The sequence below is a fragment of the Saccopteryx bilineata genome, chromosome 2, assembly GCF_036850765.1.
Source record: "Saccopteryx bilineata isolate mSacBil1 chromosome 2, mSacBil1_pri_phased_curated, whole genome shotgun sequence".
Classification (NCBI taxonomy): Eukaryota; Metazoa; Chordata; class Mammalia; order Chiroptera; family Emballonuridae; genus Saccopteryx; species Saccopteryx bilineata.
The window spans coordinates 378,755,938-379,316,380 of NC_089491.1; the positions used below are offsets into that span (position 1 = coordinate 378,755,938).

At 50.9% G+C, this 560,443-nt stretch overlaps 17 protein-coding genes, 1 long non-coding RNA gene, 3 other non-coding genes and 2 pseudogenes across 47 annotated transcripts; 14 read left to right on the forward strand and 9 right to left on the reverse strand.

Moving 5' to 3' along the window:
- Positions 1-23,338: 23,338 nt before the first annotated feature.
- LOC136323637 (TBC1 domain family member 25 pseudogene) lies at positions 23,339-25,348 on the reverse strand (annotated as a pseudogene).
- Positions 25,349-47,067: 21,719 nt separating this feature from the next.
- TMEM92 (transmembrane protein 92) lies at positions 47,068-54,751 on the forward strand. 2 transcript variants are annotated; one of them, XM_066263930.1, is made up of 6 exons: positions 47,078-47,185; positions 49,893-49,928; positions 50,408-50,433; positions 51,253-51,327; positions 51,517-51,712; positions 51,936-54,751. In XM_066263930.1, exons 1-6 carry the CDS (start codon positions 47,117-47,119, stop codon positions 52,047-52,049), a joined length of 516 nt encoding a protein of 171 aa, XP_066120027.1. In that variant the 5' UTR covers positions 47,078-47,116; the 3' UTR covers positions 52,050-54,751. The 2 variants fall into 2 exon arrangements, with proteins under 2 accessions (XP_066120028.1, XP_066120027.1); XM_066263931.1 differs by lacking the exon at positions 49,893-49,928 and having other exon boundaries at positions 47,068-47,185.
- Positions 54,752-105,178: 50,427 nt separating this feature from the next.
- LOC136327929 (U6 spliceosomal RNA) lies at positions 105,179-105,285 on the forward strand. Its single transcript, XR_010729982.1, has one exon. It is a non-coding gene; the product is annotated as a U6 spliceosomal RNA (small nuclear RNA).
- A 10,238-nt stretch (positions 105,286-115,523) lies between these two features.
- XYLT2 (xylosyltransferase 2) lies at positions 115,524-128,642 on the forward strand. Its single transcript, XM_066263932.1, has 11 exons — positions 115,524-115,723; positions 121,941-122,433; positions 122,672-122,847; positions 123,047-123,249; positions 123,693-123,773; positions 123,970-124,186; positions 124,274-124,450; positions 124,684-124,946; positions 125,217-125,412; positions 126,020-126,353; positions 127,823-128,642. The coding sequence occupies exons 1-11, from the start codon at positions 115,589-115,591 to the stop codon at positions 128,143-128,145; spliced, it is 2,598 nt and encodes an 865-aa protein (XP_066120029.1). The 5' UTR covers positions 115,524-115,588; the 3' UTR covers positions 128,146-128,642.
- Positions 128,643-136,249: 7,607 nt separating this feature from the next.
- Positions 136,250-142,213, reverse strand: MRPL27 (mitochondrial ribosomal protein L27). 2 transcript variants are annotated; one of them, XM_066263934.1, is made up of 4 exons: positions 142,143-142,213; positions 139,154-139,285; positions 138,682-138,749; positions 136,250-136,666 (listed from the first exon to the last, which is right to left on the reverse strand). In XM_066263934.1, exons 1-4 carry the CDS (start codon positions 142,180-142,182, stop codon positions 136,460-136,462), a joined length of 447 nt encoding a protein of 148 aa, XP_066120031.1. In that variant the 5' UTR covers positions 142,183-142,213; the 3' UTR covers positions 136,250-136,459. The 2 variants fall into 2 exon arrangements, with proteins under 2 accessions (XP_066120031.1, XP_066120030.1); XM_066263933.1 differs by having other exon boundaries at positions 142,101-142,203.
- A 32-nt stretch (positions 142,214-142,245) lies between these two features.
- EME1 (essential meiotic structure-specific endonuclease 1) lies at positions 142,246-148,526 on the forward strand. Its single transcript, XM_066263935.1, has 9 exons — positions 142,246-142,289; positions 143,797-144,587; positions 144,671-144,786; positions 146,095-146,196; positions 146,288-146,409; positions 146,615-146,741; positions 146,976-147,091; positions 147,832-148,021; positions 148,246-148,526. The coding sequence occupies exons 2-9, from the start codon at positions 143,822-143,824 to the stop codon at positions 148,420-148,422; spliced, it is 1,716 nt and encodes a 571-aa protein (XP_066120032.1). The 5' UTR covers positions 142,246-142,289; positions 143,797-143,821; the 3' UTR covers positions 148,423-148,526.
- A 173-nt stretch (positions 148,527-148,699) lies between these two features.
- On the reverse strand, positions 148,700-163,392 carry LRRC59 (leucine rich repeat containing 59). Its single transcript, XM_066263937.1, has 7 exons — positions 163,075-163,392; positions 161,321-161,380; positions 159,058-159,216; positions 158,730-158,834; positions 155,297-155,369; positions 152,072-152,245; positions 148,700-150,673 (listed from the first exon to the last, which is right to left on the reverse strand). Exons 1-7 carry the CDS (start codon positions 163,177-163,179, stop codon positions 150,429-150,431), a joined length of 921 nt encoding a protein of 306 aa, XP_066120034.1. The 5' UTR covers positions 163,180-163,392; the 3' UTR covers positions 148,700-150,428.
- Positions 163,393-179,871: 16,479 nt separating this feature from the next.
- Positions 179,872-218,904, forward strand: ACSF2 (acyl-CoA synthetase family member 2). Its single transcript, XM_066263938.1, has 16 exons — positions 179,872-180,062; positions 205,422-205,617; positions 205,968-206,096; positions 206,342-206,395; positions 206,771-206,889; positions 207,026-207,191; positions 207,757-207,852; positions 207,989-208,143; positions 208,426-208,517; positions 208,822-208,898; positions 215,186-215,293; positions 216,486-216,634; positions 217,447-217,588; positions 217,678-217,788; positions 217,916-217,984; positions 218,234-218,904. Exons 1-16 carry the CDS (start codon positions 179,935-179,937, stop codon positions 218,282-218,284), a joined length of 1,842 nt encoding a protein of 613 aa, XP_066120035.1. The 5' UTR covers positions 179,872-179,934; the 3' UTR covers positions 218,285-218,904.
- On the reverse strand, positions 196,963-197,521 carry LOC136327109 (large ribosomal subunit protein uL16-like; annotated as a pseudogene).
- Positions 208,912-213,132, reverse strand: CHAD (chondroadherin). The gene is made up of 4 exons (XM_066263939.1): positions 212,165-213,132; positions 210,182-210,345; positions 209,799-209,944; positions 208,912-209,579 (listed from the first exon to the last, which is right to left on the reverse strand). Exons 1-3 carry the CDS (start codon positions 212,936-212,938, stop codon positions 209,803-209,805), a joined length of 1,080 nt encoding a protein of 359 aa, XP_066120036.1. The 5' UTR covers positions 212,939-213,132; the 3' UTR covers positions 208,912-209,579; positions 209,799-209,802.
- A 930-nt stretch (positions 218,905-219,834) lies between the features above and the next one.
- On the forward strand, positions 219,835-230,375 carry RSAD1 (radical S-adenosyl methionine domain containing 1). Of its 6 annotated transcripts, none has more exons than XM_066263944.1 (10): positions 219,839-220,328; positions 220,719-220,852; positions 220,967-221,171; positions 224,568-224,933; positions 225,132-225,195; positions 225,622-225,769; positions 225,979-226,033; positions 227,115-227,218; positions 227,401-227,551; positions 230,009-230,091. In XM_066263944.1, exons 1-9 carry the CDS (start codon positions 220,194-220,196, stop codon positions 227,516-227,518), a joined length of 1,329 nt encoding a protein of 442 aa, XP_066120041.1. In that variant the 5' UTR covers positions 219,839-220,193; the 3' UTR covers positions 227,519-227,551; positions 230,009-230,091. The 6 variants fall into 6 exon arrangements, with proteins under 6 accessions (XP_066120038.1, XP_066120042.1, XP_066120041.1 ...); XM_066263943.1 differs by lacking the exon at positions 230,009-230,091 and adding an exon at positions 229,328-229,445; XM_066263942.1 differs by lacking the exon at positions 230,009-230,091 and adding an exon at positions 229,318-229,452 and having other exon boundaries at positions 219,840-220,328.
- Positions 230,376-248,222: 17,847 nt separating this feature from the next.
- MYCBPAP (MYCBP associated protein) lies at positions 248,223-269,672 on the forward strand. Of its 2 annotated transcripts, none has more exons than XM_066255506.1 (19): positions 248,223-248,348; positions 254,642-254,769; positions 255,354-255,513; positions 255,663-255,766; positions 256,954-257,143; positions 257,389-257,504; positions 258,029-258,179; positions 259,757-259,872; positions 259,961-260,076; positions 261,063-261,168; positions 261,692-261,881; positions 262,364-262,551; positions 263,518-263,664; positions 264,207-264,632; positions 265,038-265,159; positions 265,805-265,920; positions 266,354-266,499; positions 266,661-266,831; positions 269,523-269,672. In XM_066255506.1, the coding sequence occupies exons 1-19, from the start codon at positions 248,270-248,272 to the stop codon at positions 269,622-269,624; spliced, it is 2,874 nt and encodes a 957-aa protein (XP_066111603.1). In that variant the 5' UTR covers positions 248,223-248,269; the 3' UTR covers positions 269,625-269,672. The 2 variants fall into 2 exon arrangements, with proteins under 2 accessions (XP_066111603.1, XP_066111604.1); XM_066255507.1 differs by having other exon boundaries at positions 266,354-266,385.
- Positions 269,673-271,380: 1,708 nt separating this feature from the next.
- EPN3 (epsin 3) lies at positions 271,381-281,970 on the forward strand. Of its 4 annotated transcripts, none has more exons than XM_066263950.1 (10): positions 271,381-271,669; positions 274,809-275,509; positions 276,561-276,649; positions 277,356-277,436; positions 277,654-277,782; positions 278,770-278,857; positions 279,327-279,596; positions 279,774-279,890; positions 279,994-280,221; positions 280,356-281,970. In XM_066263950.1, the coding sequence occupies exons 2-10, from the start codon at positions 274,948-274,950 to the stop codon at positions 280,688-280,690; spliced, it is 1,899 nt and encodes a 632-aa protein (XP_066120047.1). In that variant the 5' UTR covers positions 271,381-271,669; positions 274,809-274,947; the 3' UTR covers positions 280,691-281,970. The 4 variants fall into 4 exon arrangements, with proteins under 4 accessions (XP_066120047.1, XP_066120043.1, XP_066120046.1 ...); XM_066263946.1 differs by having other exon boundaries at positions 271,382-271,669; positions 276,531-276,649; XM_066263949.1 differs by having other exon boundaries at positions 271,382-271,603; positions 276,531-276,649.
- Positions 281,971-284,856: 2,886 nt separating this feature from the next.
- Positions 284,857-292,921, forward strand: SPATA20 (spermatogenesis associated 20). 2 transcript variants are annotated; one of them, XM_066263951.1, is made up of 16 exons: positions 284,857-284,964; positions 285,920-286,099; positions 286,196-286,260; positions 286,447-286,601; positions 286,677-286,820; positions 286,920-287,121; positions 287,467-287,597; positions 287,697-287,801; positions 287,997-288,071; positions 288,169-288,378; positions 288,468-288,660; positions 288,973-289,141; positions 289,419-289,630; positions 291,073-291,272; positions 292,326-292,406; positions 292,557-292,921. In XM_066263951.1, the coding sequence occupies exons 1-16, from the start codon at positions 284,888-284,890 to the stop codon at positions 292,725-292,727; spliced, it is 2,370 nt and encodes a 789-aa protein (XP_066120048.1). In that variant the 5' UTR covers positions 284,857-284,887; the 3' UTR covers positions 292,728-292,921. The 2 variants fall into 2 exon arrangements, with proteins under 2 accessions (XP_066120048.1, XP_066120049.1); XM_066263952.1 differs by lacking the exon at positions 287,997-288,071.
- Positions 292,922-297,968: 5,047 nt separating this feature from the next.
- Positions 297,969-363,613, forward strand: CACNA1G (calcium voltage-gated channel subunit alpha1 G). Of its 9 annotated transcripts, XM_066263959.1 has the most exons (38): positions 297,969-298,681; positions 305,949-306,060; positions 306,212-306,345; positions 306,651-306,748; positions 308,723-308,882; positions 309,375-309,675; positions 309,821-309,913; positions 312,249-313,032; positions 315,023-315,399; positions 328,050-328,201; positions 328,995-329,180; positions 329,270-329,384; positions 329,474-329,629; positions 332,403-332,471; positions 333,948-334,032; positions 334,110-334,303; positions 335,121-335,555; positions 336,534-336,634; positions 336,854-336,977; positions 338,858-338,926; positions 339,063-339,247; positions 340,088-340,214; positions 341,813-341,938; positions 342,466-342,555; positions 343,138-343,330; positions 345,235-345,288; positions 350,455-350,606; positions 351,301-351,410; positions 352,327-352,460; positions 352,752-352,822; positions 352,950-353,028; positions 353,120-353,241; positions 353,573-353,926; positions 354,639-354,782; positions 356,728-356,862; positions 358,593-358,770; positions 359,082-359,251; positions 360,370-363,613. In XM_066263959.1, the coding sequence occupies exons 1-38, from the start codon at positions 298,440-298,442 to the stop codon at positions 361,102-361,104; spliced, it is 7,146 nt and encodes a 2,381-aa protein (XP_066120056.1). In that variant the 5' UTR covers positions 297,969-298,439; the 3' UTR covers positions 361,105-363,613. The 9 variants fall into 9 exon arrangements, with proteins under 9 accessions (XP_066120056.1, XP_066120057.1, XP_066120058.1 ...); XM_066263960.1 differs by lacking the exon at positions 356,728-356,862; XM_066263953.1 differs by lacking the exon at positions 297,969-298,681 and having other exon boundaries at positions 305,954-306,060.
- A 6,300-nt stretch (positions 363,614-369,913) lies between these two features.
- Positions 369,914-417,834, forward strand: ABCC3 (ATP binding cassette subfamily C member 3). 2 transcript variants are annotated; one of them, XM_066263963.1, is made up of 31 exons: positions 369,914-370,078; positions 381,789-381,965; positions 382,340-382,465; positions 382,682-382,819; positions 383,642-383,767; positions 384,010-384,071; positions 384,684-384,815; positions 386,141-386,386; positions 389,850-390,027; positions 390,129-390,290; positions 390,821-390,913; positions 392,362-392,565; positions 392,671-392,817; positions 393,247-393,334; positions 393,938-394,004; positions 394,228-394,354; positions 394,430-394,606; positions 399,962-400,129; positions 400,427-400,619; positions 401,631-401,748; positions 401,932-402,079; positions 402,180-402,387; positions 402,620-402,930; positions 404,291-404,490; positions 404,649-404,775; positions 406,000-406,101; positions 410,227-410,373; positions 410,505-410,663; positions 411,262-411,428; positions 414,756-414,950; positions 416,973-417,834. In XM_066263963.1, the coding sequence occupies exons 1-31, from the start codon at positions 370,034-370,036 to the stop codon at positions 417,079-417,081; spliced, it is 4,647 nt and encodes a 1,548-aa protein (XP_066120060.1). In that variant the 5' UTR covers positions 369,914-370,033; the 3' UTR covers positions 417,082-417,834. The 2 variants fall into 2 exon arrangements, with proteins under 2 accessions (XP_066120060.1, XP_066120061.1); XM_066263964.1 differs by having other exon boundaries at positions 386,195-386,386; positions 416,973-417,833.
- A 1,258-nt stretch (positions 417,835-419,092) lies between these two features.
- Positions 419,093-430,608, reverse strand: ANKRD40 (ankyrin repeat domain 40). Its single transcript, XM_066263965.1, has 5 exons — positions 430,236-430,608; positions 424,939-425,087; positions 423,646-424,128; positions 422,163-422,344; positions 419,093-421,507 (listed from the first exon to the last, which is right to left on the reverse strand). The coding sequence occupies exons 1-5, from the start codon at positions 430,367-430,369 to the stop codon at positions 421,361-421,363; spliced, it is 1,095 nt and encodes a 364-aa protein (XP_066120062.1). The 5' UTR covers positions 430,370-430,608; the 3' UTR covers positions 419,093-421,360.
- Positions 430,609-435,815: 5,207 nt separating this feature from the next.
- Positions 435,816-461,803, forward strand: LUC7L3 (LUC7 like 3 pre-mRNA splicing factor). 5 transcript variants are annotated; one of them, XM_066263967.1, is made up of 12 exons: positions 435,816-436,063; positions 447,813-447,879; positions 451,188-451,227; positions 452,102-452,246; positions 452,608-452,682; positions 453,502-453,606; positions 454,864-455,025; positions 455,440-455,723; positions 456,283-456,443; positions 459,676-459,816; positions 459,922-460,021; positions 461,358-461,803. In XM_066263967.1, the coding sequence occupies exons 1-12, from the start codon at positions 435,965-435,967 to the stop codon at positions 461,389-461,391; spliced, it is 1,413 nt and encodes a 470-aa protein (XP_066120064.1). In that variant the 5' UTR covers positions 435,816-435,964; the 3' UTR covers positions 461,392-461,803. The 5 variants fall into 5 exon arrangements, with proteins under 5 accessions (XP_066120064.1, XP_066120065.1, XP_066120063.1 ...); XM_066263968.1 differs by having other exon boundaries at positions 460,467-461,442; XM_066263966.1 differs by having other exon boundaries at positions 459,922-461,442.
- Positions 451,884-451,959, reverse strand: TRNAG-GCC (transfer RNA glycine (anticodon GCC)). Its single transcript has one exon. It is a non-coding gene; the product is annotated as a tRNA-Gly (tRNA).
- A 7,987-nt stretch (positions 461,804-469,790) lies between the features above and the next one.
- Positions 469,791-474,821, reverse strand: LOC136323639 (uncharacterized). The gene is made up of 3 exons (XR_010728994.1): positions 474,531-474,821; positions 473,413-473,537; positions 469,791-470,961 (listed from the first exon to the last, which is right to left on the reverse strand). It is a non-coding gene; the product is annotated as an uncharacterized lncRNA (long non-coding RNA).
- Positions 474,822-515,855: 41,034 nt separating this feature from the next.
- WFIKKN2 (WAP, follistatin/kazal, immunoglobulin, kunitz and netrin domain containing 2) lies at positions 515,856-526,946 on the forward strand. Of its 2 annotated transcripts, none has more exons than XM_066263972.1 (2): positions 515,856-515,960; positions 524,019-526,946. In XM_066263972.1, the coding sequence occupies exon 2, from the start codon at positions 524,121-524,123 to the stop codon at positions 525,537-525,539; it is 1,419 nt and encodes a 472-aa protein (XP_066120069.1). In that variant the 5' UTR covers positions 515,856-515,960; positions 524,019-524,120; the 3' UTR covers positions 525,540-526,946. The 2 variants fall into 2 exon arrangements, with proteins under 2 accessions (XP_066120069.1, XP_066120068.1); XM_066263971.1 differs by lacking the exon at positions 515,856-515,960 and adding an exon at positions 520,425-521,007.
- A 17,878-nt stretch (positions 526,947-544,824) lies between these two features.
- On the reverse strand, positions 544,825-548,918 carry TOB1 (transducer of ERBB2, 1). The gene is made up of 2 exons (XM_066263973.1): positions 548,624-548,918; positions 544,825-546,763 (listed from the first exon to the last, which is right to left on the reverse strand). The coding sequence occupies exon 2, from the start codon at positions 546,612-546,614 to the stop codon at positions 545,589-545,591; it is 1,026 nt and encodes a 341-aa protein (XP_066120070.1). The 5' UTR covers positions 546,615-546,763; positions 548,624-548,918; the 3' UTR covers positions 544,825-545,588.
- Positions 548,919-553,033: 4,115 nt separating this feature from the next.
- LOC136327681 (U2 spliceosomal RNA) lies at positions 553,034-553,221 on the forward strand. Its single transcript, XR_010729852.1, has one exon. It is a non-coding gene; the product is annotated as a U2 spliceosomal RNA (small nuclear RNA).
- The last annotated feature ends 7,222 nt before the right edge of the window (positions 553,222-560,443 follow it).

Below are 560,443 nucleotides of genomic sequence, written 5' to 3' on the forward strand. Positions count from 1 at the left end.
GGCTGAACAGGTAAACTGAGGACAACTTCCTTGAGACTCGGAAGTCTAGGAGAGGAATTTATAATCACTCTGGTGGCCATAGAGAGCCAGTGACTGCATTTGATCAGGGTATGGTTGTGAGCCTTTTGCCAGGGACTTGCCCAGAGAACCTGTACCTTGGTGACAGCAAAAGAATTCAAGTTAGAAGGCTGTGGCCCTTAAGGGGGTGGGGAGATGCAAGAAAAGTGAGTGTGATTCGTGGATCTTAAATCAACAAGGAAAGAGAACCTGGGAACAGGCAAAGAGGTAGACCAGATGACCTCTCCAAAGTTGAGTTTCAATTTCTACTAGATCCCAGACCTTATAGTTTTAAGGTGGGAATGAATATCGTAGAACAATAGATGTTTGGTTGGAAAGAAATGTTGAGCTCATTCTACCTTGCTCTCCTCAACTTGCACAGAGGAGAAAACTAAGGCCCAGAGAAGGAAAGTAACTTCTTAAAAGTGACACAGCTTAGATTGAAGGGTTAGGATCCTTGCCTCATTTCAAGATCCTGAGTGGTAGGTGCTGAGGAGCTGGAGGGACCAGGAAAGCAACTGGGGATGGAGGGGTCAATGGGACACAGGGATCCCACAGAATACCAGTCAGGCCTATAAAGACAGGGCGAGAGAGCCGTTTCCAGCTCTCAGCTAAGCCAAGTGGCCAGAGGGGGAAGGGAGCCTGGTGGGCAGGGTAGAACTGCCACATGGTAGAGGCTTGATGCGAACCATCTGGCCTGGGCCGAGTGTGGGCTGCAGGGAGGGCGGAGCAGGAGCCGGGAAGGAGGCCATGGTGGGCGGGTGGACGGCGGGTTGGGGCTGGGAGTGGCCCACCCAGAGGCTCCTACCTTCCAGACTGCTGCGGCCCAGATGCCTTCACAGCCATGGCCTGGCCCTTCCAGCCCGCTGACCTCATTCCCAGCTCCCCTCCCTTGCAGGCCCCCCTCCGCCTGCCACGTAGACTGGGCTTTAGCTGCATTCACTGCTTGGGGGAAGAAGAGCAGACAGACATGGGTGCCCTAAGCCCAGAGCCCTGCCAGGTCAGGCAGACGTGAGGGAGCAGTGGTGATCCCTGGGCCCACTATGGGTCTATTCCCCTTCCCAACGATGAGCCCAGTAAGTGGAGTGGACTGGAGTCAAGGGAGGAGCATGACTGTGGAGCAAGCTGGGGTGTGCAGAACCAAGGGGCAGCATTTTGGAGGTCGTGTCAGCCATCCCCCTGCCTCCTCAGGGCAGAGCGTGTTACTCGAAGACCCGGGAAGGGGTAGGGGCGGGACATATTCCTCTTCTCAAACAGTTCTCAAGATAGGGGTCCCCTGTCTGATCTAGGCATTGGGAGGGCCATTCCTGCTAGGACGGAGGAGGGGAGGCACATCGTCTCCCCTCCCCCAGGCACCTCCCATGACCTGCCCTTCCATCCTGCCCCCAGGCCGGAGGCTCTCCTCAGCTCTGCCTCTTGACCTTCTGCCTTCCCCTGGCCTCCCTGCCCCCCAGGTCCTGCTGGGTCTTCTCTCCAGCTGCCCCAGCTGAACAGGGGGCTGTCCCGCCACCGCCTCTCAAGGCGTTCCAGGCCTGTGAGTCATTGGGAATGTCTGCTCTGGCCGCTGCTTCCCTCCCGTGCTCTGGACCCTCTCTCCCCTCCTCCCCGAGCTCAGGGCAAGGGTGCCCCTCCCAGGCAGGGACTCTGGAGGAGGAGGAGGAGGGAAGCCATGTGCAAGAGCAGTGAGGCCCTGTTCCCCCAGTGCAGCGCGGAGAGGGTTGCAGGACCCCACCAGACTCCACAGATAGGATTTCCGGTCCTTTTCCCCACTTCCTAGGTGGGGAGGCCAAGGAGGGGCCGGCAGGGGGAGGCCAGAACTTTGGTGAGCTCAGGCTCCTCCTCCCTCTGTTCTAGGGCTCAACTTGGCCAAGCTGGGAACCAACCCAAGCCTCTTTCTGAAGGGCCCTCCCTACATTCATAGCCGGGTCTGGCAGGAAAGCTGGAGACAGGCCACTGCTACTGCCGCAGACTCCAAAGATGACACGTCCTGGCTGGGGTGGGGAGTCCACGTCTGCAAGAAAGGGGGAGGCTGGGTGCCCGGACCTTTCCCACAGGGCTCTGCACCCGTGAGGCTGCCTCCCGCCCCCTCCGCTCTCCCCCTGGGCAGCCCTGCTCCACTCCTCTTCCAGCCAGAAGAAACAGTGGGGGGTGGAGTGCAGACTGAGGGGAAGGGCAGGAGCTGGGGAAAGTGCCTAATGTCCTCCTTCCCAGTGTGTTCCATTGTCCCCTTTCCCCCAAGCTCCTGCTCCTCAGCCCTGGATTCGCTGACTAGAGACCAAGGGTCTTGTACCCGAGTAACCTAGTGACTTGGGGCGGCATTTCACATCCAGTCACGGAGCCTCAGTTTCCTCACCTGCAGAATGGGGCTAGACAAAGTCCCTACCAGTGGGCTTGCTGTGTAATTCTGTCTTCTCAGTCAGACAGACAGACACCCAGGCACTTACACACACTCGTACACACTAACACACGTGTTGTCACACCCCTTCACGCGCTTGAGATGCACTCGAGTACACACACATACATTTTCGTGTGCATTCTGCTAGCCTGGGGTGCAGCAGCCTCTACAATTTCTACTTCTCTCTTTCTCACAGCCCCCCCCCCTATTTCTTCTCTCATTCCTATACACACCCCTTCCTTCACCACCCTTTTATAATTTCCTTCTCTAGGTCCTCCTTCTCCCGAGGCCGAGGTCACGGGCAAAAGGAAGGGTGGGGTGTGAGATGTGAAGTTCAGGCTATCAGATGTCTCACCCTGCCAAAGACCACTCCCAACACCCCCTGGGGTCCCTGGGCTCCCGCTGGAGTTCTGGGTGGGAGGGATGCAGTGGGGAGGGGGAGAAGGAATACAGCGGAGCTAGGCTTGCCCTCCCCCCCCCCCCCCCCCCCCCCCCGCCACCCTGGCTGGGAACCTGCAGGCCAAGTCCTCACTTCTCTTTCCTGAATTTCCTTAACATTCACTTTCAAAAATCTCTGCGCTTCCTGACATCCTGGGGCCTCTGTTTCAGTGTGATGGTTTTAGCAGCTTGCATTGGCCACGCTGCCCCAGGCTGCACCCTTCTAGGAACTTCCACCTAAGGGAATCCGGTCAGAGCTCAGAAGGGACTGTTCCAGGGGATGAGCTATCTGTTGGCCAGAAAAGGCGTGGGAACTGGGCAGCCTCGCTCACCCCGCAGACCCAGCCTGACTCAGGAAATAACCACAAACATCTGTACCAGGCTGTGTCGTAGCACTTCACACGTTTGGACTGATGTACTCCTCACAAAGCCCTCGGAGGTGCGTGCTGTTATTGTCTCCGATTTCAGAAGAGGAAAGAGAAGCACAGAGAGGTTAAGTCAGTTGCCTGAATTTACAAAGCTAGGAAGTGGCTGAGTTGGGATTCAAACCCAAGGCAGCCTGGCTCCAGAGCCCACAGGCTCAAACAATACTCTTGACAGGTCCAACAGACCCGGGCTGGAAGCCAAGGGATGCCCTCCTGCCTAGTCTGAAGAAGCAGCTGTTTGCACAAACGCGCCACTTCATCTGGGCGCATGCGTGGGAAGGAGCACAGCGTCACGTAGCCCGCAGGCAGCATCATCACAGCTGGAAGGCTGTCGCGAAGCGTCATCTCCCTTCCATTTGTGGAGGAACGTTTGTGATCTGAGAGCCCCACATTCGTCATCTCATCTAATCCTCACAACAGCTCTGGGAAATCAGTCTTCACACTTCTATTTCACAGACAGAGGCCCTGAGACACAGAAGGGTCAAGGCGTTGTCTCAGAACCCCTTCCTAGAGCGGAGAGAGCTTCTCATTGCCCTGTGCATTCCCTAATCACAAGTCCATACAACCACTAGATACACGTACAACAGACCACGTGCAACTGGGAAGATTATGTCTCAATCCTGTGTCAAGTGGCTGTTTGCTCCTCCTCACTGACAATCCCCCAGAGAAGGTCTTAACACCCATTCTGTAGGTGAGGGGAAGCCCTGTGCTGGGGACCCCCCAGCCAGGAAGTGGTGGAGCTGTGACCAGATCCTGCACCTGCCTGGCCTGGCCACGGAACCAACATTCTTCTTACTGTACTACACTCTACATGCCACCCTCACTGGCATCTAACCCGGAAGCACCCAGAAGCACCCCCTGCACACATCCCACCCCCACTGAGCACACAGGAATGTCACAGGCACAGGAAAATTATACCCAGGTGCACCTGCACGGTGTGGGCTGTTTCTTGGTGTGTTCTGAGTGCCAGGCACTGTCCTAACAGCCATATATGCGTTACCACACAGGCTACAACCACCCTATCATGTAGCTTCTGTAAATATCCTTATCCTCATTTTACTGGTGAGGAAACTGAGGCTCAGAGAGGTTAAGTAACTTTCTCAAGGTCACACAGCTAGGAAGTTACAGAGCTGAGATTTGAACCCAGGCTCTCACTACTATGCTGTAGCCCTTTCTCTAGTACTAACTGGGTATTACTCAGTCAGCAACCACTGCTGAACACCCTGTTGTGGCCAGCACTGCACCAGGCCCTAGGCACACAGAGACGAGCAGGGCGCGGGTCCTCCCTGCCTCCTCCGCCTGCCCCTACCTAACACCACACAGTAGACAGGGGCTGTGCCGGCACTCGCTCTCCTTCCTTCCCAGAGAGCCTCCTCCCCAGCCAGCTAGGACATGTGGATCTTGGCTCTGGTTTGCATTTGACACCTAGTGAAGGAAAATACTAAAGTGGGGCCAAAGCCAGAATGAGAACACAGAGGCAGGCAGGGAGATACAAATGGGGTGGGACAACTGGGGGTCAGAGCAGGGGCAAGGATTGGGGTGGGGACGTCTCTCTACTTCTGCCTCCACTCTGGTCTTCGGCTCACATCTCTTCTGTATGTCTTCGTCATCTCAGATCTTCTCCTGACATCCCTCGTTGGTTCTCTCCACATCTGTGTCTCCGTGTGCATCCATCTGTCTCCTGTCTCTCCCTGTCCCTTCACAGCTGCTCAGACACCATCAGCCTCAGTGGAGATGGTGGGTCAGAGGCCTGGTCACCCACCATTAGAGTGGACATCTGCTCTGTCTCAGCCTCCTATGGCCTCCTCTCTACAAAGGACCACTGTTCTCTCCTCCTCAGGCTTCCTCCAAGCATCTTTCTGTCCCTGAACACTAATATCTGAAGGTCAGCCTAGACATCACCGGGCTGCATGTCTGGGATGTGTCCTGCCTCCCCCTTCTGGTTGGGGGAAGGAGCTGTATCCCTCCCATCAGACAGGGAGCTCCCGAGGATAAGGATGATGTCTCCACATTCAGACTGAGAGCTTCCTGAAGGCAGGGACTGTGTCTCCCCCACCAGATTGAGGTCCCTTGAAGGTATAACCTGGTTTCCTCCATCAGACTGGGGGCAGGGCCTGGATCTCCTCCTTCCTCTAGAGCAGTGGTAGTCAACCTGGTCCCTACCGCCCACTAGTGGGAGTTCCAGCTTTCATGGTGGGCGGTAGTGGAGCAACCAAAGTATAAATAAAAAGATAGATTTAACTATAGTAAGTTGTTTTATAAAGATTTATTCTGCCAAACAGCAAAAATTCTACATAAAGTACTTGGTAAGTAATTATTATTCTATGCTTTAACTTGCTGTAACTCTGCTTTATAAATTTTATAAAGTAAAGTTACTTCCCTACTTTATAAATCACTATTACTGTGGAACTGGTGGACGGTTAGAAAATTTTACTACTAACAGAGATACAAAAGTGGGCGGTAGGTATAAAAAGGTTGACTCCCCCTGCTCTAGAGTCTCCTGGTCTTTAGCTTGGGCTCTGCCTTGCGAAGTGTTCAGCAGGGGTGGAGGAACTGAAATGCTCCTCACCCTCTAGATCCCCCTGCGAAGCCCATTCAAACTTTAATGCTTTTATGTTCACCCTGCTCTAGTGAGGCTGGCTTCAGTTTCCTCCCTCCCTGATGGGTCTTTCCTTCCCGGGGGCAGCTGGAGAAAAGGAGGACCCAAATCCTAACATGCAACATTCCACAGGAAAACTGGTGGGCAAGGATCTTGCTCAACCACCAGTGTTCCTACCCCAAAGCCAAGCTTGGCCTCCTCCGGGAAGTCTGTGTGGACCAGCAAAGTCCATCTGTCTTTGTCCTCATTTCTGGAAGTATTTAGAGTTCATTTCTCTGATGGTTTCCTAATGCTATTTAGAAAAATAACCCTTCATTTTGGAATGATTTTAGATTGACATAAAAATTGCAAAGAGAGGATAGAAAGTTCCCACATACCCCTCATCCAATTCCCCTAATGTTAACATCCTACATCGCCACGGTACACTTGCCAAAACTAAGAAGCAGATATTGGTACATTAGTATTGACTAATCTCAAGACTGTATTCAGATTTCACTAGCTTTTTTTTTTTTTTTTTTTTTTACTAATGTTCCTTTTCGGTTCCAGGATCCCATCTGGGATATCACGTTGCCTTTGGTCATCGTGCCTCCTTGGTCTCCTATGTTCATGATGGTTTCTCGGTATGTCCTTGTTTTTCACAACCTTAATAGTTTTGAGAAGTCCTGGTTAGGTATTCTGTAGCATTTCCCAGTGTGATTTCTCAACGGTTAAGGCCTTTGCTCAAATGTAGCCCTGTGCAGAGTCCTGGATGATGAGCAGATAAAAGTGGAGCTTCTCTCGTCCCACCAGCAATGGGAGAAGCTGTGGGGGAATCCTAAATATAGGTCTTCTCCACGCCCCTCACCCTGAGAACTCTAAGAAATGCTAAGGTGTGTCATGGAACCCAGTTTGAAAACCATTAATTGCCCTGGCCGGATTGCTTAGTGGATAGAGCATCAGCCCAGTGTATGGACATCGTGGGTTTGATTCCCAGTCAGGGCACACATGAGAAGCAACCATCTGCTTCTCTCTCCCTACCTCTCCCCCTTCTCTCTCTCTTTCCCTCTCGCAGCCAGTGACAGGACCATCACTATTTTTTTAGGAAGCTCTGATGACTGGCAAAGACTTTGAAACCCGTGCTTCTCCAATCTCTGTTGTAGGCACCCCCCTGTCCCAGCTGATAGAAATATGGCAGGCAGTCGGTCCCTACCCCTGTTCAAGTATGGCGGTCAGCCCAGAGGAGTCACTTTGCCAGAGACCATGTTCCTCCCCGGAAGCAATCATCCTATGACTTGTTGATGGGAGGGTACAAGAGCCCTGACCCCTTGTCTCGGGGGACAACTCCCAAGGGCCATCTCAGCTCCAGAGCTCCTGGTGAATCAGATCAGGCCTTCCCAGGTAAAGACCCCCTTCTGCCCAGTTCTACCCTGTTCCCTCCCCAACCAGTCTCCATTTCAGAGCCCCTCTCCTGGGCCCTTACCTGTCCTAAGACAGTTGGTACCAGGAGCAGGCCAAGGAAGCAGACTCTACAATAGGATTTCGGACCTGGATTGTCCACAGGTCAGCTTTACACGAAGTAAAGGAGAAATGGTAGAAGTACCAGGCCTGGCCTGATAATGCAATTGGTTGAGTGTTGTCCCGATACGCCAAAGTTAGGGGTTTGATCCCCAGTCGGGGCACATACAGGAATCAACCAATGAATGCATGGATAAGTTGGACAACAAATCTATGTTTCTGTCTCTCTAAAAAATCAATCAATCAATAAAAATTTTAAAAAGAGAGAAATGTTAGACGTACCATAGGAAACAGTAGAAGCTCAGAAAAGTGGGCATACCAGAGTGAACATGTTATGTAAAACCAAAAATTCTCCAGATAGCTCCTAGATGATGGCAGGACTGTTGAAATGCAACCGAGTGCTAGCCCCAGTCACAGCTGCTGGGCCAGGTGCAGCTCCTTTACTAAGGGAGGTTAACCTGGCTCAGGTGCATAGGATGTGACTATTGGTCCAGCAGATGCTGCAGGGTCTTGGTAGAGGTGGAGGGCCTAACAACCAGGGACACCAGGTGACCATGTGGCTGGAGCTAGCTGCTTCTCACGGCCTGGGTTCTGACAGACCCACCATGTTTCAATGAGCCTTCTCTTCTTCTAAATGAATTTCCTGGGTTTCTGGTGATTCCATTGCCTAGATCGCTCTTGAATGTCCCCTTATGTGGCTATCAGTGTTCCTTTTACTTAACATGTATGCCAAGAACATGTGCTTCCAGTTAGATGTGGCCAGAGACCAGAGTATCAGGACACACACACCCACATTCCATCTAGGACACATAGAAGACTTAATGGCTATAAAAAATATTTTTTTAATTCAATGAAAGGAGAGGAGGCAGAGACAGACACCCACATGTACCCTGACCTGGATCCACCCAGCAAGCCTACTAGGGGGCAATGCTCTGCCCATCTGGGGTGTTGCTCTGTTGCTCAGCAACCAAGCTCTTCTTAGCACCTGAGGCAGAGACCCTGGAGCCATCCTCGGTGCCCAGGGCCAACTCACTCCAATTGAAATTTTTCTAAAATGTGGTACATGGTCCATAGGGGGGTCACTCTAGGTCAACAAGTGGTCCACAAGTGCTGGAGGTTTTCAAGGAAAAAGGATAAAATTATTCCACTCATAAATTTGAAATTCAAAATTGAGATTTTCACCATCATCCCATTTTGTTCCTAGTAACTTCAACATCGTGCATGTGCTACAAGGTTTGCATTTGGTTGATCTATCTTGGCAGTTTGTCTCAGGCGTTATATTTTCAAGTCATTTATGGGTTTCCAGCGATTACTTTTGTGATGGGTAATATCTTCAACTCAAATTAGAAGTCCATGGTTTGAAAGTAGCTCAGTAAAGCTTAAGCAGAATGATGAAAATAGTAACCCAAATACTGTAACTGAGAACAGTGTTCTAAAAGGAAAGAGTGAACAGGAATCTACTCTAAAAACAATGTAAATCTCTAGAAACTGGGACACACAGCATGATTTCACTGGAGCGGCTGAGATAGAAGAGTGCGTCTAGGGAGTACAACGTCGGCTATCCGGCGCTGGACTTCGCTGGACTGGCTGCCCAGCCCGTCCTAATCCCGGGCGTATGTTTGTTATGAAAACTTGTCACATGGTGGCACGAAGCCACCATGACTTTCACATCGTTTTCAAACACAGCACAGTGACCTTTCTGGTAAATCATTAGAACTTTTTATTTTTTTTTCCAGAACAAGAGTAAAATAAGCTTTCCAGGACAGAATTGATGGATTCCCACCCCACGCCGCCCGCCTCACTAATGCAGGAAGAAAAAAAAAAGCTACTCAGGAAGCATTTAAAATGGCATTTCTCTTAGTGACACACACACACACACACACACACACACACACACACACGCTACACTATCTAAGAAGCTTGTAAAACAACTCATTAATGACATATTTTTCCCAGAGAGAACACAGAACCAACTTTTGACAAATTGCCTTCATCATATGAAGAGTTGGGCATTGCATAGTATCAATGGCATATATTATGAGAAAATAGTTGAGTTTTAATAAATCCGGCTATTAAAAATGAGAAAATTTTGTTCCTCTGAGGTTAGGTTTGGACTATCACAGGTATTGAACATATTGCCATCAGAGCAAGCTGCTTAAGATCTAGAACTCATCTCCAGAGGCATAACCAATGGCTTGAAGAAATGATGTTACCTTATCTCTCTTCTCAAAAATTCACCTGAGCCCATGTCCCATGTGTGTGAAGTTGGTTTAAATCCACGATGTGCAGAGTTCAATAACTTTCTGTTTTATCACTAAGAACCCATGCTTTGGGAAAAAAAAGATTCTTTGCTTAAGTGAGTATTTTGTGAGTCATAATATGAATTGCAAAGATGGCTTGGCATTGGCTGCTGGTGCCCCTCCAAGGATGAAAGAAGCTGTGTCTAAAAGACAGTTCCTATGTTTCCTGCTCTTCCCCCAGCATTTTGGCAAATGTCAGCTCTTATCCCCCAGTATCCCTTCTTCCCTTCTCTCTCATAGTAATAATAGTCCCAATTTTTAGCTGGGTACGTGACCACTTAGAATAAAAATGCCATTTCCCCTCCTCCCTTTCAGCCAGGTGAGACCATGTGGCAGTGTTGTAGCCAAGCGGATGCGAGCTGAAATCTGACTTTCAGGCCTTTGCAGGTAGGGAGTGGGCATGTCTTTGCACCCCACTTTCCTCCCACTGCTGCTTGGGACCTCATGTTGTTGTTGAGCGGCTTTGGAGCACACTCATGAGGACAAGACCTAGGGTAGCAGAAAAATAAGATAGAAGGATCCCAGGTCTCTGGACAAACTAATGACTAACCACCTTTCCAGCCCTGGACCACCTGTCTCTGGATTATTTAGATAGAAGAGAAATAAATTGCTGTCTTGTTCAAGCCACTGTTATTCTGGATCTCTGTAATGAATGGCCAAATCTAAATCCTACCTAATATAGGATTGAAGGAAATAGTGAAAATTATAAGCACGATACTGTGTCATTCACTGAGTATACTTTTCAGCATCCTATGCAAAGACAAAGGCAGCAAGTGCAAGTCCGTTTTTCCACCCTCAAATATTCTAACTATGGAGGGAAAAGGTTCTCACAAGAGGTTTTGAAAAGAATGACGAGACAAAACCATTTTTATGTCATTATTGATAATGCCGCTCAAGACCTCTTCTACAGTCTTAAGTGACTTGTTCAGATGGCCACATGTTCAACATCTGTTTTGCCCAGACATCGTCCAACTACGTATTACGATGTTTACTATTGAGTAGCAAATTAGCAGAATTTCTTAAAACCAAACTTGGGCATGACTCCTCCATTATGAGAGTTTGATTCTTTCTCAACACTTGGTGATTCTTGTTTCTGAGCAGGAGAAAGGAATCAGTGACATATTATTAAGATTATTTAAGAACCACATCCAAATATTACATCAGAACTTAAAGAATTCTTTCTGAGGTCAAATCCAACCCAAGAGAGAATTATGGCTCTGTTTGTCATGCTCTCCAGGTGAAATACTCAGTCTTGTAACTTTTGGAAATTCTGCACCTGCTGACCTAGTGTCTGAGAGAGTGGAAAATAGTCCTCAGGTAGAAACAGCTCTGTGATTTTTGGATTCTTCTTTGGTCTGAATCCACAACCATCCGACAGAGCCATCAAACATTTGCTGCCATTTCTAATGACCTATAATTGTGGTTTAGGATTTTCTAATTTAGTACAAATAAGGAGTAAGAAAAGAAACTGACAGGATGTGGAAACTCCTTATGGTTCCTTGTTGTCACACAAGGCGTAGATACCCTGGTGGGAAATTTCAGATGGTTTTATCTTTCTCACTGATGTGAAACAATCTATCCTTCACATTACTTTTACAAAGTTTTGTATTTATTATTTTAGAAAGACAATGGCCTTTTAAAATTTGTTCAAGCATGATGGTTGGGGTGTGAGCTCAGTGCCCATTAAGGGATTTCTGATGCTAAGATTGTAGGGAACATTCTTCCCTAGCCGACAATGGCCGATGGTCTCATTCTACAACAGATAAAGAAATCCCTAAAGGGAACCCAGAGAGGCCCCTAAGATCTCACAGCCTTGTTGGTCTAGTGCAAGCCTGCCTGCCAGCTGGACTGACCCTCCGTCACAGTCTCTCTGGGTGAGTCACAAACTCCTGCTCACAATGTCCCATCTGCCCCACTCCAAGTCTACTGTGGGACATATTAATGTTCCCACTAGATAGCTAGGACCCAGAAGTCCAGGGAACTTCTTCAAAGGCTATTGGGGAGGGACTAGGAAAAAACCCAAGCCTCCTTATGCCTCAGAAAAGCTCTTTCCCCTACACTTACATTTCTGCAAAAAGCCTAAACTTCAGACTAATAACAGCAACGGTCTGGAGTGCCAGACACCTCCACCCCTCTGGCTTACACCGCCTCCATCTTCACGACAGCACTATGAGCTATATAGATCATTAGCTCCACTTTACAGAGGAGAAAACTGAGGTTCGGAGAGGTTAAGTAACTTGCCCTCTGTCTCACTGCCAGGGAGACACAACATCAGCCTCAAATTGAGGCCTGACAGCCAAGAGCCCGCGAAGGGCCATCGTTTTGGGCTCCGAATCTGCCCCTCTAAAATCTCTGGATCCTGGAGTTGCGATCTGAGCTGCTCTCTCCTGGCCCGGCCCCTCCACCTCCACCTCCCAGAATCGCTGCCCCAGCCTCCCTACTCCTCTCCCTGCCCCTCCTTATCCCTGTCCAACTTCTTCTCCAAAGAGGTTAAGAACGCAGGCCTGCTCCTTTCTCCTCCTTCGCCCGGGGAGGATCTGAGCCCCCTAACCCCCGCCATGTGCTACGAAATTGCACGGGAAGCCACTTTGGGGAAGGTGTACAAGTGGCCCGAAGGCCTGGGTCCTGTGCGCCCTTCCTGTGCCTGATTATGGGTCCTCTGTCTGGAGGATTCCTGTCACTCGATCACAAACCACCTCCCAACACCCACACTCCGGCACTCACGCTCCTCTCTGTCTCTACGCAGGGGCTTTCCCTGCCTGCTCCCAGGTGCCCCTGTGTCTGGCCTGCACCGTGTGAAACAGGAGCCCCTTCAATGCCCCGGCCCTCCCTGTGCCAGCTCCCAGGCCCCCCTCCCACATGCCAGGCGCCATGCACAAGTGTTCCCACTGCACCCTCACTGTGCCCAACCGCCCTTTCTGGGCACGGGACACGGGTTCTAACTGGCTTTGAGGCCTTGGTGCTGGCTGCCCCTCCTCTGACTAGAACACCCTCCGCTCCACCTACTGTCCCAGCCTGGCTCCTGCGTATCTGGCACCTGATCTTTCAGTCTTGCCTTGGGGGCCACCTCTGCAGGCAGCTGTCCCTGACCCAGCCGTCAGACTTCTCCCACAGGACCCGCACTTCCCCTCCCAGAGTCCGTGCTCTGCTTGGCTGCTTGTCCTCTCCGATTCCTCCCTCCAATCCAGCCCTCTGGGCAGATGCGGACTTATGTGTCATGGTCACCCTGGCTCCTAGCGTGGTGCCTGACCTATAGCTGGTGGTCAGTGAATCCGGCAGGAGCAGTAGAGTAGAGCTCTTAAGAGCTTGAGCTCTGGGCTTAGACTTCCACTTCGAATGCCAGCCCCTCCTTTACTCAGCTGTGTAACTAGAGCAACTTCCCTTCTCTGGGCCTCAGTTTCCTCATCTCTAAAATGGGGCTATAATAACTCTTTTTCATAGGGTTGTTGTGAGCTCTTAAGCACATGGAACTGTGCCTGACATAAGTAAGCATGCACTATATATTAGGTAATAGATAATTATTATTCATCTTATTCGTGGTGTTAGCTATCTGTTTTCCTATTCCAATAAACAGTCGGATCCTTGCGTGTGGGGTCCAATCTAATCTCTTCTCAATTCTGACTCCGCAGGGCCCTCCCCTATGCATGGCATGGAGCCATCCGTTGGCTCTTGCTCCAGGAACTGCGTGTTCTTCTGTGACTCTCCCCTCTCCTGCTCTAGTCAGCATCCGGCCACCTGACCGTATTCCCACCCCACTGAACTTGGGCCCCTGCCCACCCACCCGACGGCAGTCCCAAAATCCAAAGGGAGAGAGTCTGTCTTCCACCATACCTCCCATACCAGGATAGATCCGCCATCCCTCAGCCATGTCTCAGAAGTTCTAATGCACAGGGAGGTCCAGAAGGAGCGCTGGACTTGGTGAGAGGAGCCCCTTCCCCGAGGCCGGGCTCTGCCACTGAACAGCTGGGTAACTTTGGGCAGGTTGCTTTATCACTCTCAGCTTACTGTCCGCATCTGTAAAATGGGAATAATCCCAGCCTTGCCTCCTCATAGGGCTGTTCTGATGTTCAATTGCCCAAGGAGACAGGGTGTTTTGTAAACAGAGGCCATGTGAGGAAATTCAAGGCACAGTTGCCATGAAGTTGGAAGCGAAGATTGAGACCAAGCCTGCAGGCGTCTCTGGTCAGGGTTGTGCCAAGGGCGTGGCCACTGGGCTCCAGGCTGGGCAGCAAGCTGTTATGAAGTGGAGTTGACTGGGAATAAAGCTAAGTGCAAGCTCTGTCCAAAGTCACTCAAGGACTTCTGTTTGGTCATTGTCTCCCTGCCACCTGCACTCATCACTTTTCCAAGAGTAACTTCAAGTGGTTCTGAGGGCCCCAAGACTCTCACTGACTTCTGGTGCTCCAAGGCCCTGCCGTGGCTGGCTGGCGGCCACGAGTCTCCCCTCTCCTCCTCCTCACCCAGCCCTGAACTGCAGCCCAGCTGAATTAGGAATTTCCTAACATTAGTCATGATTCTTTCAGTTGCAAGTGCCAACAGACTAACTCAAAGTGACTTAAGCAGAAAATTAAATATATTTGGCTTAGTTAACCAAAAAAGTCCAAGTACAGCTGGAGTATGGACTACAAGGATAGCAAGAAGACTCAGTTTCTCTCTTATTTTTGCCTTTCCCTGAAACACCCTTTTTTTCTTTGGACAGTCTGGCTCCATGCGGTGGTCTCAGGCAGTTCCAGGTCTATTTTCTAAAAACCTAAGCAACCCCAGGAGAAAAACAGAGCCTCTTTTACAATAGTTTCTTTTTATAAAAGAAAAATCCCAATGTGGACCTATATTGGGCTGACTTGAGCCCTTCCCTAAACCAGTGATGGTGGCCAGGCGGGTGAAATATGCTAGTTGTCCCGGGCACATGCCCACACTAGTGACACATGGACCAGGACTAGGGGGGGCAGTTCCCCCAAATAAAATGCGGATGCTGTTTCTGGAAGGAGGAGCAATGAATGCTAGGGGAAGCAGTGGATGTCCAAAACATCGCACCCCTTGGCTGCTAGCGTATATACACACACATACTTTTTCTGTACATGTAACAGTTATAAGCTTTTTTTTTTTTAAAGATTTTATTTATTCATTATAGAGAGAGGAGAGAGAGAGGGAGAGAGAAGGGGGGAGGAGCAGGAAGCATCAACTCCCATATGTGCCTTGACCAGGCAAGCCCAGGGTTTTGAACCGGCAACCTTAGCGTTTCCAGGTTGACACTTTATCCACTGTGCCACCACAGGTCAGGCCGTTATAAGCTTTTTGTCACTGTTTTTTCTTCTTTTATGGAAAGAATTTCAAATTTATAGAAAAGTTCCAACAATAGTGGAAAGAACATTTTTCCTGAAGCATTGGAGAGTAAATTGCCAACATGATGTCCCATCACTCCTGAATACTTTAGTATGTAAAGGCTACAATGACATTCTACAAATAACCACAAGACAACCACAAAAATTATAGATCTATTACTATAATTTATTCATGTTTTGCCATTTGTCCCAATAATGTGCTTTGTAGCAGAAAGACCCCATCTAGAATCATGCATTGCACTGAGTTGCCATACCTCTTTAGTCTCTTTCATTGTGAAATGGCTTGTCAGTCTTCCTTTGATCATGACATTGTAAATTTTGAATATTACAAGTCACTGGTTTTGTAGGGTATCCTTCAGTTTGAGTTAGTCTATGTTTCCTCATGATTAGATTTAAGTTCTCTATTCTGGAGAGGAATATCACAGAAGCGATGCTGTGTTCTCACTGAATCTTATCAAGTGATGTATGGTCTCAATTTGTTCCATGACTGAGGATGTTAACTTTGATATTTTGATTAAGATGTTATCTACCAGGTTTATGTACTTAAAGTTATTCCTTTTCCCAATGTAATTAATAAATTTTTGGGTGGGGAGAGTACTTTGTAAAGTATTATGTGAAGTCCCATTCCTTATCCAAATTGGATCCATTTTAGCATCCATTGATGTCTCCCGGCTAAAATATTTTTTATTATGATGGTTACCAAATAGTGATTATCTAATTCTGTCATCCCTTCTGTCATTTATTCAATGGAAAAGTTTATTTTTTCTTCACTTAGTTATTCATTTATTTATATTAGTATTAATATAATTTATTTTGATGCTCAAATTGCCCATATTCTGCTAGTGGGAGCCTCTTCAAGCTAGCATTCGGGTCTTTTTATTTTTTTTAAGATTTTATTTACTGATTTTACAAGGAGAGGAGGGGATGGGGGACAAAGAGCAGTTGATTCACTTGAGCTGTTCATTGGTTGCTTCTCGTAGTGCCTTGATCAGGCAAGCCGAGGGTTTTGAACCAGCGACCTCAGTGTTCCAGGTCAGTTTTCTATACACTGCACCACTACAGGACAGACCATAGGTATCTTTTTGCTTTGTCTTTGTTTTGGACTAAATTATGTCCCTTAAAAATTCACAATGGAGCTCTAATCCACAATGTGACTGTATTTAGAGATACGACCTTTAAAGATGTAACTAAGGTTAAATGAGGTTGTAAGGGTGGGATCCTCATGAGATAGGACTGATGTCCTTATAAAAAGAGAAAGAGCCCTGGCCAGAGAGCTCGGTTGGTTAGCATTGTCCAGAAGTGCAGAGGTTGCCAGTTCAATTCCTGGTCAGGCAACATACAGGAACAGATCAATGTTCCTGTCTCTTTCTCTCTCTCTCTCTTCTTCTCTTACTAAAATCAATAATAATAATAATAATAATAATAATAATAACCACACCAGGATGACCAGAGAAAGGTCACATAAAGATACAGCCAGAAGGTGGCCATCTGCAAGACAAGAAAGAAGGCCTTGGGGATGTACCTGACTCTGGCCAATCTAATGGCTATAGGAATGACTTGTTCACATAGAGAAGGAAAGAGAAGAGAAATCAAAAGAAGCGGGTTAGGGGCTGGGGAGGAAAGAAAGGAAAGATGGAAACGGCAGGAGAAAGAGGAATGTAAAAATTGAGGTATAGCATGCTTACTATAAGGTGTACAAATCTTAAGTGCATACTTCCTTAACTTTTACAAAATAGAACATTACCAACACCTTAGAAGTCTCCCTCATATCCCATCCATTGCCCTCCTCATGGTAATCCACTTATATCACTTTAAAATAATTTTTCTTTTTTTTTTTAACTTAATGTAAATGGAAACAGGTAGTATATATTCTTTAGTTTGTGGCTGGCTTCATTCATTCAATACTATGTTTGTGAGATGCACTCGTGTTATTGCATGTAGCAGCAGACTGTTCTCTGCCATTGTGTACGGTATTACATTGAATGAATACACCACTATTTATCTTCCCACCCTATTACTGATAGCCATTGGATTCTTTCTAGTTTTTACTATCAAGAGTAAAATGATTACTAACAAACTTGCACTATCGCTTTGGTCCGTGTGTGTGCGCACTTTTATTGTATACAAGCGTAGAACCACTGGCTTGCAGGCACGACATGTGTTCGGCTTTAGTAGGCATTGCCACAGTGTTTTCTAACGTGGTTGTACAAATTCGTTCTCCACCCAGCAGTGTAAAAATTCCAGTGGCCATATCCTTGTCAACAGTTACTATTATTGTTTTTTTTTTAAATTTTATTCATTCTGGTGAATGTGTGGTAGTATTTTATTGCAGTATTAATTTGCATTTCTCTGATAACTATGTTTAAAACAGTTCATGTGTTTATCAGCTGTTTGTATGTCTTCTTTTATGAAAAGCATATTAGCCTGACCAGGTGGTGGCACAGTGGATAGAGTGTCAGACTGGGATGTGTAGGACCCAGGTTCGAGACCCCGAGGTCACCAGCTTGAGCGTGGACTCATCTGGTTTGAGTAAAGCTCACCAGCTTGGACCCAAGGTCGCTGGCTTGAGCAAGGGGTTACTCGGTCTGCTGTAGCCCCACGGTCAAGACACATATGAGAAAGCAATCAATAAACAACTAAGGTATCCCAATGAAAAACTAATGATTGACGCTTCTCATCTCTCTCCGTTTCTGTCTCTCTGTTCCTATCTATCCCTCTCTGTCTCTGTAAAAAATTAAAAAAAAAACTTTAAGAAAAGCATATTAAGTTTTTGCCCATTTAAAAATTGTTTTGCCTTTTTCTGTTGTTTTGTAGGATAATCTAAATATATTCTTTATGAGTCCTTTGTCATTTAGAATATCTTTCATTCTGAGACTTGCTGTTTTGCTTCATGTCTTTTGATAAATAGAAGTCCTCGTGGCTCATATCCGGGTGCCCCCTCCAAAAAAAAAACAAAAAAAAACCCCCAAAAAACCAAACAAACAAAAAAATAGAAGTCATTGATTTTACTGAAATAAAATTTATTAATCTTCTCTTTATGGTTAGTTATGTCATTTAAGAATTGTTTGCCGCCTGATCTGTGGTGGCGCAGTGGATAAAGCGTCGACCTGGAAATGCTGAGGTCGCCGGTTCGAAACCCTGGGCTTGCCTGGTCAAGGCACATATGGGAGATGATGCTTCCAGCTCCTCCCCCCTATCTCTCTCTCTCTCTGTCTCTCTCTCCCTCTCTCTCTCCTCTCTAAAATGAATAAATAAAATAAAAATTAAAAAAATAAATAAATAAAAATTAAAAAAAAGAATTGTTTGCCTAATTCTAAAATAATGAATTTATTTTCCTTTTTGTGTTGTCCTTCATTGTTTTATTCTACAAGCTTTTCTTTTACTGTTCACCTTAGTTTTAGAGGTCATTTTAAGTTTTACCAAAGGTGTATAGGTACATGGCTTAAGAGGCAAACATTTGCAGGTTATGTAAAATAAAACCATAGTCCCATACCACTTCATACTTATTTCCTGCTCCCCAAAGCTTGTGATTTTCAATTCAATCAGCTGACTTTTTCTTTTTTTGTTTTTAGAGAAATTCTTAATATCTCTAAATAACAAGCTTTTGTTGCCAATTTTTGATTTTTTCAGTTTTAGGAATTCTTTAACTTCCCAGTATGGATGGTAAGGATTTCATTCTTATTTATTTATTTATTTATTTTAATTGAGAGAAGGGGAGGCAGAGACAGACTGCGCATGCACCTGGACCAGGATCTATCCTGCAAGCCCCCTACAGGGGAGTTGCTCTGGGGAGTTGCTCTGTTGCTCAGCAACTGAGCTATTCTTAGCACCTGAGGCAGAGGCTACCATCCTCAGCACCAGGGCCAACTCACTCCAATTGAGCCATAGCTGTGGGAGGGTAAGAGAGAGAGAGAGAGAGAGAGAGAGAGAGAGAGAGAGGCAAGAGGGAGAGAGGGAGAGAAGCAGATGGTCGTTTCTCCTGTGTGACTTGACCAGGAATTGAACTGGGGACATCCACATGCTGGGCTGATGCTCTACCACTGAGCCAACCGGCCAGGGAAGATTTAATTTCTTTTAATGCCTCACCTCCACCACACTGAGTCACACGTCCAGTCCCACCAACCTCTCAATATGGTTACATGGTCATTTTGGTTAGGCCAATAGTTGGTGTTTACCATATTATGACTATGTCATTGTTATTCAGGTCTCAGCTGAGTGGGATACAATGACCACTTTTGCTTTTTGTTCTCCTGGAGTTAACAATTCTCTTGTTTTATTGTTGTTGACGTTCATTTAGTTTTTTGTGTGATAAGCATTATTTCAAACCCCAGTTATCCAAAATCCCATCAAGCTGTTCTGATGCCTTAGATCAAAGGTCCCCAAACTTTTTACACAGGGGGCCAGTTCACTGTCCCTCAGACTGTTGGAGGGCCGGACTATTAAAAAAAACTATGAACAAATCCCTATGCACACTGCACATATTTTAAAGTAAAAAAACAAAACGGGAATAAATACAATATTTAAAATAAAGAACAAGTAAATTTAAATCAACAAACTGACCAGTATTTCAATGAGATGGTCAATGTCCAATTCCATATTTGTCACTGCTAGCTGTAACAAGTGATATGACACACTTCTGGAGCCGTGCAGCGTCAGTTCCGCGTCACTGGAAGTAGTGCTGTACGTGAGTGACGCTGCGCTTTGTGGCGCCGCCACATACAGTGCTCCTCTCACTGACCACCAATGAAAGAGGTGCCCCTTCCAGAAGTGCGGCGGGGGTCGGATAAATGGCCTCAGGGGGCCGCATGTGGCCCACGGGCCGTAGTTTGGGGACCCCTGCCTTAGATGCTCTGTCAGTTTCCTCTTCATGCAGCAGTCTCTTCTGCAGACTTTTGATCCACCACAATCCGTTTGCTCTCTAATCCCTGCGCGCTTCTCTCATGCTGGAGCCTTCTTTTGCCGTCCACTTTAGTATTCCTTTTATCTTCTCTCTGCATCTGATTTCCCCATTTCCTGAAGCCCACGTCTTCCTCTTTCTTATTCTTTTGTTTTTTATGTTCTTGAGAGAATGGGCAAAGGGATATAATTTCTGAAACTTTGAACATCTGCAAAAATCTTTAATCTATCCTCATACTTAATTGATAATTAAGAAATTAAGGTTTCTTCTCTTAGATATATATACATACCTAGAATTAAAATTGCTGGGTCACATGGTACATTATATTTATTCTTTGTAGGAAGTGTCAAACTGTTTTCCAAAGAGGCTGCACTGTTTTACATTTTCACCAGTGGTCTATGAGGTTTTAATAAAGTTGAATTGAATCAATTAAGAACAGAATTGATCACTTTACAATATAAACACTGCCAATGTATAAACACAGTATATCTTTTTTTTAAAGCCTTCTTCTTTTCCTCCCAGTGATATTCTGTAGTTTTCTATGTAGAATCATAAACATATTTTTGTCAGATTTATTTCTAAGTATTTTTTTTTATTTTAAAAATGCTGCCTGGCCAGATAGCATGGTTGGTTAGAGCACCATCCCAGTCTGCAGTGGTTGCTGGTTTGATTTCCAGTTAGGGCATGTGCAGAAGCAGATTGATGTTTCTGTCTGTCGCTCTCTCCCTCCCCCCTTGTTCTTTAAAATCAATTAAAATGCTATTGCCAATGAAATATTTTTATTTTCTAATTGCTTATTGTCAGCTTGTAGAAATACAACTAAATTTATTTAATTGCCAAATTCATTTATTCTTATATCATCATACATAATGATACCTTTAATGAGAAACCATCGGAGGTGGGGTTTTTTTACCCTTTTAAAATCTTACGTCTTTTCTTTTTCTTGCCTTGTTGCACTGGTCAGGACCTCTCGTACAATATTAAATAGAAGTGATGGTTGTAGGAATCCTCATTTGTTCCAATCTCAAGAGGATAGCTTTCAATGCTTGACCATTAAGTGTGATATCTGCTATAACTTTTTTTGATATTATGAAATTAAGAAAATTTTTTTATTCTTAGTTTGCCAAGAATTTTTTATCAGAAATAATTGTTGAAATTTTATAAATGGTTTTTTGACATTTATTGATATCCCTTATACTTTTGATGTAGGAACTTACATAATTGTTTTCAACTGTAAAGCCAACCTTCACATTCTTGGAACAAACTCAAATTTGTTACAATGCATTATATAATACTAGATTTGATTACTATTATTTTGTTTAGAATTTATATCTATGGTTTTACAGAAATTATTCTGTAATTATTCTTCCTTGTAATATCCTGATTCATTTTTGATATCAAAGTTATGCTTCCCTTATCCAAAAAATTAGGAAGTGTTCTCTTTCTCTTCTCTGTAAGAGGTTGTGTAAAACTGGTGTTGTTTCTTTCTCTGATGTTCTGAAGAATTCAGTAGTGAACTATCTGGACTTGAAATTTTCTTTGTGGGAAGGTGTTTAATTACTGACAAATTTTCCTAATAGATTTAGGACTGTGAGACTATTCTCTATATTGTCTTCTGTAAGATTGGTAACATGATTTTCAAGGAATTTGCCAATTTCATCAAAATTTTCAAATTTACTGTCATACAGCAGTGATTTTTCAACCTTTTTCATCTTGTGGCACACATAAATTAGCTACTAAAATTCTGAGGCACACCAAAAAATATATTTTTGCTGATCTGACAAAAAAAATGGTATAATTTTGATTCATTCACACTGGACAGCTATTGTATTGGCTGTTGTTATTATTTAAAATTTGAAAATCTAAAGGAACGGAGCTCAGTGCCCCCAACTAAATAGTCAGATAGTGTATATTTTAGAATTTATTGTGGCACATCAGTAGAAAATTGTTGGCATATAATCATTATAATATTCTCATAACATTTTAATTGTCTGGAGGATAGTGATGACCTCTTTTTGTTCCAGATGTTGGCAATTGATGCCCTTCCTTTCTTTTCTTCCTTCCTTTCTTCCTTCCTTCCTTCCTTCCTTCCTCCCTCCCTCCCTCCCTCCCTCCCTCCCTTCCTTCCTCCCTCCCTTCCTTCCCTCTCTTTTTCCCTCCCTCCCTCCCTTCCTTCTTTCCTTCCTTCCTCCCTCCCTCCCTCCCTTTCTTCTTTCTTTCTTTCTTTCTTTCTTTCTTTCTTTTCTTTTCTTTCTCTTTCTTTCTTTCTTTCTTTCTTTCTTTCTTTCTTTCTTTCTTTCTTTCTCTTCCCTTCCCTTCCCTTCCCTTCCCTTCCCCTTCTTTCCTTCCGTCCTTCCTTTCTTCCTTCCTTCCTCCCTTTCTTTCTTGACCATTCTTGATCATTCTTGATTTTTATTATTTCCCCCTTCTATTTTATTGGTTTGTTTTGCTATGGGTTTTATTTTGCTATTCTTTGTGATTTTGGCCTTTTTTCTTTTCTAATGTGTGTATATATGTTCATAAGTTCTCCTGTAAGCACTGCTTTAGCTACAACCCAAAGTTTTAAAATATTTCATCGTAATTCATTTGAAAATATTTTTGATATCCAGAATGATTTCTTCTTCAAACAGTAAACTGTTTGCAAGTGTGTTAGTTACTTTTAAAACATTTAAAGATTTTCAAGTTATATTTTTGTTACTGGTTGCTAGCCTAATTACATGGTTGTCAGAGACTATAATCTGTAGGATTTTCATTCTTTGATATTTCTCAAGACTTGCTTCATGACCCAGTATAAGGTCAGTTTGGTAATTGTTCCATGCACATGAAAAGAATGTGTATCTTGAAGTGGTTGGGTTCATTGGGATATATATATTAGGTGTTATTGTTTTAAATTCTCTATATGCTTACTGGGTTTTGTCTCCTTTTCTAGCAATTGCTGAGAGAAGAGCTTCTTCTCTCTTCCTAGTTTTCTGAGAGTATTGTTTATAAATAGGTATTGGCTGTTGTCAAATGCTTTTTCTGCATCTACTGATATGACAATGTGATTTTTATCTTTTAACCTGTTGATGTGATGGATTAGATTGGCTTTTAAATGTTGAACCGGTCTTGCATAACTAGGATAGATCCTACTTAGTCAGGGTATATAATTCTTTATTTTTTCATGTGTGCAAAGTACAATTGTTAAAAACAAAGCAACAAAAACAGAAAAAGAGGTCATAGTCTCCATGGAACAGTGTTGAAGCACAGCCCCATACTTTAGGCCTTCAGAGAGAAGGCCCCATGCTCCAATAGGTCTAGGGCTGGCAGGCAGGGAGGTAAGGTCTCACATGGAGGGCCTCATGGCAAAGAATGGAGACCTTGCATGGCGGGTGGGGGGCTGGAAGGAGCCTGATCAGGAGGGGGCTGTGACCTCAGTTCCCTCCTCTGTGTCCCACACCTTTGACTGCAGGTAGTCAGCGAAGAGAGCCTTGGCCCGGCTGAGGACGCTCCCCAGGTGGTGTTTTCCCATGAGGCGGTCAAAGTACATGGCCAATTCATGGTAATCCAGCCTGTTTGTCATGATTTGGTCTCGGTGCTCCAGCAGGATGGCGAGACAGAGGAAGAGCATGAATGGGTTCCCCCAGCCCAACTCTTGGGGTGGTGGCAGGAACTTCCCAGGGTTTTGTCGGGAGCCCACCTCTGCTATTAAGGAAGATCCTGCAGCCACACCACAAACAAGAGAGGCCTCTTGGGAAGATGGCAGAGATGAGGAGGATGGAGAATCAGGGTGGGAAGAGGAGGATAGCAGCGGGTCTGAGCAATTCAGCAAGGGCTCAGGGAGGGACTTGGAGCTGATAAAGGCAGCTGGGTGGGGCAGCTGGGCCAGAGGGTCCCTCCTGGAGCTGCTGTTGTCCCTGAGTTGCTGTTGGTCATCCAGATTGGCTTGTCTCAGGAGATGCCCCACAGCACCAGGTCCCTGGCTAATCATGCTCAAGTGGTCAACAGCACCTTCAAAAGCACTGCCTCCCCCACCAGCAGGTCTCAACATGTGCTTCTGCCTAAAGGGCTGCCCCGTGTGGCTACCAAAGCCAGTTTCTGCCACTTGGTTGGGGGGTCCAATGAGCTCTACCTCATGTTCAGGAGGATCAGGGGGCAGCGAACTCCAGGTGACCTCAAGCATGCGGAGGGCATCATCAAAGGCAAACTCACGTTTGAGCTCCAGCAGCAGCCAGCGGTAACAGAAGAGGAGATCATGGGCACCCGCTTCCTGCAGATACTGGTAGAAGTCAGGGTCGGTGTGTCCCAGCAGCAGCTTGAGGTGGGCGAACTTAGTGGCTATGGCAAGGCCATCAGGATGGAAGTTTGGGGCCAGGCGCTTCATGATGCCACAGAAGCAGACGAAGGCATGGCCTTCGTGGTCCATGACAGCAAGGATGGGCGAGGCAAGGTCACTCATGCCCTGGTGGTAGGACACCTGTGGGTGGGTAACGGCATAGGTGGTGAGCAGGTCGTGCAGTGCCCGCAGGTGTGGGCCCTCATCGGGCCCGGCATAGTAGGGGTGGGCGCGGTCGGTCCGCAGCACATCCCTCAAGACCATGCCACGGATGAATTCCAGGTCCTCGGGGCTCGCTCGCTGAGCCCACTCGCTCTTAAGCTGCTCGTATTCGAGACTCTTGCGTTTCATGTAATCCATCCGTTCGCGACCCGTCAGCCCGTCTGGGTACACATTGAGCAGGTACCGCCACACCACCCTGCGCAGCGAGGGCTCGACACCGCCCTGATAGATCCGCAGGTGCAGCTCCTCGGGGCGGGCGAGCTGGCCCTCGCGGTTCAGGTGGGTGCGGAACTCAGCATCGCTCAGGGGCGGCCTGACGGGCTGGATATCCTTCCCGTACGGCCAGCTCAGCACCTGCTGGACCCTAGACAAGGTGCGGCCCACCTGCGACAGGATGGACTGTGTGAAGGGCAGGGCGGCCGTGGTCAGCGACGCCAGCTTCTCGGCCAGGAGCGTGTCGAGGCCGAGGGCACCCGTGGGGCTGACCGTGTCCCAGTCCTCCAGCAGCGGGCTGTCCTCCGTGGGCCGGACGTCCACACGCAGCTGCAGGTGGGGCTGGGAGGCGGTGGCGAAGGCCGTGCGGAGGTCCCAGTCGGACAGCAGCGCGAGGTGAGCTTCCTGCCCCAGCCAGTCCCGGCCCAGGTAGCTGACGCCGAAGCGCTTCCCGCTCAGGTCGAAGGCTCGCAGGAGGGTGCGCTGCAGCGCGCCCAGCGAGGTGAGCTGCGGGTCGACCGCGAAGGAGCGGAACTCGGGCGGCAGGAGGCGCTCACACTTCTCCACTCGGACCCGCACCACTTCTAACTCATCCTCCTCGCGCGGAGGGGCTCGGGAGCCGGCCAAGTCCGAGGAGCCACAAGCGGTCTCCATCCTGTCAACCACCTGCTGTAAGGTGATGGGTGACGGTTGCCCCGCCCCCTCACCTGTGCTGGCGCAGGCGCAGAGGGCGCTGTGTGACCTTAACACTCCCCCACCACCCGCCCCACCTGACAGAGTGGAAGTCTCTTCTGGGCCTATAATTCTTTTTCTATATCGTCGGACTTGATTTGCTAATATTTTGTTGAGGATTTTTGCATGTATATATATGAAAGATATTGGTCTAGTTTCTTTCTTCTTTCTTTCTTTCTTTCTTTCTTTCTTTCTTTCTTTCTTTCTTTTGTTTTTAGGTGAGAGGGAGATAGTGAGGCAAACTGCCCCATGTGTGGGGTCAGTATTCACCGCGCAACCCTATTTGGACCGATGCTTGAGTACCCAGCTATTTTTAATGCCTGAGGCTGTCTCCCGCTCCCACAGAACTATGATCGGGCCTCAGTCTTTTAAAAAGCCCTTTCCCTTGGACTATGAACTTCTCAAGTACTTCTCCACACCCCTCCTCACCTTAGGTGGAACAGGATGGCCAGCGTGGGCTGAATTTAGGAACTTCCCTTCCTTCAAGTCCATTAGGTTCTGGAAAAGCTCCTCTATTTTAGGCTTTGGTAAAATAGTGTCTCTTGAGGACAGGCCTTGTTAAGAACAGAAAGCTCTGGTTATTTTGAAATGGGTCTTTTTCTCTTCTCCCTGACAGAAACACAAAGGGATTTTTCTTGGATATTTAGTGTGAACACCTTGCAGAAATCCTGAAATTAAAACTCACAAAAGCGCTCCTCATGCCCACCGTGACTGGGCCCCCCTGGAGTTTTTAACTCTGAGACTTGTCCACTCTGAGCCTCCAGCCATTCATCAATTACAGGTCCTGTGTTCCTACCCCGGCCCTGGCTCCTGTGGCTGTTTCTGCTCAGGCGGGTTGTGATTTTCTGCGTCACCTATCTGTCCAGTTTAGTGGGTGGCACTTTGCCCTGTGATGGATCTGAGAAGAGTTGTTGATTTCTCAGTGTATTCAGCTTAGATGTTGTCAGTTACAACTTCCAAGCTCCTTACATGCCAGACTGGAATTATCTTCGTTTTTTAAAAGATATTTTCACTTATTTGCCACTTTGCCAGTCATTTTACTTCAAATTTGCCATTTCATTGCCTACTGGTTTCCATAATTTGTGTGGAAATATTAGCTGTCAATCTTATGTCTTAAAGAGAGCATATAGTTGGGTCTTGCCTTTTTAAAAATCCAGCCTGATAATCTCTTTCTTGAAGTATTTAGATCACTTACATTTCATGTAATTATCAGTATGGTTGGATTTAAATCTACCATCATTCTATTGGTTTACTATAGTCCCATGGATTTTTACTTCTTTTTTTCTGCCTTCTTTTTGGATTAATTGACTGTTTAAAAATATTCTTTTTGCCTGACCTGTGGTGGCGCAGTGAATAAAACATTTGGCCTGGAATGTTGAGGTTATTAATTCAAAACCCTGGGCTTGCCTGGTCAAGGCACATATGAGGAACAATTATTGTAAGTTGACGCTTCTGCTCTCCCCTTTCTCTCTCTGTCTCTCTCCTCTCTCTAAAAACCAATGGATAAATTCCTTTCAAAAAATACTCCTTTTATATTTATTAATGTCCAATAGCTATGCTTCTTTTAAATATTTTTAGTGGTTGCTGTAGGGCAGGTCCATGAAATAAGAATTTTTTTCAATAACAAATTTATTTTTTGAACAGTTTTAGATTTACAGAAAATTGTGAATACAGTTTTTATATATCTTGTGCCCAGTTTTCATGTTATTACCATCTTACATTATAATGTACATTGGTTATAATTAATTAACCAATAAAGATATATTATTATTAACTAAGGTCCATATTTTATTCAGATTTTCTTTGTGGTTTTTTTTAATTTTTTTATTTTTCTGAAGCTGGAAACAGGGAGGCAGTCAGACAGACTCCCGCATGTGCCTGACCGGGATCCACCCGGCACGTCCACTAGGGGGCGATGCTCTGCCCATCCAGGGCGTCGCTTCTGTTGCGACCAGAGCTACTCTAGCGCCTGAGGCAGAGGCCACGGAGCCATCCCCAGCGCCCGGGCCATCCTTCCTCCAATGGAGCCTTGGCTGCAGGAGGGAAGAGAGAGTCAGAGAGGAAGGAGAGGGTGAGGGGTGGAGAAGCAGATGGGCGCTTCTCCTGTGTGCCCTGGCCGGGAATCGAACCCGGGACTTCTGCACACCAGGCCGACGCTCTACCACTGAGCCAACCGGCCAGGGCCAGATTTTCTTTGTTTTTAAAAATTGTGTTAAAATATACATACAAAATTTATTATTTAACTTTTTTTATTTTTTAAGCAACAGGCAGAAGGAAGGGAGAGATATGAGAAGCATCAACTCATGGTTGTGGCACTTTAGTTGATTGCTTCTTATATGTGCTTTAACCAAGGAGGGGTAGGTCTCAAGCTCAGCCAGTGACCCCTTGCTCAAACCATCAACCTTGGACTCAAGCTAGCAACCACAGGATCATGTCAATGATCCCATGCTCAAGCTGGGGAGCCTGGGTTCAAGCCAGCAACCTCAGAGTTTCAAATCTGGGAACTTAGCATCTCAGGTCAAAGCTCTATCCACTGTGTCACCACCTGGTCAGGCCAGAACTCTTTTTATCTTGCAAAATTGAAACTTTATATTCATTAAACAACCACCATACTACTTTCTGTTTCTAGGGATATGACTACTTTAGACACTTCATATGTATGGAATTGTACAGTATTTCTTTGCCTTTAGTGACTGGTTTATTTCACTTAAAATAACAACCTGAAGGTTCATCTCTATTGTAGCATGTGTCAAAATTTTCTTCATTTTTAAGGCTAAATAATATTTCATTGTATGTGTATTTTGCATTTAGTTTATCCATTTCTCCATCAATGGACACTTAGGAGAGCTCCTGAGTTTTTATGAAATGTCCTTTTTCTGTTCCAGGATCCAGTTCAGGACATCATGTGACGTTTGGTCACCATGCTTCCTCAGGCTCCCCTGAGCCATGACAGCTTCTCAGACTCAGGGCTCCTAATTTTCTCCCTTTCCGTATTTATAACATCTTTTGTCAACAGTGAGAAACCTAGTTTATTCCTGCCTCAAATTGACTTCCTGGATCAGTCCCGCTGTGAGTAACTAAGGTCCCATTACCACTGCCCCCCACTGCAGACCTGCACGCAGATCTGCCTCAGCCCTCCTGGGCTTCAGCACGCCCCCCCCCCTCGCTGCCCCTGCCCCCTTCTCCCCCACCAGAATGTGCTCCTCACCTCAACAGGCTCTGACACCTCACACTGTCTGGATTCCCTGCCCCAGCCCATTAGCGATGCCCTTCTCATCCCCTGGAAACTCCACCTCCTGGTGCTGGCCACTACCCTGGGCAGAGGTCTCCTTCACCTCTTCGAGCCCAGTCTCGCTAGGCTGTTCTCCTGCTTTGAGGCCCTCCTTTCTTTGCTCAAGCTCTGAGGCTCTGGCCCAGGCCATCTGCCTGTGTGATTGAGCTCTCTCTCTCTCTCTCTCTCCTTTTTTCTCTCTCTTCTGACTGCCCCCATCAAAGACCCTCCTTACCTCACTTGAGCTGCAAAACCATGTGCTGCCTGACCAGGTGGTGGTGCATCGGATAGAGCATCGGACTGGGATGCGGAAGGACCCAGGTTTGAGACCCTGAGGTCGCCAGCTTGAGTGCGGGCTCATCTGGTTTGAGCAAAAAAGCTCACCAGCTTGGACCCAAGGTCTCTGGTTTGAGCAAGGGGTTACTTGATCTGCTGAAGGCCCACAGTCAAGGCACATATGAGAAAGCAATCAATGAACAACTAAGGTGTCGCAAGGAAAAACTGATGATTGATGCTTCTTATCTCTCTCCATGCCTGTCTGTCCCTATCTATCCCTCTCTGACTCTCTCTCTGTCCCTGTAAAAAAACAAACAAACAAAAAAACGCATGTGCTAGGCAACTGCGTTACCCCCCCCCCCATCCGCACTGTGGGATACTTACCTTTTTGGCCCATCTAAAGGTTTCTAGACTAAATTGTTCTTGAAAAGAACAGAAGGGAAGAAAAAAAGAAAGAGGGGGAGAGAGGGAGGAAGAAGAGAATTGCCTGGCAATCTATTTCTTATGGAAAAGCAGACATGGTGTGACAGGCCGTAGAGGCTCTGGGGTGTCGTCTTTCCCACAGGGAATTCCCTTTCCTTCCGCAGTCAGAGGCAGGTAAAGCGGCTCGATGTGGTGACGCTGGTCTGGCTCCGCTTCTCCCTGAGTCCTAGCTGTGGCCCTTTTCAAGGTCTCAACTGTGAGCCAGACTGGCCTAGGTCAAGGAGTGATTGGCAGCTGAGACAGCCCTCGTGAGAAGTGCAGGTGGGAAGGAGAGAGAGAGCCAGGGGGTGATTCGGGGTCCAGGGGTGCAGGGTGGTGAGAGACACTAGTGTGCAGCTGGGAAGGAGAGAGAGAGCCCGGGGGTGATTCGGGGTCCAGGGGTGCAGGGTGGTGAGAGACACTAGTGTGCAGCTGGGAAGGAGAGAGAGCCCGGGGGTGATTCGGGGTCCAGGGGTGCAGGGTGGTGAGAGACACTAGTGTGCAGCTGGGAAGGAGAGAGAGAGCCCGGGGGTGATTCGGGGTCCAGGGGTGCAGGGTGGGGGGAGACACTAGTGTGCAGCTGGGAAGGAGAGAGAGAGCCAGGGGGTGATTCGGGGTCCAGGGGTGCAGGGTGGGGGGAGACACTAGTGTGTAGCTGGGAAGGAGAGAGAGAGCCAGGGGGTGATTCGGGGTCCAGGGGTGCAGGGTGGGGAGAGACACTAGTGTGCAGCTGGGAAGGAGGCAGTCAAGTGGGAGATGTGGGTCGCACCAGGAGCATAAGGTGGGGACCAGGGGCGGGAGCGGGTCCCTGAGCCTGGGGACAGCAGGTTTTGGACAAGAGCAGACACCCCCTCAGCGGCCGAGGAGGACAATGCTGCCGGGGCCCCAGGTGTGCGGGCCTGCAGTGGGACCCGCCTGTCTCTCCGTGGGGCCGCTTCTCCTGGGACGGCTGGAGAGGAGGTCTCTGCAGAGAGGGCCACCCCTGGGGGGGAGTGGGATGCAGTGAATGGGATGCAGTGGGGGGAGGAAGTTTTGTGGGGGGAGGGAGCTCAATGAGAAGAAGAGGGCAGGGTAGAGAGAGGAGGGTTATTAAGTAGGAAGAGGCTCAAAGGTCCCATTTTCTTGTCTAGACAGGGAGCATCTGAGAGCAGTGACTGTCCCCTCCCCTCTGACAATGAGCCCACAGCCTCAGAATGGGGAAGTGAGGAAGCGCCTCTTTGCTCGTGCTTTTCCAGGCTGGGGGTGGGGGACAGGGACCGTGAGCCCCACATTTCCTGCCTCATGGTGGATGTGGGGAAGAGAGGGTCCTCTTCTCCCCTCCTCAGCTAAGCCTTTTGCCCCTGGAAAGGCGGCCGGGGTCTAAGTAGAGGGTGGGAATGGCAGTAGGGAAGGGGCTCGGGGCTCACTCTCCTCTTCCATCCTTTCACTGTGGGGGCGGCAGGGGGACCAGCAGCCTCCCGCTGAATTTATTACTCATTTTGCTCTTGGCTCTTCTGGTGGAAAAATCGAAGCGCTCCCCTTGGTACAGCCGAGGCGGAGAGGGTGAGCGCGGCTGGGAGTCTGTCCTGGCAGGGTAGCGAGGGGCAGGCGGGGCCTGGCCGGAGACACGGCCCCCCTTCTCGGCCCCCTCTGCTCCACGTGGCTCTCGGGCCTGGGTGAAGCCCGGAGGCTGAGGCGGGGGTTGGGGCGTGGGCGGAAGCAAGCACTGGCCTGGGTTTCGCCTCAGGCCCAGAGCACCCTCTCCCCTGACCTGCCTTCCAAACACGTTCCAAAGGGTGACTTAAAACCCCCTCGGGCTCCTGGAAGAAACCATGTCGTCAGACGTCAGATAGGAATAGGGCTGTTCCTGAAGAGGGAGACAAGCTGTGCGCTCAGAGGGTCCGCGGTCAACCCGCGGGCCGTCACCTGAACACCGGAGGATGTTGGGAGTCTCTCTGTCCATTGTCCACGTCACCCTCACGCCCCACCCCCAAGCAGCATTAGCCACCTCTGTTGTATAGGACAGGAACCCAAGGCTTGAAGAAGCCAAAGGTCGCTGAGCCTGGAAGGGGCAGAGTCAGGATTCGAACCCAGCTATTGGATTCATCTGGCTCATTGGACGGTGCTCTTTCCCTGGCACTGCAGACACTGGGAAGCCCTTCTCCCCGGACTGGGTGCCCCTGCACAGCTCCTGGGTGGGCTGCCCACTCAAGGCAAGAGTCTTGCAGGAACCCATGAGGTGCTTTGAGACATGCTTCACCGCAGCACGGACCCCTGGCCTCAGCCACTGTCCCTGGTCCCTTATTTGGCCCAGAGGGGCCTGGGGAGACCTCCCCTCCACCACCACCTCTTACAGAGTGGTCACCGCCCCCTTCCAGCTTTCCAGCAGCCCAGTCCCTGGTCCCAGCCCCTCTTCCCGCCGGGTGGAAAGAGGAACCCGAAGAGGAGCCCAACCACTTTCCCTCTGGAATCTGCTGCCTCGGCTTTGGATGGAGAAACCATCTGGAGTGTATTATGGGCAGTGGAGAAAGCTGAGAACAGGAAAATGTGAGTTGGCCCCGGCAGCAGCTCCCGTCTGCAGGAAGAGGGGGCTCAGTGCTCTTCAAGGGGTGGGCCAGCAGCTGCTCCCACCGCCCCAGTCCCTGGAGGGGCCAGAGGAGACACGCACCCAGGAGACGGTGGTCTGAGGAAAGCACCTCTGCAGAGCCCAGTTTGAAAATGCTATCTTACTCATCGTCCCATTTCATAGATCAGCCCAGTGCCCAGAGAGGGACAGCAACTTCCCCAGGGTCACAGAGCAAGTCAGGAGTAACCAGATCAGAGTTAGAATCCTTCCACGTAGATGCACATACCAATGGACACTGGAAGTCCCCAGAATTGAGGTGGGGGGTGGAGTGGAGCAAGGGGCAAGCTGGAAGCTCCCCCTCAGCTTCGAAAGCATGAACAGGAAAGAATAGCCTTCATTCTTTCGGGGTCTCCACTTCCTGCCTCCCGTCCCACTCCTGCCCGACATGCTGCCCTCCTCTTGGACCCAATCCCTGAGGAGAGGACGGCTTGGTCTCCGGGTGGGGCCTCGAGGTTCTTCCCCTGGGTCCCAGGAGCCCGCACCCCCTCGCCCGGCCCCAGCTCCAGACGTGGCAGGGGAGCAGGAGTGAGGTTTCTCTGCTCCCTCCCAAGTGCTGTGCTGGCAGCTCCCGAAATAAGAATCAAATGTGGGCTTGGCAGAGGGCGCGGGGAGGGAGACGCAGCCGGCAGCAAGCGCGGCCGCACTGGGCTTCATTCTTTCCATTGTAACTTCACCTCCTAACCTCTGGCATTTTAATTATTCTCCTACCCGATGGCTCTCCCTGGGCCAGAGGGTGATCTCACCCTTTCCTCTAGCCTGGAAGGGGGCTGGCTGCTCAGCCCGGACCCCCAGCCTGCTCCCGGGAAGCTGGATGGGGGCCAGGCGGGGGGCGAGAGCAGAGCCGCTTGCTCCCTCGGGCTCCCGCACTTCCTGGAGGGGCCTGGAGGGGGCGGGCTCCTGGGCATCCAGCACCCAGGGCTCCTGTGTGAATCACGGCGTCTGCACACCCACTGCTCCATGTTATGGTGGCCACTGTCTTAAGCCAGAGCATCACCGGCTCAAAGCCCATTTTCTGGACTACGCAGTCCTGCTCAGTGTGGGCAGAGCAGAGCCTGGGACCTGAGCCTGTAGCTCCTGGTCCTACACTCTTTCCAAACCCAGGAAGAAGGAAAGAATAGCTCCACCCTGATTATTTGCCTATTTCCCCCCAATGGTAATTGATTGAAAACATCAGTTTGATGTTAAAACATACAAGGACATAGTATGGAGTAAGAAGTGAAATGCCTATGTTTTTTGTTTTTATTTTGTGGCAGAGACAGAGAGATTCAGAGAGAGGGACAGACAGGAAGGGAGAGAGATGAGAAACATCAATTGTTTGTTGCAGTTCCTTAGTTGTTCATTGATTTCTCATATGTGCCTTGACCACAGGCCTTCAGCAGACCGAGTGACCCTTTGCTCGAGCCAGTGACCTTGGGCTCAAGCTGGTGAGCCTTGCTCAAACCAGATGAGCCCGCACTCAAGCTGGCGACTTCAGGGTCTCGAACCTGGGTCCTCCACCTCCCAGTCCGATGCTCTATCCACTGCGCCAGCGCCTACTCAGGCATGCCTATGAATTTTTAAGGTAGAAAACATGTTTACAAAGATGTCCATTTGGGGTGGTCCACAGACGTCAGGGAGCCTCCTCCTCCTAGGCCTGGCCATGAACTGGGGTGGGACGCAGTCATGTCTGTTTGTGACCACTGTGCCTGGACCCCCAGGCTGCCACTGGCCATGCTGGTGGGTGGTGGTGGGCAGCCTCGGCCCATCCTGGGATGCAGAGGCCTTCTCTCGCTCCCAGGCCTACAGCTAGAGCTCTCTGCCGGTTCTGTGCATCTCCTGAGTTCAGTGACCATAGGGTTAGCAATGCAGATGGGGCAGCCTCCACGCTGACCCCCAGGCCTCAACCCCTCAGTCAGCCTCAACCAAGACCCAGCCCGGGCCAAGCCCCAGAGGCCCAGCTATCAAGGGGAAGCCATATATCTTCTTCCTTCTTGCTCTGTAAGTCTCTCCTGAATGAATGTTCTATCAACAACTGACTCCTGGGCACCTACCTGCTGGCTCCAGGCCCTGTTGTGGAAAGTTCCGGTCTAGGTAAAGCGGGAAGAGCTATTTAACAAGGAAGGAGTGTGATGGGAGAATTAAGGTGATAGCAGCCCCTGGAAGGAAACTCCTGACCCAAGCTCAGGGAGAACGTCAGGAAAGCCTTCTCCAACTAAGAGGAGCCTCGGGAAGAGGGTTGCAGGCTGCGGGAAAGGCACCCGCAGAGGAGTGGGTGCTGGGAAGAAGTCCTTAGAGTAGAGGCAAGTGGAAGGCGTGATCAAATGTGTGTTTTAAGTAGATATCTGGACAGTGCGGAGGAGGGGTTGGAAAGCGATCAGCACGGAGGTGAGGTGGCTACTTGGACGCTGCCACGAAGTTCCAGGTGGGAAGTGAGGTGACCAGGTCCAGGCTGCTGGCAGCGAGGTGGAGAGGTGGCCAGATGGTCAGACATGCAAAAGGTAAAAGTCATGGGACTTGGTGACCGGTTGGCAGAAAGAGAGAATTGACTCCGGGTTCCCGGTCTAAACTTCCAGCTGGGTGGTCTACTGTCGAGCATGGCGACTATGACACCTGTGACATAGTCACAGGAGATGTCACCAGGTGGCTGGCTATGCGGAGATCCCCTGGAGATAGCATAGAGGAAAGCCAGGTCCAAACCTGAGGGGAGATGAAGAAACAGAACCTGTAAAAGAGCTGGAGAAGGAGTGGCCAGAAAGACAGAAGGGAAACAAGGGGAGTGAGGGGCCACCAAGGTCCCCAAGCAAGACGTCGTCTTAAAGGAAGCACTGGCCAGCAGCATCAACAGCTACGGAAGTGGAGCAGGCTGTGGCATGAGAAGGAACACATGGTTTAGGGACCAAGAGGTCTTTGCCTCCTCTGATCTCCAGTCAGTCCCTCTCACTGACCCAGCCTTGCCCACTCTCTGCCCTGCCTCATCCTCTGCCTGTCCCCCACCTCCCCACCTCAATGCACCTTCACTCTTCCCAACTCTCTGCACTCTTCTCTCCTCTCCGACCCAAGGGCTCAATACTCCATTCAGGTCCTGGTTGCTCTTCCTGACTCCTGAAATCACCTGCCTCCACCACCACCCATCACACACACCTCCCGCCGTAGAATCACTCAGAGTCCCCAGAAACTGGGGTAGACAGGAGCACACACCACCATCTGGCCCATGAGTGAATCACAGCTTCCTCTGATCAAGCACCCATGGGGCGCCAGGCTCCAGGACAGCTTCAGGTAAGCCTGGCACCCGGAGGCTTATGATTTAAAGGAGAGTGAAACAACATCCCCAGCAGGTCCATGCAGAGTGGGAGGAGAGGCCCAGAGTACAAGCTATGGGTGTTCACATCCAGCAGAGAAATCTGAGCAGGCTTCATGGAAGAAGTGATTCTGCACAGGACCTCGAATGACTACCAGGATTTGGTCCAGGGGCATTGGGAGCAAAAGAAATTGCAGGTAGAGGGAATGTGTTGAGCAAGGGCACGGAGGTAGGAAAGGAGGCCCAACATTTGGGCAGCGCCCAATAGCTCAGAGTAGCTGATGGCCCCAAAGAATGAGGCCAGAGGGGGCAGTAGGCTGCGCGGTGGATGGGTCAGATCATGCGGGCCCGAACGCCAAGGAAGAAGACTTCAGACTTTGTGCCTGGCTGGCTGCCTTTTGACCAGGGGCTTTGGGAACCTAGTGCTGTATCCTCACTCAGTCATTGGGGAAATACTGATTGAGCTCCTATTCTGTGCTATAAAGTGCTGAAGATACTGTAAGAGACAGAATAAAGTCCCTGCCGTCACGAGTTTAAGTTCCAGGAAGAGATACAGACTATAAAATCATAAACAAATAAAGACTAAAAATTAAGCTCATGACAGGGACCGTGAAGAAAATAATGACCGGCCATTTGAAACTAGAGCCTGTGTTGTGCCTCCCCTCAGATCGAGGCTTTCTGAGGACAGAGCCCGAGTCCCCTCCATCAGACTGGGTGGCTGGCACCTCTGGGGAGGGACAGCATGGAGCATCCGGAAGCAAGGGCTGAGCTGTCTCTGAGAGCTTCCAGGAATGGCTGCTTCTCCAGCCCAAGACCCTCCAGCAGGGTCCTCTCTGTCCACAGGCTGGTCGCTGCCCTCACCCCCGCCATCATTACTTCTCTCAACCAGCAGCCACTCCTGGCGCAGCTAGGGCCCACGATCTGGATAGCCCAGGCCTCGAAGGGGGCTGTAGACTGCGGTCTTCTGCTGGAGAAGTCAGGTACAGAGGGGTCCGGGAGAGCCTCTGAGGAGGGACCCAGGGACATAGGGTGGCAGGGATCTTGGAAAGAACTCACCTTCCCACCCAGGCCTGAGTGGGAGGGCTTCCCTCTCCCGCTCTTCATCCAGTTCTCCACCCCATTAAACCCTTAAATTAACCTCAGCCCCACCCGGAGCTCTAGAGAGTGCCTCAAAATAAATCCTAAATTACATGCTGCCTGGGGGCAACCACAGCTCTCCTTCCTCCTTCTCCAGCCAGCAGACCCGCCCTACCCAATGCTGGGGGGGCTAGAGCACCCCTCTTTGCTGCCCGACCCTGGTGTCTTTGAGTGAGGCCCAGGCAGGCTACACAGCTTTTCTGGGAGTTGTAAGGGGCTGGGGATGATGTGAGACTCTCCAGGAATTTGTAGTCCAAATCAGGTTGCTTTGGGGCAACGTAACACTTACACTCAGGCATAGCATAGGTCTGGACTGTCCTGGGCACACTGGGCATCTGGCCACCCAAGAATGTGGCCCAGACTCCAGCCTCCCCGAGTGCTGCCTTTCCAGGGGACAGAGAGAAAGAGGAAGAAAAGAGGGAGGGGTGAGAGTGGTAGAGAGAGAGAGAGAGAAATTGAGGGAGGGGGATATTGAGAGAGAGAGACATTAAGAATGAAACTGAAAGAGTGAGAGAGAAGAGAGGTTGGGAGAGAAATTGAGATAGAGATTGAGAAAAAGTTATTGAGAGAGAAACAGAGAGAGAGGTCTGCCTTCACCCTGGTTGCTGGGGGAGCAGTTCGGGACCCAGGGGACTCCCCCAGACCCCCCCAGAGGACTAAGTGGCTGTGGCTACAAGGACCCTCTAGCAGAGGTCCCCAAACTTTTTACACAGGGGGCCAGTTCACTGTCCCTCAGACCGTTGGAGGGCCGCCACATACAGTGCTCCTCTCACTGACCACCAATGAAAGAGGTGCCCCTTGCGGGAGTGCGGCGGGGGCCGGATAAATGGCCTCGGGGCCACATGCGGCCCACGGGCCATAGTTTAGGGATGCCTGCTCTACAGAGTGCGGAGCTGGTGTGGCTATTTTGAGACCATGGACTTAAGCCAAGGACCTCCTTAGACAAAGCCATCATCCATGGTGGGAGCCTGGCTCCAAGGCTGGGGCTGGCCCCCTCAGGGGGTAAAACCAGGGGAGGGGAGGAAGGGGAGAAGAGAGAAGAAAAGAGAAGAGGGTGGGAGGTGAAGAGACAAGCATACCCAGAGAAACACAAATGTGGACACAGACACAGGGATGGGTAATGACAGAGCGGGGGGGGGGAGGGAGAAGATGAGGGGTACTTCCGGAACCCCAGGCCTGGCATCCCTGTCTCTGCCGCGTGGCACCCACGGGCCTGGAGGCCTGCCCGATGCCCACGGTCATCTCCGCATGTCTTCCTGCCCTCCACCTTCCCGGAGTGTGGGTAAAGGGCCTCCAGCTGCCCAGGAGGGAGACTTCTGCCCTTCTCCCCGCCACTGCTCAGCAGAAGATCTGCTGCACCCCCCACCCTCAAGGGGGCTGCATGGAGGCCGAGGGTCCTCCTCCTGCTCGGTGGCCCTGTGGTGGAGGCAGTGGGAGTCCAGAAGGAGGACAGAGAAATAAGTGCTCCTCTCACTTGGACTCAGCCCCAGAGGAGGGGAGAGAGAGGGGTGAGAGGAAGGGGGTAGGAGAGGGGACAGCGTAGAGAGGCTGGGAGAGCCTGGGAAGGAGCTGTCTGGGCTTTAGTCCAAGGAGGAGTGATGGAGGTGGCCAAGGGTCCGGTGGTGGGTGGGTGGCGGCATTGCAATGTCTGCAGGACCACGCACACATCCAAGTTCATATTTCATGCTGATGAGTTAGGGGGTAGAGCTCAGCCTCTCTAGGCCCCACCCCCAGGCTGTGAAAAGAGAGAGCAGAACTGCATGAAATGAGCTGGTCCCAGCTACCACCTGCCCACCACAGGGACATCTTTGCATGCACAAAAGAATTAGGTGCCAAGAACTGTGCCAGACACTTGGAGGAGCAGGCTGGTGTGTGTGTGTGTGTGTGTGTGTGTGTGTGTGTGTGTGTGTGTCTGTCTGCTGAGGGTGGGGAATAGAGGTTTCCAGTGCCGCCTGAGAGAGTCAAGGACCCCTACAGCATAGGGTAAAGGGTGAGAGTCAAACAGTCCCCCCTTAGAGGTGGTCACACATTGTCGCCTGATTAAATATGATTATCTGTCTGCTTACTGGGTCCCCATGACTCCCACCTGCCCAGAAAACACTGTTTAGGGACCTGGGCATCAGACCTGTCATTTAGCTGGAGGAGGCAGCTGAAGCCACAGGCGGGAGCTGAGCCTCTGTGGAGAAGCGGTGCCCAGCCTGCGGCAGGCACTGTCCCAGACACTTACTGCCCTGTTTACCCTGGCACGGGCGGCTGGCACAGGTGGGGCTCTCCGGGGAGCTCCAGAGCCCAGCCGGCAGACCCCCCTGGAGGCCAGAGAGGAAGCCAGGACAGAGGCTCTGTGGAGCTGAAGGACGGGTATTTGGGGGGCATCTAGCCAGCTGCACTTCTGGTCCTGGCACTGCAGCCCACAGGGTACTGCCCCCCCAAAGTTCAGGGGCCCCTCAGCTACCCTGCAGGAGGAAATCACACCAGCCGGAGGCCCAGAGGGTGAAACTGCAGCTCCGAGGATTCTGGAAACCTTCCTCAAAGCCCCCCCCCAACTCCCCACCCAGGAAGCAGGGAGAGGCTGGAAGAGGTGGAGGAAAGCCCAGGACTCGGAGCCCTGGCCTGGGTGCCTGGGTGCCTCACCAGGTCCAAAGGACCTGCTTTCAGCACCCAAAGGCACCCATGGCTTCAGTTAAGAGAACACCATCACAGCACCGCGACCCGGGCCAATCACTGTAGAGATGTCCCCACCTTCTCTCTCTATCATACAGACCATTAGAGACCATACTCTCACACTCACCGCGCCCCACACACACATAATCTTCTTAGACGTGTCGGACACACCCCGCTCTTCCCAACTCCCGCCTTGCCCACATATAACCCACACTCCAGCAATGAGGTCACACATGCACACACACAAGTTCTCCGCACCGGTGCACCCTCCTCCCAGCATGACACCCCCACGGGAGCCATAGAGGGGGTCTAACATTTCAGTCTGGAAGTTCTCCCTGCCTCTCCCTGTCTATCCGTCCTCCCTCCTCCTCTGCTGGCCCCTCTCCCCACTTGCTGCCCTCACCTCCGCCTTGCTCTCCAGTCTCTGGACAATCTTTCAGCTGGGCCCCTTACCCTGAGGCCTTATTCCCTCCTCTCCCCAGCTGCGCACGGTGGGAACCTTGAATGCTGCACATCTGGGCAGCTTCCGGGCAGCTACCACTTCACCGCCCCCAGGCCTGGGGGGCTGGGGACGCCGGAGGAAGGGGGCAGAAGCTGCCAGTTGCTCAGGACCTCACTTCCTCCTGCTCTCTTTCCCCCACCATGGGCCTGGATCCCTTCCCCCTCCCCATTCCAGGCTGAGTCATCCCCACATCTGGAGCCTCTGCACATCTGGAAGAGCTGAAGCCTTTGCAGACTTCTCCACGTGGACGCCCCTCCCCCATACTTCTTCTCACTCCCACTCCCACTAATAGTTGGGGTCTTGTCCCTCAACTTTCACCTGAGCCAGGCCCCTGGTCACCTAGCAGGAAGGCAGGCAGGCACCCCAGTGACAGTCTCAGAGAGACGACCTTCCTTGGCCTCAGGGCCTCTCCCCCAGAAGCAGTAAACGGGGCCATTAGCCGTTCCCAGTTGGTGCCCACCCCACTGGGTGGGCAGGACAGCGCTGGCCTTTGAGAAGGCAGGCCAGCCTGGCGCTGAGGAGGCAGTGGTTTGGCCCAGCAGGCCGAATGAGTTTATCCTGGCGTCTGGCCCTGAAGCCAAACATCCTCCTGTAACCTCGCAGACACATCAAAGCCGGCAGGGAAGGGGCCCTTCGGTAAAGGAAACCTGCAGTCCTGGCGCGTGACCACCTGGCTCAGAGCAAAGGACCACCCTGTCCCGCTCGGCAGCCCAGGCTCAGCTAGGGCACAGCAGCAATCCTGGCGCGGGTGGGCAGAAAAGGACGCTTCTACCCCGTCCCCCTCTCCCAGCCCTTCAGTGCTGCAGACAGCGTGGCGATTTGCCCCCATGACGGGGGCACAGCTGGCACCAGGACTTCGCTGGGCCCCTAGTCCAGGGCTCCCTCCCAAACTCACCCTCCCACCCTCCAGGTAGGAAAAGCTGAGGGGGCAAGGGGCGCTCACTGCGGGCCCCTTGTGAAGAGGAATGTGCACTAAATCGTAGGGACACAGACTTCACCGCCAGCCTCACTTGGTCAGCAGGGGACCTCTCCGCGCAGACCAGCGGGGGATAGAAAGGGTAGGGGGCGTAGGAAGCTTCGGAAAATAGCAGCTGAAGTGGGGTCGGAAGGAGAGAACTGGGCTGTGAGCCACGGGGCCTCCTCAAGGGACAGCAGGGGCTGGAGGCGGAAGAGGGGCTGCGAAGCGCTAACAAGGGAAGGAGGAGGTGCTAACAGGGCCACTGCGGTGAGGAGGTCCCGGAGCCAGCCCCGCAAGGCTGGCCTGGGGATGAGGAAGCTGGGGAGGGAGGGGCTACCACGTCAGCCCGCGAGGCCGGACTGTGCGCATACACACGTGCCCATGTATGTACACAGGCGGGCACCCTGCACACGCCCACACATGCGTGCATGCTCACAGCCGGAGCCAAGGCTGTCCTTGGCTGGGGGCCAGATGATGTGGCTGCTCGGAGGAGCTCTGATTTGCGGAAGAACGTGGTCCCGCCGCCGCCGCCGCCGCCGCCGCCCCGCCCCGCCCCGCCCCTCTGCTCGCACTCATTCTTTGCCTGACTCCCAGGTCCCTGAGAAGTGATCAGCGTCAGGGATGTCCCAAGCTGTATCTTCTCCACACTTTGCCCTGAGCCCCCCGACTCTTCAGAGGACCCTCCCCTGAGTATGACCAGCCCACAGAGGGGCAACTCTTTCCGCTGGCCTGCCCTGAATGCCCAACTTCTCTGGGACTTGGAAGTACCTCTGAAGTCTAGCCACAATCCCCTGTAACATTTGGATTTGAGACAGAGGACCCCAGAGCAGGGTGCGGGTGCAGTCGGCCCTCTTTCAAGGCATGAACAAGAGCAGAGCTAGAAAATGGGAGTCCGAGGGGATCCCCAGCCTGTTTCTTCTCTCTGGCTACAGGGTCCTATCTAAAAGAATCAACAGTGGGGGTGGGGGTGGGAGTTGGGCTACAGAGAGGGGGGCGGGGCGGGGAAGCCTTGGGGAGAAGGAGCCCCCAAGGGAGGGGTCTAGGGCTGGGGAGACTCTCAAGACCCTTATCCCCTTCTACCTGAGTCTTAGTGGCTCTATTCCATCTGCCACCTCAGACAGCCAAACTCAGTAGCCCAGCCTTCCCCCTTACTCTCCCCACCCACCTCTTAGAGGTGTCTCCCTCTCTACCACTGGCCATGCCCCGGAAACCTACACTTTGGAAGGATAATGACTCCCAAATGCCGTTTTTGTCTCTGCTAAGCCTCGGAAAGGTGAGCATTAGTTCAGCTCTTCCAACCCGCTCATTAGGATAATAAGCTCCCTGCACTGTTAATTGGCAGGTGGCATGCCTCCTTCCAGCCTCTTGGCCCACAGGTTGGCGGCTCAGACCTGGGGTCAACTCTAGAAGTCATTTATCCACCCTCATGCCAATCACCCCAAGAGTGAGTGAGGGGCTGGTGAACTTCAATTTCCAGAAAGAGACTCAGACTCTGGTCCCATGCCCAAGAATTCCTATCGGCCACCCAGCACGCATCCTGCCTCCTCCTGGAGAGTGGACGCTGAGCCCAGCATGCCCCACAGGGTTTGTTCAATCCCTAGGGAGCCATTTGACTCACAGTGGGTGGGGGTAGTATACATTTGGGGAGGGGAGCAAGCAGAAGAGATGGCTTCCCCAAACCACACAGCCAGTGGGGTTGGGGAGCCCAGTTGGTCAGGATCATCCCCCCTCAGTCCAAAGCCCTCCCACCAAGGACTTTGGGAATTTGTTCCCTATCCTCCTGGAGAAATCTGGCCCCTGACCTCAGGAGGCCCCCAACCAGCTTCAATTCAGTGACAACAGAGCCAGTGTTTACTTGGAACAAAACACCATGGGGAAATGAAAGCTGAATCAGAACTGGGCCAGCCCCCGCAGCCTGGTGAAAACATTAGGAATTGTACACACATCTTCTAGGAGAGAAGTCCCGGGGGGAGGCCTGGGTGGGAGTGAGCAGGGAGGGAACAGTCACTTCTTGCAGGAAATCCAAGTCTTGGAAGGCTGTCTGGAGGAGGTGGTGTTTGAGCTGAGTCTTGAAGGATGGGGTGAAAATTTGTTAGGTTTCAGGGAGGGGTCTGGGGACATGTGTTCTAGGTGGGGAGAGCTGCCCAAGCTGGGGAAAGGAGGGAGGCAGCAAGGGTCAGGTGAATAGCTGGGCAACCTGTGGCCAGGACGGATGGAGCACAGTGCAAGGCCAGGTGGGAGCTGGCCACGAAGGACCCTGAAGTTCTCCCTGAGATGGGACTTGATTCAAGCAGAAGTGGGGAAATTAGGAAGCAAATTAGGAAGCAAGAGCATGACGTGCTCCAACATGGCCAATGGGGACTCCAGGCTGGTTGTTATGAAGATGATTGTGATGTCCCTGGTGAGCAACACTGCATGGGAACAGTGGCAAATGGCCACCTGTAACAAGCAATGTCCTCTGTCCTCTGGAGTGCTCAGCCTGAGGGAGAGGTAGACACCTACCATGAGACCCACCCAGGCAGTGCTCGGGGAGCAATGGAGAAGCAGAAGGAGGGCAACCCAGAAATGGAGGAAATTGCTCAAATGTTTGGTTCCAGAACCACAGCCATATGCACATCCAGTCCCCTGTGGCCCTCTAGGAGGAGTGATTAATACCAAGTCACCCTCATAAGTCAAAGGCCCTCTTGGAGGGTGCAGAGAATGCAGAACACAGAATGGACAGCAGAGGGGGCAAGTGAGCCAGCGTTCTGGGGGAGAACAGTTCTCAAAGGGAAGCAAGACCCTTAATTCTGCCTCTATGTGTGAGGAGCTCTGAACCTCCTTCTTCTTCCAGGAATGAAACATTTATTGCATATTATTATTCAACTAACATTTATTTACCATCACTGTATTCCAGACACTGAGGGGCTTATTTCATCCCCATAATGGCCCTAGTGATAAAAGTTTATTCACCCTTCTCTCCATAGACGAGTTTAGTGAGACTCAGAGAAGTTTAGTTTCTTGGCTAAGGTCACACAGCACACCATAGTAAGTGGTACAGTTTCCAACATGACAGAATACTGTCCTTCCAGGCAGAGCTAGGCTACAGCAGAATGTTGTTCTGCAGACTTTGAAAAGAGAGATCCCAACCCAGAGCCAGAAGCCATTATGAATATCAGTGTCCACTATAGATGGTGCGAAGGGGGGCTGAGAGGATCTGATCTTAGCCTGGCTCTTCCCCCTGGCCCAAGGCTCCCAGTGAGGATTCCACCATCCAGGGCAGCAGCTGCCTCCCGAGGCTGCCTCTGGGTGTGGGGTCCCGAGGCCCACGTGGTTCTGGTCCTGACTCAGCCTCAGTGTCTTGTGTGACTTGGCCTCCCCACCCCTCTGAGCTGCAGTTGGCTTCTTAGAGAAGGGGCTGGTGAGCTAGCTGACCACACAGGCCCTTCCAGCTGGGCCTTTGCAGGATGCACAGACAATCAGCTCGTTCTTTTGTGAAAGGGCCGGGGAGGTGGAGAATGAGTATGAAGACATTTGGATTTTGCTGCTCTTGGGAAATCCCAGATGGAATTTGGTGTGGAATCTAGAGGGACCCACTGACTGGAAGAGGTCTCTGGGTCTCCCTGCCCCCTGCATGCCTGAGCACACACATGCATGCATGCACACATTCCCTCCCACTGCCAGATTAAATGTTGAACAGAAGATGTTGGCTCTGTCCAGGACCCTCTTGCCTCTATACAACAACAGCCCCCGTCTGCTCAGTCCGGGGCCCCATTATGCTCCCACTCCCAGTCAACCTCACCCACTAAAAATTCTGGGGTCCTGGGAGCCACTGATGGATGCTGACAACAGGGCTTAGTGTTCTTGGCGTGGGCTGGGACCACCCATCTCCATGCCCCTCCTCTAACCTTATCAGCAGGAAGGAGCATAAAAGGGCAGTTTGGTGTGATGAAAAAAACACTGGAAACTCAGAGGCAGGTCCCAGAGGCCCTCTGGACTCCATCCCATGTGCCTTACTTGCCCACTGGGCAGAAGTGTGCCATCTCCTCAGTGGGAAAGCGGGTGGAGGAGCTGTTCTCAAATGCCTGTGCTATGACATTTTAGGGATGCGGGTAGCGTTGCCAGATTTAACCAATAAAGATACAGGACCCCTAGTTAAATTTGAATTTTAGATAAACAACCAATAAATTTTAGTATAAATATGTCTCAAATTTTGCATGAGATATATTCATGCTAAAAAATATTATCCATTGTTTATGTAGAGTTCAAATATAACTGGGTGTCCTGTATTTTTCTGGCAACCCCCGATCTGTGTCAGGTGGATGCCAGAGAGCCAGAGGGGAATGATGCCAGCTTCTGCCCTCCACCTGCCCATCCCCAAGACACTGGTGCCTGCCTGGTCCCTTCTCCTTAGCCCTCCCAGCCTCCCATGTCTACCCTTCAAGCTCCTCCATACTCTCTTCAGCACCCCTATTTCACTCTACTGGATGCCTTCCTCCCCAAAACTAACCCACCTTCCCCTTCTCTAAGGGCCACACCTCTGTAGGGCTCTGACCCTGGGCAGAGCACAGGGGGTGTAGTGGAGATACCCTCTCACCCTGGCCTTGAGTGTTGACACAGTGAGGCCAGGGCAGGGATGGGAGGGACTTAGAAGTACAAGTTAGCAAAAATGTCACCAAGGAGACAGAAGAATAGGCAGATGGGGGAAGGCTCCAGCACTCTGGACCCCCTGAGCAGAGGGGCAGGCAGGGCCCAGAGCCAACTACAGGGGCAGGAGGGAAGAAGTCTTCCCCCACCCCATCCACATTCCCTCCTCCAAACTCAAGAGTCACCAGAAAATGCGAATAGAGGTCATTCTCCAGGGCCAGACCCCAATTCTACTTGGATTAGGAGACTGGAAGATTCTGTCCTTAGGGGCCAAAAAGGGCCAAGGGATAATGAGAAACAGACAGGGGAAGATGGGGGAGAGACAGACCAAGAAGTTGGTGAGAAAAACACATATAGAGACAGGGAGACACAGGACCCAACCAGAGACGGGGAAATAAGTGGAAACAGAGACAAAACCAGATTTCTCAACTGAGACAAACAGATTAACAAACGGAAAGAAGCAGAGACACAGATGGGAAACAGAGGGGAACAGAGAGAAACGGAGTGGAGACAGACATAAGAACCTGAAACGGAAAGATGGACTGGGAGAAACGGGGAGGAGACAAGGAAAGGTTCAACTAAACAGCGATAACAGAATTGGGAGAGAGGAGAAACAAAGATAACGTGGTGAGAAAGCAAGAAAAGAGAGCCAGGGAAAACCGGCTGTCCTTTCATACTAACTTGGGGATACTTTCCGGTGGCAAAGTCAGATTTGAGTCACTGCTAGGAGACGTCTGACAATCGGAGTACTGAGTATCTCCCGAAGCCCTCCCCCTTTCCTCCCACCATCTCCATTGAGCCCCCTCCCCAGGCGTCCGGGCTCCGTCTCAGCAACTCCGGCACTGTCTATACATGTCTCATCCGTGTTTGGGCGTCTGGCTCTCATCTTGCGCCTATCAGCCTCCCAGATGGCCTCTCACTCCGCCCACCGGCAAGCTCCCCGGGGAGAGAGCTTGGGAGACCCAGCCCCAGGTCCCGCTCCCAGCCCTGCGTCCCCACTCTCCCCGGGAATTCCGGGTTGAGCGATGCTGCCACCTGCCGGTCGATCCCGGGAAGCACAGCACGCCTCGAGGGCTGGAACGCGGCAGTCGAGGGTGGGAATCCCGCCTCTCTGGGCTGGGACCGCGTGCGCGGGGTTCTTTTCAGGAATTCGGAGGGCCCTGTTCGCTCGCGCGGAACCTCGCCTGGCTCTCGCACAGCCCCACTTCAGACCGCGGAGCAAGCCTCTGAACCCTGGGGCTTTAATTGCCCCTGTTGTCAAAAGGAGGAAGTGTATCAACGCCTCCTCCCAGTATTCCAAGGGAGGTAGGGGGACATGGTTGTCCCAGGGCTGGGCTCCCGGTTATCCTTTCCCAGAAATCAGCCAGGCCGCCCCTTCCTCCCTTCTTGACCAAAATAAATAAATATATAAATTAAAAAAGAAAAAAAGAAAGGGGGGAAGGAATGTGACACCTCTGCCGATACAATCCCCTCAATGCACTCCAGAATCGTCTCCTCCCCTCAACCTCTGACCCCCCGGAGGCCAGGAGGGCAGGGACTTGCAGGGGCCCGGCTCCCTCTGTCTGCGCCCCTGTCCCCGTGCCCCGCGCAGCACTCCCTCCCTTAAGCCTGGGGCCACGTCTGGGTGGAGCAGCATTTGGGAAGCGGTAGCTTAGCAGCCTTGAACTGATCCCCACAGTTTTTTTTCAATTAATTTCTTCTAATTACCAATTACCAAAAACCACCCGGACCTATCCCCATCTCCTACCCGCCCTCTCCTTGCCCCAAGTCCGGCCCATCCCGGCGCATAAGCTCCGCCCCCATCCCGAGGCGGGACCCCATAGGTGGAGAGACGTGGGAGAGGTCGCGGCCCCGCCTCTCCCCGCCTCTCCCCTCCTCCCTTTACACACGGAAGCTCAGTGGCCCCCACGCCAGGATGTCCGACGCCTGGGTCCTCGGCCTTGTACCCACCTTGCTGCTCGGCCTGCTGGCCGGCCTCCAACAGGTGAGCGCTTGGGAGGTGAAGCAGTCGAACTTTCAGGACCCTCCCCTTGTGGGTCTGGGGCCTGCTTCTGGCCGGGTCACCACCTTCCATTGTTAGGATTTCCTCGTGACCGCACGCTATTAGCCACTTCCTTTCTCCCTTTGCTGGAGAGGTGAGGGTGGGGGCAGCGGAGGGAGGCCCTGAAAAGGCCGAAGTTCCTTCCCTTTGGCGGACTGTGTAGTGACACTGGCCCTCGCCCACCACCATCTGACACTTAGCGCCTCTCTGGGAGTGGGGACTTTGACCCGCATATTAGCCTTGGATAGTCCTTCCCGCTGCGTCAGAAAGCGGGGACTATCTGGGACTGAGGTTGGACGCCTGGCCAGCCTGTCTCCCCAGCTCTGTTCCTCCAGTGCTGGGTCACCTTGGGGAAATCCTGGCCTTCTCTGGACTGTTTATTTGCTTGTGCCCTAGGGGAGAGGAGGTCCCTTGGTCCCTTTCTAAGAGTAGGGGTAGGATTCCAACCATGATAGGATTTGATCTGGCTGCCTGACCCAAGGATGACCTCTGAAATCTGTGATTCAGAGAGTGGGCAGACACGCCCACTCTCTACTCCTCCAGAGATGGGGAAGTTCCAGCCAGTCTTGGGATGGGAGATTATCCTGGCAATCGATGTGAGTCTAGAAGACAGATTTTTAACATCCAAGGGCAGTGCCAGGCTGGCTTCCCAGGCCAGGGCACCTTCACACACGGTGCTGCTGACTTTCAGGACGGCTTTGCTCCTGAAGCCCTGGTACTCCGCAGTCACTGGGCGATCAGGTTGTGCCATAACCAGGCTCTTATTGATTCCTCCCAACATCTCCAGGGCACAGGCGCTGCTCATGCCCCCGGTTCACCTGTGAGTACACTGTACAGTCATGCTCTGATTAGCAACGGGTGTGCATTCTCAGAAATGCGTTGTTAGGTCATTTTATGGTGGAACATTGTTGAGTGCGCCTATGCTACACTGACCTAGATGGTATAGTCTACTACACACTTATCCCCCATCGTCTCTAAGCCTATAGAGAATGTTACTGAGCTGAATTCTGTGGGCAACTATAACACAGTGGTATTTGTGTATCTCAACATAGAAAAAGTAGAGTTATAATGTGGTATAACCAATTAAGAAATGGTACACCTGTACAGGGCTCCTCTATGAAAGGAGCTTGCAGGACTGGGAGCTGCTCTGGGGAGTCAGTGAGTGAGCGCTGAGTGAATGTGAAGGCCTTGGGCATTACTGTACACGACTGCAGACTTTATAAACACTGCACACAGACCACACCAAATTTATAAAACAGTGTGAGGTTCAGTCAAGCAGCACAAGAGAAAATGGTTCATTCGAGAGACTGAGTAAACACGAGATGTAATGAGGCTGCTCTGGGGTAACATGGCTGCTGTTTTATAGAAAACTTTCTTAAGTAGAAAAAGTACACTAACAATAACAGGATAGTACTATAGATATCAGCAACACAGTCCTTATTATCATTATCCAGCACTGTACTGGACATAACTGTGTGTGCCACACATTTGAATGACTGGCAGTGCAGTAGGTTTGCTTACACCAGCATCACCACAAGCATGTGTAATGCATTGTGTTTCGACGTTTTGATGGCTGTGATGTCACGAGGCAATAGGAACTTTTCAGCTCCGTTATCATTTATGGAACCGCCATTGTATATGCGGTCTGTCATTGACCAAAAGTGGTTGTGTAGCCCGTGACTATAAGCCGAGGTTCCCGAGAGCATCCTGACTCCTGGTAGAACTCAGGCTGTGGACCGCCTCGGACAAGACCGCCCCTAGTATGATGGGAGAAGAGAATCTGGGAGGAGATCTCTACCCCTCCCAAACAGGAACTCAGGGCAGACTTACCAAACCTGTTCCTATCTGTTCTGCTTAGCTGGGGGCCAGGAGAGGGAGGAGGGACAGGGTCTGGGACCTGAAGGGGAAAGGGCTGCCACTGAGTGTCTGGACCCCTTGGTCTGTCCCCACCTCTGCTGTGGCCCCTCTGTGCTGTGTGGCCCTCACCCTCACTGGGCCCACTTGCCCGAGGGGTTCACTGCTGCTCCAGTCCTCACCATCCAGGGCTTGTGAGAAGCTGGGACTCATATGGGACTGATCACGAAAGGGAATCAGCGCAACTGTTATTGGCTGTCAGTGGTATTCTTAGCTTTACTGCCATCGTCATTAGCAATTGAAATGTTACTGAAATACGTATTTCAAGAAAAGGTATAAAGATAGGGTGGGTCTTGAGCCCTGTTTTGCCCTGGGAGACTGGGGTGTCGGATAACTTCCGATTCCTCACTGTGTTCCCAGCCCGGTGTTCCTCCTCAGACCCAGAAAGCAGAAAGGAATGGAACTGGGTGCTTAGTGAAGGCTCTTTCATACATGCTGCCAGTTTCGTTGTGTTTTCAACAGTAATGAAACAGACCAAAACCCCTGCCCTGTGGCGTTTACACAGCAAACACACAATTAAGATAAAGGAAAACATATAGTATGTTAGTTGATAAGAGCTGTGCAGAAACATTGAGCACAGTGAGGGGGAGGGGAGTGCTTTGGGGCAGTAGATGTAATTTTAAGTGTGATGGTCAGAGAGGAAGGTGCTGGAGGCAGTCTAGCAGGTACCTGGGGGAAGAATGTGCCAAGCAAGGCTTACACATAATTGCTATTAATTGGATTAAATTCTGGACAGGTGCCCTGGCTGCCCCACAGAACTGATGCAGAAGAGGTGAGGAGAAAGGTGCTGATTACAGAGAGGAGGGTCTGAGCAGCTTCAAAGAGTCAGGAACCCCCCCCCAACCTCCCCCAGGGCTGGTTGCTGGCCCCAGGGAGCTCCTGATGGCTCCCTGCAGGGCTGCCAGTGATCAGATCGTTGTGGCTAGAAACTTGCCTGCGGTGTGGTGTGCGGTGTGACTGATGGGCAGCAGGAGAGTTGCTGGCCTCCTGTGCTATAGCTGTCAGAAGGCATGAGCTTATAGACCGGGCGGGACAGAGTTAAGGTGGTGTGGGGGTGCGGTCAGGAGAGGAGGAAGAGCTGGGGGCCTTAGGGTAGCAGCTAGGGCTCCTGCCATTGCCCTGGGGAACATGGTGGAGGGAGGCAGAGAGTGGGCTTGGGGGAGGATGCTGATCATTGGGGACCTGCTGGCTGTCCAGTACCTGGACGCATCTGAGTTTTTGACCCTAACCTCTGCCTCCTTTCTTCTGCAGGCTACCGCCAAATGTGGCCTCTTCGTGTAAGTCTTGGGTTTGGGCTAGAACTTCCAGACTGGAGAGGTGACACCTCAAACTTGTCCTACCTGCCTTCCTGGGAGGGAGACCTCACCCGTCATCCTTACGCACTTCCCTTCGAGCCAGAAACTGTCCCCCACCCCACCCCCACCCAGAGCAGGGGACTCTGCCCCTTCTTGTCCCCACCAGTCACCCCAGGGGGAGTTTCACACTTGTGGGGCTTCTGTAGCCTAATCCTCCTCCTTTCTACTGTAGTTTCAGGCCGTACCCCTCTGAGGGGACCCTGGGAGAGGGGACAAACACGTGCGACCTTAATATATAAATGCCAGGAAGCCTGAGCACAGTGCAGAGGGACTCGGGGTGGTCTATAAGCAGAAGAATGTTTCCATCAAGTCAGTACTGGATGTATGTGCCAGGGACACCTTCCCCTCCCCCCTCCTACTCTGTGGGCACCAGCAAGGTCTTGCTGCTCCTCAGTTGGCTCCTGGACACTCCTCACTTGCCCTTCTCCACTGCAACACTCAGTCCCCACACCTGTCCAGTGAGGTCGGCATGACATTCATTACACCCATTTCGTGGATGAGGAGAGTGAGGCTCAGTAAGGAGCATGACTTGGCACAAGTATACAGGGCCAGTCCTGAGATGTACCTGGAACCCAGGTTCTGATCCCAGCCGCAGGTACCTCCCACTGAGCCCAGACGGAGCCCCTGCCCTCACCCCCCATGGGGCACGGCTTATGCCCTGAGTGTAGGGGTGCATTTGGGGGAGATGGGGGTCTTTCTGCCACCTCCTTGGTAACAGCAGCCTCTCTGCCCCGCCCACAGCACCTGCCCTGAAGGGTTCCAGTGCTGTGGTGACAGCTGCTGCCAGGAGTATGAGCTCTTCTCTGGCCCCTTGAGGTGAGCCCAGGGCCACTTCTCTGGGCACAGCCGGGGGGCGGGGGGGGAGGTCATGGGTCATGGAGGGACAGAGGTGCAGGACGGTGGCCTGGGCACAGCCGGGGGGGGGGGGTCATGGGTCATGGGAGGGAGAGAGGCGCAGGACGGTGGCCGGGGACTCCGGGTGACGTTGGTGGCTCCTCACCCCAGGATCTTCGTCATCATCTTCCTGGTCGTGCTGCCCATCCTGTGCATCTGTGGCCTGGCTAAGTGCTTCTGCCGCAACTGCAGAGAGCAGGAGCAGGACGCCATGATGGATCACGGGGGACCCCTGGAACGGCCCTCCATGGCCCCCGCAGAGACAGTCAGGGTGGCCACGTTTGAGCCTCCGCCCCCCTACAGTGAGGTGGGTGACTGTTCTAATCCCTGTTTTGCTCCTTGGCCTTCTGTATCTCCCTATGGTATGGTCCCGATTTTTAGAGCAGCCGTGACCGTGGAGGGCCTTCTTGCCCCCAGGAGAGCTCTGTAGCCAGCATGGGGTCACCCGCTTCCCTGGTAGACTGTCCTCGCATAGGAGGCATGGCCAGTGCCAGGCCCTGAGAAGACTCTGTCCCCTCCTCTGCCTGCAGATTATTTTGAAGCCGGTCCTGGACATGCCCCCCATGGGTCCACCCCCGCCCTACAGCCTGAGACCTGAAGAACATTCTGGGCTCCCAAGGGGCATCGACAACCCAGCCTTCTGAGCCACCTCCTGCCTGGATCGGCCACCTCTTCCTCAGTGCCACCTGGATCAAGCCAGAGACGCCTGGGACCCCTGAAACGCCCCTGCCCACCCTGCTACATCACTGGCCTTTCTTGGATTTAACTTATTGCTTTTCCTGCCCCTGTTCCACTCCAACTGTCTCTCTTGTCCCAGGAGCCGGGCTGGGTGACGCTGTTCCCCTACTGCGCCCACCCCCACTCCCAGCCCGAGGTGGAGGCTGTCGAGAGGAAAACGTCAGCCGCGGGAGGTGACTGACAGTAAAATGGGCTTCTTGGAGCATGGAGAGAGCCCCATCCTGACTCTGAGATGTGAGGGGCGTGGCCCATCGCCGGAGATGGGACTACACAGGCTCGGAGCCACCTCCAGTACAGACTCCCGAAATCACACAATTGCTGCTGAGTCTGCCTCTGGCTATGTGGGGCAGTGAGGCCAGACCCTGTTGGGGAACTGGGGGCAGGGTTGTCAATGCGCCCCAAATCCCACCATTGGTGATTCCCCTCAGGACACTGAGCCTAGAAGAGCAGCACATCCGAGGGCCACCATCCTGAATTGGATCTTTAGAGACGTTTTGACCTCCCATTCCTTGAGGTCTCTGGATGCTAGAGAGCCTGGGCAGGCAGCTGGGGGTGGGGAGGGAGTGACCGGTGGGAGCTTCTGCACCCCATCGTCCTCCTGCGCAGCTAGCTCCCTGACTCTCACCATGGAGGAGGGGAGTGGGGAGGCTGGCCATCTGGAGGGCAGGGCTTCCAGGGACCTTGATCAGCCCCACCCGGAATATCCTGGAGGGAGGAGAGGAGAGGGCAGAGCCGCCTTCTCCTTCTCCTCCAGTCCTGTGGTTCGGGGCACCATGACCATAGTCCCTTCTGCGGGGTTAACCCCTAAGAGGAAAGAAGCTCTCAGCTTTACAGCACAGGGTCTGCCAGGCATCAGAGTCAGGAGCCTGGGAGGGGGGGGGGGGCGTGCGGAGTGAGAGGGACCCCTAGCTCCAGTGAGGGAAAGCCCGGAGCCGATGGTGGTAAACGCCAACCCCAGTGGGAGCACGGTAAGCAGTGGGCTTCGCAGACCTGGGGGAAGGGCTCATCCTCAGCCTGGACACTGCCTGCCTTTCGTCAAAGATGACATGGGTCTTTAAATCCTCCCCACAGCAGTAGAGCAGCCCGAAGGCAGGTGGTCCTGAAGCCTGGGGTCTTTAAATCCTCCCCACGACAGTAGAGCAGCCCGAAGGCAGGTGGTCCTGAAGCCTGGGGTCTTTAAATCCTCCCCACAGCAGTAGAGCAGCCTGAAGGCAGGTGGTCCTGAAGCCTGGGGTCTTTAAATCCTCCCCACAGCAGTAGAGCAGCCTGAAGGCAGGTGGTCCTGAAGCCTGGGGTCTTTAAATCCTCCCCACAGCAGTAGAGCAGCCTGAAGGCAGGTGGTCCTGAAGCCTGGGGTCTTTAAATCCTCCCCACAGCAGTAGAGCAGCCGGAAGGCAGGTGATCCTGAAGCCTGGCATCGCTAGGACCTGGTGGCAGAAACAGCCAATGCTGTGGCTCTGTTCACAGTTGATGGGAGTGAGCGTGGTGGGGTCTTCTGGAGGGTAATCTAGCAGGATCCATTCATGCCACAGATATCTACAAAGGCCCTACTATGTGTCTGGCATCGTGCTTGTCACTGGGTCCAGGTTAAAATTTTAAATGCACGTTACCCAGCAATTCCACTTCTAAGAAAATCCTTCAGAAATGCTCATACACAAAGAGATGTCCAGCATAGCATTTTAGCCGGGGGTAAGTGTCCTGTGACAGGAGCCTGTTACTATACCTGGCTCATGCATATTGTTAATGCTGCACAACCTTTAAAAGGAATGAAATGGGTCTGAAACACCAACCTGGGACCATGCCCCTCACTTACTATTATAGAGAAAGGGCAAGTGGCAGAACAGTAGCCTGTGATCTCAATTTGTAAATATGTATATACGACATCATACATATTAGACATATACTGTATTTCCTTTGCAAATGTATAGAGAAAATCTGGAAGGATATGAACCAAACCACATTTGCCCCACTTTTAACAGTGGCTGGCACTGTGGGACGGAGGAATGGAAGTAGCCAGTCATGAGGAAGTTGTATTTTGTGTGCTGTCATTGTTTGTATTTTTACCATGAGCAAGCATGGCTTTCACAAATTTAAACAAGATTTTTTTTTTTTAATGCAAAACACAGCTTTAGAAGTTAGTGGGCCCTAGAGGGTTGGATCAGCAGTAGAGTGTCAGCCCATCGTGTGTTATGTCCTGGGTTCGATTCCTGGTCAGGGCACACAGGAGAAGCGACCATCTGCTTCTCCACCCTCCTCCTTCTCTCTCTCTCTCTCTCTCTCTCTCTCTCTCCATATATATATCCTCCTCCCTCAGTCATGGCTTGAGGAGAGAGTTGTCCTCAGGCACTGAGGATGGCTCTATGGTCTCCACCTCAGGCACTAAAAGTCTCTGGTTGTTGCAATGGAGCAAGGGCCCCAGATGGGCAAAGCATCATCCCCTAGTGGGCTTGCTGGGTGGGTCCCGGTTGGGGCATGTGAGGGAATCTGTCTCTGCCTCCAATCCTCTCACTAAAAAAAAAAAAAAAAAAAAAAAAGTTAATAAAAACTCACCTTGTGAACTTTGATCGACGGCAATTCATGTATTATCGGCCCTGCTATGAGGAAGAAACTAGAACTCAAGACATGTGGCACACACATGACATCTGCGTGACTAGATACACAAGGGACATGGGAAAGCCTGGATGCCTCCAGACATGAGAACATGTGATGTCCATATATAAAACATACAGGACTGTGACCAGCGCTTAGTACATGTAGGCTGTCTGGCTGGTTGGTTGGGTGGCCAAGCAATTTCACAATGACTGAGAATTAATTCCTTTCACTTGCTTTAGCAGCTCAATTCCAATGACTGAATAATAAAAGATGGAATCACTTTGGGTTTTTTTGTTGTCAACTTTTTTTTTATTCAATTTTTAGGAAGAAGAGACAGTGAGAGACAGAGAGAGAGAAAGGGGGGAGGAGCAGGATGCATCAACTCCCATATGTGCCTTGACCAGACAAGTGCAGGGTTTTGAACCGGCGACCTCAGCGTTCCAGGTCGACACTTTATCCACTGCGCCACCACAGGTCAGGCATGGAATCACTTTGTATGAATGAATGAATCAACGTGAAGATCTGCTGTCAGACATTTGTAAAGATACATACAGTTTGGTTAACAGCAAGGTGGAACTTCTTGTGGCTGTGGACTTGGGCTTCTGTCCCCAGAGGACAGGAGTGCAGGAATTCTGCGAGGGGGGGGGCAGGCTGGGGGGGACCCTGGGCTCCAGTAACAGCGGGAGAAGGAGAATGGAGCTCTGCTGCCGTGCGCAGGTGAGAGGGGGTGACGCCAATATGAATCTACCCTCACCCTGGGACTGCGTTCCAGAATTCCAGCTTTCGACATTTTAGTTTCTACACGCAACATCTCCTGGTCTCAGTTAAACAAGATTTTTTTCATCTTGTTTATACAATGAAGAGGTGTTTCCCTTCCAACTCTGGTGGGCTGTAGCTCCGTTTTCCCAAGCTGGGAGGAGCAAAGGAGTTTAGAGTTCAGAGAAACTCCTTGACTCCTGCAGCCCTTGCTCCACTCCACCTCAGCCACATCCTCAAACGGATATACCTGACCATGTCGCCCTGATAACCTCAGCCCCCGCACGTCCCGAACGTCACCTCCTGTTCCTTCTGCCCAGGTGCTGTATTAACCCCAAGGCGGCAATTCCCTGAGGCCACTGAGACCTCAAGCCACTGACCTTAGCCCATCAGCCATGTCCTCACTGCCTTCCTTATCCAAGGGGGTCCTTGACCCAGCCTACATCTAACTCCTTTACCTTTTTCTTTCTTCTCTTTCTCTTTTCTATTTTTTTTTTAGTGAGAGAGCAAGAGAGAGACTGACAAGAAGGGAGAGAGATGAGAAGCATCAACTCTTAGTTGTGGCACCTTAGTTGTTCATTGATTGCTTTCTCATATATGCCTTGATGGGGGGGGGGCTACAGCAAAGTGAGTGACCCCTTGCTCAAGCCAGAGACCTTGGGCTCAAGCCAGCAACCATGGAGTCCTATGATCCCATGATTAAGCCAGTGACCCCGCGCTCAAGCTGGTGAACCCACACTCAAGCCAGTGACCTCAGGGTTTTGAACCTGGGTCCTCAGTGTCCCAGGTTGACACTCTATCCACTGCACCACCACCTGGTTGGGCTCTTTTATCCTTTCCTCCATCCCTTATACTCACCTGGCAGAACCCCAAACTCTGGTGGAAATCAACTTTTGCTCAAGCACCATGTTCCATTGAGCTCACTTCAAAATCAAAACTGTGACTCTCAAGCGGCTCCCCAACTCCTCCATCAGGCCTTGCAAGCCTTGCTTCCTCCCTCTTGAGAGAAACTAATTCATGCCTTCCACTCTCTATGAGTCTCCCAGTCTCCCACAGGCCCGACCTTTATTTCAGCTGGTGGTGACACCACGTAAGTCAGAGAAAAACATGGATGTAACCACGAGAGAACCACCCACTGCCCCCTCCACCGCCTCTGGTTACGGTGGAAGCCAAATCCCACACTGCCAACTCCACCCCCTCGGCCCTCCCTCTGAAGACCCGAGTCCTGCAGGCACTCCGGCACTGCCCTGCCTGCCCTGATACTGGCCCTGTGTCGCATCACCTGTACATAAACCCGCCTCATTGCCGCCTCAGAGAAGCCCTCCCCGACAGCCTCACTGCTGTGTCTGCAGTTCCACTTCCTCCGCCTCCCAGCCTTATTCCCTTCGGCTCTAATCAGCTCTTCATCCCCATCATGACGGGAGCTGGCTCTGGTCCACATCACCAGCGCCCTAATTCTTACTGGAGCCAGAGCTCAACTCTCCAGCCTCATTTGCTGTCTCTCAACGACATTTGTCATACTTGGCCCCTTTGTGGAAAAAACTTTTCTTTTTGTGGACTTCCCTAGGTGTCCTCCTCATGGGCTGCTCTCTCTCAGGCCCCTTCCCGTCCCCCTTCCTCTGCCATCTCTGAATGATAGTTGGCCGGAGTTTTCATCTTTGGCTCTCTTGTCTTTGTCATCATTCCCTCCCAAAGTGGGTCGCATCCAGTTCTGTGGCTTCGTAGGACCATCTCAAATCTTTATCTCTGGCCAAGCCTTCTCCCTTGAATTTATTTATTCATTTTTATTAGAGAGAGGAGGAAAGAGAGAGGAAGAGATAGAGAAAACAGAGGGAGGAGCAGGAAGCATCAACTCCCATATGTCCCTTGACTGGGCAAGCCCAGGGTTTCGAACCAGTGACCTCAGCATTCCAGGTCGATGCTTTATCCACTGCGCCACTGCAGGTCAGATCCAGACTTATATATTTAACCTAGACTTAACTACCTTAATCCATCACCTCTGCTTGGATTCCTAATGAGCATTTCTCAGCCAAAACTAGGCTCTAATTTCCCTCCACCCCACCTCAAACCCAGTCCTTCCCAAGTTGTCACATTGTAAATAAACGACACCCCCAGCCAGAGAGCTATTCAGGCCAAACAAAATTAGTTATTCTCATTTTCTTTTTCCTTCACCTCCTCATCCTGCCTCCAAGATTGATTTGTGTCCACTTTTCACCCTGTCACCATTACAGTTGACCAAGTCACCATGAAATCTTGCTCGGCTAGCCTAATGACATCCTAGCTGGTTTCCTGTCCCCACATTTGTCACACCCTGCCCCGTGCAGTTCATTGTGCATGCTGTGGCCAGGAGGGGTGACTCTATTACTCCCTGCTTAAAGGCCTCTGATGGTTACCCGTTGTGCTCTGAACAAACTCCAAACCGCTGACCATGGCTTTCAGGACTTATAAGCTATGGGCCCTCTCTTCTCCTTCCTCACTGCATTCCTGCCACAGTGGCTGGCTGGCTGAGCCTTGCCTGGGCCAGAGTGGTCTGGCACAGGGCCTTTGATGGCTTTCCGCTTGGAAACCCCCTATCCCACTCCACCACCCACTTATTTCCCAGTCTTCACATGGCTATCTTCCCATCATTCCAATTCCAGCTGTCACCTCCTCAAAGAAGCCCACCCTGACCACCCTGCGTAGAGCAGCCCCCCTAGTCCCATTCTATTACACAATCCTATTGTGTTTTCTTCACAGCACGTCACCTTTATTTACGTGCTTCCATGCTCGCAGTCTGTTTTCCCTCTCTGGACCCACACTCCTCAGGGATGGGGACTTTCCATGTTCACTGTCGGGTCCAGGATCAAGAACAATGCCGAGCACGTGGGAGGCATCACTCTTTGTTGACTCACTCCCAGCAGCCACAGTGGTCATGGCCACCTCGAAAGCAAAGCCCAAAAGTTCCTGCAAGAGAAACATCCAGGAAAGGAGTTTCCCAGCCCTGCAAACACCCTTCAGTGCCATCTGTTGGTGCCAGGCCCTCGGTCCGAAAGGGATTGTTGCGCTTTTTCTTTTCCTCCCTCCCTCCTCCCCTCCCTCCCTCCCTTCCTTCTGCCCTTTCTTTCTTTGAATACTTAGTGAGCACCTCTCACGTGTCAGGCATTATTGTGGGGCCTGGGTAAAGGAAGTCCACACAACGGACACCATTCCTGCCCTCATAGAAAACAGATACCAATCAAACAATCTAACAGGTAACTTCTGGTTCCTCCTGGTCTAACTGCTGGGAAGAACAATTGCACACGTAGTATTAGAGAGTGATGGTGGGGCAGGGGAACTACTGCTCTAGATCCGGTGGCCAGATCTGGTCTCCCTGAGGAAGTGACATGGACCTAGTGCCGGAAGGAAGAGAAGTAGAGAAACGTGAAAGAATATAGAGAAGAGTGCTCACAGCAGAGGGGCCAGCATGTGCAAAGGCCCTGAGTACGGAAGGGGCTCAGTGCCTCAGAAGACTTAAAGGAGACCCCTCCCTGTTTCAAAATCCTCAAGATTCTTAACAAGGGTGTATTCATTTCCTAGGGCTGTCATAACAAATAACCACAGACTGGCTGGCGTAGAGCAACAGAAATTATTTTCTTACAGTTCTGGAGGCCAGAAGTCTGGATCAAGGTGTTGACAGGGTTGGTTCCTTCTGGAGGCTCCGAGGGAAATTCCATCATTTGCTTTCTTGTAACTTCCAAGGGCTGCCAGGGGCCGTGGTGTTCCCTGGCGGTGACTGCCCCCGGATCTCTGCCTCCGTCTCCACAAGGCCTTTCTCCCCCCACCCCCGTGTCTGTGTGTGTCCTGGGGACACTTTTCTTTGGCTTTAGGGCTCACCCTAGTCTAGTACGGTCTCATCTCGAGATCGTTACCTTAATTACATCTGCAAAGGCCCTGATTCCAAATAAGGTCACCTTCTGAGGTTCTGAGTAGACATACCTTTGTGGGGACACAATTTAATCCACTACTGAGGATATAGCCCTGGGCATTCTCACTGGGAAGGTACCCCAGAGAGCCTCTGAAACCGCATATCTTGAAGTGTGATTCCTAAACAACTACATATGGAAGATATTTTTTGAAAGGGGAAGAGTGGCATTCTGTGTTCAAAAATTTAAAAAAATCAGCCCTGGCCAGTTGGCTCAGTGGTAGAGCGTCGGCCTGGCGTGGAGAAGTCCCGGGTTCGATTCCCGGCCAGGGCACACAGGAGAAGCGCCCATCTGCTTCTCCACCCCTCCCCCTCTCCTTCCTCTCTGTCTCCCTCTTCCCCTCCCACAGCCGAGGCTCCATTGGAGCAAAGATGGCCCAGGCGCTGGGGATGGCTCCTTGGCCTCTGCCCCAGGCGCTAGAGTGGCTCTAGTCGCGACAGAGCGACGCCCTGGAGGGGCAGAGCATCGCCCCCTGGTGGGCAGAGCGTCGCCCCCTGGTGGGCGTGCCAGGTGGATCCCGGTCGGGCGCATGCGGGAGTCTGTCTGACTGTCTCTCCCCGTTTCCAGCTTCAGAAAAATACAAATATAAGGCCCTGGCCAGTTGGCTCAGCGGTAGAGTGTCGGCCTAGCGTGCGGAGGACCCAGGTTCGATTCCCGGCCAGGGCACACAGGAGAAGCGCCCATTTGCTTCTCCACCCCTCCGCCGCGCTTTCCTCTCTGTCTCTCTCTTCCCCTCCCGCAGCCAAGGCTCCATTGGAGCAAAGATGGCCCGGGCGCTGGGGATGGCTCTGTGGCCTCTGCCCCAGGTGCTAGAGTGGCTTTGGTCGCAACATGGCGACGCCCAGGATGGGCAGAGCATCGCCCCCTGGTGGGCAGAGCGTCGCCCCTGGTGGGCGTGCCGGGTGGATCCCGGTCGGGCACATGCGGGAGTCTGTCTGACCGTCTCTCCCCATTTCCAGCTTCAGAAAAATGAAAAAAAAAATAAAAAAAAAAGAAAGAAAAATACAAATATATATATATATATATATATATATATATATATATATATATCAGAAAAAAGCTGCTTTCACATCTCACAGTGGAAGATTCCCGATTCACCTTTGTATATTAAAGGCCTGAGTAGTCACAGGAAAGAGGCCACCTTGCCTCTGGCACTTACTAAACCCACTAATTTGTTCTCCTGTACAAGGTTGAGGTTCAAAGCCAACGTCTGACCCTGCCATCAGATGACCTTAGATGAGACACCTCTTTTCTGGACTTGATCATTTCACCTATAAACAAAGCGCCTGACCAGGCGGTGGCGCAGTGGGTAAAGCGTCGGACTGGGATGCAGAAGACCCAGGTTCGAGACCCCAAGGTCGTGAGCTTGAGCGCGTTTATTTCGCTAGTTTATTTCGCCATAAAGCCATTTTCCTTCCCATAATCCCTGTGGAATTTGGAGAACCTATCATCCTGTGGAAATTTGCGAGAAATGCCTTGTCTTCTTCTTCTTCTTCTTTTTTTTCTTTTTTTCTTTTACAGCGACAGAGAGAGAGAGTCAGAGAGAGGGATAGACAGGCAGGAATGGAGAGATGAGAAGCATCAATCATTAGTTTTTCATTGTGCGTTGCAACACCTTAGTTGTTCATTGATTGCTTTCTCATATGTGCCTTGACTGCGGGCCTTCAGCAGACCGAGTAACCCCTTGCTTGAGCCAGCGACCTTGGGCTCAAGCTGGTGAGCTTTTTGCTCAAACCAGATGAGCCCGCGCTCAAGCTCGTGACCTCGGGGTCTCGAACCTGGGTCTTCCACATCCCAGTCCGACGCTTTACCCACTGCGCCACCGCCTGGTCAGGCGCTTTGTTTATCGGTGAAATGATCAAGTCCAGAAAAGAGGTGTCTCATCTAAGGTCATCTGATGGCAGGGTCAGACGTTGGCTTTGAACCTCAACCTTGTACAGGAGAACAAATTAGTGGGTTTAGTAAGTGCCAGGGGTTAGGGCTGATGTAGGGAAGGGAGTGGGTATGACTTCAGAGTAGAGGAGGGAGCTTTGTGGCAATGGAAGTAATTCTGTCTCCTGCTTGCAGTGGTGACTACTCAGATCTGCACAGGTGATAAAAAAAAAAAAACACCCACATTGTACCAATGTCAGTTTTCTGATTTTGATACTGTTTGCCCAATGGTTACATCTTATATACTGTAACTATTGGGCATTTGCGTAAGATGTAACCTTTGGGAGAGACGGGCAAAGGAAGCTTAGAATCTCTGTATAGTCTTTGCAACTTTATATCAGTTTATAATTACTTCAAAACAAAAAGATTTTTGAAATAGAAATACTATTTTTTTTATAAATAAATTTTTATTTTAATGGGGTGACATCAATAAATCAGGGTACATATATTCAAAGAAAACGTGTCCAGGTTATCTTGTCATTCAATTCTGTTGCATACCCATCACCCAAAGAGAGATTGTCCTCCGTCACCTTCTATCTAGTTTTCTTTGTACCCTTCCCCCTTCCCCTCTCCCTCTCCCTTCTTCCCTCCCCCCGCCCCCCATAACCACCACACTCTTCTCCATGTCTCTTAGTCTCGTTTTTATGTCCCACCAATGTATGGAATCCTGCAGTTCTTGTTTTTTTCTGATTTACTTATTTCACTGTATAATGTTATCAAGATCCCACCATTTTGTTGTAAGTGATCCAATGTCATCATTTCTTATGGCTGAATAGTATACCATGGTGTATATGTGCCACATCTTCTTTATCTAGTCTTCTATTATTTTTTTTTACAGTGATTAAAGCCTTTAAGCAAACTCTTGGCCAATACAGCAAGAATCCATAAAAGAGTAGTGTCCTTAACATGTTCACCAAGTCCAAGTTGGCCCCAACACCATGCCAAATCCCTGAAAAATGCAACCCAACCCCAGTTCAGTCTGTTAGGAGCTGTCACAAGGAGCAGGAGTCCAGGAAAAGTCCACATCCAGGAAAAGTCCGCATGGCACTGGAATTGTTGTCACAATTCTATACTTTGCAGCTCACGTCCAAGTCCCAATGACCGCTGCTTCTAGCTGGTAATGATTCGGGTAGACTGGAAAAGCCATCTGCAGCATGTGTGGATATGGAGCTTCTGTTCTCCTCTGCCTGGAGAAATACTATTTTAATTGATTTGACAGAAAGAAGAAGAGAGAGAAACATCAATTGTTGTTCTATTTATTTATACATTCATTAGGCGACTCCTCTGTGTTCTCTCCTAAGGATCAAATCTGAAACCTTGGCCTATCAAGACAATGTTCAATAAACCAAGCTTGCCCTGGCTGGTTGGCTCAGTGGTAGAATGTCAGCCTGGCGTGTGGATGTCCTGGGTTCGATTCCCAGACAGGGTACACAAGAGAAGCAACCATCTGCTTCTCCACCCTTCCTCCTCTCCTTTCTCTCTGTCTCTCTCTTTCTCTTCCACAACCAAGACTCCATTGGAGCAAAGTTGGCCTAGGCGCTGAGGATGGCTCCATGGCCTCGGTCTCAGGTGCTAGAATGGCTCTGGCCACAAAGGAGCAATGTCCCAGATGGGCAGAGCATCGCCCCCTGGTGGGCATGCCGGGTGGATCCTGGTCGGGCGCATGCAGGAGTCTGTCTGACTGCCTCCCCACTTCTAACTTCGGAAAAATACCAAAAAATAATAATAATAATAAACCAAGCTCCCCCACCAGGTCCAAAAAGATTTTTTAATATGTTTCCTGCCCCCAGTTTCCAGAGCTTTCTGTGTGATTAAAGTTCAATAGAGCAAATTTAGGTTTCGTTTATGTGCCCAAGGCCCAACACAAAGCACAGTTTGTTGCTCTTACTGTTTACGGTTTATGGTTTACAGTTTATTCAAACTACAATAATTTGGGTGCAGAGGGCTATAATTTGCACACGTTCTGCTTCAATGGTGAAGGCAAAGTCGGAGGGATCTTCCTCTTCCTTCACGCCTGCCCGTAGCTTGTAGCCAAGTGTGTTGTTTCTGCTTACACAGAGACACAAAGACCAAAGAAAGAGGGCCTTGGCTTCCAAAATGGGAATTTCTTAATCATCTAGGTGACCTCTGTTGGGCAGGATTATATATTAATATTTATGTTCTTTGACAAAATGTAAACTTTCTGTACAGAAACAGGCCACCAGCTGAATATAGCTCTGGAGCCATAGTTTGTTGACTTCTGAACTGAAACGTAGAAATATGTCTTATTATCCCACCATTTTCCACCTACCCAAGCTTGCCTGAGCAATTGATTGTTTTTGTTGTTGCTTGTTTTGTTTTCCCATTTTTTTTTATTGTGGTAAAATACACACAACGTAAAGTTTACCGTTTTAAGTGTGCAGCTCAGCGCTATCAAATACATTCATGATGTTGTGCAACCATCACCACCATCCATCTCCAGAATTCTTCATCTTGTAAAACTGTACCCATTAGTAACAACTCTCCACTCTCTCTCCCTTCCCCACCCCCCGCTCCCTTTCCTGGAATCCACCATCCTACTTCCCATCTCTGTGATTTCAACTACTCTAAGTACCTCATATAAGTGGAAATATATCGTATTTGTCTTTTGGGTCTGGCTTATTTCACTTAGCACAACGTCCTCAAGTTTCATTCATGTTATAGCAGCGGTTCTCAACCTGTGGGTCGCGACCCTGGCGGGGGTCGAACGACCAAAACACAGGGGTGGCCTAAAGCCATCGGAAATACATATTTAAAAATGTACATGTCGAACAACCAAAACACAGGGGTCGCCTAAAGCCATCAGAAAATACATATTGGCCCTGGCCGGTTGGCTCAGTGGTAGAGCGTTGGCCTGGCGTGCGGGGGACCCAGGTTCGATTCCCGGCCAGGGCACACAGGAGAAGCGCCCATTTGCTTCTCCACCCCCCCCCTTCCTCTCTGTCTCTCTCTTCCCCTCCTGCAGCCAAGGCTCCATTGGAGCAAAGATGGCCCGGGCACTGGGGATGGCTCCTTGACCTCTGCCCCAGGCGCTAGAGTGGCTCTGGTCTCGGCAGAGCTACGCCCCGGAGGGAGCATCGCCCCCTGGTGGACAGAGCATCGCCCCTGGTGGGCATGCCGGGCGGATCCCGGTCGGGCGCATGAGGGAGTCTGTCTATCTCTCCCCGTTTCCAGCTTCAGAAAAATACAAAAAAAAAAAGAAAAAGAAATACATATTTATTATACAATACATTTTTAAATATGTATTTCCGATGGCTTTAGGCGACCCCTGTGTTTTGGTCGTTCGACCTCCGCCAGGGTTGCTACCCACAGGTTGAGAACCGCTGATGTTATAGCATTTGTCAGAATTTCCTGCTTTCTTAAGGCTGAATAATATTCCATTGTATGTGTATATCACATATTGCTTATCCATTCTTCTGTACACTTGGGCGGATTCCACGTTTTAGCTATTGTAAATAAAGCTGCTTTGAACATAGGTGTACACATAGCTCTTCAAGACCCTGCTTTTAATACTTTGGTACTTATCTACAAATGAAATTGCTAAATCACATGATAATTGTATTTGTAGTTTTTAAAGGAACCACCATATTGTATTCCATTCCTTAAATGGTAAAGTTAGGTTGCTGATTTGAGATCTTTCTTGCTTTTTAATGTGTTTGGAGTTATAAATTTCCTTCTTATTGGCCCTGGCTGGTTGGCTCAGTAGTAGAGTGTCAGCCTGGCATGCAGGAGTCCTGGGTTCGATTCCCGGCCAGGGCACACAGGAGAAGCACCCATCTGCTTCTCCACCCCTCCCCCTCTCCTTCCTCTCTGTCTCTCTCTTCCCCTCCTGCAGCCAAGGCTCCATTGGAGCAAAGTTGGCCCTGGTGCTGGGGATGGCTCTATGGCCTCTGCCTCAGGCGCTAGAATGGCTCTGGTTGCAACAGAGCGATGCCCCAGATGGGCAGAGCATCGCTCCCTGGTGGGCATGCCGGATGGATCCCAGTCGGGCGCATGCGGGAGTCTGTCTGACTGCCTCCCTGTTTCCAGCTTCAGAAAAATACGAAACAAACAAAAAAAAAAAACCTCCTTCTTATTACTGCTTTTGCTGCATGGTATAAGTTTTAATATGTTGTGTTTTCATTTTCATTTATCTCTAAGTATTTTCTAATTTCTCTTGTGAGCTCTTCTTTGATTCATTGGCTGTTTAAGAGTCTACTGTTTAATTTCCACAAATTTGTGAATTATCTAGTTTACGTCTATTACTGATTCCTAACTTCATCTCGCTGTGGTTGGAGATGCTGTATGCTATCTTTTAAAATCTAATACATAGTCTATACTGATTGATTTCCCATATGCACTTGAGGAGAATGTGTATGCTATTGTTGTTGGGTAGGGTGTTTTATATATTTCTGTTGGATCTAGTTGGCTTATTGTGCTGTTTAAATTCCATTTACTTATGTATCTTCTGTCTGGTTGTTTTATTCACTATTGAAACTAGAGTACTGAAGTCTCCAACTATTACTGTAGAACTATTATCCCTTCAATTCTGTCAGTTTTTCCTTCATATATTTTTACAGCTAGTGCTCGACTTACGACCATGATTGGTTCTGACAGACCAGTCGTAACACGATTTGGTCGTAAGTTGAGTAGGCTATATGTACAGTACTGTGAAATGATGTTATAAAAATCTTTAAGTCATATTTTATCATAAGTTTCTTTCATTATTGTTATATATCATAATTTTCTTTGTTCATTTTATGCCATTTGTATCATCTCTATACCATTTTGTTTCTTATTTTTACATTCATCAGGTTTAAGTAAAACACTGCATTAGCAGTACAGCTGGTTTAATATTTGCAAAGACAATTTCCTCTTGGTAGACATCTTGGGAGGAGTTTGATGAAAAATATCCAAGACACAAAACACAAATTGCTGTACCGAGTCTGGGATAACAGTTGAAATGGTGCACGCGGAGATGGTAATGCTGCCGGAAGCTGGTCCGCACTGTCGTACGCCCAGCTGGGCAACGCTTGCGCTGCCAGACATGGAGCAGTCGTGGCTAGCGATTGTGGTCGTAAAGTTGAATGGTTGTAAGTTGCATAGGTCGTAAGTTGACCAATATTTGTATTGTTATTAGATACATAAACATTTATAATTGTTATATCTTCCTGCTCTGCTGAATCTTTTGTTAACACTTAATGTTCTTCTTTGTGTTTGTTAACACATAATGTTCTTCATTGTCTCTTGAACTATTTTTACTTAAAGTCTATATTTTTCTGCCTAACTGGTGGTGGCACATTGCATAGAGCATCGACCTGGAATGCTGAGGTCCCAAATTTGAAACTGCAAGGTTGCTGGCTTGAACATGGGTTCATCAGGCTTGAGCGTGGTCTCACCAGTGCAGAGTCGCTGACTTGAGTGTGGGATCATAGACATGACCCCATGGTCGCTGGCTTGAAGCCCAAAGTCACTGGCTTGAGTAAAGGGTCACTAGCTCTCTGGAGCCCCCCAGTCAAGGCGCATATGAGAAGCAATCAATGAACAGCTAAAGTGTTGCAACTACAAGTTGTTGCTTCTCATCCCTCTCCCTTCCTGTCTCTCTCCTCTAAAAAAAAAGTAGAGCCACCTTTGCTCTCTCTTGGTTACTATTTGCATAGAATATCTTTATCAACCTTTAACTTTAATCTATCTGTGTCTTTGAATCTCTTGCAGACAGCATATAATTATACTATGTTTTTTTATCCTTTATGCCAATTTCTATCTTTTAATTTGAGAGTTTAATCCATTTACATTTAGAGTAATTACTAATAAAGAGAGACTTCTATCATTTTGCTATTTGTTTTCTTTATGTGTTATAGCATTTTTATTCTTCATTTCCTAAAATGCTATCTTCTTTTGTTTTTAGTTGATTTGTTTGGTAGTAAAATGTTTAAATTCATTTCTGATTTCCTTTTGTGTATATTCTATAGCTATTTTCTTTGTAATTACCCTGGAGAGTACATTTAACATCATAAAGTTAAAACACTTCAATTTGAATGCATACCAGCTTAACACCAATAATATAAAAAACAAAACAAAACAAAAAAACCTCTGCTTTTTTACAGCTCTGTCCCTGCCTCCTTTGATTGTTCATGTCACAAAACACATCTTTATACATTATATGTATGATGATTCATTTAAATGCATTAGTCTTTTAAATTACATAGAAAACAAAATCTGGTGTTATAAACTAAAGTTATAATAATACTAGCTTTTAGGCTAATAATATTTTAATGTCTTAGTCTCTTAAATCATGTAGAAAACAAAAAGTGTAGTAAAACCATTGTTATGATAATATTAGCTTTTATAATTGCTCATGTATATATTTAACTTTATTAGGATCATCATTCTTTTATATGGCTTTGAATTACTGTCTAGTGTCCTCTCATTTCACCCTAGAGGGCTTCCCTTGAACATTTTTTCAGGGCAGGTCAGATGGTAATGAATTCTCTCAACTTTGGTTCATCTGGGAATGTCTTAATTTCTTCTTCACTTTCAAAGGACGATTTTGCCACATATAGGATTCTTAGTGAACAGATTATTTTTTTCTTTTAGTACTTTGAGTATATCAGCCCACCACCTTCTGGCCTCCAAAGTTTCTGATGAGAGCTGATGAATCTTATTGAAGATCCCTTGTATCAAGTCGCTTCTCTCTTGCTTCTTTAAGGATTTGGGGTTTGCTGTTGTCTTTCAAACGTTTGGTTATAAATGTATCTGAGTGTAGAACTTTTTCACATCTTATTTGGACTTCATTGAGTTTCTTGGATACTTACATTTCTGTATTTCATCACATTGAGGAATTTCCAGCTATCTTTGTTGAATTATTCTTTCTGCCCCTTTCCTACTCCTCTCCTGTGGGACTTCCACAGCACATCTATTAGTCCACTTGATGGTGTTCCATGTGGCTCTTAAGCTCCATTCACTTTTCTTCAGTCTTTGTTTCCTTCTGTTCTTCAAACTCAATAATTTCCTTTGTCCTAGTTCACTTATTCTTTCTTCTGCCAGATCAAATCTATGCTTTAATCCCTTTAGTAAAATTATTATTTTATTGTTGTAGTTTTTAGCTCTAGAATTTCCTTTTGGTTTCCTTTTAGGTTTTCTGTCTCTTTATTGATATTTCCAGGGTGTCTGTACCTCATTTTCTTGACTTTCTCCACCTCTTCCTTTAGTTCTTTGAGCATCTTTGAGATAATTGTTTTAAAATCTTTGTCTAGTATATCTGTCATCTGGTCTTTTTCACAAAATGTTTTTGCTGGTTTTTTTTTATTTTTTCCCTTGGAATGGGACACACTTTCTTTGTGTCTTTGTATGCCTTGTGTTTTGTTGTTGTTGTTGAAAACTGGACATTTGAATCAAATAATGCAGTAATTCTGAAATCAGATTTTCCCCCTTCTCCAGCGTTTGCTATTATTAGGTGTTAACCTAAGATCTTCTCAAGTCTTTTCTGAGCCTGTGCCTTTCCCTGGGCATGTGTGGTCACTTCCTAATTTTCTCTGTACGTGCAGTGTTTTTGAATGTCCTAGTCTTTCATTTCTGGCTCTCAAAAGAAGAGAAAAATTATAAGGGGACAAAGGTTTCCGCCTTATAAATGCCCTGATAGTCACTTCAATGTTGCAGCCGGGGTGGGGGGGGGTGCGTGGAAGAGAGCAACAGAAGTGGCTCCCCTCTTCCTAGTTTGTACCTCTAAGATCAGAAGCAGCAGTCAACAATCACGGCACAGACTGCTGAGACTGTGATGACAGGGTCACTTTCACCCACTCTTTGAGCAAGCTGTGTGCCCCGGGAACATCCGCACAGCTGCATGCCACCTGCATGAGGGTCAGGGGCTGGGTAGCTGCTGCTGTGCTCAGAGCTGAAATCCACCGAAACGAACTGCAGTTTGCTGTGCAAGCCTTCCTCCCAAAGTTGCAAGCTTTTAATAGGCTCCAGGGTTCCAAAACAGTTATACCAGACCGTTGCTGCCAGTTCAAGTGTTGTTTAAGCAGAGGGACAGATTCATGGTACTTTCTACTCCACCATCTTCCCAGTATTCTCTCGGCAGGATTATATATGGTCTACCGGAAAGTTCTGTCCTTTTTGGGAATAAAACAAAATACAAATTTTTCTTACCGTCAATAAACTTTATTAAATAAGATAATTGTCATTATTTATTAATGATTTCTTGCCAGGGTGAGGGTAATTGTATATCCCATTTTTGAAAAATGTTTTTTATCTTTTGATACGAAAAATTGAAGCAGTGCTTGTTTGATATCTTCTTCATTTTTGAATTTTTTGCCCTTCAAAAAATTTTGTAAGAACAAAAACAAGTGATAGTCGGAGGGTGCTAAGTCTGGGAAATATGGTGGATGCGACAGACATGCTTCTGTAGTATTTCTTCCTTGTTGAAATTCGTAAAAATTACAGTGGCGTAAATGAACTTTATCAGTAGCCATGGGTACACTATCGCTTCACACGTAAGACTAACGTGAATCAACTTTGTTTTAGTTAATTTGCTACGTCAGTATGTATACATTAAGTGATAAAAATAGAGAGGCACACATGCTCCAAATAAACATATGCTTACATGTGAAACGTGTTGTGATAGAAACGAACAGAACTTTCCAGTAGATCTTATATTTTAATTGTATTCATTTGAGAAAAGTCGATTGCGTTAGTTGAGATTTGACCGATAACATATTCAAAAACTTGCTTTTAGTTTCCTGCCGACATTTTCTCATAACAGAGGATGTTAAGAACTTTGATCAGGGGCTCAAGAAAAGAATTTCACAATCTGACACAGCAATAGCAGAACTTACACCAGCAATTAAACTCCAAATTTGTTATATGACACATTTCTTTTTCATATGCCCAGTCTCTTGGATTTTCTTGGAATTGTCTCTACCTGCTCCTCACCCCCTCTCATTCACATAAAGACGGTGAGTCCGGGGAGCAGCCATTTTTCACAAAGGGGCTCTGTCTCTCTGGCCACAGCTAACTGTATCGGGGTGGGCACTAGTCCAACATGAGCCAATCAGAGCTCTTCCATGAGAATTTTGGACTTGGAACTCAGTGAGTCTGTCTAATCACTAGATTGTTCGGGTAGCAAGGCTGTCAGATAGATCCACTGGGACCCATGCTAACCACTGTGTGAAGACACTGGGTGACTGAGAAAGGAAGAAGCCAACATTCAGAGAGAAGTGGAGAGGAGAGACAGAGAGAAGGTCCTGAAGGCTGTCAAGTGCCAGACTCCACGGGTTCCTGAGGCCCGCTGCCTTCCTATAGCCTGGCGACTCCACCCACCTTTGGCAACCAAAAGCTCACACATCCCCCATTTTGCTCCAGCTAGCGTAAGCTGGTTCCTTGTCTCTTGTAATCAAAAGAGCCCAGGGTAACCTACTAGACCAACTCCCTCATTTTACAGATGAAGAAACAGGTTCTGAGAATGGCTATGGCTTCCCTCAGGCTGCAAGCTCAGTGAGTGGCTAGGCTAGAATTAAATCTCAGCTTTCCAGATTGTGGTTCCCACGTGTTCTTGCACAGCTGCTGCTATAACGGTGCCCTGTGACATTGCTAAAGCCTGTCAGAGGTTTCTCAAAGTCCTCAGTTGGAGAGAAATGCACCTGTACCTCCTCTTACCTACAAAACAAAGGGGAAGGATAAAAATAGAAGACCACCAAGACATAACTGGAGACCGGGGATGTGGGAGGCTGGCACAGGAAAGGGAGACCAGGAAGAACAAAGTCAGCCTCGTCAGAGGTGAAAACGGACAGGATACCACACTGCTGGTGGCTGAGCTCTCACACAAGGACGACAGGATCAAAGGACTTCTCTTCACCTCTTTGCAAAACTCTCATGCAGAATTCAGATTAAACTGAGCCAATAAATATCCTCCTAACCAAGGCTAAAGGGAGATCAGAGACCCACTCAAGTGTCGGCTGCCTGTGGATTCCCCAAACTTCTTGAGGTCACCCTAACCTTTCATATAAAATAAGATGGTTTGAAGGGGAGCCCAGATGCACTTTCTGCACAGCTGTACAGCTAAGGGTCCTGCCCGACGATCTCTTCCTGTCTCCTCCCCTCACCCGGGATGCAGCCCTCCTTCCTACTTCCTACCGCCAAGCAGCGGGACAAAGCTGTGTGTTTCCGACTTTCCCTGAGGGTTGGGAGTAACAGAGAGGGGTGATGGGCCCTGGCACGTCTGCAGGAGTCTTGGTTGCTTCTGGGCCACGTGAGGATGTAGGAGGGCGAAAGAGTCTTCACTGCTGAATCAGTGACTCAGCAGCCTGCCCTGGAATTGTGTAGCAAGATGGCATCTGTAGTCAAGCGAGGACTTGTCTCCAGAATGACAGTGTCAGTCAGATCCCAGTGACCTGTCTCACTACAAGCAGGTTTTACAACTCTGGCAGTCAGTTGTGACCGGCTTTCAGAAAGAAGTGGCTGGGGGACAAGTGGTTTGGTGAGCCCCAAGACATGGCATGTCTTTACCCAACACAGGCAGAATCTCTTGGCCACCATCCAGGAAGCTGTGGGGACCCAAAAGAAGCCATAACTGCTGATATCTTATCGCTCATTCTCTGCTGGGATCCTCAGGGCCTCCTACAGTCAAACAGTACTAGAAACTTCTTCTTTTTAAAAAAAAAAAAAATAAGAGTTTATTTGAGCCAAACTGATGATGTGCTAGGAAGCAAGATCTCAACTGTTCCTGGCAACTTCTAACTAGTCCCCAACCTCACCCTCTGCAGAACCTGTCCGGAGGGCTGCATCTCAAACACGTACGTGACGTGTAGTAACCATCCCTGAACTCCAGATGTGTAGGAACCAGCCCTGAACTCCAGATGTGTAGGTACCATCCCTGAACTCCAGATGTGTAGTAACCATCCCTGAACTCCAGATGTGTAGGAACCATCCCTGAACTCCAGATGTGTAGGAACCATCCCTGAACTCCAGATGTGTAGGTACCATCTCTGAACTCCAGATGTGTAGGAACCACCCCTGAACTCCAGATGTGTAGGAACCATCCCTGAACTCCAGATGTGTCGGAACCACCCCTGGACTCCAGGCCGCGGCCCTCCGCCTCTGGCACACCTACCTCACCTGACGCTTCCCTGGGCCCCCAGGTGGCTGGGTTTCTCCTCCTCTCCTTGTGTTCCCCAAAGCACCCCAAACCCCACCTCCAGCCCACTCTGGAGAGCATTTTAATTCTTCTCTCTAAGACTTTCCCTTCCTCTGGGGTCTTGCCTTCCAGGAACAAACATTTTTCTTCAAGGTGCTTTTCTTAACCTGAAGAGTAATTGTCTGCCTGGTTCTGGACCAACAAATGCAATTCAGAAACCCTAGCAAAAGTGTACAAATAGCGGCCCTGGCCAGTTGGCTCAGTGGTAGAGCGTCGGCCTGGCGTGCAGGAGTCCTGGGTTTGATTCCCGGCCAGGGCACACAGGAGAAGCACCCATCTGCTTCTCCACCCCTCCCCCTCTCCTTCCTCTCTGTCTCTCTCTTCCCCTCCTGCAGCCAAGGCTCCACTGGAGCAAAGTTTGCCCGGGTGCTGAGGATGGCTCTGTGGCCTCTGCCTCAGGTGCTAGAATGGCTCTGATTGCGGCAGAGCGACGCCCCAGATGGGCAGAGCATCGCCCCCTGGTGGGCATGCCGGGTGGATCCCGGTTGGGCGCATGCGGGAGTCTGTCTGACTGCCTCCCCATTTCCAGCTTCGGAAAAATACAAAAAAAAAGTGTACAAATAGCAAAGACTATTTGCCCATCTGCACAGCATTAACCTGATTCATGTGTGTGGTTACTCTATGAGCCAGACCCAAAATTGGGATGTAAATTCTGCTAATGGCACAGAATCTTCAAGGCCAGAATATCCTAGAAAATCCACAGTGTGCTGACCTCAAACCTAGTGTCCATGTACCTGCGATGCACACCTGAAACAGACCCATTCCTTGGCTCTCCTTACCCTGGCAAAGCTCAGGACTCCCAGGGTAGCCTCTCAGAGTCTCAGTTGCAGGAGAAAGCATGGGGGGGTGCCCTAAGAATAAGCCACGAGAAGCATGAGTTTAATTTCAAGGTGCTTAGCAGACCCTCAGAGCTCCTCAGTGACAATTATCTGTGCCTACAAGGTTCCTCGGAGCCCCCAAACACAAGCAGTGCAGCAGACCACACTCTTCTGGGGGGAGGCACTTTCCTTTTTAGTGACTATTTGGTGTCAGCCCCACCAGGCCCTCTGGGCTAGACCCACAGGCTTGTGGAGGACGAAGGCTCCGTGTCTGCTTGGGGGCCCTTGCCAGTGCTGGCCATGAAGGGTAGGGTGCCCCAGGCTGGCTCCGACCTCCTGCAACGATCAGTGTCCAGACAGCGCATGACCGGGTGGAAAAATACATGACTCGCGATGAAGACCCGTCTCTTCCTCTATCCCGATCCAACCCAAATCGGGCCTTGTTGGTCTATTTGTTGTTCTTCTTCACTAGGATTTAAATATTAACTCCTTAATTTAAGAAGAGAGTCCTAAAGCTGAATTTCTGTAACTAGGATTAACTGTTTTCATAAGCTGCCTACAGTTTTGTAGAGTGGGTGGAAGGCAGGCCCATAACATGAGGACCATGGACCCCCAATAGCTTCCTGGACAGAATTCAGAGAGTCCGGGAACAGAAATGGGAAAAGCATTACATCTTTTTTTTTTTAAAGATTATATTCATTGATTTCAGACAGAGAAAGAGAGAGAGAGAAATGGGGAGAGGGAAGGAACAGGAAGCATTAATTAATTCATAGTACTTGCTTCTCATATGCGCCTTGACCGGGCACGCCCAGGGTTTTGAACCGGCAAGCTCAGCATTCCAGGTTGATGCTGTATCCACTGCACCACCACAGGTCAAGCAGTGTTACATCTTGATTTTCACAAGACACTAACTGAAATTTGGCTTTCTTGCATCATGAAGGTGAGCCACAAGCCATGACAATATCGGTAGAGCAGTGGATCTGTCACACAGAAGCCACGGTGTTGTTTATCACATAACAGTCCTTGAGAATATCTTGAAATATCATTCACACTCAGAACTACTTTAAAATTCAGGTAGTTATTAGACTCACTGCTAGATCTCAATAGTTGTATTTTTATACAGAAGGACGTTCATTATTTGATCACAATTTTCCCAAACATCTTAATTATTGCATTTTAAAAGTTTTCTTTATTCTGATGTCTTTTATTTTATACATTTAAAGTGCATTTACATATTATCTCTAAACTCTGGGGAGAGACTGAAGGCACAAGGGTATTTTTGGTCTCACTGGCGGGGTGCAGTGGATAGAGTGATAACTTGGGATGCTGAGGACCCAGGTCCAAAACCCCGAGGTTGCCAGCTTGAGCGTTGGGTCGCTGGCTTGAAGCGCAGGGTCATTGGTTTGATCAAGGGGTCACTGGCTCGGCTGGAGCCCCCTGGTCAAAGCACATATAAGAAGCAATCAATGAACAACTAAAGTGCTATAACTATAAGTGATGCTTCTCATCTCTCTCTCTCTTCCTGTCTGTCCCTCTGTCTGTCTTTCTCACTTTAAAAAAAGAATATTTCTGGAAAAAATTTGCCCTTTCTTTTGTTTTGTTTTTTAGGAAAAGCAAAAGTTGTTTGTTTGGAAGGGTCTTCTGTTTGTGCAAAGAGACCTCTGCATTGTAACAAAGAAGCATTCCTATGGGTTGTGACACGCCTCCCTTTCCATGTGCCTGCCACCTGTCCTGCCTGCTCTGTCATGCGTCCCTCAGTGCACACAGCCTGTGCTGTCACATTCTGCTCTCTTGTCTGTTACATCCTGCCACTTGGTTTACATATGTCTATACATGCATCGTCCATTTCCTTTAAGGCTCTGTCACGTTTTAGTCCAGGGTGTGTCATGGTAGGTCACATGTCCCCCACACATCAGCTGCATGTCCATATATGAATTTCACTACCTGTGAGCTACTTGACCATTGTGTAATATCTCCCTCATAGGTTCAGTATGTGTTTGACATGTAACCATAAAAGTAACCCATGTATTCATTCATTCGTTATGAAATCCCTACATCATGGCAGTCACTAGTTTAGGCTCTGTGGATATGACCGTAAACAAAGAGCCCTCCCTTCACGAAGGCAAGACAATAAATGTAATACTAAGTCAATATTCAACTGAAAATTATTATTATTCAATGTAATAAGAACAACATAGTAAGCACAGAAATAAATGAATAAGCCTAATACGTAAATAAATTATATAGTATGCTAGAAGGTGATGAGTGTTAAAAATAAGACAAAGTAAGGGGGACCAGGACTAGGGAGCAGGTTTGTTTGTAAATCAGGGGTCAGGTGGCCCCTTGAAGAGTCCTTTGAGTGAAGCCTTGAAGGAGGCAATTAAGTGAGCTTTGATGTCAAGCAAATGTGTTCTGGGAACCGGGAAGAACAGGTGCGAAGCCCAGAGGTAGGAGCACGTCTGCTGTGTTGGAGGAACTCCCAGGAAGAACTCCCAGGAGGTCAGTGCGGCTGCAGTGGAGGAAAAGGGTCCGAAAACCACAGGACTGAACCAGTTTCTCCCCGTGTCACTGAATTTAAAGTTTCCTGCTGTCCTCGCCTTTGATGTGGCTTAGCACACATCAGTGTGTGACACAGTCTGGGGCCTGAACCACTGCCCCGGGAACTATTGCTCATTGTGGTCCAGGTCACTTTAAAACATTCTGATAAATTTAATCTTTTAATAAAAACCCCACAAAAACAAAACAAACTTCTCTGCAAAGAGGCCTACAGCAGCTGGGTCAGGAAATGAATATCGTGTCCCCCAAGGGACACAGAGGGATGTAGGGAAAAGGTCCCAGCTCTTCCACTGAAGTGGTCCTCATATTGGTCTCCCTGAAACTGTTTTTACATATGTAAAAGGGGGTAATAACCCCCGGGATGGTGAGGCTAGGACGCAGGAAAAAACCTCCAGCCCACAGCCTGGTGCACAGGCCAGCACAGTGCATGGTCACCCCTCTTTTCCTGGCCCTCTTGCCTTGAAACTCAAGACGAACTGTAAGACTTGTGGTTCAGCGTGGGTACCAGTAAGATCTCTGCATGGTTTCTGTTTTATTTTTAATCTCAAATTCTTTCACTTGGTATACAAAAAAAAAAAAAAAAAAAGCTGGAGCCTAACCCTTCAACAAATAAAACCGTGTGAATTTGAACTGGCACAGTTTGTCTTGTAACCATTTGAAAGGACATGAAAAAACATTTACAAATGCCTATTTGTCACCCTCAGTTGGAAGGAGGCCACCCTCTGGGACTGCTTATCCTCTGCTGCCATCTGCTGGAGAGAAGAAGGGCTGCAGGGACGCGGAGGGACAGAGACCCACAGACCGGTGAATAGCAAGGACTCAGCCCCCTTCCTGCTGACTAGGAGACCCCGCCTACTCCCTAAGAGGCCAGCAGCGCACCTCCCCTGAAGAGACGGTGGCTTGCCTTGCCAGGCTGGTCTCTGGGCCTATTTCAGCCCCCTGAGAGGGCGCCATGTCAAAAGAGGGAGTTCAGACCTTGACAGATCTACTCTCACCTCCCACAAAAGCGGAAACCAAGACCAAAGCAGTTGTGCATTTTTCCCAAAGCTGAATTACGCCATAGGGACAACCCCAGGATTTGAACCCAGAGCCCTGAGCTCTAAATCCAGGGTTGCTTTAGAGCCTGGCTACTGAGAGCGTAGTCTTTGGATCAGCAGCCTCGCCATTACCTGGGAACTTGTTACGAAAGTGCAGGATCTCTGGTCCCACCAGAATCACTAACTCAGGCCCAGCATTTATTTTAAATTTATTTTAATTTTTTTAGTGAGAGAGAGAGCGTGTGCATGGAAAGGAGGGAGATGAGAAGCATCGACTCCTAGTTGCATCACTTCAGTTATCCATTGATTGCTTCTCGTACATGCTTTGATCAGGGGAGCTCTAGCCAAGCCACTGAGTGACCCCTTACTCAAGCCAGCGACCTCTGGGCTCAAGCCAGTGACCATGAAACCATGTCAATGATCCCACACTCAAGTCGGTGACCCCACGCTCAATCCAACAACCTTGTGGTCTCAAACCTGGGACCGCAGTATCTCAGATTGATGCTTTATCCACTACACCACCACTGGTCAGGCAATTGGGCCCAGCATATTAACAACCCCCCCCCCCCAGGTAATTGGTATGTGTGTAAGAGCTTGTGAAGCACTGATTTAAACACATTGCCTTCCAAGATCCAACCTTCCTAAGAGGCCTCATTAAAATGCTTTTATAACAGAGAGAACAAGATAGAGGGTGACGGAGGACAATCTGACTTTGGGTGGTGGGTATGCAACATAATTGAACGACAAGATAACCTGGACTTGTTATCTTTGAATATATGTATCCTGATTTATTGATGTCACCCCATTAAAAAAATAAAATTATAAAAAAAAAAAAATGCTTTTATAGTATCTCCCCAAATGGAAACCACAACATCTCTTTTCCTACTCAGGAAGGTTCTACATGCTCCCTGTAAAGGAATTCAGACAACAAAGGAAAATTTAAAAGCAGAAAGTGATAGACAGTGCAGTGTCTAAATATCTTTCTAGCCATTTTCTGTGTGCACACTTTTTACAAAAATCAGGTTGTATTTTCCATAGTCTCTGGTAGCCTTTGATTTGTACTTAAGACTCTTATGGATGACTCCTTTTGACATAATACCGTATTTCCCCATGTATAAGATGCACCCTTGCCTGACCTGTGGTGGCACAGTGGATAAAGTGTTGACCTGGAGTGCTGAGGTCACCAGTTCAAAACCCTGGACTTGCCCATTCAAGGCACATATGGGAGTTGATGCTTCCTGCTCCTCTCCCCTTCTCTTTCTCTCTCTTCTCTCTAAAATCAATAAATAAAATCTTTAAAAATAAAAAAGATGCACCCTTTTTTAAAATATTAGGGTCTAAAAACTGGGTGCGTCTTATACAGTGGTTGTAGATTTTTTACTTGCATTTTCCACTTTTTTGCGCGGATAAAGAGTTGTATGAATTTTATGATGAATAAAACTTGAATTTAATAACTTTATGTAATTTTTTTTTCAAATTTCAGGCCCCAAAATTAAGGTGTGTCTCATACATAGGAGCATCTTATACATGGAAAAATATGGTAGTTGCTCAGTGAATATTTACTAGATGAAAAAATCAAGCGAAACTATAGTCACGGGTGTATTTGTTCTCCATTGCTGCATGACCAATGATCCCAAAAGTTAGTAGTTTTAAAAAACAAATCTTTATTATTTCATGCTGTTTCTGAAGGTCAGAAGCTGGGACTGACTTAGATGGGTCATTCTAGCTCAGTGTCTCTCACATCACAGTCCACCTGTTGGCCAGGTGTGGTCACTGAAGGCTGAGTCACCTACTTACTCTAAGCCATCAGTGCCTCTCGCCTGATTGCATACATTTGTCCTATCACTTGTCCTCTTAGCCGTTCATCCGTTTCTCAGCCAGGGTGAGCTTGGCAAGAGGCACAGTCAACCCTGTGGCTCCTACTTAAAATCCATCCAGGGCTTCCCAGGTTGCTTAGGATAAAGTATAGAAAATAAGACAACAACAAAGAGGTCTACAAGCGCTGTTGCTCTGGCTACTGCTGATGTCCCCAAACTCCTGGCTTTGTCCCCTCAATGTCTGTGGTCCAGACATGTCATCTTTCTCTCAGCCCCTCCTGTGTTCCAAGTTCTACCCCATCTGGGGTTCTTTATAGATAGAGTTCCTTCTGATGAGCTCTACCCACCCAGACACAGCTGCTACACGTGTTTACGTGAGCGAGCATGTGCACACCTGAGACTATTTAATGAGCTGCTCCTCCAGCCTTCCGCACCCTTCCCCAGTGCCCGGGAAAGGACAGGCTCTCAACAGATGTTTGTTGGGCATACTCTCCTTTACCCTTCATGTTAGTGGCAAGCATTTTCCCTGGATTGTAGCTTGCCCCAACTTTGTCTATTGTTTCTTTTTTTTTTTTTTTTTTTTTTTTTTTTAAGCTGGAAACGGGGAGAGACAGTCAGACAGACTCCCGCATGCGCCCGACCAGGATCCACCCCGCACGCCCACCAGGGGTGACGCTCTGCCCACCAGGGGGCAATGCTCTGCCCCTCCGGGGCGTCACTCTGCCGCCACCAGAGCCACTCTAGCACCTGGGGCAGAGGCCAAGGAGCCATCCCCAGTGCCCGGGCCATCTTTGCTCCAATGGAGCCTTGGCTGCGGGAGAGGAAGAGAGAGACAGAGAGGAAGGAGGGGAGGGGGGTGGAGAAGCAAATGGGCGCTTCTCCTGTGTGCCCTGGCCGGGAATCGAACCCGGGTCCCCTGCATGCCAAGCCGACGCTCTACCGCTGAGCCAACTGGCCAGGGCCTGTCTATTGTTTCTTGAAACATCACACGTATTACATTTTGATGCAGTCAAATCAGTCTGTGTTTTTTTGCGGGGGAGTTCTCTGTTGCTTTAGGCACAGAAAGTTCCAGAGTTTTTCTAAGAAGAAAAGGTGACTTACAAGGGCCCTGGTGTGAGGCATTCGGATTAGAAGGAACAGGAAGCGCATGCCCCTGATGGACACCGGAAGCGTCGTGTAGTTGGGTAAGACCGGGTATGGTGGCAGCGCAGGCGTGATATTCTTGGCCGACCCTTTTCCTCGTGGCGCTCACCACCTTCCTAAGGGGTCGGGAGAACATGAACACCCTAGGACAGGTCAAGGGAGAGCAGGTCAGGAGCCAACTGCCATTTGCCAGACACTGGCTTTTAAGGTAAAAATGGAAGGATGGAGTAGCGATGTGATTAAGTTCAGGCTCTGTGTGAGTGAGCGCTCACACACACACACACACACACACACACACACACACACAGATGCGTCTGAGAGAGGTTTCAGACAGGGAGCAGTGTCGATGAAGAGCCCAAGGTGAAATGTGTCCAGGTGGACTTCACTAAGTCCCCAGAGAGGCTGCAATCACCTGCTCTCTCTTCCCAATCCCACCGACGGATCTGGAGGGTGTTACTAATGGAAATGTGGGGTATTCTTGAGCATTTCAGCCCAGCCCCAGTTTCCGTAGAGGACAGGACCAGCCGGCTCCAGTCTGACCATGCTTGTCCTCACCCCTCTGTGAGAATATGGGCGAAACATGGGTACAACACCACAGCTGTCCCAGGAAGCCACCCACAGGCATCCTTGGTTCGCCGGCTGGCTACCCCATCTTGGCAGTAGAAGCAGCAGCCTCTTGGTGTTCAGAGAAAACACCTGTAAACTGCAGAAGTTCAAGGGCAGAGTATGGCATTTGAGTTAATAGGGTGAGAATGTCAATAAACGTGCAGCTCAGGCCTGCCCAGCCTTCAGCCCAGCAAGATGACTTTGGGAGAGGGGTCTCGCCGTCTGCTAGGGACAAGCCAGGATATAACAGTGTCACTATGACTCCAGGCTGTCGGCAGGCAGGAGCCAGGCCTTGTGCGGAGCGAGCACATTCCTTCACCTTAGGCGGTAGATGTGGCTCGTGGCCCCACAATACAGATAAGAAACCCTGGATCTAAGAGGCTCGGTGATTTGGCCAAGGTCACTCAGCTACACCTGGGAAGATCCAGAATCAGGACCCAGGTTGCCAGGCCTACATTCATCAGGGGAGCCTGTGGTCTCCTGGACCGTGGTGGAGGGAAGGTGCTTGCGGGTGGGGGTGGGCGCACAGGAGGCAGGACTGGGACTCGATGCCTGGTTCCTGGGGGAGGGGGCCTGACATCAGGTTTTCCTTCTTTTTTAAGATTTTATTTATTGATTTCTAGAGAGAGGGAAGGGAATGGGAGAGAAAGAAAGCAGGGGAGGAGAGGGATGCATCAACTCATAGTTTCTTCTCATATGTGCCTTGACCGGGCAAGCCCGGGGCCTCGAGCGGATGCCCTCAGCATTCCAAGATCAAGGCTTCACCCACTGCGCCACCACAGGTCAGGCATCGGGGTGCTGATTCTGAAAAGGAAGAAGTTCTCGGGGAGGCAGAGATGCGGAGAAGCGGCTGCTCAGATCTTTCTCAGACAAGTAGCTCCTCCGCCCCTTGGCGGAGCTAGGAAGGGGCTGCTTTGGCAACAGCAGGTCTGTGTGGACCCCAAATGAATGGCAGGGGCCGGTTAGCCAGGCATGGACAGAGCTCAGAAAACAACAAAGCAGCAGCTGCTATAACACCTTACCTGCAAGAAAGGCTGATGGAGTTTGGGCTGCGTGGCAGCAGGGCGCAGGAGACCGTCCCCCAGGAGGACCCGGCACAAGGTGCCAACCCAGGCTGGGAGAGGGCGGGGCGTGCTGACAAAGAACAGAGAGGGCTGCCTCCCCTGGCTTCAGCACTCCTGTCGCCTGCCTGGAAGAGAGGCCCGGGAGTGCAGGAATGCGGACTAGAGATAAGTGAGGAAAGGAAGGGGGTGCAGCAACCCCAGTGGGGAACTGGGAGCAGCTGCGAGCCCTCTGTTTATCAGCTGCTGACCTGTACGACTCCAGGAAGCACTTGTGCAGCTGTGTGTCTCTGTGCGTTTATAAACTTCCCCACTTCCAAGTGGGAATCAAGACCTACTTGGCAAAGAACATTGTCTCAGAGAAGGAGCCTGGGACAGAAGCATGGAGGTAAATTTGTTTCTCAGAGATGTTGATGTGGCTGATTTCTCCAAGGCTCTGGAATTTTTCTAAGATAAAGAATTGAATTGTTGAAACTGTGACAAGGAGTACTTGTGCAAACCTTGGGTCATTCTTAGCATGTGAATCTGGGGGGGGAGGGTTAGTGTCTGTCATTTCAAGATTGCGTATATAACTGATTTTATGACACAACTGGGGCTCACTTCCATTTTTTCAGTGTTGAATGGTTTTCTTTGTAGAAAATACAGATGTAGTCAGCCACCATGATTTTTAACTAGAAGAGAATAGACATATCACCTTTATTAATACATTTGGGTTTTTTTCCTTTATTTTATTTTATTTTATTTTTTTACAGAGACAGAGAGAGAGTCAGAGAGGGATAGATAGGGACAGACAGACAGGAACGGAGAGAGATGAGAAGCATCAATCATTAGTTTTTCGTTGCAACACCTTTGTTGTTCATTGATTGCTTTCTCATATATGCCTTGACCGTGGGCCTTCAGCAGACTGAGTGACCCCTTGCTCAAGCCAGTGACCTTGGGTCCAAGATGGTGAGCTTTGCTCAAACCAGATGAGCCCGCGCTCAAGCTGGCAACCTCGGGGTCTCGAACCTGCGTCCTCCGCATCACAGTCCGACCCTCTATCCACTGCACCACTGCCTGGTCAGGCATCCTTTAGTTTATTAATAGATTTTTGTTTTTTAAAGCAGTTTTATATTTACATAAACACTGAGTGAAAAATAGGGGAAGTTCCCACACCCACGACCTTCCACACCCACTGTTTCCCAATTACTCATTTATTACAATTGAGCCAATATCGATGCATTATTATTAACTGTTCATAGTTTACATTAGGGTTCACTCTTTGTGTGTACATTCTATAGGTCTGGACAAATGTACAATGACCTGACTCCACCATTATGATATTATACAGAGTAGTTTCACTGCCCTAAAAATCCCCTGTGCTCAACAACCTCCTTATAAATAGGTTGTTTAGAGGAAGATTTTAGATTCATTTCCCCCTCCACTTCTAGCAAGTAGAAGCTATATTGTGCCCCACTCTCACCCCATGTCCACCCTGTCCCATTCCAGGAAGCTGGCTAAAATGATTCTTCAAAGCCCTGGCCCAATACTCGATTGGTTGGAGAGTCATCCCAAAGCAGAGGTTGCTGGTTCAAGCCCCAGTCAGGGCACATACAGGAATAGCTTAATGTTCCTGTCTCTTTGTCTCTCTCTCCCTGCCTCTTTCTTTAAAAAAAACAAAAACAAACAAACAAAAAAACGTTTTCACTGACAACCTCAAAACAGGTGGCTAAGAAATATTTGACACCAAAGTGGCAGTGGTGGGCCCCTTCGGAATGTAAAGGATGTCTGCATGATGCCCTAATACTGTGAGAGAAGACAGCTACCCAAGGCCCCACCCGGGAGCCCTGGACCAATGCCATTCAGCAAATCTGCATGCCTTCATTGTTTCTGGTTGAAAATAACAGAAACCCAACTCCAACTAACGAGCAGCAAAAGGGGTTGAAGCACCTTACCAAGGACAGTACTTAGAGCTGGTCCTGCACCAGGAATACTCTCAATGATGCCTGGCACTTAGTGAGCTCTCTTCAAAGGGCCCCTCAATCTTGCTGAGCGGATGACACCTTTTATCTTTCATTGTCTGGAGTTTTTTGTTTGTTTGTTTTTTTGTTTGTTTGTTTGTTTGTTTTTTGTTTTTTTTACGAAGACAGAGTGTCAGAGAGAGGGTTAGATAGGGACAGACAGACAGGAAGGGGAGAGAGATGAGAAGCATCAATTCTTCATTGTGGCACCTTAGTTGTTCATTGATTATTTTCTCATATGTGCCTTGACTGGGGGGCTACAGCAGAGCGAGTAACCCCTTGCTCAAGCCAGTAACCATGGGGTCATGTCTATGCTCCCACACTCAAGCCAGCGATCCCGTGCTCAAGCCGGCGACCTTGGATTTCAAACCTGGGTCCTTCACATCCCAGTTTGCCTCCATCCGCTGCGCCACCACCTGGTCAGGCGGGAGTTTTGTCTCAGCCTGAGGTGGGGGAGTTGCAAGGCTCTTCAGCTGAGGTTGCCTCTGGCAATACAAATACAAGCGCAGGTTCTCACCAGCCCCTCCTGCCCCCCCCTTTTAAATTCAAAGGTGTTCCTTTTTTTTAATCTTTTTATTGAATTTTTGAGAAGGAGGGAGAAATAGAGAGAGAGAGAAAGACATCGGCATCGATTTGTTGTTCCACTTATTTATGCATTCATTGATTGATCCTTGTATGTGCCCTGACCAGGGATGGAACCCACAGCCTTGGCTTATTGGGATGATGCTCTAACCAACTGAGTTACCTACCTGGCCAGGGGCCCCTCCAGCCTTTTACACTTTCTCTAGCAAAGAGATCCCTTGCCAATTCCTTGTCTTGCAAGGAGGCACTTGTTGGGCTGGCTCCAGTGTGCTACGTCCAAGGGCACTGGTGGGCCTCCACCTTAGGGCCTCCAGCTCTCCCCAGACATATATTTGATGGGCCCTGTTGGACTAAACAAGCAGTAACTAAAGTAGCTTTACTGTGGTCTCCCCCTGCCTCTCAGTCCTACCCAGCTAGCTCCTCCCACCCTGGCCAAAAACCCAGGCAGGCAGCCGGAAGCTCTGGTCACCCTTCCTCCAGTCCCTCCAAGTCACAATACAGTGACTAATTTCATTAGTCACTAGAAGATCTAAATCGCAAAATAATGGAAACACTCATCTTCTTTTCAAGGACATTTTTCTCTAAGTGGGACCTGTGCTGGGGGACTGGGTGGGGGGCCTGTGTCTAGAGAGAGGCAGGGCTGTTGGCCTCTGCTGGCTTCGGCGAGGACAGGCTGTCGCCTCAGGGCTTGTCCCACTGGAGTGCTGCCTCCCGGGAGCTCATCCCACGTCCAGTGACCCAAGGACTGATAGAGGTAGGGTTGAAGGACTGGCCATAGGCCCACCAAGACATGCCTCACCTGGCCCCTCAGCCTGTTTTTATGCCCCCCTCCCTCCCTTTATTCTGATTCCTACCCGATCAATTTTCCTACGAAATGTCCTGCAGGCCACACTCAATCTCAGCATCTACTTCCGAAGCCGCCTCCCAAAGCCCCTCTTCCTCTCCCGCTCTGCTGCCAGAAGCCTTGGACCGCCCAGGGGAGCAGCTCGGGGCCACAGATGACCAGAAGGGAGCAGGAAGGCTCTGACTTCTCCAGTGCGGTCATGCTGACCCAGCCTCTGAGCCCTCAGGCCCTGGATGTATTTTGACCCTCTCCACACTCTCACTCACACTTACAGGGAGCCTTTGGGGGGCAGGGGGGGGCTGAGTCCGCTTCCCATCTAGGGGAATCTCCCGTCTCAGTGTCGAGAGCTGGCTCCCCAAGTGTTACCAACACAACCTGCTGATAAGAGAAAGCTGAGCTCACTGCTCCCCAGTCACCAGGTCACCGTATCAGTCACCAGGTCACTACAAGTAGGTCACCAGCTCAAAAAGCTTGGTGATGTCTCAGAGAAGGAAAGTTAAGGTCAGAATGTACTGAGAATTGTGAGTTGGCTTAAAACAGGATTGGGGGGCGGAGGGGAGGGTGTGGATGAAGACTGAAGAAGAACCAGGATAGAACAGCCCGGGACTGGTGGAGGCAGCGAGGGTAGGATGTCGAGCTCTGGCATGCAAAAGTCTTAGGGCACAAATGGTGGCTTCTTCCCACTGAAAAGCTAACAGATCTTCTGGAAGTACCTGTAATGAATAGTCAAACTATTTGCTCGGGGGTGGGGGATGGGGGGCGGGACAGTCCCAAAAGAGTAGAGAAATAAATGTTAATGAAGGTGGTAGACAGCCATGTCTGGTTAATGTAGACAGTGAGCTGTGGTTTCCCTGGTCAAGGTAAGAACATCCAAACTTGCAGAGACTTTTTATAACATTTATTTGAGCCAAACAGTGGATACACTTGGAAACAAGATCTCAACAGACTGGAATAAATGCTTCCGAGAAGAACAGTTTGCAGTTTCTTTTCGGCAGCTGAGATTAAGGAGGAAGATTACATGGTGCGAGAAAGCAGGACTGTGATCAGATTCCAGGCTGGTGAAGATTGTGTGTGCTCTTGCACGCTTTAGAAGGAGTCTGAAAAGGGGGCGTTTCAAAGGTGTGTTAACTTAGATGCACAGGAACAATGTATGGGTCTTGCTTAAGGTAAAGATAAGCCTTTTAGTAAAGACGTAGTCTACCTGGGGCGTGACGAGCCACCCCACCCTGACCTGCTCAGTTAGGAATTTTGATCAGATCACCCTATGACAGGGGTCGGGAACCTATGGCTCGTGAATTAGTTGTGGCTCTTTTGATGGCTGCATTTGGCTCGCAGACCAATCTTTAATTTAAAAAAATGTTAAAAATATAAAACATTCTCATATATTATAATCCATTCCTTTCCTACCACTCATGTTCATGGTTGTGGGTGGCTGGAGCCAATCACAGCTGCCCTCCAGGACAACACCAAACTTTTATTGGATAATGCATAACGTACACAGGTCGTTGTATGGCTCTCACAGAATTACATTTTAAAATATGTGGCGTTCATGGCTCTCTCAGCCAAAAAGGTTCCCAACCCCTGCCCTATGAGCTTACTCTCCATAGAACTCCTTATTTTTGCATCCACACCTTCTCGGTGTCCAGACGAATGTGGGTTCTGATTCGCTCTCTCAACAGGGCAAATGCAGCTCCAGCACAGCGCAGGCCTCTGTCAGGGGTCCCCAAACTTTTTACACAAGGGGCCAGTTCACTGTCCCTCAGACTGTTGGAGGGCCGCCATATACAGTGCTCCTCTCACTGACCACCAATGAAAGAGGTGCCCCTTCCGGAAGTGCGGTGGGGGACTGAATAAATGGCCTCAGGGGGCCGCATGCGGCCCATGGGGCCGTAGTTTGAGGACGCCTGCTGGCTTTACCTCCAGCTTCGCTCCGCCTGCTGTGTGTGCCCCTCCCGGAGGTCCTCCTGGTTGGACTTCAGTGACTCCGTGGTCAGCACTTACACCTGAGCCCTGTGAAGCAGCACGCTGCCTCTCCCCCAGCAAACCCTGGGAGCTGCCACCTCGCCTCACTCAGCCCTGTAGATCCTCCTCCCAGGAGTCAGAGGTTCCCAACTCCTGCCGGGAACACATAACAAGCATTCAAAGCAGTGGGTTGCTGAACTCAAGATAAGGGGCAGGCAGCCCCCCCCCCCATGCCTCCTCCGCAGGGGCGAGGTGAGCAGGGTGACAGAGTGGGAGTCCTGGTGCAGTAATGTTTTCCCTAAAAAGCCTTTCTCTCTCTCTCTCTCTTTTTTTTTTTTTTTGTATTTTTCCGAAGCTGGAAACAGGGATGCAGCCAGACAGACTCCCGCATGCGCCCGACCGGGATCCACCCGGCACGCCCACCAGGGGGGAATGCTCTGCCCATCTGGGGCATCGCTCCCTTGTGGCCAGAGCCATTCTAGCACCTGAGGCAGAGGCCATGGAGCCATCCTCAGCACCTGGGCCATCTTTGCTCCAATGGAGCCTTGGCTGCGGGAGGGGAAGAGAGAGACAGAGAGGAAGGAGAGGGGGAGGGGTGGAGAAGCATGGATGCTTCTCCTGTGTGCCCTGGCCGGGAATCGAACCCAGGACTCCTGCAAGCCAAGCCGATGCTCTACCACTGAGCCAACCGGCCAGGGCCATAAAAAGCCTTTCTCATTCAGCTTCCAACTCCTCTATACACACCCTTAGGGACCGTGTCACCATGTTCATATCTTGGTCAAACACCTAACTTTGAAGTGACGCATCTTTTAATTTTATGCGCCAACCAGAACTTCTCTTTTAGGGTCCTTTTCAATGGCTTTAAACTCATATTGGATATTTTACTTGGGGGGTCCCCTCAGCCCAGTAATGACAACACACGCTCTCAATCCTCCCCCACCCAGACGCCCACACTCTGAGGACAACCAGAAGCAGGGTCTAGACCAATGGTAGTCAACCTGGTCCCTACCGCCCACTAGTGGGCGTTCCAGCTTTCATGGTGGGCAGTAGCAGAGCAACCAAACAAAGTATAAATAAAAAGATAGATTTAACTATAGTAAGTTGTTTTATAAAGATTTATTCTGCCAAACTTAGTGAAAATCCAACACAAAGTACTTGGTAGGTAATTATTATTATATGCTTTAACTTGCTGTAACTCTGCTTTATAAATTTTATAAAGTAAAGTCACTTACCTACTTTATAAATCACCATTACTGTGGAACCAGTGGGCGACTAGAAAATTTTACTACTAACAGAGATACAAAAGTGGGCAGTAGGTATAAAAAGGTTGACTACCCCTGGTCTAGAAGATATATTTATAACGCCTACTATTCTTAAGCATTTACTAGGTGCAAGATATCATGCAAAGCGTTCACATGTATCATTTTAAATAGTTCTCATAGCAACCTTCGGAGACAGGTACTGTTATTATTCTCTTTTTACAGGAAAGGAAACAGGAAGCCCAGAGAGGTTAAGTAACTTCCCCAAGCTCACAGAGCCAGTAAGTAGGACGTCAGGAGGAGAAGCAGGTCTGTGGGACCACAATGGACATGCTCCCTGATATCCATTCCTCTCTTCTTCTAGCCCAAGCTCCTATTTTTGTGTGGGGATCCATCCCTCCCCCACTGTCAACCTTCATGGTCTTGGTGGTCTCCATCCCCAGCCCTTGGGGGGGGGCATGTGACCAGCAAAGTGTACTCCCCAGATTTAAATCATTGGTTCACAAGACAGGTATGTCCAAGGCCACAGAATCAGAGTGTGGTCGGGGGGAACTGGGCAAAACCACCCCTTATTTTCAGCAGGACTTGAACTTGCAATGCAGTCTGGTTGCTGCTGGTGGCTGCCTGGACACAGAGCCTGCCTGGGAGTCTGAGAAGAGAGAAGTCTAGCTATGGGAAGGGAGGCCCTGGTCCCACCACTGCCTCTGAGCCCCTGTGTTCAGCTCCACCTACACTGAAGCCACACTCTGCTCTTCACCTAAACCCAACCGAGTGAAGGGTTCACCTGTCAAACGCACAGGAAGGATGCCGCGGCCCTAACAGTGGGCCAGTGCTCTCAATCCCAGTGCCTGCCTCACTGGGCACCCGCCTGGACTGGCCTGAGGCTGAGAGGCAGGCTCCAGGCATATAAAAGGGACTGCTGGGATTTGAAGGGTCCTCTTAAATGACACTCCACGACCCTCCCTCCCCCAGTTCTGAATGACCCGAATGAGAGACTAGCTGGCACAGAAGTTAGGCAGATGGCGCTGCAAGCATCAGCTTTGTTACTGCGGCAGCTGGAGGAGCGCATGTGGAGGTAAGCAACAGGGACAGTTTCCTACCTGCACCCCAGCCTCAGGCTGGCTTAACCCGTCATGGGCAGTGCTGCACCTGGTCCTCCCCAGCCAGCAGCAGAGCTTCAGTGCAGGATCGGAGGATCCGGGCCAACCATGGGCTTCCCCTGGGTGCCGGCCATACCTTCGGGGCAGTGAGGGAAAGGATGGGGAGAGGCCAGGAGTTCCTCACTAACACAGCTCCCTTCACACAGCAACGCAGAAGCACTGAGATCTGAGGAGCTCACCCACTACCTCCCCGGGAACAAATGAAAACTCCAAGGAAAGATGAAGTCTAATGTCCAAAGTGGGGTTATGTCAACCCAGAGTTTCTTAGCCTTGGCACTGCTGACACATCAGACCATATCATTCTCTGTCCTGTGCAGGGGAGGACATTTATGTACAAGACCCCTAGCACCTCGCCACTTCCACCTCCAAAGGTCCTCTAGGGGTGAAATTGCCACCGGTTAATAGCTGCTGTGTTAATGGATCAGAAAGACAAGAAAGAACTGTTAACCTTGATGCTCCAGCTTCAAGAGCTAAGAGAAGGCACCGGAATTGGAAAGCAAACAACCAGAGGCAAAAAGAAAGAGTGAAGAGGTCTCTCCCAGAGACGTTTGTGGTGATGAGGAGTTAGAGGTGATGCAGGAGTCCCCCGCTAGGTGAGCAAAGAGCAACTATAGTGCATACACGCGGAATCAGTCAGGATACTGGATCAACAGGGCGGCTGAGGCGAGCCCGGTGCTGGGACCATGCGCAAGGTGCTGGCAGCTCCTGCGACACTGACAAGGGGCAGTGCGGCCCACGTGTCTGCAGCGGCAGGGCAGGGAATGGCCTCTGGACTTGAGCTGTGGCCTATGGCTGTTGGTAGAGGAATGTAGCCACTGCTTCCCCAGCCCATCAGATCAGACAAACATCTGACCTCACCTTCTTATCTCCTGATGGCATCTTCCAAAGGCCAAGCTCAACGGGAAGCTGCAAGGAAGGGGAACCTGATCGATACTGTCCCCAGAGTAAAGTGGAAAGTGGGTCTGAGGGGCAAGTGTGGTGTGCCCAGAACACACACCACAGAGAACTTGGCAGAGTTAGAAGCAATGGCTTGGATCCACACAGAACCACCTGGACAGATCTCAAAATCATAGTACCGGGTAAGACAAATGAGAATCAGAATGAGCAATACAACCCAGTACCATGTGTGAACATTTAAACTGTATGCAATCTGTAGAATTCAAGATACTAAACAGCAATGCTCTTTTTTACAAAAACAACCACAAACAAAAGATTCCCTTACTAGAATGTCTGTCTACAGCAAAGGGGGATGTAGACAAAGAGAATAAATAATCACAAGCAAGAGAGGGGCCCAGAGATGCTAGTGCTATGAACTATGGCATATGATTAACTCAAATTTCTGCACCTGAAGTTGAAGCCAGAAATAAAAAGAGGAAGGATGGAAGAAAGCTGGACTAGGAAAGCGACAAGTGAGTGAAGGAGTCATTTCTGGGACTTCTCAGTACCTTCTTCTTCTCTTTCTCCTTCTTCTTTAATTTAATTTTTTTTTTTTTTTTATTTACAGGGACAGAGAGTCAGAGAGAGGGACAGATAGGAACAGACAGACAGGAATGGAGAGAGATGAGAAGCATCAATCATCAGTTTTTCGTGGCGACACCTTAGTTGTTCATCGATTGCTCTCTCAAATGTGCCTTGACCGTGGGCCTTCAGCAGACCGAGTAACCCCTTGCTTGAGCCAGCGACCCTGGGTCTAAGCTGGTGAGCTTTGCTCAAGCCAGATGAGCCCACGCTCAAGCTGCCGACCTCGGCTTCTCGAACCTGGGTCCTTCCGCATCCCAGTCCAACACTCCATCCACTGCGCCACCGCCTGGTCAGGCTCTTTCTCCTTCTTCTTTTTCCAAATGTTTATTTTATTGGTTTTGGAGAGAGGAAGGGAGGGAGAGAGAGAGAGAGAGAGAGAGAGAGAGAGAGGGAGGAACATCAATCTGTTCCTGCGTGTGCCTTGACCGGGAATCAAACTGGCATCCTCGGTGTTTCAGGACAGTGCTCTAACCAACCGAGCTATCTGGTCAAGGCTGCTTGGAACCTTCTTTACATTTTTATATAAATAGTAGACACATCAAGAGATTTGCACAAGGTTCTCATTTCCCAAAAAGATTCCAGAATTTTAAGGCCACTAAACTTAACACCTTTGATTTTGGAATGAATTCAAGTCCAAAGACCCACATGAAGTCCCAGCTTTGCATCCAACCAGGCGTGAATCATCCAACAGATGGTGGGTGCACATTTAGCAGCGAGGCCAGTGAGCCCTCCGCTAGAGAGGCTCCCGAGACGAGCCCTGCCAAGCTAAGCCGCCTGCTGCCCTGTTCTGAGAGGGGCTGAGACCAGGGAATGTGAGCGTTCTGCTGTTTCTGGCTGCAGGGACCAGCTGTGACCTCGCAAATTTGAGAAATATGGTGAGGGTTGGGCAGGGGTGAGTAGTAATTGTCAGAATAGGAAAGCAGAGGCTGGGGTCTAGCTTCTGTTCCCCTTCCCAGGGCTGTCCCAGCCCTTCCAAGCATCCTCTTCTTGTCTCTCTGCTTCCCATCTTCAACCTTCCTAGGGAGAGAGGGTTTGACTGGATGGTTTCATTACCATCCAATATGGAGGCCCCCGATTGGGTAGTTTGTGGCTTGGCCATTATAAGCTCATCCAAGGTCAACTGCTTCTCTTGAATCACATGGCTATTTTTTTAATGCATGGCTGGCTGCCACTGGGGCTTTGTGCCCTTCCAGGTTACACATGATAGATAGAGTGGATCTTATTTTATTTTATTATTATTCTTTTTTCTTCTTTTCTAAGTAAGAGGAGAGGCAGATTTCTGCATGTACCCTGACCGGGATCTACCCAGCAACACTCATCTGGGCTCTACCCATCTGGAGCCATGCTCATAACCAAGCTATTTTTAGCACCTGAGGTGGAGGCTTCACAGAGCCATCCTCAGCGCCCTGGCTGGTGTGTTCAAACCAATAGAGCCATGGTTGCAAGAGGAGAAGAGAGAGAAAAGGGGGAGGGGGAGGGGCGGAGAAGCAGATGGTTGCTTCTTCTGTGTGCCCTGACCAGGAATTGAACCCGGGACATCCACATGCCAAGCCAACACTCTACCACTGAGCCAACCAGCCAAGGCCTATTTTATTTTTATTTTTTTATTTAAAAAATGTTTTATTAATTGATTTTAGAGAAGAAGGGGGAGAGAAGGGGAGAGAGAGAGAATCATTGATTTGTTGTTCCACTTAGCTGTGCATTCCTTGGTTGCTTCTTGTGTGTGCCCTGGCCAGGGATCAAACCTGCAACTTTAACATATTGGATGATGCTCTGACCAATAGAGCTACCTGGCCAGGGCTATAGTGGATCTTAATTTACTAGGTATCATTCGTGCATTAGTCTTGTGACATATGGTAGGACACCACATAAGTGATGTTGCCCACACCACTCCTCTGGAGAAGACCCAGTTAATACAAGCTTCTCCAGGGGTCAGCCCCACCAAGAGAGCAACACACCTCTGGCCCAATCTCAGAGGGCAAGGCTCCTTGTACATCTTCCTCCTGGGCCCCATTCAAGGGCAGAGCTTAGTGCCTAGATCCTTCTATTCTAGCCTCCTCTAGACTAGAGCCAGACTGTTCCATCTAATGTTTCATATTAGCAAATGCTCAGGTTTTATTGATTCTTACCCAAATACTCTCTTCTAAGCCCCCAAGGAAAGGAGAAAAGTAGAATAAGACAAAGGTGATGGAACCAATGGTGGTGATAATTTTGCCTAACAATGTCCAGGATAACCTGGCAACCAGGGACCTTCCCACTAGTCTCCCGGGTGGGAACAGTGTAGAAACAAAAGGCAGACACTCCCCAGAGGGGCATGGGGCTCGAGGAGGCTTTCAATCCTGCCAACTGTGTCACCTTCCTTGAGGGCAAAGGATAGAACGTCCAGAACCCTGTTACATCACAAGAATGAAAATGTCCCCTTTGAATGTGGCCTTGGCTATGGTTTTCAAACGGGTGAGATTGAGAATATTACGGAAGGAGCCTTCTGTTCCTATTGTGACTGTCAGAGGTCACTGCCTCGATGCCCGCCGTCCTTGGGTGCAGTCTCTGTCGTTGCCCCACACCAGTCTGGCATTCTCTGGCATTAGCGAGCAGTATGGATGTTACTGAATGTTTCATGGGGAAAACTGAGCAGGTTTTTACATCGCTTGCTCCATAGCAAACTCTTCAGATTCTTCTCCTGCCATGTCTTCTTCCTAGTCCCTCAGGAGTCTCCTCGGACCCTGCCCAGGCAGCCCCTGGCCTTGCTCAGCCCCACCCCGTTCTGATTCCTTTGTCCTGACTCTCCCCTGGGCCCCCTCCGTGGCTTCCTTCCCTTTGTGGAATGGTTTAGCTTCACTCTCTGGGCTTCTGACCACAATCCCGCACACTCCCCTTTCCGCCACACGGCTCAGGAAACCCTACTTACCAAGACCAGCCCTTAGACCCAGCTTTTAGGCCTTCAGAGGGAAGGTCTTTTCCACGTGGCCACCTTTTGGAACAATCACAGGATGTGCTGCTAAGTGAGGCCCAGCCTGAGTCACATGCCCACCCCCCTGGCAAGAGTGCCACGAACACTGTGATTGACAGCGCCCCAACGGGACATTTGTTCCAAAAGAAAGGGGCGCTATTACCAGGAGAAGACTGAGGGGCTCACAAAACAAAAGGTACCCCAGCTCTTGAGGATCCCCTAGGAAGTGGGAAGAAGATACAGAGGATGGGAAGAAGAACTCCCCTTCTCACTCTGTAACAAAACAAACATTTTCGGTTATTTTAATCCTGCATTGTCCTCTATAGTGATTTCTGACACTTTGTGATCAAAAGGATCTTGACTGTAATAGAAGCGTGGCGGGGAAATGGGGAGCAGGAAGTCACTTTTGGATTTATTTTCAGTATCCATGTGTTTTGCTAAAAAAAGGAAAGTTTGGAAGACTTTTAATCTATTTTAAGGTTTATTTATTTTTCAAGTTAATCTTAATTTGACATGCATTCAAAAATATGCCTTCAATGATTTATCGTATTTTCTTTCTCCCACATAAAATCTTTTGAATTCCTTATTAGTAAATGTGACTTGTTTAAAGAGTTACTTTTATGATTTTTGAGGAGGTGAGTGGGGCATGCCAGCCTGACACCAGACACATCAGCCACCTGAGGAATTTAGGTCCTGGGCAAACTTGTCCTGACCTAGTTCCCACAAGGAGACTTCTCGCTTCATCGGACGACCTTGCTTCTGCGGTTTCATTTTAGCTTCAAGTGCTTGTCTGAACAAGCCTGTTCTTTCATGGATGGTTGAAAACACTTTATGAAGAGGTACACTTCACAGGAGTTAATAACAGAAAGCGCTGTGTCAAAACCCGAGACAGGAATATAATTAAAATCACATTGTGTTCCTGTGGGTCACAGAAGCAGACACTTAGCAAGTCTTATCTTCATCAGTACATTTAGAACGCCCAGTCATAGAAAATGATCTTTAAATGATAGCTCCGAAAATAAATAGGAAAGGCTCTCGTGCCATTTATTATTAATGTGATGTATGTTGAGTCTCTTGGTGAAATGTTGAAAATCTGCCAATAAATTAGTTCAAGAAATGATGCAAAATTAAATATTAACAAAGTGCTCAAACAAGCACCAATTATACTGCAGTATAAACTTGTAAATATTTCCATAAGTAATTCTCATCTCACTCCATATCCAGGTAGGACTGCAGTCCAAAAAAAAAAAAAAAAAAAAAGTCATCTTTATTTATACAGAAACATTTTTTTACTAATAAGTTTTCCAATTCACAAGTTTAATCTTGGCTTCTGGTTTTTAAAAAGACAATAAACCAGCCCTGGCTCAGCAGTAAAGCTTCAGCCCAGCGTGTGGAAATCCTGGGTTCGATTCCTAGTCAGGGCACACAGGAGAAGTGACCATCTGTTTCTCTAACCCTCCCCCTCTCCATTCTCTCTCTTCCTCTCCCACAGCTATGGCATGGTTGGAACAAGTTGACCCCAGGTTCTGAGGAGGGTTTCATGGTTTCATCTCAGGTACTAAAATAGCTTGGTTGCTGAGCAACAGAGCAATGACCCCAGATGGGCAGACCCCACAGGGGGCTTGACGGATGGATCCTGGTCAGGGTGCATGCAAGAGTTTGTCTCTGCCTCCCCACTTCTCACTTAAGAAAAAATTTTTAAAAAGACAATAAACCATTAATGTTTGCACTTAGATTCACAGATCATAGATCGTCTTTACATTGCAAGTGATAGAAAGCCCAAATCACCTGGCTTGAATGAAAAGGAGAATTTGCTGCTTAAATAAAAAGTACAAAGAAAATGTGGCTTCAGGAAAAGTTTCATCCAGCAGCTCAGAGAAAGCCACTGAGAAACTAGTATCTCTTTATCTTTCTTCTCTGCGGTCATCCTCTTCCTCAGGGTAGTAGATACTGAAACCATGACCTCTCTGACCCTTTTAGAGCCAGAGCTCTCATTCTTTCAAATGGAGAGGGATTGGTTGTTGATGGCTCACAGCTGAATTCTCCAAGCAGTTTCCTGTTTGTAAATACTCAGGCCTTATTATCCCCATACAATACTGTCCTCTGCCTTGCCCAAGGTTATATGGCCTCCCAATGACTCCTCAGTTCAGGGGTACAAAGGCTGAGTCCTCTTGCCTAAATCTGAGACAAATCTAAAAGGCCATTTCAGCTCCAGAACTCCCTGTTGGACTGGCTGAGGCCTCTGGTCTAACTGCTTTGCAATGCACCTTCTCCCTCTGCTCAGTCCTGCTTCACTTACCCTCCTACTGTTTTCCAAGACCACTGTCATTCTGAGACTACTCCCCAAGAAATTCTGCCATGTCCACCACCACCACAGATCTGTTTTCAGGGACCAATCGTGACAGTTGGGGGTCAAGTGCATTTAGGAAGCAGCCTCGGAAAGGAGGTGTTTGGAGCTGACCAGCCCTGGGCATAGTGAGTGATGCAAGTGGTAAAACGTTCAGCAGGGATGTACTGGGATGGGAGGCTGGAGGAAGGGGAGGCACTGGTGGGGGAAGTTCCCACGCGTTACATTAGCGAGGTTCTGGGAAGCAGGAGCATAAGGACGGTGGAATCACAGGGTGGAGACTATTAATGCTTTTAAAAGGACAATGAACGTTTGAAGGTGCCTGATCATCCATTTAAGGCACAATGTGAGAGTCTCCTGGGCAGCCCGTAATGAGAGAGCCTCATCTGCTGCAGCTGGAGGGCAGACACAGCGGGGGATAGGGTCTGGGACTTAACTGTAGGAGGAATGGAGTGGCCGCAGCAGACAAGATGGCTGCAAGGGTGACCCTCCTCGCCCACCCCTCCAGGACTCACTGCCTTCCTCAAGAATGCCTGGGCCAAGGAGCCCACACTAGTCATGTCCTTCACCATGGCTGGGAAGGGGGGGGGTCTTGCTATAATTCTGCCCCCACGCAGCGCCTACAACAAGTAGACCATCATGATCAACCAGGCCACACCCTACGACTACCCAGTGCCTCTCGGAGATTTCGGGAACCTGCCCGATGTGCCCAGCTACCCCCAAGACCACCAAGGCCAAAACTTGCAGAAATAATGAGGACCTCGGTTGGCAGAGAGGAGCCCGTCTCTGTGACCCCCAGTAAAAATGTGGGAACCTCCCTGGCCAGGTAGCTCAGTTCATTGGAGTATCATCCCAATGCACCATAGTTACGGGCTCTTTCCCCAGTCAGGGCACATACAAGAATCAACCAATGAACATATAAATAAGTAGAACAAAAAAATCAATGTTTCTCTCTCCCTCCCTCTCTCTCTCTAAAATCAGTAATTTTTTAAAAGGTTTTTTAATGTGAAAATTGACCCCCCAGGAATAAAAACAAAGTAACGGCATTCCAGAAAAGGTTGAATTCTCAACCAAAACAAGTGAGGTCTGCCAAGGTCATGCCCCGATGGAGAGGATCAGAACTCAGGGACTTGGGACGGGAGCCTCTGGGTCAGTGCGCTCAGAAATCTTGAGTCTCCAGGCTCCACGGAACCTCGCGCACCTGCAGAAGTGTCCCTCCTCCCTGTGAAGGGCTAAATCTCCCTCATCTTAGAAGATGATGCAGGGACCTCTGCTTCGCAAGAGAGTCTGCACCCCTCTTCCGGCCCCCAGACAACGCCACCACAGGTCAGGCTAAGAAAGAACTAGAGTGAAGTCATGACTTAACCCAGCCCAGGAAGTGGTGGGTCTGCTGCTGAGGGAAGAGGAAGGCTGTACTGTCCCCTGATAGAGCTATAAGAACTGGCCCATCTGTAGTGGCAGGGGCCAGGAGAATAGGTCTGGGACTGGATCCTGAGGATGAGGGCCAAGGGGGCAGAACAGAAAGTTTGATTGGAATTTATGGAGTCCGATAATAAGTGTAGTCTTAGCTCATGATCAGCTTTACAGTGGGTCCTCTAGATCCACAGACCCACCTGGTAGTCATTTTTCTGGTCTTGCATAATTGGAATAGGCATAACTGATAATTGACATAACCCTGGCATTGGTTCCTTGGCCTGGGGGGTAAGGGCTGTCACAGTGACATAGAAGAAACAGAAACCTCTGAAACTGCCTCCCGCCCCAGCCAACCAGAACCGTGTCTCATCTTTGGGGAATGGCAGAGATCAGCGCCACCCTTAAAGACCCGGATAAAGGAAAGTCTCCCCCTGCTACAGACACCTTGGGGTGGAGGGTAGGAGACTGACAGCCGGCTGATGGAGGATGAAAGGACCAAACTGAGTTCCTGGATGAGCTGGCTTGATCAATGGGTGACCACAAATGGCCCACCGCTGAACCGTACAGCTCCACTGGGGGTTGGGGGCCGAAGGAACAGGGAGGGAAACCCGCCCCGCGGGCCGAGCTTCCGGTGGCTCAGCCGCTCCTTTGCTTTGTGTCCAGAGAGAAGTGACCTGAAGCAAGAATATACACGGACTCAGGGGCAGTGGCACAGGGCGTGGCTGATTGCTCAGGGGCCTAGAAGAAAAAACATTTGAAAATGAGGAAGTCGGTGGAAAAGGCCCACGGAGGGACCCACGGGAGTGGGCACATGTGTGAAACTTTCGTCTCACGTCTTAGTGGGATCTATGAGAACCACCAGGCGAAAAAGGCAGACACCCACTACAGTGACAGATTTATCTGGGGAACAAGTAAGTAGGCAAGAAAATTTTCCCCTGATTCTTACTTCTGAGACAGAATTGAGAGGTCACTGTGTCCAGGTTCTCACTCTCAAACAGGATGCTCGTGGCCTCTCAGGGTCACTCGTCTCCCTTCAGGACATCTGTGGTCCTTTGGCAGAGTTCCCTTCTGTGACAGATCAGGGTTTTCTCTTCCCAGCCCCCAGGGAAGTGCCCCCGCCCCTCCCCATCTCTAGGCTCCGGGCCGAGCTAGAATATAGAAGATCGTGTTATGGTAAGAGAAGGGACAGATGCTTTTTTAGCAGAAAAACCCAGTTAGGCTCTGCTGCAAGAAACGATCCAGTTTAGTAAGAGAAAGAATTGTTTGATTGGTGAATGTTTTACCTGGAAAACCCTCTCCCTTACATGCAAATCACTTCCCCTTCCCCTTCTGGAGAGAAAAACCAGAAAGAACCATCCATCCAGGAGCCTGGGGTGGAGAAGCAAAGGGACAACATGACCAGGGACTGGCTGGGCTGGAGTGGGGGCGGGGGGTGCAGGGAAGAGGAAGAGAAGAGAAGAAAGCAGAGCGGTACCTTTCCAGTGCTGCTGGGTTGGGGCCGAAGCGAGAAGGAGCCAAGTTTTTCCAACCACTCTGGAGGCTCTGGCTGTAGGGTTGATTGTCTAATGATGAGGCTTTACCTTCCCAACCTTTCAAATTTGAAAGGTTATACTCACCTTTGGCTTAAACCAGCACTAATTCCTTCTGATCCAAACGTCTTTGGGTAGAGCCAGATTGAAAGGAAGGCCAATATGATGCTTGCCTGGGTCAACCCTTGGCATTAACCAGAAAGGTGGTGCAGGTTAACTCAGGTTTCCACATGTGACTCCTTACAGAAGGAGCAAGATGCAAGTTATCCCCACTCCTGCGACAGTGGGCAAGGCCCCTGGGTGCAAACTTTAAAATACTGCTCATCAGCCCCAAACAATTTCTGTATATTTCCACCAACACGAAATCACTAGGTACAGCCAGGGGCACGGCACCGACTCAGAAACCAGCAGCAGCCCTGATACGCTTCCCTGACGACGGCAGCTGCAGTCAGCTAAAATCATAAAACCAAGTCACACAGGGGGAAGACTGCTCACCCACAAGGTGAGATTTATTGTATTGGCTAATATTTAAACAGCTTAATATGCCTCCCAACAAATTGTCTGAATGGTTCAGAAAACAGCATGTAACAAAGATACGCAATAAATGTCTCATGTATGCATGTACGTATATATACAATTATTAACAGAGCATCTGTTTCTCTCCATCTACAATTTACAAATGTTCAGAGGATGTTGGTTGGAAGGAGCACACATCTGATGTCTGCCAGGCTCCTGGCCTCAAGACCCCGTGGGTGCAAATGAGGCCACGTTGTCATTAATGCTCAAACCACAGAAGCTATTGGCTCTGGCCCGCAGGACCTCTGGCACTCAGCCACCCCCCTCCCCGGTCTCTCTGCATAAGGGGCCTCTCCGCACCCAAGGACAAGTGTCCCTGTCTGAGTCTCCTCCCCAGCCAGCCTCTGCCCACGTGCCTCCTCAAGGAGTGGCCGGGCACTGCCGCCACCCAGTCTGGAGGGGACCGGTGGCCGGTGACCGAGGCGCCTCCTGCTGCAGCCCGGCCAGTTGGTCTCACTGTGACACTCGGGCCTCTCAGGCTGTGACAGCTGCTGGACGCTGTGGAGACCTGGAGGTGGAGGGACAGAGGGAGGATGGCCCCTCTGCAGCCCCCCACATACCATGTCCTGTCATCTGCCCTTCAAAGGGGCAAGGGGTGTTCAATGTCCCCCACATACTTCAGCCTCTGACCGACCCTGCACCTGTCTCAGTCAACGATCCAAAGCAGTGTCTCAGGGGCGGGAGACATGGGCCACTGCGTTCTCTCCTGCTCCTTTGTTACTGCCTCCCTCCCCTTCCTGGATCCACCTCTGGGCGTGTGTGTGTGTGTGTGTGTGTGTGTGTGTGTGTGTGTGTTTCCACAAGCATGCGTGCATATGCATATGCACACACAGACACACAGGAATGTAAGTTCCCTGAGGGCAGCGATTTTTTTTGCCCATTGTATCTTTATTTTTATTATTAAACAATTTTTTTCCTTAACCAATACAAATTTATTTTCTCAAATTGTTTCCCCTTAAACAATACAAATTTATTTAGTCCTGGAAGTCCAAGAAAAGCTGTCGGCAGGGTTCAGCGCTGTATCTTTAGTGTCCAGAACAGTGCCTAACACACGATAAATGCTCAAGGAATTTTATAGAACAAGGTAAGGAGTGAATCCAGGAAATTCTCCTGCTTCCTCCTTTAGCACAAAAGCACTTGCTCCGGTGTGTATCATTGCAGATAAAGAGAGCCTACAGGATCCTGGCCCCATCAATTCTTGGGTTTTTTTAAGATTTTATTTATTGATTTTATGGGGCACAGGGGGTAATGAGAGTATTGACTCATAGTTGCTTTACTTTAGTTGCTCATTTCTTGCTTATTGCTTGTCGAGTGTGCCTTGACCCTGCAAGCCTAGGGTTTCGAACTGGCGACCTCGGTGTTCCAGGTCGATCCTCTATCCATTGCACCCCCACAGGCCAGGCTCCGCTCCGCCAGTGCTAGTGCTCGGTGAGGCTCAGCCCGGAAGCCGCGGGACCTCTGTGAGGACTCTGTGTTCATGGCTGTGTTGTCAGCATGCCCGGGCATCAGCAGCCTGCGTTTACAGAATGGACACAAGTCACAGGGGCTTCAGTTCCCATCCCAAGCAACCTCCCAGTACTCCTGGGGTCCCTCAGAGAACGCTGGCATTTTCCCATCCTGTGCCCCTGCTGCCTCACCCCTGCCATCCACCACTGCCCGCCCCATCACAGCCTGTGCCTAGCCTCCCGCAGGTGGGCCTGCCTCACCCCTGCCGTCCACCACTGCCCGCCCCATCACAGCCTGTGCCTTGCCTCCCGCAGGTGGGCCTGCCTCACCCTGCCGTCCACCACTGCCCGCCCCATCACAGCCTGTGCCTAGCCTCCCGCAGGTGGGCCTGCCTCACCCTGCCGTCCACCACTGCCCGCCCCATCACAGCCTGTGCCTAGCCTCCCGCAGGTGGGCCTGCCTCACCCCAGCACTAACCCAGATCCTTCCAAAGATCACTACGAAACAAGAGACTGGGTTCCAGCTGCTAAAGGTCTTAGTAGAGTTTGAGGGGAGAGAAAGAAGAGAAGATAGAAACACTTCCTACGACCTCCCGATGACCCCGGGACCATCCAGGCCTCTGCCATCGCTTTGTTGACCACTCAGCAGCAGTGGCATAGCGAGGGGGGGAGGGGGTCTATCATGCTTCTGGCGCCACACGCATGGTCTCCAAGACAAACAAAGAAAGCCTAGTAGAAGCGTAGTTAGGGGGAGGGGGTGCCAATAAAGTGTCGTGCCCTCCCTATGCCACTGCCCAGTGAGTGCTGTGGGCAGGGCAACAACTGCCCCCAAGGACATGATGTGAGCTGGGCCCCCACTCCTACCTCATGTCCTCCCACTGCCTCCTGTCCATCACCCTGCAGCCCCGTGGGCCTTCTTTCTGCTCCATGACCGTGCCCAGCTCACTCCTGCAGCAGGACTTTTGCTTGTCCTAGGACACACACACCTCCTTTGCCTGGCTGGCTTCTTCTGGTCTTTACTTCCTCTCCTAATGTTGCTCCCGGAGGCCTTCTGCAGGAGCCGCTGAGCCCTTCACTGTCACCTTAGCCTGTTTTATGGTCCTATCGCATCTATATGAATCACTCTCATTCATTTACTTTTGCTTGTGTATCATCTCTCTTTGGTAGACTGTAAGCCCCATGTGAGCAAGGAGTTTGTTCCACTCACCACCGTATCTCAGTGCTTAGAATGTGCCTGGCACATAGTAGGTGCTCGATTAAAATCCATTGGTGCCCTGGCTGGATGGCTCAGTTGGTTGGAGCATCATCCTGACATGCAAAGATTGTGGGTTCAACTCCTAGTCAGGGCACATACAGGAACAGACGGGTGTTTCTGTCTCTCTATCCTTTCCTCTCTCTCTCAAGTCAATAAAATACATTCTAAAATAAAATAAAATAAAAGCCATTGGTTGTTGAATATCCTCTGTACTTGGAGTCCTGGTCCAACAAGAGAGGGAAGGTTTCCCTTCTCCCAGCTTGAGGCTCACCTCCGAGGCTCTGGTGTCCTGTACCGACCTCTCTTCCCAGCAGCCTGCTGGTGGAACCAGCAACTCTCCTCAGGGGACACCCCCTCCGGGGAACAGTCTACCCTGGTCCCAACCAACACTGACAGAATTTCCCAACATCAGGACCTTTCCTAGTGATGGTCATTTAGGGTTGAAGACCGCTCTGTGAGGGCATTGCTGGTCTGGTCAATGTTAAGCCCTGCCAAATCCAGGACACTTTCTTTTTAGCCAGTCACAGTGAAGACAGGGTCAAGCCTATGGGATGTGGGAGCCTTGTGGGAGCCTCAGCATTCCTGATCTGCGAGTGTGAACAACACACACACACACACACACACACACACATCACAAGACACAGGCCATCGAAGTCCATTCTGAGAAACTCCTGAGTCTGAGGATGGAGGCCAGTTCGATGCAAACATGCACCCGTTAACATTTGGAAGCCAACCACTTACTTCATCTCTGGGCACAGGATGTCAGTGACTCAAGGGTCCTCAGCAGGAAGTACAAGAGGGAACTTGCTGGTCATCTATGAAACTAACGTCTCCTCCCCGTGTTTTGCCCAGAACAAGAACCAGCCTTGGTACAAAGGTGAATTCTAGTGCCCACCACAACTGCTCCCACCTTTTCAAAAGGCAATTTTTCAGGTCCAGCCATCAGGGTTTCTACAGGCCTCCCGACTCCCAGAACACCCCACTGCAGCGCTGCCTCGGGCTTCCTGTCTGTGAAGTGCTTTTCACCTGCGTTTTCTCCTCCGCTGTATAAGCCCGGGAGGCTTGATTCACTGGGAATGGCTTTTGCTGTTTTAGCCTCTCGATAATAATTTTTAAAATGTTAAAAGCTTGGAAGATGACTCTTGAAGTGTTTTCACAATCACAAATCATGGGGGAGGAGGAAACCTTTTAAAATCTCAATAGAGCAAGAGTGGAACACATGCCCAACAAATGCATAAGTGCACACTGGTGGGAGGTGGGTGAGTGCAGGGGGGTGGGGGGGGGCTCACGTGGTTACTGCTGCCTGGAGGGGGGCAGGAGAAGGATGACTGAGGGGGAACTTGAAACTGCATTTAAAGATGCAGTAGAGCTCACCAGACAACAGCTGGTAGGTGGTCTAGGTTAGCCAGGCTGATACCACTTTCATACAGAAGCCTCTGTCTTCAGTGCCTTTAATCATCAGAAAACAGTATCATGGTAATTGGGGCGGGGGTGTCCAAAAAGCCTGGAACGTAGACTGTTAAGAGCAGAAAACAACTGAGTTTTCTCGTGTTCAAGTGTTCAAGTAGACATACGAACTGTGAATAAGTGAGCAAAACTTCAGAATTCCTGGCAAGACAGTGGTGTAGGCATGGCTCTCTGAATCTCTGCCCGGCCGCCCCTCTCCTGTTCCAACAGAACACCCCGGAAATGGCCGTCAGAAAATGACAAAGACTTAGCCTGACCTGCGGTGACGCAGTGGATAAAGCGTGCTGAGGTTGCCGGGTTCGAAACCTTGGGCTTGCCTGGTCAAGGCACATATGGGAGTTGACGCTTCCTGCTCCTCCCCCCCTTCTCTCTCTCTCTCTCTCTCTCTCTCTCTCTCTCTCTCTCTTTCTCTCTCTCAAATGAATAAATAAAATCTTAAAAAAAAATGACAAAGACTTGCATCAGCACTGAGGACTAGGCATCCACACCAAGGAAACGTGAGGACTTTCTGCCAGACTGTGCCCTGTAGGACCCAACAGAGGGCATCATTGAGAAAAGGCTGGCTGCTACCCCGTCGGACTGCGGTCACGCGGTCAGGACAAAGCAGGAGATGCTGGCTACCCAGGTGATCCGGGAGGTCATCAGAAGATGGGGGGGGGACATAACAGCCGGAAGTTCCCCAACCCTGCTGGGTCTTTGGAATGTGTGCTTCTGTTGGCTTCCCCCACTCCCAGAAGCTGCCAGAGGCACACCCTTGAGCATGTGGTGTGGCGATGAGGCTATGCCGACTCGCTATGTGACCACGCGACCCAGTTGAGGCCCCTGTCTTCATGACTTAATCCAGTTATAACCTCTATATAAACTTTTAAGATTTAGCAGGTGAGTGTGAGAAAACTCCTTGTCTTGCAGGAACCCAAGACGTACTTATGAGTTCCATTGCTGATTAAACCTGCCACCTACCAATCCGGGGCTGACCGCCTCTTTTTTCGGAGTCTCTCCGCCTACCGGAGCCAGTTCTATTGTAGATTTCACCCGGGAAGCTCCTGGCCAGGATTGCAGCCCACACCAGCAGTCCCCCTCACTCAGCAGGCAAGGCCTGGAGGCCAGGGCAGCTGAGGGGTGATGGGGTGAGGGTGCACCCCCAGCTTCCCTCCCACCTCTGCACACCTGTAGCTTTCAGACCACCCCAAGTGCACTATGGGTGCTTGACTGCTCACACATGGGCACAGCCGCCAAGAAGCAGCGGATGGCTCCGCGAAGCAGAAAAGCATGCTGGTGCTCGCTTCGGCAGCACATGTACTAAAATTGGACTGATTCAGAGAAAATTAGTATGGTCCCTGCACAAGGATGACACACAAATTCATGAAGCGTTCCATATTTAAAAAAAAAGAAGAAGAAAAGCATGCCACCATCTTGCCAGGAATTCCCCCAAACCTTTTAGTAACTTATTTGCAATGATTATGTCTTCTTGAGAATTTAAAAATAATAAAACTCCATTTTCTTTTTCTTTTCTAAAAATTCATCCAGGGAGGTGGCACTAAGTCTCCCAGCTGTGGCTGTCCAACTCTGCTGTCTCCCACTCCCCCTGGACCACGCGGGGGCTGACATGATCCATCCCATTGTGTTCTCTGTCAGTTTTCCTCCAGCTCTTGGGTCTAACTTAAATGACCCAGAAAGACTTGGGCAGAAACTCTTACCACCTCCCACTGAACATGGCTCCATTTCTTCTGGACTCAAGTTGTAGAATAGGTTAAGTGCAGGGTCACTTGAGAAATAGGTTACTGGAGAGGAAAATGGCAGGTTTATCACTGACAAAAGGGACTAGAGAATGTGGCTTTAGTTTCTTAGACAAATGGGCTCCCTTGGGGTTTACACTTGAACTAGATAGATTTTGCCATCCGCCCCTGATACCCACGCCATGCAGGGCCAAGCTGATGATTGCCAGGCAAAGAGCAGCCCTGAAAACACTTTCTGACGAGGAGCTGAGCCATGTCCATGGATCAGGTAAGACATTCTTCTCAGGGGCAGGCGACAGACAGAGAGGCCTCCAGAGTTTCTGTGCCTTAAGTCAGTGCCACCTCCAATCCCACCCCAACATGGAAAGATTAAACAAGGAAATAAGACCCTGGCCAGTTGGCTCAGTGGTAGAGCATCAGCTTAACGTGTGGATGTCCTGAGTTCAATTCCCAGTCAGGGCACACAGGAGAAGCACCCATCTGCTTCTCCACCCCTCCCCCTCTCACTTCTCTCTCTCTCTCTCTCTCTCTCTCTCTCTTTTCCTCTTCTGCAGCCATTACTTGATTGGAGCAAGCTGGCCCAGGCTCAGAGGATGGCTCCATGGCCTCCATCTCAGGTGCTAAGAAGAGCTCAGTTGCTGAGCAACAGAGCAATGCCCCAGATGGACAGAGCATCGCCCCCTAGTGGGCTTTCTGGGTGGATCACAGTCAGGGTGCAAGGGGGAGTCTGTCTCTCTGCCTCCTCTCCTTTCACTGAATTAAAAATAAAAAAGAAACCAAGGAAATAAAGATTCTACCTCAACAGCCACACTGGGCTGACTTCACTCTCCTCTGGAAGGGTTAGCAAAGAAAGCTCATAGAATCTTGGAAAATGCTGCAATTCAGAAAATACTAAACATCCCTGGAAGCTTCGGAGGAAGCTGCCTTCCCGGGGAGTGAGTGTGTGTGTGTGTGTGTGTGTGCAAATTAACTGCAGCACGTTTTTTAAAAATCTGAATATCTGATTCAAATTCTCAATAAGATTCCAGGGGGCTCTGGAAAAGATCTAGAAACTACAGAAGATCATAATAAGCAGAAATCTGAGAGCAGAAAGTGTAAGCAGGGAGACAGAAACCACAAGAGCTGTGTTAGAAGCCAGGATGTCAGCTGCAAATAGCAGACAGGACACTGGAGGAAATAAAATTAACATGGCCAGGGGTAAAAACGATAAAGAGATGAAAAGGAAAGAGGCAGTCGGTCAGGCACAGGGGATATAACCTGGGAATAATAGGAATTCCAGAGAGAAAAGAATAGATACAGCAAAAGCAATCATCAAAGATGTTTGAGAAGAAAACTTTTCTGGCACACAGGAAGAACTCGGTTGGAAATTGAGGGTATGTTCTGAGTTCCAAGCAAAGTTGATGAAAAAGAGGACCATGTTTAGACTCACTATGATGGGATTCTCAAAAGAAAAAGAGGTAAAAATTTCTGAAACACACACACACACACATACACACACATACACACACACATACACACACATACACACACATGCACACACATACACGCACACACATACACGCGCACACGCACACGCACACACACGCGCGCGCACACACACGCACATGCACACACACATACACACACTCACGCACACACACACACACACACACCTGCTACAGGGAGCTGAAGGGAGAGATTTTCCTTGTTGCTTTATAACCTTTGTTGTGTTGCATTTAAAAAATACACATGAATTTATTTCCTTTATAACTTTAAAAACAAGCTTAAATTGGAGGGAGAGGTGATAAATAAGGATTTTATAGCCATAAAAGAACAAAGAACCTAAAATTAAAATTACTGTATACTCCTCACAACATCCAGAGGTGTAAATGTTCGTTTATTTTACCTTAACTCACCGTTAAAGAAACATTTTACTTTGTAAATATATATTTAAAACAAGATAAGGGGTAAAAGAAGAAAAATTAAATCTCCTTCTTAGCTCTTTGGACATTTATGATGCAATGATTATCTTTATCACATTTGATGCACTTTAATGTTTTCTATTCTTGTCTATATTGTTCTATGTTTTATAAAAATGCTCTCACAGTCTGTTAAGTTGAATGGGTTGTGACCTGCAATTTGAACCGCACGGATCTCCAAGAAGAACCTAAAGGAAAAGCCATGTTGTCATCTTGGATGAAGGCGACAGAAAGATCCTCTCAGGTGTGGGGGTTGTTTTAAAAATAATCCCTCTCGAGTACTCTTCTTGAATAAATCACTTTAAAATGCCTGCTAGGATATAGGGAAAAGTAGATGCAAAAACCCCCTCAAGAATGAGAAAAAAATCCAACTTGAAGCACCTGCTTAGTGGTTTAGGAAAAGAAGAACTTTCATGTATTCTCAAAAGAATGTGAATTACTACATTTTTTTCTTCTGAAATCTTCTGGCAATATCTTTTAAAAAACTGAATTGTACATATTCATCTTACTTTTAGGAATCTATCATATAAAGATACCCATACCTAAGGGTATATGGACTAAGATTCTTCTTACAGCAATATGTATAGTGTTTATATTTCATATCTGTATCTTCATTTTGTTTTCGCCTGCATTGTTACATAATTTCTTGTTTGTCAAACAATGTCTCCATTTATCTCTTTGAGCTTCCTTATTTTCAAGTGTTGGCAGAATTAGTCCAAAATTAATTTCATCTGCAAGTTCATATTTCAGTTGTTGAATTGGTTTCCTTTTTTTAAATTTTCATTTTTTTTTTTTTTTGGTATTTTTCCACAGTGAGAAACGGGGGGGGGGGGGAGGCAGGCAGGCAGACTTCTGCATGTGCCCGACCAGGATCCACTCAGCATGCTCTGCCCCTCTGGGGCATTGCTCTGCTGAGGCCAGAACCATTCTAGCACCTGAGGTGGAGGCCATGGAGCCATCCTCAGTGCCCGGGCCAACTTTGCTCCCATGGAGCCTTGGCTGCGGGAGGGGAAGAGAGAGATAGAGAGGAAGGAGAAGGGGAAGGGTAGAGAAGCAGAGGGGCGCTTCTCTGCCCTGGTCAGGAATTGAACCCAGGACTTCCACATGCCAGGCCAACACTCTACCGCTGAGCCAACTGGCCAGGGCCTAGTTGCCTTTTTCAGCATTTGATTTCTTCGTGTGCTTTAGAATTTGGGGTTACAGGCTCATTATGACTGAGAGTTGTTGCTTTTGCTTTGTGCTCTGTTTTTCTCTTTCTCCTTTCCTGTCTGGTGGATTTAATTTTGTGGTGGCATCCACTGTGCCCTAGTCCACATTGGGCTTATGATGACAGCCATGACCCTGTGCTCTTCACTGATCTGGGGGCTTTGCAGACCCAGTCACCACATTGGAAGATGGCTTGACCCAATTCTGGGTTGGAAGACTCTCTTTCCTCTGCTGCCTCCTTAAGTCCACAGTTTTGGCCATAACTCCTGAGAGCTGGACAGTTGCTATTTTTTCCAGCCTTCTTTCTGAAATGAGGGGCCTCCCGCCAGTCCCTGTATTCAGCTAGAGAGTCTGGCTCTCTACTCCATGTGTAACATCTGAGTTCCCACTACCCCACAGGCCCTTCCTTGGCTTTGGCCCTACGCACCAATCTGCTGTCCAGTTAGTTCTCTTTCTTGTCCACTGCGATGTTCATCATGTCTTTTAGCCTGTTTATGTCTTATTAAGTCTTTCAAAACTTATTCTCTCATTGGTATGTATTTGGAGCAATGAGTACTACTTGTCGAAGCATGAACTTCCAACCTTCCTCTCCTTAGTGTTTCAGTCACATTCTGCTTCTCACAGTGGAAGCATCCAAGTGGCAGATCGAGTTGGAGGGGGTGTGGGGCAAAGGAGCTGAGCACTTAGACTGCAACTCTGAGAGTTCAAATATTGGACATTTTGTCTGAGCTTAGTGGGCCTGGCAGGAATGTGTACCAGACCAGTAAAAGCCCATCTGGGCAACTTCTAATTATGGACCACCTTCCTACAGCGACCCCACGTGGCAGTAAGATGATTTGCTGGAGCAGAATATTCCACCCTCGAAGCTCTCCCGCAGTCTTATTGGAAGCCCAGCTGACACCCCCTTTGTGAGCTGCCTGTGCCCACCACAGGCTTTCTAGACAACTCAGAGGACCAAAGAGAAAGCTAATACTGCTTGCATAAGGGCTCTCAGCTGACTAAATAGAAAAATAAACAAGATGTGACCCTTTTGTTTTGGGAACAATTCATATTGTTGACATGTGATATAAACAAAATAAATGAGAAAGGAAAATACGAGTGATATAGCCAAGTGTTTAAATTCTTTTCCAGAAAAACATTCATAAATTTTAATATTGACCCCAAAAAAGAAGCACACAATTCTGAATAGACCAACAACCTAGAAGGGAAAAAATGAGAAGTTAACAAAAACTGAGCTCCTGAAGGACTCCGGGGTTAGACACTTTTGCTGGCAAGACTTTTCTCATGTGTAAAGAACAGCAGTGTCTATCGTTGTGTAAGTTATTTCAAAACACAGAATAACAAAAGAATGCTCCTCAATTTTTCTTCTAAACTGGTATGACTCTAATTCTCAACTCTACCTGACCAGTAGTGGTGCAATAGATAGAGGACACTGAGGTCGCAGGTTTGAAACCCCAAGGTTGCCAGCTTGAGCACAGGTTCATCCGGCTTGAGCATGGGATCACAGACATTATCCTATGGTTGCTGGCTTGAGCCCAAGGTCATTGGCTTGAGCAAGGGATCACCGATTCGGCTGGAGCCTCCCCTCGCCTCCCATCAAGGCACGTTTGAGAAGCAATCAATGAACAACTAAAAGTGCTGCAACTATGAGTTGATACTTCTTATCTCTCTCTCTCTCGCAATAATAATAATAATAATAATAATAATAATTTCTGAAATCTAACAACAACAACAAAAAATGAGCAAAGGAAACCATAGACCAGGATTTGCAAGCACAAGTGTCTACAAGAGCCAGAAAAAGGCCGGTTGGCTCAGTGCAGGAGTCCCGGGTTCGATTCCCGGCCAGGGCACACAGGAGAGGTGCCCATCTGCTTCTCCACCCCTCCCCCTCTCCTTCCCCTCTGTCTCTCTCTTCCCCTCCCACAGCCGGGGCTCCATTGAAGCAAAGATGGCCCGGGCACTGAGGATGGCTCTACGGCCTCTGCTTCAGGCGCTAGAATGGCTCTGGTTGTGACAGAGTGACACCCTAGATGGGCAGAGCATCGCCCCCTGGTGGGCATGCCGGGTGGATCCCCGTCGGGCGGATCCCCGTCGGGCGCATGCGGGAGTCTGTCTGACTGCCTCCCCGTTTCCAGCTTCAGGAAAAAAAAAAAAGCCAGGAAATACTATAAAAGGATGAAGCGGATTGGGTATAAAATGGCAGGGGGGAGTAGAAGCTATGGGGACTGGAGACTATGTGCCCCTTAATTAGGAATTCCAAATCAAAAACTTCAATCCCCTGGGCTGGTCAAATGTAGGTTGATCTCTGTTATAAACAAAGATGTAAAAATCCTGAATAAAATTCTAGGAAATCCAATTCAACCTACTACAGTTTTTTGGGTTTTTTAAACAAATCTATACCCTGGCCACTGGCACAGTGGATAGAGATTATCCTGGAGCACCAAGGTTGCTGGCTCTGTCCCAGGGTCACTGGCTCCATCCCACGGTTGCTGGCCTGACCCCAAGGTAGCTGGTTTGAGCCCCACTCAGGGCACATAAGAGAAGCAACCAATGGGTACACAACTATGTGGAACAATGCATTGATCTTTCTCTCTCTCTCCCTTACTTTCTCTCTCTGCCTTCCTCTCCCTCTCTCTCTCTCTCTCTCAAAAAAAAAAAAATTGCTATGACCAATTTACTCTAAGAATTGCAAAAATGTTTACTATATAAAAATTATTTTAAAAATAATCCATCATCTCGCCTGACCTGTGGTGGCACAGTGGATAAAGCGTCAACCTGGAAATGCTGAGGTCGCCGGTTCGAAACCCTGGGCTTGCCTGGTCAAGGCACATATGGGAGTTGATGCTTCCAGCTCCTCCCCCCCTTCTCTCTCTCTCTCTCTTTCTCTCCCTCTCCTCTCTAAAATAAATAAATAATAAAAAAATAATCCATCATCTCAATAAGTCACATTAGAAAAACCCATATGATCATTTCAATAGATGTTGGATTTTACTTCCTGAACAGCAGAGGCCCAGGGATCCAGACTTAGCTTGGGTGTGGTCCTGGCAAAGGGTGTCCCAAAGGTAGCATCTAGGGATAGAGGCAGCACCAGGCCCAGCAGACAGCTCAGTGAAGTGTCACTCCAAGGGACTGGATAGAGAAGCAGAAATCAGATGAAGGTGAGAAGACAGAGTCTGGGAGATGCTCAGAGGCACAGGCAGGGACCTTTACTGCGGGGGACCTCCATGTCCTCTGGTCCTGAGACCCGTTTAAACTCTAGCTGCTGAAAATGCTTTTAAAAACATTCAGCATCCGCGGCTCATAAAATAACTCTTAAAACTAAGACTCTAACCACCATGCCTTCACATGAAATAGGACATATTATACAAGCAGCCCATTAAAAAAAAAACATAATAATAACAATAATAATAATAATAAAATAAAGCAATGTTTTTCTGTTCTGACTTTCTGAGGAGCCACTTTATATTTTCAAGACTTTCTACAATAAAGGTGGGGGAGCACAGTGAAAATTACAGGGGAACCTGAAGAGAAGAGGGGACAGTAGGGAGCAGTAAACCTGGTATTTTATACAGTCAAATCTAAATCAATCTATTCATATTATACCTCAATGAGAAATTTGTTTTTAAAAAGCAGTTAAATCTGAATGGCTACTGATAGAGGGGCTGGGAATCAGTGCTCAATACAGCCCCCAGCATCTCCACTTCATAGCAGATACAAAAACAAATTGCAGATGGATTACAGACTCAAATGAAAATTGTGGGAGAAAATATATGAGCCCATATACTTCATCCAAGGTCGGGAGATCTACTAAACTAGAACAGAAAATGAGAAGTCATAAAACAAGAAGAACATATTTGATTCCCCCCAAAAGTTAAAATATTTAGAAAAGTTGTATGTCGAAGTGCAGTGATAAACTGAGGAAAATTTTAAAAGAACGAAGAACTCTTAAAGTTGATAAGAAAAAAAAAAAAGAATGAAACAGCAATGGATAAATCCATGAAGATGGTGAAAATGCAATTCTGGCAAGAGCAAATCCAGTCAAGAAACCAATTAGCAGACACTCCCCAGCAGAGAGCTGCAAATTAAAAAAGCAAGGAGGTCACTTCCCACCTATCAGATGAGCAGAAATTAAAAACAGTGATAACACCTGCTGGTGAAAGGGAAGCAGAAAAACAATGCTCTCATCCATAGCTGGTGGAAGTGTGAGTTGTCACAGCATTCTGGAAAAGCAACTCAGCAATAGCTATTAAAATTAAAAATTCCCCTTTCCCCAGTAATCCCATTCCTGAGAAACTATGATAGAAATAAAGGCAACAGTGCTCTGGCCGGGTAGCTCGGTGGGTTAGAGCGTTGTCCTGAAACACGAAGGTGTGGATTCAATCTCCAGTCAGGGTACATACAGGGACAGATGTTTCCTTCTCCCTCTCTCTCTTTCCCTCTCTCTCTTTCTCTCTAAAATCAATAAATAAAATTTAAAAATAATAAAGGCAACAGTGCATAGGGATCTGGGTAGAACCATGTTTATCATAGCCTTGTCATAGTGGCAATCTTGAACGCCAAATGAAAGCCTATTCAAGAAGGGAGTGGAATCTTATGCAGCCACTAAAAAGAATAAGTTAGACCTGCACCATACTACTATACAACTTGGGGGACTTTCTGCCATGTACTCACAGTTAAAGAGGAAAAGCAAGATGGAGAGTAGTGTATGGAAATATGATCCAACTTTTTAAATATAATGACAAACATCCCCTCAAAAAAATTTTTTTAAACTGTGTGTGTGAATTGTTAGAAAGAGTGGTGGAAGGAAGTTAGTAAGGAAGCAAGCAAGCAAGCTAGCTAGGCAGTTAACATGGAGGGGAGGACAGAGAGATACTTAAAAATAAGTCTTTACATTTAAAAAATATGTGTGTAATGTGACACCCATCCATGCAAAATTATGCACACGTATAGAGATGGGAGAAAGGGTAGTCACCAGAATATTGAGGATTATCTCAGGGTGTGTGATTTCAGGTGACTTACTTTTTTCTTATATATTTTCTAGGTTTTAAATGTCACATAATGAGTATATATATTATTTATATAATCAATGGAAGACAAAGCTATTTTCATGGGGGAGGGGAGAGTATTGGCATGTAGAGGTCCCCAGGGGCCTGAAGTAATGAGCACAGAAGATCGAAGATCGATATTTAATTAACATATCAGTTGTAAGTATGTCAACTGATGTTCTCCAAAATCTTGAAGTGTAGGTTCTCTTAATAGCCAAACTGTCATCTGAAACACTGTTTACAATCCTCGCATTTAACTAAGACTGCAGAATGGAATGATTACAAATACCAAAGGGACAGGAGACATTAAAGGAAGTTTTATTTAAGCTTCCCATCAAATAACTGGATCTCCTGTTCTCATCACAGCTTAGAATTCCCTCACCAAGCTAATCTCCTGGCAACTTCCAAACCCCTTCATCACTGCTTTCCAACTTTAAAAACACACATACACCAATTTATTTTTCCAGACTTCTCTGTAATGGTTCTTAAAGTCTTCATTTTAAATCTTCAGTCTTGGTTTTGCTCTTCTTATTACTTCCTTCTCACGCTGCTTGGCTGCTGGGCGTGCACCTTGCTTTTGGTGGGCAATGCTTTCCCTCTCCTCCCCTGCCTTCTCTTCCGGCACCTGCCAGGTTCAGAGGAGGGCTGCAGGTGCGAAGACGGTGTGTATGCAGAGCTTGAACATAACAGGCTCTCAAAGACCGATAGGGGGGTCAGCTGGTTAAATGAGAAATTGGGTTTCACCTGCTCTTTCCTTAACAACATTTGTTGAGCATTGCTGGGTGTGCAGTGCCCAGCGAATAAGATGCAAATCACAACCAGATATGTGATTAGCGCTCGAATGAACGGACATTGCTGGGGAGGATGCCATTGGCAGGGAAGGGGATACATACAGCTGCTAGAATTTGTCAGCGAGAAAAACAGTGTATGCAAAGGTCTAGTTTTTCTCCAAGGATGGTCCCAGACAAGCAACATCAGCATCACCCGGGAACTTGCTGAAAATTCTAATTCTCGTGCCCCACTCCCAACCTACCAAAGCAGAAACTCTGTGGGTGGGACCCAGCGATGTTGTATCAAGTCCTCCACGTGCTTCTGACGCACCCTAGAATTTGAGAACCACGGCTCTACTAGAGGCCTGAGTGAAGATCTTTAGATGAGAGGGCGAGGAGAAAGGAAGAGAGGCTTTGTGAGGGTGTCTGATGCCAGAGACTTTGTCCATAGGCGCTGCCTCCAGGGTCGCGACAAAAGCAGGGAGGGCCTGTGTCACATATACAATCTCTCCAGACTGGGCGTTTCTGGGAGCTATGGCATTCTCTATGCACCCTGAGGGCGAGGACTCAGCCCCTGAAATACCGGGCGGCGGGCAGAAAAGAGGTCGGGCTGTATGCAGAGCTCTCCGCACCGCGGAACCATGGGTTTGCGATCCAAGAGGAGGTGAGCACACATAGTAGCTGGGGAACCCGCGAAGACAGCGAAGGAGCTTTGCGGGACTAAGTTTCTGCTCTGGAGGTCCCGGCGCCCCGGCCCACGCCCACCCCGGCCCAGCAGGCGGCCCCAAGCCCCGCCCCTGGCCTGTGGGGCGCGGCGATTAGAGACCTCGGGCCCCGCCCCCGGTCCCGCCTCGGCCCAGCGCGCGCCGGGCCCGCCTCCCGTGGGGGGTGCCGGCTCGGCCCGCGCCCCAGCGCGCGCCCGCGGCCGGGTTGCAGGGCTGGGCGCGCGCCCCGCGGCCGGGGCAGGAAGATGGTGGCGAGCGCGCGGGTGCAGAAGCTGGTGCGGCGATACAAGCTGGCGATCGCCACGGCGCTCGCCATCCTGCTGCTGCAGGGCCTGGTGGTGTGGAGCTTCAGTGGCCTGGAGGAGGAAGAGCCGGGCGAGGTGCGCTGACGGCCTGGCGGGCAGGCGGGCAGGCCAGGCGCGGGGGCGCGCGGGGTCCTGGCGGGCTGAGGGCGGCCCCGGCCGGGGAAGTGGGGCACGGGCCGCATGCGTGCCGGGCGCGGGCGGCCGCCTGAAGCTGGGCGTCCGACCTCTGGCGCCCCTTACCTCGCGTGGCAGGGGGGCTGCGCGCGGTCGGTGGGTGACCCGGGCGCCCGGGCCGCTGCCCGGGGCGGGAGGAGTGGGTCTCGGTGGGGTGGTCTCCGGCCCCGGGAGCAGTGAAGGTCAGGCGTGGGGAGCGGGGCCGGGAGGCAGGGCTGGGTCCAAGCCCGCTTGGGGGTGGGCTGCCCCAGGCCAAACTTTGTGAAGTTGGGAGGGGGAGGGGGTGTGCGCGCAGAGGTGTTTGGCTGAGGGACCCAGGGCACCCGCGCCCAGAAGCGCCTGCCGGGCCCCGGCCGGTGGTGAAGTGGAGGCCCGGGTGAAACTCAGTTCGGCAACTGAGGGAACAGGGAGTGACCCCGAGGGCAAGACCTAGAGTGTCCCCGAGGCGTGGCTTTCTTAGCCAAGCCATGCCAGGGCTCTGAAGAACCTGCGTAGGTCTTCCGGAGGAGATGCTGGGAGAGGGAGCCGATGAGGACCTCAGGGAGTTAGGGAATTGGGGAGGGGCCCCCCTCTGACTTCAAGGGAATGGGGACGGCAGCAGCTGGTTTAGCAGAGCCCCAGGCCTTGGAGCAGAGGCAGACGCACCCTACTGACTCCCAGGTCTCTGCCCCCGAGGGACTGAGGCTCTGTCTCTCTTGACTGACCATGGTTCGAGCTGGAGGCCCAGTTATGTCCTCCCCAGCATGGTCAGGAAAAGTCCAGTGGCGTCTGGGGCTATCCTGGAAGAACAGGGCGGAGAGGCCAAATCCTGGCCCTTAGCTGTGGCGAGGGCAGAGACTTTCTGTGCCCACCGCATCCCCTGGGTTCTGGTGCCTCAAGGGCGCTGAGGCAGGTGCTCTGCTTGCCATGTCTTCCTCTCGGGCCTCTCTACCTGGCGGGGTGAAGGCCAGGGGAACCCCGATCTCCACCTTCCTTTCGCACATCTGCGCAGTCTGGGAGGCCTGGAGTGCGGGCTGGGAGAAGAGCTGTTCTTGCCTTTTTGGGGAGAACCATGTCGGGATGGTGAGGTGATATGGAACTTAGTCACCTGAGACCATGACTCCTAAAGGAACTGAGGGTGGGGGTGCGGGGCGGAGGCTAGCTCCGTGAAGGTAGTGTGGACCAATGAGTAGGAGGGAGAGAATGTTTTCGGGCTTAGTGTAAGAAGACTCTGAGCAGATGAGACTGTCTAAGGTGGAAGGACTCCAAGGCTGTTAGAGAGCCCTCGGACCCTGGAGTGTGGAGCAGAGGCCTGTGACCTCTGAGGAGCGGGCATGGCAAAACATCTGAGGCCCCTCAGGAACAAATGGCCCTGAGCTGCTGCATGACTCTCTGAGTCTCTGGATAGGCTGAGAGATTGTTCAGGCTTAAAGGTCCCTGCTGCCCTGTGGCAGAGAACTGGGGCAGTGGAGTGGGTGGGATCCCGCCTTCCCACTTCCTCCTGGCAGAAGCCTATAGGGGAATACTGGACTGGAATGGAAAATGATCCTTAATGATTGAAAGACTGTGGAGTCCAAGCAGCCATCAGTGCTTGGACCCCTTCAGTAGCCACCTGAATGGACCTCAGGGTTGCTAGGCAAGCATAACATAGTGCTTAGGAAGGTGGGCACTGAAGTTGGACCGCCCCAGTTAACTGTCCTAGGTCCTATTCCAGCGCTGCTGCTAAGTAGTGGTGTGACCACTGGCAAATCACCTCACCTCTCCATGTCCTTATCAGTACCTCTCCTCAGGATGGGGATAATAATAGCACCTCTCTCGCTGGGTGATTGTGAAGATTAAATGAAAATGATGCCTGAGAAGTATTTGCAGGAGTTCTTAGCATATGCTAAGCCATCAGTAAATAACTCATTGTTATCTCAGCACTGCACATTGGGAGGAGGGATTCATTCATTCATTCATTCAACAAATATTTCTTACGTCCTACTTGGTGCCAGTCACTATGCTGATACAGAAGTAAACAAAATAGACAGGGTCTCAGCCCTCACAGGCAGACAGTCCCCACGGAGAGGCTGTCAGTGAAAAGGAAACGGTGGAGTGACAGGGGCTGGTTTAGATCTGGTGATAGGGGAAGGTTTCTGCAAGAAGTAGCATGTGAGCTGCAGGAGCCAGTCATCCTGGGGGAGTGGGGGGGGGGTAGAGTTTGGGCAGAAGGCCCTGAGTTGAATGGGCTCAGTTGCCTTCGAGGAATGGAAGGAGGGTGTGGTATGTTCCCTGGAAGAAAGTTCAAGAGTTAGTCCAGCCTAGAGACCACAGTGAGGGATGAGGGTTTTATTAAGTGCGATAGGAAAGCCCCAACCGGGGTTACGCAGCGATTGGGATCAGATATGCACTTACCGTGCGCACTCTGCCCATCTATGGGGGGGGGGGGGGCTAGCGTGGAGACCAGGGGTGAGCATTAACATCCAGAGAGGCACTCTATCGTTTTCAAAGCTTTCACAAACACTGCCTCACACTTCTTTTAAACTCAGTCTGAGAAGCCCAGAGGGGGTGGGAGGTGGGGTGAGCAGCTCTGAGAAGCCCAGAGGGGGTGGGAGGTGGGGTGAGCAGCTCTGAGAAGCCCAGAGGGGGTGGGAGGTGGGGTAAGCAGCTCTGAGAAGTCCAGAGGGGGTGGGAGGTGGGGTGAGCAGCTCCGTGTTCTCCGTCTCCCTGGTTGAGGATTCCAGGAGCAGCTGCAGAGTTGCAGAGGACTTCACATGGCTTCTCAGTGGGGAGGAGAGGGGGTCTCAGAGGCCAGAAGGCATCCAGGTTAGAGGGCCAGTCTTCACCCTCAGTAATCAGAAGGGACCCTGACCTCAAGGACTCTGACCTCAGGGACTGCTGGGGGACAGCCCCTCAAGCAGCCCTGCTGATGCCCATATGAACATGCCCGGGCAGGGGCAGGGCTGAAGGCTGGCTATCCACCAAGGTCCCTCTTCTTCCGCCATTCCTCACTGCTGCCTCCTGGTGCCCCGGCTTCCTCTGGGGCTGTCCTTTTCAGGGTCAGCCGGCTCCCTGCTGCAGTGCAGGGCACCAGACTGCCCATCTCCTCCCACATCCTGGATCCCACTGCATCAGCCTGGCCCTGTGCCCTGGACCCTGCTGTCCTGACCAGCTTCCTGACTGCTGATACTGGCTTCCACCCCTGAGAGCCCACAGCTCCTCTGCCATCTCTACCCACCTAAGCTTGAGGATGTCTTTCTCTGTTGTGTGGCCAGGTCATCGCCAAGCTGATGGGCACTCAGCTCAGTGGAGTGAGCTTTCCCGGGGGCTGCCCTGTTCAGGGTGCCCTTTCCAACGTGGGCACAGATTGGGATCTGCTGGCTCCTCCCCACTCTGGCCTCCCTCTTTTGCGTATCTCTTCTCAGAGGGGAATAAACACTCCGAGCTCTCATTGGGTACCTCTCAAGAGATCAGAGGCTGGCTGGGTGCCAGGCACAAAGGGCATGAGTGCTAGAGTTGAGAAATGGGGCTCAGTCCCTGAGATGGGTGTCAGTATGACATGGGGGGTGCCTTGCTCCACCAGGAAAGAGGAGGAAGGTCCTAGGGAGGTGAGGGGCAACACGACAGAGCCCAGGCGTGCCTGAGAGCCGTGGGCCCTCTTTTGATATCATATTTGACTAGGTCCTACTGCCCTTCCAGTAATAATAGTTTTTGAATGCTAGCCTGTGCCAAGAGCTTTACATTTATTCGTTCGTTCGTTCATTCATTCAACAAATATTTATTGAGCATCTACCATTGCCAGACATTCTTCTGGGCTCTCAGAATACGTCAGTGAACAACACAACAAAGAGCTCTGTCCTGTGAAGCTTACATCCTTGGAAGGGGAGGGACGCAGACTAACACAATGTAAATACTTTGTAGAATGAGAGAAGGCAGTAAGTGCTATAGGAAAATAAAGCTGAGGCTGGGGGTGGGGCTGCACTTTTCAATACAATGTTACGGTGGGCCATGCTAAGGAGATACCATCTGAGCAAAGAACCGGAGGAGGCATGAATGAGCAGCGGAGACATCTGGGGGAGCATCCAGGCACAGGACAGGCAGGCGTGGCAGAGATGGAGGCCGTGAGTCGTGGTCTGTTTCCGGATGGAGTCCCCTTCCTGAAGGTGACCCCCACAGGAATCATTTCCTGATGATCGGTTGGGTGTGGATGTGAGGAAAGTAAGAGTCCACAATGGCTCCTAAAAGGTTTCGGCCTGAGCGACTTGAAGGATGGTGTCACCGTCCCCTGAGCCGGTGAAGTAGGAGAGGGTCAGGGAGGAAGATCAGGAGTTGGCTTTGGGAGTGTGGGGTTGACAGAGCTATCAAGCTACCCAGGGAGATGTCAAGAAGGTGGGCTTTTAAAAAACCTGAAGGTTCCAGGCCCGATGGAGCAAGCTGGGAGTGGATGGAGTTCAGAGACTGGAGGAGGTCCCCTGTAGAGCTAGGACGGGGAAAGGCCCAGGGGGCCTTGGGAGATGAGGAAGGTCGGCCAGGAAAGCTGGTGAGTGTCACAGGCAGGGAAGACACGGGGAAGGCATCCGGGAAGCCAGGTGAGGAGGGTACTTCCAGAGAGGCTGGCTTCCCGTAAGTCATGCTACACAGGCAGGCCGGGCCAGAAAGGACTTGGGGCACACGTGCAGTGGACGGGGAATGAAGGGAGAGGACACCCATGGGGTGGGTGGACAGAGGATGGTAAGAGAAACGTTAAAATGGAGGCAGCGAAGGGAGATGGCTCTTTCTAGCTGCCATTATCTCGTGCTGTGTCTCATGTGACACACTTCCCTCCGATATTTACAGATAAGGGAACATGCTCAGGGAATGTAGGTGAGTGTGGGTGAGTGGCCCAGCTAGGCTTGGAGCCCTGTGGACCCAGTCGTCACAGTGCCTTTTGCTTCTTCTCTTCTGTGTCGCATCCATCAAACACCAACCAGATGTCCCTCTGTGCCAGTTGCTCCACTGGGCACTGGGGAGATGGGGTTGACATGACAGTCTCTCCCCTAGAAGTTCCATCAGCTAGACAAACGTCCAACTCGGGCAAAAGAGATGGCTTCACACGAGGGGGTCTTGAAGGGTGGGTGGGATTTGGTCAGGCAGGAAAGGGAGTAGGGTCAGGAGACGGGATAGGGAGAGCTGGGGAAGAGGGGGGCATACGTGACTTTCGAGTGTGACCGGGCCACCTTTGAGAAGAGGCCGCAGATGCCAGGCAGTGCGGTGAGGCAGCCAGGGAGGCCCTCCACTCAGGCTTCCCCTCCTGAGAGCCTGCTGTGAAAGCCTTTAGTGGAGAGCCTCCAGCTGTGGGTGTCTTCACGCTGTTCTGGCCGTCCAGCCCCAGGCCGGCCCTTCCGGGCCAGTGACTGAGTGGGGCCGGGAGTGCCAGAGCTCACCTCTCCAGGCCATCCTTGCACTGGAGTTCCCATCAGGCCGCCGAGGCTCCCTCCAAGCTGTTGTAATCTGAAGCCCTCCCTCCCCTCCCTGCACAGGTGTCAGGCCGGCTTGGCATCCGAAGGCTTTGCCTGCCGCCTCCTGCTCCCGCCGTCACAGGTGTTCTCACTGAACATCTTGCACTCTGACTCCCTCTTGGGCTCTGCTTCCGACAGAATGCAGCTTATCTGGGGTCTCAGGTTTCACCTCTGTTCCCTCCCCCCGGGCTTGACCTTTTCTCTCTGTTGTGGCCCCGGCCGCCGCACAGCCCCAAGAAGTGCTTTAGACCGAAGAATGCTTTCCTCTGTCTTCCCAGTGAAGCTGGGGTGAGAGTGGACAGACACCCTTAAGTCCCCTGCAGGCCTCCGCACCCTTCTCTTGTGACTTACGTGGATATTCATTTTCACATCTGCCGAAAAAGGAAATGGTACCGAGTCCAAAGCACAGAGGAGACACAGTGCCCTGCGATCTGTGTGGGAGCGGGGATGTGGGTGCGATGGCACCGTGGAGGGAGGCCCGCGCCTCAGCCCACTGGTGCGGAGAATACCCAGCAGGAGTGCTGCTTGTGCCCAGCCCTCAGGTGAACAGAACGGTCTAGATAAAGAGCAGCAGAGGCTCCTGGGCCTGCGGCCAGCAGGGAGCTAAAGGAGCAGGCGGAGGGTGACTGTCCCAGGGACCTGTGTCTGCCTGTCTTTTACAGAAAGGAAGGCAGAGGAAGCCACGGCCACTGGACCCCAGCGAGGGCTCCAAGGACACAGACAGTTCAGCGGGACGACGGGGCAGCGCTGGCAGGAGGCATGGGCGCTGGCGGGGCCGTGCTGAGAGCCCAGGTGTGCCTGTGGCCAAAGTGGTGCGGGCAGTTACCAGCCGGCACAGAGCTAGCCGGAGGGTCCCTCCGGCCCCACCGCCAGAGGCCCCTGGCCGCCAGAACCTGAGTGGGGCAGCCGCTGGGGAGGCACTTGTGGGGGCAGCTGGCTTCCCACCACATGGAGACACAGGGAGTGTGGAGGGCGCCCCCCAGCCCACAGACAATGGCTTCGCCCCCAAGTGCGAGATTTTGGGCAAGGATGCGCTGTCCGCACTGGCCCGGGCCAGCTCCAAGCAGTGCCAGCAAGAGATCGCCAACGTGGTGTGCCTGCACCAGGCCGGGAACCTCATGCCCAAGGCTGTGCCCCGGCACTGCCAGCTGGCTGGTAAGAGACAGACATGGGTGGTGACGTGGCGGCCCCAAGAAGTGACCTGGCAGGGGGCCCACCTCCCTTGCCTAGCTGGTGATAAGTACCTTAAGTGGCAGAAGGCAGAGCCAGGACCTGGGAGTGTTGGGCCCCAAGGCCAGGGTTGCCCTTTGGAAGGCAGGCAGGTCCCTCTTCCCATCTGCCCTCCACCCGGTGACCTGGGAAGGGGCCTCACTGGTGCCTACTCTCCACTCAGGGAAGATGAGCCCTGGCATCCAGTGGGAGGAGGCCCGGGCCCCGCAGCCCGCTGACGGCCCCCCAGTCCGAATCGCCTACATGCTGGTGGTTCACGGCCGGGCCATCCGCCAGCTGAAGCGTCTCCTCAAGGCTGTCTACCACAAGCAGCACTTCTTCTACATCCACGTGGACAAGGTACTGCTAGAGACCACAGGGTTCTGAGTGAGCAGAGCAGAGACACGGCAGGTCACAGACAGGGCCTCTGGCCTGCTCAGGTGGCCTGGAGCTAGGGAAACGGAGCGCTGTGCTCTGTCCTGGGGGTGGGGTGGGGAGGTCATAAGGCTGAGGGTCCACCTGTGGCTGCTGAGAACCTCCCACCCCCTCACTGCCCTAGCGCTCCAACTACTTGCACCGGGAGGTGGTGGAGCTGGCCCGGCGGTATGACAACATCCAGGTGACACCCTGGCGCATGGTCACCATCTGGGGCGGGGCCAGCCTGCTGAGGATGTACCTGCGGAGCATGCAGGACCTGCTGGAGGTGCCTGGCTGGGCTTGGGACTTCTTCATCAACCTCAGTGCCACCGACTACCCAACCAGGTGTGGCTGGTGCTCTGAACCCCCCAGGTGGGAGGGGCCCATCTGGGCACTTGGGGTTGGAGGGTCCTGATACACTTCTTCCCCTCCTGCGGGCCTCATTCTGGGATCCACACAGCTCAGACTTGGCCCCTTGGCCCCAGCTGTGTCTTAGGGGAGGGGTTGGTGCATGAGATCCGCTGTGGGGATTGAGAGGGACGAGATGGGGAGGAGGAAGGACCAGGGGTATGTACCCGGGATGGTGGGTCAGAGCAAGCGCTGCAGGAAGGGTGGAGTGGTCTTCCTCGGGGGCCTCAGGTGCCCACCAGCCCAGAGCATCAGCCTGGGTTAGGGCACATGGCCAGCAGACTAAGGGGTGAAGGTAAAACGTGCAGGAGGGAGTCTGCTGTGGGCCAGTGACTGGGAAACCCCTCCCACGCACTGCCCACACGCCATTCCCTCTCCAGGACCAACGAGGAGCTGGTGGCTTTCCTGTCCAAGAACCGGGACAAGAATTTCCTCAAATCACATGGCAGGGACAACTCCAGGTGCGGGGCTGGGGGAAGAGGCCCCAGCCTTGGGGTCTCATTACAGCCCCTTCCCATACAGGGCGTGTGGGGGCCCAGCCCTGGATGGTAAAGCCTCCAAATTCATTGCAGATTGAGGGGCGCTGGTTCCTAGACGGGGGAGGGCCTGGATCCCACCCTGCATGTCCCCCAGCCTCCGCTGCTCTGCTCCCCACAGGTTCATCAAGAAGCAAGGCCTGGACCGGCTCTTCCACGAGTGCGACTCGCACATGTGGCGCCTGGGCGAGCGGCAGATCCCGGCGGGCATCGTGGTGGATGGCGGCTCCGACTGGTTCGTTCTGACGCGCAGCTTTGTGGAGTATGTGGTGTACACGGACGACCCGCTGGTGGCCCAGCTGCGCCAGTTCTATACCTACACGCTGCTCCCAGCTGAGGTGGGTGGCGGGGTCCGCAGCTGGGCCGGGGAGGGGGCATGGCGAGGTGCCCACGGCTCACCGCCCACCCTGCCCTGCCGCCCGCAGTCCTTCTTCCACACGGTGCTGGAGAACAGCCTGGCCTGCGAGAGCCTCGTGGACAACAACCTGCGGGTCACCAACTGGAACCGCAAGCTGGGCTGCAAGTGCCAGTACAAGCACATCGTGGACTGGTGCGGCTGCTCCCCCAACGACTTCAAGCCGCAGGACTTCCTACGGCTGCAGGTGCTTCCCCAAACCCCCGGTCGCTGGCCCTGGCCAAGGTCAGAAAGGATTCAGGGTGGGCCAGTCAGAGAACCTGGGGCCCCCGCCTGGCGCAGCCCTCGGGCTCTGGGGCTATTGTGGCAACGGGTAGAGGCCTAGAGGTCCACCTCTGGGCAGTGCTGGGAGGGGCCCCTCCCCTGTCATGCTCTCTGGGACCTCCAGGACCCTTTACCCTCCCTCCTCTCCTGCCCCAGCAAGTCTCCAGACCTACCTTCTTTGCCCGGAAGTTTGAGTCCACTGTGAACCAGGAGGTACTGGAAATTCTGGACTTCCATCTGTATGGCAGCTACCCGCCTGGCACACCCGCCCTCAAAGCCTACTGGGAGAACATCTATGACGTAGCTGACGGCCCCAGTGGGCTCAGTGATGTCATGCTCACCGCCTACACCGCCTTCGCCCGCCTCAGCCTGCGCCATGCCGCCGCCACCGCGCCCCCGCCCGCTACCCTGCTCTGCAGGTGAGACCTTCTTGTGATGTACTACAAGCCTTCGGGGGTGGTGACTCAGGGGGAAGGCAATCAGAAAGAGACACCCCCTGCCCCCAGGGAGCCTCCAGTCCAAGGCAGAGGAAAGTGCAAGTACGGAAACAATGGCAAGAGCCAGGCACATAGGTGCTGCGGGTGTACGATTTGGGGCAAAGGCAGCTCCCCAGAGCCCCGCCCTGGGACTCAAGACCACGTTGGATATGCTGATGGCATCTCCCTTTCTCCCTGCTGGAACCTTCATAGGTTTGAGCCCAGGGGCTTGCCGTCCAGTGTGCACCTGTATTTCTATGACGACCATTTCCAGGGCTACCTGGTGACGCAGGCGGTGCAGCCCTCAGTCCAAGAGCCGGCAGAGACGCTGGAGATGTGGCTGATGCCCCAGGGGTCACTGAAGCTGTCGGGGCGCAGTGATCAGGCCAGCCGGCTCCAGAGCTTGGAGGTAGGACAGGCCCTCCCCTTGCTTTCTCCTGACCCCCTGCAAGACTCAGGGTAGTGGGAAGAGGGACAGACTAAGGGAGGGACAAGGATCAGGGGAAGCCTCTCAGGGCTGGATTCCTGGGCTCTTCTTTCCTAGAGATGGCAGCTTTGGGGATGCCTTACACTTGCCTCTGTCTCCCCTGCATGCGTACATGGAAGAGCAGCGCCCACTTGGGGTACACACAGAGGACATGCAGTAGTCAGAGAGGGGACTGCAACCCCATCTTCTAAACCACAAGGATTTTCTTTTAATGGCACTCGGATATTCCACTCAGGCCATAGGTCAGGCTTTTGTGTCTCGGTCTCTTTCTCAGAGGCCTTGGCTTTGTGTGGGGATGGTCCCTGGGCAGGACTTCGAGGCTTGTCGCTGCCTTGCTGCCCCCAACCTTGCAGAGCAGGTCAGAATGGAAGCCTAGAACAGATTCTAGTCCAAGCCCTTCGTTTTGCAGATGGGGAAACAGACCCAGAAGGAGACTAACTCGAGGTCACAGAGTGAGTTAGAGGCAGCGTCAGAGTAGAGAGAAGGACTTTATCCCCAGGGTCCTGCCCAGCTGCCTCCCTCCCTACAGGTTGGCACCGAATGGGACCCCAAAGAGCGTATTTTCCGGAACTTTGGGGGGTTGCTGGGGCCACTGGATGAGCCTGTGGCCATGCAACGCTGGGCGCGGGGCCCCAACCTCACAGCCACTGTGGTGTGGATCGACCCCACCTATGTGGTGGCCACGTCTTACGACATTGTGGTGGACACAGAGACTGAGGTCACGCAGTACAAGCCCCCACTGAGCCGGCCCCTGCGGCCAGGTGCCTGGACTGTTCGGGTGCTTCAGTTCTGGGAACCCCTGGGCGAGACCCGCTTCCTCGTGTTGCCCTTGACCTTCAACCGCAAACTACCTCTCAGGAAAGGTAAGGATCTAATTCCCAAATGATGCCCAGATGCCAGGGGGGTGCCCCCAAGAAGCTGACCACTATCCCTGGAGAAGGGGAGGTGGGAGGCTGGGCATGTGCTCGTCCTCCCCTTGGCATCCCAGGGCTACGCTGTGGTGTGGAAGGAGCCAGGTAGACTTGGCTTTGGAACACAGCTGACACTTTAATTGGGCTTTTATCCTTGGCAATCTGTTCCTGAGCCTCAGTCTTATTACGTGCAAAGCAGGAATAATGTGACTATTGAAGACCTCCTGGGTGGAGGTGCATGGCACACAAATGTGCTCAGAATAGCTCGAATCAAAGAGGGGGTTATGGGAAGAAAGCAGGGCTGTGCCCTGCAGACAGCACAGACGGGGAACTGAGTGGCTTCTGGTCCGTGGCAGCAACTTAAACAAAGGTCTCACAGGGAACCAGAGGTACTTCCTCAGTCTTTGAGGCCCCCCTGTTCCTCAGCCTGTCTTCTCTCTGGGTGTCAGCCACATGGGCTCTGGCTTCTTATACATGACACATGGCCTCTCGGGGCAGCAGAGACTGACCAGGGCCTCTTGGTCCCCGAGTTCTACATTCTTGGGACAGCAGTCTGATTGTGTGGCCTGGTGGGCAGGGTCACATGGCCCTCCACCCACTTGGCTGAGGCTAAGGGAGCAGACAGGTGCAGGCTGCAGGATCCCTCCGGGGGCTTGTGTCTCCCCAGTCACTGACGAGTCGCTGGCATACAGAAGGTGCTCAGTAGGTAGGTAGCGGCTTCCTTCCTCTGGCCACATCTGTCACAGAGAAGGTGGGTCAGAGTGGGGTAACCCAGGGGAGGATGGAGTGGTGGGGCCGCCGCAGACCAGCGCAGGCAGGTGCACCCTTGCTTTTCCAGGACTCGCAGTCTGAGGGAGGGGCCGGGGGAGGACGGAGGGCGGCCTCACAGCAGGCCGGGGTCGGGGCTGAGCCGTGGGCATGCTGGGTGTCATAGACAGAGGGTCTTCTAAGCCGAGGGAACAAAGCTGGCAGGTGTCTGGGGATGAGGGAAGCAGAGGAGGGGAGCAGGGTGCAGGGAGGCAGGCAGGAAGGCTGGTGAAGCAAGCAGGGCCTTGCAGCTGGAGGTCCCGACGTGGAGCTTCCGACGGCTCTGGGAGCCACTGGAGATGGCGGAGAAGGGGCGGGGCACCCACCAGACCACTGTGGGAGAGTTACCTCATCTTCTAAAGGGGCCTAAACACACTATGTTACTTAATGCTCAAGTTGGAAATTTGGGGATGACTATTTTAATTTAATAAAACTAACGGTTTTATAGGCACAGAAAGTTCTGTGGATTAGCCCAAGATCACAGGTCTCTCAGCAAGATGTGACTCGGTTGCAGTTGGGGCAGGCACAAGGGTGTCCAGATTTGACTCCTGGGGTCCGGCCTTCATGGGATCGGGCGGGCCGGGCATCCTGACCGTGTGCTCTTGCACCCCCAGATGATGCCAGCTGGCTGCACGCCGGCCCCCCCCACAACGAGTACACGGAGCAGAGTTTCCAGGGCCTGAGTGGGATCCTGAACTTGCCTCAGCCGGAGCCCGCGGAGGAGGCCGCGCGGCGGCACGCGTTGCTCACCGGCCTTGCACTTGAGGCCTGGACAGACGGGGAACTGAGCGGCTTCTGGTCCGTGGCTGGACTGTGTGCCACGGGCCCCTCTGCCTGCCCCTCCCTGGAGCCCTGCGGACTGACCAGCTGGAGCTCTCTGTTCCCCGACCCCAAATCGGAGCTGGGGCCTGTCAGAGCAGACGGGCGACTCAGGTAGCAGGGCCCCAGCCAGCACCTCCGGAACACCCGGGGAACCGCACCTTACAGACGGAGGGACGTCCCCTCGGGAGGGAGGCGAGGACCCGAGGCCCAGGCCACACACCGTGTCAGCCATCAAGAACCTGCACAGACGGCGGGGAAGGTGAACACAGCATTTACTACTGCTGACGGCCCTGCCGGGGGCCAGAGGGCGGCAGGAAGGTGGAGAGAAGGGCTCCAAGCTTCCACGTCCTGCTCTTCCAAACTTTCTCCTCCAGTCTTTTGTTTGTTTGTTTTTTAAAGGAAAATGAGCAGTTGGGGGACGAACTAGAAACAAAAGATGTGCAATAGGGCTCAGAGCAGCCCCAGGAAGTGGGCCATGGCTCCGGGGAGCAGGGGCCTGAGGAGCCCGTCTGCTGTTGCTCTGGGGGTGGGGCCTGCCTCTGTCTCCGGGGCCTCGTCCCCCAGCCTGGGCCTGCCTCTGTCTCCGGGGCCTCGTCCCCCAGCCTGGGCCTGCCTCTGTCTCCGGGGCCTCGTCCCCCAGCCTGGGCCTGCCTCTGTCTCCGGGGCCTCGTCCCCCAGCCTGGGCCTGCGTGCTTGTGGCCGAGGCTCTGTAAGGGCCCCAGGGGGAGGCGAGTTGGAGGAGCACCGCAGAGCTGGGCTCCAGTGGCACAGCCCCTCCTCTTGTAGCCAGGGGACCATTGAAGAGAGGAGGGGCTGGCTCTAGGGCTCTCCAGCATGCCCCGCTCCTCGATGGGAAAGGCAGGGCACGGGGCCTGCTGAGGCCAGCGCAGAGTCTCGGGGTGCCCGGAGCTGCAGGCGGGGCCTGGCAAGCCCTCCTGAGCATCAGGGAAGGAGACTGTCAGGGCTCTCAGAAGATCCCGGAGTGCATTGTGCCTGAAGCTCAGTGTGAAGTCTGAAATATGCAACAGAGGAAATATATCTCTATCTCTCTAAGCCGAGTCTCTGTGTGTTTCCTCCTGTGATGGTGTCGGGGAGCCATCGCTCTTGGGCTGCCTTCTCCTAAAAGTCTTGGCTGGTACTTTGGGATCCATGAGGTGGCAGTCTCATTCCAAAGTGGCAGCAACTTAAAATCTCAGTCTATCCAAGAACCAGAGAGATGCAAGAACGCACCTGATAACAGCTCCATCTTTTTCCAAAGGTTAGAGAGGCTCAGAGCCTTCCCCATTGCCACTCAGTAGGCCAGCGGAGGAGCCAGTTCAGTCCTTGGGGGTCCTCACCCGGCACTTCCTCCCCTACCGCCAGGCCAAGGCGGATGGCTGCTCTGGTGTCCCCAGGGCCCATCCCAGAAGCCCTCACTCTGCTTCCCACCCAGCCCTGAGTGTGGAGCACCCTTGAGAACAGAGGTGACCCCAGCCACGGCCTCCTGGTTACCTTTGGAGCTTGCCCCTTTAGGGGCAGGAGCAGCAGTGGCTTGGGTCCCCGGCCACTGCCCTAAGACCTGGCAGGGCCACGCTGGGAAGGGTCACCCAGCTTCCCTCCTTTTCGCAAGGCCCTTTCCCCCTTCTCTCCTGCCACTGTCAGCAGGGCCTCATATCGGTCCTGCAGCCTCACTTCACTTGGTAATAAGGATCAGCCAGGCACGCCGGCCTGGTCAGCCGGGGCTGGGGAACGCTGGCTGCCACACGGCAAGTTTTCCTAGTTGCCAGGAGAGGGCACCCCTGACCACCAGTAACAGCATTGGGATTCTCTGCTCAGCTGCTGTGCTGACCCCGCGTGCAGGATCTCATTTAATCCCTCAGAATTCTTTGACGCAGACACTTTTATTGTCTTCACTGAACACATCAGGAAAGTGAAATGATGAGTCCAAAGTCACAGCTATTAAGTAGTGGCAGCAGGCCACTGTGTCATTCTGTCACTACATTCTGCTCCTAAGGACAGTGACCTAACAGTAAGAACTCCAAAGAAAATAATGTTTGAGAGTTCAGGGTAAGACAACTTTTTTCTGGCCCCTATTTTAGTGAGCACTGGGAACTTCTACTCTGGTTCTCTGGATTTTTTTTTTAACAACAAATCTTAGGTAAATAAAAGGAAAAATTAATAACTGGGTTCACGCCCTGGCCGGTTGGCTCAGTGGTAGAGCGTCAGCCTGGCATGTGGATGTCCCGGGTTCAATTTTCGGTCAGGGCACACAGGAAAAGCACTCATCTGCTTCTCCACCCCTCCCCCTCTTGCTTCTCTTCCTCTCTCTTCCCCTCCTGCAGCCATAGCTTGATTGGAGTGAGTTGGCCCCAGGTGCTGAGGATGGCTCCATGGCCTCGCCTGAGGCACTAAGAGCTCGGTGGCTGAGCGACAGGGCAACGCCCCAGATGGGTAGAGCATCGCCTACTGGGCTTGCTGGGTGGATCCTGGTTGGGGTGCATGTGGGAGTCTGTCTCTGCCTCCCCTCCTCTCACTGAATTAAAAAATAATAACTTTGTTCAGCATATAAGACTAAGGCAGTAAATATCAGAACATTTAGGCCCTGGCCAGTTGGCCTGGCATGTGGATGTCCTGGGTTTGATTCCTGGCCAGGGCACACAGGAGAAGCAACCATCTGCTTCGCCACCCTCCCCCTCTTGTTTTTCTCTCTCTCTCTTCCCTTCCTGCAGCCATGGCTCAATTGGAGTGAGTTGGCCCCGGGCACTGAGGATAGTTCCATGGCTTTCACCTCAGGTGCTAAGAAGAGCTTGGTTGCTGAGCAATGGAGCAAGCCCCAGATGGGCAGAGCATCACTCCCTAGTGAGCTTGCTGGGTGGATCCTGGTCAGGGCGCATGCAGGAGTCTGTCTCTGCCTCCCCTCCTCTCACTGAAAAAAAAAAAGATTTAAAAAAACGAACATCTAGACTGCTTGCTAAGGACTCACAGACCAGCCAGCAAGTTTAACCTAGGCCAGAGGTCAGGAACCTATGGCTCACAAGCCAGATGTGGCTTTTTTGATGGCTGCATCTGGCTCACAAATTTTTAATAAAAAAATAATGTTAAAAATATAAAACATTCTCATGTATTAAAATCCATTCATTTCCTACTGCTCATGTTCATGGTTGCAGGTGGCTGGAGCCAATCACAGCTGTCCTCTGGGACAACAACAAATTTTTATTGGATAATGCGTAACGTACACGGGTCGTTGTATGGCTCTCACGGAATTACATTTTAAAATATGTGGTGTTCATGGCTCTCTCAGCCAAAAAGGTTCCCGACCCCTGACCTAGGCTGCAGCTATGCTATTGTTAGGCTAGCAAAAGTTTTATTTCTTGAACCCGGATGGGACAAGCACCCTCTGGTTCAGTCCCTGCCACACCAGGTCCCAGTTACTCATTACCTCACCTGCTGGAACGTTTTGTGTTTGCACTTTGAGCCTAGTGGATCAGGACCAGAGATTCTGAGTTAATTGACCTGAGGTGGAAACTCAGCAATGGTCTAGGTTCAAAGCCCCCCCAGGCGATAACTTGCAGGCCAGCAAGAACTACAAGTCCAGCCCCACCACCACTGCTCTGGCCGCATGTCCTGGCCCCAGGAATTGGAATCACTACAGACCAGGGACCAGGCTCCACTGTCTCCTGACAGGTTCAGAGGACAGGCTGGGGGTTGGAGGTCCTCCTCTCCTGTCCTGCCCCCTGTTCGGGTTGCTGAGGCAAGCGTTGAGTGCAGCTTCTCTGCCGACAGTGTTTCCCACCCCCATCCTTCTGCAGGGTTAGCTCAGCCTACTGGCTGGGCTCTTGTAGCTTTGATATCCTGGCTGGGACGCTGGGGTCAAGATCAAGATTTTGGCCAGGCTGGATGTGGGGTGGTGCTGGGGATGGGGGGGCCTGTTGGGGAAGGCTGGGCCCTGGGAGCTGCACAATCCCTTTGGAGGGAGAGGGAGATCTAGGGTGGAGGAGGCTTTTGTATTTTATGGCCCAATTGCCTGGTTTCCAGGGCAACCACAGACACTTCGGTTCCATTAGCAGTGGAAGCCAAGGCCAGAGAACAGCCAACTGGCATCTGGAGCCCAGTTACCTGGGCCAGGGGGCAGTGGAGTGGGGCAGAGTCAGGCTGGGAGGGGATCTGAAGGAGTACACAGATCTGGGCAAGCTGGAGGTTCCCTAGCTGGCTGTTGGGTTTAGCAGAAGCCAAGCCTGTTCCCAGCCAACCCCTTCTCCTGAAGGTTCTATAGGGACCCTCGTGGCTGCCAAGTCTGCAGAGGGGAGTGCCATCTGCGGGACACTAGGTCATGGCATGCTATTGACCAGGACAAGCTGGAGCAGAAGCCAGGAAGCTGGAGAGTGGCTCACAGATCCCCTGGCTCTGAATGAAGTTGTTTCCTGGGTTGGGAGGTGGCCCTGCAAAGGGGGCTAAGGGGTGGGGTAGGGAGGAGAGCCACTCCCATGGTCCTGCTGGCTGTCCTGCGTCCCGCAGGTGGGGCAGATGCACCCCTGACCCCTCTCACAGTGGGCCAGAAGCCCAGCCTCTTCACTTACAGGGTCACCTAGAACCAGCCACTTAGGAAGAATACTGTGTATGGTCTGTGATCACTGAAGTCCCTGCCATATTGGCGCCACTTTCTGATGCCACAGTCTACAACAGTGGAAGAGAGTTTGGCACCCGGAGTCTGAGTTCAGATTTTATTTTTTTTAATATTGCAACAGTTCATTTATGCATTTGTGAACCCTAGTGGCGTCAGCTGAGTTCAGATTCTTGAGTTCTCCCTGCCACCTCAGATCCACTGTTTCTGAGGGTGTCTGCCCCTGCCACAAGGTCCTTCCCTAAGTCCATCCTTCTATAAGCTCCGTTGCACACATCACTCCTTCCCTGAGCTGAGGGAGGAGACAGGGTACAGCTCCTCTGCTCTCCCGCACAAATCCTTTTTTGCAGCAGCCAAAAAGGAGCTGCCTGCACCTCAGTTTCCCTTGCATGTTAAGCTGATACTGGACCCAGCCCAGTCATTCCTGTGCAACTTCTGGGGCAGAATTCCAATGTAGGGAGGTGAGATGGGCCCGTGCAGGCCGGGTCCAGGCTGAGCCCTGCCCCTGCCTCTGGCGGGAGGACGTTTCCTCCCTGGTGCCCATCCTGGCTGTCCTGCTTGCTGCCCCAGTGCTGCCAGGTCCTCTGCTCCTGCCGCTTCTTCCCATCCCAGCCAATGTGTAAGCACCCAACCCAACACCCCTTTGCTCCATGCTCTACCCCAATCCCAACAAAAGGGCACCTGTGCTCTGTTCGGTATGGAGGGACCTTTGGAACCTGCTCTCTGGACTCAGCATCTTCTAACCCAGGGGTCCCCAAACTACGGCCCGTGGGCCGCATGCGGCCCCCTAAGGCCATTTATCCGGCCCCCACCGCACTTCTGGAAGGGGCACCTCTTTCATTCGTGGTCAGTGAGAGGGGCATAGTTCCCATTGAAATACTGGTCAGTTTGTTGATTTAAATTTACTTGTTCTTTATTTTAAATATTGTATTTGTTCCCGTTTTATTTTTTTACTTTAAAATAAGATATGTGCAGTGTGCATAAGGATTTGTTCATAGTTTTTTGTTTTTTTTTTTTGTATTTTTCCGAAGCTGGAAACGGGACAGACAGACAGACTCCCGCATGCGCCCGACCAGGATCCACCGGCACGCCCACCAGGGGGCGATGCTCTGCCCCTCCGGGGCGTCGCTCTGTCGCGACCAGAGCCACTCTAGCGCCTGGGGCAGAGGCCAAGGAGCCATCCCCAGTGCCCGGGCCATCGTTGCTCCAATGGAGCCTCGCTGCGGGAGGGGGAAGAGAGAGACAGAGAGGAAGGAGAGGGGGAGGGGTGGAGAAGCAGATGGGCGCTTCTCCTGTGTGCCCTGGCCGGGAATCGAACCCGGGACCCGTGCACGCCAGGCCGACGCTCTACCACTGAGCCAACCGGCCAGGGCCCATAGTTTTTTTTATAGTCTGGCCCTCCAACGGTCTGAGGGACAGTGAACTGGCCCCCTGTGTAAAAAGTTTGGGGACCCCTGTTCTAACCCATGTTCCCTCCGGGCCAGGGCTGCAATGTGACCTTGGGCTCAACCCAGTGACCATGGAGTCATGTCTAGGATCCAGTGCTCAAGCCGGAGACCTTGGACCCGTCTCTCTCCAAAGGTTATCAGAGTGGGCTGCTAGGATCATGAGCGAATGTGCTAGAGGCCAGAAAGGAGTGGAATCTCTTTATACCCCAGTGCACTGCAGAAATGCTGAGGGTCTGAGCTTTGGACCTTGGACTCAGTGGAGAGAACTGAAGTGATGGCGAGGGAAAGTCTGGGCTCTGCTCTCTGGCCCTGTGCTTCACTCTGAGTCGTCCTTCATGAACCCCCTGGGCTGCCCCCACCCCTATTTCAGCAGCATGGGATGCCCCACTGGGGACCAGGCAGTGGAAAGGTGCCAAGCACCCTGAGGGATGCGGGTGAGGGAAGCTCCTGGGGGTTGCCACCTGGGAGTTGGGTGAGAGGTGTGTGCTGGGGGTCAGAACCCAGCCCGGCGGCCTAGTTTTATGAGGGGAACCTGGGTCTTAGGCTCACCCTGGGGAAGAGGACCCAGGTGGAGGCTGGAGAAGGGTTCTCTTGGTCACAGGGCTAGCTCCGGAGGGCAAGGTATTCTGTGTGGTGCTGCCCAGCAACTACCAGCCACCCCTGTGGCAGCCAGCTTGCCGGCCCAGCTATGAGAATGTTCCAAAGAGGGACCGGGAGCAGCAGACTCACCAGCTGAGTGCCCTTTGGGCTCTGGGCCTGGAGAGGTGACTAGCACGTTTGGCGCACCCAGCCTTGGGTGCACTGAAAAAATCGAGGGTTTTTTCTTATTACTTTTATACACAATGCCCAATTAGAGCTTCTCAGGCAAGGACAAGGACCACTGATAGGGAGCCCCAGGACTAGGCTGGAGGCCCCACTTCACCCCTCTGAGTAGAGGGAAGGACTGCAGACCCAGCCCAGGGAAGCCTTCCCTCTGACGCAGGATGGGCACCCATAGAAAGGTTTCCATAAGCCCACAGCTCTAGGACCCAGGGAGGACCATCACTGGACAGAGACGGAAAGCAGCAGTCCAAAGGGCGCATGTATGTCTAGGGGTTGGGAGGTTAGGGAACAACTAATGACTTTGCTCTCCTAATCCTCCAGTTGCCACCAAGCTGAGGCCCGAATGTCACTGCCTGCACCACCATCCAACCATGGCTCTGCCCCCCCTCCCAGGAAGTGCCCTCTGTCCTGCTCAGGGAAGCATCACTGTAGAGGAGAGAGCAACCTCTCCCATCTTGCCTCTTCCTGCTTCTCCTGGGGACTGGCAGGAACAGCACTGAACCTGTGGAGACACCCCACAAATATTCCCCAGCTGGGTCTTGGTACAGGAGACCTCACAAGAAAGAATTCAAAGTAAACCTCAACAAACTCCCGTTGTCTCTACCCATGGCCTGTGGGAGGTAGGTCATGCCCTGAGCGGAAAAGGCGGCAGATTAAAGGCAGGGAGAGTCCTTGGAAGGGAGCCCCTCTGGGGCTGTAGCCAACACCACCCACCTCCAATGGCCAGGGTGATTGTGGGCACCAGATGAGACATCCTCCCTGGCCTTTCCCCTCAAAGTCAAGCCTCTAAAGGTCCTGAGTGAGATGGACAATGAAAGCCTGCCCCAGCCCACTCTAAACCCAGACTTAATATTCCTGCAGCCAGATTCTTTGCTGCCGTTTACAATTTACGATAAACCAAAAATAAACTGATTTAAAAATAATGTGAACCAAAGAAAGAATGTGAGCTTGGTGTCTCCCCAGAGAGCAGGATGCCCATTTGTCACTCACGCTGCCTTGTCATGAAAGGGCCTCAGTATTCTAGGGCAGATGGGGCCTTTCTGCCCTGGACAGCACAGACGGGCAGGGGCTGCCAACTCAGCTCCCTTTGACTGTGGCTCCAGAAGAGGAACATGACCGGGTGCTCCCTCTGCTGGCCTGCTCCTCCCAAGGGCTGGCCCAGCCTCTGCAGGATCCTGGAAGGCAAGCAGCCACACCCCCTTCAAGCACAAGCTCTGCGCTTCCTTCCCCTGGGGGGGGGATGGTGCTCCAACAATCCCCTCCTCAAAGAGAGCCCCCTTGGCCTTTTCCTGCTTGGGGTTCCCTCCCATGTACCCTAGGGAGCAGAATGACCACAAATCAATAAGCAGCTCCGTCCAGGTCTGTCCCCAGACAGCAGACTCATGGCTCCAGCTAACTTTATTTTTGGCCCCAGGTCAGATCTCCAAAGGTTTCGCAGCCAGGCACTTCACATACTTCTTCCGCAGGAGGCCTTGTTGCCACCCCAACCCTTGACTTCTGGTACCAACAGCTCCTGTCACCTGGGTTCCAGTCTCTGTCCAACGGCCTTGACAGGGAGCTCAGAGCATAGCCACCAGTTTGAAGGTGCCCTCAGGCTTGGCAGGAACCACGTGGACAAAAGTCTTATAGAGCACGGCACCCTTGGGCAGCCTGGTGACCAGATCCACAGCCTCCGAGTCTTTGGGGTGGGGCACGTAGACTTCCTTAGTGTAGCGGACGACGCCCTCCTCCAGGGCATACAGACACTTCCTCTTCCCCAGCCCCACCTGCAACGCAGAGACCTGCTCAGCTCCAGGGAGAGCCAGGTAGGCGTCCATCCCGGGGCTGCAGGACAGACTCCTCAGAAGAGGGCAGGCCCTGGGGCCACAGGGGAAGGTTCAGAAAGCTCCGGCTCAGGCCCCTTTCCCACTCCTTGACACTGCCTTGCCGTCTACTTACTACCTGACTGACTCCATGACAGAGGAGGCACAGACAAGTCAGTGCAGGCGGCTGCTCAGTCCCCAAGGGCTGTTAACCTAGACCCACGTCTGTGCAGCTGGCCAGAGCCACAATGGACAGATCCCCAAACACGCTCGGGGGGACGCCCCTGCCCACTGCCCGGGAGCTCGTGTCACTCAGACTTCAAAAATACTGCAACTGTCATATTAAACACTAGTTTGACATACATTTTCATTTATATAATGATCTATCAAGTTTAGGCTTTAAGGAAAGAATAGACCAAAGCTATTGATATATGGATAATGTATATGCTAGTAAAATAATGACATTAGGTAATACTTACTATATATAGTGCTTACCATATATATGCACTGTTCCCAGCTCTTTTATAGAATATATCATAATAAAGCACTTTTATATCCCTCAACTCATTTAATTCTCACCTTGTTTACTAGGTACTATTTTTAAGTCTTTTTCAGACAAGCAAAGAGGTTAAATAAACCATATGCTATATATAGTTTTTTAACTCTGTATTTTAGCTTTCTTGTTTCAGAACTTGCGATTGGATGTGTGACAATCTTGACCCAGGCAGTCCAGCATTATGTATTATTTCTCTGGTGAAAAGAATGGACTCTGGAACCAGGATGCTTGGTTCAAATCACAGCACTACTACTTACTATGTTTGATCTGAGCAAATTACTTGACTTCACTGAATCTTAGGTTTTTCATCTGCAAAACAGGGATAATATGAACTACTTTATAGGGTCACTTCAAGGATTAAGTGACTTAACAACTAAGCTTGGCCTATGGTGGTGCAGGGGATCAAGCATCGACCTGGAACACTGGGGTTGCTGGTTCAAAAGCTTGGGCTTACCCAGTCAAGGAAGCAATCAATGAACAATTAAAGTGAAGCAACTATGACTTAATACTTCTCCCTCCCCACCTCCTCTCTCTGTAAAATCAATAAATAAAATCTTTTAACTAACTAAATAAAATGAGTTAACAGTCACAAAGAGCTCAGAATGCTTAGACTACTCTAAACATGCTGGCATTTATCACTGCTGTCATTTTTAGCAAGTCACAAGAGTGACCACAGCCACAGAGCCAATGTCTCAAGTTCGAAAAGATAAAGCTACACAAATACAATCAATTTGTATACGGATTAGTATTTTTGAAATAATTACAGGTTACTATCAGTCTTTCCGTTCCTATTAAAATTTCCCAAAAAGGGATGAGGTGTGGGGGCACTGATTACAAAGAAAACTAAACTAATTTTAAAATAATGTAAAGAGTACAATAGGAACATAACATTACCAAAGAATTTCTTATCTCAGAAAGTGATTCCAACTCGCTAAACTAAAATCCTTGCCTAGTATGGACATAATTTCTGATACACATTCAATTCTACTGTATTAAATCCAAGCTACCCTTCAGTCATTTAAGAACAACTTTATGCAATGGAGGAATTCTTAGAAATATAGAAAAATGAATACATTAAAATTAGTTTCCCAAGATTCAAAAAATATCTTAACGAGGCATCTTTTCCTCCAAGAACTGGGGTTTAGAAAGGAAGCCCAGAGTTCCAATCCCAGCTCTGTTATCTGGGCCCCTCCACTCACTAAGTCTCTGGCCCCTAACCTGCAAAATGGAGATGATATCTACCAATTTTCCAAAGATGGGGTAAGGAGTAGACGAGATCATGTGGGCCCAGGAATCAGCACAATGCCTGGCATTTTGTAAGCACCCAATAAATGCCACTGTTTTATTATTATTACTGGGCTTAGGAGCACAGAGAGGTGGTCCCCCAAAATAAATAAGGGTGAGGGGGCACAGAACAACTCACATGGGCACCTGGGTGCCAGCGAAAGTGGCGCTGAGTCCCAAGGATGTTGCCGGCATGAACATAATGACCTAGGAGAGAAGTCCACAAGTGTGCTATGGGGCAGCACAGCAAACTGCTGAGAAAACATGATGGTGTCCACACTGTACCAGCCCAAATGCTGCACACCAACCTCTAAGCCTGTTCCTGGATAAAACCAACTCCCAGATGGTGCAACGCCAGCACTCCCTGCCCCCACCCAACAGCCTCTTCTCTCTAGTTGCATGCCCAGGGCTCACACTATCTGCTCTTCCTCAGCCCCTCACCGTCCCCCACCATCTGGTTTTATCTGACTCTTTCATCTGGACCCAAATGCTCTGGTAAGCTGAGCGGAGAGCCCTGGGCCAAGCACTTGCAAGCTTTCCTCTCTTCAAAGGAATGCCAGGGGCATCAAGTAGGGTACGGCTGGGACCTGGAAGCCAAGGGACACCCTCACCCTCCAGTTTCTTGATGCCAAAGCGTTTGCCTGGTGACTTTCCCCCGAGGTTTTTGGAGCTGCCGCCTGTCTTCTTGGATGCGAATCTGACAGCAAGAACCGCGGCCGGAGGGGGCCTCAGCAGAGCAGTAGCTGCAGAGAGAACAGAAATGTTGTTCAGACAGACTCTCCTTCTCTGCCTCAGCGGGCCATTTACTAGTTTGAGAGCTGGCAGGAGGCAGTGGCAGGGAGGCGAGGAAGAGATGTGAGCAAAGGCCCTGGCTGAGTAGCTCGATTCACTAGACTAGAGCATCATCCGGACACACCAAGGTTGCAGGTTTGAACCCAGTCAGGGCACATACAAGAATCAACCAATGACAGCATGACTGTTTTTCTCTCTCTCTAAAAAAAAAAAAAAAAAAAAAAATTAATTAAACTATTAAAAGCCCTGGCTGGATAGCTAGGTTGGTTAAAGCATTGTCCTGATGCACAGAGGTTGCCAGTTCGATCCCTGGTCAGGGCACATACTGTCTCTCTCTCCTACCCTCTCTCTTTAATATCAATTTATTAAAAGAAAAAAAGGAATGTGAGCAGAAATGCCACTGGATTGTGTTGGTTTTCAGGGGTGGCTAAAGTCCTTGGCCTTCTCCCATGGTGGGAGACCAGTCATTCCTTATATTGTCCAGAGTGTAAGCACTGTATGAGATATGTGTGCGTGGTTGGGGGGGAGCAGGGGGTAAGGGGTGGGGCAGTAAAATATTAACGGGAACCCCCCCCCAAAATACCATATGCACCAAGTCTTGACACATTCAGTCCTGTTGAGGAGAAACAAACACACAGAAACAGAAGCCAGCAAGAGGATACCACAGGGCTGGCTATTTCAGCTTCACTCACCACCATGCCCTCAAGGCTGCTTGCCCTGTGGAGGAGCTAGACCACAGAGCCCAGCAAAGGACACCCAGAGACAGACTCCTGCGTTGGCCTCACCCACCACTTCCTTAGCCATTCACCCATCCACTGCATACCACTACTCGTAAAAAAAAAAAAAAAAAAAAAGGGAAGCTTCTCTAAGGATATCTCCCACAGGATCCTGGCCATTTCAGAAGGCTGGATGGACCCTTTCTTCAGCAAACCCACAGAGCAGACAGGTCCAACTGAGAAGACTGTCCCTCTACCCTGTTAATCTGGCCTTTCTATACTCATTCCAAAGTGCTCAATGGCATTTGTTTTAAAAAGGAAAGGGAACTGGCCCTGGCCGGTTGGCTCAGCGGTGGTGCGTCGGCCTGGCGTGCGGGGGACCCGGTTCGATTCCCGGCCTGGGCACATGGGAGAGGCGCCCATTTGCTTCTCCACGCCCCCCCCCTCCTTCCTCTCTGTCTCTCCCGCAGCCGGGGCTCCATTGGAGTGGGGATGGCCCGGGCGCTGGGGATGGCTCCTTGGCCTCTGCCCCACGCGCTGGGGTGGCTCTGGTCGCGGCGGAGCAACGCGGGGGGGGGGGGGGGGGGGGGCGGAGTGTCGCCCCCTGGTGGGCGTGCCGGGTGGATGCCGGTCGGGCGCATGCGGGAGTCTGTCTGGCTGTCTCTCCCCGTTTCCAGCTTCAGAGAAAAAAATAAATTAAAAAAAAAAAGGAAAGGGAACTAAAATTCACACTAACCAAGATGGAAGCCCCTTGCTATATATGAGCCTAGGGCTGGCGGTCCTTGGCTTCAGGTCTCCAGACACAGCCATGGATAATCAGGGCCATGCCAGGTTTAAGAGAAATCCTGTGGGTCTCTGGAGCTTATAAGCTCAGAATTCCTTAATGAGAACAGACAAACTGGAGCAAAGGACCAGAGATAAGGGCTTGGACAACACATTAAATGCCCAGTGCCATAGTCTACAACATTTAAATACCTATTCATTTGTTCACTCACGCACTAAGCTCAGGAACTGGGTTTCTGCTTTACCTACTTATCTCATTCACAAATCTTTTTGCCCTTCACTCTACTACTCAACCTTCTCTTCGAAGTGATGCTACCACTTATTCAGTTGCTCAGACAGAAATCAGAGTCATTGCAGATTCTTTCTCTTTGCTCACCTCGAATATCCATTTTACCAGTGAACTCCGAAACAGATCTCAAATCCATCTATTTCCCTCCGAGTTCACTGACACGAATATCTTGGCTAAATCATCTCTCATCAGAGCTATTACACCTTCCCATCTGATTTCTTGATTGCCACTCCTACCATCTTTAGATTCACGTAAGAACAAGAGTTTGCTTCTCGAAATTTAAAATTGAGTCAGGTCTCTCTTTTGTCCTTCACTCTCTTACAGAACTAAACTTCCTATCATCTTTCAGCTCTTAAATCAGCGGTTCTCAACCGTGGGTCACGAGCCGGGGGTTGAGAACCGCTGACTTAAATGTTACCTCCTCTGAGGGCTCTCCTTACCACCTACCTTAAACAAAGACACACAAAAACAAACACACACACTTGCTTTCTTTCACAGCACGTGTCACTATTTAGAACCACTTATTGCTCAGTTATTGGCTTATCCACTAGAAAGAACCGTCCAGGGGATAGAGACTGTCTTCTGCTGAGATTCCCAGTGTCTGGCACAGGGTAGGAGCTCAATCTGTTGGCCAAACAGATTAACTTTCTGAGCTCCAGGGTGCCAACGTTAGTAAACCCATTTTTATAGATGAAAGTGTCCGAACAAAACCAGAGAGAGGAAGCAGTGAGCCCACGTCACCAAACCCTAGGGAAGCTGTATTTGCACGCCACGTCAGGCAGGGAAAGGGCACGTTTCCTCGAACCACCCAAAGCGCGGCGCCCCAAATATCACGTAATCAGCGACAGTTGGGGGGGGGCACATCCCCCACCAAACCTCGCGGGCCCAGCACACTCCTCCCCACGCTCTGCACCAGGGTCCTCCGCAGGAAGCAGCCTCCACCCACGCCCCGCCTCCAGGCTCCCTGCAAGGTCTCGCCTTCACCATCCCTCGCCCCGGAATGGTCACGCGTCCCTTTACCAGCTGCTTGCGTCCTCAGGGCCAGCGCCGCCGACGCCATGTTTCCCGTACACCCGCTTCCGGTCTCAGAAAGCTTCTGCTTCCGATGCCGGGCGGTCTACTTCCGGGTCCTGCTTGGAGTTGAAAGTGTGGCGGGAGAACTTGCGGGTGAGCTAAGTGGGTGTGCATGCGGGTGCGGGCCGGGCGGGCAGGGCTGGGCTTCCGTCCTGAGAACTGCTCCGCAGGGGTTTGCTGGCATGGGCGTTTGCTGGCCGGAGGGGTGTGGATGAACTGACGAGCGTGCCCTGCAGGGCCCGTCTGGTCCACTACCTCATTTTGCAGGAGTCTTCCGAGGCCCTGCGAGGGGACAGGGATGGTCCCTTCCTAGTCAGAGCTCTTACTGTGTGCCAGACACTGTACCAAGCGCTGTAGAAGATGCATGGTTTCTTTTACTTCTTACAACCTTGTAAAGTAGGTACATTTTCATCATCCCTGTTTTACTAAAGAAGAAAGCAAGGCCCAGAAAGGTTACATGGCTCATCCCTCTTCACCTCCAGTGTTAGTATTTATTTGTTCAAAGAGTGACTCTTGCACAGAACACAGCAATTGCACACCTAGGTATGTATACAAGAGAATTAAAAACACAGAACTTGTACATGAATGTTCAATGGCAGCATTATTCATAACAGCCCCAAATGGAAACAAAGCAAATATCCATCAAATGATAAGATAAACAAAAACGTGTCTTGTCCATACAGTGGGATATTATTCAGATATAAAAAGCAATGAAGTACTGAAACATGTTACAACATTAATGAACCTTGAGTGCCAAGAATAAGAAGCCAGCTGGTCATAAAAGACCACATATTATATGATTCCAATTTTATGAAATATCCAGAACAGGCAAAAAAGTAGATTTGTGGCTGCCAAGGGCTGGGGTGAGGGAGAAATGGACAGTGACTGTTTAATGGCTACGGGATTTCTTCTGGGGGTGATGAAAATATCCTGGAGTTAGATAGCACTGATGGTTGCACAACCTTGTTACTACACAAAGAACCACTGAATCGTACACTTTAAAAGGATGAATTTTATGGCATGTGAATATCTCAATTTTTTTTTTTAAAGGATGACTTTTGTCATCTCCATTTCAAATGTGAAGATTAATGTAGGGTGGAGGGCGTGACTCATGTTACTACTCCATTAACATTTTGTATTAGTAACTTCTACTTTGTTCATATCTCACCTTGACCTAGAAAGGATTTGTTAGACTACCGGTATAGCTGTTCTGAGTTCCATGTGGAATATGTTGGGGACATGCCCTATATCTGTTTCTTTGTATCATAATTGTTCACAAAAATTAGGGGGTCAGGGAACATACAGATACTCCAGTACTTTCAGCCTTTTATAGTACATTTTCACCAATGAAATAAAAGTTGGTTTTGCATCTCATTTGCATAATCAAACAACTTTCTTTGACTTGTTTGCTTTTCTGATGTTCATGTTTAATAAATAAAATTCAAATTCTTTTTTTTATTGCTTTATATTCATTTTGAAATATCCCCTAATATTTGTGAGCAGTATATTTACCATCTCTCTGTAAATCTTGGCCATAGAATACATCTAGTGGACTGAACTGAATGCCACAGTTTGTGTCTCATCTTTCTTTGTCTTTTAGAAAATTAATTTGATAGCACATTTTGATGGATCTAAAGAAGTCACTCTCACTGGAATCCAGCGAGAGCGACTGTGAAAAGTTACCAGTATTTGCCTTTCTGAAGAAGGAACCATCTTCAACGCAAAGGGGGCAGCCTCAGGAGAAGGAGATTGTGGTGGTTAGCACCTCGGATTCTGAGGCCTCCTGCCCTCCATCACCGAGGTTGCAAGATCCACCACCTGTCCCAGACACAGCTGAAACTGTCACTCAAACACAGCCGGCCAGGGTGCTGAGCAGTGGAAGTGAGGATGAGGAGGAACTTATTCCCCTGGCTCAGAGGCTTATGTGTAAGTTTTTGACTTACAAGCCGCTGAGCCCTGAGGACTCTAGCTCTCCAGTTAAAAGTGGTTTGGATCATCAAAATAATAAAGAAAAATCACGTGACTGGAAAAACCAGCCCTTTACAAAGATCACTGACCCTTCAGAGAGGTGTACATCAAATAACAAGGACCCTATGATAGACCATCCATGTCATCAGCTTCCTGCCTACCATGCTGCCTGCCCTCTCCCAAGCTGCAGCCTGACAGTGTCCAAAACAAACGCTGAGGTCCCCTCACCTCAGAAGAGAACCAGGCACAGTCAGAAGGTCCAGAAGAGAGGCGCACCCGGACGCCAGCCACGGGGACACGCAAGCCCGAAGGAAAGCGCCCTGAGACAACCGCAGAGGAGAAAGGAGGCAGCGCCGGTTGCCAGGCCCAGAGCCCAGAGGCCAGAGGAGTGCTTGAAACACCTGGTCGTGGCGCTGGATCCAGGTCCTCCTAGCGAGTCCTCGCCCTGTGCTGAGTGCTTTGCTTGCTGGGCCAGCCGCTGACGGCCCCTCTCCTGTCTGTTGCAGTGCTCTTACAGAGGGAAGGAGGGGGCCAGCTCCTCGCCGCGCTGCAGTCCATGGAGTGTCGCTGTGTGGTGGAGGCGCAGGCCGTGCAGAGCAGCATCTCCTGGAGGAGAAGGGCGGTACGCCTTTCTGGTTGTGTACCCCCCCCCCATACATATCTGTCAAGGCCCAGCAAGAAAACAGACGCTCCACTCCACTTAGGAGAAGTGGAGGAGGGTTGAATCCAGGGGCTATTCTCCAAGGTGTGGGCAGGGTACAGGGAAACTACAGGACAGTGCTGCACCTCAGGGTGACAGCAGCACTAACTCAGGGTGGCGCCACCTCGGGTACTCGCCGTTCCCGGTAATTCTCTGCTGTGCTGGGCTGCCCTATGCATTGTAGAATGTTCAGCGGCCTCCTTGGCATCCACCTTCCTTAGATGTGACAATCAAAAATGTCTCCAGATACTGCAAATGTTCCTTTTGGGGGGAAAACCGCCCTGGTTGGGTGCTACCAGCTTATGTCTAGGCCCAGAGGGGTGAGGGGAGGAAGTGGTTCCCAGAATCCAGAAGGAGACAAATGTAGAGAGGACCGCCCTGAAAGAAGCTGGACCTCCAGTCGGGGAGGGTAGCAAACCCTAGGTGACTGTCAGAAGGGGGCCAAGGAAAGAAATACCCCGACTTCACTCCTCCCTCTCTCCAGTCTCCTGCTGGATTTCCCATCAGCCGTCCCTAGCCAGGGGGCGTGCGGACCTTGTGATGTGGTCTGTAGAGATCACTTTCCTTGGGCAGAGAGCAGAGCGGGGAGGGTGGCGAGTGGGTCTGTGGAGCAGAGGGAAGGTAATCTCCATGGGCTTTCTCATGCTCTAACTGGGCTTTGGGACTAGTGGGCTTGTGTTGAATCACAGCCTCGGGCTTTATTGCTATGACCCTGAGCAAATTATCTCATCACTCTGTGCCTCGTGTATAAAATGAGTACCCCTGTTATGTCCCTTTCAGTCCCTCCCAGCTGTGGGGACTAAGTGACATAACCTAGCACTGAGCATAGTAGGCACAGAAAACATGTTCCCTCTCGGCCCGGGCTCCCAGGTTACTGTAGCTCCTGCCCCTTCCGTGCTTATCTGCAAATCCGAAGTACTACACCCCACACTTTCAAGAGTCTATAGATGACACATTATTCTTTTTGCTCTCTTATTTGATCTCATCATTTTCTCAGCTCATTTCAATTCACTAAGGTTCCTTTCTTACCTGCTGCCTTTGAGGTGCAATATACCAAGGCTGACTAGTCTAGGTCATAGGTTATTGGTTCTTGCCACCATGACTTCATTCCAGAAGAAAAAGAACAAAGTAAAATGGGGTAGGCTCATAGGGTTGAGTTCCTTCACCCAGAGCGCCTGGGGCTCGTAGCTGCTGAGCACCTGCTGACTTGCCTCCCCTGCCCGGTCCCAGGAGCTTCGGCAGGATGGAGAGGAGGGCTGGATGGAGGAGCCGATGGTCCTGGTGTTGCTTCTAGCAGAGGAGCTTGTGTTCATGATCCACAACTTCAAACAGGTGTGCGGGGCCAGAGGGTGGGCGCTGCGGCATGGGACAGGGACGGACTCTAGGGAGCAAGCATTAACGCAGCTTCTGCCCCTTCGTGCAGGGAAGTCTAGGCGGCACCGAGAAGGGAAAGGAGACACTTCGGAGCTTTGTAACCGACGTCACAGCAAAGACAGCAGGGAAAGCTCTGTCGCTGGTGATTGTGGACCAGGAGAAATACTTCAGGTTTGGATTTGTCCTCAAGACTCAGCATCAGAAGGGGCAGCTCGTGGACCAACAGGGGTGAATGTATTCATCCCAGATCTGGGTCCCTCTGCCACCCATTGTCCCTGCCAAGCCCCGGGGGATGCTCTGGTCCAGTGTTCTTGTACTTCTTCTGCCTCAGCTCAGCCTGAAGTGCTGCCCTTCTTGATCTCTTCTGCTGCTCCAGTGCTCCAAATCCTCTAAGGAGAAGGAAGCAGGGAGTGGCAAACCGAGAACAGACCAAGGAGAAGAGGAAACACAGACCAGCAGAGACCAACACAGGACCCACGGTGTCCAGGGTGGACATGGAGCAGGTAAGGACGTCCTGTTGTGTGAGTCAGGCTGGGCACCTACTCTTAGCTAACCTGATTTGCTATTGAGGAAGAGTAACAAGCCTGCTGGCCAGTACTCTCTGCCTTGACACCGGGCTGGAGAGGAGGGGCCAAACAGGAGCCCAGGGGCGGGGGTGCAGCTTCGTGAACCAGGAGGAGAGAACAACTTCAGACTAGTCTCACCGCCTTTCCAGTGCATCTGCTCTTGGGTTCTAGGCATTGGTGGATCTGCAGCTACACACACCTGCCCAGGCTCAAGTTGTGCAGAGCTGGAAGGAGCTGGCCGACCTTGCGTGTGCGTTCACAAAGGCTGTGGCCGAGGCGCCCTTCAAGTAAGTGGTGCGACAGATCCCAGCCCCGCTGCTGTGCCTTGTCCCTTCCTGTGGATCTAGTTCTCAAAGATGTCCCTTTCCCCTGAACTCTGCTCTCAGTCCATTGTCTCAAGCTTGCAGCAGGAGCTGCCCTCATGTGGGGCATTCTGGGGACGAGCCCCAAGCCCAGCCCCTTTACAATGTGCTGCTTTAGCTTAGGTTTGTGTCCTGCACGGTGGCACTGCTTCAGTAGTAGGCCCGGTTACCAGGATTCGTCACAGATCAGGTCACAATGTGATAAAGTTTCATAAAATAAAGTATTCAGCCTACTTAGGTCAAAAGTGTTCATAGTCAGATATTAAAATTAATGAGACCTCAGGGACAATCTAGTCTAAGTCCCTCATTCTCTATCTGAGGGAACTTGCTCCTAGCAAGTTAGAAGAAGCAGAACTAGACTGCACATTGCCTGATAGCCAGTCCCTGGTGTTTGACCCTGTGCTCTGCTGCTCTGGTCAGTACAACCCAATGACAACATAAACAAAAGATTCTGGTACTTTCCTGGTACCTTCTCTTTTAATGAAAAGGACTGCGTGTTTTTAAGGGAACCAACAATTAGCATTGCTGGGGATCAAAATGAGCAAGATAAAACATTGTGCCCACCTCTCACAAGGCCACTGGAGGGAGGGGTTTAAGTTCCCAGTTAGGGACAGGTGTAGGATAGTAACCGGTGACTCCTAGCTCTTCCTCTGTGCTGTGGACAGGAGACTCCGAGATCAGACCGCTTTCTCCTTCTGCCTGGAGAGTGACTGGGCCGGAGGGGCGAAGGTGGACCGTGCTGGCAGGGGACTTGCTCAGGTCTGGAGGAGGCAGATTCAGCAGCTGAACCGAGTCAGCCTGGACATGGCCAGTGCTGTCGTGGCCGCCTATCCCTCCCCACGGCTCCTGGTCCAGGTACGCTGCCCCAGCACACTGCCGGTGCCCTGGTGCCCTGCTGGATGCCCAGGTGGCTTTCACGGGTAGCACTGGTGAGACCAACAGCGCGGTCTGCCAAGGTCCGCGGGAACACTGGCCCGGGGGGGAGGGCAGATTCTCACCCCGGCCCAAGCTCACCACACCATTCCCAGGTGAGGGGTGACTGCAGGTGGTGTGGGATTGATATCATTTTCCACTTTCAGGCTTATAGGCGGTGTTTCTCAGAGCAAGAACGCCAGAATCTGCTTGCAGATGTCCAGGTGCGCCGTGGGGAAGGTGTGACAGCCACCTCCCGCCGTGTTGGACCAGAGCTGTCCAGGCGTATCTACCTTCAGATGACCTCGTTGCAGCCAGATCTCTTTTTAGACAGTGTGGACTGAAGCTAGCCCTCGGGGGCCAGAGGAAAAGCTGGAGACGCCCCCCGCACCCACCTCAGGACGTGAGGACACAGGAAGTGCCTGCTGGGGCACAAGCCTGGGTCAGGCCCACCACAGACGTGTTCCTGGGGGACAGTGTTTGTGAAAGTCCCTGTGAACTGGCTGAGACGCTTGTATTTACCTTCACCAGCACTGTTTCTCTCCTGGCAAAGATCAGTGGCTGTGCAGGAGCCCCCTCCCACCCCACCCCAGCCAGCCTCAAGCACAAGGAACACAGACAGACCATTCAGACACGTATTTAATAGTTGCAGAAATCCAAAAGAACCTCACATCAAATCTTGAGATCATGGGTGAGCTGCCCTCAGCGGGTTGGCTGTGCAGGGCTGGGTGTGCCCAGCCTTCCTCTGACCCCAAGGCTGCCTCATCCAGCCAGGGGACGCTCGGGCCACTATGCCGGCTTCTGTGTTCTCTGTCTTATGCTATGTACTATGTGTTTAGTTTCAATAAAGCATTTGTACCAATGGCTCTGAAGCGTGGAGGAAGACTAAAGGAATGTGTAGTGATCCCGAGTAAGGTGTGGGCCTAGGCAGCAGAGCTATCCTTGGGGATGCAAGTCCTTCCTTTCAGTATCAGGACAGTCCAGTGGCAGTCCTGTCCAGCTGGGCCACTATGGCTAAAAGAGCTGGACCCCATCCTCTTCATCTCTGAACCACAACAGGTTCTTGCTCTTCTGGGCGAGAGGCAAGGAGCTTGCCATCGGGAGATTTCAGTGACTGAGCACTGTGACATGGCCAGTTCTGGTCCCTCCATTCAGCTACTGTCAAAGATAAAGCAAAGGCGGCCACTGAGCAAGAAGACGCTTCCTCTAGCAGATGAGTGGCAGTCCTACCCTGACTGTGCCAGTCACCCCAGTTCCTGACCACTTTTAATGCCATGATGCTACTTGATTCCCTTCACTGCATGAGGTCTAGTTCTAGGTCTAGAATCAAACAATTCTAAACCTCAGTCTATGACATTGAGTTTTCAGGTTGCCTCTGAGGTATTTAGTCACACCAGTTACTAACAGCTGTCACAGACAGTGTGGCTTTGCAAGGGTCTGCCTTCTTATTTACTGACAATCAGGGAGTTAATGCTTAAAATCAAGGCATCTTATGAAAGCCACACAAGTAGGGGCAGGACTCCACAGGAGCTGCCCAAGGCCCTCATGGCTATGAGATTTCTATTTGTGGATCATGAATCTGTCCACGTGAAAGAGCCCAGACTCTGGCTGAGAGAGAATTAATTCTGGTGTGAGATCTGTTGTCTCAGGACATCATAAGTAAAGCAAAATGATGAGAAAGAAAGGAAGAAAGGATACTGGAGTGGGAGTCCAGCTCTCAGACTAGCTGGGAGACTGTAAGCAAGTCACAGAAGACCTCAAGTTCCTTATCTGCAAGTGTTCTATTGGACTGGACAGTCTTGAAGTCCCTTTCTGAGCCTGAGATTCTGTAGTCATTAAAATGTCTGAATGCCTGAGGTCCTTAAGAAAATAGGTATGCCCCTTGCCTCCAATTTAGGCTAGATTTGTTGAGTATGGTGTACCACTAGTCCCCAATAACAACCTACTGCCTCCTGATCTGCCCTGGTTACCTAGGAGGAATGAAAGAAAGGGTGTGTGACATACAAAAGTATAAATGTAGTGACAGCTGACCATTTAGTAGACACGAGCCTTGCCTTTACACAGCTTTGTAGAACTAGAAAAGGCTCTGTTTTTTCCTCTCCCCACCCCCAAGCCTATTCCTTTAGGCATGCAGGTTTCTTCCTCTCCCCACCTTCCACTTCTTATTCCACCAGGGAACCCTGACTAAGGAACAAAGAAGTCCTACAGAGAGGAGGTCTCAAGTACCAATCAACAGCCATTTAACGATGGCAGGTAGGTCTGACGCTAAAAAGAGGTTGTGTCCACCAGAACCCAATTCCATAGGAATCCAAGCTCCAAGGCTGGGAGGCAGCAGGTGTTGAGGACAAGCTCACTGCTGAGGATCGGTCTGCAGGACCCACTGGAGGATGTGGTAGCTGCGCAGACCCCGGACCGCGTTGTCGTAGATGGCGTTCACGCTGGTGCAGAGGGGCTGCTGCTGCAGCTCCGTCACACGGCACACCACCAGCCCGCCGGCCACGCACACGAGCAGCAGCAGCAGCAGCTTCAGCACAGCCCAGGACCGGGTGTGCTTCCGCGGAGGCGGCTTACGGGGCCGAGAGCCGGACTTGGACTCTAGGGTGACAAAGCCACAGTAGACAAAAAAGTTCAGTCACTTTGAGGAGACCCACACTACCAACCAATGCCACTCTTGTCTACGCAGATCTACATACACCCCTCCTCATAATGAAACGCCCCAAGCCTGAAGAGAAAACTGATTTAAGAACGTCTGAGCTCTCAAAAACTTTGCAGAGACTGAAATATAAACGCCTTCTCCTTGGTTCTCAAGGGAGGACATTCAGAACTGGAACTCATTCTGGACACCTCACGCGGTGTATACAGTCCCCAGTTCTGGATAACATGACGATGATCCAGGCCCCTGGGATCGGGGGCAGGGCTTATCAGGAGGTATGGCTACAGTGCTGTCCACTTGCGGAAACACTTGAGATTTACTAATATTGTTATTATACAGTATAAGATGCACATAAAAAGAACACCTGGAAGGTTACACACCATATTGTTAACAGTGATTACTGCTGGGAATGGGGAATTATAAGTGATTGCCATTTTCTGATATATAGAAGACTTTTCTAAATTCTCTGCAGTGAACACATATATTACATTTACAATTAGAAAAAAATGATTTTGAGATATTTAGGCAAAATTTTTGAAAAACCTGACTGAGCACCCACATGGCCAAGAATTCATGATCCTGTCACATAGATTTTCTCACTTACTCTATCACTTCTCTGTAAGGAGGTAAGACCCTGATTTTACACAAGGAAATAGCTGGTGAGGTTGGAGACACTCAATGCTCAACGCCAGTGAGGGCGAGCAGGGACAGGGCGCCCGGCCTCCCTCCCCCAGAGCCCCTCCTTGTCAGGTGCCTCTGCTTCGGGGTCCCCTTTGGCCCAGACTATACAGTCCTCCCGGTACATGGAGCCACACACACTGCTACACAAACCCAACTGGACACATTCAGGCAAACACAACGTGTTTATTATATACAACATGGCTCCCTGAACACAGGCCAAGTGATTCCCCTGGTGTTCAAGCAAAAAGACAGTGATCTGTTCCAACTTGAAGAGAAAACTGCAGGCGGTGCTGGCTTCAGTGAGCGCACCGTGCACTCTGAACACCCAGTGTATCGCAGATGCTGTGAGGGACTTCTAAGGATCACGTGACCACATGTGACCTTCACCTTTCTCTTTGATTTTAGAATCTAACTTACAAAAAGTGCAGCTCCCTGTTCAGGTAATGCTCTCAGCCACATTGGACCCAAACAGCCTACGTGGCTCCGCGGAAACCAGCCAGCTGGGCCCTCACTCCCTGGAGAGTCCCGCATTCCTCCTAAGCAGACCTCCTGACATTCTCCTGGGCTGCAGTTTGCAAGCTCGCTCGCTCGCCCATGCCTGCACACGCGCAAGCCTCCCCACTGCGCCTGCCCGAGCCTTACAACCGAGGGAGACTTACTCGGGGCCTGATTTGTTTCCTTCTTCGGTTTCCTCTCCTGCTCCCGCTTGGAGGCTTTGAGGGCGTCGTACTCCTTTCTCCGGCGCTCCTTCTCCTCCGCCTTCTCCCGCTTCCGCACCTCCCGCTCCTGGGCCTCCTTGGCTCGCTGCTTGGCCTCACGCTTCTTCTCAGCCTCTGCAAGAAAGTGCACCCCAAAATGGCTTCTCTCCCCACACCATCCAGTGCGCTTCCCTGAGTGATTAGAAGTATGGATTCAGGCCCTGGCTGGTTGGCTCAGTGGTAGAGCGTCAGCCTGGCATATGGATGTCCCGGGTTCGATTCCCGGTCAGGGCACACAGGAGAAGTGCCCATCTGCTTCTCCACCCCTCCCACTTCTCTCTCTCTTCCCCTCCTGCAGCCATGTTATGAACACATCTGCCCGGCGCTGAGGATGGCTCCGTGGAGTGTGCACCTCAGGCGCTAAAAGTAGCTCAGTTAAGAGCATGGCTCCAGATGGGCAGAGCATCAACCCCAGATGGGGGGTCGCCAGGTGGATCCCGGTTGGTACACATGCAGCAGTCTATTTCCCCTCCTCTCACTTGGAAAAGAAGAAAAAAATTAAAAAAATTTTTAATTTAAAAATAAAAACAAAAGTATGGATTCAGTCCTGGCTGGTTGGTTCAGTCGGTTAGAATGTCATCCCCAAATGCCAAGATTGTGAGTTCGATCCCCAGTCAGGGCACATGCGGGAAGCAACCAATGAATGTACAATGAAGTAGAACAAATGGGTGCTTCCCGTTTTCTCCCTCTCCCCCTTCTCGCTCTGTCTCTAAAATCAATCAATAAAAAAAGGTTTTTAAGTACAGATTCAGCCTCCCTTCCCCTATGCCACGAGTCACACATAACATGTAAAAGCAAACAGCTGTCTCGGGCTTCGCCACAATATCAGATGCTCTCAGGCTCTGCTGAATGGACTCACTAGGGGTTTCTAGCCACAGGCTCCAGAGGTTAGAGGTAACTAGTGGGCATGAGGAAGGTGTGGGATGAGGGGTCCAGTGCTCCCCCCGAATAAGGTACTGATGCAGAAAGCACAGCAACGGAGAGCTTCATACAACTCAGCTCTGAGGACAGACAATGGAGGTGCTCCGGCTTCCTAGCTCCCCAAGCTGCAGAGAGGAGTGTGGCTTGAGAAGGACAAGAAGAGACAGTGAGCGCTCAGGTTCAAAGTCAGACACGATGGAAATGTTTTCCTGAAAAAACGAGACTAATAGTGTGTCATGTCTAGACTTAACTCATTCTGATTTACTTCCCAGCTCAAGGATGTTTACATGCAGTACCCAACTTATAAATTAGGGGTCTAAATATGCATTGCCAAATTAATGATTTGGAAATCTAAAGTATATTTTTCCAAAGCCAGAATGCCACAAGGGGTGGCAAAATGTCCTCCGAGGGCATAAAAACCTATTTGAACCACCATGCAGCTAAATAGCAGCACTATAAGTACGGTAGCTTTCCACCGCTTCTCTATGAACAAACAAGCTCCAAGTTCCAGCTGGACACTGAGCATGCCAAGAACAGGACACTCGGCCTCCAGAGACCATGTGCCGTCAAGAAATGAAAGCAACAGTGGTCAGAGTAAGCACGGCATCACAGTAGCCATGTACGTCCACGGGAGCTTTGATCTCAGGAGCTGCCTGCAACTGGTGCCACGTACGTCCCTCCTCTAACCACAGGAGTCCTCCGGTCAGGGCTCTGGAGCCAGCCAGCCAGGCGGCACAGCCCTGTGAGCCAGGCCTCGTTCTCAGTGCTCGAGACACAGCAGGGAGGACAAGCCAGGTTCTAGTGCCCAAGTCATCTACTTTCTTTTTTTTTTTTTTTTTTTTGTATTTTTCCAAAGTTGGAAACGGGGAGGCAGTTAGACAGACTCCCACATGCGCCCGACCGGGATCCACTCGGCATGCTCACCAGGGGGCGATGCTCTGCCCATCTTGGGGCGTCGCTCTGCTGCAATCAGAGCCATTCTAGTGCCTGAGGCAGAGGCCACGGAGCCATCCTCAGCACCCGGGCCAACTGTGCTCCAATGGACCCTGGCTGCGGGAGGGGAAGAGAGAGACAGAGAGGAAGGAGAGGGGGAGGGGTGGAGAAGCAGATGGGCACTTCTCCTGTGTGCCCTGGCTGGGAATCGAACCCCAGACTCCTGCACGCCAGGCCGACGCTCTACCACTGAGCCAACCGGCCAGGGGCCAAGTCATCTACTTTCTAGAGAATGAGACATACGACCCACAAGTGAACAGATAGTAAAAATCGTAGTCCTATGTGGCACGAAGGAAGTCACTGAGGGTGTGGAGAATGACAGGAGGGAGGGCTCGTCTGGTTTGGGGGGCTAGGAAAGGGTTGAGGTTAATCTAAGGCAACATTGGAGCAGAGACGTGAGGGATTACAGGAAACCACCAGCCGTGGAAAGATCGGAGGAAAAGGAAACCAAACAAAGCCCGCAGGCGAGACTGCGCCCGGAGTGTCCCAGCGACAGCAGAGGTCTGTGTGGCTGAGGTTAACTGCGTTCTGTGTGTGTGTGGAGCGAGGCCGGAGATGCGAGGGCTGTGGTGGGCCTTATCGGGCATCTTACTGAGCTTGAATTTCATTCTAAGTTGAACTGGGAGCCATCAGAGGGTTTTCAGCGAATGGCAGCGTAATTGATTTGTGCGAAAAAGATCTGTCTGGCTGCTGCAAGGGCAATGTCTTTGCAGAGAAGGCACAAGCATGGAGACAGGACGTCAGGGTAGGAGGCACCCGAGTCGTCCACAGAATGGCGGCCTGATCCCGGCGGTGGCACTCGAGGTGGAGAAACAGTCACACGCGGGACGCGCTGACAGACCGGATACAGGAGGAACAGAAGAAAGGAACCACGGACAGCTCTCCAATTTCTGGCTTGAACGATGCAGGGATGGCGAATTTCTATTCTGGGGGACACTGTGAGGGGCTAACGGTGACCTGTTTTAGCCATGTTTAATTTGAGACACCTATTAATCCTCCAAGCAGACCGGCAGACGAGCAGCTGGACCTGATTTTGGAGCTCAGTGGAGAAACCAGGACTGGAGGGAGACGCGTCACAGAGAGATGGAACTGTCTGCCACCTCACTGTGCCCCACTGCTGTGCATGAGTCCCCTCCTGGGTTCAGCTCCTGAAGCAGAACCAGCTGCTGGGATCGGGACCCAGAGGTGATTAGAGGAGGGCTGGCCACCTACCTCGTTCTACTTCCAGCCGCCGTTGCTTCTCTCGCTCCTGATCCGCCTGCACGGCCTTCATGTGCTGCAGCACCTGCAAAGGCAGAGGGGCGCTCAACTACGCGCGGGCTCTGCGGCTCCACGTCCGCTCGGAGGAAGTCTCAAAGACTGCTCTCCTCGGCCCTGGAGGCAAGCCTGTCTCCTAACCTAGTGCCGGTCCTTGGAGAAGAGTCTATGAGCCCAGTTCACTGTCTATGGGCCCAGTTCACTATAGCTGTCAGGAAGAGAGTGTGAACACAATGACAACTGGATCTGAAAAACCCTGCCATTTATAGTCTCTGATGTGCAGAAACTCTCTGACAAGCAGCGACAGCGGTGTCTTCCCCAAGACACTGTCCTGACTCTCTTCTTTGGCCTCCCCCCCAGTCCTAGGGCGGTCTCTTACCCAGCTCAGTTCTAAGGCTGTGAGTTCCTAAGTGTAGGAACTAGGATCCTGTCTGCAGCAAGCAGAGCTTAGCTACTTAATTACAGGCACTCAGTACACGTTTGATGAACAGCTGACTTGATTCCCATTCAAAAGGAAGAACACTGAGACTGAGAGGGTGCTCCGCCCACGTCTCAGGGCTCACAGCAGCACAGCTGGGACGTTGGGTCTTCTGAGTTCCCAGAGCAGAGCCTGTTCCGCTCACTCACCCAGGGGTAGGAGAGTCTAGCAGAAAGGGAAGGGGCCATTCTGCCCCAACACGACACGACCCACTGGTGCCCTGAGCCCTCTGAACCCTCACCAACACAGGCACGGCTGACCTCTCACTGACACCACCTCAGAGATTCTCCCCATACACATGGTCAGGGGAGGAGGTAAATGACTTTTTTTTTTTAAGTTTGTTTGTATTTTTTAGAAGCTAAAATTCCTTGGATGTAGGGGACAGAGTGCAAGCTTGGAGCCCAACACAATCTTGACTCTACCAGTTACTTAGTAACAGTGTGAGTTTAGCCAGTGACTTAACCTTTCTGAGCTGATTTTCTCATCTGGGAAACAGAGATAAGACTTCTCTGGCCTGCTACATAAACTTGTACTAGCTGTTTAACATAGCCCCTGGCATTATATATGCTTATAAATACTGCAGCTTTTTTTACTTCATCTTCTTGACTGCATTCATAAGAAAAGAGAGGAAGCCGTGGTGAGATGGCTCAGTTGGAGCATCGTCCCAATGCACAGAGGTTGCCGGTTTGGTCCCCAGCCAGGTACATACAGGGACAAACTGAGGTTCCCCTCTCTCTCTCCCTTCTTCTCACTCTGTAAGTCGATAGCAAACTGTGTTTCACTACTGCACCAGACACCCTACAGGACAGATAGGTATTCAAATGTAGTTATTTTACTTCGTGGACACTTCAGACACGCACATGCCCATCATGAGAGGGCTCAGGGTCTGGCCTGCAAAAGCAGCCCCTCCAAGAGCATGGTTTGAAGCCACAAGGAACCCTGTCCCGTGTAACTCAGGAGTCAAACCCCTCCGAAGGGTATCAAGCTTCCTAAAATTTGGCTTCTCAATGAGGTGTTACAGGATCTGGAGAAAGGTAAAGCATGACGGACACAGGTAGCCCAAGTTCAAAGTCCCTATGTCACTTCACTCTGAACTCTGAATTTTAAATAAGCACCAACCATTCTGTTGGTTTTAAGGACTGTACAGCTGGCTAAATAAAGATCTGGGGGGTTAAAAAGATGTCCTTCTACCTCTATATCAGGAGTTAATTATACAAAAACACAGCAAGTTCAGAACTGGAAGACTCCTCTAGCCTAGACTGTGAGCCTCTAGAGAGCAGATCTGGCAACCTGTCCTAGTCCACAGCATACAGTAAGCGCCTGACGAATACTGTTGAACTAACAAGTTAGTTTTAGAAGGGCTTTACTGTGTTCCGAGCTGATCAGTTACTATGACTAACCTATGCACCCAGGAGGTGAGACCTAAGCTAACTCCTGGAGACAAGTGAGCTCATTCTGCCGCACCTGCAGTGCCTAGAGGTGCGCTGCAGGGCCGCCCAGGGCGCAGTGCTGGGAACACGGCCTCAGTTACCAGCTCCACAATGCACTGTGCTACTGGAGCTTGGTCAGGACGTATGCATACACCAAAGACCTCTGCACTCAATAAAAATTATTTCTATGGGTCACAAAGCTGTAGACCAGGGGTCTCCAAACTTTTTACACAGGGGGCCAGTTCACTGTCTCTCAGACCATTGGAGGGCTGCCAAATACAGTGGTCCTCTCACTGACCACCAATGAAAGAGGTGCCCCTTCCAGAAGTGCAGTGGGGGCTGGATAAATGGCCTCAGGGGGCCGCATTGCAGCCCGCGGGCCGTAGTTTGGGGACACCTGCTGTAGACGATCAGCAATTTCATAAGGCTCAATGTATTATTTGTTGAACGAATAAATGGACCAATAAAAGGCACGTGCACAATGAGGTGTCTTGTGTCAGACATGTGAATACCTACTTCCCAGGGTTAGGAGGACAATGAGATGAAACACAAAGCAATGTAGGACAAAGGGAGAAGAATCAACGGTAGCTACTATTGGTCTTTGAAACAAACATCACTCCTAAAGCACTCTGTTTTCAAATCACGGTTCTACTGATCACCTGCACTGTTCTCAGCTAAGAGCTAACTATTGCCTTGGCTACTTGGTTGCCTTAACTTTATTGTTGGTTTCTTGTACCAATGGATGATACAGATGATGGAACTATCTAAGAAGCCCTGAGCTAATGACAGAAAAAGAAAGGCCATTCTTCTTGAGATTCATACAGAGCCCCACCATACACACATTTCACCCACATTAATTCTAGCATTCAAAGTTAAGTCCTTTCTGTTCACCATGCCCCCTAAACATAGCCAGAGTCATCTGGTGCTCAGCTGAAGCCGCAGCACACTGTTCTAAAGCTGGGGCGGAGAGAATGGCCACAGGCGGGAGCTGCTGCGAGACGGGTACGGCACTGTTCTGAAAGAGACTGCGAGCCGCTTCCCGGTTATTGGCCCTGTCTGCCTTCCATGCTGCCGTGACTAAAATCGAAGGCCAGATCTGTAAAGGATACATGTCTGATAATAGCTATGAAACTCACAAATATTAACGCCTTTATATTATCAAAATTCCTACAATAACTATGCCTCAGAAAAGCCACAGCCCTTCACCCCGTCCCATTTAAACAACAGTTGACTGAAATGTTGGATCATGGAAGGTTCTAGTTTCTTAAGACTGGAAGTTCTGCATTAAAGCACTGTTCTACTTGTACAGAAACAGAAACAAACGTCTCTTTGCCGACCAAGTTCATGGGAGACATATGTCACTGAGACTTTGGCACTTTAATCAGTACCAGGGCAGGTGCCCTGGGTGGGAAAACGAGCAGAGGCAGAAGCAAGTCCCAGGACAGCGTGTGAAGGACGCCCCGGGGAGCCTCATGCTTACCTTGTTGGCACACTGCTTACACTGCTTCTCATCCAAGCAATCCCCGGCCACTTTGGCCAGGACAGGATCCAAGGGGTTATCCTTCAGGTCCAGCCACTTCAGACTCTACAGAGATGGGCAGAGAGGCTGGCTAAGCCTGAGTTCACAGACAGAGCCCCGCCAGGTGGAACAAAGTGAGTAGGGAGAGAGCCCCTCTGGGTCCCAGCTGTGGGGTGAGCCACAAGGCAGGACCTGTTTCGGTCAGCCTTTCTCTAAGACATGCTCCATGAGTCTCTGGGCCCTTTGCCACACTTGACCATGAAGCACTGAACTGTTCAGGAACTGTTACCTTGAGCTGAGCAAAGCTGACAGGCAGGGTGATCAGTCTGTTGTTGAGAAGGTCCAGGTGCTGGAGGTTGACCAGACGGCCAAAGTCAGCTGGTAGTTGCTGCAGTTTGTTCTTGCTCAGATCCAGCTTCACCAGGTGTGTGAGGCCACAGAAATCCGACTAGGACCCAAAGACACAACACCTAAGCCTGGGCTCACGCACTTTGATGGAACAGTCCACGAGGCCCCAAGTCAGAGGCCCCAATGTGTAAACCCCAACTCCACCTTTTACCAGCTATTCCACATCAAATAAAAATGGCCACAGTATGCATCATCACTCCTGGTGCTGCAGTGAGATGTGCACGCAAAAGGGCTGAGCACAAATATGGGCACAAAACAAGTGTGGTTCCTCTGGCCTCAGTTCTCCCTCTAACCTATCCTCTCCACTGTTCCTGGGTGGACTGGGGACCCATTCTCTTCTCCCACACTTGAATACCCAGTGTTATTCTTATTTCCGTAGCACCTAGCACAGTCCTTGGCACAGGTGGCCCATAGTGTTCTTTACTGACGGAAGGGGCTGAACCTACCCTCCCCATATCCTGGCTCTTCTTCAGCACAGTTCAAAACATCCCTCTTAAAGCCTTTGCTCAGCACTAATCTGAAGTGATGCTCCAACCTCAGCTAATGAGGCACTATTCGTGTTCTCTGGGGACGTGGGGATCCAGACCAGGAGACCTGCACTGCAGAGAAAGGGAGGACTACTGAATTCAGACTGAAAAGCACACTTAGGAGTGCTGAGTGACCATCTAACAGAGTGCACAGCAGGCGTCAGGCTGCAGCGAATTGCTGCCCTTCTTTAATTAGCAGAAAAGACTACCTGTAAGAAGTGGGATTTCAGATTCCCTTTTCACTGTTAGAAATGGTTCTTGGCCTGACCTGTGGTGGCGCAGTGGATAAAGTGTCGACCTGGAAATGCTGAGGTCGCCGGTTCGAAACCCTGGGCTTGCCTGGTCAAGGCACATATGGGAGTTGATGCTTCCGGCTCCTCCCCCCTTCTCTCTCTCTCCTCTCTCTCTCTCTTGCCCTCTCTCTCTCTCCTCTCTAAAAATGAATAAATAAATTTTAAAAAAATTAAAAAAAAAAAAAGAAATGGTTCTTGATGAGCTGCAGGACGATGCTACACACAGCGAGTGAGACCCAGGCAAACACCGAGAGGGGACTGGACTAATGACTAGTGAAGAAACTGCCAACTTCTGAGACTTGACTTCTGAGCCAGAGCCCAAAAGAGAATGGCAGGAGCGACTAGACCAGGGTAATGGATGGGAAAGGCAACAATGACAAGAAACTTAGGCCTAAGTATAAAGAGGCACTGCTGTGGAGAAGAGAACAGCTGCTACCCAGGAGAGGTTGAATGGATGACTCCAGCATCTACACAGGTGGAGCAAAAGAATTGATACAAGAAAAAAACAAAAGGATTTGACTATAGATTGGATGTGCTGAACAGAAAAGTATCTCAAGCAATTAAAGATTGAAAGGATAATGACACACTAGCCCCAGAAAACCATACTTCTTCCTGTTCCCTGTTAAGTGATACACAAGGAGGCTGTTTATAAAGAGCTCTCTCCCTGAAACGCAGAGCACTCTGCCTGATGGGTGGTGGCTCCGTGTACAGAGCGTTGGCCTGGGACACGGCATCCCAGGCTCAGAACCCTGAGATCACTGGCTTGAGTGCAGGGTCACTGACTTGAAGCCCAAGGTTGCTGGCTTGAGCAATGGGTCAATGGCTTGGCTGGAGCTCCCCCGCCAAGGCACATATGAGAAAGCAATCAGTGAACACCTAAAGTGACACAACTATTAGTTGATGCTTCTCATCTCTTCCTTCCTGTATCTCCCTCTCTCTCACTAAAAACAAACAAATAAATGTAGAGCAATTTACAAAGGTCTCCAGCCTCTTCTATGCAATAGGGAGGTAAACTATTTTTCAAAGTAATAAAATATGGCAAAAAAAAGAGATGAACCCAATAAACTGACTCAGCCAGCATCCTGTTGTTGACTTTAGTTTTCTCTGGCCTGATTTTCCCATTATTCTAGAGAACAAGGCTCCTCCTACCTTGCTTCCCTTCCCACTGAGATGAGCCACCCCACTCCGCCCCCAACACACTCAGATTTAGTTGAAGCCTGCCTGCAGGCCTATCCTGAAATTACGCCTTATGACACAACTCCCCCAAACCGAAAGACGAAGCATCAGGGCTCTAGAAGAAATCGTGCTCGCTTGCCAATCTTACCGGTAGAGTAGTCAGTTTATTGCAGGACAGATCCAGTATGGTGGCCTTTGGAAGGGCGGCCTAGGAAAGGGAATGAGGACAAAACGTCAAATCAACACATGGAATGATTCAGTGACATCTGGTAAGGAAGCATTACCAGTTCCCATGGTTAGGAAAGGCACTGAAGTATAACAACGTCCCCAGGGATAGGAGAGGGAAAGTGAGCCAGTCAACCCCAACCTAGGGAACAATGCAAAGAACAGGGGCTTGGCTGTGGAACAGCCACGGAAAGAACACAGACTCTAAGAAACTCTTAAATACTAGCACTTCTAATTATTTCCGGTAGCACCCTTCCTGATTAGATGTCAGGGCAGCGACTTGTCTAATATAGATATGCAATTTCCACAATCTCTAGTTCAGGCCTTCCTGGCACTCAACATGCATACTGGTTGATTCACGACTGAATGAATGAGTCAATGAGTGAATATCAAAGTGAAAACAAGGCCCTCATGGCCCATCTCCATTTTCCCTGGAGTTCAGGACTGGAGGCTCAGTAGAGCTGACCCTGCCTTCTCCCTAGGGGCAATGCTGCGCTGACCAGATGCCTGGAGTAATCGGTTTCAAATAGCAGTCCCAGGGGCAGGTGGAAACAAGGCTGGCCATCTTGGGGGGGGGGGGGGAGAAGCCAAACACTCAGTTTAGGACCCTAGGCCAACCTGTACTTTCCAAATGTCAGAAAGCCATTCCAAGAATAAAGTCTGCCCACCTAAAAAAGTTTTAGATATTACAGTGGGAAGAAAGCCATGAAAATAGATAGCTACAAGGGTCAGCATTTGCTACCTGCCAAATACATATTTCACCTTTGAGTGTGACTGAACCCCTGCAACCTCTATGAAATGGGAACTATAATCACCATTCCATAAATGAGGAAATCTAGGCATAAAAGTTAATTAGCTTGCCAAGGGCACTCAGCTATTAAGCTATTGAATTGACATGTTAACTGGCCATCCTGTGCTGACCTCTATACTCCACAGCCAAGGCGGAGGGAAGACTGGATCAAGAAGTGCCAAAGGCAGTGAGAAAAGTCTACCTCATCCCAAGTGAAGCCAGCGAGGAGGGCACAGGTAGGGAACCAGGTGGGAAAAGCAAGGCTGAACAGCTCACTCCACTTTGACAACTAGTCGTGTCATCTCCCAGGGAGGGGCTTCAGGCCTGTTTCCTGGGTGGGAGTGTGGGAGTAGGGGCCTGGAGAGATGGGGCCCGGCAGCGCGGGGTTCTGGTCAGTTTCAGCCCAGCAGGCAAGAGACCTTGCCAACAATGAGATCTCCCCTTCTTCACGGAAGTACGCCTCGGGGCTGGGGCGGCCAGCTGGGGTTGCCGACTTCCTAGGAAAGCCGGGTTCTGGACCACACCCCGGCTTACCCCGAGGCCTATGTTTGGACCTAGTCATTCATTCATTTGTTCATTCATTCTCCGAATACACCGAGCAACCGCTCTGTGGGCGCCTACCTGGGGCCGGAGGGGCAGATGCACTCCTGACCTGTCCAAAGCCCAAGGCCAGATAAGCAGCCCCCTCCCCACCCCCATCTTCTGGAACTGCGCCAAAGTGACACGTGTACATCCGAGGAAGGCGGACGCCGCCTCCCCGGGGGCTCAGTCCCACTCTCCCCACCTGATTTTAAGACGTGAAAACGGAAGCATAGGAAAGGAGGTGGCCCACGCAAGGGCCAGCACCAGGCCTGGGTGGACGCCTGACCTCGCGCGACTGTACTAACCAGCTCCTTGACTGGGACCTCGTTCAGGTCGCTGAGGCTCAGGTCCAGCTCGTTGCCGTCCAGCTTGTCGCGGAGGTTCCCGCCCTTGCTCCCGGCCTTGGTCATGGTGACGCCGGCTGAGCGGGTCCCGGCTCCGGTGCTCCGACCCGCAGGGAGATGCCTGAGAAGCCGTGCGTCGGCTCAGCGGACTCGCATCCGACCGATAACGCCTGCGTCCTCGGCCGCCCGTCTGCCCGCCGGCCGCACTCTGATCCCCTCGCCCCGCTCCCACCGGTGCCGTCGCGACGACGACCACTTCCGTGTCCACGTCACCTTCCGCGGCCACTGAGACGGGGTGGGCCAGAATGTCCCTAGCAATTGCGGGAGCGCCCTCTGGCGCCTAGAACAGTGCACTGCAGTCGTCACCAACACCAGAGAGGTGGGGTTCAAGGCTCCGAGCTGGGTCGCGAGACGCGGCAGCTGCGTTCCCTAGGGTGACTTGGGGCGCGCCTGCGGGCATCGTCGCTGACCACGCGAGGAGGCGAAACGGCACGGGAATGGGGGCCAGAAGACCAGGGCTGCATCCAAAACTGACTTTATGAGATCACCTCCATTCCCCTGGATTAGGACCGAAACTGTGTCTTTCAAAAATTGGTCCCTGTCTTCTCTTAACAATCCCCAAATCATCATCCTCTGACTGTCTCTTATCGCCTCCTCGCGGCCCAGACCTTGTCCAGGCCGCGATCAGCTCGTGCCTGGGATTACTCTGAGTCTCTCCTCCCCTCATCCGTCTCTACAGAGCTGCCCTGATGACGTTTCTAAAAATCTAGCCAGTTCTCTCCTCTGCTTAAAACCCTTCGAACCTCCAGCTACCTCAAGGGTATGGATCACTCTCCTCTGTAGACTGGGTCCTGCCTGCTTCTGCTGCCTCCTCATAAACCCCAGCCCCTGCCTGGGATGTTGTGTAGACCTCTAGTAGGTGGCTTTCTCTCCTTCCCCCCTCCTGAAATGACTCTACCTTTCCTACCGACCTCTGCTTAGCTAATTCCCGCAGCCCTTCAGGAAATCTCCCCAACCACCAGGTGAACCCCAGACTGAGTCAAGGGTAACTCCCTGGGGTTCTGACAATGCCCTATGTGCTGCCTTATTAGCAGATGTGGTAGAGCTTGGTGGCTAAGGTGGGGGCCTCTGGCACTAGAGCAATGGGGTATTAATCTTGGCTCTGCCTCTGGCTACTTATGAAACTTTAAGCAATTGCTATGCCTTATTTATGAATATATGAGGAACAGGCATAAGAATGGTATCTACCTGATAGAGTTGCAGAAGATCTGAATGAATGAAACACAGGAAGAGCTTGCCACAATGACTGGCACTTAGTAAGAACCCAATAAATACTAGCTATAATTCATAATGTGCTTGTGTTATCTTTTATTTGCATCAGTGTGTGTGTTATATTTACCTTTATGTGTCTGCCCTCCACTCTGGACTGTGAGGGACAGAGATTTTGTCTTTGTATCCCCAGTATCTAAGTGTCTGATGCATGGTAGTTGCTTGTTCAGGTGTTTGTTGAATTAATGACTAAAGACCTTTACCCACTCCAAACCTCAGTCTGGTCACCTTTGAAATGGGGATATTAAGGCTAATCTCAGAGGGGAAATGTGAAGACCAAATAAAGTCAGTGCAGTGGCCTACTCTTTTAACAAATCCTTGTGCACACCCGTCTAGGCCCCAGCCAGGCACTGTGCTGAGCTTTAGGAAGCAGACGAGGGCAATTGGAAAGTAAGACATCAGCACTTGGCAATCTCTAAAGCCCTAGAGCATCTATTATCTTATTTTGATAATGTACATGAAAAGACTATGGGAGATTTGATTGTGTAGCTCTCTTTTTTTTTAATTTTATTTATTTATTTTTTACAGAGACAGAGAGAGAGTCAGAGAGAGGGATAGACAGGGACAGACAGACAGGAACAGAGAGATGAAAAGCATCAATCATTAGTGTTTCATTGCCGTTGCAACACCTTAGTTGTTCATTGATTGCTTTCTCATATGTGCCTTGACCGTGGGCCTTCAGCAGACTGAGTAACCCCTTGCTGGAGCCAGTGACCTTGGGTTCAAGCTGGTGGGCTTTTGCTCAAACCAGATGAGCCCGCACTCAAGCTGGTGACCTCGGGGTCTCGAACCTGGGTCCTCTGCATCCCAGTCCGATGCTCTATCCACTGCGCCACTGCCTGGACAGGCTGTGTATCTCTCTTTTACAAAGGAAGAAACTCAGGGAAGAGAAATACCTTGTCCTCAGTCATATAGTTGGTTGAGTGGCAGACCCAAATCTTTTGTTTCCAGATCCTGTTTCTTTTTACTACATCCTATTTCCCCTAACCACATTGCCCCCTCCTTGCCCAGGAGCCTATACTCAACACAAATAACTATTATATAAGGTAGAAAGAATAGGCTCTGGCCTGTTGGCTCAGTGGATAGAGCGTCTGCCCAGCGTGCGGATGTCCTGGGTTTGATTCCCGGTCGGGGCACACATAAGAAGCAACTATCTGCTTCTCTTCCCCTCCCTCTTCCCCTTTTCTCCCTCTTCCCCTCGTGAAGCCAGTAGCTCGATTGGTTCTAGCGTTGCCTGGAGCTGAGGATACCTCAATTGGTTGGAACATCGGCCCCAGATGGGGGTTGCCAGTTAGATCCCAGTCAGGGCACATGTGGGAATCTATCTCCCCTCCTCTCACTTAAAAAAAGAAAAGAGTCTGACCAGGCGGTGGTGCAGTGGATAGGGCATCGGACTGGGATGCAGAGGACCCAGGTTCGAGACCCCGAGGTCGCCAGCTTGAGTGCGGGCTCATCTGGCTAGAGCAAAAGCTCACCAGCTTGGACCCAAGGTCGCTGGCTCAAGCAAGGGGTTACTCAGTCTGCTGAAGTCCCACGGTCATGGCACATATGAGAAAGCAATCAATGAACAACTAAGGTGTTGCAACAGCAATGAAAAACTAATGATTGATGCTTCTCATCTCTCTGTTCCTGTCTGTCCGTCCCTGTCTATCCCTCTCTCTGACTCTCTCTCTGTCTCTGAAAAAAAAGAAAAGAGCCTGTGCAGGCAGTGGCGCAGTAGATAGAGTGTCAGACTGGGATGCAGAAAGACCCAGGTTCGAGACCCTGAGGTTGCCAGTTTGAGCGCAGGCTCATCTGGGTTTGAGCAAAAGCTCACCAGTGTGGACCCAAGGTCGCTGGCTCGAGCAAGGGGTCACTCGGTCTGCTGAAGGCCCGTGGTCAAAGCACATATGAGAAAGCAATCAATGAACAACTAAGGTGTCGCAACGAAAAACTGATGACTGATGCTTCTCATCTCTCTCTGTTCCTGTCTGTCTGTCCCTATCTATCCCTCTCTCTGACTCTCTCTGTCTCTGTAAACAAAACAAAAAAAAAAAAAGGAAAGGAAAAGGGTCTTAACATATATAGATAAAATCTGTGTGTGAATGTTCAGGGCTGTACAGATATATATGATAACATCAGACTAATGCATATAATAGGTGTATTCTGTGTCCTAGGGCTGTGATTTACGTGTTTTTCCTCTTAACCACAACAGTCATATACAGCAGATCTTATTTCAGTTTTACAAATGAAGCAATTGAGGCTCAAAAAGGTACATCTATTTAACTTTTTTAGGACAGTCACAGCAAGTAAGTAAATGCATTCCGAGGAAGGTGGGTCATATCCATCATGGCAGGAAGAAGAAGCCTAGGAAGAAAGAATAAATCGTGAAAGGCACATAAAGGCCGTGCGTGGCTGGGTAGATCAAGATCAGTTGGTTAGACTATCCTCCCAATACACCATAGTTGAGGGTTCAAGCCCTGGTCAAAGCACATACGAGAATCAACCAATGAGTGCATAAGTGGAACAACAAATCGATGTTTCTCCCTCTCTCTTTCTCTCTCCCAAAAGGTCAATTTAAAAAAATTTTTTTTAAGAAAGAAAAGAAAAGGCACAAAGGAGAATGGCGCAGACTCAAACAAGAAGAGATACAGCCCAGAAAAGCGAGGCCGCAAAGTGAGGAACTGACAGCAGCTGTTCACTGTGAGAAAGATTTTTTTACATCCCTAAGACTGTACACCTGCATATTCATGAGAAAGTGAAGTCATCTGTTAGCAGCTTGGGGGGATGGTAGACTGGCCCTGTGCTGCAGCCCCCCACCAAGTGCCACCTTGGCCTGCACGTTGAGGCTGTTTAGGGGAGCAACCAAACAGCCCTTGAGAAACCAAAAGATCGAGACCCGGGATAAGGGGGAGCTGATTCTTCTCACCTCTCGACCCCTTCCTAACCACGGGCAGCAGGCCAGCACTGTGACTATTAGTTTTACTGTGACCCCGGCCCATCAATCCACCTCTCCAAACTTCTGTTTCTCCCTCTGTAGAGTAGGGAGAATAAAATGGGAACATGTGTCAAGGACCCAAATAGCACAATGCAACATGATCCAACCTCTCCGAGGGTAGCGGGACCCTATTCGTGACTTGTCATCATGGCCAGAGGTGGAATAAAATAAAGACAGACTCAGCCCTTGATCGCTGGAGCCCCCAAAGTACTTTTTATAATACTTTATATACTATAAATATAGTTTAATTTATGTAGGTTACTTATTTAGTTAAAACAAATTTATGGATTTTCTTTAAATACATCCATATGTAGAGTCGTAATATCATGTTCCTATAAATCAGCCCATCCCCAAATAAACTCAAATTTAAAGCAATTATAATTAGAAATCCTAACAAGATTTTCATTTTGTTCCTGTTTTCCTTTTTTATTTTTTTATTTTATTTATTTATTTATTTTTCTGTATTTCTCTGAAGCTGGAAACAGGGAGAGACAGTCAGACAGACTCCCGCATGCGCCCGACCGGGATCCACCCGGCACGCCCACCAGGGGCGATGCTCTACCCACCAGGGGGCGATGCTCTGCCCCTCCAGGGCATTGCTCTGTTGTGACCAGAGCCACTCTAGCGCCTGGGGCAGAGGCCAAGGAGCCATCCCCAGTGCCCGGGCCATCTTTACTCCAGTGGAGCCTCGGCTGCGGGAGGGGAAGAGAGAGACAGAGAGGAAGGAGAGGGGGAGGGGTGGAGAAGCAGATGGGTGCCTCTCCTGTGTGCCCTGGCCGGGAATCGAACCCGGGACTTCCGCACGCCAGGCCAACGCTCTACCACTGAGCCAACCGGCCAGGGCCGTTTTCCTTTTTTATAACAGAAAGTTTATTTAGAAAGTCACAGAGGTAGGAAAAACGGGCTTTAGGAAACAAGTTATAAAGGCCAAAGAAGGGTCCTTAGAGCCCAGGAGAGACAAATGTGCCTGAAAAGAAGTGGGGGAGAGGGAAGGCCCCCCACATGCTCCCAGGAGTCGGGGTCTTCGTCTTAAGGGTTTTCAAAGGTAGAGATTTTAGAGGCTGTTTTGTTCTCTCTCTCTTTTTAAGATTTTCTTTATTGATTTTACAGAGAGAGGAGAGTGGCGGGAAGTGAGAAGTGTCAACTCATAGTTGCTTCACTTTAGTTGTTCATTGCTTGCTTGTGTTATGTGCCTTGACCAGAGTTTCAAACTGGTGACTTCAGCATTCCAGATTTTTAAAAAAAATGAAAATGTGTGGCCTGTGGTGGCACAGTGGATAGAGCATCAACCTGGAATGCAGAGGTTACCAGTTTGAAACCTTGGGCTTGTCCGGTCAGGGCACAATGGGTCAGGTGGTTCTCTCTTCTCTTTTTTATGAGTTTATTTGAGCTAAAACTGATAACAAATGCTGGGTAGCAAGATATCAAATGCTTCCTGTTTCATTTTCAGAACTAGGTAAAAATTATCTTAAAATGCACAAAGAGGAGAAAAATCTAATTAATATGGAAGGATAAATGTACAAGAATTGCCAAGAACTTTCCATGAAATAAAAAATTTGCCACAAGGATCCTGCCCAACCAGATGTTAGACCTTATAATAAAACTCAAAACAGTCTAGCATTGTCATAGGCAAGTATCAGTGGAACAACACAGACAGTCTGGAACCAGATGCAAATGTATATGAGTCCTTAATATATAATTAAGATTGCATTTAAAGTAAAGTCCAAATCTATTGAAAGGGGAAGAGTTGAATAAATTACAATGTGATTATATTATGGATTTTGAGATGGAAAGATCACCAGGATTATCCAAGTGGACCCTAAATGCAGTTATAAGTGTCCTTATAAGAAAGGCAGAAGGAGGGGAGGCAGTCAGACAGACTCCCATATGCGCCCAACCAGGATCCACCCAGCATGCCTACCAGGGGGGAGATGCTCTGCCCATCTGGGTTGTTGCTCTGTTGTAACCAGAGCCATTCTAGCGCCTGAGGCAGAGGTCACAGAGCCATCCTCAGCGCCCGGGCCAACTTTGCTCCAATGGAGCCTTGGCTGTGGGAGGGGAAGAGAGAGACAGAGAGGAAGGAGAGGGGGAGGGGTGGAGAAGCAGATGGGCGCTTCTCCTGTGTGCCCTGGCCGGGAATCGAACCTGGGACTCCTGCACGCCAGGCCGACGCTCTACCACTGAGCAACCGGCCAGGGCCTAGGAATGCCCTTGTTGATCAAGCTACCCAAAAGAAAATTATTTGGAGTACCCATGACAGATATAGCAATTCAGTCTCATACTACTCATCACCAGAACACTGCAGCCCTGTGTAAACAGTTTCAACTTTCTCTGGAAGCAGCACGGCAGATTGGGAAATCCTGTCCAAGGGATCCTATACTACAACCTGCCCCTTCATTTGGAATTAACCTTCAAAGACCCCTACCAGGACAGCTTTGGCAAATGGATGTTACTCATATACCTTCATTTGGCAAACAGTCCTATGTCCATGTTACAGTGGATACATATTCTGGATTTATAGTAACCTCTGTCAGAACAGGAGAGGCTGCTAAGCATGTTGTAGCTCATTGTATGCATTGTTCTATTATTGGATTTCCTAAACTGGTTAAACTGACAATGCTTCTGCATATGGAGCAAAGCATTTACTGTATTTTGTCAAACCTTTCGAATTATGTGTATTTCTTACAATCTTTAAAGTCAAGGTATTATTAAAGTGTACTCAGAAAATATTTTAAGGTCAATTAAAATTTTTTTTTTTTTTTTTTTTTTTTTTTTTTTTTTATACAGGGACAGAGAGTCAGAGAGAGGGATAGGTAGGGACAGACAGACCGGAACAGAGAGAGATGAGAAGCATCAATTATCAGTTTCTTGTTGTGACACCTTAGTTGTTCATTGATTGCTTTCTCATATGTGCCTTGACCGTGGGCCTTCAGCAGACCAAGTAATCCCTTGCTGGGGCCAGCGACCTTGGGTCCAAGCTGGTGAGCTTTTTTTTTTTGCTCAAACCAGATGAGGCCGCACGCAAGCTGGCAACCTCAGGGTCTCGAACCTGGGTCCTCCGCATCCCAGTCCGACGTTCTATCCACTGCGCCACTGCCTGGTCAGGCCAATTAAAAAAATTTTAAAAGGGGAGAGTCATATCCTGGAACTCCTACGGTTAACCATATCATGCTTTTTACTTAAAAAAATTTAAAAATTTTTTTGAATACTGATGAACAGGAGACACCAAATCTTTTTCTCCTGCAAACTACTACCTTCTTTATTTGATCCAGCTAATAACACTGTTTTGTCTTTTTCCAAATAGCTCCAAATGGAAAAGATTTATATAGGCAGATGGAGATCCTCAAACCCCTCAGCGAGATCTTCTGAGCATGGCTTTTAAGATACCTAGAGGCAGAAAAAGCCCAATAGAGATCAGGGGAACTACCAGCTTTTAGGATACGTCCTTAAAGGCTCCAACGCCCCAAAGGGGTCTCATAGGATGCCATCTGGGTCCTGCTTCAATAGTGGAAAGGAAGGTCATTGAACTAAAGCCTGCCAGGCTTACATGCCTCTGCTGAGAGGAAACAGGGACACTGGAAGGTAGGCTTCCCCCTCGCTCCTCTAAGGGAGGGTTCAGTCTCTTCCAGCCCTGATCCAGCCACCTATGACCTAACCTTGCCCAGAAAGCTGGGTTTTGCCACTGAAGACTGAAGGTGCCCAGGGCCATCGGCCCCATCTGCAACACTGGGGACGAGCGTAGGGTATTTCTTCCAAGAAGCAGGTAAACTGATCTCATTTGCACAAGGGCCTCTTAACTATGTCTTGCCTGAATAGTCAGGTTTTTAATTCTTCCCTCGAAGATCTCTGTGTGGATGTTGATAGTCCTATTTTCTGCTGCTTTGTTTAATATATAGTGTTTCCTTTATTCCTCCTTCCTCAATGCCCCACTCATATTTCAGGCTGGGACCTACTTCTAATTTAGAGCTCTCTTTACTCCTTTGCCAACTTCTGTTATGAATCTACTTTTGCTACCCAGCTTAGTGTATCCCAAGGTTCTCTTTACCAAGCCACAGTCGCAGAGCTTCAGGGAAAAGCAACCTGGTCTCACCTCTCCAGGCAGAGGAGAACAGAAGCTCCATCTCCACACATGCTGCAAATGGCTTTTTCCAGTCTACCTGAATCATTACCAGCTAGAAGCAGCAGTCATTGGGACTTGGACGTGAGCTGCAAAGTATAGAATTGTGACAACAATTCCAGTGCCATGCGGACTTTTCCTGGATGTGGACTTTTCCTGGACTCCTGCTCCTTGTGACAGCTCCTAACAGACTGAACTGTGGTTGGGTTGCATTTTTCAGGGATTTGGCATGGTGTTGGGGCCAACTTGGACTTGGTGAACAGTTAAGGACACTATTCTTTTGTGGATTCTTGCTGTATTGGCCAAGAGTTTGCTTAAAGGCTTTAATCACTGTAAAAAAAAATAGAAGACTGGATAAAGAAGATGTGGCACAGGCCCTGGTTGGTTGGCTCAGTGGTAGAGCATCGGCCTGACATGCAGGAGTCCCGGGTTCGATTCCCAGCCAGGGCACACAGGAGGGGTGCCCATCTGCTTCTCCACCCCTCCCCCTCTCCTTCCTCTCTGTCTCTCTCTTCCCCTCCCGCAGCCAGGGTTCCACTGGAGCAAGGTTTGCCCGGGTGCTGAGGATGGCTCTGTGGCCTCTGCCTCAGGCACTAGAATGGCTCTGATTGTGGTAGAGCAATGCCCCAAGATGGGCAGAGCATCGCCCCCTGGTGGGCATGCCGGGTGGATCCCGGTCGGGTGCATGCAGGAGTCTGTCTGACTGCCTCCCCGTTTCCAACTTCGGAAAAATACAAAAAAAAAAAGAAAGAAGATGTGGCACATATACACCATGGTATACTATTCAGCCATAAGAAATGATGACATCAGATCACTTACAACAAAATGGTGGGATCTTAATAACATTATATGGAGTGAAATAAGTAAATCAGAAAAAAACAAGAACTGCAGGATTCCATACATTGGTGGGACATAAAAACGAGACTAAGAGACATGGACAAGAGTGTGGTGGTTATGGGGGGCGGGGGGAGGAAAGGAGGGAGAGGGGGAGGGGGTGGGGAGGGGCACAAAGAAAACTAGATAGAAGGTGACAGAGGACAATCTGACTTTGGGTGATGTGTATGCAACAGAATTGAATGACAAGATAGCCTGGACATGTTTTCTTTGAATACATGTACCCTGATTTATTGATGTCACCCTATTAAAATTAATAAAAATTTATTTATTAAAAAAAAAAGAAAAGAAAAAAAGAAGGAGCCCTGGCCAGAGAGCTTGGTTGGTTAGAGCTTTGTTCCGAAGCACAGAGGTTGCCAGTTCGATCCCTGGTCAGGGCACAGACAGGAACAGGCTAATGTTCCTGTCTCTCTCTCCCTTCCTCTCTCGCCAAAATCAATACATAAAATAAATTTAAAAAGAAAAAGGCAGAGGGAGGTTGAACATAGAAGGGGCGCCATTGTGACCACTGAGGCAGAGATGAGAGTGCTGTGGCCACAAACCAAGGAGTACCTGGAGCTGGAATAGACAAAGAATGGTTCTCCCCCGGAGCCTCTAGAAGGAACCAGCCCTGCCAACACTTTTAGTCCCATAAGACTCACTTCAGGACCTGGCTGGTTGGCTCAGTGGTAGAGTGTCGGCCCAGCATATGGATGTCCCAGGTTTGATTCCCAGTTAGGGCACACAAGAGAAGCAACCATCTGCTTCTCTCCCCTTCCCTCTCTCCCTTCTTTCCCTCTTCCCCTCCTATAGCCAATGGCTCAGTTAGTTCCGCATCGGCTCTGGGCACTGAAGATACCTCTTGGTAGGAGTGTGTCAGCCTCAGGTGCTACAAATAGCTTGGTTGATTCAAGCACAGGCCCCAGATGCTGGGTGGATTCCAGTTGGGGGGCATGCAGGAGTCTCTCTTTCTATCTCCCCTCCTCTCTCTTTCTAACTCCCCTCCCCTCTCTGTCTTCCCCCTCCTCTCTTTCTATCTCCTCTCATCAAAAGAAAAAAAGATTCACTTCATACTTCTGATCTCTAGAACTGTGAGAGAATAAAGCCACTATATTTATATAATTTTTTCAAGCAGTAATAAGAAACTAATACACTACTCAGTTTTCAGTACTCGGCTCACAGCTCTGTAAGACCTTCTGTGACATGCCTAGGGTAGGTGCCTGTCCCCTGTGCCCCTCTCCCACAGCACTGACCATACTGCCTGCCATTGCCAGTTTAGGGCTGGTGTGCAGTGAGCTCCCTGAGGACAGATGCTCTGTCTCATTCATATCTCTGGTCTGAGCTCCCAGAATTGTGCCTGGCATTAAGTCAGCACTCAGTGAATGTCTGTTAAACCATGAATGGGGAAAGAAAGATAAGTTTGGTTTGGTTTTAACATTTCGAGACACTAAATCTTTATCCAAGACTTTACAGTTAACTTCAGCTCTTGACTTTGATTCAAGCTAAAAATGGCATCACGCAAAGAAAGATTTTTGTCCTCCACTCTTTATGAAAGCCAGGCTTTCACAACTTTTGGCAGCTGCTGAGATTGCAGCTTATTTAGCTTTTCGATTTAGGGCTGTCAGCAAGAAAATATAGATTGTTTAAGATCACATCTGCCTGTGTCTGCCATCAATTATTAGTTGTGATCAGAATAATTTTACTCTACACAGCAGTTCAGAACAAATCCCTTATTTTCACTTTCCATTTGAAAATCAGAAACATTCATTTTTAGAACAATTTTTTCCTAAATATATTTCATTGACTTTTTGAAAGAGAGAGAGAGAGAAACATTGATTTGCTGTTCCACTTATCTATGCATTCACTGGTTAATCATTGTATGTGTCTTGACCAGGAATTGAACCCGCAACACTGGCACATCGGGATGATGCTCCAACCAACTGAGCTGCCCAGCCAGTGTCTAGAACAATTTTTACTAGGTTTTTGTGTTTTTTTGTGGGGGGGGGGGGTATTGGCTACTATTCTGTTTTGTTTTGGTATTGGATCTAATTGGTAAAGTGTAAGCATTATGTTCCAAGTCACTGTCATCTCTTTTTTCAAAAATAAAACTCCCATCTTCATCTTCCTCTCCTCTCCTCTCCATGTGGTTGCCAGCATTCTCTCCTTTTCTCCCACCTCTCCTTCGTGACTGCCCTATTTCTTATAACACCACTCCCTTCTCAGACATACAGTGAAGAAAATTCTTTACAGGAGATGTTTTTCATGCACTGCTTGGAAACTGTCCATTACAGCAGAGAGCTATGAAAATTACAGCCGAGGGAAGACATTGGCTCAAGGTCATTGAGAGACAAAGAAGCAGAGCTGGATTCAGCCCAGCTCCGACTCCGAGGCTGGCTGCTGGCCTATGTAAGCCCTTCACACTCACTGCTTTAGACCGAAAGCCTCACGGAACACACTAGTCCCTGTACGCCATCAATGGTGCTAGTCAGGATGCCTCCCGTGGCCTGTTAACAAAAATCTTATTAAGATAAAGCATGTACACTGTCTTAGGAAAATGAAACAAGCAAAAGGCTTTTTAACAAAAAGCTGTGCTCTGCTTCATGCTTCTTCTCAGTCTCATGCTCCAAAGAGAACCGTTTTCTGTTCTTGTGGTAAAACAGACATAGTTAAAATGTACCGTTGTAAACATTTTAGGAGTGCAGTTCCTCAGCATGAAGTCCATTCACACTGTCGTGCAACTATCCCTCTCCAGAACTTTTTTCATCTTCCCAAACTAAAACTCTGTACACATACCAGTCCCCACTTCCCCTCCCCCCGACCCCTGGCAACCGACCGCTCCTCTACTTCCTGCCTCTGTGACTGTGACTGACTACTCTGGGTACCTCATGTAAATGAAATCATGCAATACTTGTTATTTTGTATCTGGCTTATTTTGCTTTAGCACAATGCTTTCAAGGTTCATCGCCATTGCAGCATGTGTGAGAATTTCTTCCCTTTATAAGGCTGAATAATATTGTATTTACACTTGTGAGTACACAAAACACAGCTTATTCTTGTATTAGTATTTATTAATTACTGTATTATTTTCCATACGAACAACCGTAAGCCTGCTTTTGCTCCACCCTGTATACAATATTGTGTATATCTATTCATTGAAGAACATCTGGGTTGTCTGTCTTTGCTGTTGTTAATAACGCTGCTATGCCCTGGCCGGTTGGCTCAGTGGTAGAGCGTCAGCCTGGCATGCAGAAGTCCCAGGTTCGATTCCCGGCCAGGGCACACAGGAAAAGCGCCCATCTGCTTCTCCACCCCTCCCCCTCTCCTTCCTCTCTGTTTCTCGCTTCCCCTCCCACAGCCAGGGTTCCATTGGAGCAGGGTTGGCCCGGGTGCTGAGGATGGCTCTGTGGCCTCTGCCTCAGGCACTGGAATGGCTCTGGTTGCAGCAGAGCGAAGCCCCAGGTGGGCAGAGCATTGCCCCCTGGTGGGCATGCTGGGTGGATCCCGGTCGGGCGCATGCGGGAGTCTGTCTGACTGCCTCCCTGTTTCCAACTTCAGAAAAGTACAAAAAATAAAAATTAAAAAAACAAAAAAAATAACGCTGCTATGAACATTGGCGTACATGTCTGCTCGAGTCCCTGCTCTCACTTCTTTTGGGTCCATACTCCCAAGCGGAATTGCTGGATCACGTGATAAATTCTGTTTTTAACTTTTTGAGAAACTGTGCCGTTTTCCACAGCAACAGCACCAATTTACATGCCTACCAACAGTGCACAAAAATGTTCCAACTGCTCCACAACCTCACCAACATTTGTTGTTTTCTGTTCTTTTGAATAGCCCTGCTAATGGTGGCGAGGCGGCATTTCGCTATGGTCTGGATTCGCATTTCTCTAATGACTAGTAATGTTGAGCACCTTTTCATGTGTTTGTTGGCCACTGATACATTTTCTTTGAAAAAAAATGTCTATTCAAATCCAAAGGGAACCATCTTGAACTATATTAGCCATTTCTGTTTTATCTTCTTCTGTTATTTACTTCTAAACAATATACTTATTCAGCTATTTCTTGGTTTTCTATTTGATAAGTAAGGATTTGCACTCCCATCTCCCTTGTCAAGTCCTCCTAAATAGTTCTATTGTTATTTTGAATATATACTGGTTGCCTTTGTGACTTTGAATAACATAACTCCTTTATTTCATGTTCCATCATTGGCAGACAGAATCTCTTGACACCTTGATTTATAAGGTGAGGATGTTTGCTTCCACTCTGACTCTCCTGCCCCTTACCTTTCAACTGCAGCCAGGTATGAGTTCCGGGTTCGTAGCATTTACATTGGTTCATAACTATGATTAATTCTTCTGAACTTTTTTCATAAGTTGATAATAAGAATTTTAAAAGTCAATAAGTGGGCCCTGGCTCAGTGTTTTATTTATTTATTTATTTATTTATTTATTTATTTATTTTAGAAAGGAGAGAGAGAGGGAGAGAGACAGAGAGAAAGGAGAGAAAGACCAAGAGAGAGAGAAGGGGGGAGGAGCAGGAAGCATCAACTCCCATATGTGCCTTGACCAGGCTAGCCCAGGGTTTCGAACCGGCGACCTCAGCATTTCCAGATCAATGCTTTATCCACTGCGCCACCACAGGTCTGGCTCAGTGTTTTAGAGCGTCATCCTGATACACCAAGGTTACGAGTTTGATACCATGCACCCACCCCCCACTCCCGTCAGGGCACACACAAGAAACAGCCAATGGATGCATAAATAGGTGGAGCAACAAATTGATATTTTTCTCTCCCACCCTCTCTCTCCAAAATCAATAAATATATTTTTAAAATAATAAAATAAAAGTCAGTAGGTGGTGTTTACAGTTTTTGAGGCACAGATGGGAAAGATATTGGCAAATGGATGGCACTAAGGGCTTTCTCAGGGTAGCCAATGGCATGAGCAAAATCATAGAGACCATGAACCGTGTGAGTCCTGTCCGGCACACAGCAGATGCGCTCAGTTCAGGCAGAGAGATCCTTGGGGAGCTGGCTTAAGAAAGAGGAAGGAAAGTTGAAGGGCCTGGATGGCCCATGTGCCCTGTTGCCCACTTCCTCAAAGTGACACAAGAATTCTGGTCAACACAATCCAATACAAAGTCTCAGGGACTTACACATCAGGCATCTTCACTATCCTTTCTCCAACCTTCCTCCTCCCTTCCTCCCTTCCCATGGAACCAGTGTCTACCAGGACTCTCACAGCTTTGCAGAGATGAAAAATAATTCCTTCTCTTAAAAAACATTTGCAACACCTAACACAGAGGAAGGTCTCAGAGTGTAGACATGAGAGGAAGGGGAGAAGGTGAAAGGAACCAGCAATCACTGAAAACTGGTCAAGCACCTGTTCTGTGTCATGTCGCTCGGTCCTTACCCCAACCCTCTTCATGAGACTGAGATTATTACCCCCATCTTAAAGATGACAACTAAGGCTGGCGAGGAGGCTCCACAACTTACCCAAAGCCACAAAGCGTGTATGGGCAGAGCCTTGGCCTTTGCTCACTGTGCCCACTTGGTTTTGAGCAAGTAGCTGGACTTCTCTGAAGTCTCAGTTTCTTCACCCATTAAAACAGATACACACTCCAAGGCATGCCTGTTCCCTGCAGGGTGACTGTGTGGGACAGAGATAACAACCTTGAAGAGTATGGCTTGTGGGAGATATCCTGAAGCTGGAGGCTGTGATTCCATGGCATGTATATCTGGGAAAGCAGGAAAATCCAGTATGTGGAGGTCAAGGCTGAAGCAAAGTTCAAAAACTAACTCATTCCTCTCTTCCCCCAAGACTGACCTTCAAACTAACAAGGGAAGTGGCACAGCCTGCCAGGCAGGTCAATACCCCAGACTTGGGGTACTCACCCTCACGTTCCGCAACACCTAACACGGATAACGCCGGGCTGAGCTCTCCGAGTCAGTGAGTTAGTCTCAGCAGGAAGGTGTGCCCAATGCAAGCCTGGCTCCCCACAATCGCTCTGCCCCCATCTTCCTTCCTGCTTCATCCCCACACAGTCTGAAGTGTGGGGGCTCTCCCCAGGAGCGAAGGTTTCCAGGAGATCTGAGGTTGTGCTCAGCATGGTGAAGATGAGCAGCGTAGCCTCCTCAACAGAGCCCAAGTTCCCAGACAAGGACAAGGGTCTTCTCCGGCCTGACTCACCCTTAGATCTTCCTTCTAGACCACCTTTCATCACCCTTCTGGGTCATGTGAAGAGAGGTCACCCCGCCGGGGCCTTTCTGCCATTGCTCTCCCACTGCTCCTCTGGAGGAAGGGTCAAGGTGGAGACAGACAGTATGGTCCTGGCACAAGTGCTACTCTGGCGTCCAGTGCCACCTTTTCCAGCTGGGACCAGAGATGGGCAGTCACTTCTCCATCCTGCAGCCATCCCTGGGCCTTAGGGGACCATAAAGAAGTCTGGAGGTAGAGTGAGATTGCTTTCCATTTCCACTTGGGACAGCTCACAGGAGCTGAGCTGGGGTGGGCAGGTGAGGGACAGGGCAACAGGTTGCAGTGCCTTGCAGAGGCCCAGGGACAGGGATCGATGGGAGATGGGATTCCCTTCTGAAGCTCACGTGTGGCCTTACCTGGGGCTAGCTAGCTCTCTCAAGGGCCCCATTGCCCAGACAGCCTCCCAAACCCTCACCCCCCCAAACACACCCACCCACTGCCCCTGCAGGCCTCCTGACTGTTAGGTTGCCAGAGGGGGGACACACAAGGCCTGCTGAGTTTTATGAGAACTTTATTTATGCATTTGCAAACAGATGGGCTGAGTCTCTAGTGCTGTCAGCCCCGAGTGCCCGGGGATTTAAGCTTTCATAGGGTTAGTGAGCAAGGCTTAGCCAGGAGGTTAGTTGGGTACTAAATTTTGGGGTGGGATGAGGGTATATGCTCAAGGGGAGGTTGAGTGAGAGGATGTGGGATATAAGCCAGGTTTGCTCAAGTGGAGAGTTATGGGAACTGCCCCAGCGCCAGATTACTTCAAGTTTAACTTGGCTTAGGGAGAAGCTTTCTGGTAAGGAACCCTGGACACAGATCCAGCTGGCAGGCCTTGGGAGCACAACCCTTGGGGAGAGGGGGGAGGCTAGCACGTGACCGCGCTGAAGCCATGGGGATGGACACATGGGTGCCGCACTATCTGCTCTGCATTCAATCACCACTGGCTCCCCTGTACGAAGTCAACAAGCTCTTGCGCCCCAAACCCAGATATCTGGTGGCTGGGAGGGGAACCTGCCTTGAGTTGCAGCCCAGGACCCGCAGATCCAGACCGAAATCAGCACAATTCTTTGAGTGCGGGAAGGGGAGGGCGGCGGGTCAGAAAGACGGTGGCCCTGCGCGGAGTCGCTTCCTTCACGCCACGACTTGCCCCGCCCCTCCGCTGGGGGCCGCGGCCTCCGCACCCCATAGGCAGAGGCGACCCCGCCTCCCCGCCCGCTCCGCGCTCGCCCCGCCTCGGCTCTCCTTAAAAGTTTCTTTGGGCAGGGACACCCGCGTCGCGAACCATGGCTGTCTGCGTCGGGATGTTGCGCCTCGGGAGGCTGTGCACCTGGAGCTCGGGGGTGCTAGGGACCCGCACCGTGCTCTCTCCGGGTTGGCAGGAAGCGAGGTTGCGGGGCGTCCGTCCCCTCAGGTACGGGGGCCCGGGGAAGAGAAGGCGCGCGCCTGTCCCCTGGGAGGGTCCTGCAGAGCTTCGCGGGGGGGCCGATTCTGCTCAGGCTGGGAGGCTGCCGCTGCTGCACCTCTGGATGGCACTCGGGGGAGTAGGTACCCATTACCTAATTTATAGGCAATAGGAATGGCCTAGCTGGCGTAGATGGGGGCTTGGCTGGTGGTTTGGCTGGTGGCTGGCAGCGACCCTGCTCTGACTCCGGGTTCAGGACTCCAGAGTCTTAGATTTATGGGCAGACAGAGCACCAGGAGTGTTGGCTCTTAGTAGTCTAGCCTGAGGGGGAAGGGCAGGGGAAGGCCTGGGCTCTGTCCCCAGGGCATTGCCTTCAGAGATAAACTTGGAGATTTTCATTTTTTGAAAAAATATTTTATTTATTTTAGAGAGGAGAGAGAGAGAGAAGGGGGGAGGAGCAGGAAGCATCAACTCTTATATATGCTTTGACCAGGGAAGCCCAGGGTTTTGAACCAAGGACCTCAGCGTTCCACATGACACTTTAAAATCTACTGCACCACCACAGGTCAGGCAACTTGGAGATTTTCAGCCCAGTCTTGCCCACCCCAGGCCACTAAATTCACAGACTCCTCTTCCCTCATTAGTTGCTAACAAACCTTGCTACTTACTGGGCCTGTTTGTTTGTTTAAAGCGAGAGGAGAGAAGAGAGACAGGGACAGACAGAAAGGGAGAAAGATGGGAAGTATCAATTCTTTGTTGCGACACTTTAGTTGTTCATTGATTGCTTTCTCATGTGTGCCTTGGTTGGAGGTCTCCAGCTGAGCCAGTGACCCCTTGTTCAAACCAGTGACTTGGGCTCCAGCCAGCAACCTTTGAGCTCAAGCCCGAGACCATGGGGTCATGTCTATTAATTAGCGCCTGCTCAAGCTTGTGACTTCAAGTTTTGAACCTGGACCCCCTGCATCCCAGGCCAGTGTTCTATCCACTGTGCCACTGCCTGGTCAGGCTTACTGGCTTCTTCCGTCCTCGGTGCAAAAGGTGGGATGGGGGCCGGCTGGTAGAGGATGCTTTGCCGCATTTATAGCAGTGTAGTAAGTGATGCTGTTTCCTGTCAGATTGCAATGTGAAAGTGTGTTGACTGACCAGAGCTGGGCTCCCACTGATGTTATCACTGATGGTAGTTAACTTCCATTCCTGGAGGCCTGGGTACCATGGAGCCTGCCCTGCCACTTCGCTGGGCCAGGTACTAAGTCCGGGGTCAGGACACAGTTTTGAAGACAAGGTCTCAGGGTGTATGCCTGAGTGTGGAAAAGGGAGAAGAATCCCAAAGAGGTTTCTTGTCTGAGTGACCTGTTTGGTTAAGAAATAACAATTGGGCCCTGGCCGGTTAGCTCAGTTGGTTGAGTGTCATCCCAAAACGACAAGTTTGTGGGTTCCATCCCTGGTAAGGTCACACATGGGAAACAATCATTGAATGTACAACTTAGTGGAACAACAAATGAATGCTTCCTTTACACCTCCCCTTTATCTCACTTCCTCTCTGTCTCTAAAAAAAGAAAATTTAAGGCCCTGGCTGGTTGGCTCAGTGGTAAAGCGTAAGCCTGGCATGCAGGAGTCCCGGGTTCGATTCCCGGCCAGGGCACACAGGAGAGGCGCCCATCTGCTTCTCCACCCCTCCCCCTCTCCTTCCTCTCTGTCTCTCTCTTCCCCTCCCGCAGCCAAGGCTCCCCTGGAGCAAAGTTGGCTCAGGCGCTGAGGATGGCTCTGTGGCCTCTGCCTCAGGCGCTAGAATGGCTCTGGTCCTGGCAGAGCAACACCCCAGATGGGCAGAGCATCGCCCTCTGGTGGGCATGTGGGGTGGATCCCAGTCGGGCGCATGCGGGAGTCTATCTGACTGCCTCCCTGTTTCCAACTTCAGAAAGATACAAAAAAAAAAGAAAATCTAAGCCCTGGCCAGATAGCTCGGTTGGTTGGAGCATCGTCCTGAAGTGCAGAAGTTGTCAGTTTGATTCCCAGTCAGGGCATATACAAGAGCAGCTCGATGTTCCTGTCTCTGCTCTGCCTCTCCACACTCCCCACCCCCACCCCCACCCCCACCCCCCGCTCCAAAAAAGAAATAACAATTGGACGGTGGGAGTTGGAGTGAGATACAAACTCCTCTTTTGGCTAGAATTCCAAGATCACAATGTTTTGAACATGCTTTGAGATCACTATGCTTAATTTTCTGGGGAAACCCAGGGGCTCAAACCTGGTTAGTAGATGGGATTGTGGGGAAGAGACTTGTCCCTCACTACTTTCTAGTGCCTCCCTCGACCAGCTTACTGATCATGCCACTACCTAGACCCTGGCCCCACCTGTGGACTCCCAGGAGCCCTCTTATACTGGAAATTACCCCCAAATGTACATGTTTTATGATGCCAAATCTGTCCACTTCGGGACACCTGACAACGCTTCTGACTTCTGATGTGTGTGTGCATAAACAAAACAGCTCGCCTTCCTGCTACTGGCCTACAGTTTCAGGGTAGGGGCATCAGGTCTCAGAGGAATTCCAACTGGGTCACAAGAAGACCAATTTGTCCAGAGACGTAAGATTTCTAAATCTTTTGGCCTAATTCCTCCCCACCCCTTCCATTTCCACTTTCCCCTTCAGAAACCCTCAAGAGTCTCAAGCATTCAACAGACGTTTGTGGAAACAGATGTCATGCCATACATGGTGGGTGCTGTGGCGATGGGAGCCATTGGACACAGTCCTCCAGAAATGTGCAGACTAGGGGAGAAAAACATAAAGTAAATCAAGGTGATCATGACTCAAGGTTCCAGGTCAAATGGGGTGCAGAGCTCTTGGACTTCTGTCCTTTGCTCTTTCTGACCTGGGCAAGATAGCCTGATTTCCAGCCTCCCAACACCCTAAGGCCTGTGATTTATCAGATTCCTAGTTTTACCCTTCAGGAAAGAGCAAGAATGCTCTCAAGTTACTGCCCTGGCACTCCACCTATTCACTGCCTGAGCTTTGGCAGGCTGCCTAACCTCCGAGCATGATGAGCTTGTCTCTAACGCTACCTGCTTACTGGATTGACAAAGGCTTGCTCTTCTCGGCCTTTCCCTTGGGGCAGGCCCCCGAGAACCTTCAAATGGTGTCTGAGGAGGAATTCTACTTGATTTAAAAGGAAGAGACGATCCTCTTCTTGGCAGCCTCTTTCTTGTACCTGGTTCTCTCTCCTAACCAGTTGCCAAGATGGGAGTCTTTGCCTAGCCACAAGGCCGGTACTTAGATCTGCTGGACACTCCTCTCCCCATCAAAATCAGGGCTGCCCAGAGCCTTTTTCCCCAGAAGGAAATAAGTTATCTATTGCTCCTTAGATCTGAACCACACCAACTCCTTCCAGGCTTCCTTCAGATCTCTAAAGCTAGACTGGGGCTACCTGTGATGTAATTGCACCCATCTAGGGCAGCAGTCTCCAACCGGCGTGCCACGGCACACTGGTGTGCGGCAGAAAATGTGAACACATACAATATCTGACTATTTAGTCAGGGGGGACTGACCTCTTTTCCCTTAGATTGTCAAATTTTAAAAAATGGCAGCAACCAACACAATAGCTACCTGGTGTGAATGAATCAAAATTATACTTATTTTTTGTCAGATCAGCAAAAAACATATCTTTTGTTGTGCTGCAGAATTTTAGTACTTAGTTTGTGTGTGCATGAAATGAAAAAGGTTGAAAATCACTGATCTAGGGTGTTAGGAGCACTTGGAGCTGGGAAAGACAGAGAGAACAGTGGCTTAAACCTCTCAGAATTGGGTGTGAAACTCAGAGCTGGGGCTCCAGAGACTTAAAGTTAATGGTTGGGTCAGAGAGGTAAGTGGCCTTCATGGACTACACTCCAGTGGGATGGCTGTAATTAGACGGGACCAGTATTGGAAACTATAAAATGCTATCCCTCTATGAGGGGATTGTATTAAGCCAGAAAGTGTTTTGGATTGAAACCATAATAGTTACAAAAAAATAGACTCTCTTCATAATTCCCCCGAAAATGATTAACAAATGATTTGGTAATGATATGCCTATGTATTATACACAAGGTATCCTCCAATCTAAATGGAACAATAAAGGATAAGCTATAAACTTGAACACTGTAGTCGGTGAATGATACACATTGGTTTTAGTTACCCTTTCCTGCCTTGCAGGAGGTAGGTATGCAATCTACTATAGAGGGTGTGGTGGGGATACAAACTTGTTTTCACTTTGCCTGAGAGGGATCTACAGGGGGAGACCATAGACCCACTCATTGACTCAAGGCAGAAAGGGTGCTGCACTGTGGATAATGTCCATCAAAGCAGGAGAGAATTCGATTGTGGAGATGGGCTCAGGGAAGGCTTCCTAAAGAGATCTGAACCCTCCAACTATAGGACTGTATTGTAGTTTGCAGCTTGTTGCTAGAACTCTTTTGAATCTGGGTATGAAACCCTCCTAACCTCCCCACCATTATTTTATTTATTCAGTCTACAGAGAGAAATTTTAGAATCAAACAGATCTGGGTTCAAATAAACCACTTTCTAGCTGGTAGCTTTGGCAGTGAAGTTGAACTTGACTTATTTCATGTGTCATGTTGTTGTAAAGGTTTAATGAGGTCACAGAAGAAAATTATTTATTTTTATTTATTGATTTTTAGTGAGAGAGGAAAGAAGAAAAAAAGAGAGAGAGAGAGGAATATCAATCTGTTCTTGTATGTGCCCTGACCAGGGATTGAACCAGCAACCTCTGTGCTTCAGGATGATGCTCTAACCAACCGACCTATCCAGCCAGGGCAAGAAAATTCTTAACCCTCAGCTTGGTGCCATTGCAGTGATGAGTTATTATACAGATAGTGCTTGTGAAAAATGTCTTTGCACATTGCTACAATGACCCCATGGCCCACAGTTTAATAATGTTGGCCAGACAGGAGGAGAGGCACAGTTCTGGCAGGAACTGCTTGGGTAGGGCTGCTCATGACGTTTGAATAGACAGGCCTGTGCTTACCTTGAGTGTTGGGATTAAGGGATTATTTTCGTTTGTTAGTTTGTTTGTTTGTTTGTTGCTGATTCTTGCTGAACAAACAAAAAAGTACAGGATGTTATTTCATCTCTCAAGGGGGACTTGCTAGAGGAAGAGCTAATATATGACAAGAACCGGTGATCCTGCCAGGTGCCCTCCCTTCAGAATAAACAAGTTGTGTTTCTAGCTTACAAAGCATGTTTTTTTTTTAAAACCTGCTTGGCCTGTGTGTGTTTCTCAGCTTGGGAGTCGTATGACAGCACGTCTGAGCTCTACCCCTTTTAACTTAGACAAGTCACTCAACTTCTCGGGAATCTTGGTTTCTTTGTAATACAGGCCACTTAGACAAGAAGTACTCTACAATTCTGTAGACGTTCTGTGATTCCTAAGGAGTATGGCTTTGAAACTGGAATAGGTAGAATGAAATGTGTCCCCAAATTGCTCCATCGAGTCAAGTCCTGCCAAAGCACATTGCTGCAGGGAGTCAAGCCCTGCCCGCACTGGGGCAGTTATCAATAGGTTGCTATGAAACAATGGCACAGGAACTAACTGACTTCTTTTAAGTTTGTTTGTCATATCTAAAGCCAAGGCACTCCTTGGTCAGGTGGCTCAGTGGATGGAGTGTTGTCCAGGCACACCGAGGTCACCAGTTTGATCCTCAGTCAGTGCACACACCAAAAGCAGACAATGAGTGCACAACTAAGTTGAACAATTAAGTGGAATAAGTTGATGCTTCTCTCTCTTTCTCTCTCTCTTGCCCCCTTCTCCCCTTCCTCTCTCTATCTCTCAAATCAGTGGACAAATAGAAAATAAAATCAAGCTACAAACCCAAGACAAACTCAATACCTGGTTGGGAAAGCCCCTTCCTGCATCCCATAATAAGTCTTGCACAATACCAGAATGCCTTACTTTACTTACGCGTACCCGGACTTCAGTTGGACCCCAACGTTCCTAAAAAGCCAACCAACCTACACCTTGATTGGTTAACCCCGGCAACTTCCATATTCCCAAGGAACACTTTGTAGTCCCCATAATATACTGCTCACAAAAATTAGGGGATATTTCAAAATGAATATGAAGCAATGAAAAAAGAAGCATTTGGTTTTGTTTTATTAAACAAAAACATCAGAAAAGCAAACAAGTCAAAGAAAGTTGTTTGATGATGCAAATGAGATGCAAAATCAACTTTTATTTCCTTGGTGAACATGCACTACACAGAAGGCTGGAAGTACTGGAGTGTCTGCACATCCCCTGACCCCCTAACTTTTGTGAGCAGTGTGTACACCAAGGTTGTGGGTTCCGTCTCCAGTCAGGGCGCATACGAGAAGCAACCAACAAATGCATAAGTGAGTGGAACAACAAATCAATGATCAATGTTTCTCCCTCTCTCTCTCTTTCTTTCTCTATCTCTCCCTCTCCCTCCCTCCCTCTCTACCTCCCTCTCTTTCTTTCTCTCTCTCTATAATAAATTTTAAAAAAAATTTATTCATTTGAGAGAGGAAAGGGAGAGAGGGAGAAAGGGAGAGAGGGAGACATAAGGGGGGAGGAACAGGAAGCATCAACTCCCATATGTGCCTTGACTAGGCAAGCCCAGGGTTTTGAACCGGCAACCTCAGTGTTCCTGGTCAATGCTTTATCCACTGCGCCACCACAAGTCAGGCCTAAATGTTTAATAAAAGAAAATTTCATATGGAAACTTCTTAACCCAGTCACATGATAAAATAAAATACCTGTATACCTACCACTCCAAATTTAAAAAATAACCACACTTATTATAGAACATTATAAATAAAAGAAATAAGACATTATGGGTCAAGGTGAAATCCCTTTTATGACCCTCCTCCAACTCATTCCTCACCAGGGAGTCACTGTCATAAATTTAATGTATGTCATGTCAGACCACTGGTTGTGCTTTTAATATTTCTGAGTCCATAAACAGTACAGCTATCATTTGTAAATCACTTACAATCGTGTCGTGCAAGTGGTAAGTGCTTTTAGTTTTCTTATTTTTGGATCCAGGAATAATACTTATTATACTCTCATAATTTTATTTTTTATGCTATCAGAATTATAGAAAAAGAGTATCACAGTGTCCTTTTGCTCTCAACACTCAACAGTATGTGTTTGAGATCTATTTACGTCGACACCTCTAGAGCTAGGTTTTTCTCTTTATCTTCTGTATAGTAAGTAGTCCATTGCATGACTGTCTCTAGTGGTGCAATTGCTGTGGTAGAGTTGACATTTTCAGCTTCTCTAGAAATTTCCCTGGAGAGGCTGTGCTGCTGTGCCCACCAGGAGCAGCCAAGAATCCCCGTTTCCCCACCTCCTCACAAATACTTAGGAGTGTTGCTGAATGGTAAAGTGCCCCTCTGATTGAGGAAAAGGGTATCTCATTTTGGTTTGAACTTACATTTCCCTGATCACCCGTGAAGTTGGACATCTTTTGAAATATCTTCTGTGAATACTCTGTTCATATTCTTTGCCTGTTCATTTTGTTAGATTACTTGTCCTTATTGATTTGCGGGTTTGGTGGGTTGTTTTTTTTTTCTAAAACACAGGCTGAATATTCATCCTTCATCTTGTATATAGAAAATGAAATTTGTGAACTGAGGCAGATCCTAGTTTTTTAGATTTGTCAATGATTTATGTGTTCCTCAGGGCCAGGGCCATTCTGGTGGCCAGTGCCTGTGGGGGAAGGGGCCTCAGAGGCCAGTCCAAGACTTGGAACAAAAGCAACCTATTGCTTCCAGTTTTATTTCTAAAGCCTTTTCGCTGGTGGCTGGCATGGCTCCTTGCCCAGGGGAGCAGTAGTCGGCCTCGGCCTGGGGCATGTTTCTGCAGTTCCCTGTGTCCCTCACCTCTGCCCACCCATCCTCCCTAGTGGCTTGTGAAAGGATTAGAGGCCTCGCTCAGGAGCCTGGGGTAATTCCAGCCTCCAGCAGGAACAGAATCTACCTGTCAGCCTTTGGCCCAGGTCCTAAGCACATCCACCCACCAGGTAATCCGGCAGGAGACAAAACAGTTCCTCCCCCGAGCAGATCCTACAGCTCTGTCAGGACTGTGTAGTCCTTGGTGCCAGAGAGGCCTCTAGCCTGGACTTTTGTTGTCAGCCCTGGAAGCCACAGAGTGTCACAACTGTTCCACCAGAGTTCCTTGAACCAGTCAGCCCATATTTTGTGTCCGGCTCCTGCTTGAAGACCAGGCTGGACTGGGCAGGGCTAAGGCTAGACAGAGCACAAGGCTTTCTAGGTCGATGTAGCCAAGGGCTCCACACTTAGGATGAAAGCCATTATGGTTTGTTTCAGGAGAGGGGTGCTAGAGCCATAGGAACAGGACAATAAGATCAGAGGCAGCGAAGAGGATGAGTCAGATACCACAAGTAAATTATGCAAAGAGCTTTCTTGTGCTTGAGGGCTGAGGTGCAGGGCACGGAGGAAGGGTAAGCCTGTGGCACTCAGCGGGCCTAGCAACCCCAGGTGTGCTGCTTTAGCTACTGCAGGGCCCCCACGGAGGCTGTGGATGGGCTGCGGCATGAAGAGCAGTCCACAAAGGAGAGGTCCGCGGCTGCCACTTACCAGAGTTAGAACCCAAAGAAAGTGAAGCTGTGGCTCCTTCATCCACAGAAAGAAATAATCCTTTTTATAGGTGGTCCAAAACTGGTGTGAGGGTCATTCAGACCTACATAGAAGCCCCTTGTAAGCCATAATGCTCTACAGAGATTCATTTTGTATTGTATCAAGGCTTTAGAAACCGAGTAGTCTTGGGTTTGAATCTCAGTTTGGCTGCTTACCTGCATTTCTTTGAGCCTCATTTTTTCATCTGTTAAGTGGGTACGCTTCTTGGTCAGGGAGTGATTATGAAGATCACAGGCGATCGTGTGTGTGCACTTTTTGGAAGAGAGCTGACATGAAGATACAGCATAAATGTCAATTCACATTATTTAGAAATGTGCTTTTAAATCTAAAATATATTAGACATTTTCCATATAATTAAGTACACAAAAAGTGTCTTCATACTGTTACGCATTCATTCGGTTATTTTTGTTTTTTCAAATAGATCCCTAAGAGTGGAATTGCTGGTCAAAGGGAATGCATATTCAAACATCAATAGTGCCTGACCTGTGGTGGCGCAGTGGATAAAACATCGGCCTGGAATGCTGAGGTCGCTGGTTCAAAACCCTGGGCTTGCCTGGTCAAGGCACATATGGGAGTTGATGCTTCCTGCTCCTCCCTTCTCCTCTCTCTCTCTTTCTCTCTCTCCTCTCTAAAATGAATAAATAAATAAAGGAAGAAAAAACATCAATAGTTACTACAAAAGCAAAAGGGATCCAGAGTTTTGGGTTCTAAAACTCACACAATTTGGGGCACCCTCTTTATAAAAAAGAATACAAATTTACAAACACTAACCGGTTGAACATCAATTTAGAATAAGAAAAGAATTTGCGACAAGTCGCTAGGCCTGGAAGACTCAGGTCCTTTTATGAGATCTCTGTAGGCAATCTGCCAGAAATGCCGACATAATAGATGTCTCTAGATTTGCTATCAGCCTCCCCCTTCCAGTTCCCAGGAAATCCCAGCAGCAGTAGGAGGTGAAGGGTCCTAAAGTATCAGCTTCATAAGCTTCATGGCTTCTGTACCTCAAGCCCTTCAAATGTATTGGACCAGTTTACACGCTGGCCCATTTCTCCACAGTCTTGCCAACATTCTATATTATCAGTCATTCTTGTTTTTGCTGAAATAGTCATTTTATTCGTCTTCTCCAGTTAGGGGGGTTGCTTTGGGCAATGTTGAGGGCAGCGTTATAATCCACGGGCTCTCTGCTGAGTCCTCGCCTCCTTATCCTGGGATCCGCTCTCCCACGGACCTGTGAAGCCAAGGAAAGCCCAACTGCCTCCACTGGCCTGGGAGTGAAACTGCTTGCTGTTCCTTACTGGCTGCAAACAGTCTTTGCAAAAATACTTGTCAATGGAATTTTGAAATTAAATGTGGACTCCTCCAGAAAGCCAGAAATCTTTGGTTTGGGCAGAGAACTACTGATCTGTTCTATTTTCCCCTCTAGTGACTTTTTATTTATTACAGTATGAGACAGATTAATTAGTTTCAGCATATATTTATAGATACTTTTTGAAATAACAGCTTTTTGGACCCAGGGACCTTGTAATCCGGATGAATGACCAAAAAGAGATTGAGTTTGAAATATCAACCGCTAAAGGTCTGGCGAGTAGGGCCCCTCCCTCTCCCTCCCCCCATTCTTTTTTTTGGAAATACACACACATACACACACACACACACGCACGCATGCACACATTTTTTTCTTTCTGCCACTATTTGAAAATAAGTTGCAAACATCATAATATCAGAACTGTTCATTTTTTAGAAAGAAAAGATAAAGAAAAGAAAATTTTCCATCTTGGTTGATCTCTTGGGGCACAAATGCCTCATGGTTGTTTTGCTTTGATTTGTGACATGGACATCTTTTCCTTTGCTTACTGGCCATTCGTATTCCTTCTTCTGTGGCTCTGTGGCAGATTTGGTCATGATTGTACTTCACGTGTCAATGTCACTTGGTCTGTTTTACTGAAAAGCTGTTTATGAACCAGTTGATGAGGATGTTTCAATCAACTTTTATTGCAGCATCTTGGACAAATTGCTTAACTTCTTCTTTTCTCTATTTGTAAGAGAGGAATAAAAGCAGCTGGGACAATCTGCCTGAGAAAATAACAGCATTACAGAGGAGTTGCTCAATGTTTCCTTTGATTTACATACCCTGTGGGAAATTGACCCCTTTGTGCCCCTCCCCACCAAGAGTGCCTACCTCTGCCCTGGCCAGGTGGCTCAGTTGGTTAGAGCATTGTCCCAATACACCAAGGCTGTGGTTTATATCCCCAGTGAGGGCACATACAAGAATCAACAGGCAATCTTGAGCATGGGATCATCAATATGACTGCATGGTCGCTGGCTTGAGCCCAAAGGTCTCTGGCTTGAAGCACTAGGTTGCTGGCTTGAGCGCAAGGTCCCGGGCTTAAGCAAGGAAGGGGTCATTGCCTCAGCTGCACCCCCCCGCCCCCCGCCCCGTGAAGGCACATATGAGAAGCAATCAATAAACAACTGAAGTGACGCAACTACGAGTTGATACTTCTCATCTCTCTCCCTTCCTCTCCCCCCTCTCTTTTTCTCTCTCTCTTTCTCACTAAAATAAAATAAAATAAAATATAAAAAAATTAACCAGTGAATGCATAAGTGGGTGGGAAAAAAAATCAATGTTTCTCTCTCTCTCCCCCTTCCTCTCTCCCTAAAGTCAATAAAAATAGAGTGTCCAGGCCCTGGCCGGTTGGCTCAGCGGTAGAGCGTCGGCCTAGCGTGCGGAGGACCCGGGTTCGATTCCTGGCCAGGGCACACAGGAGAAGCGCCCATTTGCTTCTCCACACCTCCGCCGCGCTTTCCTCTCTGTCTCTCTCTTCCCCTCCCGCAGCCAAGGCTCCATTGGAGCAAAGATGGCCCGGGCGCTGGGGATGGCTCTGTGGCCTCTGCCTCAGGCGCTAGAGTGGCTCTGGTCGCAGCATGGCGACGCCCAGGATGGGCAGAGCATCGCCCCCTGGTGGGCAGAGCATCGCCCCATGGTGGGCGTGCCGGGTGGATCCCGGTCGGGCGCATGCGGGAGTCTGTCTGACTGTCTCTCCCGTTTCCAGCTTCAGAAAAAAAAAAAAAAAAAAATAGAGTGTCCACCTTTTTCATAAATTAGAATCATTGCATTTGTGACTTGTCATTAAAAGTCTTTACAGACCTTCCTGGAAATGATCCTGTAAAGCAGATAGTTATCAGGTGGATTCTAGTTCCCTGCTAGGATCCAATTGGGGACTGCCTTCTGCACCAAAGCCTCATATCCGGAAAGCCATACTCTAAACAAAAAGCCAAGTGTCATGAGCTGTTCTGTGCTCTTGAACCTGGAGAACGTGCATCCATATATGAAACGGATTGGTTGAGTCAATAGTGACAGCATGCAATGATCAGTACAGAGGGCAACATCATGTTAGTTTCAAGTATACAACTTTATAAACATCGTCTGTGGATTGCATTGTGTGCTCCCCACCCAAAGTCTAGTCTTCCTCTGTCTTCCCCTATATTTGACCCCCTTTAATCTCTTCATCCTGCCCACCCTTCCTTTCCCCTCTAACCAGCATACTGTTTTCTGTGTCTGTGAGTTTATTTGTTTTGTTTCTTCATTTGTTGCTTTGTTTTTTACCCCACATTTGTGTGAAATCATGTGGCTCTTGTCCCTTTTCATCTGACTTATTTCACTTAATATAATACTCTCAAGATTCATCTCTATTGTCACAAATGGCAGGATTTCATCTTTTTTAAAAAAATATTTTATTTATTGATTTTAGAAAGAAGAAAGAGAGAGAGAGAGAAAGGCAGGGGCAGGGGGAGGAGAGGGAAGCATCAACTTGTAGTTGCTTCGCACATGTGCCTTGACCAGGCAAGTCCAGGGCCTTGACCCAGTGACCTCAGCACTCCAGGTCTATGCTTCATCCACTGCGCCACCACAGGTCAGGCAGTATTTCATCTTTTTTATGGCTGAGTAGTTTCCCATTGTATAGATATACCACATCTTCTTTATCTAGTCAGTGGTCCAAGGACACTTTTGTTGTTTTCATTTCTTGGCCACTGTGAATAATGCCGCAGTGAACACAGGAATGCATATATATATTTGTGAATAAATGTTTTCAAATGTTTTGGGTAGATACCAGAAGAGGGATTGCTGGGTCATATGGTAGCTCTATTCTTAACTTTTTGAGGAACCTCCACACCGTCTTTCATAGGGACTGTACCAGTTTAGATTCCCACCAGCAGTGAATTAGGGCTCCTTTTTCTCCAAAACTTCTCCAACACTTATTATTTCTTGTCTTACTGTTAATAGTCAGAGATTATTTCTTCTCTTGAGTAATTTCTAAGACAGAGATCACAAACAGATGTGTTCACTTGGCTTGCCCTCTATTATTATTAATGTATGCATGAGTTTTGCACAGAAGTGGTACCATTGCCTTTATATTTCTGCTACAATGGTAAATAAATGCCACAATCACAATCAGTCAGAATATTTTATTTATGAAATATGACTATATCAACATTAGCTTAAGCCCTAGAATGATTTTCTTTTAACCTCTATATTGAAATATACCATAGATTCAGAAAATTAGACATACCTTAAGTGCTCACTTGATAAACTTTTGATAAACTATGCATACCCATATAACCAGCACTCAGTTGGCCAGCTTTCTGACTTCTAACAGCATAGGTTAGTTTTACCTGTTTGGTACATATAAATGGAATCAGACAGTATATACCTTTTTCTGTCTGGCTCCTTTCATTTAACATGAATGAGTTTCATTCATATTGTTGGGAGTAGCCATGGTTCATTTGCTCTCATTACTATATAACATTGTAAATCATAAATCATCATTTGTCTATCTGTTGATGGGTATTTGGGTAATTTACATATTGGAGATAATACTGATTGTCTTGTACCTGTCATGGTGAGCACACGCATGACTTCTGTTGGATGTATGCCTACTAGTGGAGTTATGTGTGTTATTTTTTAAGGCGTAAAGCTCAGTAATTTTTAGTATACATAGATACATGAAATCATCGCTAGAGTCAATTTTAGAACATTTTCATCACCTTAAAGAAAAACCCCATACCCTTAACTGTCACCTCTCTATCCTCCTATCCCCCTTAAGCGACCGCTTTATTCACTTCTGTCCCCATAGATTTGCCTCTTCTCGAGACTTCATCTACACGGAATTATACAACATGTGGTTTTCTGTGTTAGCATAATGTTTTCAAGGTTCATCTGTGTTTTGGGACATATCAGTATATGGAATGCCTTTTTTTGGCCAAATTATATTCCATTACCTGAATAGTCCATGATTTGTTTATCCATTCATCCAATGCTGACATTTGGGTTGTTTTGACCTTTTGGTGATTGTGAACGGTACTGCTATGAGCTTTGTGCACAAGTCATTGTTTGAGCACCTGTTTTCAATGCTTTTGAGTATATACCTAGGAGTGAAATTGCTGGGTCATATGGTAATTTTATGTTTAATGTTTTGGAGAACCACAGCCAAACTGTTTTCCACATTTTACATTCCCTCCAATCGTGCATAAGGATTCTAATTTCTCCACATGCTGGCCAACACTTGTTAATTAGGGTTTTTTAAATTACAGCCTTCCAAGTGAGCATGCAGTAGCATCTCATTGTGGTTTGAGTTTGCATTTCATGTGCTTGATGGCCACTCATATATCTTTTTTGGGGAAAATATCTATTTGAGTCCTTTGCTCATTTTAAAATTAGGTTATGTGAATTATTCATTCATTCGTTTGGTCATTCAGTTAAACACCTCTTACATTCCAGGCCCTGTGAGACACTGGGGATAAAACAACGAACACACTGCACTTGCCAAAAAATGAGAAATCAAGAGAGTTCTTTTTTTTAAAAAAAAAAAAAAATCATGTCTCCTGACATTTATGAAATCAGGTCTGGCAGCACGTCCAGACCTGACCTCTGTGCAGACTCCGTGAGAGTGGCTTTAGACGGGGCAGCACTCTGCCTCTGGTTCTCACAGCCTCCACCTAGCTGGTCTGCACAGCTCCCGTCCTCCCCGGGGGGCCTCTGGTTCTCACAGCCTCCACCTAGCTGGTCTGCACAGCTCCCGTTCTCCCCGGGGGGCCTCTGGTTCTCACAGCCTCCACCTAGCTGGTCTGCACAGCTCCCGTTCTCCCCGGGGGGCCTCTGGTTCTCACAGCCTCCACCTAGCTGGTCTGCACAGCTCCCGTCCTCCCCGGGGGGCCTCTGGTTCTCACAGCCTCCACCTAGCTGGTCTGCACAGCTCCCGTCCTCCCCGGGGGGCCTCTGGTTCTCACAGCCTCCACCTAGCTGGTCTGCACAGCTCCCGTCCTCCCCGGGGGGCCTCTGGTTCTCACAGCCTCCACCTAGCTGGTCTGCACAGCTCCCGTTCTCCCCGGGGGGCCTCGCAATAACTACACTAGGAGCTGAGGCCTCACTAAATAATCTAGTTTAGCTTTCTGAGTTGAGAGCCACTGGGACTACTAGTTGTCCTCCTCCAACTCCGACAGGTTTCAACCAACAAACAGCAACTTTCCCAAGACCAAATCTTCTTACTGTCCTTTTCAGGTTTATAAGATAGCTGTCACTTAGTTCAAGCACAGAAAAAGCCCTGGCCAGTAGCTCAGTTGGTTAGATTGTTGTCCCGACACTGCAGGTTCAGTCTCCAGTCAGGGCACATACAAGAATCACCCAACGAATGCATAAATACGTGGAACAACAAATCAATGTTTCTCTCTCTCTCTCTCTCTCTCCCTCTCTCTTTTTACTTTCCTCTCTCTTTCTAAGATCCCCAGGTAAAAAAAAAAATTTTTTAAAGATCAGGAAAATAAGTGGTTGCTCTTTATGCCTTAGGCCTTTGGGGTGTGTTGGAGGAACAGGGAAGTCAAAGCAGTTCTTTGTACTTGCACTGTTGAAATGATGGGTGGTTCTGAAGTTTATGAGCAAATTTCATTGATAAGAGTTTTTAGGACTCTTAAGTCCTTTGAAGGAGCCACCTGTTTCCACCTCAGCCCCGCCCTACCTCAGTCCAAGTTTCTTGGGTTCAATTAGTAAACAATTGTGGGGGGAAATCAAGTTGAGATTAAACAATCTCTAATGATCAGGTAGGGGTAAATCCAAAGCCTGAAGGACGGAAACCCCACCCACTCCTTTCTTCCGGTCCAGGTGGGGGAGCAGTTGTCTTCCGTTCTCCACCTTGGGCTCCGCGGTAGTCCGCTGGGCCTCTTTGAATTTTAGTTTCCTTATCTGTAGAGTAAAGAGTTCATAATTCCTACCTTTGTTTTTTAGGATTTGCTTAGTGTTGTCAATGTAAGAACACTTAAACCTCTAAAGAATTTTTACAAAACTTTGTCTGAGCCCAAAAGAGGATACACCCAGCAGCAAGAGCTCATCCAAATGAGATAAATGCTTCAGAGAGTTACAGTTTGCAGTTTCTCTTATGCATTTGGAATTAAGGAGGAAATGTAAGGAAGGTGGGTGGCGAAGATTATGTGCTCTTTTAAGGATGGTTATGCTTATTTAAAATTTTTATTAACCTACATGTACAGAAACAATAGACAGGGCTTGCTTAAGGCAAAGATAAACCTTTTATTGGAAGGTGTACGTCTGGGAGATGACTATCCACCATGATCTGCCCAGTTAGGCATTTATGACCAGATCACCTTACTTTCCATAGAACTCCCTTTTTTTGTCCACAGTGCACACCAGAGAATCCCACTCTCCCTGTGGCTTAATGGAAATGGGAGTTACTTTTTCTGGGAGATGGCCAGTCTGTACCTGGCATGGTGCCTCCTGCTGGCAGACTTCGGCCCCTTCTGTCCTGCTGCTCTGTGGTGTCCACACTCACCAGGTAGTCCAAGATAGCTGCCATTCTTTTCCTGCCTCCAGCTGCATGCTGGCTGGCCAGAAGAGAGACAAGGAGATGAGCCTTCCCTTTGAGGATTCTTCTCAGAAGCTGTACCCATTACCTGTCTTTAAATCCCATTGGCCAGAACTTCACCTTTGGGCCAGATCACCTGTTGCTGGAAGCTGGAAAATGTGGTCGCTATTCCACATGGCCAACAAACCATCTGAAGGTGTATTATTAAGGAAGAAGGGGCCATTGGGAGTCTCTGTCACAGCACCTGTGAGAGCTGCTGTAACAATAAAGGCTATAACACATGTGATAGATGAACTGGATTTTCTTTTTTTCCTTTGGACAAGAAGTAGGATTTTTTGGTAGGTTTAAGGTGGGGGCAGTGCTGAGACTCTTATGAGTGCAGGGCCCGCCATTTGTCCAAAGGAGATGTATTTGACCCCATAGCCACCTGGAAAGAGCTGCTTTTCAGCCACTATGACTTCAAACTCACCCACATTAAACTTAGTAAAACCCAACTTCTTGGAGATGTAGACCTTCTGGCGGCTAAGGAACTTGAACTTGGCTCTGAGTAGAGCCTCAATTACATGCTCCTTGTTCTGCAGCTTGGTGCAGATGGGCATGATGACTTAGCCAATATGGGCCCAAAGGCACCCTGTGTAATTGGAGCCTATCAGTCCCAGCACAGGACAACATCTTGCTGGTGTGGATAGCGTGGAAGGGGTACAGCTGTGCTCAGATGTGAAAGCCACCTTTGCCACCATATACTTGTTGGCACAAATATGGACAGCCTCCAGGATTTCGGAGGAAAGCTGCAACTTGTCCACTTTCACCTTCTTCCACCCAAGGTCAGAGATGCAGATCTTGGCATCAGGGACACCTCCGCAAAAGCGAGACTTTGGGTATGGCTTGTTCTTTCCATACCAGTAACACTGGGCAGGTGGGCGGCCCATGGCAACACCAAGATCTTTAGTGGCATGCCGAAGGGAAGGAAAGAGATGGATTTTTTTTTTTGCATGTAAATCATCCTGTTGACTTGCCAACTAGATTTTCCAAGAGGCCATTGCCCAGTCTGAAAACTATGGTGAAAGATGAGGAAATCAAGTTCCAAACCAAACAAAACTCTGGGTCATTATGAGAATAGGAGGATGCCTGTTGTGAAACACAACTACCACCTTTAATGCTTTATTGACAATGAGGTCATTAAAAAGATTTGCACGACCTGACCAGTGGTGGCACAGTGGATAGAGTGTCAACCTGGGACACTGAGGTCATGGATCATCGACATGATCCTATGGTTGCTGGCTTGAGCCCAAAGGTCACTGGCTGGAGGAAGGAGTTATTGACTCTGAGGGTTCCCCCCTGCCCCTACCAAGGCACAGATGAGAGGCGATCAATGAACAACAAAAAAAAAAGTGATGCAACTATGAGTTGATGCTTCTCATTTCCCTTCCTGTCTCTCTCTCTCTTAAAAAGAAAGAAAGAAAGGAAAAAAGGAAAAAAGAAAGAAAGGAAGGAAGGGAGGGAGGGAGGAAGGGTGATTTGCACTTTGCTGCCTCTCAATCCAGAAGCTGTGTGAGGTGCCTGTCAGGCTTTCAAGGGCACTGGTAATCCACTGATTGTGGAAAATGTAGGTATAGTTAGAATTCACCAGTTGTAACCAACAGAAACCCAATTTAAACTGGAAGTAATTAATTAACTAAGTTTTTAGATTCCACATACAAGTGAGATTATGCAATAATTGTCTCTCGATGTGTGGTTTATTTCACTTAGCATAATATCCTTCAGGTTTCATTGATGTTGTCACAATGGGGTTTGGCTAATACCCCCCCCCCAAATTTGGGTTAAATTTAAAGAGGGAATTTATTGGCTGTTGACAGTGAAAAGTCTTGAGGTAGGTAGAACATGGCTGGGTCTAGGGATTCAATAACCTCCAGATTGAGTTGGTCACTCTGCCTTCCTGTCTCTGTCTCCCTCTGTCTCTCTGTCTCCTTCTCTTCATACTTTTCCCTGTGTTGGCTTTCTTTTTAAGCAGGTTCTCTTCCTGTGCTTGGTCTTGCAACTATTGCTTTGGCAAACCCAAACAAAAGAGTATATCTGTTTCCCAGTGGGCAAAATGAGTGCCCTTATTGACCTAGCATAAACAAATCAGGAGGCTTTGGCTAGAAATAAATAATAAAGTATTATTCATGGTTCTTAGGCTTTGTAAACCAGAATCACACCTAGGCAATATCCAGAGTGTTTCAAATAAGAACAAAAGGCTAAGAGTAAGAATTACATTCTTATGAAGAACCAGTCCTGTATACTTAGCCTATGGATTGTTCCAAGGTGGTTTCCAGATATCTAGTAGACAGGTGAACATTCTTTCTTTAGTCATTGGGGGTAACCAGAGGATTATCAATAAGATACATACATAACATGCAGATATAGTCAACAGTGCAGTGTGGTGATAGCCAGAGGGAAAGAGAGAGGGGGCTACCAGGTTCAATTCCTGGCCAGGGCACACAGGAGAAGCGCCCATCTGCTTCTCCACCCCTCCCCCTCTCCTTCCTCTCTGTCTCTCTCTTCCCCTCCCGCAGCCAAGGCTCCATTGGAGCAAAGTTGGCCCAGGTGCTGAGGTCGGCTCCATGGATTCTGCCTCAGGCACTAGAATGGCTCTGGTTGCAACAGAACAGCGCCCAGATGGGCAGAGCACCGCCCCCTGGTGGGCATGCCAGGGTGATCCCAGTCGGGTGCATGTGGGAGTCTGACTGCCTTCCCACTTCTCACTTCGGAAAAATACAAGAAAAAAAGATGGGGGATAGGTGGAGGTGGGCAAGGGTGGCCGAACAGGCACAGAAAGAGATGGTGCCGGAGCAGAGGGTGCACAATGCTATGTGTCAGGCGTCCCCAAATGCGGCCCCCTGAGGCCATTTATCCAGCCCCCCACCGCACTTCCGGAAGGGGCACCTCTTTCATTGGTGGTCAGTGAGAGGAGCACTGTATGTGGTGGCCCTCCAACGGTCTGAGGGACAGTGAACTGGCCCCTTGTGTAAAAGTTTGGGGATCCCTGGATGGTGATATGTTGAGTTGTGCACTTGAAACCTGTATGGTTTTGTGAACCAATGTCATCCCAATAATTCAACAAAAGAATAACAATTTTAAAAAAAGGATATCTACTTAAAGCTTCAAGTTCCTGGGATAGTTAAAGCAAAAATAGAATCATTTTCTCGTGCCTCAACCTACTTTATTTTAATAACTTAGCAGCTTGACTGTAGTGGCTCTTTTTTTTTTCTTCACTCTATTCCTCACCCTCTATGCAGGGGTCTCAAACTCAACTCAGCATGTGGGCCGCAGAGCAAGATGCTAGAGAAATGAAAAATACAAGTAGGCCCCTAGGCTTACTTAATTTTATCCAAAATATTTTGAACTTCGTGGATTAGTCTGCGGGCCGCACAAAATTGTTCGGCGGGCCGCGAGTTTGAGACCCCTGCTGTATAGTATGCCTGGGAGGTAGGGATTTAGGGTCACAGTCGCTCCTGAGGGGTGTCATGGTGACCACTGGGAACCACATCAGCAGTTCTTTAGTTTCGTCAACCTGTGGACAGTAATGAGTGCGGACTCACAGGGCCTCAGCGTCCTGCAGTTCCTGGCTGTTTTCTGCGCAGCACACCGGCAGGAACCACCTGGCTCATCACAACCCTTTGAGAAGATTGTCCGGGTCATTCAGATAACATTCCCTTGAGACTAACCGTTGATTCAGTCCCAAACTCAGGCGGGGAAGCTGAAGCCTAGAGAGGATGAATCGTGTGTCTTCATCGGGATACCTCTGAGAACGAGAACGAGGGCTGGAGTGCAGGTTTGCTTGTTTGTGACCCTAGGAGACAGGAGTGAGGGAGGAGTGGGAAGCAGAGCCAGGAAGGGAAGCCAGTATCAGCTGTGTTGTTGAAGTCGCCACCCAGGCAACCAGGCTTTTATTCACCAGGACCTCTGAGAATCTCCAGCTGCCTCCCAGAACTGTCCAGCTGCAGAAAGGGAGACTCGAGGAAGTCCCTGAGCACAGACAGACCCCCAGGGAACTGTCCCAGTAGCTGAAACCAGAGATGCACTGAGGAGATGTGACATGGGACACCAAAGGTGTCTGCCGTTGTCACTTACCCAGCCAGCTGCATACCTGGGATGAGCCCTCAGGCCTCCAACCCCAGCCCCGGGCTTGCTGGCTCCGCACAGAGCTTCAGCAATCCTGTCGGTTGTGTGACTCATCCTCACCTCCCTCGCTCTAGCTCAGGGGCCAAGCCAGGCCGCCTCCCCAGGGGTCAGCATCGTCAGCATCGGGACCCACCCTTCTGGGAGATGGCAGCCGTTTCCTGTCCCACTTACAAGGAGACTCGGTTTTGTTTCCCACTGCCCTGCATACCTTGTTCCTCCCAGCAATTCTTCTCCATAGGCCAGAAACCATAAACATCAATCAACAAAAGGTAGCTAGGGTATTTTTAGCAGCTGCTGAATTGAATCATCAGGATTGGCCCTCAGGACCCACACTACCCAGTGGTGGCCCAGAGGTGACCTGGCAGGCAGGAACCTGGACATGCCCTCTCTGCTGGGAACAGGGTCTGAAACCGTTACATTCCTAGCTGGGCCTGGGGCAGGGGGACCCCAGCAGCTATCACCCAGGGTGGGCAAGTGAGCACACTCAGGCCTAGCCATGTGATACTGGGACTTCTGGAGGCGTGTTAGTTTTGTTTCTTTAATAATTCACTGGGGAACAAAATTTTTGTTGCATCCACAAAAACACTTGTTCTTTCCTAATCCGAGTGTGCTGATCTCAAATTTGACACTAGTTTTTCTCTATAAGCTACAGTTTTTTTGCAATTCAAGATTTTAGGTTTTCATCTTACTGTAAAATTTTCAACATTTAGTTTAACATAATGAAGTAGAATGTCTTATTGGGCATCATCTTTGTGAAAATATAATAATTTATATAATGCAGTAAATACACTAATACACTAAAAGATATGATTGCATCAGAATTTGTCTACAATTTCAAAATAGAACATATTAAAACACTTATTTTAATCATAAAATTTGTGCAAAACTTATTTAAATTCTATTCAGGCAAAAGTTTGCATTTGTAGCTCTTGCATTTGTGTACTTGTTGAGGACAATCTTGTTTGATGCTCCAGCAGTAGTCTGCTCATCACTAACAGCTCCAAGATTTTCGGGAAACTTATCAAGGTGACTGTTCAGGAAGTGAATCTTAACGCTCATGTTACATCCAATGTCGCAGAAAGCCAACAGCATCCTTGGAACCAGAAATTCATAGTTTTCTGCTTTTTTGTTGCCAAGGAAGTTCTTTGTAACTGCCACAAAAGACTGCCATGCTGCTTTCTCCTCCTTATTCATCTTCCTGGCAAATTCTTCGTCACATATGAGGGTTCAAATTTGAGGTCCATCGAATACACCTGCTTTTATATTCTCGAAAGACAAGGCAGGAAAAGCAGAAATAATATGTTGAAAGCATTCACTTTCTCTATTCAAAGCCTGAACAAACTGCTTCATTAAGCCAAGCTTGATGTGAAGTGGTGGAAAAATGATCCTGTCTCGATTAACTACAGGTTCATTCATAATATTTTGCATCCTTACTTCCAGAGCTTCACGTTTCGGCCACTCCTTCTGTGTCCAGTGTTTCTTCCAAGCTCAGCTGTCCCACAAACACAGAAAGCAAGGATACTTTGTGAAACCTCTCTGTTGTCCTAGCAGGAAATTTACCATTTTAAGATCCACACAAATGATCCAGTTATGCTCTTCATACTTCAGAAAGTTGAGAACAATTTTTATGTCATTATAATCTTCTCGTAGATGAGTTGAATAACCAATTGGAATCGCTGCATGAACATTACCGTTGTGTAGGAGGACACATTTCAGACTCCGTTTAGAGCTGTCAAGAAATAGCTGGCATTCTGTTGGACTGTAAGTGGTAACACCTAGCTGGCTGAGAAGACTACTGATATCATGACAGTAAACAAAGTGTTTGTCTTCGGAAAAAAAGTCCACAAAAATTTGTTCACACTTCCTGAAATGGGATACTTAGCTGACCTGTTGAAGCCTGGAGGCTAATAACTCAGCTGCTTTCTTTGATAGGCCCAAATCTCTTACTACGTCATTCAATTTGGGTTGGCTAAACTGCTGAGGGATTAATGACTGCTTGGCATCAGAAGACCCTTCAGATTCTACAACCATTTCCTCATGCATCTTATCAAAATACACTTGATTGCCATGTTCACTTTATTCATCCTTAGAAGAAATAGAACCATTGAAAACTGGAACCGGGAATGTCTCAGAGTGTGGGATAGATTGTATTGCTGAAGGAATATTAGGATATGCGATCATATGCCATTTTTTCTTGCCGATGCCCTTTGTATGGATCAGACAGAAATAACAGTCACTGCTGTGGTCCTTAGGTTCACGCCAAACCATGGGAATACCAAAAGGCATTCCTTTGCGTTTTCCTTTTGTCCAGTTATGAAGCATTTCCTCACAATTATGACACACAATATGAGTAGCCCGATTCTTGTCCTGATCGCCAAGGGGAACTTGAAAATAGGCAATATATGCACGTGTCACAAATGATGAAATATTGCACCTTTGACGTTGAAGTGTGTAACAGCCACATATATAACAGAAGGTGTCAGGACTATTCTTACATTTACGCCTACTCGAAGAAGCCATGATTCAATCTTAAAACAAAATAAGAGGGTGTTTTTATCAGATAATTTTTTACATTTAAAAACAACTACAATTATGTAAAAGTGATGTTTGTAAAACATTAATTGCCCTGTGGTTGTGTTCAATCCAAGAGTTGTTACCCTTTAACTCCAATTTAAAAACCAATGCATGCCATTAACTATAACAAAAAGAAATTAAAATTGCATAAAAACTAGAGCATGCACCAAAAAGTGGATTTCAGATTTGGAATCAGCGATGCAGAAATAGTATATAGAAACAGTTCTAAAACCTCATGCAACAGAAAATGAAAAAAAAAATTGTTCCCCAGTTAACAGGCAATTAAAAAAAATTTTTTGGGGGCCCTGGCCGGTTGGCTCAGTGGTAAAGTGTCAGCCTGGTGTGCGGGGGACCTGGGTTTGATTCCCGGCCAGGGCACATAGGAGAAGAGCCCATTTGCTTCTCCACCCCCCCTCTTCCTCTCTGTCTCTCTCTTCCCCTCCCGCAGCCAAGGCTCCATTGGAGCAAAGGTGGCCCGGGCGCTGGGGATGGCTCCTTGGCCTCTGCCCCAGGCGCTAGAGTGGCTCTGGTCGCGGCAGAGCAATGCCCGGAGGGGCAGAGCATTGCTCCCTGGTGGGCAGAGCGTTGCCCCTGGTGGGCGTGCCGGGTGGATCCCCGGTTGGGCGCATGCAGGAGTCTGTCTGACTGTCTCTCCCCGTTTCCAGCTTCAGGAAAAAAAAAAAAATTTTTTTTTGTCTGACCGGTGGCGCAGCGGATAGAGCATCAGACTGGGATGCAGAGGACCCAGGTTCGAGACCCTGAGGTTGCCAGCTTGAGCGTGGGCTCATCTGGTTTGAGCAAAGCTCACCAGCTTGGACCCAAGGTCGCTGGCTCCAGCAAGAGGTTACTCAGTCTTCTGCAGCCCCACAGTCAAGGCACATAAGAGAAAGCAATCAATGAACAACTAAGGTGTCGCAAGGAAAAACTGATGATTGATGCTTCTCATCTCTCTCCGTTCCTGTCTGTCCCTATCTATCCCTCTCTCTGACTCTCTCTTTGTCACTGTAAAAATTAAAAAAAATGGGCCTGACCTGTGGTGGCGCAGTGGGATAAAGCGTCGACCTGGAACACTGAGGTTGCCGGTTCGAAACCCTGGGCTTGCCTGGTCAAGGCACATATGGGAGTTGATGCTTCCTGCTCCTCCCCCTTCTCTCTCTCTCCCCTCTCTCTAAAAATCAATTTAAAAAATCAATAAAAAAAAAAATAAAAAAAATTAAAAAAAATTCCTCATTGATTTGAGAGGGATAGAGGAAGGGATAGAGATGGGTGAAGGCAGAGAGAGAAAGAGAGAGAGAGAGAGAGAGGTTTCAACTCGCTCTTTGACCTAGTTATTCAATCTAGCTGTGTACTCATTGACTGTCTCTCCTACAAAAACAGACCCGGTGTGGAACGTAGACCTCTAGAGTACCAGGTCGACAATTTGTCCACTGAACCCCCTGGCTAGAGCCTAGACTTAATTTTTTAGTGCAGTTTTAGAGTTACAAAATAACTGAGCAGCTCCAGCTGGAGTTCCATATACCCACCCCTGCAGGAGACAGTTTCCCATTATTAACATCTTGCCTGTTAACATAGTACATTTGTTGCAAGTAGTGCACGGACACTGACACACTGTTATGGACCTGAGTCCATAGTTTACATTAAGGTTTGGTCCTTGTGTTGGACTAGTCTCTGGGTTTTACATATGCCCAGGGGCTGTTTTTTTTACCAGGAGGCTGCCATGTCTAAATGAGGCCTTGTTCGCCCTCTTGGGCAACCTCTCTGCAGAGTGCAAGCGATGTGACCTGCCTCAGTTTCCTTTTCCAGGGGTTTCGCACCAAGGCTCCAGGCTGCTGGCACTGAGTAGAAAGTGGGGAGTAGGTTGGGGGGAAACAAAACTTTCTCTCTGATTAACGACAAGAAGTCAGATTCCAATTTGGATCTCCCCAGGGCGAAGCAGCCCCTAAGCTCAATGGCGATGGGGTGGGTCTGACAGTTTCTGCAGTGTTCCCTAACACACTGCGAGCAGCCTACCTCCCCGCTGGGCGTGCCAGGCCCCTGGTGCCAGGGAGGCCGAGGCTGGTGCAGTGAGGTCCATGCTGCCTCTCCCCACAGCTCTGGAGACGTGGATCGCATAGCCACCCTGCCCATCGGAGGCCTTAGCTACGTCCAGGGCTGCACCAAATTTCCTCTCACCAACAAGACTGTGGGCCATTGCCTGAACGCCACGGCGCAGAAGTTCCCGGACCGAGAGGCTGTGGTCGTCCTCCATGAAAACGTCAGGCTGACCTTTGCCCAGCTCAAAGAACAGGTGGGTCCTGATCTTGAACCCTCAAAGTGGGCAGGTGCTAGCCCCCACCCTGGCTCCTCTGGCTGGCTGGAGCCACAAGGGCGGCCCCCGACTGTGAGGCAGGTGCTGGGGCTGCTGAGACCCCCGAGAGACATCAGGAGATTGGGACAGCGCTGAGGCCGAGGCATCCCAGATGCTTCCTGCTCAGTGGTGCCTGGGGCACTTGTTGACTCTTCATACTCCAGAACCCGCTCTGGATCCACTGAGGCTTGGCCCTTGTGAACCCATGGGCCCAGGGCTGGGGTGGGAACTATGGCCCCTGCCTGCTTGCCTACACTTTTTACCCTTTGTACCCTGTCTGTTTACACCAGGTGGACAAAACTGCTTCTGGCCTCTTGAGTGTCGGCCTTCGCAAGGGTGACCGGCTGGGCATGTGGGGACCCAACTCCTATGCATGGGTGCTCATACAGCTGGCCACAGCCCAGGCGGGCATCATTCTGGTGAGGAGGGGCTAGCCTGGCATAGCTGGGTATGCAGAGGGGGCATCATTCAAGGGAAATCTACTCGTCCCTTGCTCTCAAAGCCAAACCAATGCCTGGATGGGTACTCAGGGCCATGAAGAAGGCCCAGAGGGGCAGGGTGCGACCGCTGTCTATACCATGTCTCGGTGCCTCCTGAGGATGGGGGGCAATGAGAGGCACGGGGGCTACCCATGACACTGCCTTACCCGTGCTGTCTCCACCAGGTATCTGTGAACCCAGCCTACCAGGCTGGGGAGCTGGAGTATGTCCTCAAGAAGGTAGGATCCGTTCCTGGAGGTAGGGCAGGCTGGGTGCCTGGGACAGGGGCTTCTGCTTGTCACAGAGGGCTAGTGTGATGGGGGCAGGCCCACACAGGTGGCTGACACCTGGAATCTGTCCTTCTTCAGGCTGTGAGTGGGTGGGAGGAGGAGCTTGTTGGGCAGATACAGAGCTGGTTGGTGTGTGTGTTGGGGGTGGTGATACATGTATGTGTCACGGCAATAGTGTGTGAGTGAGTTGATGTCTAGAGGGTGGTGCATGTGGGGGTCAGGGTAGTGATGTGTGTATATGAGAGAGCAACTTTTAGCGTGGACTCACCAGATCCCCACTGTGGAGCTTCCTGATGAGTGGGATTGGGGGGTTCCCTCCCACAGGTGGGCTGCAAAGCCCTCGTGTTCCCCAAGCAATACAAGACCCAGCAGTACTACAACATTTTGAAGCAGATCTGTCCAGAGTTGGAGAAGGCCCAGCCAGGGGCCTTGAAGAGTCAGAGGTGGGGATGTCCTGGGCTGGGAAGGGTGCATTACGTGGCATCCTAGCCCCCTCCCCCTCCCCACCCCCAGAGGGGAGGCTGGTATCTCCGTGGGCCCTCCCCCAGCCCCGACTCTCTCCATCCTCCCTACCCCTAGGCTCCCAGATCTGACCACAGTCATATTAGTGGACGCTTCTCTGCCGGGGACACTGCTCCTGGATGATGTGATAGAGGCCGGAGGCGCAGAGCAGCACCAGGCCCGGCTCCAGCACACCCAGCAGCTCCTCTCCTGCTATGACCCCATCAACATCCAGTTTACCTCGGTAAGGCACAGGTCTGCCGGTGCCAAGCCCAGGCTGGCATGCCCCTGGGCCTGCCTGCCCCCGTAACCCCTCTTTCAGAATAAGGACCCGACTAAGGTGGCCAGGGGTGCAGACATTTTTCTCCTGGGGCTGGCCCTAGCTCTCTTCTCTGCTTTGGAAAGCATCAGCAATTGGTGTCCTTGTCGCATGCCCCTTCCCCTGGCTCTCTTGTCCCCAACACAGGGGCAGATGCATTGCAGCACCACATGTCAGAGCTGCCTCCTCATTTAGCCGATGAGGACACTGAGACCCACAAGGGGACCTGCTGCTGGGCCACAGAGTTCTCTGAGCCACTTCATGAGCAGCAGGGAGGACAGAGACCTCATCTTCCCCATTTCTGGGTCCTAACGCCTAGGGCCGTGCAGGCATGCGGTGACCCTTTGTCAGCACACACTGAGTGGACAAGTGGTTCTGCGGCCACAGTCCCGGCCTCCTGACTCCCAGGCCAGTGCTCTTCCGTGCAGTGGCCCCGGGCGTGAAGGAGATGGGGAGAAAGAGACCAAGTGTCACCTGTTTGTTTTCTCAGGGGACGACAGGCAAACCCAAGGGGGCCACCCTTTCCCACCACAACATTGTCAACAACGCCAGCATCATGGGGGAGCGCTTGAGAATGAACCTGCAGGTGAGAGAGTGCTGGCTACAGCTTACTGGCGCCCCGCACCGGTGGGGGTCTCGCTGGCCCTCCCTGCTGGCTAGCGGAAGTAGCTTCTGGGGCTTCTGGCTCCAGGAGAGACCTAGCTTCCTGCCTCCATCTCCAGACAGCAGAGTCGCGGATGGTCCTGCCCAGCCCCCTGTACCACTGCCTGGGTTCTGTGGGGGGCACAATGATTAGCCTACTGCACGGTCTCACCCTCATCCTGGCCTCTCCGGGTTTTGATGGCAAGAAGGCTCTGGAGGCCATCAGCAAAGAGAGGTGGGCATCAGTGGGCAGCTCTCTACTGGCTCATGACCCTTCTATTTCTCACTCCTGGGCCCTGATCCCTCCCCAAGATGTCTTCGCCCTCCAGCCAGGAGAAATGGGGTCAAGGTAGTGGGGAACCCCAGGAGAGCACCAGTTCTGGCCTCCAAAGAGCTTCTGCCTGTTTCCCACAGTTGCAGCCTCGGTTGTTACTACAGATTCAAGGTGGGTGGGTGAAAAGAGGGTGTTCCCTTCCACTTCCAAGCCTGATTTTGAGATGCTATTCCCCTTATACAGAGGCACCTTCCTATATGGCACCCCCACAATGTTCGTGGACATTCTGAACCAGCCAGACTTCTCCAGTTACGACATCTCAACCATGAGAGGAGGTGGGATGGGACCAGGGTGGCCAGGCCAGGATTGGCCCGGGTGAGCTAGATGTACATCCAGTCCTTTATTTAGAGGGCAAGAAGGTCACTGTAGAAATGTGGGTGGGAGGAAGGCAGATACCCAGAAACCCTGGACACAAGCCCAAGGCCAGTTGCCAAGTATAGGAACAGGTCCAAGGTCAGGGTAGAGAAGGGAATGTTTTTCTCTAGAAAGAGCTTCAGGCAAAAGGTGTCCACTGGGTCTGGAGAAGGGGGAGCTGGGCCTGGAGAAGCGGGAGCCGTGTCAGCCCTCTCTCTGATTCAGGTATAATCGGAGGGGCCCCTTCACCCCCGGAGCTGATCCAAGCCATTATCAACAAGCTGAATGCGAGGGATCTAACAGTGAGTGGGGGCTGGGGCTGGGCCTGGGGCTGCGGGTGGGGGGCAAGCCAGCCTGGGATGAGAACATGTGTATGGGAGTGGGAATGGGCCCGGGCCAGATCTCAGGGTAGACTCCTCGGCCCACCCTCCCTCCAGAAAGCAGACGAGAGAAAAGACAATCTGACCTCATCAGCAGCTGGCAAGTCCGGGAGATAGGGAACAACGGGGAGTGAATATTATACAGACATAAATTTATACTTATAGAAATAATCTGGGGAAGAACCGCAGCCGGGGGGATGTTTGGCGAAGCATTGGTGTCCTGCTAGAGCATCCTGGCAGGCAGGAGCTGGTGGAGTCGGGGCGAGGATCTGACATTTGTTTCCAAATGGAAGGAAAGGAAGGTTCTGGAAGGGTGGCCATCCTGATGACCTCCCAGTTCTGGTTCTGAAGGACCGGGGGCTCTCGGCAACAGCTTCTTTGAGAGGAGCCATGGTGGAAGTGATGCAGCCCTCGCTGTCAGGGGCGTATGGTGGAGCGAGGTTCACGCTGGAGTCCCAAGTCCCCCTGCCAGGACGTGTCTAGGTGTGGACAGCTCTGTGCATTGGCAGAGGCTGTGGAAGAAGGTTGAGTCGGAGGTGGGGAGGTCAGTAGTTTCGCCAGCAGAAGGCAGAGACCAGTCACCAGGACTGGCTGGGTCAGGACCTGCAGTGAGACAAGCATCGGTGTCAGGACTCTAATAACCCGGATGATGCTTGGAGAGAGCAGTGGGAGCCCCGGGTGGTATCCTTTTCCCCTTTAGAAGGGAGCTCCTCCCCTTCCTCCCTGCAAAACTGGAGGGTCTGCATGCCCCTCTGTGGAGAGGCAGTGCCTTGGGACACCCTCCTCAGGGAGGAGAACGGGGACCTGCTGTCCTGTGCCCACCTGTTTAATGGCGTCCAGCTTTCTTGGACCTCTTAGTGGGGAACTTGCAGCTGCGGAAGGCGTCTGTGTCACGGATGTGCTGGCCCCTGAACTTGGAAGGCGAGGCGCAAGTGGCATCAGGGCGGGAAGTCTTGGCTTCCAGCCACCTGGAGAGACAGAGAGATGCTGAGTTTGGGGAAGAGATGTGGCAGTGCTGGGGGCAGGGACAGTGAGCTATGAGGCTGGGATTGACTTGGCTCTGGGTCAGTCAGGGAACTGTCATCTCCTCACTTATCAGGTGGCAGACCTAGGACGGATGCCCAGGACGTCTTAGTGCCGGGCTGGCGTGTCTCCACTACATCACACGAGGGTGGGTTCTGGGCATGGCATGGGGGCGCTCTCACCTCCGGAGGCCCCGGAGCTGGCAGGTGCACTTCCAGGGGTTGTTGGTGAGAGCGAGGGTCTCGAGGTTGTCAAAGGGGAAGTTGGAGGGCAGCTGGTTCAGGCGGTTGTTCTCCAGGTGGATGTTTTTCAGTGTGGTCACACCCACGAAGGCGCCATCAGAGAACTAGGGAGCAAGGTGGGCATGAGTGAACACCCCAGCCCCAGGGTCCAGCCTCTCCCAGTTCCATGTCCCCAGATGGCAGGGTCCTTCCGTGGACATAAGCAGTAAGACACACCTTGAGGAGTGTCACAATATGACTCAATTGTCTCTGGTGATTTAATATACAACCACTTTTTGAGAAAGCCGGTGCCGTTTCCAACAGGCAGATGGCAGGAAAAAGTTAAGTCCCTTGTCCAAGGTCACCCTAGGGAGTCAACAGTAGCTGCAGGACCACACCCAGCTCCTCTGCCCCTGGCACCGCACTCCCTGCACAAACACTGCCACTGCGGAGGCAGCCAGAGTTTGGCCCTGGCACCCCAAGCTGGCACATGGTGAGGCTGGTCAGTGTTTGGTGGGATGGGCAGTGGGCCCAGGCTACCCACAGCCCCAGGGTCCTGGGACTTCCCCCAGCTCTGTCCTCACTGCTCCCTCGCTGCCTGCCAGAAGCTATTTGTGGCGCCTCCTCGGTGGAGCCTTCGGCCAGGTTGGACAGCTCCAGAGGAAACGTTCTATTGGTGCCCACATCTTGGAGCAGGCGTCACAGATTCTGCCTGGCCTTCCCTGCCCCAGATCAGTTCCTGCTACTCCTGCTCTGCTGCCCCCTGAAAAGCTGCTCTGGCGCTGGGGGGCCACGGGGGACTCTGACTTCAGTGGGGAGGGGCCAGGCTGAGGGAGCTTAGGCTCCATTCACCCAGACAAAGGCTGGCTGCCTTCCAGGTAGGATTCTGTTCTCATCTCCATGCCAGTGGCCAGGGTGTGGAGTTCTCTGGCAACCCGACTGTCTTGATCAGCATCTCCCCAACCTTGCCCTGGTGTCTGCCCAAACCTTCTAAGTTCCTGTACTAGAGTAATTTTTCCAGCCCCAAGAAGGGATTCCACCCAGACCCAAGGCAGCCCCATCTGGCCAGGGGCTGAGCATGACAAAGGAAGAAGGATTCAGTGAGGCTGCAGCCAAGAAATGGGTCTGGTGACTGGGGTGGGCAAAGGGCAGTAAGTAATCTGGAGTCAGTGAGGCACGTCTAGTCTTCACTGCAGGGAGACACCTGGGGACCTGTGCCAAAGGTTGACGATGGTGTGTGGTTCTTGCCTTGGCCCTTCACAGAGCTCTTGGGGACCATGCCTGCAATCTGGGGGCGCCTCTGCTCCCTGGCGCCATTGGGTTGAAATGGACCTGAGAATGCAGTGGAGTATGTGTGTGAACTGGGGCGGGGGCGGGGGATCCACCAGGGCCTTTAGGAGGCGTGGCGAAAGTCTTCCTCAGGTATTTGCTCCCCCTCACTCCCCAGCCCCCCCCCAACACCAGCACAGCACACATGCACACCCCCCTCCAGGAACAGGGTCTCTTTGTGGGCCTGATTCGCCCAGCTCCTCTGGAAGTCTCCTCAATAAACAAACCTTCCTTTATGGGGCGGTAGGTTTACTGGAGACGGGGAAAAACAGCAGAGGAGGGGCAGAAGGCCCGGCAGGAAGAGGTGACTGCTGCCCGCAGCAGGGGGTTTGGGAGCACTGGACACAACTCCTCAGGGCCTTTGCTGGGGCCAGGGCAGCCCCAGCTCTGTTTATAAGTAGAAATGCTAGGAGGGCCATGGCTGAGACTAGGGACAGGGGAAGTAGGGCCCGGTGGGGATGTGACAAGATGAGAGAGCTCCTCACCTGGGAGATGGCCAGAGGGACAGAGGCAATTTTAGGGGAGAGGGAATGGTACCCAGGTGTGGCCCTGGATCCCTGGGCCTCCAGGCAGAGAAGAGGGAGCCGGGGCAGAGCTCTGCAGCCAGGAGCTCACCTTCTCCAGGTTGGTGCTGTCCAGCCAGAGGGTCTCCAGGTATCTGCCAAAAGACTGGAAGGCATTGTCGGGAATGCTCTTCAGGGGGTTGTGGGACAACTTCAGCTCCTCCACCACCCGAAGCTTGCTCAGTGCCGCCGCGGGGTAGCTGGAGAGCTGGTTCCTGTCCAGGTGGAACTTGGCGAGGTTCTCCACGTCGTCCAGAGCTCCGGGCTGCAGGGAGCTGAGCGCGTTCTCCGACAGGTAGAGCCAGCGCAGGTCCTTGGCGCCCTGGAACGCGCCGGCGCGCAGCTCTCGGATCTTGTTGTTGTTGAGCTGCAGGATGAAAAGGTTGACCAGCGGGGAGAGTAGCCCCCGCGGCAGCTCGGTCACCTTGTTGTGGTCCAGGTAGAGGTATGTAAGCTCGGTAAGGTCGTCGAAGGCGCCGGCGCGCAGCACGCGGATGTCGTTGTGGGACAGGTACAGGTAGATGAGCTGCTTGAGGCCGCGGAAGGCGCCGGCGGCCACCTCGCGGATCTGACAGTGCTGCAGGTGCAGCGACACGAGGTTGGGCATGCCTCGGAAAGAGTTGGCAGCCAGCACGGGGAAACTGTTGCGCTGTAGGTTGAGCAGTTTGGTCTTCTCAGATACCTTAGGGATCTTCTGCAGTCCCACCTTGTCACAGATGACGTGCTGCAGGTCGCCGTGGCAGTGGCAGTTCTGGGGGCAGGCGGCCAGCGCCGGCAGCAGACCGGCCAGGAGGCCGAGGCTGAGCAAGAGGATCGGGCGAGCCATGGTCGGGACGCCTGGGCCCGGGCTGGGGGCAGCGGCGGCGGCGACGGCGGGGCACGGGCAGCGAGAAGTCCTCGGCGCTCGGGTCTCCCGCCCTATTTATACGGTGGCCCTGACCGCAACCGACAGCAAGAGCCAGCTCCTACGTGGAGCATCGAGGCCACCGGACTTAACTCCCTCCCGCCGGGCGATGCGCCCCCGCCTTCCCCTGAATGGGGGCGGGGCCCGTCTCCCCTTCCCCCCCCGCTGGCGACCGTGCGAAGTGGGACCATGGCCCTCAAACTCATCCCCTGCTCTCTGATTCTGCTTCTTTCCAAACCCCCTAGCTCCTTTCCCTGCGCCTTTTCTTTTGGGGGGGGTGGGGACCCTATGATTACACCGCAGGGATGGAGGCGTTCCATGAATGTATTTGTTTGCCTAACTACAAGCCTCCATGCGCCCCCGCCCCATACACACTGGGCCGGGTGCCCTGGACCCGGGGAGGGAGGAAGCGGGGCCGGACAGCCGGACGCGAGTCTCGCCGCGGTCGGCCAGCCGGCGGCGCTTTAATGGGGCTCTTGTGTGGCGCCGGCCGAGCGTGCAAGCCGCCCTGGCGTCGGGCTCCCCCTTCTGGCTGGACACGCAGCCAGCCCCAGGGAGATGGGAGCTCCTTCCCCACCCTTGGACTTGCCTCCGACTCCTCTCTACTAGCCTGAAGTTTGAGTTTTCCCGGCATCCACTCTCCCCCCTTTCCGTGGCTGAGGACTAACCAGAAGTGTGTGGCTGAGGACTAACCAGAAGTGTGTGTGTGTGTGTGTGTGTGTGTGTGTGTGTAGAGCGCGGTTGGAGTGGGGAGTGACCCAAGGACTGCAAACACACCTGAAGACCACACGCAGGGAATCAGGGCAACTGAACGAGCACAGCCCCACCTACCCCTTTTAATCTCCCTAAAATATCCATCCCCTCATTCCTATTCCCAGCGGTCAGGAACCGCCCCTTAGGGGTCTCGGGGTGGTGGCCAGAGTGGCGCCAAGATGTACTTGGCAGAGGCCACACCTGGGCAGTGGCCCCAGGACTGGGAGGGCTGGGCGGGTAAAGGGGTCTGAGTCCTGGCTCCAAGGGACCGGCCCTGGACAGCTCAGGTCCTGTGGGAAGCCCTGCCCTAGCTGACCTGGCCTCTCTGTGTCCACTTGCAAGCCACCGTGTCCTGATTGCTGTGGAAACGGGTGGGTGGGCAGTCAGGGTCTCAGCTCCCGGATGCCTGGCAGGGAGTATAGTCTGTGTTGGGGGTGGGGGAAGAACAGGACCCCAGGTCCTGCCAGACCCCAGCTGTGGCTGAGCCGTGCCTGCTGACACAAAGGAAACTGGGGGGGGGGTGCGTGGAAGACAAAGGTCTGGCGCCTCTGCCGACTGGCAAGGGCATAGAACACAGTGTGCATAGCCCTCCCCTCACCCGGTGCCCAGGTGAGAAGGCCTGCCCTTCACCTAAGCCCCTTCTACCCCACTGCCTCTAGATGAGGGTCACACTTGGCCCAGAACCTTCCCACTCCCTGATGGCATTTAGGCTCCTCCGAGGCTGGCTTCTGGTTTTCTGTGCTCAGGATGTTCCAACCACCAGAGGGGAGGGGAACAGGGGGCGGTGGCGCTGGCTTTTAAAATTCTTGCTTTGGCTGTATTTTTATTTTGATGGAAATAAAATTTCAGAGGAAACTGAGCTTGGGAAGTACCCACCCCAACCAAGGCCAGGCATTTGTCCCGGTTTCGGTGGATGGGGTAGGATTGGGGGGGGGGGCAGGTTATGTATGTGCAACTCTCGACTGGACCAAGACAGGCTGGCTTTCTCATCAAGTGTACGGGACCTTCGGCTTGGAAGGGAGGGGGAGGGGATGTTGTGGCCTGAAATCAGGAGGGGGGCTGAGGCAGCCTGGGGATGGGGGAGAGAAGCCTGGACATGGTAATGCTGGGAGCCACAGACTGTGGCGCGTGGCTGCTTCGGGGAAGTGGAGAGACTGGGAGAACCCTGGCCAGAAGAGAATGGCTTCCTGCTCTCAACTTCACATCTGGGGCCCCTGCTAGTTGAGTCAGTCAGCTCAATGTCCCAGCCAACACCTCTGCCTCCTGACCCCTGACCTCTACCAACTGTGCCTCCCTCCCCTCCATTCAGCTGCCCCCCCCACGTGCCCCTGGGTTCCTTCCATTCCCCCAGGGTAGCTAACCCCATTCCCCTGCAATCCCACAGCTCCCTCCAAACATCCTTTCTGGACCCTCTAGGTTGTTTATGGAACCACAGAGAACAGTCCTACGACCTTCATGCACTTTCCCGATGACCCCATGGAGCAGAAGACACAAAGTGTGGGCAGAATCTTGCCTCACACAGAGGTGAGGCCCAGGACAGGACGCCCAGACCCTGCCTCCTGCAGAGAGTCCCCCCACCCAGCCTTCCCCATCGCAGGGTCTTCCCCGGACCTGCCCTGGGGCTCTCTCTGTGGGCTGAGGCCTGAGAGGAAGAGGCTGAGCAGCGGCCGTGAGCGGCTGCCAGCTGAACTTCTCTGCAGCCTCCCTTCCTGTCTGAGGTGTGTTTTTGCCAAGCCCCACTGTCTGTTTCCGGGCAGCCAGGACGGCCGCAGACAGGGGCCAGAGCACAGAGACTTTTCCTGCATAGTTCTTTCTCCTGCAGGCTCCTACCCTCACTTCCACAGGGCTCCTCTTTTCCCTTGGTGTAAACACTGAGTTTCCCAAGCCTCCTGTCCCTTTGGGGGTTCCTTGCACCTCCAGGCTGACCCAGATCGTCTGTCACTCTCAAATTCCAAACCACAGTTCCTTTCCTGCTCTGACACTGGTGCTTTATGCCAGTCCACATCTGGTTCCCTTGAGCCCTTGTGCCCCTGGGCCCCTGGGGTCACTGCCAGTGAGCCTGAGCGGCTGCTACCCTTAGAGCGCACTGCCACCCTGGCGCGGCTGTTTCCTGCCCTCCTCTCTGGAGTAAGTGTGTGGCAATGTTAGCCCCCTCCCACACATCTGGAAGCCTCACTGCCACCCTCTGTGGGATGCCCACCTGTGAGGTAGACAGGGCCAGCCTAGTTCTCCCCAACTCACAGGTGCAGACACTGAGGCACACCGAGGCTAAGCCTTCCTTTCACATTGGCTGGGGCTCATTTCTCTGCTAGGCTTTCAGACTCTGCCTCTCTGCCGCCTCTCCTGCTCACATGGCCCGGCCACACCACTCTCTTTGGCTTCTCTATTTGCTGCTTAATGGGAAGTAAGAGAATGCTCCCTTTCCTTCTGTACAGTTTATAATTCTGCAGCCTGCCTGACCCTCCACAGGCCCCCTTCTCAGCGGTAGCTCACGTCCACTCTGTTTCCTTGGCATCCCTGCCCTGGGTCTCACCTGTTCTTGCATGCCCAGCTCAGGTGCCTGACCTTTGTATCCCTTCCCAAGATGGGACTGGGCAGAGCTAGGGTGCCTCATATTGGGAGGGGGAAAAGCAAAGCTCCCACCCACTCCTGAGCCCCCCCCTCTCTCCTGAAGTGAGAGGGTGGGAGGTCCCAGCCCGAACCTGCCCTGTCCCAGGCCCAGATCGTGACAGAGACGGGGACCATAGCAGAGCTGAACACACCCGGAGAGCTGTGGACCCGAGGGTACTGTGTCATGCTGGGCTACTGGGATGAGCCCCGGAAGACCGAGGAAGTCATTTCACAGGACAAGTGGTATCGGACAGGGTGAGAGGGAAGAGCGGGGCGGGGCTTTGGCTGCTGAGGAGAAACTGGAGGTCCTGAGGCTGAGCTGGGAACATTAAACTAGAAGAGGGAGAATAATGTGTGTCTGGATGGCCCCTTCGCAGACTTAGTATCCACAGTGTGTAACATGGGGACGATGATAGCGCCGAGGGCTCCCGGCTGGATCAAGTGTGGTAGTAATGAGAGTGCGCAGGACAATGCTCTGCACCAGTGCCTGCAGAATCAGAGCCAAGGTTTAGCCACCATGTGTTAATTCACCAGATTCTTTTTATGTACCTGTCACGTGCCAACTCTATTCTAGACGCTGGCAGTCCAGTGGAAAGCAAGATGAGAAGGAGCCTACTCTTCTCACATGTCTGGTGGAGGGAGACAGATTCAAATAAGATAATTACAGACATGGATGAAAATGAAGAAAATAGAATAAGATCAGAGGAAAAAAAGTGCCTCTAATAGGGAAAGGAGCTTCTCTTAGATTGAGTGTTCAGACAAGGCCTCCTTGAGGTGGAAACATTTGGGCTGAGACCCAAACAACAGAATAAAAGTCATCCGTGAAAAGTGTATGTATTGATATGTCGAGAGAGAAACTATGTCCTAGGACCTAGGTACTGGTCTGTTTTGGTCTGCCTCCCCCACTAGACTGTAAGTTCCAGGGAATGTCTTGTTCACGCTGCATCTTCCAGAGACTAGAGCAATGCAAGACACATACTACGTGCTCAGTAAATGTTTGGTGAATGACTGAGCAAGCCGGCCAGCTGAGGCAGAGGCAAGAGACCATTTCTGGCCTTTCCTTACAGAGACATTGCAACCATGGATGAGCAGGGCTTCTGCAAAATCGTGGGCCGCGCCAAGGATATGATCATCCGGGGTGGTGAGAACGTCTACCCCGCAGAGCTCGAGGACTTCCTTCACACACACCCACAGGTGCAGGAAGTCCAGGTGAGGCGCCCGGTCCCGGCGAGACCCCAGGGTCAGGAAAGACAGACGGGGACGGGGATGTCTGACAGCTCTGTCTGTGGCTCCGGAAGGTGGTAGGAGTGAAGGACTACCGCATGGGGGAGGAGATCTGCGCCTGCATTCGGCTGAAGAATGGGGAGCAGACCACGCCAGAGGAGATCAAGGCTTTCTGCAAAGGGAAGGTGGGAACCTCGACGCCCCCCCAGCTGCTGGTGCTCGATTCTCCCTGCTAACCACGCAGCCCACTGCCCCTCCCCCGACCCCATGATGCCCTCCTAGCCTCATCTTCCATCTCCCTCTGGTCTGCAGGTCGCCCACTTCAAGATTCCCCGATACATCGTGTTTGTCACCAACTATCCCACCACGATCTCAGGAAAGGTATGTAAGGTGAAGACAAGGGAGGGGCAGGGCAGCCCGGGGCCCAGGTGCAGAAAGCCAGGCAGCTCTACCTCTGCTTCCCTCTGCAATAGGTAAGAATCTGCCAACCAGTCAGCTCATCTGGGTTTGTCCCAAAGTTTCCTAGCTTTAGCCTAAGGAACTCCTCAGTCCCAGGCAAACCAAGGCTGTTGGTCACCCTAGCTGGCAGAGGCCCCGAACCTGGTTCTCACTCCCTTCTCTTTCCTCCAGATCCAGAAATTTAAACTTCGAGAGCAGATGGAACAGCAACTAAACCTGTGAATAAAAGGGAGGGGGGTCCTCTCAGGCCCTCCCTGCCCTTCCCCCACCTTACTCTCATCTGTCTTTGTGATTTGACGTAAAGAGAATTTCTGTTTTCTTTGGCTCATCTCTTGCTGATGGTGGTCTCTTGGCAGCTACTATGGGATGGAGAAGGGAAGAAACCCAAGGGAAACCAGCACTTTCAGATTTATTCCTTATCAACGATGGCACTAAGCACTTTGGTGTGCACCATTTACTTAATCTCATCCTCACTCAACCCCCTTGAGATACCAGAGGAATTGAGCGAAGATTTTTAAAGATGACATTCATTTCTTTTTCACACTGTCACCAGATTAGCCCACCAAGAAGTATTCTTTTTTTATACCACCCACATTGAGATATAATTCAAATACCATCTAATTCACCCATTTAAAGTATACAATTTACCTGACCTGTGGTGGCACAATGGCTAAAGCATGGACCTGGAATGCTGAGGTCGCTGGTTCAAAACTGCAGGCTTGCCTGATCAAGGCACATACAAGAAGCAACTACTATGTGTTGATGCTTCCTTGTCTTCCTCCCCCTTTCTCTCTCTCTCCTCTCTCTAAAATCAATAAATAAAATCTTAATAAATAAATAAAGTGTACAATCCATTGGTTTTTAGTATAGCCACAGTTATGTGCCACTATCATCACAGTCGATTTTATTAATTTTAATGGGGTGACATTGATAAATCAGGGTACACAGTAGATTTGAAACATATCATTGCCTTAAAAAGAAACTGCATTCCCTTCAGCTATCATTCCATATCTTCCCCCACACACACCCAGCAACCCAGTTCTTATATATATATTATTCATCAATAATCCTGGGCTTCCCTGATGGACGGAGCCAGAGAAAGCAAGCTGTAGCTTGGCCCAAGAGATAAAAACGACTCTTCCAGCTTGCAATCCTCACCCGCTAGTGTGTCTGCTCCCAGCAGCAGTGGCCCCCTTTACTTTTAGAAAATGAACCTAAGTGAGTGCCAGGCTCTGTGCTAGGTGCTTTCTTGAAATCTTCCCAACAACCCTGTCAAGTAGACATTAGCCCCATTTCACAAATGATGAACGGAAACCCAGGGCAATTCGGTGTCTTGCTCAAGGTCACAGAGCTGGAATTAGAACATAGTTGTTTGACTTCAAAGTCCATGATCTTTCCACCTCATGGGACAGTGCAGGTGCATGCTTTCCCAGCCCTTCACCTGGACTGTCTTTCCCACAGAAACCATCCCCGACTCTCCTCCTGGTAGCTTCAGGGGGGCTGGAAGGATTGGCCTGACCCAGGAGATGACAGTCTAGTCTCCTGATCTAGTGGCTTCTGGGATTTTTTGCTTCCATACTGACTCCACAGCCCTTGAAACATATCTCCCCACAGCACAGACAGACTGGCTTGGTATCCAGCAGGTGTTGAATTAGTTTCTATTGCCTGTTGTCTCTTGTTGGTTTGCTTCTCCTGTCTTATGCACCTGCATTATGACCTGGTCTTATACATCTGATGTCCCCAGCGCCCAGGTCTCTGCCAGGTACATAATGCGGAGGAATTCACTGAACGAACCAAGAATTCCTGGATGGGCCAGGGAACTCGCCCCTGGACAGGGTGCCAAAGGCTGGCAGCTCACCCCACAACTCCCTGCCACCTTAGAAAAGAAGGCCGGGTGACTGCGGGGAGCGCATAGGTGCTCGGCAGGTGGCGCTGCAGACCCGAGGTCCCCAGTCCGCCCCGCGCGTCGTCGGCCGCGGCGCTCGGTACGCACTCCCTCTTCCTTCCGCCGAAGCAGCCCAACCGGCTTGGCCTGCGCACGCTGTGCTCCCTGGACGCGCCTCGGGCTCGGATCCTGCCCCCTGCACTGATCCTGCTCGGTGCTCTAGGCTGCCCCGTCGCAGAGCGCACCATGACGCTTCCCCGGGCCCGGGCCGGTGCCTGGGCGGCGGCAGCCAAAGTGGCCCAGAGGCGCCGTCTCGCTGAGTGCGCGGAAGGACCACCGAGTCCTGTGACCTGGGGCCAGCGCGCGGCGCTTTACGTCCACGTGAGTGCGAAGTAGGAGGCAGAGCCCCGGAGGCGTGTCGTGGCGGGGCAGGGTGAGCGCCCCTGCCGACTTTCCCTAACCCCAGGGGAGGTCTTGGATGGGACCCAGTGCCCTGGCAGGGAAATGTCTTGGTTCGGGGACCTGAAGCCTCTTGTGCTCACCAGCTCGATAACCCTTGTATATGATTTCCCTTCTGAACCTCATTTTTGCTTTATTGAAGTGGGCATAATAATACCAGCCCGAACTGCCTCGGGAAGTTGTGTGGCTCGGATGGTGTAGCCACTGTTGACAGAATGGAATGGGGATGGGGATGTGTGTGACTGAACCCTGGAAGTGGCCAGGGCAGCCCGGGGTCACCGCTCGCCTCCTTCGAACACCCCTTTCCCCCAGTGGCCCTATTGTGAGAAGCGCTGCAGTTACTGCAACTTCAATAAGTACATCCCCCGCGGCGTGGAGGAGGCTGCTGTGCGGAGCTGCCTGGTGACCGAGGCACAGACACTGCTGCGACTCAGCGGGGTGCAGCGGTGGGTACTGGGGGGCTGGAGGCAGAGCTTGGCAGAAAATGGATGACACAGGTGCAGTAGATATCCGGGAGGGCTCCCCGAGGTCTCATCCTCTCCATCTTCCTCTTCACCCAGTGTAGAATCTGTGTTCTTTGGTGGAGGCACCCCCAGCCTGGCCAGTCCCCACACCGTTGCTGCTGTCCTGGAGGCAGTGGCCCAGGCAACTCACCTGCCTGCAGACACCGAAGTCACATTGGAGGCCAACCCCACTTCTGCCCCAGCCTCCAAGCTGGCAGCGTTCGGGGCAGCAGGAGTCAACAGATTGTCCATTGGCCTCCAGGTAACCAGCCTTATCCACCCCATCCCACTGAAGGGCCTTCAGTACTATCTCTCCTCTGGTCCCATTCATTTATTGAGCAAACATTTATTGAGCTCCTTCTGGGTGCCAGGGCCTAGTAGGTACCGAAAAGTGTATGGTGACACTTTTCTAACAGTGTAATTGTCTGCTTCTGTTAGACCACAAGCTCTGTGGGGCAGGGATCATCATGCATGCCTTTTTGTTCATCACAGTATTTCAAGCACTCACCATAGTTCCTGGCACATAGTAGATGCTCAAAAGGATTTGTTAGATGATTGGAGACACAGTATCGGAGGCAAACAAGTGGTTAGATCACTGCAGCGTGGCAGTAAAGGGGATCTCTACAAAAGGCTTTGGGAGTACAGACTGAAGAGCATCTCAGTCTGATGATGAAATCCTGGAAACCTTCCTGAAGAAGTGATGCTTGAATGAGGAGGAATTCATCAGAAAGAGGATGTGGGAGGAAACGACACAGGATATGGACGAGCCTTGCATGTTTTGGGGGAGCTGCAAGTCATTCCTTTTGACTGGAGAGGCTGGAGATGAGCCTTCAGCCCCATACTAGGGAGTTTGGGTTTTGCCTGGTGTTGACAGGCGGGCCATTGAAGGTTTTTAAATAGGTAGAAATATATTCCTCTCAGGTTGACGCCTGTTTTTATATCCAGTATTGCTTTCCCCACTTCTATTTTTTTAATTTTTATTACTTTATTATTATTATTATTATTATTATTATTATTATTATTACTAAGTGAGAGGCAAGGAGTCAGAGACAGAGTCCTGCATGTGCCCTGACTGGGATCCACCCGGCAAGTCTCTATCAGGCAATGCTCTGCCTGACTGGGCCGCAGCTCCGTTGCTCAGCAACCTAGCTATTTGAGCACCCGAGGCCAAGGCCATGGAGACATCCTCAGTGTCCAGGTCCAACTTTGCTTGAACCATTCAAGCCATGGCAACGGGAGGGAAAGAGAGAGGGTTGGGAGAAGCAACGGGTCGCTTCTTCTGTGTTCTCTGACCAGAATCGAACCCAGGACTTCCACACACTGGGCCGACACTCTACCCCTGAGCCAGTCGGGCAGGGCTGCTTTCCTCATTTCTAATACATGTACCATGTATCATAGAGTTTCGGGTCAGAGCCTTGTCCTGATGGGAACACTGAAAGGGACATATTTCTGAGATAGTCTGGCCCCAAATGCATACATGTCTTGCCTCTAATTTTGAGGAAACCTCAGGAAAACCTAAATGAAGAGACTTTTTGTATGTATGATAAGAACAGATAACATGAGATTGACCTAAATTCTTAATAGATTTTTAGTGTGCAGTATATGCTAAAAATTTGTTAACTGTAAGGACGATAATGTACAACAGATCTCTAGAATTTCTTCATTACGAGGCATTTTGAAAAACAATTGACAATGTCAATATCATGAAAGACAAAAAAGGCTAAAGAGCCTGACCAGGCGGTGGCGCAGTGGATAGAGCGTCAGACTGGGATGCCGAGGACCCAGGTTCGAGATCCTGAGGTCGCCAGCTTGAGCGCAGGCTCATCTGGTTTGAGCAAAGCTCACCAGCTTGGACCCAAGGTCGCTGGCTCGAGCAAGGGGTTACTCGGTCTGCTGTAGCCCCCCGGTCAAGGCACATATGAGAAAGCAATCAATAAACAACTAAGGTGTCACAACGAAAAATTGATGATTGATGCTTCTCATCTGTCTTTGTTCCTGTCTGTCTGTCCCAATCTGTCCATCTCTCTGAGTCTCTCTCTGTCTCTGTAAAAAAAAAAAAAAAAGGCTAAAGATCTAGACTAAAGGAGATGAAAGAGATAGTGATCACTGACTGCAATATGTGATCCCTGATTGGATCCTGGAGTGGGGTGGAAAAAGGAAATTACTACAGTAGATATTATTGGGACAGTTGGCTTAATTTGAATATGCCTATTTATTAGATAGTGGTATTATATCAATGTAACATTTCCTGAACTCTGTAATTGGATTGTGGTGTATAAGAGAATGTCTTTTTTGTTAGGAAGTATTTATATATACGTTAGTATTTCAAGGGTAGTAGTAGTATTAAAAGGGTACAAAGTCTAAGTTAATTAAATAACCACTTTGCAAAATGCTCACTAGCATGTGGCTAGTGGCTACCGTATTTTACTAAAATGTTCTGTATCTGCACTGATCACATGTCAGTAAACATTTGGAATGTCATCATTTACATTTCATTATCTGGCCTGACCAGGCAGTGGCACAGTGGATGGAGCGTTAGACTGGGATGCAGAGGACCCAGGTTCGAGACCCTGAGGTTGCCAGCTTGAGCGCAGGCTCATCTGGTTTGAGCAAGGCTCACCAACTTGGACCCAAGGTCACTGACTTGAGCAAGGGGTTACTCGGTCTGCTGTAGCCCCCCGGTCAAGGCACATATGAGAAAGCAATCAATGAACAACTAAGGTGTCACAACGAAAAACTGATGATGGATGCTTCTCATCTCTCTTCGTTCCTGTCTGTCTGTCCCTATCTATCCCTCTCCCTGACTCTCTCTGTCAAAAAAACACACATTTCATTATCTTAAAATTTAAATAGCCACATGTGGTTAATGGCTGCTGTCTGACAGTGCTGACATAGAACATGCCCTTCATTGCAGAAAGTTCTTTTGGACAGTGCTGGTCTATAACTTATTTCAAATGATTCCACATCATAATAATATGTGTATATATATTTATGGAGAAACAAGCCAGACGTGGCAAAATGTTAGTTGGCGAATCTAAATGAAGGTGTTCATTGAATTTTTTTCAACTTTCTATAGTTTTTTTTTTTTTTTTTTAGATTTTATTTATTCACTATAGAGAGGGGAGAGAGAGAGAGAAGGGGGGAGGAGCAGGAAGCATCAACTCCCATATGTGCCTTGACCAGGCAAGCCCAGGGTTTTGAACTGGCGACCTCAGTGTTTCCAGGTTGACGCTTTAACCACTGCGCCACCACAGGTCAGGCTCAACTTTCTATAGTTTTGATATATTTCAAAATAGAAAGTAAAATTAAAGACGACTCTTGGGTCTGGGACGAGACAGTCCTAAATTCCAAGTGTGACTTTGCCACTGTATGACCTCGGGCAGGTTATGTAACATTTCTGAACATCAGTTTTCTCGTCTGTAAAATTGGGCAAATGTTGGAGGGTTATAAGGATAAATTAGATGTTGCATAAAAATGCTTGGCACGTGTTAACCCTTCAGTGAATGGTATGCCCTTGGCATTGGCTTGACCACCACCTTCCAGCTGCCTGCCATGTTCTGTATTTTCACCTGTGTCTGTGTCTGCGGTAACGTCAGTTAAGTGATTTTGTTTCCCCCTGAGCTGGCCTGTGCTCTTACACGGGACCCTCTCTCCCCAGTCTCTGGATGACACTGAGCTCCAGCTGCTGGGGCGGACACACTCGGCCCGCGAGGGTCTACAGACACTGGGAGAGGCCCGGCGCCTGTTTCCTGGGCGTGTATCCGTGGACCTGATGCTGGGGCTGCCGGCACAGCGGGTGGGGCCGTGGCTCAGGCAGCTTGAGGAATTGCTGCGCTGCTGTGATGACCACATCTCCCTCTACCAGCTGTCCCTGGAGCGGGGCACTGCCCTCTTTGCCCGGGTGCAGCAGGGTGCCCTTCCTGCCCCAGACCCCGAGCTTGCTGCTGAGATGTACCAGGAGGGACGGACAGCGCTTCGGGAAGTTGGCTTCCGCCAGTATGAGGTCTCCAACTTCACCCGGCATGTACGTCCTAGGGCTGCTGGCTGAAGGTGGGGAGTGGGCAGGCTAAGGTGTGACCTGGCAATGTGGCCTTGTGGGGAGAAGGGTCTCTGCAGGGCGTCTGAGGCCTGAGGTGGCCACACATTCTAGCCAGGTGTCCCTTACCTGAAGCAATGAACTACCAGCTTGGCTCTGCACTGACTATCCCCTCCCTCCCCACAGGGGGCGCTGAGTACCCACAATTGGACTTACTGGCAGTGCGGTCAGTACATTGGCGTTGGGCCTGGTGAGTCCCCTGTGAACCATAGAAGGATGACTCAGGAGTGGAATGTCATGGCTATGTGATCTTGGGCCACTTATTAACCTCGCCAGGCCTTTGTTTCCTCTTATGTAAAGTGAGGGGGAAAAAAAGGATGATTCCGTAGAGCCGTTGAATGTGTATTTTAGGGGTGCTTGCTAATGCTTGGCACTACGGTTCTCAGCCTTCAGCACACATCAGAATTACCCGGAGGGCTTGTTAAACCTGGATGGCTAGGCCCCACCTGCAGAATTTCTGACTGTACAGGGTGGGAATAGGGCCCGAGAGTTTATGTTTCTAGCATATTAGATGCTGTTGGTCCAGGGACTACACTCTGAGAACCACTGACTTAGCATCTGGCAGGCGCACGGTGTTAGCTGATATTACAGTGGGTGTGGTCGTTGGTGTTGCCAGGGGCCCATGGGCGATTTGTGCCCCAGGGGGCCGGGGGCCTTGTCCGGGAGGCCCGGATCCAGACTCTGGAGCCTGACAACTGGATGAAGGAGGTGATGCAGTGTGGACACGGCACGCGGAGGCGCGTCCCGCTGGGCGAGCTGGAGCTGTGAGCAGCTGGGGGCACGGGGCTCTTCCCCCAGGGGTCCCCCCGCACTCCCAGAACCCCCTCCGCCTGCACCTCTTTGTTTCTGACCTTGCCCTGCCCCGTACTGCCTGGTCCTTGTCAGCCCCCATACATACATCCCAGCATAGGGTTTGAGGACAGGGAGAAGCACAGGTCGCCTCTCCAAGACCCCTCGGTGGTTCTCCTTTCAGGCTGGAGGAAGTTTTGGCGATGGGGCTACGCACCGATGTGGGGATCACTCACCAGGTAAGGAGCCAGGGGCGCTGGCACACTGCTCCCGCCTAAGGGGTGCGCAATATTTCTCTCTCTCTCTCTTTACACACACACACATGCGCCTCCCATTCCTCTGGGGCTGGCAGCTGGAAGTTGGGCTTTATTCTAGCCGAGGCCTGATGGGAAGAAGCAGCAGGCAGTGTGGGGCAGTGGTGAGAACCCTAGACGAGGGCTGCAGAGACCCAGGCTCTAGTCCCCTTCTCCTGCGACCTTGGGCATACATCCTTTCACCTCTCGGAATGTCAGTCTTCTCAGCTGTGTGAGGGGATAGTCTGGGTTAAGGGTTTTCAAATGTTTTTGTTGTTGTTGTTGTTGTTTTTGTATTTTTCTGAAGCTGGAAACAGGGAGAGACAGTCAGACAGACTCCCGCATGCGCCCGATCAGGATCCACCCGGCACGCCCACCAGGGGGCGATGCTTTGCCCCTCCGGGCGTCGCTCTGCTGTGACCAGAGCCACTCTAGCGCCTGGGGCAGAGGTCAAGGAGCCATCCCCAGCGCCTGGGCCATCTTTGCTCCAATGGAGCCTTGGCTGCGGGAGGGGAAGAGAGAGACAGAGAGGAAGGAGGGGGGGGGTGGAGAAGCAAATGGGCGCTTCTCCTGTGTGCCCTGGCCGGGAATCAAACCCGGGTCCCCCGCACGCCAGGCCGATGCTCTACCACTGAGCCAACCGGCCAGGGCCTCAAATGTTTTTAAGTAGCACTGAAAGCTCAGATAAGAAGTGCGATAGATAATCAGTCAAGCTCAGAGCTGCTCTAGATCAAGTCAGTGCTGTAAAGCCCCAGCCATACCCTGAGCAGCAGGAGGTGGGGGAGGAACCGAGGAAGACCTGGTTGGGAGCTGGGTTTCGGCCTGAACGTGGAGGAGTGAAGGTGCCCACGTCCCCGCTGACCCATTGGCCTGGGCCAGCTGTGCATGCGAGTTAGCTGGCTGAGATCCCTGTACTGGACCAGATCCTCCCTCACCCCTTACCATACCCCCGGACACATGGCTTTCTCCCCTGTGGTCCCTGTGGTCTCTGTGGCCTCTGCACCTCTGACCCTTCTGGTCTCCCCAGCACTGGCAGCAGTTTGAGCCCCAGCTGACCCTGTGGGACGTGTTTGGAGCACGGGAGGATGTGGACGCACTGCTGGAGCGGGGCCTGCTGCTGCTAGATGGCAGGTGTGTGGGGGGGTGGGGAGGGGTGGTTAGGAATCCCAGGGAGCCCTGACTACAGATCGCACATCTGGGAGAAGGGGGAAGCTCAATGAGGAGGGACCTGTGGGTGCCGGTGGCACTGGTGGACGGTGGGCATTGAAATTGGTAAGATGAGGCAGTCACATCCAGGCCTTGTGGTTTTCCAGGGGTCTCCGGTGTTCGTGGGAAGGTATGGCCGTGCTGGACTCTCTGTTGCTGACCCTTCTACCTCTACTCCAAGATGCCTGGCAGCAGAAAACCCCCTCCCCCATGCCAGGAGGGTGATAGATGTCCCTGTATTCCAGGACACTCTCCCAGGTGAGCTTGGGTCTGGGGCTGACACCACAGACATCTCCCCTGTCAGGTGCCGTCTCAGCTCTGGTCACTACCTGGCCCTGGCGTCCCCAGGGCACGACCTGCAGTGAGGTGGATGGTCCGAGAACTAGCATCAGGTGCCCCCACCACTGCCAGAGAAGGAGTGGCGGTTTTTCGCGAGTGCCTCACTAGTGTCCTCTAAAGCAAATCCTGGATGGCCAGAGATCCGGAGGAATCTAGCTCTCAGGCTTCCAGCCCCTGCCATACAGGACGAGACACAGAGGGACTGCGTATGCCGGTGGACCATGTGCGTATCCAGCACAGCTGCCTGCTGGACTCAGGACAGTGGGAAAGGGCAGAGCAAGCCTTGCCCTTCTCTTTGGGCAGCCAGGATATGTTTGGGGTGTCAGGAGCCTCACGGACCCTCCTGTGTGTCCTCCCCCAGCCCCCTCTCCCTGCAGCCTTTGCCCTGAGAGAGTGAAAGTGGGGGGCTGGCAAGCAGCGAAAGGGGAGGGGAGGGGAGAAGAATTCAGGAAAAACCCGAGCCTGGTCATTTCCCCCTTGCAGAAATGGTCACCTGGTTTTATTGAAATACCCTAGGAAGACTATCTGGAGCCTGTCTTCACTGTGGTCCTCGCCTTTGTTGGGGCTCCTTTGAGAGCATGAAATCCTGATTTGAGGGCTAGAGGCTTAGTCTAGGCTGAGATTTCTTCTTGTTCCCTGATAATTATTTACCCAGTGATTTTCACATTTGTTACTGATCCTTGCCTAAATCAGTGATTAGACCGAGGGTCGCAAAATGCTCGCCTCTGACCCTGTCATTCCAGCGCCGTTCGTTAACCGGCATCCATCCACTTAAAAAGAGCTCTCCCTTTCTGAAGGGCCGGTACTCTTATCCTGGAAATTGTATGCAGGGTGTGTGTGTATGTGTTTGAGAGAGAGAGGCGTTTTCCTGGGAAAAGGCTCCGCAACACTTCATATCAGGGGTACTGTGTGCCAAAAGTAAGTCAGTACCCCTGCAAATCGGGGCGTGCTCAGCTCAGCCTCTAGCTGGGTGACTAAGGATAGGGCTCCCCACCCCTCAGAAATGAGCACGTGCCTTTCCCATGTGCCTAGTGGGTGTGAATATCAGTCCTTCTGTGACCCTGAGGTAACGTGGTAAGTGTTACTACCTCTCATCTACTCATGAAATATTCAGCAAGCACTACTGGTGTGCCAGGCACGGTGCTGGGCGTGCAGAGAGGAATAAGACCTGTCTCAGCCCTCGAGGAACTCACCACCATGTTGACAGATGCATAAAGAGATAAATTTTAGGGTTATCAGTAAGGGTGCGCAAGCCGACTGTGGAAGCTCTTTTCCTGAGGGGCTGGGAGCAGAAAGGGAGATTATGTTTTTCTTACTACGTCCTCTGGCCCTGGGGCAGCTTGCAGGGTGACCTGTGCTGCCCAGGGGAGCCTCTTCCCAAGCTTTCCCCGATCTTGATATTCAAGAAGTGAGCACGGGGCCGGAGCAGGTGCGCCATCAGATAACCCGGGCCTGCTCGGGTTTCTCCCAGCGCCCAGGCCTCATGCCACCTGAGACACCCAGGCCCCCCCTGCTCACTGGGCCTGTGCAGACAGCCTGGACAGGAGCCAGGGCTGGTGGAGGTGGCACGGATCAGCTTCTGTGACTCAGCCTGGCCCCACCCTCCCCAGGTGAATCAGAATCTCCCGGAGGTGGAGCCCAGGAATCTAATTTGTAAATGCTTCCTAAGTGGCTCTAATGATCAGGCCCATTTAGGAAGCCCTGTCATCTCCTGCCTTCCATCCTGAGAGTCTGGGGACAAGAGGGACGAGGGGGACACGGCTACTTCCTGACAAGACCAAGTGGAGTGGGATCCTTCGCTCTGCATCCAGGCCTTCCGTGGCTCGTCCATCAGCGAGGTCCTCCGTACTGAGCCTTCAGTCGTCGTTTCCACCTGCTCCACTGAAAAGCACACGGACCCAATTCAGAGGGGGGAACAAGCTACTTTGGTGATGAGAGGAGTTGGGGATATGGAATATGCTTGAGTGTGTGTGGTTACAGCTCAAAGGACCAAGCCTTCCTCGTACAAGAGCAGTAACAATCTCAGAGCCCTGTGAATGAGCCTCCCCACCCCCCACCAAGTAGTGTGCAGTAGGCTGGGCAGCTATTACCCTTCCCTTTGCATATTCAGAGAGGCTCGCTAACTTGACTCTGGTCATATAAGTAGTAAGTAGCAGACCTGGCGTAATACTTCTGGGCATTCAGAATTTTCTGTTACATCTGTTACATTTTCTGTTGTATTAGATTTAGTGTGGGTCTAGCTTGACGACTGACCTCTCTCTTAAGTTAGGTGAAATCCTGACCTCCCTGTGGCCCCTCTGCCTCAGGCTTGAAGCCGCCATCTCGGCCTGGTGCTGGGTCGCTCAGATTCGCGTCTTTATGTTTTCTCTCCTGAAGAGGCTGAACCAGTGAGAACTCACATGTCCCGTTTCCATAAGACCATCCACTTCCTGGGACAGAACTGCATTCTGCAAAGAAAGGACTTAAATAATAAAATTGCTGTAGACTAAATGTTTGTGCCCCTCAGAACTCATATATGGAAACCTTATCCCCAAATTGATGCATTGGGAAGTGGAGCTTTGGCAGGTGCTTAGGTCCTAAGGATGGAGCCCTCATGAATGGGATTCGTGCCCTTTTTAAAAAGACCTCAGAGAGCTCCCTCACCTTATGTGAGAACATGGAGAGAAGACACCACATCTGCTGGCACCTTGCTCTGGAACTTGCCAGCCTCTAGACTATAAGAAATAAATGCTTGTTTAATCTACGCAGTCTTTGGTATTTTTGTTATGGTGTGGATGAACTAAGACAAGGATGAATAATTTGTGTAGTTGATTGTATTATTGTTCAAAATGTTTACCACCCTTCTTCAAGTGCCCCTTCCTAAGGGCCTGTGGAGGATTATCTATCCCTGCCAAGTTGAGTCTGGGAAGGACCAAGAGACTTGCCTATACTGACTATAAGAGCAGTAGATGGTCCACCATATTCTCTCCCACAGAGACCTGCAGTGCACAGATAGAAATTGTGTCGTCCACCTGGGTCCTAGAGTTAAGATGTTGGGCAGAGGAGTAGTCAACTATAGCAACATGAGCAGGGGTGAGAAATTCACATTCATAGGCCCTGGCCAGTGGTTCAATGGATAGAGTGTTGGCCTGGTGTATGGACATCCCAGGTTCAATTCCCAATCCGGGCACACAGGAGAAGCAACCATCTGCTTCTCCCCCACTTCCTCTCCCCCTTCTCTCCTTCTTCCCCTCCTGCAGCCAGTGGCTTGATTGGTTTGAGCATGGCTCAAAGCACTGAGGATAGCTTTGTTAGAGCGTGTCAGCCTCAGGTGCTAAAAATAGCTGAGTACTCAAGCATCGGTTGCAATGGGGTTGTCAGGTGGATCCCTATCCAGGCATATGCGGGAGTCTGCCTCACTATCTCCCCTCCTCTCACCTAAAAAAAAAAAAGATATTTACTTTCACTGTTGTAAACCAGTAGATTTGGGGGTTGTTTATTACTGCAGTATAACTTGAGACTAAACTGGCTGATACAATTTGTAATCCCACCATTCAAAGATTAATCACTGTTAAGATTCTGGTGTATATGTTAGCGAAAATTCTTTTTTTTATACATTTTTTTTTTTGTATTTTTCTGAAGCTGGAAACGGGGAGAGACAGTCAGACAGACTCCCGCATGCGCCCGACTGGGATCCACCCGGCACGCCCACCAGGGGCGACGCTCTGCCCACCAGGGGGCGATGCTCTGCCCCTCCGGGGCATCGCTCTGCCGCAACCAGGGCCACTCTAGCGCCTGGGGCAGAGGCCAAGGAGCCATCCCCAGCGCCCGGGCCATCTTTGCTCCAATGGAGCCTCAGCTGCGGGAGGGGAAGAGAGACACAAAGAGGAAGGAGGGGGGGTGGAGAAGCAAATGGACGCTTCTCCTATGTGCCCTGGCCGGGAATCGAACCCGGGTCCCCCGCACGCCAGGCCAACGCTCTACTGCTGAGCTAACCGGCCAGGGCCTATGTTAGCGAAAATTCTTACATGCAAATGAACATATTTAGATATACAATCTTACAAAAATGATGTAGTATGCATCTTTCTCTGGAGCCTTCTTGTTCTAGCTGACCTGTGGCCAGCATCCCTTCATGTCATACTTATATCTACATCCTGTTTTTAATTTTTTTATTTTATTTATTTTTTACAGAGACAGAGAGTGAGTCAGAGATAGGGATAGACAGGGACAGACAGACAGGAATGGAGAGAGATGAGAAGCATCAATCATTAGTTTTTCATTGCACGTTTCAACACCTTAGTTGTTCATTGATTGCTTTCTCATATGTGCCTTGACCGTGGGGCTACAGCAGACCGAGTAACCCCTTGCTTGAGCCAGCGACCTTGGGTCCAAGTTGGTGAGCTTTGCTCAAACCAGATGAGTCTGCACTCAAGCTGGCGACCTCGGGGTCTCGAACCTGGGTCCTTCTGCATCCCAGTCCGACGCTCTATCCACTGCGCCACCTCCTGGTCAGGCTCTACATCCTGGTTTTTAGTGTGACTTCCTGGTGTACCACTGTATGGTTATGCCAAAATTCAGTTTACCATTTCCTTTTTGGTGAAAAAGAAGGTTTAATTTTTTTATTTTTACAAACTCTGTAAAATATTTTTATGCCTTGGATCATCTCCTTAGGTTTAGGGTAAATCTAAAGAAGTGGGGTTGCTGACTGAGGATACACACATCCTTTGTTTGGGTACAAGTACCAAGCTGCCCTCCAGGAAGCCTTCATATTCATAGTCCGTGCTCTCACCAGCTTGCTGGTCTTCTCATTTCTCTATAACTTTGTCAATAGCAAGCAAGCATCATCCCCTTTTCCAAATAATTCCAATCCAAAAAGCTTTATCCTCAGCTAACACACTGCTTCCCTAACCGGCCATTATTTTGTCCATCTGACCACTCAGGCCACTCAGGCAGGAGAACAAAGGAGATTCCGCCTTGAGGGCCACCCAGGTAGAACACCAAACTGGAAGTGTTTGCCGGTGTGTAGCCTCTGAATTTCTCTTATCCAGACTCCTCCCCCCACCTTTTCTGGGAGAATCTCTGCTCCCTTCTATCTTCCTCTAACCGCTCCCCCTTCTTTTCCCTGCGGGGATGTTTAAAGCCAATTTCCTTTTTATTACACAAACAGCATTATAGAAACATTAGAATTCTAAATGGAAAAAAAATCACCCACACTCCATGGCCCCTGCAAATGAAACATTTTATTTGCCCTGCTCCCTCTCAGTCCTCATCCGAATGCACGCAGGATCCTGGCCCATAGTGTTCCTGGCGCATCTCATTTTGCGTTCTGCTCCTTGCGCTTCTCATCCTGCCATAAGCATCGCTCCGTGTTGTTACACCGTCATCGTCTTTCTCATTTAAATTGTTGCACAGTGTTCCCGTGACTGAATAACTTAATAATTATTACCCTAATGTAAGCCACTTAAGTGGCTCCCCTTTCCCCTCTATTATAAGGAGTGTGGCAGTGCATGGTTTTTATGGATCTAGCATCTTTCTTCATTTGAGTTATTTCCTTACCCAAGAGTGAGCTAGCTAGTCAAAGGGCAGGAATGCTTTAATAATTCTTGGTGGGAAACATAATATTGTTTAACAGAGGGTTTTTCTCTTTTTTTTTTTTTTATTTTCCTGCTCAGAAATAATAATTCTTATTCAACTGCATAGAAGAAAGAAACATTCTACTACCCAGAAATTACCATTCCTAACATTTGGATAACCATCCCTCCAGACATGCCTTAATGCATTGGTATACATACAGATGTAGAAATAAAAATAACTTGGCACAAAAGCGATCATGTTCATGTGCTGGTTTTACAACCTGGTTTTTTTCTTCAACAACATGTCCTGGGCTTTTCCAATTGGTTCTGCCACCGCCAGTGCCTGTGTGGTAGCATAATGTAGTACATACAGTAATAGCTGTGCCAGGAATGTTATCTGCATTGGCTCATTTAAGCTCCATGACAACCCAATGAGGTAGGTTCTATTATTATCATGCCCACTTTGCAGATGGAAAAACAGGCTTGGAGAAATTGACTGCTCATGGTCATGTAGCCAGGAGGTGCTGGGGCTGGCCCTCAACCCAAGTTCTCTGGGGCTCTGAAACAAACGCTTGTACAAATTATATCCAAATACATCCTTACTGTAAAAAGTAATGATGATCAATGCAAGCGATACCATAGCCTAGCAGGCGTCCCCAAACTTTTTACACAGGGGGCCAGTTCACTGTCCCTCAGACCGTTGGAGGGCCGGACTATAAAAAAAACTATGAACAAATCCCTATGCACACTGCACATATCTTATTTTAAAGTAAAAAAACAAAACAGGAACAAATACAATATTTAAAAAAAACAACAAGTAAATTTAAATCAAGAAACTGACCAGTATTTCAATGGGAACTATGGGCCTGCTTTTGGCTAATGAGATGGTCAGTGTGCTCCTTTCATTGACCACCAATGAAAGAGGTGCCCCTTCTGGAAGTGCAGCGGGGGCCGGATAAATGGCCTCAGGGGGCCGCATGTGGCCCGCGGGCCGTAGTTTGGGGACCCCTGGCCTAGAGAGTAAAGGGTGAGAGTTCCCTTTACACTTCCACAGAGGTTTGATGTGTATAGCAGTTAACTTTAGGTTTAACTCCATATGACAAAATCAAAGTAACATAAGCTTGAACAAATAAATACATTTCTTTTTCTTCCACATAAAAGAAGTCTGGACAAAGCATTTCAGGACTAGCATGGTGGACCCCATGCTCACTGGTCACGAAGAAGCCAGGCTTCTGTCGTTATGTGCCGCATCCTCAGGTTATAGCATCCATCCCTGAGGTCTCTATCTGGGCTAATACAGTCCCTGGCTCTCCAACCACCACGGCTGCAATTTCAGGCAATAAGAAGGAGAAAGGCTGGCGGGGGCAACGGTGTGTTTTTCCCAGGTGCATAAGCCCCATCTAAAGAGCTTCCTGGAGAAAGTTCCCCTGTCCCCTGAATCAGCTAACTTCTAATTGGCCATCCTTATCCATAAGGGAGGCTGGGAAGTGTAGTTTTTAAACTGAGCATGTTGCTGCTTTCCCCCACCCCAATCCCCCACAATAGAAGGAGGGATGGTTAATTAGAAGCAGGGAGAATCGATATTAAGAGGCAATCAGACAGCACTGCCTCCGTGTATCCTTCTGAGTCCTTCTCTATAAATGTGCACATCTGTACATATATAAAGATACAGTTTAGGAAATGTCTAGTGTGTAAATGGTACCTTGTTTTAATTATAACCAGATTAAAATTTACCCATTAAATATTTGTTTACTAATAATTGTGTTGTGTGCACAGTTAAGCTCTTTGTTTATTTAGCCAGTTAAAGCCTTGATGATTTCCTGATTCACTTGAATGACCTGGATGGATGGATGGATGGATGGATGGATGGATGGATGGATGGATATATAGATAGATAAAGATAGATGTTCCAAGGATACTGACCCTTCATTTTATTCACTGCAACTATTGCTTCCACTATGCTATACTTTTTATATATATATCATTAATGCACTTTTACTTATTTTGGAATTGAATTTTCTAAAAATTTCAATTATTTATATATAAAGTCCACCTTTTGCCATGTGGCTTTCCTTATCACCCCCAGGCTCCAGATATCTGGTCAGCTTGCAAGTTGGCTTTCTCGCTCTGGGAGACGCAGTCTAACGGGGGCAGCTACGCACACCTGGCTCAAATCTCCACTCTGCCGCTTCCTACCTGTGTGACGATTAGCAGGACACTTCCCTCTAGTTCTCTCGACTGTTTAGAGAAGGGGTTGGTTCTCAAACCCAGCTCTGCATCACAACTACCAGAGGCTCCATAACATGCACATTCCTGCACACACACACCCCTAAGATCTACAGAAGCTAAATCTCAGTATCTAGGAATCTGCATTTGTAAGCACTTCCCAGTGAGCCTGATGCTCAGACATGTTTGAGCACCTGTGAACCAGCCAGTGTCTGAGACTGCTCCCTGGGCTGGGCTCTCTGAGGAGTGAGAGAGAAGAGGGCGACAGACAGCCCTTGGCCACTGTGTCCGCCAAAGCCGCATAGCCCTGCCTCTTTCTCCTGGGTCGCAGCTCCCACTGCACATCCAGCCTGCTTCCTGGAGGTGGGGTGCGGTGAGATGGTGGTCGGGTTCCTGGGGTATGGCTTGGGGACTGCCACAACCCTGACCTTGCAGTGGGGCCACTGTCACTTACTAGTTGGGTGACCTTAGATAGGCCACTCACTCTGAATCTCCATTTTCTCACCTCTTTAAGCAGAGACTGTGCCTTCCTCGAGGTTATGATAAGATGGATAGATGCATGGATGCATGGATGGATGGATGGAAGGAGAGATGGAAAGAGCCTAATGCAGTTTCTGGCACAGAAGGGGCATGTGACAAATGTGGTAGTTATTACTACTATTAGGGTTTTCATTGCGGTTTACAGTGCCCTGGGCATGCTAGCTCTAAAGAAGGCAGGTCCCAAACGGGAATTCCTGGTGCCTGACAAGACAGAAACCTGTTGTTTTCCTGTGATGCTGAAACTTGCCAATAGGTACCCCGGGCTTCTGGGAAAATTTCCTCCTGGCCTAGTGTAGAACTTGTCACCTCCCAAGTAGCTGGGAGCTTGTGTGCCACAGGGCAGACTGACAGCTTCCAGACAGCGACACCCACCGCCCACCCACAGGGGAAGGGAGGGCCCCTCAGCAGGTGACTCCTCAGGCCAGCACTCCTTGCTGTCCCCCGCCAGGTCAGACAGGAATGGCCCCATTCCTCAGGTGGCAGACTGGTGCAGGCAGGGACCACCCCACCAACCTCCCAGACCCGACACGTGGGACATATTCCCGTGTGTGCTAGTCGTTCCTTTGCCCAAACCTCCGGATGAGGTGTTGCTCCTCATCCTTCCCCAGACCTTACGCCTCCTGACCTCCCTCCCTGCTGTCTCTGACTCAGCGTGGGCCTTACCCTTGCCCTGGAACCTGACCAGTTTACACAGACCTCACTTGCTTTGCTGACCTTTCTTCTAGTGATTAAGGCCCTAGTGAGAGTCGAGAATCCCTTTCTGATGGTCTCAGCAGCACTGTTGGGGGACAAGTTGGGCAGAGCTTCAGCTCAGGGGAGCTGCTTTAGATCACTGAGGAGGTGGCTGTGGAAACACCCTTCCTCCTGGACCCCACCTCGCACTGATGCTTCAGACTACTTTATAAATAGTACAAAATGAGGTATAAAAACTCAAGCAGGCAATCCTGCTTGAACAGGGTCTAAAGGTCCAGGGACAGTTTGAGTGTCTACTCATGCACACCAGATTGAGCACAGGAGCTGTGAGTGCGAGTGTGAGTGCCTGTATTTAGAACCCAGCTATGCTTCCCGTTAGCCTGTTAATATCAGGCAAGGTACTTGATATTCCTATGCCTCAGTTTCCTCATCTGTAAAATGGGGATGCTAATGATATTCTCTACCTCATGTGGTTGTTTTAAATGTTCAAGAAGTTAACACACATAACTAAAACAACCAAATAAGAATATATTTATATAAATTGGATTTCATCAAAACTTAAAACTTTTTAGGCCCTAGCTGGTGGCTCAGTGGCTAGAGCATTGGCCCCGCATATGAATATCCCATGTTTGATCCCCCATCAGGGCACAAATGAGAAGCAACCATCTGCCTCTCCCCCCTCCCCCTCGCCTTTCTCTCCCTGTTCCCCTCCCGCAACCAGTGGCTGGATGCATTCCAGCATGGCCCAGGTGCTGAGGCTAGCTCTGTTGGAGCGCATCAGCCTCAGGCACTAAAAATAGCTATACTCAGCATCAGCCCCAGATGGGGTTGCCAGGTGGATCAGTTGGGGTGCATGTGGGAATCTGCCTCACTATCTCCCCTCCTCTCACCTTAAAAAAAACTTTTGTGCATCAAAGGACACCAACAAGAAAATGAAAGGAAACCTCACAGAATGCGAGGAAATATTTGCAAATATTGTATCTGATAAGGATTTCATATCCAGCTTATATTAAAAAAATGCTTACAGGCCCTGGCCGGTTGGCTCAGCGGTAGAGCGTCGGCCTGGCGTGCGGGGGACCCGGGTTCGATTCCCGGCCAGGGCACATAGGAGAAGCGCCCATTTGCTTCTCCACCCCCCCCCCTCCTTCCTCTCTGTCTCTCTCTTCCCCTCCCGCAACCAAGGCTCCATTGGAGCAAAGATGGCCCAGGCGCTGGGGATGGCTCCTTGGCCTCTGCCCCAGGCGCTAGAGTGGCTCTGGTTGCGGCAGAGCGACGCCCCAGAGGGGCAGAGCATCGCCCCCTGGTGGGCAGAGCGTTGCCCCCTGGTGGGCATGCCGGGTGGATCCCGGTCGGCGCATGCGGAAGTCTATCTGACTGTCTCTCCCCGTTTCCAGCTTCAGAAAAATACAAAAAAAAAATGCTTATAAATAATGTGGAGATGTTTGCCCAAAATCTATGTACCCTTGTTGACCAATGTCACTTTGTTAAATATATTTTCTAAATTAAAAAAATGCTTACAATACAACAACAAAAAAGATAAACAATCCAATTAAATGGAAAAAGCATGTGAATAGACATTTCTCCAAAGAAGATATACAAATAGACAATAAACACATAAAAAACAGTTCAATATTATTACAGCCATCAAGGAAATGCAAATCAAAACCACTTCCCACCCACTGGGATACTTATGCTTTTTTAAAAAAGGAAGATGAGAAATGTGGGTGAGGACGTGGAGAAGTTGGAATCCTCACACGCACTGGTGGAAATGCATGTTGGGGCCACTAACACGGAATTCCGTCTGGTCCCTCAAATACTTGAGCAGAGTTACCATATGACCCAGCAATCCCACTACTGAGTATATACCTAAGAGAATGAAAACCATGTTCACGCAAAAGCATATACACAAATGTTCCTAGCAGCATTGTTCATAAGAGTCACAAAGTGGAAACAACCCAATATCTATCACCTGATGACTGGGAAAACGGAATGTGGTCAAGTCACACAGTGAAAAATTATCCCACAATAAAAAGAGATGAAGTACTAATGATACTCATTACATGGACGCACCTTGAAAGCATTTTGCTAAGTGGAAGAAACCAGACATGAAGGACGTCCTTTTAGATGATTTCATATATGTGAAGTGTCCTTAACAGGGAAATCCACAGGGACAGAAGGTAGATTATTGTAGGCTAGGGATAGGGGAAAGAGGGGGTGGGGGTGGGGTGGCTGCTCATGAGTATAAGGTTTATTTTGGGGGGGGTGGAGCTAGATAATGCTGATAGTTGTACACCCTTATGAATATAGTAAAAACACACACACTGAATTGTACACCTTAAATGGTAACTTTTATGTTATATAAAATGCTATGTTATGTGAATTATAGCTCAATTTTTAAAGAGTCAGTATACAGACACTGCTTCGAAGGCTACCCAGTCCATGGCAAACACATGGTAAAGTGAGTTGCCTCTTAGTTTACACTCCGCCGGACTTTGGTGTTGGTCTGGATCAGGCAGAAGAAAAAAAAAACAACTTTTAAAGGCACATTGCCTTTAGAGATTAAATTCACATAACTTAATATATGTTCAAGCATTTCTCTGCATGTAGTTTTTTCTTTCACTTATTTTCATACTCAGTTTTTGTTTTACAGACTTTATATACATGTATATGTATACATCTATGACATACAAGCATTTGTTTGTGTGTTGTTTTTAAATTTTATTTTCATTATTAGATATATTTTTATAATTTTTTTATATAATTTTTTTATATTTTATTTATTTTTAGAGAGAAAGGAGAGAGAGAGAGAGAAGGGGGAGGAGCAGGAAGCATCAACTCCCATATGTGCCTTGACCAGGCAAGCTCAGGGTTTTGAACCGGCAACCTCAGCATTCCAGGTTGATGCTTTATCCACTGCGCCACCACAGGTCAGGCTAATTTAGATATTTTAAATGTATGCAGTGGGCTTCTGAGGCTTGAATTGCATTTGTTTTTGAGGCTTCAATTGGGTTGTGAGTCCAGGGCTGCCATGTGGCTCGGCTAATTGACTCAAGGTCAGGCCTGTGACGGAGCAGGATGCTAGCTGAACTTGGAGTTTAGAATCTGAGATGGAGGCTCAGCTTTTTTGCTTAGAAACTGTGTGACCTAAGAGAACACTAAGGTTGCGAGATTTAGCAAATAAAAATACAGATACCCAGGTACATTTGAATTTCAGATAAAATTAGAATACATTGTTAGTGTATGTCCCAAATATTGCTTGGGATGTACTTATACTAAAAAAAAATAATTTGTTACATCTGAAATTCAAATGTAACTGGTCATTCTGTATTTTATCCAGCAACCTTAGACATGATCCTTAATTTCTGTGAAAGGAGTTTTCAAGTGGTATCATGTTTAATTCTTACAGTTCCCTATTGTTGCCAGATAACAGACTGACTCAGAGAGGTTAGGGAACCTACTCTAGGGTCACCCAGCTAGGAAATTATTGAGCTGGGATTTGAACTTGGGTGTGTCGAGTTTGGCATGCTCTGCTAAAATGGAACTCAAGACAGATAAACCGTGATCTACTTAACCATAACTGGGAGTCCTGAGCCAGCCTGGTAGGGACAGAAGAACTGAGAAGGAATATTGAAAAAGAGAGTCAGAGAATCAGATCTGAAACAGTGTTTATATGCCTGTCTATATTAATTTCACATTGCTGCCATAACATATTACCACAGACTTAGTGGCTTAACACAATACAAATTTATAATCTTAACCATTCTGGAGACCAGAAGTCTGGCAGAGCTAAAAGGTGTCAGCAGAGCTGTATTCCTCCCGGAGGCTCTAGGAAAGAATCCATTCCTCGCCTTTTCCAGCTGCTAAAGGCTGCAGCGTTTCTTGGCTCATGGCCACATTGCTCTGACCTCCACTTCCATCAACACATATCCTTCTCTGACTCTGAGCCTCCTGCCTGCCTCTCAGAAGGACCTTTGAGATTACACTGGGCCCATCTGGATAATCCAGGATAATCTCCCCATCTCAGCAGCCTTAATCACATCGGCAGAGTCCCTTTTGCCGTGGAAGGTAACAAATTCATAGCTTCCGGCAATGGGGATGTGAATACCCTTAGAGAGCCATTATTCTGCCTACCACACTAAGAGAGAAATTACCTAGTGGACTTGAGTGTTCTGGGCCTTAACTGTAATCCCTTTGATCTGTACAGTTTTCAGAGTACTTACACAACGTTTTTTTGTTTTTTTCTTTTTCTGCTTGCATTGATCCCAGGAAATCGATGAAGGCTGCTGTATTGAGGCCATTCTGTGAGGGAAGTAGCTGAGACTGGAGGTGGGGCGGTGCACAGTCCCTGGGTCACACAGAGAGACTAGAGCCCAGGGCTTTTCTTTGGGGGGGGGCAGGGCTTTTGATTCAGCACCTTCCCACCTCATCCCTACAACCCCCCAGTTCTAGGCCATGTGCCACTAGAACAATGTTCTTGCTGATGGGATGGGGCAATTCCTAAGGTATTCCCACAATCTGGAAGAAGAAGCCTCCAAAGTGAGCCAGCCCCCTCAGCAAGCACCTTTCTCCTGACCAGGACAAGGATGGAGGGAAGGGCACAGAGAGCCTTCATTTTAGTGGAGAGCCCTGTGAGCCCCAGAACCCAGTGTCCGTCCATCTAGGCATGACCTCAACAGCAGCCCGTGGTCCCAGCGCCTGTGCTGGACTCCTGTAACAGGAGGATTCTTAGAAAAAGGCTTAGGGAAAACCTCCCAGGGATCATAATTCTGCCCTTGAGTGCTGCACAAAAGGAGCCAGGTTCTTTCCTTGCCCCCAGATGTTGAAAGGCAGCTGCCATGAGTTCACTGACGTGCCTCCAGGCATCCCTGCATCCACCCGTTATTGATGGTCCACATGTGCCGAACACTATTCCAGGAGCCAGGACACAGCTGTGAATCTGACAGGCAAGTTCCCTGCTCCCCTGGACCTTATGCTTTAGTGCAGTGGTTCTCAAAGTGTGCGCCCTAGAAGATTTCCAGGTGTGCCCTATGGTCAGGGGTCCCCAAACTTTTTACACAGGGGGCCAGTTCACTGTCCCTCAGACCATTGGAGGGCCAGACTATAAAAAAACTATGAACAGGCCCTGGCCGGTTGGCTCAGCGGTAGAGCGTCGGCCTAGCGTGCGGAGGACCCGGGTTCGATTCCCGGCCAGGGCACATAGGAGAAGCGCCCATTTGCTTCTCCACCCCTCCGCCGCGCCTTCCTCTCTGTCTCTCTCTTCCCCTCCCGCAGCCAAGGCTCCATTGGAGCAAAGATGGCCCGGGCGCTGGGGATGGCTCTGTGGCCTCTGCCCCAGGCGCTAGAGTAGCTCTGGTCGCAACATGGCGACACCCAGGAGGGTCGCAACATGGCGACGCCCAGGATGGGCAGAGCGTCGCCCCCTGGTGGGCGTGCCGGGTGGATCCCGGTCGGCGCATGCGGGAGTCTGTCTGACTGTCTCTCCCTGTTTCCAGCTTCAGAAAAATGCAAAAAAAAAAAAAAATGCAAAAAAAACCCAAAAAAACTATGAACAAATCCTTATGCACACTGCACATATCTTATTTTAAAGTAAGAAAACAAAATGGGAACAAATACAATATTTAAAATAAAGAACAAGTAAATTTAAATCAACAAGCTTACCAGTATTTCAGTGGGAACTATGCTCCTGTCACTGACCACCAATGAAAGAAGTGCCCCTTCCGGAAGTGCAGTGGGGGCCGGATAAATGGCCTCAGGGGGCCGCATGTGGCCCGCGGGCCGTAGTTTGGGGACCCCTGCCTATGGTATTCCAGAGAAATATGTGCCTGTTGGGTACCAAAAAACCAACAGGGTTTTGGAGTTTAGATTTTGCGGGGACAGAGGTGTGGGGAATTGGCTGTAAGCTGACAGTCTGCCCAACCCCCCACCTCACTTGCCTGATTAGGTTGCAAAAGGCTGTTAAGCTGTGGTACTGGACTATTTACACTACCCCCATGTACCCCGGAAAGACTGGAGGCAAGTTTCTTCTATCCTTTGTTTGGTGTAAAGTTAAGAATGATATATATGGTGGGGGTTTTCTGCATTTGGTAAAATTCTTGGGTTGCCTTGGAAACATGATCAGAGATCTCATTGATTTGCTAATGGCCTCACTTTGCCCTATAAACAAAGGAAGATGCGGTTTTTGGGCACGCTTTGGTCTTGCCAGCAGCAAGCAATTACAGGACCCTCCTGACCCTGTGTTTTCTTTTCTTTCTTTCTTTTTTTTTTTTACAGAGACAGAGAGAGAGTCAGAGAGAAGGATAGATAGGGACAGACAGACAGGAACGGAGAGAGATGAGAAGCATCAATCATCAGTTTTTTGTTGCGACACCTTAGTTGTTCATTGATTGCTTTCTCATATATGCTGTGACCGTGGGCCTTCAGCAGACTGAGTGACCCCTTGCTCAAGCCAGTGACCTTGGGTCCAAGCTGGTGAACTTTGCTCAAACCAGATGAGCCTGCGCTCAAGCTGGCAACCTCGGGGTCTCAAACCTGCGTCCTCCGCATCCCAGTCCGATGCTCTATCCACTGCACCACTGCCTGGTCAGGCATCCTTTAGATTATTAATAGATTTTTGTTTTTTAAAGAAGTTTTAGGCCCTGGCCGGTTGGCTCAGCGGTAGAGCGTCGGCCTGGCATGCGGGGGACCTGGGTTCGATTCCCGGCCAGGGCACATAGGAGAAGCGCCCATTTGCTTCTCCACCCCCTCCCCGCCCCCTCCTTCCTCTCTGTCTCTCTCTTCCCCTCCCACAGCCAAGGCTCCATTGGAGCAAAGATGGCCCGGGCGCTGGGGATGGCTCCTTGGCCTCTGCCCCAGGCGCTAGAGTGGCTCTGGTTGTGGCAGAGCAACGCCCCGGAGGGGCAGAGCATCGCCCCCTGGTGGGCACAGTGTCGCCCCTGGTGGGCGTGCCGGGTGGATTCCGGTCGGGCACATGCGGGAGTCTGTCTGACTGTCTCTTCCCGTTTCCAGCTTCAGAAAAATACAAAAAAAAAAAAAAAAGCAGTTTTAGATTTACAGAAACATTGAGTGAAAAGTAAGGGAAGTTCCCACACCCACGACCTTCCACACCCACTGTGTGGACCCCTTGCTCAAGCCAGTGACCTTGGGTCCAAGCTGGTGAGCTTTGCTCAAACCAAATGAGCCCGCGCTCAAGCTGGCAACCTTGGGGTCTCAAACCTGGGTCCTCCGCATCCCAGTCTGATGCTCTATCCACTGTGCCACCGCCTGGTCAGGCGAGACCCCGTATTTTCTTAATTCTGCATATTTTCTTAATTTCGTACCATTCCCACTCGGGACCTGGAATTATTAGCTGCGCTGGTTTGCGGCATATGCCCAGATAAAATAGAGTTACTCTCTTATACCATTTCATTATGAAAATACCGCTCTTTTTGTTAACACATCATTATTATATGTATTTATTATTAACACATCATTATATTATTTTTAGATAAATATACCCAAATAGATTGGATAGATTTCTCAAAAAGAAGTGCAATATTGAAGAATCTGATTCTGGAAGTGAGCAAAAGTTAAGTGTAAATAAAATAGGACTTGAAGGCTGATGGACAGAATTTAATTTATAACATTTTTCATCACTTAACACTTAACAATACAATTGGATTAGAAACCCATTCATGGAAGCTTCAAGTGATTTCATATAACATTAACAGAAGAAAAAGAACTGGCAGCTATATCCACTGATCGTGGATTGATGATTAAACATAAGGAATTGTCTCTTGAAGCCTTTTGGATTTCTATAAAAGAAGAATATGTGGCAATATCTAAAAAAGCTTTGAACATTTTACTACAATTCTCAACATCCTATTTATGTGAATTAGGATTTTCTACCCTCAACACAAGAGTAAAAAGAGAGGAATTCTTCAATGTATTGTCGAGAAAATGAGAGTTTGCCTTTCAAATATATGCCCAAACATTGAAGAAATCGCTAGGACATATCAGGGTCATGTTTTTCATAAACACAAGAATGAAAAAACACATTCTCGCCAGGACCTGCTGAGCTTACTAAATCTTACTAAGAATGTATCTATATATATAAAAAGATAACTTTTTTGTCGTTTTGTTACTTTTTAACCCTTTTATGAATTCTAAAAAGCATAACTCAAAAAATGTAACATAAAAATGTTTTTTAATGTCAGAATAAATTTAATTTTGTCGTATTTACTTCATTTAATTACTATAAAAGCACACTTGGACTTTTTTTTTCTTTAATATTTGACTTAATTATTATAACATATTTCTCAGAAATTTCTATATAGTGCACCTACAATTATTTGTAGAATTTTAAATGCACCCCGACTTTAAAAAGTTTGAGAACCACTGCTTTAGTGGACAAGATAGACAGACCGTACAGAAATATGGGAGAAGGATGCTGAGCATAGCAAAGCAGGACAAGACAGACAGTAGAGGGTGATGGCAACTCGGTAAGATTTGCACCGTCCCCCCTTTAAGAGGAGGGAGATGACCTAGGAAGGGGCAGTAATGAAATGCAAACCCACATTCTGTACCAAGGTCCCCCTTGCTCCTAACCCCACTCAATGTGGACTTCAGAAGGGAGTAAGAGCAATTTGAGTCTGGAGATGGTGCCCATGGTCCACACATCAACCCTGAGGCTAAAGTCAGTCCCTGAAGTCAGGGACCAGTGTCCAGCGCTGGCCAGACTGCAGGGCCAAGAAGAATGGAAAATTCCTGCTCCACGTTAGCCAAGCAAGGGTCTAAGAAGGAGGATAGTGGTGCGATAGGTTGTTTTAGAGGGGTGTCGGCGGATTGAAGGCAATGAACTGGAGGTGGAGAATGAGCCAGGTGTGTGTGTGTGTTGGTGGGAGTGGGAGTGGCCAGGTGTAGGGGGCAGGGTACAGACAGTAGGGGAGAGGGCCAGGTGAGCATGTGGAGGTGAGACAGAAGTAACAGGATGATCTGGAGGATGGAGCCAGATGTTAAGGGGCTGAGCTAGCTGTGCGGGGCTTGAGAATAGGCTACCCCAGCCTCAGGCTTTGGAGGGCGGCTGTCCCTGGAAAGGGATGATGCAGCCCATACAGGAAACACACTTTCTATTTTAGGGAGGCTGTTTAGCGTCTGCAAAGAGGGGCTGAGGACATGTCCGGCACCTGGCTGCAGAGAAATAAACAGAGACATGAAGTAATCATTGATGCCGTGTCCTCTGTCAACCCTGCGACCTCCTCCTCCCTGGGCATGAGGAGGCTGCTCATTGTGGCCAAGCTGGGAGGAGACAGTTTCTATGCTAGCTAAAAGGTGCTGTTCCCTGAACTTGAACTTGTGTTTTATCCCCTCCGGGCCTTGGTTCCTGCTGTGTCCTCCTGTGGAATGCCTGCCATCTGATCTGCCTGTTGGATTCTTATCTTTAGTGGCCACTTTACATATTCCTCCTCTAACAAGGCTTTCCTACTATCCATTCTGCCTTTTCCAAGCTGTGATTAATCACTAGCCCCTGAGCACATACCTTAGAGTTGAAACCCATTTAAGGAACAACTGAGCTCTGTGTCTAAGGCACACTGACCTCAGACCACTCCGCCCCAGGGGCACATGAATGAACTTCAGAGAATCTCTGGAATTGAATGCAAAATCAAATGTGCAGATGAATGATTAAACAAAATGTAGTATTCAATGGAACATTAACCAGCCATGAAAAGCACCAGAGAATTGACACGTTACAACATGGATGAACCTTGAAACCATTATGCTAAGTGAAAGAAGGCAGACACAAAAGGCCAAATATTATAGATTCCATTTATAGGAAATATTCAGAATAGACTCATGAATAAAGACGGAAAGGAGAATAATGGTTTCCAGAGGTTAAAGAGGTAGGGGTGGGGGGAAGTGAGTGTTTAATGGATAAAAGGTTCATTTTGGGGTGATGAAAAAGTCCTGGAACTAGGTAGGCAATGGTGACAGTTGTACAACACTGTGAATGTACCAAATGTCATTGAATTGCATGTGGAGTTTTTTAAATTGAATTTTTTAGGGTGACACTGGATAACATAATAATACAGGTTTCAGGTGCCCACTTCTATAACACCTCTCTGTACACCATATTGTATGCGCACCCCCAACCTCAAGTCAATCTGTGTCCTACATTGTGTTTGTTAAAATGGTGAGTTTTGTGTATTTCACCACCATAAAACGCACACACACAAATGCACATTTCTGGAGGGTTTCCCAGATTTGATCAGATTCACAAAGGATTAAGTAGCTCTAATCTAATCTTCATGATGCAGATGGCTATACTAAGGCACAAAGAGGGGATGAGACCTGTTCAAGGTCACCAGGGCAGGTGGCAGAGCCCAGCCACTTTGTATGTCTGCCTGACCATGCACCTCTCCCACCCCTCTTCCCTCTAGTCCTTTAACCTCTACTAAATCCTCCCAAACAGCCCCCAGGCCTCTGTTCTGCCCCAGCCAAGCTTCCCAGAAGCTGTGTAACTTCCCAAAGGTAAACGGCCCAAAATTGAGCAAACAGATTTAGAGTTTCTTTAGTGTTTGGGGGATTTAAATGCAAACTTTCTGTTAATCCTTACAGTGGCCCTGTGCAGAAGGGCCTTATGACATCTATATTACACTTGATCTTGGCTGAAAGGCAGAGAAGCAATGACCTTTATTTTCTAAGTGAGAAAACTGTGGCTCAGAGAGGTCAAGGGACTGACCCGAGAACACACAGCTAGCAAGCAGGCTGAGCAGGGACTGGAAACTAGCTGTAGAGCCAGAGTGACTACTATGGAGCTTACATTCTCACAGCAAGCTTGACAGCAGGCACAGAAACAAAGTAATTCCAGAATGTGTTAAGACTCCCCGGTGGAGGGGAATGAACTGGGTGCAATTACAAAGTTGAGATAACAGAGGGGCGGCTTTAAATAGGGGGTCAAGGAGTCAAACTAGCAGCATGAGAAGGCCCCAACTCTGGGGCAGGGCTGCGGGGCGGGGCAGTGATGGAAAGTGATGGAAGGCCAAAGTGGCGGCTTCGAGAGTGCGCAGGAGAGATCACCAGGCACAACCAGGGGACAGGCAGGGGTTGCAGAAACTTAAATCCAAGGGAAGCCCTCCAGCTTCCCGGCACAGGTGGAAGCAACGATCCTGTGACGGCTGTGCAGAAGGGCAAGGGGAGGGCGGGAGTGGGGGAAGTCTGGGAAGGGGCTGGCAGCCACGACATCCCCTCGCCTGGTGCCCAGAGGGGTGGGATAGGTCATGCAGCCACCACTGCCACCTCCCCCAGCTCCCTGGGACCTCACCCCACCTGGCTGGTGATGTCATAGCGCTGGCTAGTGCTGCCTGTGACGTCACGGTCAGGCCGGAGGTGTTCTCAGGGTCTGCACTAGAGAGAAGGGACCCCTGGAGGGTGCGTGGAGGCGGTCCGATGACAAAGGTTACCTCCAAGCAGTCTCCGCCCAAGTTGTTAGGTGAGTGCGCGCCCAGGCGCGTGGCTCTGGTTGCTATGGACGCAGCGGCAGCCGCTGGCGGGCGCGCACGCGGGGTCGCGGGGTCGCAGGGGCGTGCCGCGCACGGCCACGCAATCCCAGGTCCCCGCGGGCTGGGACCACGCTCTCAGGCCGGGCGACGCTATGAAATCTCTAAAGAAGGAATCCCGCCTCAGATTACCTCCAGCTAAATTCTTGGAGGCCGTCTCAGAGAGCATCAAAGGTTGGCGCTGCTGTCCTGGGAGCTCAGGAAAGCCAGGCAGGGGCAGGGGTTCTTGGATGGGATTCAGGACACGGGGCCTAGAGGACAGGAGTGACACCAGGATGGAGGCAAAAATCATTGGGGAGTGGGATACGGGGCAAGGCGTACTCCATACCTTAGGATGATAAACAAATTGAAGACACCCCCCCCCCATACCCGCAGAGAGCACAGGGCCCTGGGGCCCTGAGGATGGGGACATAGGAAGGGGGGACTATTGACTGAGGCCTTAGGGATTAGTTGTTGGGTTGATGGACTTGGGCAGGAGAGCATAGGAAACCCCTACTTGGAACCATATCATAGGATGGGGTGCAGAAGGGACAGTCCCCAGGAAAGGGGGGGGAGAAGAGCGAGGAAAGAGTTTAAGACTAGAAGGTCCAGGACAAGGGGTCCTTGGCAAAAGAAATTCAGGAAAGAATGCAAGAAATATGTTGAAGTGGTGAAACCAACAACCTTGGTGAGATTCTTTGTGGTGTCACCTAAGAGTCATGCTGGAAAAATCCAAAAAATGCTAACTTGGCCAGTTCTGTTTCTGATCGCCTTTTCCCACTATGTGCTGCTCTTCCACTGGGTGACATCAGTCCTGCTTGTTTAATCTGGAGACAGTCACTAGACATGACAGCTTCTTGGCCCCTGCGGCCACCCTCTGGTTGCAGGTCGGAGAGCCCCAGGGTGCCTGGCAGCAGACTGACCTCTGTGGACATGTTCCCGTTTTCAGCTCACCCTCCTGTCTTTTTTTGCTGTTTCCATGTATTGAGGGCCTGACGTGTGTTGGGCAGGTGCTGTGCTGGGCAACACAGGTATTGGTATTAACTGTGTGACCCCAGCCCTGTAGAAGTTCAGTTTAGTAACTCCTGGAGGAGTAACCAGACAATATAAATGCTGATAAAGGTACCTGTAGGTGTTAAGGGGGCTCAGAACACCTGACCCAGGCCTTGGATGGTAGATATAGGAGGGAAGGTTTTCTGTAGGAGGAGACATCTGTGGCCATCACCCCCCCCCCAAAAAAAAGTAGTTTCTTTCTCCAGGTCTAGGGAACAGCATGAGCTGGGACAGGAACTGTGAATGGGAATGACCTTGGGGCCAGAGCAGAAGGGGTCAGGGTAGAGGAGGAGAAAAGGAGCCAGAGGGACCTGCACAGGGGGCAGGGGGCAGACCCCGAAAGGGGTTTTGTGCCCTTGAAGGCCCTGAGGAGACCCAGCGTCAGCCTCTGAAAGCCCAGTGTGAGGAGAGGGGCCCGCCTGACGTCAAACGAACAAGACCTCAGCCACGTTTCAGTATGAAAATCTGATTTAGGCTGCACTGATGTACTGTTTCTCAATACATTTTTCAATAGTTAAGAGAGAAAGAGAGGAGATTATCTGGTCTCTTTTCCCCAGGGTGGGCAAGGGCTTTCCCAGCTACTGCTTACCTAGTTTCTGAAGACCTCATCAGATTTGAACAACTCTAGGAAAGATTTTTTACCGCGTATTTATTTTCAATACGGGGAAATTGAGTTTAGTAAATAGCCCTTGAGTTAAAAACATGCACCAGAGTGAAGAGGAAAAAAAATCAAAGCGTTTATTTCCCCTACCTATCTAAGGAGAAGTTGCCTTTCCTCCCACTATAGTACAGCTAATCAACAAATGTCATCTTGTGCAGTGTTTCTCCAAGGTCTCTGAATTATAATCAAAAAGGCCAGCAAATATTGTGACTGTAAACCTGTTTAGAGGTCCCAGCCCATTTGACTCTCAGGTCTTGTTGCTAAGAAATGGGAGTCTCCCAGCAGTCTCAGATCACCCCCTCCATCAGGTAAGGCTCAGCACTGGTAGAGACAGCTCCTCCCTCCCTGCATTCCCCAAGTGCAGCTCTGAGGTCAGAATTTCCTGAAGAATGGAATCAACACAAAATAAAATAACATGGAGATAAAACAAGAAGCAGGCAGATAGAGTCCAGGTTTCTTCTCTCTCCACGGCTATCCCTTCCTCCCCTACCCCTTTTCTCCCTACCCCTCCTGAACACCTTGCTTCCAGCTGTCTGGTCTGCCTCCAGCAGAGGTGTCACCTGACTGCCCCATGCACAGGGGCTGGTGTCAGGATCAAGCGAGAAATGCCAGTTGTGTGACTCACGAGGAGCCCCACTCAGCTTGAGTTTCCAGACCAGAGAAAAGGAAGTAGCGAGGCCTCCACAAGTTCAGTAGTGAGACACACTTTGACCCTCCTGACTCTTCCTGCAGGCCGTAAAGGGGCCCCTGTGGGGTTGTCCTTCCTCTCTGGTCTCCCCAACTTGCCTCTGCCCCTCTGGCTGGTCAGTCCACTTGGCTTTCCCTCACCGGATGAACCAGTCTGAAATGCCGCTTTCTTTCCTGCTCCTGGACCACACCTGTCTGCCAGCAAAGGTAAAGCAGATGCTTCAGCTCTGCTTTACGGAGCCATCATGCCCTGGTCTCCGCCTCACTCCCAATGTCACCCCCACCTCCCCAGCAAGCCTTCTGTGCCCACAGGTGCCATACTCAGCCCTGTCTCCACCTTTGCTCCAGCTGTGACCCCGTCTGGCACACCTCAGTCTGCTGCCCCACCTGTACAAAGCCTTCCTGTCCTTCAAGGCCTAACCGAGACAGGGAAGCTTCCTCGGGCCCCTGCAGCTGCTCTTCTGAACCTTTGCTCAGAGCCCTGAACTGTGTGACCCGCATCCATCTGTTCCTGCTTTGACATGTAACCAAACCTATTATCTGTGCCACTAATTTTAGGCCCTTAGGTTATAATTGGTGTGTGTTTGTGTCTGTTGCATATTTCTGTTCCTCAACAGAAGGAGCCATATTTTAACCTTTCATACCATCTTCTCTATAGTTTATAGTCCTTAGGAGGTGCTTAGTGAATATTCTCCAAGGTGAATTGAAGTTTAGAATGTATGTATGATTTTGAATATTTTATTAACTAGATAGAACACACCATTTTCTAACTATGGATTAAGATAACCTTCTCAGAAAAACCTCAGACCAGACTTTCACTGACTATTTCAGAAATCTTCAGCAGCGGTGAAGTTTTATAAATTCAAACATGATAATTATATAACCACCAGTCCAAAGCGTGGAGCTGGAGATGTTTAAGCCCTCAGGAAGGTGATGAACCAGCTGGACAGAGGAAGCAGGTGCCCTGGAAAACAGGAATAATACAAACATATTTATAAAAGTTGATCTTCCATTGGTACCAATTCTCTGCTGGGCTGCCACCAACACTGATGACTGTGTAGAAGGGAGAGGGAAGGTAGAAATCAGAACTTAGGACTGCATGTGCACACGTGGCAGTGGATGGGACCCGGGCCATGCGGTTTAGCTGACGGCGCTCCTGGGTTTCTGCTGACCCCATTGCTCAGGAGCTGAAGGCTGGCCCATCGGCAGAATTTAGAGTTATGTTTGGAATGATTCTGGCTTGATTTTTGGGTTGGTTCTTTTGCCACCAATTATGTGGACATTTTCTAAAAAAGGTTTGGTAACCAAAACACCGGCTTTGATGTTTTAGTGATATTGCCTCCGAAAAAACAGAGTACTGTGAGAAGCAGCAGACAAAACCAAGTTGTGATTTAAAGTCGCTAAAGTCACGACTCAGGTTTTCTTTTGATTATTTTCTGTAGGGCCTTACATCAAACCATTCTAAACCAGAGGGCAGCAGATAAGAGGATACCAGCCAGAGAAAAGAGATGCTTTTGAAACTGTGAATCCACCTCTGTGGAAGGAAGGCAGGGATTGTGTCCTTATGGGAGAATAACCTGCTTCTGCCCCATGACTTCTCAATGCGGGGCTCCAGCATGGTGCCTTAGAGAAAGGGGCTCAGATCTCTCCATGTTCCTCCAGTCCCATGAGCCACTGTCGTCATCAACCACTTCATTACTGCAGTGGACTCCTAAATTATCTCGTTCTCAGTCTTGCACCGCCTTAGCCATTCCTTGCCATGTCATGGCCCACGGGATGAAGACTGAAGTCCTTTACACGGCTCACTAAGCTCTCTGTGATATGGCTCCCACTTCCCTCTCGGGCACGGCTTCTGACCTCCCACCTCGCTGCACTCCAGCTATTTTATAAACACATGCTTTGAGTTCCAGGGGTGTGCTCTATGCCTCTAGGTCTCTCTATGCTCATTCCTTTAGAACGCCTGCTTCCCTTTGTCTGTATTCTCTTCATCCTTTAGACCTCATCTCCTTGGGAAGCCCTCCCTGATGACCCCAAACATTGGGCTGGGGCCCCCTGGATGCTCTCACAGTTCAGCCTTCCATGGGTGCATGCTCTTTAAAGCCTGAATTTCTGCCTTCTACCCCCAGAGCCTAGCACAGTGCCTGCCACACAGAAAACACTTAAGCAGTATTTATTAAATGAAAAAGCTTGGAATAAATGGTCAGCCATGAATGTTCTGTTTCTTTTTTTTTTTTTTCAGGATAATTTTTTTTTTCTGTCTTTTTTTTTTTTTTTACTTTTTATTTATTCATTTTAGAGAGGAGAGGGAGAGACAGAGAGGAGAGACAGAGAGAGAGAAGGGGGGAGGAGCAGGAAGCATCAACTCCCATATGTGCCTTGACCAGGCAAGCCCAGGGTTTTGAACCGGCAACCTCAGCGTTTCCAGGTCGACGCTTTATCCACTGCGCCACCACAGGTCAGGCCAGAATGTTCTGTTTCTTCCCAGAGCATCTATCTATCTACCTATTACCTATCTACATACCTACCTATATATATATTTTTAAATTTTATTTGTTGATTTTTTTTTTTTTTTCATTTTTCTGAAGCTGGAAACAGGGAGAGACAGACAGTCAGACAGACTCCCACATGCGCCCGACCGGGATCCACCCGGCACGCCCACCAGGGGCGGTGCTCTGCCCCCCAGGGGGCGATGCTCTGCCCATCCTGGGCGTCGCCATATTGCGACCAGAGCCACTCTAGCGCCTGAGGCAGAGGCCACAGAGCCATGCCCAGCGCCCGGGCCATCTCTGCTCCAATGGAGCCTTGGCTGCGGGAGGGGAAGAGAGAGACAGAGAGGAAAGCGCGGCGGAGGGGTGGAGAAGCAAATGGGCGCTTCTCCTGTGTGCCCTGGCCGGGAATCGAACCCGGGTCCTCCGCACGCTAGGCCGACGCTCTACCGCTGAGCCAACCGGCCAGGGCCCCTATTTGTTGATTTTAATGAGAGAGGAAGGGAGCGAGAGAGACACATCAATCTGTTCCTGTATGTGCCCTAACTGGGGGTCAAACCAACAACCTCTGTACTTCAGGATGATGCTCTAACCAACCGAGCTATCCGGCCAAGGCCAGAGCATCTATATTTTAATCAGTGTCTTAAGAAACCTGTACCGGCCCTGGCCAGTTAGCTCAGCAGTAGAGCGTCAGCCTGGCGTGCAGAAGTCCTGGGTTCGATTCCCGGCCAGGGCACACAGGAGAAGCGCCCATTTGCTTCTCCACCCCCCCCTTCCTCTCTGTCTCTCTCTTCCCCTCCTGCAGCCAAGGCTCCATTGGAGCAAAGATGGCCCGGGCGCTGGGGATGACTCCTTGGCCTCTGCCCCAGGCGCTAGAGTGGCTCTGGTCGCGGCAGAGCGACGCCCCGGAGGGGCAGAGCATCGCCCCCTGGTGGGCAGAGCGTCGCCCCTGGTGAGTGTGCCGGGTGGATCCCAGTCGGGCGCATGCGGGAGTCTGTCTGACTGTCTCTCCCCGTTTCCAGGTTCAGAAAAATACAAAAAAAAAAAAAAAAAAAAAAAGAAACCTGTACCTTCACCCAAGAGAATGGATCAGTGCCCACAATGGAGGAGGCTGAGAGGCATCCAGTACAGTTGTCCCAAACCACCTAAGGGGTTTTTAAAAGCACAGCTCCCCAGGCCCTGGCTCCATGCGGGAGCGAGGAAGCTGTATTTGTGAAACTCTCCAGAAGATTTGGAGGCAGACATTTGACTGATATTTGGGAACCACTGATTTAGTCTAGCTTCCTCTTTTTACAAAAAGGAAGACTGAGGCCAAGAGGGGTTAAGTGATATACCCAAGGCTGTCTAGCTTATAAGTAGCATAGCCTGGAATGGAACGTCTTCTGATCTCAATTTTGGCTACAGAAGCCCCAGTCACTGTGGCAAGCCAAGCTATTGGGAAAGGGAACCATCAAGAAAGAACTCCTATAGCCCCAGTGAGGTGCTGTCCAGGTCACCTTGGCAGCCTCTGCCGTCCATCCATGTGGCCAGCCCTGCCGCCCCCACCAAGGAGTCTAATGGATATCTATGTAAAGCATTTGTAACCTTCTGCTTCTCTTCAGAAAAGAAGCGGACCAAGGTCCCTGAACAGATCACACCCCCCATTCAGGAAGAACCTGAGCCTGTTAGCAATGTCCTGCAAGGAGATGACATTCTTGCCTTAGCCATTAAGGAGGAGGACTTGAAAAAGGTACGGATGGAGTCCAGGGATGCCTCCCTGCGGGAACTTTTCCCTCCCAGCTCGTGTGTTCTAGAACGTCAACCATGCCCACCCTCGACTGCCTCCCTGCTCACGGGGAGAGTCTCATTCCATGGAAAAATCCATTGGACACAAATTCTTTTCACTTCTGCAGCTAAAGGAATGTTTGTTTTTACATCCCTGAGATGTGTATAGAACCACGGGGGAATGGGGTGATGCGGTATCTTGCTTCCCACGGAGGCAAAGCCATCATCCCATTTCACAGAAGGAAAAAGGAGTCTGAGATACAGAGTTATAGATGTGGATAAAGCCTCTGCTTCCTAACCCCAGGCTTTACCTGGAAGAGTCAGCCACTATCATCTTAACTGTCTAGAGGCAAAAAATGTGATTTTCCCCCTCCAGGACAGTTTTAAGTCTCATGTCTGTCGCATAGGCTTTTCCTCGACAGACCATATGGACAGAGCTGGAGAAAACAGATTTGTCAGCCTTCAGGAATTCCACGAAGAATTAGGAGAGATATGTTTTTCCTCCTCCAGATCTCAAGTGGAATTCTCCTCTGTTGTTTTTCTTTTCAGCAACACACTTCTTGCTTTATTGAAACAAGAGATAAACCTGTCATTACCCAGAAATTTATTATCCGTAAACTCAGACCCAAGGATCCTAGGAGGAAAGTCTGCCACATCGTAGCACATCCCGCTACTCCAGATGCCGCCACAAAGCCCCTGGACTACTACGGTATGCCCAGCCTCCGTCATGGCATCGCCGGTCTCTGAATTCGTGGGTCAGCCTTGCAGGAAAATGGGGTTCTCCCTCAGGAAGTAGCCCCCACGAGTGGTTCACATCCACCAGCTACAGCTTGTCTTTCCTCCTCGCCCCGCCACCAGGTCTGGGTGACAGCCTCTACAGTGGTGACCAGATCCTGCCCCACCATATCTTGGGGAGTCTCCAGGAGTTTCGGAGAATTGCAGTTGCTCGAGGGAACATTCAGGTTTGTGAGCACAGAACTGCCTGGACGAGAGAAGTCACTGAAGTCATGTCAGTCTCACACCTGGCAGTCTCAAGCTAGCTTAAAAGACAGCCCAGGCCCTGGCCAGTTGGCTCAGTGGTAGAGTATTGGCCCAGCATGTGGATGTCCTGAGTTTGATTCCCAGTCAGGGCACACAGGAGAAGTGACCATCTGCTTTTCTACTTCCCCCCTCTTTTCCTCCTGTCCTCCTGTAGCCATGGTTCGATTGGTTCGGGCAAGTTGGCCTCAGGCACTGAGGATGGCTCCATGGCCTCCTCCTCAGGTGCTAAAAGTGGCTCACTTGCTGAGCAACAGAGCAACACCCCAGATGGGCAGAGCATCGCCCCCTAGTGGGCTTGCCAGGTGGATCCCGGTTGGGGCATATGCAGGAGTGTGTCTCTCTGCTTCCCTTCCTCTCACTAAAAAAAAAAAAAAAGACAGCTCCGTCTCTGGGACCAGAGTCTGAAGTGATGAGATTCTCTGCCTGATATAGTGAAGCCAACTTAAGCTAGCTTCAGCTGAGGTCGAGAAGTCACTGTAAGGATACAGAGGTGCCTTGAGGGATTCCAAGGCGATAGTGTGTCTGGCTCAGTTAGACTGAACCCAGAGAGACAGCAGCGCTCCAGGCCCCCTCCCTCATCGCCTTCTGCAGCTCTGTGCACCGGCTTCATGTCCCTCCCCCAGAGGCTGTCCTCCTCTCCGCCTCAGTCTCTAATAGGCTGGGGAAAACTGGCCCCCCGCAGCTCGCAGGGCCACAGGAATTCAGCCTGTCCCTCTGACGTTCTCATCATGCAGTGCTGCTCTCTGTCTCAGTTTCTTTGCTTTCCTGGTTCCAGGCAGAGAAACTCATTGGTCAGGGCCTAAGAGGCCTGGGATCATATAAAAACGGCTCAGTCATTTAGGAAGGTGCCAATTAACATCGGTTGTAAGACAGATGCACGAAAGATTTTGGAATAGAGGTCCCTGTTCCGGTGGAGGGGGGCTGACAGAGGTGTCCAAGGCCCCTGGTTCTGTGCCCTGTTTTCTGTCACTCACAACCTTAGGGGCCTGAAGGGGGGGATCCTCGGCAGAGTGGGAGGACAGCAGGAGTTTAGGCCTCGGGGAATCTCTGCTCAGCCTGGGTTTAGCGCCTCTCACCACCCTCCACACACTGCCGTTGTCCTTTACAGCTGGCCAAGCTGATACACACCCCGCCCTGTCCGATGACTGTCATCTCGACCCCAGAGGAGTCGAAGCAGGAGCAGAAAGCACCCAAAGAAGAGAAGGCACCTCCCTGGGCCCCACCTTTTGAGCGCAACCGTGTGAAAAACTGGCGGCGCAACCTAGCCCTGTGGAAGAGGCAGCAAGAGGCCCTCAGCGGTGAGCAGGGAGCCGGGCTCTCTCCTGCCTCACTCCAGCTTGGCCTGTCTGGCACCCGGGGGCGCCGCTGTGCCTTCTCTCCCTCCACCTGTCCAGAGACGGATGCGGGCTGAGCACGTGTGTGCCATTCCCTGCCACCCCAGTGTTTCTCACGTAGTGGGTCCTGGAATCAGCCCCGTGCTGAGTGCTGGGCCCCCGACTGTTCTGACTTGTTGGAGGGGCTATATCCTTGGCTCTCCCTCCAGAGCGCCTGCAGAAACCCGTTGGCGAGCTGCTGATGCACATCGGGGAGACCTACAGACGGATCCAGGAGGAGCGGCAGCTCATTGACCAAATCCTTCCAACACAGCATGACGGGAAGGTAAGGACACTGTTCTCAAGTGCCCTGTGAGGAGGACATCTGGACACAGGGATGGCTGCCTCCGTTCACACAGTTGGGGACAAAACAAATCTATCCACTGCAAAGCATTGTTAAGCCCTCAAGGTCTTCTATTACTGGGCATTCAGGGACTGCCAGTTAAATAATTCAGCCTGTGTGGTCACTGGTAGTGAATTTGAGGAGGGAGACAGCACGGGTACTGAGTTATTAGAATAGTCTTCGTGTTCTCTCTTAAAAGCTGAGGCCTCCAGTTTGGGATGACCCAGGGCACCCTGTCGTGTCTGGTATGTTGGTGCAGTGTTCGTACCACTCACACTGCCCGGGGCCCGAGGAAGGCTCCAGAGGGCGTCCTGAGAACCAGAAAGCGATGCTGCCCTCCCGCTCCCCCGGCTTCAGCGAGTTCCCAGAGCCCACGTCTGCTGCCTGCGGTGCTCTTGTCCACCAAGCCCCACTGGCCGCTCTCCGCGGTGTCCAGGTGACCTGACTTGTCGGCCCTTCCTTGCCAGTGCTCTGAGGAGACCAGCGGGTTCTGGAGTCAGCTGGAATACTTGGGAGATGAAATGACGGGTCTGGTGATAACGAAGACAAAATCTCAGCGTGGCCTCCTGGAGCCCGTCACTCGCATCAGGAAGCCGCACGTCATCCAGAAGGAGATGGGTGAGGAGCAAGGCAGCTACTGACGGGCCTAGGAGGTGGGACAGCTTGACCCTGGCGTGAGACCAATGGGGGATCACGTCCAACCACCCTACGAAGGTCCAGTTTCCTCTCCAGTCAGACAGTGCAGATAGAAGAGGCGGCAGAGCGAGTGGGAGCTGAGGCCTCATGCAGTGCTGCTGTGAGCCGCTGGAGCCGCCAAGCACCTGCATGGAGATGTGCTGTCAGTGTCAACAGCACACTGATTCCTATGAAACACATATCCTGGCCCTGGCCGGTTGGCTCAGTGGTAGAGAGTCGGCCTGGCATGTGGATGTCCCGGTTCGATTCCTGGTCACAGTGCAGAGGAAAAGTGCCCATCTGCTTTTCTACCCCTCCCCCTCTTGCTTCTCTCTCTCTCTCTCTCTCTCTCTCTCTCTCTATATATATATATATATATATATATATATATATATATCTTCCCCTCCTGCAGCCATGGCTTGATTGGAGCAAGTTGGCCCCAGCACAGAGGTTGGCTCCATGGCCTCCACCTCAAGTGCTAAGAAGAGCTTGGTTGCTGAGCAATGGGCAATGCCCCAGAAGGGCAGATCATTGCCCCCTAGTGGGCTTGCCGGGTGGATCACAGTTGGGGCTCATGCAGGAGTCTGTCTCTGCCTCCCCTTCTCAAACTGAATAAAAACAAAAAGAAAACAAAAAAATCCTGTTAATTTTTATATTGACTACATGTCGAAATGATACTATTGTTGATGCACTGAGTTAAACTCTATTACTAAAGTGAATTCCACCTCTTTCTTTTTACCTTTTGAAACCATCTACATGATTTTAAACTGCGTGCCTCACATTTGCGGTTTGCATATTTCTATTGGGTGGCACTGCTTAAAGGGCTGCCAGACTGTTGCTTCAGAGCAGGAGTCAGGAACCTATGGCTCACGAGCCAAATGTGGCTCTTTGGATGGCTGCATCTGGCTTGCAGACAAATCTTTAATAATAATAAAAAAATAACGTTAAAAATATAAAACAGTCTCATGTATTACAATCCATTCATTTCCTACCGCTCATGTTCATGGTTGTGGGTGGCTGGAGCCAATCACAGCTGTCCTCCGGGACAACACCGTATTTTTATTGGATAATGCGTAAAGTACATGGGTCGTTGTATGGCTCTCATGGAATTACATTTTAAAATATGTGGTGTTCATGGCTCTCAGCCAAAAAGGTTCCCGACCCCTGCTTCAGAGCAAGTTATTTGACCTCGCTGGCCCTCAGTGTCCACATCTGTGAAATACTGAGAGGGTTAAACGAAGCCTGTTGTGTATTAAGAGGTTTTGGCCCATTATGAAACACTGAATAAATGGTAGCTGCTATTGTTTTTTATCATCATCCAAAGATTTAATGGTTTGGAAGCTAATTTTTCAGAAGTCCTGAGTAGGATTGATGAGGCAGTGGGTGTGGAGCAGGACGGGGCCCAGCTGCCTGGGGCAGCTGTATCTTCCCCTCTCCCAGAACTGGCGCTGGGATGGGTGTGTTCAGGGGAAGGGAGCATGGCAGCAGCCTGTGCTGGGGGTCCTTGCTCCCTGCTGTAGGCTTGCTGGGCCAGAAGGATGCTTGGTACCGCTACACCTGGGATCGGAGTCTGTTCCTCATCCACCGACGCAAAGAGCTGCAGAGCATCATGGCAGAGCTGGGTTTCAGCCAGCAGGTGAGCAGTGCCCCTGTGCCCTGTCTGAGCCCCTGAGGGTGGCACCTGTCTTCAGTCCTCTAATCTTTCCTTTCTTGGTCTCTCGGAGGACATTGATGGCCTGGAGGTGGTGGGCAGGGGGCAGCCTTTCTCGGCTGTGACAGTGGAAGACGATGCAGCGTTGGAAAGGAGCCAGGAAAGGTCCCCGGAAGACCCAGTGAGCTTGTGAGTCGGGCCTGGGTTCCAGGGAGAGGTGGAGAGTGGGGCTTCCCCCAGCGCTGAGTGCTAGAGGGTAGGCTTCCCTCCTGGCGGTCAGGGTGCCTCCAGCCTAGCCTTTCAGAGTGGCTGCCACCCCCTCCTCTAGCCCGTTCTAATACCTGTGCTAGCTTCCCTGTGGCCCTCAGCGGTGAGCAGGGAGCCGGGCTCTCTCCCACCTCACTCCAGCCTGGCCTCTCTGGCACCCGGGGGCGCCGCTGTGCCTTCTCTCCCTGTGGCCCTCTGCCCTCCCAGAAACCAGCTCCTGCTGGGAATTTCCCAGACGTCCCTTCACTGGTAAGTGAGGCCACTCCAGACTGTCCCAAGGCTGGGCAGACTCAGTGGCTCAGCAAGAAGAGTCTGGGTGGCCCTGGCCAGTTGGCTCAGCAGTAGAGCATCGGCCTGGCGTGCGGGGGACCCGGGTTCAATTCCCGGCCAGGGCACATAGGAGAAGCGCCCATTTGCTTCTCCACCCCCCCCCTTCCTCTCTGTCTCTCTCTTTCCCTCCCGCAGCCAAGGCTCCATTGGAGCAAAGATGGCCCGGGCACTGGGGATGGCTCCTTGGCCTCTGCCCCAGGCGCTAGAGTGGCTCTGGTCTCGGCAGAGCGACGCCCCCGGAGGGGCAGAGCATCGCCCCCTGGTGGGCAGAGCGTCGCCCCTGGTGGGCGTGCCGGGTGGATCCTGGTCGGGCGCATGCGGGAGTCTGTCTGACTGTCTCTCCCCATTTCCAGCTTCAGAAAAATACAAAAAAAAAAAAAAGAAGAGTCTGGGTGTCCAAGAACCTCCCACCAACAGGGGCGGAGCAGGACAAACCTGAGCTCCAGTGGAGCTGCTGATCCTCCATTGGAGGACAGAGCAGAGCACCTCCCCAGACATACTGGCCACTATTTCCGTGGGCTTCGTCTGGCAAGACTACGGCAGCTCCAGGGAAAATACATCATTGGTTTTTCTTACAGAGATTCATTGACCCCTGATGAGGCCTCCGTGCCTGTTCTTGGCCCTTCTCTGCTGTTCTGTGGGAAGCCAGCCTGCTGGATCAGAGACAGTAACCCACAGGGCAAGGTAAGCCTGCCTTTACCCTAACCATCTGCTGCATGGGCCTCCCTTGGGTGAGTCTCAAGGTGACCGGCGGTCACAAGGAACCTGCTGTCTCCTACTTGCATTTTTGTCTGGTCGTGCATTTAGCAGGTCTGAAAATGGTAACAGCCATGCTCACCTGAGCCAGAATAAAATCACAAGGCTGAAAGGAGAGTATCACAAGCCACCCAGTTTGTATCTAGTCCCCAAGTATGTAAATAAGCAAACCTTCCCAAAGGGTGTGGCTTTAAGAAGATTCTAAACTATTCTTCAGATGCTGAGCAGAAATGTTCATCAGATGTAAAGTCTGTTTTGTCTTCTTACTGTTGCGCAAGCACTACTACTACTGAGGTACGACACCTCTCTGTCTGAGAGCAGCCAGGCCCTGGAGGCCCAGGACGCCGGACTTGCAACGCCAAACCCAGACAAGTTCCTGGCAAACCAGGATGAGTTTGGTTTGGGCAAGGGCCTCCCTCGGAGCCATGTCTCATACCTCCTCCTTCCCCAGAAGCGCGTTGGAATTGCTGTCCGCTTGACCTTTGAAACTTTAGAAGGGCAGAAAACATCTTCGGAATTGACTGTGGTCAATAATGGCACGGTAGCTATTCGGTATGACTGGCGACGGCGGTCCCAGCGGGACTCTTTCCAAGACCTGAAGAAAAACAGGACGCAACGGTTTTACTTTAATAATCGGGGAGGTACGTAAAAGAAGTGACCCTACTCACCTTGATGTCCGAGAAGCTAAAGTCTAGCTACTGCCCAGCTCCTGCAAGTTTAAGCCCCTCTTCCCTGCCTCCTCCATTCCTTTCTTCTGTGAAAGTGTGTCACATCTCTTAACTATTCCTGTCTCTTGGAGGCAGGGTGGGAACTCTTGAGAACACGGGGAGGTGAGCCCCCCAGGGAGCAGAAGCACTCCTGGGGTTCAGTTACCTATCTGCACAGGCCTGGGGCTGGGATGTCCAACTCTGCCTGTTTGCCAGAGACTTTCCCATTTTAGCACTGAAATTCCCACATCCCAGAAAACCCCTCAGTCCTGACAAACAGGGATGGCTGGTCACCCTGCCTGGGGCTCAGTTAAATGTATCTGCATAGACTTAGGGCTCAGTTAATTCTCGACCTGCAGGCTTGGGGCTCAGTGAGCTTCCTCCTTGCTGAAATCCCCTGTCTCTGGCCCTCTCAGATGTGATTCTGCCTGGAGAAACAAAAACCTTTTCCTTCTTCTTCAAATCTTTGAATGCTGGGATCTTCAGGGAATTTTGGGAGTTTGGAACTCACCCCATCCTGTTAGGAGGTGCTGTCCTGCAGGTCAATCTCCATGCAGTCTCCCTGGCCCTGGACATTTATAGGGATGCGAGGAAGTCACTGGAGGTAAGGGATCCCAGATCTTGGGGTCTTGGCCCCTGTGGACATCAGATAGGTTATTCTGATGTGCTTTCTAGCACTGCCTGCAGGGGTCTCTGCCAGCTACTCTTGCTCCACAAATACTTCTCAGGGCTTTGTGATGTAAAAGATGGGTGGGCAGGCAGGAGGAGGGGCAGCTTGGAGCTCCACTGTGCCCAGCTCCCTCCACCAGAAAGAGTACTTGAGCACAAACGCAGGGAACGGCCCTGTGCCTGGTACTGTATTTGCTCATTGCTGTCTGGTACCCTCCAGTGGTGTTGTGTTTAACCAGCCAGACTTCAAAACCAGGAAAAACCGCAGAGAACAATTTACCTGGTGGAGCCAGCACCCGGGAGCGAGTGCGAAGTGGGAACTGGGAATCTGCTGGGCCCCATCGGGTCCCAGGTCCGTAGCCTGGCCACCTAGTGCTGTGCTCTGTGGGATTCTGCAGAAAGCTGTGTTTTCATTCACCGTGGTCCCCAAGCACGAGCCAGCTACCTCCGCTGGCACTCAACCTGTGCCGATCAGAAATAATTTTGACAAATGCAATGTCTGCTTTACTCGCTAGAGTAGGACTGGCTTCTCTTCTGTGATAATGACTGTATGGCAAAGTCACATTCTCAGCAAGGCCCAAACCATGCTGCCTGGACCCCTTGCCTTTCTTAATCTGCGGGAAATGCTGACTGTGACCTGGCCCCACAAGGGTGCAACTTCTCTGGAACTGGCTCCTTCTCGGGGTCCTTTCAGTCTGTTTCAGGGAACAAGGCTGTTTGGGAAGACCCAGGGGTTTTTGAGTCTGGGAACACTTCAGTGTGTGCGTGTGCGTGTGTGTGTGCGACAGACAATGGCAGGAACTCACCCCTAGGAAAGTAGGAAAGGACAAGGTCCCCTCTGGGGTGTAACATGGCTTCTGAAAGCCTGAGCTGCGGTCCCATGCCACCTTTTCTCCTCCAGGAAGACCTAGCGTCCCACGAGGCGGTCACCATCGTGAACAGCATGCTGCAGGAGCTGCTGCAGGGGGTCCTGACCCCGGAGCGTGCGCGGTCGCCCGCGGACGCCTACCTCACGGAGGAGGACTTGTTCCGCCACAGGAACCCGCGGGTACGGGCCCAGCCCTGGCCCCCGCCCCTCGTGTGTGCCCGGGGTGGGAGGGACAGCACAGCCCTGGCCCCCGCCCCTCGTGTGTGCCCTGGGTGGGAGGGACAGCAGACCCTCCGGTGTGCCAGGAGGCTCTGCCCATCTCCCACGAGTAGCTCACTCTCCCCTCCCAGCAGCCCTGGACATGGGCACTGTGTATCCTCACTGTATGTGGGGGAGACCGTGGCCCGGGGAGCTTAAGTAATTTGCCCAGGATGACTTAGCTTGTAAATGGATCCTTGGTGAGGACTGTCCCACAAACCCTTTCATTCAAACCCAATATTATGTAAGAGTTCACATGCAAAAAAATAGTAATACTAGAGGTTGGAGATGCTCAGGTGGAAGGGGCAGTGGGGATGCGCTCTGGCCACAGCCACTCCTGCTGGCCTCCTCCCTGCCTCCGCCACCAGTGCTCTGGGGGATGGGGACACCGGAGCACATGCCTGGGCTCCGGGGGCCCCACGCCCAGCCTCCCCGTCACGTGGCTCCTCTTGTCTCCGCTGCAGCTGCATTACCAGTACCAGGTGGTGCAGAACCTGCACGGACTGTACAGGCAGTACATGATCCTACCCTCCAAGGCCAAGGAGGTCAGGCCGGGCGAGGACGAGGCCGTCGGCCCCAGGGCCCGGGCGGCCACGGCCCAGTCGGTCTACTCGGACAGGGCCTCCACGAACACCGAGTCTGTAGCACACGTCAGGATTCCGGTCTTGGAACCTCAGCCGCCCCAAAAGGAGACTACGGCCGTCGGGAACTCCCAAGATTCTTTCAGGGCCCAGAAGAGCCGAGCAGGGCCCAGGAGTTCTGTGCGGAAGAGCATCATGGAGGAGACCCTGGTGGAGGGGAGCCCGGACCCGGAGAGAGCCAAGAGCCTCAGGGAGCTGGAGGGCCTCCCCGTGCCCGAGTGGAGCCTCTGCCTGGAGGACCTCCGAAAGGTGCTTCCCTGACCCCACGGAGGTGGCTGGTGGAGAGTGGCCGTGGCAAGCAAGGGGAGGGAGGGCCCCAGCAGTGCCTCTCGCCCCGTGGACAAAGAAATAAAATCCTCTGCAAGTCCAGAGAAGGCCATCTCTTGGGTCATCTTGTTTTGTCTTAGGTGCCTAGGCCACTGTGATACCAGAAAGACCTCCTCTCTGACCTTTGCAAATCTTGGAAAAGGGGTTTGTGGGTGCAGATTTCTGAGGGAGGACCCAGGCTCCCACAGAAGTCATCCTAGAGTTTCCCCATGGCCGTGTCCACGCCTGCACACCTGTCCTCACAGCAACACACTTATCGCTAAAGGACACAGGGACCCTTGGCATCCTGGGCAGAAGGGTTGCTCATGGTACCTGTGGCCCTGCCAGGCAATGATGACACTCCCTGAGGAGAACCAGAGAGAAGACGCCCTAACCAGGCTCAACAAAGCAGCGCTGGAGCTGTGCCAGGAACAGAGGCCGCTCCAGTCCGACTTCCTGTACCAGATGTGGTAGGTGCCCCGCCTGGAGAGCCAGCTCCGTCTCCTCCCCTTTGTGGCATCTGGCCAGGGGTTCTGAGCAGGCCATCCCACCACTCCAGGGGGCTGAGCTCCCCTTGAGCTCAGCTTGCTAAAAGATGCTACAAACAGTCCATGCTTGGCACCTGCTGCTCCGTGCAGAGCGGTCACAGCAGCCCGAGCACCTAGACTTCTATTTTTCCCTTTTTCCTTGTTTCTTCTCGACGAGCAGACGAATGAACAGAGGAGAGAAACCCGAGGGTGGTGAGAAGAGGGGCCTATTTCATGAAAAGCTTTACCCCTCCAGAACTGTTTTGGATGGCCTTGCGGGGAGGGAGGGACTGGTTTTTGCAAAGCCCTCAGAACACATCCCCGGAGCCTCATGCCAGGTCCAGTCATGATTTCAAGCTGGAGTTTAGACCGACCTAGCCCGAGCCCCAGGTGCCTCTCTCTTGGCTGAAGCCAGATTTCCACCAGAGCTCTTGCACAGGAGCTGGTGAAGGTGCTGGCTGGACAGGGCCATGGCATCTCCGCGGCAGGCCCTGGCACCAGTGTCTCGGAAGGGAAGGATCCAAACCTCTGCAGCTTCCAGGGCAAGTGAAGGGTGATGGCTCTCCTCCAGCGTGTCTTGCCCTCTAGTTTGCAGCTGTGGCGGGATGTGAGTGACAGCCTGGTGAACCATTCCCTGTGGCTGAGGGCTCTGCTGGGCCTGCCTGAGAAGGAAACCATCTACTTGGACATGCTAGAAGAGCAAGGTCAGACTCTGTATAGCTGTGCCTGCACGGTAGTCTCCCCCCTTCCTCTGCCTTGGCCTTTCGCTACCCTCGGCTGGAGCCCCCGCTGGTCCATGGAGCAGGCCTCGCCTACCCTTCTATCTGTTGCCAAGATGTGGAACCCCAAAGCGACCTTAGTATCACCTTAGTTCAGTCTCCTCATTTCACAGATGGAGTCCCAGAAGGATGAAAGGGTTTGCCGGTGCCATCCTTGGGGGTGTGGCGGAGCTGGGACTAAACCAGGTCTCTTGCCCCTGCTCCCCCCCACCCCCAGTCCCGTCCCACAAGGTCACACGCCTGCTGTTAGTCCGTGGGAATGTTCTCAAAGCTGCTGGGCGCACTTTGCTTTTCCTGGCTCCTGCCTGTCAGGTCAGCTAGGCCACAGGCCACTTCGTCTTCCATTCACCTCCCTCAGATAGAAAATCACCTCTTGTCATGGAAGTGAAGGTAACTTCGGGGAGAGCTGGGAAGGAGGACCGGAAGGGGACAGCCCAGGAAAAGAAGCAGCTGGGAATCAAAGACAAAGAAGATAAAAAGGGAGCCAAGATGCTGGGGAAGGAGGCATGCTCTAGGACAGGGTCTGGCCTGGGGCGGGGCTGGGAGGACCCCAAGGGGGCCTCAGGAGGTCACTCCAGCAGATGCCCGGCTCTCCCAGTGAGCTGCTCGTGAGAAAGTCCCGGGCCTCAGGAGTTACTGAACGCACGTCTCATCTCTCCACGCAGGACCGTTTAAACAGCAAGAAGCAGAAGGCAAAGGATGACAAGAAACCTGTGAAATCTCCAAGTCGGGACAAGCTTTTCTTGGAAGACCCTGCCCCTGTCATTATCACTTCTTCTCAGGATCCCATAGATCCCCAGGTCATGAAGGAATACACCCAGAGGTTGTACACTGAGGTGAGGGCGGAGCCCCGCACTGGGCCCTCCTCTTGCTTGCACCTGCCCTGTGTACTGCCCTCCGATCCTTCCTTCATCCCATTCATTCTACAAACGACAAGTGCCTACTTCATCCATGATGGAAGCAGAGCTGCCCCGTGCAGGGCATCCTAGTGTGCGAGACAGAGTTCGTGAACCAGTAACACTCTGGAATGTTAGGCCGTAAACACTAAGAAACAGAGAGAGCTAGACCCAAACGGAGGGTGGGGTGGGTCATCAAGAACCAGTAACAGGCCCTGGCCGGTTGGCTCAGCGGTAGAGCGTCGGCCTAGCGTGCGGAGGACCTGGGTTCGATTCCCGGCCAGGGCACATAGGAGAAGCGCCCATTTGCATCTCCACCCCTCCGCCGCACCTTCCTCTCTGTCTCTCTCTTCCCCTCCCGCAGCCGAGGCTCCATTGGAGCAAAAGATGGCCCGGGCGCTGGGGATGGCTCTGTGGCCTCTGCCCCAGGCGCTAGAGTGGCTCTGGTCGCAATATGGCGACACCCAGGAGGGTCGCAACATGGCGACGCCCAGGATGGGCAGAGCATCGCCCCCTGGTGGGCAGAGCGTCGCCCCTGGTGGGCGTGCCAGGTGGATCCCGGTCGGGCGCATGCGGGAGTCTGTCTGACTGTCTCTCCCTGTTTCCAGCTTCAGAAAAATGAAAAAAAAAAAAAAAAAAGAACCAGTAACACTCTGGGATGTTAGGCTGTAAACACTAAGAAACAGAGAGAGCTAGACCCAAACGGGGTGGGGGGTGGGGGGGTTCATCAAGAAGAGGCTTCAAGGGAGGTGAGAAGTGGCCATGTTGTCCCCTGATGGGGAGTGCCCTAGGGAGAGGAAACAACTAATTAATGCAAGGAGAGAGGGTAGCCAGGAGGACAGAGGGCAGAGAGGTCGCTGAGAGGGATCAGGTAGTGTGGGCTTTGTAAGCCCTGTGAGGACTCGGGTTTTTTACTGAGTGAAACAAAAAATCATACAGAGTTTTGAACAGAGGAGTGACATGGTCTGAGTTACACTTTAGAAGATCAGTCACTCTGGCTGTCATTTGGAAGATAGACGAGGGGGAACAGGACAGAAGCCCTCCCCTTTCTGCTGCACCTGCTTCCTCTCTACTTTAGATGGTGTCTTGGCTGATGTGTTCTTTGGGGAGCATCATGTAGAGTATATTCCCAGCGAGTGTTAAGGGCTTTGAAATACTGGAGAGACTTCATATTGATGCAATTGTTTTCTTTTTTAAGTGAGAGGAGGGGAGATAGACTCCCGCATGTGCCCCAACTGGGATCCACCTGGCAACCCCTATCCCGGGTGATGCTCAAATCAACTGAGTTATTTTTAGCACCTGAGGCTGACGCTCAGCCCAGCCAAGCTGCCATCAGTGCCTGGGGCCAATGCTCAAACCAATTGAGCCACTGGCTGCAGGAGGAGAAGAGGGAGAGAAGCAGATGGTCACTTCTCTCATGTGCCCTGACCAGGAATCAAACCCGGGCTAACGCTCTATCCACTGAGCCAACTGGCCAGGGCCATAATGATGCATTCTTAAGCAATAGCTCTTTAGAAACTCATCCAAGTGTTGTGTTGGGTTCTTAGGTATTGTGGTTTGTTTTGGAGGGGAGGTCCACAAAGCCACATTCAGAGTGAGGCTTTGTTGTCCTCTGATGTGGACAGCTGGGTAGCTGGGATTATGTCGTGCATTGTGGTAACACTCTGGATCTCATTTGATCAAAAGCTCCGTTTGTTGCTGGTGACATCGCTGAGATTTCTGAAGGTCAATGGAGTCTAGAAAGTTATTATAGATCTCTCAGGGTCCATGTAGTAGACTTCCTTTGCTTTCTAAAATTAAGAATCAACTTGCTGCCTGACCAGGCAGTGGAGCAGTGGATAGAGTGTTAGACTGGGATGTGGAGGACCCACGTCTGAAACCCTGAGGTCTCTAGCTTGAACAAGGGCTCATCCAGTTTGAGCACAGGCTCGCTGGCTTGAGCTCAGGGTTTCTGGCTTGAGCCCAAAGGTCACTGGCTTGAAGCCCAAGGTCACTGGCTTGAGCCCAAGGTCACTGGCTTGAACAAGGGGTCACTTACTCTGCTCTAGCCCCCCCGGTCAAGGCACACATGAGAAAGCACTCAATAAACAACAAAGGTGCCATAATGAAGAATTGATGCTTTTCATCTCTCTCCCTTCCTGTCTGTCTGTCCCTATCTGTCCCTCTCTTTGTCAAAAAACAAAACAAAACAAAAAAATCAACTTGCTGAGGCTTGTGTGGTCCAGCTTCACTAAGGGTACAGTCTTAGAAACATTTCAGTTCTGTGATCTCACAAGAAGGAAAGTTGGCATCCATGAGGCCAGGGTAGGATTGGGCCACCCCAAGGTACTAAATGGGCACTGGCCCCTGGACTCCCTGGAATTGCCCCTGTAACCATGCTATGTTCCGATGTCCCCATATGTCCTAGGGGCCAGTACAGGATTACCTCTCCAAACTGGTTTGAAAAATAAAACTATTTGCAAAAATAAAAGTTTTCCTATACAAATTCTCACCACTTTGGTTTCATCCCCTTTCCGGCTGTTCTTGATGTGATGTGAATATGTCCACCCTCTTAGCATGGTGGGTGCTCCCTTGTTTAGGTGTTTTCCAGAGAGCAAACCTTTGCCTGTGATGTTTTTCCTGTTCTTCCAGGTCTATGGGCTGCTGGAAACCCTGGTGACCGGCCTAATGGTTCTAGCTGACGAGCTCAGCCCCATAAAGAATGCTGAGGAGCCTTTGCATCTTTGCATTTGACTCATGTGCCCAGGGAGCCTTCTGGACAACTGGTTAACAAGCAGATCAATAAAGGACCTTTAAATTCCTACTGTTTCCATCATGCCTATGTCTTAAATGCCCTCTTTTTAAAAAATAATTTTAAGCCCTGGCCAGTTAGCTCAGTGGTAGAGCGTTGGCCTGGCGTGCAGGAGTCCTGGGTTCGATTCCCAGCCAAGGCACACAGGAGAAGCGCCCATCTTCTTCTCCACCCCTCCCCCTCTCCTTCCTCTCTGTCTCTCTCTTCCTCTCCCGTAGCCAAGGCTCCATTGGAGCAAAGTTGGCCCCGGGTGTTGAGGATGGCTCTGTGGCCTCTGCCTCAGGTGCTAGAATGGCCCTGGTTGCAACAGAGCAACGCCCCAGATGGGCAGAGCATCGCCCCCTGGTGGGCGTGCCGGGTGGATCCCGGTCAGGTGCATGCGGGAGTCTGACTGCCTCCCCATTTCTGACTTCAGAAAAATACAAAAAAAAAAATTTATTTTATTGATTGATTCAGCTCATGGCCCAGTCCTCCCATATCCCACTTGGCCTCAGGTGTCCCCCACCCCACCCTGTCCCAGTTCTTGCAGTCATCCAACAGGAGGAGAGAGAAACACACCTGGGAGGTAATATGTGGGACGATGGGCCTAAGAGTAAGTTGGTAGCAGGACAAGGAATGAATTAGATGACGGGACAGATAGCGTCACCGCTCACAGTTCCTGCTTCTGGCCCTCCTTGCTCCACACTTTTGGGTCATGCTTCCTGGAACTCGGTCTTCCCCAAGTGTCATCACCAAATATGACAAAGTATGAGACTAGGAAAACTAGACTCCCCTGGGCTGGGCTCCCTGAGACCCTCCCACTTCAGCTGGGTCCTAGGGATCTGTCCCAGCATCTGAGGACCATGCTAACTAACCACACTCTTAATCCTAGGGGCTGGATCCCTTTGTCCTAGAGGTTATTCTAGATTCTACAGTGTCACCCCCCCCCCCCCCTCCTCAGGTCAAGGCATCTGACCTCGCTGAGTCACTTTTCTGCCTTAAAAGCAGCCTCTGGATGTGATCCTCCCTTGCTCAGAGGAATGTGACGTGGGTAAGAGATGACTCTCGCTAAGAAAGGTACTGTTGGCGCAAGCTCAGTGTCCTGTTTTCTGGCCAGGCTTCCTGTGTGACATGGGCTCCAGGCTCCCAGAGTTTGAAGAACAACTTTGCTAATGGTGGGCTTATGACCTGAAGTGCTGGTGGGGCAGAGGTGTGAGCGGGAGGCTGAGGGAGTGGCCGCAATCTCCCATCCACATCTGGCGCGTCTGGAAAGGAGCTCATGGACCTCCAGCATCCTTCAGTTAAGACAGGGGAGGAGGGTTAGAGAGAGCAGGCACGTGGCATCGGAGAGGTGGAGAAGGGGCTGTGCCCAAAGCCCTGGCAGGGCAGATGCCCCTGTCAGAGTGGCAAGGGGGCCGGCTGGGAGCCCACAGTAGGCAGTAACTCCAGAAAGGGTCAGCCCCAGAAAAAGGTCTTCCTGGCCCAGAGTGGGAGGGGGACAGGTGGGCGGGTGCGGGAGCCCCCTGGCCGTGTTTCCTGTAGAGGCAGGCGGGGGAAGGGTTAATTCATTGTAGCCAGGGAGTGGGCCACCCTCAGAGGCTGCACCTCCTGGGGACTGCCTGCAGGACCGCCTCCACTTCTGAAGGTGTCCCCTGCCTGGCCAGCAGGAAGGGGTTAACACGCCCTGCACTTCCTCCTGTGTCCTGTTACTGCTGAGGCAGACCTGCCGGGCCAGCTGAGCAACTTTCCTTCTGAGTGCTGCCTGCCGGCCGGGCATCCAGGAGACTAGCAGACGGAGGCAGAGCAGCCGCCTTTCTGGGGACCCTGCCGCGCCCTTCCGAGGGGTCTACGCCTCCTGGGAGGGGTGGGTCTCCGGAAAGAGGGTCTGTGGTGGATGGCTCTGGGGACACTCCCGAAGCTGTGCCGTCCCCCTGCCGTGCAGGTAGGAGGGTCACTGCAGAGGCTGCTCGTGGTCCCGGGGCTGGGGCCAAGGGAGCCTGCACCAGAGGTAAGCTGGCCCCTCCCTGGCAGCGGCGGTGCCCCAGTGGAAGGTTTAGGGCTGAGTCTCCTCCCAGGTTCCAGGGAAGGGGTGAGGCAGGCAGGATGTGGAGTGGGTTTATGACTGCAAGTGGTCCTCCTGCCCACAACCCCTCCCTCCCTGATACCCCGGCAAGGAGAACTGGGGGGCTTACTCCCCATCCTGAGACGAGCAGCACCTCTGGTGGCATTCTCGACTCACTTCTGCTCCTACCAAGCCCTTTGCCTCAGCCCCCTGCCCCTTTAGCCTCAGGGCAGCCCTCACCCCCCAGAACACAGCTGAAAGAAGCTCAGAGTCGGAGGGCACTCCCTTGTCCCTCCAGCAGCAAGAGTTAGGGCACTGCCACTCTTCCCACTGCTCCCGCGGGACCGCGGGACCTGACAGGGACAGGGGCCAGAGTCCCTCTTAGTGGAGGAGGGGAGGGGGTGTGGGCTGGTGGGGTATGCACAGACTTTGGACAAACTCATCCACGTGACTGACATCTGGGTGCTTTCCATCCCCCTGAACGCCCACTCTGGGGATGCCATCTGCTTCCTCAGCCCTGACAGTCCCCCCCCCCCCCAGTCCTCTGGGCCCCAGGAAGAGTAGCCCCCTCCCTTGGGTCAAGTTCTCCTTGGGACCCTGTGATAGGAGAGAGCTGAGACTTGCCTCCCCCACGCTGGTCCCACCCCCTGCCGGCCCTTCTTTCATTTCCAACCCCACCCAGCAGCAGATTTCCCCCTCTGCCTCCCCTGCCCTCCGGCCTCTCCTGCCCTCTTCCCCCATCGCTGAATTGGCCTCTCAGGCCCTGACTTCTCAATGTCACTCCCTCCACCTGACAGGGTCTGGCTCAAGGTCACTGCAGTAATTCCATACCCGGCTGCCCGGCTGCCGCTGCCGCCGCCACTGCTGCCTTATCGGCTGCTGGGTTTCTGTTTCACTCCCTTTTATTTCTGGGCATATTGTGTTCGATAAAACCCTTTGCTTGTAACACCGCTGGCAGAACTCCCAGCCGCTCCCTCCCGCGTTCCTTCCTCTCTCTCCCCTCCACCCCCCTGCGCTCCCGGGCCTCCTCCTCCCCCTCTGCCTGCCTACCCCGTTCCCTTCCGACTTCAAGTGTTTCTGATCCCTCCCTTCCCCCAGTTCAGGCAGAGGTGTGCAGAGAACGCTCCCCCCTGCCCACCTCCCTGGAGAAAGGTCCGGGCAGAGCTGCCGAGCCCACACGGTGGACCCCTCCCCATCCCCCTGACCTGCAGGAGGGCTAAGTAGAGCTCCTGCAGGAGTCACGATGCCTGACTGGTTCTGCTGGTTTCAGTGGCCGGCACCCAGCACCGGGAGGGGCGGGCTTTGGGGCACAATTACTTCTCATCTTGACTCTCGGCACCCTCCAGCCCACCGGTTAGAGAGGTAGAGACAGGTCTGAGTCACTAGTGAGGGGGAGGGCAGGAGTTAAACAAGTGGTGGCCAGTGGCATCCCCTCAGAAGGCCGGCTGGACAGAAAGACAGCAGACAGAAGGTAGGCAATGCTTCCAGCCAGCACCCTCCATCCCTGCAGGTCACCCCCAGGAAACCCCCGAGTCTGGGAGCAGATCTCCCCGGCACCTGGGCCCTGAAGACAACCACTGAGTCTGGCCAGCCCCTTTGAGATGAGCCCTGTGTTAACAGAGCTGGCAGGAGGGAGAACCCGGTTTAGGGGTGAGGGGTACAGCAAACTCCTCTGATCCCTGCTGAGTCCCAAGGTGGAGCGGAGAGGGGCAGTCTCTGGGTGCGGGTATTGGTGGGGGCTCATTGTTGAAGTAGAGGCTCTACAACAGATCCAGCGAGCACACGCCTGTTTGTGTGTGTTTGTGTGTGTGTGTGTGTGTGTGTGTACCCACTCCTGTGTGTACTCATACCAGAGGAATGGTCATGGCAAACTCCTGTTTGGGTTTCTGGCAGGGCCCGGGAGAACATTCCTGGGTTTGCTTTCAGCAGATGGCCTGGTCCTGTGGCCGTGGGGAGGGCATCCGGCTGGTCCTAATGCCCCTGCAGCCGGTATCAGAGTTCTGCTGTGTGCCCCTAGCCTTGGGGGTTCAGGGACCCCAGATTGGCCTTGCCCTCAGGGAGCTTATGTTCTGGCTGAGAAGGTGGGGCTGAGACAGTAAAGCAATCAGGTGAATTAATTACAAAACCGGTGACACTGATGATAAGTATTGGATTAGTCTTCTGGAGACCTAGCTGTTAGTCCCAGATCTTCCACCTACATGATATCTGACAGCCGGCAGGCCACATGCCCTCTGTGGCCTCGGGTGTTCCTGTGTGCACCACAGAGGTGGTGATGGCCAGGTCTCTCTGAGAGGCAGCCTCTCCCCTGTCGGTGCCCCTTCCCTTCTCACCTGGCCCGGCTCACAGCACTCCCTCTGCGATGGCTCGCTCCACCACTCCCTGCCTTCAGATCTCTGCTCTCAGCTCAGACATCACCTCCTCTAGGCAGTCTCCCCTGGTTTTCCCAGCTTGGGTACTCCTGTGCTCCTCAGCACTCCCACACTGGGCTGTGATTGTCCGTACCCTCTCAATTGGACTTGGGTGGACCAGTACTTGTGCCCTGTGCCTGGCTCAGAGAAGGTCCCAGGAAATAGGTATTAAATGAATCAAACTACCAAATTAACACTATGAGAAGAGAGGAAAGCGAGGACTGAGAAGTCGGAAGGGACAGGTCTTTCACGAAATCCTGGCAGAAAGAGAAGAGGTAACCGAGCAGAAGCTAGGGGAGTAGGCATGCTGGGGGCCATTGCTGTGTCCCTCGGTAAGGCAGGGACTGTAAGGTAGGTCTGCCTGGGTTTATCCTGACTACCCACTTATGAGCTCTGTGATCTTGAACAAATCAGTGAATCCTCCTCTAAGCCTCATTTCCTCCCTCTGTGAACGGAGATAATAACAATAGCATCTCTGTAGTGTGACGGTGGAGATAAATGAGCATGCAAAGCTACTTGTGCCAACTGAATAATAATAAGTAAATTAAGAAAAATAAAAAATGCCTGCTGAAGGCTGTTCCTGGCAGTAGGGATACCCTGGACAGGCCTTAAGAAGGTGACTGAGTGACCAGCGAGGTGGGCCATTGGCCCTGAGTTGCAAACCCTCTCTTCCTCAGACCCATGTGGAACCCAAGGACGCAGCCGCCCTGCTGAGAGCACGGCGGCCTATCCTCGGAAACCGTGACCTCACGACGGTGGCCCTCAGCCCTCCACCTCCGGCTGGGGCGGGGGGCGCCCATTTCCAAGTCCCCAGCCATGACGACCTCAGCGCTGCGGCGCCAGGTGAAGAACATCGTGCACAACTACTCAGAGGCAGAGATCAAGGTGCGCGAAGCCACCAGCAATGACCCCTGGGGTCCGCCCAGCTCGCTTATGTCCGAGATCGCTGACCTGACCTTCAACACGGTGGCCTTCGCGGAGGTCATGGGCATGCTGTGGCGGCGCCTCAATGACAGTGGCAAGAACTGGAGGCACGTCTACAAGGCGCTCACGCTGCTGGACTACCTGCTCAAGACAGGCTCCGAGCGGGTGGCCCATCAGTGCCGTGAGAACCTCTTCACCATCCAGACGCTCAAGGACTTCCAGTACATAGACCGTGACGGCAAAGACCAGGGCGTCAATGTGCGCGAGAAGGTCAAGCAGGTGATGGCCCTGCTCAAGGACGAGGAGCGCCTCCGGCAGGAGAGGACCCACGCCCTCAAGACCAAGGAGCGCATGGCGCTGGAGGGCATGGCCATGGGCAGCGGGCAGCTGGGCTTCAGCCGCCGCCACGGCGAGGACTACAGCCGCTCTCGGGGTTCCCCATCCTCCTACAATTGTGAGTGAGCCCTGGGTGCATGGCTGGGGACAGGGAGGTGACCTGAGTCCCAACCCTGGCTCTACAACCTCAGAGGGATGTCATGAGGATTCAGTGAGATAAGGAATGTAAAGTGTGAGGCAAAATCCTTGTACATAGTAGATGCTCAACAAGTCAGTGTGAACATTAATGTTAGTATACATTTGTTATTACTGTTGTTAATTCACTGGTAGGACGGCAAGAGTTCCCACTCTCCTGCTTGTTCCGGTGGGGGCTTCCCTGACCTGAGTCTTACTCAGAATGGTCTTCCTTTCATAAAGCCTTTGACAGTGCACTGTGGGGTGTGAGAGCTGTGACCCTCATTGGAGCCCCTGACCCTCCCATCCCACTTGACCTCAGGCTGAATGGGGCCCAGATGGAAGAGTCAGGGGGCCTGGGTTCAAATCGTTTTTTAAATCTTTTTTTTTCCCATGGGGGGGGGGTCAAGAGAGATGAGAAGCATCAACTCGTAGTTGTATCACTTTATTGTTACTGATTGCTTCTCATACGTGCCTTGACAGGGGGGTTCCAGCCGAGCCAGTGACCTCTTGCTCAAGCCAGTGACCTTGGGCTCAAGCCAGGGACCTTGGGATCATGCTGGCAACCCTGCGCTCAAGCTGATGACCTCGGGGTTTCAAACCTGGGTCCTCAGTGTCTCAGATTAAGAGGGACAAGCCTTAAGTTGGTGACTTGAGTAGCCAGCGAGGTGGGCCCATTGCCCCTGAGTTGCAAACCCTCTGGGTTCAAATCGTACTGCAAGACCCTGACCAGGCACCCCTTAGAGCTATTTGCAGGTCTGTAAAGGAGGGACTAGAATATTTATGGGGTGGACTGGGGAAACTTACAGAAAGTGCCAAGCACGAGGCCTGGCCCCCTGAGGCCCTTGGCTGCCTGCCGTTCTCTTCCCCTAACTTCCCTCTCTAAGCCTTGGCCTCTTGGAGGGGATGGGATATGAGAGCCCATGGGGCCTGTGTGGTCACAGAAGTCATGATGGTCATTTCAGCTTCCTCCTCATCCCCCCGCTACGCCTCAGACCTGGAGCAGGCCCGGCCCCAGACTTCGGGAGAAGAGGAGCTGCAGCTGCAGCTGGCCCTGGCCATGAGCCGAGAGGAGGCGGAGAAGGTGAGGCCCCCTCCTGAGGCAGCCCAGGAGGCCCCACAGCTGGGCTGGGGATGGCACGGGGAGGGAACAGGAGGAGGAAGGGGAGGCGCCTGCCTGGACTCACCACACCCTGACTCCTAGGCTCCCCCACTCTGGGCCCCAAAGCCCTAGACCTATTCTCAAGGACAGCATAGGACCTGTCTGTGTCCCTGGGACAGTCCTGCAGGGACCACCTTCCTCCTTCCAGTCCTCTCTGGCTTGGTCTGAAAGGACAGTGAGGGGGCAGTGGGTTGGGGGTAGATAAATGTGGTATGGTCCTGTTGCCACCTCATGGAAGGGAGGGGATGAATATGCTGACAGACACATTCCTAGGAGACACAGAGACATGCTCCCCCTGCCCCCAGCCATCAGCTATCCTTTGGGGGGGGGGTCAGGGACAGCCCCTGTGCTGTCATCCTCTCTGCCATCACCTCTGTGGATCCAGGCAGACCAGGTTGGAAGCAGGGCTCGAGGAGACTCAGGGGACCCAGAAGAAAAGGATTGAGTCTCTTGACTTTTAAGCAGCATCTCAGATCTGGACAGGGAGAAGGCCATACCCACACTGCTGTCGAGGTGGGCGTTTCTCTAGCTGTTCAGGGTCCCCATGCAGGGCTATGGGCTATGTTGTCTTCAGGCCCCAGGAGTGGGAGTGCTGGGCCAAGTTCACCCCTCTCTTCCTCCCTCACAGCCGGTCCCCCCGGCCTCCCTCAGGGATGAGGACCTGCAGTTGCAGCTGGCCTTGCGCCTGAGCCGGCAAGAGCACCAGAAGGTAGTGGGCTGAGCCTCCTGTGCTGGTGCTGGTGCTGGTTTTGGTGCTGGTAGAGTGCTAACTAGGCACTAACCAGGCTCCTCACGCTTCGCCCGGTGGTCCTGCTGCTCCTAACCTCTCAGCTGCTTCTCACCCTGCACTTTTCTCGACTCAGCTCAGGTCCCCTCAAGTTCGACCTGGGCTACCCGTGCTGTCCTCACTCCTGTGCCTTCTGCAGGAGGTGAGGTCCTGGCGGGGAGATGACTCCCCGATGGCCAACGGTGCCGGGGCCGCAGGCCACCGTCGGCGGGACAGAGAGCCGGAGAGAGGAGAGAGAAAGGAGGAGGAGAAGCTGAAAACCAGCCAGGTAGGGAGAGCACTGGGGTGCATGGGCTGGCAGAGCCTGGGATATAAACTGAGTTCATATGTGTAAAGAATGTAGAACAGTGCTTGGTATACAGTGAGTATTAATTAAGTGTTTATTCAGTGAAAATGGGGGGGGGGTACAGCAGCCCCGGGTCTGGTTCCATACACATAGGCTGGTGACCAAGCTGACACAGAGTGGGATGCAAAGAATCCTGATCTGAGACCCCTGGAGTTGGATTCTAGGATTTGCTGCCACTTGATGGTTGGGGCACGTCATTGTTTTGGCCTCAAGTTTTCTCTGTACAGTGAGCTTGTTGGATAGTTCCAGCACTGACAGGCTAGGATGATACGGTGGGTGGATCAAGACCGGGGGTGGACTCAGTATATGGTGTGAAAAACATCCCGGGCTCCGCTGCCTATTTTTCAAGAGAAGGGAGTAGATAGCTGCTGGGAACAAGGCCACCCTCCAAAGCTGTCCATGCTACCTTTGGGATGTCTCCGTCCCTTTTTTGCTGGCTCTGTATGTTCACTGTGACCAGTTTCTCTTGGACACTACTTAGCAAGGTAACCTGCCTTACTACTGATGGGCTGAGGAACAGCACACTTGAAGAAGGGGTCAGGCAGGTCTGGGTTCTAGCCCCGCTCTGCTTCTCCTTGGCCGTGTGACTTCAGCCATTTTGTTTCCTCTCTCGGGGACTCAGCCAGCACATCTGTAAAATGGGTACACCACCTTCCCTACCTACTGCACAGGGTTATTAGGAAAATCAGTAAGTACTAAATGGATGAAGAAATATTTCATAAACTGACAGGCACTGTGCAGAGATGAGGAATCATCACTAGATGTTTATGAAACTGATGGAGAGAATAAGCTGAAGTCAGAATGACAGGTCAGGGCCCGCCCTTCCTCTGGGCCTGCCCTCTCCCTGGACCCCGCCCTCCCCCTGGACCCCACCCTCCTCTGAGCCATGGCTGCCTCTCCTCTCCACAGTCCTCCATCCTGGACTTGGCGGACATCTTTGCACCCACCCCAGCTCTGCCCTCCTCACACTGCTCTGCTGACCCATGGGACATCCCAGGTGGGCATACAGGGCTGCAAGAGCCTCCTAGGCTGGCCCCAGAGAGCCCCTTCCTTCTTGGCCACTTGCTGGCACCCTCTTTCCCACAGCTGAGGGCCAATGCACAAGTCACCATGTCTCTGAGCCTCAGCTTCTTCTGTAACATGGTGTCATAGTGAAGAAGGGGGAGCATGTCTGAAGAGCCCAATTCATGAGAAATGATCTCAGAAATGTGCCCTTGTTACCCTGGCTTTCCTGCCCCAGCCAGCCCCTGACTGGGAAGGTGGCCTGAGCTGCCCATGCTGGGAGTCTAGGTTTCTGGGATAGCTTGCTAGATTTGGGCTCCAGCTTGCTGGGTGGTACTGAGTCAGCATCCCAAATCTGTAAAATGGGTCCCTTAGCCTCAAAACTTGGCCTGGGTAACTGGGGAGGCCTTGGACTGGGGGGTACGGGTGAATCTGGGGTCATGTCTGTGCTGTTCCCATTTCAGGTCTCAGGCCCAACACAGAGCCCAGTGGCTCCTCCTGGGGGCCTTCTGCAGACCCCTGGTCTCCGGTCCCCTCAGGAAGTACCCTGTCCAGAAGCCAGCCATGGGACCTGACCCCTACCCTCTCCTCCTCTGAGCCCTGGGGCCGGACCCCAGTGCTGCCGGCTGGAGCCCCAACTACAGACCCCTGGGCACAGAACTCCTCCAACCACAAACTCCCCAACACTGGGGCTGATCCTTGGGGGGCCTTGGTGGAAACTTCCAGCACATCTGGTAAGTGAAGGGACAGAGGGCATGGGTGAAGGGCTGGTGGACTTTTAACCCCTCCCTCCAGGGCCAAGGCACACTAGATCCCGTCTCCTTTAGGAGGGCGGCTTGCCTGGAAAGAGGTCAGTCCAGTGCCTGCTCTTTTTGCCAACCCATCTCATCTCTCTTTCCTCCCTTGGCTAGGTCTAGGTGTTACCTCAACCTTTGACCCATTTGCCAAACCTCCAGCATCCACAGAGACCAAGGAGAGGCTGGAGGGTGCCCAGGCTCTGCCCTCTGAGAAGCCCAGCAGTCCTGCGGGTAAGCGGGAGGCTCTGAGGAATGGGGGCCCCTCCAGAGCTGGCCTCTGCCCTCTTCCTCCTTCAGGGTGATCAATCCCTCTCCGTACTCATTTGTGTTTCAGAGCTGGACCTGTTTGGAGACCCCATTCCCAGTTCCAAGCAAAATGGTACCAAGGAGCCAGATGCCTTTGACCTGGTTGTCGTGGGGGATGCCCTAACCCAGCCCAGCAAGGAGGCCCGAGCTCGCACTCCTGAGTCCTTCCTGGGCCCCTCAGCCTCCTCTTTGGTCAACCTTGACTCCTTGGTCAAGGCACCCCAGCCTGCAAAGACCCGGAACCCCTTCCTGACAGGTAGGACACCTCCTGCCAGGTTTCAACACTGCAGCGCCCCCTTCTTCCCTATTTCCAAAACCCCAGATCTTGTCCGCCTCCTAGTTTAGGGCTATTTCCCTAACCCACTCCAATACCCCCGTCTCGTTCTGCAGATCTCTGCGCTCCATCCCCCACCAACCCGTTTGGAGGGGGCGAACAGGGCAGGCCGACCCTGAACCAGATGCGAACCGGGTCGCCGGCGCTGGGCCTGGCGGCCGGAAGGCCGATCGGGGCGCCCTTGAGCTCCATGACCTACAGCGCCTCCCTGCCCCTCCCACTCAGCAGCGTGCCGGCCGGCGTGGCCCTCCCCGGCTCAGTCAGCGTCTTCCCGCGGGCCGGCGCCTTCACGCCGCCACCCGCGAGCCTGCCGCCACCACTGCTGCCCACGTCGGACTCAGCCGGGCCGCTCCATCCCACCCCGCAGGCCGGCACCAACCCCTTCCTCTGAGCACGATCGGCCCCGGCTGCTGGGCGCGAGCTTCAGACCCCGCCCCCAACACGGACAGCGCCGGGCCCCGCCCCCGATCTTGGGGAGAGGCGGAGCTTCCACCCAGAACCTGCCCCGGGAAGCCGAGAACCGCTGAGACTCCCCGCCCGCCTGAGGACAGTGCTGACCCAGGTCCTGGCCGGAGAATCTTCTCAGTCCGGAAGCTAAAGACAACTGCCTGAGGGTGGACAGTCACGCTCTCGTAATAAAGACTGGAACCCACGGTCCCAGCTCTCACCAAGTAGACTTTTTGCGGGGCGTGGAGGTCTGGACCACAGTGTGAATCACCTGCTCCACCATGTGGGGGGCACACAAAACGCTCCTACTTCCCGCACAGCCCTCTCCCCCTGGCACCTTTGCTTCCAGATGTTCCCTGGGCACTCACTCGTTTGATCATTTTCATTCATTTATCACACATAGTCGCTGGGATGATCTTATAGCAAAGGAACCCATTTATTGAGCACTTATGTGCTAAGCACTTTAGACAGATTACTTCACTGCAGCCTTGCAACAGCCCTCTGAGGTAGATAACATTACTCCTACTCAGGACTGGCTATGTAATTTGTGGGGCCCAGTGCAAAATGAAAACGTGGAGTCCCTTGTTGAAAACTAGCTTAAGAATTTCAAGATGGGGGCAGCAGAACACTAAAACCAAGTGCAAAACCCATCTCATAGGTGAGGAAACTGAGGCTCAGAGAGGTTAAATGGTATGCTCAAAGTCACAAAGCTAGCATGGAGTGGTCCTGGAATTCAGCGTCAGACAGTTTGACTTCACAGGCTTTGAGATTGCAGGCCGCTCAGCAGGTTTAATTCACAAATATTGGCTGTCTGCTGAGAAGAGGGTGCAGGGCTTTCCTGGGAGGAGCAGAGACTTGCCAAGCCCACAGCCTCCAGGAGCTCAGAACTCAGTGGCGCTGGCAAGCCAGGTATGGAAGCCCCCATGTTCCTTTGTTTTACTTAATCCTGGCTCTGCCTTCTTCTCCTTTCCCAGGGCTGGCAATAAACTCCATCTCAGCCATGCAAGAGGAGCCTGAAGGCCTATGGGGATCTGGGAAACCAGGGAGAGGGGGAGGGCCTGGCACCTCACCCTGGGGACACCATGGTCGCACTCCCTCCTTCCCTACTCAATGCTCTCTGATCACTGGACCATCAGACACTGATGTGTCCTCAGCACTCAGGGTCTGGCCCTGCGGGCAGCCTCCGGCCAGCCCCACCCCTCTGGGGCACTGGGCAAAGATGGCCTTCTATAGGCCAAAAACACCAAAATTGGCAGCGGCTGACACACACAATGCCGCTCTCCTTCCTAAGGCTGGGGTGGGGCACGGAGCAGCTCTGTTGTTTTGGAGGGAGTCCCACCTTGGCCGTTGAAGGCAGGATGGACAAGAGCACCTACTTAGGAGTCAGATGGACAGAGTTCAAAACTCTGCTCCAAGGTTTGCACTTAATAATATAATCACTTAGTAATAAGTGGTTATGCTGCCTGGCCTTGAGTAAACTACTTAACCTCTGTATGACTCTGCCTCTGTTTCCTGTCAAATGGGAACAAGAGTTCCTTCCTCAAGAGGTTGCTGTGTGGCTCTTCCCAGGTCCCTGTCCATTCAGTCCTAGGTTCACTCTCTTCTAACCAGGAAGATGAACCTGCCATCCCCCCTCATTCCTGGTTTGCCAGGCAGTGCCCAGAGTCCAACCCCCGTCTTATCTTCTGCCAAACACACATAGATCTTCGTCCTCGGTCACTGACCACCCTTCACTCCTCCACTACTTGGGCTCTCCTCTCCTAAGCTGGTTGTCATGTGGTCACTGCTCCCCTGACCCTTTCCCCCAAGGGGTGCTCTTTTGATTCCACAAAGAAGATGTTGGCACCCTTGCTCCCCATAGCTGCTTCCAGTAGGTCTTCCTCCTGTAAGACCCCTCCCTCCTGAAGGCTAGAGCCAGCAGACCGTCCCCGCCTCCTCCCTGCCTGGGGCTTTGTTCTACCTCATTCTTGCCATGCTTCAGTCTTGGCTCACAGTCTTCTACTCACCCAGGCCTTGCTCCATCCCATGTGACTTTATTGTCCAACTGGATGACCTTGCCGCCTTATGATGTCTCAGCAACTCTTACCCATGCTCACACACGGGAGTTGTCATCACCCCAAATTCCTCCACATTCAAAGCAGGCTACCTGTTCTCTGATCTTAACCTCATTCCTCCCAGGGAGCACCCAGCTGACCCTCTGGCTGTCAACTCTTGTCGTTCTAGCTTTTGAGAGATTTCTCTTCTCTATATCGTCAATCGCCTTCCCTACACCAAATCCTCCCCCTTGGTATTTGTCATAATTAGCCTAATCTATTTGGAAAGTGTCTTTCCCCTTGCTTCACGTGTCCATCCTATGTCTCCTTCCTTTCCCCTCCCTCCTCAACCCACTCCGTCAGCCTCTGCTGTCAGCCCCACCTCACAGGGGCACCGTCTGCTAAGCCCACCATGATCTCCATGTTGCTAAAGCCACTGGACCTTTTTCTGTCCCATCCCAGCTGACTTCTCTGGAGTCTGACCATTTGGACCCTCCCTCCTTATAGCTCTCTGTCCCACTGCCTCTGGGATGGCACCCTGTCCTGGTTTTCCCTTGACACTCTGGCCATTTCCCATCTTGCCTTTCATGGATACACCCCTGAGTCCCACAAGCCCCACCTAAACCACTTCTCTCCTCTCGCTGCGCTCTTCCTGGACAATCTGTCCCGTGCCTGCACTGTCCCCACACCGAACACCTCGATTCCTCTCACCCACCAACCTCTCCTCTGCATTCCAGAGCCTTGTTGTGTCTACATGTACGTTTCAAGAGCACCTCAAGTCAATATGTCCAAAACTGACCTCACAAACCACCACCCAAGCCTCTCCCTTCACCCCCTCATCAGCAATGGACCCACCACCCAGCACAAGCCCCGCTCTGAAAATCACTCCTGACACCTTCTTCTCCTTCACCACCAACCCTGACAATCTTTCCTCCTATACAGGCATCTCTTTCTATCTCCACCTCCATCTGGTGCAGACTTCGCCACCTCCCCTGGTCCTGTTATGGCCTCCTAACCACTCCTGCTGCCCCGCTTGCCCCCTTCCAGTCCATTCTCCACTGGGAAGCCTTCAACGGCTTTCTTCTGTTCTCATCAATAACCAAAACTCCTTCCCACAATTCACAAATCCCTTCAAGACTCAGCCCCTGACCTCCCCTCAACCTCAACCTCATCTACTGCCTCTCTTCCCTTTTCTCTGTCTTGCCACCAGGCTGGCCTTCTGCAGTTCCTCAGCCCTGACTGACTGCTCTGCCCCAGGGCCTTTGCATATCTCCTCCTCCTGTTCCTCTAGTACTTTCCACACGCCCTCTCCAGATTCCAACCTCTTGTTCTTTGATGGTTGCTAAACAAATGTGATTCCTCAGGGAAGTCTTCCCCCCTTGCCTCTCCTACTGGACCAGGTTCCTTGTTATACTGAGTCGTAGCACTTTTCACAGTGGGTGGTTGTACATTCATTTGTTTGGCTGTTGGATTAGCTTCTACCTCCCTCCCTCTTCAGACTGTGAGCAACACAAGGGCAGGAGCCTGGTCTGCCCACTATCACCTAGCAGAGTGTCTGGCAGGCAGGGGGCACTTAATATTGGCAGAATGTGGCAAAAGTGTGTAAAGTATATGATAGGACATAAAGTTGACACATTATTGCTCCTCAGGGAAGGCTTCCTGGAGTGGGTGGGATTTGAGTTGCACCTTGATAGGGAGAGGCAGCACAGAGGCAAAGCTCACTCACTGGGTGGGCCTGGACAAACCACACGTTCTGCCGCGGCCTCATTTCTCATTTGTAAAATGGGCAAAGGTTGGACAAAATAATCCAAGGCTCTGGCATTCCATGGCCTTGGCGTCCTCACAGTCCTCCGTGTATTCCTCATGAGGGTGATTTCTCCCTCAGGCAGCTGGTTTAGGTCCAGCTGCGTCTGCCCAATTTTGTGCACAAACCTAGGAGGGGCCTCTCAAGCCGTTGTTCGACCTGCAATCCCGCGCACGGACACCGGGTGGCGCTCGGAGACCACCCACCGGCGGTTGGGCCGGTGCCCGGGTCCGCCCCTCTTGGCCTCCCACCCTTCCTCTCTGTCCGCGGCGCCCCGGCGGCGGCGCATGGACCTGGAGCAGCCATGCTGGGCATGCGGACTTGGCTGTGCCGCGGCTTCCTGCTGCCCCGCGCCAGGCCCGGCCTTGCTTCAAGTCGCAGGTACAGGCGAGCGAGTGGGCCGCTACCGCATGCCCTGCGCCTGCTGGGCCCCAGGGCCGGGCATCGCTGGTCCTCAGTTCCTGCTCCGCTAGTTCCTCATGCCTGACTCCTTCCCCCACCCTCCACAAGTCGGCTTCCGCGACCTGCTGGCAATAAAGCTCCCCTGCCCTCCTTTTCCTTCCCCCACTCTGGCTTCAGGGCTAGTTCACTTGATACACTGTTCTGACACCACCTCCAGGAAACCTTCCTTGGACCCCAATGCTGGGCCAAGGGTCCTTGTCTGACAGCACCCTGAACTGGCCCGTCGCTGTCCTCCTTATTGCTACAGGGACCTGTCATTATTTAGGCTGCCCTACAGCACCATCCTTCCAGACCGATCCCTGAGATGGGGTCAGTTTCTGAGTTCCCTGGGGCCCTAGGGGTCTGGGACAGGACCTGGCTCCACAGAAGTGCCCAGTGAGGCGCTGTTGGGTGAGGGAGTCCTCCCCGTTGATTTAACTCGCGTTGCCCCTAACCTGTTCTAGTCCCAGACTCTTGCCCTGTCCAGCCACCAGCAACGGGCAGCCTCTCTGCTCAGATCACACACCCAGGCATGCTGGGAGCCACCACCCTGGGGAGGGGGCCCCGTCATGAGGGAAGAATGGAGCCTGAACCACCATTCCGCCCATTGTGACCCACACTGACCTCACAGTCCTCCTCCTTCTCACTGCCAAGTCCAGGTCCGAGAGGTTGGGGGAGACTAACTTGGCAAGGAGCCCCCAATGAGCCACCTTTCTTCACCTCCCCCCAAACATAAGGGGGAGCACAAAGGCCACAGTCTCCCCCGTGGTTCAGAAAGGTGGGTTGGGCTGAGAGCAACGGTCCGGGGAGCGGTGCCAGGTGGCAGGGAGGGGTGGAGTGGGCCTCTAGGGAGATGGGAGGAGACCCCTGGCCTAACCCAACCTGCTCATGCCAGGGGTAGCTCCTCCCGGGACAAGGACCGAAGTGTGACGGTCAGTAGTTCAGTGCCCATGCCTGCTGGATCGAAGGGAAGCCGCCCTAACTATGCCCTGGCCACACCCCAGAAGGTCCCCAACCGTCTTATCAATGAGAAGTCACCATACCTCCTACAACATGCCTACAACCCTGTGGACTGGTGAGTACCTTTCCTGATGCCTTTCCGGGGGGAGCTGGGCTCTCAACCCCTCCGACACCTGGGCTAGTGAGTGACACCTCACCCTGCCGGGCCTAGGTACCCCTGGGGACAGGAAGCCTTTGACAAGGCCAGGAAAGAAAACAAGCCAATTTTCCTTTCAGGTATTGCGATTGCCTCCCCTGGGATTGGGGGAGCAGGGTGGTGGTGGACAGGGGAAGGGTCTTCTGGGATCTGGGGGCCTCTTGGGAAACCAGAGGTCAGGGCCTCTTCAGGACAGCTGGGTCCCCTTGGCTGGCACCCTCCGACCTGTCCCTGGTCCCCACGATGGCCCCATGACCCCATTCCAGTGGGGTACTCCACCTGCCACTGGTGCCACATGATGGAGGAGGAGTCCTTCCAGAATGAGGAGATTGGCCGCCTGCTCAATGAGGACTTTGTCAGTGTAAAGGTGGACCGGGAGGAGCGGCCAGATGTGGACAAGGTTTATATGACCTTCGTGCAGGTCAGTGACCTTGCCATGAGGGGACTGCCCATGCACTGGGGGCCGTTCCCCTCACCCTCGCACTCTCTCCGCCAGGCCACCAGCAGTGGTGGGGGCTGGCCCATGAGTGTGTGGTTGACTCCCAACCTCCAGCCCTTTGTGGGAGGCACCTACTTCCCCCCTGAGGATGGCTTGACTCGTGTTGGCTTCCGCACAGTGTTGCTGAGAATACGGGATCAGGTGGGTGTGTGTGTTGTGGGGGTGGGGTGAGTAGTCTAGGGTGAGGTAAGAAGGGACCCCCGCCTCATGCTGACCTCCACGTCTGCTCGTGCCTCGCAGTGGAAGCAGAACAAGAATGCACTGCTAGAAAACAGCCAGCGTGTCACCACAGCCTTGCTGGCCCGCTCGGAGATCAGCACGGGGGACCGCCAGCTGCCACCCTCTGCTGCCACCATGAACAGCCGCTGCTTCCAACAGCTGGATGAGGGCTATGATGAGGAGTACGGTGGCTTTGCTGAGGCCCCCAAGTTTCCCACACCAGGTCATTGCCCCCCCCCCATGTGCACCCCTCCCAGCCTGGCCTTCTGAAGCCTGTCCTGGTCGATGTCTTGGTCATTAATCTCCTGCTCTCCTTACCCCCATCCTGTCAGTAGCTGTCCAATCAAGACCTCACTGAGGAGCTTAGCAGGGACCCTGACACTGACCTGGATATAGATCTTCTGTGCTCTGGGTTGACCATTGATCCCCCCACCCCAAGCCTATCAGACAGACAGTATGTTGTGTGAACTCCTGACCTCAGCTTGGTCAGTGGCCTGCTGACCACCCAGATCTGCATTCCTCGCCCCCCCCCCCCATTCTCTTAGCCATATGGTCTTTGTGCCCGCAGTGATCCTGAACTTCCTCTTCTCCTATTGGCTCAGCCATCGACTCACCCAGGATGGCTCTCGAGCCCAGCAGATGGCCTTGCACACCCTGAAAATGATGGCCAACGGGGGCATCCGAGACCACGTAGGGCAGGTGAGGGGGCTAGGCACTCCCGGGAGGGGACAGCAGGAGGGAGTGGACTGGGCGCAGAGGCTGGGATCGGCCTCCAGACCCATGTCCCACCTGGTACAGGGCTTCCACCGCTACTCCACGGACCGCCAGTGGCACGTCCCCCACTTTGAGAAGATGCTCTATGACCAGGGGCAGCTTGCGGTGGCCTATTCACAGGCCTTCCAGGTGACCCTGAACTCCCGCCTGTCTACCTACCCCTGGCTGTCCCTCCCATGGTCTTCCTGGTAACTTGTGGCTCACCCCTAATCTTGTCCCATAAGCCCAGTACCCAGGTTTCCTCCTTACCCTCTTGGGAGGATGTTGACTGCCCACCTGTACTTAGGTGGGGCCCCTGCTGACAGCCTCCTTCCTCCCCCTCAGATCTCTGGTGATGAGTTCTATTCTGACGTTGCCAAAGGCATCCTGCAGTATGTAGCTCGGAACCTGGTCCATCGGGTGTGTGTCCACTGAGGCAGGCGGGCCTAGATGCGGGAGGGCTCGGGGCCTCCACTGCATGGGAGGCTGGGACCAGCCAACTCTCCCCTCCCCACAGTCTGGAGGCTTCTGCAGTGCAGAGGACGCAGACTCGCCCCCAGAGCCGGGCATGCGGCCCAAAGAGGGTGCCTTCTATGTATGGACGATCAAAGAGGTCCAGCAACTGCTCCCAGAGCCCGTGCTGGAGGCTACCGAGCCTCTGACCTCTGGCCAGCTCCTCATAAAGCACTATGGGCTCACGGAGGCTGGCAACATCAGCCCCAGCCAGGTGAGGACTCCTGGGGACGTGAGAGGGCCCTGAAGCTGGACAGGCAGACAGGCCAGTGGACTCTCTTGGACAAGGGATGTTTTCTTCAGGACCCCAAGGGGGAGCTGCAGGGCCAGAACGTACTGACCGTCCGGTATTCTCTGGAGCTGACCGCTGCCCGCTTTGGCCTGGAGGTGGAGGCTGTCCGGACCTTGCTCAGTACAGGGCTGGAGAAGCTCTTCCAGGCCCGGAAGCATCGGCCGAAGCCGCACCTGGACAGCAAGATGCTGGCCGCCTGGAATGGTGGGGGCACCGAGTCTGAAGCCCAATCCGTTTATAGAATTACCCTTCACAAAGCTTCTCTGTGTCAGGCACCTGCTGTATATTAATTTTTCCCTTATCAGGTTTATTATCTCTGAGGCTCAGAGAGTTAAGGAGCTGCCAAGGTCATGAACAGGGGTTAGGGACCGAGCTATACCTGGTGCCGGAGCCCAAGTCCTACCCGCTCACCATATTGTTCCGGAGAGGCATCAGGCCTTGGAGGGGTCTAGGGGAGGGGACAAACTGGAGGGCACCAACCAGCTTCTCATGACCACTGGTGTCTCTTCCCTCTAGGACTGATGGTGTCTGGCTATGCCGTGACCGGGGCTGTCTTGGGTGCAGAGAGGCTGATCAACTATGCCACCAACGGTGCCAAGTTCCTGAAGCGGCACATGTTCGACGTGGCCAGCAGCCGCCTGATGCGGACCTGCTACGCAGGCTCGGGGGGGACCGTGGAGCACAGGTGCGGGGGCTGGGCAGCAGGGCAGCGGGGAAGGCTTGTCTCCCTGGGCGCCCCAGGCCTACCTCTGCCCCTCTCCTCCCCTCTGGGTAGACGCCAGTCCCGGCTCTGCCATCTGCCCACTGTGAGCTCTTGGCCTTCCTGGGCTCTTGACCGTCCAGGTAACGGGCTAACAGTACCTCCTGCAGAGGTAGACGTCTAGTGTTAAGTGAAAGTATGCACGGAAAGGGCCTCCGCGGTGGAAGCCTCTCTGCCCCTCCCCTGATGTCTGTCTCTTCAGCAACCCCCCCTGCTGGGGCTTCCTAGAGGACTACGCCTTCGTGGTGCGGGGCCTGCTGGACCTGTACGAGGCCTCGCTGGAGAGTGCGTGGCTCGAGTGGGCTCTGAGGCTGCAAGACACACAAGACAGGCTCTTCTGGGACTCCCGTGGTGGCGGCTACTTCTGCAGCGAGGCTGAGCTGGGGGCTGGCCTGCCCCTGCGTCTGAAGGATGGTCAGTGCTGGCCTTGTTTCCCGGACTCCACCGGGGCTGGGTTTTCCCTGCGGAAGCTGTAAGCTCAGTGTTGATGGTGAAGAGTCACCGTGGGCAGGGGCCAAGGCCTCCTGGGTTCTCCTCTCCACCGCTTATTAACTGAGTGACTTTGAGCTGGTCTTATATTTCAGAGCCTTGGTTTCTTAATATGCAAAATGGAGCTAACATTGGTACTACCTTACAGGGTTGCCGTAAAGATTGATTGAACTAGTCAGTGAACATGCCACTTAGCACAGTCACCATCATGCCTGGAATCATAAGCTGAATAAGGTTGAATTGGTCCCTCCCCTCATGAAGGTTACAGTGTAGTAGGGGAGACAACTAATAAATAGTAGACTGATGCAGAAATGCACGCAACAAAGGCATGGTTAAAACTGTGAGTGCCATGAAGAAGTAGGAGGACTCCATTCTGTCCCCTGTCCCCAAACTTTTCTCAGCCGTGCTTACCATCACCTGATGTGTCTGGTCCGTTAATGGTGTTCCCCCCAAACATAAGTATCTTGAGAGCAGGACTTTGCCCCTGCTATATCCCCAGGCTGGCACATAGTAGGTACTCAATAAACAGTCACTGAATGAATGAAAGGCACTGAGAAAGAACATCAGTGGGGCTGAACTCAGCTGGAGGGAAGTCAGATTAAATCAGTGACAAGGGTCAGAGGCCAGAGTGGGCCCTCTTGTCATGGAGGAGCTGGGGAGGGATTTCAGACAGGGATATCCCACAGGGGCCTGAAAAGGGCAGCGTGCGCCAAGGAGGATGGAGGCAGAGGCCAGCTTGTGGGGGATGGTGCCCAGGTGAGGAGAGGGGCAGCTCCCTGCAGGGCCTTCTAGGCACTGCAAGGAGCGGCAGGCTCTGAAACATTTTAAGCGGACTGTGACCTGCTCTGGTGAGATCTAAGAATGTCATTCTGACGGTGGAGAAGGGATGGGGGCAGGGGAAACAGGGAGACCAGGTAGGAGGCTGCTTGTTAAAGCGTTCAGCCAAGGCAAGCACCGGCACAGGCTCGGACAAGGAGACGTGTGAGATGGGAGGAGCAGAGGATGTGAGAGTCTATTCTGGCTGCAGACCCGGTGCTCATGTGGAGGACTTAGAAGTGGAAGGTGAGGGAAAGAGAGGGGCAAGGAGGATGCCGCTCTGGCCGGAGCAGCTGGGTGGTTGGATGGAGGTGAGATGAGGGAGCCAGGGAACCAACAGTTCATCCAGTGGCACAGGAGGTGACTATGCCCGTGGGAGAGCAAAGGACTAATCGCTGCTGGTGCTGGCACTCCACTCAGACCTGGACCAGGGTGGGTGGGCAGGGGTCTTCTCCATCCCATCTCCTGAGCCCCCCCCCCGCCACAGTCCTGGGCAGGGTCTGGGAACCCAGGGATCCTCTCTTACGGCTCTGCCCCCCTGTGCCCTGCAGACCAGGATGGCGCAGAGCCCAGCGCCAACTCGGTGTCAGCCCACAACCTGCTCCGGCTGCACGGCTTCACGGGCCACAAGGACTGGATCGACAAGTGTGTGTGCCTGCTGACTGCCTTCTCTGAGCGCATGCGCCGTGTCCCCGTTGCGTTGCCCGAGATGGTCCGGGCCCTCTCGGCCCACCAGCAGACCCTCAAGCAGGTTGGGGGCTGAGGGCACTTGGGCTGGGATCCTGAGTGAGAGGGAAGCTAGGGCCCCAGTGGGGGATGGGGACATGGGGGGGGACTCTTGGGGCTGTCCACCAGATCTCATGTCCGTGAGTGTGTGGCCATCCAGGAGTGTGTGTGTGTGTGTGCAGGTGTCTGTGCGGGAATGTCTGTAAGGGCTGCTCCGTGCAGGTAGAGCAGTGTGTGTGAGTGTGCGTCTGAGAGAGTCCCGTGGCACAGGCAGGTGCCTCTGTGAGTGCCTGTGGCTCGGGCTTTTAGAGCAGGGGCAGGAGGCAGGGGTCCCTGTGGTTGGTGAAGTGTTTCTCCGCATGTCTGTGTACTGTGTAGTTGGATCTACTGGTGTGTGTGCGGGTCTATGCTTATCTGCATGTATGTCTCTATGTATGTTATTGCTGTATGTGCACGTCTGGAGGTGTGTAACTGTGTCTGCCTTTCTGAGTGTGTGCTGGTGTGAGTTTTATCCAGGGTATGTTTGCCGGTCTGCATGTCTATAGCCCGTGTTAAGGTTTGCCTGCTTATATTTGTGTGTTTGCCTGTATTTCTCTGCCTTTGTGTATGTGTGTGTGTGTGTTGTTTGTGTGTGTGGTATCTGTGTCTCTGTGGGCATATGTGATGACTCTGTGTCTCCCTATCTGGGTCTCTGTGTGTGTTTGTATGTCTTTCAGTGTATCGAATCTGTGTGTGTGTATGTGTGTGCAGGTATCTCTGCCTGTGTGTGTGTCTCCTATGTTTGTGTCTCTGTCACTGTGTATGACACTGCCACCTTGTGTGTTTGCATGTGCATACGTGTGTATGTGTGTGTGCGTGTGTGTGTGTGTTCCCACTTGCTGAGCAGTGAATCTGGGGGATGCTGAGCTGAGTTTCATTCCTTCCTGGGATCTACGGGGGTGGAGGGACGATGGGGAAGCCCTGGTAGGTCTGGGTCCAGCCTCCCTGCACCTGACCCTGAAGGGTGGTGCCCCTATGAAGGGGGGGCTGGGACCTCTATGGTTGGTGGGTCCTTGAGTTACCTTTCTGATACAACCAGATTGTCATCTGTGGAGACCCCCAGGCCAAGGACACCAAGGCTCTGGTGCAGTGTGTCCATTCCATCTACATCCCTAACAAGGTTGGTGGCTGTGAACTTGGCTCCCCCTCCTTCCCTCAGCTCCCCAATATCTCCTTTTCCTCCCAAGGCCTGGGGAGAGGAAACCCTCAGGAGGCCCTGCCAGTGTCCCAACAGCCCCAGGTGATCCTGTCTCCTCTGCCGCTATCCCAGGTGCTGATTCTGGCCAATGGGGACCCCTCGAGCTTCCTGTCCCGTCAGCTGCCCTTTTTGAATACCCTGAGGAAGCTAGAAGACCGCGCCACCGCCTATGTGTGTGAGAATCAAGCCTGCTCCATGCCCATCACTGAGCCCAGCGAACTGCGAAAGCGGCTGCATCAGTGACCGGCTGGCCGCCCTGAGCTGGGGCTGGAGCACGAGGTGGGGCACTCCAACCCACCAGAGACTGGGCCCTGCAGGGCCCTGCAGAGCTTACGGCCATCCCTGAGTACCCTGTCACCAGGTGACCTGGCTATCCTCACTACCCCCCCATGGGCATCCACTCACCTTGAAATAAACTTAACAGCATCCCGTGGTAACCTCAGGGCCTCGGCCATGCTTATGAGAGAGGAAGGGGCCTTGTGCTCCAGCCTGGAACCCAGCAGCAGTCCAGGGCCTCTTCTGGGACCCTCCAGCTGACCCCTCTGCCTTCTCAAATTCCTCCTTCTCCTCCAGAGCTCACCAGGATGGCCCTGCTCTTGACCATGGTCACTGTGGTCTGGGTCAAACTGAGGTCAGGGGACCAGTACCAACCTCTAGGGGTGGGGTGGGGTGTGGACTTGCCCAGGAGAGGGAAGGCCAATTCTTGCCCTTGGATGGGGTTAAGCAAGGAGCCTGCCCTCCCCTTCCCTGTCTCCTCCTGTTTAAGCTGGGGAAGGGGCAGAATTGGGGAAAGTTTGTATAAAAGTCTTCTATATGAACTTTTATTTTTCATGAAATGGCAACATTTGCAAACGCTCTAGTACACTGTGGGAGCTACTGTTATCAGGACCAAGGACACTGCTTTTAGGATCTCCATCCAGCCTTCAGCCTCACCGGGATGGAGCCAAAACCTTCCTGCAGGCCATCGTACTGCCCATCGCCCCACATACACACAAGCCAGGCCAGGGAAAGGTTCTCTTTCATTCAAACCGTCTGCTGAGTTGGAAGTCCTTCTCCAAATCGGAGTCCTCCCTGCTGCAGGGAAAGCCTGTGCCTTCCTGTAGCCTCCGCCTGTCCCCTCAGTGCTGCAAGATACCGGTCTCATTCTCTAGCTTCCACCATGGGGAGGGGACTAGGAAGCGTACTTTGGGAAGGGCAGGTGTAGGGTGATGGGGCTGATGGGCAGGGAGAAAGGGATGGAGCTCTCTCCCACCCCAGACCTTCAGGGGTCCACTGAGCCTGGGCACCCTCATTGCTGCAGAGTGAAGCAGTACAGATAGCCGGAAGTTGCTGGACACAAGACCCGAATGAGGCCATTGCTGATAGGGATGCCAGCAGTGGGGAGGAGTGGGGCATGAAGGAGCTGGGAGACTGGACTGAGTCACTTCAAGTTCTGCTGAAGACCATGACCAGCCCCTGGGCATGGTCACACACAGCCACGCCTGGTCATTGGGACCAGAGTTTATCTGGGCAGCCGGGCCCTCTGTGCAAGCCACCGGCCCATCTGGAGGGGATTAGGGCTCCGGCCAACAAGGTCAGCTGGCCCCTTTCTGGCTGGAGCTTGCTCAGCCTTGCCAGGAAATCTGAGGGCTGGGCAAATGGAGGCTGATCTGGGGGCAGTGAAGAGGGAGGGTGGAGCATTGTGAAGCACAGGTGGCCTTTTTGGCAGTCCCAGCCTTGGCTTTGGAAGGGTCTGGGCAATTTGCAAAATCCTCTTGACTCTGTCATCCCACTGACCCTCATGAATGAGGTGATAAGGCAGGTACCTTTGGCCTCATATGGATAAAGATATTCAAGGCCCAGAGAGGTTAAGAGACTGGACTGAGACTGCTCAACACATCCAGGGCCTTTAGCGTACAGTAGAGACCACTTGAGCTTCCTCTTCCCCCGGGAGATGCAGGCACAGCTGGGGGGGGGGTGCATTTGGTGTCTTCTGCCCCTCGTCCCAGGCTTCCTTCTGCTGTGTCTCTTCTTTCCCTTCTGCTGGTAACATGCAGGCACATGACACGGATTCTGTAGATGGGTTCAGAGGAAGGAGTTGGGGGCTTAAAGGGTTAGTTCTCTGGGGAGTCCTTGCATTTTCTAAAGAGGACAAGGCTGAACATAACTCTTGCTCAGATGTGGGAGTTTAAGTCTGCAGCCTCTCTTCCTCATGCTGGTCCCTCTTAGCTATTCTCCTTGCTCTGCGGGCAGAACTATCCCAGAGGAGTTGTGGGCTGGGGTCATTGGAGACAGGGCCTCGTGGTTTGGGCAGTCACTTAAGTCTCTCTGAGCCTCGGTTTCTTTATGTAAAAAATGGGACAACCACCACCCAATTCCCAAGGCTGGGAGGTGACTAAATGGGACAATGTATCATCACTGAGCAGAGAGTATCACAGATGGGAAGATTATCTTGGTTCCTGAGGAAGCCAGGCTGTGAGGGAGGCAGAAAGGGGAGAGGGCTGGAGGGGCTGCTGGCAGAGCAGCGCCTATATGGGGGCGCCCCCTCAAACCCAAAAGAGATCTCAGATAACCCTTAGGCCTAACTTCTTTGTTGGGAAACTGAGGGCCAAAGAAAGGAATTTCTTGTGTCTCATTCCTTCTCACTGCCTGAGGTTATTTATTCATTCATCTAAGGTAACAGAGACTTATTAAGCACCTACAAATATGCCAAACCCTGAATTAGACCCTGGGAAGTAAAATGGACATAGCTCCTGCCCTTGGGGAACACGGAGCCTAGAGAGAGAGACAATCATTTCATCACTACACATATAATCATGTAATCTCAGCCTGGGCAAAGTGCTACGAGGTTCCAGGCTCTTGTCTGGCTCAGTGCCGTGTCCTGAGCACCTTGGCACTTAGGCACTGCAAAATTGCCCAAATAATGCCACTCTGAGGGGGTGATATAGGAGATGAAGCTTAGAGGGTGGGCGTTAAAGTGGTTCCAAGGTTTCCTTTGCCTTTTCTGTGGGTCCTGCCTCCCCACTTCCCTCCCCTCCTTAGGCTAATAGCATTCCTGAGGGGGATGTCAGAGTACCCTGCTGCCCCTGACAGAGACCCAGATGCTTTAGGTGGCAGTCACTCCAGGCCCCTAGTCCAGGGAATTAAATGTGGGTTTCAGTTTGTCCAGGTGGTGCCCGTGTCTTTCCCTCTTTCTGTATATGTTCTGGAACAGAGTTCAGCCCAGGGGTGGCCTGGATGGAGGAAGGTGTTGGGCATACTGACCACCAGGAAATCTGACCAAGCCTCTCTGGCCTTATTATCCTGTTTGCAAAAGGGGGATGATTAGAGTCACTACCTTCTCTAGGCCTCTTGACCCTGTCTGGGAAGGGCCGCACTACCCGGCAGACTGCGGACGGCAGGAGGGAAGAAGGTGTCAGACACGTGGAGCCAACCATAAATAGGCCCCTCTCCCAGAAGACCGCTGCGAGTTCAGAACTCTGGCTGGCACAGGCAGAATGAGAACAGAGACTCCAGCCTGGAGAGAGAGGCACTTAAGGGATCTGCTCATTAGCATGAAATGCAAATGAGCCCGGCCTCATTTGCACAACTCGGTGCCGGGATTCGGCGAAAGGGCAACCGGGGAGGCGACGGCGCAGCAGCCGCTATGCCCTCCCCACCGCGGTCCCCGCAACCCGCCTGGGAGGGAGCTCAGACACCTACCCCACGCAGCGGGAGGTGCGTGGGGGCTGCGTGAGTGGCGCAGCCTTGCGGGAGCGCAGAACGCCAGGGAGTGGGGGAGGGGCGGACGGGCGAGGTCATCTGGTCCACCCTTCTGCCTTTCCGCAGTGGCGTATGCGCCCCGAAGGCTTGGGAGAGACTATCTGCCCTATCTACCTTATGCACAAGTGGAGAAGTGCCTCCCGGCCTCTATATCGGATGCCCACCGCGCCCCACCTCACCCAGCGCCTCGCACTCCCACAGCGCTCTGCTCCCGAGTACCCACAGCCTTTTTAGGTGGCAGCAAGCGGGAGCTGGAGCTGACTGAGCCCGGGGACTTGGGAAGGTGAGGCGGGGTGGGGGTTGGGGTCTGCACGTGCGTGGGCCTGCTCCTGGTAGGGTGGAGGTGTGCGAGGAGAGCGGCCCGCGAAGCTCCTATCCTACGAGCAGGCTCCTCATAAACTATATTGGACCTTGACAGGAGAAACTGAGGCACAGAGTGGAGGGTTGGTGAAACTTTGCAGGTTAGAAGTCGGTAAAGCCTAGCTCTGGGCTTGCATCCCCTCCCACACACTTGAGCCTCCCCTCACCCCAGGTCCGTTCTCAGCAGCCTGTGTCTGCTCCGCAGCTGGTCTTGGGGATCCAGGCTCTGGATCTGGCGTGACCTGCCAGGGCACACGTGTTCCAGCACGAAGCCCCCGCGTGGGATGCACACTTCCATAGGATCCCTGTGGGCAAGGGAATGAAGCTCAGTAGTGTCACTGTGAGTTCAGGATCAGTGGGTTAAGATTAAGAGACCAGGGTCAAAGTAACTGGAGTGGACTGGGAGCAGGATCAACAAGCCCAAGAGGTTGGTGCAGGAAACTCCCAGACCTTGCCTACTCCTGCCTTTCCTTGGCTCCACCTGTTTCCCCTTCAGGCTCCCTCTAGCCTGAAGCCCTAAGCGTGGGACAACCTGCTACACTCTTCAGCTTCCTCAGCCCCGCTCCCAGGTTCTACTTCAGTGTGAGCGATTAATCAGGTGGGTACCTAGATTTCACTCTGGGACCCTGGTTACGCCCCACATCCCGGGCTACCTGCCTCGCCTTTTCTCTAGGCCGGCCCCGAGCTGGGCCCCGCCCTCCGGCTATGGTCCAATTCAAGGGTCTCGGACAAAGGAAGTCCGGGGGTCTGGTGGCGCTATCCCAAGACCCCACTCCGAATACTCTGATTTCCCGGGGCTTCCTCTGGGTGAGTCCCAGAGACCCCAGCGGCCAATAGGAAAGTGGGTTCGGTCTCGGTAGCCGTCTAATTGGCTCTGGCCTTCGGGAAAAGACCCAGGGACAAGAGGTGGGGAGAGGGGCGGTCCTGGGCTTTGGGGTGGGAACCGGATTCCAGCTGTGGTTCTCTCCCGGGGCGCCCCCTCCCGCACTGCCACGGCGGCCGGCCAATGGGCACGCTGCTCAGGGACGACGGCGCGCGGCGATTGGCTGCAAGGCTGGCTGAGGAGAGGCGGGGCCGAGGCTTGAAGTTGGAGTGAGGGATCCAGCTGTGGTGTGCGCCGGGCTCCTAGCCGCCGCTTTCGCTTGCTTGCTCCGCGTCTCGGCGGGAGGAGGAGGCAGTGGCGCCGGCGAAAGCTACAGCAGCGGCAGCCACCGCGGCGGCTGCGGCGGCGGCATCTCCGCCTCCACCCCCGCCCGGGACTGCCCCCCACGGTCTCCCCGCCTCTCCCGGACCGTGAGCCCGCCGCGGGGCGGAGGAAGGAGCCGGCCCCCACCCCCTCCAAACCCACCCCAAAGAGATCCCTCCTCCCCTCCCCCCGCCATCTCTGGCGCGGAGCCGGGACGATGCTGACCCCTTAGATCCTGCTCCAGCTGCGGCGCGGAAAGAGGGGGCGCCCTTCCCCGGACCCCCCGCCCTCCGCCCCCTTTCTCTTTTCTCCTCTCGGGGCCGCTTCGCCGAAGGTAGCGCCAAATTCGGCAACCGGAGCCTAGGCGCGAAGCGAAGAAGCCGGAACAAAGTGAGGGGAGCCGGCCGGCTGGCCCGGGGGGCCCCAGGGGCCCTGGGGAAGAGGGACTTGCGCCGGGCGGGGCATCCCTGCGACTCGGCGCCCCGCGGGCAGCATGCCCCTGCGGGCAGGGGGAGCTGGGCTGAACTGGCCCTCCTGGGGGCTCAGCCTGCGCCCTAGAGCCCCCCAGATGCGCCCCCTCCGGGGCCCCCCGGTTGCGTGAGGACACCTCCTCTGAGGGGCACCGCTCGCCCCTCTCGAGACCGCCCGGGGCCCCGGTTGGCCAGAGGATGGACGAGGAGGAGGATGGAGCGGGAGCCGAGGAGTCAGGACAGCCCCGGAGCTTCATGCGGCTCAACGACCTGTCGGGGGCCGGGGGCCGGCCGGGGCCGGGGTCGGCGGAAAAGGACCCGGGCAGCGTGGACTCCGAGGCGGAGGGGCTGCCGTACCCGGCGCTGGCCCCAGTGGTCTTCTTCTACTTGAGCCAGGACAGCCGCCCGCGGAGCTGGTGTCTCCGCACGGTCTGTAACCCATATCCTCCCGGCCACGACGGCCAGGCTGGGGGGTCCGCAGGGGGGCGGGCCGCGCCACCGGAGGGCACCAACGGCCAGGTGAGTCGGAACAGTGAGCCTGGAAGGTGATCAGATGAGAGAGGGGCTGTTAAGGAGGTGAGGGGGCCTCCGAGGGAGAGCGGAGACGCGGACAGGTTTGGCAGATACCCCGGCGAACCCCACCTCGATACATACACCTCATTCCCCTTTGGGGAGAGGGGTTTGGGATCCGGGCCAGGAAAAGAGAGGAGACGTGCCCCGTTGGTTTGCCTCTGGATGCTGTCCAGATGTGGGCAGGAGAGGGTCGTCATCCTCCAGATGTGGGAAGCTCCGGGAGCCTGGGAGCTCTACTCCACCCGCTGCCGGTTAGCGAGCTGGGTTTGGTTTTCGAGTTTGGGGGGTTGGGTGAGGAGGAAGCTGCGGGGACCGGAGAAGGGGGGATCGCAGTCTCCTGGGTTTCCCTTCTGCCTCTGCTCTAAAGTTTGCAGTGGATTCGAGGGTCTGATCCCTCGACCTGGTAGTGGAGGCTGAGGTTTTTACTGACCCAGAGGGAATTGTTGGGGGGGGGGTGGCGGGGACCAGGTTCTAATCCCCCCACCCCCACCCCCACCCCGCGGGTTGGAGGCACAACAAGGAGATTCCAGCGGCGGCTGATGTCAGGGGCGCAGAATGAGAACAAGATGTGGTGGAGGGGAAGCTGTCTGCCCCCAGAGCTGGAGTAGAGACCCTTTCGGCTGGAGCCGGAGGCCCAGACCGCCTCCCTTCTCCACAGTTCTTTATTCAATGCGGGATGCTTAAGGTTGGGTTGGGAGTTTTGTGCTAGATTTTTTTTTTCTTGTGGAGGGAACGACTGTGGCAAGAGCTTTGGTAAGCGGGAGAGAGGATTAAGCCGGCTTGAGTTATCCATTCCCTTTCGCAAATAAAGAGTGCTCCCACTGGATCCCAGGGCAGGTCTGGGATAGTGAGACCTTAGGCCAGTTCAGTAGGGAGGACTCGGGTCCTCTGCCCCAGTGCCTACTCCTTGGATGGGTTTATGGAATATAAGCCCTGCATTCCAGGGGTATAGATTTAGTACTGCCCCCTACCTGTCCTCTGCCCAGTCTGGAGTGATGTGGGAGATCCCAGCCCCCTCGTCCCCATGGCCTCTACTCCTAAGCCCTGAGCTCAAAGCGCCGCTAGACTAATGCCAGGGTCCAAGCTCCAGGCTCCCAGTGGGTCCCACCACTGCCGGAAGGAAAGGGGAGAGGGTTTGCTGCCATCCCAGATCTTGACAGCTTCTCATTGCTCCTTCCTCCCAGCTCAGGGGCTCTTTGGGGCCCAGGCTGGGAGACTGCAGGTCTCTCTTGTAACCCTTGACAGCCCAACCAGGACACTGCTTTGAAGAAGTCGGGGTGGGGGGGGGTAGGGGAAGAAGGTTGGTGCCGCCCTCACTCTGCAGCTTTGCTGCCTCTAGTGCGCAAAGCAGGGATGTGAGCTTGGGTCCCCCCCAGCCCCCCTTCCGTACACCCTGTGGGTCTTTAGGAGGCTCCCTTCATCACACCCTCTCTCCATTCCTTGCCCCCTCTTCCTTACTCTCTGAGCTGCAAGAAGAGAGAGAATTGGGGGTCTCAGAGGCCTGTGGATCTGCTGAATAGGCTCATCTGGAGCTCTGACTTTTCCTCTGCCCCCAGGCCCTTTCTCTATGGCAGAGATAGAGATAGGGAATGATGTCTCTGAAAAGTATGGACTCCAAACATCTCTGAAAAGTATGGACTCCAAACATCCCTTCTCTCCACCCTTAACTATCCACCATCTCCATGAATGAGAAAAAGTGCCAGCCCCATCCCTTCCTTCTCAGGGGTTCAGGGGAGGTCGAGAGATCTCGCCCCCTTCCCTCCCCTTCCACAAAATCCAGACCTCTTGGCTAGCGTGTCTCCTCCTGCCTTGCCTCCAGCTGCCAATGGATGGTCTGGGGCAGACTCCTTCCTTACTGGGCTCTGGGAGGGAGGCAAGTGGACAGGACTGGAATGAAAAGAGAGGTTGCAGCCTCCTGCTCACTTGGGGGTGGGAGCAAGCTTTCCTCTGGGGCAGTGGGAGTCTGGGCTATGGGGCATGTCATCACTGGATCCAGACAAGCCACTTCGGCTAGATTGACTGAGAATGGGTTGAGGACAATTTCTAGGCAAGGGGGCTGCCTAAGGGTGCCCCCACCACTCCCATTGCACCCAAGTGTCAAGGGAGACCTGTATTTTACTCCCCGAGGGGCTCTGAACCGACTCTGGGCCTCAGTGTTTCTCCTTCTGTTTTTTTTGTTTTCTTCAAAGCTCCCCTCTACTACACAAGGTTCCTCTCTGCACCTCTGAGCCTGAGGGACCTGAGGACACCTCCCCCACCTAACTGAAGCTGGTTGGACTCCTCTTGTCATTCTTCTCAGTCCCCTCCTCTCTTGGCCTCTTTTAGAGACAAGGTTTCCTAGAGAGATCTAGACCCAGGTAGAAGAGTGTGTGTGTGTGTGTGTGTGTGTGTGTGTGTTGGGGAGAGAGGGAGGGAGGGAGAGCAGCAGAAGGAGGAGGGACTGGGAAGTTCATGTTTTGGTACTGGGGAGACCAGAGGTGCCTCCAGACAGTCGATTCAGAGTCAGAAAGGCCCCCTCTCCCCAGGTGACAGGGAAGTGTGGCGGCCTTTCCAGTATGTGTTTCTTCAAGTGTGAGGGAGCGCGCTTCCCCTCCCTGGAAGGAGATCCTGAGCATTCCCTCTCCGGCTGTTGTGTCACATCTGGAAGTTTGTGTAGGAGTTTCTCCAAGCTCAGAGCCCAGCACAGCTTTTTCTCATTTGGAAATCACAGGCTGGCATTTGGGATGCTGAGAAGGGGAGGGGGGCCAGAGGGGGAGAGAGGAGGCTGCCAGGAGTTGGGGAGGAGGAGGGGGAGGCCTGGACGGGCAGGAACCCTAATGGCTTCCAGAAGTGAGTGTGAGTGTGTGACTGCGTCACTATGTGTGTCTGAGTGTGTGCTTGTGGAGGGGAGGGGTCACTGGAATTTCTGGAGCTTTCCTTGCCCCTGTCCCAGTGCCCCAAGTTTGCCTGTGTCTCTTACCTAGGGAGCAATCTCCATTTTGATCCTCAGAGGAAATAGGAGAGGGGTGTTCTTTCTGTCTCCTCACCAACGCCCTCCTCTCATTTTCAAACCCGGGGATGTCCAGAGCGGATTCTCAGGTCTGGGGCTGGGGAACTAAATATGATTGGGGGTTCAGCGCACCCCCTGGCACTTTTTCTGTCCAGGCCCACTTTCCTTCTGGGTCGCACACCCACTCTGCTCCACAGAACAGTTGGGGGACTCCCCACCACTTGTGCTGCCAGCTGGAGCCGTTCCCGGGGTTACCCCCACCACCCAGCCCCCCTCACCCCTCGCCTGCTACCACCAGGCTCCCATCCCGCCGGGCCTGCCTCAGCCAGGATGGCGACAGACACAACTGCTCACACGCACACACGCGCACACACGCACACACACAGCCACAGACATTTGAATCAGATTTCTGGCCTATTTCCTCTCCAAAGATTCCAGCAGGCCGGCTCTCTGGTGTCTCTGTCTCACGTCTCTGTCTCTGGGTGGGGCCCGGCTGCCTTTCTTCAGGCTTCGGTTTTCATTTCAGCTGGAAACCTCTCTCCCCACACACCCACACGCTGGAGCCGGTGGCAGGGAGACCACGGGGAAACAGGCGTGTGGGAGTGGGGGCTCGGCTGGGGAATCCCCCTGGCTGCCTCCCTAGCAGGCGCCTCGCTGCTGAGCCCCTGTATCCCCCCTCAGCCCAGGGACCGCTGAGTCCCTGAATTCCATCCACACCAGCCTTTCCATGGGGTGGACGAGAACAGCACCCCACCTTCCTACCAACTTCTAGGCGGCCAGGCTTCCTGGGCCCAGGCCCATTTCCTCCTCAGTGCTCCTCCGGTTCAGATTTCCAGTCTGCTAGTGGGGAACGGAGCGGCTGGGGGCCTGTTTCCCTTCCCCGCCATGCCCTGCTTAGAGCCCCCGTGCCTCCTGTGTGAGGCACCCCAGGTCTCCCCCTCCTCTCCCAGTTCCCTCTCCCTTACAGCTGCCAGGCCAGGCAAGGGCTCTTGATAAAGACCCACGGGTAGGACTCAGTTGTGCAGATAACATGCTCTAGTTCTCTCTTATGGAGGGAGAAGAAGAGGAGGGGTGGAAGTGGGGTCCCTCGCCCTGCCATTTCCCTCTTCTCTGCTTGTGATGGTGGGTTGTGGAGAAAGGAAGGACCCTCCCTTCTCCTACCCACCTCCCCCTTTGGGATCCACTCCAGCCGGACAGTCACCATAGCAACAGTAGACATGTGACTGCACAGGTCTTTCACAGTCACTATGGCAACCAGTGTCCCCCGTTCTTTTGGTTGCCATGGAGATTTGTCACATGGTTTCCCCCCCAACCTGGTAACCTGTGGGTCTCCCTGCTTGAGGACTAGACAGCAGTCTGGGTAAGGGGAGTTCATGTGTGAGGGGTCCTTTTAATTACCATGGCAACAAATCCACACCTCCTGGTGACACATCCTCCTGTTGTTATGGCAACAGAGGAACATCGCACAGTGACATACGGCTATGTTCCCAAGGAAACAAGCCCAACCCTGAGAAGGGTAAAGGCCCCCACCCCTATTATTTATTCCTCAGTTCAGATTGTCCCAAATTTTTTCGTGCCTTGGTGTCCTCCCTGTCTGTTTTTGATTACCTGCAGGGAAAGGAGAGAAGGAGAGAGAGAGCAGGATATGTCTGGGCGTGTGCTGAATTGCCAATGGGGCCCTTGAGAAGGGGCTTCTGTAGTTAAGAACTGGAAGTGGAGTTATATGAAGGCAGACTCTGGCTAGAAGAGGCCCCAGTGTGCGCATGTGTGAGGTGGGGACAGGTGGAACCGCTCCCCTGTGGTGTCACTTCTGCGCCTCTCCCCTCTTCCCTCCGCTTGGTTTTCATCATTTCATCACTATCAAGACAAATAAGGCAGGAAACATGAATGGGGAGAAACATCCAGCTTCTAGGCAGGGAGTTTGATTGACTGACTGATTGATTGACTGATTCATTCATTCATTCATTCATCCCATGTATTGACCATCTGCTATATGCCAGGCACTGCTGTAAGCATTGTAGATGATATAAAGATGTATCAGCCTGACCTGTGGTGGCACAGTGGATAAAGTGTCAACCTGGGAATGCTGAAGTTGCCGGTTCAAAACCCTGGCTTGCTTGGTCAAGGCACATATGGGAGTTGATGCTTTCTGCTCCTCTCCTCTCTCTCTCTCTCTCTGTCTCTCTCTCTAAAAAAAAAACCCAAACCAAAACAAAAAGATGTATCAGAGTGCTCCTGCTTGGCAAGGGAGATGTGAGCGGTGCTCAGATGACACAGGGGATCACTACCACTAGAGAGGGTCAAACAGTGTCCCAGGAGAACTGCCCCCTTCTCCCATGTAGAGATGCCTGTTCACATGCGTCCCCTCCCTGAAGAGGGAAGGAGGGGGCTAGCTTGGGGAAAGAAGGCCAGTTCTTGAGAGTAATTGTGTCCTTCCCCTTCCAGAGGATGGCCCCAGGGGAGCTCCCTCCTTGTCCCCCTTTTTCCAGGGTGACCCCTGGCTGACCCCCATTTAGGGGAGAGACCCACTGAGCTTTAGCTCCACTCAGAAAAACAGCTCCATAGAAACAGAGCACCCTTTTTATTTCCCACCTCCCTCTACTTACCCTAAAATCCTGGACCTTTTTTTTCCTTTTGAACTTATTTGTGCACGGACACGAAGCTTAGGGAAGCTGCAGTGCCTTGGGACAGGTAGGTACTTGAGGGAGGGAAGTGATGTCGGTCTGAGTGGAAGAGGGTGTGGGTGACAGAGGAGTGGGCAGGTCAGGAAGGGACTGAGGGAGTCACGGGCTCCTGGGGAGAGGGGGTGGGGTCTGAGGTTTAGGGTAGGATGCGGTGTGCTTGGATTGGCTGGCGAGAAAGTCATGAGTCCTTGGTCAAAGTCTTCTCACTCCGGAGGTGGGGTTCCGACAGGAAGATCCCATCTCCTCTGGGCCATGGGGGGTCTTGCTGTGAGCTGCTGTGACAACCTCACTCGCTCCACCTTTGAGGTCTTCTTCCCCCAGACCCCAGTCTCTGCTTGTTTCTACCCTCTTTGTCCCCCTCCCTCTCATATTTTCCTTGAGAAAAATAGGCTGCTCGGTCACTTAGCTATGAGTCCGATGCCCAGAATTTGTAAGCTACAGAGGCCATTTTGTACATTCGCTTGTCGATGGGCTGGAAGCGAGCCCCTTATGTGGAAAGACTCGGGGTTTAGAAAGGTCCCTCTCTCCTCGTTGCTACAGAACAGTCTGTTTCAGTTGGTTTGGGCTGGGCCTTTGCTGGGAGCAGTTACGATGGTGGCCTGGTCTGTGTGTGCAGGGCACTGCCCACTCCGCACAGGCTAGGGGCTGCGTCCAGCACAGGGCAGAGTGTCGAGTGAGTCCTCGTTATTTAAATGAGTGGCTGTGTCTAGAGGCGCCCTGAGGTCACGGAGAGGTCGGGAGCTGGTGGTGGAAGAAGCAGCCTTGACCTCTGAGCAGTGGCGAAGCTGTGGACCCTCTGGTCTGCCTCCACCTGCCCGCCTGGCGCCAGCACGGTCGTGGCAGCCCCTGCCCGGCGGGCCTGAGTAGCTGCAGAAGCAGCTTTCCCGGGTCGGGGGTTTGGAACCCCGTGTCACTCTGGCTTCTTGTGTGACCTTCAGCACATGACTTTGGCTCTCTGAGCCTCAGTTTCCTTGGGTTTGGGGGAAGAAGAATATGATCTACCCCAGATACTTTGCAGGCCTGCTGTGAACACCAAATGTGGCATGGTGTGAAAGTGCTTGGTAAACTGTCAGGCAGGCACAATCTGACTTCAGGTCTGTGTCGCACATTCACACACATCATCTCGTTTGCTTCTCACATCTTCCCTGGGAGGTAGGGAGAACGGGATTCAGATTCAGCAGCAAACTCTTGGCGTCTGGCATTTCCATAAGCGTGATCGATTTTATTCCCCAAATGGCTTGGGTAAATAGCCAGGGTATTTGTGGCTTTTCTCACTTTACAGATGAGGAAGCTGGGTCCAGAGGGGTGAGGTGACCGAGGTGGGACTGGGCCAGGGCCTTCTTCTCATTGCACCTGTCAGGTGGGGTTGGGAGGTCGGGAAACAGGAGGCACCGGGGTGAGGCGTGGGGGCGTAGGCTCAGCCCCAGCCCTGGCCCGCTGTTTCCTTGACCACCTGTTTACCTGGTTTGAGCGTGTCAGCATGTTGGTCATCCTTCTCAACTGCGTGACTCTGGGCATGTTCCGGCCGTGTGAGGACATTGCCTGTGACTCCCAGCGCTGCCGGATCCTGCAGGTGAGTGTGTGTGTGGTGGGGACCAGGGGGACGCTCCTGACCTTAATCACCCTGACGCCTTCTCTGCAAGAGGCCCTGACCCCACTGATGGGGGTGGGGGTGGGCGTGTTCCCCCCTTCTCAGTTTCAGCAGCCTCTCCTCCTCACATCAGGCCTTTGATGACTTCATCTTTGCCTTCTTCGCTGTGGAGATGGTGGTGAAGATGGTAGCTTTGGGCATCTTTGGGAAAAAGTGTTACCTGGGAGACACTTGGAACCGGCTGGACTTTTTCATCGTTATTGCAGGGTGAGAGCCTGGGCTGGGTGTGGGCAAGAAACGGATCTGATTAGACCCTGCCCCGAGGCCAGGGCCCTAGGCCCGGCCCCTGCCCCCAGCCCCCAGCCCGCCTGCACCGCTGCTTCCCCTGGCTGTCCCGCCTGCAGCGCCCCAGCGTGTACCCCTCTGCATCCATGGCCTCTGCAGGGTCCCCGGGTGGAGGGGGGGAGGCAGAGGTTGTGCTGCCCCTGTGCAGCAGGATTCCTCATTGACCTCTTTTGACCCCCACGGTGGCCTCAGACTCAAAGGGCCTCCCTTTGGGCCCCTCCCTGCAGGATGCTGGAGTATTCGCTGGACCTGCAGAACGTCAGCTTCTCAGCTGTCAGGACAGTCCGTGTGCTGCGACCGCTCAGGGCCATTAACCGGGTGCCCAGTGAGTGACCCCTCCTTCAGCCCCTGGACAAAGAGCCTCAAGAGGAAATTTGGAGATTTCAGACCCCACCCCTACCTCCTGGCCACTCACAGGCCTCGCCAGGGCCGGGCACTCGAGGCCGACCCCATCAGGGAAAGGCTCAGTGGAGAGCTGGGGTCAGTAGACCCAGATGGAGCCCCTACCCCTGGGCTCCTGGAAGAATTACTTGGAAAGCCCCCCTCGTCCTCGTTTTAAGCTGATTTGGGGTCAGAGTCTCAGAAAGGCCTCAGGTGACCCTTTCCTCTCACCCCTCCTCCCCTGGAATGAGGGTGGTGAGAACAAGGTAGAGAGGATGGCAGGCCAGGAGGCCAGGCGGGTACAGGGGCCATGGCCTTTTCTGGCCTGAGCAGTCTGCATGCAGTCTGGTTCTCACTGGTGAGACCGCACTGGCCACACTGAGCATGACTTCTCCCAAGACAAGGCCCCTCCATGCCTCACCCGCCTGCCTGTATCCCCTTCTTCATTCCCACCCCTTTCCAACCCGTTGCAGCAATTGACTGCCGGGCCCATTATCTAAATTAAACCGCATTGGTTTCCCGAGCCAGCAGCTTTGGCAGCTCCGGCTCCCCGTGCATCCTGCCCCCCACCCTTGCTCAGGCCCCCTTTGCAACTCCCCAAACTACAGCTGCAGATGGTCTCTGCTACAGTCCCGGGAGTGGAGTAGGGCAGGGGGACAGGTTTCTGGGGCTCGTTGCCCGATGGAGCAGAAGCCCCCTCTGCTGCGCATGTCTGTGTGTGTCCATGTATCCGTGTGTGTGCGTGTGCATGCACGCGTGTGTGTGTGTGTGTGTGATGCAGCTGCCTCTGGGTGGGCAGAACCGCTCAGAGTGTCCTCCAGGCGTTGGGGTGTGCTGGTGTTAACAGGAGCTCCAGACGAATTCACCTCCTCTCCCGCCCCAGGTGATGGCTGGCAGATTTATAGGCTTCTGTCTAACCACGGTGTAATTCCCTTAATGCAAACCCTGAGGAATTGATCTCAGTTGGAGCTCAGAAGAGCTGAAGGGGGTGGGGCTGGAGGACGGTGTGAGAACACTGGGCTACAAGGGGCAGGGATAAGGTGGTTGCTGTCACCAAGCCCCTTAATGAGCTGCCGCTTGGGAGCTTTTTCCTTGGAGGGGTCAGGGGGCCCCCGGGCAGCACTTTAGGCATCAAAACCAGCCATTAGTGGTTAGTGAGTTTAACAGGGGCTTGGTGGCCTGGGGGCTGAGTCAGACCTTGGGGACTGGTTGGTCTTAGATCTGGAGCAGTGTAGGGAGGCAGCTTCTCTAACAGAACTTCCTGGGCGGGGAAATGGTGGCCTGGATCTCAAAGTGAGGTTCCTGCCCGCTAACGTCCCTCCTGGAGTTCTCTGCCTCAGTTTCCCCAATGACTGCTGTGGCAATAACCTGGAAAGTTCAGCTGACTGTCCGGTGAGAACAGGAATAGGAGGGGAGTGTGTGTGAGTGTGTGTGTGTGTGTGTGTGAGTGTGAGTGTGTGTGTGTGTGTGTGTGTGTGTGTGTGTATGATGGGATTCCAGAGCAAAAAGTTTGGTTTAATTCCTGGACCTACCTGTAGCCACTATGTGATATTGGACAAGGCATGTCAGGTCTCTGGGCCCCAATCCTCATCTGTGAATTGGGGGCGATACCCCTGTGGTGATGGCGTTAGGTGGGTGGGATGCAGTGCAGGAGGGTGCTTTGAGAATTGCGGTTACTCTGGCTCGCCCCTGGTGGTCCTGCACAGTGGTTAACGTTGGGGGGGTTGCTGGAAGGGTTAGTGGCTGCAAAGGGCTGCGTGCAGAGTTGGAGGTGCCTGCCGGTCTCCCCCCCAGCTTGAGCCGGGCGTCTCACCCTCAGAGACCCTGGGGGGTCCCCGTCTGGGAGTGCTGCCAGGCCCGTGGCAGCCAGCCTGCCCGGCCAGCCTGGCACCCCCAGCGTGGCTTCTGCCCCCCACAGGCATGCGCATCCTGGTCACGCTGCTGCTGGACACGCTGCCCATGCTGGGCAACGTCCTGCTCCTCTGCTTTTTTGTCTTCTTCATCTTCGGCATCGTGGGTGTCCAGCTGTGGGCAGGGCTGCTTCGGAACCGATGCTTCCTGCCCGAGAACTTCAGCCTGTGAGTGTCACTGGGGGCGACCTTGGAGTGGCAGTGGGGCTAGGACCATGCTCAGTCCCTGCTGCTATTGACATATCCGTTCTCATAGCAGTGACGTGTCTGGTTCTTAAGCTTACACACTGCAGTCACTTGGGGAGCTTAAGAAATTATTGAGGACTGGGTTCCACCCCCACGTATTCTGATTTCATTGGTCTGGGGGTCAACCTACACTTGCGGACTTTTCTAAGATCCTCAGTGAGCCCGATGTGCAGTCTCGTGGGACAGCCACTGCTCTAGGATGTAACCTTCCGATATCCCGACTCCGGAGTTTCACGCTCAGTCCTCACACTCTCTGTCCCCACTCACAAATCCCCATGCCTGCCTGGTGCCTGCCCCCAATCTGTTCCCTCCCCTGCTCGCCTGGCATGCCTCGGCGCCCTTGTCCAGCTCTGCCTTCCTGGGCCTTTCCCCCTGGGGACCCCGCCCCCAGCCTCACCCCTGTCTTCTCTACAGCCCCCTGAGCGTGGACCTGGAGCGCTATTACCAGACCGAGAACGAGGACGAGAACCCCTTCATCTGCTCCCAGCCTCGGGAGAACGGCATGCGCTCCTGCAGGAGCGTGCCCACCCTGCGCGGGGAGGGGGGCGGAGGCCCCCCCTGCGGCCTGGACTACGAGGCCTACAACAGCTCCAGCAACACCACCTGCGTCAACTGGAACCAGTACTACACCAACTGCTCCGCGGGGGAGCACAACCCCTTTAAGGGCGCCATCAACTTTGACAACATCGGCTATGCCTGGATCGCCATCTTCCAGGTGGGGCAGCCTGGGTGCCAGGAGACTCCCCAGTCCAGGCGGGAATGGGTGTTTCCAGGGTGGGGATGGGGTCAGGGCCTCTGGAGGACACTACAGGAGGCTGTAGGGGGCCCGGAGTCAATCTGCCCGTCTGCCACTTCCCCAGGTCATCACGCTGGAGGGCTGGGTCGACATCATGTACTTTGTGATGGATGCTCATTCCTTCTACAACTTCATCTACTTCATCCTCCTCATCATCGTGAGTGATTCCTCAGGCCCCCGAGGGGATGGAGGATCCTGGGGAAATGGGTCGGGGAAGGCCAGAGAGTGGAAACCGGGCTTGGTCCGAAGTTCTAGCTCTCAGGACAAGTCCCATTGAGATGCGGGCAGAGAGGGCACCTGTGAAGAGCAGTCAAGAGGACATGCAAGGTCAAGGTCTGACTCTGTATCACTTACCACAAGTCATTTCCACAAGGCCGCTCGCCGCACCCTGGACCTCTGTTTCTTCATTGGTAAAATAGGCAATCCTCAACCCAGGGTGATAACACCTCTGGAAGTGGCAAAGGCTGGTCCTGTTTGTTACCAGGTCTAGGAGAGCATTGTGGCACTTTGTTAGGGAGCAGGCAGGAGATGGTAAATAAACATCCTGCAAACAGCTTTGGTCTACCACGAATTCCCATCGTTTGGCATTGAGAAACACTGCGTGAGCTCTTGTTCTTTCCAGCTCAGAAATTCCAAGACTTAATGAGGGCAGAAGACAGAGGCAAAGCAGAGTATTTAGTAGTTTAAATCACTACCATTCGTAGTTTAAAATTTTAATTGCTACTATTTCTAGCTAATATTTATTGAGCACATATTAAGTGCCAGTCCCTGTTCTGAGCACGTGCATTTTATTGTGCTGGTGCATTTCATCCTCACCACGATCCCAGTTATCGTCTCCACTTTACAGATGAGGAGACCAATGTTTCCTCATTTGCTTGACCCCATCGTGGACCTGGCATGCGCTGTGGATTAATCCTGCAGGGTGGGGCGTCGCTGCTAATGTGCACTGTAACAGCTGCTGCCTGCTGAATCTTCCTAGTCCCTAGGGGGGAAGGCATGCAAGCTTTGGGGCCCCAGCTCCAAAACGAGAACTCTGAGCTTCAGAGGGCTTGGTCATCAGGCTAAGCAAGTGGCTGGAGCTGAGAATTCAACTTTTTTTGTGTCACCAAGAAGCCAATGACAGAGCCAGACAGGGGTAGATATTGAGAGAAGGAGATTAAGATCTACTCAGTGTGCATGTGTGTGTGGGGGTGTATAAAATATGGTGTACAGAGATGTGTTGTTGAATTAGGCACCGGAAACCTGTATAATTATGTTGACCAGTGTCACCCCAATAAAATCAAATAAAAAACAGGGGCAAAAAAAGATCTACTCAGGATTTAAGACAGGCTTTAGAGAGATGTGAAAACAGAATAAGGCAGATCTGGGTGAATGAGAGATAGCAGGTAGGCCCTGAGAAAAACAAGTCCTCCAGACCACCTGCTCCTGGTCCTGCAACATTCCCTGGGGTTGAAGAGTGGCCGGGAGTGGGGCCTGTCCTCCAGGGCCGCAAGGCCAGTGGCTATGGGAAGCCTGATTTTCCCACTATGCTGCTCCCTTCTGAGTGGGGCGAAGGGAGGAGGGAGGAAGCAGACAGGGAGGTAAGGGGCCCAGTTTCCACCCTCCCACACACACCCTGAAAAATCTTTCTAAACAGCTCTCTGGAATCACACTAGTGAAGCTCATTATCATAATTACTAGGACACAATCTAGAAAAAAAACAAAACTGCTTTGTCACCATAAATATTCATTTCTTTCATTCTGGATTATTGTCCAGGCAGCGACCATCCCAGAATCCTGGGGAAACAGAGGCATGGAGATGGGGACGGGGGAAGTGTGGGCAAGTCAGAGTGGCAGCTTGGCTAGTCGGCAGGGTTCGGGGTTCAGTCCGTCACCGGCGGGGTGGGGGGGAGCGGCACTGAGGAAAGCGATACGATGAAGTCGATGCTCAGGAGGATACTAAGGGCCCATGGTTAAGGAGCTCTCACTCATTCAAGGTCACACAGTTAGAGTTGGGACTGGAAGGAGTCTTGTGACAAGGTTTTTGCCAACATCTCAAACACTTAATCCAATGTGAAAACCCCATACCCCCAAGACTGTATTCATTTCCCAGCCTTCCCTACTCTTAATAGTAATTGGGGTGGCGTGTTCAGCATCTGTGGACAGGCATGTTTGGGGGCCTGGAGTTTGGGAGACATCTTTGCAAGATAGCATCAGGTCAATAGCAATGCCTTGGAATTCCATAGGGTTTGGTTCAAGTCTTAGCTTTGCTGTGCATTAGCCGAATGACCTTGGGCAAATTCCTCAATCCCTCTGAGCCTCTGTTTCCTCACCTGTCAAATAAAGATATGGAAGTATCACCGCTTGAGACTGTCCTGAGAATGAAATGAGATAATATTTGAACAAGTATAGAGCCCAGCGCCTAGCCCATAGGAAGTGCTTAGGACTCTGTGGCTGGCATCGTGATTCCCTTTTCTTCAGGACGTCTCTTCTTGCTGTCCCCACCCCCACAGGTGGGCTCCTTCTTCATGATCAACCTGTGCCTGGTGGTGATTGCCACACAGTTCTCCGAGACCAAACAGCGGGAGAGCCAGCTGATGCGGGAGCAGCGCGTGCGGTTCCTATCCAACGCCAGTACCCTGGCCAGCTTCTCGGAGCCGGGCAGCTGCTACGAAGAGCTGCTCAAGTACCTGGTGTACATCCTGCGGAAGGCGGCTCGCAGGCTGGCCCAGGTCTCCCGGGCCGTGGGCGTGCGGGCCGGGCTGCTGAGCAGCCCGGCATCCCTCGGGGGCCAGGAGCCCCAGCCCAGTGGCAGCTGCTCCCGCTCCCACCGCCGCCCGTCTGTCCACCACCTGGTGCACCACCACCACCACCACCACCACCACTATCACCTGGGCAACGGGACTCTGCGGGGCCACCGGGCCAGCCCCAAGATCCAGGACAAGGATTCCAGTGGGTCCCACCGGCTCATGCTGCCACCACCCTCCACACCCGCCCTCTCCGGGAGCCCTGCGGGGGGCTCAGAGGCTGTGCACAGCTTCTACCATGCCGACTGCCACTTGGAGCCGGTCCGCAGCCAGGTGCCCCCTCCCAGGTCACCATCTGAGGCATCGGGCAGGACTGTGAGCAGCGGGAAGGTGTACCCCACTGTGCACACCAGCCCTCCACCAGAGATGCTGAAGGAGAAGGCGCTTGTGGAGGCGGCCCCCACCTCTGGCCCCCCCACCCTCACCAGCCTCAACATCCCACCTGAGCGCTACAGCTCCATGCACAAGCTGCTAGAGACCCAGAGTACAGGTGAGGACTCTGGGTGGAAGCATGTTGGTGCCGCTCGGCCCAGGGCCCACGGTGTCCCAGAGAGGGTCAAGGGTCCGCGGTCAGAAGGACAGAGAAGGCTTGGGTCCCATTCTGTCACTCACAGCCTTGGGACTTTCATTCAGTCATATGGCCTCATTGAGCCCTAATTTTCTCACCTGTTAAGATGGGATCAAAATTCCCACATTGTAATAATAACAGTAACCATCATGTAATAAGCACCTGCTACGTGCTCCGCTCTGTGCTGCTTGCAGTAATACCTAACAGATGTTGACCGATTCACAGTTGTGTGGCAGAGCTATGTGCCTCTCGCAGGATTTGTGGGCAAAATCCCATTGGCTCCTCCAAACGGTGTAGGTGATAAGCTTTCTTACTGACCCCACTTTACTCATGAGAAGTAGGAGGCTCAGAGAGGTTGCATGGCTCACAGGGCTTGTCCCAGGTTGTGCCATTGGTGAGGGGTGGACTCAGGACTGTCTGACTCTGAGACCCATGCTCTATGTTGAGACCACCTGGTTGCAAGGCTTAGGGGGGTATGGTGTATGACTGTGGCCAACACTGTGCCCCAAATTAAAGGGACTCATGTGAGCATGATTTTCATTCCCTCCCCACAGGGAGACATGGGCCTAGAGCAGCAAGCCCATAGGGGGCTCTTAGTCTGATGAGCGGAACACCCACTGTCAGGGGAATTGAGATGCTTGCTGCCTGTGGGGTCCCCGCGTCAGGCAGGGGTGGCGGGCCCTCTTCCACAGACAGACGCACTGCCGTGGCAGCACAGGGCCTGTGTTTCAGGAAGGACTTGGCGCACGGGAGAAATGGTGTATTTGTGGGATGTTATGTGGGTATGTGGGCTGGGACAGGAAGGTGTTACCACAGAACGCAGAGCAAAAGGACCTGGGGCCTGCTCTCCCACCACCTACCTCGTGACCCGAGCCAGTGCACGTACACACACAGGCACATTTCAGTTCCCTCCTGTATAAGAGGCAGGACTGGGACCGTCAGTGTCAGTGGGTGCTTAGGACGCCCTCCCGTGTGCAGTCAGCAGGGGAAATAGGGTTGGATGCCTACTAGGGGGTCGGTCCTTAGCCTGGTGCCTTCACGTTCCTGCTTTCCCTGGCTGGGTCCTGAGGTTCCTTTCAGCTCTCATATTCTATACCAAAGCTGGATTTAAATGGACATTGATGTCTTAGGATAGGTCTCTGTGCCTGCACACACACCTGCTGGGATATGTGTGTGTGAGTGTGTGTGTGTATGCATGAAGGTGTTGGTGTGTATGTGTGTGCTTTCATGTGTCTGGTGTTCACGTGTGTATGTGTACACACGTGTCTGATGTGTGTAGGTGCATGTGTGTGCACACAGGAGTGATGTTCTTGTCTGGTGTGCATGCATGGCCATGTGTGCATAGATGCCTGGTATATGTGTATTGTGTGATGTGCACGTGTTTATGTGCACATATATTTGGCCATGCTTGATATGCTGCATGCAAGTAGTATGTGTGAATACACAGTGCATGTGTTTATGTACATGGAGTGTCTATCTCGTGCACATGTGAGTGCGTGTGTACACGAGCACACACGTGTGGGTGTGTGTCTTAGATTCTTTGGAAAACACTACTGAGAGCAGTGTTGAGGCTGGGCTGGCTTCTCTGGGATACAGAGATGATCTAGGCTCCTTGCTGAGGACTCCTGGGACATAAGAGTTGCCCAGGACCTCAGCAGACATCACGGCCACCTGCCTGACCCTAGAACACCCATCAGTGCCTGTGAGTAGGATGCTCTTGGCGTCTGGGGCATTCTGTTGCTCAGAACTGCCCACAGTGCAGGGCACTCAGCACCCCTGACCCACTAAGTGTCCAGCACCCCCATCATTGTAACAACCCTATGCTCCCTTACTCATTTTATGCACCCTTTGAGGGAAGGGCCACCCCAACTAAGAAATCTTGGAGCCTCTAACCTCTTCCCTCCTATCTCAGGCACCTGCCAAAGCTCTTGCAAGATCTCCAGCCCTTGCTTGAAGGCAGACAGTGGAGCCTGTAGCCCAGACAGCTGCCCATACTGTGCCCGGGCCAGGGCAGGAGAGGTGGAGCTCGCCGGCCGCGAGACGCCTGACTCCGACAGTGAGGCGGTTTATGAGTTCACACAGGACGCCCAGCACGGCGACCTCCGGGACCCCCATAGTCGACGGCGACAGAGCCTGGGGCTGAACATGGAGCCCGGCTCTGTGCTGGCCTTCTGGAGGCTGATCTGTGACACCTTCCGGAAGATTGTGGACAGCAAGTACTTTGGTCGGGGAATTATGATTGCTATCCTGGTCAACACACTCAGCATGGGCATCGAGTACCACGAGCAGGTAGGGCAAGGGCATGGTCCCTGGGGCTCGGGGCCCTCTGCCTTCTCCCCTCGCACACCCTGGGTTCAGCTTCCCGTCCATGTGGTCAGCCTGCATGGCAGGGAAAGCAGGAGGGAGATGCGACAGTGCGTGCGGACTCTCTGCAGGATGAAAACCAGGGAATGTCACGCCGTCTCTGAGTGGGGGAGTTGCCCAGGGCAGGGGCAGGCCTGAGCTGGGCGTGAGCTTCCCGGGAAGTCTTCCCAGGGCAGTCAGGCTTTGAAGAACATGAATGAGTGATGAGCATCAGATGTGAGCCAGGCCTCTTTGAAGGGACAAGTCACTGGAAGAGAATTGGGTCTTTGGAAAAGATACAGGCGAAGGGTGTTGGGGGATCTCCTAGCATTGACCTAACTTAGTAATTAAGGTCATGATTGACTGATGGCAGAAAAGGGCCTGTGTAGGTAAGGGTGAGGACTGGAGGGTTGGTGGATGCCCCTGAGTGGAGCCAGCGCCATCTGCTCCTGGCCCCCGCTCTGGGGGCCTTGCTGTGAGCAGGGTGCTGGGTCGGAGACAGTGCCTAGCATGCTGAGGGGACTTGAAACCATCGCGTCTGAGAAATAGTCCTAAGAACTGGGATGTTTAGTCGGGGGAAGAGGAGGCTCAGCAGGGGCAGGCGAGCTGTCGTCAAATATTTGGAGGGCCATCACGTGGAAGACGTGGAGCAAGCTTGTTTTGTGCGGCGATGGCGGCAAACGTTGGGATCTGGGCGGAGGGGAGAAGCTGCCCTTACTCTCAGGGACAGAAAGGGTGGCCTGGTGACCCGCTGACCCCCACCCCTCACACTGCCTGGGCTTGGGAGCCGGTGCCACGAGCCTCACAACCGGGTCTGGCTGCCTCTCCAAGGTTCCTTCCAGAAGGCAGTCCTTCCCCTGAGTGTGACCTTCCAGGTCTCCTCCCTGGCTGATTCTTGGAAAAGGCGGGAGGCGGCAGGCAGGTGCTGCTGTCCACAGGCCCTTCTGTGTGCTTCTCTCACCTTCCTGGGGCGCAGGGGAGACTGGGTCACCAGAGCCTGAGGCTTCCTGGGGCGGTAGCAGCGCTCCGCACTTGCCCAGCCCCACTGCTTGTGGGGAGAGGCCTGTAGGGGCCAGAGGTGTGGACAGGGTTCCTGCACGGCTGGGAAAAGGTAGGGCAACTATGAGGCAGGGTCCGGGTCTGGCTTGCTGGTGCCAATGAGGGAGGGGCGTGCCCACGAGGGGCTGGGTGGCGGCTTTGGAGCATAGGTCCCAGCTCGGGCTGGGCAGACATGAGACGTTCATTTTTCAGGGGACCAAAAGCCATCTCCCTCACCCCACTGACCTCTGTGCCCACAGTATTATGAGCACTCAGCTCTTACCCCAACCACCCTGTCCAGCCACGTGAGCCCACTCTCCAACCCCTCCCCCATCGCCACCATATCATGTTAGTACCCCCTCCTCTTGCCCCAGTGCCCCCCACCCCAGCTCGCTCGGCCGGTCCCCTCCCTGTGGGGGTGAGGCGCAGGGCGCGCGGGAGGGGCCCCAGCTGCAGTGCCAGCAGGTGCGGACTGTGGGACGGTGGTGGGCACATTGCGCCTGGGCGCACGGGGTGTAGGGGAGTAGGCACACCCCTGCTCAGCCAGCCTCCTGGGGAGCAGTGCTCTGCTGTCCAAGCATTCTGCTGCTGGGGGCCAAGCATGGGCCCCTAGCCTCCCTTTACCGTGGCTTCCCTGAGCCTGAACCTCAACTCCTCTCATTCACCCCAGATCTGACTGTGGTCAGTGCCCATCCCCCAGGGTCCTCCTTAGTGCCTCCTCTGGGGCAGTGGTCCCCAACCCCCGGGCTGTGGACCGGTACTGGTCCGTGGGCCATTTGGTACCGGTCCGCAGAGAAAGAATAAATAACTTACATTATTTCCGTTTTATTTATATTTAAGTCTGAACGATGTTTTATTTTTTAAAAATGACCAGATTCCCTCTGTTATATCCGTCTAAGACTCACTCTTGAGGCTTGTCTCGGTCACGTGATACATTTATGCGTCCCACCCTAAAGGCTGGTCCATGAAAATATTTTCTGACATTAAATCGGTCCGTGGCCCAAAAAAGGTTGGGGACCACTGCTCTGGGGGACAGGGTACCCAGCAATCTCTTCCCAGCTGGCTACTGCTGGTGGAAGTTTTGCACTAGGAAGAAGCTGAGTCAGAGAGAATGAGGGCAAATGAAACCGCAGCAGGAGGGCTTTCAGTTAGATGTCAAGAAGGACCCCCCTCCCCCACGGGGAGAAAGTAGAAATGATCAGTCAGAGGTACCTCAGCATCTCCTTGCCTGAGTTCCAGAGGAAAGCAAGGGACGGCCCCGCGCCCTCAATGCCAGGGAGTCCCCACGCAGTGGAGGCAGAGTGTCTGCTCCAGGGAGGACTGAGAACCCCCTGGGGGTGTGTGGGAGTCCTCAGCGGGCCTGGCAGAAAACTGACTGCGGCCTAGCAGGCCCAGGGGCCGGGGGTGGTGAGAAGTCCCAGAAGCAGCCACGGCCCTGTGCTTGCAGGCACCGCGGTGTGACTGTCCGGCCATCTGGGCCCCGGAACCCATGCAGGCTGATGGGGGGAGGTGGGCAGGGACGGGAGGGGGGAGACGCGGGGCCCGAGAGACACAGACACAGCGGAGGAGATGCAGGCACAAAGAGAGACAATGAGAAAGAAAGGGAGAGACAGAGGTGGGGGGGGCGGGGGCACAGAAGGCAAGCTGGTGCTCCGGATGAGAGAGGTAGATCTAGAGCTAGCACGACAGAGACAAGAGGGACAGAGGTATGCGGGGTTGATAGAGACGCAGGGGAAAAGAAAGAAACAGATGGAGGAACAGAGATGTGACAGAGAGAGATGTGGAGAAGGAGCTGAAGACGGCGACTAAGACCCGGAGACAGATGACAGACTAGGGCACACAGGACCGGGATGGGGAGACAGGCTCAGACGAAGGCTTGCAGACTGGAGGAGAGATGTGGCCTGTTGAGGAAGAAAGCCGAGAGAGACAGCCAGGGAGAGCGGCAGCAGATGCCGACAGAGGCTCCTGGGTTCCCTGCAGAGCCCGTAATGAGGTGACTGTGTCCATCCACCCTGGTCTTGAACGGGCTATGGGGCACCGGAGAGGGTGTTGTGGTGTCTCCCTGCACAGGAGCCAGACCTCTTCTCTGCCAGGTGTTGCTGCCTTCCCCAGGCTTGTCCTCTCCACTGTCACCTGCCTTACCCATCATTCAGTTTTCCTGCTGGGGATGGTGACGCCCTTCCTGTCCCTCTCTGCCAACATCTTGGCTGAGGAAGCACCCATGTTGTCGTAGCCCAGCCTACCCAATCGAGGCCCCATGTTGTCCACACTGTCCTCCTTCCCCAACCCCTTAACCCACCAGCTGGTGGAGAACTAGCAGGACTGGTTTGTCCAGAGGGGACTGGTGAGGATGCTAAGGACATAGGACACTGAAGAGGGAACAAAAATATGACCTAATGGAGGGTGAACATATGTGTACCCCATCCACTAGGGGGCAGTATGTGGAGCAAGGAAGTTACTGTGATTTCTGGACCCATCCATTCATCCATTGCACACACATTTCCTGTGTGTCAGAGTTGGGCCTAAGCACTGGCATCCTGATAAATGTATAACAACCTGTCCTTAAAAAAAGAAAAAGAAGCCCTGACTGGTTGGCTCAGTGGTAGAGCGTCAGCCTGGCATGCAGGAGTCCCGGGTTCGATTCCTGGCCAGGGCACACAGGAGAAGCGCCCATCTGCTTCTCCACCCCTCCCCCTCTCCTTCCTCTCTCTCTCTCTCTTCCCCTCCCACAGCCAAGGCTCCATTGGAGCAAAATTGGCCCCAGGCACTGAGGATGGCTCTATGGCCTCTGCCTCAGGCGCTAGAATGGCTCTGGTTGCAACAGAGCAATGCCCCAGATGGGCAGAACATTGCCCCCTGGTGGGCATGCCGGAGTGGATCCCGGTCAGGCGCATGTGGAAGTCTGTCTGACTGCCTCCCCATTTCTAACTTCAGAAAAATACAAAAAAAAAAAAAAAAAAAAAGAAAAAGAAAGAAAAGAAATGAAATTCTAATCTGCGGTGTTTGTACCATTTGCAAATTACCATGGTGTAAATGCTCCCATTGAGGCCAATTTTAAGCTACCACCATGATGTCACTGAGTGTGGAGCTGGGAAGAGATGTGCATAACTGGTTCTACTGAGTTGGGGCAAGGTGGCTCCAGCACACCACTGGGCCTGGGAGACTTTATCCTTCCTCTCAAAGAGGTCACCAACAAGTAAATAATTACATTTGCTTGATTAGTACGACCTTGGAGAGAGATGCACAGACACAACCGGTGACCCAGACTGGGAAAAGGATTTGGGAAGAACTCCGTGTAGGACACAACCTTGGAGCTGAGTCTGAAGGGAGAGGAGGACATAGCAGTGAAGAAGGGGGGGAGGGCACATTGTGGGGGAGGGCCAGAGGTACCAGGCACCAAAACGAAGAGGTTTATAAGGAGTTCAGGGCACTAGGTAAGGGCTGCGATGGGCAAATGGTAAGAGATGAATCTGGAAAAAACCCCAAACAAAACAAAACTCAGGGCTGAGTCCTGAGAGGCATAGATGGAGTTTGGATTTTATCCTGAAGGTGGTAAATTTCCAACAAAGGGTTTAAGCAGGTCAATTATACGAGCGAGGTTTTGTGTTCGTGGAAGACATGCAGGGAGAGAGGGGAGGGAGGGGAGAAAGGAGGCAGGGAGGCCAGTGAGAGGGCTGCTGCAGTGGCCCAGGCCGTTCATACCTCTTTGTCCCTGGAGATGAAGAGGAGAGGGCCAAGAGGGCTGGCAGGGGGCTGAATCTGCAGGACTGGACACCGACTGGATATTTGGCTAGAGAAGGCAACGTGGATGGCGCCCAGGTTTCTGCTTGGGGTGGGTGCACTGAGGCTTGAGCGGATTTGGGCTGGAGGATGATGCATACAGGATGCCCGTAGGATATCCCGGTACCCATCCAGCAGGTGGCTAGGGCTCAGAAGAGAGGCTGTCTCCCAGAAACTATCTCTGCCCGGGTCTGTACTGGGGTGGGGGGTGGGGGTGGGGCAAGACCACTCCACGAGGGGCGAGGGGTGCCGGGCAGAGGCGTTGGTGACACAGAAGCTTCCCAATCGTCCCCTTCCTGTCTGTAGGTTGCTGAGAGCAGGGGCTGACTTTCTATTCTAGAAAAGAGACATCAACACGTGGGAGAAGGGGAAGGGCACACAGCCCAGTGGTCTTCTGGGCTGCAGAGGAAAGGGAGGGAGGGTCCAGAGACGGTGGTCTTTCAGGCCAGGAGAGGGCAGGGCAGGTGAGAATTCTGCTGGTTGCTTTGACTCTGGGCCCATCCTGTCACTCTAGATACATGTCCAGAGAGGGTTTCTATTTATAAGTGAGTGAGGTTGGCTATTCAAGGTGAAGGGAGCCGGGGGGGGAGGGAGTTTAGATGTGGTAGGTCTTCACTTCTGAGAAGATTAAGAGACTCCTGGATTCTGCTGAAAGCGGGGGACCCTTTCCCCAGAAAACGCATGCATGCATAGATGCCCCGACTGTGGCCGTAGAGAACAAGGTTGTGATGGACACGTTCCATTCCAAGCCTATTCCTTGGACCTCCCAGGAGTCCTTTGCCTTCAGGAAGAGGAGCCCTGGCTGAGGAGTTGGGGCTGGGGTCCAAGCAGGACTTTGAGGGGTGGTCCTTTCACAGCTGCCCAAGCCCCAGACTTTCCTCCCTCTGTATGTCATAGGAAGAGGGGTGCTGTTTTGGAGACGGCCAGCTAAAGGGGTGCTCACATTCCTTCAGGCAGCCTGTGGCCCGAGGCTGCTGCAACTCAGCTAACGCAGAGCACCCCCTGTGCACAGCATACTGGAATAGATGAGCAGAACAGCAGGGGCCGGGGCAGAGCCAGACGCAGCCCTGAGACTTAGGTGCTAGCAGAAAAGTCATTCTGCTTTATGGACGATTATGCCAAATGCTGTAAGGGAGCTTTCTGGGGACGGAGAGAGATGCTTATACCCTGGTGGGGGATTTGGAAGGGCTTCCTGAAGGAAGTGGCTTTTGAGATAGGCCTTGAAAGATAAAGGGGAGTTGGCAGCAGTCGGGACTAGGAGCTGAGGGGTCCAGGTGGTGGGATTAGGGGGACTTCTGGCAGCCTGGCTTAGAAGTGCACAGGGTGGCCTGGGACGCTCTGAAGGACAGTGGTGTTGCCTCCCACCCCCACCCCGAGGTGTCTTGGGCGGGAGTCCAGCAGAGTTGGAGGAAGCCTGAGATTCCAGTAGGTGTGGGCTGGGTCGGGGGAGGGGCTGGAGGCTATTTCTGTCGTTCAGATCCGAGACAATGAGGGCCCCGAGTCTGGTGGGGGCAGGGAGAGAGTCTGGCGGGGGCAGGGAGAGCGAGGGCCTGGGGGAGCTGCCTTCCTGTGGGCAGGGTCGGCAGCGGGCACCTGCTGCTGCAGGATGAATCCTAGATAACTCCCAGGTTCCAAGACAGAATCCTGGAGAGTGCGGGAGCGGAAGTCGGAAGGGACAGGTTTGGGAGAGGAGGTGAGAGGGTTTGTTTTGGACATGCTGCCTCTGAGCTGGCCAAGGGCCACCCCGGGAAGCTCTCCGGCCGGCTGGCTCTCGGGGTGAGGAGCCAAGCAAGCTCTCGGGGGAGATTGTTTAGTGTCCTCTACACCCAGTGACAGCTGGGGAGGTGGGAGTGGGGGCGCTGGAGGAGGGGGGCCGGCGGGAGGGAGTGGGCTCAGACTCAACTCGGGAACGCTGGCCTGAGAGGAGAGAGGCGGCCCAGGAGGGCAGGAGGTGGCCACCAGCGCAGGGTCGGGGAATCAGGGCAGGCCGGCCCTCAGATGGGAGGGGCTGGCCGCTGACTCAGAGGCTGCTCAGGCGTCCACTGGGGAGGAGGGCGGGTGGGGGGCCCTTGGAGAGGGCTGGGGAGAGAGCGCCCGGGCTCCAGGGGTGAAGGGCCTGGATTTACACGAAGGTTTCCACTTCTAGGCAGGGGCAAGGAGATTGGAGGAATGCGGGACCCCGGGATAAATGATGGAACAGAAGAGGCCCAGGGGAGCCTGGAGGATGGGCGGGAGATGGAGGTGCAGGTGTAGGAGCGGCTGGCTCCCTTCCAGGAGGGGAAGAGAGAGGAGCAGGCTGTAGGCTCCGAGCTGGACGAGGGAGGAAGGGAGGCAGAGGCCAGGTTAGGAGTGGGGATGGGGGCCGAGGAGACGGAGAGGTTTGGGGTGGCTCCTGGGGGAGAGAGATGAGCACCAGCATTAGAGGACAGTGAACAAAGATACACAGCAGCCATGGGGCCCCAGCAGGGCATCACCCTGTCCAGTCAGCACAGGTCCGCGACTCCAGCAATGCTCAGCAATTTGACAGCCACAGCCGAGAGGCAGAGGGAGTGGGGACTTACCTGGGCTGGGGCTGGGCAGGACAGAAGCCCTCTAAGGCATGAGGGCAGCCATCGTGAGCTCTGGGCTGTGAGGTTGTCCGGGCAGGTGAGGGGCAGAGGCCACAGGTCCGCAAGTTTAGATCGAAGGGGCTTAGGGTTAGCTGTCTCCCAGCCGAGTGAGCACTGTAGGTGCCCTGTGCTGACTTAGTTTGTGTGTTTACTTGGGGCGGCTTTGGGGGCCTTTGGGAGATTGTGGGAGAGGGCTAAAGCCTCCCCCCACCCCCTTTGTTAGGAAGCACTGGGCACAATGACATTCCAGCAGGCAGAGTTCCAAGCTGGAGAGCTTCCAGGGGACGGCGAACAGCAAGGTCACAATCTAGATGATGCAGCCCGTGGCATTTCCTGGAAACCTTCTGCCACACAGGTGTCCCCTGACTTCCAACACCTCCTGGAAGGAGGAGGTCCCACTGAGCCAGGGGCCCTTTCCGCATCACTGTGGCCCGCTTGGAATACCCCTCCTGGCTGAGTGGGAGCGGCAGGCAGGACTGTCAAAGGCAGAGGTGAGCTGAGCTGGAGTCAGAATGAGGGAGCAGAGATTTCAGGGTCAGTGGAGCAGGGAGCTGAGGACATGGGGGTGGGAGTGGCACTTTGGCAGTGCTGGGGTGACTTATGCAAGCCCCCGTTCAGCTCTTGCCCAGCTTGCCCCCCGTCCCCGTCCCCGCACCTTCCCTGCGATAGGCAGGTCGGTGTCTGCTGCGCCTGCTCGCAGGCCTCCTGCCTGGACCTCTGCAGTATCCCCTAATTGGTCTCTGTCTCTCCATCTCTCCGAGCCATCCGCAGGCTGCTGCCACTGCAGCCAGATTAATCTTCTTAATACACTGCCTCGCACATCTCCTCCCCACCCCCACCCGCACCCCGCAGCCTCGACGGCAGCATGTGGGCACAGGCAGGTCCAGCCCGAGTTATGGTGTGCAGTCGTTCTGCCTGGCCCTGCCAACCCGGCAGCTTCCCCTCCGCTGGCCCCTCCCCCCGCTGACCCAGGCAGACCCCTTGCTTCTTGGTCCCCATAGGCCCTGCGCATCCCTCCTCTGCACCTTGGCTCACACTGTCTGCAGCTAGGGGTGTCCCCCATGGGAGTTCTCCCGCCTCCTCCCCCCCCCCCCCCGCCCCGGCCCACTGACCTCAGTTGGGCTGAAGCCCCTGTGGCGCTCCTGGCGTTTGCCCCTCAGCGTGGTGCTTCGTACAGCTTTGCAGTCACTTTATCTTGCTGCGGGTGAGGCCTGCTTCCACTGTCAGTGCCCAGGGGGCCACCTGAGTGCAGCTCTCATCTGGATGTGTTCACAGGTTTGGTCTCCTGTGTTCTGCAGAGCGGCCTTACCACGAGGTGGTGTTACCTTGTTTAACGGAAGAGGCCACTAGGGATCAGAGAGGTTGAGGGACTTGCCCTAGGTCGCACAGGTAGAAAGTCTCAGGGTTGGCAGGCCTCCCGTGCTCAGGTTCAATCTCACCTTTTATCACCAGTGTTGTGTACACTGCGGGCCCTTTACGGATTAATTGATGGGTGCATTATAGGTTTCAGGGGCATCCTGGTCCTGGGAAGTAGCAAACAGCTTGCCTGGTGCCACCGGTGCTCTAAGGTGACAGGCTGAGGGAGGGGAAGCGTTGGGACATGGGAAATGGGAGGTTTCCAGTTAGCATCAGCTCAGAGAAGAGGCTGGAACCTCTGGGTGGGAGTAGCCCAGGCTGCCCAGCCTCAACTCACCAAAATCCCCCCACCCCCGGCCTTGACATCTGTGAACAGGAGGGAGGATGCTGTCTAGAACTGAGAAAGGACATCCTGGCAACTGGGGAGAGTCACTGAGGAGAGGCTGGTACCCGCCTGATGGGCTTGTGTGCACCTGCACGGGCTCTGTGTGGGGCGGGCTGGGGCTGGGGTGGCGGCTTGGAAAGATACAGCGGAGACTTAGAGCTGCACCTTAAGTGAGCAGAGGACGTGACCTCCTTTAGGTGACCACACGTTGGGAGCAGGCTGTCTAGGAGGCAGGGAGGAAGTGACGTTTTGGGAAGTATTAGCCGTGCAGGGCCCGTGGAGGGTGCTAGCAGAAGCTGGCTCCCGCCCTACCCTTTTGCAGCTGCAGTGGCCGGGATCACGGCTCTGGTCCCTGGGGCCACCACGTTGCTAAGATTGTGCCTCTGTGCCCTTGTCCTGCATTTGCAGAATGTTCCCAGCCTCCGATTTAGTAACTTGGACAGACCTGGGTGTCCGAGGACGAGGGGTATTTTTTCCCATGGATCACGGGAGATCCCAGGGTCCTGGGACGGAATAAGCATTGCCCCTAAGGGTGCCCAGCGCAGTGGTGGAGGAGAGAGAGGGCCGGCCCTCTTCCCCACCGGCTTCTCCAGTCCCGGAGCCACCTGGAGAGGGGAGGTGGAGGCTTCAGGCTTTTCTGCCACCATCTCGATGAAGACCCATGATGTTGACCTTGAGGGAGCCCTGCACCAACCTTTCAATGAGCCTCTTAGTGTTTGAGAGAGAGAGTGTGTGTGTGTGTGTGTGTGTGTGTCCGTGAGCCGTTGGGTACAAACTGTCTCTACCCCAAGGATAACATTAGGAAATGATGAGGACACCTTCCCTTCACATGCTTGGTAGTAGTTGTCCCTTTGGGGCTCACTGACTGAGTAAATACGTGACAACAAATGCTACAGGGTGTTCAGCTACTTTAAAAGAAAAGTCTTACTGATTTTTACCTATGAGACAATGTGTATGCCATAATACAGTATACCTCCCTTATGCTTTCAAGACAACTGGTTCATCATTCACACATCTCTGTTCACGTGAAATGTAATTTATATACATTAGAAGGCACATTATGTATTCAGTCTCTCCGTGTGTCTGGATTCACAGACCCGTCACTGTCACCACGTTGGGTTTGGGTCCTGCGAGGTATTTATCGGAGTCGGAGTGGGGTGGGTTGGGGCGCTTGCCTGCCTCTCCCTGCCCTCTGACTGTAACTAGTCATTCGCTGTCTTCCCTGCCTCTCCCTGCCCTCTGACTGTAACTAGTCATTCGCTGTCTTCCCTGCCTCTCCCTGCCCTCTGACTGTAAATAGTCATTCGCTGTCTTCCCTGCCTCTCCCTGCCCTCTGACTGTAACTAGTCATTCGCTGTCTCCCGGACTTCCTTTGTTCATCTGTGAGATGAGGGTGTGACGCTGCCGTGTGGACAGCATGCGGTTAGAAACACGGTGAGCTGGGGAACCCACCAGGTCGGTGCTTCCCATCTCTATCCATTCCAAGAGTGGACGACAGAGCGCAGGTGGTCAAGTGACAGGGAGGCGGGCTTGTTGACCATGACTTCTGGGCAGACTGAATTTGGGAGCCGGGGGGTGGGGGGATCCACTCTGTCACCAGGCGTTTGAGCCCTGGGCTCTAAGTGCTGTGACAGCAGCTCTCACCACACCTGCCCAGTGCTCACACACAGTGACCAAAGGTCTTGTCTGTCTGTGACCCCGTTCACTGGGTCAGCTGGTGGTGTCCTCTCCTGCCCCAGCTTGCACTCTGGGGAGCAAAGACTCGCTCCAGACCTGCTGAAGCAGTGGGCTCCATGCCACACGGGCCCCTATGGCAGCCACCTACTCCTGGGCAGCTGGAGCTCAGCCCTGCATACTGACCCTGACTCTGCCCCCAGGCCTGCCTTTGGAAAAAAATGGATGCCCAGCTGAGAGCATCTCTCCTTCTGAGCAGCAATGGGCCCTCAAATGTCCTTCACCTGCCAGTCAGAAGGCCTTTCCTTCCGATTCTCCCCACCTTCCACTTGGGCTGGCCACACAGATTGGGGCCATTAGGATCCATTTGGTGGTATGCAAGGCCTGGCTCCACGCTCTCGGGTGACCTACCGGGCAGCTGGCCAGATAAGGCAGCTAGGTAAACAGGGCGCGGCGTCTGATGGGCTAAGGGCTTCCTGTACCCGACCTGTGATGCCGGCCCTCCCCTCCTCTTGGAGAGACCTCACTCACCCTTTAGTGTTCATTCCAAGTGCTGGCTGCTGACGAAGGCTTTCCCAGGGTGTTCGTCCCTCACCTTCTGTCCCCGAACTCCTGGATTTACTATCTAGATAATTTATTTTGTCACTGAAGCAACTAAGGCCTCTGGTGGCTTTTCAGCTGTTTTGTGTGTGTACAACTTGTTTCCAGCTAGCTGCTGAGCTCCGGGGAGGCAGGGAGCGCTGCTGGCCTGCCTCTGCAGCCCCTTTAATCCCAAGCGCATTTCTGGGCGTGCAGTAAGTATTTAATATTGAAAAGAGGAGGAAGAGAGGGAGGTGACTAGTGAGCTGGAATAGCAGATGAGGTAGTTTGTCATTAGTTCTGATGACCTCTTTCAGATGTGTCCTTGGTACTAATTCCAGACTCGGGGGTTGGAGGAAAAAAGTAATTACCTCCAGTGTTTTACACGTGGCCAGAGAGGTTGAGAATCTTGCTGAAGGTCACACAGGGAGTTGATAGGATAGCCTGGGAATTAACCCAGGGGTTCTGGTCTCAAGCAGCAGCTCCAGGGGCCTCCTTATCTGGGACAGCCCCTGTAGGGGTTTCCCTTCTGTGCATCAGCATGTTTGTGTGCGCATGCGTGTATTTGTGTACACTTGTGTATTTCTGTGTGCACGTGTGTATGCATGTTTGTTTGTGCGTGCATCTGGAAGGAAGCAGGGTAGCCAACAGTTGTCCAAGAGAAGGCTGCCAAGTCCACAGAGTGATTGCAGAGCACATGTGACTTTGCGTGTGGCCGTGTGACTGGTATGCGTGTGAGGCCTTGGCAATCGTCTTGTGACATGGGCCAGCATCATTGCGCTGCTGGCCTGGGCCTGCTGAGCTGACCCGGCAGCACAGGGCCTGGGGGGTCTGAGAGTTCCCAGCAGGAGGCAAGCAGAACCCACAGGGCTGCCCCTGGGTCTGAGACCCGGAGCTGGGGGTGGTCAGGGGCTGAGGGTTTCATGTGACGGCTGCCCTCCGTGCATACGTGGAGAGGGACACTTTGTGGAGAGGGCCCTTTGTGGGGAGGGCCCTTTGTGGGGAGGGCCCTTCCCATTAGCCGGAGCATCCAGAACCACCCTGGCCTCCTCCCCCAGTTAGATGTTCCTGCCCCTCCTCTCCCTGTGGTCCCCTGTTTGGGAGGACTGGGATGAGGGACTTGGGGACAAGCCACGGCTGCTTCACACCTGCCCCATGCCTGCCCTGCCCTCCAGCCCGAGGAGCTGACCAACGCCCTGGAAATCAGCAACATCGTCTTCACCAGCCTCTTTGCCCTGGAGATGCTGCTGAAGCTGCTCGTGTACGGCCCCTTCGGCTACATCAAGAACCCCTACAACATCTTTGACGGCGTCATCGTTGTCATCAGGTGTGACTGCCTCTCCACTGCCTCTTGCCCGAAGAATGCCCATGGGGTGGCCTGGGGTGAGGAGCCGCGCAGCCTGTTCCTCTGGGGTGAATGGGTCCGGAATCAGGTCCCACTGACCCTCCCCCAGGTGGGGACTCTGTGCTCCCCACGCTCCACTTCCCCCCGCCCCCGTCCGCCAGCCCTACCCTGCTCGGGAAGAACTTGGCCTCCCATCTCCTTTGGCCCAGCACCTCTGCAATCTCCCCTCCCGCGTCTACTTCTTGTCCTCGACCCCACGCAGGCCAGGGTGGGTGAGAACTGGGGACTTGGCGTTGGAGAGGAGTTGGAGAAGGTGTGAGACCCAGCCAGCGATCCCTGCTTGCAAAGTGCTTGGAAACCATCTCAGACGCCGGCAGCTCGCTTTAGGGTTTCCAAGACCTTGGGAAAGTGCTCCGTCCCCCCAGGCTTCGGGCCAGAACTGCTTTATTGCTTTTTGGAATTGGCTCTAGATTTCATTAGAGGAGAACAAAGCAAATATTCCAAAACTTGATGCCATTGCATTGGCCTATTGAGAGAGAGGGCTGTCCACGGCCAGGCTGTGTGATCTTTGGCCCGGCGGGGCGGGTGGAGAGGGCTGGAGCTGTCACCCAGATCCGTGCCGTCTCAGAGTCTCGAGCGCCAGTCTGTGCCCCACTTTCTCAGGCCATGCTGGCCCAGTCCAGTCTCCCAGGTGCCACTGGTCCTTTGTAAAGGGAGGGACAAGCAGAAGGTGAGCCTGCAGCGGGCTCAGGCTCCCCGCCCCTCCCCCTTGCAGCGTTTGGGAGATCGTGGGCCAGCAGGGGGGCGGCCTGTCGGTGCTGCGGACCTTCCGCCTGATGCGGGTGCTGAAGCTGGTGCGCTTCCTGCCGGCGCTGCAGCGGCAGCTCGTGGTGCTCATGAAGACCATGGACAACGTGGCCACCTTCTGCATGCTGCTCATGCTCTTCATCTTCATCTTCAGGTGAGGGTGGGTGCCAGCCAGGAGAAGGGCCCCAGGGGCGGGCAGGGTTGCTGGCGCCCGAGCCCATCTTGTGGCTCCTGTGTCTTCAGCATCCTGGGCATGCATCTCTTCGGCTGCAAATTTGCATCCGAACGGGACGGGGACACGCTACCGGACAGGAAGAATTTTGACTCTCTGCTCTGGGCCATCGTCACCGTCTTTCAGGTGCGAAGGAGACAGGAGCAGGGTGGGCAGAGGTGGTGGGATGGGGGGTGACTCTGGTAACGGCCCTGATTTATGTCCTCTGCCCACAGATCCTGACCCAGGAGGACTGGAACAAGGTGCTGTACAACGGAATGGCCTCCACGTCGTCCTGGGCCGCCCTTTACTTCATCGCCCTCATGACCTTTGGCAACTATGTGCTCTTTAATCTGCTTGTCGCCATTCTGGTGGAGGGCTTCCAGGCGGAGGTAATCCCCTGCCCGCCACGGTCCACTTTCGGGAAGAATCGGCTGCCCGGCCTGAGCTTTGGTGGCCTGGCAGGTTCCCACAGGAAGCGCCCTTCAGATTAGGTGGGGGTGACTAAGTGCGGGAGGCTCCAGGCAACAGGGTGGTTGTGGGAGGTCCTTGGGTCCCCAGGTTAACTGCCAAGTGGGCTTCCCCCTTGGAGTCGGCTAGCTCTTTCCCCAGGAAGCCGGACAGTGTCAGCACACAGTGCGGCTGGGTCCCTGGGTACAGGTCTTGGGGGTGGGGACCCATCTAAGCTGAGGGGTGGGGGAAGCTTGTGTGCAAGTCATCTGAGCTCTGACTGAGATGATGAAGATGCCACCAGGGCCCGGGCAGGGCTGAGCTGCCCAGGGTGAGCAATGAGCCCAATTAGCGGCTGGCATGGCAGAGATGAGCGTCCTATTTCCAGCCCAGGCTCCGTCACCTTCGTCACGGGCAGCGTCATCAATTAATATTGATTTACATTGATCCTGCCCTTGCCGTGCCAGGGCGCACAACCTCTGCCAGGAAGGCTGCACCGTCCTCCTCTCCCTCATTTCCGTCCCTCATGCCGCCCCAGGCCCAACCTAGCACCTTGCACAGGACAGGCTGACCCAACCTAGAAATGCTCCAGGTTGGGCGTGGAGAAGCTCTTGGTCCAGTTCTCTCCGGGTGACCCGGATGGAAACTCCCGCTGCGGCCTGTCTATAAATACCCAGCACACGGTGGAAAAACAAAAATCTATTTTCCGCCTCTTTCCCAGCCTTGCGAGGGAGGGCTGTTCCCCGAGGGCCGGGCTGGTGAGGCGCGGGGGCATCTGTCCTGCACTGGCCCTTCTCCGGCTTCCATTGTGATTGTGTGGTTACCCATTATCGCATTTCCTCCCGCTAAGTGACAGTGAGGACAGCTGGTGGAGCTCTGCCTGGGTGGTGGCTGGGCCTCTCGCAGGGGGGAGGGACGCTGGTGCTCTCCCTGCCACGGGACATTTATGTGGTGAACGGTTCCCTGGGGCCTGAAGGGTGAGGAGGTGCGACCTCGCTCCCACAAAAGCCCGGGTCTCTTGGAGAGCCACCTCTCTCGGGCACTGCCCTTGGCCTGTGGGAGGAGGAGCGGAGTAGGGAACGCGATCCTCCAGCCCCTTCCGAACCACAGCTCCTGACAGTGAGAGTCCCCCAGACATTTTTCCGGAAGTCTGTGGAGGGAAACGGAAAGCACCCCAAACCTGTTCCCTTCCCCTCGACTAGCCAGTAGCCACCTCAGCAGCCCTGGAGGTGCCCGGAGCAGACAGCCCCCTCCCCACTGCTGCCTTGTTCAGCAAACACCTTGTTAAATCGAGTGCCACTGAGCCGGCCTGGTTGCTAAGCAGCGGCCAAGTCTATGTGTGGGAAGAGAGCAACCTGGCCCTAGGGCCTGGCCTGGTCACTGTGGCTCCGCTGGGGGCCTGTGGCTGCTTCAGCCTAAGGCGTCAGCCAGGACTCGGGGCCACAACCTCCTCAACCTTCAGAATACAAGTGACTCCTGGGAGGGTCTCACTTAGGGCCTGATGCCTCGGGTCTGGGGTGGGATAGAGAAAGGATTTCGGGATGAGTACCCCCTCCATGAGGATGGCCCTGGAGCGCCTGAGGAGGTGTGTGGGCCAGCTGCTCACTGGCCTGCATGTGGTGAGCCTGCCCCTGGGTGCAGGGCCGCCCCTCCGTGCCGTTGACCTGGATACTTCCAGAGGCACCTGCCCTCTCCTGAACCTTTTCAGGGGGCTGCTCCTGTGGCTCTGGGAGCCCCACAATCTGGCAGGGGAGGCTGGTTCTTGCTCCAGTGGGGAAAGTGGCTGCCTCCATTTGTTGGACGTCATCAGCGGAAGGCCTCCAGAGGGGCCCCCTGCTGGCTTTGCCACCCTGCCAAGAGGTAGGAGGAGGCCCGGGGGACAGAGCCGACTGGCTGTTGATTTCCCAACTTGTAGGGGGCAGCGCCTTGCATCCCCGGGTATTTATCATCTACACACTTAATTAAATGAACAGGCAGCAGGCCCCGAGTGAGGCCATGAACTGATACTAAACAACATCATAGCTGTCATCCCAGGGTTACTTGTCAGGTCCCGTCCCAGTTGGAGCAGCCGGACAGTTCTGATTGGGAGGGCTGCGGGCAGAGAGTATGGGAGCCGGGAGGCCTGTGCTCAGCCCTGACCTTGTCTCCTCCCAGCCTCTGACCCCCATCCACTCCTCTTCCCCACCCTTCCTGCCCAGCGCCCAAGCCCGCTGCCTCCTGGCCAGGAAGGGGGCGCTGGAGTCTTAGGCTCAAGGCCCCACGCACCTCTCACTCTCCATATGGCTTGCACAGTTTTCTTAACGTCTCCCAGCCCCCAGCGCCTTCTCCAAGATCCCCGTGGCCCCTGCTTCTCTCACCTGGCGAGGAAGCAAGCCAGTGTTAATGAAGCAGTTCCATGATGCCTCGCACGCCCCAGGGAATGGTGGCTGTTATTAAGATTATCTGGGCGCTTGATCTCCTTCCCTGCCCTTGTCCCCCACCTTCGTGGCCGCCTTCCTCACCCTTCAGATTCATTCTGGCCCCGGAGCCTGTGGTTGAATTCTGGAAGGCCGCTCTCTCCCCTTTCTTCTCCCGCCCCCGTGTCTCGCCCCCCCCCGCCCCCCGCTGTTGGGTTTGCATCTCTCCTTTTCTTTGTCCTCTTTGGACACTGCTGATGTTTGAGAGCCTGAGCGCCTGTGACCAGCGCCCGTCCCCTGCCTCCCCCTCTCCCTGTAGGAAATCAGCAAACGGGAAGATGCGAGTGGACAGTTAAGCTGTATTCAGCTGCCTGTCGACTCCCAGGGGGTAGGTACGCGATCACGAGTCGGCATGCCCCCCCCCACCCCGTGCCCCGCGCCCTTCCACTGCGCGCCTCCGTGTCTCTGTGCTCGTGTTCACGCTCAGCTCCTGTGCAGCCTGTGGTCGCCATGGTGGTCATTGGTGTCGTGAGGCTGGCTTCGATTTTAAGTCCCTTCCCCCTTGAGGACAACAAGGAGCGGAGCCTCCTTGCCTCCACTCCCATCCCCTTGCAAACGGCATGTTCCGTCCCCAACAGACTGGCGGATGGAGGGAGAAGGGACTTAGAATCCTCTGTGTGCACGTGTGTGGTACACCGCGTGTGCATGCCTACGCAGAGGGCCCCACAGGTGTCCCAGTCACCGGGCCTCCTTGAAGTCCGACCCATGACCCAGACTGTGCTCCCCCATCTCTCTCCCTCCCCCCTCCCCGTGCCCTGAGTCCCTGTGGGAGACCCCACAAGCTGCCTCAGCTCAGGACAAGTCTTTGGAGGATGCGGGGATAGGGATGGCTCTTGCCAGAATGTGCCTTAAATCCACTTCCCAGTCTCTGGCCCCTTGGCCACCCAGGAGGTCCAGCAGGTGTGTGAAGGGCATGCTCCTCCTCTGGCCCCCACACTGAGCCTGTGCCCGGCTGTTTCCTGCACTGGCACCAGAATTCAGGGCGAAGTCAGGATTCCCGCCGGACCCCATGGTGCTGCACATCCCGAGCAGCCCCCTGGAGATCCCACTGGATAATTAAAGGCTTCGTTAGGGTTGTAAACTGAGCTAATGAAAATGATCCCCTGAGATGCCAATTACGCAATATTTATGTCCTTATCAAAAGTAGCAATCAAGTATTTTTTAATAACTTCTTAAGGAGAAGTGTGTAATTACTGGGGAACCTACTGACCTGCTAAGAAGGAAGAAAAAACTGTCCCAGAGACAGGGAGAGAGGTAAAAACGGGGCCAGGGCGGGGAGGGGGCTTGGGTAGGCTGGAGGGACAAGCAGAGGGCCTGAAGTGGCGTCCTTGGGCTGAGCCGCTCTGTCTGGGGTCTTTCAATTCCCTTCTGGGGTCCTTGGGTCTGAGGCTCAGGAAGGGAAAGCAGAGGGCACAAGTGGACCTTGGAACTGAGGCCCTAGTGACCTCTTCACTCGGGTCCCCAGCTCCCTCTGGCCTGTGCCACCCATCCACCCAGCTAGCCTCTCTCCCCTCAGCCATTCTTAGAGCCATTACCGGTCAGGCTGGTTGTGCTGTGGACTCTGGGGTTCACAATGGCCTCCTCTGAGGTGTGGCTGGTGGGAGGCAGAAGGGTTGGGGACCCTGGGGATCCCTGGGCCCCAAACCTGGATGGTCTGGTTTACGCCAGTGCATGTCTCGTGCCGTGGTTGCTGGTTCCTGTGGCCTATATGTAGTGTGTGCGTGTGAAGACAGGGGGACCTCCATACAGCCTGTGGACCGCTGCCCGGCCCAGCCGCTAACGGCCCACTGCCCTCCTACCCTAGGGAGACGCCACCAAATCCGAGTCAGAGCCCGATTTCTTCTCGCCCAGCCTGGATGGCGATGGCGACAGGAAGAAGCACTTGGCCTGTGAGTATCTATCCTGGGGGTGCAGCCCCTGGCCCTGCCTTGACTGGACTCAGGGGCTCCCCATCTCTCCCCTGCAGTGGTGTCCCTGGGAGAGCACCCAGATCTTCGGAGGAGTCTGTTGCCGCCTCTCATCATCCACACGGCCGCCACACCCATGTCACTGCCCAAAAGCTCCAGCACGGGCCTGGCTGAGGCGCTGAGCCCTGCCTCCCGCCGCACCAGCAGCAGCGGGTCGGCTGAGCCAGGAGCAGCTCATGAGATGAAGTCACCGGTAGGGTTTCCTGTGGATGTGAGGCTGTGAGGAGGGGAAAGAGGATGGAGGTAGGTGGGCAGGCCTGAGAAGATACCACAGAGCCAGGGGCTGGACAAGCCCCTGGAGGTCAATCAGGGCTGGAATGCAAGCACGTGAAGGAGCGGTGGCCATGGGTTCTAATCCTGCTTCTTCTTTTCTTCCCTAACTGTGTGAGACTCGGCCTCTGAGCCTCCATGTGAAGTGCACAGGGGTTAGTCCCTACCTCTGTTATACCTTATCACGATAATAGCAAACCCCATCCAGTCTCTCGTTCTGGGCCAGAGACCATCGCAGGCACTGCTCATAAGTATTCTAGACACATTTAATCATCACAGCAACCTTATGAGGCAGATACTGTTATCATCTCCATTTTGGGACCTGCATCTCAGGTTGCCCAAGTGGTTTGTGGGAAACTCTGAAGCAAGTAGGTGAGAGCGCCAGCATTTTAATCCAAAAGATTGGTGTCAGAGCCCATGCGCTGGCCATTATTTTACACTGCCACCAGTTGGTGATAAGACTTCTCTCGCCAACTGAATGAGGAATAATAGGTGCTAGTGTCATATCTACTTTATAGATGAAGAACTGAGGTACAGAGAGGTTTAGTAACTTGGCCAAAGTCACACAGATGGTTGGAGTCAGCCAGGGCCTGAGTCCAGGCATCCGACACCAAGCTCCTGCTCGTCATGTTTCTACACATGGTGTGATACGGGGAGGCTCAGAGGAAATGTGGTACCTTGGGGGGATGCAGGCCACATGGTTCCGGCTAAAACCACTCACTCCTCTGCTCACCCCCCAGCCGAGTGCCCGCAGCTCCCCGCACAGCCCCTGGAGCGCAGCCAGCAGCTGGACCAGCAGGCGCTCCAGCCGGAACAGCCTGGGCCGCGCCCCCAGCCTGAAGCGGAGGAGCCCGAGTGGGGAGCGGAGGTCCCTATTGTCCGGCGAGGGCCGGGAGAGCCAGGACGAGGAGGAGAGTTCTGAGGAGGAGCGGGCCAGTCCAGCAGGCAGCGACCGGCACCACTGGGGCTCCCTGGAGCGAGAGGCTAAGAGCTCCTTTGACCTGCCGGACACACTGCAGGTGCCCGGGCTGCACCGCACAGCCAGCGGCCGCAGCTCAGCCTCCGAGCACCAGGGCTGCAACGGCAAGTCTGCCTCGGGGCACCTGGCTCAGGCCCTGCGGCCCGATGACCCTCCACTGGATGGGGATGATGCTGACGACGACGAGGGCAACCTGGTGAGGCCCCTGAGGGCGCGGTGACCCCCTCAGCCCCAACCTTGAGTGAGGGAGCAATGCCTGGCCTGGGGCAGCGGTGGACAACCCCTCCCAACACTATGGCATTCAGAAAGTTACCACCACACCTAAGGGATATCAAGGGTGCTGGCCCTGGAGACAGCTTCAAACACCCTCTTGATTCTCTCTGCTGGCCCTGCTGAACCCCAGATCCTCATCGTGCCTGGGGCTGTGGTGCTGAGGTCCTTGGTGGATAGGAATGGTTTCAGGCAGATGTGTATGAATCTTTCATGGCCCTCCCCCTGTGACTCAGAAAGACCCATCACTCATCTCTCCAAACTGATGTCCTCTCCTGTCCCCCTCTCTCATCTGGACCTCATCACAGCCTCGACTTCGTGCCCATTTCCACCTATCACCCCACCCCCAGCCCCCAACCCCCACTCCTTACCCTGGGATGGGGCCCAGGGACCCGGGACCTCCCAGGTAGCACGTGAGGAGAAGGGGCCCAGAAAGGGGCCCCGTGTCTCCTCATCCCAGGTGTGTCTGTGAACAGACAGCTGTGATGGGTACAGTGTTTGATAATTGATGCACTGCAGAGCCCAGCGGGGAGGGAAGGAGGGAAGGCAGGTGGGGGCTGGGCTGGAGGCAGAGATGGAGAAAGGGTGGAGAGTCTGGCGAGGGGGAAGGGAGAAGGGAGAAGGGGGCACAGTGGAGGACAGGGGAAGGGAGAAGGGAGAAGGGGCACAGGGGAGGAAAGGGAAGGAGAAGGACGCGAGGGGTGCTCCGGGGACAAGGGGGACACTCAGATGGAGACGGGAGGTGGTTTTAGGAATGGAAGGGGAGAAGCGCAGCAAGGGGCCGGGAGAGGGCAGACATGATGGGAGGCTCAGCAGAGCTGACATGATGGGGGGTCAGTGAGATAGTGAGGGCCTAGGGACTGGAGGCCTGGCCCTGCTCACACCCCCGGTGGTGCTCCTACAGAGCAAAGGGGAACGGATGAGAGCGTGGATCCGGGCCCGGCTCCCAGCCTGCTGCCAGGAGCGAGATTCTTGGTCTGCCTACATCTTCCCTCCTCAGTCAAGGTAAGCACGGGGAGCCCTGACCCGTACCCAATCTCTCCTCACGCGAGATTACCCCGTGACATCATCCCAGCAACGCTAGAAGTGTCCCCAGACGTGCGAGTGTGTGAGAGAGGGGTCTCCGACTGGGAGGGCCCGGGAGGGGTAGGGGCCTCGGGGCGATGCCTCTCACTACTGCCCTGCCCTGCCTCCCACTCAGCCTTGGCCTCTGTCCTGGAGCAGGTTCCGCCTCCTGTGTCACCGGATCATCACGCACAAGATGTTCGACCACGTGGTCCTCGTCATCATCTTCCTCAACTGCATCACCATCGCCATGGAGCGCCCCAAGATCGACCCGCACAGCGCTGTGAGTCCCCAGGACTGCACACGGTGGCTGCGGAGGACCTGCTCGGAGCCGGTCCCCTTCGGGGTTAGCAGGCAGGGCGGGCAACGAGGCCCAGAGAGACCCCGAGGGAGGGAGCCAGGACTCTGCCTTAGGCCCCCCTGACGCCCCCGTGCGGCTGGCACTCGAGATGCCTCCCGTGTCCCTCTCCTGCCTCCGTCTCCCTTCCGTGACGCACCAGCCTGGCTGGGGGAGTGGGCTTGGCTCCTCACCCGGGTGAAAAGTGAGCTCCGTCGCACCCAGCTATTTGCAGACGGCGTGTTCTCGTGAGCCAGAGCCTTGTGAGGCCCCTGGGTGAGTCGGTGAGTGTTGGGATGAGGCGGACAGTGAGACCGGCCCTGGCTGGGCGGAGCTGTCTTGCTTTCCCTCCTCCTGGCCGAGGTTCTCAGTTTCACCCATGACCCATGCACTGATGAGGGATGCAGAGCAGGAGAGGGACGCTGCCCTGGCTCCTATGGTCCCACCAGGTCACAAGCAAGTAGGTTTTCAAGAGTGTCAGGGGGCGATGCTGGTCACTTCCGCTTGGCTGTGAACCTGTCAGTCCTTCTCAGAAGGAGAGGCCAGAGGCCTGACGACGATCTGGACATACCCCCATGGGCCTAGCCTCTTCGGGATGGCCCCAGCTGTTCTGGGAGCTCTCTCTCCCCAGTTTGGCAGCGTAACCCCTCCCTTGGACAATGATTCTGGTCAAGAAGGGTGGGTGAGGGGTGGCTCTGTTGCCTCTCCTGGCATCTTGCACTACGTGCTTGGAGGTGCCCCTTGTCCCCCCACCTCACTGCCTCCGCACCGTTGTTCAGGTTTCAGCACTGCGAGGGCTTCTGGTTTCTGTTGGGGTGGGCTCCAGCCAGGCCAGGGTGGGATGGACGGAGCCCTGAGGGCTGGAGGGGCCAGTCCAGGAAGAGGCGAATGAGGGAGCACAGCACTGGGGGGCCTCGCCCCTGCGCCTGTGTGGGGTGGAGCAGGGGCAGCTGGGCACACTGGCCCCTCGTCCGCCTCCTGCCCGAGGCCCCTGCGCCTGTGTGGGGCGGAGCAGGGGCAGCTGGGCACACTGGCCCCTCGTCCGCCTCCTGCCCGAGGCCCTGCCGCCGAGCTCTCTGTGCCGTCACCGTGTCTCTCCCCCACGCTTTCCGCTCTGCTCCTCCATCTCTAGCTGTCATAGGCACGCTTCCCGTTTCCCTTTTCTCTGTTTCTCACTTTAACACTCTTGCTCTGCCTGCTGCCTCTCCAGCAGCTCTCCACAGCCCTCTCTTGGCGACCCAGCAGTGGAATCAGTCCCCACAGATATCGGGGGACTGGGCTGCCCTCCTTCCCTCCCTGCCCCAGCCGGTGCTCAGCCTCAGCACCCCCCTGGGGGACGCGTAGCCTGTGCTCAGCCCCCAGCCTGCCCTGCAGCTCCGTTTCTGGGGCACACAGCAGGAAAGCAAGTCTGTGGAGCAAGGAGGAGAGTAGAATGGGGTGGGGGTGGGAGGTCGGAGATCAACTTAAATCCTGCCCCAGTTTTTAAGGAAGACATTGGGATAGGGCCTGAGCTACAGGGCTCAGATGACAGCAGTGGGGGGGGTCATTGCCCCCCCAGGCCACTCTGGGGACTCAAGCAGGTCACTTCAGGGCAGGGGAGCAAGTGAGTCAGGGGCCTAGCACTGTGTATGTGTGTGTGTCTGTGTGTGTGTGCGTGCACGCGCGTGCATGTGAGGGGGCGGGGGAGAGGAGACGGTCTGCCTTGTGTGTGAGTGGGGAGGTTGTTTCTAAGTCAGTGTTGCAAGCAGTTTCTGGCTTCTGTATGCAGAGCAGACCTGGCCCAGCTGGGGGCCCCGGTGGCAACACCTGCCTGCTCTCTCCTGTAGGAACGCATCTTCCTGACCCTCTCCAACTACGTCTTCACCGCAGTCTTTCTGGCGGAGATGACCGTGAAGGTGATGGGGGTTGTTGTGTCTAGTTCCTGGTGGGGGTGGGGAGGATGGGCCACAAGTGGAGGGCGGGGCTGCAGACCGACCACAGGGAGCACTGCGCCACAGCCTGTGGTGACGGGAACATGGCGGGTGTCCCCAGGTGGTGGCGCTGGGCTGGTGCTTCGGGGAGAAGGCATACCTGCGCAGCAGCTGGAATGTGCTGGACGGGCTGCTGGTGCTCATCTCCATCATCGACATCCTGGTCTCCATGGTCTCCGACAGCGGCACCAAGATCCTCGGCATGCTCAGGGTGCTGCGGCTGCTGCGGACCCTGCGCCCGCTCAGGTGCGCCCATGCCCGGCGTCCTGCGCGGGGCACCCCCGCAGCCTACTCCTCCACTGCGGAGGGAGAGCCCCACCTGCCCCTGCTTCCTGCTGCTGGCCCCCTCCGGGAACCCTGCTGTCCTCGGGCACCCGCCCTTTTGACACTCCCATATGGCAGCCTGCCCCCGCTACTATGTCCCTGGCCCTGTGCAAGGCATAATACAAGGGGCCATAGACAGGACCTCGTGGCCTTCAGCCGAGTCACCCCCTCGGGCGGTACCTTCAGGGGTGACACTCCGCCCTCCTTTTCTTGCTTTCCCACCTCCACACCTCTCTCAGGGGCCACCCTCCAGATTTAACAGAGGACCCACCCTCTTAGGAAACCCTCCTCAGCGAGGCAGTCACCTCCAACCCCCATCCCAGAGTCAGAACTGTCAGTGGATGGGACATGGATGGGGACCACACTGACTGACTAGTGATGCTTCCCTAGCTGTGCCCATCCATGCCCTTTCCCTTCCTGCCTGCCCCCTACACGCTCCCTACAAGTGAATGTCCCTGGCCTCACAACACATACGTCCCCGGGAGCCCCTTTCTTGAGCTGAGTCCCTACCTAGCTTCATCAGGTGATCTGTGAACATCCTGGGAGTGGGGGTGGGGAGGGGGTGGGGTGGGAGCATCTGCTTCCTGTTTTGAGACATCACAGGTGGGAATCCCGATGGCAGGGGTCCCAGGAAAACATGGCCATGCCGCACAGCCATCCCAGAAAGCTAACCTCTTCCCTCAGCTAGAGCCCAGGGGACCGTTGAGCCAAGATTGGGAGTGTCTGAGCTGGGGGAATCCTCTCATCCCCTTTCCTCCCCAGGGTAATCAGTCGGGCACAGGGCCTGAAGCTGGTGGTGGAAACACTGATGTCCTCGCTGAAGCCCATCGGCAACATTGTGGTCATCTGTTGTGCCTTCTTCATCATTTTTGGCATCCTGGGGGTGCAGGTTTGTGGGGGTCTGGGGGCCAGCTGTCAGCGGAAGCCTGAGGAATGGCTTTCCTCCTCGTTCTTGAATGGTGAGGCCCACGCTGCTGCCACCTTGATTCTAGAAAGGAATAAACAGGGACACTTCCCTCGAGACTCAGGGCCTCAGGCCCTTTTGCCTCCTGGGCACGTTGCAGAAAACTGGAAGCCTGGAAGAGAGCCCCTCAGGGGACAAGGGCCTCGGAGAGGCTTCTGACCTGTGACAGCTGCAGGCTCTCTGTTCCACCCCTCTGTGCACTGCACTCTGGAGCGCAGACGCTGGCACCGGGCCACAGTCTGCTCCGGGACCCCCTCCCCGCCTTTCCTGCCTGAGTGAGGTGGGCTGCAGGCCAGGCCTGGGGACCCAGGGCCCAGACAGCTGGCCCAGGTTAGCGGCGTGCTGGCAGGCAGACGGGTGCAGACCCCAGACGAGGCAGGAAGTGGGGGCTGTAGGGGAAACTTGGACCCTGGCCCAGGGAGGGAACTTGGCTCTGGAGGAAAAGGAGCAGGAGCTGCCTGCGGGATTCAGCAGGCGCCTCTGGAAGCCCCCTCCCCAGCCCTGTCTTCCCCCAGCCCCTGGCTCCGGCTGTTTCAGCTGCAGGGTAGACATCTGGCTCTTGGGGCAGCAGGGGAGCTCCTGGGTGGCTGCCCCTGTCCCCCTCCTTTTCTTTGACTTCCCGGGATGTCCTCTCTGCTCTGGGGAGGGGACGAGGGCTGTTCCTGGTTTCCTGGAACTCTCTAGCCCCAGGGAGCTGGCTGGGCACAGCTGCCAAGGCGGTGTGGTGCTTCCCTGCACGCCCGGCGCCCCTTCCGTCCCTCTCTTCCCAGCTTGCTGGGAGGAGGAGAGGGAACCATTGTTAAGCCCAGTCCTGCACTCTCCCAGTGGATTTAGGTCTGTCCTGAGCAGTCGCCAAGGCCCCCTGTTCTCGGGTTCTTCAAACGCTTCCCCTACCCACTGTCGTAGCCCGGTCTGTTCTGGGATGAGGGCGAGCTTTTCCGTCCTGCAGACCCAAGTTCAAGCTCCCTTTCTGCTGTCTACTGGTTATACGACCTAAATGAGTGAATTAGCTTCTCTGAGCCTCAGTCTTCCTCATTTGTAAAGTGGGCTCAATAATACCTAGCCCACCCCCACCATTCAACCAGATCATTTGGCTCCTCTCCAGACTGGCTGATTCAGCGGGTCTGGGCTGGGCCTAAGAATTGGCATTTCTAGTACATTCTCAGATGATACTGACGCTGGTCCAGAGGCCTCACCCCACCCCCACCTTGGAGAACCAGTGGCCCAGCTGTTTGTAGAAGATAAATGACTATTCCCCTTCTAACACCCTTTTTCAGTACCCACCCATGACCTTTCCTCCCCTCCCCAGGGTTCTGCTCCGAGGAGCCCAGAGGAAGGGGTGCCTACAGGAGTGGTTCTCTGACTTGACTGGTCACAGGGCTGAGCCCTGAACCCTCACCCAGGATGCGCATGGAGCTCTCAGGCCCCAAGACTGCTTGCTGTGGGGAGGTGGAGCTAGGGAGCTCTATACTTCCTGTGGTCAAGGCTAACTTCTTCCTGTCTTCGGGTACATGTGTGTCCAGCTCTTCAAAGGGAAGTTCTTCGTGTGCCAGGGTGAGGACACCAGGAACATCACCAACAAGTCTGACTGTGCCGAAGCCAGTTACCGGTGGGTCCGGCATAAGTACAACTTTGACAACCTTGGCCAGGTGAGCCCCAGGCTCCGGGGTGGAGGTGGGAGTCTGGAAATACAAGTTTGTGCTTAATGATGCCTGCAGGGCAACTGACTTGCCAGGGTCTCAGTTTTATCAGCTGGTGAATGGGTCATAGTGGCATCTCCTTGGAGGCTCGCAGCAAGGATGCAGTGAGAGGATGTATGTTTGTTTCGCATGGTACAGAATGCAGGCACATTGTCAGGACGATGCCTTTTCTTACTCGGTATTTGCAGAAACAGGGACATGTACAACATGAAGCACTTCGCTCAGTTTTGTGGCTGTGTTTCTCTCTCTCACCCTGGTTTTGTTTTTTGAATTTCGAAGGATGTGATCATTTCCCAGGGCTCCCCTGGTTTCCTACCCGCTATGGAGCCCTGCAGGGGCCTGGAGTGTGACTCCAGCCTGACCTCTGAAGGGCTGGGGTCCCCAGGCTGCTGCCAGGAGGTGCTTTGAAGACAGGGAGCGGGCGGTTTGGCCGTACATCGTAGATTTCCGATGGTCTCCTTGCCTGCTCACCCTAGGCCCTGATGTCACTGTTCGTACTGGCCTCCAAGGACGGCTGGGTGGACATCATGTACGATGGGCTGGATGCCGTGGGCGTGGACCAGCAGGTAGGGCTGAGGTGGGGAGGATTCATCTCTGGGCTGAGGTCACTCGGCATGAGCCAACTCCAGGCATGACAGGTGCAGGCCCTGGACAGCAAGAGGGCAAGGCAGGTTGGAAAAATACCATCAAGAGACATTACCTCTTACCACAGAGGCTGTAACTGATAGCCTATAACGGAGGGTCAAATCCAGGCATGTTTCAGAGGCTTTGCAACATGTTTACATTTTTAAAATTAGTAATGACCATTTAAAAATTGGTGAATTTCATATGAATATCCAGACTCGGGCCTTCTCAGGAGAAATCCAAACATCTGGGAACACTGGACTTGCATTCTCTCAGGGCAGGAGTCAGTAAGAACAAAGAAGCAGCAGCCCCTTTTGGGTAGAGCCATACTCCGCTTTGCCACAGTCCTCACCCCTCCTTACTGCCTAACACCAAACCCACGTGGTTCAATTTGATCAACTGCTGGGTCCCTCTAGCTCCTTGAGTTTGAGGGCCCCGTCTTAAAGAACCCAAGCTCTAGGGCAGCACCTGAGACAGTCCCCCTCGGGCTGATGGTTCTTCCTGTCCTTCCTGCTCCCTGCCAGCCCATCATGAACCACAACCCCTGGATGCTTCTGTACTTCATCTCGTTCCTGCTCATTGTGGCCTTCTTTGTCCTGAACATGTTTGTGGGTGTGGTGGTAGAGAACTTCCACAAGTGTCGGCAGCACCAGGAGGAGGAGGAGGCCCGGCGGCGGGAGGAGAAACGTCTGCGGAGACTGGAGAAAAAGAGAAGGAGTAAGGAGAAGCAGATGGCTGGTCGGTAGTCTTTTCACATCTCTCGGAGTCATGCTTGACCTTGGCCTTGCGACTGTGGGGGGCCAGGGGCTGGGGTTGGGGGCAGGGAGAAGATGCTCCCACCCCCCCTCTTCACCTCCTCCCCCCCCTCAAGAGCATGTCAGCCTTTAGATCCGCATGGAGCAGACCAGTCAGCCCCATGGGGGAGGGGGAGCTACCCCCTCCCTGTGGGGCTCCCTGGGTCTCAGCATCGTACTCCCCAGAGGATTCCGGGGGAGTTGTGCACGACCTCTCCCACCTCGACTCTCAGAGGAGCCTCATGGGATGAGAATCATGCTCTACTGTCTGGGGCCTCTGTCCAGACACCCAGGGAGGGATTGGCCCAGGTGCCAACCTGGCCTGGCCCAGGGTTGGCAAGCAAGCATCTTGAACCCTCACTTGCCTGGTGTCCGTAGCTGCTGAGCAAGGTCTTGGCAGAGGCTGCAAATGGACAGCAGTGTGAGAGGACCCTAGGCCCACTCTCCCTCTCTATCTCCAGCAAAACTCTCCAACTTCCCAAGGGTCATTTATTTGGCCAAGCTGTAAAACATAATAACCTCCCCCTGGCTCAGAGCGGGTCTGAGGTCACAGGAACACAAAGCACATGACTCTCTGGTCTTAGAGCCTTCAGCCCCCTCCACCTGTGATCTCCAACGCTTCTTGTCTCTGGCTGGGTGGGACCCCCATCCCATCCCTCCCCACGCTCTTCTGCCATGGGTGGGCCGAGACTAAGTGACAGGACACAGATTACAGGAAGCGTGGAAGAGAAGTGACAGGTGTAGGAGCCCTTTGTTTCTCCATGTCTCCAGGTGTGTCTGCACCGGTCTCCCCGTCTTCAGGGCCCCTGCCTGTCTGTCTGGTGCTCAGCAGTCTCCACAATCCTCTCTTCCTGTCACTGCCCACGTTTCTCCGAGTGTGTGTCTGTGTGGGTTTCTCTGAGCTTTTGTGTGCCTGTCTCTGTTTGGTCTGCGGGTTTCCCTTCCTCTCTCCACCTTTTCACACACCGTCTTCATTACGCCGATAAGCTGTGTGCGGTGCTCTGAATTTTCTCTTTGGTGTGTTGACATGTGAGTACCGCCAAGTGGGTGAGGGGCTGCGGTGCCCCTCCCTCCCCGCTGCCCCTGGTTCGAGCTCCTGCTGCCTGCGAGGGGCACCTGGAGTGAGGGGAGAGTGTGGGCGTGGGCGAGGGTGGGCAGAGCCAGTGTGCCCTGTGGGGGGGGGGACTGCTCGAGGCAGGTGTTGAGGGGATACCGGCCTCCTGGCAGCCGCGGGTGGAGCCGTTGTCCATGGCCCACATCCCGCCTACCTGCGCCCCAGGCGTTCTGCTCAGCTCTGGGGTCGGCAGGGGTCCCATCTTGGTGTCTTGGCTCTCCCTGTGGATGTGGGAAGCTGAGCAGGCGTGTCACCCCAGCAGCCACGCTCCCGCCCCTGCTCCATCCACCCTCCCTCCTTGCAGTCTGCTGTCTCTGCAGGGCATCTGCAGATGAGTTCTTTTGGCAGGAGGCACTTGTGGCCCTGCCTGACCAGCTGGCTCCCCTTCTGGGGTCTGTAGCCATCTCAGCTGCTGCTGAGGCCACAGGGCGGGTAGGAGTGGACATCTGTTCAGATGACAGGCTGCGTGCTCCTTCCAGTGCCTCTGATTCCCTGTCCCTGTGACCCTGACAAGTGGGCTGAACTGCTCCTCTTCCTCACACGCTCTGTGCCGAGAGCTGGGGACGGAACCTCCAGAACCAGCCGTCAGTGCTCAGAGCACCCCATTCACAGGCAGAGTGACGGCTGGAGCCCAGGGGGAGCGAGCTGCTGAGGGGACCCTGCCCAGCCCACCTGGTCCTGGCAGTGACCAATGTCGTGTTTCGTTCTTTTAGATCTAATGCTGGACGATGTAATTGCTTCCGGCAGCTCAGCCAGCGCTGCGCCAGGTACTGCGTCTGGGGTTGTGGGTTTCAGGGCTTGGCCCGGGGGTGGTCAGGTCCTGCGTGTCCCCAGGCCCGCCTCAGGCGTGCCGAGATGTCCTCTTTGCTCCCTCTCTGTGGCTCATTGATTCTGTCCTCTCAGGGCAAGGGGGTGAGGATCTCAGGGTTGCTGGGCTGTGTCATCCCATAGACCTGTGATTCTCCGGATGGGAGATGAGGGTCTCGGCACACCCCCCCCTCAGACACCTCCTAAAGGGCCCACCTTCTCTTCCAAGGCTTCCCCGGCCTGAGCTCCCCAGCCCCTGCTGGCTCTTGCCACTCCTGCTCCTTCCCGCAGGTCACACCGTGGGGTTATTAGAGCTGCAAATCTCTCCTGCCCCCTTTTGTCTAAAGGGCAGACTTTGATCAAGTGGGCAGGATGAGAGGAGCAGAGAGGGGAAGGATTTGTTTTAAAAATGTAACCATGAATAATTGAACAGACTCGTTAATAGTCCAGTAATCGCGGTGGCCGCGTCATCGCTACGCACAGCAGAGATTGGGAATCGAAGGCCTGAGTTAGCCATAAGCTTCTCCCCAAAACCAAAGATTGGGAAGTGAGTTGGGCCTTCTCTTTGACAGCTATGTCTCTGGGAAGGCCTTCCTGGTCCTGCCCACCCTTGGTCCTCAGGCCCCTGCTTCTCCCAAGGTCGCCCTCAGACGGAGGTTCTGAGGTCCTGAGAATTTGGGACAGGATTGTGGGACCTCGTTAACATGCTCCGGTGTCTCTACCGTGTGGTTCCCAACCTGTCCATCCCCAAGGGTCCCCCTTATCGTTTCCAACAAACCGCACGTTTGAAAAGACTGTCTTTGAAGTGAAGAGCACTTCAATAATGACTTTGTTTCACTGTTTTGGCTAATTAAAGGCACATGTAATTGCTAATCAGAGCTTCCGGGCTTCAGAAGGTTTCACACTAAATGATGGCCCAAAAGCTCCCCCAAAAAACAGAGAGAGACCATTTTGCCATTAAATTTGCCTGTGGGATCTTAGCACAAGCATAGATGTATGGTTTCTTTTAAGCTGTTAGAGATCGTGAGAAGAATGGAAGAACCCCTCTGTAGCTGCCTGGTCAGGCTGCTGGCTGTGTGGGGCTGGAGGCTGGGACCCTGGGCTGTACCCTTCTTTGCTATTCCGCACTCCCGCAGAAACCAGACCCCGGCAGACGCTGCCCCGCGGGTGTTGGGCTGTCTGACCTATGGGAGCTCAGGGACCCACCCAAGGAGGACCCCCTGAGCCACTGTTTGGGAGGTCATCCCTGAGGCCCTGGGTAGCTGGACGTCTGCAGTCCCCGTGGTGCGAGCTCTGGTGTTTGGCGTTGAGAGGCTGTCTCTCTGGGGCTCGGGCACCTCCGGCTGGTTTGGGTCTGGACTGCCCGGGTCCCACATCTCTGCGTCAGCTTGTTCTGTGAACTCCTGATGTGTTAGGGGCTGAAGAGGAGGTGGGAGAAAGTGGCCTTCAGCTTTTCCCTGTGGGGTCACCTGGCCTGTAGACTGAAGGGTCCACACATACACGCTCACCCCCAAATGCCACCCTAGCATAGGGCGGGGCCGCACGAGCTTCCCCACCACGAACCGGCACGTGCAGTCTCTCGGGGCCCCTAAGAACTCTTCCCAACGTGCCCACTTGGTGCTTCACCCTCTTGTTACTCATGCTTGTACCCCCATTCTGGGGACACTCAGACATGCTCCTGTTGGCACACGCAGGTGTGTACACTGATTACAATAGTGTTTCATCTTCCCACTGGTCATGAGCTCTCGGAGACCCCGAAGAGGGGCTGAGACCATGCCACATCCCTCATTTCCGGACCTGCCGTCCTGTGTGATCTATAGCAGAGCTTTTCAGATCTCCGTGTGCGTAACAATTACCCAGAGAGCCTATTAAAACACAGGTTCCTGAGGCCCGCCTAGAAATCCTCATGGTGCGGACTGGGGTAGGCGGTAAGCATCTTGCATTTCCAGTCAGCTTCCAGGAGCTGGCGATGCTGCTGCGGTGGCCTGTCACAACAGTGTCACAGGGATGGGTTCACATCCCCCTAGTCTGGGGTTGCAGAAATTAAACATGCAACACACCTCCTGGCTAGTGCCCTGCCCACCCAGTGCTGTGCCCAGCGGGAGGGAGTCGGCCAGGCCCCAGGGAAAGGCAGAGGGAAAATGCTTTGGTTGTCGGGGGGGCGGACCTGACTGGACACCTGGGTCCAGCCTGAGCAATCAGCTTAGCCCCAAGTGACCGCTTAGCCTTCAGCACCAGTGCTCCTCCCACCACCGCCTGTGTGTGACACCTGACTTCACGTGCCCTCTCTTTCCCCACTTGGCCACGGCAGCTGATGGTGTGACCTCTGCCACGGGGGCCGGTGTCTCTGCCTTCCGCCGACTCCCTGCCACTCTCCTCCTTTGCCAACTGTCTGCCCTGGCTGTGCCTCGGGCTCCTAATGGCCCCTACTAACTCACTGTGCCTGCTGCCTTCACTCACAGGGTCCCACGCTCCCTGCACCTCCCCTGTGTCCTCGCCCCTGACCGGGGGCTGGGCCGTCCTGGACTGCCCTTCTCCCCACTGTCTGACTCTGGTCTTTTCTCTGCCTAAAGCAGCTCATACTGTTGAGAGGTAGGGAGATGGGGCCAGGGCTGCCAACATGCCAGGGACCACTGGTTCAGGCCCCTCCTGGGCAGTGACCAGAGCAATCGGAGAAGCAGATCTACCCAAGGCTCCGCCCTTCTCCGGGCGTGGTGGGGGTGGGGGTGTCTAGTTCTGCTGTAAGCCCAGGTCCTGCCTAGAGAACCAAGGACTGGGGAGCAGAAAGGGGGCGGCATTATCCAGAGCCTGACATCAAGGGCCTTCAGGCAGATTCTTCAAGGGCACCCTCTGGGGCGAAGCCCGAAGTCTCTGTGTCTAGACCGACCTGGCAGCAGGTGAGACACTCGAGCCGGGAGGTCAGGCCCTAGCTCTGTCGTGGCCTTGCAGTGGGTGGATGATTTGCTTTCTGCTGGCCTTGTTCTCTCCCTCGGTAAAACAAAGGGGTTGGCCGAGGAGGTGCTGGTCAGATTGGCCCTGGTACACTTTGGACCTGGGCTCTAATGGGGGATCCTAACAGCCTCCGCACCTACTGGTCTGGGGTCAGGGCAGGGGCCGAACAGCATCTGTACAGACCTCGGGGGCGGGGTCAGGGCAGGGGCGGAACAGCATCTGTACAGACCCCGGGGGCCGGGGACTGGACCAGTAGCTGTGAGCAGATGCCCTGCCTCAGGCGTCCTGCCCCCACTTTCTCTCTGGGCTGCCTGGAGGAGGGGTCCCTGGCCAGAAGGCAGAGGTAGGGGCAGAGGCTTAATTGGGTCTGGGGCTGCCCCTCCGGTCAAACTGGGGCGAGAGGGGAGAGGGGCACTTTCCCAACCTCTCCTCTGCATTGTCTCAGCTAATAACGGGGCTAATAACGCGCTGCTTTCTCTAACCTAATTGTATTCAAACATTTTAGTTAATTCTCCATTCATATTTTAGCATAATGGGATCGGGTGCTCTCGGCACTTATGGAGATTAATGCAGAGAAAGAGTTCCAGCTGCTAAGGCAACACGGGCGGCTAGCGCCCTCTGGTTCTCGTGGGTACTGAAGGAAGGAAGGAAGAGGCCCCCTCGCTGGGTCCACCCTCCACGATTGGCCTGTGGATGACCTGCGGCCTATGGTCCCCTGTCCTAGGCCACCCTCCTGGGGGCCAGGAGGGCTACCTGAGCAAACAAAGCCACAGCTGACGGGCCCATATCAGAAAGCAAAACGATGGCTAACACACGTGACGGTGTGCCGGAATACCCCGGACTGCTGCCTCTTGGTGATCCACACCTCGAGCCTGATGCTGGAGGGTGGCATCCGGGCGAGGCTGAACACACAGCTCTTGGGCACTCTTCTTCCTTCGGCCTTTGGTGGGGGCCCACCCAGGCCACTCCCTGCCTCAGTTTACCTCTCTGTTCAATAGTCCTCTGCATGGGAATGGACAATTCTATATGAACTGGCCTAGGCCCAAAGCTTCCTGCTGCCCCTGAGCCAGCTACCCCTGGCACAGGCCTCAGAGGCTGCAGCCTTTGCTAGCTGGCTTGCGCCCTAGACTTCCTGAGGGGGAAGGCTGTCTGGGACCTGAGGCTGCCCAAGCCTCCCGTGGGGAGCCTCTTTTTTCTTTGTGGCTGCCTGGGAGACCAATCTGTCAACCACCCCTGGGTGACATGTATCCCCAATTTGGCCTGGCCTTCCCTCAGCACCTGGAGGGGGTGCCCCCTGCAATGTCTTGCCTTCGGATGCATTCTGCCTGCTTAGCAGGCCAACTTCCTGGCACCATGATGTTCATAACTAAGTGATTCCCTAATTACAAGAGAAGTATTATGCCTCTGACGGATCTCAGACAGCACTTTCAGCCCAGCCTGCAGTCTAAAGCTGCCCTGATACCCAGGGGCAGGCTGGGCATTGCCTCATTAGAAACTGGGTGAGTCCTTCCAGGGGGGCCCTCCCAGAGGAGTCGGACAGAGCAGAGCCCTGTGGCTTCTCCTCTGCCCTCCCGCCCGTGAGGGTGCACGAGGCGTAGGCCCCCGCCCCCGCCCCACAGGCCCTCTGCGGAGTCAGTGCAGCCTGCCAAGATGTCCAATTTCCAATCTCCGGTCTGATCTTCAAATCCCAGCTCTGTGTAATCTCCTCTGCTCCCCTCAAGGGCTGAGCTTGGTGAGGGAGCAAGAGCTTTCACCTCTCCGTTGATGGAGTTTCCTCTGAGCCTGATAAGACCGGTTGTTTTTCGTCGTATGGATCTGGCCCGGCTGCGGAACACCGAGTCGAGGGCGTGACGGGGAGGGGGGGCGGGGGCTGGTGGACTTCGGAGGCTGCCTTGGAGCGGGGGCTCACCTGGTGTCTAATGTGGGTGGGGAGCTCTGCATGTCCTGACCCCTTCTGCACCCGACTGTAGCCAGTAGAACAGATGCTTGGTGGGGCGATGCCAAGAGAGCTTCCCCCACTCCCCAAAAAGGAAGTCAGTGGAGGGCAGGGTGCTGACGGTACTGGAATGTTTCAGCTCGGGTGTTAGAGGCTGGTGGCTGTGATGGACGGTGGGTGGAGCAGGCACTGGGCTCAGGCCCCGACGGCTGCTCTGCTCTCCTCCCAACCCTGCCAGAAGCCCAGTGCAAACCCTACTACTCGGACTACTCCCGCTTCCGGCTCCTCGTCCACCACTTGTGCACCAGCCACTACCTGGACCTCTTCATCACGGGTGTCATTGGGCTAAATGTGGTCACCATGGCCATGGAGCACTACCAGCAGCCCCAGGTAGGAGCGAGTGACTGGCCCTGTGGGCCCAGCCTGAGCTGGGCACTCTGCATGGCTTCCTTTGTATCCCTTTCACTACCCTCGGAGGTGGCTCTCATCTTGGCTTTACGGAGGAGGACACTGAGCCTTAGAGAGGTTAGTTGACTTGACCAAGGTCACTATAGCTTGGAAGCAGAGAATCTGGATTCTTCACCCAGCACATACTTACCGAGTACCTACCCCGTGCTGGGCTCCAAACCTCTGAGGGTAAGGAAGGCAGACTGGTATCAGCCCTCCTAGAGTGTGGATGCTAGTGAATGTCCAGCTCCAGAACTCACCAGTGGTCTTGCCACTTCTCAAGTCAGTCTCCATCGGCTGCCCTCCAGGCCTCAGTCTTCCCATCTGTAAACTAGGGACATGAATTGGTCGTGCACAAGTCCCCTTCCAGCTCTTGCACTCTGTGCCTTCCAGCACATTTGTCTTGTGGTCTCCGTACCATCCCTCAAGGAGAGAGACCCTTTAGCACAGAGTCTGGGTCATGCATGTGAGTGAGGACCCTGCTCTGTCCTAGAGTGGTAACCTGTGGTCAGCCATCGTGGCGGGCACAGAGAAGAAAGGTCCTCTCAGACTCACCCTCTCTCCCAGATCTGGGAGGTATGATGGGGAAGGGCAGGTGTCATCCCTGGATTTACCCATCAGGCCCCATTCCTTTCAGATTCTGGACGAGGCTCTGAAGATCTGCAACTACATCTTCACTGTCATCTTTGTCTTGGAGTCAGTTTTCAAACTCGTGGCCTTTGGCTTCCGTCGGTTCTTCCAGGACAGGTAACAGAGAGGAGGGTGTGTGTGGGAGTGGGGGCAGATCTAGTGCCTGAAGACCTCTCCTGAGTTCCGAGGTTCAGCCTCTCCTCTAGGACCTCCTGAGGACTGACGGTGGGGTGGGGTGACACCCAGGCCCTGGGAGATGGGAATTTGACAAGACAGGGCCAGGGGGACACTGGCAGCTGGAAATTGATGTTATTGATGTGGCCTAGACTGGGGCTTAAGAGCAGGGAGTCTAGAGCCAGATTCAAATCCTGGCTCCACCCTTTAGAAACTGGTGACCTTGGGTAAGTTACTTAATGACTCTGTGCCTCAGTGTCCTTATCTGTAAAATGGAAGATAACAGTGTTCACATCACAGAGTTATAAAGAGTTCCTGTTGCCTGACCAGACTGTGGCACAGTGGATAGAGCGGCGGACTGGGACGCAGAGGACCCAGGTTCGAAACCCTGAGATCGCTGGCTTGAGTGTGGGCTCATTTGGCTTGAGTAAGGGCTCACCAGCTTGATCGTGGGGTCAATGGCTTGAGCCTGGGATCATAGACATGACCCCATGGTCACTAGCTTGAGCCCAAAGGTCACGGACTTGAGCCCAAGGTCACTGGCTTGAGCCCAAGGTTGCTGGCTTGAGCAAGGGGTCACTTGCTCTGCTCTCATATGTGCACACTCAAGGCACATATGAGAAAGTAATCAATGAACAACTAAGATGCCGCAATGAACAGTTGATGCTTCTCATCTCTCTCCCTTCCTATCTGTCCCCATCGGTCCCTCTCTCTGTCTCTCTGTCTCTGTCACACACACACACAAAAAAAAGAGTTCCTGTTTGTAAAGCCTTTAAAACAATGCTTGGCACATAGCAAACAGCCTCCTCCTCCTCCTCAGTGCCCCCACACTCAGGGATCTGTGTCCCGGGCTTTCCAGGTGGAACCAGCTGGACCTGGCCATTGTGCTGCTGTCCATCATGGGCATCACGCTGGAGGAGATCGAGGTCAATGCCTCGCTGCCCATCAACCCCACCATCATCCGCATCATGAGGGTGCTGCGCATCGCCCGCGGTCAGTGCCCAGCTGGTTGCCCGCCATAGTCACCCTCCCCGGGTGACTGGCCCCGGGGGAGATGGCAGGGGTCAGTGTGGTGACTGGCCAGGGACTGGGTGGGTGTGGGTCCCTGAGGGTCTTTCTCCAGCAAAGGGGGACACAGGGGCTGGGCTGAGGGTGGCAGAGGAGCCATGGCAGCCTGGCTGGCCTGGTTTGCCCATCCGGCCTGCTCTGGCCGTGGCCCCGGCTTAACCAGCTACGTGACCCGGGACCCAGAGGGGCCAGCTCACGACTTTGTCCTTTCCGCAGTGCTAAAGCTGCTGAAGATGGCTGTGGGCATGCGGGCGCTGCTGGACACCGTGATGCAGGCCCTGCCCCAGGTAGCTGGGCGGAGGGCGAGGGCAGGAGGGGTCGTCAGGGCCGGGGGGCTCTCCGCAGGGTCGGGGGCTCCGGGGAGCAGGCTGGAGAGCCAGCGGCACCTTTTCCATTCCTCCTCCTCTCTTCCAGGTGGGGAACCTGGGACTGCTCTTCATGTTGTTGTTTTTCATCTTTGCAGCTCTGGGCGTGGAGCTCTTTGGAGACCTGGGTGAGTGGGGGTGGGGAGGGCGGAGGAGCCACAGCTGGGGGCCCAGGGCCGCCTGCACTCACTCGAGCCCCTCTGCCCTTCGCTCCTCCAGAGTGTGACGAGACCCACCCCTGCGAGGGCCTGGGCCGGCATGCCACCTTCCGAAACTTTGGCATGGCCTTCCTGACCCTCTTCCGGGTCTCCACAGGTGACAACTGGAACGGCATCATGAAGGTGAGAGCCCCCCGCTGTGGAGGTCCCCCAGGGCTGGTTCGGGCCTCCAGGAGACAGCCTTACTTCTTTAGCCAAGATTCCTTGGCATGATGTGAACAAAAGCACGTGCCCACCTGTCCCCCATGCCAGAGCACTCTGGAACTCCCTCTTCCCAGGACACACTCTGACTCCCACTCCCGGGCCAGTGCCTAACGCTCTCCTGCCCCCCGGGACACCGGAGCGCCCGCCTCCTGCCCTTCCTTCTCCTCCTCCAATGCTCTGTGACACCAGCGACCCGATTTCCCACGCTGTCCCCCCCCCCAGCCTCACCCCCCTAACCTGCCTCTCCCAGGACACCCTCCGGGACTGCGACCAGGAGTCCACCTGCTACAACACTGTCATCTCCCCCATCTACTTCGTGTCCTTCGTGCTGACGGCTCAGTTCGTGCTGGTCAACGTGGTGATCGCCGTGCTGATGAAGCACCTGGAGGAGAGCAACAAGGAGGCCAAGGAGGAGGCCGAGCTGGAGGCGGAGCTCGAGCTCGAGATGAAGACGCTCAGCCCGCAGCCCCACTCGCCACTGGGCAGCCCCTACCTCTGGCCTGGGGCTGAGGGCCCCAACGGCCCGGACAGCCCCAAGCCTGGGACCCCCCGTGCCGTGACCCACACTGGAGCAGCCTCTCACTACTCCCTGGAGCACCCCACGGTGAGGACACACCCACGGCTGCTGTCAGGGGGGTGGGGACGGAGACAGGTGGGACAGAGGGCCAGCCAGCGCGTGGTGGGTGGCGGGTAGGGAGCAGGCAGCCCGGCAGAGCCTGGAGCTTCCCCTGGGCCCTTCTGCTGTGTCTGCCTGGATGTGGAGGGGCCAGCATCCCCTGCCCACCCCTAGAGACAGCGGCCCACACGCACCGCCCAAGGCCACGTATGTCCTGGCTCCAGCGTCCCCTGAGCCTCCAGCCAGGCCTGGCCTCCCCTTCCTGGCTCTCAGGTTCAAGGCTAAGTTTTCTGTTTCCTTCCTGTTTCTTTCTTACCCTTGCCCCATTACCAAACCTCTTTCCTTCCCACCCTCAACCTACTGATTCCATCGCTTGATCCTTTTCCCTGATCTTCTCTTCCCTTCTTCCTCTCCCTGTGGGCTCTTATCCTCCATCTCCCATCTCCCCTTTCTCTCCCACCCCCCTCTCTTCCCCACCATCCCCATCCCTCCTTTTTCTCTCTCTCTCTGTTGCTGTGTGTGCACACACACGTGTGTGTTTGTGTGTGGGGTGTGTGTGTATTTGTGTGTTTGTGTGTGTGACCTCCTCTTTCTCCCTCTGTGTCTCTGGTCAAACCCCTGCCACAACACTTCCCGTGACTGCCCCTCTGACCCTCGCTCCCTGACTCTCCGGCTCCCCCTATGGGCTGGTCCTTCCCAGGACAGACAGCTGTTTGACACCATATCCCTGCTGATCCAGGGCTCCCTGGAGGGGGAGCTGAAGCTGATGGACGAGCTGGCAGGCCCAGGGGGCCAGCCCTCTGCCTTCCCTCCAGCCAGCAGCCTGGGCGACTCCGACCCACAGGTTACTGTGCCCGTGCTGTGCCTCCCACCCCTGACCCTGCCAAGCCGTGCCATGCTGTGCCTGCTTTCGGGGAGGTGGGGTGTTTCCTGCTCACTGGGTAGCGGGAGGAAGACCAGCCTCGGGGCCTCAACTGAGCTTCGGGCTTGGCAGGAGGCGCCCTGGTGTCCCTCAGCCTGGCAGCAATCTCTGAAACACATATTGGAAGGCAGGGACACTGAGAATGGACTTCCAAGTGAGAGGATGGGTTTGGAGACAGGGTTTGGAGAGGGCATTGGTAGGAAAGAACCCGAGAGAGAAGAGGACGGAGCAGAGGAGCAGGTGGCAGTGGGACCTTAGGGAGTGGAGGAAGAGAGGAGCCAGATTAGGAGAGAGAGGCCTCTGGGGACAGTGCAGGTGCAGGTGGCAAGGGGATCCATGCAGGGACATGTCTTAGGCCACAGTCCGCTTCCTCTCTGAACCCAGCAACTACTCCCCCAGTCCTCTGTTGGAGGTTTTATTTTTTTTTAATTTATTGAGTTGACATGGTTTTGAGTGTTTGGAGGCCTTTAGAGCCCTGGAACCCGCAGGGCATGATGGGTGCCGTCAGGAGCCAGTGGGTTCTGACCTGGTCCTGAGAAGGAGTGGAACGCTCTAGCTGGGAGCGGATTCTGGGGACTTCAGTGACATAAGACTCAGCTTTGTCCCCAAGCCCAGCCCCTTCCCCCAGTCCCATCTGGACATGGATCTGCTTTCTGGGGTCCTGCTCTTCTCCCTTTGTGACTCGTCTTGCTGCCCTTGGCCCGTGCCACGTGGCAGAGCAGCCCACCATCCCTCTCCTGGGGCCGGGCCTGCGGTGGACCTGGAGTGCAGGCAGGGAGACCGGTATCAGCTGGTGCTAGAATCACCTGCAGTTCCACAGGCCCTGCGGGGTGAAGGGGTAGACAGGCAGGCTCCCAGTGTCTGGGACACCTGTAGCCTGATCCAGAGACATGTACAGTGATCTTCACCTAGGAAGGGGCATGGCCTCCAGGAGGTCCTAACTCTAGTCAGGATTCAGTCTCCGATAGACTATAGGCCCCCCGCCCCCCGAACCTGGCCATGACCTCCTAGGGCAATCAGAGAGAGAGCGAATCCTTCCCACCCTGAAGGAAGCTTCTGGGGAGGGGTGCTGGGAGAGAAGTGGTTGTGATGAGAAGGGATTGAAGCAGCCAGCCCCTCGGGGAGGGAAGGCCCCGCTCTCCCCTGGGATCCTGTGGGCTCTGACGCCCCCTGCAGGTCCCAGGTGAAACAGCCAGGGGGTGCCCACCAGGTGCGTCCCATTCAGTCTGGCCTCTCCTAGAACCCAAACAGGAGAGGGTGGGTGCACTGCCGCTGCCGCAGGCGGAGGAGGGCCCGGAAGGGGAGAAGCCAGGATCTGGGGGCTGGCCAAGTCCTGCCAGGCTTTTGGAAGCGGAGAAAATAGGCAGAAAACAGTCATCAGTTTGGCGGCTCTGTCCCTGGCACCCCCACACCGCTCTGTCGGTGCCGAGAGTAGAGAGGCGCTTTGCTGGCCTTTTTTTTTTTTCTAATTTTCTGGTATCTCTCCGAGAGTCAGAGCCCTCCCCCATCCCGCTCCCTCCCAGGGTGGTGGTGGTGGTGTGGGAGGGGGCTGTTAGGTTCCTGGGGTATCTGTAGACTACGTGTCTGTGTCTCCTGCTTTGGCGGTGTTTGCTCGGCTCTGTGGTGCCTGCCGCAGCCTCTCTGATCTGAGCGGGGGTTTGAAGTGGGGGGAGGGGAGGAGATGTCAGTTTACTTGGGAAAGGGTGGGGAGAGAAAAGGGAGGCCTTTTTTACCCCGTGCTTTGTGAAAAGGGGGCGAGGGGCTCTGTGTACGTGCGCGCGCGTGTTGCATGTGTGTGCGTGTGCGCGCCCACGAGGGTGCGCGCTGTCCTGGTTTCTTACGCCTGATCATCTCTCTCCCTGTCTAGATCCCTCTAGCTGAGATGGAGGCTCTGTCTCTGACGTCAGAGATTGTGTCTGAACCATCCTGCTCTCTAGCTCTGACGGATGACTCTTTGCCTGATGACACTCACACACTCTTACTTAGTGCCCTGGAGAGCAATGTACATGCCCAGCCCCTTCCTGCTCCCCTGGCCTCCCCAGGGCGGGGCTGGCCACAGGGCTCCAGGTCCTTCCTCTCCTCTCTCTCTGCCACCAGACCCCCACACAGAGGCACAACCAGCAGGCGCTGCCACTGCGTGCCCTGGGCTTTGCTAGGTCTTTTAGCTCCCCCACTGTGGACAAAGAAATCAGATAAAATTAAACAGGGGCCTCCCCGGGGAAGGGCCCAGGGGCAGCAGTTGTGAAAGGCTTAAACCAGATCCCCAGGAATGACACATCCCAAACCAGAGGTGGCATCAGGCAGCTGACCCAAGGGCCTGCCTGGATGCAGAATCAGGCAGCTGACCCAAGGGCCTGCCTGGATGCAGAATCAGTGTCTGAGTTTGGAGCCCTGTGCACGCCAGCCCTCCCCTTCCTGCCCCCTCCTTCCCACCTGCCCCCCCCTCCACCATCTGCCACCATGTAGTGGGTGAAAGCCACATCTCTGCTGCCACCAGCTTGCCCTTTTCCACCTGGGCGGTTGTCCCTGTCTCCTCTGTCACTGTCCCTGTGTGTCCCTGCGTCCTGGGGGCTTCTTTGTGTTTTGACAGCTTCTCCACCCTTGCCCAACCACTGGTCCTGGGTCCCATCTGACTGAGCAGCCCCCTCCTCCCTTCCTTCTCCCTTCTCCTCACAGCGGGCCTGTGTTGATCACAGGCTGGGGGTCCCTGGGGGTCTTGGGGTGGGTGCAAAATAAGAACCTGGGCTGAGAGGCGAGGCAGAGGTTCCAGACTGCCTTTCGATCAGCGCAGCCCTTCCAGCTGGCTGGGTCCATGTGGGTACCCCACGGCCTCCCCGAGAACTAGGAACAGACTGGGTGATGGAGGAGAAATCTCTTGGGAGCAAACCTCATCTCCCTCTGGCTGGCGTCAAAGGCTGATTACTGCCTTTCTTTGAAATAGATTTTTAAAACCCACCTTAACCCCCAGTCTGTCCACTAAGGGAGGACCTGAGTCCATAGTTCCCAGGCCCTGCCCCCACCCCACCTCCCACCTGGGCTAGCCAGCCCACCCCCACTGTGTAATTAGAGGAGGAAGGGGGAGACAGGTGGGTAAGCCAGCGGTGACATCCCCTAGTATTCATCTGTCATTCACCCCATATTAGCTCAGGCCACGCCCAGTACTGGGTGCTGAGGCCGCCTTAAAGAATGGTGACATAGCTCCTTCTCTGCAGGCAGTCCCCAGCTTCCAAGTCCCCTGGTTACTGGGAGCATCCTGCCCCATTCCCTAGTCATCCCCCCCTGTAGCCCCAGCATGGGGGATTTGGGAGATGCTATTAGATTTAAGCCTCCATTCTGGTTCTTCAGCCCCTCTCAGTGGGGCCTTGACAGTGAGCTCCTAAACCTCCTGCAGGGCAGCGGGCTGGGGGCTGGGGGCTGCTCTCCCTCCTTGGACACCTGCTCACCCCTCCATCCCCACTGGGAAGCTCCAGGCTTTGCAATGTGGACGATTTTCTGGGGCCAGGGCCCCCTCCCACCTTCTTCCTCCCTGTGTGTGGAGGGCTCCCCCGTGTGTCTGCCCCTCTGCCTGACCACTCTCATCCCATTACCACCTTGTCCGAGAAGGGGATGGGGGCCAGGGCCTTGGGCGGTGGGGGGCAGGGGGGGCTTTTGGTTTCTGTCGTCCAGTTCCGCCTCAGTTACCCAATCTGCATGCCCCCTCTTTTTCCCACCTCTCCCCTGTTTCTTTTGCAGATGGCGCCCCACCCAGAGGGGGTGCCTGTTATGCTAGGACCAGCCCTGCTAACTGTGCGGAAGTCTGGGGTCAGCCGGACGCACTCTCTGCCCAACGACAGCTACATGTGCCGGGATGGAGGCACTGCTGAGGGGCCCCTGGGGCACAGGGGCTGGGGACTCCCCAAAGCTCAGTCAGGTACCAGGGCTGGGGCAGGCCAGCTTGGCCCCCCACACCAGGGACCTCCACTAGGCTCAGGCCTGACCTGGGGGGAAACTGAGGCAGCAAAAGAGGTCTCTCCTACATCTGAGGAGTCCCCGGCCTGAAAGGGGGCACCCAGCCCCTGCCTGAGGGAGGTGGCTTTCAAACCAGGGTGAGGGTTGTGTGCTAAGGGCGGAGGCCCCGATGGAAGAGGGAGAGAGAGAGGGAGGGGGCTCAGGGGGGAGCCGGACTGATTGAGGCTTCAGCTCTTCTCTTTCCTCCTCACTCTGCTCCCCCCCTCCCCCCAGGGTCCATCTTGTCTGTCCACTCCCAGCCAGCAGACACCAGCTACATCCTGCAGCTTCCCAAAGATGCGCCCCGTCTGCTCCAGCCCCACGGCGCCCCCGCTTGGGGCGCCGTCCCCAGACTGCCCCCGCCGGGCCGCTCTCCTCTGGCTCAGAGGCCGCTCAGGCGCCAGGTGAGCAGATGTGGACAGGTGGGGCGTGGGCCTGGGCGCCACCTCGCTGGTCGGCGATAACCAGGGCTGCCGCTTTCATTCTCCCAGCTACCATTTACTGTGAGCCAGTGATGTGCCAGGCTAGGTACCAGGACACAGTGCCAGACAGGGCAGAAGCGGGCCGTGCCCTCTTGGAGTGTGCACCCGCTCCTTTGTTCCACTGAGGAGGCCCGGAGACCAGAGGGGGCTAAGGTTGCCCAGGACACGTGACAAGTTGGAGATAGAGCCCAAGTCTCTAACTTCCTTTCCCCAACCCAGAGCTGCCTCCCTATTCTCTGTACTTCCAGACCTAGCTAAGGGGCACGAGGCACATTTTAGGTGTCTCGATCTTTGACCAAGCCCGGGGCCCACCTTCCAGAGCTCACACTCCAGGGGCACAGAGCAGAGGCTCATGTAGCCAGGTGAAGTTTGTCTGCCCCCCAGCGACAAGCTCACAGCCCTTATGTGTGAGCATGGCCACGTGAGAATCTGCTCAGTCCCACCCACTTGGGGAAACAGGCGCAGTCCTCATCCATTCTTTAAATATTCACTGAGCAACCTCTGTGTGCCAGGCTCTGGGGACACAGACAAATGAGACAGCTGCTGCCCTCGGGAGCTCGGGGTCTGATAGAAGAGACATATACCCTGGCAGGTCTTTGCAGTGACAGGTCACAGCACTGAAATGCTCATGTGCCTGGTGCAGCAGGGAGCAAAGAAGAGGAAGGGATCCATTTTGTTTGAGGGTAGAGATTGTCAGGCACTACGTGACAGAGGACCTGAGCCCATCAAGTTAAGGGGTGCTTAAGCCAAAGAGCCCACACAGAGGCGGGAGGCGGGAAGGAGCGGCTGGGGGCAGAGACAGCCCAGTGTTCTTTTGTGTCCCGTGGGCTGGGAATTGTGGGCTTGGGGGGTGTAGAGGGTGCGTGGAGGGCAGGATGCACCTGGCCTCCGTCTCCCAACAAGAGCACATGTTGGTACCCCTGGTTAGGATGGTTCTGCAGCTCCCTGGAGGGGGCGGGGGCTCCATCTGGCTTGACTGGTGGGCCATTTCATGGGAGAGAGGAAGTCCCCAAGCTGAGTCCTCCCCCCACCCTGTACAGGCAGCAATAAGGACCGAGTCCCTGGATGCGCAGGGCCTGGGCAGCAGGGAAAGCCTGCTGCCCGAGGCGAGGGGGCTCTCCCCGCCTCTGGCCCGGACCTCCTCCTTCTGGGGCCGTCTGGGCGCCCCACTGCAGCAGCACTCCCGCAGCCAGAGCAAGATCTCGAAGCACACGCACCTGCCAGCCCCCTGCCCAGGCTTGGAGCCCACCTGGGGCACAAGCCCACCAGAGACCAGAAGCAGCTTAGAGCTGGACACGGAGCTGAGCTGGATTTCAGGAGACCTCCTGCCGGCCGGCGGCCAGGAGGGGCCCCCATCCCCGCGGGATCTGAAGAAGTGCTACAGCGTGGAGGCCCAGAGCTGCCCGCGCAGGCCCGCGTCCTGGCTGGAGGAGCAGAGGAGGCACTCTATAGCTGTCAGCTGCCTGGACAGTGGCTCCCAGGCCCACCTGGGCCCCGGCCCCTCTGGCCTCGGGGAACAGCCTCTTGGGGGTCTTGGGAGCCGGCCCAAGAAAAAACTTAGTCCGCCCAGTATCTCTGTAGACCCCCCAGAGAGTCAGGGCACTCGTCCCCCACCCAGCCCAGGCATCTGCCTTCGGCGGAGGGCTCCATCCAGCGACTCCAAGGATCTCTCGGCCTCTGGCCCCCCTGACAGCATGGCTGCCTCACCCTCCCCAAAGAAAGACATGCTGGGAGTCTCCGGTTTATCCTCTGACCCGGCAGACCTGGACCCCTGAGTCCTGCCCTACTCTCCCACTCCTTTCTCCACTGGGTGCCAAATCCTAGCTCCTCCTTCTGGGCTATATTCCCGACAAAAGTTCCATGTGGACACCAAGGAGGGGCTCCTCCCTGCCTCAGTGGCACTGGGCACTGGCAACAGCAGGATTTGCAGAGAGCCGGAAGCAGCAGCCCTGAGCACCCTGGCTCCAGGCGGACAGAGAGCGGCCCGGTGTAGCTGAGGCTCCCAACACCAGGAGCTGTTGGGAGAAAGCAATACGTTTGTGCAGAATCTCTATGTATATTCTATTTTATTAAATTAATTGAATCTAGTATATGCGGGATGTACGACATTTTGTGACTGAAGAGACTTGTTTCCTTCTACTTTTATGTGTCTCAGAATATTTTTGAGGCGAAGGCGTCTGTCTCTTGGCTATTTTAACCTAAAATAACCAGTCTAGTTATATCCCCCTCTTCTTGCAAAGCACAAGCTGGGACCGCGCGTGCATTAAGAGCCCTGATGGTGGCCCATCTTCAGCGGAGAGCGAGAACCATTTTGGAAACTGTAATGTAACTTATTTTCTCCTTGAACCTCGTCATCATTTTCTGTAGGAAAAAAAAAAAAAGAGAAAAAGAAAAAAAGATTTTACAAATGAAATGGAACCTTTTTATATATACATACATACATATCTATATCTATATCTATATAATAAAGTAATTTTCCAAAATAAAGTTAATCACGGTCCAGAGTAAAAAAGCACAAGGGACAGTGAGGCGTTTCCAGATGGCACTGGAGAGACTCCTGGGGACGGAGAGTGGGCCGTGGGGAAGGCAGGGGTCAAAGCTGCCTCTGCCTGTGGTGTGAGCGTGGATGAGTTTGTGTGTGTATAGGTAGGTGTGTGTGTGTGTGTATGAGCGTGTGTGTGTGTGTGTGTGTGTGTGTGTCCGTGTCTGAGGGACCGAGAACCCAAATGCCTCTCCCTGGGGTACTGCAACCTTCCAGCCTCACCCCCCAGAAGCAAGAAAGGAGGGGAGAAGCCCCTTGTGTGGGGGAAGGCTGGGCAGGCGGGGCATCTACTCCAGCTTTTATCAAAGCTTTATCGCTTCTTCTGAGCCAGGCAGCTCTATAAATGTAATTCCAGATTAACTCTTATTTCTGCTGACAGCTATCAGCCGCGTAATGAAAGCAGGAAATTGGCATAATGAAGCTGTTTTGGTTAATGGGGCCAACTGAGGCTGGGAGAGGCAGCTTCAGGCGCTGAGATCTGATCAAGGGTAGGTGGGGCGGGGGTGGGGGAGGCAGTGCTTCCGGTGTCCTTTCCCAGGCCCCCGCAGGGATGACCTGAGTGGTCTGGGCTTCAGTCTCCCACTTGGGGAGGGGGGGGGTGAGGTGCTGACCAGTGCTGTGAGCACTGGCCCATCAGGTCAGGCAGTGGAATTAAAGCTGATTAAACAGAGAGGGCAGCTGCCTTCCAAGATCAAGGGGCCAGGGGCAGGTGTCCAGAGGTGACCTCCCCGTAGAATCGAAGGGCCAGGAAAGCTAGGCTGCTGAGTGGGGAGCCACCCCCGCCCCGGGAGTGATGAGTGAATAACCACAAGGTGTGTGTGGCAGCTTCCCCTGCCTGCCCCTGGGGTGCCAGCGGAGGAAGGAGGGGTGCCGGAGGAAAAGGAAGAGAGGGCGAGGAGGAGGGGCTGGCAGGGTGGCCCAGAACCTCCTTTCTGGTGCTACCACAGACAATATTTTCTTGTCTGAAATCTTGGTGCCAAAAGGCGGCGCCACAGGCACCGACCACGGGCTCAACCAGCCTGATCCCTGCGGCCACCCACACACATCCACCCCCACCCCGCCTCCTTGAACATGCCCGCACCTTCAAACCCCAGGATTCTTGAAATCTCAATAGCAGCTGGCAGCCCTCACTCACAGCCCCTGTCCCTCTGAACCTGGGACCCCCGGGGCGGGGGGAGAGTAGGCAGACAGCTGGGCAATGAACCTGGGGCCTTTTTCCCACCTGGCGTTTCCTAACCTGGACAGAAATGGTACTACTCCTTGAAGCAAACACCTAGTTTGATCCTTTGGGGTTTGATCCAAATACCTGCAATAATGTCGAATCTTTTTTTCTCTGTCCTCCTTGGGTGGGGAGGGAAGGGGTGCTTATAGAAGCTGCTTTCTTTTTCTTTTTCTTTTTTTTTCTTAAAACTGTACAAAATTCCTAGAGTTTTGTCACCTAGGCCTGCAGATTAAGCTTTTATATTTTTGTAGATTTCTGTAGCTGTCTATTCCTTTGTAAGGCTGGGGGATACGGGGAGGGAGTTCTGGGGCCTTTTTTTCTTCTAATGGTTGGAAGACTCAGGGTCACAATAAAGCCAGAGAGCTGAGCTGCCACCCTGTCCCCTCCCTCCCAGCCCAGGACCCCTCCAGAGCCAAAGTGGATACCCATACCCGGGGGTGGAGGGAATTGTGGCATCTCCCCCGAACAATGTAAAGTCTTTATCAATGCTGGAAACTGTTGTGTCCCCTTAAAAGGGTTTTAAAATGGAAATTATGACACTGCTGAATCTTATTAACAGTAGCAATAATAACAATGATGCTAACCTCACGATGCTTGTCTGGGTGGTTTTAATTCTGCGCCAGGATACCTGGGGTAGGGAGTGGAGGGGTCTGAGGAGGCTGGGGGTGGGGAAGGTCCAAGCTCTTCGGGGAGGGGGGGTGCTGTGGAGGTAAGAACATCTACCCTGGCGCTTCTGCCCTCAGCCTTCTTCTTGGGGGTTTAGAGGAAATTGTGTCAACAGCTGCAGGCCCCCACCTCAGGCTTAGCTGCTTCTGCCTCCTCTGCCCCCAGACTCCAGGAAAAGGTCTGTCTGGGGGTAGGGGAACTGGGAAGAGGAGTGAGCTGAGCTGGTGCTAAAAACAAATCTGAGGCTCATCTGCAGTCTCTGGTTTCATCCTCACAACACCCTAGCAAGGGATGTACCATTGCTCTCATTTTCACATGAGGCTACAGACTCAGGGAGGTTAAGTGATCTGCCCAAGGTCACACAGCCAGGAAATGGCAGAGTTGAGATTTTGACCCTAGGTCTAGCCAACCCAGAGTCCCTTGGCTTCACACTTTCCCAGCTGCTTCTCTGTGGGGGGTTGGGGCATGGTGCGAAATGACTCGCCAGGGTGGCCTTTTCCAAAGCAGCAACATTCGTGTTCACAGAAATGTACACGCAAACTCCCCACTTGGCATACTCAGAGGCTCACACAAGCCCACAGCCCTCCATCTGGCATGGGAAAGAGGTTCGGCCACAAGACAAGGTACCCCTAAGGTGATTGTCCGAGGGCTGGCCAAAGCTGGCTCTGTGGTCACCGGCTTTCCCAGGAACCACCTCTCCCTGATGTAATGCTGCCCTCAACCCCAGAGCGCCTCCCCCTCACTCCCCCACCCCCGCTGTGTCCCTTCCTGTCCTCTCCCCCTGCCCCACCCAGACCTCTCCCACTTTCCAAACAACCTTTCCTTGCATCCCCACTCCTAGTCCCCACCCATCACACCGCAGCCTAGTGCCCCATGGCCTCCTGTCAGCTCTCCTGGGCCAGCTGCGCGGCCCAACCTGTGGGGCTGGTGGCGGCGGCAGTGCCAGGTGGGGCATCAGACACCAGACGCAGCACAAGCTACTTCCACCTGGTATCACCCACCCAGTTTCCCCTCTGCAGCGGGACCAAGCCAGGGAGAGGACACCAACACTGATGTCCACCTTCAATGGACAGGTGCTCTGCATACCCCCTCCCCACCATGGAGGAAACCGGCTCACAGGGCCCAGTGAAGGACTTGTCTGGGTGCGGGGAAGCCCAGCCACCAGAGTGCTTAGCCCTGGGCACCCAGGGATCCCTGCCTAAGGCCAGTGCACCAGGACTAACTCAAGACAGCCAGGAGGGGAATTAACTCTTTAAGTGAGTTTAGTTGTTGGCTGGTACCCTGCGGGGGGGGGGGGGGGGGGGGGGGCGCACAGCAAGGCAGAGCAAGGTGGTGGCAGCTCTAGTGAATGACCAGGGGAGAATTCTGTGAAACTATGTGTCCCAGGTTTGGAAACTGCTGACTGTGGCCCACAGAGCTAATTAATTCTTGTCTTGAAAATTCCTGAATTGGGCATAGCAACCAGTGCTTACATGCATGTCAAATCCGATCGAGGGCAGGTTGGGAGCAGAAAGGCAGCCCGACTGAGGTCATGAGTGGGACCGGGGCAGCCCACACCAGGCTGGGGCCTGGGGGAAACAGCAGAGAAAGGGGAGGCCTGTTCGGGGGTGCTCCGAGCCTTCAAGGAGACACAGGCTAGAAGGAATCAGGCAGTGAGTGGAGAGGAGAGCTAGCAGCCTGTCTTTGCTGTCCCTCCCCCTCCCCCCTCTTGTCAGTTCCCACCTGACTCTCCTTTGCAGCATTTCCTATCCCTGGGTCTCCCTGTCCCCGCCTTCCTCTGCTTTCTTGTCCTCTCTGCTGTCATTCCTGCTCAGACCTGTACCTTGCAATCATTTTATCTTTCCATCTCCTGGCCAGGAAATCCCCAATGCTGGCTTCCCCTGGGATCCTCGCTGGCAGGGGAGGCACAGCACGTGCTCTGTCTCTCCTGCTGGGAGCTCCAGTCTGCTGGGGAAGGGGGCTGGGCTGGGGCACCCAGCTGGGGGAGGTGCAGTCCCTCTCTTTGCTGCAGCCCAACCCACAGGTCTTTTTTTTTTTTTTTTTTTTGACTTTTCTGAAGCTGGAAACAGGGAGAGACAGTCAGACAGACTCCCGCATGCACCCGACCGGGATCCACCCGGCACGCCCACCAGGGGCTACGCTCTGCCCACCAGGGGGCGACGCTCTGCCCCTCCTGGGCGTCGCCATGTTGCGACCAGAGCCACTCTAGCGCCTGAGGCAGAGGCCACAGAGCCATCCCCAGCGCCCGGGCCATCTTTGCTCCAATGGAGCCTTGGCTGCGGGAGGGGAAGAGAGAGACAGAGAGGAAAGCGCGGCGGAGGGGTGGAGAAGCAAATGGGCGCTTCTCCTTTGTGCCCTGGCCGGGAATCGAACCCGGGTCCTCCGCACGCTAGGCCGACGCTCTACCACTGAGCCAACCGGCCAGGGCATCCCACAGGTCTTTATTGCTCCTCTTAGGAGCCTCCAGCTGGAAACACCTTGGTTCTAAACACTGAAATGCAGAGTGGACAGTGCCCACTGCTGGGACTGTGCCTCATGCTAGAGTGGCCTCGCTACCTATGACCTCGTCTTAGGACACGAGATACTTATGTTAACAGCAAACAGCACCAGATATTAGATCGCAGTCCTTGAGTTTAGCTAAGTAAGAATTCAGATACAAGATTCAAATACAAGCAAAAGTTTATTTGGAAAGTCACAGAGGTAGAGGTGAGCCAGCTGGGTTGCATGGACTCAGGAAACAAGTTATAGAGGCAAAAGAGGAACCTTGGAGCCGAGGGGAAAGAAAGGCCAAAAAAATGGACGGGGGAGGGAAAGGGGGAAAGGCATGGTGTACTCCAGAGAGCACTCCCGAGGAAAAGAAAGGGCTGGGGCGAGAGGCTGGTGTGGAGGGAGCTGGGTCATTGTCCAAAGGGTTTTTATCTGGAGGACTCAGGGGAGGATCTCAACGGAATATTCATTAGTTTTCCAAGTGTGTTTCTTCAAGGTCATGGTCTCCACTGATTGGTGATACCGGGGCAAGGGATCATTAGTCATCATAGCTGGTCCTAATGTCAACCAGGGCATCACCTTGCTGCTTTTCCGGGTCTGAAGCTCAAACACAACTAGGGCCTAGACGTTATCCTTGTTTGACCAAAACTCTTTCTCATGATCAACAGACCGTAGGCTTTGTTTCTAAGATTATTTGATGCAGGTCAGAACTCCATTGTCTTGAGGGTTTCATGTTTAAGGGAGTGGTCATACAAGGGTTTGTATGGGAGTCTGTGAGGCCTTTCTCTGGCCCCTTTGTTTCTCCTCTAAGGCATGCATGACTAGCAACATGCCAGGGGAGGTCTAAACCTCAGGACCAGCAATATGCTAAGGAAGAATAGGTCACCCTGGAGACGAGGTCCCACAATAGTTGTTTTCTCAGTTTTGCCCATTGCTAGGCATCCAGGGTTTTCTGACCTTCTGTGCCTGGCCAATTGTTCCTACTCTGCTCATGTCTATCTAACTGCCTATGATATAACTTTAGTCAGTCAACAAATATTTCCTGAAGAGACCGACTCTGCCAGGCATTGTCCTAGGTGCTGAGGATACAGCGATAGACAAGGCTTGGTTCTTAATCCTTAATGGGTCCACTGTCTTCTGGGGGAGGTAAGCAAGACAATCAGTGAATACAACACAGGGAGAGAGGACTGGGTCCCTTAGCCCAGGGTTGGGGGAGAGAGGTTTAGGGAAGGTTTTAGAGGGTGGGGCTTGAGTGAAATCTTCAAGAATGAATAGAGTCTTTGAGGTGCAGAAAGGGAGGTAAGGCATAGTAGGGAGAGTAGCCCAAGTAACCTTGAAGGTGGGCCAGGGGCATGAACGCAACAGCTAAGGATACAGGGAATGCCTCCTGCCAAGGAGACGGCATGGTAACAGCCAGCACTCAGGAGCTGTGGGGAGCATCGTGCCTCTGCCACGATAATACATCTCAAGGCCTCAGTTTCCTTGCTCTGGTAAAAACCAAAGCCATAAAGTCCTAGAAACACTGTGACTATTATTCAAGGGCCATGTGGAAGGAGCCACATTCCACGAGGGGCTAGGAAGTGTGAACCCTCAATGCCTCCAGAGAGACAGGAGAAGGTGGGGATTGCCAACGGCTCCCACCGTGATCTCGGAGAGGGGCTCTCCAATGGCCACACAAGAAGACTGGGGCCAAAGGAGATGGTGCTGCAGCCTCAAGGCTGCAAACTGGCCAGCTCTTAGGCTAATGTCTTATGAGTATGAACCTGGGGCTGGTCCTGCACTCACCATATCAACGAGGATTGCTTGGGAAGCTCACCTTTTGAATGGCCCTAAGCCCCAGCCAGCTTCATGGTTTCTACGGTGCCTTAGTGAAGGAACAGGAAAGGAGAGAGAGATAGGAGAGGCTGGTGGGTAGACCAAGGTGAAAACTCAGGGGCAGGAAGTGCTGATGAAACCAAGACTGGGGTTAAGGGAAGGGTTCAAAGATGGTTCTTAGTTGTTCAAAGCATAGAAGCCTAGTTCACCAGAGCTGAAAGAGATCTTAGATGGAGTCTTGTTCACGTTGCTGAAGAAACTGAGTCACAGAGGCATGAGGAGTTTGTTGAGGTCACACAGCATACAAAAGACACTGCCCAAGGCACGAAGGGGGATTGTAGGTGACTCAGTAGATTCCCGCCCTTGGGGACCTCTCAGAGTGTCAGGGGAGACAGACTCTTCACAACTAAATACTATAACTCAAGGCACATTGTGACAAGAGTGTGAAACCTCTGTAAAGTCTTTGGCTCGGGAGTTGGGGGGGAGATGTGAGGGGTGAGTGGAAGGGAGGGGGCAGGCAAAGGGCTGAAAGAACTATCCCAGTAGAGAGAAGAGGCCCTGGGGGGGACTTCCCACCCTACTCCAGCCTCAGTCAGCTGAGATCTCTGTCCTGATAGCCCATGACCCAGGACACTTCCTCTGGTGACTTCCGGTCTGCCCAGGACAGGCGGTGCTGTCTTGCTGACATCTGCTAACGCCAGGGAGCAGCCAAGGAGGCAAACACATTCTCTTGAGAAGAAGTGCCAGGAAGGGGATCGTCAGGGTGAACCAGGGCAGACCCTGAAGACAGGGAGGTTGCGGAGCCGAAGTCAGGGGAGAGATGCGCTGGAGAAAGGGCTGGGGTGAGGAGGGAGGATTCCCTCTCAACCCCAAGGAGGGAAGCTGAATTGGCTTTCTGGGATCCTGTTAGGAAAGAGAGGGTGACTGGGGAAGGGAGGGAGGGATCCCAGCATGGCCAAGCCAGGGCAAGCAGAACAGGGCTACTGACTACAAACCCGTTTTAAAGGTGGGGAATGTGGAGACTCAGCCTTAGGAGGCGAGTGGGAGTGTGGGGCTCCTCCTGGGCCCTCATCTGCCCATCCTCCACCCTGATCAGGCTGAAGTGGAGGGAAAGTAACACGTGCTGGGTGCCTAGTAATTGTGCCTGCAGCAGGCTTGATATTTTACATACTTTTCCCATTTAAACCTCAAAGTAACCCTAGGAGGTAGATACTGTGATTACCCCTGTTTTATAGAAGTAAAAGGGAACACTTAGAGTGATGTCAAGCGACACCCACAAGATCAGGGAGCCACGGGACCTCAGGAAGGCAGCAAGTTAAGGGAATCCTAGGAAGCCGCCATCTGCCTCCTGCCGTCCCCCTCTCCTCCCGTACACGTTCACACACATGCACATTACGCGTGGTGGCTACCAGTTCTCCGGAAACTTGTTGGGAGAGACAGCCATCCGGATTGTCTGGGAAGCTCTTTTCGAGGTACAAATAGGGAGACTGAGCTCTAGAGATGAACATGACCTTTCCAAGGATCTATTCCCAGAGAAAGTCTTGCTAGGTCCCTCTCGGTCTCAGTGAGTCATCAGCCCGCCGCAGATCCGGGCGCGGTGGGAGCGGGTGGGAGTCCCTTGGAAACAGACCCTGTTCCGGTCCAATCGGACTCAGTATCTGGAGTAGCAAGTGTCCGACGCTGCCCAGTGGCCACTCTAGGGAGGTCACTGTGTCAGTGACACACACACACACACACACCACCACCACCACCACCACCACCACCGCTGTCCCGAAGTCCTGCCCAGAGCAAAAGCTTCAGCAAAGTTCTGTTACTGTCGCCGGGGCACCAGAGTTAGACCCAAAGAGCCTGCGGGCAGGGCTCGGCTGGGGGCGGGCCGGGGCGGAGCGCGGGGCGGAGGAGGCCCCGGCGCCCGCTGCGTCCCAGCCTGGGTCGGACCCGCTCTCCTTCCTCGCTGCGGCGCCTCAGCCCCATGGACACCCTGTGCGGCTCCGGGGAGCTCGGCTCCAAGTTCTGGGTAAGGACGTGTCCCGGGACGGAGGGCGCGCACCGACGGGCCCGGAGAGGCACCGGGGAGGTCATGTGACGACGGGACGGGGCCGGTCTGACCTCGCCGCCCAGAGCCGGGTCCCTCGCGGCATCTGGGACCTGCCCCGCCCTTCCCGCCAAATGGAGGAGCTGAGGGCTCGAGGCACTGGGCTGCCCCGGGCACAGGGGGTGGTGTCCGGGAATCAGAAGTTGCCCCTGCTTGCTGCCTTGCCCCGGTCCCTCTCTGGGGCTGACCACGAAAGGGGCATTTCCTCCTTAGCTACGGTCCTGATGACTCTGGATTAGGGCTCGGTTGAGCACACGGACACCTGCCCTGTGGCCCAGGGCATCCAGAGCTGTTGTTTAACCAGGTACTTCAGGAGGTTGGCTCCTCTTGCTGGACTCTGCCCTCCTCGGAGAGGGTTCCTGCCACCTTCTTTTCTGGGGGCCAGAGCAACAGAAGAACAGGTGGTCCTCACGGCCCTGGCCCCAGGAGGGAGAGACAGACCTCACTCTGGAGGCGGGTCCCCAGAATTCCCTGGTCCAACTGCCTCCCATACAGACCGGGAAAGGGAGGCCCAGAGAGAGGAAGGGACTTGTCCAAGGGCACCTAGTTAGAGGACAGCAGAGCTGCAATAGGAAAGCGGACCTTTTGACTGATACACTAGCCCTGTTTCTAAGACATCAGGGTGCTTTTCAGGCCCCTGACTCGGGTCTCCCAGCGCAGCTCAGGTGCATTCACTGGAGATAGCCGGAGAACTTTTCTGCAGCTTTCAAAGCCTACTCACAGAGGCTCCTTGATCTTCACTGCAGCTCTGGGAGGCTACTGGTCCTGTGTCTCCATTTCACAGGTGAGCTCGGATTTAAAGGGCTTATGTGGAGTCCTCCAGGAAATCCCCAGCAAAGACTGGTCCCAAACCCAGGGACTCTGGGTCTCAGTCTCTAAACCTTTAACTGCATTTCGAGTATTTGTATATATACGCCTAGTGTGTGTGCTATTCGTGGGTGTGTGCTTGTGTGGGTGTGTGTATGTACATAAGCTCTTGTGTATACAGTTAGGAACCCTGCTCATGGGCTGTGTTTGGAATGGGCTGTGGGGGTTGCATGGATTTTTGGAACTTGGGGCAATGGAGCACTTGTAAAAAAAGCATCTTTGGAGAATCTCTCTTTTTCTCTGGATCATTAGAGGATTGATCAGAAATGCTGTAACTTTTCTGGAGCTGCCCAGCCCCATGTGAACACCATCTGTCATCTAGCTTGGACTGGTCACTTGTCACCAGGGTCTGGAGATTGCAACCGCGGCTCATGAGTATACAGTTGACCCTTGAGCATTGCAGAAGCTAGGGGTGCTGACCACCCATGTAGTTGAAAATCTGTGCATAACTTCAGTCTGCCTTCCAAATACATGAATTCCCAACCACCAGTTGATCCTCAGACAATGTGGATTTGAACTGCACCACTCAGTGGAACTGAGTGGGTCAACTGGAAATAACCCATATATAAGTGGACCCATGAAGTTCAATCCCATGTTTTTCTAGGTCAACTGTATTTCCTTTTACACTTGAGCCTGGCTAGTGTGGCTGTGGTATGGTCATGATGTCACACTATACCATAAGCAGAGGGCTTACAAATCAAGGAGAGCAGATGTGTCCAAGCCTCAAGAGCAAGGGCCCCCTGTTCCTGGGTGAAAAGGTGACCCTGAGAGCTTACGACTGTACAGAGACAGGCTTTGAGGAACTTGGAACTGGGATACTCAGGATTCCTTTCTTGTTCCAAGCTGAAAGATCCTTTGGTTCTACCCTTCCATGATATTGAAGAACTCAAGAATGTCAGAGCTTGGGATCTTGGTGCAGCTAGCCCAGCCCCACATTGTAGAGCTGTGGAAACTGAGGGCCAGGCTGGGAATGAACTTGTCATGGTCATACTACAATCAGTGTTCTGGACTGGGAAGGAGGGACCTTGGGATGTTCTTCCAACTTTGTCCTTGCTTGACTGTGCTCCATTGGGCTTCTGGGTCCACTTGTCCCTGAACTTTCTGTGGCTCATGAGATGTATATATCACCTCTGAGGACCTCAGGATTCATGGGAGTCAGTGCATCTATATCAGGTCTGAGGAATGTGGTCCATGTGGGGTCTGCTTGGATATCTCAAAGGACAAGAGAAGTGACCACTGTTTGTCACCCCAGTGAGGACCACCAATCATCTTCTTGGTTCCTGAGAGTTGTTCCAGCCTGTACTCAGCGTGGCGCTGACTGGGGGTGGGATAGGGAGGAAACAGGAAGCTTCCCAGCTCATCCTTGGAAGGTTTGCACAGCTGAGACAAGGGAGCCTCAGCTCCCGTTGTTACCTTAACAGCCTGGAACTCTGGGCGACTCATTTGTGCCGGACTAGCTTGTCTTTTGTTTGTGTTGTGTATTATTCAGGTAGACTTGCCCCGGATCTTTTATCTTAGGGGCTTGTGGGTGACCTGCCTTGTGGGAAGTACCGTATTTCCCCATGTGTAAGACGCACTTTTTTTAAAAAAATTTGGGGTCTAAAAACTGGGTGCGTCTTACACAGTGGTTGTAGATTTTTCTACTTGGATTTCCCGCTTTTTTTGTGCTTGTTTTTGTGCTCATTGTTGAAGACAGTGACTCGTCATCAGACACAAGTGAGGACAAACTAATGGAGTTTTGACTGTGCTGAGGAGTTGTATGAATTTTATGATGAATAAAACTTGAGTTCAATAACTTTATGTAATACATTTTTTTTCAAATTTTGGGCTCTAAAATTAAGGTGCATCTTATACATGGGATCATCTTATACATGGGGAAATACAGTAGTTCAGGGCAGCCAGGAAGTTCCTAAGCCAAGAGTTAAAAGGTGGGAGCAGGGATAGGCATGGTTCAGGCCCCTGGGAGCACTTGTTTACTCTACCAGGTATTTTCACTATCTTAGCCTCCCAGCCTCCGTTTTTTCCCCCTGAGAAATGGGGAAATAACCTATCTCCTAACCACCTCAGAAGATTCTTGTGGAGATAAACGAGATAGGGGATGTGAAATGATATTGAGAACTAAAAACCTCTCTATGGCTGACAGGTTGTGATATTCCTGGGGCGAGGAGTGAAGAGGAACGAGTTAGAAAGGGGTGTGAGATCTGGCAAGGTCGACCAGAAGGGGGCTGGCTGGGCTGTTGAGTCAGGGGCTCCCTTTCTAGCTGTTTACTGGGAATTTTGTGGCTAAATCCATCATCTTCAGCCCCAGATGAATCTGAGGGTAGCAGACTTGAAGGGCCTATGACCCTTGGACATGTGCAGACACACACCAGGTACTGGATGAATCATTTATCTTTTTTTTTTTAATCTTTCTCTCACCTCTACCTACTTTGGGGCAGATACCAACATCTCTTGAGAGTGCCTTGGGAATTTACACAGAAATAAATTCCAAAAGAATAAACTATGACCAAACTGCCCAGAGCCTATAAAGCCAGAGAAGCCTCTAAAACAAAGGAGGTAGGGTGTTCCTTCACTGTACCCTGTGGTCCCTTACCTGGAGGACTGCTCTCTGCTCTGAGCAGGACCCAGGTAATGAAGACATGCATGAAGAAGGCCTGGTCGGAGAAGGGCCTGGGGCTGTTTACCTGCAGGAGGTCTTGGCCTATTTGCAGAATCAGCCTTGATCTGATGGCCCCAGGAAGCTCCTGGGAGGCTGATGATGACTCAGAAACCTGAAGGTTCTGACCAGGAGGCTGTCCAAAGATGAGAACGACTGCCTGAGAAAGAGCGAGCTTCCCCGTCACTGGGGGTGTGCAAGCGCATGGTTAGTGACCGCTTGGTGGGGATGGTGGAGAGAGGATTCAAGCAGTGGTGGGATTCAAATAATTTAACAACTGGTTCTCTGCCCTAATGACCGTTTTAAGTATAACAAAATGATGTACTGAAGCCTGACCTGTGGTGGTGCAGTGGATAAAGCGTCGACCTGGAAATGCTGAGGTTGCCGGTTCGAAACCCTGGGCTTGCCTGGTCAAGGCACATATGGGAGTTGATGCTTCCAGCTCCTCCCCCCTTCTCTCTCTCTGTCTCTCCTCTCTCTCTCTCTCTCTATCTCTGTCTCTCCCTCTCCTCTCTAAAATGAATAAATAAAAAAAATGATGTACTGAAAGGTAGTCTATTATTTCATGCATTTAATAAATAAGAATAATAAAAGAGGTACACAAAACTAGGTTATGTTATAAGAAAGTTTTAAAATGGAATTGAAAAAATATTAAATAATACTCATAATATCTCAGGGGAATTTGGGTGGAACACAAAGCTGAAACAATTGACAGCTTGTCACCCCCTGGTTGTTTGGCACCTTTTTTCTTTAGGTTATATTTGTTTACTGAAGTAACAAACGCGAAGAAATTAAAGTGCAGTATTTCATCAAAGGTAGAATGAGTTTTATGAAATGAATAAATAAATATTACAAGCATAATTTCGTTAAATATTTTTCCCCTATGGATGGAATGAACATGACTATGGGCGCTTAGAATACACTGTTGAACGGATGAACGTCAAAAAAGAGCAAGGGGGCCTAACCTGTGGTGGCGCAGTGGATAAAGCGTCGACCTGGAAATGCTGAGGTTGCCGGTTCGAAACCCTGGGCTTGCCTGGTCAAGGCACATATGGGAGTTGATGCTTCCAGCTCTTCTCCCTCTTCTTTCTCTCTGTCTCTCCTCTCTCTCTCTCTGTCTCTCCCTCTCCTCTCTAAAATGAATAAATTAAAAAAAAAGAGCAAGGAATGTAAATTTGTAATTTCCACATTGGGCAGCTGCCCAGGTGCCCACCTTAGAGAGAACCCTGATTACAAGTGCCGTTTTAACAATGAGTTCACTGAACTCAACAAAAAATTAGGTATCTGTTCTGCTGAACAGGTATGAACCAGCTGAATCCCACCAGTGGATCCAAGTCAAGGCAGGAGTTGGGGTCCCACCCTGAAATTCTGTGACCAAGCAGGTAGAGGGAAGACATGGCCGATGAGGGGTTGGTGGGTCCCTCTGCTGAGATTTCCAGGCCTCCCTTTCCCTGGCATTCTCCCCACTTTAGGTCCGGAGTTTACCTAGTAGCAGCTTTTGGGAGAGGCTTGTGGGTCTGTCACTGGTCAGGTGCCCGCACCTTCACTGTTCCCTTGACTGTTTACCCACCCTAGGGAATGAATGGCAAAGCCCTAGTCCCTCCGAGGCTCAGCTCCCTGTGTCCCCTGCTCTGTTCCAGATAGTCTCTATCTGCCACTCACTAGCTGTGTGACTTTGGGCCAATCGCTGTCTCTGGGCTCCAGCTGAATTTAGGTGGGCTCTGGGGCCCCCTTCAGGTCTAGCCACCCATTGCTGACTCTGGGACTCTGAGACAAGGCTGGGGAAGGGGTGGGGGGAGGGATATGGCAAGGCCGTGATTAGGGTCCTCTGACCTTTCCAGCTCCGGGATGTCACAGTCTTCCCAGGCTCTTCCTCCGGGTTGCTGCCTAGCCTGAGTAGGTGGCTGCCGGAACTTATGAGTAATGGACAAGACTTTGATTTCAATGTACTTTGACTCTCAAATAAAGACGGTGACATGCAAAGCTGTGGGAAGCTGGCAGTGACAGGGCCCCTGTGGTAGCCAGGTGAGCACCAACGCCTCCCCCTCAGGAGCCAGTCACCCCTGCCAGGCCGGGGCCCCCAGAATCTCCTGCCTCCATCCCAGCTGGGGGAAGGAGCAAAGTGGGTGCTGGATGGCTTTAACCTCTGAGCTCCTGGCCCCTGGTGGGAGGGTTTGGTCCCTGAGGACCCCAGGCTGGCTTCTTTCTACCCTGCTGCTGCTCCCTCACTAAGAAAAGGAAGTGAGTCAGGGAAGTAGCATTTGGCAGGGACTTGGCCAAGTCTGTCTGCTGTCCCCCAGTCAGAGGAATGATCTTGGAGTACCAGGCCAGGCCCCAGGGAGGGAGGTCCCCACGGGGACTGCCTGCTGGCCCACCCAGGAGACAGAGTCAGAGTCCCTGGGCTATATCCACCCAACCCAGTGGGACTGTCTCTGGGGCAACAGGTGGAGTCGAATCCCTGAGAAGGAGTGAGACTTGGGTGTGCACTGCTGGGTGACTGGGCCTTTCCCCTCCCCCACCGGGGCTGGTTCCCACGGTGGGGGGTGGTACTGGGGGAGGGGACTAATTGGGGCTTAACCCTCAGATTGAATTTCTCCTCCTAACTGGATATTCAGGTTTCTAGTCCAACGGCTCCCAGAACCCCAGCTAGCCTGTTACTGTGTGAGGGCAGCCCCTTCCCTCAGCTCTGTGAGAAGAACCTAAGCGGGGAGGTGATTGGGGGCGGGGTGATTGGGGGCGGGGCATGAGGCTGAAAGGGGATTTCTCATGTTTCAGGTGATCTGGACAGGTGTGTCCTATCCCCTAGGCAGGATGCTATGCTGCAGCCCTACGGGGTATAAAGTACCATAGAACCCCATGGTTCTGGGTGAGGACTCTGGAGCTAGACTGCCCGAGTTCGAGTCCTGGTGTCAGCCCATGTGAACTAGGGCCGATCACTTGGCAGCCGTTGGTCTCAGCTGTTGTGAACGTTAAAGGATGATCCTGGAACACAGTGGTGCTCCAATACCAAAGTTGTGGGCTGGCACTGCTTTCTTCAGAAATGGCCAGCCCAGCCAGTCCTGTGAGCCGTAGACCGGCCCTACACTGCCAGGTTTTACTGCCCAACCCCTGGCCCTTCCAGACCGCAGTGCAGCCCCGTAGGTCAGTGTGAACGGGGATCAGGCTGGTCCTTGCCCTTTCTGCCCCTCCATTTCAGCTGAGATAAATGAACTGGTCGGTTGATCCCTTCTCCCCCTTCTCCCCAGCCCAGGGGATTAAGGAAGTAATTGCTCTTCTGATGACAGAGGCTGTCGACAAGTCTGGGTGAGAAGGGGCTGGGAAGTCCCTGACAGAGCTGTGGCCCAGCTGGGGGGAAGGGCTCTAGCGTTCTCACTTCCAGTTGTCCCCTGCTTGGGTCTCTAAGATCTTCCGCGTCAGCACCCATGAAGGGGCCCCTGCCGTGCAGTCCATTCTGGGCACCAGACCTTATCAGGTCCATCCAGCTGTTTAATTGTGTTATTAAGGAAGCTGTGGTTATTGTGGGAACTGTGTGGGTGACAACTGTGAGGTGAGAGAAGGGAGTGGGGGGACATAAGGTCAGAGAGGTGGGGGAGAAAGATAATCGGTCTTGAGGGCCACGTGGGGACTTGGGCTTTTACTCCCAGTGAAATGGGGAGTCCTTGGCAGCTTTGAACCTGAGCAGTAACATGGTAGCATGGTCGGGCTTAGGTTTCATAAAGATGGGCCTCTAGCGGCTGTGCAGGAAAAGACAGTCAGGGCACTTGGGGGCAGGGGCAGGAAGACCCCTGCGGGGGCTATGGCAATAATCCAGGTGGGAAAGAGGGACAGAGTGAAGGGGTAGGATTCTGGATACATCAAGGAGAACCAGATGAAGTTGCCTTTTTATAGATAAGAACAGTCAAATTTAGCGTTCTCATCTAGTTCAGCCTGATCATTTGAAGGTGGAGTGATCAGGGTTTGCTGGAGGGTTGGATGTGGGGTGTGAGAGAAGGAGAAGAAATAAGGATGATGCTACCTGACCAGGTGGTGGCAAAGGGGATAAAACATTGGCCTGGGATGCTGAGGACCCAGGTTCAAAACCCCAAGGTTGCCGGCTTAAGTGTGGCTCACCAGCTTGAGCATGGGGTTGCCGGCTTGAGTGTGGTATCATAGATATGACCCCATGGTCGCTGGCTTCAGCCCAAAGGTCGCTGGCTTGAGTAAGGGGTCACTGGATCAGCTGGAGCCCCCTGGTCAAGGCATATATGAGAAAGCAATCAATGAGCAGTGATGCTTCTTATCTCTCTCCCTTCCTGTCTATCTCTCTCACAAAACAAAAGAAAGAAAGAAAGCAGGATGACACCAAGGATTCTGTCCTGGGAGAAGGAAAGGGTTGCCGTCCATCAGGGTGGACAGCTGGGGAGTGGGGATGGGCAGGAGTTCAGCTCTGTTGCGCATGCAGGATGCGTCCCACTGACATCCCAGTTCTGAAGTCGGTAGTCTAGGGACATAGGCATAGATAGGTACCCCCTGCCTTCTGGAGAGGGCTTTGCCAGCTGAGACATGCTGATCTGAAGAAAAGGAGCCCAGGCTGCACCTCCCCATGGGTCTAAGCAGCCAGTTGAGTCCTCAAGATCTCTTGATTGTTGCCACAGTGCAGGTTATCTATGCAACCGAAACAAAGTCCCAACAGCCTCTTGCTCCACCACCTGCTTTCCCAAGTGTCGCCCTGTTTGAGTCAAGACATGCTGCTGTCATTCTCTCCCTCGTGGGGAGCTGCCCAGGATGCTGTCATGACTCCCAGTATGACTCATGTGGAGACCAAGCGAGCTGAGAGAGCTTGCCCACAGTTCAAAGGTGGCAACCCACACGGGGTCTTCGGCACTGGGGTCTGGTTCTTCTTGTGGCCCCTCCCCACCTGCCTCAAAGAGCCATACCGCTGACTGTACATGTGTGCAGGGGTTCCCTTTCATGCCCTTGAACTTGGGTTCCCTTGTCAATCAATGCAGAGATCATTTCTGGGCTCGTCGTGAGTAACTGGCACTGTGCTGGGGGTTGGAGTATGTGGGGCAGGAGGGAAAAGGAGTAAGATGAAGCCTGGCATCTGTCCTCAGGGCTCACATTTCTGTCGGAGAGAGGATGTGTCCACAGGTCCCAACAAGGGGGCACGGTGTGGGGAGAAACCCCAGTTTGGCATCACAAGACGGCCTGGGTACCTGTGCCAGACCCCTGCTGCCTGGTGTCTTTGGACCTGTTACCACAGCAGGTGGAGCCTGCTTTCTTTTCCGCAAGCTGGGTCTAACACTCTTCCTCCAATCTACTTCTGGAAATTGTTCTGAATCGACCAGCCAGTTAATGACCACCTAAGTGCTGTAATAAAGTGCCACTAAACATAAGGGGCCTTTATCACTCTCAGGGACTAGTCACCAAGGCCATACAAGATAAAGCAAGGAAAAGCCTCTCCAGAGGTGAGGCCCAGGCTGGGCCCACAGAGGTGGGACGTGCACTGCAGGCTGGGAGACTTTACCGTGGGAGGTAAGGGTGGCCTTGGACAGGCGCCGGGATGGCAACTGAGGAGCTGGGGACTTGGAGAGTAGCGGGGTGGAAAGTAGTGAGTGGAAACAATAGACTTGGAAGTCAGTAGGTAGATGAGGCTAGGTGAGATCTCTGAAGGGTGAGACCAGGTGGAGTAGACGGAGAAGAGGAAAGGGCTGAGCCCTGGGGCACTCCGATGCCACCAGTGGGGACCAGCCAAGAAACTCAGAAAGGAAGACCAAGGAAGAAGGGAAAGACCAGGAGAGAGTGGACAGGGATCTGGGCCCTTAGGGCATGAACAGGAAGCGACCGGAACCCCATGGAAATTGTTCGGGAAGATGAGGGACTGTTCGAGGAGGGTGGCCAAGAGGGACCGAGAGGGAGATGTCATTCTCTCATTGTTACCCCTGAACAAACCAAGGCCCAGAGAGGTGAAGATTTAGTATCTTGCCCAAGATCACACAGCTTGAAAGGAGTAAGAACCATTTGTATTGAGCTTTGAAATGAGCAGATATATACATGGTCAAAAAGTCTAAACTTTGAATAATTTAACACAAGGTCCATGGTGTTTCTCCACTGAAAGGATGAGGAAGCTCAAGAGAATGGGATCTAAGAGAGGTACAGCCTCACCTTCCAAAGCAAAAGAAAATAGTGATTATCAAATAATGGTCAATCAGATAATCATAGTAAAAACAAACTGAGCCTGACCTGTGGTGGCGCAGAGGATAAAGTGTTGACCTGGAATGCTGAGGTCGCCCGTTGAAAACCCTGCACTTGTCTGGTCAGGGCACATATGGGAGTTGATGCTTCCTGCTCCTCCCCCCTTCTCTCTCTCTCTCTCTCTCTCTCTCTCTCTCTCTCCCTCCCTCCCTCTCTCTCTCTCACACACACACTCTCTCTCTCTTCTCTAAAGTGAATAAATAAAAAAATAATTTAATTAAATTAAATTTTAAAAAAGAAGCAAATTGATTAAGTTATGCAAGTCGATGCCAGGAGAAAGCACCTTTGAACATGTTCACCTCTGGAAAGTGAAACTAAGGTGAGCAGTGAGGAGATGGGGTACCATTTTCTTTTTCACAGTTTGACTTTTTCAATTATGTGCCTGTCTAACTGACAAAAATAAAAATGGTAATTATTTAGTTTTACAATTTGAAGATAGGGGTTTAGCCGTTGTTAACAATTGTCTCTAAGAGGATGAGATTGTGGGTGTTGGTTGTTGTTTTTTTTAATTATTTTTATTTTCTGAGCTTTCCGTAAAGAACAGCCAATTCTTTGCAAGAAGGGAAAAAGGGTTCGTTGATTGTTGGTCTTGGAGGAAACAATATCAGTAAAATATGTGTGTGAATGTATCCCCCCGTCTCTTTCCAAAAAAGTTCTTAATGCCTGACCAGGCGGTGGCGCAGTGGATAGAGCATTGGACTGGGATGCGGAGGACCCAGGTTCGAGACCCCGAGGTCACCAGTTTTAGCACGGGCTCATCTGCTTTGAGCAAAAGCTCACCAGCTTGAACCCCAGGTCGCTGGCTTGAGCAAGGGGTTACTCGGTCTGCTGAAGGCCCACGGTCAAGGCACATATGAGAAAGCAATCAATGAACAACTAAGGTGTCGCAACGAAAAACTGATGCTTCTCATCTCTCTCCATTCCTGTCTGTCTGTCCCTATCTGACTCTCTCTCTCTGTCTCTGTAAAAGAAAGAAAGAAAGAAAGAAAGAAAGAAAGAAAGAAAGAAAGAAAGGACCCAAATTGTGTAATGTGATCAAGAATCTGGGCTCAGAGCACAAAAGCCAAACAGGATCATTTCAACAATAACAAAACAAAACAAAAAAATTCAAAAAAGTTCTTAAGTGGAGTTATAGTCAAAAACAAGAGGAGGCGCTCTTGTCTGGACTCCTTGGGTCCCCAGGACACCAGGCTTTGGTGCTAGAACCAGGATGGTCCCACGCAAACCGAGATGGCTGGTCACCGCAGGCTTGGTCATTTACAAGGCTCTCTCTCCTCCCATCGCTCCTCTGAGCCCACACACACCCAGTGGCCTCCTCCATTTTAAAGGAGAGGCACGAAATCTCTGGGAAGCTCTCTGTCCCTTCTGGGGAGAGGCTTAGAGAGGATGTGGGCTCTTCAACTATGGGCATATATTATTTTGATAAAATAAAAAGAGTTAATTTTAAAAAGAATAGAAATCTAGAATGACAGAAAGCAGACGACTGGCTGCCCAGGCAGGATGGGTTGTAAAGGCAGAAGGAACTCATGCAGTGACGGAAGTAGTCTCTCTTTTTATTGTGGCAGAAGTCCTGCAGGTGTGCACAACTTGTCAAAGCCCTTGGGGTGTGCACTTGAAGTGGGTGCTGTTATTTATTTAACTTATACTGCAGTCGAGAGAGACAAAGAATATGAGGAAATGGGGACAACCACGACCCCCTACAAGAGCTCAAGCTTGGGAAAACACCTGTTCCTTTGCACACTTACCCTCTCATCTTCACACACCTTCGGACCCCGTCGCACCTGGAGTGTCTCTTTGGAGCAGCCACTTCCCTTGAAGGAGAGCCCAATTCTGCAGAAGGCGGCCACAGCCCTGAATTGTTCCCTCTGTCCCCAGGACTCCAATCTGTCCGTGCACACCGACAACCCGGACCTCACCCCCTGCTTCCAGAACTCCCTGCTGGCCTGGGTCCCCTGCATCTACCTGTGGGCCGCCCTGCCCTGCTACCTGTTCTACCTGCAATACCACCGCCAGGGCTATATCGTCCTCTCCCACCTCTCCAGGCTCAAGACGGTCAGGGGCTCGGGGCTGTCCATGGGTGGAGCTGGGACCTGGACCTCGTGCACTGGGAGGGGGGGGTCTCTTTTTAATTAGTTCCTTCCCCCACCCTCAGAGGCAAGACAGGGTTCCCCAGCCTCACCACCCGACACTGGGGCCATGGCAGCTTGCTAACTGGGCTGCAGCCAACTGAGATATTCCCTGTTGGGGGGGGGGGGGGATGTGTGCAAGCAAATCTTCCATCAGGGCTCTCCCACCCTGAGAAGCTTCCAGCCAGTGCCCAGCCCGGCCCTTAGGGCCAGGCCCAGACAGGTCTGGTAGCTTCAGGGGCAAGAAGCAGTTGTTTCTTCCTCTGGGGATGGACACTCCAACATGTGCCCTGTTTGTAGGCCTTGGGTGTCCTGCTGTGGTGCGTCTCCTGGACTGACCTCTTCTACTCCTTCCATGGCCTGGTCCACGGCTGGGCCCCTGCCCCCATCTTCTTTGTCACCCCCTTGGTGGTGGGGATCACCATGGTCAGTGTGGGACCCTGGAGCTGAGTGAGGGGAGGGTCTCCAGTGGGTTGTGGGATTGTGATGGGGGAACCATGGCTCTGAGAAAGCGGGACAACTTACCAATGGGAAGAGGATGCGGGTGACCTCCCAAACATCTGGCCACGTGGGATGGGGAGGAACGGAGGCAATTCCAGATGTGGGTGCTCTGGCCCAGCTTCCCCGGCCCTCCCTGCACAGTTGCTGGCCACCCTGCTGATCCAGTATGAGCGGCTGCGGGGGGTGCAGTCCTCGGGGGTCCTCATCGTCTTCTGGTTCCTGTGTGTGGTCTGCGGGATCATCCCCTTTCGCTCCAAGATCCTTTCAGCGATGACAGAGGTGAGGGGAAAGAGAGCCACCTGCCTGGTTGGCCCTGCCTGGGGGTGACCTCAGAGCTCAAGGTCACTGCTGGGTTCCAGGTTCCCTCCCTCTGCCCCTCCCCAGCTCCCAGGACCTCCTCTGCAGTCCAGTCCTCTTTGTGTTGTTCTCTGCTTGTTGTATCTCTGCTGGGAAGCTGACTGGGGCCGGGGGTGGGGGTGGGGGGGTGGTGCATGGGCTTGCGCGCGCGCGCGTGTGTGTGTGTGTGTGTGTGTGTGTGTGGCCATTGTGGGATATTCAGGTGCAGAGGGCTGTTCTGTTGCCACCACCAACTGCAATGTCTGACGGGTTGTTGGCCCATGTCTGTGTAATGAACCCACGTTTGCAGACATGCATGAATTGTCTGGCTTACCATGATCTCGTTCTCCTCTTTGTTCCCACCTTCCTCAGTTTCTGGCCTTCCTCTTGATCTGTGGTGGTGCTGATGGTGGGTGGTAGGAATACTGGGGATCAACCTAGCACCTCCCCATTTCTTTGTCTCAAGGGGAGGCAGTCAAATATATTCATAAGAGCACAAGCTTGGAATAATCCACTTAGTCTCTGTGTGACCTTGGGCAAATTCCTTAGCCTTCTGGAGCCTCATTTCCTCAGCTGCAAACCGGGAGTCAAAGGCTTCCTACCTTGTAGGGGCGACAAGGAGGGTTGGACAAGGTGATGTCGGTGAGGTGCTTGGCACAAAGTCTGACACGGGGCACATCCTCACTCAACAGTGCCCCCCTGGTGACCCCTCCCCTCTCTCAGAGGAGCCTGACGCTCTGCTGCTTCTCCCCGTTGTCCCCCCAGGGCAAGATCTTGGACCCCTTCCGTTTCACCACCTTCTACATCTACTTTGCCCTGGTGCTCTTTTCCCTCATCCTGTCCTGCTTCCGGGAGAAACCACCATTCTTCTCGCCAAAGAATGTCGACCCTGTGAGTGTTCATGGAGGCGGGGTGGGTGGGGAGGTTCCAGGCCCAGCCCTCAGCCGGACTCACCAGCCTTCTCCGTCCCTCCCAGTCCCTCCCAGTCCCTTCCAGTCCCTCCCATCCCCAGGCCATCTCCACGACAGGTCGCCTGGTTTTGGAGCTGGCGGTCCAGGGGGCCTTCTCCCTTTACCCCGCCCTGAGAGGGTGATGGGCGTTCCTGATTCCCCCGTTCCACTCTCACCTTCTAGAACCCCTGCCCGGAGGCTGAAGCTGGCTTCCTCTCTCGCCTGTCTTTCTGGTGGTTCACAAAGTGAGTTGGCTCTTCCTCCAGCCTGGGCCGGAGGGAGGGTCTGGGAGGTAAGGGGTAAGAGAAGGGAAGGGAGCAGGCCGGAAGTTCAGGGACCTGAACAGCTGGGCCTGGCTGGCGCCTCTACTCCAGCCCCTGCTCCGGCAGCCGGCCGTGGGACAGCAGAGGATGTTTGGGCAGAGGCCAGGTCCACCCCAGCCCCACTCCCAGGCCCGGCCCGGCCCGGCCCTGCACCTGACAGGTGGCGAGGACAGGCTCAGGGGCGAGAAGAAAACGTAATTACTCTAAGCTCTTCTGCCATCTCCTTGGCCACCCCTCAGAGCGGCTTGAACAGGATAATTGTGTCTGTGACCTGGGTGACAGCTCAGTAGCCGTGCTGCCGTGAAGCAGGTCCCAGCCTGGATTTCATCCCCAGGACCCATGGGTCAATCAGAAAGAGAGAGAGAAGGGGAACTTGGGGAGGGAGGCCGCGACCTCCGGCCTGCTCACTGTGGCAATGAAGGAGACACCTCCCGTGACCACAGCCCCCTAGGGAGAGCCTCCTTTCTGCGGTCCTTGGTCCTGGCTTCAGGCTGCTCAACTCTGACCCTGAGTGGGGCCGTCTGCCTGTCCCAGGTTGGCCATCCACGGCTATCGGCGCCCCCTGGAGGAGCGGGACCTCTGGTCCCTGAACAAGGAGGACCGCTCCGAGACGGTGGTGCAGAGGCTGCTGGAGGCCTGGAAGCAGCAGCAGAAGCAGGCAGCAGAGTGAGGCTCTCCCCGTCCCCACACCCGTCCCCACACCCGTCCGCCCAGCCCCTTCCCGCACCCGGGACTCCTGCAGGGGAGGCAGCTAGACCTGGGATGGTTACAGGGCTGGGGCAGGGGGAGGGGGTCCTGAAGTGGGACACGCAGGCCTGGGCGGGGCCAGCTCTCCCCAGCTCTGCTCAGGCCAGAGAGTGGCTGCCCCTTCCATGGCATTCATTCTACCCAGACATGGCCCTGAGCACAGAGAGTAATGCCATCTCCGGCAGCTCCGTAATGTACATTCTGTTACCCCCTTGTTAAAGAGGGGGGCACAGGCCTGACCTGTGGTGGCGCAGTGGATAAAGCGTCGACCTGGAAATGCTGAGGTCACCGGTTCAAAACCCTGGGCTTGCCTGGTCAAGGCACATATGGGAGTTGATGCTTCCAGCTCCTCCCCCCTTCTCTCTCTGTCTCTCCTCTCTCTGTCTCTCCCTCTCCTCTATAAAATGAATAATAATAAAAAAATAATAATAAAATAAAAAATAAAAAAAAAATTTTTTTAAAAAGAGGGGGCACAGATTTAATGACACGCCCAAAGTCCCCTTGTTGGTGGTGGCAGAGCTGGAATCCACAGCCAGCTGCCTGGCTTCGCTGCTCTTACCACTGCCCCATCCTGCCTGACTTGAAGAGAAGATTCCAGGGACTTCCCTCAGCAGGGGCAGGGCCAGCGAAGAAGGCAGAGGCCAGCCCCTCCATTTCATCCCTCCTCTTCCTGTCAAGAAACGCATCTCTGGCCACCTGCCCAGCCAGGAGAGCTGGGGCCCTGAGTCCTCCCAGCCTACCCACTTCTGACCCTGGGACTGAGCCCCCCAACAACAGCCCGTAGCCCAGGACTTCAGTGCTTGTTCAGTTAGGAGCCCCTGATTACCAGCTGGCTGTCAGGAGAGCCAGGGACTTGGATTGGTCAGCAGTGTCTCGACTCCATGCCTTGGGGCATCTAGGTAGCCCTGTGGCCCCCCCCCAGTCTTCCTGGGCACTTTTTCTCTGGCCCTCCATGTCACCTCTACACCCTCTCTGCTCAGCTCCCCAGTGACAAGCCCACTAGCCTTCCCTGCCCGTGTGTCTTTTCCCTCCTAGCACCCTCCCCGGGGAAGCAGCAGCAAGTGAGAGGCTGGGCACTGCTCGGATAGAGTCCTCAGGTGGCAGTTAGGGTACCACTCACATACTCTCTAGCTAGCTCCTGAAGGCAGTCTCTTGGGGAATTACTAGAAAGTCATGTTGTCCATCCCCCTTCCCAGTCCTGAGAGACAAGAAAGCCGCTCCCCTCCCCTTCCTACTCATCTCAGGCACTCGGCTTCCTGCGGCCCATTCCTACCCACTGCTTCCTCCTCCCCGACCAGACGCAGAGCCTCAGCGGCATCCGGGAGGACGGTCTCCGGTGAGGATGAGGAGCTGCTAGGGGCCCGGCCCAGAGCCCGGGAGCCCTCCTTCCTGAAGACACTGCTGGCCACCTTTGGCCCCGGCTACCTCATTAGCTCATGCTTCATGCTGGTCCAGGACCTGCTCGCCTTCGTCAACCCGCAGCTGCTCAGGTCTTTCCACGCTCCCTCTTCCTGCAGCCCTTCCCTGGGCGGGGGCGGCGGCCACTGTCCCTGAGAGCTGCGTCTAGAGGAAGGGACATGTAGTGAAAGGAGCCCAGGCCAGGAACCGGAGGGGCTCTCCCCACTTTCTGCGTGCCCTTCGGCAGTGGCAATGACTCTGCACCTCAGTTTCTTTGTTCATATCCAACCCACAATAGTTGCCACGTATATATACTATCTGCCAGGCTCTCTGGTGGATACAGTCAAGAACGTTCTCTCTTGAACTCTTACAGAGGTGTCCCTATTCCCATTTTACAAACAAGGAAGCAGGAAAACTCAATTTAAAAAGAAAGTGAGAAAGCAGAAACTCAGAGAGGTGAAGTGACTTGCCCTAGGGCACACAGCTCATAAAGATGGATTTGATTCCAGGACGCTGAGCTCTCCAGCTGCAGCGTTCTTTCCAGAGGATAGGCTCTATCTTCTGTCACATGAGTGGCTTGGGACTTGAAGGAGCTCTCAAATGAGGGGGTGGGAAGGAGCAAAGCCTAGCAGCTGAGCCCTCAACCCCTTGCTCCTCCGTTCATGCGTTCATTTAATCAATGAATATTTATTGAGCCCCAGCATATGGGATGGTGCCAGATGCTAGGGATACAGAGATCAACAAGCTATGGTCTTAATGTCCGGTGGGAGAAACCAATGTGTTCCAGAAGGCGAAACCATTCCAACACAGCACGACCAGAGGTGTACTCAGGTGTCAGGGAAGCCCCAGCGGGGGCTACGGAAGCTGCTTGGGAAGGAGCAGGGTGCGTTTGCCAGCCAGAGAGGTTAGCAAATCTGGAAGAACAAAAAGGGGTTAGTTAACCAGGTGAGGAAGGAGAGGGAGGTGCAGCCTAGGCAAAGTCACAAAAGCCTGAGACAGCATGACTCAGGAACTCCTGGCATTTCTGAATGCAGGAATGCTGGAGGATAGCGTGACCCGGGGGAGGGGCAGAAAAATGAAGGGACAGGGGTGAAGGTGGGGGGGGGGGGGTGTCTAAGGAAAAGATCTGCAGCCCTGGAGGGACATCTGGTTTGCATTTTGGAAGGATCCCCTGCCAGTGGTGTGGGGGTATAGGTAGGACAGAAGGCCAGTTGGAAGCAAGCCAAGCAGGGTAGATGAAAGCCCAGGAAGACAGGCTGGAGATGGGAGGACTGCGTTCTGACCTGTATGACTAGAGGCAGCGGGATCTTTTCCTGAGATGATTAACTCCCTGGCAAGGAAGGGTACTGGGCAAGGTGGCGAGTTGAGTCTTGGCCACAGGGGCCTCAAGGGGCTGCTGGGTCCTCCAAGGTGAGACTGCCAGCTAGCTGGGGACGGCATTTTCAGAGCCATTGGAGGAAGCCCAGGTCTCCTATCCGTGGCCGAACTTTGCCGTGTAGAGGCCCCAGACAGAGCCCCAGGGAAGTCGGGCAGGTAGGGCAGCTATGGGGTCAGCAGCATCCTGGGGTGGAGGCCAGAGAGGGAGACTGCTCCCAAGGGAAGGTGTGACCTCCGGGGAAGCAAGGTGGCCCATTTCACAGAGCCCGAGGAAGGCAATGTGGAGTTTGTTCCTGACTTTGCCAAGAACAGAGATGGGGACAGAGGGAAAGGCCCTAAGAACAGGTGGTCTGCAGTGGAGAGGGGCCACAGAGGTCTAGAAACGTCCTGTAAAGATATTTTTATTGCCTGGGGCCGCTGTCACAAATGACCTCAAACTGGGCAACTGACAACAGAAATGTATTTTCTCACAGTTCTGGAGGCCAGAAGGCTGAAATCAAGATGTCGGTGGGGTTGGGTCCATCGGGTTCTGAATGAGAATCTATTCTCTGCCTCGTAGCTTCTAGTGGTTGCTGGCACGCCTTGGCATTCCCAAGGTTGTAGACACATCACTCCTATCTCTGCCTCCGTCTTTGCACGGCCTTCTCCTGTGTGTGCCTGCACGTGCCTCGTGTCTCTGCAAGTCTCCCTCTCCTGTCTCCTATAAGGACACCAGTTATTGGATTAGAGCCCACCCTGGTGACCTCATCTTAACTTAACTTTGATGGATTACATCCGCAAAGACATATTTCCAAAGAAGGTCAAATTCACAGGTGACCAGGGGGTAGGGCTTGAATGTGTCTTTTTGGAGGACACATTCAACCCCTAGAAGGAGAGGCCTAGCTATGACGATGGAGGTAGCTCCCTATGGTCAAGGGGAGGTGGGCCCCAACATGGAAGAGTATTGGTCACATCAAAAGGAGAAGATAGGCCCTGGCCAGTTGGCTCAGTGGTAGAGCATCGGCCTGGCGTGTGGGGGACCCGGGTTCGATTCCCGGCCAGGGCACATAGGAGAAGCGCCCATCTGCTTCTCCACCCCCACCCCCTCCTTCCTCTCTGTCTCTCTCTTCCCCTCCCGCAGCCAAGGCTCCATTGGAGCAAGGATGGCCCGAGCGCTGAGGATGGCTCTATGGCCTCTGCCTCAGGCGCTAGAGTGGCTCTGGTCGCGGCAGAGCGATGCCCCGGAGGGGCAGAGCATCGCCCCCCTGGTGGGCAGAGCATCGCCCCTGGTGGGCGTGCCAGGTGGATCCCGGTCGGGCGCATGCGGGAGTCTGTCTGACTGTCTCTCCCCGTTTCCAGCTTCAGAAAAATACAAAAAAAAAAAAAAAGGAGAAGATAGAGAGCTTCCAGCAGAGATGAAGCTGCTGGAGACCAGGAGACAGGAGAGCAATGCTGGAGCATGGCCCGGAGGAGCTGGGTGGGGTCCAGGGCTTGGGGGACAGGATTGGGCTTGGAAATCTGGAGGGACACCTCTCCTGAGGCAGGAGAAAGGGAAGAGGCCAGTGTTGGGAGGAAAGCTTTGGTTGGTGGGGAGTTCCCAGCGGGTGAGTTAAGTGGGAAGACTCCCGTGGATAGCTGTTGAGAGGGGAGGAGAGTGGGTGCGGTCAGAAGCTCAGAGAAGAGAAATGAAGAGGGCTATGGAGGAGGAGGCGGGGAGGGCCCTGGAGAAGGTCACCGGGTAGCACTGGGACCAGCTGAGGTTGGAGAGGATGGATTTGAGGGGCAAGAGTCTAGGCGGTCATGCGATAGGCTCTGAGCGCTCAGCAGCCCAGCAGGAGGCACAGAAAAGTCAAATCAAGGAACACGTGGCATTACTTCCTGCCATGTGGTCCAACCAGGCAAGAAAGGAAGGCAGGTGAGGATGGTGGAGAGAGTGATGGAAGGAAGAAAGGGGCAGCTGGGGCCAAGGTAAGTGGGAAAGGAGGTGAAGGGAGGAGGGAGCAAGGATGGAGGGTCATGATCTTGAGCAGCATCAGGCTGAGTCTCTCTGGTCTAGGTAATGGGGAGGAGGGCCAGCACCCCCACCTGGGAGGCTTCAGAGGAAGGGACAGAGTGAAGGCTGAGGGTGGAAGGGGAGGGTAGGAGGAACAGCCTGGGGAGCCCCCCCCCCCCACTCATGCCTCTCTCCTGCCCTCACAGCATCCTGATCAGATTTATTTCAAACCCCACGGCCCCCAACTGGTGGGGCTTCCTGGTGGCCGGGCTGATGTTCGTGTGCTCCGTGATGCAGACTCTGATCTTGCACCAATATTACCACTGCATCTTTGCGATGGGGTTGAGGGTTCGCACGGGGATCATAGGGGTCATCTACAGGAAGGTCAGTGGGAGCAGGGCGTGGGGGGGGCGCTGGAGAGGCTGGCCCTGGGAAGCTCTGGAGAACCTCATGGGCCCAGTTCATCACCTGTGGTCTACCTGCAGGCTCTGGTCATCACCAATTCAGTCAAACGTGAGTCCGCTGTGGGAGAAATGGTCAACCTCATGTCAGTGGATGCCCAGCGCTTCATGGACCTGGCGCCGTTCCTCAACCTGCTATGGTCAGGACCTCTGCAGATCATCCTGGCGCTCTACTTCCTCTGGCAGGTGACTCTCAAACCCTGACCTCTGGCCCTTTCCTCTGACCTTGACCTTGCTGAGCAAGGGAACGAGGGTTAGTCTGGGTCAGCGGAAGGGCTGCATAATGGACAAAAGAGTTTCTCTGGGTATGGGGGTGGGAGTGAGGACTCCAAGGATGCTGGTGTCTGCAAACAAGTCTTTCCAGCCTGAGTCATTATCCTTCTCTCAGATCCCAGGGGAAGAAAGAAGGACTAGGAGTCAGAGTGTATGACTGCCACTGTCTCTCTGTGTTTGCCCTCCTGTGTGTCTGGACACTCCTCTGTGCCTGCCTGTTTGTACCCATCTGCTGTTATTATCTGATGGCCGGCTGCTTCTGCAGGTGTTTTTGTCATTTGGACTTTCTCTGTACGTCCACTTTTTGCTGTCTGTCTAGCTAACCATCATCTATTGCTTCCTGTCCGTCTCCACATTTCAGAGCAATAGGCCTCGGTCTGTTGGGTCCTGTCGAGGTACACGCTTTGGCTCCCTGTCTTATCTGTCCACCTGTGCCTCTTCAGAACCTGGGCCCCTCCGTTCTGGCTGGACTCGCTCTCATGGTCTTGCTGATCCCCCTCAATGGAGTTGTGGCCATGAAGATGCGTGCTTTCCAGGTGGGTGCTCTCACAGGTGCAGTTTCTGCCCGAAGCCCCTGACCAGGTGCCTGGGGAAGGGCGTTCACTGACCCGGGGCCCCTCATTCTTTCATTCACTGACCCGGGGCCCCTCCATTCTTTCATTCACTGACCCGGGGCCCCTCCATTCTTTCATTCACTGACCCGGGGCCCCTCCATTCTTTCATTCACTGACCCGGGGCCCCTCCATTCTTTCATTCACTGACTGTGTATGGCTACAAGCCACTTCCACCAACCTTAGCTCTCTCTGTGCTCACAGTAACCCCGAGAGGGTTTTAGAAACATTCTTATTTTGCAGCTGAGGAGCTGAGGCCCAGAAAGATGATGACAGTCCAGAATCAGCCAGAGTGGGGACTTGAAACCCCACCTTCTGATCTCATGAAAGTTTCTCCTGCCACACTGTGCTGAGTGTGGATAGCCATTCAGTCCTTTATCTGCAAACATTTATTGAAGTCTTAAGTAGCCTTCAGCTGCACGTAGAATAAATGACAAAGTGCCTAGGACCACCCACCAGGCCCCTGCTCACCTTGCAAGCCCTCACCCCCTGAGGTATGGCCAAATTTCAGCCAGTCTGAACCTAACTTTTCTCCAAAGCACTGAGCTCTGCATACCTCTGGGCCACCATACACACTGTTCCCTGGAAGAGTCTTCCCTTCCTCGCTGCCCAGCTCCTGCTCTTCGCCCACCTCCCAACATAAACTCTGATTTCCCAGACTCACAGAATCCTGTTGTTTCCCTTTAGAGTACACGTACTAATTTATCAAGCATTTATTTAGGCAATTGTTTGCTTCCTTCCTGCCGGCTGGGGCCTTGTTTGAGTTATTCACCATTATTGCCCCACGTCTAGCATGTGGCCTGGCACAGAGTGGCACTCAGTAAATAGGGGCTGAATGAATACATTTATTTGGTGCACCCTGGATTAGGGTCAGGAGGCCGGCAGCCTGATTGGGGAAGCACCCTGGAGAGGAGAGGAGGGGAGGAAAGGGAGGAAAGGGAAGGGGAAGGGAGGGGAGAGGAAGAAAGGGGAAGGGAGGGGAGAGGAGGGGAGGGGAGGGGAGGGGAGGGGAGGGGAGGATCCTGTGGACAGGATCCCTGTGGCACAAAAGGGAAGGACAAGGTGCCTTAGAGACCCAGGGGAGGGGCAGAGGATGCTGCCTGGGAGGGACCCTGACTCGGGCGCTGAGGTTGGAGCTGGATTTCGTCTGGAGGAGAGGGGAGGCTGGGCTGGGCTGGGCTAGGCCTTCCAGGCTGAGGTGCGGCCCAGGCTCGGTGGGGAGGCCGGAGGAGGAACGTGAGGGGCCCAGCGCAGCCAGCCGTGTGTGCTAGTGCGGGGGAGGCGGGGAGGCGTGCACAAGTCCCTGGGGAGGAGGCGCGGGAGGGGAGGGGAGGGGAGGGGAGGGGAGCGCGCCACCGCCACTCTTCCCGCAGGTCGAACAAATGAAGTTCAAGGACTCGCGCATCAAGCTGATGAGCGAGATCCTGGGCGGCATCAAGGTGCTGAAGCTGTACGCCTGGGAGCCCAGCTTTGTGCAGCAGGTGGAGGGCATCCGGCAGAGCGAGCTGCGGCTGCTGCGCCAGGCGGCCTACCTCCACGCCATATCCACCTTCATCTGGGTCTGCACCCCCTTCCTGGTGAGGCTCGCCAGCCGGCTGGGGCTGGCCTCCCACCGCCCACCTGGGCAGCCCAGGCCTCTTTGCCCCATAGACTCCACCCTGATACCCCACCCCGCTGCCTAGGTGACCCTCATCACCCTCGGGGTGTACGTGTCCGTGGACCCGAACAACGTGTTGGATGCCGAGAAGGCCTTTGTGTCCGTGTCCCTGTTCAACATCTTAAAGAACCCCCTCAGCATACTGCCACACCTACTCAGTGGCCTGACCCAGGTAACCCCGGCGGGGCTGGGGATTCTGCTGGGGTGAGGGCAGGTTGTTGGGGTCACATAGTGTCAGGGCATAAGCCAGGAGAGTTACGGGAATCAGGAGAAGGCCATCTGGCATTACGAAGAATTGTTCGAAGTTGAATGAAGTCACTAGAGTCAGGGGTCATTTTGGGTCAGCGGAGGTCGGGTGGGGTCCCTGGAAACGAATTCTGGAGACAATTTACTCTTACCAACCTGGACTCTGCCTTTGGTAGTGGGAGCCAGGGGTGACTCGCTCATAGGAGGGGCCCCCGAATCGGTGTCTGGGCCTTCGGGGGGGGGGGGCCTGGCCATGCCCAGGAAGTTGGGGCCGAGCATGTGTAAAGGAGTGAGGGGGGAGTGGAGGGGAATAGAAGAAGCTTGACCTCCAGGGCTGTCTCACGCCCTCCTGCAGACCAGCGTGTCTCTGAAACGGATCCAGCATTTCCTGAGCCAGGATGAACTTGACCCCCAGTGTGTGGAGAGAAAGACCATCGCCCCAGGTCCAGACACCCCTCCCCGGGGGCTCTTGCAGCAGCCCCTGCTCAGGAAAATTCCTGTTCCAGGCTTTTTAACTTTTCTCTTGGGATGCCTTTTCTACTTCCTCTTTCATATCTTTAACTCTATGCCCGCCGGCACCCTCTTTGGCTCTCTGCTCTCCCCTCCTCTCCTCTCCCCTCCCCTCCTCTTCCCTCCCCTCTTCTCCTCCCCTCCTTCACTTCCCTCCCCTCCCCTCCCCTCCCCTCCTCTCCCTTCCCCTCCCCTCCTTCCCGTCCCTCCCCTCCTCTCCTCTCCTCTCCTCTCCTCTCCCCTCCCCCCTCCTCTCCCCTCCCCTCTTCTCCTCTCCTCTCCCCTCCTCTCCTCTCCCCTCTCCTCCCCTCTCCTCTTCTCCTTCATCCCTCCCCATGCCTCCCCACTCTTCTTCCTTCCCTAGGGCTTCCCTTACCCAATCCCAGGACTTCCCATCCCCTGTGTCCCAAGCTCCCCTGCTTTCTCCCCTTGGCCCCTTCCCCAGGACTCCCATATCTCTCCCTCCCAACTTTCCCCAGGGATTCTCTCCCCCTTGCCCTGGGCCCCCCTGACCCTGTATACCTTGACCTTCCCAGGCTATGCAGTCATCATAGACAATGGCACCTTCACCTGGGCCCAGGACCTGCCCCCCACCCTGCACAGGTACCAGCTTCTCCCATCCCCTTTTAGCTGCCTAAAGGGGACCTAAGTTCAGATCAACAGCAAAACCCACCCCCGACCTTACCCCCCAGCCTTTGGCCTGGCAAGCAGGAAGCGCCCCAATCGCCAGGGTGGTGTCTGGAAGGGAGAAGGGCTTCGTCTCCAGGTGGCAGGTTGGGAATCAAAAGCCTGATTTTTGTCTTTGACTGGGCTTCTGGTCTCCCAGCTTAGACATCCTGGTGCCAAAAGGGGCACTGGTGGCCGTGGTAGGACCCGTGGGCTGTGGAAAGTCCTCTCTGGTGTCTGCCCTTCTGGGAGAGATGGAGAAGCTGGAAGGCAAGGTGTACGTGAAGGTGAGACGCATCGGGACTCCTGGGAAGGGGAGTTTGGCGAGCCCCCACGTAACTGTGGCGTTCTCCCGTGGCCAGGGCTCCGTGGCCTACGTGCCCCAGCAGGCCTGGATCCAGAACTGCACTCTGCAGGAAAACGTGCTGTTCGGCAAAGCCCTGGACCCCAAGCGCTACCAGCGGGCGCTGGAGGCCTGTGCCCTGCTGGCCGACCTGGAGGTGCTGCCTGGTGGGGACAAGACAGAGATTGGAGAGAAGGTACATGGTCCCCTCGCACCCTCCGGGACCTCAACCCAGCTGAGGTCCATATGTGCACTCATTCATCACTCACAGGTTTCTCTAATATCATGCCTAGCTCTGTGCTAGGTGTTGGGGAAACAGCTGAGGAAGAAGAGCTCATCCTTCATCTATCCATCTATGCATTCATTCATCAGATTTTATCACACACACACACCTGTATCCCAGGCAATGTTATACAGTAGTGAATATACCAGTCTAAAATCTCTCCCTTCCTATAGCTTACATTCTAGTAAGGGAAAGAGATGATAAACAAGATGAGTTAAGTCAAATATGTAATATGTCAGGTATGTGCTAAGGGGTAAAGCAGGGGTCCCCAAACTACGGCCCGTGGGCCACATGCGGCCCCCTGAGGCCATTTATCCGGCCCCCGCCGCACTTCCGGAAGGGGCACCTCTTTATTGGTGGTCAGTGAGAGAGCACAGGATGCATCCTGTGTGCTGTATGTGGTGGTGCCACACAGCGCAGCGATGCAGGACGCACGCGTCAGGGCTCCGGAAGCGCGTTATATCACTTGTTACAGCTAGCATTGACAAATATGGAACCAGACACTGACCATCTCATTAGCCAAAAGCAGGCCCATAGTTCCCATTGAAATACTGGTCAGTTTGTTGATTTAAATTTACCTGTTCTTTATTTTAAATATTGTATTTGTTCCTGTTTTGGTTTTTTACTTTAAAATAAGATATGTGCAGTGTGCTTAGGGATTTGTTCATAGTTTTTTTATAGTCCGGCCCTCCAACGGTCTGAGGGACAGTGAACTGGCCCCCTGTGTAAAAAGTTTGGGGACCCCTGGGGTAAAGAATGAAGCAGGGAAGGGGTACAGGAGTATGTTCGGGGCTGTATCGTTTGGGTACCTTGGGAAAGCCGCACTGAGGACTGGAAACCTGAGCAAAGGGAGGGAGTGGGCCAGGTCTGGGGACAGGGAGCCCTGTCTGGGGGAAAGGCCTTACAGGCAGAGGGAGCGGCAGGTGCCGAGTCTCTGAGGCAGGAGTGTGATTTGGAGCGTTTAAGGACCAGCAAGGAGGCCTGTGTGGCTGAAGTGGAGTGAGCAGGGTAAGGGAGAGGAGCTTAGGCCAGTGAGGTTTCCAGGCAGCCGTTCCACATATTACCTTGCAGGCCACTGTGACTTCTACCAAGCGGGCTGGAAAGCCTTTGAAGGTGTAAGCCGAGGAATGTGGGGTTAGGAAGGGGTGCGGAGGGTACAGGGGTGCTGCAGAGTCTTGAAGACTTTGCTTCAGGTTTTGGCATTTACCCTAAAAACCCTGGGAAATCAGTAAAAGGTTTTGTATTTTATCTTATTTGTTTTTAATTGTTGCAACATGTACATAACAAGATTTACCCCTCGTCACCGTTGGTAGATGTGCAGGTCGGCAGTGTTAAAGTACATTCACATCGTTTTACAACCATCCATCTCCAGAGCTCTTTTCCTCTTGCAAAACGAACACTGTGTACCTATTAAATAATAGTTCCCCGTCTCCTCTTTCTCTGCCTCTTGGCAACCACCATTCTACTTCCTGTCTCTCTGCATTTGACTCCTTCCAGGTACTTCCTATAAATGGAATCCTCTAGTATCTTTGTGTGAGTGACTGGCTTACTTCACTTAGGTGAAATAGCCTCAAGGTGCATTCATGTCATAGCACGTGTCAAATTTCTTTTGCTTTTTAAGGTTACATAATAGTCCATTGTGGGTGCATACCACATTTTGTTTATTCTTTTGTCAGTGGACACATGGGTTGCTTCCACCTTCCTTTTAGCTACTGTGAACAATTCTACTGTGAACATGGGTGTGTAAAGACCACTTCATGACCCTATCTTTAATTCTGTTAAATATAGACCCAGAAGTGAAATTGCTAGATAACATAGTAATTCTATATATATATTTTTTTTTTTTTGAGTAACTACTACACTGTTTTCTGTAATGCACCATTTTTACATTCCCACCAACACTGTATAAGGATTCCATCTTCTGCACACCCTGGCCAACACTTTTGGCTTGGGGTATGTGTGTGTGTTTGTTTTTGTCTTTGATAGTAGCCATTTTAATGAGTGTGAGGTGGTATCTCATTGAGGTTTGGATTTGCATTTCCCTAATTAGTGACACTGCATCTTTTTGTGTGCTTACTGGCCATTTGAATAGCTTCTTTGGAGAAATGTCTGTCTTCTTTGAGTCCTCTACTCATTTTTTGATCAAGCTGTTTGGCTTGTTGTTAAGTTGTAGGAGTTCTTTAAGTATACAGCAGGTCCTCAAATAATGTCATTTCATTCAGTGTCGTTTTGTTATAATGTGATGACGTGCTGTAGAAACTTAACTCTTGTTTATATCAATTATATCAGTTGGTTTCATTACATCATGACTTATGGTAAATGAGGACTTACTGTAGTGGATTTTAACCCCTTATCAGGTATACGAGTTGCAAACATTTTCTCCTGTTCTGTAGGCTTCCTTTTTGCTCTATTGTGTCCTTTGATGCACAGAATTTTAAATTTTGATGTGACCCAATTTATCTATTTTTAACTTTTATTGCCTGTGCTTTTAGTATAGTATCCAAAAAAAAGTCATTGCCAAATCCAATGTCATGAAACTTTTGTCCAGCCCTGGCTGGTGGCCCAATGGATAAAGCGTTGGCCCGGCATATGGACGTCCCAGGTTCTAGTCCCAGTCAAGGCACACTGGAGAAGTGACCGTCTACTTCTTCCTCCCCTCCCCCTTCGCTCCCTCTTCCAGTGGCTCGATTGGTTTGAGCATGGCCCGGGCGCTGAGGATAGCTCCCCTTGGAGACTGACCTCAGGTACTAAAATATAACTGTACTCAAGCATTGGGCCCCAGATGGGGTTGCCAAGTGGATCCCGGTTGGAGCGAATACAGGAGTCTGCCTCACTGTCTCCCCTTCTCTCACCTAAAACAACAAACAAACAAACAAAAACTTTTCCTCATGCTTTTGTCTAAGAGTTTTAGCTCTTTGGTTTGCTTGGTTATTGTTTGTTTTTTGGTGGCAGCAGTGAGATCTGAACAGCTCTTTTGTTTTTTTAATATTAAAGATTTCTGTGTGGGCCCTGGCTGGTTGGCTCAGTGGTGGAGCGTCGGCCTGGCGTGTGGGGGACCCGGGTTCGATTCCCGGCCAGGGCACATAGGGGCAGCGCCCATTTGCTTCTCCACCCCCCTCCTTCCTCTCTGTCTCTCTCTTCCCCTCCCGCAGCCGGGGCTCCATTGGAGCGGGGATGACCCGGGCGCTGGGGATGGCTCCTTGGCCTCTGCCCCAGGTGCTGGAGTGGCTCTGGTCGCGGTGGAGCGACGCCCAGAGGGGCAGAGCATCGCCCCCTGGTGGTCAGAGCATCGCCCCTGGTGGGCGTGCCGGGTGGATCCCGGTCGGGCGCATGCGGGAGTCTGTCTGGCTGTCTCCCCGTTTCCAGCTTCAGAAAAATACAGAAAAAAAAAAAAAAGATTTCTGTGTGTATTTCCTCAAAACAATGCCATTCTCTTACATAACCATAGTTAATACATATTAGTAGATACCTATATAGTAAATACAATATTAGTATCTAATTCACAGTCTGTATTCAAATGTCATCATTTGTCCCAGTAATGTCTTTTGTTTAGCTATTTTCCTTCCTGGGCTAGAATCTAATCCAGTTGTATCTGTATCTGTATATGTATCTGTATCTGTATTTGTATATGTATATGAGTTGTGTATGTATTTACTTGTCATAGCTCTTTATTCTCTGAGTTTGTGTTTTAGGACCTTGACACTTTTGAAAAGTATAGAGTAGTTAGTTATTTTGTAGCATGTCTCTCAGTTTGAACACAATTACAGATACAGATTCTACCTTTTTGGAGGAAATAATATAGGAGTAATGTTGTATCCTTCTTGGTGTACCCTATTGGGAGGCACATCATATCAACCAATTAACATTGTTAACTTTGATCACTTGATTGAGGTGGTGTCTTTCATTAATCATAACTTTCACTGATGATTCTCACCTGAGTCAGTGTTGACTATGATGTTTGCCAAATGCTAATTTTCTACCTCCGTTCTATTCTATGGTTATTAGTTGACATTTTACTCTGACAAAGCGCTTTCTCCTCCTTCCCATTTTTTACTTATTCATTAATTTTTATATATCAATATGGTCTCATGGATTCTTATTTGATCCAGTGGGTTATAATTCAGTACCATCATTATTTACCTTGAAGTGTAATTTGTCAATGGAGCGGTTCCAGCAGGAAGAGCTGGAATGCTGCTCTGGCTGTGTCGAGGGGCCCGAAGGCACAGGGCCAGTGAGGACCCTGTCATGATGGTCTGGGCCAATGATGAGGACCTGAGCCTGAGCAGAGGGAATGGGAAAGTAAGGGTCCAAGGATACAGGAACCCAGGGAAGACCTCCCCATCTGTGACACTGTTCCTCTTTCCCATCTCTCATGGGCCCACTCTGACCTCACACACACACAAACCTAACTCAGTGCCCAGCACATAGCAGGCGCTCAAGAGAGACTGGTTGGTTGAATGCAGGCACGCTCACATGCCTCAGTTACGACCCCTGACTCTCCCCGGCAGCTCCAGCTCCTGCTGCACACTTGCTCTCCGCGGGGGTCACTCTCTCAGGGTACCCCAAAGAGCGAGACTCGGTTTCAGAAGGAATGAGGAAGGCTGCTGGGAGGAAAGCAGGCTACACCTCTGGGGCCCTGGGCTCTGCCTTCTGTGCCCAGCCTTGCTGCTCTCTGCATCAGTTGCTCCATCATGGGTTTAAGGAGATATCTTACCTCCCCTCAGGCACTTGAATGATCTCAGAGTTGATGAATTTTGGATTGATGCTGGGTTTCTGTCCTTGCTTCTGACCTTAATAGTTCAGGACCTTGGACAAAGTCATTACCATCTTGAGTTTTAATTATCTCCATCTGGAAAGTGGGACTAATGATACCTCCCTGCAAGGACTGACATGAGGACCAAATGGGATAATTGTTATGAAAGTCATCTGCAAACTGTATGAGCAACGGAAGATTTAAAGGTCTATTAAGGACCTCCTGGGGATTTCCAGCCTCCCAGAATATGAAGGTGGCATGCAGGAGAACCAGTTGGGCAGGGTGCTGGAGCAGAGGGAACCAAATGTCTTTACATGTCCCAGAAGGATTCTGAAAGCCACCACCCTTTCTCCATGGCCGTATAGCTTCACAGAGACAGGTCCAGGCGTATGAAATATGAATTAGAAGTCTACCTTGCTGAATGACAGCAGACAGGGCCCTATTCCCCTTGAGCCTGTCTGACTCCCTTCTACCTAGTTCCCACCTCCCACCTCCCACCTCTCTCCTCCATCCAGGGCATTAACTTGTCCGGGGGCCAGCGGCAGCGGGTCAGTCTGGCCCGAGCTGTTTACAGTGACGCTGACATTTTTTTGCTGGATGACCCACTGTCAGCTGTGGACTCCCATGTGGCCAAGCATATCTTTGACCAAGTCATCGGGCCAGAAGGTGTACTGGCAAACAAGGTGAGATCTACAGGAGGCTAAGGGGCGCAGGTGAGCTCTAGGGCCCTGGGAGAGAACCTGGCGAGAGGGCAAGGGTTTGGGTGAGACCTGGAGGTGTGGGAAAGCGAGAAGCAGGAATGAGGGATGGGTGGGTAGGGAACCCGTGTGCTGGTCATAGGCCAAATGCACTGAGCCAGCTGCAGTGTGCCTGGGGTGAGGTACCTGGTACACAGGCTCCTTATACTCCGTGGCCCCGTGCCTATTGTGGGGGTGTGTGCTGAGGGCGGTAGGAGTGACAGCCTGCTGCCTTCTCCCCAGACACGAGTCCTGGTGACGCACGGCATCAGCTTCCTGCCCCAGACGGACTTCATCATAGTGCTAGCTGACGGACAGGTGTCTGAGGTGGGCACCTACTCAGCCCTCCTGCAGCGCAACGGCTCCTTTGCCAACTTCCTCCACAACTATGCACCCAGTAAGGACGAGGAGCACCTGGAGGAGGACAGCAGGCCTGGTAACCCTGGCCCTCCCTATCCCTCTGCCCTACCAGCACCTCCCCTGTCTTGAGGGTCTGTGAGCAGCTGTGGACAGTCCCAGGGTTGTACAAGGGAGGTTCTGGGGAGCTTGGACCCCTGGTGTGATGCTAAGACATTGCCAAGAGGGAAAGGGAACCGGATGTCATCAAGTCCCTGCCCTCCTCTTCCCTAGCCAGGTGACCTGGGACCAGCTTCTCGTTCTTCAGAGCCTCAGTTTCCCATGTGTCTAAAGAGCATAAAGGCCCAGGCCGAGCTTATACAGCAAGGCCGTTTCATAGATAAATCATTTGGTACCTATGTCAGTACTTAGGAATGCCATTTATTTATCAACAAATAAGTATTGAGCAATGACAATGACCAGGCACTAATGCTGAGAGAGAACAATGAACAAACAGAAAACTCCCTGTCCTTATTGAACATATTGAGGTTCCTGGGCTCATGAGATACACCTGCCCCCAGCCCCTGCTGCCGCCCCCGGACTCTGATCTGGCTCACTGACCTTTTCCTGGGTCTTCTCGCCGGCTGCTGTACATACAGCTAACGCGTCTCGATCGTTTTCTCAGTGCTCTGCCCCTTGCTGAGCATGTGACACACATCTGTTCCTTTAATTCTCACAATGACACGATGAAGTGGGTACTATTATTATCCCCACTTTACATGCCTGCCCAGAGTCATGCAGTGAAGAAATAGGATTTAAGTAAGCTCAACCAGCCTGACTCTAGAGCCCAAGCTCCTGACCCCTATATCTGAGTCCCCTTCTCCATAACCCCTGATGGGAAGTTTTACTTCTTGTCTAACCTAAGTTTTTCTTGCTGCCCTTTTCTTTTTACAACACACAGCTGGTCACTTACTTTTGTCGTTACTCTTCTTGCTGCCCTTTCAGCCCCTCTCATTTACCTCTTGCTTGTCCATTCGGGCTCCTTCACTGGCGTGGGGAGGGGGGCTTGTCGGGCGCCAGCTGACCTCTGTCTCCTTCCTCCCACCCATAGCAGCCTTGGAGGATGCAGACGATGAGGAGGTGCTGTTGATTGAAGACACGCTTAGCAGCCACACAGACCTGATGGACAACGAGCCAATCACGTACGAGGTCCGGAAGCAGTTCATGAGGTGAGCTCCTGGGAGGCTGTGTCAGGGCCCCCCAAACCCTGCCAGGTGGGGTTTAGGTAAGGGGGCATTCTACCTGACACCCACACCCTGGGCCTGCACTGCAGCCTAAATCCTCCTCCTGGGGCACTGCCTTATGGGCGTGTCGGAGGCCTCCTCCCTGGGCCTGACCAGCTGCCTCCACAGACAGCTGAGTTCCATGTCCTCGGACGGGGAGGGCCAGGGTCGGCCTGTGTCCCGGAGGCGCCTGGGCCCGGCAGAAAAGGTAGTGCCGGCATTAGAGGCGAAGGCAAATGGGATGCTGATTGAGGAAGAGAAGGTCGGCATGGGCAAGGTGAGTAGCGAGGACGAGGAGGGCTGGAGAGGGTAGACAGGTCTCCAGCAGTCCCGAAGCTCACGGGAGTCCCCTGTCCCTGACCACCATGGCCATGCAGGTGAAGCTGAGCGTGTTCTGGGATTACGCCAAGGCTGTGGGGCTCTGGACCACATTTGTCATCTGTCTGCTATACGTGGGTCAAAGTGCATCGGCCATCGGAGCCAACATCTGGCTCAGTGCCTGGACCAACGAGGCTGCGGTGGGTGGCCGGCAGAACAACACCTCCCAGAGGTTGGGTGTCTATGCCACCTTGGGAATTCTGCAAGGTGAGTCTGCAGAGAGAGCTGGAAGGGGCTCCAGTGGCCCCTTTCTCACCTCTGAGCTGCTGAGCCCCCAAGCCACGCCCTTTCCTCCACCATCACAGCCGCTGCCCCACCCCGGTGTCCACCTGCCTGTGAGCCTGCCTAGCCCCCCATGGCTATCCCCTGTCTCGGAACTAGCCCCTGCATGCCTGCCACCTGGCCAGGGGAGTGAGCGCCCCTCTGCCCTCTCCCACAGGGCTCCTGGTGGTGCTGTCGTCCATCATGATGACGGTGGGCTGTGTTCGGGCAGCACGCCTGCTCCACCAGGCGCTGCTGCACAACAAGATGCACTCGCCACAGTCCTTCTTTGACACGACGCCGTCAGGCCGTATCCTCAACCGCTTCTCCAAGGACATCTATGTCATTGATGAGGTCCTGGCGCCCACTATTCTCATGCTGCTGAACTCCTTCTTCACCTCGGTCTCCACCCTCGTGGTCGTCGTGGCCAGCACGCCGCTCTTCGCGGTGGTCATCCTGCCTCTGGCTGTCTTCTACATCTTGGTGCAGGTGCCTGGGGAGTGGGTGGGCATGGCTCTCAGGAGTGTGGGGCCCTTGTGTGGGTGAGGCTTTGGTGTGGGCTGGTGACCAGGGGTGGGATGAAGGGAGGGCAGACCTCAGGGGCATTGCTGGTGTTGGTTAGTGACAGCTGTTGGCTACTTTTCCTCTTTGAAACTCACTTCCCTCACCTGTAAAGAGAGAATCATAGAACCTGCCTCCTAGGGTTGTTGCTAGGATGAAGTGAAATCCTTATAAATTGTGACTGGCCCCAAAACTCCTTCCTGTTGGCTATTTTTAACTAAAATAATAGTTTGGGACACATTATCCTTCCCTTCATTCTGTACATTTCTAAACGTATATGTGTATGTATGTTTAAAAAGATGAGTTGAGCCTAACCAGTTGTGGCACAGTGGATAGAGTGTCGACCTGGGACACTGAGGTCTCAGGTTCAAAAACTCCGAGGTTGCTGGCTTGAGCACAGGCTCACCAGCTTGAGCGCAAGGGTTGCTGGCTTGAGCCCAGGGTTGCTGGGCAAGGGGTCACTGGCTTAGCTGGGTCAAGGCATGTATAAGAAACAATCAATGAACAACTAAAGTGCCATAACTACGAATTGATGCTTCTCATCTCTCTCCCTTACTATCTCTCTTTCTATCTATCTCTATCTCTCTCTTGGGAGAAAAAAAACCAGATGATAACTTTTGGATACAGCTAACTATAGAAGTAGTTTGTGTTGCCAACTCCCTGTCCTGCCATGAACTAGTCAGTTGATGAAGGTGATCCACAGGATGGCTAGAGGCCCCCGTGTGCAGAGACTGTGGTGGGCTGCACTCTGTGCTGGGACAGGGGACATACCATGCACAGCTCTGGCCATCTCGGAGTCCACCGCGTAGAGGAAGGAAGCTGCAGGCGGGCCTGTGTGTTGGTGGGGCTACAGCTTAAACAACTGGATGGGACATGAAAGGAAGAAGCTCTTTAAGAAAGAGAACACAAAATTCTTTTTTTTTTTTTTTTTTGCAAATTTTGCAAAAAGATTTGACTGTGTGAGCACATTGCTAAAGCCCCTAAGTGGAGATAGACATGCTCGCTGACTTAGAAGGCCAAGCCAGGTCAGTGCTGTAATCCAGGCCCCACGGGGAGTGAGGGGGAATAAGAGCTTTGTGGAGGAAGTGGCTTGGAAGCCGAGCATAGCTGAGCAGGGAGAAAGGGTGGAATGAGTTCCAGAAGCCGCACCAGGACGCTAAAGCCTTAGGTTCTTTCGGGCAGGGGCAGGAGCAAGGTCTTAGGGGAGAGTGGGGACGGCTGGGAAGAGCCCAGATGGGTTCAGAGGGTCCCCAGTCCTGACCCCAAGCTCTTTCCCATCCTCCCTCAGCGCTTCTATGTGGCCACATCACGGCAGCTGAAGCGGCTGGAATCTGTCAGCCGCTCGCCCATTTACTCCCACTTTTCGGAGACGGTGACTGGCTCCAGCGTCATCCGGGCTTACGGCCGCAGCCAGGACTTTGAGGCCATTAGCGATGCTAAGGTGGACTACAACCTGAGAAGCTGCTACCCCAACATATCCTCCAACAGGTCAGGAGCCTCCTCCCCACTCCTGCTCCTCCAGCAGCCCCCGCTAGGGTCTCTGCTGGAGAGACCCTGGTGTTCTGGGCCCAAGCGCCTCCTCCTCCCAAGCAGGAAACTTCTCCTTCCCGCACCTGCCCTAGTCTCTCCTTGTCTAATCCCTGCAGGTGGCTGGGGGTTCGAGTGGAGTTCGTGGGGAACTGTATTGTGTTCTTTGCTGCACTCTTTGCTGTAATTGAGAGAAGCAGGCTGAGCCCAGGGATGGTGGGCCTTTCTGTGTCCTATGCCCTACAGGTATGCAGGGGTCTGGGCCCCAGGGAGGGGCCACCACAGGGGCAGAGGCCACCCAGGGGTCACGGGCATCTCCTGAGCACCCTGCTCTGCCCAGTGTGGGGCCCAGCCGCAGGTTCTGGTCTCCAGGGTCGTGAGCTCACAGTCCAGCATGGAGAGGCACTCCCACCAGCAGGGGATTGTCGTGCCGGGTGAGCAAGTCTTGGTAGGGGGAGGAACAAAATGTTGCAAGAACCTGGAGGAGATTCTCCATCTTGGGGTGTTGGAGAAATAAATGATCTTGGAGCTTGGTCCCCAAAACACAAACAGAACTCGTCCTGCCTGGGCCCAAGATCTAGAAGTTCTACCCTGACAACTCCTGGGGCAGGGAAGTACAGGGCCAGGATGCGTCTCATTTCACATGCCTGGGCTGGAGGCTGGGCCCGTCGCTAACGGCAGCTGCAATTTTGTGAAGCAAATCACATTTTCAATGCTTCAGGTGGCTCAAGTCTTGAAAGCTTTGGTAAACAATGGACAATCCAGACAGATCAATCTCCTCAAACTTTATGTGCATACGAATCACCTGGAGATCTTGTTAAAGATGTGGATTCTGAGAAAGGAGGCCCGGGATGGGGCTCAGGACCCTGCATGTTAATCGAGACTCCTTGCTGCACAAACTGTGGTCCAAGGGCCAATTGTGTCATCATCATCTGGGAGCTTGGTTTTGTTTTTTTTAAGATTTGATTTATTGATTTTATAGAGAGGATGGAGGAAAGTGAGAGGTATGAACTCATAGTTGCTTCACTTTAGTTGTTCATTGCTTGCTTGTCATATGGGCCTTGACTGGGCAAGCCCAGGGGTTTCAAACCAGCAACCTCAGCATTTCAGGTCAATGCTTTATCCACTGCACCACCACAGGTCAGGCGGGGAGCGTGTTAGAAATGCAGGGTCTCAGGTTCCACCACCGACCTGCTGAGTTAGAAACAAGGTTCTCTGAGAAGTCTTTCTTACACATATTAATAATGTTTGTAAAACTCTGGCCTAGGTGGCCCTTGGTTAAATCTGCCTTGTCACTGCCTAAGGTACAGTTGTGATTAGAGTCCTGGGTGGCACACACCTATGGGCTTGCTCAGGTCCACCTGGGTTATTGATGGGACAGGAGCCTAATCAAGGAGTCTGAATTCCTCCCAAAACCATTGTGGGGGGGGAGAGAGATTGCCCTACTTATGACCCAGTGCCTTTGGCCAGGTGACGTTTGCTCTGAACTGGATGATACGAATGTTATCAGACTTGGAGTCTAACATTGTGGCTGTGGAGAGAGTCAAGGAGTACTCCAGTACAGAGACAGAGGTGGGTACTGGGATGAGCCTGGGGTGGGGCATCTGGAATAGCTAGTGGGGGCGGGGGTGCTCAGTAGCCCACCATCCCTATGCCCCAAAGCCAGCTACCCACGTGGCTCTTCATCTATTCATTCATCCACTCATCGCTATTGAGCATCAGCCAGAGGTCTATGTTAGGAGGAGGAATAGAGGGTTCCCCGTTGAGCAGGTCAGGGTCTGAGCAGATTCTGATGTAGTGGCAGAGGTGAGACCTACTGCAGGGCATTGGGCTGGAAGACCAGAGCTCAGGGGTGTCACACCCGAAGCTGGGATGATCAGGGAAGGTGAGCATCCAGCCAAAGACATCAGCCTGGCAAAGGAGCAGGGGTGGGGCAGCTGCCCTTTGCTGGGGGAGGGGAGCTGCCCTCTACTGGGAGATTCCGATTTCTCCGTTCACGCCCTTCCATGGGTTCACGCCCTTCCATGGTCGCAGCCCAGACCTCTTCATGCCCGGGAGCCGCACCACCCCTGAGAGCTCTGTGGCTAGCATCCCCTTTTAGATCGCCCTTGCCATCCTGCTAGTTTATGTATTCCAAGCCCTCTGCTATCACAGTACTCTGTCCTCATTGGGACTCCCAGTCCTGTGGCCTGCCTATGTCCCCTGCCCGTCGACTCATCCGGCTGGGATTCCGTGCTCCACTGACACCAGTGCCCCCACGTCCCTTGCCCGTCTCTCTCTCTCTCTCTCTCTCTCTACCCCCCCCTCTCTCTCAGTTGTACCCACCTTCAACACCAGCCCTGGTGACCCCCCTGCCCACCTTCTCCATGCCGGCGCTCGGCACTTGGACGTAGCTGGACAGAATCACGGGCTCGCTTCAGGGTTACAACTACGCACCGCTGCTGGCTGGTCCTCTTTTGCTCCTCCTGTGTCCCCACTTCCAGAAAGATCTGCTTTGAACCTTCTTTTCTCAAACCCTCACATCTCCTTCCTCTCTGTGCCCAGCTGTCCATCTTGCCCAACAAGTCAGTGAGAAAACAGGTTGTAAGATGTAAACTTCCCCAACCTTCTCGCAGACCTGCCCATGGCCCTTTCACCTTCTTCCTTTCTCTTTTATTAGGAAATGTCCCTCCTCATCTCAAAGTCCACCCACAACGTTTCCACATGGCCACTCAAGAATTTCACTTTCTCTCGACACCCTTCACCTCCTGCACCATCCGTATTGCTCCCTCTGTTGAGTGATTTCCATCCATGTGCAAAAATATGCTATCATGGCTTCCATTCTAGATACACAAGCCAACCCTCCCCTTCTCCTACATCCTACCGCCCCTTTCTCTGCTCTCTTTTGTTGTGAAGCTGGTTATAAAATAGGGTCTGTGCACGCCCTCCTCCTCATCGCTTTCCTCATTGCTTAGCTCATCTGCCTCCTGCAGTCTGGTTTCCGGCCCCGTCGCTCCACAGAAATTGCTCACCAGTGACCTCCCTGGTTCCGAACCTAGGGGACACTTTTCTGTTCTCATCTAATTCAGCCTGTCAGCAACATGCAGATGTGATGACCTCTCTCTTCTCGGAAGGTCTGGCTCTCGCCTGTCAGCCTCCATGGAGCCCCCCCCTGTCCCTCCCAGCCTGACCTTTCCTGCCCCTGTGGCTCCACCTACCCCTGCCTTCCCCAGGCATCCCCCACCCCCACTGGCTGGGATCCTCAAATTCTCCTTCATGTCTAGATTCCGATTTTCTCCTGTCTACACACATGCTCCTGTCTCCATATCCGGAAACATTCTGCCCTCCCCAACCCTGCTGTTCATTCCTTTGACATGTCCTTGGGAGAAGGGGTCTCTACTGGCCACGCTGCTCTTTGACTGCTGAGAGTCGGGCTTCCCCTGCCTCCAAGCAAGGCTGGCTTCATGGGTATGTCACCTGCGCAGTCACACAGGTCCCCACTCTCAGGAGGTCCTCATGGTCAGAGGGACCTCACACGTGCTTTCATGCTCTGCTCTTGCCATCTGGACGTTTCTCCCACATTTTCATCTTGCACTGGGCACCCCCAAATTATACAGTTGATCCTATCTTGAAGCCACCAACATCTTATGCCCAATTTATTTATCTTATGTTATCTTTTAGTTGGTAGTTGGTTGACTTTTAAATTTTCTTAAAGTGACATTGGTTAATAAGATTACACAGGTTTCAAGTGTACATTTCTATGCTACCCGATCTGTGCATTGCATTGTGTGCCCACCGCCCAAATTCAAATTATCTTCCATCACCGTATATTTGTCCCCTTTAGTATCCCCCACCCCCTTCCCTTTGGTAACCAAAGGGACTGTCGTGTCTGCGTTTGCTTTATATGAAATGTTTCTTAGCTTGTTCTGACTGAATTATTTCACTTAGCATAACATTCTCAAGGTCCGTCCATGTTGTCACAAATGGCAGTATTTCATCATTTCTTATGGCTGGGTAGTATTCCAGTGTATATATGTACCACATCTTCTTTATCTACTCATCAGCCAAAGGACACTTTGATTGTTTCCATGTCTTGGCCACCATGAATAATGCTGCAGCGAACATGGGAATGCATATATATTTGTGAATAATGTTCTCAAATTTGGGGGGTAGATACCCAGAAGAGTGATTGCTGGGTCATATGATAACTCTAATCTTAGTTTTTTGAGGTGCCACCATACTGTTTTTCTTAACAATTTTTATTTATTTATTTATTTTACAGTGACAGAGAGTGAGTCAGAGAGAGGGATAGACAGGGACAGACAGGAATGGAGAGAGATGAGAAGCATCAATCATTAGTTTTTCATTGCGCATTGCAACACCTTAGTTGTTCATTGATTGCTTTCTCATATGTGCCTTGACCGCAGGCCTTCAGCAGACTGAGTTACCCCTTGCTGGAGCCAGCGACCCTGGGTTCAAGCTGGTGAGCTTTTGCTCAAACCAGATGAGCCCGTGCTCAAGCTGGCGACCTCGGGGTCTCGAACCTGGGTCCTCTGCATCCCAGTCTGACGCTCTATCCACTGCGCCACCACCTGGTCAGGCCACTATACTGTTTTTCATAGTGGCTCTACCAGTTTACATTCCCACCAGCAGTGAATGAGGGTTCCTTTTTCTCCACAGCCTCTCCAACGCTTGTTATTACTTGTCTTGTTGATAAGAGCCATTCTGATGGATGTGAGGTGGTATCTCATTGGTAGTTTTGATTTGCATTTCCCTAATAACTAGTGAAGTTGAGCTTCTTTTCATATATCTGTTTGTCATTTGTATGTCCTCTTGAGAGAAGTGTCTGTTCTGGTCCTCCCAATTAATTTTAACAGCCTTCTAACTAGTGATTCAGTTTCCACTTTCCCCTCTCCCTTCACCTGGTAGCAGCCAGAGGGGTCCTTTAAAAACACACCAAATCCCATCATTCCTCTGTGCACCACCCTCTAATGGTTCTACATCTTAAAGTAAAAATCCTTAGTCCTTCAAATAGCCTTCAAGCCCCTATATGATGGGGCCACCCCATACCTGTCAACCCCTTCTCAGCTTTATCACTGTGCTCAGGAACACACCTGGAGGCATTTGTACTTGCTGTTCCCTCCGTCCCCAGATACTTACTTGGCTTGTTCCCTCATTTCCTTCAGGTCTTTATTTAAATATCACCTCCTCCAAGCAGCCTTCCCTGATTACATCGTACAGAACAGCAACACCAAGCACTTCTTGGCACTCATCACCTCCTCACATTATGTGGATTTGCTTTTTTATCTTAGACCCCCATGCCAGATTAATCCTCAGGGGAACGAGGACTTTGTTTTGTTCACCGATGTGACTCCAGTACCTGTGTTGAAAGTGGCAGCTAGGGCAGGGAAGGAGGGGCCGCTCAGGAGTGTGGGGCACAACAGGGAGAGAGTAGGAGAAGGCAGGATGGGGGGTGTTGGAGCAGCACTGTGGGGGATAAAGGCAGAGGAATAAGGGGTCATTGAACAAGTGTGGGCCACAGGGGCACCAGTAACTCTCCATATATTTGTCCCCTTTTACCCTTTAGTATCCCCCACCCCCTTCCCAGGGACCACAGTGGGTGGGGCTGGAGGAGGCCATAGGGAGACTGAAAAGTAGGAGGGGCCAGGCTGGGATAGAGAGCCCACTTGATGCAGAACCCATCTTCCCCTGTGCCAGGCCCCCTGGGTGGTGAAGGGCAGCCCCCCTCCTGCGGGCTGGCCCACCCAGGGTGAGGTGGAGTTCCAGAATTACTCTGTGCGCTACCGGCCGGGCCTGGATCTGGTGCTGAAGGACCTGAGTCTGCGCGTGCGCGGTGGCGAGAAGGTGTGCAGAGCCGGGTTTGTGCCTGGGTCATGGCTATACCCCTCCTGGGGAGTGTGGGTCTTTGGGAGAGCGGATGCTCCATCCCACCGGTCTGCTTGGCCTCCCCGACTCCCCCTGTCCACCCCTTCCAGGTGGGCATTGTGGGCCGCACTGGGGCTGGCAAATCGTCCATGACCCTCTGCCTGTTCCGCATCCTGGAGGCCGCCGAGGGTAAGATCTACATTGACGGCCTGAACGTGGCGGATATCGGACTCCACGACCTGCGTTCCCAGCTGACCATCATCCCCCAGGTATGAACCTGACATAGAATGGCCACACTAGACAAAGACCCTGAGGGGCAGACCCATCCCTGTTCTGTAGGTTGAGGTCCAAGACTGGGCCCTCGGTCTGTGAGGCTAGAGGGCCAGACAGCAGGAGCAGAGCCGCGGAGTGGCCACCTGTTATGGATCTGGAAATGTCAGAAGTTGCCTGGCCCCATCAGACCCTGCCCTGCAACCTCCTTGGCCAGCGAACAAATGGGGCCGGGACTCTGGGACCCCTGAAGCCCCATTCTGGAGACATTCTGTCCCAGCTTTCTGGCTTCTCAGCTCTGAATTACATTTCACTTTTTCTGGCTTGTCCGGGCTATTTTTCCTGCTGACTGGGCACTTTGGAGGCAGATTAGTGCTCGGGTCTGCTTTAGTGGAGGACTCTGGGGTTGGCAAAGCCGAGGTTTATCGCAGTCCTACAGGCATTTTCTATCTCCTTGGCCATTGCCTCCCCCCTGGCTGGGGACAGAGTGGGAATGCTGCCACCTCAAGTCCCCTTTTTTTTTTCTCCCTGGCTCTGGGGTCCGTAGTTCCTTATGGGGCCCAAAATGCCTCCCTCTAAGGCCTTGGTGTGCTCCAGGACCCCATCCTGTTCTCGGGGACCCTGCGTATGAACCTGGACCCCTTTGGCAATTACTCAGAGGACGACATATGGCGGGCCTTGGAGCTGTCCCACCTGCACACGTTTGTGAGCTCCCAGCCAGCGGGCCTGGACTTCCTGTGCTCCGAGGGAGGAGAGAATCTCAGGTAACAGTGGGCGTGGACGGGCCAGACGCTGCACCCTGTGGAGCCAAGGGAGCTAGTTAACATCAGATGACACCAAATCCAGGCCAGTCCCCCTCCGGCCTCCCCACTCTTATCTCAGCCTGGGTGCACTTAGGGCCATTGTTTGTCCTGAACGTATTCTGTGTGCCAGGCATGGTGCACCATCTCACTGACTCCTCCCACAAGCCCCAGAGGGGGTCCCTAGTGCCACTTGGAAGATGAGGAACCTGAGGCAGACCCACAGTCACGTAGCTGAGAGAGGGCATGCCTGGGATTTGAACCAGGTCTGGGAGATTCCAGAGCCCTCTTCAGTCATGTCCTGTAGGTTGTCAGTGCCATACTGAGGGGTGTGTGTGTGTGTGTGTGTGTGTGTGCGCGCGGTGTGTGTGTACTGAATCTGTGGAGCAGGTGAGAGGAGATCCACAGTGCTTTAAGGAAATTGTAGATATTCTCTAAGATGGATGCAGTCTCATCTGTCATTTACGAATGGGTAAAGTGACAGCTCTCAAGGCCCTTCTTTGCTTTCTTATAGCCCTAGATTTTATATCCCCAGCCTCTGGGCTGTGCATCAGGGAGAGCCAGAAATCTCTTCTTACTGAGTGTAGGGCCAGAGGCCGCCACCATCGTGGCCATGCACATGCAGGTTCCCATTAAATTCAGACAGACGGTAAAGAAACAGTGGAGCCAAAGAACAGTGGGCCATTCCTTTATTAAAGTCTTGCACCGGCCGACGAGCAACACACAGGGAAAACACTTCCCTCCAGTTCCACAACCAGGAGAATCTTCTCTGGTTCCTACTAGAATCAAGGGCTTCACCACTCTCAGCGGAACTCACAAAAGGCCCTCAGCGCTGGTTCCCCATCTGCATACCTTCTCTCTCTCTGTTCTCACTCCTCTGCACAAACTGGCTTCTTCCTCAGCACCCTGCAAACATTAGCAAGATAATGGCCCTCCCCAAGCAGGAAGGTAATTTGCAGTTTCATAGACCAACATATACCTGGTGCTGCCCAGCAACGTTTTTTAACACTAAGTGAGAAAACTCAAAAAACACAAATTTTACAAACTCATTTGCCCAACACCGAGTCTAAAGGCTTGAGAGTCTCATACCTGTGTTAGCTGTGTGATTTTGGGCAACTTGCTTAACTTCTCTGTGCCTCCTTTTCTTTCACTGTAAAGTGGGAATAATAACAGCCCCATACCTCTTTTCACTGTCATCGTGCTGCCCAATAAAAATATGAGCAACATATTTTTAATTAAATTTTTTTCTAGTAGCCACACTTAAAAAAGGAAAAAGGGCCTGACCAGGCAGTGGTGCAGTGGATAGAGCGTCAAACTGGTATGCGGAGGACCCAGGTTCGAGACCCCGAGGTCGCCAGCGTGGGTGCGGGCTCATCTGGTTTGAGGAAAAAAAAAAAAAAAGCTCACCAGCTTGAGCTCAGTGTTGCTGGCTCGAGCAATGGGTTAGTCAGCTGTAGCCCCATGGTCAAGGCACATATGAGAAAGCAATCAATGAACAACTAAGGTGTTGCAATGAAAAACTGATGGTTGATGCTTCTCATCTCTCTCTGTTCCTGTCTGTCTGTCCTTATCTATCCCTCTCTCTGACACTCTCTCTGTAAAAAAAAAAAAAAAAGGAAAAAGGAACAGGTGAAATAAATTTTAATAGTGTATTTTCTTGAGCCCAGAATATCGAAAATATTATCTTTTCCACATGTAATTGCCATGAAAGTTATTAGGGTATTGTGCATTTTTTTCCTTAGTTTGAAATCCCATGTGTACCTGTACCTGTACAGCATATCCCAATTCAGATTTCAAGTGCTCAGTAAGCCATATGTGACCAGTTGGCTACCATTTGGACAGCATTAGGGTCATTGTGATTCCGTGGGAAGGCACTTAGCCTCTATATGCTCCTGAGAAATTTAGCTATTCTTATTCATTCTTCTTATTCGACCTGATCCACACCCATGGGCTCTCTCCAGACATCAGAAACAAAAAAGAACCTTACATTTGCACTTCGTAGTGCTCAAAGCCTCCACGATCTCATTTAATCTTTACTGCTGTCCTGTGGGCCAGAAACAAGGCTCCAAAGTATAAAATTATTTGCCCAAAGCTTCTCAACTAGAAGGGGAAAGGCAGGAACTTGAGAAAGTAGATGGCTTTTGCCCAAAACTTTTTTTTTTTTTTGCTGCATTATAGACACCCATGGGATGTACCTGTCTCCCCAGGCAGCCTTGTAAGACTGAATATGCATTTTAACAGATGTCACTTATACAATGTGTTGGAGGTAGCCAGCAGACAACCCTAAGCTTCCAGACCCTGCACCTCAGAGTTGTTTTCTGGCCCATTCTCCTGTTCCTGCTTGCCACAGGCACCTCTCCCAGACCACCCCCCCCCTCCACCCCCGTGTACACCAGGAGCTGAGACAGAAATGGGCTCCCCTCCTCTCTCACTGAGCGTGTAGCCGCTTTAAGTATAACCTGTGTCCTGTGCCAGTCCCACCATAAATCAGTCCTGAACTCTATCTGGCGGCTCATTCTGCTGCCAAAACCTTCATTAGTTGCGGGAATGGGCCAGGGAGAGAGACTGGCCTTCACTCGGGCTATGGTGACTCACCCCTTTGGGAAGAGCTGAGGTATTTGTCCTTGGGTGTGTGTGTGGGGGGGGGGGGTTGCCGCCTCTGGGGTTGGGAACACAGCCCCGCTTTGTTCAGTGGCTCTGGCTTCCAAGGTGATGGGTGGAAGGTATGCATCCTGCCCCTCCTCCGCCTTCCCAGTGACCAGGCCTGGGGACTCCCCTGGGTCCTTCCCTGCCCTTCCCCTTCCTGGTTCCCACAGCCCTCGCCTGTATTTCCCATGGGGGCAGGAGATGGCTGTCTGAATTGTGTGATATTAGGGCCCAGCAAGATGGCATAATGTATGCAAATATCCAGGAAGAGCCGTGTAAGTGCGTTCTTACTAAGGTGTAAAGTGCTGATAGGTGGAGCAGGGAAGCATCATGGCACACTAGCGGAGGAGAGTCAGGACCGGAGAGAAAGCAGAGGAAGAGGAGGTCAGGTACCAGACACAGACTGGAGGTCGTAGTGTTGAGAGATTTAGTGGCTGTATTCTCAAGGCCTCTCATATAATCCTGTGTTGTCCAGACCTCGATGGGACTCCAGGAGCACCAGGCTGAGGCAGAAATGAGAGAGATTAGACCGAAAGCCAGTCTGGGGCCGTTGGGAAGGAGTGGAGACAGAAACAGTTGGGAGAGTGAGGCCCAGGGGCAAGTTGGGGGCACCCTGTTGGAAATGTCTGCCTTCCCCATTCCCAGTGTGGGTCAGCGGCAGCTTGTGTGCCTGGCCCGAGCCCTCCTCCGCAAGAGCCGAATCCTGGTTTTAGACGAGGCCACCGCCGCCATTGACCTGGAGACTGATGACCTCATCCAGGCTACCATCCGCACCCAGTTTGAGACCTGCACGGTGCTGACCATCGCACACCGGCTCAACACCATCATGGACTACACCAGGTGGGGCCCGAACGCAAGCAGAGAGGGACCTGGGGGTCACCTGGGCCATTGGGAAAGAGCAGTTCGATTAAGGTTATTTGGACATGAGAGAGATGTGTGACCTTGGGCAATGTGATGAGCCTTCCTGAACCTCTGTCTCACGGCTGTAGTGAGAGTCAATGAAATAAACGTTCCAAGTGCAGGAGATTCCAGGAAATGTCAGTTTCCTTCCCAGCTCCTTACTATAATTCTCTCTGGGACCATTTACTCTGAAGGGTAGGAAAGGGGCCTTGCTTTCAGAATCTCATGACTTCTTTGAGGAGGCAGCTCCTTCAGACAAAAGGAAAGACTGTGGCCTATTCCCTCATTGTGTCCAATGTCAAAGTGTGGTGTTGGAGAAGGGGAGGGGCTGGGTGACTCAGAAGCTTATGGAAATGAGCTGGCACTGGCCCAGCAGGCGGGCCCCCTTGGAAACATGGGAGCTTAGAGTGAAGAAGAGGAGGCAGATGCGGCCGCAAATCTATGCTGCATATCAACAGGCTTTCGTTCACCAAATAAGTACCCACAGGACAATGGGCAGCTCTTGTCCCTCTCTCAGAAGTGTCTCCACACAGTCCCAGGGGTTTGGGCACCAAGCTGAGAATGCCATATGCTGCTATGGTCTGTCTGTCCCATCCCTCCCCACTGTCCACACCACCCAGGACCCCACTGGGAGAAGAGAAGGGAGGGTGGGGCAGGAAGTGTTGGGCCCTGGGTCCAGATAAGGGACAGGGCTGGGCTGAGAGGATCTGTTTTCAGGCCTAACTAAAAATGGCTTTCACCAGCAGCTTTGAGGTGAGAAGGCTCAGACCGACCTTGGAGGTAGGGAGTTATTTATTCTAGTGGGTCTGACAGAAATTAATCAGATAATCACACGATTGAAGATGTAATTAAAGCCTGTGGGAAGGAAGCAGGAGTCGGTGTGTGTAGAAGCCTGAGAAAGCCAATTTACACAGGGCAGCCAAGATACTTTCTCTCCTAAGGAAGGGAAGCCCCAGCCACACCCTAGAGGATGAGTAGGAGCTGAAAGTGGGGAAGGCGATGGGGTTGGGAAGAAGCTGGAAATGTCTGGCAAAGGATACAACACATGCAAAGGCCCTGAGGTAGGAAGGCACTTGAAGCTGGAATGCAAAGGGTGAGGAGGGCAGTAGAACCAAGATGGGGGGAGAGAGGGACAGGCCCCACTGTGCTGCGCTTCTAGGACCATGGTAAAGCATCCCATACCCTAAGTGCAATAAGGAGCCTCTGAAGAGAAGGGGCAGTCTCCTGAGTGCCAGGATGGGAGGTTGCCAGGCAGTGATGTCCAGAGACAACATAGGATATGTTGTTTCCGGACACCCCATCGGTAAGGAAACAATGCAGTCACCACCCTTCTATCCAGGGGTACCTCCACCGGCTTGGAAGAGCCCTATCCACTTCTGCCTCATCCTGGGAGCCAGCGTGTTGGCCCTGTACCAGGTGCACCCTGTGACTAGTTGGCGGGATAATCTAATCCTAGGCCTAGGTCGGACTGTGTGTGTGTGGGTGGGGGCAGATCCACCCATCAGCAGCAGCCAGATTTGCAGCCAAAGCCCCAGATTCCAGTGTCAGGGCTCACTGCAGCTCGGTGTCCCGCCGTGTGCCTTTGTGAGTTGGCACAAAGCAGATGGAAGCGCACAGGGCCCAGCACACAGGCCCGTGGCTCTCCACGCACAGTCCTGTGACCCCGGCGAGGGGAAAGGCTCATTAGGGAAGGTTTTCAGAGCCCCGACTAGCAGAGATGAATAGGAACCTTGTGTTTGATCCCAGAAACCGCCTCATCTGCTAGGAGAGCAAACGGAGCGGCTAAAATAACCAGCCTTGCAAGTGTGCACATGTGGTGTTGCGGCTGTGCTGGGTGGGCTGACTGAAGTGGGAGGGCTGGCATGTCACTGCGGGGCCTACGCAGTGCTCAGAAGGGCAGGGCTGGGCTCTGAGGCCAGGGCTGGGCTGACGGAGACGTGACCGCTTCTTTTCTTTGGCTAGGGTCCTGGTCCTGGACAAAGGGACAGTAGCTGAATTTGATTCTCCAACCAACCTGATTGCAGCCAGAGGCATCTTCTACGGGATGGCCAGAGATGCCGGACTTGCCTGAAATATATTCCTGGGATTTCCTCCTGGCCGTGCCTGGTTTTCTTCAAAAAGGGGAAGGACACCAACTATGTCTGCAGAATGGACGATAGCAAATGCTGGGGACATCTGCTAGATTTTTAACCCTGTGAAGCTCTTCACAGGCTAATCGTGCTCAATGCTTTAGATGAGGAAGTGAGGCTCCAGAGGTCACTGCCATGCCCAAGGTCACAGATGTTCTGAGACAGAGCCCAGACTAGTCCCTGGATCAGACTAGGCTCCTGATTCCCAGTCTTGAGTTACTTTCCCCACTATTCTGCTTGCAGTCATTTCATGAAAAATGACTTCCCTGCCCCTGTAAGATTTTTCATATCTTCTATTCAGAAGGTTTTTCGTGTTGTTGTTTTTTTTTTAATAAAGCTTTTTCCTCCTGGAACAGAAGATTGCCGGGTCAGGCTGTCCCTGGGAACTGAGTCCTTTACTCTAGAGTGCTGGCCCGAATCCATTCAAGATGGAGCACTAGTGGAATGACGCTACGTGGTCCATAATACACGCTTTGATGTAGCCGTTCTCTGCCTGGCCACAGGTGTGGGGGTTAGGACCTTTGGCGGAGGCAGGAAGGAAGGGGGAGAGGCAGAAACGGACTATATTACACATTTACATGCTGGAATTATCTGAAGACTTCAGACCCAAGCGCTCTGGGCTGGAAATATTGTCATCACAGCCAAAATTCACTGGGTAATTGCTAGTAGTTCCTGCTCCCCTGCTCTGGTACTATTAAAAGGTGAGAAATCAAGCCCCTGAAGTCTGACCTGAGGCCTCTTGGGAGAGCTCCTGTGAACACCTCCACGGTCGGCAGCCCTCAGACCTCTAAGCCTGCCTCCCTAGGGCCTGGAAAGTGCAGGTGCTTGATTTCCTTGCTGCATTTAGAAGTCTGTTCCAGACAGGTCCCCATAACCAGGGCGGCGTCCGAGTCATTCATCTTCCTCAGTCTGGCTGAGGCTGGAGGTGGGAACGCAGGGCGGCCCAGAGCCTGCCCTGCCACCACAGTCCCAGGCTGGTAAATGAGGTGGGGGCTGGGGGGCTACATTTCTCTCTCGAGCAAGCCAACTGTGTGCTGTGGGTCCGTCTACCTGCACGAGACCTCGTGTTTGGAATGGATCTCCTCTGTTTCCTTACTAAGTTTCCTGGTCTCCTCTCTCATGTCCTCAATCTTTATTCTTAGTATCATGTGACTGTGAGTGACGGTTTGTTTTCTTCCCCCATCCCAAGTGGTTCACAGAGGGTGTGGAGATGGCTTCTTTGATCCGGTTTTGCTGCACATGTTGGGTCGGACTGTGCTGCAGAACCATTTGTTAAAGGTTAATCATATTTTTTTCGGCAGGCTCTTTTTGGCCCAGGATGTTTATGAATGTATGGAAGAAGACTTTCATCCTTGTGATAAAGCAAGTATGAAAGCACAAATGGCCAAATTATTCTTCCTCTGCTTGGTGCTAAGAAAAGGTCGCTGCTATGCTCCCTGATTTATTAGACCAGTTTGGCCTGATGTCTGCTCTGCGAAGCTCTAGCTGCCCCAAATCAACAGAAACGCAGATTCATTCAGCGTGTTCCCGGCTGAAGGGCTGGCCGCGTGAAGCTGCCGTTCCCCTCTTGTCCTGGGAGTTTGTTTCTGAGCTCACTGAGGCCCTGGCAGGTGCTGACAGCCCAAAGGAGAGGCTCAGTTGTGTCAAGTAAATAGGATAATCAAAGAATGTGATTAATAGAGGATGACCTTCATCTAGCTGGCTCAGCTACTCCGGGGAGATGAAGCTGACTGCCGTGAACTGGGAGACACTGCCCAGGGTATCTGTCTCCGGCTGCCGCCGACAGGGCATGCGCACCCCGCAGCCGCCGGACGGAGGGGCTCAGGTGGAGACTGGTCCCTTCTAGTCTTCCTCCAGGGCATCTTGTCCCTGGGACCGTCCAACAATACGAACCCTCTGTGATTAGAAGTATAGTGCAGTTTAGGAGACCAAAATTAAAGAACGTGGGCTTGGTCAGTTAATATTTAATTTTAATAATACTTGCTATATTTGAACAGTCAGCAATGCACAAAGAAAATTATCTTCAGTGAGTGTTTACGCACGGTGTGAACACATGCTTTAAATATGCAGTGGAGGAGGGCTGAATTCAGTTAACAAAACTAAAAAAAATCTTTGTTATAAATTACACAAAGCATATAAAAATATTTCTCTGAATGCATAGATTAAGACTTTAAATTCACCTACCCACAACTGTGCAGTCTTATCCCATTGCCATCCATAGGAGCCGTAAGAGGACTTTCTACAGGAGAGACCCATGTAGGGCCCACCTCTCCCTGAGCCCCAAGCCCCCCGGCTCCCCGTTTCTTAAGCCCTGGAGCTACTCTTCCATGGGCTGCCTGCCAGCCAGGGATCCCCCTCCCAGCCAGGGACCCCCACTGCCTCTGAATCTCTGATTGATCACAATGGCCCGAAGAGTTTTAACCCCAGGGATTTAGATGTGAATTAATATTGAATTAATTTCCTCCAGGATAGAATTAAACTTAATTTTATCATTAAGCTAACTTTTTTCAAAGGAAAGGGGAAAAAGGTCTGTACGTCTACATAAACTAGCTTCTGATTGGTTGAAACACAAGGGAGGTCTCTTCTTGGAAGCACTTCAGAGACAGGGAGTAATGAGTAACCTTGACTCTGCCATGCAAACACTGTACAGGGTAAGTCAGCATCAGCAACTGCTGGAACACTGTTGCCACTGAACCCAGTGACTCCGGGAAGCTGGCCTTGGCAACACCTCCATCCACCACAGTGCTCATTCGCACAGCAGCAGGAGGCTGCCATCTTAGCACCACCACATCCTCTTCCATTGGCGTCTTCTGCGCATTCTCTCTCAGCCGTGTTCCAACAAAATTAACACAGTTAGCAAGTTCAGTTTCTCTGGAAACTATAGGCACTATGGGGAAAAAGCTTCTTAAGACAGCAGGGATGCTCTTCAACAGCTGGCTTCCACCCCTACTCTCCTGTGTGCTCGTTCTTATCTCTAAAGTTAAGCTGTTTCAACAAGACAGTGGCTTCCCTTAACATCAGTGACACTGAAGGCAAGGAAAAGAATCCTTGAATATGCATTCTTTTACAGAATTCTCATGCCATGTCCAAGAGTTGAATCAGGTGTGTGTGTGTATGTGTGTGTGTGTGTGTGTGTGTGTGTTGCCCAGAACCAAAGCCTGGTGGACTCACAACTGACTCTGCTGGGGCAGTGGATTGGTGGGGGTTGTGGGGGATCCCTAAGATCAAACAATTTGTTTACAAAAGCAACAGATTTCAGAGTTGTGTAAAATCCTAAATTTCAAAATAACCTTTATCTTTGATACAAAAATAAGTATGCTAACTCCTTTAGCTCCGTTTCCCACGATAACCTTTCAAACAGCAACAGATTCAGTCTCAAAAACTGCTTTTCACTCCTAGTGGAAAAGGAATGCGTAGAGCATGGACAGGCGAGGTTTGTGCTCTTCTCCAGGGCGGTTCACACGGCGATGGCAGCAACCGCTGGTTTGAAAGAAAGCAGTTGCTCTTTTGGAAGGCGTCGGAGAGCCCTCTAGTGACCACGAAGGGGAGCTAATGCAGAGATGCCTGTCTAGGCAATGGCTGACTTGAGACAGAGAAGCAGTCATGAGTGGTTACAAAGGAAAAAGTGGGGGAGGGGAAGCTCTTTTGGTTAACAGCATATTTACAATTAGGTAACTGTATTCTTAAATACTTTCAACCTGAGTAACATTTATAAATATGTTATGTGAAACCTAGCAGCCACAGTCACACTAACACCCATTTGTCCAGTCCCTGTGCTTTCCCGTTTTCCTCTCCAGTCGGTTCACATTTCAGGAGAGTTGTGAGCATGCAGCACCAAGAAAAGCGCATCCTGGCCCTTCAGGCGCACTGTCACCAGGAGAGGCTGGAAGTAGGTTCCCCCTCAGTCTCTGCTTAGACAATGCTCTTACATGCGGCACAGAGTACACACTGGATACAGACGGTCGGCTTCTGCCTCTCCAGACCACTTCTCTGCTGTTCACAGCTTCGAGCAATAGGTTTATTGTGCACCAAGAGGCTTGGAAGAGTGGCACCACTGCTTAGGGGTCAGGGCTCCCTACCTTGGCAGAACAATGTTAGTGTATACTACTCAGTGGCACCAGGGGCCCCACCGGGCATCAAGGCATTTGGAGCAATGGCTAGTCCTTGGCCCAGAGGTGAGGCGCACTGTCACCACACTCGGTGAGAAAAGTCCCTACTGCATTAGTAAGTCAGTTTTGAAGCTCTCCTGTTGTAGCAAGGCCTTTCAGTCAGTGTGGATGCAGCATTTCTGAACAGAAAATTATTTTCACTTATCATTAGAACCAGTTCCAGCTCTTGGAAATCTTGGAGCCGAGCAACATCTTTGTCCTAAAACAAAAATAGGTTAATCAGATTAAGGGGAGCCACTTGTCTCTATATGTTTGGTGTGATGTGTTGAGTTGATACCAGTATTTTGGCTCACTTTAAAGTCTAAAAGCAAAACGAAACAAAAACTCCCTGTGGCAGGCTGTCAGTGACAGTGCAGGAAGTCCCCAGGGACATGAGCTGGCTTGGAATGGTGGAAGCCCTTTATAGCAGCTGCTATTGGATGAGCACACATCGGAGGGACGGGAATGCAGGAATCAGTCTTACTCAGGTGCTCTGGGAAGCTAGAAGCCTGATGTTCAAAAACCGAGAGATGTTGGGAGGACCACACGTGGATCTATGTGGGTTTGCCCTCATTCTGATCGTGCACTCAGGTAATCCTTCTAGCTCACTACAGAAACAACTGAAAACAGATACATGTGAATGGTAATTCAGAATATTCCCTCTGGCATCCGACAACTTTCAAAGATGCCAATGTCTCTAGAAACCCAGTAGAGGGAAAGAAAGCTCAATGACTATATGTGGAAAACTACCCTTTGCTCCTTTTCTATTATCTTTTCATTTCCTCAAGTATGACTCATAAAACCAAGGAAGAAACTGGGTATTTCCCAACTGAAAAAGGCCACCAACCACCCATGCTTAACAGACCTTTCCTTACCTTTCTCACCAGAGTATTGGGTAACTTTCTGATTTTCTCCACTTGATCTGGATTAACACCCAGCTCACAACAACTCACTCTGAGCAATTCTTGGTAGGTGAGCTCCTGTCGGTCCAGTTCAATTTCAATGAAATCATTTTCTCGAAGAGATGGGTTCTGAATCCTCACCTTGAGTACCAGCTCTAGAAAAAGAGAGAGAGAAGTGTTAATGCCTGGCCCGGGCATGATCAGCCTATGTAATTCCAGCTCTCTTCCAGAAGACGGTTATACTTAGTCATGTCTGTGCCACCCAGTGAGAGAAGCCAAGCACCAGCAGCAGGACTTGCTCGAGCCCTGTGCTGGCTCTGCTGGAACAGTTTCCCGCACTCTTCGCTGCGTCTAAGGCTGCGCGCGCTTCAGAGTAAAGAGGGCAGTGGAGGCGGGCAGGGGAGGGGACAACCATCACAGCTGGATGGAGGAGAGCTTATTTCCACTGCTGGAGCTAAGGAGGTAAAGGCTTAAAAGGGGGAAGGAAAAGAGATGTGAAAAGAAGGCATGGGCAAGATATGCTCCATGAATTATTCTAAACAGACTGAACAACTGTGGAACTAAAGGTATTTATGAAATATGAAGTTCCTTGCAGTAAACACAGTAAAAGGGTGAAAGCTTCTAATAAAAATTAAAGTCTAATTATGACTTGAATATAGTACACTTCAATCAGGGAGGACTTTTGGCTTTGGGAGTACACATCTTGCTGTACAAGTAAGACAGTGCTCCCAGAATGATGGGCCATGTCCCAGGGACACGAGAACTGGCTTAAACATCCCTCTTGGCAAATGTGGCATAATTTGAACATCAAAATAACAGCAAGAATTATAACCCAATGAACAGAATAAGAACCTATGAGTTCATGATGATATAAAAGGGGAAGGGAAAGCCCTTCTTTACAGTAGAATACTAACTAGTAAAGAATGACAGGAAATCATATTCTACAAAATAACTGGCCGGAACTCTAAAAATACTGACGTCCAAAATGACAGAGAAGAGCTGAGGAAATGTTCCAGACTAAAAGAGACTAAACCAACATGATAACTAAATGTCACGGGTGATCCCGGGCAGGGGCCGGAGTGGAAGGAGTGAATACAGCTGGGGCACTGTTGAGACGACTGACAAAATTTAAATATGGGTGATGGATTAGAGAACAGTATTATATATCAAGGTTATATTTCCTATATTTGATAACTGTATTGTGTGTAATTATATGAGACTATTCTTGTTCTTAGGAAATACACGCTTAAACAGTTCAGAGTAAAAGGGCTAAAAGTAAATAATTTGTGAATCTGAATAAAGAGAATTCCTGATACTAGTCTTGCAACTTTTCTGTAAGTCTGTAGTTATATTCAAAATAAATAAATCCCACTGGCTAAAACAATAGGAAGTAAAGCACTAGACCTCTGGATGCTGTCGTTCCGTTTGCAGAGGCTGTTTGCCGAGAAGGGATTACCTTGCATATTAAATGGAAATGCTCCGGTGAAGAAAAATGGCTGGAATGCTGGCGCTGGTCCTGCATATGTCCCATTTTGAGGCTCCAGAGACACTGGTGTCTTGGACGGGACAGAAGAGAACAGTGATCGACTCTGACTCACTGGTGGCTGACAAACAGGACCTGGTTTTGTGCTTTCTGGTGTTCTGAGTATCGCAGAGGGAGCGGACACATCCCCATTCTGAACCAATGCCAGAGAGGTGTGGTCCCGTGGAAAAGCCCCCAACAGGGGATGCTCCCCAGGGGGGAGCAACGGAGGAGAGCCGTCTCCAGGGGGTGATGCTGGAGGTGTGGAGGGGCCCCCGTTCTGCAGCTGGGCCGATTCCTCTGCCCCAGGGGTGTAAATAAAAGGGAAGACAGGGTTGGCCAAGTAGTTGGGAACAAAGGGCAGTTCTGACTCCTTCATCATCTGTGGGAGGTTGTCACCACCATCATCATCTTCCACTTGAAAAGAAAAAAACACAGAACCTTTACATAGATCTTTAAAACTGACCAAGAGGCCATGGCTGGTTGGCTCAGCGGTAGAGCATCGGCCTAGCGTGCGGAGGACCCGGGTTCGATTCCCGGCCAGAGCACACAGGAGAAGCGCCCATTTGCTTCTCCACCCCTCCACCGCGCTTTCCTCTCTGTCTCTCTCTTCCCCTCCCGCAGCCAAGGCTCCATTGGAGCAAAGATGACCCGGGCGCTGGGGATGGCTCTGTGGCCTCTGCCTCAGGCGCTAGAGTGGCTCTGGTCGCAACATGGCGACGCCCAGGATGTGCAGAGCATCGCCCCCTGGTGGGCAGAGCATCGCCCCTGGTGGGCGTGCCAGGTGGATCCCGGTCGGGCGCATGCCCGACAGTCATGTCTGACTGTCTCTCCTTGTTTCCAGCTTCAGAAAAATGAAAAATAAATAAATAAATAAATAAATAAAACTGACCAAGAAAAGCGTGTCTTGTGAAACCTAGTGTCCTATGGTATATGACAAATACTTTGGTCAGTGTTTAGTGCCTCTTCAAGTCAGAAGAAAATAATATTTCATTAAGCTTATGGTTATCATTTGTATCATCTTAAATTTTACAAATTGACAAAATAAACCCTTATAATGCCTACATTTCCAGAAACAACAGAGAATTACGATCTAGGCACAGTAATAGTCTTTGCTCTTAGAAATAGGCTAGTTGTTTCAATGGCATCCAGAATGTAGCCCACAATACCACAAGTCTTAAATTAGTTTGACAAAAATCAAAAACTGCCCCCCAAACATGGACTCACCTCCCATTATCTTTCTGATTTCTCTCCTTGATGTTAACTGAACAGGCATTTCTCCTTTTGTGGTAAGAATCTCTTTGTCAGCTCCTGATTTTAACAAGTAAGCGACCACCTGACCATGATTGCGTTTACATGCCCAGTGTAAACAGGTCCTGTCCCAAAGAAAAGGAAAAGGAAGAGTGATTTGAAAAGAAGAAATGACTTGGAATTTCAAATTTGACACGGTAGTAAATATATACATAAATACATGCAAGAGTTCAGCAAGGTCCAGGAAACCAGGCTGGTAATTTCAACTTTTCTTTTCCAAAAGCAGATGATCAAAATACATGGTATGCTTAAAATTGATTTTAAAATTTCACTTCTGGCCCTTGGGAGAAACTAATTTGTCCTGGGCGCCTTAATTTCAATGGCTTCCAGAAGGCTGACTGCCTGGCTGGATAACTCTAATGGTATTGCTGAGTGTTATTCTATCAGTATTGCTCATTAGATTGTCTCAATCTCTTTAAAATATAGCCTTATATTGCCATATTCCTTTTTTAGGGACTATGGAAACTTGCTTCATATGCATCAAATATATCACTTGAAGATTAAATATTATCAGGCAAATAACCATCTCTTATCTACAAGCTTGCTCTGCCACTAAAATTATTATTATTATATAAGCTAGTCCTGACTCTCAGTTGCTTTCTCCCTTTTCCTCTTTTTTCTTTCCTTCACACTCACAAAAAAGGGTTTCCAAATTTCCATTTTTAAAAAAGTTGGCTTCTCTTCTCTCCAGAAGGCTACAAACATACCCTCATCTGCTTAAATGTAAGGCACTGCACAGTCTTTCATTCTGAAGGCATTTTTAAAAAATGTACGTCAGTGACCAAAAATTTAAGAACCCTTCTACCATACTAGATTCACTTAAGTAAAACTAATTATTTAATATTGTACACAGAGGGATTATGCACACACTGAAGGGCTACTTTAACACTGTATAGAAATAAAATTAGCATGCCAGCAAAAACTCCATCTTTACAGAAATGAAAGGAATCAGAGCTACTAAACTGATCCCCAGTGGTCAAAGCTAAATGACATTATGGAAGGAAAAGACTTTTCCCCACTCTTTTGAAATGTCCTCATTCACCAACTCTCTAACTGAACCAAGACAAATGTCTTCAGAGCTTATAGCTAAATGCAGGTAAGGCAAAGAATAGAAGATATATTCAATAGTGAGAATTAGGTCACTTACCTGGGAAATACAATATCTAGAACGTTCAATTGGTTCAAGGGAAAACCTGATTTGTATCCTGAGCACTCTCACATTTATGACAGAAAGCTGGCTTGTTTAGCTGGCTAGGAGCAACCCCACTGATGCTTCAGAGTGACATTCCACAATAGTACTCAGTAGAATTAGATTATTCGGGTGCCTTTCAGGTGCACTCTATGAAAACCGACTGACAATTTGGGAAAAGTAAGGGAAGACTCTTGATCTAGACTTCTACAACATAAGCTCCATGAAGATAAGGAAGTATCTGCTTAGACATACAGGTGCTTAATTAATATTTGCTGAATGAGTGAACCAAGAAGGAGGTAGATGTTGCTAGAAGTAGAAGAATCCAATGCATCCTTGATTCTAGGCAAACTGCAGCTGAGAGTGTCTGTATGTGAATGTCTGCAGTACAGGCTTGAAAAGTAAATAATTATAATAAGCGAATAGAGCATGAATGGAGCAAGATGAGAAAAATATGTTCCCTTTTGGAAATAGAGGGCTCACTTGCTAGTAGTAAATCATGACAAACTTGTTCGTGATAAGCTTGACAGTGAAGGAGGTAATTTACTGCCAGTGGGTCTGAGATACTCTGAGACAAACCAACTAAAGGATCACCATGTAAAGTGAGGTTAGGTCAACACAGCTTGCACCGCACAGCCCTGCACCCTGGGCGACCATCATTTACATCCTGGCCTGCGTGGCTCTGGGCAGTCCTAACTCAGAACCACCGCAACCAGGCAGTATTTTCAAAAAAAAAATCTTTTTGATTGAACTTATTAGGTGACATTGGTTAACAAAATTATATAGGTTTCAGGTATACCATTCTATAATATATCTGTATATTGTAATGTGTGTTCAGCACCCCAAGTCAAGTCCATCGCCGTTTATCCCCCTATACCCTCTTCTACTTCCCCCCACCCCCTTTCCCTCCAGTTCAAATTCTTTATGAGGCATTATACTTGTTCCTTAAAGCCAAGGGGTATGTGAGACACTAAATTACAGTTGATGTGGAAGCTCTATCTTCAAACTTCAACTCTCTGAGCTTTAAATTTGCAGCCAGAATATCCTATTACTGCTGGGAAGTATTTCAGACCGGAGGCCTTGGGCATCATCATTCATCAGTGCTGAAATTGTGGTTACTGAGCTACTAAGAACTGAAAGTAGTAACCATGCTGCTTTTCTGTGCTAGAGAGTAAGCTTTTGGAGGTTAATGTTTACATCCCATTACCCGGCACACTGCCTGCAAAATATACACAGACATAATGTTTTACATGCTGGACACTGGTCTAAAAGCAATACACATACATATTAATTTATTTAATCCTCCAAACAACCCATGAGTTAAGTACTATTATCAAAGTTCCCTCCATTTTACAGATGAAGAAACTGAGGCAGCTGGCAAATAAATAAGCAAACCAAACAGTGTACTTGATGGTTATCAAGTGTGGTTATGAAGTGTTATAGGACAATAAGGCAAGAAAAGGAATTAGGGGATGCCAGAGGCAGAGGAGAGGCAATTTTAAATTGAGGGCCAAAGAAAGGCTCTTCAAGATGACATCTAAGCAAAGATCAAGGGAGGTGAGGGAGCAGAAGTATTAGATGACAGGAAGAGAAAACACAAAGGCCTTGAATCGGGGCTGTGCCTGACGTTTCAGGGACGGCAAGGAGGCCAGGGGAGCCAAACGAAGAAAGCAAAGGGGCAAACCCAGAGACGAGGCACAGACAAGGAGGGGGGATCGGACCAGAGTGGAAACTGCAGGACCCTGCGGGCTCTTCCTGAGTAAGATGAGAGTCATTAGAGGGTCCTGAGCAGAGAGATCCACATTACATTTCAAGTACAGACCCATCCCTCTGGCTGCTGTGTTGAAAAAGACTGTCGCATATAAGGGTACAGCAAGGAGACCAGTTGGGAGGCTCCTGCGTGACCCAGGTGACAGAATGAATGAATGATAGGACTCTGTACCACAGGTGCAGCAGCAGAGCTGGTGAGAAGTGCTCAGATTCCAACTGTAGCTGGAGGGGGAGCTGCAGAATTAGTCGAGCCACTGGACTGGACGTGGGGAGTGAGGGAGAGACCAGAAGCAAGAACGACATCGAGGTCCCGGCCTGAGCACCTCCAGTGCTGAGATAAGGAGGATTCGAGGCAGTGAGGGGATGAGAGCCCAGAAAGGGGATGACAGCTCTGACACGTTGAATTTGACGTGCCTATTAGACATCTGTCCCAATAAAATCTATGAGAAGCCTCTTCAGGTTACTTCAGATTCAATTTACATTACTGAGCTCTGTTAAAAAAAAATTCAAGTGGGTAAATTTGAAGATCTATCCAGATGGCTTTATTAAACAATTTGTGAATTGGGCAGCATTCTATCTAGCAAATAGAAGGGAGCTCTGAGAAGCATACAAAATGAAAGGCTGTTATAGGCACAAACTGAGTGGGGTGAAGAGTTGTGGGGTTTTTTGTCAGACAAGTGCACTTTTCTTTGGGGACAGCAGGAGTCTTATTAGATAGATAACCTCCACAGCATTGATCAGGAAAGTCCTGATCTGACTGGTTTAAGGTCACATTTCTGAGAGGAGCTGAAAATGCAATAGCCTTGGTTTGCTGTCCTTGGGGCCTTGGGCCTGTGTTCCTGTTTTTGACAGTACCTACTACAGGCAGGCATTATGGTTTGGAAAGTGGGGTCGGAGACTGAGGCTGCGTTCATTTCCCAGCTCCACTAGTTACCGTTAATTCTATGACCTTGGGGAAATTATGTAATCTTTCTGGACCTCAGTTTCCTCATCTGTAATATGGAGAGAATAATAAAAGCTATGTCCCTGAGTAGTTACGCTTCGTCTCATTAAATGATCACAACACTCTTCTGAAATAATTGGAAAATGAAGGGACTCCAGGATGTTGGAATAGCTAGGAATGTACAAGAACCTGCAGGAAAGACAGGCTCATTCATCTTCACAACACTGCCTCCCAGTGCCAGGACAGGGATCCACAGCTTGTGAAGCCACAAGCAGTGCTCAGAAAAGGTACACACACGACAGAAAGATTGTTTGCAAACTCTTTTAAACAAAACGAAACAGCGGTTATCTACGGTTTCCTGGCTTTCTCAACAGCTACTCAGCCTTTTTTTTCTTTAGGGTAAGGAGGGAGATAGATTTGTGAGGCACCAGGAAACCATGGTTCTGGTCCTGGCTTTCATATTAAGTTATTTTCTGGGGTTAACCCATTTCCAATGTCCCAAAGCTCCAATGTATGATTCCACATTAAAAAATAAAACATTTGCAAACTCACCTTAACTCTAAGCTACCAAAATAGGCATGATCAACTAAAAGCTAAACTTAAATGTGAAGAGGGCAGAATAATACTCAATAATACTCAATAACCTGACACTAAAAATTTGACTACCAGTACATCTTAAAAAGAGACTGCTTATTTAACTGGGAAGGGCTCAATTGCAGACAGGCATCGGAAGCCTTGGATCCAAGTCTTTATTTGAAACTGTAACAGGAAAACAAAGCAAAACGCTCGAGTCTTCCCTCAAAGGCAGCTGTAAGCAGCAGCAATCACTGCTGCAGAGACAAAGAAGAAGAATCCTGATGCAAGTGATTTTCTTTCTGGTCTTGAGAAAAGCAATCGTACCAGTTTATGTAAGATTCATATTTGCTCAGTTGCTTATGCTTTGGCTCGACTAATGTGTTCAGAAGCACCTATGATAAATAATTCAACACTTGAACCGGGGCGAGCTCCAAATGGGCGTGAGAACCATAGCCAGCACCTTTCAGGCCAAGTTAGCCAGGGGATGCAGGGACGGCGGGACGCCGGGGGTCGAGCGGGTGCCGCCCTGGGAAGACCACGTGGGCCAGGATTTAGGCAGGCCGCGCCCCTGACTACACCAGGCAGGAGGGCCGGGGCTGGTGGCCTCAAGAGCACACAACCCCGGAGGCCCCAGGCGCCGGGCCACGCCTTAGCTGGCGTCGTCGAGGTCACGGGCGACCGCCCCACGCCCGGGCCAGCGGCACGGACCTTGGTCCTCCCCCGCTCCCCACTTACCAGCCGTTGACCTCATTTTGGGAGTTCACATCCACCCCGCTCTCCACCAGTTTCTGCACCTCCCGAATGTCCCCCAAGGCCGCGGCCTCCCGCAGCCTCTCCTGCTGCTCCTTCTGCTCTAGGAGAGCGCTCATCTTCCCCTCGGCCCCAGGCGCCCGCCCGCGCCGCCCCAGGCCTGTCAGCGCCCCTGCTCCCGAGGCCCGCTCCCGGCCATGGGCACAGAGCGCAGGGCTCGCCTGCCCTGCTCGCGCCGCTTCCCGCGCCCGGCCCGGGGCTTCTGCTCCCTCCCGCCGGCCGCCCGTCGCTGCCCTGCTGCTCTCGGCCCGCAGGCCCCAGCCTCCTCCCCGGCCGCGCCTCCCGCAGGCCGGCTCCGGGGGACCCTATTCAGAGTGACAACGCTGACCCAGATATTTTCCGTTCCTACCTCGGTCCCGCCGCCCGGACGGGCTGTTTATGTAACTGCTGCACAATATTATCAGCCGTGATTCACGGACTATTTTTAGACCTCCCCACCCCACAGCTTCAAGGGAGGAGGACAGACACATGGAAAGAAAAAAAAAAAAAGAAAAGCATATTTGGGAGCCAGAAAAGCCTTATCCTCTGGCGCAGGCTGTTTACCAGGCTTCAAAAATAATTGGTGGGTTTTTTCCCCTCTGGTTCCTTGGGCTGTTTTTCCTTATCTGAGCCAACTCTAGCCCAGCAGGATGGGGAATGGGCTGAAAACCACCCTACTATTATATGCCCATTATTGCAGAGATAGATTACACTGTTGTTCTTTCTTCTTTTGACAGTGCTTGGGACCACTCAGTGCGAATATTTATTTTAATTGCCCTTGTTTTACATTTTATTTCTTCTAACAGGGATTTTTCCTAACTTGGTTTTCAGGGAAAATACTTATACTGTGCCGGGAGTCTATACATTTTAATTTATGACTGTTTATAAGTCATAACTAATTACTCTTCATGAAGGCCAAGTAAGGAAAACAGAAAGGAAAGACCACCCAAAAGACTTTTGGGGGCTATCCTGGTCCTGATGCAAGAAGCTCCAGGGAAAGGTATGGCCTGGGTATAAGCAGCATTTTGCCTCTTTGCCTCCTCAATCTAATGAGGCTCAGAGCCTGGTTGGCACTGAGTTATTACCCTGTGGGGGAAAAGAAAATATTGTTTTGCTGAGCACAGGTGCCTCTAAGAGATTTTCCAATGTGGCACAGGATGGAACCTTGCAGATGGGGTCAGGGGGATTAAGGAAATAACCCTGCAGTGAAAAGGAGGAAGGCCTGAACCAAAAGAGATGAAATAGGAAGGGACAAATTTAGGCATGTAGTTTTCATTTCCCTTTCTTGGAGCTGTCTGTGGCCTACACAGCAAGTATTTTTTTTTTTTTTTTTTGCTACTATTTAAGAAAACCAACATGCTGGAGAAAAAAGAAAAAGAAAACCAACATGCCTATTTGTTTATTCTAACGGAGTAATCCAACACAGTACACAGTGCACACCAGGTGGTGCTGAATATAAACTAACTGCACACTTAAATTGACCTCCAGGGCAACTGGAACTCTGAGCTTATGTTTTTATTTGTCCCCCAATTTAAATTTTAATTCTCAAATCCAACATGAGTCTTCATCTGAACTACCTTCCATGACACTGAATTTGGGTCCTTTAAGACAATTTGAGTGACATGAAAGTTGGTAGTAGCCTCTTTTTTTTAAAATAGCAGTTTTGTTTTTTTTTATTTTTTATTATTTTTTTTAATTTGTATTTCTTTTTTTTTTTAATTTATTTTATTTTATTTTATTTATTCACTTTAGGGAGGAGAGAGAAAGAGGAGAGAGAGACAGAGAGAGAGAAGGGAGGGAGGAGCTGGAAGCATCAACTCCCATATGTGCCTTGACCAGGCAAGCCCAGGGTTTCGAACCGGCGACCTCAGCATTTCCAGGTCGATACTTTATCCACTGCGCCACCACAGGTCAGGCTGTTTTGTTTTTTAAATAGTGGTTTTAAAAAATTGATAGTGACTGCGCTCGAAAGACTGTGAGCTCTTGTAAGAATTTGTGTCAAATTCTCCTTCCTTAAAGGGATTATAGTATGTGTCCTACAATAACTGATGAATCAGTGAATATTAATATCTTCTTAAACTCATCCTCTACTTACCTCTAATTCCAATCATTTGCTTGTCATCCTCACATATAAAAAACCAAATGCAAAAACTTTCTCCACAAAGTCTCTAATCCTGGCCATAACTGAATGCAAGCTGATGGCTATTCTATTGCTTTCATCTGTTTACACTTCATCTTTTTTTTAAAAATATTTTATTTATTGATTTTTAGAGAGAGGGGATAGAGAGAGAGAGAGAGAAGGGGGAGGAGCAGGAAGCATCAACTCCCATATGTGCCTTGACCAGGCAAGCCCAAGGTTTCGAACTGGCAATCTCAGTGTTCCAGGTCGACACTTTATCCCACTGCGCCACCACAGGTCAGGCCTATTTACACTTCATCTTATCTCTAGGGAATTATCCTACTCATGGGGTATATTAAGCAGGCACTTTCTGTTGGGCACTGTTCTAGTCGCGGAAAATGCTGCTGTAAACAAATCAGAGTCCCTGACTTCAAAGGATACACAGTCCAGCAGGGGAGAGGGGGCAAACAACAGAATGTGATAAGTATTACAATAGAAACAGTATGGCATATGGCATAGTGGTTGTGAGAATGAAACCATATTGCCTCCATTTGTATCCCAGCTTTGCCTCTCATATAATCTTGGATGAGTTATTGAACTTTTGTGCCTCAAATTTTGTATCTGCAAAATAAGGATGATGATAATAATAGCCCTTATTTTGCAGGACTGTTCTATGGATACATGTGAAGCCTAGACATCAGAAACACTTAATGGATTGTAGATATGTTCCAACAGGATTAAGTCGAGGAACAGACCCTGATAGGTTGGGAAGGCAGTGATGGTCAGGAAACAAGGATGGCACCCAAGTCTCTGGCTGGGCAGATAGTGCTGCCATTTACTGAAATTGGGGACAAAGAATGAAGCGATCTCAGGTACAGTGATGAGTTCATTTCTGAGTCATTTGAATTGAGCTTTCTGAAGACCTTCAATTACTACTATTAGCAACACTTATTGCTAGGCTGTGATAAGTGCTGTGCATGAATTACCTATGAATTATCTCATTTAGTACCCACAATAACCCTGTAATTACCCTTAGTATTATATGAGGCACAGAGAGGTAAGTAACTTGCCCAATGGCATGCAGCTTTGTGAGGGAGCAAGGCTTTGAATTCAAGCAGTTAGACTGCAGAAATTGTGCTTTTTTTCTGATTTTCATTTAGTGGAGATGCCCAGTAGACAGTTGTATATATGGGTGTGGCATTTAGGAAGGAGTTCTGGACTAGTGATTTGGATTTGGCTGTCATCAGGTGCTAGCTGAAGTCATAGGAATGGAAGAGATGACCCAAAGCAGTGTATTGAGTCCTAGGAGAAGACGGCCAAAGAAAGAACCTCAAAGAATATCCAACATTTTACTGATGGACAGAAGAGCAGAAATCCTCAAATGAGAATGAATATTAGCAGTTGGAATAGGAGAAAAGCAAAGGAATGGGAGGGTTTGGAGAAAAGAGTTATCCATGGGGTCAAATGCTGCCGAAAAGGCAGGAAAGACAAGACTAAAAAGTATAGAATGGATTTATCCACAAGGAAATTGCTGGCGACCTTGGAAAGGAACGTTGCAATAGAGTGGTAGGGATGGCAGCCAAACTATATCAATGGGGTCAGGAATGAACTTGAACTACTTTCTACATGTTATGTACTGTGTGGGAATCTGGGAATATAAGGATGAATAAGAAATGGCATCTGACCTAAAGGAATTTTGGCATAGTTCTATAGGGTATCAAGGTTTGGTTTCTCCTGAGGCCTCTCTCCTTGGCTTGCATATGTTGCCTTCTTGCTGTGTCCTCACATGATCTTTCCTTTGTGTTGCTCATCCCTGGTTTCTCTCTGCATGTCCACATTTCCTCTAAGGACACCAGTTAGACTGGATCGGGGCCCAATCTAAAGGTCTCATTTTATTTTATTTTTTTATTTATTTTTATTTTTTTAATAAGTTTTATTTTATTTTATTTTTAATTTATTCATTTTAGAGAGGAGAGAGAGAGAGAGAGAAAGGAGAGAGAGAGGGGGGAGGAGCTGGAAGCATCAACTCCCATATGTGCCTTGACCAGGCAAGCCCAGGGTTTCGAACCAGCGACCTCAGCATTTCCAGGTCGATGCTTTATCCACTGCGCCACCACAGGTCAGGCCTAAAGGTCTCATTTTAACCTTTCTAAAGGCCCCATCTCTAAACACAGTCACATTCTGAATTACTGGAAATGAGGCCTTGAATTCTTTTCTGCCCATTTTGCTTGGCTGGAGCCTTACTCTCTTTTAGGTCTTCAGTCATTCCAGAGAGGCTTCTTGTTTACTTTGATAGAACACTGCTTTCCCCTCATCATAATAGCTAATGATTAAATGGATTCAAAATGTGTTGGGCCTGTTCTTCACACCTTATCCTATATCAATTCATTTAATAGTCACAATAACTTAGTGTGTATGAGACTATTATTATTATCATGAGCCTGTTTTGCAGATAGAGAAAGGAAGACAATGGCAGAGCTGGAATTACTAACCCAGGGGATCTGGCTTTAGCATCCTCACCCTTAATTTATCATGAATTATACTGACATATTTGATAGTATTTCTTTAGTAACTGTCTCCCTCACTAATCCTCAAGATCTGTGGGAGTGAGGACTGTGTCTGAAAGGTTCAGAGTTTAGCTTCAAGCTTTAAGAGCTTACCTGGCACATTTGAAGTACTCAGGTAATTGTTGAATAAATGAATCAATATATACTGCTCACAAAAAATTAGGGGATATCTCAAAATGAATATGAAGCAATAAAAAAAAAGAAGCATTTTTTTTTGTTGTTAAGAGCATCAGAAAAGCAAACAAGTCAAAGAAAGTTGTTTGATTATGTAAATGAGATGCAAAACCAACTTTTACTTCATTGGTGAAAATGCACTATACAAACCGCTGAACGTACTGGAGTATCTGCACATTCCCTGATCCCCTACTTTTTGTGAACAGTGTGGGTATATATATATTTATTTAAATTCTAGACCTGGACGGATCAGGTGCAGGACTGAATCTCCATACTCCGTGTGACGTTGTAGAAACCTCCTTATCTCTGCCTTGACTTCCAACCCAGTGAATCAGAGGAACCCGGGTTGGGGAACCAAGCCAGGTAGAAGAGGCAAGAGCGCAGTACTATAACTAGAAAAATGGAGTCTGAACATGGAATGAGGTTCCTCCACTGGAAGATGGCACCAAGTGAGCCTCGTGGGACAAAGGGATACACTGTTCTTTTTTCCACTTCTGAGCGGTGTCGAAGCTTTTGGGGCGGTGCCACTGGGGCAGGGGCGGAGTCGCGGCCCAGCCTCAAGCAGACCCCGCCCCTGGGCCGGCGGAAGCGGACCCGACCTCGCCCTCCCAGACTTGGGCGTGCCCCTGTGAACGCACGCGCGAGCACGGCATGCTGGGAAAGCGCTCGCGCGGCGGCCATTTTGTCTTATCGGCTTCTTTTTGGAGGAGGCTTTTTCGGCCTGCGAGCCGGCCGAAGAGGTTGGCGACGGTGTCGCTGGCGTTTTCTTCAGCAGGTGCCAGGGCTGGCGGGAGCAGCCGCCCGAAGGAAGCACCATGATTTCGGCCGCGCAGTTGTTGGATGAGTTAATGGGCCGAGACCGAAACCTCGCCCCGGATGAGAAGCGCAGCAACGTGCGGTGGGACCACGAGAGCGTAAGTCCCGCGGGCCTTGGGCCTGTGCCCGGGCACCGGCGCGGGGGGGGGGGGGGGGAACGGCGCCGACTTGGGCCCGCCAGGCCCGCGGCGCGATTCGGGGCCGGCGTCAGGGCCAGAACCGAGCCGCTGTTGAGTGTCTGACCCGTAGCCTGAGGAGCCCGGGAGCATGGCCCGGGAGGGAGTAGTCCGTCCGGATTTTGGGATGAGGGATGATTTGTTTTTGTTGTTTCAGTATCGAGGAAGCGTAGAAGGCCCTTGGTAGAATTGAAAAGAACCTTAACGGCGCAGGGAAACGCGGGAAAGGAGGGAGTATTTTATTATATCAGAGGCTCCAGAGTTTTCACCTCACTATGAAATAGGAAGAAGGACAAATTCTTCCGTTATTTGGGTTGAGCGTCGTATTTAAGCCGAAATTTCTGGCCAGGGTTAATGGTAGAAGTCGTGGCAGTGTATTAAGTAACGGTAAGGTTTCTGAATGGATGCTTATGTAGGGAAAGAAGTCTTAGTAGAGGTCATAACTTAGCAGGGTTTAATGTCATGATTCACAAATATTGTTGATAGCAGCACGTTCTAGTAAGCCCTTCATGTAGATGGTTGTCAAGGCTTTCTTTCACGTAAAACTCATTTGGTTCTCTTAACCCTGTGGGTAAGGGTAAATATTATAAGCCTTGAGACTTTCACAGCTGAGACTTGAGAGGCTCACCCAAGATCTGTTGGCAAGTGAAGTGACGAAACTAAATCTTTGTGATCCTGTTTACTTTCCAGAATTCTGTGCTGTTGTCTCTGAAAATACCTTATGTATTTCAGGTGTTCTGAACATTGCAGCGTAATGTTTGTTTTAGGTCTTCCCTGAAAAACAGCTGTAGGGTTTTAATTTTATTTGGCTTGTAGTTATAATCAAACAACATCGTAATTTAAAAGCAGTTGCTTATCAAAATACGGAGGAATAAACGAATACACTTTTTAAAGAAGTTAAATGTTTACTCTTTGAAACTAGGCTTTGGTCAGAGTAAAATCGCTTTTGCAATGCATGGAAACAAATTAGTGCTCCATGAGTCCTTTCAGCATCTTCAAGTATTGGGATGCTGTCCGATTCCAAAGTAGTATGGATGGAGTGTTATGGTAGAATTTGTACATATTTGGCATTGACCTCAAGGGAGGTGAAGTTTTTTAAAAGCTTGTAGATTTTTTAATATTTTGAGTGTTTTCCTCTACTTGTCTAAATAGGAGACAGATAGTTTTGTTGTCTTGACCCTCTTTTTTTTTATAGGCATTACTTTGTCACAGTGAAGTAACTTTCTTCTACCATTTAGTAATCTTCTAAGCTGCTCAGAGGAGAACATCATGAATTAGTTGATGTGCAAGTAGGACATTTATCAATTCTGAATCAAAGTGAAAATTGCTTTTGATTGTCTCCTCCTCCACCGGAGCAGCCTCTGCTGGTGCCTCCTTGGTTTTTTTAGACACGTGTTGTGAAGAAACTTTGTTTTCCTGGTGGTATTTACTGCCACTTTGAGTCATATGTTATGGGTTTATAACATCAGCAATGAGGTGCTCTCAGAATAGCAAAGGTTTTATGTTATCTCAGCTATAATAAATCTGCTTTCCTTCCGTTTTAATGCTTTGCACCGATTTAAACTTTTCGGTGCTTCTCAACAAAATATTTTGTGCCTTAATGGCAGATTGCACTTCATTCTAGAGTATTTGTAAAAGTCAGTTACTGGTTTTTCAGTTTCAGAACTGCAGGGGAAAGGTTGGCACTGACCAACAACAAAGCACATGGCCTCTTCTAAATAAGTGGGAATTACTGTAAGGCGCAGTAATGCCGGGGAAGTTCATGGCATCACTTCCGGGTCATTTGCATGTTTTATGCTGTCGGCTGTTAGTGCTAAAATCTTGGCTTAATTGACAACTCCAGCCAGTGCTGTAGGGGTTTCACCAACACTGTAACCTGATACAGTATTCCAAAATAGTTTAGCATTTTATTTGTATCTGAAATTTTTTCTTTGCAAGACTTCTACTAGTTGGGAAAAGCAATTTCAGCTGGGTGGGGTTCTTTTGTTTAACAGTTGACATGGAAACTTGACCTCCGTGTTAAACATAGTTCCTAGATGCCCATATCTAACCTGTAGAATATGTGGGAAGTTGTTTAATTTTTATTGAGGGACGGAGAGACAGGAACATCGATCTGTTCCTATGTGTGCCCTGAGGATCGAATCTGCAACCTCTGTGCTTAAGGATGATGGTCTCCGGCTAGGGCCTGACCTGCAGGATTTATTTTAAAGGCAGTACTGTTCTGCGTCTCGTCTCTGCCCTCATTCTAATTCTGTTTGTCTGGGGGAAGGTCCCAGAAATCTATTTTAAAATGGCCTCTTATGCATTCCACTGCTTCCTGATCCACCTCTTAGTCCTGGGTTCTTAATTGTTAGCACCTAGAAAAGCTTGTTTTTAAGTGAAGGATGCATCAAATTATCAACCTTCCATTTATTTGTATGATGTGTATATAACCATTATCAAAGTCGAGTCTTGGAAAGAGCCATACTGAGATTAGTACTTAACAGGTGTTTCCACCTTCTTTACAGATTGCTCTGCATCTGAGAAGTTTTCAGCTGAAGTCAAATCAGCTGTAAAACTGTTACAAGGATGCATTGGCACACCTCCTTGCCTCATTTGTTAATATTTTATTTCTTGAGATTATTAGTATTCTGTATTAAGCAGTTTGCTCCACTTTGTTAATCCTAACCAACATCAGTAATGAAGAAAAGCTATGATTCTAGTTGCCTTGTGAGCACCTTTCAGTTAGTAGTGTCCCCATAAGATTTCAATATTTGCCAAAGAAGGCATAAAAAGCTTTGTTATTTGATTAGGTAACAGCAATTTTGTAGTTCAAATTGAGGTTTTTGCATTTTAGCTCTCAACCCATACATGAAATTATGTAACTATTGACTTATGTCTGATTCTAATATTACCTAAAATGAGATTTCTTTCATTTATCATATTCAGATATGCCCTCTATTCAGCGGAGTTTTAATGATTTATGAAGGGAATTGAACTAAATGTTCTTTTCTGAAATCTTCAGAATGTTAGCAAATACGGTCATTGACACTAGAAGTTAGTTGGAAGTAGTTTAGAAAAAAAAATAGTTAAACTTCTGTCTACATTTTTACTTGTGAACTTTTAAGTATTTTACTAGATAATTTAAAATTTAGTCACCAGAATAGTACATTTTAAGTGTTGGACTTCTCAGAATTGGTAGCACTCTGTTAATACACACACACACAAACTGCTGTTTACTTTTTCTCACCAAAACATATACAAGAAATCAGGTGAATAGTGTAATGAACTTCCCGTGTACCATACCCAGTACATCAGCACATGGCTAATATATATATATATATATATTTTTTTTTTTTTTTTTCTGAAGCTAGAAACAGGGAGAGACAGTCAGACAGACTCCCGCATGCGCCACCCGGCACACCCACCATGGGGCGACGCTCTGCCCACCAGGGGGCGATGCTCTGCACATCCTGGGCGTCGCCATGTTGCGACCAGAGCCACTCTAGCGCCTGAGGCAGAGGCCACAGAGCCATCCCCAGCGCCGGGGCCATCTTTGCTCCAGTGGAGCCTTGGCTTCGGGAGGGGAAGAGAGACAGAGAGGAAGGCGCGGCGGAGGGGTGGAGAAGCAAATGGGCACTTCTCCTGTGTGCCCTGGCCGGGAGTCGAACCCCAGTCCTCCGCACGCTAGGCCGATGCTCTACCGCTGAGCCAACCGGCCAGGGCCTAGGCTAATATTTCTTTAATATTTCCTGCCCCTTCCATTGAAGAATTTCATCACTTCAGCCTTCAAGACATCATTATGTATTTCTAAAATACAGACTTAAAAAAAACCCCTACAATATTATTATCACACTGAAAATATTAAGGTATTCTTAAAATATTTGATTGCTTTAGGGGAAAAGTGCACGTTGTGTGTACACTATATCATTAGATTTGATTTCTTCACAAGGGGAGAAGATAGCTTAAGTTACTAATGCAGTGTTTTTTTATTTTATAAAATATATTTAATCTACTCATCATTTGTTTCTTTAAGTTGGGGAAATTCCTGTATTTATTCAACAAAAATGTATCCTTCAGCTATAGTAGTACAGCATAATACAGATACAGCACTTGGCCGGAGAGAACGCCAGTCTGGTGGCAGACATGTAGGAGTAAATGCTTTCATAATACAATGTGCTAAGTGCCACACTGGGGAAAAGTACACATCAGAGGCGCATCTAACCCAGACTGGGGTACTCAGGAAAGGCCTCTTAAAGTGACCCTAAATACTAGGACTTAAAGGATTAGTAGGAATTATCCTAATAAAGTAGGAGGGAAAATGTTACTAGAGGCTGGAGAAAATCCTAGGCCTGAGAAGCTAAGTAGTGTTGTAGCTGAGGACCTTGTTTAGGGAGGGGGCATGTGGGTAGATGGGCAGGAACATGGTTTTGAATGTTTTTTTTAAGTCATTAAAAGTTAGGACTGAATTACATGGAGAAATAGTTGAAGGCAGGAAGAGATTTTTACTGTCTGGCTGCTAATGAAAAATTGATTAAAAATTTATCAAAAGTTTATGAGGGCAATAAAAAGACTGAACCATGACTGCAAAGATATGTGGTAAAGGCATGGAAGTGAATGACAGTAGAAAGTGTGATCACCATAATAGCTGAAACATGAAACTTATCAGGGACTGGATTTTTAAAATAAATTATTATATTAAAGTTTTCTCTTTTGTATATATTTTGTCTTTTAAAAAAACAACAATGAATTCAACTCGTAGCTTAAAAGGAAACATTTGTTTCTTATTTGTTGTAGTCTGTTTAAACCAGCAATTTTCAACCTTTTCATCTTCTGACCCACATAAACTGATTGCTGAAGTTCTGTGACACACCAAAAATGTTTTTTGCGCCTGACCTGTGGTGGCGCAGTGGATAAAGTGTCGACCTGGAAATGCTGAGGTCACGGGTTCGAAACCCTGGGCTTGCCTGGTCAAGGCACATATGGGAGTTGATGCTTCCAGCTCGTCCTCCCTTCTCTCTCTCTCTGTCTCTCTCTCTCCCTCTCTCTGTCTTCTCTAAAAAATGAATAAATAAAATAAAATAATTAAAAAAAATGTTTTTTGCCAATCTGACACACAAAAAATAACTAATTTTGATTCATTCATATTGGACAGTTATTGTTGAGTTGGCTGCTGTCATTTTTTTGTTTGACAATTTAAGGGAAAAGAACTCAGTGCCCTAGACTAAATAGTCGGGGTATCACATGTTTTAAAAATTCTTCTGACACATTGGTTGAAAATCACTGAGTTAAACTACTAATGGTGGAGGTAACTAAAGACTACAGAGTGAAAGGTTTATGGGGTTTTTTTCCCCAATAGGAAAATTTTGTGGTATTCCTGGATTTTAAGTGAAGAAAAAGTGACAGTTTAGGTCCCTCTCAAAATATTAAGTTGACTGTTGGCAACATAATACATTTAAAATGGGAGTAGATTATCAAAAACAAATTGAATAAGCTTTATGACTGTTTATAAAATGGAACTTGGTATCTGGTGGAACCAATTACTGCCAAGGTTATTAGTAACTTAAAATACTAAAATGTGCTTTAAGATATATACAGGATTTTAGCTAGGGACCTATATTTATAGGTTGTCGTAAAGGCATTCATATGTATGTAATTTAATGATTTGAAAGCTTGACTATTTGTAAATAATATATAGCTTACCTGGCCATTGGGGTGAGAGACAATTAGGCATTCAACTGGTTTTGGAAAAGCAGTTTAAGAAAACAATGCAGCCTGACCAGGTGGTGGCACAGTGGATAGAGCTTTGGACTGGATATGCAGAGGACCCAAGTTCGAAACCCCAAGGTCTCTGGTTTGAGCAAGGGGTCACTTGCTCTGCTGCAGCCCCTCCCCAGGCACAAGGCACATATGAGAAAGCAATCAATGAACAACTAAGACTAAAGAGCCACAACGAAGAATTGATGCTTCTCATCTCTCTCTATTTCTGTCTATCCTTATCTGTCCCTCTCTATGTCTCTGTCACACACACCCACTCTCACACACTCACCAAAAAAGAAAAAAGAAAGAAAGAAAGAATAATGCAGACAGCATTGAAAATATTTGGTTGGCTCACGGGAGAATATATTGCTTACTGTTGGAATTAAGTGTAGGTATAAGGAAGACAAAAATAGTGAGCTATTACTTAATGTACTTTTGTGATTGGAAGTGGTCTAAATGGTTGACCAGAACTGATAGTGAATTGAAGAAATAAATGCTAACTAAACACAGGACTGTTTCTGTTAAGGTCAACATTTTTGTTTTTAACTTGACTTAATTAGCTTTATTAAGTGATTCATAAATGTTATGGATTGGGCAGCACAGTATCCCATCTAGCAACTAGAAGGGTGCTCCCTAAGGTGTAAGTCTTAGCCAGCATTTTCCCACTTAAATACTCCCCAAAATGTGTAAGTCCTTTTTATATTAAATAACATTCTCTCGTTAGAGGTTGATTCCATTAATGTTTGGAATTGATTTTACTACTTTGCTTTTCTTCTGAGTTTAGAATCATTAAAATGGTTTATGGAAGTAAACATGCTTGCTTGTGATAAAAGATTAAAATTTAACATAGAAATAAATAGTGAAAGCCTGTCCTTGCCTCACTTCTCTATAGCCAATCCCAACTTTCCTAATAATTTACAAACACATACACATATATATTATACATGTAAGTGAAAATTGTCATAGCGCCCGACTGGGATCCACCCGGCATGCCCACCAGGGGGCGATGCTCTGCCCATCTGGGGCGTTGCTCTGTTGCATCCAGAGCTATTCTAGCGCCTGAGGCAGAGGCCATAGAGCCATCCTCAGCGCCTGGGCCAACTTTGCTCCAATGGAGCCTCGGCTGTGGGAGGGGAAGAGAGAGACAGAGAGGAAGGAGAGGGGGAGGGGTGGAGAAGCAGATGGGCGCTTCTCCTGTGTGCCCTGGCCGGGAATCGAGCCCGGGACTCCTGTACGCCAGGCCGACGCTCTACCACTGAGCCAACCGGCCAGAGCAGTCATAGATATATTAATAGGATGTTTAACAACTTTCATTTATACTGTGGAATCTTTGGTTGATATATAAATCTACTTTAATTTATTTAGCTTAGCTATTTGTATCCTGGTGGATATGTAGATTATGCCTAATTGTGCCTTTACCAACCAAGCTTCAGTAAGCATTCTGCCTCTTACAGCTGGGTCACTTGTAGTATAGGTTCCTAGAAAGATAGTGACTAAGTTAAATGCTCTACACATTTTAAATTTTGATAGATGCTGCCAAATTGTCCTACAGCCCTCTATTATTTGGAATGTCATTTTCCCAACACTGTATCTAACACCAGATGCTGTTTTAATTTTGACAATTTGGCTTTAATATGAAGGTAACCTGCAATTAAAATTTTCTAGTCAGATTTTTAAGATTGGCTATATTTCTGCATTCTCTTAACTGGTAGTGAATTCACTAAATAAAGATTTACCTCTTTTGTCACTGGTGTTGCCTGACTTTATATTTATCAAGAAGATAAGTCACAGTCCTGTCGTGTCCCCCCCCCCCCATCACACACACAAAGCTCCCACCTTTGATTGTCAGATTGTTAGGTCCATGGTGGACTTTTATTAAAGTCTTATTATTGCCTGACCTGTGGTGGTACAGTGGATATAGCGTCAGCTTGGAATGCTGAGGTCACTGGTTCAAAACCCCAGCTTGCCTGGTTAAGGCACATACGAGAAGCAACTACTACAAGTTGATGCTTCCCATTCCTATTCTTCCTTTCTCTAAAGTCAATAAATCTTTTTTTTTAAGTCTTATTAATAAAAGATTGTGTTAATATTTTTAGTTAAACATCCTTAATCCCTGGGGAGGGTTAAAAGCACTCTTTGTTGCTAGAGTTTATTGGCTGGAGTAACAAATGTTTTGATGTACAGTACATTCATTACTTTGCAGCAGTGTCTGTCCTAAGGAGAGTTGGAGTGGAAATAGCACAGAACTGTACAGTATTAAGAAAAGTGTTCTCATTTAGATTCTATAAGTAGCTAAATCCCTTCAGGGCAGGTCATGTGGTTAGGTCTCAGTTTTTTGTTGCAAATGGAGTGATTGGACTAAATTATAGGTAGTAGTAGTTGGCCCACAGGCTGGTCTACATAGTACCTAAAGCATTTTTTTTTTAACTGGTGGGTAATATTTTGAAAATCAGACTGTTTTATCGGTTTCTCCCAATTTAACAAACATACATAGTTTAATTTCACAATCCCACTGTGAATGTTATATGTTGTCTCCTTTTTAAAAAGGAAGAAACAAGGCAAAGTTTGTAGTTCATAGTGGGTAAGTAGTGGCCAGAATTCAAACTCAACACTACGTTGCCTTTCTGAGAGTTCCTATTCATAGTTGCCTGTTTCATACTTTGTCTTTTCACTTTTCCCTGTATCTAGACTTAACTTGTAATCTTTCCTCTTCTGAACTTAAGAGCCAGTTTTAACTTCACCACCTGTTGTGACCTGACATTCCTTTTGTTTTTGGTGTTGTGTGTACAGTCAACACTGGAGTGGGTCTTGTTCTAGTATTTCCAGCATTGTTTATAGCACGTAGTGTTAAAATGAATGTTGAAGTGCCATCTCCCCCCTTTTAAAATTTAAATGCCATTTTATTCATTCATTCATTTTAGAGAGGTGGGGGGCAGGGAGATGAGAAGCATCAACTTGTAGCTGTATCACTTTAGTTCATTGATTCTCATATGTGTCTTGACCAGGGGGCACAAGCTGAGCCAGTGACTACATGCTGGTGACCTCAGTTTCAAACCTGGGATTCGGCATCCCAGGTCTACATACACTCCACTGTGCCACCACTGGTCAGGCAAATGCCATTTTTTAATTAAATGCCATATAATACTTAATAGATTTAAGAGTGTATTCATTCATGTATTTCATTGGAAAACTGACTTAGTAATTTAGATTTAGTGTTTTGACCACTTAGAATCTACTATTTTTTGGAAAACCTTATTCATATAAATAAGGCTTAGATTTCACAATAAAACTTTAAATAGCTCTAGAAAAATCAGAGACATTTAATCATCAGTTTTAGTAGTAATTGTTAGTTTTACAGAAAAATCATGATATATGCTAAATCCCAAATTCAGGTCCATTTGATTTCATTAATATGTGTTATTTATTAAAACTAAAATTCAGTAAATACTGTGTTGTATTTCATTGCCAAAAAGTGATTTTTGTCTTAGAAATACTTGGTTATATTTTAAAGTTGGAAGGGACCATTGAGATATTTATTCCTTTTGTTTAATGAGCCTCTTTGTGGATCGTAGAGATTGGCCCAGTTTAAGTGTAAGAACGATGTTATGTATGATGACAATAGAAGTCCTTGAAAACCGTAAACTCAGTCTTTAGATAAAATCCACTTCCAAATCCCAGAATGTATTTCTGTAAACATGGGAAGTAGAAATGAAAATAAACGTATATGTCAAAGTAAATTGCACATTGATAATGAAGTTTTCATACTTTTAAGAGCTGCACATTAAATTTAGTTTTTAAATTATTATATAACCCTACAATTTGTAGCTATAAGTAACATTAAATGCTGGCAATAACTAGTACTAAACTACAGTATATATTACATATAACTTAGAGTTGTGAGAAATTTGTTAAATAATTTTGGGGCCCTTGGAACCAGGTTAATAATCTGAAAGATACAAAGCATATTCATTATCCTCTCTTCACCAAATAAAAGAGATTCTTCAATTATTATTATTATTATTATTATTATTATTTTGTATTTTTCTGAAGCTGGAAATGGGGAGGCAGTCAGACAGACTCCCGCATGTGCCCATCCGGGGTGTCGCTCTGCTGCAACCAGAGTCAATCTGGCGCCTGAGGCAGAGGCCACGGAGCCATCCCCAGCGGCCGGGCCATCTTTGCTCCAATGGAGCCTTGGCTGCGGGAGAGGAAGAGAGGAAGGAGAGGGGGAGGGGTAGAGAAGCAGATGGGCGCCTCTCCTGTGTGCCCTGGCCGGGAATCGAACCCGGGACTTCCACATGCCAGGCTGACGCTCTACCACTGAGCCAACCTGCCAGGGCCTTAAATATTTTTTGAAGTTGAGTATTGGCATTGGTATTCTGTTGTGATCCACTTAAAATGGATGCAAAGTATAGCAAATCGCTTTAATAATTAGAAAAATACATAGCATTTTAAAATATTTTATATGGATCTGGCTGGATAGCTCAGTTGGTTGGGGCATTATCCCAAAGTTTAGGGTTGCTGGTTTGATCCCCCCGACAGGGCACATACAGGAAGAGATCGTTGTTCCTGTCTTTTTTCTTTCTCTAAAATCAATCAGTAAGTAAAACGAAAAGGCAGAGAGACTTAAAAATTTTTTATATGAACATTGGAGGTTTAGAAATAATTTGAAAAACTACTAACTGAACATATAGAGCCTTTTTAATAGTTGAAGAACAATGTTTTAAGTTTCAAAGAGTAATGTTTAAATCAAGTATTAGAAACACTTCTAAAGAAAATGGTACAAAGATATGTTTTAGGACTATATGTAACAGCAATATTGCTATGAAACAATCTTTCAATGTTTAGGCATGATTTTTTTTAAGTCTTTGTTGACCTCGTTTTTCTGGACACAGCTATGGAACTACATTACTTCAAACAAGTGTACAAACAATTGACCTTTGAGGCAGAAAACATTTCATATTTTGCATCTGATTCTAAGTGTCCAGAAAGAACTCTTACTCAATCTTAAATTTAGCATACCCCCTTTTTCATATGTCATAGTTGTGGTACATTGATAATTGACCCAATAGTGAGGAAACATTAGGAGATATTTGGGGATTTTGCTTACAGGTTTTGGTGTGCAGTGTTACATAATTAAATATAGGATAGTCTGGGAATACACCTGAAGTTATATGAGTACCAATGGGAGAAAATTAAAAGTCAGTTTCACGTTAATCCCCCATACCATAGAAACCCATCAGAATCACTCAGTAAACTGTTGATGTATATGAAAATAGCTGATAACATTTTAGGGCAGGTAACAGGATTTCCTAAAACACTGAACCAGATTGCTTAAATTAGTGTCATTTAGACATTGGTTCCCAAATCTTAATCTGTAAATTGGTTCTGGTCTTTAGCAATGTTGTATGTGAATAAAAAATACTATTATTTTTCTGGGTATCTTCCCATATTTGTTGTTGTTAAGGGCGTGGTTAGTGATATTTAAAAAGCTGGTAACTCTTTATCAGTCTTGCGCATTTTTTTACTGAAATGCAGGAGTCTTGAGGTCACTAATTCACCTAATATGGTGTAAGAAATGAAATCACCTACTTCAGCGGTTCTCAACCTGTGGGTCGCGACCCCAGCGGGGTCGCCTAAAGCCATCGGAAAATACATAATGCATATCAGGTATTTACATTCGAATCATAACTGTAGCAAAATTACAGTTATGAAGTAGCCACCAAAATTATTTTTTGGTTTGGAGTCACTGCAACATGAGGAACTGTATTGCGGGGTCATGGCATTAGAAAGGTTGAGAACCACTGACCTGCTTGATTAAAAGACAAAATAACAGAAATAAGAAAATACCAGTAGTTATTTGGTACCTTTTCTAATACAGTTTTAAAACTGAACAATTTTTAAAAAGTTACATACTTTTGTTTTTCACTAGGTTTGTAAATATTATCTCTGTGGTTTTTGTCCTGCGGAATTGTTCACAAACACTCGTTCAGATCTTGGTAAGTGAATTTTCTTTGTAACTCTCCTCAAATTTATGACTTAAAATGGTACTTGATAATTCTGAAAAGTTTTCTCTTCAAGGTTTGTTGATAAAGGAATTTCTTTCCTGGCTTAGATTTCTGAATGTATTAATAAATGTCAGTTTAGTGAAATACACAATACATGTGTCTGTTTACATTCCCTCCCGAATTACCTTCATTAAAAACAAAACGCTTGTAAATGGAAGAGGAGATAACATTAGAGATGTCAACAAATTTTTGGAAGATGACAAGTGGATGGCAAAGTAGCAGCAAATTCAACAGAGCAGAGAAACCTATATCCAGAAAGCCTGCGAAGGGGATATTAAACAGAAGCGAGTGTTTGATCAACCGAACCCTGGCCAGGCTCAGGATTGGGAGGCTCCTCGTACCATAGAAGGCAAAGTGAGTCATAGGGCCAAAAATGACATTAATCTAGTTAAGGGTTTCTCAACCTTAGCATTTGACATTTTGAGCTGGGTGATTCTGTTGTTTAGGGGTTCTTTCTTTTGTTTTTTGGGATATTTAACAGCATTCCTGGCCTCTACCTACTAGATGCCAGTAGTAACCCCCAGTTGTGAAAACCAGAAATGTTTCCAGGCATTGCCAAATGTCCCTAGTGAGCATAATTCATCTCTATTAAAGACCACAAGTCTGTGGTCAGATTCTTAATGTGTGCATATAGTGATTCTGCCTCTCTTACCCCTGTGCCCCTGGAGACTAGAGGGTTACTTTCCGGAGCAGTTAAACTAAGGAGACTAGTTCAACTGAATCACAAAATGTAAAAAAAAAAAAAAAATATATATATATATATATATATACTATATATAGAGAGAGAGTGACTAGGCTCCCAAGATGGTATATAACTAGTATTATTTTAGAATCATAAAGAAAAATTAATTCATTAAGCACAATGCTTGCCCTAGAGCATTAGGTGCACATTAGGGCTGGACGAGTCTTAAGTTTTGGGATTCCAGACACAGCACAGGGCAGTAAAGAGTAAAAATGAGACTGTAAGAGATTAAATGAGTCTATATACTTAATAGTGGGGTTTTCCTATTCCCTCCTCTGCCCTGTTCCTAGAAGGATACAGCCAGATGTTTTTCCCCAGGCAGAAGAGAAGAGGATTCTTTAGAGAAAGTGAACAGTTCCCGAGAAGTGATCTACAGGTACTGACCCTTGGGGAGTTTCCTAAAAGAAAGTCTTGCTGCCTGGTTGTCCAGTGGTAAAGCTCATGCTAGTTGACAAACCCTGCCTGTGCATATCTGCTTCCGGTCAGATTTTAGAAGTGTTTTGCCAGCCAAGGACATCAGTCACACATTTGAAGAAAACCTTCAACACAAACGATTAACCAAAACGAACAGTAAAAAAGAATTCAGTGGAGTTAGAGATAATGGGGAAAGCAGAAGAAAAATTATTTTAAGTTTTAACTAAATTTAGTATCAGAAGTACAAGAAGCTGTCAGGAAGGATCAGATGCTGTATTAAGTGGAACTTTTGAAAAACCAGAAGGCACTCTAGAAATGAGAACTGCAGAAATCTGAAATGAAATCAGTGGAAAGGTTAGAATAAAATGAAGGAAATTTGCTGGGATGTTGGACAGAAAAGATTAGAATATCAGCCCAGCACTCTTATAGCTCAGTAAAGGTCTAGATAGAGAAAACAGAAGAGAAGGGAGAGAGTTTTTAAATGTGCAGCACAGAAGGCTAGATTAGCCTCTAGAGCAGGGGTAGTCAACCTTTTTATACCTACTGCCCACTTTTGTATCTCTGTTAGTAGTAAAATTTTCTAACCGCCCACCGGTTCCACAGTAATGGTGATTTATAAAGTAGGGAAGTAACTTTATAAAATTTATAAAGTAGAGTTATAGCGAAGTTAAAGCATATAATAATGATTACTTACCAAGTACTTTATGTCGGATTTTCACTAAGTTTGGCAGAATAAATCTTTATAAAACAACTTACTATAGTTAAATCTATCTTTTTATTTATACTTTGGTTGCTCCGCTACCACCCACCATGAAAGCTGGAACGCCCACTACTGGGTGGTAGGGACCAGGTTGACTACCACTGCTCTAGAATGAATGTGTTTTTCATGTATGCAGCACAGCGAGTAAAAAAGATGCATACCAAGACGCACAGCGTGACATTTCAGAATTCCAAGGGTGGGGGTGGGGCACACAGTACTGTGACTCAGAATGACCTTAGATTTGTCACTAACAACACTGGAAGCGTGAAGATACTGAAGAAACGCCCTGAGGATTCCGAGTGAAGAACACTTTTACCCAGGTTGGCTGTATAGCCAAACGTGAAAGTGTTAGGATGAAAAGAGATTTTCAAGCATGCAAGGTCTCAACAGATTTATCTCCCATGAACCTTTTCTCTGGAAACTCCACTAACACGTGGGCATAGACCAAGAAGGAGAAAAACGAGATCCAGTGAACTGCATCCAATACAGACCAGAAAAGAATTTCTCAGGATGACAACTCTTAGCTTAGGAAAGAAGCAGCCCAGATTGAAGAGATCAGAAAGCTCATGGAAGAAAATGAAGCTGATTTTCCGATGTGTTTTCAAACTTGAGGGAAGTTAGTACGGAGATAGTTTCTATAGCCGAGTTAAAGTGTTTGAGAAGAATTTGGAAGTAAACAGAAAACTAAACAAATGAAAAATTCCAATAAAGTATGAAGTGTATTCAAAATGTCATCATAATGCACCTTTTGTTTGGTTCAACAGTTAATAGCACTTGCATAGTCAAAATAAAAACACTATCTATGTAACTGAAAATTTTGATGCCCAAGAAAAAGGAAAATAAGCATAGAATTTATAAATATGGAAAAATATCCAGAAGAAATAGCTAAAAGTAAAATTGGTAGCTTTTTAGAGGCGGGGAGGGACAAGACTAAGGTGCTTTGCTAGTCTTGTCCTGTTTGACTTCATATGGAAATAGTCAGAGTTAATGTCAGTGGTGGTTCCAAGCAGTAGCCTGCCCTCCTTAGTTTTTTTCCCCCTTGGGTGGCAGTAAAGAACAATTTTCTATTTCGTCCTGTTCCCTCTTAACATGTAATTGCTCTCCATTATCCTGATCTCAAGGACCAAGGAAAACAGTTCTCCTGTGCTTATTTGGGCATGTTGCTTCATGCTTCAGGAGGCTCAATTTAGGTATCTCCAGACTACTCGAATGATAAATGCATCTTTTTTTTACCTTTTTTGAAGAACTTCCTTTTGTTTTGGCAAGAGGAAATATTGCGGTCACCAGTACTTTGTATACATTCATATTTCTCTTTTTCTTCAGGTCCATGTGAAAAAATTCATGATGAAAATCTACGAAAACAGTGAGTTACACTTTTTTGACCCCCTTCCCTGCCTTTTCTCTTCCAGTCATTTGGTTTAAAGGGGACAAGGATTGAAGAAGTAATTTGAATTAGTGTAAAATGAATGTCTGATAGAGGTTCTGTTCATTAGCTGGGGGTGGTAGAAAGTCATGTAGCTTCAGTAACGATACATCACAGTTGCTTTTTGACAGCCCTGGATTTATAAATGAGACTTGTTCAGGGTCACAGATCAGTGTAGTGGTGGAGCTAGTGTTGAAGCACCTAGATTTGCCTGGTTGTAAAGTCTATGCTCTTAACCAAAAATAAGAATAACTAGTACCTTCCACTTACTAGGAGGAGAGCCTGCTTGAAGTTCACTTCTTTTTTTTTTGTATTTTTCTAAAGCTGGAAACGGGGAGAGACAGTCAGACAGACTCCCGCATGCGCCCGACCGGGATCCACCCGGCACGCCCACCAGGGGGCGACGCTCTGCCCCTCCGGGGCGTCGCTCTGTTGCGACCAGAGCCACTCTAGCGCCTGGGGCAGAGGCCAAGGAGCCATCCCCAGGGCCCGGGCCATCTTTGCTCCAATGGAGCTTCGGCTGCAGGAGGGGAAGAGAGAGACAGAGAGGAAGGAGAGGGGGAGGGGTGGAGAAGCAGATGGCCACCTCCCCTGTGTGCCCTGGCCGGGAATCGAACCCGGGACTTCTGTATGGCAGGCCGACGCTCTACCACTGAGCCAACCGGCCAGGGCCAGAAGTTCACTTCTTAAACACTGAGTGTACCCTTTAGCCTAAATGCAAATGTCTGTGAAACTAGTTGAGATAAGATATGTAAGTTGTAATAATTAAGGATTTGGAAAAAATGTAATGCTTATTTATTTTCATTTTCGTCAGGTATGAGAAAAGTTCTCGTTTCATGAAAGTTGGCTATGAGAGAGATTTTCTGCGGTACTTACAGAGCTTACTTGCAGAAGTGGAACGTAGAATTAGACGAGGCCATGCTCGTTTGGCATTATCTCAAAACCAGCAGTCCTCTGGGGTGAGTATGAAGTCAGTTCACAGTCTTTTTAAAGTGTCTTTGTTCTCTGAAGACCTTTCTAGTATTGAAACCTGAGTTCAAGTTTATTCATTACTTTGTGTTGTAGGATGACATAAAACTTTAAAAGACTTTATTTTCTGTCTTTATTACTAAATGTAATACTGATCTTGTGAATCATAAGAGTTTTCTCTTAAATACCTATAACTGACCATATGTAATTGACTAACAGAAATTGAAGATAACTAAGTTACTACCCTTGTGAATCAACATTTTAATTATTAAATACAATATTTTGTGCAGTGTGTGAGAGTTTAAATATTTATCATTGTTTTTTACATTTTGATAATTTTGTCTTTAACAGGCAGCTGGTCCAACAGGCAAAAATGAAGAAAAAATTCAGGTTCTAACAGATAAAATTGATGTACTCTTGCAACAGGTAAGGACTGTGTGCATTAGCATGAGAAAATGCTTGGAATAAACACTTAACCAAAAAAGATAAAAAGGATGGCAAATAAATAACATACTAAGGTGTTCAATGCCCTAAGGTAAATACAGACTAAAACCACAATGAGATAACTTGCTGTACACCTATTTGAACAGCTAAAACTAAAAAGACTGATCATACCAAGTGTTAGAAAAGATGTGGGCAAACTGGAACTGCTGGTGGGATGTAAAATGGTGCAGAAAAATAATGGGAAACAACTCAGATGTCTTATCAGCAAGTGAATGGATAAACAAATTGTGATATGTCCATGCAGTGGAACACTACTCAGAAATACAAAGGAGTTAATGACATGTAACAGTATAGATGGGTTTTAAGATAATTAGGCTGATGGAAGAAACCAGTTATCACTACCCCCCACCCCAAGTGTATAGTTCTACTTATATAAAATTCTAGAAAATGCAGAGTAATCTCGAGTGTGAGAAAGCAGATCGGTGTTTGCTTGGGGAGGAGGCACTACAGAGGCCTGGGGAGACTTGGGGTGATGGGTTTTTATTATGTAGGTGAAGATACTGGTGTCATGGATGTCAAAACGACACATTGCGCACCTTGATAAGCAGCTTATTGCATGTCAAGCACGCTTCCTGAATGCTAGAAAATAATCAAAGGGTGAATTAAACACAAAGAGGCTTCGTAAACAAAACCAGAGACCCAAAACAACCACAGTAGTGAAGCAAGGGGGGGAGGAAAATATTTCGATATTTTAGCTAAAGAAGAGTCTTGAATGCTTTTTTTTTAAATACCCCCCCTTAGATTGAAGAATTAGGATCTGAAGGAAAAGTAGAAGAAGCCCAGGGAATGATGAAATTAGTTGAACAGTTGAAAGAAGAGAGAGAATTGCTTAGGTCCACAACATCGGTGAGTAGCAACTTCATTTTGATTTACCCAGGCTGTTTGCTGCAAATTACTAGGACCTATTCCTATTTGAGAACCTCTGTAAACAATTTTTTAATATCCTAAATTAAGAATCAGCAGACTTTGTTGTAAAGGGCTGCATAGTAAATATTTCAGACTTGCAGACCACCCTATTCTGAGGCAGCTACCTACGTGTGGCTTTGTATCCAGTAAAACTTTTTACAGAAATGCACCTCTAGCTGCTGGCTTGCCAACTGGTGCTTTATAGCATTGGTCCCCAGCCCCTGGGCCGTGGACCACTATCGGTCCGCAGAGAAAGAGGAAATAACTTACATTATTTCCATTTTATTTATATTTAAGTCTGAACTTTAAAAATGACCAGATTCCCTCTGTTATATCTAAGACTCACTCTTGACATTTGTCTCAGTCACGTGATACATTTATCCGTCCCACCCTAAAGGCCGGTCCGTGAAAATATTTTGACATTAAACTGGTTCATGGCCCAAAAAAGGTTGGGAACCACTGCCTTATACCATGAATATTCATTTGGGCCTGTTGTATACCTATTAGAACAGCTAAAAAGGACTGACTATACCAATGTTATAGATGTTGATGGTAGAATATAATTGGTCATTGGTTCCCAACTATTGAATAAGATATATTCAGAGTATGCTCAATTAGTTTCTTATTTTATTTTAATAATGGGGGGGGGGAAGGAGAGGGAGAGAGTGAGAAGCATCAACTCATAGTTGCTTCACTTTAGTTATACACTGATTGCTTCTTGCATGTGCCTTGACCAGGGATCAGACCTTGGGCTTATGCCGAGCCAGCGACCCTTTGCTCAAGCCTAACCTTAGGGTTTCAAACCAGCAACCTAAACGTTCTGGGTTGACACTATCCACTGCGCCACCACTGGTCAGGCCTAAATGATTTTGAAAAACATTTTTAATATGGAAGTGACACCTTCATCCTGTTAAATCTAAGCAAGAAATGAATTTAGACTCATAGCTTTCTTAAAGATCATTTAACTTTCTCAGTTGAGGGGTGAGGACTCTGCACTTTCTGGATGAGATGAAGAGTTGGTTATTGTTGTCACCTTTCCCCTCTCAAAGTTGGCCAGTTGCTGCTCAGTATTATTGTTGGGGGAATGGAAGTAGCAATTCACAAAATTACAGATCTAGTATTCTAAATGTTAAGTAATCTTTTGGGATTTGTTTGTTTTCTCTTCCTCAGACATTTATAACTGATTTATCGTTTTAGACAATTGAAAGTTTTGCTGCCCAAGAAAAACAAATGGAAGTTTGTGAAGTGTGTGGAGCTTTTTTGATAGTAGGAGATGCCCAGTCCCGGGTGGATGACCATTTAATGGGCAAACAGCACATGGGCTATGCCAAAATTAAAGCCACTGTAGAAGAGTTAAAAGTAAGTTTCTTTAAAACACACATTTTAACCACAGCTAAAGGTGGATTACATAGATAAAAACTTCTTGTTGATATTTTGTCTGATGTGTGTTATTGGAAGCACTGCTAATCCCTATAAAATTTTACCAGTCAGATTAGCAAAGCACTTTATTGGATTGCGGAGTGGGGGCTTGATCAGAAAAACCTGGGCCCTTCTTCACTCTTTAGTGCCAGGAATTTGGGGTAAACTATTTCTGGGGATTTATAAGTAATGATTTTTTTTTTTTTAAGTAAAATATCCTGAGTATGTATGTAGTGTTGGAATATCCTCTTTAGCTTATGAAGTTTCATAAGTTGGTCAACAAATGCTTCACATTAGGTAACCATTGTTTGACAATGTGTAAAAGTCTATAAAAATTCAACTTAATTTTCTTAGGAAAAATTAAGAAAAAGAACCGAAGAACCTGATCGTGACGAGCGTTTGAAAAAGGAGAAGCAAGAACGAGAAGAGAGAGAAAAAGAGCGGGAGAGAGAAAGGGAAGAAAGAGAAAGGAAAAGACGAAGAGAAGAGGAAGAAAGAGAAAAGGAAAGGGCTCGCGACAGGGAGAGAAGAAAGAGAAGCCGCTCGCGTAGTCGGCACTCCAGCCGGACCTCGGACCGCAGGTGCAGCCGGTCTCGGGATCACAAAAGGTCACGAAGCAGAGAGCGAAGGCGAAGCAGGTTTGTAGAGCCAATGAAACCGTGCTAGCACACAGTGAGTGTGCAGTAAACGGTAGTGATTACGGGTGTCATGCTTGGTACTTGGGATGGTCTTAAGTATCATTAAGTTCGAGGATGGATTATGAAAGTTGAATCAGTGAGCTGGTCCATCCTGAAGGCAAATTCTATGCTATTTCCCTGCTTTTGTCCTGATTGGACCTAAGAAGATATTTAAATCATAAGTTATTTTAGGTAAGGTTACCTACTTTTGCTCTGAACAACATTAAGCATAATTAAGAACTAATGTAACTAGTTCTTTAAAAACACAAAAACGGGGAAATTTTACCTTTTTAATTAGTTGTGATTGAAGAAGGTAATGATAACTCTCAGCACTGTTTGAAAAATCTGAGGCTTTCAGTTCTTAAGATTTCTTGTGTAAATGTGTTTTAGTAGCAGATTATATTCATTTGCCTTTGAAGGTAAGTTTAGCTTAACCTTGTTATTCAGTGGTATATAATTCTCGAAGGTTTTTATTGTAATATTAGCTGAAATTGCTTTCATTTTATTTTAAATTATTAAGAAGTAGAGATCGCCGAAGGAGCAGAAGCCATGATAGATCAGAAAGAAAGCATAGATCTCGTAGTCGAGATCGCAGAAGATCCAAAAGCCGGGATCGGAAGTCGTATAAGCACAGGAGCAAAAGTCGGGACAGAGAACAAGATAGAAAATCCAAGGAGAAAGGTTAGTTTATGGGAGCATTTGATTCATAAAAAGACTATTTTCATGCTCTTGTCTCCTTCCTATTCTTTGGACATAGGCAGGGTCCCATTTTGAGCTGTGTTCTGTTTGCGGAACAGGGAGCATTGTTCTGCAGGAAACGGGCGCTCTATTCCCTTCGTCGCTCTGATTTGTGAGAATGACAGTTGACCTGGTGTTTTCGTAGAACAAATTAAAACCACATTATTCAATTAATAGCCTCAAGTTGTATCATAGATTCTTCCAAGTATTGCATTACTTTTCAGCATATTTAGGCTGTAGCATATATTAATTATTGGCAGCATTTTTTAAAAATCTGCTGTAGTGTTCCATAATATGTCTTGCAGAGTAAATGTTCATTGTTGCATTGGTCCTCGTGTATAACATTCATTTAACTCAGTAATTCTCAGTCCACAGACGATGAGTCTCTTACATGTGTCTGAATCACATATTCTATTGAAACATCCTTTTTGTATGGTTTTCTGTGACATTCCAGTAGCTGGTTTACTGCACACTATTAATGGATTCTCATTTTGTCTTTGGCATGTTTCACAAGGGTATTCTCATCCTTCAACTTAGTCTTTATTGAAAGATAATTCGTTTCTTCATCAGCGTCTTCTTTATTCATTTTCCTCAGATTCTTTGAGCATCTTTTCATTTTGTATTGGGCTGTACTGCTTTGCATGGATTTCATGAATGAAAGGGCTTGTTTTTATTTTTCTTGGCTCGGCTTAGTCCATCCTGTGCTGCCTCTGTGTCCGTGTTTGATCACCAGCCTAACCTGTGCTGCCACGCTGGACTTCGTGCGGCACTCATTATCTTTTATGGAACTCTCCTATGGGCTGTTCTTCTAGGGGCTGTTATGAGGCCATATTCAGGGTTTTGCTAGGTTGAGTTAGAGAACTAGCAGCCCAAAAACTAAACTATTTTTTTTCTTTTATTTTTCCTTAAATAAGTGCACTTTTCTTTTTAAAAGGTATTTATATATTGGCTTTTCCTACAAAAAAATGTTAAAAGGTAGGAAACAGGCAGTTTTTTAAACTTACACCCATGACCTTTAGTATTTATCACTTAAGTTCAGGAATTACCTCTGTGATTCAGAAGGCTACAAAGGATTAACTGGTTTTCCATTAGTCTTAAAGTTTCAGCAGTTTTGTAAGACTGTCTATATAATTATTTTTGCGGTGAGGGGTCAACTTTTAAGAGGCAGATAATGAAGTCAGAGATCAAATTAATCACTTACGTTTAAGGACTAAAGCTCTTTGGCATGTATGTCATCATTCATGTTACTTAAAATAGTTGGATTGGTTGTCAGGGATAAAAGTTAGCTAGCTTTCGTAGCAGTCTGGGTTCACAGTTGAGCAATAAATGCCACTGGCCTGAATGAAAACAGACATGTTTGTGCAATTTATGAACAGAGTAAAAAAAATGTCCTGAATTGCTTAGCTATAATCTAATTGTAGTAATGACATCAGAGAAAATAAAACTTTTTAGTAAAATAAGATATGTGTTTAGATGTAGACAAACGGGTTTCCTGGTGAGGTGGAGGAAGAGAGGCTTGTCTCAGAGAAAACTTGGGAAGGTTGGGCATGCTGTTACAGATTTATCTTCAATTTTGGCATCTCTTAGAAGTGATGATATGAATTAGTGGCTTTTGAAAATTCCATGTAGCCACTGAGGTACTCCCAGGTTTATAAATGACTGAAGGCCTGAACTTTGAGGCCAGATTTGAACAGAGCAAACCCTCGATAATGGCGAGTGAGAGGGAGTTCACTACTCCAGGTGCTATGATGAAAGCACTTTAGTTCCACAGATGAAAAGTGGTTTCTCACACAGACCTATTTTTCTTACCACCAACCAATTTAGGAGTACTCTCTTTGTCAAGAGAGTTCCTTTTTTTTAATACAAAGCCGTAAATCCACCACACTTTGTGGATATCCTTAGGACTATTAAGATCTACCATATTTACATAGGGCAGAAGATAAGATTATTGGACTGACTACTAGTCCTCTACGGGGCAACAAGACGACTCTTCCTCATTGAAGCTACCTGTGCACCGGAGAAGCCCATAAGGCACAAAGGGAGGACTTTCCCACAAGGTCAGTTAGAGCACACAGTGTTCATAAGTGGACAGACAGACATGAAGCAAGTCCTGCAGTCAGCTCCTCGGACATTGCTTTGCATTTTGCAAGTGTTATGGACTGATTATGCTCCTTCATATAAGATCTTCAGTTCTTACATTCTTTGAATGAGTGACCCCATACCATACTTTGTTTCCATTACCATTTCTCTCCCAGTTATTAATGTTATGTCTTAACACCTTTGTCCAGACTCTGTAGAAGGTTCTGCTTCTCTTAAACATCTGTCTTATGAACTGCTCTGCTAGACCAGCTATTTCTAACTTAGTTTTAAGGAGAAAAAGTCACTTCTCCAGAATGTTTGTAGTTTGCTTTAACATTTTCTATAGAAATCTTTTGTTAGGCAATACTTGGAACTGAAAAGGCTAGACCACTTTTTACCTCTCGTCTGAGGCTTCACCATTCCAAAGAAAACAGCAGTAGAAAAACATGGATCACTTTTTTCATTCTTCATTTGAGCTGAGTTGAACTTGAATTTTTCCTTTTGGAAAAAACTCTTGAGGTGACCTGTATATTACTCAGCAAAGCATGTAAGTTCAATAGTTGGATTGGGATTTAAGATCCACTTTATTTTCACTGGGCTTGTCCTTCTTGGGCATTCAGATATATAGCAATATAAATAATCTTCTGCATTTAAAAATAATTGGAGAAATATGCCAATTAAATGTTCGACTTGTCTAGTTTTTGCAGTTATTATTTTTACCTTTTTAACTTAATAAATTTACTTCATGTGAACACTGCTTCTGTGTACTGTCTTTCATAGCTTTCCTTTTACTTTTTGGTGTTTTTTACTCCAAATAAAACATGCTAAAATGTTCACTTCTGCAGTGATTTGGAGTTGCTATACTGTAGCTTCTCTCTAGTCTGCGAACCCTCCCACTCTTTTACCTTTTGTTTTCTCTGCTGTTCTGTCCTCATAAATCACAGACTGTCTCTTCGATAGACTGACCAGACTTGTTACTTGCAATCTGTGGGAAGTGATTGTCTTTTTCATCTCTTTATTGTGTCACTTTTCAAAGTATCATGTATGTATTGTATTTTTCTTTAAAATCCATGATCAATGTCTTTTTTTATGGCAGAAAAGAGGGGCTCTGATGATAAAAAAAGTAGTGTGAAGTCCAGTAGTCGAGAAAAACAGAGTGAAGACACAAACAATGAATCAAAGGAAAGTGATACTAAGAATGAGGTCAATGGGACCAGCGAAGACATTAAATCTGAAGGTGACACTCAGTCCAATTAAAACTGATCTGATAAGACCTCAGATCAGACAGAGGTAAGTGTACTGTTTCTCACTTTGATTAGGGCTTTTTGTTACTGTTTGACAGTGCAGCGTAAGTATGCACAGATGAAGACGGAGCTAAGCCGAGTAAGAAGACATACCTCTTCTGAAGGAAAAGACAGTGTAGTCCTGCAAAACATTTTGAGGTACATTGTTTTGTCTCAGCTATTTTGTAGCAGACTCGTGCCCTCTTAGTGTGCCTCTTTGGAAATTACTGCCCACATTTGTAATATAGTCGCCATTGAAAAAGTTAATTATCCTTTTTTTAGGGATTTTGCTGTCATTTCTTTTTTATTTTTTTTTAATAAAAAGGTTGAACTGTTTTTTCTTTTTGGTATTAAGTCCATCTTGTGTTGGTACATTGGCAGAGACATATGCTTTAAAAACTTAAAATATTTCTGAGGCACATGTTGGACTACTTTGTTTTAATTAAACTGCTAGTTATTTCTTTGTCAAGGATGTTTCTAGTTTTTTGCTTTATTGCCTTGCATTCTAATGCAGTTTGTTCTGTAACTCGAGAGCCAGTAGCATTGGATTGATGGAAGTGTAGGGTTTATGACTTATTGCAGCTGACTACCATACCTCACACAGCGTTGGTGTTGTGAGCGGCCCATGAAAAGCCAAATTAAAAATCAAGGATTCAGTCAAACTAAGCAGGTACTCATGCCAGGTACTCCTTTCTCTACCCACATCCATGTTTGAATGCTGTTGCCTGTGATCTTTACGCTTAACTGTTGTGTATCTTTTTTTGTTCTTTACAAGAAGCACAGAGGGGTTTTTTGTGTATTGCGTGAAAACTTATATAAATCAAATGTTAACAGAATGGAATTTTTTTTCAACTGTATGTAGGGATGCAGTGGTGCCCAGAATTAGATATCTTTAAAGAATTTTAAAAACAATAAACACTTCATATTATTCGCCTTGTTACATTCAATGCAATTCTCAAGTCTTTAAGAGGTATGTGTTTAATATTTCCTACTGTGTAGGAGAGTTTTGCAGTCAGCCATAGGCGTGTAGGCGTAATCACTGGCTGATACATTTAAAGCAGCGGTTACTAGCAAGGGTAGACACCTTCAGTCTGAAATACAAAGAACTGATTAACCATATGGAATGAATTTGGGTTTTTAAAGAACTATTAAAAGTCAGGTTTCTAAAGAGTTCTTAAAACCTATATAAACTGTTCATTCTTTGGGCTAGTGGCATGGGATAGAATATTCCTAATGAAAGGAAGTACCAACTAGTTGATTTCTCAATGGCATTCCCTTTCTGGGACATCGGTCACGTGATGTCTGCGAGCCATTCCCACGCAGGCAGGCAGGCCCAGGGTTTAAGACCACACCGATGCCTTGATAGTGACAAAGGATACAGAAACTTTCCCTGTACTGACTGTTAGCAGTTAGTGACCGGGCCAACACTTAGTCATAAAAGACTGCCTTTTACATGTTGTCTAATTATCATTTTTCCCCAAATTTTACATTATAGGACTACTGTTCGAAGATTTTTGGAAGAAAACTGAAAACGGCATAAAGTGAAGACCGACATTAAAATGAGGTGACAGAAAACTATAGTGGCATAGAAAAAGTATAAAGCGCAGTTAGTTGTTTGTTTGTTGTTTTTTTTTATTAAAAATTAATTCAGGACTGATGTGACCTACCAGATTTCAGAACATGTGTTGATGTCGTATATGCCACTGAAAACTTAGGTCATGTATCATTTTTTTTTCTTTAAGACTTTTTAAGAAATATTACCTAAACATGTGGCTTGCTCAGTGTTTAATTGCGAGTTTTCATTCTTGGACTTTGAAAACGGGATTAAACGTTAGTATTTGTGTGAATCAGACTAAGTGGGATTCCATTTTTACAACTCTGCTCTACCTAGCCTTTGGATTTAGAAGTGAAAATAAAGTATCTCTGACTTTCTGTTACAAATCTGATTGTCTCTGTCATTGAAAAGTTTTAGTAATAATCTTTTTCTAATAAAGGTATTGACTCTGAACTAGTCCCTTGTTTTAAATATAAGAGGTACACTGTTACTAGAGGTGTTGGTGTACATTTTATCTGGTTGTTCTGTTTAAGACTAATTTTTATAGCATTTCCACAGTTTTAAATGTTTTTAATAATGGTGCTTCAATTTGGGGTAGTTACGAATAAATTTGGATTTTGCTTTTAAATAGCAAGTATATGTACAGTGAACTAGAATATATTTTTACATCCCTGAAAGAGATCTTTAGTAGTAGAAAATTAAAAATATCCTTCTAATGAACACTGTCATCCTCTAGCTATAATATGATGGTGTAGAGAGCATTCAAGGACTTTCAACTCATTTTTGGTTTTTGTTTTAAATCCTGTATCAAGATTTCTTTTAACCTGAACTTGTCGGATTCCAAATGTATTTATTTCTAGGGGGTGTATATAACAAGGGTTAAAACCAAGCAAACTGATAGGTAAGCAGGCATTTTCTCCACCTCTGGTCACATAATGGCAATTTTGGTAGCAAATTTTTATCAGTAGCTCACTTTGTTAAAGACTGTGCAAAAGTATATATTATCTCCAGCGATGTATTTCTTAGCAATATTTTGTGATTCATAGTTTTCATATATTGCCATCAGTTTATAGGTAAAGAAATTGAGCAAGTGGGTAAAAGGATTTACCGTGGTCATCTGACTCCACACTGGAAAGCTAGCGCAGGGACTCGAGGTCTCTGCCTCCCGGTTCGGCGCCTATTAGGCCACTGTATTCGTTCAGCAGGCATCAAGAATTGTTACTGAATTTACTGAAATACTGTCCACCGAGCTTTGGAAAACAACGAAGCTGCCAGTTCATAGGCTCTGAAGGGCGCACTCCTGGTTTACTGAGTTGGTCCTGGAGATGCAGCACGTGTGTCCCCTGGCTGTGTCAGGTGATGCCAGAGGGGATGAGCTGGCCCCAACAGTCTCACACCCAGCCCCCCCAGCAGTCCTTCGTGTAGTTACAGACTGATTGTAGAGAGAAAGGACTTCAAGTGATTGTTTACCATATTTTATTACTGAGTATTAAGAAAAACTTGACTAAAGTATTAAGGCATTGTTAAGGTATTAAAATGCCAGATTTAGTCTCATCTGGAATTACTAGCTCCCTTATTTTAATGATGGACAGTAAGAGTTCATGAAAAGCCTTCATCTCTACAAACAAACACTTAGATGGATGTCGAAGTGATATGGGAATAGAAGGGGAGGCCTGGCCCTTTAGTGTCGTGATTAATATCTGGCCTTAATTGGGGAGAAGTTGGGTCTCACACACACACACTCCCGCAACACCCAAAATTTATCAGGCTCAAGAGAAAATGACTCGTAGTAACCAAATTCACAAGAATCCAGTATGGAGGCTCTGTATAAGAAATACACTTTTCTGCCTTGCTGACCTAAAAGTTACTAGCTATTGCGTATTTCTTTTTGAAAAGTCTTTAAGGGGAGTCAGTATATATTAATCAGATTATCTAATAAAATTGGATTCGAAGCTATCACTTTATTTTCCTTTTATTTTGGAAAATTTAAAAGACACAATAAGCCTGACCTGTGGTGGCGCAGTGGATAAAGCGTCGACCTGGAAATGCTGAGGTCGCCGGTTCGAAACCCTGGGCTTGCCTGGTCAAGGCACATATGGGAGTTGATGCTTCCTGCTCCTCCCCCCTTCTCTCTCTCTCCCTCCCTCTCTCTCTCCTTTCTAAAAAAACGAATAAATAAAATTAAAAAAAAAAAAAAAAAGACACAATAAAACCAGTATCATTAACCTCTATTAAAACTCATCACCAGTAAGACTCAATGGCCAGCTTTATTTCGTGTGTGTGTGTGTGTGTGTGTGTGTACACCTCTACCGTCTGTTATTTTCAGGTCTCAGACATACATTTAATGTGTAAATATTTCAGCATGTATCTCTAAAGGATTTAAACAACAGTCCATTGATTAAAATAAATGGGGTGAACTTTTAATTGGCCGGTCATCAACTATAGTAGTGGCCTGATAGCTTGCTTTTCATTGTGCTTCTTGGGGGGACCTGGTGACTTGAGGCTCCTGCTGCGGCACCTTTGCACTGCACATTGTATCCTACCCGTTAAGACGTTTTTTTCTTAAATCACGAAACATTTATTTTGAGTTTGAATTGAAACACATTTCTTACCTTCCTGAGTTTATCGTAAACTAGTCCTATTGCCCAGCTTGGGTATTTATGCCCTGTCCTTACAGTATCACTCACTTGCAGGCACTCTGTTCGTTTTCCTCATTATAATTAGTGTCACAGAGGATAACTGACCCTGGGCCCAGGGTCTGAGAACTCTGACCCTGTATGCGTTGGGTTCATTCATCTTATAAGTTTCTAGAGATGTTAAAACTGAGCAATCTAGGTTAGAAGTCTTTCGGCTTGTGTCCTATGCTTTTAAAAATGCATTGTAGATGAATATGTGATGAATATTTTTAAACATTTTTTTCTAAAGTGCATGAAACGGAAAATACACTTAAGAATTTGTTGTGTACATTTTCTGTGGATGGGACTTCCTTCAGGTTTTTCAAGTTTGCGTTTGCACTGATTTTAGCTTGTGAAAGAACCCCGGGTGACAGCTTTTAAAAAAGTTTGTATTACAGTTACAATGCTTGTATATGGTTCAAAAAAATGAGTAGAAAAATAAAATTCTAAAAATTCTGAAAAACAGTATATCAGTGGAAGTGTTTAGCGATCCGCGTCTTCCTTCTCTGCCTCTGTCCTTCCTGTCCAGGAGCTGGGACTGTTAACGACTCTCCCACGTGGTTTTCCTGGGAGGTGGGCTGGAGGGTGTAAGCATCTGTGTACAGATTTTAAAGTGTGTGATGCATACCACATGCTCTGAATCTTGCTGTTTCATTCATATATTTAGAAATATTTTTAAAATAGACAAAAAAGTACATTTTAAGCAAACCAACACTGAAAAAAAATGTTTTTGTTGTATCAAAATTTTAATTCCTATTTTTAAAATGCAGTTTGTGAGCGTCATAGTTGGTCTTTTTCTTCCCCTCAGCTCCCCAAGTAGATCTGTTGTCAGCAAATTCAAGAATATTTAGGAACAACGAAAAACAGTTTGATGTAACTGGCTGTGCTTTACCTTCTCTTGTGGCTTTTCCACCCTTTAGTGTCCCCTAGAGAAACTCGACACATGTGTGCCAGGAGATGGATGTAGAAATGTCATAATTTGTAATAGGAAGAAAAGGGAAAAAAAACACCTGGAAAGCCCCCAAATGTCCATCACTAGTCCACTGGATCAATATTGTGATGTTTCCCTATAGTGGAATTCCAGAGTGGTCACACGGAACTACAGCTACAGGACTGAACGTGGATGGATCTCTGGTCAGAAAAGCAAGTTACAGAAGAACACGTCCACTATGGTTCCATTTCTGTGAAGGTCAGAACCGGGCTGTTAAATACATGGTCAATGGAAGAAAAGTCAGGAAATGATTAACAAGAAATTCAGTGTTCTCTGCACTGGAGGAAAGGAGGGAGATGAGACCGAGGGGGAGCCCTCAGGAACTGGTGACGATGCTCTTGTGTTCAAGGTGGGTGGGTGGGTTCTTCTTTTAACTGTATGTTTATGTGCTTTTGTTTGTATGATGTTTAATAATTTCAAGTGCAAGGGACAGGCTTTGTTGTAGGTAGTACCTAATAAAATAGATGTATAAACAATGTATTTCATGAAATGAACCCTCCTTCAATGTGTGCTAGATTTAAAAGGTACTGTTTCTTATGTGCCCAATTTAGGGTCTTAGCTGTAGTTTTTTTAAAGCTAGAAATAGGACCTAGCTATGTTTTCAATCTTGACATAATTTTCATTTGGGTGTCAGCCAGGGCGCTGATGCTTGTGTTCTGTTTAAGCAGCTCCGAGGAAGCTGTTCTCAGGATCATGCCATTCCGGGAAGGGAACTGCTGGGCAGGGAAGAGCTGGCCTGGGCACGGTCAGCACGGACCTTTCCTGTGTTCACCCTAGATTATCATCTCGGGAACTCGCTGCTTTTTGGCCTCGTACTCCTAGTAGTAGGAGTACCAGGCAGTGTTCATTTAAACACCAGTTAGCTGTGGCTTACCCCCAGACACGCTCCCCAGGTGTGACCGGGACCCCCCCACCCCAGTGAAGCTTAGGACTTAGTTAAACCTCCCTGACTGGTACTGTGGCCAGGTGCTCGACCCTGAAGGACTTAGGCTCTGAGGGGTATAAAGCAGTCACTCCATGTAAATTAACAGGTTGTGAGCAGCTTAAGAATTCTAGGTCATTCCAAATTTTAGCCTAAGTATGTTCTGGAGCTTGAAAAATAGAATTCAGGTACTTGAAGCATTTCAGTGCTTTAAAAATCCTAAAACAACAGCTGGCAGTGGAATTGTATATTTTCAAATTAGTCTTCACAGTCTGGATGAAGTGAAAACTAGAATAATTACTCTGAAAAGCCTGGAATTTTTTTAGTGAAGGCTATGCTTAGCACCTTGGAATGGGTATTGAATTTGCTGATTCTTGTGATAAATGCTTCCCTTGTTGATCTTCCTGTAATTATTCAAGTGAAACCTGTGTATGTTCCCCTACTAGCATAGGGTAAACTTTCTTCCCAACAGTAATTTTTTTGAAATTTTGCCACATTCTCTAAAAAAAAAAAAATCAATCTAAAATCTCTTTTCCACAAATGATTTTAAGCTATTCACATTCCCAGCCCTGAGCCCTTAACTAAATTGTCCTTCATATCTCAAAACTAAGAATGTTGCATGGAGGTGGCGCTCAGGAATTGACCCGTGTCTACCACAGCACTCTGGAACAAGGAGCACTGTGAAATTAGCTGGTGTCAGGGGCCATGCTGTCTTAAACACATGACTTCACACGAGTTTACATTCAGTGCAGAGGTGCTGCTCTAAGAGGCCTGTGGAGGCTCTCCACAGTGTCACTGTGTCCTCAGCCCAAGTGGCGGCAGAGTGAAGAACTTGCCTTTGGACTTCCCAAATGAGTCATCTCACTAGGGTGATAATTTTAAAATGTACGAAGTGACTTTAAAAGGCCCATGGATACCAAGTAAATTGTGGATTCAGGTCTCAGATAGACTGATTACATTCCATGAATGAAATGGTACTAATGTACCCACAGTATTTATTCAAAACCTCCACACTGAACATATGGGGTGAGAGAAGTGTTCATGTAATGCCTGTGTGTCCCTTCTCCAAATAGAATCAAAGCTGAGCTATTGAGAATTTGGAAATGAGGGATGACCTGTTTGATGTACTGAGAGAGACGGGCATTGTGCTTGCCCAGAATTGAGTAAGGCTTAGAGATGACTGACTATAGGAGTCCGGGGGGGGGGGGGGGGGTGTCAAAAAGACAATGTGATAGGTCACTGGTGGGAAAGTAGTGTCAAGAAATTACACGAGTGCTTCCAAAATACAAGTGGTTATAAGAAGAGTTGACCCAGAGGATTCTGGATGGTGTGGTAGGGAGGGACCTAGCATGGGATGTGAGGATTGCACAACATATTTAAGAGAGGAACAAACAGGAACGGAGGGAGATGAGAAGCATCAATTCTTGATTGCAGCACCTTAGTCCATTGATTGCTTTCTCTTATGTGCCTTGACTGTGGGGCTCTAGCTGAGCCAGTGACCCCTTGCTCAAGCCAGTGACCATGAGGTCCTATGATCCCATGCTCAAGCTGGCAACCTCAGAGTTGCGAATCTGGGTCCTCAGTGTCCCAGGCCAATGCTGTATCTAGTGCACCACTGCCTGGTCAGGCTGCACTGCACACCTTTGAGCTAGTGCCAGCTTGGTACTTTTCACCTGTTTGTAATAGAGATCATGCTATGGGTTGTCCCTTAGCCATTCTGCAAGTTGTGAATTTAAAAAAAGTAACCTCAAAGATAGTCACTCCAGTTGTATGTCATGCCATTTTATAAGTGTGTAAACAGGAAATGACAGTATGAGATGCTTTTAAAAGTGGAGCACTGTTCGAACCCGTGTGCCAAGTGGGTCCTGGCGTCCCCAGCTCAAATGGCTCAGCCTGCCCTTAGGGAGCCGACAGGAACAGACGCTGGCGTGTGCACTGACAGTCTCAGCAGGATGTGCCTGATCAGGGCTGCAGGACGACTCTGTACTAAATAACCCATGGCATCTCACATTACAATGTTGTTACATCGCTGTCAAAGCGCTTTGAACTTTCTCCCCGGCCTAGAATAGTTGGAAACAATTTCCAAAGTGTAGACAAAAAGTTAGCAAACTTGTAAGTGCATCCAGACTTCATGTTTACAAAGTAATGATTCTAGTTTTTTATTTCTGGGATTTTGTCATTTTTTGCAGCATTGCTGTTGAAGTAGGGCCCCTCTATCAGAGATGGTGTTTATCAATTCAGAGCTTCCATTTTTTATTAAGATGAGTTGGACTTCCTCACAGTCCCACAGTTTTAGTATGTCTTTGTCCTTAACTAAGGAAAATGCTTGGCTCAGTGGTAGAGCGTGTCTGCCCTGAGTGTGGATGTCCCAGGTTTGATTCCCAGTCAGGGCACACAGGAGAAGCGACTGTTTCTCCTCCCCTCCCCCCCTTCTCTCTCTCTCTCTCCTCCCACAGCCATGGCTCAATTGGTTCAAGAGAGTTGGCCTATGCCTCAGGTCCTAAAAAAAAGCAATGGCCCCAGATGGGCAGAGCATCACCCCCTAGTGGGCTTGCTGGGTGGATTCCCATGGAGCACATGCAAGAAGAGTCTGTTTGCCTCCCCTCCTCTCACTTAAAAAAAAATCATTGTAAAATGGTTTATGAATACCATGTGAAGTTATTCAGTAAGAATGCTTAATACCAGCTAACATCTTTAGTTCTTGCCTAAACTAATAAAGTATTTCTGAATTTTTTGTCTTATTCATTGCAAACTAAATTAGTTTTTTCCTTTTGTACCTGTTGCAGGGACCAAATGGGAATAGAGTCCCAATTTAGTACTGCTCAAGAAAAATCCTTAGGCTAGGACTTTTAAAAGAATCTAACGAGAGTATGCTTGACCATCCTGCCACTTACTGTTAGTTTACAAAGAATATACTTAGCCAAGATAGCAAGAATTGCTGAAGGCATTTGGAAAGCCTTTTCAAAAAATGAGATTTTTCTTGTAGCATTAAAAATTGAGATGATTATGCATTTTGAAAAATATTTTAAAATACCAAAAAAAAATGTTTTCTGAGATTGCAAAGACTGACTGTTGATTAGTAAAACAGAATGGTTTTATATTTTCTATCTAGGGGACCATGCCACTGTTGTTAACTAATCAGCTTTCCAGGGTTGAGGGTGGCATACATATTGAACTAGAGTTCCAAATTCGGGCGTTAGTTGTAATTCAGAGAATTTTAAAGGATGTATGAGTTAAGTATGCAAATCTGCAAAAGCACCTAGGTAACAGTTACCTACCTGCCACGTCTGATCGTCCTGCAGCCAGAATTTTCCCATTTCTTGAATTTTGTTTCCATATTAGAAATGCAGCGTGACCAGGCGGTGGTGCAGTGGATAGAGCGTCGGACTGGGATGCGGAGGACCCAGGTTCGAGACTCCGAGGTCGCCAGCTTGAGCGCGGGCTCATCTGGTTTGAGCAAAAAGCTCACCAGCTTGGACCCAAGGTCGCTGGCTTGAGCAAGAGGTTACTCAGTCTGCTGAAGGCCCATGGTCAGGGCACATATGAGAAAGCAATCAATGAACAACTAAAGTGCCACAACAAAAAACTGATAATGGATGCCTCTCATTTCTCTGTGTTCCTGTCTGTCTGTCCCTATCTATCCCTCTCTCTGACTCTGTGTAAAAAAAAAAAAAAAAAAAAAGGCAAAAGCTGCCTGACCTGTGGTGGCGCAGTGGATAGAGTGGGGACCTTGAACGCAGAGGTTGCTTGTTCCGGGGCCCTGGGCTTGCCGGGTTAGGGCACAAGCAACGAGCATGAACTGAAGTGAAACAACTATACTTCTTGCCCCGCCCCTCTGTAGAATCAATAATAAAATCTTAAGAAAATACCCATTTTAAAGCCTTTCAACATTACCAATTTTATAGCATAAGAGGTCCCAAGAACTGAATCATGAGTAGACATGGAGCTTTTATTGGCAGGTATAATCTGAATTTTCATTATCTCAGGCTTTTCTTGAAGTGCTGGGCAGGCGCAGGGGGGTATGCTCCGTTAAATCCACCGTTAACAAAGCCTGCAAGCCTGGAGTCAGGCTAGGATTTAAAACACGCAATGGATCTTAAGGGCATCCATCACCCTTGCACACCTGGGAGTTTGCACTCGGTGGGCTTTGGAAAGCATCAAGGAAACATAGCCTGCGGCGCTGTGTCCTCGAGAAGCCATTGTGCAGAGATGCACATCTCTCCCGCAGGATTCCGACCGCACCTCTGGGACTTCAAGGTGAGAGGCAGGCCCTGAGAAATGGTGCTTCTACCATGTTTGGAGGGCGTCTTCAAACCTAACTGTCCCAAGAAAGGAGCAGTATTGATTGAAGGTGGAGGAAGCCAGGTACTGAATTTGGCTTTGCAACACAGTGAAGAGGCTTCACGCCTCACCTAGACAGGTGTCACCAGGTTTGCTATCACCTGGATCAATTGGCAACCGTGGACTTGTGCTTTCTTTATATTCACCTGACAACGCATTAGAACAGGAAGGAGTCGGGAAATGGCCGCAGCTCAGCATTTGGCTCTCTGACAGATCTTCCAGTTCAACAGGGACAAGGATCACTTCCTACACTGCAGATCCTCCGCCTCAAGGGAAGAAGCAGTCAAGAGAAGGGCGGTAATTACTTTCAAGCTGGAGGAGTAATTTTCCTTAATCACAGCCCGAATCACTAAAAGGAGCTGAGACAGTATTTCTAAGTGGTGCTTAATCTGGGGGAGAAACATTTATAATCTGTGTGCTTGAATTTCTACTTAAATATTTTCGGCACTGAATGCTTTGTGTCTCCAGCGCTCTAGCGGAGTCACACAGAAGAGTCCCTTTATGAAGAGCGGTTTCCAGAGGGAAGGGAAAGGAATGAACATCACAGAGTGCTTACACAATCTCCATCCCACAGTAGGTTGGAAGCCGCCTCTGCACCAGGCAACGTGCCAAACCCTGAAATGATCAAAACAACAAAACCCCGGAATGGTCTCTGTCCTGGAGGTGACAAGCCAGCAGGAGAGACAAACTCCCCAAGTGGCCACAAGGACATGTGAAATGACGTGGGCTTGGGGAGGGCAAGATGCGTGCCCTGATAGCATGGGAGGGGCTAGAAAGGAATCGCCACGCCAAGTCAGCTTAACTGGATCCAGAAGGAAGACGAGTTTTCCAGGAGTCAGAAGAGCAGCGGCCCTGTGTGCGGAGGACAGTGGTGCTTTTGATGGAGGGCAATCCAACATGGCTGTGGGGACTGCAAGGATGCTGGCAGCAGCCAGACTGGAAGGGCCGCTAGTCACATGAAATGAGACAGGCCCTGGATTTAAAAGACACACCAGGCTTTGGTATATGGGTCAAGTAAATATACTGCTCACAGAAATTAGGGGACATTTTATCACTTCATATTCATTTTGAAATATGCCCTAATTTTTGTGAGCAGTATATTAAACTTCTTTACTGTGGCTGCTAAAGAAGTTTTAGTTACATATGTGGCTTTGTTGTATTTTTATTGGACAGCCCTGGTCTAGGTGAAAGGATTTTGTCTTTATTGTAGAACAACCCCAAGCCATATAGGCAGTTTATAGCTAGGGGAGTGTCATCATCATACTTGCAGTTCGGATTTGGGGTGGGGGTGTTTTTGTTTTTTGGTGTTTGTTTGTTGTTGTTGTTTTAACAAACAGAAACCTTACTGTCTTTAAAAAAAAAAAAAAAAAAGAAACCAAAAGACTATGGGATGTGCACATTCCAATTTTCAGACAAGAAATTTGAGGCTAAGATAAAATAAGTTGCTCAAGTTTGCTCCCATAGTAAATGGCAGGACCTGGATGTGAGCATGGCCAGCTATTAATTAGTGGAACCCAGGACAAAAGTAAAATGCAAAATGGCTTTCCGCAAGCCACCCCCTAAACCCAGGCCGATGGGTGATCCCCCAAGGAATTGCAGCCTCCCTACCTGAATGCGCCAGTACCTGGGTGGGGGGTGGGGGTGAGTTCTCCACCCTTCCATTACCAGGCACCCCTGCCTTTACTCGATTCCCCACTCTTTTGCATGAGTCCCTACCAAGGGCCGAAGGTGACAGCAGAATGAGAGATTCTGGTGGAGGTTACAGCAGTCACGGCTTGGGGAGGGACAATGGGCTGGGAAGGGGACTTCACTCACAAAACAAGGATAAAATCAGGAAAAACTTCAAGACCACAGGGCATCCACTCTCAAGTGTGGGGCCTGCATTCAGAAAGGCCACTACTCTGGTGGCCGGCTGTGCAGCCAGCCCTGCTAAGGGCTCAACCCAGGCTTTCCCACTCCACTGAAGGCCTTCCCGGAATGAGGAAGAGGAGGAGGAGGCTCAGCCCTCTCCCGGGATGCATGACCTTCCAGTCTGGGCCATGCAGGGAGCTCAGTCCTGGGGCCCCCTCCCAGGCAGCCCCTGCCACAACTGGGCCTCAGCCCCAGAGTCCTGGCACCTGACCTGAAACAATGTCCTCCTCCAATACGCATTCCCCGCAGCCTGTCCCAACCGCGCCCCCCCCCCCCCCCCCCCGCATTGAAGAGCATTCTATTCTCCAATTGGGCTGTCAGATTCGGCTGCCCTGTGAATAGACTGCATCTCACAGAGATCAGAAAGCATGCCCTCTAAAGTCGGGAAGATTTGGATCAAATTTTTTCTCTGCCACTTAGTAGCAGGGTCACCTTGGACAAGTTACTTAGCCTCTTGGAGCCTCTACTTTCTGATCTGGAAATGAAAACCTGACTCATGCTATCACCCCCCAGCCTGGCCGGGTCCTGGCATCCAGCCGATCTGCTGCCCCCTCTGCCGCCCCCACTTCTCCATCCTCACTCGGGACTCCCCACAGGTGTTCCTGTCCCAGATCCCAGCAGCGTCTCCACTGGAGGGCTCAGGGCCCTCTTCGTTCCGTCACTACCACACCAGATGCCTCTAGGAGACGGTCCCCACCTGCCCTCTCTACACTCTGCCCGGCCCCCTTTGCCCACCCTCGTGCCACACTCCCCCAGCCCTGCTAGTCCCAGAGCATGTCCTGCCCACCCTCAGAGCCCACTCTGCACCCTTGCTCCCCAGCCCAACACCCCCTGCCTTGCATCTTTATTATTCAGAAACAACTGGGCACCCCCCCCCACCTGCCAGCACCCCTGCCCACACTGCACCAGGCCCACCCAGCCCCATCTGTGCCCCCTCCCAGCCCCACCAAGGGCTGCTGCCCCTAGCTCCCCATCTCCCTCCTGCCCCCACCTCCTCCTTGTTAGCCTCCTCCTAGAGTCCCCAGACTGCCACCCCCAACTTCCAGCTCCAGTTCCCCCACCCTGGCCACGAATCCCACTAGTCCCCCACAACCCTTTCAAAAAGAAATAAAAACGATGCCTGGCCTGTGGTGGCACAGTGGTTAGAGCACCAACCTGGAACGCTGAGGTCGCAGGTTCTGAATCCTGGGCTTGCCCCAGCAAGGCCATGTGGGAGTTGATGCTTCCTGCTCTCTCTCTCTCTCTCTCTCTCTCTCTCTCCTCTCTAAAATGAATAAAATCTAAAAACAAACAAACAAAAAACCTCAAAAGAATCTGTACCTCACAAGGTTGTGAGGGGCACACGAGAACGAGCGGAGGAAGCACAACCTGTCCTGGCGCGCTGTGAGCGCCGGCGACCGCGGTCTTTATTTACTAAGCTGTTGATACTTGTTCCCCGCAAAGGACCTGGTGCCGCTCTGCTCTTGCCTACACCACCGGCCTGGGCTGCAGCGTCGCCCTGCACCTGCCTCCCTCCCGGAGGCCCGTGCGGGAGACAGGACTTCCCAACGCACCTCCCGCTGGGGTGCAGGCGTGGGGGGCTCCGCAGTCTGCCAGGCAGCAGGCCCTCTTACAGGTACGCACAAGCTCCCGACCAAATAGAAAGCATGTTGTAAGCCTCGATGCCTCTGTCTGCAGGGAAACACGTTAGGGTCCTTGGCCCCATGAGACAGAGACAGCGTTGGCCTATGTCACAGACAGGCAGACCAAGCTCAGCCGTGTTGTGTGACTTGCACAGGATGGGGCGAGTGTGGGGGACGACGACAGGGGTTCAAGGCTCGCTCCTCCCTCCTCGGGCTGTGTCCACGGAAGACAGTGCGACTAAGCAGGCTCACCCAAGGGAATGGCGCTCCGGGGAGGGGCGGCCCCGGCACCCCGCCAGACCCCAGGTCGGGGTCAGCCCTGCTCGGGAAAGTCAGCAGCGGCTACCTCCGGGATAAAAAGAGCCAAACGCTCAGTATCTCCAATTGAACAGGCTCCTCGTCCTCCCCAGCTCTCTCTCTCCCTTTCCTCCCAGGCCCTTCAGCAGCAGTTGTGTGAGACAGGAAAGCAGGGAGACCCCGACCCAAACCCGGGGAGACTGCCTTGGCAAGGAACCTGGATTCCAAACCTCACGATAGAGGCGGCGGGGCTGCAGCGGGCGGGTCGGGGAGGGGTGGGTGGGCTGCGCAAAGTCCCGGGGCTGCTGCCCCAGGCTGAGGGTAGGTATGGGGGCGGGGGGCGCTGGCTCTCACCTTTAGTTTAACCCTCCAGTGAAAGAAGATAGAGCACCAGCTTGAGCCTCAGCATCGCAGAGCTGGAAGGAACCCAGAGCTCATGACCAACAGGTTCTCAAATTCAGCCGCGCATTGGAATCACATGGGACGCCTTCAAACCCGTGGGTGCCGGGGTCCCACCCTCAGAAGAGTCAGACTTTGTTGATCCGGGGTGCAGTCTGGGCCCTGGAAGTTTTACAAGGTCCCCAGCAGATTTTAATGCGTGGATAAAGTTTGAGAACCACTCGTTTGGCCAAAGTGCTTAAGGTACAAACGGGGAAACAGGGGCCCGAGGAAGGGACCTGCTCACCAGCAGTCACAAGGCCGGCCGGAAACAGGCCTGGGGCTTGGTCTGCGCCACCTGGCGGCCGGTCTGGCGCTGCTGCCCCAGCGTGCCAGGGCGCCTTTCCGTCCAGAAGAGAGGAAGGAGAGCTGGGCCAGAGGAGAGAGCCGCAGAGATTTGCTCGGCCTGACCTCCTCAGAATAGCAAAGAAAACGCACTTGGGCCAGCCCAGCGATAAACTGCCATGCGTCCCTCCTCACCTGAGTGGATGGGGCATCGAGGGGTAGTGGGACTGGAGATGAAAACAAAGTATTACGCTCGGTAGGTTAAAAAGTCTAATAGTGCTAAAATTCAGGGCCCAGCCTGGCCTGTGGTGGCGCAGTGGATAGAGCGTTGACCTGGAACGCTGAAGTCGCCTGTTCGAAACCCTGGGCTTGCCCATTGAAGGCACAAATGAGAAGCAACCACTCCGGGTTAATGCTTCCCTCTCCCCCCACCTTCTCTCTCTCTCTCTCTCTCTCTTTCCTCTCGCTAAAAATCAACCAATAATAATCTTTATACAAAATAAAATAAAATTCAGGACCCATTAGCAAAAAAGAAGCCGCAGCTCTGCTGGGGAGGCAGCCACCATTTTTCACTAATAATACTTGGCCTGTAATGGGCTTTTATTTCTTTGTTAACTTGTCCGTGGATGTGGGAGGAGAGCTTTTTATTTTGATACACTTTAAAACTTACATAAAAGTTGCAAGAACATATACCCTTTACCAATGGTTAACATTTTGCCACATTTGCTTTACTATTCTCTGTATATATGTGTATATTTGTATAACAACACACACACACACACACACACACACACACACACATACTCCCTCAGCCCTAACCCTGAGAGTAAGTTGTAGAAAGCATGCTCGTTTTTTTTTTTTTTTTTTTTTGTATTTTTCCGAAGCTGGAAACGGGGAGAGACAGTCAGACAGACTCCCGCATGCACCCGACCGGGATCCACCCGGCACGCCCACCAGGGACGAAACTCTGCCCACCAGGGGGCGATACTCTGCCCCTCCGGGGTGTCGCCCTGCCGCGACCAGAGCCACTCTAGCGCCTGGGGCAGAGGCCAAGGAGCCATCCCCAGCGCCCGGGCCATCTTTGCTCCAATGGAGCCTTGGCTGCGGAAGGGGAAGAGAGAGACAGAGAGGAAGGGGGGGGGGGGTGGAGAAGCAAATGGGTGCTTCTCCTATGTGCCCTGGCCGGGAATCGAACCCGGGTCCCCCGAACGCCAGGCCGACGCTCTACCACTGAGCCAACCGGCCAGGGCCGAAAGCATGCTCTTTTATCCTAAAGACTTCAGGTTGTATTTCCTAATACCAAGGATATACTCTTACATATCCAAGATACAAGGACTAAAATCAGAAACTCTAATACCACTAGCTAAACCACAGTTGTTATTCAAATTTTACCAATTAACCCAACAACATCCCTTTTAGCTCCCCCCCCCCCCCCGGCCGCCCCCATCCCTGTCCCAGAATCCATTTCAGGATCACTCACTGCATTTAATTTTCATGTCTCATAAATATCTTTGATCTGGAAGGGTTCTTCAGCCTTTGTTTTTCATAACATTGACATTTTTGAAGAGTCCAAGCCAATAATGTTGTCACTTGTCCTTCAGTTGGGTTTGTCTGATGTTTTTTGTTTGTTTGTTTGTTTGTTTGTTTTTTGTGGCAGAGACAAAGAGAATCAGAGAGAGGGACAGACAGACAGGAAGGGAGAGAGGTGAGAAACATCAGTTCTTCGTTGCGGCTCCTTAGTTGTTCATTGATTGATTTCTCATATGTGCCTTGACTGTGGGGCTACAGCAGACCAAGTGACCCCTAGCTCAAGCCAGCAACCTTGAACTCAAGCTGGTGAGCCTTGCTCAAACCAGATGAACCCGCGCTCAAGCTGGCGACCTCAGAATCTTGAACCTGGGTCCTCCACATCCCAGCCCGATGCTCTATCCACTGTGCCACCACCTGGTCAGGCTTGTCTGATGTTTCTTAATGATTAGATCCAGATTATGCACTTTGGAAGGAAGACTGCAGAAGTGCTGTTACTAAGTCTTTCTTAGCCCTGGCAGGTTGGCTCAGCGGTAGAGCGTCGGCTTGGCGTGTGGAAGTCCCAGGTTTGATCTCTGGTCAGGGCACACAGGAGAAGCACCCATCTACTTCCCCCTCCTTCCCCCTCTCCTTTCTCTCTCTCTCTTCCCCTCCCGCAGCCAAGGCTCCATTGGAGCAAAGTTGGCCCTGGGCATTGAGATGGCTCCATGACCTCCGCCTCAGGTGCTAGAATGGCTCTAGCCGCAAAGGAGCAATATCCCAGATGGGCAGAGCATCACCCTCTGGAGGGCATGCTGGGTGGATCCTGGTCAAGCACATGCGGGAGTCTGACTGCCTCCCCGCTTCTAACTTTGGAAAAATACAAAATAATAATAATAATAAGTATTTCTTAGTGCATCACATAGGGAGATACATGTTGGTTTTATCCCATTTTAGGGGCAAAATAAATCACTTGTGGGGAAAAAAGGGTGTCTACCAGGTTTTTCCATTGTAATTAATGCCTTAATGTAGGCAATTTCTTTGTAATTAATATGTAATTTATGGAGAGATGTGAAACCATGCAGATAACCTATTCTTCAAATCTTCATCATCCTTTAGTTTTTAGAATCCATTGAAGATTTTGGCTTGAATCAACTGTTATTGTGATAATTACAAAATGGTCATTCTCTAATTCCATTATTCTTTTTATTTTTAAAGATTTATTTACTGATTTTACAGAGGAGGTAGAGAGCAAGATGTATAAATTTATAGTTGCTTCACTTTAGTTGTTCATGGCTTGCTTCCTGCTTGTTGTATGTGCTTTGACCGGGCAAGCCCAGGGTTTCAAACAGGTGACCTGAGCATTCTAGGTTAATGTTCTATCTACTGCACCATCACAGGCTGGGCATCTAATTTCATTACATTAATTATTTGGTATATTACTGTAAGAAAGAGCTTTCATTAATTTATTTCATGTCTTTTAAAAAAGATTTTATTTAGGGCCTGGCTGGTTAGCTCAGCTCAGTGGTAGAGCGTCAGCCCAGAGTGTGGATGCCCCAGGTTTGCTTCCCAGTTAGAGCACACAGGAGAAGCACCCATCTGCTTCTCCACCTCTCCCCTTCTCACTTCTCTTTCTCTCTCTTTCCTCCTACAGCCATGGCTCAATTGGAGCAAGTTGGCCCTGAGTGCTGAGGATGGCTCCATGGCCTCCGCCTCAGGTGCTAGGAAGAGCTCAGTTGCTGAGCAACAGAGCAACACCCCAGATGGGCAAAGCATTGCCCCCCAGTGGGCTTTCTCTGTGGATCCTCGCTGGGGCTCATGGTAGAGTCTGTGCCTCCCCTCCTCTCACTGAGTAAATTTTTAAAAAGATTTTATTTATTGATTTTAGAGTGACAAGGGAGAGAGAGAGAGAGAAAAGGGGAGAGGAGCAGGAAGTATCAACTCTTAGTAGTTGCTTCTGCTTCTCATATATGCCTTGACTGGGCAAGCCCAGGGTTTTGAACCAGTGACCTCAGCATTCCAGGTCAATGCCCTATCCACTGCACCATCACACGTCAGCCTTCATTCATTAATATATTATCAGTATAGACTCATGGGTTTTTGTTTTATTCAATGGGCTGTAATCCATTACTATCATTACTTATTTTGATGCTCATTTTATCCCAACTTCATACAATATTTGCTTACACTTGTTCTCCATATTCTGTGACATATCACCATCATTTTGTGAGCACTTGCTTACGTTCTGACACATCAAGGTGTTCTGGGCTCAGCTTGTACTGGAATCAGTCCTTTGTCCCAGGATGCTGGTTCCTGTCGGTGGGGAATTAGATATATTCCTTCCTCCGAGGTTGTCAAGAAGAATGCCCTTTCAGTGGACAGAGCTGGGAACACACAGACACACATGGACACACGTGTCTATATCTATTTCTGTGTACATATATTTCAGACCACAAGTTCATACTGATACTTCCAATGGCATTCCCAAATCACAGGGCTCTCTCTAGCTTTCTTCAATCCCGTATTGTAACTCTCTTCCCCAACACTGGGAAGTCTGGCTCCCAATATCTGTAACATATTTACTCATTTGCTCAATTCTGCAATACACAGAAACTACCGTAGTTCCCCCCTTTTCCACAGGTGGTAAGTTCTAACACCCTCAGTGGATGTCTGAAACTGCAGTTAGCACCAAGCCCTCTAGATACGATGTTTTTACCTTGACATACATACCTAGGATAAAGCTTGATTTATAAATTAGGCACAGGAAGAGATGAACAACCGTAACTAATAATAAAATAGAACAATGATAACGATATGCTATTAAAATTATGTGAATGGCTCTGGGGCCATTATTAAGTAAGATAAGGGTCACTGGAACACAGGCACCACAACACCTCGACAGTAGGTCTGATAACCGAGTCAGCTAGGACACTAACGGGCGTGGAGCCACGCGCAGTGTGGGTACATTGGCCAAGCAAAGGGATGATTCACGTCGTGGGCGGGAAGAAGGGGCGTGCTGTGAGGTTTCATCACACTACGCAGAACGGCATACGATATCAAACTTCAGAGCTGTTTATTTCTGGAATCTTCCACTTAATGTCTTCTGACATCGGTTGACCAAAGGTAACGGGAACCGTGGAAAGCCGACCAGCAGATAAGGGGGATTGCTGTAGATCTAGAATTGCTCGTTGGAAGTACAGTTAAGGTCATTGTTCATATTTGCATTTTGGAATTCTTCCCAATCCTTAAGAGAGATTTTTTTTTTTTTAGTATATAAAAAACATTAACATGTTCTAAAAGTCAAACTACACAAAAATTTATATTTAGAGACACGTCATCAACCCTCCATCTCTATTTCGCTCTTATCTGTCCCCTGTAGGAAACTCATCTCCTTAGTTTTTGACATATCCTTTAATGTTGCTTTTCATAAAATTAAACAGATAGATGTATATATATATTTTTAAAATTTTATTTATTGGTTTTAGAGAGAGGAGAGAGAGAAAGTGGCGAAGGAGCAGGAAGCATCGACTTGCAGTTGTTGCTTCTCGTATGTGCCTTGACTGGGCAAGCCCGGGGTTTCGAACTGGTAACCTCAGCGTTCTTGCTTAATGCGTTACCCACTGCGCCACCACAGGTCAGGCCAGGTGTTTATTTTCTTACGGAAAAGGTAGCGGCTATATTCTTTTCTTCTTTGTCTTTTTTTCACTAATCACCTCCTGGAACTCGTTCTCTGTCAGTTTCTAGAGATCTCTCTCACCTCCATACGGACCCCTCCTCCCCTCCCTGCAGTGTGAGTATTCTGTGGTTTTATTAAAGGAATTGCCTGCATTCAGTCATGCAGCATGTTTCCAGTACTTTGCAATGACAGACAGTGCTGCAGTTAGTGCTCCTGTGCCTGTGTATTTTTTGTGGTTGTTGGAGGTATATATTCTGGGTGAATTCCTAGAAGTTGGATAGAGGGGTCAGAAAGCAAATGCATATATGATCCTGTTAGTACCCAGTTTCTCTCCAGAAGTGTTTAACCATCTGCATTCCCACCCGTTGGGTGTGAGGCACTTGTTTGCCCACAGGCTCACCGGGAGGGTATGCCTCAAGCCTTGTCGTTTTTGCCCATCAGATAGAAAGAGGTGGCGTGTTAAAATGTAGGTTTTATTATTACTGAGGTGTGGTAAGACCAACTGGTCAGAGGACCACTGACATTGAAAAGATAGTTTGTTGCAGTTCCCAAGAGGAAGGGACATGGCAGGACACATCGTGGGGCCACACAGAGGAGCCCCAGGGTCGGTCAGGAGGCCGAGAGAGTGAGGGGAAAAGTCGACAAGAACCTTTAGTTCATGGGAAGAACGAATGAGGCGGGGGAATCCGGCTAAGCAGGTTTCGCATTGGCTCGTTTGAATAATCCCATTGGGCTCTGGGGTGTAGGAGCTGCCCCTTGAGGTCTGGTATTTACCCCAGGGTTGTTTAGGGCAGGTGGAGAGTGGCCCAGAGTGTAAGAGCTTTGTATCCTGCCTCATTTGAATTCTTTTATCATTTAGCTTTACCACTTAGTAGGCCTTTTTCATTGTTGGGCGATAATTCTTTATAGGTCTCTTGGAGCAGAGACACTGCCTGTATTTGCCTGGACTATGTCTTTTAAGGACATTTGGGTAGCAAACAGTCTTGGAAGCTGGAGACAGTGTCTCTCTCCAGAGCAATGGGCAGTGTGTAATAAAGATAATACCTCTCTCTGGGGCAAAGGTCAGGCAGGCCTACTGCCCATTATAAAAGATTCGGTTTCCTAAGCTTGAGGCTCCTCCTTTGTAAACTGTTTTAATAATAATTACCTTTTACAAGTATTTGCACATATTACTTTGAAACAAAAGAAAACATATTTCTAATGGCTGAGGAAGGGAAAGGGTTCAGAAGGCGGCCTCAGGGCTCTCCTTGGGGTGGCAGATTATCTGTGTATCACAGTGCCACGTCCTCCCCCCCCCCCCAGCCAAAGTTCTCCATATGTCGCTGCTGCTGGTTTTGTTTCTCCTGGGTGGGGGGTTATCCTCAGTCCAGGAGACTTGGGCAGACAGGCAGCTGGACAGAGCCCTGGCTGAGTCTTATCACCTACCTACCCAGTCCGCCTGCTGCTGTGAACTGTGTGATTCCCCCTTCTCTGACTGATTTCTTCCCATCTGTGTCTGGGAGCTTGCTGGTGTTTATGCTAGTTATTGTTTTTTATTTCCAAGGTAATATAATGCTACTGGTAAAAAATAAAAATAAAAAAATAAATAAAAGGCCCTGGCTGGTTAGTTCAGTAGTAGAGCATCAGCTCGGCGTGTGGAAGTCCTGGGTTCGATTTCCGGCCAGGGCACACAGGAGAAGCACCCATCTGCTTCTCTACTCTTTCCTCTCTCCTTTCTCTCTATCTCTCTCCTCCTCTCTCACAGCCAAGGCTCTATTGGAGCGAAGTTGGCCTGGGCACTGAGGACGGCTCCATGGCCTCCACCTCAGGCACTAGGATGGCTCCGGATGCAATGGAGCAATGCCCCAGATGGGCAGAGCATCGCCCCCGGTGGGCATGCCGGGTGGATCATGGTCGGGTGCATGTGGGAGTCTGTCTCTCTGCCTCCTCACTTCTCACTTCAGAAAAATACAAAAAAAAAAAAAAGCCGAATTCTCAGAAGTCCAAAAGATAGAAAATGCAGTCCTCTTGGTTCCCTCATGAGTCTCCAGAGCTCCCACGGTAGCAGGGGTCCCTTCCGCCGGTTCCCTGATGTGTGCCCAGCACTAGAATAGAATAATGCCTGGCACCACAGGTATCCAAGGTCTATTGATGAATAAAAGAATGATGTGTGTGGCCTGGCCTGTAGTGGCACAGTGGATAATGCACTGACTTGGAATGCTCAGGTGGTTGCTGGTTCAAAACCCTGGCTTACCTGGTCAAGGCACATATAGGAGTTGATGCTTCCTATTCCTCCCCCCCCCTTCTCTCTCTCCTCTCTAAAATGAATAAATAAAATCTTGAAAGAAAGAAAGACAGAGAGAGAGAGAGAGAGAGAGAGAGAGAAAGAAAGAAAAAGAAAAAAAGAAAGATCTTGGATATACATACTTTAAAAAGAAATGAATGATGCGTGGATGAGCAGTTTTGTATGAATTTTCTGGTATTTTTTCTATATGTGCACCAGCATAGATAGATTTAGAAAAAAATATGGAATCATGATATAAACGTGGTTCTGAACTTCCTTTTTAGTTAAACAGTTCACTGTGAGTGTTTTTCCATCTACTTTACACCTGTGCTTCTCCATTTTGGCACTGCTGATATTCAGGGTAAGGTCACTGCTGGTTGGGTGGGGCTGGCTTGTGCACTGTAGGCTGTGGAGCAGCACCCCTGGCCTCTACCCACCTAGCAGCCCCCACCCTATGACAATAAAAATGTCTCCCGATGTCAAATGTCCCTTGGGGGCAAAACTGCCTCCCCAGGGGACAACAGATGTATATAGACCCACCCCTTCTACCAGCCGGCCACCTCAAATTATTCCGGAGTGCAGCTGTGCCACTTTTAGCTACTTCTTCACTGATGCGCTGGTGTTTCCAGTCCCAGGAAAGGCATCCACTGAATGTGTAAGTGTTCCTACAGGAAAATTCCTAGAAATGGGATTGCTGGGCTGACGTGTGGGCACACATGTGCCAATCTGTGCGCCTCTTGATGGGCACGATGGAACCCACTGCGCTCCATGCTTGACAACAATGGGAACGAGTTTCTCCAACTTTGACAATCTGATACTGTTTGTGAGCAAGGGCATTTCTTACCGCATTCTCTGGCAGAACTGTGTTGACGTTTTCCTTCTAGGAAAAATGTTAAGTAACAATAGTGATCACGAGGAGCCCCATCTTGGCCTTGACTTTAGTGATGTACTTGGAAAAACTGTTTTCCCATTTATATTCATTTGCTACATATTTTAAGGTGGGGGGTCTGATGTTCTCTCTGAACATATGGCTGTTTCAAAGGGAGCTTTAAAGTTTCTAAGTGGTTTGAGAGTTTAATTCCTTCCTCTTCCCTCCCTCCCTCCCTTCCTCCTTCCCTCCCTCCTTCCTTTCTTTCTTTCTTTCTTTCTTTCTTTTTTTCTTTCTTTCTGTGAGAAAGGGAGAGACAGAGAGAGAGAGAGAAAACAAAACAAAACATTGTTCCATTTAGTTGTGTCATTGATTGCTTCTCATATGTGCCCTGACCTGGGCTCAAACAGGCAACCTCAGGGTCAAGCCAGAGCCCTTAGACACAAGCCAGTGGTCCCAGGATTGAACCGGTGACCTTGGCACTCCTGGGCAACGCTCTATCCACTGTGCCACTGGCCAGGGCTTTATTATTTATTTCTAATTTTTTAAGTTGTGGTTAAAAAAAAGAAACAGGGCTTGTATGTACTTCCTTTTGTGATTTATTGAGATTTCCCTTGAGGCCCAAGTCAAATTTTGTAAATTTTTATAAACATCATGTTACTACTAGAATGTGAGCTACAGCAGAGCAGAGATTCCCCCAACCCCTATTTCTGCCCCCAGGGCTTCGAGCAATACTTGGCACCTGGTATCTGATCAGTATAAACTTACTGACTTCAAGGAGTGGATGGGTGGCCCCTGGGAGGTGTATGCATTGTTTGCAACATACAACTTCTGAAAAATATGGTTATTTTCTTTGTTTTTCAAATATCTGATCTGCTAAGGGCTGAGAGGTATGTTTTCCTTTGTCTAATTTCCCATGTAGTTGCTAAAGCTTTTGCTTTATATATATATGTTTTTTTAAAAAAACATATATTGAACAGCTTTGTTCAAATATAATTCACATACTATAAAACGTTCCAGTTCTAAAGTGCACCGTCCAGTGGTTTTTAGCCTCCTTACAATCTCATGCCACGAGCACCACTCTTTACTACAGAACAACTCATCGCGAGAAAAAGATACGCTGTCCCCATTGGCAGTCACGCCTCACTCTCCCTCCCAGCCCATGGCAACCACTAATCTACTTTCTGTCTCTATGGATTTGTTTATTCCGGCCATTTCTTATAAATGGAATCACACAATGTGTGGCTTTCTGCATCTGACTTTTCACCTGGCATCATGTTTCCAAGTTTATCCATGTTGTAGCCTGCGTCATACTTCATTCCCTTTAATTACTGGTAATTCCATTGCATGGATCTGCCACATTTTGTTTACACATTCATCAGCTGATGGACATTTGGGCTGTTTCCACTTTGGGGCTGTTATAAATTATGCTGCTATGAACATTCTTGTACAAGTTATTGTGTAGATGTATTTTTTCATATATATATATATATATATATATATATATATATATATATATATATGAGTGGAATTGCCAGGTCATAGGATAACTATATGTTTGGAAGTCCCATTTTGAGGGACTTCCAAACTTCTCCAAAGGGGCTGCACCATTTTATAGTCTACCAACAATGTATAAGGGTTCCAATCTATTCATATCCTCACCCATATTAGTTAGTATCTATCTTTTTGTTTGTTTTGTTGTTGTTGTTTTTACAGAGAGAGAGTCAGAGAGAGGGATAGATAGGGACAGACAGACAGGAACGAAGACATATGAGAAGCATCAATCATTAGTTTTTCGTTGTGACACCTTAGTTGTTCATTGATTGCTTTCTCATATGTGTCTTGACCGGGGAGGCTACAGCAGACCGAGTAACCCCTTGCTTAAGCCAGCGACCTTGGGTCCAAGCTGGTGTTCTTTGCTCAAACCAGATGAGCCCGTGCTCAAGCTGGCGACCTCGGGGTCTCAAACCTGGGTCCTCTGCATCCCAGTCTGACGCTCTATCCACTGCACCACTGCCTGGTCAGGCATTATCTATCTTTTTAACTTTAGCCACCATTGTGGATATAAAGTGGTATCTCATTGTGGTTCTGAATTTCCCTGATGACTAATAATGTTGAGTATCTTTTCATGAGCTTATCGGCCATTTGTATACAGTGTGTCTGTAAAGTCATGGTGCACTTTTGACCAGTCACAGGAAAGCAACAAAAGACGATAGAAATGTGAAGTCTGTACCAAATAAAAGGAAAACCCTCCCAGTTTCTGTAGGATGATGTGGCAGCATGTACGCATGCACAGATGATGACATAACACCATGTATACAGCGGAGCAGCCCATGGCCTTGCCAGTTGAGATGTGGACGGTACAGAGGAAAGTTCAGTGTGTTCTGTGGCTCGCTAAATTCGAATCCGTGACCAAAGTGCAACGTGAATATTGGCACGTTTATAACGAAGCGCCACCACATAGGAATAACATTACTCAGTGGGATAAGCAGTTGAAGGAAACCAGCAGTTTGGTGGAGAAACCCCGTTCTGGTAGGCCATCAGTCAATGACGAGTCTGTAGAGGCTATACGGGATAGCTACCTAAGGAGCCCTAAAAAATCTGTGCGTGAGCCCACATTGAACTGCACTGAATAGGTATGAAACTGGGAGAGTTTTCCTTTCATTTGGTGCAGATTTCACATTTCTATTGTCTTTTGTTGCTTTCCTGTGACCGGTCAAAAGTGCACCATGACTTTACGGACACACTGTATTTTCTTTAGAGAAACATCTACTCAAATTCTTTGCACATTTAAAAACTGGGTTATTGTCTTTATATTGTTGAGTTTTAAGAGATTTTTTTTACATATTCTGATATAAGTCCCTGATCAAATATATTATTTGCAAATATTTTCTCCCATTCTGTGGGTTTTCTTTTCACTTTCTAAAAAAACCTTTTATTTATTGATTTTAGTGAGAGAGGAATGAAGAGAAAGAGAGACAGGAACACCGATCTGCTCCTGTGTGTGCCCCGACTGCGGATCGAACTCACAACCTCTGTGCTTTAAGACGGTGCTCTGACCAACTGAGCCATCCGGCCAGGGCTTCACTTTCCTGAGGTACATGTTTTTATGTTATCTGGTGCACATTTTGTCTTCTGGGGTCTTGAAGAAGATGATTAAGAGATGTGATTAATGCAGCATTGTTCACAGTGGCCAGGACATGGAATATGATGGGCCAAAAAGCCCGTCAATAGATGACTGGATAAAGAAGATGTGGCACATATACACTATGGAATACTACTCAGCCATAAGAAATGATGACATCGGATCATTTACAGCAAAATGGTGGGATCTTGATAACATTATATGAAGTGAAATAAGTAAATCAGAAAAAAACAAGAACTGCATTATTCCATACGTAGGTGGGACATAAAAGTGAGACTAAGAGACATTGATAAGAGTGTGGTGGTTATGGGGGGAGGGGGGAGAGGGAGAGGGAAAGGGGGAGGGGGAGGGGCACAAAGAAAACTAGATAGAAGGTGACAGAGGACAATCTGACTTTGGGTGATGGGTATGCAACATAATTGAACGACAAGATAACCTGGACATGTTATCTTTGAATATATGTATCCTGATTTATTGATGCCGCCCCATTAAAAAAATAAAATTATTTTTAAAAAAAGAGAGATGTGATTAAGAGATGAGAGATCTGCTCTGTTCCATATAATTTTTCCTGAGTTGACTTCAACATTTTTTAGAAAATTCAACTTTGACCTTCAGGTCGTGACCTCGGTTTTCTTTTGGCTTGCATGTGCCTGTGCTTCTTTGCCCATTTTAAACGTTGTATACCACTGTTTTCCTTGTCTCTCCTAAGCAATGGTCAGCCTTCAGTGGAGGTCCATTTCCTTCCTTCTCTCTCTCCTGACAGGATGCTCCTTCCCAGACTGGACGCTCCTGGAGTAACTACTGCTGTCACAGGACTGAGCTCCTGAGACCAAACCCGGCACCCCATGTGACCCCTCTCAGAACAGCCTCTGAGCTTTGCCTGCTTTTTCCATTCCAGGCTGTTGGCGAAGCTGGGCAGAACCCCTGAGCTGCCATTCTCCTTATGTCCACCAGGGGCCGCCCCGCTCCTGCCTGAGTTTCCCCCAAGAACATGCACTTAAATTAATCTCCTCCTTCCCAAACCTCCCATCTCTCCCAACACCACCTTCGAGTTTAAAGCCCCAGAGCAGTAGTATTCCAGTTTACCCAACGAGCTCATCTCGGCAGGCACCACCATTTGAGCCACTCTGTGGGAAGTCAGCCTAGTGCATCCTGGTGCCCCTATTTACGACCTCTGTGCCTCAGTTTCCTCATCTGCAGAATAGAAACAATTTTCCACCTAGTTCAGAAACAATATATTTGGTGTTTAGCAGGGTGCCTGGCACACATGAAGCACCTAACGAAAGCCAGGCTTCACTACGGATTCAAAGTCCTTCAGGCTCACTCCTCCTGAAGGCTCTCGGGCTGCACGAAGCCCTGTTTTACCCTCGGTTCTCTTGGGCAACGATGGTGGCGGGGTTCCTTGGGGCGGGATATCTGTAGCAAATACAACCTTCACAGGCCACAAAGCCGGATATCTTCCATAACCGACTTTAATTCCCGTCTCAGCCTTCTCCGCGGTGTGGTGTGGGAGCACTTCCTCACAGCACCCGGGGTTTCCTCAGTCCGTCTGGGGTTGCCTCCCTTCCTCCCTTGGGTTCCAGCTGGTGCTGTCAGCAGGGAGAGGGCTTCTGACTCTGGTCACTGTCGTGTTCTCTGCTGGCATGGGTAAAGATGGTCTCTGGCCCCATTGCCCATGGCGGGGTGTCTGTCCATGTCAGTGTCCGCCCCCTGGTGCCCACATCTGTTGGCATTCACGAAGAAGGCCCATCCAATCTCCTTTTCATTGTCTCATCCCTGCTACCCTCAGCCTCTTCCAGCCCCAGGGCCCTTTCTCAGACTTTTCTTTTTCTTTTTTCTTTTCTTTTTTTTTTTTTTTGTATTTTTCCAAAGTTAGAAGCTGGGAGGCAGTCAGACTCCCACATGCACCCGACCAGGATCCATCTGGCATGCCTACAAGGCATGATGCTCTTCCTTGCAGCTGAAGCCATTCTAGTGCTCCATTGCAGCTGAAGCCATTCTAGTGCCTGAGGCAGAGGCCATGGAGCCATCCTCAGTGCCTGGGCCAACTTTGCTCCAATGGAGCCTTGGCTGCGGGAAGGGAAGAGAGAGAGAGGAAGGAGAGGGAGAGAGGTGGAGAAGCAGATGGGGGCTTCTCTTGTGTGCCCTGGTCAGGAATCGAACCCAGGACGTCCACAGGCTGGGCCGACGCTCTACCACTGAGCCAACCGGCCAGGGCCTCAGACTTTTCTATAAGGAACTTAGGGGGAGGGGGCTGTCTCAGAACCTCTCTGCCCAGACAAGCCATACTGCTACATCTGCTTTACATGTAAACACATGTTGGGTATTGTGAGAGGGTGGCACCTACCCACCCGCCCATGGGAAGTGGGTCCCTCTCCTCCCCGGGCTCTGTGGCACCCCCTCTCCAGCCTCCTGAATGGATGAATGGGATGGGGCGGTAGGAAGAGAATGCTTTTGCATGTTGACTATTTTTACTGAGGCAAAGACCTTGACTTTGAGCTAGCATTCCAGACCCGGCTCCTTTTGCTTCTCTCCATTTCCTCCAGGACAGCCCTGCTCGTTCCTGGGGACGTCCTTGATCCATCGTGTCAGTGCAGAGGAGGATGACGCTCTAGGAAGGAAGCCCGGTGATGTTCCTACAGATCTGCCTGCCACACCTCTTACCCTGCGCCCGGGGTAGTCTGAGTACAGGCTGACTCACTGCCCGCGGCACGCCAGGGAAGCTTTGTGCTCCTGGTAATATGGAGGGTGAGGCCAATGGTGCCCGCAGAGGCGCTCTGGGGGTTGGTACTCAGCCCCATTTGGAAGGCTAGAGTCAGAGTTTCTGGTTGCAAACAACAGAAAACAACACTAGTTAACTACAGCCCGAAAGAAGTTTTCTGGAAAGATAATAGTTGACACACAGAATCACAGGGCAAGCTGGAGAATCAAGTCATCAACTGGGTAAGAATTCTGAAGGCTGGGATGCGGGACCACAGGCAGGCACTAGCAAGGGTGAGTTTGCTGAGCTCACAGCCATGGTTGCCCCTTGGTGCCACCCGCAGGCCCCCGACACCAGAGGAGTGACATCTCAATGGCCCCAGCTTCTCTGTGACCCCCCCATCAGTGTCAAAGTCCCAGGCAAATGGGCCCTAGCAGAGTGCCCGAACTCTCTACAGGGATCTGGGAGAGGGAGTCCGGCCCCACTTGACTTCCCTATGGGAAGCTGCCTCTGGCCATCGAGGGATTCAACCCCTCCCATCGGTGTTTGGATGCTAAGCAACCAAAAACAACAAATGCCACACAAGTCTCTTATTTTCCTGAATGTGCATTTGCCAAGAGGCAGTTTCAAACCTGCCTCATCTAGGCGGTCTGATACCTGGAATGCTGCTTGTTTATGACTCTCAGAGAGCTTGCCAAGTACAGGGAAGTCATATAAGCAGTCTAAGTGCTCCTAGATAAGTCTTACACCAGTCTTATTTCCATGGCCGACGTAACAGCTAAGTTTATTACCCGGTGTGCCAGGAACAGAGCTCAGGGCTTTTCACTGATGCTCTCGCTGGGTCCTGTCTTTGAAGTTACTGCCATTTTTTTCAAGAAGGAAAATGAGGCCGGACGGGTCCTTAGTGTTCCCAAATTCATACGGGTCTAAATGAACAGGAACTTGGATCCAGGCAGCCTGTCTCTGCAGTTTGGCTAGAAAGGGGCCCCGCTCTCCCGTAATCCAGTGGAGACAGACGTTAAATGTTAGCCAGTAACCACAGGGTCGGGTACATTATTACAATGAGCACGGAGAAGGGAAGGGAGAGGACAGGGTAGTAAGAGAAAGAGTAACAGAGAAGAGCATTTACAGTCCTGAGGGGGGTGAGCGTCCCAAGAAGGTCTTTTTTTTTTTTTTTTTGTATTTTTCTGAAGCTGGAAACGGGGAGAGACAGTCAGACAGACTCCTGCATGCGCCCGACCGGGATCCACCCGGCACGCCCACCAGGGGCGACGCTCTGCCCACCAGGGGGCGATGCTCTGCCCCTCCGGGGCGTCGCTCTGTTGCGACCAGAGCCACTCTAGCGCCTGGGTCAGTGGCCAAGGAGCCATCCCCAGCACCCGGGCCATCTTTACTCCAATGGAGCTTCGGCTGCAGGAGGGGAAGAGAGAGACAGAGAGGAAGGAGAGGGGGAGAGGTGGAGAAGCAGATGGGCGCTTCTCCTGTGTGCCCTGGCCGGGAGTCGAACCCGGGACCTCTGCACGCCAGGCCGATGCTCTACCACTGAGCCAACTGGCCAGGGCCCCAAGAAGGTCTTTATGAAGCTTCTAAGCTGTCACCCTGATGACAAGGTTTCAGCCAGGCAAAGAGCAAGGGGAAAGAGGTAGCAGCAAGTGCCAAGGGCCTGAGGCAGGAAAGAATTGGATTTAAAAAAAAAAGATTTTATTTATTAATTTCCCAGGGGTGGGGGGTGGGGACATGATGTAGTTACTTCACTCCAAGCTGTTCACTGGTTGCTTGTCATATGTGCCTTGACCAGGCAAGCTTAGGGTTTTGAACCAGTGACCTCAGCATTCCAGGTTGGCACTCTATCCACTGTGCCACCACAGGTCAGGCAAGAATCGGATGTATATGAGGAATAATTAGTAATAAAAATAAAGGGCCAAGGCAGCTAGAAGGGAGAGAGCTGGGGGGCCTCAAGGCTGGCTGGCTGGCGGCCACCCTGGTCTCGTTATTGCAGCACCCCCCCCGGGTCCCCACTGCTGCCCCACCCCGGTGTCCATTCTCCACCAGCGCTAATGCAACCCTTTTAATACCTAAGTCAGGTCATGCCTGCCCTGCTTGCCCTTGGCTCAGAGGAAAAGCCCGGGTCATAGTGCTCTACAGAGCCCTCCGTCGGCCGACCCCTGGGATCCTCTCGTGACCAACCCCTCCCTCGGGGCTGCAGTCACGCTGGCCCCTTAATCTCCGTGAAGCACACCAGGTGAGCTCCTGCCTTTGGGCCTCTGCACTGTTTCCCCCCCAGAGCCACAGGGCTCCCCTCACCCAGCAGGCTTGCCCGGGCATGTTCTTGTAGGGAGGCAGAGGGCAAGCGCGGGCAGAATGCACCGCCTTCTGCTGTGTCACCTCTGCTGACATCCTACTGGCCAAAGCCAGTCACAAGGCTGAGCCCAGAGTCCAAGAGAAGAGGGCACTAGGACCGTGGGTAACACATGCCGAGGAGGCAGGGAGGCTGTGCGCAAGACCAAGACCCTTGGACCCGAGCTCCGAGCTCGGAACTCCACCCCTCCCTCTGGCTCCGAGCTCCACCCCTCCCTCTGGCGCAGAGACCTCACTTCTTCCACTGCGACTCCCTCGGTTCTGTTCCCTCCAACACACACTGCTGAGCACCTGTGATGCAGCCGCCCCTGCTCTAGACTGAGGACACAGCAGCCTGTAAAGGACAGAGCCCTCACCTTTTTGGAACTCCCATTTTAGAGATGATAATACACAATAATGTGCTGTGGAGGGCTCTCAGAACCCTGGATAGTGCTAGAAAGAAACAAGAAACATTCTTAGATGGAGCAGTCAAGGACATCCTCGCTGATGAGACCTAACGAAGCCAGAGAGGGGCCCCTGCGGGTGTGTGTGGAGGACGGCGGGTCAGGGCAGCTCTGGGGCACTGGCGGGAACAGCGAGAAGCCAGGCGGTTGGTCGGAACAGAGTGAGCGAAGCAGAGATAGAAAGGAAGTGAGATTATGGTGGTAACCAGGGCCAGCCAGGTGGGGCTTTGTGGGACTGGTAACGACTTTGGATTCTACCCCAGGTGTGAAGGGAGGGTGGCAAGCAGAGCGGTGAGGCCACTCAGGTTGTATTTCCTAAAGGCCACCTGTAAGGGAAGTGGGAAGCCCATCAGGAGGTCGTTGCCGTTGCCAAGGAGACAGTTGGTGGTGGTGATGGAGGCCAGGGAGGTAGTCAGCCAGGCTATACCGTGACGGTGGACTCAGAAGGACTTGCCAGTGTGCTGGAGGACGAGGAGACAGGAGTGAAGGATGGCTCTGAAAGGGGTGTCTATCAGGGGCTGTTTTAGACATGAAAAGTTCTCTGGGAGGAAAAGAGTCTTTGCCTGGGGAAGCTGGGAGGCTTGAGGAGCCTTGGCTTCTACCATGTGGGGGAAGCAAGAGGCTGTCAGCAAGACGCTAGCCACTTCATTCATTCATTCATTCATTCATAGAAAGTTTATTATCAAGGATAAACAGGACACTTTTCTGGATGCTGGGGAAACAACAGAGAAGAGAGACACGCCCGCGCTCTGAGTTGGTACGTTATTTTCCAGTGTGGGAGCCAGGTGCTGAATAAGCAAGCATGTGTAAAAGGTCAGACGATCTCAGAAAAGGATACATGGCACAAGCACATGCTGGACAGTGATGTAGAGCTGTGGTCCCCAACCCCCGGGCCGTGGACCGGTACCGGTCCGCAGAAAAAGAATAAATAACTTACATTATTTCCATTTTATTTATATTTAAGTCTGAACGATGTTTTGTTTTTAAAAAATGACCAGATTTCCTCTGTTACATCTGTCTAAGACTCACTCTTGATGCTTGTCTCGGTCACGTAATACATTTATCCGTCCCACCCTAAAGGCTGGTCCGTGAAAATATTTTCTGACATTAAACTGGTCCGTGGCCCATAAAAGGTTAGGCACCACTGATGTAGAGTGACTGCGGGAGCCACAGTGGGGCAGGATGGTCAACCAAGCAGTCCCAAGGGCCAAACCCAGACTCCCAGAGGGACCCCAACCCAGTTTGGCTTCTTTTTACCCTGCAAGGTGGCTGCTATGTCATTATAAGGGGAAGGAGGAGGAGTCTCTCCAGGCAGGCTGCCTCTGTCACCGTGTCCTGGTTATCAAGCTCTAGGAGTTAGGGACCTCTGACAGACAGAACAGGTAGAATAGAGAGGCGGGGACTGGACAGGGCAGAACTGCTCAGCCCACGGCAAAGTTCTTCCCTGGGTGTGAAAAGAGGCTTCTTTAGTACTGGTCTGAGGGCTCTGCTATGCAAAGAATTTCTCTGTGCCTCCTGGAGCTTTTATCCTGCAAAGAACGGAGGCGTGGAACAACGGGCCTTTGAAGGCTCATAAACCAGAGGTCCCAACTTGGTTCTGCCATTGTGCAGGTGAGTGACCTCAGGAAACACGTTGCTGTTCTTGGGTTCATACTAGGAAACCATTTAGGCTCACTGGGTCTTAAAGACGCTGACTCAAGTTATAGGTAAGCTTCAGGGGTTAGGAGGCTAATACAAGAGCGAGGCAGGGCACAGGGCTGAGAGGGAACAATCCGGGAGACCCAAGTGCAAACACACTTAAAGAGCGTTGGCTATGGAGCTCAGAGGTCGGGAAGGTCCCGTGGGCCATCCTGGGTTTCCCAGTTGAGGAGCTTGAGCGAATGGTGAACGAGTAACTGAATGATGAGCCTCAGAAAGAAAAACAGATTTGGAAGGAAAAAGATCAATTTCTGTTTGAGGACACGAGGTGTGAGGAGTCTGGCACGTTGTTGGAAATTCGAATTTGACGTCTAAGAAAGAAGTGAGCCAACTGTCACCAGGGCCGGGAGCGTGTTTGTGGCAGACGTTTTCTGTCAAGGACCGGAAAGCAGCCGGCCACTGGGACCTGTCCCATCTCCCTGCTGCCAACCCACTCTGTCGCCGTAGCAGGAGCACAGCCACAGCAACGCTGACATGAGTGGTCTGCCCGCGTCCCACTAACTCCCTGTCTCCAAAACCAGGCCAAGCCCTGCTCTTTCCTCTTCTGTCTGCTGCCTGGATTCTGAAATCCAGGTCTCCCTTAGAAACCATGAGCTAAAAATGGCACAGCCTCACCTGACCAGGCCAGAGCAGTGGATAGAGCATCAGACTGGGATGCGAAGGACCCAGGTTTGAAACCCTGAGGTCACCAGCTTGAGCACGGGCTCACCAGCTTGACTGCGTGGTTGCTGGCTTGAGTGTGGTATCATAGACTTGACCCCATGATTGCTGGCTTGAAGCCCAAGGTCGCTGGCTTGAGCAAGAGGTCACTCGCTCTGCTGCAGCTCCCCCCACCCCCCCGTCAAGGCACATGTGAGAAATCAATGAACAACTAAGGAGCTACAACGAAGAATTGATGCTTCTCTCAGTGGTTGAGTGGATTAAAAAGCTGTGGTACATATATACAATGGAATACTATGGGGCCATGAAAAAGAAAGAAATATTATTTTTTGTGACAACATGGATGGACCTGGAAACTATTATGTTAGGTGAAATAAGCCAGGCAGAGAAAGAAAAATATCATGACCTCACTCATCTGAGGAATCTGACGAACAATATGAACTGAGGAGCGGAATAGAGACAGAGGCGGGATCAAAGGATCCAGAGGAAAGCAGACAGAGGGAAAGGGGACGATAGGCTGATAGGATGGGGTGAGAGCAGAAAAGCAAACCCTGGAGGGAAGGGGGGAGGGCGTTACGGGGAGGGGGACAGGGGAGGATGAAGTCGGGGGGACGCTAGAATCTATGTAAACACAATAAATTAATAAAAAATATAATCACATCTTAATAAAACAATAAAATTTCCAACGTTAAAAAACAATTGATGCTTCTCATCTGTTGCCCTTCCTGTCTGTCTGTCCCTCTGTCTCTCTCTCTCTGTCTCTGTCACAAAGAAAATGGCACAGCCTCAGTCTGAGTCACCAAAGGACTACCAGAAATGGAGGTCCCCTTAATCCCTCTCATCCATCCCTCCACCCTGCCTTTTAATACTTTTTTTTTTTTTGTATTTTTCTGAATTTGGAAACCAGGAGGCAGTCAGACAGACTCCTGCATGCGCCCGACCAGGATCCACCCGGCACGCCCACCAGGGGGTGATGCTCTGCCCATCTGGGGCGTTGCTCTGTTGCAACCAGAGCCATTCTAGCGCCTGAGGCAGAGGCCACAGAGCCATCCTCAGCACCCGGGCCAACTTTGCTCCAATGGATCCTTGGCTGTGGGAGGGGAAGAGACAGACAGAGAGGAAGGAGAGGGGGAGGGGTGGAGAAGCAGATGGGTGCTTCTTCTGTGTGCCCTGGCCGGGAATCGAACCCAGGACTCCCGCACGCCAGGCCAACGCTCTACCACTGAGCCAACCGGTCAGGGCCCACCCTGCCTTTTATATGTGAAAAAAATAAACTTCCAGTGTGCTTAGCAAATGAAATTTGGGAGTTTATCTCTTTTAGATGGCAGTGTTACTTTAACGAAGACAGAAATTGTACTAGGGTGTCATCATGATGAAAATCTTAAATGTACGATGTTGGCTTGCAGTCTCGGGCAGGTGGTGAGGAAAGGGTTGGCACGGTCTGGAGAGAGGCTACGCGACGATAAGCAGGCTGCCTGTCCTCCTACCCAGTCCGTCTCGGGGAAGAGGTTGTAGAAGATTGTCCTAGTGCGCCTGGGTTGTTCCTGGCAGCGTTTAGCAACGTGTTAGAAGCATGAGATGAGCCCAGGCATGAAGGGGCTGATTTGCAAGCAAAATGAATGCAATGAAAAGATTTCAGAAATTTGGGAAAGTTGGTTGGGAAAGTTGACTACAGAACAGAAAGAAGTCATATTTAACAAGGCTTGACGCAGCAGATGCCTCCAAAGCCCCTGCCTTGTGCCAGGGTCAGAGAGTAGGAGAGTGTTCCTCCCAGCAGGAGAGTCTCGGGGGCGCCAGTCGCACACTGCGAGAGAATGACCTGAACCCAGGAAGCAGAAAGGTCAGCCTGCAGAGCTGTGTCTCCACGAATATTGCATGTGGTCCCTGGCACCTGAAGCTGACTGGGAAGCAGGGAGATGAGGAGCCTTTTCAGGTTTGGAGGGAAATGTACTATCTCATAAACCAGAAGCCTGATCTAGAAAAAAAAAGTGGATAGTGTCGACCTGGAATACTGAAGTCACTGGTTCAAAACCCCAGGCTTGCTCCGTCAAAGCACATATGAGAAGCAACTATGAGTTGATGTTTCCTGCTCCCCTATCCCTTCTCTCTCTCTCCTCTCTCTAAAATCAATAATAAAATAAAATAAAATAAAATAAACCTTAAAAAATAAAAGGCCCCTACCAGATAGCTCAGATGATTAGAGCATCATCCCAAAGTGCAGAGGTTGCCGGTTCAATCCCCGGTCAGGGCACAAACAGGAACAGATCGATGTTCCTGTCTCTCTCTCTCTCACTCTCTCCCTTTCTCTCTCTAAAACCAATAAAATAAACATTAAAAAAAAAAGTCTTTGACCCTCTGGCCTTAAAACCACCTTCAGGCCTCAAAACGTTTACCAATGGGAGCTGTAGCCTAAAAAAGATGAGCAGCAAGCCAGGAGGTCACACCCCCAACACTGCAGGTGTGGCCGTGCGGCACAGAGCAAGAAGCTGGAGGGGCCACAGAGGACAGCGGGTGCTGTCTCCCCCAGAGAAGAGCCCCGCGGGGCTTCCCCAGCACCTCCGGCAGGGGCTCACAGTTGCTGCAATCAGCACCCACTCTGTCCCCTCTGTTCTCCTCCTGATGGGACATTGTATTGTGGTTTTTCTGTCCAAGCCCCCTACCCCTGACCAGTGTGTGTGTGTGTGTGTGTGTGTGTGTGTGTGTTGTGGTTTTTCTGTCCGAGCCCCCTACCCCTGAACAGTGTGTGTGTGTGTGTGTGTGTGTGTGTGTGTTTGCACGCACATGTGTTGGGAATGGAGAGGGAGGGCACAGTAACTTGCCCTTTTAGTTCTTTGGTTTCCGGATCACAAGAAGCACATGGACCTGGAGAGAGAACCATGTATGTCCTGCAGACCCGGGCCTGTGGCAGAAGTCCCCGGAGGCAGTGAGGGCATGGGACTCGGCTGTCCCTTGGAGAGCAATGAGTATGTTTCACGTGTAACAGAGGGAAAAGGCCGTTCAGTAACCAGATGGACAGCCTGTGGCAGAGACTAAGTGGCGGCCCGCCCCACCTGACCTCTCTGCTGCCCGGCAGCACAGGCCCCCTCGCCCACCTTCCCTGCAGTTAGAGGTGCCCACGGGCAGCGCTGTGGACTGTTTGTGTCCCCCTTAAATTCATATGTGGAGATCCTAGCCCCCCATATGATGGCAGAAAGGGGAGAGGTGACTAGGTCATGAGTGTGGAGGGTAGAGCCCCAATGAACAGGATTAGTGCCCTGATGGCAGAGAGTCCAGGGAGCTTCCTCACCCCTTCGGCCACGTGGGACACCGTGAGAAGAGCCGTCTGTGGAGCAGAAAGCGGGCTTCCACCAGACGCCGAGGCTGCCGGTGCCTTGATCTTGGGCTTGCCAGCCTCCAGAGCTGTGAGAAATCAACGTGTGTTGTTTACAAGCCACCCGGGCTATGGTGTTCTGTTACAGCAGCCCGAACGGACTAAGACAGGTGCGGTTCTCACCAGTGGCAGGTGGGCGGAAGTGACGTATTGTCTATCTTAAACCTTCCCCCACCATTCTTCAGGTTCTTCTCAAGTCGCTGGCTGGATGTCGGTGCCCAAGGCCACTGTGGAGGCCACTGTGAAAGATGGCAAGGGCTGACCCCTTGATGACCAGAACAAAGTGCCCGTTGAATTTTATATGAAGAAAGACACTTCTGTTACATTGAGCCGCTGAAATCTTGGGTTTTTGTGTCAGAGCAGCTGGAATCACTTAATTAAAATGTGTGGTGAGCACAGAGGAGCCAGAGCAGGGGGGCGGGGAGAGGACTGAGCAGGCCCTGGGGACCCCGACGTTGAAAGGGCAGGTGGAAAGGAGGGTGGCAGCAAAGGACGCTGGGAGGGAGCCACCAGGAGCGTGAGGGGGAGGTGGTGGGTAGAGAGGGAACACTGTTAAGACCCTGTTTGGCAAGCGACCCCTGGGTCAGGCACGGGGGACAGAACACAGCTGCATAAGTCTCTCTTTTCCAAGGCTGTGGGAGATGGAACACCACAGTGCCACGCGGTAACTGCAACTGAGAGCAAGAGGCGAGGACGTGGCGGAGGACGTGGCGGAGGACGTGGCGGAGGACGTGGCGGAGGACGTGGCGGAGGATGTGGGGGGCGCCCGGGGGAGATGCTCACCCACGCGGCCAGCACGCCGGCGGCAGGGAAGCGTGCTCTGGGTGCGGGTATTCACGCAGGGGTCTTGACTTCTGCAACCATGGACGCCTCTGAGGCCTAGACAAAAGTGAAGACCCTCTTCTCAGGGCAACGTGTGCCACAAGCACACACTAGTTTACCCCTGGCCTCAGCCCTTGCACAGAACCCCAGAGGCTGGGGGGCGAGCACCTCTGCTGACCTAGCTTCACGCCTCCCACAGCCCTGCGGGGACCTCTCTGTTACAAAGGTGGGTGGGACGAGCAGCACCTGGATGGAAGGCAGGTGGGTGAACCCTTCTCTTCCTGTTCTTTGCCTGACACCATGCGGCTTCTGCAGCTGTCCGGAGGCGGTGCCTCCCTCACAGAGGACACCCGGGGTGGGGCTCCAGGAGGACTCAGGAAGGCAGGGATGTCGGGGCTTAGCGGGTACAGCAGACTTGGGAATACCTCTGGCCATACCGCTCCCCCAAGGCTTGGGGACGGGTGGCACTTTCAGGGAACGGCAGAGACAGCTGAGCCTGTGCCTGTCTGAATCTGAAGTCCACGTGGGGTGGCAGTGCTGACGGACAGCAGGTCACCAGCGAGACTGGCTAGAGTGGAACTAGCACAGGGACCGGGGGTGGCGGGACCCGGGCGTGAGACGTGCTACCCGTCATGACCACTGCCACCTTTTTCCTCTCCCTGAACGGGGAGTGGTCTGGGGCCTGGGCTCCGCTGGGCGGTCCTCTGCCCAGCAGTTACATCACTTGGTCTCTGTTCCTGTCAGCCTCATAGGAAGGACCACTGAGGATATGAATCAGACATGACAGAGGCGTCAAACACCACTGTAAGGAATTAGACATATCCCCCAAATCCGAGGCCTCTCTCTCTCTCTTTTTTTTTTTTTTTTTTTTTTTTTTTTTTGTATTTTTCTGAAGCTGGAAACGGGGAGAGACAGTCAGACAGACTCCCGCATGCGCCCGACCGGGATCCACCTGGCACGCCCACCAGGGGGCGACGCTCTGCCCACCAGGGGGCGATGCTCTGCCCCTCTGGGGCGTCACTCTGTTGAGACCAGAGCCACTCTAGTGCCTGGGGCAGAGGCCAAGGAGCCATCCCCAGCACCCGGGCCATCTTTGCTCCAATGGAGCCTTGGCTTCGGGAGGGGAAGAGAGAGACAGAGAGGAAGGGGGGGGGGTGGAGAAGCAGATGGGCGCCTCTCCTGTGTGCCCTGGCCAGGAATCGAACCCGGGACTTCTGCACGCCAGGCCGACGCTCTACCACTGAGCCAACCGGCCAGGGCCCCGAGGCCTCTCTCTTTGCTGGTGCATTTGTTTCTAGGCTGACGCAATCAAGCAAACTGGGCGGCGTACAACAACAGACACTGACCATCTCACGGTCCTGGCAGCCAGAGTTCGAGATTCAGGTGCTGGCTGGGCACCTTGTAGGGGCGTGTCCTTCCCTCTCCCTCCGGCTCCTGGAGGTCGCCGCAGGCCTTGGAGGTCCTTGGCTGTCGCAGCGTTACGCCATCTCTGTTTTCACGTGGTGTCCTCCCCTCCTGCGTCGATGCCTCTTCTTCTCCTCTCTTCTTCTCTCTTAGGGGCACCAGTCCTGTTGGATTAAGGGTCCATCCACCTTACTCCAGTATGACCTCGTTTTAACTAATTACATCTGCAATGACCCTATTTGCAAGTAAGGTCACATTCTGCGTTATTCTGGGAATCAGCACTTCAACACAACTTTCTGGAGGACACAGTTCAACTCATACACACTGTGAGCTCATTTACCTTTCCCTCACAAGCCCCCACCCTGAACACCCTCTGGAGTTTGGCATTCTCCACTCCACCCCCATCCCCGCCCACTACACACACACACACAGCCCCCAGCGACCCGCAGACCAGGCCTGTGGGTGTTTTCACAGCCTATGACTCAACAACCAGCAGCCCCTCCCTTCCAGGACGTTTGTGAGCCATTGATCATGTACTGATAACACAAAGATTTTTAGCTTAGAGCCCTAGAGCCTGCAGGTCCTGCCTCTGCAGGAATGAAGTGGTGGTCCGGCTGCCAAGTTCCATCTCAGGGTGGCAGGGAAGGAGCTGGGCAGGGGCAGGGGCTCCAGCAGGAGGCCCTTATACAAGCACAGGGTATCCTCAGGACCACCCTGGGGTCGGCTCGGCTTGGTCATCAGTTCACACACATTATTATACGCCAGGTGCAGTGCTGACCGCAGCAACAAGGAGAACCGCTCTGGTTAGCATCACTCACAGGAGGGAGGGCAGGAGAGAGGCCCGTCTTGGAGAGGTGGGGACCTGTCGTTTGGAATAACTACTGAGGGGAGAGTGGGGTTCTCCTGGGGCAAATGTGTTCTAGGAGAGGGGACTTGTTGGTCAAATAAGTCTGTATATATGATGTATATGTTTGCTCGCTTACAGTTTGCATTGGGTGTGGGGGACAGGCTGTAAGCAGGCAGGGTCCTTATAGCCTAAGGCTTAGTTTTAAGACTAAGTTTTTCCCCACACCACTGACTGTTGCATGATGTGGGGTGGTGCACTCTCATGAGGAATCCCATTATGCCTCAGATAACTGACTTTGTATCAGAGACTTCCTTGTTTGTATATTGGATTAAAGGTATGAATTTCTATACCATAAAATGGGGCAGACTGGAAGCTTGCTCTCTCTCGGTTCCTGAGATTAGTATTAGAGGGGAGAGCAGAGGAAGGCCACATGGAGGAGAGGAGAAGCAGCCAAGATGGTGGGGTGCTGAAGGAGTAGCCAGTTTGTGCAGAGTTTGTGCAGAGAGAAGGAGATGGGGAACAGAGGTGAATAAGGCTGGTGAGCTAGAAACCTTTGATTCTAGGAAACTCGGATAAGTCAGTGGCTTTGGGAGCCCTGAAAGGAAAGGGAAGTGTTTTCCCACTGAGGAGCTACTGAGCCATTTCACCCGCAGGTGTTGTAAAGTACCAAAGGCTACAGAATTAATATTAATATTTTAGGAGGCTTGGAGAACATTTTATTAATTTGGATTAAGGTGTGCAGAGAAATTGTGAGAATAGTCTCTGTACTGTGTGACTGGCATAACCAGGATGGCCCTTGGCATTGTATTGTTAATGCAAGGGGAGGAAAACATGGATTCCCAGACATTCCACCACACCTGTGGGGAAAGGGGTGAATGGCTAGCCAGGTGCAGGAAGAGAAAAGCCAAAACAAACCTTTTCTTATAGCAATGAGTCATTTGCGGGCATTTGTCCCCACCAAAACTACCTCTCCTATGTAAATGTGTGTGTGACTCTGGACAGAGAGATAGCAGATAAACACTAGATAATATAGGAATGCCTTTAATATGTAAAGAGACATCTTTCTACCATTGTGTTGGCTTGTAAACTTTGTTTTCCCCAAAATGATAGATAGCTTGCAAATTGAACGTGGTCCTATCATGTTAAAGGACATATGACTATAACCAATAGTGGTAAGGGGCTCCTAATTGCAATTTTTGCTTCTGTACTTCCCACTTACAAAACTATAAAAACTAGGTAAAACAAAGGGCCGGCGCGCTCTCCGTCAGATTTCTGTCGGAGTTCCAGCCGCTTGGCCAAGCTAGACAATAAAGCTTTGATGTGTAAACGACGGACCTTGTTCCTGTCTTCCATATTTCGGGTCCCTCCGAATTTGGATTAACACCACTGTGTGTATTTCTTGCCTGCCAGGTGCAAGCTAGGATTAAAGTTAATGGCCCACCAGTTCTTGGCTTCATTGTTTCATTACTGTCTGTCCAAATCAAATGCAAACCTGCATGGGCCAGGCAGCTGTGATGGTGGCCGTGGCTACTGGCCATACAGGACTTCAAGTCAAAGGAACAGAGACCTGGGACTTCCTTCAAGGAGACACTTGCTCAGCAGGGCGGGAGGCACCTAGATGGGGCAGGCTGACGAAGTGAGCAGGAGATAGGCAGGGTCCCGATGGCAAGAAGGTTTGGAGCCAGGAGTCTGGACTCGAAGCAACAGCACAGCATTGATGGGCTTGACCAGCATAAAGACTTGATTCAATCTGTGAATTAGATCAGTGTTTTCCTTTTTCTTTCTTATATTTGAGAGAGAGAGAGAGAGGGAGGAGAGAGAGGAGGATAGAAACAAGGAGCTTCAATTCATAGTTGCTTCTCTTTAATTGTTTTATTACTTGTTTATTGATTGCTTTCTCCTATGTGCCTTGACTAGGAGTCTACAGCAGAGTGAGTGATCACTTGCTCAAGCCAGCAACCTGTGGTCTCAGGCCAGTGACCCTGGGATCATGTTGATGATCCTGCACTCTAGCCAGTAACCCCACGCTCAGCTGGTGAGCCCACACTAAAGCCCTATGAGCTCACACTCAAGCTGATGACCTCGGGGTTTCAAACCTGCGTCCTCAGCATCTCAGGTTGACACTCTATCCACTGCGCCACCGCCTGGCCAGGTAAGTTGTTAATCTTTTTGTTTTTCGGCAGTTCCTCTGCCCTCTGCCCATCGGCCCTCTGCCTGAAACACTCTACTCACTACTCACCCACCAGGTGCCAACTCGCCTTTCAACCCGTGTCCTCTGCTGTGCTCTGGGCCGTGCTGGTCTGGCTCACTGGCCACCCTGCCCCCTTCTCCTCCCCGTGGTGGAACTGAGTCTGAAGTGTCCAGCCTGCTGCTCACCCCCTTCACTGCTCTGCCAGAGCCCTGGGGCAGCGGTCAGCTCCTAACAGGGCTCCTGGCTCCCAGCAGCTGCTCCACAACACCTGCGGAATGACCGAATGGGAGCCAGTGAGGTAAGTGACAGGGAGGTCCTTGGTGGTCTAGAAAGAACTTAGGGTGGGAGAGTGAGGAAGACAGGGTGTAGGAACACTTTGGGGCATCTCTAGTTTTTTTTAAGGTGCACCCACCACCTCTCTCCTTCCGCAGAATTTCACGGCTGAGCCCCACTCGTTCCTGTGCTGCTGGTTTCTGGTTCACTTCCATGAGCACAGGCACCTGCTCTACCTGTGGCTCCACTGCAAATCCCTCCAGGGACCTGCAGCTAGCCTCTCGTTAACACACCTCACCTCTCAGTCCTGGCAAAACCAACGGCACGCTGTTCCCACTTCCTCACCTTGTCTCCCCAGCCAATCCTGGGGGGGCTCTGTTCCCACTGCTCTGCTGGTACTGCCCGTGTCGAGGTCCTCAGTGACAGGAGGCACTTTTCTGTGAAGTGAATGAAGCTTCAGCTTCAGGGCCCAGGAGAGGCTGTAGGAGTGTGTTCCCAGGGTCATATACACTTGGAAACGTTGCAGATTTAAGCTATTTTAACTGCGATTGGTAAAGACCTCTGTCTCTCCTGACCAAGAGGTGGTGCAGTGGATAAAGCGTTAGCCTGGGAGGATGTGGACCCAGGTTGGAAACCCCGAGGTCACCGGCTTGAGTGCAGGCTCACCAGCTTGAGCTCAGGGTCTCTGGCTTGTGCATGGGATCATACACATGACCCCATGGTCACTAGCTTGAGCCCAAAGATCACTGGCTTGAGCAAGGGGCAAGGGATCACTCACTCTGCTGGAGCACCCCCCCATCAAGGCAATATGAGAAAGCAATCAATGAACAACTAAGGTGCTACAATGAAGGATTAATGCTTCTCATCTCTCTCCCTTCCTCTCTATCTGTCCCTGCCTATCCTTCTCTGTCTCTCTCTCTCCCTCTCTTGCTAAAAATAAAATAAAATAAAATATATAATAATAAAATAAAGACCTCTGTCTCTTCCTGTTCCCTTCCCTTCATCCCCCTCTCTCCTGTTAGGTGGCACTGAAGTGCCGGTGGGCACTTTTGGGATCAGGCTGAGGGAAAGTTGAGTTAAGAATACATTCAGATATAGGAAGTGGATCTATGTGGTTCACAGTCACTTCTGGGTACAGTTAAGTAACTGCCAGCTGTCAGAGGGCTTCCAGGAATATTCCTGCTGTTCCTCTGTCGACTCCCCCAGCGTCTGCACACCAAGGGGCAGGGCTGAAGTCATTTCACCATAGAGACTTGTCTGTCCTGTGAAGCCCACCTCCCCCAAGTTTGTGGATGTCTTAGGACTTCTTGAAATGCCCTGAAATCCCACAGTTCATTGTGTTTCTTTTTGTTTGATTTTTCTTCTTATTATGATAACACACACATGTAACCATAAAATTAACCGTTGAAATAATTTCTAAGTGTACATAAACATTTCACAAGGTTGTGCAACTATCATCACTCTCTATTTCCAAAACCTCTCCAGGAACCCAAGCCGAGACGCTGTAACTACTGGAGCCACCATCTTCCATTCCTCCTCTCCCCAGCCCCAGGCGGCCGCTCATGGACTTTGTCTCTGCCTTCGCCGATTCTAGATATTTCATGTAAACGGAATCAGACAACCTCCGTCCTGTGTCGGGTTTCTTTCACTTGGTGTAGTGTCTTCAGGGTTCATCCATGTTAGAGCACGTATTAGTACTTCTCTCTCTCCCAGGGCTGCATTGCATGAACAGAACCCATTTCCCTATCTGCTCTTGAAGGAATTGCAGGGGAGACAAACCTTCATGGCAGGGCAGAGGTGGGCTGGAGGCTAGGCAAGCACAGCCAGGATCACAGAGGATGCTGGGCTTCAGGGTGGGAGGGGACCCTGAAGCCCCCTAGAAACCCCTGCTAACCCCACCCTGAGGCTTTCCTGACCCGTGGTGAGGGTGTGAGTTGCTGTACAGTCCCCAGATGAGGCTGATATCCACAGGTCCCTATGTGTGACATTATTCAGTGCCCTGGCCTTCCGTGCCCAGAGTCCCCACATTCTTCCTTCATCACTCAGATAGTTTCCTGAAACCTCCCAGAGAATCGGGAGGTCTCCTCGTCCACCAACAGAGGCTGCCGGACTGGTGAGCCCCGCATGCTGTCTGCAGTACCACTTGGTGCCCGCTTGGGGCTTCCCCACCCCAGCAGGGGGCGCGGGAACAAGCCTGGTTCCAGGGAGTGGTCTCCTGCCTGGGTTACTTGTGAGTTTTCTTGCTCCAATGATTTTTTTCCTCAGTTTATTTCTCAAATATCTGAGTGATGTTAACTTTGCCGCTGGGGAGTGCTGCGCTGTTTACAACTCTGGTCTGTAACCAGGGGGAATGTGTGAAAAGACCAGTTCCCTGTCCCAGTGGGATAAGGACAAGTTTCACAAGCTCTCCAGGTGACTCTCTGCGTACCAGGCTTGGGGTTCTCTACAAGACCCTCCCTTTCAGTTCATGCCCAGAGAATGAGTGAGTCGTTTCTGTAGACATTATAGGTTCGTCTTCTAGTCACAGCTTCTAGGCTGAGAGCTCGTGACTCCTCTCTGCGAATCCATTCAGGAGAACCAACCTCAGGAGTGGCTTACTCTGTGAACTGCACCTACAGAACTTCATTCATTCATTCATCCAACAAAACTTTACCCGATGCCAAGGACCATGTGAGGCGTGACAGATACAGCAGTGGCTGAAACACAGTCCTACCTTCAAAAGCCTTGAAGTCTGGTGGGGAAGACGTCAGAGTCCAGTGTGATGAGTGAGACTGTCCAGACAAACGGGGCAGTTCCCCAGGTCAGAGAGTCAGAAAGCAATGATTTTTTCTTTTCATTTTAGAGAGGAGAGAGAGAGAGAAAGGAGGGAGGAGCAGGAAGCATCAACTCCCATATGTGCCTTGACCAGGCAAACCCAGGGTTTTGAACCGGCAACCTCAGCGTTCCAGGTCGACGCTTTCGCCACTGCGCCACCACAGGTCAGGCAGAAAGTGTCTTCTTTCATTAGTCCATTTTGGAAATGCCTATACAGACCACACATATAGATGAGAGGAAGAACTGTTAGAATAAACACGTCAGACTCTGCAGTGGCTCCTGAGAAAGCCAGAAGAAATGCTGAACCACCTTCCGGGAAGAGACGACATCTGGCTCGATGCCTCTGGGGGAGCCAAGGTGTTTCTGGATGCCTCTGGGTCTGCAGACACCACTCTGAGAGCTACTGGTGCCATAAAGTTGGGAAAGAGGTCACCTAGGGCAGTGGCTTGAAACCTGGGCTGCGTCTTCAGAATCACCTGGGGGCTTTTAAAGCTACCACATCTGGCCCTGCGCTGGTGACTCTGATTTAATTAGGGGAGCACCCAGGTGCTGGTATGCTTTAAAAGCTCCCCAGCTGATCCTAATGTGCAGCCAGCACTAAAGCCCCTGGCTGTGAGGGGGAGGGGCAGCATGGTGCCAGGACCTGAGGGGTCACAGGCGCAGCTTTGACAAACCCCTGTGGACAAGGTCTGGGGAAAGGAGAGGGGCAGGAGCTATCGGGGAGGTGGGTGGGAGCCAGGAAAGGAACATTTCACAAGAGCAATGGCCCCCACATGTCACATGCTGCAGAGAGATCCAGAAAACCAGGACTGGATGTGTCACTTAGGGCCGGACCAGCCACTGGTGGCTTTAGCAGCAGGTGTGGTAGCAAAGGGAGGTGTGGGAAGCTGGCTCAGAGTGTGCAGAAGAGTGAGATGTGAGATGGACTTGGAAGGTGAGAAAAGAGACACACACAAAAAGTGCAGATTGACTTTGAAGGTGAGGAGAGAGGCAGGGTTGTCGATGGAGGAGGACCCTGTAGTGGAGAGAATGATGCTGTTATTTGTTTAGGATGGGAGAGGCTTGAGTGTGTCCAAATGCTAATGGAGGCTCTGACTGATTGGCTCAGCAGTAGAGCGTCGGCCTGGCGTCTGGATGTCCCTGGTTCATTTCCCAGGCAGGGAACACAGGAGAAGCAACCATCTGCTTCTCTGCCGCTCCCCCTTCTCTCTCTCTCTCTCTTCTCCTCCTGCAGCCATGGCTCGATTGGTTTGAGTGAGTTGGCCTTGGGCACTGAGGATGGCTCCATGGCCTCTGCCTCAGGTGCTAAAAAAAATGGCTCTGTTGCTGAGCAAAGCAGCAACATGCCAGATGGGCAGAGCATCGCCCCCTAGCGAGTTTGCCGAGTGGATCCTGGCCGGGTGCATGCAGGAGTCTGTCTCTCTGCCTCCCTTCTTCTCACTGAAATTTCTTTTTCTTTTTCTTTTTCTTTTTTTTTCCAGAGACAGAGAGAGAATCAGAGAGAGGGATAGATAGGAACAGATAGGAACAGACAGACAGGAACAGAGAGAGAGATGAGAAGCATCAATCATTAGTTTTTTGTTGAGTGTTGCAACACCTTAGTTGTTCATTGATTGCTTTCTCATATGTGCCTTGACCGTGGGCCTACAGCAGATCGAGTAACCCCTTGCTTGAGCCAGTGACCTTGGGTCCAAGCTGGTGAATTTTTGCTCAAACCAGATGAGCCCACGCTCAAGCTGGCGACCTCGGGGTCTCGAACCTGGGTCTTCCTCATTCCAGTCCGATGCTTTATCCACTGTGCCACCACCTGGTCAGGCTTCTCACTGAAATTTAAACAATGCCAACAACAAAAAAATACTGCTAATGGAAATGATCCAGGTAAGAGGAGGAGGTGAGTGTTTGCGAGAGAGAAAGCATAACTGATAGGGTCAGGTTCCTAAGAAGGTGGAAGGGGCGAGAAGCATAGGGATCCAACCCACGGGTGGCAGCCCTGACCATACGTCATAGGGACACTCAGTCATGACAGGATGGAAGGTGGAGAGGATGGGGGCAAGAGAAGAAGGACAGCTCATCTCATTGGGTGGATTTCAAGAACATTCATTTGCCCACAGTTTGCTTATGAATGGGGTTACTTTCCTTAACACACGCCCTCTCTGCACTTCCTCTGTTCCTTGAAAGCGGGCAGGTCCTTTCTCTTTCTTCTCTTGGCCACGTGGCAGCCAGATCTGGAGCCGCTGTCCTGGTGACGGCAGAGCTGGTGGGGGCCTGGCCACCCTCTCTTCCTGGTCCTGGATTTCCACCTGTGGCTGGCTGTAGGGCCAGCTGGGCAGCAGTGACCGCGTGGCTTGGGCCCCGGAGAGGGAGCTGGGAGGTAAAGCCTGCCCGAGACTCCTGTGCGCCCTTCTCAGCCAGGCTCTGTCTCCCTAGCAGTCTCTGTACAGCGGTGGCGGCAGCGGGAGTGACTCAGACACCAAGATCAATGAGAGCCGTGCTGTGCTAGGTCCTGCTGTCCCTCCTGCCTGCCGTGTGCGCACTGCCTCTTCTGGAAACCCCACGGGGAGGAGGATCAGGCACTGAACCCCACTCCAACGCTGTAATGCCCTCTGACCTCAGTGGTGGCATCTTTACCTCCCCTGACCCTTGCACACCTGAGGCTGCACTGAGCAGGTGGGCAGATTCAAGGTCACTGGAGGGGTGGACTTGTTTAATTTTTTTAATTTTTAAAAAAAAATTTTTTATTTTTCTGAAGTTGGAAACCGGGAGGCAGTCAGACAGACTCCCGCATGTGCCCGACCAGGATCCACCGGACATGCCCACCAGGGGGCGATGCTCTGCCCATCTGGGGCGTTGCTCTGTTGCAACCAGAGCCATTCTAGCGCCTGAGGCAGAGGCCATGGAGCCATCCCCAGCACCAGGGCCAACTTTGCTCCAATGGAGCCTTGGCTGCGGGAGGGGAAGAGAGAGACAGAGAGGAAGGAGAGGGGGAGGGGTGGAGAAGCAGATGGGCACTTCTCCTGTGTGCCCTGGCCGGGAATCGAACCTGGGACTCCTGCACGCCAGGCCGACACTCTACCACTGAGCCAACTGGCCAGGGCCAGGACTTGTTTAATAAACATCTCCTGCTCCCTCTTCACCTCCCAGCTGGCTCCCACCTCCCTGCCACTGAGACCAGTTAGGAACAATGCCTCTCCAATCTTAGTTCAGGTTTTTTTTAAAAAAATTGTTTTTATTTATTTAGTTTTGAAAAGAGAGAGAGAAAGAAAGGGAGAGGAGCAGGAAGCATCAACTCCCATATGTGCCTTGACCAGGCGAGCCCAGGGTTTCGAACCTGCGACCTCAGCATTCCAGGTCGATGCTTAATCCACTGCGCCACCACAGGTCAGGCTGCCTCTTCAATCTTGTTGGGAAACCCCTCCCCTGCCCTCTGCCCCACCAGTTGAGCTCAGCGTTAAAGGGGCACCTCCCCCCAACCTCTCACTGGCAAGAAGTCCTTCTGGTGGTTCCTGATAAACGGGCCTGGCCCATTTGCCCTGTTCTTTGTCCAGCTGTGTCCCCAACCGTCTGGCCGCTGGGAAGCGTGCCTAAGCTTTCCACCACTCACCTATTCCATGCTCACAGGAGAGGCCCAAACACTGACACAGGGGCGAGTTCTTCCGTCCTCAGGTGGCTGCAGCCAGAGCAGTGCCTGAGCAGGAGATGTCCCACGGCTTCCTTCACTCAGCTGCCTGTTGTGTTCGTTTTGTTTGTTTGTTTTCTCAAACCTCTACCTCAACCCTTGCCAAAAACAGAATCCAAAGTGCAAAGGAAATGCTATTTTACTTCATTTTTATTTATTGACTTGAGAGAGAGGGGGAAAGGGATAAAGAGAGAACTATTCGTTGTTCCACTTATTTATGTGCTCATTGGTTGATTCTTGTATGTGCCCTGACCAGGGATCAAACTCGTAACCTCGGCATGTCAGAACGACGATCTAACCAACTGAGCTACCCAGTCAGGGCCTGGAAACCTGTTTTTAAGTGGAAGGTATAATCAGGGCCTCCTTGCTGGTGTAGGCAGGGGTCAGAGACTGTCCCGTCTGAGTTGAGTCCCGCCTGGACTTGCTCCTCTTCTAGTCATCCTGGCTGTCTTTCAGTTCCTCGATGTTCTGGGACACCTCCCACCTCACAGTTCTTGCATGTGCTGTTCCCTCCTCTCCTGGTTTCCTTTGCTTCGTCCTCCAGGGCCCAGTGTCAACATCCCTTCCTCTAGAAGTCCTTCCCTGACCCCTGCTCTGCATTGGACACGGGGCTCTAACCCTCACCACGCTTCCCTGGAATTCGAGATTCTACTCCACCTGACCTCCTTGCCTTCCTGGATGGAGAGCTGGCCCAGGGGGCGGCCGGCGCTGTAGCCTGGCGGTTTCCCTTCCGGCACCACCTTCCATGATCTATCGGTCATGCATACTCATGTGTGTGTTTGTCTGGTGTCTGTAACCTACACCAACACTGCAAGTCCATGGAGATGGAAGCCACAACTCTCCTGTTTTCCCCCAGCTTCCCGGTTCTAAGTCTAGCACAGGACACAATAGCTCCTCAAAGATGCTTGCTGAGTAAATTCGTGAGTCATCGATCACCCTTAGAGCTGGGACGTGGGAGTTGTTGAGGGTGCGGTGCGTCCCTCCAAGCCCTCGCTCCAGGCCCCTCTAATGACAGTGCTGCAGGCACGGGCTGTAACGTCCCTTGTCCCATCTCACACTCTAAGGGCTGCTCTGCAAGCATCCTGGTGTCTGACTTCTGCTTATCATTAGTTGAGCAGCGGAAGCCGGCCTCTGCTCTGTCCCTACAGGCCTCTTCCACTTTCAAATTAAATTGCTATGTGATAAATTATCCCGAAAGTTGGTGGCACGAAATATTTCATCTGCTCATGATTCTGTGGCTCGGGAGCTTGGGCAGGGCTCAGCCAGGCTTTCTCTGCTCCAGGTGGCGCTGTCTGGGAGAGTCACCCCACCACACTCAGCCGGTGGCTGGGCTGGAAGTCCCAAGCAAAGGCGCTCACACGTCCGGTACCATGATGCTCCTCGGAGGGGCGAGTGTCTGTTTAATTTCAAGTTCCAGGTATTTACTGATGGGATAAAGAAAAGCAATGGTCTTTTGTAGATTAATCTTGTATCCTGCCACCTTGAGTTGTCTGATGGAGATTACAGAAGTCCCCAAATCCCTGTCCCTTTTGTTGTTTCTAAGCCTCCCAAGTGATCTTCAACTTTTGAAAAGAGGGCATCACATGTAGAAAGGGTAACCGCAATTCGTAAAAAACTTGTGTTTCAAGTATGCGTATGAATATATGTGCTGCCTCACAATGAAAAATGTATTTCTTACTCTGGCTTGTTGTCCAAACATTTGAGAGCCCCTTGCCATAGGGGGCTTTCTTCTCCAAGAATCACACATTAAAGATAGGCTCGGTTCAGTCCAGAGCCCCCCCTTCAGCACCTTCCCCCTGAAAGTTAGGTGGATGCCACCAGCCCTTTTGCCCCGCAGGGCAGAGCAAGGCTTCCGCAGCTGGGTTCAGTTCTCAACTGCTCTGGCCATCAAAGCCCCGCTGGGTGTCTTTACTTTGAGACCATCTTGACCATCAGTTTCTGTTCCAGAGTAAAACAACAAAGAGAACACACTCCAGGGAAGCAATTAAGTGAGGAGTGTAGGAGGAACTCAAAGGTGTAGGTCACGGTGGGCTGTGCTAATTAAGCACTGACCTCTGGCCTTCTGGATTAGGTAGCCCGAATCCACAGGTTTCTGCGGAGTTGACAAGTTCCATTGTTCTCCGGGCAGGAAAGTCTTCACTGGGGTCTGGCAAGGGTCTGGCCTCTGAGCCACTCAAAACCTCTGGTCCTTCCTCAGCTGTAGCTGATTGGAGGAAGTTGTGATGAAACCCAGCAGTCAGTTTTGATTCTTCTAAGCAAGGGCTACCCTTGGTGGCAAGTCTCTCTTTTTCACTTTCAGGGACATCCATCTATTCTTTCTCCTCCTCCTCCTTCCCCTCCTGGCCCCTTCCTCCCCTTCGCATATAACTCTCACTGACTGAAAGGAAGCAGAGGGCAGTCACTGGTCTGCCAGCCATTTCTCTGTCAGCCTGCAGTCACTGCGGGAAACGGGCGTGGCTGCCATGTCCTCTGTTCTCCATCGCCCTCTCCAGCTCCAACCCATGAGCAAAGGGCTGCCCCCCCCCCCTCTCTCGTGTGTGATAGGTCCCTAGGGTCTGAGAGTGCTCCACCCCTGGGCACAGTGGCCTCAATACAGGCTTCCTGCCTTCCTACTCATCGCCTCTGTCTGTGTCTAATACTTGCCACCTTTCAGAGTCTAACCTTAAAATTAAGTCAAGCTCTCCACACTATATGAAGCCAGAGGGATCAAACCCCACCTACCTTAGCCACCTCGGCCACTGGTTACTTCTCTCTCTTTCAGGGCTCCGGACACCTTGGCCTTGCCGTTGTCCTGGCTCCGACTCTCCTCACCTCTGTTAGACCCTACTTCCTCTGCTCAGCTCGCTCGTCCCTCCTTATATGCCCTGGCCTCCCGCACTTCTTCCCAGCATGCACCAGTGTGAACTGGATGCTTGTTTATACAATGAGCCGTTCTATGCCTTTCTCCCCACCTGGGCTGTGAACCTCCTGAGGGCAAAGACTAGATCTCAGTGATTTTTAATCTTTTCCATCTCATGGCACACATGAACTAATTACTAAAATTTTGTGGCACATCAAAAAATATATTTTTTGGCCTGGCCTGCGATGGTGCAGTCGATAGGGCATCGACCTGGAATGCTGAAGTCACTGGTTCAAAACCCTGGGCTTGCCTGGTCAAGGCACATATGACTCGCAATCAACTATGAGCTGAAACTTCTCATCCCCTCTCCCCCCATAAAATCTTTATATATATATAATGGTTGGTTTTTTTGCTGATGTAACAATAATATAGGATCTAGACAGCTTTCCAGGTGCCAGGACAGGGGTCATTAGTCAATGCAGCTGGTCCCGAGGTCAGCTTGTCTGGTTCTGCTGCTTTTCTGGGTCTGGAGCTGAAACACACAGAGGCCTAGATGTGTTTGATGCGGGTCAGAACCTCACTGTCCTGGGGGCTTAATGCCTCTTCTCCAGCCCCCCCCTTGATGGTCCCCCCTCTAAGGGGGTCTGACCTGCATGACTAGCAGCATGCCAGGGAAGGAGAGGTCAGGGGAGGGTCCGAGCTGCATGAGCCCCGACATGCGAGGGGAGAAAGTTAGCCTTGGGTGAGGTCCTTGTTTCAAGTTTTGCCTGTTGCTAGGCACCCAGGGTTTTCTACCCTGTGCCTGGCCTATTCCTTGCTTAGCTCGTGTCTGTCTAACTGCCTACCACACTTCCTCAGAGCAGGGTTTGGGTTGTGAGGCGTTCACTGTCCACTGAGGAGAGTTAAAGCCCTCTTCCCGGGTACTCCATTTGCCCAGCTTCTCACTGGGGATTGCAGTCATCAGCAAGATCTGCTTCAGGCCGTGGCACAGTGGATAGAGCGTCGGACTGGGATGCAGAGGACCCAGGTTCGAGACCCCGAGGTCACCAGCTTGACCGCGGGCTCATCTGGTTTGAGCAAAAGCTCACCAGCTTGGACCCAAGGTCACTGGCTCGAGCAAGGGGTTACTCAGTCTGCTGAAGGCCCGCGGTCAAGGCACGTATGAGAGAGCAATCAATGAACAACTAAGGTGTTGCAACATGCAATGAAAAACTAATGATTGATGCTTCTCATCTCTCTCCGTCCCTGTTTATCCCTCTCTCTGACTCACTCTCTGTCTCTGTAATAAATAAATAAATTAAAAAAAAAAAAGATCTGCTTCATGAAGCTGACCCCATCCTCCACTGTGTGGAGCACCCTGCCAACTTCGTCCAGGGGCTGGGAGGCTGGCTCAGCCAGCTCAGCGTAGGTCACTGCCATCTCACAACCACAGGGATCTCTGAGAATCCTCATTTGTCCTGCACATCAATTGAATCAGATTCTAGAAGCAGAAACTAGTTTACAGTGCAGACAAGACCAGAGGCTGCAAAAATGAGACATCACCCCAGTCGATGGGTCCTAGGAAAGGTCATGTGGCAGATGCTGTGGATTGTCCACGCACAAGTCAATCACAGCTCTTTTCTCTCTTGATGCAAAGCTCGAACCATCACCTTTTCAGACTCCCTTGCAGCTAGAGCCGTGTGACACAGTTCTGGCCGGTGTGCTGTGGCTGGGAAGCTCTCAAGAGAGCTTACCTTCCTGAATAAACAGACATGGGGCTTTGGTTCCCCCCCCAATCTGAGTCTGAAAGGAGAGAGTATCTAGGGGTGCAACCATCATCAGTGTTGAGGACAAAGCCACATGCTAAAGGTGACAGAAGAGAAAAGATAGGAGCCAGGGCCCTGAGGAATTAGCTAAATGGCCTTGGACTTCTTGTTCTGTGATAAAAGTAAAATTATTTAAGCCACAGCTACTCAGGGTTCCTGTTACATGCTGCCAAATGCACTTCTAATTGACAGTGATTTTGAGTGCTTATCTTTAACCCTCAGGATCACTGGGCCCTTCCTGCCACCGAACCTGTGCCCATGCCTGTTCCGTGCCCATGCCTGTCCCCTTCTCAGCGACCACAGTAGTGACTCCCATCTACAGTCACCCCCCCGGGACCATTGTCTCAGTTCACTGGCACCAGTGCCAACTGTCGCACTTACTTTGCAGCTGGAGCCACACTCCAGGTGCCAACCCGCCCTGGGCCTCTGTCGCCCTTCCCTGCTGCTGGTGCCTGGGGCTGTGTCTCTGGCTAACTCTGGGTCCCTGGCAAGGGAGGTGCGGTCTTCCTGGTTCCCTGTACGATCCAGACCTGGACGCCCTGGGGGGTAGACAGACCACCCCCGGGAGCTGGACTGCCCTGCCAGCATGTTTCCTGCTCTTGTCCCGAAGTCAGGGCATTTTGGACATTTCAGGCAGAGAGAAAGGCCTGGACGGCGGTGACCCTCTGTTCTGGTTTGCCTGGGACTAAGGGGCTTCCTGGGATGCAGGAGCTTCAATACTACAAGCAACCGGTCCAGCAAACCAGGGCAGCATGTCACTTTATTGGTGTGTTTGGAGGACATTAAAAATTCTGTACAGCTAGAGCCAGCGGAAGGGGGAGTGTCCATGGCAGAAGGCAACATCTGTGAGGGCCTGAAGGGGAGAGAGCACATGCAACTATGGAAGATCAGAAAGGGCAATATGGAAGCCTCCAGAGTTTGCAAGAGGAACAAAAGATACGACTGGAGAAGTAAACTGGGGCAGAAGCTCGTGGTGGCCCAGGTTCAACGCTTTGGCCTCCACTTTGAAGGTGTGGGGAAGCCATCCCGGAGGCAGAGACCTGAAATCACTCAGTCAGGGGAAGGCCTGTTTCTCACTCCCCCCTCCCCCCACAACCAGCGTGCATTCCGTACCCTCAGAACGGGTCTCAGGGATGCATTGGTTTCTAGACAACGCGTGCCCCTCTGCTCAGCAGCGTGCGGGTACGCAGGGAGAGCCAGGAAGCGGAGAGCTCATTTCTCTCATCTGAAGGAAGGGAACAGGGAGGCAGAAAGGGCAGGAGCGGGGGAGTGTGAACTGCTGGGTAGCCAGGGGAGGCTTCCAGGGGAGGGCAGGCCTGAGCAGGCTGGCGGGAGGCCATGCCCCTATCTGTAGCGTTCCTACTGGGCCTCCAGGCGTGGAGGAGCGGACACAGGGGCCACCGCCCCCAGCAGAGCAGAGCAGAGCTGTGGAACTGACATCAGCCCCACATCCCCGCCGCCTTCGAGCCTCTTCTCTCCCGTGTTTGTCTTGGCTCAGAGCTGCTTGGGGCTGTGTCAAGCAGATTCCACCAAGGCAAAGCTGGAGGAATCAGGACATGCAATCACAGAGGAGGGAGCTGAAAGGGGCCTCGGGTGGGGATGTGGAGGTGGTCACGCAGTGGATGACAGCAGAGCACAGTGAGAACCCAGGAGTCCCGACTCCCTGCACGGTGTTCAACCCCAGCACCATGGAGCTGCCCAAGTGAGTGAGGGGCCGACATGGGGCTGAAATCCACCCGGCACCTTGACGCCCACCTTTCCAGGGAGGCATTCAAGGGCTTGGCGGTGTCCAGAATTGTGCTGAGCCTGAAGTTGTGGCTCCTCTTCTTGCTTCATAACATATAGATCTGTTCAGACAGCATACTCCAGCTTCCAGAGACTGGGCCCCACCAGCAGGCCCCCCTGGCTCAGGCAAGAGTCTAAAGGAGGCCCTGCTGGCCCAAGGCGCTGGGCCATGCCCCACCACGCCCAACCCCTTAACGCTCAGATCTGGGTTCAGTGCTGCCTCCCCCGGGGCTCAGCGTGGACCCTCCCATGTCCTGCTCTGCACAGATGCCGGTGGGTCACGTGTCCCACAGCTGAAGGCCTCCCCCAGCCGTCCACCTCCACCATCTGCTGAGGCCCCATAATTATTCCGAGGCCCAGTGCCGTCTCACTCGGAGGGGAGAGTTCACAGCGCTGTAATGTAACCCAGGCCCACAGCCACTCGGGCAGGGGGTCCCCAGCTGGGTAATGAGCAGCTGGCTTTATTGAATCCCTGGCTCGGGTTTGACTAATCACGGCCTTTAGCCAAGACAGCCCAGGCCTCCTGGGAACCCATCTGAGCACCCTCACTAAGGCCTCCTCCCCAGAACCCCAATCCCTGCTTCTCAAATCCCTCCACCTCCCCAAATATGCATAAATGACAGGATCAGCACAGGAAGACACCCCCCCCAGGGGGTTGGTCTCTCCCATCCATTTGGGAGAAAGCATTACTTTCTCAGGTCTGGGGTCCCAAAATGGACTGCTGGTTTGGCTTTGCTGGGCTGCCCTCGTGGGGCAAGACTTGCAGCTCCCACCCCCACCCCATCTCCTACACCCCCTGACTTCCCTCTCCTCCCCTTTCTGCAGGCCTGGGCCCCGAGGAGGGAGGGCTTTGGCGGAGAAGGCTGTGTCCCGGGCCAGGCCTTTCCAGGCAGAAGTGGAAGAACCCACCTCCTCGGCTGGCGGGCCACAGACTCCCGCTCAGGCTGCAGGACCCCCCAGGTCATGGCTGAGCAGCAGCCCTCGGCCTCTGTCCCTCCTCACTGCTCCCAGGACCTCACTTGTTCCTCTATGTGCTCTTGCACGCTTGTGTTCTGGCCAAGACTGTGCCTTCTCTCTGACCAAGGACTGCATCCATCTCTCTATGTAACAGAACTTAGCACACAGTAGGTGCTTCAAAAGCATCAAGTCGGAAAAGAGGAAGGAAACGCTTCAAGGGGCAAGAGGTTTGGTCTGCGCATGGATGACAGGGCACTGCGGTGCTGGCGGGGTGCCGCTGTGGGTCTCCGGTCCCCACCACGTGTGTGGCCGGGGTCTCCCGGGGGGAAGAGGCCTGGCCCATTTGGGAAATGGTGTCAGCTCTGCTGTCCTGCCCAGGCCCTAGCTGCTCAGGCATGGTGATGATGAGGGTGAACCTGAGGTCAAGGGTCAACCAGAGTTCACTGTCCCAGCTGCACCTGAACTAGGCCTTGAAACTATCCTGGAGGGTGTGAAGGGTCTGTGGTCCCCCTGCCCTTCAACAGGGGAGCAGGCTGGGGCTTCTCTGAGAGGAAGTCAGAGCCCCACCCTCTCTAATGGAGCTGTGCCCAGTGTCCCTGGGCAGGGTGAAACGCAGGGGACACCCCTGAGGGCAGACACACCCAGCCAAGGCTCCATCCCCCAGAGACCAGCTCTGGCCTGACCGGCAGTGGGAGTGGGCAGCTGAGTCCTCGTTTGTTCCCCGAGGGTTGGTGAGGGTGGGGTCCACGCCGCCCCCCAGGAAGGTTGGAGGGAGACAGAGTCAGACAGAGCCGGTTCAGGGGGCTGCAGGAAGGAGGAGCCCAGGAGGAAGAGACTTCAAAGCACTTCCAGAACAGCTTATGAATAGGCGGGGCTGGCTGCGGCTGGCAGGGGCCCTCCTCCAGCGGGGCCTTCCTCAGGGTGCTGGGGGTTTGGACGGGGCCCTGGGAGAGGAGGCCGCGAGCCCCGGCATCCGGCAGGCCCAGCCTAACCCCTCGGTGACTTGGTTTCCTCTGGCTCACCAGAGCTCACAGCAGCCTCTCCCCGGCACCCTCCTGGGACGGGCCAGAGGGTCAGCTGTGATGATGTCGGTGAAAACCCTGTGTGGGCTCCACGCCCTGATCAGATGTTATTTATTATTCTGAGCTGTGTTTTGGTGGGGGACTTGGAAGGGGCTGATGGAGAGAGATGGAGTTCTAGGGCCCCTTCTTTCCCAATACTGTTCTGAGAGGTCTCAGAGCAGCGTGGCCAGGCGTGGGGCCCTGGGTCAGAGAGGCCTTGGCTCTCCGCAGGACGGGGCTGTGCAAGGGTGTTCTCCATCAACCTGGAGCAGCGGACTAGGAGGTCAGCTGTCCCAGCTTTGCGGCAGGCCCCCTCCCTCCCACCTCCGCTCTGTGTCCCTCCTTCATCCCCTCACCCCCTCTAATGCTCTCAAGCGACTCCCCAGAAACCCTCCTCCTCTCCCTGGGTGCTTGTCCTCTCGTAATGGGGCTATGACATTTTTTTTAAGTCCTGTTTAGAAATGTGTCACCATCCATTTCCCTTTGTGATGTCAAAGGAGGCTGCACAGACCGCATTCGTCCAGCGTGTGCTGGGGCCCCACTCCGAGCAGCTGGAACACGGGTTTATGAAATTACAGAGAATTCAAAGCAGGCGGCATCACCCGCTGTCTGGCTTCATTACTGGGACCGGCCTCGGAGGGAAGTTTATTCCAGTAATTTAGAGGATTAGGATCTGACACCCTTCATTAACTCTTTGACATATGCAGAAAAGACAGATCTTGCAGAATGACCCGCACAACGGGAAGGAATTGGCTCAGGTGCGGGGAAGGCAACACACCACCCGAGAGAGGAAGGGAAAAGGTCTGCAGGGTAGAAACAATGGCCATGCTGCCTTCTCGCAGTCAAATTAGATGGTGACATCTAGCCCTGAGGGGAGAGGGGACCTAGGGAAGGGAGGGCGTGGGTGCAGGACTCAGTTTTCCCATCTGTAAAAAGAGAGCAGGGCTGGGGCCTCCCAGGTCCCTTCTGGCCCTGACAGGTGCTGTGCCCACCTCATCCTGGGGACATAGCAGCTCAGATGCTGCTCCCCAAATCCTTTACAGTTTGAAAAGGTGCCTCTCTCTTTGAGGGATCTGTCTCCCCATCTCTTATCCCCTGAGGATCGACTCACCAAGTCAAGAGCATTTGACTGCCAAAGCACTCAGCCTGTCCCTTTTACGGTGGCATTTTAGATAGGAGCCATTTCCTGCCAAATGGGAGAGAAGCCACCCCCACGCCCACTCCCAGCAGCTTCCGGCCCTTTCTCCAGCCCCCTCCCCAAATACAGCCCCCTTGGTGTGTCGCAGACTTTTTGTCCAGCCTGGAAAAACCAGAGTCTGGGCTGTACCTTGATGGCAGTTCTGACAGATGGGGGTAGGCGGAGCGGGTTCCAGAGGTCCCTGCCCGTCCCCGCGACCCGTGTCCCCATTGCCCGTGTTAACGTGGAGTCACAGAGCTGTGCGACACCAGTGAGTTGTCGGCATCTCTGGGCATCCCTTTCTCCGCTCTACGATGAAGACACAGCTGGTCGTGAGGATTCAATGAGATGGTGCCTACGGAGCGCCTGGCACTTGTGAGGAGCCCAGTATGTATTAGCCATCAGTATTGCTGTCACTGCTTACTGTGGGTGGCCTCGCTCTCGCCGGCCGTGAACCTTCTCCCTTATAAAGTGGGGGGAGACAACTGAAAATTGCCTGACACCCCAAAAGAACTCACGGAATGCAGTCATTGAGCCACACACACAGCAGGGCCGCTGGGCCGCCCAGCGCCGCCCTGAAACGCGCGTGGGTTTCTCGGAGCCACGAGCCTGTCAGTGGAGGAGCGAGGAAAGCGCGCTGTCGCGGCTGCCGGCGAGCCGGAGCATATCTGGTATGCGCGTCCGGAACGATTTGGGGGAGATTCACCGAAGTTGGAACTTGAGACGCATGGTGCCCAAGACAGAGAGATAGGGAGCTGTCCGTGCGCACCCCCCTCCCAAGGAACCTGGTGCTGGGGTGGGAGTCGGCTTTCACAGCACGGCCACCGCTCCGGCCCGCCCTGGAATGGCCGTGAACTTGTTGTTTTTCCACGTCATTTGCTCTCAAATGTACTATCAGGCCGGGTGATGCTAACCCTGCCGCTGCAGGTCCCTCCTTGTAACAAGCGATTGTGTGTTCTTCAGAGGTGGCCCAGGGGAGGAGGGGGACCGGCCGAGGAGGGGGAAAGGGAAACAAACCGCTCCTCTGCAGTGAGCTTGCGTGTCCTGGAGCCAGCTCCCCCCCCCCCCCAAAGCACATGCCATTTCTGGCCCTTGAAGGGGTTAAAGGCCTCCTGGAGTCAAAAACAAGCAGGTGTCCCACCGTGCCAGATACGCCGCCTAAACTGCTTCCAGCTTTTTTTTTCCCCTTCTGCAACAAGTCTGTGATCAGCCACTGGACAGAGGAGCCGGCAGCCTGCCCGTGACAGGCATCAGGTCAGCTCGCTCCCACTCGAGTGGCGCCCAGGACACAGATCAGGGCCAGGCCCCGCCGGGCTCCTCTCCCTGTGCGCTCAGGAGAGGGGCTTTCCTCGCACAGACCTCTCTTCTCTCCGAGGCCGCGCAGAACAGCGGGCTCCGCTGACTCGGTGCAGACAGCCGCGGCAGCCGCAGCCTCCCCAGCAGCCGGGGAGCCTCCTGGGTGGGGGCTGAGTGCAGGTGTCTGCAGCCCCAGAGGAGGAGAAGGCCCCGGGGGGCCCCAGCCCCTGGCAGCGTCGCAGGGGAGGTCTCTGGCCACTGCAGACCACACCATGTGGGCCCTGGGGTGCCACCGGTTCTGGTCCCCCTGGGGGCAGGTGACAGGGCTGCTGCTGCTGCTCGGGGTGCCCCTGAGAGGCCTGGCACTGCCGCCCATCCGCTATTCCCACGCTGGCATCTGCCCCAACGACATGAACCCCAACCTCTGGGTGGATGCGCAGAGCACCTGCAGGCGGGAGTGTGAGACGGACCAGGTGAGTGGGGACCCGGAAGCCTGAGGGAAACTGCACGGGGTGTCAGTGACAAAGAGTGGAAGCCACAGGGTGGAGACAGCTCAGGAGTGCCCTTCAGGGCCCAGGGACGTGAAGTAACTCAGGCCTCAGACCACATGGGGATAAACAGGGTGCGAGGTCTAACTCTGAGGCCCAGAAGCAGAGGTGAGAGCGACATTCAAATTCATCAGGGACTGAGGATCCTCGAATTCTGGGTCTCACGTTTGCTGCAGGCTGCTCTGAGCCAGGCCCATGCCAGGCACATGTGTCAGCAGCCCACTGACAGGTGAGAACAGACACTCAGAATGGTGCAGCGAGCTGCCCAGAGGCCCCTAGCCAGGGATGGGCTTGGAGCCTGCGTCTGTCTCCCAACAAAGCCGAGGCTTCATCTGGCCTCCGGACCATCTTCCAAGGAGTCTGAACTATGACGCTGGGAGCAGACCAGGCTGATACGGCAGGCGGGCAGGAACTGCTCTGAATAGACTCTCTGGGTGACACCTGGGAGGGACACGGACTAAATTTCAGCCTGCCAGATTTCTCGGTCCTCCTTTCCCTCATCAGAGCACCCTGTAGCAAACAGGGCAGGCCTGGTTCAAGGGCAATTCTTGCCCAGCTCCTGAGTCCATGGTCATTCCTGCCACTCTGCCCAGCAGTTAAGAGCCTGCTGGTACCTGGCACCTGCCTGGGCAAAGGCACTTCCTGCCAGCTTGGCCAGCTCCTGGGGCTCAGGGCTGGGCTGGACATCACCAGGGAACATGAGAGACCCTGGTGCTCCATCTGCCAAACTCATATAACCTATAGGAGAGCACAGGATCCCTTGGAGAGATTTCTGCCTCTGCCTCACAGTGCCCAGGGGATAATTCTCAGGCTTCCCAAGCCCGGTGCTGCCAGTGAGCAGTTGGTTGTGTGGAGAGAAGGGAAGATAAAGAGTGTGTGTGTGTGTGGGGGGGGGGGGCAGAGCGTTTCCATGTCGCTGACGTCGTGCCCTCAGTTGATCACATTTGATCAATTAGGGGACAGCAAGACTCTGGCTGATGTCATGTGCCTTGGAAAGAAGACACCTGTGTGGGGCTGGGGACTCAGACAGTTTATGGGTACATTCTGGGCCTTTAAGGAAAACTAAGGTCTAAGAATTCCCTCTAGATGGCTCATGCCCCAAAATACCCTCCCCGTGGTCCCTGAGGACCCAGCCTTTCCTGGACCTCTGAGTTCTGCCGAGCTTCCAGGGCCAGAGCCTCTTAGAGACCGGAATGGCCCTCTGGCCACAGAGCAGGTTGTCCTGCATACCCCCAGGTCCCCTCCTGTGTCCAAGCCCCCACTGGGTCTTTCTCCTTTCTCCTTCAGATCCCAGCTCTGAGAGCTGCCCATCCCTGTCCCAAAGCCTCCCTGGTGCAGCCTAGAAGCCTATGCCAAGCAAGGGCTGCAAAACAAAGTCCTCATTCTGAGCCGAGAGGGGGAAAACAGTAAACAAGTCAGGCAGGCGGGCTCGCACAGCCCGGGTGGGGGTTCTTTCCCCCTCTTAGCTGATGTGGAATGTCAGAGGCTGAAAGAAAAGTCCGGGCCGCAAGAGGCCAGGCCTAGTGGGGAGTAATTCAAAGAGCTACTACCAGGCAGGATTAGGAGCGGTGCCCGCCGGCCCAGTGGGTATGATGTGTTATTGTCGAAAACACCACGTGAAATTTTTGTTTGCGTCCACCCGGAGCGTGCTGCTAATTTCGAGGAATTAAACTAATGCCTTATGTGGCTCCACAAAGAATCGAGGGAATTACAACCGTGAAAGTCCTCTGACGGCCTTGCTGACCTTTGCCACCCAAGGGGACATTTTCCCTTGTTGATTTATTTCCCCATGAAATGTCCCCCACGTGGGAACTGGGCACCAGGGTCTGGCGCAGTGCACGGTGGCGGGCCGGGCGTCCTGGGCCTGTCCCGCCTGCCCCTCCTCTTGACTTTGGATGAGCGTGAGCCCTCATCACGTAGAGCCCACAGCTTCTAAAGTGCATGTGGACAGCCCCAAACATCTGCCCCAGCGGTGTCCCACCCTTCCTTCTCGAGGTTTGGTCTGACCTCTTCCATTCGACCGGAGCAGCCTCACCCCAGTGGAAAAAAGACAAAAGGCATTTGTTCCCCCCTAGAACTTCTCTGGGGTTGCTACATGATATACGTGATAGAGAAGGAAAAAAACTTCATTTTAGAATTCCCTCCACCTGGAGCTTGAAGCCCCTTTCTTCCTTCCATGTCCCAGCCCTGTGCACTGGGCGTCACCTCTCTGAGGCTCTGGATTCTCACCTGTAAAACTGTAGTAAGGCCTGACCAGGCGGTGGGGCAGTGGATAGAGCACCGACCTGCGACGCTGAGGACCCAGGTTTGAAACCCCAAGGTCAACAGCTTGAGCTTGGGTTGCTGGCTTGAGCGTGGGATCATAAACATGACCCATGGTTGCTGGCTTGAGCCCAAAGGTTGCTGACTTAAAGCCCAAGGTCACTGGCTTGAGCAAGGAGTCACTGGGTCAGCTGGAGCCCCCTGGGCAAGGCACATATGGGAAAGCAATAAATGAACAACTAAGGAGCTGTAGCTATGAGTTGATGCTGCTCATCTCTCTCCCTTCCTGTCTGTCTCTCCCTGTCTGTCTGTCTCTCAATCTCTCTTTCTCACTAAAAAAAGTAAAATTGTAGCAAGAGAAAGTCCCCTCTGAGAGGGATGTGGCTGACTACTTCTCACACTACTGGCTGTGTGGCCTTGGGTAAGTTACCTAACCTCTCTGTTCCTCAGTTATCACCATCTGAGAAATGAGGAAAATAGTATATCCAGCTAATGCTGATAGGCTTGCGATGAGCATTAAATAAGTTGGCAAATATAAACATTTTTAGAAGAGGGTCTGGCAAGTAAACAGTAAGTGTTCTGTCCACATAGCTATTATTAGCAAAAACATTTTACTCGCGATAGAGGAACAGGTATTAGCTCCCCGCTCAGGCCTCTGATCTGGCTCTCTCCAGGAGTGCGAAACCTACGAGAAGTGCTGCCCCAACGTGTGTGGGACCAAGAGCTGCGTGGCAGCCCGCTACCTGGACGTGAAGGGGAGGAAGGGCCCGGTGGGCATGCCCAAGGAGGCCACGTGCGACCACTTCATGTGTCTGCAGCAGGGCTCCGAGTGCGACATCTGGGACGGCCAGCCCGTGTGCAAGTGCAAGGACCGCTGTGAGAAGGAGCCCAGTTTCACCTGCGCCTCGGACGGCCTCACCTACTACAACCGCTGCTACATGGACGCCGAGGCCTGCTCCAAGGGCATCACCTTGGTCGTCGTCACCTGCCGTTACCACTTCACCTGGCCCAACACCAGCCCCCCGCCTCCGGAGACCACCGCGCACCCCACCACAGCTTCCCCGGAGACCCCTGGGCTGGACGTGGCCGCCCCAGCTCTGCTCAACCACCCCGTGCACCAGTCGGTCACCGTGGGCGAGACCGTGAGCTTCCTCTGCGACGTGGCCGGCCGGCCCCGGCCCGACGTCACCTGGGAGAAGCAGCTGGAGGATCGGGAGAACGTGGTCATGGGGCCCAACCACGTGCGCGGCAACGTGGTGGTCACCAACATCGCGCAGCTGGTCATCTACAACGCGCAGCTGCAGGACGCGGGCATCTACACCTGTATGGCCCGCAACGCGGCCGGCGTGCTGCGCGCCGACTTCCCGCTGTCGGTGGTCCGGGCGGGCCAGGCGGCCGCCACGGCGGACAGCGGCCCCAACGGCACGGCCTTCCCCGCGGCCGAGTGCCTGCAGCCCCCCGACAGCGAGGACTGCGGCGAGGAGCAGACCCGCTGGCACTTCGATGCCCAGGCCAACAACTGCCTCACCTTCACCTTCGGCCACTGCCACCGCAACCGCAACCACTTCGAGACCTACGAGGCGTGCGTGCGGGCCTGCCTGCGGGGCCCGCGGGCCGTGTGCGCCCTGCCCGCCCTGCAGGGGCCCTGCAAGGCCTACGCGCCGCGCTGGGCCTACAACGGCCCGGCCGGCCAGTGCCAGTCCTTCGTGTACGGCGGCTGCGAGGGCAACGGCAACAACTTCGAGAGCCGCGAGGCCTGCGAGGAGGCCTGCCCCTTCCCCTGGGGCGGCCCGCGCTGCCCGGCCTGCAAGCCCAGGCAGAAGCTCGTCACCAGCTTCTGTCGCAGCGACTTCGTCATCCTGGGCCGCGTTTCCGAGCTGACCGAGGAGCCCGACTCGGGCCGCGCCCTGGTGACCGTGGACGAGGTCCTGAAGGACGAGAAGATGGGCCTCAAGTTCCTGGGACGGGAGCCGCTGGAGGTGACTCTGCTCCACGTGGACTGGACCTGCCCCTGCCCCAATGTGACGGTGGGCGAGACGCCGCTCATCATCATGGGGGAAGTGGACGGCGGCATGGCCATGCTCAGGCCCGACAGCTTCGTGGGGCCGTCCAGCACCCGGCGGGTTCGGAAGCTGCGCGAGGTCGTGCACAAGAAGACCTGCGACGTCCTCAAGGAGTTCCCGGGCTCACACTGAAGCCCCCCCTGCCCCCGCCGTGTCCCTTCCCCACCTACCCACCCTGACGCCCCTCAGTTAGCAAACTGGGCAAGGTCTGATTCGACAGCTTAGGCCAGCAGAGGAGGAGCAGTCAGAGAAAGCCACCAGAGGATCTTAGATCAACTTCTATTCTTTGGGTTCAGTAAGGGGCTCATATCTTGTTTAGCCGAGGGGGACAAAAGGAGAAGTCAATAGACACTTCCGAATTATTCCTGACGACCAATCTGCGTGGGCATTATTCTTCTTGCTTTGCTGGCCACCCTTTTCCCGTGGCCCTCCCTGCTGCCCTTCCCCCAGCCAGCCTCCCAGCCAGGGTTCTAGACATGGCGGCTGCAAGGTGGTCCCAGGAATCATGGGATGAGTTTGTTTGTGAAAGGGGTAGGTGAGAAGAGAAAGGAGGGTCCAGAGGCTCATGGGACAAATTCCCCACAGCTGCCTAGACCACTCTGAGCAGAGGCCACTTTGTCCTCGGGGCTCATGGGCAGTGGGAAGCAGGTGGCATGGTCCAGCCCCGCACACAGCTTGCCCTGAGCGGAGGCTCCTCGCCGGGTGCCCTTGGGCCGTGGTCAGTCTGCACCTCGGTCAGGTTGGCCTTGCGGTCTCTGAGGCCACCAGCAGAAGACACGTTTCTCATGCTTCATCTCCTTGGCTTTGTTGATTGGTTTAATGTTTTTTTTTGATTTATGAATTCAGTTCTGTTCAGTCCAACTCGAACATTTACTGAACATTTCCTGGGTGCCAGGTGCTAGGATCACAAAGAGCGGTTAGTCACTGCCCAGCTCACAGTGACTGAAACACAAAAGTCCAGATCCAGGGGTTCCCCCAGCGGCAGACCCTTGGCTGCCCCACCTCCCCCACCCCCAGCTGTCAAATGGTTTCATTTGACAGTCAGTGTGCTTTCATCTGTCACTGGCCTCCTCGGACATAGAGCAGATAGAAGCCCCAGGACCTGTTTTGGTAGGAAGAGAAAAAAGGAAGAGGAAAAGCAGGCAGGGAAGGAGGCTGGGGACCCAACGGGAAGGGAGGGAGGAGGGGAGGCAGGCTGCAGAACAGAAGGAATGCTGCTCGATACTCCCATCTGGTGGTAGCCTCAGGAACCGCGGGGACCTACACAGAGGTTCTGTGTGGGGTCTGGGATGCCAGGTTTGGGGATGTGGCAGCTTGTTGGTGATTTTAGTTTTTGGACTTCCTGTGCAGGTCCAGCCACCCACCGCTAGATAAAGGATTTGGAAAACCCACTGTCAGCTCTGCCGCTGCCCCCCAGTCCCTCCTCAGCCCTTCATTCTACCCAACCCCTCCAAAACTGAAGGTCATGGTGGGGTGTCCTTGTTTCTTCCTCAGTCGTAGGGAGGAAGACAGCAATTAAAAGCTCATAGTATCAACAGGCCTTCTGTGTGATTCCTTAGTGCTAATGTGTGTGGGTGCATATGTGTGTGTGTGTGTTTGTGTGGTAGGGAGAGAGTGGGTGGTGTCATTGGCTTTGGTGACCATGCAGGAGGGAAGTCTGGCTGATGGGACCATATTTGGGTGACAGAGAGATGCTGCTAATATTTGGCCCACTTTGCAGCTCTGAGGGTCCTTACCTGTGGTGCTCACAAGAGCTCTGTACACTTCGGTCAAGTTGGCTCTGGCACTCGGGCCCGGTGACCTTCCGAAGAGCACAGAGGCAGGAAGGTGTGGGGCTTAGGCCAGGTGTTTTGACTTGGATCTCAGCCCCTCACCCCATCATGACAGCATGGTGGACCAGAGGCAGGTAAAGGGAACAGAAATGGGGTGGGGAGGGGCAGGTTGCCAGCCGCGACTCCCTAGGAGACCTCTGGGTGAGGGTGAAGCCTGGTCCCCAAGCCCTCTGTGTGCTCAGAGCATGTGGCTCTCAGTTCCTAGGACTGGGAGCCAAGTAAGCACGAGGGACACCTGTCCCCTGCCCATGCCCCTTGGTCTTCCTGGGCCATAGCCCCGAGGAAGAATCCAGGCTCAGCCCAGCCCAGCCCTCCTTAGAGATAATTCCCTGCACTAAGGAGGGGCCTGGGCAGAGAAGGTAAGCAGCTTCCTGAGAGAGAAGAGAGGCAACTTCTCAGGTTGTTACCGGAAAAATGCTGAGCATAAAACTTAGCCATCAGAAGGTGCAAGCGCCAGCCATAAGCCCCTCCGTGCTCAGGTCCAGGAACTAGGGAGGTGAGGACTCAACTCCTCACCCACCTCTGGGGTTTGGAGACATTCTGTAGCATATGCTCATAGGCCGAAGTGCCCCAGTAAATGTCACATGACCTTAGAGCCTGAGAAGGTGAGTGTTGACATGTTGGCACCTGTCACCTCCCCATATCCCCCCAACACTGGCACAGCTATGGGGCCTGAGCCTGTAGCTACCTGGTGGAGACATGAGGTTCAGAGGGGTCTGATCTCTGGGCTCCCCCTCGCCAGCTCACTGCCCACCCACAGCCCCACACCTGGGATCACCGCCACTCTACAGCCCCAGCCTGGCAGAGCTGGCAGAAGCCCAGCCTGTGGAGTCAGACACCCCTTGGTCAGAATCTGTGCTCAGACACTTCTCTGCTGTCTCTCTGAGCCTCAGCATCCTGGTCTGTAAAACAGAGGGTAGTAAGAGCTCTTTCTAGAGACTTGGGGAGCTCAACTTTTTTCATTTTGTCAAACAGTAAAGCTTAGGAAACGGAGCCAGGCACCGATGTCCGGCCCTGGGCCCTCAGCAGCACGCTGGCTAAGAATAGGCTCCAGGACCCAGAGCCTCCCCTTGTCCTTCTGGGTCTCGGCTCCTGCAGTTCCAGTGACCACACAGCTTCAAGTTCAAATATCCTATTCTACTGCTCACAGAGTCATCCAAACTGATCACCCCACACAGGCTGATTCGGGATTCAGAAAGCAGGGGCACGCAGGGCATGAATGACCGAGAATCTGCTATGACTTCGGACACGGCATTTCTTGTTCTAGCCTTGAAACCAGGCCCGAGTCTCTGGCCTCTGGCAAGGCCTTACACAGTACCTGGTATCCAGTAGGTGTTTGGCAAAGGCCGAACTGGACAGTCAGGGCCTGGTTGCCAGGGAACCCACCCTGTCTGGGAAACCTGCCCCAACCTGGGCCGCCGGACCTATGGGGACCGGGTCCTCCTTCAGGCCTGAGGCCAGAATCACCTGCTTCCTGCACTGGTCACTTCCCCACTCCTCGCATCTGTAGCCCCCGCCCCCATCCTAGTCCATCTCTCTGTTTGCCTCTCCAGAGCCCTGGTCAGGCGCCGCCGTCTCCAGACCAGCCCCAAAGCCTCTGGAGCAGGACAGCTTGGCTTTTTCCACCCTCCGCCTCTCCTGGCCTCCTAGGACACTTTGCTCTATTGTCTGGGCAGCTGCTCCATAGTCTGATGTCACCCCCCGGACAGTGGGGCTGAAGAGCAAGGACCAGCGGCAGAAACTGTTGAGGAAAGGAACTGAATAAATATATAGCCACGTGGTGATTTCCTTCGGCTAGGAGAGCGCCCGGTGTCCAACTGTCCTGTTAGAACACCAACACTGAGTGGGCACTTACTATGTGACAGGCACTGGACATTGTGTCTTCTCGTCTCCATCACAACTCTATGAGACAAGATGCTATTTTGCAAGTGGGGAAACTGAGGCAGGAGATAGGACCCTTGCCCACAATCACCCAGCTGCAAACGGGCATAGCCGAGTATTGAACCTAGGCATTGACTTCAGAGTTCTTAATGTTCATGTTACACTATTTCTCCCAGTGTGTACACACACACACACACACACACACACACACACATACACATACAAACACACACAGTAGGCTGGGCAATGTGGAATCCCAGCAGAACCCCAAAGAGCTCCAAAGAGCCTGCCTCTGTCAGCGGCACACACAGCACCCCTGGGCTGTCTTCTGACCTTTCCATGTGACGTGGTATTTCTATCACACACATAGCAGCCATGGCCTAGATTCTTGTGTGAGACATCAGCCTTATGCCTACTCATCCTTCAGGACGCTGCTCCTGGGGGAAGCCTCGGCGCTCCCAGGCTCTACAAACGCCCCTCTACAAGTCCTGGCTCCCTCTGGGTTTGCACTGACCCCGAGCCGAGCCGGCCTCGCTGCTCAGGGGCTCAGGCAGGTTTGTGGGCGCATCGCACACAGCCCATGACAGATTCACTGAAGGGCCCCGGGACTGAGGGTCGGTGGGGTGCGGCTCGATGCAAGGTGGTGCAGGGGCCTCTCTGGGGTCTCCCCACCCTTCCCCAGCACCGGGTCCTGATCCCACCTCCTTCGCCGCCCACCTCCCCAAGGAGTCCGATGTCTTACTCCTGCTCTGGGAATGTGTGATTAATATAGGCAGGCTAGGTGGCAGGGCTCCTAGGTTCTATTTTTGGCTGTGGCCTCATTCTGGAATGTGCCCCAAAGTCAAGTGACACTCCCCTCTCTGGCTGGGTCAGGAGGGAGGAAGAATAGCTCTCTGACTGGCCGTCGCCTAAGGGAGAGGGTTGGGCTGGCAGGTAGGCAAGCTGACCGGCCCTCTCCTCCCACCTCCTGGGCTGCTGACTGCTGACCCTCCCAGCCCTTCTCTCTCAGGGTCGGGTTGGAGTCCCTGTGTCCACATCCCAAACTGCCCCGGGACATGCAACTCGGCCATCCGGGTCTGCAGCAGCACCCTGGCCACTCTCAATGAGGAGAAAACGGGACTCAGCTCCACCACGTCCCAGACTGGACCCTCCTGAAGCATGTCTGTTGGGGTGAATGGAATGCTTGGGTGTTTCTTGGCCTTTTCAAGTCTTGAAAACCTTGTCAGACACCTGACGGGCTTACGGTGTCCCCATCCTGATTGTGTGTCTGTGTCTTCTGTCTTCCTGTGAGGGACGCATTTGGTTCTTGTCAGAGGATGGTGGTGGTTCTGTCCTCTTTTCCCGTGGGTACCAGGAAGCAGAGAGGGGCCCAGCAAGGACCCGCAGTGGGGGAGAAGCACGGTGTCAGAGAGAGGGAACAGACACTGGAGTGCGAACAACGCTGAGTCAGGCACGGTACACATGTTGTCCAGCTTAACTGCACAACCCTCTTCAAGCTAGATTTTACCGCCTTACCATGTATCCCGCCCGGGCTAAAACGTCCAGGAGGGCAAAGACAATGGGTGCTTTGGTCACTGCCCTATACCCAGCATAAGGCCTGACCTCAGAGGGTGCTGGATAGATATTTGTGGAATGAATGGCTGCATGAATGAAGGAAGCCCTATAGACTTTATGGAGGAAGTCTGTAACCTCACAAGTATTATTGTTCGTGCTGAATCTTAGACTCTCGATGTTTAAAGGAAACATGCCTTATGACCTTGGGTCATAGGGCTAATCAGTGACAGAGCCACGATTCACACCCGAGTCTGTCTGATTTCAGTGCCTATATTCTCTCCAGGGTGACATACATATTTTAATCACGGCAGTTAAAGACCGAGGACCCCAAATGGCAGGTCTCTGAACACTCGTAACTGCCGCTTCTGCCTGGTCTCTGGCCTCTGGCCACAAGGCTTTACAGAAAGGTTATAAGGCTGCTCTCTCCATACAGCTAGTATTGAATTCCTACAAATAAACTCAAATGAAATAAAATTTAAACATTTAGCTTCTCAGTCTCACTAGCTGTGCTACATTGTAAGGACCACATTTCATGTAGTTAGCGGCTACCATATTGGACAACACAAACATAGACCACAGTGTGTCCGTAAAGTCATGGTGCACTTTTGACCTGTCACAGAAAAGCAACAAAGGTGATAGAAATGTGAAATCTGCACCAAATGAAAGGAAAACTCTCCCAGTTTCATACCTAGTCAGTGCAGTTCGATGTGGGCTCACGCACAGATTTTTTAGGGCTCCTTAGATAGCTATCCCGTATAGCCTCTACAGACTCATCACTGACTGATGGCCTACCAGAACGGGGTTTCTCCACCAAACTGCCGGTTTCCTTCAACTGCTTAACCCACCGAGTAATGTTATTCCTATGTGGTGGTGCTTCGTTATAAACGCACCAATGCTTATGTTGCACTGTGGTCACGGGTTTGAATTTAGCCACAGAACACATTGGACTTTCCTCTGTACCATCCACATCTCTACTGGCATGGCCGTGGGCTGCTCCACTGTATACACAGTGTTATTTCATCATCTACGCATGTGCACATGCTGCCACATCATGCTACAGAAACTGGGAGGGTTTTCCTTTTATTTGGTGCAGATTTCACATTTCTATCATCTTTTGTTGCTTTCCTGTGACCGGTCAAAAGTGCACCATGACTTTACGGACACACTGTATTTCTGTCATCACAGCAAATTCTGTTGAACAGCTCTGTTATAAAGGATGAACCAGTAATTCTTGTCTTCTCTGGCAGAGGGCTTTATGTAAGGGTATTGGGGGAGGGGTCCTGAAGGGGGGAGCTATCCATATGGCCTTTAGCTCCAAGCGCCTGTCCTGACAAAGACTCGGGACTCTCACATCTTTAGGCAGTTGCTGGTTTTGGTCTCATTGGCTCCATTGCTGCCACAAGGGGCTCTTGGAATCACCCCGCTGTCTCTGGACAGCAATCTCAGCTTCAAAATTCCCTCATCTTTTTTCCCTAGAAGGCTAACAGGCCTTCACACAAATTCAGTTCTTGATGGCTTTTTTCAATATCCCCGAGTTCCTAGAGGCATGCAGATTAGTCTACCCACCCAGCCCCAACAGTCATGGCGCACAGAGGAGATGAGTGTACCAAACTTGAAGCTAAACATGAGGGAGAGAGGTTGCTGATAGGAAGGTGACAGTAGGGACTAGGAACTAAGTCCTCTCCGGGCATGGCACAGTACCCATGACAGCTGCAGGAGTCATGGTGTACCAGGGGGCAGTTACTCAACAACTCTTCAGAGACATCATGGTGCAGCTAGCATCTTGTTTCCTGCATGGATGTGCTCACTAAAGGGTCTAAGAATTATTTTATGGTCATTGCTCCATAACTGAATTGCATAAGCCTTTAAAAAGAAGAGCCAGATATTTTAGGCCGTTGGGTTCCCAAATCTCTTTGGTACCCAGGGTGGGTGGCCATGGAAAAGGGTCAGAGTCATGAAGGAGCACAGCTCTGTGTTAGACTGCCCAGCTCAAACACTGGCTCTGTGACTTTGTGAGAGCACCTCTTTGGTCTCAGCATCTTCACCTGTAAGAATGGAATAATAACAGTACCCACAGCCTGACCAGGCGGTGGTGCAGTGGACAGATCATAGGACTGAGACACAGAGGACCCACGTTCGAAACCCCAAGGTCGCCAGCTTGAGCACAGGCTCATCCGGCTTGAGTGCAGGCTCACCAGCTTAAGCATGGGGTTGCTGGCTTGAGTGTGGGATCATAGACATGACCCCATGGACGCTGGCTTGAGCCCAAAGGTCGCTGGCTTGAAGCCCAAGGTCACTGGCTTGAGCCCAAGGTCATTGGCTTGAGCAAGGGGTCACTCACTCTGCAGCAGCGCCCAGTCAAGGCACATATGAGAAAGCAATCAATGAACAACTAAGATGCTGCAATGAAGAATTGATGCTTCTCATCTCTCCCTGTCTGTCTGTCCCTATCCATCCCTCTCTCTGTCTCTGTAAAAACAAACAAACAAACAAACAAAAAACACCCCAGTACCCATAGTTATTGGGGATAAGAAATGTTGCATGTCCCTGCCCATAGTTAGAATAAGAACCAGGAGTGGAGAACAGAACCCTCTCCGCAAAGATGCCCTTGGACCACATAGTGAGAACAGATGGAATCTCCTTTGTCAACAAGGAAAGAGCCCAGGATGAAGTTACACAGAGAGGAGAGAAGAGAAAGGGATAGGGAGAGGGGTGAGGGTAGCCAAGGAGAGCACGGTTGGGGACCAGCAAGCAGAGACAAAGTGCAGTACTGAGGTGGAGATGGGGAGCCCCGGGGCCTCCACAGAGGCGCTGGGAGCATTTCTCCACCCATGGTTCCCAGCTGAAATACTCGGAGCACTGATCGCAGTTCTTCGTGACTCCTTATTTCAAGCACCACTCCTCATCTCACTGCACCTCAAGGGGTCACAGAATAAAGAGGGAACAGCCTTAGGGTCCTGGTGTGACCAATAACTCAGACTCAAAGCAACCCTCACAGTCCTCACACCAACTGTTTCCCCCTGTGGCCCTATTAAGAGGAGAAGCTGGTGTTTGGAAGGGGCGGAATGCAACTTCAGAGAGACTTACATAGAGGGTGACCCACCCCCACCGCCCACTACAGGCCTCATAGAAGGCGGGCGCCCTTCGCCAATGAGGTGCGGGGTGGCAGGGTTAATCATTTCCATTACTAATGGCGCACAGCACCTAATATGTGCTCAACACACATTATCTCATTAACCATTTACAACCCTGTGAGGTGTATATTACTCACCTCCATTTAATATTCTCTCCAGTTCAGAGAGGAAACAGGCTCAGAGAGATTGGAAACTTTGCCCAAAGTCCCTGGCTGAGAAGGAAAGGTCCCTAGGTACCTCCATGTGACTCCTAAGCCCTTGCACTTAACCACATGTATGCTGTCTCCCACCGCAGTCCAGAAGAGTGACGTATGGCTTGCTCTCACTTTTGCTTCCTTCCTTCTCCCTGCTAATCCACCAGGTTTTATGACCTAGACTCTCATGAAAAGACATGTTTTATTTAGGCCAGTTCTGAGACCATGTCCTTCCATCTAAGCCATAGGCAGAGATAGATAGATAGATAGATAGAGCTAGATAGAAATAGAGAGAGAGATAGAGATGATAGAGATAGAGGGATATAGATGATAGAGATAGAGAGATGGATAAGATAAAGATGAAGCTAAAGATAGAGAGAATTCAAAGCCCCTCTCAGAAGTATAGAGCTCCAGTTCTCTAAGGGAAAGGGCATTGTGCTTTATGCTTTATATACGCCACATAATCCTCTCACTAACCACGACAGAAAGGATTTTGCAGTAGGAAATCCGAGGCTGAAAAGTTTCACAGGGCACACCTGTTCACAGGTGAGAGTAGGGTTCAGTTTAAAAGCTGACCTGGAAGTCTATATTCTTTCTTGCACAGCGTTGCTGCACGCAGTTTTGTTGGAGTTGTGTTGGAGCCCCTGTACTGCTGCAGAACATTCCTACTTAGTTCCTGGCAGTTACCAAGGGCTCTGGAGGGGAAACTGTGGAGCCCAGACCTCTGTTCCTGCTAGTGATGCTAAGGATTGAATACTGGTGTTTTCTGCTTCAAAGCAAGATCCATGCTACATCCAGAGCACCCAGGTCACATGAAGGGGCTTGGCCAGCCTGTGGCAGTATTTTCAGTGGATGACATAGTGTTCAGCCACAGAGGAAACTTATGGGAGCCTAGGGAAGGGTATTGCCCAAGGAAAGTGGCCCAGGGGAAAAGTTATTTGGGGCTGTTCATTTTGGGCTTAATTTCCCCTCCAAAGCTTTCCCTCCGAAGCCTCACTCTTTGATTTTTGCTCAAAATGCAAAGATAATCTGAGCAGTCACAAAAACCGAACTGGAAAACGGAACAACTGAGTTCTGAACAGACTTGTTACCCTGGCCAAGAGTACAGTCTGGTGTGTGTATGGGGGGGGCACAAGTGAGAGTGAGCGGGGGGTGTCTGAGTTTGTGCTGTGAACACACACGTTCTACCAACACAAACTTCTGGAAGGGCGTTATCTGCTGTGAACCCTGACAACTGAAAAGAACAGTTTGTCTCTAAAGGTAGGAAAACAAATGAGATGACCCCTAGAGGGAGCTTCTAGCCTGAGGAGGCTTTTAGGACAACCATCAAACTGAAATGTCCTGAGAGGGAACTAGAGCCAGCTGCCCCAGTCCCTCTGTCACTACCTCACGCCTTCCCCTGGATGTCTCACCTGACCTCTCCACCCCAACCCTGCGTTAGATGAATTAAAAAGTTCTAAACCACTTCCTTCACGTTTCTGTACAAAGCTTGGAACAAGGAAAGAAAATTAAAATGGCCAAAGGCAAAGGCACCTTCTCCTGGGAGTGACACACTAGCAGTAAATCTTCTAATTCTGATTTCTTCTGCCTTCCACCCTCCCACCGGGGGCTAGCAGCCTGCCTTCTTCACACTGTGGACACATCAGATGACGAAAAAGAACCAGGATGGACCAAGTTTTTCCTCCACTGGTATAGAAATTTGAGGGGGCCCATGCTTGCCCGGACGACCCGTTCTTCATGAGTTTGATAACCTCCCCCTGACCTAGAACCCCTCAGATGGGCATGATCTCTCTCCTTTTTACTCACACCTTCCCCTTCTGCTGTATTCTATTATTTGGGTATATATGTTATCTTTTGCTAGAATGTAATCTCCTTGGAAGGTCCTAAAGGTTTACATACATCACCACCAGTTCCTAACCCAGTAGATGCTCAATAAATGTGCTGAGTGAATGAATACAGGGGTTGTTTTAAATGCGGTCTCACTTTGTTTGAGATAACTTAGGGACCCGGATAGAATCTGACCCCAGAGCAGCTATAAGTCAGTATCACTCTTTTGCTAAAATTAGAGTTCAGTTACGTGAAGCTGTCTCCTCAAGGCACCCGAGCAGCCAGACCCTAGTGGTGACACGGATAAATAAAACACGCACGCGGCCCCCAAGCGCTTCTCCCCCGTTCTTCCATGGTTTTGCAATAAATTTCCCCTTCCTGCTTGTGCTGGGCAGAGGCTGATTTTAAAATGACTTTGGGGTGGCTGAGTTAACAACCAGGTACAGGACCATGCTGGGCACTCTGGGGAGAGAGAGTTGGCACAGAGTTTATTTTCGATAATTTCTCCTAAATAAACAAGTACAGGTCTTCTGTAAAGCCTTCCTATGGAGGTCAACCACACAGGAGCAGGATGGAGAATGGTTAAGGACCACAGGCTTTGGAAACAAAACCCCACAGTTCAAATCCTGGCTCTATTGGCTATAACCTTGTCAGAAGCTCTCTGCGTCCATTTCTTTATCTGTAAATGAGGGAAATAGCATAACTTTCAGTGGGTTCTTAGGAAATTTAAGCGAGTGAAAAATATGTAAGTAATTTAGAACCATATCTAGGAATAGTAAACACTAGGGAAGTATCATTATTGAGCTTCTGAGGTTGGTTATTGGCTCTGGACTCTCTACGGCTTTGTGATAATATCAAAATCACGGTCATTCAAATAGGCAGCATGCAGGGCTCGGGTGCAGCTGCCCTGCCCTCCTTCGAAGTCTGGAAGGGAACGCACATCGGGTGCAGCTGCCCTGCCCTCCTTCGAAGTCTGGAAGGGAACGCACACTCCTCAGAAAAGTGTGCTGTGCCTGGACGAGGGGTGCTTGTCCCAGGCCCCAGAACTTCTGCAAGACCACCATCAAGAGCAACTGAACTCCAGGACCATCCCTTCCCCAGGCCCTGAAGGAAGGGCAGAGACAGGAGGCACAGCCTAGCTTCTTTTCTACCTGCTGCCCAACTCTTCTCCTCTGGAGGACGCTCCAGGGGCGATAAGAATTCACCTGCCCACCCCATCCCTTCTACAGAGAATCTAAAAGTTCTTTTTGTTTGTTTGTTTGTTTTTATTTTTTTTTTATTTTTTTTATTTTTCAGAGACAGAGAGAGAGTCAGAGACAGGGATAGACAGGGACAGACAGATGAGAAGCATCGATCATTAGTTTTTCGTTGCGCATTGCGACACCTTAGTTGTTCTTTAATTGCTTTCTCATATGTGCCTTGACCGTGGGCCTTCAGCAGACTGAGTAACCCCTTGCTGGAGCCAGCAACCTTGGGTCCAAGCTGGTGAACTTTTGCTCAAACCAGATGAACCCACTCTCAAGCTGGCGACCTCGGGGTCTCGAACCTGGGTCCTTGGCATCCCAGTCCGATGCTCTATCCACTGCGCCACCGTCTGGTCAGGCTAAAAAGTTCTTTTTAACTGATATGGTTCCGATGATTAACGAGAGCCCCCTTCCCCCCCCAAAAAAAACCCAAACAACAAAAACCACTTCTTCCTAAGTTACAAAAAAAGTTTCCTTCCTTTCTGACAATCTTTTGTAAAATTCAGAAAGATGAAATTGCCTCAGGTAAAAACCCCTTACAGCCTGTGTGCAACGTGGATTGTTCTCAAAGGCTTCAGAAAGGCTGCAGTTAAAGGGCCTCTAATGACACCTCCGTTGCTAGAAAGGCTTCCCAGGGATTGCAGCGATCTTGGGTGCCGGATTGAAGTGGTTTAGAGAGCCCCATCATGTTTCCTGGAAATAGAGGTAGCAGGAAGTAAGTCACCAGGGCTCTACTGAACTTGAGAATGGCAGTTTACCAAACAAGGAGTGTTCTTTTTGGGGAAAGAGCTCTGAGAGTAGCAGGCTGATGTGGACAACTAGAATGAGAAAGGAGCAGGCATGCTTATTACAAAACAAATCGAAGTTCAACCCTTGTCCTTACTAGAAATGAACTGACGGGTGGTGGACGGGTGGCAAAGCAAAGCGATCTGAAAGGAGGGCCTGAATTTAGTGCAGAACAGAAAAAGGCCTGTTCCTAGAAGTACAGAACCTGTGTCCGAGGCCATCGGGACTCTGGACTGAAAGGGCCCTAGGATTTCATTTCTTACACCACACTGGTAGGAGTCTTCGGCACTCCCTTCTATAGGTATCCAGAAGTCATCGACTTATACCCATTTGCTAGAAACCAAGCTAGACTGATGCCAAGCCCATGCTTGTCCCATTTCTTTCTAGCTTAAAGGAATACAAATTGTTTGAACTCTGAATCGGGTTTAGGGGGCCATGATCACCCAGCCTTCATGCTCCGAAAGAGGTTGTGCTGCTACCACTCCCCCTGGCTCCCAACAGTGCCGTGGGAGGAAGAGGAAGGGGGACTCAAGAGCTGTGGAAGGGCGTGCAGAGAACCGGCATTTAAAAATAGCTACAACCTGGAGGCTGGCAAGGAAGTTTATGTTTGACTTTAACACTCAGTACAAAAAAAAAAAAAAAAAAAATCCCCAAAAGCAGTATCTAGCTTATTTTGTAAATGTGGTTTTTCCACAATTATTTTTGAAACACTTGAGGAGTGTGTAGAGAGAAGGGATGCGACCTACAATATACGTCAAGGTTTGTCTAAAAATATTTTACACCTGTTCTCTGTTCTGCACACTGGCCATATTTTATCAGTGAAGTCAAGTACTCCTAATGCCAGACGGAATGTGTTTTTCCTTCCAAGTCCTCAATGTTTTTCCTTTCTGTGAAGCAAACCCTCTCTTCTTTTCTACCTGCACCAAAATAAAGCAGGCACCGTTCTCCATGACATACCTGCTGCCAGAGCTGCATTTTTAACTCCTTCCTGAGCCAGGATTATTTAAATAGGAACAACCACTTCACTACTTTTCACGACAGCACGGGCACTTTAGCCAAAGTTTTTGGCTACTCCCAAAAGGAGCATCAACTTGTATGCTGGGCTTAAGTCAATTTGCTGATTGTATGAAAAAGAATGCTGAAACACTGGTTCCCCCATCAGTGCCTCAAAACTAAAGTCACAGACTGTGGCATTTATTACTGAAACCTGAATAGAATAGCTTTTAGGATATTACTGTAGAATTTTTATTTGTCTCTTGATGCAAATAATAGACTGGACAATGGAATATTGATATAATAAAAAGTTATGGTCTTCAATTACTTTTTTGATTTCAAAGGGCAATAAACATGGGCAAAATTCTAAACTTCATGGCTTCTAAAAACTGTAAGCCCCTAAGAATATGTTCCATTACCTCAATGACAACTTTTCATAGCAAGGTAGTTTCCTGAGCAAGTATATCGATATCAGGGTACCCATTTTGCAGATGAAAAAACTGAGCCATCTCAGTCAAAGGACTTAACATGCTTAAGGAAGAAACTAGACCTATAATTTTAAATAGCTTGTACATGAACTGCCTCCTGGCTAACTGTTTTCTTCTAAGTCTTGCCCAATTGTGAGGTGATCTCAAAGCCCCACTTACAGATTATATGTATAAAACAAGTCTTCCAAAATACAAATCTAAAAACTCAAATATTGAGAAATGGTTAATAGTAGTTTATTGTTTACAAGTCAAATACCATTAATGACAAGATTTTTAGCCCAATCTAAACTTCCAAAAGCCCAACTAAAGGTTCATTAATACTTGGTCCAATCAAATTCTAACTAACCCAAAAGCTAAATAGTAGGCATTTAGTATAACATGATTTAATCCATAGAGAAACTCCAGAAATTCTTGAGCCATTTTTAAAATGGGCTTTTCTGATTACTGTGAAGTTTTGTTTGTTTGTTTGTTTGTTTTTATTTATTTTTACAGAGGAAGAGATAGACAGGGACAGACAGACAGGAATGGAGAGAGATGAGAAGCATCAATCATCAGTTTCTCGTTGCGCATTGCGACTTCTTAGTTGTTCATTGATTGCTTTCTCACATGTGCCTTGACCGTGGGCCTTCAGCAGACCGAGTGACCCCCTGCTGGAGCCAGCGACCTTGGGTCCAAGCTGGTGAGCTCTTTGCTCAAGCCAGATGAGCCCGCGCTCAAGCTGACGACCTCGGGGTCTCGAACCTGGGTCCTTCCGCATCCCAGTCCGGTGCTCTATCCACTGCGCCACCACCTGGTCAGGCTGTTTGTTTATTTTTAAATTTTTCCACTGATATGAGGAGAGGAAAGGGGATGTGAGAAAGAGAGGCATCAACTTGTTCTTCTACTTAGTTGTTCCATTCAGCTGTACACTCACTGGTTGCTTCTCACATGTGCCCTGACCAGAGGTCAAACTTGTTTGCTCGGTGGGCTGGAACAACATTCTATCCACTGGGCTACCCGGCCAAGGCCTCTGTGCAGTTTAAACATGTTCAAAACTAAGAGCAATGCTACAGGGAATGTAAGCTCATCCCTAATAGCTCTTGTTTCTAAAATGTGACCAGTTTTTATTTTAAACTAAAATATACTTTGATTTCTTTAAGAAAGGCTTTCAGAACTAGTTTGAAATAAGAGATCATGCCTTGCCCCGATAGCTCAGTTGGTAGAGTGTCATCCGGATGCTCAGAGGTTGCCGTTCAACCCCTGGTTAGGGCAGACACAGGAACAGATCAATGTTCCTGTCTCTCTCTCTCTCTCTCCCTCCCTCTCTCTCTCAAATGAATAAATAAAAATTAAAAAAGAAACAAGAAGTCATTTAGCTTCCTTAATGTTTTAAAATAAAAGCAAAAAACCAAACAATTTAGTACATCTATATACATATAGAAATCATGTATTACAAAGGTGTACCTTAAGATAGTTTTTTAAAGTAACAAAACAAATCATAGGTACTAGAACAGGGGTCCCCAAACTACGGCCCCCGGGCAGCATGTGGCCCCTTGAGGCCATTTATCCCGCCCTGCCGCACTTCCAGAAGGGGCACCTCTTTCATTGGTGGTCAGTGAGAGGAGTACTGTATGTGGCGGTGCCGCAAAATGCGGTGTCGCTCACATACAGTACTACTTCCAGTGACGCGGGATGTACGCGTCACAGCTCCGGAAGCGCGTCATATCACTTGTTACAGCTAGCAGTGACAAATATGGAACCGAACATTGACCATTTCATTAGCCAAAAGCAGGCCCATAGTTCCCATTGAAATACTGGTCAGTTTGTTGATTTAAATTTACTTGTTCTTTATTTTAAATATTGTATTTGTTCCCGTTTTGTTTTTTAACTTTAAAATAAGATATATGCAGTGTGCATAGGGATTTGTTCATAGTTGTTTTTTTTTATAGTTCAGCCTTCCAACGGTCTGAGGGACAGTGAACTGGCCCCCTGTGTAAAAAGTTTGGGGACCCCTGTACTAGAAACACACTGTTGAAAACTATTTCGGTAACTTACTTGGCCTTTCCTTACCTGTGTTTATCAATAAACACAGGTAAGGAATGGTGTGAAAATAGCTACAGAAGGTCAAATGTTTACAATTTTACTTAGAAGTGGCAGGGCCACTAAATCTATAGTCCTTACTCATCCTGTGGTTATGAAAGAAGTAATTTACACAATTAAGAAAATTAGAGCATTGTTAATGATTTCTAAAAATACTTTCAGATAGCCTGTGACTATCACCAAAGATACAAAGTATCTCTCTCAAAACATCATGACATCTGAGCACCCCCATTTACTTTCTTGTAGAGATTCTGCAAGTCATGTGGCTAATGCAGGAAAAATGATCTTATTCCACTGACTTCAAATCAGAATAGCCACCAATCTGAGGAAACAAAGCATAGAGCTTATGATCATGAACTCTGGAACCCAACTCTCTGAATTTGAATTGACCATTGCACTCGTGGTGAGTTAAGCAGTGTCTCAGCCCTGCTTCAGTCAGCTAGGTTAGAAATGTCCCGGTAGCTGCCGAAATAGCTCAGTTGGGAGAGTGTTAGACTGAAATGTCCCGGCAGATAGTAAAGGCTATATGAGCATTTGGTGACTGAATGTTTTAAATTAAAAAAAAAAAAAAAAAAGACTTCAACACAAGTGCTGTACTAATTTTCCAAATGAACATACACAGACATTGAACTTAGGTCCTTTAAACATGAAGGTAGTATCTTCTAAGCATAACACAAAAACTGAATTCTGATCTCGAGTGACCTCCTGGGCCAAACTAAATAAGCATCAATTGATTGGCATACTAAACAATATAAATGGGTTTTATTCAGCAATGGCAATTTTACATACTTGTCTTCTAATAAGGCTGTGCTCTGATCTGATCTTGCACTGGTTGTTACCCTGCCTGACAGAAAGCACGCACTCTAGTCAAGTAAGAATCTGTATTTGCTGTGCCATGCCTATACTATTTGCTGTTTGTGTAGGGAAAGGGTGTGGAGGAAACTCTCCAACCAGCATTTTACTCCCTTAGCTTAAGTGTGTCCAGAGAGACACTTCTTTTCTATGTTCCTGACATTTTAAAATAACTCCAATCCTAAAGATCGGCTAGATTAATAAATCTCTCAGTTAAAATGCCAGTATATAAGCCATCTATATGAGAATGAAATTAATACCAACATACATCAGGAAAACATTTTAAACTCAGGGTACCTTTAGCTTTGCCTTTAAAAGCTAAGAAGCATAGTAAATATTGCCATCATCTTTAAGGGGCATTTTGATTGAAGGCCTACAGTTGTCGTCTAATAGAGGTTAAAGCTATTCAAAGGGGATTAACAATACACCCAACTTTAGTAAAAGATGGGCGGTAAGGAATATTCCAAACCCAGAGCTATTTTTTAGTACTATCTTCTTCACTCGTTAATGAGCCAATCTATAAGGCAGCATTTTGGACACCAGGTTAAGGCCAGTCTGAGACTGCTCCAGTATCAATAGTTATAGAAGTAAAAAGATAGGAAAGACCTAATAAAATGTAACTCATCAAACTGTCAACTAAAACAGTGTCCACACAGAGGGTCAAAGTGTGCTGGCAGACTGTAGAGAAAAAGATTTGGGACTAAGAGGTAACTTTATAAGGTGTGCTAGCCAAAAGTACCTTTAAAAAATTTATTCCTAATAAGCAAAAAGGGCATGAAAACAGAGCCTTTGCTCATTCTTTAAAAAGAAAAAATAAATCATAGGCCCTGGCTGGTGGTTCAGTGGACGGGGTTCAAACCCTGGTTAGGGTATGGATGAAAGGTGAGCAATGACGACACATCTAAATGGACCTAAGAGAAACCAGTTGATGCTTCTTCTCTTTCTTTCTTTCCCATTTTTTTTCAAAAGAAAGGGAAAAAAAATTTTTTTAAATCATAAAATCCTCAGACACAAGCTCAAATCGAATGATTGTTTTCTTGAAACCAATCAAGATAAAATTTAGTCCTTCTCAAGGGCCACATGAGCATACAGACCAATATGAAATTTTCCTGATTTTTTGTCAATATACACATTCTTAAGATCTGATAGTTTAACTTACGTTATGTTCTATTATTTAAAATCCAAATGTATATATATTAGTGCTACAGATTGTTACAACTTTAACAATCAATTGTAAAACTTGATTTTTACAAAATCTCTTGCCTATCTACTGACTTGCTGCCTTATTCTTTCAGGAAAATATTAACTTGAGCCTTTCTTTATAAAAAGGCAGTTTTCTTCTAAGTTAAGCCTATAATTTCAACCAAAAGTCTCTAGCTTAAAACCATTACTCTGGTTGTTCTTATAGCTATTCCAACTTTGTGATCACAAAAGCCCCTAACTGTTAAGTGTCAGCAGACTGGGTCTCAGCCGGTCCCCCTCACTACCCCAATCCTTCTTCATAGCCTCATTCTGTCCACTAAGGGACAAAGGCCTCACCATGGAGCTGACAGAACAGCCTCGCTGTTATTTTCAGTGCTTGTTTCCTTAAAACTTTTTATTGCTCTAAACTGCATGGGTAACAGACAAAAGGCTTTTGTAGACTGGTGTCCAAAAAACTCATTTGACACCAAATTTATTTCCCTAGTAACCCGGACAGTGCTGGTTTCTTACTATAAAAGCACAGAGAATGGTATTTTTTCTTCCCATTCAAGACAATTTTGTCAGGATTACTATGTCAACACTAACAATGGACAATTAAACAGTGAAATGACTCATCATTTAAATAGTAGCTCTCCCAGCTCATCAGTTTAAAAAAAATTCCATCCTTAACCAATAGAATTCGACACATTATCCATCACTAACCTTTAAACCCCCCCCCCTCCAAACCAGCAGGCTGGCTATTGCACTTTTTTTGCTGGGAAAGTGTACACAAATGCTAACATTTAGCAACCTGTCCAATCTTGAACTGAGTGCAATCATAAATTATGCAGCCACATACAATGGCTGAACTTTAAGTAAAAGGATTAGTAAACAACTAATTTTTTTTTTTTAAGTTAGGTCACCTGCTCTGTCCGAGTAAACCCTGCAAGCTGTCCCTCTCCCAGGCAGAAGCAGAAGACTGACCCAGTGGTCTCTCTCCACACACACTTGGACCAAATCCTCTCAGATTACACGAGAATTTCATTTTATCACCTCTCTTGGATGTCAGCGTGACACATTTTAAAACTTCCTATAAAATAGGGTTGACTAACCTTAGCACACCGTCCCTATCACGGGAGACGCATATGGACTGAAGGGAGTTGCTGAAAATTATAAAGTGGCCGCAAGCATAGGTCAGGCTATGGAGCTCTGACAGGACTACTTTCTAGATAGCCAACTACTATCTTGTGCACCGTAGGGCAACTGCTTTCCATTGTGTTTGTGATTCAGTGAGTCAGACCTTCCTGCATCGTTAGCATTTACAACATCAAGATAAATCTTTGGCAGAGGCTTAAAAGACCACAGAAAGCATTTTTAATTTTAAAGAATTTTAATACAAACTTAATATAAACTATTTCAGTCCCTCTTAACATGTAAGACACTGACTCAAAATACTTTTATACCATTTTTTTCAAGTATTGCACAATATAGGTACAAAATTAATATTTACGATTACATTTTCTTCCATAATATATAGCAAAAATCTTTAAACCTTTAACAGAAAATACATTTTTTGAAAAAGCAAATATTCGTACATTTTAATTCCACCACTAAAGGAATATCCTGTACACAATTTTTAGAATAGTTGATGTTTTTAAGATGGATATTTTACAATTTCAGTAAAAAAAATACAACATGAAGCTGCTGCTGTCACAGATCACTGTAGTAAAAAGATATAAATGCAATACCATGTCGTAGAAACAATATATATATCCTCTGATATTTTACAAACTTTGTACTAAATTAAATTATACAATTAGAAAAGACCAATAAACCCACTTATTAGTGCCAATTTTTTATAAAAAAAAAAATCAGCCATGTCGTTGCTATATCTTAAATACTGTAAGAGGCCATATCTGAGAGTATACTTTAAAATATACAGTCAGTATAAAATAACTTTGTGCTTGGTTGGCAAATGAAAAATGATGCATGTTTTATTTTTGTAACCAAGCTTGAATGTATCTTTACTATAAGCTTAAAAAAAAAATCTCAAGGAGGTGAAAAAAAAATCCTCCTTGGGCCCGAGCATTTTAACTTGTACTTTTAACTGGTACGATACATTTTTTTTCCTTTTTTTAGTTAGCCATAACAGGCTGGAATTGCTGGTTAGAATACTGCATGTTATTTAAGCTAAAATTCAAGCCATCTACAAAAGACTTCTCATTGAGGCCTCCGTAGGCCGCAAACACATCAAAGGCATTACTGTACTGAAGAGGACTGAGGTTAAGGGGGCTGTCACCTGGGAACATTCCATTGGTACTACTACCTTGACCCTGCATATTAGGAAAAATAAATTCCTTGGCATTAGGAGAAAGGGCAGAGGTTTTCTGCTGTTGCTGCGGCGGCGGCGGCGGAGGCGGCGGCTGGGAAGGCTGCGGCTGTGGCTGCGGCTGGCTACCCAGGCCGAGCCCGTACAGAGAGTGCATTGAGGAGGAGATGGCTTTCTGCTTCAAGAGGTCGTTCACATTCAAGCCAAGGTTGATGGGAGAAGTACGTGCAACCTTGTTGCTGCGGCCACTATTCTTCATTTTGGTAGAGCCGAACTTGGTGGCGGCAAAAGTGGCAGTGGTAAAGGTTAAAGGCTGAGTGGACCGGGGCATGAAAGTAGGGCTTACAGCAGCAGAGTGACCAAAGGGAGGTGACGGAGAGCTGGACACTGATGAGGCTGGGTCACTTATGGGCATAAAAACCTGGGCCTCTGGGTTAAAGCTGTTTTTGATCTCTTTATCCAACTCACATCCATTTTCATTATTATCATCCACATAAAGCACCTTCACTGGTCCCTTTTCACCAATTTGGTAGGAAACCTCAAATGGATCGATCCAAACACTAAGATCCTGCGGCAGGTTGCCACGAACATCGTCAATGTCCAAACCACTCTCTTTGGATGCTTGTTCGATCACGGGGTCCACTTTCTCCCCTATGTGTATACATCTAAACCCTGATCCCTTGTATGGCTTTTCAGGATACCAGTGCCCTTCATATTTCTTCTTAAGAAGTCTCTCAAGCTCTTCACCAAAAATGTTGACGCGTCTTCTGGGAAGCTTATTGTACAAATATGAAATAATAAAATTTAGTGCTACTTGGATTTCAAGCTGCATAGCTGCTATGCCACAAAGTTAGATTTGTGTTTTCAACTTCCACACGCACACACACACCAAAAAAAAAGTGTTCAGTTTGTGGCAGAGAAACAAATTTTCATTCAAAGTGCTGGTATTGGATTATCCTTCACCTTGAGTGGTCTTGGTTCCTTAAAGAAAACAAAACAAAAGCAAACATGTACAAATAAGATAACTGTAGGTCTCATAGCCTGTTTTTACCCCCAGAATAATTTCACTGTTGAAAAAGTCTAACAGGCTAGAAAGTCTGAAAAATATAAGCAGCACAAAATAAAGGAACATACAATAGGAAATTATTTATTCAAGTTCAAAATATCATGGGGGAAAAAGAATTTACAGTTAAAATATTTTTAACCCTATAATTTTGTTTCTGACTAGAGTTCTAAGAATAAAAAAAATCTCAAAATTATAGTGTATCCCTTTTTTTACTTCCCTTAATTCTCACAATATTTACTGAAAACTATACTCAGTATACCCATCCACTTTACCTCCATACCTACATATGCCAGTTTTAGAAGCCATTCAGATGTGAATTCTGTATTTCTGTTCATTTTGTAAACATATTGTAGTACTTTAATCTCCATTGTTAAACATTTAGAAATTTGATAAAGTAGGGAGATTATTTTAATTTCCAAAGTATATTAGGCTAAAATTAAAGGTACTAAATACTCAATGAATTACCATTCTACTGAATGATAATTATGAACCTATACATTATACTATAGTTATTTCATATGCTCTCGTATAGAAATTATTCTATACTGTTGAGGTCTTAGTAAGAGGACACAACTGAGCTTCTTTGTACTTTTTCTTTTCAATGTATATGTTTCTAAATCTGAAAATACCTCAACAGCACGTATAACAAAAGCAACAATTCCTTTCAAATCTCTATTTATTAATCTGTTTAATGGACAGGGTTTCTGAGTTTTATTCTGACTTTCAAAACCACCTCCCTCCCTCCCCATAAGAGAACAGCCGGAGAGTCCTGTACGATAAGGTCGACCTTTAAACGTTTGCTGGATCAGCACTGGGTGGGGATAAGGAAAGATCAAGGGCAAACAGAAGATATTTGCAAAGGAGATCTATTTGTACACTGAGGTTAATTTAAAAGGACATTTAAAAACTCAAGCTGGTATTCATCCATCTGTTCCATTTTCCACAGTCGTGGTGACAAAGGGAAGAGACTCCCTGCCTGCCCCCAAACTACAAACACTTTCCACGCCAAAAGCCTGACTGTCGACGAAGGCAGCTGATTGAGCCAAATTGCTTAAAGGTGCAGGCAAGAGAAATTCAGGCTCGGCGGAAGGTAGTTTTAAAGGAACGCCTTAAGACAAGAGTGTGAAGAATTACATAAACATCCAGTTGGGTCTCATTAGATTTCTGCTCACAGCCCTCGAAACCCTAGCGCTACAGCAGCAGCAGCAGCAGCAGCAGGAGGAGGAGGAGGAGGATGGGGCGGAGGAAGAGAGTACAAGTCCCCTCGGAGGAGAGCGGAGGGAGGAGGAAGGCCACGAGAAAGGGAAAAGCAGCCACTTGGGGCGGGCACCCGGGCAGGTCGGGGCGCCGGCGGCCCCGGGTCAGCTGCTCCCCTCCCCCCCGCCGTAACCGGACCCGCAGCTCCCCGCCCCCCGCCCCGCGGCTCCTGGGACCCGGCCAGAGCCCGGGAAGCACCGGTTCCTCAGCACCATTTTCGACCCCGCGGACCCCAGCGCTTCCCCGGAGCTCGCCGCTCCTTCCGGGAGCCCCAACCCCCGACTGCCATCAGCTCGCCTCGGGCTGCCCTTGCCCGGTCGCCCGGTCACCCGGCCCGGGCCGAGGCGAGGTGAGGCGAGCCCGACGCGCCAGCCAGCCCCGCCTCCGGCTCCGGGGCGCGCCGGGGCCCCTCGGAGCCGCTCCCCTCCGCTCCGGGGGCGCGACGCCGCGGTCCCCGAGCGCCCGACGGCCCGGTGCTCGACGCCGCTGCAGCCCCTCCTCCTCCCCCAGATACTTACGGGCTGCTTCGGGGCTGCTTCGACCACAGACCTCGCCGCTGGGCGGGGGAGAGGGGGCGGCAGGGCGGGGGCACGCGGGGCTCGGCGGCGAGCCGGCGGAGTGCACGACGACGTGGCCGGCAGCGGAGCGCGGACGGGGCCTTGGTGCTGGCCTCAAGAGGTCGCCCCTCTGACTTGGGTGGCGGGGACGGGGTCAAGCGAGCGCGCTCACTTCTCCACGCAGCCCGGTGCCCGGCCCAGCGTCCCCTGAGTGCACACACACCACGCCGGGCCAGAGCTTCGCTCCTTCTGCCGCGGCGCGCACCCCACCTCTCATTTTATATCCTCTTCCCCGCCCCCCATCCCCTCCCGTAGGGGTGCGCGCGCGCCCATTCGCGTCACACAGCGGTGTAACCAATCCCCGCCCTCCCACCAGCTCGCCGGACCCTCGCCGCCTAGCTCCGCCCCTGCCCGGCCCCCCGACGCCATTGGCCAAGTAATGCCTGCCAGGTCCTGAAGGGCGGTGGAGGGCCGGAGTGGGAAAGGCCGCACCCCTCTGGCTCCCGGTGGCCAATAAACTGAAGATGTGGAGTCTCTGTGGGCGGGATTAAGAAGAACCTTGGATAGTGATTGGGGAAGAGACGTGCCACTGAAGGTGACAGGTGGGGTGGGGCGGCTGACGCTCGGTTTAGGCAGAGAGCGCCGGGGAGAAGGGGGAGGGGAGCGAAGCAGGTGGCGAAGCGGCGGGGGCAACGGGGAGGAGAGTCCAAGGCCCCAAGAGGGAGGGGAGAGTTTACAGAAAGTGTCCTACCCGAATGGTACTGTGGCCGAGGAAAACCACACTAGTGGACAAGCCACCAAGTCTGCCTCCTGTGCACCCAGAAGAGCCTATAAAAAGGGCGAACTATAACAGGGACTCGTGCATCCGATTAATTGGATATTAATCACCTCAGGGGCCTAAACCAACTGCCATCCAGAGGGTGGCAACTACAGAACCCAAAGCTGCCGTGTCAGGCTGGGGGTGGGGAAGGGAGATCACCAGGCCACACCTCCCGCCCAGGTGACAGTTTAACTGCTTCAGTATCGCACGTCAGACCTCCCGGTGCGACCCGGTAACAACTCGGCTGTAGGGCTGGTGTGACTGTAAGAAAATTCGCATTTTATTCCAAATGTCCCATTCCAGCTCTCCGTGCCAAATTGCAAACATATCTAAGTATGTATGCGTGTATTTCAAGTGCCTACTTTTAACACAAACACACAGTGTGCCTTTTGTAACGTGCGTTTAAGATAATTTTCGGTTGAAATATGTCTGGGTAAATAGCGGGGGGTGGGGAGAGAGAGAGAGAGAGAGAGAGAGAGAGAGAGGGAGAGAGAGATTCAAAGGAGGAGGATGAGCGCCCTTTTTCACAACCTGCATCAGGGAAATACACGAAGCTGACGTTGGGAGTGGAACCGAGAGTCCCTCTCCGCTAAAAATATTACAGATAGCAACGACGCCTGATTGGCCATGCGTCTCCCCTGGCAACCAAGCGATTGGCTGTCTGGTATCCTGGATACCGACGTCAAACTCGCACTGGGAAAAGGGGAAAGTCTGTGGGGAGGACAGGGTGGAAGAGAAGAGGAGCAATGAATGAAACGCCCATCGCTTAGTCTTCCCCACACCCCTCTCTGCACTCAAGGAGAGAATCCGGGAAAAATACCCGTTGGGGCACCGCCTTGCCCTTAAAACTGTGGGGCCTGCATTCTCAACCTGCTTAAGGAAGTTAAACTGAAACTCAAGGAGGAGTGGGGTGTCCTCGGAGCCGGCTGTGTAGAGCAGCTTGGGCACAAACCCTCTTGTGTTAGGCCTAGAGGCTTTGCGCTCTATGGACGCAAAATCTGGATGTAGCCTTTTTCTCTGCCCAGACTCTTGCACCTTTCTGTCATCTCTCCTATCCTTGTAGAAAGAACTGAACTGAAAAAAGGATATTTCTGAAGTCCCAATGCGTGTGAGCAGGGAAGGAAGATGGGTGTGTGGAACAGATGAGGGTGGGAGGGTCAGGTGACCGATTTCATGTTTATTGTTCAGATTCCTAAAACTCAGGCAGCATGTTTTAAGGACACAAAAGTTTTACTCGGTGACTCTTTAAATTCTGGGGCTTTTTAAAGCTACAAACAAGGAAGAGTGGGATTTGATTGTGAAAGTATGGAAGCATTTTAAATTAAAATGCCCTTTCTTTTGCATCAAAGAATTTTATAATATATTGTTTGTTAGGTGTTTTCTTATTTTGCTCATTTATATTTTCTGGTTGTTTCCTATAATGAACATTAATCCTATTTGGTATAAAAAATAAATATTTTTAATTTTATAATTAGATGAGCACAGGAATTGCAAGAAACTAGGTAGGTTATTTTGGGAAGCGCTTACCAAGATAAACACTTGATTTTTCTTGTGCTCCAAAGCAGAATTTCTCTTACCATTAAGCAAATATTACTCTGAATGTTTGGTACAAACATTCAGAATTCCAGGACCATGTGTTGGGTCATGTGTCTTGCTTTATAATTTGGAAACTATACCACTATAATTAGAACAGCATATTAGGCTAGGCTGAGATTAAATGTCTAAAGATAGATGAATTGTAATTTTTCAAGTTTATCCATACTTTTCAAGAATTCTCTAAAGAGAAGGTGAAAATGCTCTTTTCCGAATGCCCCCTGGGATCTATAATCCTAAATTTTGAATTTGAGAGCAGTCATCTGATAGGGGCTGATTAAATATGAATAGCATAAATAGAATGTTTAAATCAGAAATTTAGATGTCAAAAATTTGAATTATTACTGCTCAGTCCCAAGGTATGAGAGGGTTTCAAACCAAATATAAATATAAGCCCATACACACACATTGAGATCCTATCGCATCCTGGAGAAAGTACCCAATGGTAGGGATTGGGATATCTGATTTTCACTTGTTTCTATCAGTTTCAGTTCTCTCATCTATCAAAAGGGTTAGATTAAATAACCTCAATTAAAAAGCATCCTGGCCCTGGCCGGTTGGCTCAGTGGTAGAGCGTCAGCCTGGATCGATTCCCGGCCAGGGCACACAGGAGAAGCGCCCATCTGCTTCTCCACCACTCCCCCTCTCCTTCCTCTCTGTCTCTCTCTTCCCCTCCCGCAGCCGAGGCTCCACTGGAGCAAAGATGGCCCGGGCGCTGGGGATGGCTCCATGGCCTCTGCCTCAGGCGCTAGAATGGCTCTGGTTGCCACAGAGCTATGCCCCAGATGAGCAGAGCATTGCCCCCTGGTGGGCATGCCGGGTGGATCCCGGTCGAGCGCATGTGGGAGTCTGTCTGACTGCCTCCCCATTTCCAGCTTCGGAAAAATGCAAAAAAAAAAAAAAAAAAGCATCCATATTTAAATTATTTTTTATATTTATTTATTCATTTTAGAGAAGAGACACACACAGAGAGAGAGAGAGAGAGAGAGAGAGAGAGAGAGAAGGGGAGGAGGAGCAGGAAGCATCAACTCCCATATGTGCCTTGACTGGGCAAGCCCAGGGTTTTGAACCGGTGACCTCAGCGTTCCAGGTCAACACTTGATCCATTGCGCCACCACAAGTCAGGCAAAAAAGCATCTATATTTAAAACTCAATGTCCCTAAAGCAAATAATGTAGTTCTTTTTCAAATATAGATTGCAAATAAAAGAAAGCAGATGCATAGCCTTCCAATATTGTCAGTCGTGGGATATAGAATTCCATTTATCCAAGTTTTGCACTTTAAACTTTTTTTTTTTTATTTTTATTTATTTATTTATTTTTTTTTACAGAGACAGAGAGTGAGTCAAAGAGAGGGATAGACAGGGACAGACAGACAGGAACGGAGAGAGATGAGAAGCATCAATCATTAGTTTTTCATTGCGCGTTGCAACACCTTAGTTGTTCACTGATTGCTTTCTCATATGTGCCTTGACCGCGGGCCTTCAGCAGACTGAGTAACCCCTTGCTGGAGCCAGCGACCTTGGGGTCAAGCTGGTGGGCTTTTCCTCAAACCAGATGAGCCCGCACTCAAGCTAGCGACCTCGGGGTCTCGAACCTGGGTCCTCTACATCCCAGTCCGACGCTCTATCACTGCGCCACCGCCTGGTCAGGCCAAGTTTTTCACTTTAAAGGACCCCTAATATGGCTTTTTTTTTCTAATATGGCTTATTGCTATTTAACATTTATTTTGGAATTGTGTGGGACTGCTTAATGATTATTTACATTTATAGGGGAGAAAGAATTTGATATTAGTCCCCAGGTGATACCACAATCAACAGATATTCCTCTCTCTGGGCACGTGATAGTCACTGGGAATCCCAGCCCCTGCTGTCCACATTCCCGGAGCGGGTGCCTTACACTAAAGGTAATGATTGTTCGGTAAAGGAATACGTTCTAGTATTATTGAAATTACAGTGTCATCGCTTCTTGGCCTTTTGGCTAGGATCAAGTGTAGTATCTGTTATCAGTTTAATATCTGATATGTCCTCTATCTGAGGACAATATATTAAATGGATTTTTGGAATTAGGAGATGGAATAGGAACTTGCTCCGTCCACTCCACGCATAGACCTGATATTGCAGTACTTCCAGGAATGGTGCACACACGCACACACAAAAATTACAGTGCCTGAAACTACCCTCAATTATTACCTCATTCACATACCCCACCTTGATTTCTGAAACAAGTATATCCTTAACTTTTTAATTCTCATTCTGTTTCCTTATAAACTTAGACAGGATTACAGAATTAACATCACAAGATGTGTATTTACTAAGGCTCATTCCATTTCTAGGGAATCAATCTTTTATCTTTATTTGAAAATTAGGCAACATCCAAAGGTAATGCTGTTCTTATCACTATTACTTCTTTTAAGTGACATGAATCATAGGATGCACATTTTAAACATCATTGATAAGGAACACTTGCAAACTAATCACCGAGTTATTAAAATCCAAGTAAACTAATTCTTTCCTAAACATTTCTCAAAGGATACGATGTACTTATGACTGAGTAAACCTCAATGTGGTTTCCTGTGGCTTCTCATATGGGAAAGTAAAAGAGGGCCATATATTCTCCAAAAGAAACAAGAACACAGACTGTTCAATTAAAAGATAAGTAGGTATATTAAACAAAACCATTTATCTTTGGAACAGGCAATTCCACTGAAGGAAGTGGGTCTGACAGAATGTCTCCTTTTAGCTTGCCCAATCCCTATTATTCTGAGGAACAAGAATCCAAACCAAATCTTGCAATTTCTTTTCATTAACCAAGGATGAAGATTTTTATCTCAGCTGGAGATTATAGTTGCAGATTCTAGAAGTGATACAGTGTTCATAACATTCTAAGTCCAATGAACATTAAAGCCTCTGTAAGCAATGTTATTAGAGTACTGTACTTGATTTTTATTTTTAGATAAGAGGAGGGGAGATAGTGAGGCAGACTCCCGCATGTACCTTGACAGGGATCCACCCAGCAACCCATCTGGGGATGATGCTTGAGTACCAAGCTATTTTTAGCACCTGAGGCTGATGCACTCCAATGAAGCAATCCTCAGTGCCCAGGACCATGCTTGAGCCAATTGAGCCACTGGCTGCATGAGGAGAAGGGGGGAGGGGGAGAAGGAGGGGAGAGAAGCAGATAGTTACTTCTGTGTGCCCTGACCAGGAATCAAGCCTGGGATGTCCATATGCCAGGCCAACTCTCTATCCACCAAACCACTGGCCAGGGCTTAGAGACTTTAAGTATATTCTAGATTTAAATAAATAATTCTAGATTTCATCCATTGCACACTACAGTATTTTTTAGAAAAATGGAAAGGGCTTTATTGTAATGCTACATTTAAATAAATTTAAAGCATAGATTGTAGCTTTTATGTGCCATTCTTCTTACTCTGATTTAATTACAGTATACATAACAAATTCTATTTTATAAAATAGATACATGGTCCTGCAATTCTGAATCTATTTATATAATTAGATATATAATATAGATATAAATCTGGATATATATATTTATAGAGAGAATACATCTAGATATAGCTATACAGAGATATAAATGTATAGATATAAAGATATATATCCAACTGTAGCAGACACTGTTCCTAGCTCACCTCTTTTTCATGCCCCATCTCCTTCCCCTTGTCTTCATGACTGAAGAGCCTCTAAGAGCTAAATCCCAGCTTTCATCGCAGTAAGAGTGGCCTTGTGACAGTGTTCTGACAATGAGACATAAATAGAAGTCAGTTTGTATGGTTTCTGAGAAAGCTTTGTTTTTCTTATTAAAGGAGTTTGTTCCGGGTACTATAAGCCACATAACAAACTATCCAAAGCTTAGTGACATAAAACATCCATTATATTTATTATTTTTTAAAAGATTTTATTTATTGATTTTAGAGAGAGGAGGCAGTGAGAGAGGAAGTAGAGGAGGAGCAGGAAGCATCAACTCATAGTTGCTTCTCATAGGTGCCTTGACCAGGCAAGCCTGGGGTTTTGAACCCGAGACCTCAGCATTCCAGGTTGATGCTCCAGCCACTTCACCACCACAGGTCAGGCAAACATCCATTTTATTATGTTCTCAGATCCTGTAGGTCAGCATTTTAGACAGGACACAGGGGGCTAGGTGGCTTGTCTCCACTCCACGATGTCTGGAGCTTCGGCTGAGAAGACTCACACACTCGAGTCATCTGAAGCAGAACTTTCTCCAATGATAAAAACATGCTATATCAGTGGTGGGATTCAAATAATTTAGTAACCAGTTCGCTGCCCTAATGACCATTTTAAGTACAAAAAAAAATGATATACCAAAATGTAGTTTATTATTTCATGCATTTAATACTTAAATAAGAACAATAAAAGAGGTACACAAAACTAATTCTGTTCTGAGTTTTATAATATTAATAAAAATATTAAATAACACTGACAAGAAAAAATAAAACTGTTAAGATATTTCTTTTTTTTCTTTCTTTCTTACAGGAACAGAGAGAGAGTCAGAGAGAGGGATAGATAGGGACAGACAGGAATGGAGAGAGATGAGAAGCATCAATCATCAGTTTTTTGTTGCAACGCCTTAGTTATTCATTGATTGCTTTCTTATATGTGCCTTGACCACGGGCCTTCAGCAGACCAAGTAACTCCTTGCTTGAGCCAGCTACCTTGGGTCCAAGCTAGTGAGCTTTTTGTTCAAGCCAGATGAGCCCGTGCTCAAGCTGGCAACCTTGGGGTCTCTAACCTGGGTTCTCTGCATCCCAGTCCGATGCTCTATCCACTGCACCACCGCCTGGTCAGGCTATTTAAGATATTTCCATATTGCTTCTTGATTGCCATCCTCACTTGCAATTTTTTTCCCCTATGGACGGAATGAACATGACTACAGGTGCTTAGAATACACTGTTGAACAGATGAATGTCAAAAAAGAGCAAGGAATGTAAATTTGTGATTTCCACATTGGGCGGCTGCCCAGGTGCCTACCTCAGAGAGAACCTTGATTACAAGTGCCATTTTAACAACTGGTTCGCCAAACTCAACAAAAACTTAGGTATTGGTTCTGAACCGGCTGAATCCCACCACTGCATCTCTCTGCTGTCCAATATTAGCCACTAGCTACCTGTGGCTATGGAGCACTTGACATGCGGCCAGTGTGACTGAGGAACTGCTGTTTATTTTATTGTGTTTTAATTAAATATAAATTTAAATAACTACATGTGGCCAGCAGCTCCTGAACCGGGCAGCAGGAATCAGAGGGCTTCTTTACTTGCATGTCTAGCACCTGGGCTAGAATGAACCAAAGGCTGGGCTCAGCTGGCACCGTTGATTGGAACATTGAAACATGGCCTCTGAACTCTTCTGGAAGCACGTCAGCTGCGTCTGAGAGGAACCATCTCAAGTGGAAGTTTCTGGAGAGTGAACATTCTAAGAGAGCCTCAGTAAAGCTGCCTGGTCCTTTGTGACCCAGCCTCCAAAGTCACAAAGTATCACTTCTGCCATACTCTACTGGTGGAAGTAATCATAAAACTGCCTAGATTCAAGAGCAAAGCACGTAGACCCCCACACACACTTGTCAAGGGAGATTGTCAAAGAATTTGGAACCATGTTTTTAAATTGCCACTGCAATATTTCCACCTCTTCCCTGCCTTAACATGGATGTAATGGCAGGAGCTGTGGCAGCCTTCTTTATAACCTGTCGTGAACCAACGTGGCCAGTAATTTCAGGTCCTGGGGAGCAGCACAAAATTAGGAAAATACACTTAAAGAATCAAAGGATGGACTCGGGGGGTGGAGGGGGGCTCCGCAAAGCTGATAGCAAAAACAGCGCGCTCAAAAACCGCATCTTGCTTTATTTATAGGACAAAGTGGGCCATTAGCAAATCAGTGAGATCTCTGATCACATTTCCAAGGCAACCCAAGAATTTTACCAAGTGCAGAAAACCCCAACCAAACATAACATCTTAACTTCACACAAAGAAGAAACTTGCCTCCAGTCTTTGTGGGGAACAAGGGGGATAGGGTGAGACAAATAATCCAGCATGACAGCTAACAGGGAGGTGTGGGGAAGGCCTTAGCCTTTTGCAACTTAAGCAGGCAAGTGAGTTGGGGGGTTGGGCAGACTGTCAGCTTACAGCCAGTTCCCCACACCTCTGTCCCCCAAAACTCTAAACTGCAAAAACCCTGTTGGCTTTTCGGTCCCCAACAATAACCACAGGCAAATACAAGATAATCACAGAGACAAGGGCTCTGACCAAAAGTAATAACTGTCTATCTAGGTCTAGTCTTTTTTAAACCACATTAAGTGCTCCGCAACTTAAGCTGAATGTATTCTCAAAAAATATAGTTACATTTTTTAAGGAAACCTGAACTTGATTCATAAGAAAACAAAATACATTTTTTTCTCATCTAAAATATCAGGCTTTGCCTGACCTGTGATGGTGCAACAGATAAAGTATCAACCTGGAATGCTGAGGTTGCCAGTTCAAAACCTCGGGCTTGCCTGGTCAAGGCACATATGGGAGGTGATGCTTCCTGCTCCTCCCCCTTCTCTCTCTTTTTCTCTCTCTAAAAATGAATAAATAAAAAAATTAATTAAAATATCAGGGCTTCTTATTCATTATAAAACCTAGAAATGCTCATTGTAGAAAATTTGGGAAACAGAAAGTATTAATAATCTAAATCTTATTACTCTCACCACCCACTGATAACCATTGTATCTGCTCCATTTCTTTCTGAATGAGTTTCTACATTATATGCAGTTTTGTATCCTGCAGTCCACTTAGCATTACATTGTTCCTATTTTTACTTGACACTAAGCATTATCATAATCATCGTTTTAATGACTGCATTCTATGATCGTGAATAATTTTATATGATCATTGCTCAGAATGTAAGTCGTTGAGAATTTTTCTGTATTTAAAACAATCGTACCCTGGCCGAGTAGCTAGCATCCTCCCAAAGCATAGAGGTTGCTGGTTCGATACCCAGTCAGGGCACATACAGAAACAGATACTGTCTCTCTCCTGCTCTTTCCCTTCCTCTCGCTAAAATCAGTAAAATGAAATTTTTAACAAAATTAAATAATAAAAACAATTCTATTTAACAAACATTTTAATATATACCTTTAACTCCCTCTCTGGTTACTTCATTGGGATAGTTCTAGAAGTGAAATTACTAGGTCAAAGATAAGGTGTTGTGGTGGTGTTGTGTTTTGTTTTGATTTTTAAAATATTTTTGCTCATTTGATAAGTAAAATGGCATCTCTTTGTTGTTTTAATGTGTATTTCTTTAGTTATATGTAGGATAAACAATGTTTTTCCATATTTATCAGCTCCTGGATTACTCTTTCAGTGACTTTTCCATCCACACCTTTTCTCTGCGTTCCTATTAGCAGTCTCTGTGTTTGTCTCTTCAACTCATGTGAGCGTCTTGCAGGTTGTGTGCCACATATGTGGTTGAACATGACAATAGTCTAGACTTTACTCTAGAACGTGCCAAGCTATTTTAAATATGCGATTTTGATGCCTAGAACCTTGATTTCCGATCTATTTAACTTTTAACATTCAGCCTGACTAAAAAAGTTATCAATGAATGCTTTCTGGTAACTGCTGGTCACATGTGGTTATTTAAGTTTACATTCAATTAAAACTCAACAAAATGGAAACAGGCAAAACAACATAGTTCTAATGATCCTTACTCAGTCCTCTTTCTCCTTGATCGTTCCACCACATTTCACACTGTTTACTGGTAACTGGTAGAAACATTCCCTCTTGACTCTGCACATTCTTGTGTTGACACGGTATGTACCCAACGTGGTTCCCACTATCTCAGCTGCAGCTGAGCCTCGGAAAGGCATAAACTTGATATTAGAGGGTTTGTCTTTGCGTCCCGCAGGGTTTGGCCGCCCTGAGTCTCAGCCCTGATGAACTACATAGAAGCACTGATTACCCTCTGAGCTGTGTGAGAATCAAACGAGATGAGGCCTGGGAAATGTTTTGTGAACTGTACACCTCTCTTAGATGTTAATATTTTCTTCATTCCTATTCCCTCTTCTTCCCGTCTCTCCTCTCCCCTCCTTTCCTTTGTCCTACTCCTTTGCTTCTTATATCTGATGGAAATTTTATTCAGCTCAGGTAAGAAAATATGTGAAATTGCTTTTAAACCATAAGTAAAAATCATTAACACTCTCTTCTCTCATAGTCAGGGTCCCCAACTCTGTCATGTTCACCTTCAAAATGTTTCTCAGACTCTCATGCCTCAGTGTTTTTAGATTGCTATTTAATTCTTCGGTTATCTAATTTTCCATGTGCTTATGTTCTGTCTCCTATGTTGGATTGATTCCAAGCTTTTTTAGGCCAGGGACAACATTATACACTTTTTCTGTCAATGCACATGAGCTCTATAGTGCCTTGCAGTCAATCAGTATTGACTGATTGATGGCTTTGCTCCGTACTTGTCTAATCCAATGAAAGAACACAGAAATTTGAGGAAGTCTAAGTGGTTCACAATGGTTCATGTACAGGTTCAGAAGGTGAGATGCCTGAGAGGAGGCTGCGTAGGTAGAAGCCAGATTACTGAGGGCCTTCGGCTAGGAAGTTGGCAATGTTGCCTTTGATAGATGGGAAGAGGTTGAGTGACTTTTCAGTAGGGAAAGGACACTATTGGACTTCTTTTGGGAACATATGTTATGTAGCTCTGAATCCCGAAGCCTAGCACAGTGCCTGCGTCACAGGAATTGCCTGTCAGTGTGCATTCAGTTGCTTTCATCACTCAACAGAGTATTCTTCAATTGTGTGGTTATTCTGAAGATGAAATAGGTTTTTTGGGGTTTCTTTTTTAGGCTAGAAATAGATCCAGCCTGTGGACCACAATCTCTATCCACCCTGGAACAAAAGAAAAGGAAACAATTCTATGGAGGGTATAAGCCAGAAGTTTTGGTTTTGGGAAAACCTAGAAACTTTCTGTGGAAAATTTTACTGAGGCTCCAGAAAGATTGGTTTATTCTTCCTCTGCCTTTCTGTCTGTGCCAGAGACTTGTTGTTACTTTAGACAATACCCCCCTTCTTCCAGCAGCAGCCCTGATCTCTGTTGAGCATCCATCTCTCTGTCCTAGTCTCCATCCATTGCTTCCTTGAGGACTTAGTGTCTAAGCTGAAGAAAACTAAAACATGGCGTTCCCCTGGCCACCGTGATGAGTTCAGAGAAGGCCACTGACCTATGTCGGCCTATCAGAGCCAATAACTCTCAGTCCTGGGACTCCTGTTTGTGGTGTTGAGGATTAGGACTCCTTCCTGTGAAATATGGCCGTGGAAGCATCCATTGTTGGGGCCATCTTAGTACCATGG

What these genes read in the sequence shown, in the direction of transcription:
- CACNA1G (XM_066263959.1), top strand. Translation starts at nt 298,440, where the DNA reads ATGGACGAGGAGGAGGATGGAGCGGGAGCCGAGGAGTCAGGACAGCCC. An exon ending in CCGTGGGCGTGGACCAGCAG is followed by an intron (nt 342,556 to 343,137) that starts GTAGGGCTGAGG and finishes GCTCCCTGCCAG; the next exon opens with CCCATCATGAACCACAACCC. An exon ending in ACTCCCTGGAGCACCCCACG is followed by an intron (nt 353,927 to 354,638) that starts GTGAGGACACAC and finishes GGTCCTTCCCAG; the next exon opens with GACAGACAGCTGTTTGACAC.
- LRRC59 (XM_066263937.1), bottom strand. Translation starts at nt 163,179, where the DNA reads ATGACCAAGGCCGGGAGCAAGGGCGGGAACCTCCGCGACAAGCTGGAC. An exon ending in GTAAGCAGTGTGCCAACAAG is followed by an intron (nt 155,370 to 158,729) that starts GTAAGCATGAGG and finishes CTGCCTTTGCAG; the next exon opens with GTGCTGCAGCACATGAAGGC. An exon ending in GGAAACAAATCAGGCCCCGA is followed by an intron (nt 150,674 to 152,071) that starts GTAAGTCTCCCT and finishes TTGTCACCCTAG; the next exon opens with AGTCCAAGTCCGGCTCTCGG.
- SPATA20 (XM_066263951.1), top strand. Translation starts at nt 284,888, where the DNA reads ATGCTGGGCATGCGGACTTGGCTGTGCCGCGGCTTCCTGCTGCCCCGC. An exon ending in GCCTACAACCCTGTGGACTG is followed by an intron (nt 286,100 to 286,195) that starts GTGAGTACCTTT and finishes TGCCGGGCCTAG; the next exon opens with GTACCCCTGGGGACAGGAAG. An exon ending in CTCGGAACCTGGTCCATCGG is followed by an intron (nt 288,072 to 288,168) that starts GTGTGTGTCCAC and finishes CCCTCCCCACAG; the next exon opens with TCTGGAGGCTTCTGCAGTGC.
- LUC7L3 (XM_066263966.1), top strand. Translation starts at nt 435,965, where the DNA reads ATGATTTCGGCCGCGCAGTTGTTGGATGAGTTAATGGGCCGAGACCGA. An exon ending in TGCGGTGGGACCACGAGAGC is followed by an intron (nt 436,064 to 447,812) that starts GTAAGTCCCGCG and finishes GTTTTTCACTAG; the next exon opens with GTTTGTAAATATTATCTCTG. An exon ending in TTGATGTACTCTTGCAACAG is followed by an intron (nt 452,683 to 453,501) that starts GTAAGGACTGTG and finishes ACCCCCCCTTAG; the next exon opens with ATTGAAGAATTAGGATCTGA.
- TMEM92 (XM_066263930.1), top strand. Translation starts at nt 47,117, where the DNA reads ATGTCCGACGCCTGGGTCCTCGGCCTTGTACCCACCTTGCTGCTCGGC. An exon ending in TGCTGGCCGGCCTCCAACAG is followed by an intron (nt 47,186 to 49,892) that starts GTGAGCGCTTGG and finishes AATTCTGGACAG; the next exon opens with GTGCCCTGGCTGCCCCACAG. An exon ending in CTCTTCTCTGGCCCCTTGAG is followed by an intron (nt 51,328 to 51,516) that starts GTGAGCCCAGGG and finishes TCCTCACCCCAG; the next exon opens with GATCTTCGTCATCATCTTCC.
- MYCBPAP (XM_066255506.1), top strand. Translation starts at nt 248,270, where the DNA reads ATGAAATCTCTAAAGAAGGAATCCCGCCTCAGATTACCTCCAGCTAAA. An exon ending in TTGCTCGAGGGAACATTCAG is followed by an intron (nt 255,767 to 256,953) that starts GTTTGTGAGCAC and finishes TGTCCTTTACAG; the next exon opens with CTGGCCAAGCTGATACACAC. An exon ending in CAACACAGCATGACGGGAAG is followed by an intron (nt 257,505 to 258,028) that starts GTAAGGACACTG and finishes CTTCCTTGCCAG; the next exon opens with TGCTCTGAGGAGACCAGCGG.
- EME1 (XM_066263935.1), top strand. Translation starts at nt 143,822, where the DNA reads ATGGATCTAAAGAAGTCACTCTCACTGGAATCCAGCGAGAGCGACTGT. An exon ending in GGTCGTGGCGCTGGATCCAG is followed by an intron (nt 144,588 to 144,670) that starts GTCCTCCTAGCG and finishes TGTCTGTTGCAG; the next exon opens with TGCTCTTACAGAGGGAAGGA. An exon ending in TGATCCACAACTTCAAACAG is followed by an intron (nt 146,197 to 146,287) that starts GTGTGCGGGGCC and finishes CCCTTCGTGCAG; the next exon opens with GGAAGTCTAGGCGGCACCGA.
- EPN3 (XM_066263946.1), top strand. Translation starts at nt 274,948, where the DNA reads ATGACGACCTCAGCGCTGCGGCGCCAGGTGAAGAACATCGTGCACAAC. An exon ending in GCCGAGAGGAGGCGGAGAAG is followed by an intron (nt 276,650 to 277,355) that starts GTGAGGCCCCCT and finishes CCTCCCTCACAG; the next exon opens with CCGGTCCCCCCGGCCTCCCT. An exon ending in CCGGAACCCCTTCCTGACAG is followed by an intron (nt 280,222 to 280,355) that starts GTAGGACACCTC and finishes CTCGTTCTGCAG; the next exon opens with ATCTCTGCGCTCCATCCCCC.
- ACSF2 (XM_066263938.1), top strand. Translation starts at nt 179,935, where the DNA reads ATGGCTGTCTGCGTCGGGATGTTGCGCCTCGGGAGGCTGTGCACCTGG. An exon ending in CGGGGCGTCCGTCCCCTCAG is followed by an intron (nt 180,063 to 205,421) that starts GTACGGGGGCCC and finishes CTCTCCCCACAG; the next exon opens with CTCTGGAGACGTGGATCGCA. An exon ending in GAATCTTGCCTCACACAGAG is followed by an intron (nt 215,294 to 216,485) that starts GTGAGGCCCAGG and finishes GCCCTGTCCCAG; the next exon opens with GCCCAGATCGTGACAGAGAC.
- CHAD (XM_066263939.1), bottom strand. Translation starts at nt 212,938, where the DNA reads ATGGCTCGCCCGATCCTCTTGCTCAGCCTCGGCCTCCTGGCCGGTCTG. An exon ending in ACAGCACCAACCTGGAGAAG is followed by an intron (nt 210,346 to 212,164) that starts GTGAGCTCCTGG and finishes CTTGCTCCCTAG; the next exon opens with TTCTCTGATGGCGCCTTCGT. An exon ending in CAGCTCCGGGGCCTCCGGAG is followed by an intron (nt 209,945 to 210,181) that starts GTGAGAGCGCCC and finishes CTGTCTCTCCAG; the next exon opens with GTGGCTGGAAGCCAAGACTT.
- MRPL27 (XM_066263933.1), bottom strand. Translation starts at nt 142,182, where the DNA reads ATGGCGTCGGCGGCGCTGGCCCTGAGGACGCAAGCAGCTGGTAAAGGG. An exon ending in TGGCATCAAGAAACTGGAGG is followed by an intron (nt 138,750 to 139,153) that starts GTGAGGGTGTCC and finishes CTTCTCTCCTAG; the next exon opens with GTCATTATGTTCATGCCGGC. An exon ending in GCTGGCACCCAGGTGCCCAT is followed by an intron (nt 136,667 to 138,681) that starts GTGAGTTGTTCT and finishes TCTGCGTTGCAG; the next exon opens with GTGGGGCTGGGGAAGAGGAA.
- ANKRD40 (XM_066263965.1), bottom strand. Translation starts at nt 430,369, where the DNA reads ATGAGCGCTCTCCTAGAGCAGAAGGAGCAGCAGGAGAGGCTGCGGGAG. An exon ending in CAAAATGAGGTCAACGGCTG is followed by an intron (nt 425,088 to 430,235) that starts GTAAGTGGGGAG and finishes TCTTTGGGACAG; the next exon opens with GACCTGTTTACACTGGGCAT. An exon ending in AATCAGAAAGATAATGGGAG is followed by an intron (nt 424,129 to 424,938) that starts GTGAGTCCATGT and finishes TTTCTTTTCAAG; the next exon opens with TGGAAGATGATGATGGTGGT.
- TOB1 (XM_066263973.1), bottom strand. Translation starts at nt 546,614, where the DNA reads ATGCAGCTTGAAATCCAAGTAGCACTAAATTTTATTATTTCATATTTG.
- XYLT2 (XM_066263932.1), top strand. Translation starts at nt 115,589, where the DNA reads ATGGTGGCGAGCGCGCGGGTGCAGAAGCTGGTGCGGCGATACAAGCTG. An exon ending in CCGGCACTGCCAGCTGGCTG is followed by an intron (nt 122,434 to 122,671) that starts GTAAGAGACAGA and finishes CTCTCCACTCAG; the next exon opens with GGAAGATGAGCCCTGGCATC. An exon ending in CAAACTACCTCTCAGGAAAG is followed by an intron (nt 126,354 to 127,822) that starts GTAAGGATCTAA and finishes TTGCACCCCCAG; the next exon opens with ATGATGCCAGCTGGCTGCAC.
- ABCC3 (XM_066263963.1), top strand. Translation starts at nt 370,034, where the DNA reads ATGGACACCCTGTGCGGCTCCGGGGAGCTCGGCTCCAAGTTCTGG. An exon ending in CCCAACATATCCTCCAACAG is followed by an intron (nt 404,491 to 404,648) that starts GTCAGGAGCCTC and finishes TAATCCCTGCAG; the next exon opens with GTGGCTGGGGGTTCGAGTGG. An exon ending in AGCTGACCATCATCCCCCAG is followed by an intron (nt 410,664 to 411,261) that starts GTATGAACCTGA and finishes GGTGTGCTCCAG; the next exon opens with GACCCCATCCTGTTCTCGGG.
- WFIKKN2 (XM_066263971.1), top strand. Translation starts at nt 520,807, where the DNA reads ATGTGGGCCCTGGGGTGCCACCGGTTCTGGTCCCCCTGGGGGCAGGTG. An exon ending in GGGAGTGTGAGACGGACCAG is followed by an intron (nt 521,008 to 524,018) that starts GTGAGTGGGGAC and finishes GGCTCTCTCCAG; the next exon opens with GAGTGCGAAACCTACGAGAA.
- RSAD1 (XM_066263940.1), top strand. Translation starts at nt 220,194, where the DNA reads ATGACGCTTCCCCGGGCCCGGGCCGGTGCCTGGGCGGCGGCAGCCAAA. An exon ending in TCTCCAACTTCACCCGGCAT is followed by an intron (nt 224,934 to 225,131) that starts GTACGTCCTAGG and finishes CCCTCCCCACAG; the next exon opens with GGGGCGCTGAGTACCCACAA. An exon ending in ATTCCAGGACACTCTCCCAG is followed by an intron (nt 227,552 to 229,317) that starts GTGAGCTTGGGT and finishes TCTAATGATCAG; the next exon opens with GCCCATTTAGGAAGCCCTGT.